The sequence below is a fragment of the Anabrus simplex genome, chromosome 2 (genome assembly GCF_040414725.1).
Source record: "Anabrus simplex isolate iqAnaSimp1 chromosome 2, ASM4041472v1, whole genome shotgun sequence".
NCBI lineage: Eukaryota > Metazoa > Arthropoda > Insecta > Orthoptera > Tettigoniidae > Anabrus > Anabrus simplex.
The window spans coordinates 314,097,663-314,580,914 of NC_090266.1; the positions used below are offsets into that span (position 1 = coordinate 314,097,663).

At 39.2% G+C, this 483,252-nt stretch overlaps 1 protein-coding gene across 5 annotated transcripts; it reads left to right on the plus strand.

Annotated features, from left to right (window-relative positions):
* Positions 1 to 30,906: 30,906 nt before the first annotated feature.
* LOC136864086 (protein zyg-11 homolog B) lies at positions 30,907 to 448,268 on the plus strand. 5 transcript variants are annotated; one of them, XM_067140640.2, is made up of 14 exons: positions 122,240 to 122,439; positions 122,606 to 123,196; positions 203,619 to 203,813; positions 221,335 to 221,545; positions 230,071 to 230,251; positions 243,614 to 243,759; positions 270,616 to 270,756; positions 299,479 to 299,655; positions 305,392 to 305,548; positions 322,355 to 322,504; positions 357,188 to 357,374; positions 366,048 to 366,177; positions 407,752 to 407,902; positions 447,282 to 448,268. In XM_067140640.2, the coding sequence occupies exons 2-14, from the start codon at positions 122,904 to 122,906 to the stop codon at positions 447,422 to 447,424; spliced, it is 2,262 nt and encodes a 753-aa protein (XP_066996741.1). In that variant the 5' UTR covers positions 122,240 to 122,439; positions 122,606 to 122,903; the 3' UTR covers positions 447,425 to 448,268. The 5 variants fall into 5 exon arrangements, with proteins under 5 accessions (XP_066996743.2, XP_066996741.1, XP_066996740.1 ...); XM_067140639.2 differs by having other exon boundaries at positions 122,240 to 122,432; XM_067140642.2 differs by lacking the exons at positions 122,240 to 122,439; positions 122,606 to 123,196 and adding an exon at positions 30,907 to 31,068.
* Positions 448,269 to 483,252: the final 34,984 nt, after the last annotated feature.

Consider the following 483,252-nt stretch of genomic DNA (forward strand, 5'->3'; position numbering starts at 1 on the left):
GCGATCCTCTTTTTGGCAATATGATGATTGAAATTTACAAAACATGTCATAGAGCAAGTCAAATTTATTTTTCTCGAAATTAATATCCATGTTTTGTAGGGGTAAGTAACTCCTTTGAGGTATAGTCTGATATTTCTTAATTTGCAATGATCAAACTCACAGCTATCATTTTCATGGTTGAATTTACGATCCGTTTGAAATCCGTAAATAATGTACAAACGTTTTTCAGTGAAACGTCATTTCTTTACTGTCCAGCTATGCTTGTTTGTAAGTGGCAACACAGGCTACTCATTCGGCTCCCAACTTCTAAATGGAATGGTAATGTTGTATCACTTCCTACAACCTTGAGCGATCGAAGCTTTTCTCGATCAGATAATGTTACATGTGGAATCCTTCACAGGATACGTCGAAGGGTAATTTTTTAGTCTACCGGTACCGCTGCTGATTTAAGATCATTGTAATAACTGCGATCACGGATTAGAATCAGCTCTTGTTTTGCGTTGATTATGATAAGTCTATTGTCTTCAGCGAAGCCAAGAATATGTTTCAGTAATAACATACCTGTAAAAGTACAGTCCTCATTAAGCATCCAGTTGTTGATAGCTTTTGGACACCATCCTGCCATCCGGAAAGATTACTTTCTTCAAAACTAAAAGAAGGGTAGAGTTTCATTGCACTTGTAATACCAACATTCTTCGATCTATCTATTTCAACACTATTTACTTCATAACGCCCCTCCGAAAAGAGGAAAGCAGGACCATGGTTGTTTAGTTGAGATGTGCTCGACCCACTCCCATCAGCCTGACCAAATCGTCCTTCGATATAGAGGTAGCATTCATGAGGTAGGGTATATACATCTTTCTGATTGATAATCAAGTCCAAACGTTAAAAGTTTGATAAGAATGGAACTCACTTCGTACGACACCTTCTTGAGTTTCTACTGTTTTCATGATGTCTAGCATCCCTTCCATATTGTTGTAGTAGCGCTGAACCTAGGTCTTGGAGAATCTGCCTATGCGCATCTGTTAGCTCGATAACTCCTCGCAAGGATTATTGATTTAAGCTGAAGTTTGTAAGCTACGTACGTGTGATGGTCTAAATTAATGAGCTAATTGTGTTTATTCACAAGTTAAGAGTAATCTCACTGATGTATTTTACAGTCACAAGATGATAAAGCACAACTGACGGCTTCTCATGAATATTGTAACCACCGTCTTCTGTAATGATAAAGTCGTCCAGGACGTGCGAAGTTTGTTTATTACTATAAAAGTTTGTAATAATATTACAAGTGATGCTTACGTGATGGACATCGAAAAGTGTTATAGGTTGATCAAATTCACGTTCGGTGTTAGTACTCTTCATGAAAATCAGAGCAACTGTCTAGTCGAATCAGACTGTGATTTAAAGTCCATCTTGAAAGAAGATTCAAAACATATTTACCGTATGTGAAATGCTGCTTACTGAAAACAGAGAACTTGTAATTATTGTTACTAAAACTCTCATCACCAAACTGTTCAATCAACACACTTCCAATGTATTCATGAATATCGTCCACAGAATAAGTGCCTGACGGCAGGATTAGGACATACTGATCGTAATAAAATTTGTTTCTGCCATCTCGCACGTTATAGATTTTATTGCAGCTTTCAAATGATACTAGCCCAAGACTATGGAGCCGGTGATTGAATTCCATCGGTGGATTAAAGCAAAAACAGTAGAGACAATACACGACACGGACCGAGATATCGAGGGACAGCTATTGGAGCTCACTCTAGCGGATAGACCTGAACAGTACCGATTCTCTCATAAGAGCACGTGCATTTTTGTGTGAAGTTTTTGGTGTTATTTATGCGTTTTCAGTGAGTTGACATAATTAAGTAGTAGCGTGTGTCATTCCTTGATATCTCCTCTCAACATGAGGGGAAAGGTATGTGCTGTGTTTGGCTGCAGTAATTACGAAGTAGAGAAAAATGCGCGCTCGTTCTTCAGGTTCCCTCGTGACAAGAACATGTAAGTAATATTGTGTTTGCATATATATTCTTCCAGTGACAGAGATTTTTATAGTACTTCATAATCTTCTGACCTGCTCGATCCATGTTTTAACGGGCTTAAAATATAATACGCATATTTTATTGTATAGTGCAGCAGTTAACCTTCAATACCGATGTGTTGTTGTAGGTGTGATCTGTGGGTTTTGAAATGTCACAGAAGCGATTTGGATAAAGTGTACAAGAAAGAAGGGACGTTACTCTTGTATAAGAATTATAAGATCTGTTCAGATCATTTCCAGGCCAGCGACTTTAAAAATCCTCGACTATACTGCCAAGGGTATGTTACATTTTTACTCTAATTGTACGTAAATATTCCTCAAAGCATCAATATCGACAACATTTTCAAACTTTTCTTTCTTTTATCCCTCTTCTCAGATTAAAGCCGGAATTTTATAGATTTTCTTTCTGTTAGTAGGCTTCATGTTAAGAGGAAAATTGTCCAGCTATTATATGTTAATTCATTGCATCATATGTGTAAGGAATGTGCCGATATTTTTATTGACAAATGTCTTAATGTGATGATACATTGTTTTTAAATGAGTAAAAAAGACAAATCCAACCGTAAGATTTCAGGCAGGTATGCTAAAGCTAAAAAAGTAATGCATAAATGAAAGATCAAGCCATTTCACAGCAGTCCATTTCACACCTTGTTTATATGTCTAATTTCAGTCTTTGAATAATAACCTTTTAAATAATTCTTCATTCATTTATCCAGAATTGCTTTAGCAACTTCGAAGTTAATATCTCAATACCACTGTCTTTCTAGACGTAATTTATTTATCCATTTCCGTATATACATTTCCATTGATATTTGAATTTAGCGCGATTTGTTCAGTTCAAGTCGCTAGGAGCGCCACCGTCGAATTGTCTCCCATTTTAGCAAGGCGAAATCCGTAAGTGTCGTGTATTGTCTCTACTGTATTTGATTAAAGTAGACAGTTGCTTCAGGACATTCTCCGCATACAGTAAACGTTCTTGCAACGTTCATCAGTACATGCATACTAATGCCTTTTGTCTGCAGTCTGGGTTTGATATAAGAACATTAGACATAATCGCCCACACGTGTGTGTATTGAATTTTTTCATGCGGTATTTATTGTAAACAATGTCTGTACTGCTTCCGAAATATCGTATGAGCTCAAATGGAGTGGGTAACTCTCCATAACTACCGAAATACCATACTTTAGAGATACGTTTTACGTAGGCAACGTAATGAGTTCCAGGCCCACGACTGTCGTCTAAGTTGATTACAGTACTTTCAAGTTTCCGTGGCCATGCTGGTAGCTGATCTCGCATATATACACACCGCGAAAATCGTGAATTCCTAGTTGCTTAGCATACGTAGCTACTTCGCGGGTTAGAGCTCGATGTGGCAATGCATTCAGTGGACGTATTTTGGCGATATGTAGATACTAAGCCTTTTTGTACGGTGCTAGCATCATGTGCACACCTTTTCCTCGCAATGCAATTGCTTCCATTGTCTTATTTTGACGCTCACCTTATTTCAACTGCTGCTTCGCCTCTTCTACAGCCTTAACAGTTCCTGGTACAGCACTGGCGTCACCTAGCAAAGATCCTAACGCCGCTAGTCCTGCAAACAGCGCTGGAAGGAATCCGCCTCGTTTTGGTACAAGAATAATTCCAGCACGATTGCTAAACATTGCTTTATTCTTAGGAGAAATTCTCGTTCTAGCAGCGCGTAGTTCTTTAGTAATAGCTGCTCATGGATTGTATTCTCCTCGAAAGCTATTCGCGCAGCCTTTACAACTTCTTTCCATCCAACAGTTTTAGTTTTCTTCTTCTTAATGTCAGGATACTGTTGTTTCACCATTCTGTACACGACTTCTCTTGTCAACAGAGATTTACGCACTGATACATACTTGTTGTTACGTCATTCGTTATATATTCTTATAATGTGCCAAATCTTTATTCAGTCAGCATGAAGATTATAAAGATCGGGTGAGGTGGCCGTGCGGTTAGGGGCGTGCAGCTGTGAGCTTGCAATTTGGAGATAGTGGGTTCGAATCCCACTGCCGGAAGCCCTGAAGATGGTTTTCCATTATCACACCAGGAAAATGCTGGGGCTGTACGTTAATTAAGGCCACGGCCGCTTCCTTTCAACTCCTAGGCATTTCCTCTCCCATCGTCGCCGTAAGAACTATCTGTGTCGGTGTGACGTAAAGCCAATTGTAAAAAGATTATAAAACAGCAACCTGTCAGTGACATAGTGTCACATCTCCTACCTAGTTCTGTTAAAACTACACGAAGTCGTCATGGAGCATTTTTCCCCCTCTACATTTCGTGGAATCATAACTTGGCCATCAGGATGCGGTGAAAAATCGCTTACTTAAACTTATTACCTCTTTACGTGACATAGGCTTCCAAAACATTTACATTTTCGCGAAGTTACTCTATCAACCGCAAGATCTCGTAAAATCTAGTTTGAAATGCTTTCAATTTAATGCGCGTGAGCAAGTATTACCACCAGATGATGCGCTATCCAATTTTCTTATGATCTTTGACGATGTGGCTAGAGAACAGCAAGATGTTTTTCGTGCATACTTTAGTATGGGACGCCATAAATATGTCGATTTTTTATTTATGTCAAGCCTATTCTCGTGTGCCTAAGCAGTTGATACGTGACAACGCTAATATCATTGTGCTTTTTCGACAAGATGATCTCAACATGCAACATGTGTATGACGATCATGTTAACACTGATATGACATTTAATAACTTAAAACGACTGTGCGCTACATGTTGGTCATCACAATATTACGGCTTCTTGGTTATTGATAGAGTAATGTTCATTGCGGACGGTATCGCATGGGCTTTGATCATTTTATAAGCATCAACACAGCGACTACAGACTGCACTTGATCTAAAACTGACATCTTGTCCACATCAAGTAAAGAGATTACACGACATATTATCAGTGCGCGAAACAATATTCGGCGTAAATTTAAAGAGCTAAAACATATTCAAGCAGATTCTGATTTCTTTTTTAAAAACGCAACTCGGTGCACCACTAAAAGAGATTTTAAATTCTACGTCCTTGCCTGAGTCTACTGCAAGTTCTGGTACTATGCAAACATGTAAAAGGAATGAGAAGCAAGAAGAGGAGAAGCCTGAAGAAGGAGAAGGAAAGCAATATAAGGAAGATTAGAAGCAGGGTAAGGATGAAGAAGAAGAGGACGAGGAAGAAGATATTAACGTCTCTTTACCATCCAAGCTAGTTAAATTTTTGACTACAGACACTTTTGCTGAAACACCCACTACATCAAAACACGATTTACCTTCCTTGTCTGAGGTGCTAATCACACCGGAGTATCGTAATCAGTTAAATACCTTTATTCAAAACACCTGCGGCTCACTCTTTGCACCTTACATAAAAAATCCCTACAGGGAAAACCGACACAACCTACGGTATTTGGTATGAAGACGACTGTTTACGGATAGGTAATGCAAATGTAAAGATTAATGCTAACAGTCTCGTCGTAAAGGATGTAACTTATAAACCTACTAAGGGTCTTTTAGAACTCCTTTTTTCTCGGATACCTGACAAAGACATAATTTCGCAAGATGATATTAAAAAATATAGAGCAATACATTTTGCTACTGTCGCTACTCGTCGTAATTACAAGAGGTCAGAAGCTGTAAATGCAAATAAGAGTCGCAAGTACCGTAAATTTATTTCTAAGTCGTTTCTTTCGCATGAAATGTCTGCAAGTGGTCTTAATGTTGTGTACAAGTCTCTGTTACCACATGTAGACGTAAGGTACTATAACGACCCTAACTTACTCGTACAACGTTTGGAACTTCTAAGAGCTTCTCAAGATGCCGGTCACACAGGTCATGTGTCACAGATTGTAGAAATAGAAGAGGATTTACGTCATGCTTAAATGATTGAGTAATAGCTCCTCAAAGCAAGACCTCGCCTGCAAAGCTAAGCATCGCACACGAGTTACATAAACCACCTCGTCGCACCTACCGTCGCAGACGTGTCTTTACAAGTGGAAAGGATGAACTATGGCAAGCTGACTTCGTAGAAATGAAACCGGATGCCTCTAGCAATAACAAGTATAAGTATCTTCTTACTGTCATCGATGTGTACTCTAAGTCCGCTTTTGCAGAACCAGTGCGTTTTAAGACAGTAGCTCAATCAAAAACGCTTTTCAACGTATTTTTCAACAATCAAAACGCTGACCATGGCTTCTTCAAACAGTTCAAGGTAAAGTGCTTTACAAGTACGTTTTTCTACTTATCTCAAGTCAATCGGCATTCATAACCATTCTGTGTACGGCAATCTTGAAGCTAGCGTTGTAGACCGCTTTGCTCGTACGCTCAAACCTATGATGTGACGAGAATTTACAGTTCAAGGCTCTTATCACCGGATTTATCTCCTTCCTAGATTTGTGTCTGCCTACAACGATACGCGCCATCGGAATATCAGAACAAAGCCACGTCTTGTTAGCAAAATACACCACGCTTAGATGCTATTCATCACATAATCAAAACAGCTGATCCACGTCGCCAGCGCTTGCAAAAAGTAATTTTGTTCGCATCAGCAAACACAAGGCTCTCTTCGCAAAACGAAACACCCCTAACTGGAACACAGAAATTGTTCAAATCAAGCAGAGTTAAACTTACTAATCCAATTACCTATTTACTTCGCGATCTTTCAGGACAGCCTATCAAAGGAGGATCCTACATCGAAGAGCTGCAGAAAACAAAACATTCTAATCACTATTTAATAGAGCGTGTTATTCGTTGTCGTGGTAATAAACTGTATGTCAAAAAGCTTGGTTATAATAACAGCTTCAGTTCATGGAATAATGAAGAGGATGTACTTCAAAACATTTGTTGAATTTTCTTTTTACTCCCTGAATCCCTATCTCTTCTGTTGGACAAGGGCCAAGTTAAAAATAATCAAGCAACACCTGCATTACGTTTTACAATTTTTATTTATTTCAGCGTACCGGTATGTGAACAATTCCTTCTTCACCAAAGTAAATCTGTTTAGTCCTTAGTTATTTCTCTGCAGTTTTCGTCTTTTAATGTCTCCCCCCAGTAACAGTTTCCCTTCCATTGCACCAGCAACGGCAAGTGCTGTTATCTTCTCAGCAACTGTAGCATTTGGTGGCGTCACACGCTGCATGGCATTGCGAAGCAAATTTTCATCAGCTACTCGTCTTAGTTCAGGTTTGTTTCGACATTGCAGGCAGCATCTAACATATTAGTACTAGGATCACCGCATGCCAAGCAGACATCAATACGAGTTCCAGGGCCACAGTACTGGTAACTAGGAAGGTGAAGCTCAAAAGGAAGAAGATCAATCACTTAACTGATGAGTCCATGCCAGCATGCTTCCTCACATTTCTCCCAGCACGTTTCTTCACCTTTTTCTGCTACAGCTTGCTTACTCTTTTCGCAGCCATGATAAGTGTTTATAAGCGGACTCAACTCGTTAGTTTTAGGCCCGTGTTACAGTTTAATGAGTTGACATGTACGGCATTGCCTTACTGAAGGTCTCTTAGCTAAACTCACTTGTTCGTGATGTAAACTACACGTTTGAAGCTCTGACAAAACAGGATCTTGCGTCCACTCACGAAGCACCTTCTGCCAGATCTTCTTTACAGCATTCGCAGCTACATTGACCAAAAATGCCTTTGATAATGCATTCAACTCTTGTTCAGTAAAAGGGTTTGGTTTATTTTCTCACTAGTGCGTTACACTTAGTATCAAATAGAAATGGCATGATGTCTTTACAAATGTTTCTTTCTCACTGCCGACATTTAAACACTGCACTTTGCATATGTAGCTCACTTCCCGGCATGCAATGCCATGCAACCCATCAAAGAGCATACACACATGACGTAAAGACTGCTTACGCGTTTCCACACTATGCTCTTTCAGAAGAGTCTTTAATGATGTGTATCCTAATTCATGCAGATTGAAAACCTCACATGCTGATGGTAGATACTTGCGCAGCTATTCCTTCTTTTCACAACCCTTTACAAACACTTGATCTGATATTGACAAATGAGCGTTCAAGATCATGGCCAGAAAGCGATATGGAATTACTTTTTCTTTCCACCGAAGTCTTAAATGATTTTTCACCCATTGCGTCTGCCGTTTATCTTCATCCGTTTACAGACAGTAAGGAAAAGGTGGGCTAAATACTAAACGCATGACTATTGGTGCCCACAGCACAGTGCAGTCCAACACAACTATCTCCTTGAACACAAATCTGTTTCCATTCACTTTAAAGCCTTGAACATCAACTGTTAATGTCCTTGTCATGATGAAATAAAAAGCGAACAACTGTTTGTCACAGTATATTATGCACTAAGTAAAAATGCCTACTCATACCATATATACTTGAATTTACATGCATATGTATGACGACGTGATCACTGCTTGTTGAAAACAGTGTGGCCTCATTGTGTTAAATGCTCAGCCCAGTTAAGTTAAGCTAGCACCGTTGGGCATCAAACTTGAGTCTCTATAGCTAACGGATTTGTAAGGTTAAGTTTAGTGTAGAATCCAGGGCCTGTAAGGTTAAGCTTGGAGTCGAATACGTGCCTGTTAAGTTAAGCTTGCACTTAGGAGGAGGAGGTAGTCATACGCTACTAACTGTATGAGGAGGCGGAAGTCTACGTCTATAAGGAAGCGGGGAAGCAGGAAGAGGAGGAGAGCTCTGCAGTCGCTCAACTTCGAACCTCAAAGATACTTCCCAGTGTTACGAGGTTAAGCTTGGAATCGAATCCGTGCCTGTTAGTTTAAGCTTGTACTCAGGAGGAGGTTGTCATACGCTACTAAGGCTATAAGGAGGAGGAGGAAGTCTAAGACTATGAGGAGGCGGAGGAGAAAGTCTAAGTCTATTGGGAGGAGGAGGAAGAGGAGGAATTATTCTGCAGTCGCACAACTTCGAACTTTAAAGATGCTTCTTCTCATCGTTACACCCCTATGAGTAAAACATATTTAACAAGCCTAATATTAGCTCCCTAGTCCTGAACCGCCATCTTGTTCTGAGTTCAGGTCCAAGCCCCTCAGGGTGACTTTAAACATTACGCCCCCTATGAATAAAGCATATGTATTAAGCCTTACACCATCTCCCTACTCCTATTAGTTCAACGTGTAGCCGTTAAGGTAGTGTAGGGAAAGGCTTCCGGTTAGGTTAACGCCTGGTCAGCGTGAGATTAAGCCTGCACAATTAGTTAGGGTGTAAATTTATGTCCGAGCTGGATCAGGGAAGGGCAACCAATTAGGTTTACGCCTGGTCAGCGCAAGCCTAAGCCTGCACTTTTACGCTGTCAGTCCGGGTATCGAACTTAAATTCTGTTAAGTTAAGCTTATATTCTTTTGCGGTTTGCCTGGGAGGTTAGGTTCAGCTTTGAGCCCCAAAGATGCTTCCCAGATTGTACGCCCCTCTAATGAATAAAGTACATATATTAAGCCTTACACAATCTCCCTAGTCCCATGTGCAGCCATCTTCTTCCTAGTTCAGCTCTGAGCCCTCGAAGTCACCTTCTGACATTACGCCCCTATGAATAAAGCATACGTATTAAGCATTATAAGCGCCATCTTCTTCCAAGTGCATCTCCAAGCTCCCTTAAGTCGCTTTCCAATGTTACGCTCCTATAAATAAAGCATACGTATTAAGCCTTATAGCCGCCATCTAGTCTCAAGTTCAGCTCCAAGTCCGCGGAGGTTAAGCTAACGCGTGGCCAGCGGAAGATTAAGTCTGCACTCTTAGTCAGGGTGTAGGGAAGGGCAACCGGTTAGCTTAACGCCTCGTCAGCGTAAGGTTTAGCCTACACTTTTTGCCACGGTGTGAGTTAGCTTAGGTTAAGCGTGGTCAGGGTGACGGTAGGGCTGCACTTTTTTCCAGGGTGTAGGGAAGGGGAACCGGTTAGATAAACGCCTGGTCAGCGTGAAGCTAAGCCTATACTCTTAGCCATTAACATCATGTAAGTTTAAGCCTACACTGTTATGCGGTTGGTCTTGGCTTCGAATTTAGGTCTGTACGGTTAACGAACTAAGACCTAGGGTAGAACCCGAGATCTGCGAGGTTAAGTCTAGACACGTCATGCCTGTTAGGTTAAGCTTGCCATCTTAGCCATAATCTCGTTGGCTGTTAGGGTAAGCTTGCACTATTTGGCATCGAACTTGGGTCTGTAAGGTTAACGCCCTTAAGCCTGGACAAGTAGCCAGCGTAAGGTTATATGAGGTTAAGAGCGTGCTGTTAGCTAGCAGCCTGCACCGTGCTGTGACGTCTCTCCGGATCAACCCTCATCCAGGGGCCACATATACCGTATGTCGTAGAACTCTAGAAACGTAACCACCGGAAGCATTGAAAATGGTTTCCCGTGGTTTCCTATTTTCACCCCAGACAAATGCTAGGGCTGTACGTTAATTAAGGCCACGGTCGCTTCCTTTCCACTCCTACTCCTATCCCTTTCCTATCCCATCGCCGCCGTAAAACTTATCTGTGTCGGTGCGACGTAAAGCAAAATTGTAAAAAAAAAAAGGAAAACAACCTGGTTCCCTTTCCTTAACACACTTTCCCAATATTCCTGGCAATTGAGTCACCCATGACTAGAAGCTCAAACCCGCCCTCATTAGATCCCCTTCACTCCTGGTCTGCCCTGAACTTCTCCGGCGCTTGCAAAACTCACCTTTTCCTCCCTTCTCTCCCTCTCCCTACCCTGTTCCACCTCCCTCTTCCTATCCTCTATTCTACGTTTCCCTTTCCTACCGATCTCTTTCCTCTTGCACTGCCCCTCCTCTGTAACACTTCCCTGATCTCCATATTCCCTCTGCTGACCTACCTGCAGTGACTCAGACCGATTCCTCACCGACACCTCTCCTGGGCCTACTCCCTTAGCCCTCATTGCCCTTGACCTTAAGACATTAGCCCACCTGTCTTCACAAACATCTCCCCTTCCTTTCCTTTCCTTTCCTTTCCTTTCCTTTCCTTTCCTTTCCTTTCCTTTCCTTTCCTTTCTTTTCCTTTCCTTTCCTTTCCTTCCATCTTGCCTACCTAGGCAATCAGTTGAAAGGCTCATGTTCTTGTAACACAATTTCATATCATTTTGTATTCCGTCGTTGTTAATTTCTTTGCGCAACTCACGGATTAATTATTCAGGGACGCAATTGAAGAGAAGGGGCGACAGCCCATTTCCCTGCCTAACTCCTGCCTTTATCATGAATGAGTCTGAAATTTCTCCTCTGAACTTAAATCTGGAGGTTGTGTTAGCTCGGGTCCGTTTGATGATTGCCCTGGTTTTATTATCCGAGTCAAATGCCTTTAGGACTTGAATAAGAGTGATTCTATCAATCGAGTCGACGAAGGTTACCATAAATTTCTTGTTCTTTAGTTTCAGATGTGATAGGATAGATTTCAGGTTCATAATTTGCTCGGCACATGAGCGCTCTTTCCTGAACCCTTCTTGGTACTCTCCCAGTTGAAGGGTCAGGGGAAAAAAGCAGGAGAGTCAATATTTGTACAACTTGAGAAAAAGCAACTTTTGTACTGGACTTCCCTAGTTCTTTCCCGTAACAGAAAAACTTTGAGTGTTAATTTCTCCTGACTCACGTGCTTTTTTTCCATTTCAGACCATTCAACAGATGCGCATGATCACTCTGAAGCGGGCTGTAACAATATCTCAATTTCGATGAAAAAGTGACTTACCTGGTTTTTTCCCCCGACCCTTCAGTTGTGGATCAACTCGTTGTTCTGCCCTAATCTGCAGAGCTTTCGAGATAAATTTGTAAGATACCAATAGGAGGGAAATGCCACGGTAATAGTTAACATCCGTTCTGTCCCCTTTATTATGCAGTGGGTGATTCAAGGCACAAGTCCAGTCATGTGAAAGTTTCTCGGTTTCCCAAACTCTATTGATGATGTTAGTCAATTTATCATCATTTTGTCACCAGCACACTTCCACAATTCAACAGTTATCGAGTCGACACCTGGTACCTTGCTATTCGTAAAGGACTGAAAAATCTGTTTGACTTCTTCTTTCGTTAGAGGGGATGAATCTCGGTGGACGTGTATGCTATCTTCAAATGAGAAAGTGGATATCGGAATTTCACAACTGAGAAGAGATTCGAAGTACTTCGCTAGAATCTGGCATTTATCTTTGTCATTGTAAGCTAGTTTTCCATCCGAGTTTTTGAACTGTAAGCTTGTTGGATTATACTTGTTTAGACTGCGTTTGGAGGTTCTGTAAAAGTCCCGTGCGTTGTTCCCCTGGAAGTCTTGTTCAGTCTGTGTTCGATGATTCTTGTTGTAGGCACGTATTACATTGCGAATAGTTTTTTCCGCGCATTGTCTCTCGTTCCTCAATCCTCCAGACTTCTTCCCATTCCCACAGTTCAAACTCGTTTTGAAAGGAAAGAGACTTGACGATATTCCTGACATCCAAGGAAACGTGACGAGGCTTTTGAACACCATCCCAAAGGAAGGCTTCTTGCAAAGTTTGCAGGACATGTATCGCCGATCTCAGCAGTGCATAGTTATGGGAGGGGACTATTTCGAAGGACAGTAAGGTCACTGTCGTGTATTGTTCATCTATGTTGATAGTACAGGACTATTCACCGAACTTTATTGTCACAGGTTGCATTACTCAAATGCGTTAATGTTTAAACTGAGCACCACGAAACGAATTAAGTATATGTATTTCGATACATTATGGTAGGGCGGCAGGGCAAATAGCGCAAACTCGCATAATATTTTCATTCTTTTCCGCGGGTGGTATTGAAGTGTACGACAAGATTCATCTTTAAAGCATCCGGCGCGAATGACCTCCAATTATCACTTAACATATTCTTGTAAGAAGAGAAGCTCCTTTCTACCTCACAAGACGTTATTGGTACATATTTAAGTAATATTTAGTCACTGCTGTCGAGTATGCACTCATCTTGAAAAGTACTGGTACCTTCCCCTCTAAGAACATCATTTATCTTGCACACACAACGAAAACCGTCACTTCGACTAAGCACGTTTTGAATTTTCCGTTTTACACTGACGTCAATTATTCCATGTGATTGTTGTGCTGAAAGTTCGACACTTCTCACAATTTCAATACTTGCATGGATTTCTCAGCTAAGAGCTTCTAAACGAGTAATTGCTCTCGGTATGATTCCAAAGTTCGACTTAATATATGCCACACTCTGTGATAAACTGTTGGAAAACTGTTCCTGCGCAATCTTGATAGAAGACGCAGAGTATTCCACTTGTATTAACTACAGATGTGATACGGAAAAGCAGTTTTGTAAATGCTAGTTCTCATTCGTAAAGTTGATGATGATTCTCCACAGCTACAGCTGTCGCCAAACCAGCGAAACATGACGTTTCTACGAAAGTAGCTCAATGTATGACCTTATGACAAAAATAGTCAAAATGTGCATTTATATTGACAAATAAAAATCACTTAATTGTGGGGATAATCACCTGATTTGCACCAAACAACAAACAGACAAGAAAATAGAGACAAAGAAAAAAATGACTTTTCCTAAACATCCGAGCGCTAATCATATGCTTATACTGTGCAAATCCCAGTTCTAAATGAAGCAGCCGGGCATAACCCCTCTGTGTCCGAAGGAGCAATGCATAATGCAAATCTTTCTACTATTTTTCTGGTGCGGATGTGAAGGAGGAAGTACACTACAAATTTTACAGGAGCCTCAGTCACAAGATCAATGTGTCCGGAGCTCACTGCTGGCACTGTGAGGGGACGGCGGATTGGAGGTTTCTAATAGTACTATCTTTTCATCCTGGAGTGCTGTTCGAAGGCTGCAAACTTGTTGTTGTAGTCAGAGTGTTGCGAAAGCAAGCGCGAGTGCAGTGTATAATATTTATAAATCCAACAATTTAATCGTTATGTTTAGTACGGTAGTTTGTTCGTAAGGGTGAAAACAGTCCGAATGATGTTGCTCTCTTTAATTCAGTGTTCATTATTTACTGTAAAGTATACTTAGTGTATTCAGTTGACTATTTCGTCTATTACACTATTCTGTGCATCTGAATTCACTTTCTGTGTATTTATAACACTGTTGTAAAGTTAAACGATCCACATGAGAAACAACAACAACAATAATAATAATAATAATAATAATAATAATAATAATAATAATAATAATAATAATAATAATAATAATAATAATGTCAGGCTGAATACCTCAGACAGTATAGCACTGACCTTCTCAGCTCAAGTTAGCAGATTCAACCCGGCTCAGTCCAGTAATATTTGAAGGTGCTCAAAAACGTCAGCCTCACGTCTGTAAATTTATTGGCGCGTAAAAGGAATCCCGCAGGAGATAATTCCGCCACTCTGTCGTCCCCGAAAACCGTAAATGTTCAGTGGCACTTTGTGAGGTACGAATGAATTAATTTTGTTAGTTAGTTAGTTAGTTAGTTAGTTAGTTAGTTAGTTAGTTAGTTAGTTAGTTAGTTAGTTAGGTAGGTAGGTAGGTAGGTAGGTAGGTAGGTAGGTAGGTAGGTAGGTAGGTAGGTAGTTCTGCTCTCGTCTGTGTGACCTCCTCAATTCATAACCCACGAGATTTACTCTAAATCTGAAAAATTGTCCATCATCGCTTATTTTTTCGTGTTTCTGCTTCCATGCAATATATAATGACTACTTGATTGAAATTTAAAAACAGGCGCGGCGGGTCTATGTTAGCCGCGTTAGTCGGGCTAACACCACCTAAAACGAAAGATAAACGAATATAACTACATAATATTACGGCATATAAAGTGTTTATTCAATCAATCAATCAATCAATCAATTAAGCAAGCAAGCAAGCAAGCAAGCAAGCAAGCAAGCAAGCAAGCAAGCAAGCAAGCAATCTACCAATCAATCACTACTGGACTGCAGTTAGGGCAGTCGCCCAAATGGCAGATACACTGTCTGTTGTTTTCCTAGCCTTTTCTTAAATGATTGCAAAGAAATTGGCCATTTATTGAACATCTCCCTTGTTAAATTATTCCAATCCCAAAATCCCCTACGTATAAATGAATATTTGCTCAAATTTGTCCCCTTGAATTCCAACTTTATTTCATATTGCGATCTTTCCTTCTTTTAAAAACACCACTCAAACCTATTCGTCCACTAATGTCATTCCTCGCCATCTGTCAACTGACAGCTCGGAACATACCGCTTAGTCGAGCAGCTCGTCTCATTTCTCCCGAGTCTTCCCAGCCCAAACTTTGCAACATTTTTGTAACGCTACACTTTCGTCAGAAATCACAAACAACAAATTGAGCTGCATTTCTTTGGATTTTTCCAGTTCTTGAATAAAGTAATGCTGGTGAAGGTCCCATACACTGAAACCATACTCTAGTTGCGGACTTACCAGAGACTTATATGCCACCTCTTTTACATCCTTACTACAACCCCTAAATACCCTCATAACCATGTACAGAGATCTGTACCCTTTATTTACAGTCCCATTTACGTCATTACCCCAGTGACGATCTGTCCTTACATTAACACGTAGGTACTTGTAATGAACGCCTATAAGGAACATTCACCCAAACAACGCAGTAATTAAAACTGGGAGGACTTTTCCACTTTGAGAAACTCACAACCTGACTTTTAACCCCGTTCATCATCATACCATTGCTTACAGTCCATATCACAACATTATCGAGGTCATTTTACAGTTGCTCACAATCTTGTAACGTATTCATTAATTTGTAAAGTACATCATCATCGTCCGTAAAATGACGTATCTCTAATTCCAGCTCTTTACTCATATGATTTACGTATATAAGAAAACACACAAAGGTCCAATAATACTGCCTTGAGGAATTCCCTTCTTAATGATTACAGGATCAGAGAAAGCTTCTCCTACTCTAATTCTAGTTCTGTTTGCTAGAAATATAGCCATCAATTCAGTCACCTATTTGTCTAGTCCAAGTGCACTCATTTTTGCCAGTAGGCTCCTACGATCTGCGATACAGTCCATTTGACCTTCTGAATCCAAGATATCTGTTATATCTCGATAGAATCCTACAAATTGAGTTTAAGTGGAATAAATTTTCCTAAACCCGAACTGCCTTCTATCGAACCCGTTATTAAGTTCACAAACGTATCTAATATAATCAGAAATAATGCTTTCCCAGATATTACATGCAATTCATGTCAAACTCTCCTGGCTGTAATTTTCAGTTTTATGGCAATAACCCATTCCTTTATACACAGAGGCTACTAATGCAACACTCCACTCATTTGGTAGAGCTCCTTCATGCCAACAATAATCAAATAAGTACTTCAGATATTGTACTATATCCCACCCCTTTGTCTTTAGTATATCCCCGAAATTTTATCAATTCCAGCTGCTTTTCTAGTTTTGAACTTTTGTATCTTATTGTAAACTAGCAGTTACCCGCGGATTCGCTCGAGGAGATTTCGTTATTTGTTAAAAATAAGCGTCCCTCGGTACTGTACTGAGATATTATCTGAAAATCCCTAAAGTTCAAAAACTCACCGAAGAATTGAGATTCATTTACCCCAGAAGCTCTTTGTAAACCACATTTTGTGATATTGCCTTTTGGGCTAAGTTGACAATGTGACATAGAACTGTACAGGTGAAATAGTCTTCTCTCAAGTCGGAAAAGAAAAAAGAAACTGTTTCTTTATTTTTAAAAGAGATTCCAAATACCTATTTCCACGTCTGTAACATCTTCAGTTCTTGAGATGTAAGTATCCCCCTAAAAAGAACTCAGCCCCTTGATCAGTCCCTCCCCCACCCCCACCTATGTGGATTCTCCGAAAACAAAAAAGAATACATGTACCTTTATATTTAAAGGAGATTCCAATTACCAATTTTCACGCCTGTAACATCTTCAGTTTTTGAGAAATATGTATCCTCATAAAAAATAATTCAACGCTTTTTTCACTTCTTTTCATCCCCGTTAAATGCATTTTCCGAAACAAAAAATGCATGTTTTTACATTTTAAGAACTTTCCGTATACCAAGTTTCACGTCTGTAATATATTAAGTTTTCAACATATACTGTAGATATACCGGTAATCATTTTAAAAATTTACCCGCTTTTTCAATTCTTTTCACCCCCTTAAATGGATTTTTCGAAAACAAGTAATATGTGTTTCTTTATTTTTAAAAGATTCCAAATACCAATTTTCACGTCTGCAACCTTCATTTTTGAGATATAAGTATCCTCATAAAAATAGGCCAACTCTTTTTTTTCACTTCTTTTCACCACCATTAAGTGCTTTTCCGAAAACAAAAAAAAATACATGTTCTTGTACTTTTAAAGGACTTTCGAAATACAAAGTATCACGTCAGTAACGTGTAAAGTTTTGGCATATACTGTAGATACACCGGTAGTCATTTTAAAAATTCATCCGCTTTTTCAAATATTTTCATCACCCTAAGTTAATTTTCTAAAAACTAAAAAGGACCTACTTCTTTATCTTCAAAGGAGATTCTTATACAAATTTTCACGTCTGTAACATCTTTGGTTTCTTTTTAGGTATAAGTATCCTCATATAAATAATTCAACTAATTTTTCAATTCATTCACCGCCAACGTAAGTGGATATTGCGAAATCAAAATATTGATGTTTCTTTATTTTTAATATTTGTAATATCGTGGTCGCCACGACATTTACATAACTTGATTGTCCACCCGAATTGATTGTATATATAATTAAACCAGGTGGCTCACGGACGCCGTACTTTCTACTTATAAATGTCCCGCATGCATAAATTATGTGTGGGGTGTCTACCAACTGATTTTAACAGGGGAACTACTGCCAGCGGGCAGTTTACGTCAAAATATGAAGAGATAAGAAACAGAGTCACACTCGCAGCATGTTACTCAGCGCTGCCGGTCGAATGCATTCCTTGCATTCGTAAACATCGTTTTCGACCGCAAAGTTCTAGGCTGGTGTATGTACAGCCGCACTATATATGCTGTCTGCATATCGGCAGTAGCTAGTGTGATAAGCAGCGGTGAATACACAGACATTATTTTAATCTGAACAATCTGGTCGGAATGCAACAGAAGCTCCAAACAGACGTATGCCTTCTACACTGACTGACAGACAGAGCAAATGCAACACCAAGAAGGAGTGGTCAGAACTTTATGCCAATTGCGGGGTAGACTGACGTCACTGAGGTATGCTCATGATGTGAAATGCGCCGCTGTGCTGCGCACGTAGCGAACGATAAATGGGATACGGTGTTGGCGAATGGCCCACTTCGTACCGTGATTTCTCAGCCGACAGTCATTGTAGAACGTGTTGTCGTGTGCCACAGGACACGTGTATAGCTAAGAATGCCAGGCCGACGTCAACGGAGGCATTTCCAGCAGACAGACGACTTTACGAGGGGTATGGTGATCGGGCTGAGAAGGGCAGGTTGGTCGCTTCGTCAAATCGCAGCCGATACCCATAGGGATGTGTCCACGGTGCAGCGCCTGTGGCGAAGATGGTTGGCGCAGGGACATGTGGCACGTGCGAGGGGTCCAGGCGCAGCCCGAGTGACGTCAGCACGCGAGGATCGGCGCATCCGCCGCCAAGCGGTGGCAGCCCCGCACGCCACGTCAACCGCCATTCTTCAGCATGTGCAAGACACCCTGGCTGTTCCAATATCGACCAGAACAATTTCTCGTCGATTGGTTGAAGGAGGCCTGCACTCCCGGCGTCCGCTCAGAAGACTACCATTGACTCCACAGCATAGACGTGCACGCCTGGCATGGTGCCGGGCTAGAGGGACTTGGATGAGGGAATGGCGGAACGTCGTGTTCTCCGATGAGTCACGCTTCTGTTCTGTCAGTGATAGTCACCGCAGACGAGTGTGGCGTCGGCGTGGAGAAAGGTCAAATCCGGCAGTAACTGTGGAGCGCCCTACCGCTAGACAACGCGGCATCATGGTTTGGGGCGCTATTGCGTATGATTCCACGTCACCTCTAGTGCGTTTTCAAGGCACGTTAAATGCCCACCGCTACGTGCAGCATGTGCTGCGGCCGGTGGCACTCCCGTACCTTCAGGGGCTGCCCAATGCTCTGTTTCAGCAGGATAATGCCCGCCCACACACTGCTCGCATCTCCCAACAGGCTCTACGAGGTGTACAGATGCTTCCGTGGCCAGCGTACTCTCCGGATCTCTCACCAATCGAACACGTGTGGGATCTCATTGGACGCCGTTTGCAAACTCTGCCCCAGCCTCGTACGGACGACCAACTGTGGCAAATGGTTGACAGAGAATGGAGAACCATTGCTCAGGACACCATCCGCATTCTTATTGACTCTGTACCTCGACGTGTTTCTGCGTGCATCGCCGCTCGCGGTGGTCCTACATCCTACTGAGTCGATGCCGTGCGCATTGTGTAACCTGCATATCGGTTTGAAATAAACATCAATTATTCGTCCGTGCCGTCTCTGTTTTTTCCCCAACTTTCATCCCTTTCGAACCACTCCTTCTTGGTGTTGCATTTGCCCTGTCAGTCAGTGTACATACGTACTTCACCGAACAGTATTACTTTTTTTTTCATACATGCAACTCTTACATCGAGTGGAATGTCTACCCGTGTATAAATAAATAAGTTATTGGCGTGTCTACAAACAGTAGCGGCGATTAGGGGGTAGGGCGAGGAGGGAGAGTCGCCCCCCTCCACTTTGTGGAGTACACATTACATTTTCATTCCGCTTTATTCAACTGGAACTAGGAATTATTTCAAAAAGCTGTTTGTACAAACCTTGTTATCTTATCTGCTAATTCCTTCGTTTATTTTCTTTAAACATTAACATAATTATTGATGGAAATACGCACAAAATGCTGTTCGTCGCCGCTAACCAATTTGTATAGCACTACGGCAAGTAATGGAGACTTTGCCTGTGCTGTGAGGAAGGGTAGTAGGGGTATATATTGTTTGCCGAGGTTGTGGCCACTGAGTTATAATTCACCCACTTGTCGCGCGCATTCATCAGTCTGGCAATCTCTTTAGTGTCTGTTAGTATCGTAGTGAGTATTCAAATACTAAATTATTTTTAATTGCATAATCATGCCGTACTTCTATGTAATTATACCGGGCGAGGTGGCGGTTGGGTTACGGGTGTGCAGCTCTGAGTTTGCACTCGGGAGATAGTAGTTTCGAATCCCACTGTCAGCAGCCCTGAAGATGGTTGTCCGTAGTTTCCCATTTTCACACCAGGCAAGTGTGTACCTTATTTAAGGCCACGGTCGCTTCCTTTCCACGCGTAGCCCTTTTCTGTCTCATCGTCGCCATAAATCCTATCTATGTCGGTGCGACGTAAAGCCAATTGTAAAAAGAATATTCAGTTGTAATCGTATTTCAACAGGAGCTAATACCAACGTTCCTAAGTTATTTCTTTGTGTTATGTTATTTATTAAGTAAATGTCCCGTAGTATGTTTGTGAGACCTGGTGAAAATTTTATTATACAGCATTGAATCAAAATCTCAAAAAACTATTATTACGAATTGGCCTAATCCACGGGGCTGATTAATTACATTTACTTATAAAAAGCATAATACAAACGAAATAATTTAGTCCGGTGAATGTAAAGTTGGTATTCTCTCGCGTTGAAATTACAATGGCGATTAAATATATCTGTTTTTACAATTGACTTTATGTCGCACCGACACAGATAGAACTTATGGGAAGGAAGCAACCGTGGCCTTAATTAAGGTACAGCCTCAGCGTTTTGGTATGAAAATGGGATACCACGGAAAACCATCTTCAGTGGTGTCGACAATAGGATTCGAAACCACTATCTCCCGAGTGCAAGCTCACAACTGCGCGCCCGTTACCCCACGGCCAGATCGCCCTGTACAATTACATAGATGTACGGCATGATTATGCAATTAATAATCATTTGGTATTCGAATACACATTAAGAAACTAACAGACAATAAAGAGACTGCCAGACTGACGAATGCGCGCGGCAAGCGGGTGAATTATATCTCCGTGGCCACGACCTCGGCAAAAATTTGTACCCCTACTACCCTTCCTCACAGCACATGCAACGTCTCCACTACTTGCCGTAGCGCTATACAATAAAGGAAAGATTTAGCATATAAGACAACAAGGCTTGTACAAATAGTTTTTTAAATAATCCCTAGTTCCAGCTGGCTAAAATGGAATAAATGTCATATTTACTTTACAAAGTGCGGGTGGGAGCGACTGTCCCTCCTCACCCCACCCCCTAACCGCCGCTACTGTTTCTAGACACGCCCAAGATGCAGTAAATGAAATTTAATAACTTATTAATTTAGACACGAGTAGACATTCAACTCGATAAAAGAGATGATTGCATGAAACAAAAACGAATACTGTTCGGCGAAATATGTGTGTAGAAGGCGTACGTCTGTTTGGAGCTTCTGTTGCATTCCGACCAGATTGTTCAGATTAAAATAATGTCTGTGTATTCACCGCTGCTGATCACACTACCCATTGCCGATATGCAGATAGTAAATATAGTGCGGCTGTACCATACACCAGCCTAGAACTTTGCGGTCGAAAACGATGTTTACGAATGCAAGGGATGCATTCGACCGACAGCGCTGAGTAACATGCTGCGAGTGTGATTCTGTTTCTTATCTCTTCATATTCTGACGTAACCTGCCCGCTGGCAGTAGTTCCCCTGTTAAAATCAGTTGGTAGACACCCCACACATCACTTATGCATGCGCGACATTTATAAGTAGAAAGTACGGCGTCCGTGAGCCACCTGGTATATTATGATATATATATCATGTATCATATGTAATTTTATTCATTATTAACATCCTCCATCATCATAATTTATGTAACTGGTACGTAAGAACGAGAAGTAATTTTTAATTGTAATATATTCGAATATTCCGTTGAAATGTTAAGTCAGTTGGTCCTGCGCTAACAGGCTACTTGGTGTCTCGCAATAGTCCAGGAAGGTTAATTTTGGAAGCTTCTTGGAAACGTACGCAACAGTACGAGGGAAGGACAGAGTTTTGTTGTTGAGACGCTAAATCACACCGTATCACGTGCTCCTATCAGAAGGGCTTCTTCTGTCAAGAACAGACACTACATCTATATATCGACAGGGTGGTGACGTAAATGAACTCTCATTGGAACGACATATCATGTGATATCAAGGGAGGAAGTGGGAATATGAAGAGGATTTATATAGATCTACACTGCGTGGTGAGATCATTCTGCGTCCAGCTTTCTTGAGTCTCCATTCTCAGGTAGTACACGGGCTTTTAGAGAGTCACTCTGCTATCTGAGTGCATCGCTGATGAGGTGCTTACACTCAATATTTCTTATCTGCTCTGTGAGACTTACTCAGATTATTTAGAAAGACAAGTTCGTATAATATAGAAGGACTGGATGTTTTCCGTTCTCTCTGTCCAATTAATTCCGATGTGGAATTTCATATTGTAAGGCTGGTACTATGTTTTTGGTACTCAGTAAAATAGGGAGTGATAGATTCAGGGTGGAATCCATTCTATGAAGCAGATGACGAAGATGATGCAGTTGGAAGAGGGACGACAACTATCAACCACAGAAGCAGATGACGAAAAGATCAACCTCCGGTGTGCATTAGTAAGCCCTGTTATCACAAGTCCACGCGTGTTGTGTTTAATTGTAATCTGTCAGTAATTTTCAATTTTGGGACTAACTCGTTTTTACGGAATTTAATCATTTTATGGAATAAAACCTTTTTATTTGTACATCGTTAAATAATTTACTTTTTAGTAGGTTCCCTATGATTTTCCACATGGTATTTAATGGTTAGTATCCTTATACCTCACGACCGGGATAGTCTCATTAATGTAAATTTAGTATATTTTAGATCTAAACTCGGTTTCAAATTACATTTAATTTCGAAGCCTGGCGCCCAGCTTGCAATTGTTGATAATTATCTATATCGTGACTCGTGGGCATGTTAATTACGATCGCCATCGAGGAGCAAGGTCATAACGACAATTTATCTTGTCAGAATTTAGTTTGTTCTGGTGTTTGATCCGTTACATAATGACACCATAACGTGGGGCACGAAAACCATTAAATACGATATAGGGAACGGCAAATCTGAAGATAGGGTCTGTGTTTTGTTAAGGGGCGAATGTGCTATCAATAAATCCATATTTCAGTATATGTTTGATGTTAGGGAATCATGGCAGACCAAACGCAAGGTATGATGTTACGTGATGCTAGTGTGGTTATCAACTAACGATAAAGACAAGATAGATAAGTCTCTGGAGGAGATAAATAGCATTGAATTAAGAGGTTTTATACAGTCTATGCTTAAAGAGTTAAAGAAGGAGTTGAAGGGTCAGGGGAAGGAAATCAATGAAGAATTAGAGCATCAGGGGAAGGAAATAAATGAAAAATTAGAGCATCAGGAGAAGGAAATCAATGAAAAATTAGAGCATCAGGGGAAGGAAATCAATGAAAAATTTGAGCAGCAGGGGAAGAAAATCAATAAAAAATTAGAGCAGCAGGGGAAGGAAATTAAGGTAGACCTAGAGAAAACTAAGAAAGTGCTATGTGACGAACTTAGAGAGTACAAGGCAGAAACTGATAAGAAAATGAAGGAACATAGTAAGGAAATAATCGAGCTGTTAAAAAAGAGTGAAAATTGCGATAAACGGTTAGAGGAACAGAATGAGAAGACTGAACCACATAAGAGAGAGGTGGATAAGAAGTTGGTAGAGCAAAAAAGCGAACTTTTCGAAGTTATTGAGAAGGAAAATAATAAAAGCAGGGAGAGAGTAGAAACACAGGAAAGTGAAATTAAAGCGTTAAGAAACAGACAAGCATGTTAAGTGAGATAGAAGATAGAGATATGAAAGTTGAGGAGAGAGTCAATAATGCAGAAGCGAAGCTGCGACTGGAAATAAGAGAGAAACAAGGTAGCTATGATAAGAAGAAGCACGGAGGAATTTACGTAAGAGAAGAGGAGTTACCGAGGTTTAACGGGAGACAAACCAACCCACTGGACTTCCTTAACCTTATTCAGAAGCGGTTTGAGCGAAACATAAATGAGGGGTATATTGAATGGGAGCAGGTTTTGGAAATTATTAGCAGTGCTTTCCTGGGAGGAACGAGATCCTGCTTCTTGGTGTACCGTATCAGTATGAAAGACCTCATTTTGCCGGAAATTTCACTTTGTGGGGGGGGGGAGGTGAAAGGAAGTAAAAAAGTTAATTACTTTTATGGGGATACTCACATCTCATTGCCTTTGCTGGTGGGACTTAGTGTTTACAGCGCACTGTGTCTTCTGGTATAGGCTAGAGAAATTTTGTTACTTTCATTGATCAGTCTCTGTCTTATACTTGGCTTTGACAATATGGAAGTGACTGAGGTATGAGCGATGCTAGTAAAGCCATTCCTTATGCAGCCAGTTCCTGCTATGAATGGTGTGAAACTATTGCTCATAGGGTCGGTTGGTGCATTCATTTCAGTGGGCTTGACAAACTGATATGTAATAGCAACTTCTGGCTCAGTGAGGAAAGCGACGGGAAACTACCTTACTCCTCATTTCCCTAGTACGCCTCTTCAGTGATGCCTAGGCCATCTATGACAGCTGATGGCGGAGCTGTTGAGCATCCAACCAGCCTTCGGGCTGATGACTAAACATACATACATACATACATACATACATACATACATACATACATACATACATACATACATACATATATACATACTGAACCCGAGTGACTTAGGCCCATAATCAATCATGATTTGATCGGTAAAATAATATGAGACATTTATTGAAATACAGAGGAGTGTATTTGAAAATATTTCGTTTATGTAATGTTGAAATCAGAGCGAAGGAAGGACGACAGACTGGAGCCTGACGGATTAGCTCAACACGACAACTTTTAGCTACTTCACAGCAGGGAATATCATTAGTTGGCGTACAAGGAAATACAGAGTCCACAAATAAGTCTTGGTCAGAAAGAGGAAGGGGGAGAATCATACAAAGAAAACCCACCACATGAGTAAGACCTTGGGATATTTTTGGTAGGACGGAAATTCCATGACCTCATGGAAAATTACAGCGGCTGAGTGTACGTTCGCTAGCCTAAGTTCGAGCAGGTGGAGATTTAAATCACGTGACCGCTTGCCGGCCAATAGTAAAAATTTGATGGGAGACTCAGTGATACCATCTTAAGGAATGATGGATGAGATATTTTCGTAACTACAAAAGTATTCAGTAATAAATTAATATGAGTACGCGGATGGATGTAATGAATTTATTAGATGTCACGCATGGAAAAATAATCAATACTTAATGGCAAATTAAATAAATTGAAGGCTGGATTTCTTGGAAACCGGACAGCTTGAATCTCATTGGCTGAAAGAAGACCACGTTGTCAGGGACGCTTACAAAGGCGCGAAATGTGAGGAGCGAAATCCACCCATATCTCCTAAATCTGTGATCACCAGGAGTTCATATTTTATCCAGCAGATATGCTAGCGGAGTGGATTAATTTGATGTAAATTTTAACTTCCAATTCGGAGTGCAAGTACCGATATTAAAAATCCACCCCCTCCCTAAGGGGCATGACGTCAACGAATCCGCGGGAAAAAGGCTTCATCCATATATACGGAGCTGAATTGACGGTCGCCAGCACTTGTCTTGAATCGTCGGAGCTGAACTGACGGTCGCCAGCCACTTGTCTTGAATCGTTGGAGCTGAATTGACGCTCGCCAGCACACTTGTCTTGAATCGTTGGAGCTGAATTGACGCTCGCCAGCACACTTGTCTTGAATCGTTGGAGCTGAATTGACGGCCGCCAGCACACGTGAATTGAATATCGGGAGTTGAACTGTTGGTCGCCGGTAACTTAAAATTCTACGGACGTACAGTCATTTAATGGCGCGAGCATCCGCCAGTGTTTGTAAAGTGTGATCGCGCTCAAGCAACATGTTAAATCTGGAAATAGTTAACGTAGGATAGTGTTTTTTATTTATGAATAATCAGTGACGTAAAGTAATTACCCTGCAAGAGAGTAGTATAAAATATATCACCATAAGTACGTACATAATAGACTGTGTGACGAACAGTACTTTAAGGAAGTAGTAGCCTGTACTTAGCTATACCGAACCGATGTAATGAACACGTCAAGAATGCCGTATAAATCGGGCGTATCGCGACGGGCGAAATAGTTGACACCTCGTCGTACGTGTCCAGGTCCATTGTGCGGTAGGTGGACGAAGATTAAATAGTGTAAATATATTAAATTCTTGGGTCTAGGATAGAAATTTGTTGTATCCAAATTAAAGTATACAGTGTTAACGTAGTAAATGGTGAAGGTTTGTGGTAATCAAGATATGAGTGTAAAATAATAATGTGCCAGGAAATCTTTTGTGAAACTACGCCATCAAGGATGGAGGAGTAAAACGCAGAGAGGGGCTGGATGAGGCCTCTCGTCTGCAAAGCTGCAATGGAATACCGATAACTAAGATGAGTACTAAATTGTAAAATATATTTGGGAAATGTTATCGTGATGGGAAAAATGGGAATAATTTGATTATACTTGGTTACCTTCTGTAACGAGATGGGTCGCTTAACGACCCCATCCTAAATTTGTAGCACGGACAGTAGTAAATCATAATAATGTAAATAATCGGGTCTTTTATGTATTCAGTTTGTTGGAGATGTAAATTTGTATATATAGGGTAGTACGTTAGGTCATGCATGCATTCATATTTTCTTTGTAGTTAATAATTTTCTTTACATTTGATTTTGATTATGCTAGTTAAATAAGACCCGATATGTGCTTTTATGTTTTGTCATTTTAACGAGCCATTTAATGACATGGAAGGAAAATCCAGCTTCGCCATACCAAGTGTGTTTTGTTGAAATTAATATGGTCATATTTTCAAAGTGAAGTTGTTAAATTTGTGAGATGCGATTAATATAATATTTCCAAGTAAATCATATCTGGAGTGTTTAGTGCCAGAATAAATCGACTTTGTACAAGGGGTTATGCGTTAAACATAATAAGAGTGGACTACCGTATTACAGGCGAAATATTATTTTTTTTAAATAATAATAATAATAAATAAATAATATAACTATTTGTTTTAAAGAAGATATTTCTTTTTTAAATATGATTTGGAGATAATAATAATTTATGTGATCAAGTGTTGAGTTTATTGGGAACCATTTAATGACGGGAGGTCGTTTTAATTTGGAATTAAAGTGCGTGATAACTTAATTTGATCGATTAATAATATTGAAGTGTAGATCGGTGTTAATAATCCGTACATGTTAATGAACGTGTGGTTTAAATTACGGTCCAAATTTTTTTTTACGTATAAATGTCGCGTTTTGAAGTTGCGATTCATTAGCCGGAACATGTAGTGCTAATATTACGAGACCATGATTGTCAAATTTTGGTAAATATAATTTCAAGATGTTACGATTATTTGTGGAGAATGAACTAAGGCATAGATCCAAATGAGATAGAAAATGTGAAAGAATTTGCAGTCAGATAATAAAAGGTCGTACGATGTCCGAAATGAATAAATAAGTCAGTTGATAATTCTGTGAGGAATAAATAAATGAATCGAGGAATATTGAGATAGAGAGGAAAATAGATTCCGTACGAGAGACACTTAGGATATTGATATGAGTGTAAAATGTACGGGCAGTGTCACAGAGAAATACTGAGTTACGCAGCGGGTAGAATTCGAACCCGTGACAGCATGTACGAAATAAATAGACTGCACAGCTGTTCGTTGAGATACAACGGATCTAAGGATAATGAGAGTTCAGATTCCACATAAATGGTCGTATATTGTATTCATTGTAATGACGATCGAGAACAATCATGATGTCGTGATAATAATAATAATAAATATTGCAGATAAAGGATTGGACCGCCTTAATTAATTGAGCGTTGATAAAGATGTTAAACGGGAATCTAAATGATAATATGCAACCGATAATAATAACAATGTAAGGACGATGTTAAATCACCGCGGTCGGATTAATAATAATTGTCATAATAATAACTGTAATGATGTCGTTGGTTGATCAGTGAATTAATTTGTAATTGCGACCGATATCTTAATATATAATTTGGCGGAGGTGACCGGTCCATTAATAATAATAACCTCTTAAGTGACGTGAATAACAATAATAATATCTTGAGTCACCTATTCATTAATAATAATAATAATCACGAGAGGGATATAATAATAATAACAGTAATAACCATTTGTGTTTGCATCCCGCATAATAATGATGATATTAATCAAACGTGACAGTGCCAGGAACCGTTGAATAATAATAATAATAATAATAATAATAATAATTTCGAGGATGATAATTTCATGAAGATTGTGACGAGCGTGGATTAAATTATTTGGTGACAACATCCCTCTATTCGTATGTTTGAATAATGAGAATGATAATATTAGAGTCATTTGGTACCTCTTTATTGTACGGTCTCCGTATGGGACGATGTTACAGTCATACTTGCGTGTTTGTTTACTTCGCTCGCGATGCGAGGGGGGTCACTGGCACGGTATTTCCCACCGCTTCTCGTTATCTCATCTGTGTCAGTAGTCTACTGAGGATAACTGGTGACAATTCAGATCACATGTAAATAAAATGTAAATGCTAATTCATTGGTATGGCATCAGCTGGATATCGTAGGATAGGAACTGTCCGTGGAATCCAGTTTTCTCAATTCACGAGAAACATTACCCAGTCCGAGTACCGGTCTCGGAAAAATGTATATAGCCGGAGTACATCATCTTAGTTAAATCGGGAAGCCGACCGTAACATGGGTTATGCTCGGGCTCCCGATAGAAGGAAGCTATATCCTTGAGTAACGGTTCGATTCAAATGGAATCGATCCGTAAATTATACCTCCAAAATGTCATTTTATTTCAGAAGCAACGCAGCAAGATATTGATACCACTTGCGGTATGGCAAGTGATTTATATATGTAACATGTGTGTAAATTCAAATATTGTTGCCACGTGTATCAAAGTTTTATACGTCAAATGGCGTAATAAACCGCTCCTTCTGGCAAATTATTTCAAAGGAAACCACTCTCATAATCTTTTTATTGTAGTTAGATAATGCCCTTTTTAAAGTAACAGTCACTTCCTAGTCCTATCATGGAGTCCTTAAATTCAAGTTACAATCGAGCCTTCCCCCTTTTAATTTTAAGTTGCTCCGTTCATCCCCGTGTTCTATTATGCCGTTATATTTATATTTGATGATTTAAATAATGAACCGACACCCCTGAGATAAATGCTAGTCTGGGACTCGGGAGGTGGACGGGTGCAATACATACATACATATATACTCATATCTCAAAATTGAATGTAACAGGCGTGAACTTTGGTATTTGCAATCTCCTTGAAACATAAAGAAACACGCCTTCTTTTTTTGGTAGGGCGGGGGGTAAATCAAATTAACGTTGGTGGGGTGAAAAGTAATTGGGACTAATTGATTTTACTGTTCATAATGTACTCATTCTGATCATAAACCGATTTTTTTAATCTTCCCTGGGTTCGTTTAAAAGAGCCATATTTTCTTCTGGAAAACTTAAAGTTAGATTACGATAGATTCTCCTAGCATATAAATGAAAATTTAAACACATTTGAAAAAAAATTAGAATGATATTGACCGTGCAATTGTTCACATCTATAATAAGGTCAATTATGCACGGAAGTATGTCATTCGTATCGCCAGAAATCCCGCGCGCTTTCATACGCGCGACAATGGTGCTGGTGGCATTGTCAGCAATGACAATGGCAGCAGATGTAATTTACCGCCAAGTAGCGGTATTGCATCTTGCTGTGGGGTCCAGAACATTAATAATAATAATAATAATAATAATAATAATAATAATAATAATAATAATAATAATAATAATAATAATAATATTCTGGACCGTTGTCAAAATGCGCGGACTGCGCTGGAAACGGGTCCTGGCCGGGTAATGACTAGGAATGCAGTCCGGCCGGGGGTTCAGTACCGCCAAGGCACCCAAGGCACTCCTCAAGGATTTGATCCATATTAAAAATGCTTACAGGAAAAGATGGCAAAGATTTAGGGACCCAACTGAATGGGTGGAATACCTGGACCTAGCCCGGGAAGTACGAAATCGATTGATGGAAAGAAAGATTGAAAAATAGGAGGAACTTTGCCGTAATCTCTCAGAAAACGAGTCAGATCGCGAATTTTGGCGGATTATATATAAAACGTTAAGCATTTAATTATAAATTTCAGTATAATACCGTAGCAAGGCACGGGTATCTTGCTAGTTGTAATACATTAGAATATTCCGTTGAAATATTAAGTCAGTAGGTCTTGCGCTAACAGGCTACTTGGTGTCTCGCAATAGTCCAGGAAGGTTAATTTTGGAAGCTTCTTGGAAACGTACGCAGCAGTACGAGGGAAGGACATAGTTTTGTTGCTGAGACGCTAAATCACACCGTATCACGTGCTCCTATCAGAAGGGCTTTTACTGTCAAGAACAGACACAACATCTATATATCTACAGAGTGGCGACGTACATGAGCTCTCATTGGAACGACATATCATGTGACATCAAGGGGGGAAGTGGGAATATGAAGAGGATTTATATAGATCTACACTGCGTGGTGAAGATCATTCTGCATCCAGCTTTCTTGAGTCTCCATTCTCAGGTAGTACACGGGCTTTTAGAGAGTCACTCTGCTATCTGAGTGCATCGCTGATGAGGTGCTTACACTCAATATTTCTTATCTGCTCTGTGAGACTTACTCAGATTATTTAGAAAGACAAGTTCATATAATATAGAAGGACTGGATGTTTTCCGTTCTCTCTATCCAGTTAATTCCGATGTGGAATTTCATATTGTAAGGCTGGTACTATGTTTTTGGTACTCAGTAAAATAGGGAGTGATAGATTCAGGGTGGAATCCATTCCATGAAGCAGATGACGAAGATGATGCTGTTGGAAGGGGGACGACAACTATCAACTACAGAAGCAGATGACGAAAAGATCAACCTCCGGTGTGCATTAGTAAGCCCTGTTATCGCAAGTCCGCGCGTGTTGTGTTTAATTGTAATCTGTCAGTAATTTTCAATTTTGGGAATAACTCGTTTTTACGGAATTTCATCCTTTTATGGAATAAAACCTTTTTATTTGTACATCGTTAAATAATTTACTTTTTAGTAGGTTCCCTATGATTTTCCACATGGTATTTAATGGTTAGTATCCTTATACCTCACGACCGGGATAGTCTCATTCATGTAAATTTAGTATATTTTAGATCTAAACTCGGTTTCAAATTACATTTAATTTCGAAGCCTGGCGCCCAGCTTGCAATTGTTGATAATTATCTATATCGTGACTCGTGGGCATGTTAATTACGATCGCCATCGAGGAGCAAGGTCATAACGACAATTTATCTTGTCAGAATTTAGTTTGTTCTGGTGTTTGATCCGTTACAATTTCCTTAGATATAAGTATCCTCATAAAAAGAATTAGACTCCTTTTTCAACACCCCCCCCCCCGCGCACGTTAAGCAGACAGTCCCCTCAAAAATGTGCATATTTCTTTATTGTTAAAGGATATTCGAAATACCAATTTTCCCGTCAGTAACCTTCAGTGTTAAAATATAAGTATCCCCATAATGAGAATTCATTTTTTTCACTTCATCTCACCCTCCTGCCTTAACTGAATTTTCCATAAACAAAAAATACGTTCCTTTATTTATTAAGGAGCTTCCAAATACCAATTATCAAGACCGTAACATCTTTAGTTTTTGAGGTATATGTATCTTCATAAAAATAATTCAACCTTATTTTCACCCCAACCCCCGAAGTTTATTTCCCCTCAAAAATGTGTGTTTCTTTATATTTAAAGGAGATTCCAAACACCAACTTTCGGGTCTGTAACATCTTTAGTTTTTTAGATATAGGTATCCTCAAACAAATAATTCAACTCATTTTTCAATTATTTTATCTCCCCTTCCACTTAGTTGGATTTCCCGAAAACAAAAGAATACGTGTTTCTTTTTTAAAAGGAGATTTCAAATACAAATGTCATGTCTGTTTCATCTTCAGTAAGTGAGATATAAGTATCATAAAAAGGAATCATCCCCTTTTACAGTCCTTTTTAGAACCCCCACCCCATAATTGTTTTTTCCGAGACAAAAATAGGTGTTACATTATTTTTAAAAGAGATTAAAATACCAGTTTCATGTCTGTACTATGTGGTAAGTTTTTGATATACTGAAGATATGCTCATTTTTAAATTCACCTACTTTAATACTCCCCACTGAGTGGATTTTCAGAAAACAAATTATGCGTGTTCCTTTACTTTTACAGGAGATCCAAATACAAATTTTCAAGTCCGTAACATCTTCAGTATTTGATATATAAGTGTCCTCATAAAAATAATTCAACACTTTCTTCAGTTCTTTTCACCCACCCCACCCCCTTAAGTGGATTTTCCGAAAACAAAAGAACACGTGTTTCTTTATATTTAAGGGAGATTCCAGTTACAAATGTTCATGTCTGTAACATCTTCAGCTTTTGAGATATAAGCATCCTCATAAAAAGAATTTAACTCACTTTTCAGTCCTTTATACAACCCCCCTAAGTGAATTTTCAGAAAACAAAAATAAGCGTTTCTTTATTCTTAAAGGGAATTTCTTAATACCAATGTTCACGTCTGTAACATCTTCAGTTTTGGAGATCTCAGTATCCTAATAAAAATAATTCAACCCATTTTTCAGTCATTTTCACCCCCAAGTGTTTTTTAAACAAAAATACGTGATTCTTTATTTTAAAGGAGATTCCCAATACCACTTTTCATGCCTGTAGTATCTTCTGTTTGGAGATACCAGTAGCCTAATAAAAATAATTCAACCCCTTTTTAGTCGTTTTAACCCCCGTTAAGGGATTTTTCTGAAAACAAAAAATACGTGTTTGTTTTTAATGGAGATTCCAAATACAAATTTTCACGTCTGTAATATCTTCAGTTTTGGATATACCTGCATCCTAATAAAAGTAATTCAACCCTTTTTCAGTCATTTTAACCCCCTAAGGGATTTTTCTGAAAACAAAAATACGTGTTGCTTTATTTTTAAAAGAGATTAAAAATACCTACTTTTCATTTCTGTAATAAGTTAAGTTTTTAGATATACTACAGAGTGCTCATTTTAACAATTCGCCCTCGTTAACACTTCCCCTTAAACGAAGGATGTCACGGACGAGAAAATTGGTATTTGGAATCTCCTTTAAAAATAAAGACATGTATTTTGTGGCGGTTGAGGGTGGGGGTGGAATCAACTTAAGGCGGCGTAAAATGAGTTGAATTATGTTTATGAGAATACAAATAAGAAGTGGACTTAAAACAATACAAACAATACACCCCTAAGGGGGTTTTGTCTGGGGGTGAGGAATGATGAGAAAAATATGCATTTATATGAAATAGTTTGAATTATGAAGTTGAAATTCCAAATGATATCCTAGGCGTTAAATAACAGAAGGTTTGAAAAAATTTAACCGCTCAGAGAGTTAAATGGTGGTTAAGATCCAAAAACAAATATGTTCATTCCTTCCTCCGAAATGGTTTAACGTACGAAGACAAAATTCCAATTCCAAATCCTAGGTGTAAAATAGGAAATATGTTTTAACTTTCCAACCCTATCTCTTAAACGAGGTTAGCTCCGTAAACGAAATTATTCATCCCTCCAAATCTGTTTGACATACAGTACAAAGTTGTAATTTTAGTTGAAGGGTGTTCTTTTATGTCCTATGTGTAAAATATCGTATACTTGAAAATATTTCTCTCGTAAGGTGTTTAGATGACGGTTGACCCTCCGAAACCCTTTTAGGCACTAACTTATTGTTTTATTAAATTTGGTCTTCTTTACTCTAGATGTTAACAAATATTTAAAAACATTCACCCCTTAAAAACTATATATTCCTCCATTACTGTTCGACGTACAAATTCAAAATTTCACAGGTTGGTCGCTTTTACATCCCAGATTTTAAATAAGGTAGGGTTTAACATTCAAATTCTTCTGTATGGGGTTCAAATGAGTGTTAGATCAGAAAAAAATAATCATTCCCCAAAAGCGTTTGATGTACGAAATGCCAGGCTAAGCTGACAGTGGACTCTCCAGAAAGTAAAACTTTGAATAATAATTTTCAGGTTAATACCGTAGCGAAGTACGGGTATCTTGCTAGTTTTATATACAGTATATAGATGTTGTTCTTGTTGTCATAGGTAATTTTTAATACTTCCTTAGTATTAGTCACATTCTCTGTCTGGATATCATCCTTTACAACCAAACTCTTTCCATACTGCTGACTGAATACTTCTGCCTTCTGAAGTTCGTCGCATACACACTCCCCTTATTCATTAATGATTTCTGGAATGTCCATCTTGGAACCTGTTTCTGCCTTAACTTACCTATACATACCCTTCCGTTTTTCAACAGCCGATTATGCTTGCCATCATGTTATCCCTCGCTGATTTCTTGCTAGATTAATCTTCCTAGTACGTTCCTTCAATTCCTCCCTACTTTCACAGCCACTTTCTTTCCAACCTGCACCTTCTTCGTAGTCTCTTTATTTCTCCGTTATAATATAGCGGGCCTTTACCATTCCTTACCTTCTGTAAAGGTACATCGCTTTTTTCGCATTCCTCAACAACTGCATTAAACCCATCTCACAATCTGTTTACATTTTTGTTTACCGTTTTCCATTGGTCATTGTTACTTTTTTTAAAACTCCCTCATGCCTGTCTTATCAGTCATATTCTACTGCCTAATAGTATAACTTTTAAGACCTTCCTTTCTATCACATTTATTTTTAACTACCACAAAAACAGCTTCATGGTCAATAATATCATCTATTGTTTCCGTTTTTCTATAGAGCTTATCTGGTTTTTCGAGCACAACGTCCGGAATATTCTTCCATCTAGTTGGTTCCATCACTTTCTGATTCATCTGACCTTCCCTGATTAACTTATTTGCCATTTGTTGGTCATGATTCCCGTTGTTCGCATTAACTTCCCAGTTGACATTTGATAAATTGAGATCACACGCTACAATCACGTTCCTTTCCAAACCGTTTCCCACATATCTTATCAAATAATTCCGAATCAGCGTCTGCGCCACGCTTTCCCGGTCTGTACACTCCAAAAATATCAAGTTTCCTATTATCTTTAGAGAGGAGCCTTACACCTAGAATTTTATGTTTGTCATCTTTAACATTTTCGTAGCTTACAAATTCTTCTTTCACTAGAATGAATAACCCCTCCATTCCTATCCTATCTCTACGATAGACACTCCAGTTCCATGAGAAAATGTCTGTACCCATTCTATCATATCTCAGCCATGATCCAACTCCTATTACAATATCTGATAAGTATATATCTGTTACATTACTTAATTCTTTTCCTTTCTTTACAATTATTCCACTGTTCAACTCTAATATTTTTATGTCATCCCTACTTAACTCTCAGATCCCTGTACACTTATCACCGCTCCATAGACCACCTCGCTTTAAGGAATATATTTCCCTATAATCCTCCTAAAGGAATTTCCTAACTTATACGTACAACTGCTGTTTAAGCGGAGGCCATCTGAACGCAGATCCCTATCACCTACTCACGTATTATGATCTAGAAATCTCACAACCAGTTTCTCACATACCTACTCCATAGTCCCATTTAAATCCCCAAACATTTTCCAGTCAATATCCCTCCTACACAGCATTCCACTGATAACAATCTCCACTTCCTTGAACTCCACCCGTGCTGCATTTACCAGATCCCATACATTCCCAAATATGTGGTTACTTATACCTACTTGCCGTCCACTGTTGGTACCAATCTGAAATACTACCACCTTCTACTTTATCTCCCCCTTCTCTTCTACATTCCTCAGCATCTGCCTTAACCTAATTCCTGAATAACACTCTACCCTGGTTCTCTTTCCTCCACACACTTTCCCCATATATTTGACAATGGAATCGTGTTTCGATTAGCCAGGTCGTATTGGGGTACTGTTAAACAGACAAACTTGTGAAATTTTGGTAATAAGTACAACCTATTCCAGCTCGGCGCTTTAGCTGAATGGTCAGAGTCGAAACCTTGATGCAAGTGCGATAATAGGTATAACTTGAAAACAATACTCTCTCGCCCATGGATAACTAATGTGGATATCGAGCTCGAATATTGTTATTATTACTATTATTATTATTATTATTATTATTATTATTATTATTATTATTATTATTATGTCCGGCTCCATGGATAAATGGTTAGCGTGCTGCCCTTTGGTCACAGGGGTCCCGGGTTCGATTCCCGGCTGGGTCGGGAATTTGAACCATCATTGGTTAATTTCGCTGGCACTGGGGCTGGCTGTATGTGTCGTCTTTATCTTCATTTCGTCCTCATCACGACGAGCAGGTCGCCTACGGGAGTCAAATCAAAAGACCTGCACCAGGCGAACCGTACATGTCCTCGGACACTCCCGGCACTAAAAGCCATACGCCATTTCATTATTATTATTATTATTATTATTATTATTATTATTATTATTATTATTATTATTTTACGATCGCGGTTATTATTATTATTTTACGATTATTATTATTACTATTATTATTACTTGTATGTATGACTGTGAAGTGTTACATCATGTTAGTATTTGTATTGTTATTACGTTACGATCGCGTTGTGTGTGAGGTTATGTCGTTAAGTATTAGTGTTATTATTATTTGCGTAGTCGAATGACCGTACTGTGTGTGAGGTTATGAAATATGTGTTGTACATGGACATTGACATCAATTCCATTTATTTAAATAACTGTACATTAATATTGTAATTTATTCTTACCTGTATATATATAAATTGTAATCCATAATTGTGAAACACTGTAACTTCCAGAATGGTATACACTCTAGAATGATTGAGAAGATTCTGTATACTATTTCTATGTATTGGACACTCTGGAACATTCAAGAAGGTAGTTTCTTTTGTAACGTATCTTTCTGAAAATCTGGCCAGATATATATATAATGAGACGATGTTGACGGTGAAGTCAGTTAGGCCTACTGTTGAGTTAATGTAGTGGTTTAGAAGTTATTGTAGCACGTGGATGACATGCGAGTTAAGGCAGTCTCCATGTTGAATTGATCAGTAGTCATCTATTTTCAACTGCTTTAAAGATGGCGGCTTTTTATATTCTTGAAGTGAAGTGCTTTTGTTTTGTGATACGGTGATTAAGGTTACATGTGTGTATTAATATGTGAATATGTAAATAAAAGTATTGCCAACTGACAGCATCTCGTGTGCGTCTGTGTGGCTACGTTAACTGGCGACCGTGACAGGATTCTACTGAATTTATTGGACTCGAAAATGAAGAACCAGAGGACCGTGGTCATGCTCAAACAGTTAACTTCCTTCATTCAGGCCCAGGCTAAGAACATCGAAGCCCAGTTTGGAGAACTCGACAAGAATATCGGAAAACTCGAGAAGAATATCGGGGCCCAGTTGGGGAAACTGGAGGAGAAAATCGGGGCCCAGTTCACGACCGGATCGACGTCAGAAGAGGGAGCCGAATACCCGATCATTGGACAGGAGATGGAAGTACGACGCAGCCCGCGGTCATGTTCGACTTGCGAAGAAGCGGTGGGAGAGTTCGGCGGGCGCGGCGATATCCACCAGCCGGGAGCCGACTGCCGAGTCCGGCCGCGGGAGGGGGCGAAGCGTGCCGATGGAGCACCGCGGGTGTTCGACGCCGAGACCGAACAACCAGACGACGCGACGGTGAATGGGCCGTATCAGCATGAAATCAAGAGCAAAGCGCTCGACAGCCGCAGTAAGCTCCACGGCACCGTGAACTGTCCAGGGAGGAGATTCAGCGTGGAGCAAAGCTATGGGGAGGCCCAGACGATGTCGCAGGAGATGGAGGCAGCGATAGAAAGGACACAGCCAGTGGGACCCTCTCTACGAGACCAAGGACCAATAGGGTCCGAACCGACAACCACGAAACGAGGGTGCCACCTGACAGAACACAAAGGTAGGAACGAGGGGGAAGCCAGCGGAGCTTCAAATGCCACGCATGGACCTGTGGATCACCATCACCAGGAACGAAGACACCGTCGACCGGACCCAACGGACCCACCAAGGGAAGGTGGTGCTCCCCGACGGAACGGGAGCCACCGGGCTGCGAACTGCGGACTTCGACAAAGCCAACAGGAGGGCTGTGTGACTGAGGTAGTCTGTGTGAAGTTAAATGGTGTGGACCAAGAGAGTGTGACAAAGTGTGGAAATTGTTTCAAGTAATAGGGGGGGGGGTATTGACGCAAGTGCCGTAATAGGTATAACTTGAAAATAATATTCTCTAACTCACGGGTAACTAATGTAGAAAACGAGCTCTATTATTATTATTATTATTATTATTATTATTATTATTATTATTATTATTATTATTTGTATGTATGGCTGTGAAGTGTTACATCATGTTAGTATTTGCATTATTATTGCGATACGATCGCGTTGTGTGTGAGGTTATGTCATTAAGTATTAGTGTTATTATTATTTACGTAGTCGAATGATGGTATTGTGTGTGAGGTTATGAAACATGTGTTGTACATAGACATTGATATCAGTTCCGTAAATGTAAATACCTGTAAATTAATACTGTATTTTTCTTACCTATATATATATATAAATTGTAATCCATAATTGTGAAACACACTGTAACTTCCAGAATGGTATACACACTAGAATGATTGAGAAGATTCTGTACACTATTTCTATGTATTGGACACTCTGGAACATTCAAGAAGGCAGTGTCTTTTGTTACGTATCTTTCAAATCAAATCAAATCAAAATCTTTATTTGCAAATGGGGTGTCTACCTCGGTGGCAAATAGTACACTAAAATACATTATTGTCAAGCACTAAATTTTAAATTAACAAGAGAAGAAAAAAACATTTTCTAGAATACAATAATATACAATTTATGCTAACAAGTTTTTCTATTAAACAAACAGATCATCCTTAATAAATTTATATTGTTTACAAAATTCAACTTATAATATCTCCTATACCTACAAACATAGTCAACTCATATACAGTATGTGGAATTTCTTCAAATAATACTATGCAACTGGTATAAGATTAACATTTACATTGCATTTATTTACTTTTTTTACCCATTTTGGAATCTAAGTAGCATAACGACCTGCTGCATCTTAACCAGAGCCCCTTTTGCCACCACTTTTCAGAGTTCCTGAAGGGCCTTCACAGCTACCGTAGTGGTCCCAGGGTCCTCGAAGTCCCCACTGTACTTCACCCCTACAGGCAGTCCCCTACTTTGGCTGTCCAAACTCCATGGACCCGGGGATGGAATTATTTTTTTTAAACACACATTTTTTATTTACAGTAGCCTGCACTGGTCGAATGCCCTCTAATATTTCATTTATTTTCCCTGTTGCTGTTTATTCTCTTCTTGAATACCTGTACAGATTTTGGAAAAGGATCAAACACTACCCCTGGTAAATTGTTCCACTCCTTCACGCCCTACCCAATGAATGAAAATTTACCCCAGTCCCTTCTGCTAAAATTCCTTTTAATTTTATACTTGTGGTCAGTTCTGCCAATATAATTATTTTCCAACTGAAGCCTCTCACGGATTTCTCCCCAGGCTTCTTCTCCTGTATAGGCTCTATATAATCCTATAAGTCTAGTTTTTTCTTTCTCTTACTTAAAGTTTCCACCCAAGTTCCTCTAACATTTCTGATACACTACTGTTTCTCCTGAAATCCCCTGTTACAAATCTTGCTGCTTTCCTCTGCACACTATCTATTTCTTTTATTAGGTATTCTTGGTGAGGATCCCAAACACTGTTTGCATATTCTAATAATGGACGAACCATACTTAAGTAACTTTTTTCTTTTAATTCTTTGTTGCATCCTTTAAGTAGCCTCATCATGACATGTAACGATCTGTATGCTTTCCCAACAATGTCATTAACATGACCCTTCCAGTGCAAATTACTTTCAAATCTCACACCTAAGTATTTGCACTTACCATCTTTTGGGATAATTACCTCATCCAAAGTATATTCAAATTCAGTTTTAAAGCTCCTGTTTGTAAATGTTGTAACAGTTGATTTGCCTCCATTAACCTTCATATTATTTTCTTCAACCCACTGTTGGATACTTTCAAGGTCCCTTTGTAACTCTGAACAATCCTCAATGATATTTATTTCCCTATAAACAATTATATCATCTGCATACTATCTTATTTTTGATGTTATATTGTTCCCTAAATCATTTGTGTATATTAAGAAAGGTAACGGACCGATTATACTACCCTGTGCAATTCCCTTCCAAACTTTCTCTTCCTGTGATATATTATTTCCTACTTAAACTTTCTGAACCCTTGAATTTAGAAATGTTCTTATCCAACATATAACCCTTACGTCCAATCCTCATCTCTCCAATTTCTTTAATAATATTCCATGTTCCACTCTATCAAAGGCTTTGGAAAGATCTATGGCTATGCAATCTAACTGGCCTCCTGAATCCAACTGATCTGATATGTCCTGCTGAAATCCCACCAGTTGTGCCTCACAAGAAAATTTCTTTCTAAATCCATACTGGCTCCTCATGAACCAATTTTTATCATCACATATCCCTCTGATGTACTTTGCTATTGAACTCTCCAGTATTTTACAAACTATACTGGTCAGGCTGATTGGTCTGTAGTTATCTGGTTTCCTTTTATCACCCTTTCCTTTATAATTTGGTACTATTATAGATTCCGTCCATTCTTTTGGTATTACACTATTATTTATGACATAGTCAAAGAGAAATTTTAAATAAGGCACTATGTACCACCCCATTGTCTTTAATACCTCCCCAGTAATTTGATCACTTCCTGCTGCTTTTCCTTGCCGAAGCAGTTGGATTTCTCTGAAAATATCTTCATTTGTGAATGAGAAGCTTCTTGTTTCCCTATGTGTCTCTCCCTCTCTATCTTCTGTTACTGTTTCCAACTCCTGACAATCTTCTACTGAATCTCTGAATTCCCCACTAAATGGATTTGCTTTCTCAGTATCTGTTGAATAGTGTTCACCCCCTTCTCCCACCATTGTAGGAATTTGGATTCCTTTTCCTTTTTGATTCACAATATATGAATACATCTTTTTCCATTTCCCTTTGTGGTCATTACCCTCTTGAAGTATGTCATTCATATATTTCTCTTTTGCTTCCTTTTTCACTCTATTCAGTTCCCTCATTAAATGTTCTCTAGTTTCTCTATTCTCCCTACCCTCTTTGATATTCCTGTTTACTATTCTACATTTTCTTTTTAATTTCCTTATTTCCCTTGTATAATAAACAGGGTCTGAGGTCATTTTACCCTTCTTAACAGGTACAAATCTCTTCTCTCCTTCCCAAATGATTCCTTTAAATTTAGCCCAAAGTGTATCCACATTATTCCCTTCACTTATCCAACAACTGAATTGTGATTTAAGGTAAGTCCCAAATTCATCAACTTTCGCTCTTCTGTATAGTTTCTTGTCTTGTGTGACCCTCTTATTAAGCATGTTTGGCACAAGTCCTACATCCTTTATTACAGCCTTATGGTCACCTATTTCTTCAATTACCTCAGTTTTGTCAACAATTTCCCATGGTTTAACCAAGAATACATCTAGCAAGTTGTTGAGATGAGTCGGTTCTTGTACTACTTGTGTACATCTTCCCTCCCAAATTAACTTATTTGCCAGTTTCTGTTCATGGGCTTCAATTGCAGCTCCATTCCATTCAACTTCAGGCAAGTTTAGGTCTCCCCCAGTTATTACCATAGCATTATTATTGTTTTTATGAGTATAATCTATTAATTTCTCAAATATTTCCATGTCTCTTTCCTCTCTTACAGGCCTATATGTTCCTATAATTCCCACCTCCTTCATATTATCACAAACTAATTTTATCCCTAATATTTCATCCCTTTCATCGGTAAACCATTCATGTGAACAATAAGTTTCCTTCACCAGAATAAACACCCCCCGCCCTTTTTATCTCCTCGGTCTCTACGATAGACTGTATACCCTTCTGGAAATACTTCTCTATTACCTACCCCGTCTCTCAACCATGCTTATACTCCTATCACCACATCAGTCTCATAAGATTCCATCAATGTACTGAATTTTATTTGTTTATTTACTACACTCTGACAGTTTACCAAGAGCAATCTCAGACCCCCTTCCTCCGTAAAACTTGACTTTTGTAATTGGGTAACATTTGACTCATGAGTTGAGAACGTCCCTGGAACCCAGATATTTGTACATAGATCTTGATTTAAGGATCTGATTTTTCTGGCAAGTTTCCCTGTATATGCCAATTTAGTGGTATGGGTTTTCTTAAGTGCATATTAGTTTGAACATCTCTGTTGATAATTGTAGCGATTTGTCTACAGAGTGTTGCTTTTCCATTACCATTCAGATGTAACCCATGCCTAGTGAACATTTGCCTGCCAAGACCTAAAGTATCTACCACATAGACATTTCTAAAACTCTTACTTAATCTCTTGATTTTTATATTTACATCATGTACAGCTTTGTTCACACACGAGTCTTCTATAAGGTCATACCTGGGTGGCATATTAACTACAATTACTTTTGAGTCAGGTAGTTTCGAAATCTTATCTCTGAGGGTCGTAATTAGTTCCTCACCTTCTTTTGCAGCAATGTCATTTGTACCACTCACAATCACCACGTAGTTGTACTTCTCTAACACAGGATCACAACTTGAAAGGACGTCTTCAGTTTTGGCACGCGGTTTTATTAGTCCTAAAACCTCAGTTTCTGGATTATGGAGCTCATCCTTGATGCCTTCTGCCATACCCCGCCCTTGACTGTCTGCGTAGAGATGAATTTTTTGCGATCTTGACTTCCGGGTGGTTTTCTTCTTCTGTAGGTTATCTCCACTGGATTTAAAATTGTTTGGAAAACTTGATGTGTCTTCTTCTGGAACTTGTTGCAATGACTGAAATCTATTTTGGCACTGCAAAGAGTTTTTTCCCGGTTTGAAGTTGTACGTATTTTCCCCCATATGTTTAACATTAGGCCTAAAATGGCTAAGCGTCACTTCCGTCCACGGCGATCTTTCTTCTCCACTGTCTTCTTTATCTTCCAGTTTCTTTATTCTGTCCTTTAAACTTTCATTTTCAAGTTTCAGAGCACATAAGTCTTCTTGTAGCACTCCTAAAATCTTAAGCATAGATTCGTAAGTCTCTCTTTCTTGTTGTTCTACCTCACTATCAGTTTGTTTACACTCGGGACACAGCCACACACTTTCTTCAATATCAGACCTATTTACAATAGTTGCACAACGAAAATGGTACCATTCATCGCACTTACGACACAGAATCCCATTTTTAACTACTCTTCTGCATTCTGGAAATCTGGTCAGATATATATAAATAGAAGATCTTGACGGTGAAGTTAGTTATTGTTAAGTTACTGAAGTTGTGGTTTGGAAGTTACTGTAGCACGTGGCTGACATGCGAGTTAAGGCAGTCTCCATGTTGAATTGATCAGTAGTCGTCTGATTTCAACTTTTTTCAACGTGTAACCTCTGTGGTATTCGGTGATAGTTGTCAACTGTTTAAAGAAACACCTCTTGCGAGTGACATCTGAAGCAGTGAAATATTGTTTTAAAAGTACGAGTATCCACATCATTTCAGAATTGAAAATTACCTTTTGATATGTAACAGTGTGAGAAAAACTTGCTTAGCATACTAGTAGGTGCCAGCATTGTAGGGGACCAAGTGGCGAGTTTGTAGGAGCGTAGCTTCATAACACACTAGTGTCTTGAAGTTAAGCATAAGTTACGAGTAAGCAGGGCAACAGAAAATAGACCGCAAATCGCACGACATACGCCCCTACTAACCTTACGTGTTCGCTCTGTGTAGGAAAGGATTGTCCCCTGCTCTGACTAGCGGCGTAACCGCAAGGTAAACACAGCCAGTTCCTACGCCCCATATTCCATGAGTCATGTTGGCCCTGGTATAGTGTGCGGAGTGTAGCCTCGTGGTGAACGTGACAATATAATGGCACAACAACGCCATCTGGACCCCGTTATGCAGGGTAGAATACTCGGCCGCCTGGAAGCAGGCCAGACACAGACGGAAGTCGCCGTATCCTTGAATGTGCCACAAAGTGTCATTTCCAGGCTTTGGAAACGATTTCGAGACACAAGAGATGTTAGGCGTAGGCCAGTACCAGGTAGACCAAGGGTAACCACCCCACAGCAGGACCGATATCTGGCCTTAACCGCCCGACGAAATCGGAGTGCACCTGCAAGAGAATAGCCGGCGGAGCTTGCAGCCGACTCAGGGGTTGCCGTTTACCGACAAACTGTGTACCGGATGCTCAGAATAGCAGGGCTGTTTGCCCGACGTTCAGCGGTGTGCGTCCCGCTCACTCCAGCACAGAGACGGGCCCGTTTACTGTGGAGCCGTAAACATCGAAACTGGAACATGAATGAATGGAGGCATGTGCTCTTCACAGATGAATCCCGCTTCAGTTTTCAGAACGATTCCCGTCGCACATTAATCTGGAGAGAACCGGGTAGCCGATACAACCACTGGAACATCGTGGAACGGAACCAGTATGGTGGTGGTAGTGGCGCTATGATGTGGAGTGGCATCGTTTTGAATGGCCGTACGGACCTGCACATCTTCATGGGTGGTCCTAGGAACACTGTTAACGCTCGGAGATACAGGGATGAGGTACTGAGACCACATGTTCGACTCTTAAGAGGTGCGGTTGGTCCAGACTTCCTCTTAATGGACGATAATGCCCGACCACACCACGCTGCTCTGGTGGATGAATTTCTGGCTGAGGAAGACATTCATCGCATGGACTGGCCATCGAGGTCTGCGGATCTGAACCCTATAGAACATGCCTGCGGTGCATTAGGAAGGCGAATTGCATCCCGTCAGCTTCCACCAAGGACCCTCCAAAACCGTTAGGGGTAACCATACACCTTATTGACAGCATATATTGTTTTAGAAGACATTGCCAAGTTTTGTTAGTTGTTGTCATAGGTGTACCTTAGCTATCAGAACCTTTCTGACACCGTATTTTTGGACAAGTTGTGTGACTTATGGTGTGTGAGTCAGCTTCCGGTTGTTCAGCAATCCGTCTGACATTCCTATCAGGCGGTATGGACTCGTTTAGTGATTATGCTTAACTTTTGGACACTAGTGTAATAACATGCAACATGGACATTGCTTATAATTTAACTTGTGTCGTGAGTGCGTAATTGTGAACTTATGTAGAATTATTTAGTGAAATACACTGGAGGAAGAAATATCCAAATATTATAAATAAGGAATATAGAATACGGAAATTTAGGCAATATATTTGTCGAGGTAACATATTAAATTGATTAAAGTCCAAGATTACACATTAATATCCGCGCGAGGAAAGCCGCCACAAATGTGCCATGCTGGTCGATTAATTACGGCGTAATCACCTGACTGCTGAATGCAGGCATGCAAACGTGCATGCATTGTATCGTACTAGTGCCGGATGTCATCTTGTGGGGTGAGTTCCATGCCTGTTTCACTTGGTCGGTCAATACAGGGACGGTTAATGCCGGTTGTGGATGACGCTGGAGTTGAAGTACAATGATGTCCCATACGTGCTCGACTGGGGACAGATCGGGGATCGACAAGCCAAGGCAACATATCGGCACTCTGTAGAGCATGTTGAGTTACAACAGCGTCTTGGGGGCGTGCATTATCCTGTTGGAAAACACCTCCGGGGATGCTGTTCATGAATGGCAGCACAACAGGTCGAGTCACTATACGGACGTACACATCTGCAGTCAGGGTGCTTGGGATAACCACGAGAGTGCTCCTGCTGTCATGGGAAATTGTTCCCCATACCAGAACTCCCGGTGTAGGTCCAGTGTGTCGACACCGCAGACGGGTGGAATGCAGGTGCTCACCTGGCCTCTTTCTAATCAGCACGCGGCCATCACTGGCACCAAGGCAGAACCGGCTTTCATCGGAAAACAACCCGTACCTCCACTGCATTCTCCAACGAGCTCTCGCTTGACACCACTGAAGTCGCAGACGGTGCTGGTTTGGGGTAAGTGGAATGCACGCAGCAGGGCGTCTGGCACGGAGCTGTCCTTCAAGTTACCGATTTCAAACAGTTCGTTGCCTCACTGTGGTGCCAACTGCGGCTCGAAATTTTGCTGCAGACGCAGTCCGCTGCAGCACAGCCATACGCCGTATATGGCGGTCTTCCCTCTCGGTGGTCCAACGGGGACGTCCGGGGTCCGGTCTTCTCGCGAGCGTACCTTCTCGTGACACTGCTGTCAACACTCATGCACAGTGGAGACATTCCTGCCAAGTCGTTCTGCAATAGCGCGGAAGGAACATTCACCTTCATTTAGCCCTATTATATGGCCTCGTTCAACCGCAGTGAGCTGTTGATAACGGCCTTTTCGTCGTCGTAAAGGCATTCTTGACCCAATGACAATCACTCCGCCGAATCTCACAGGTAACCAACGCTCTAGAACGAATCTCACATGGGAAATCATGGGGCCGCTTCTAGCGCCACGGTAATGCGATTTGCGGGAAAACTGAATCAACGTCATCTTTCAGATGATAAAAACACACCTACCATCGTTCGTTAATCTAGCACAACTCCATCTTGGTGTTTGGATTCTTTTCCGCCAGTGTACAATTTCTTCTTAGTTTCAACTATCGTACTATTTGCGACGGCTGACAACTGTTGGACAAACCGTTTAATTTTAGGAGCTTATGTGAGAAACTAGAAATTGTTCAGTCTCGAAAACCTTCTCCAGATATGCCCAAACGTTAAAGGGAAGCATGAAACTAAAAACCGGGGGTACGTTCACCATTTACAAACTTCGCTGTACAATAAAACCAAATGGATTTGCTTGAAGTTACGAATTTAATTTACTGTTCTGCTGGCCACGTTTACTCTTTGCAAGAGACCGAATTGTTTGGTCGGACACTGATTATGATAATCTGAGTAACTTGCACAATGCCACTCCAGAGCATGAGAAATCGCAGTCACACATTTCTGCACTGTTACAGCTGAACAAGTTTGGAAAATCTAGAATTGATGTTCTGCTTGGTGCCCAATTGCGTGCACGCACTGTACAATATAATGAGACCGTTCGGAAAAACGGATACGTGCTCAAGTGATTTATTGATGTGTATTTTTAGCTATTCACGAATTACCTTTCCGAGGACGTTCTGAGTGTGAAGATTCTTTGAACAGGGGTGCTTATTTGGGTGCATTGAATTTAATCGTCACTTACGATGCGACATTAAGTACACACCTAGAAACATCAATCGTGTTTCGCGGAACTTCAAAGAGGATATAAAATGACTGTAATAAGGGCTGTCAGTAATGTAGTTTTGGAAAAGTAAAGTCAGAAATAAAACACGCTATTTTGGTTGCCCTTCATCTTGACGAGACTTCAGACATTATGAATTTGTCTCACCTATCAACCACTCTGACATACGTTGATTCTAAAGGTGGTAAAGCTCACGAAAGTTTAATTCCTTTCACTGATGTCAACGCAAATCGAACAGCCAATGGTTTGCTTGAACATGTGAAAAACCATTGTTACTGAGTTTGACTTAAACTATAGGTTGGTTGCACAAACGTTCGACGGAGCAGCTGTGATGGCCGGCCACATGAGTGGACTAGGAATCAAAGAAAAAAACCTCTTTCCGAAGGCCGTTGTTGGTTATAATTAAGGGCTACCCATGAGTCGAGTTGACTTTAAAATTTTACGATGTAACATAATGATAGCATTGTTAAAGCTGTAGTAGAGCCAGGATATCTTTTGACAGGTGTTTATGGATATATTCCAATAACTGATTCCATTTCTTTAGTCACAATCTTAATCTGATTTTGTCAGAGTCAATTTCCTGTATCAAGGAATGTAGAGTGTCTTTCCAGAACTTAAGGGAATTAGGGTCATTTGTTTCACAAGTCCCCTAAACGACCTTATGAACTGATAGAATTTACAGCAAAGAGGATGCATAGCAATGCTCCAACACGGTGGAATTTATCATATCATCTTGTTCACACAGTGAAAGAATATCTCACTTGATTCCTTGAATTCTTTCGGAGTGTATTAGATGAAAGTTTAAACTGGGACAGTGAGTTGTAGCGGCACAAGGTTTCATGAAATTTCTAATTAGCATTGAAACTTCTATTTGTTTCAGATTTATATCAACATTTTTAAGTTAACTGATAACCTTCTCAATATCCTTCAATCCAAGCATTCAGATGTCCTATATTGCTCCCAGAAAGTTCAAGAAATCAAAAGAGATATGCTATACCTCAGGAATAAGTGCGACGTAACTTGGGCTTAGACTCTGGCATATCATAGTGTCGAAGACTCTCCACCAACTAAACGACAATGCTGGAAAGAAGATCAAATAATTTCAAGGAAATGCCTTTACCATTCTACTTTTGACAACATTATTGTACAATTAGATGAACGATTTTGGCCATTAAACCTGTTACAATTTAAATCCTTGGTGGATCATCTGTAGTATGAAGCGTACAAAGCTACTTTACCTCTTTCTGCTTTTGAAAATCTTAAACTGTCATATAAGGGCTTTTTTTATTTTATCCGATACAAGGATGAAATTATCATGCTGTATTCGTTTGATGAATTTTATGTTCAACACCCTCATCTGTTAGTGTGCTCCCTGAAAAGCAAACAATTGAAAACAGTTGAAAGGTCGTTTTCAGCTCTCAGGAAGATTAAGACGTTTCATAGGTCAACGCAGTGTCAAAAGAGACTTGCGGGCTTTGCAGTTCTGTCCATAGATAAGGAAATTCTGCATCAACTGAAAAGCATAGACACATTTTATGATAATGTCATCACAATATTCACAAAATAAGGGAGACGACTACATTTCAACTTCAGGTAGATTCAAAGGAACAGAACATCCCGTGGAGGAACTTATTGCATACTTTTGTTAGTAGTGGAACATACAGCGGACAATAGAAGAACTTCTAACAAAAACATAGTAAATAAGTCACTAACAATTTTAGATAGGCCTATGTATACAATACAATATGCATGATGCTATTGCATCAGGGTCATTGTTATTTTAAATGGGCTTCCACGCTGAAGGGTGTGAATTGCAACGGGGCAGAGACTTTCCTAATGCATACATAAGAGTTCAAGGAACTTTTTAACAGAATTTTGACGGGTGATTCATGAAATAGACGTGATTTCTACTAATCTGTGCACTTTTATGTAGGAAACTGAACACATCATGACACGCTTATCTTCTTTTTTACGGATTATGCACTGTACTCAGCAATAAATAAACTATGTATATACATCTCAATAAGTTAATTGCAGTTTAAAAAATTATATCGATTTTCTTTATCTAGAGATGTGATGTTGTTAGTTATTTTTTGTTTCCTGAAAATCAAAGATTTGACATGATACCGTACGCTCTGCTTAGAGGTTCTCCTATTTTCATGAGATTACACTTAAGTCTATATGGTTAGAGCTTGGTTACATTCTTTTATATCCTAATGCACGCTAAATTGTACTTCCTACCTCCGGTAATTAGTAAGTCCTATTTTGGACAGTTTACCCACTTTTTGAAACCACCGCATCCACTGGTAGAGACCCCTTACCGAGACAACAGGTGTTCGCATTTATACAAGGCAGACATTCTTCGAAAATATAAACGATACAACAAGGGCGTGTTATAACTTTGTTGATTGTTAGAGTGGAAGTTAAGAGGATGCCTTTAGATATTTAGGATTTTCATTTCTTTGCCATATTCAGATCGTAGCTGAGTGCTAAGGATTATCGATCGTGTGTCACTGGGTGGGAACCTAGATTGGTGGTTGAAGTGCATGGAAGGGGTTCTTTGGATAGCCATGCCAAGCCAGGGCGGGTGAAATGATGTAGCTAGCTTACTCCTCCTAGATGAAAGATGAGTTTCCTAGTTTGACACAGGGAGTCGGTACCACATGGAATTCTATAGAACGTACTTCCTACGTCCGGTAATTAGTACGTCCTATTTTGTACAGTTTCCCCACTTTTTGAAAACACCGCACGCCACTGGTAGAGACCCTTTACCGAGACAACAGGTGTTCGCATCTATCACCAGTCCACGGAATACCAATGATATTTGGTCACGTTGTACATAATGTATTAGTGATTTTACATGTTTACTATTTCAGTAGAGCTATCTAAGCGGATGGAGTTGTACTCTGTGACCCCCAAACCCCATGGCGCTACAGCCCTTGAAGGGCCTTGGCCTACCAAGCGACTGCTGCTCAGCCCAAAGGCCTGCAGTTTGCGAGATGCCCTGTGGTCAGCACGACGAATCCTCTTGGCCGTTATTCTTGGCATTCTAGACCGGGGCCGCTATCTCACCGTCAGATAGCTTCTCAATTCTAATCACGTAGGCTGAGTGGACCTCGAACCAGCCCTCAGGTCGAAGTAAAAATCCCACAACCCGGGGCCTCCGGGTAAGGGGCAGGCACGCTAAACCTACACTACGGAGCCGGCTGTACTCTGTGACTTGGTTATAATTAAGGGCTACCCGTGAGTCGAGTTGACTTTAATATTTTACGATATAACAGAATGATAGTATTGTTAAAGCTGTAGTATGGCACAGAAAATCTTTTCACAGGTGTTCACGGATTTATTATAATAACTGATTTCAAACAAACAAACAAAATGTATGATGACAGAATAACATTACGTTCAATTAACAGTCATTTGAAGTTAACCAATGCTCTGAAAACCACTTATGTTTTCCGGAATAGCGTTTCCTTACCCGTCAGGTGTTAGCCTGAAGATTTATTCAGCATTTATTCATTAAATTATGTCGACATGCGTGAGTAGAATATCAAAGGGGATTCTGGACCACCGCAGCCTCTGCGCTAGTGCGCGGCCCCCCCCCCCATGCGGGGGCCTCTCACTTGCCAGGGCGCGTGTGGAATGTACCTCCCTGTACGGGGGCCTCTTGCTGTCAAGGCTACACACAAGTGTGGAATGTTTCTCCTTGCGACAGTTTTCTACTGCTAAGCATATGGTGTGTGTGTTGGGTAACGACACTTGTTATGGTGCATGATTGTGTGTCCTTTACTGAAGGGCAATGTAAGACAAAGCATGCTAACTACTAACCCTACTCTCCTAGTAGGGATTAAAAAACTCTATTGAGTGTAATGATGTGATTTGATTAATCAATTTTTTCTAACCTACTTACCTATAATCATTTATGATATTGATTAGCTCTGAAATCGTTCATGTTGTTGACAGGAAGGACATCCAGTCGTAAATCTCCACGTTAGATAATCGCATTTTATATTAAATTCACATTTTTCTCCCATACTAGATATCTAGCACGAGTATTTTGTTGAAAAAGAACAAAATGAATAAATGACATCTATAAAATATCACTGTACTAGTTAACACAAATAGATAATTATTTTACTCAGATAAAGTATGAAATCAGAGGCTGATTACGAAATTCCGTTGTTACGAGCGCGAAATAGGTATTTTACATACGGAATGAAAGCAGGTAGCCATTTTGTTAAAGTTCGCTGCATACGTAGTCAACTGTTTGAACTCTTCGAGGTCAAACACCCATACATGGGAATGCCATGTCTGCGATTCCTTATTATCTTTGTCCAAGATGTCTACCACGAGCATTTTGTTGAAAAAATGCAACATCTCTGAACTATTAAATCAGTTAGGGGGCACATGAAATGCTATCTTATCAAAAATTATATCGAATATATACGTTTAGCACGGAAGACGAAATAATAAATCGTTTAATGAATCGGTTAGGGGGACACATGAAGTGGCCGCGAGTCAAACAACATAGAATAAGAAAAAGCAATAAAACGACACCAAAGAACTTCTGTGAACAAAGACATCAAACACGACCGTGTTCGACAAAACAAAAGATGAACGCGCTGCCACGTAGCAGAAATACTGGTGGAAAATCCGTGAAATAAAGCATGTCTTCTCTAAAATAAAACATTACGAATTATTCCTTAATCATCCTCCGAGTTGAAACATTATGTGAGTAAAAGCTACAATTTGTCACACCCACGCAGGTAGGTCTTATGATGATAGGAAAAGAATTCTGTGGGGGAAGAATCGTGGCTTATAGCATTTGCCTGGTGAAAAACAAAAACACGTGTATGCTTATATAGCTTAGGAAGAATTATTCAAACAACTCGAAAAATAAGTGGAACATCACTGTTTTATTTACCTGTTATTTCAAAATACATTTTTAAATTATTTCTTACATGCCTTACAGTCCTTAATCATTGGATTCGGACCGTCAAAATCATCATTATCTCCTCCACGATGTCTGAAGTGACGAATGCAACGTCTACAAATTGCTATTTCGAGTAATGCTTTTGTGTAGAAGGAAAGTTTCTCCCATGCCTCAACGGGGATGATCGAACTGACTCTCTTCTGGGTAGCTAACTAAAGATGTGAGCGAATTCGCTTGTTTAAAAACATGTTAATCCTAGGTGTAAGATAATCTCACATCATATTACCAGACACGATTTTATTGTGCGTAAAAATAATATTTCGTACACATACGTTTTAAGTAGAACGGGCTAAAGTTTCGCTTCGTAGTGAATATCAAACCCGGATGTTTTCTGCAAGCAGCTTTCCCCTAAACTGGTCAAAGGCCTACCGCTTTCGCGGTCATTGATGGTCATGGTCGTGCTTTGACCACGGTTTCATCCCCTCAGGCTACGAAGAAGGATACGTAAACTGAAGTGCGGCACGCAGGTTACTAGCAGATGTTGAACCCAAGCGGGTTTTTAGAAAGTAGTTTTTCAAATTACTTGTCCCCGTCAGAACGGATATATATAGTGCGATTCTCTTGCTGAAATTACCACAATGTTTCGAAAGATTTGGAACATCTACGGTACCATGTCAACTGTGCATCGAAACCTCTTTGCTAAACTTGTAGCGCTGCAGGAAATTATCAGATTAAAAGAGCAGTGTGAGCTGAATAGTACTAGGGAAGTAGAGGGCGCGTTTGAACGCGCTGTAGGAAAGAGTATTAGAGATTTTACTAACGAAGAGTTTCGCCTGTTAGTTGGTCTGTACTTTCATGTTATTTCTCAGCGCGAGAGTCCACACTTCCCACAATTCTTTCCCCACGGCTTCTGCTACTTTTCCTGTAGCACTATAATAATAAAGCTAGGGGAAATAATTTATTCTTACAGAAGTGACGAAGATGTAATTGGTGAGTTTCAACTTTTTTAATTTCAAGAAAATGTCTATTGTAGGATCGGGAAAGATTTAATTTTACATTAAATTTTCCTTTCGATATAGTGGAAGAAGAAGTGGGAGAGCCTGGAGGAGGAGGAGAATTTAATTTATTCGAGCCGTTATAGGTGAGTGTATATATCTTTTATTTTCTTGCTTTCTTTTTTTCTGCTCTTTTCTTCTCTTGGCACAGGCCAGAGTAAAGTGTAGGTTCCACCGAAGTCCCAATCAACATCCATGGCTGTGACAATATGGAAGTTGCTGGGGTATGGATAGTGCTGAGTAATGACATTCAGAGCACGAGTAGTGTATATGAGTGTTATGAAAGGTGCTGCTCATAGGGTCAGTTGTGCTACAATAGTACTTTCTGACCCAGGGAGGAAAGCAATGGCAAACTACCTCACTCCTCATCTCGCCTAGTACGCCTCATTTTGGTGCTGCCATTGGTTTTTTTGGGGTTTCCTTATAGCCGCAAATCCTTTGGTGGTGCTATTTGAGGATCCAACAAGCCTCTGGGCTGATGACCTAACAGGCAGGAAGAAAAACTAATCTAGGAGAATACCTTTTACGTCGCACTAACACAGATACGTAAAGGAGTGGGAAGAAAAAAACCGTAGCTATATGTATATATGTTTCTTTATTCTTAGGAAAGAAAGAAAGAAAGAAAGAAAGAAAGAAAGAGGTCTAATTTTAGGGGAAAATATAAGGTTATCTTCAGTTATATTGTATTTAATATAAATTATTAAGATACATGATACATAAATGTTTCGAATAAATTATGCATAGTTGAGGCGAAAATATCTCCTTGCTTGAGGTAATGTCCAACGTTGTCATCAACAAAACAGTCCGACTCGTTGGCTGAATGGTCAGCGTACTGGCCTTCGGTTCAGAGGGTCCAGGGTTCGATTCCCGGCCGGGTCGGGATTTTAACCTTCATTGGTTAATTCCAATGGCCCGGGGGCTGGGTGTTTGTGCTGTCCCCAACATCCCTGCAACTCACACACCACACACAACACTATCCTCCACCACAATAACACGCAGTTACCTACCCACGGCAGATGCCGCCCACCCTCATCGGAGGGTCTGCCTTACAAGGGCTGCACTCGGCTAGACATAGCCACACGAAATTATTATCAACAAAACAAACAGCACTGTTTCTTGAGCAAGGGAAGTCTGCAACAATAGAGAGGTCACTATAAGTTGGTAAATCTATTAGACATTAGAGAAGAAATTGAAAAAATGATTTATATTATACTAGCGTACTTACCATTGGGTTTTTTAGAATACATATTCCTTCGGAATCCAAGAATTATGCGTGGCGTCGAAACCTAGCCAAGAGAATAACACTTTGTTGTCCTTTCTGCGTAAAATTTGATCAATGAGGTATATTTTAGGATGTTTTGTCTTCTGCAGTTCTTGTTCATAGAACTTTCCATATATTGGTTTATCTTGATAGTCGTGAAGCAAGTAAGTTCTGGGTAATGTTTCTTTTACTTTTCTTACAGTAAATAATTCATTACTCCAATTAGGATTATAGCCCTTTGTAAAATATCGCTTAATTTTACTTATTCGTACTGTGTCACCTACTTTAAATTTTGGTGGATAAGATGACTTCTTTTTCTTCATTTCTCGTAATTTGTACACAGTTGCAAGTTGTTGTAGTTCATTTGTGACTTCTATAGGTTTCATACCAATCGTACGATGTTTTCGATTATTATATTCATCTAATAGTTTTGGTAGCATACGAAGCCAGTGGTATGATCCACATCCCGAGAATTTCCTCCACATCCACTGCTTCAGTGTTCGATTGAAGCGTTCAACTACGCTTGCCTTCACGCTGCTCCCTGTCGAATACTGTTTAATTTTTCATTTTGTAATCCACTGTTGAAAAATCTTATTATAAAATTCTTTTCCCCTGTCAGTTTGAAGATGTTATGGATAGCGTTTACATTTTGAATAGATGCGTTCCGTATTTTCCTGTTTTTGTTTTAAGTGGAAATGTCCATGCATACTTTGAATAAACATCAATTACAGTTAACATTTATTTATATCCACTATTAACTTTCGAAAACAGAGACATATCAACAAGATCAGCCTGATGCAAATCGTCCTTTGCCCAGCTAATAACGCTCCGTCTTTCAAAACTCTTTCGCACTGGAGCGTGGAGTTCTTTCGCTATTTCTTCTCTGATTTTATTCATAAAGTATGGGTAAAAGAATTCGTTGTGTATCGTCTATTCGTTCCTTGAATCGGAGTCGATCTATAGCCAGTTGTTGCCAGTTGCTTCTTCTGTCTTCACGTTCAATTTCATAGATTACTGAAATATCCTTAGAGAATCTAACCGTTTTAAATATATTTGCGGACGGAAGTTCGTCCCACCTCGCAGTGTTCATTTATTCGATAAACACCGATTTTCGAAATTCTTCTTCGATTGACAAGATTTCGTTTTCTTGTGACGAATGACCTGCACTTCGAGATGCTATTAACTTTTTCAGTCTCTCCACTAGATTCTTTGGATCATTCCAATGAACTAATTCGATCTTATTTCTTTGTTCATTTTTCCACTTAGCTACTTTTGATCCTCTTCCTGTACGTTTGTATGTGTGTATACTTACAAATTTTGGTGTGCTCCTTCCTTTTCTCACTTTTGCATCTTATACTAATAGCTTGATAATTTTTTTGAAATTTGAGCGATTTCATGCCTCTCATTTGCTTGCCTGCGTCTTACTGTTTCCTGTGCACGTTAGTGTAATATAATATATGACTTAAGCTGACAGATCCTCATCATCATACAAGTATGCGGCTGGATCTTTCTGAAATAGTAATTCAAGGAGACCTTCGGTTAATGGATAGTTAAAATTGTCAATTATGAGAGTGTTATCGGAAAACAATACTTTTTTACTCCCTAAATAGTGTTCTCCATGAACTACTCGACCACCAAATATTCTATCAACTTTGTGTCTTAATTGTGGGTTAAGATAATTTTGCAGGAGATTCGTAACCTTTCTGTCGAGAGCTTCTTCTTCTGATTCTTCTTCATCACTTATATAACTATTTAATTTTCGATTTTTCTTTGCCTTTAATCCATTCGAGTTAACTGTAAACTGCTGCAGTTTATTTAATGGTTCAGTCATTGGTTTAAATGTTTCTTCTAACTTTAGTTGATTTAAAGCCATATCTGCTTTAAGAGAGTTATTTTTTTTTACATATTTTCTTAATTTTGCTAGTTTATTCTTTACAAGACTTTTTACCATTATGTTAGCCTGCATTTTTTAAACTGAAGTGTAACGTCTATTGTTTTATTCATATATAGTATATTAAAAGAGTATATAGAGTGGAAGATCGTTAGTGTACCGGGCGGTACACCTCCACGCCGCTAGTTTAAAAATGTGCGCCACTTGAAACTCCTCTGCTGGAGGAAGTCTGAACTTTATCTACGGTATTAATTTTCTACTTTATCAGAAGATGTCACTACCTGGAAATTTTGGAGTTTTTGAACTGTGTCATTTTCGACGTATTTTTGTTTTGCTTGTAGTAAGAAGTGTGAACTTTCTCTTCTAGAGGACACTACTGAAAAACTACAATGGTGCACCCTAGTGCGACGTGAAAGAACTATTTTTTTGGAGAAATTTTTATTTCAAAAGTTTGTTTCTTGTTAAATTTCTTTCTGTTATTGTTTAAGTTGGCTGTATACCCCTCTCTTTCCCCTTGTTTTGTATTTAGCCAATCCCGAATTTCTTTTATTAATTTCTGACCAATCGGATGTATCTTCCCCCAACTTGAATATGTTGCTGTATCCTACCCAATAAAGAGTTTGTGGGAGGGTGTTCTCATTCCCCTAACGCCTCGAACTTTCCGCGAGAGTATATAAACTGCTGATTTTAGGGTCTCCGGGCCACTTCTGTTCCATCTTTTCGTGTGTAAAGTACATAGCAGGGGGCGGGAAGCGCCTCTTTCTTCGGCGGCAGTCAACAACCAGGTAATGGCCGATTAATTACTTCTTTTCTTGCTTGCTCAGCAGTTTAACTCTCGGGGCGGGTCCGAAGTTTTTCCATTATGTAACCTTCCTTAAATGTAGAGGAACTTGTATCTATTCTATCTTTTAAACTACATATTGGGATAGAGAGTGCTTAACCCTCTCGAGCTCCCACTCATATTGTTTTGAGGTGAACTTGTTTTCTCAACCTATTCTTCCTTAACATTATGTAAATTCGTCAATTTCTAAAGTCACCTCTTTAGTATGGGATTAGCCCTTGCATCAGTGGCCTAGAGCCAAATTAGGTTTTGAAACAAATACATTAGGAGTGCAAATCGCCTCCTCTCAAATTGTTGATTTAGAGGTCATGTAATTAACCTTCTTGTCATTTAACAGACCTCAGTAGGTTGGGTATTTTACCCCTGTGTATATGTCCTGAGAGGACAGCTTGAAAGTAGAATTAGGTGTGGCCTTTGACAGGCCTGAATTTTGAGAGCAAGTTGCTCTTTTCCCGAAAATTTTGTTTTCTGCGCGCCTCAAGGAGGCCTTACTGTGTATTTTGGAGCAAGTGCTCCTAGGTATGAATGGGGTTCTCCCCTCTCTGTTGACACTTGTGTTTGGGGTAAAACTGAGCTGATTGATCAAGGATTGTGATCGCGGGGCTCGAAGCCCAAATCCTGTAAATACTGTAATTGTACTTTTGTTGCCTTGCTACTCTGTACCTGCCATATTTGTTATTTCTTGATTTTGAAAAGAAAATATAACCTTGTTAAATTTTAAATTCACTTTAATTTCGTAGCCTGAGACCTATTCACCACCCCGCACCTTCTTTCACCTCTAACTACCACGGAAAACTCCGTAACAAGTGGTAGCAGAGCGTGGTTGAATGGGTCTCATTTTAGCCCCTTTTGACGGCTAAACATTGCTTTGATTACAACTTTAACTATTTTCTCAGTTGCTGGAATTTTTTTTATTTTTTCTTTTTCAAAATTGTTCTGTCATCATGCCCGGCCCTCGCGATGTTCTCCATCTTAACTATTTGCGCAAGGAGGAGTTGATCTATGAGTTAACTATCAGAAATGTGCAATCTGGAGGCACGGTTGCGATAGACTCCAACAAGCTTAGAGAGTCCCTTGACTTGCCCATTTCCATCCCCGCTTTGGGAGAGAAAGAAATTGACGACTCTCTTTCCACGATCGTCGAGAATATTACTGGGCTAGCATCTGTAGTTAGTTTTTTGATGAAAATGATCCTTCTCCTAATCAAATCAAACGTGTGCAAGCCAGGCTGTTTCATTTTTCAAATAGAGTTAACGATCTGTTGTCTCTAAAGTTGAATGATGTTCAGAGGAAGGAAGCTAGTACGCTGCTTGAAAATATTTCTGAATTATCTAGCAAGGTCACTCAATTGTTAACTGGGGAGGTTCCTCCCAAAACTGATCAACCCGTCGCGATGAATGTAGGTAGCGAGGAAGAGCCTCCTAAGGGAGAATTCAACAGGATAACCGTTGCTGCACAAACTATCTCTGCCCCATTGGACAACGAGTCTGAACGCCGTAACTCATTGAATAATATACGTTCTGAATTAACTTCCTTGCCACTGAAACCTTTACCTACTATGTCACCCGGGTTCAGCAGCTTGCCTCATCCATTGGCAATGTTGCTCAGAGGTATATCGAAGATTTCCGTTAATACCACCAGTGAAGTAATTTCATTTTTAAGATTTCTAGTTGCATTTCAGGATCATGCCCTTGTGTTTTCTCTTTCCCCATGTCAAATTTTGCAAATCATCTATCCTTATGCAATTGGTATTCTCTCCGACAAAATAGTAAGAGCCATAGCTGAACAGTCATCTATTGAAGATTTTCACGCACACTTGCTTGCAAATTTTATTCCTGCTCGCGCGAGGTCATCTCTGATTCAGAAGTACTATTATCGTGTACAGCGCTTGGATGAAAACTTGGCTGATTTCATACAGGACATTAAGTTTTATACTAGGGTGTTTGCTCTTCACTTCCCTGAGGATCAGATTGCACAAGCCATTGCGGAAGGTATCTCACCATCCTATAGGTCATATTTGTGTTTCGCGGCGTGCCCGCAAACTTTCTCTGAACTTGAATCATTGGCCGTCTGAGCGGAAGGAGTTAGATACGCCGATTCTTTGCGTGTCGCGAAAGAACCCCCTCCTTCTTTTAGTAATCCTCGGCCTCCACCTCGCCGACCAGTCAATCCCCGTAAATGTTATGCTTGCGGGTCGCCTGACCATCTTCGCAATAAGTGTCCACTGATCAAGTCGAGTGGGACAAGGAATGGGGCTGGTTCATCACAAGGCTGTTTTAAATGTGGGGCTTTCTCACATATCGCCAAAGTTGCCCAAATTCAAATAGCACCCCCTCCTGCTCAACTTCTGGTGCAACTTCCAACAAGAATCAAAAGTGACTAGTGGCTTCGGCTGAGTCAACTAATCCATCTTCCCGAGACTCAGCCCCGGGTAAACAGGTTGTAAATTCAGGGAACGATCAGTCTTCAAATTCGTCTTTTGAATGCCCTAAAGAGTGTCTTAGGATTGCGGCGGGTTCCCCTGCGCCTGTTCCTTTTCTTAAGATTGAGTTAAATAATGAACCTGTAACAGCTCTCTTAGATTCAGGCAGTGTTTGTTCGATTATTTCGGCTGAATGGTATTCTAAATTGAAATCTGTTTGTAAACTACCCGACTATGTCTCATCTCCTGTTCAATATGTTTCGGCTAATTCATCTCCATTAGAAATTCTAGGTTCTTTACATGTCAAAATTCGTATTTTTAAATTTACATGGAAAATTAAATTGTTTGTGGCCAAGCACTTGTCTTGCCCCATTATATTGGGAGCTGACTTCATTTCCTACACTGGTCTTGTGCTCGATCTCCAGAGCAGGTCGTGCACATTCAAATTAGCGTCCAATTGTAAAATTCCCTTGTTAAAGTGTAATTCTGCATTATGTTCATCTATTTCGCCTACCCAGGATGAGATGTTGTTAGACCTTAGACATCTACCTGAGGAGCAGGCTGATAGTATTCGTAAGTTGTGTCAGTCGTTTCCAGAGGTGTTCTCTGATACTCTTGGTGTTACTGACCTTATTGAATACAAAATTGAGGTCACGGATTCGATTCCTGTCCGTTTTCCACCTTATAGGCTATCTCCACCTAAAATGAAGGCTCTGAAAGAAATCATCGATCAGATGTTGAAGGATGGTATTATTAGGCCCTCTAAGTCGGCGTATTCGTCGCCTATTTTTCTAGTCCCGAAACCCCAGGGGGGCTTCAGGCCTGTCATTGATTATAGGGCTCTCAATCGGAAGGTGGTGTTGCAATCCGTGCCCCTTCCTGACCTTCATTCTTGTTTTTTATGGTTTCGTAAGGCCAAGTTCTTTACTATCTTGGACTTGAATCAGGCCTATAATCAAATTCCCCTTGCCGAAGAGTCTAAACATCTTACAGCGTTTGCCACGGACTGGAACTTATACGAATACAACCGCGTGCCTTTCGGGCTCCCCACGGGAGCAGCTGTACTCACTAGGCTACTAGATAGGGTCTTCTCCGACATCAAATTTGAGTACTTATATCACTACTTGGATGATGTCGTAGTATTTTCAGAGACTTTTGAAGAACATCTAGATCATCTGCGATAAGTTCTCGATCGCCTTCGTAAGGCTGGGTTAAATGTCAAGTTGTCCAAGGTTGCCTTTGCTAAGCCCTCTATGTCATTCCTAGGGCATATTGTGTCACCTGATGGTGTAGCAGTCGATCATTCTAGAACACAGGCCATCCGTGATTTTAAACCTCCCAAGGACATTAAAGGTATCGCCAGGTTCATTGGTATGGTGAATTTCTTCAGGAAGTTTATTCCTAACTTCGCTAATAGAGCGGCGCCCTTAAACCTTCTTCGTAGGAAAGGCATCAAATTCGAGTGGGGACCTTCTCAACAAGCCGCTTTTGAAGAGCTTAAATTAGCTCTCTGTAATGCCCCTGTCCTTGCTATGCCTGATTTCTCAAAGAAATTCATTGTCCAAACCGACGCGTCGTCGTCAGCAGTAGCTGCAGTCCTTCTTCAAGAGACTGAACTAGGGAGGCGACCCATCGCCTATGCATCTAGGACCTTGTCGGCTCAAGAAGCCAAGTATTCTATCTATGAGCTCGAAGGTTTGGCAGTCTTATTTGCCTTAGAAAAGTTCCGTCTCTATCTTGAACATGTCAAATTCGACCTGGAGACAGATAAACAAGCCTTAAGCTGGGTCTTAGGTAGGCCGCGTCGTACTGGCCGTATAGCCCGTTGGGCCATCCGTATTTCTGCCTTCCAATTCGATGTCAGGCATATCAGAGGTACCGAAATTGTTGTTGCTGATGGACTCAGCCGTGTGTTTTCCAACGACGTCGAGACCCATGAACCGGTCGACAGTTCATCACCTTCCGAGTCCATACTATCTGATGTTAATGCCATCTTAACAGATGCTCCCATGCTCTTTAGGGATATCGAGAAATACCAACGTGAAGATCCGATGCTGGCTCCGATAATGGAAACCCTTTCTTCTGGGGAACATGTTGTCCCTTATGTTCTGAGGAATGGTGTTTTATGTTGCCCATCGAGGCATGATAAGATGATGAAGGTTGTCGTTCCAGCTGTTCTTGTGCCTATGATCTTCAAATACTATCATGAGACCCCATTAGGGGGGCATCTTGGAATATTTAAAACTCGTGAAAAGATTCGTGAAAGGTTCATCTGGAAAGGTATGGACGGTGAAATCCGTGAACTAGTAAAAGCTTGTAAATCTTGTTTGCTTAGTAAACCAACCATGTCCACCAAGGTAGGCCTTTTGTCTTCGCATCAAGCGTCGCGCCCCATGGAACGCCTGTATATTGATTATGTAGGACCCTTCCCCCAGTCAAAGGGAAATGCCAACAAGTTCATCTTTGTATGCGTAGATGGTTTTACAAGATTTTCCTGGTTATTTCCGACTAAGCTGGCTACCGCTCAGTCCACCATTACTTGCCTAAATTCTATTTTTGCTTCTTTTGGTCCGTGCCAATATATTGTGTCTGATAATGCTAAGGCGTTCACATCAAATCTTTTTCGTAAATTCTGTTTTGACTTGTCCATATCTCATGTAACTACTTCTGCTTATTACCCTCAACCATCTCTGGCTGAACGGGTTAACCGTAATCTCAGGTCCGCGCTTATTGCCTATCATCATGAAGATCATTCCAGGTGGGACACGTCCCTGCATTGGTTAGCTTTTGCTTTGAATTCGGCGGTTCATGAATCACATAAATTTACTCCAGCCTCTTTGATGTTCAAGTTTGTTCCCAACACGCCGCTCTCTAACCTCTGGTCTCTGAGTGACATTCTACCCGAGGCAATAGATCCGGACAACATTAAAGATCTTTGGAAGAAGTCTAAAGCCAATCTTGAAGTGTCTCATGAAAAGGTTAGGGAAAGGTATGATCGTGGACGGAGACCCACCCCTTTGAAGGTAGGTGACCAAGTAATGGTCAAGAATTTTGTTCCCGCGGGCAAGCTTGCCCCCAGAATCCATGGGCCGTGCGTCATTCTCGATTTCCTTACGCCGGTTACGTTGTTATTAAGCAATCCAGCCACCGAGAGGATATTTAGGGTTCACTTGTCGCAGGTGAAACCTGTATAAATTCTGTGCTAACTTGCCTCATATTATCTTGAAAGGAATATGAAGGTTATATATTTTTTTTGAGTTTCACTTTTAAGGCTTTCTGCCCCTTCTATAGTATTTTGTTTTATATGTAAGCATTTTTGTGAAACCTGCCCCGAACCGTTAAACTGCCATCCTGTCCTTGCCACGGCCATTACCACGCTCCCGTCTCCTGCTCCACTCTATACAGTGGCTTAATTAATGCCATGGATATTTGCACGCCGCTGGCCCCTCAACCTCTCCACAAGCCTGTGCCCTAGAAAAAAAAAGATGATGGTCCAACAAATTCTGCCGCCTAGTTTTAATGTTTCAATGCCCCCGCAGCCGCGCGGCGCCGTGCCGCGACTGGGTTAGAGGAAGGGCCCCCTCGGCCCCAGCGAGGACGACATGTGCACGGCGAGCCGGAGCCCTCCTCCCGGCCAAGGCTGATGTGCGGCGCACGACCTGCTACTTGCCCGCAGCCTGTATATGTTCACCGCGGGCGCGGCGTGCTTCAACACCACTGCTCCCCTCATAGAGCGGGCGAGCGGTATCTCAGGGTACTTGTGGGGTCCGAGCGGCCGCCTTTGGACGCAAGCTGCAACGGCCGGTCTGGCCATCCAACTTTATCAACATCAACTATATGGACATTCCAGATCAACTTTACTACCTTTTCTTGGGTATTCTACTGCAATATTTGGTGGACTTAGAAAATTTTCCTCAACTTTAAAAACTAAAGTTTTCCTTCTGAATTCAACTTCTACAAACATAAAGACTTTACTTCGCCTGTCACAACAAAAATTTTGAAACTGAATCAAACCACATTAAGAACATCCTATAAATACTTCTGCAATTAATCTCCATATCAACATCAAAACTTGAAACTTGTTTCCAAACAAATTGCCAGTGTCACCCTGGAGGAAATTTTGGGGGGGGGGGAGGTCTGTACCGGGCGGTACACCTCCACGCCGCTAGTTTAAAAATGTGCGCCACTTGAAACTCCTCTGCTGGAGGAAGTCTGAACTTTATCTACGGTATTAATTTTCTACTTTATCAGAAGATGTCACTACCTGGAAATTTTGGAGTTTTTGAACTGTGTCATTTTCGACGTATTTTTGTTTTGCTTGTAGTAAGAAGTGTGAACTTTCTCTTCTAGAGGACACTACTGAAAAACTACAATGGTGCACCCTAGTGCGACGTGAAAGAACTATTTTTTTGGAGAAATTTTTATTTCAAAAGTTTGTTTCTTGTTAAATTTCTTTCTGTTATTGTTTAAGTTGGCTGTATACCCCTCTCTTTCCCCTTGTTTTGTATTTAGCCAATCCCGAATTTCTTTTATTAATTTCTGACCAATCGGATGTATCTTCCCCCAACTTGAATATGTTGCTGTATCCTACCCAATAAAGAGTTTGTGGGAGGGTGTTCTCATTCCCCTAACGCCTCGAACTTTCCGCGAGAGTATATAAACTGCTGATTTTAGGGTCTCCGGGCCACTTCTGTTCCATCTTTTCGTGTGTAAAGTACATAGCAGGGGGCGGGAAGCGCCTCTTTCTTCGGCGGCAGTCAACAACCAGGTAATGGCCGATTAATTACTTCTTTTCTTGCTTGCTCAGCAGTTTAACTCTCGGGGCGGGTCCGAAGTTTTTCCATTATGTAACCTTCCTTAAATGTAGAGGAACTTGTATCTATTCTATCTTTTAAACTACATATTGGGATAGAGAGTGCTTAACCCTCTCGAGCTCCCACTCATATTGTTTTGAGGTGAACTTGTTTTCTCAACCTATTCTTCCTTAACATTATGTAAATTCGTCAATTTCTAAAGTCACCTCTTTAGTATGGGATTAGCCCTTGCATCAGTGGCCTAGAGCCAAATTAGGTTTTGAAACAAATACATTAGGAGTGCAAATCGCCTCCTCTCAAATTGTTGATTTAAGGGTCATGTAATTAACCTTCTTGTCATTTAACAGACCTCAGTAGGTTGGGTATTTTACCCCTGTGTATATGTCCTGAGAGGACAGCTTGAAAGTAGAATTAGGTGTGGCCTTTGACAGGCCTGAATTTTGAGAGCAAGTTGCTCTTTTCCCGAAAATTTTGTTTTCTGCGCGCCTCAAGGAGGCCTTACTGTGTATTTTGGAGCAAGTGCTCCTAGGTATGAATGGGGTTCTCCCCTCTCTGTTGACACTTGTGTTTGGGGTAAAACTGAGCTGATTGATCAAGGATTGTGATCGCGGGGCTCGAAGCCCAAATCCTGTAAATACTGTAATTGTACTTTTGTTGCCTTGCTACTCTGTACCTGCCATATTTGTTATTTCTTGATTTTGAAAAGAAAATATAACCTTGTTAAATTTTAAATTCACTTTAATTTCGTAGCCTGAGACCTATTCACCACCCCGCACCTTCTTTCACCTCTAACTACCACGGAAAACTCCGTAACAGTTAGTATTCCATTTTTATGGATTTTTTAGGCGGAATTGAATTTCATCACCTTCCTTTACAGCAATTGGTGCACGAGCTTCTAATTCGATTGGATTTTTCTCATGATTAATCATCGCATATACCAGAGAACTACGTGAAACTGTTAACGGTGCTAGGTGCCCGTGTAGGGAAGCTTATACATAAGACGGCAATTTTGTAGCATATATATTGGTGACTGATTTGATGGTAGACTGTTAATTTGAAAAAGAGCTTTTCTTGTTTTATTGCGCAGTTTCTTATCCATCACTTCAAACTCTTCTTTTGCAGTAGCAAACGTTTCTAAATACTGTTTGTTAACAACATCTTGCTCGTGGATAGGAGAATCAACATTTGTAATTTGTTTATTCTTCATATTCAATTCTCCGTTAGATTCTACTGGTAGATAATTTTTCTTAACTTTTCTCTCCGCGCAGCCGCATACTGTTCTACAAATACTTTATATGCAACATCTTTCGCATTTAACGGATTATGTACGTTAGTAATACGCTTATTTTCCATACTCAACGTGCCACCCACATCAACGTTTAGTTTCTGTTGATTGCTTATTTCATTCTTCAGTTTTTCGAGTTCTTCTCGCGCTGATGAATGGTTTTCCAGGTATGCTTTATTAATCGCATCCGTCAAATGAATAGGTTTGCCGATGTTTGTTACTCGTTTATTTTGCATATCTATCAATCCATCGTCATTCAGTTGTAGTAGCCTACCGTTTGTATGCTTTTCCAAAAATAAAAGCGATATTGCATCTTGTTCCTCTTCAGGATCTTCTACACGCGATATTCTCTTGCTGTTCATGTTGAGGTTATTGTCAGTCGAAGGAAGGTGATCTTCCACGATTTCACGTATAAGGGAGTCAACATATTCTATGCGTGCTGAAACGTCGTTAACTCGTTTCTCCAAATTTCTCTGCACATATTTAGTGTGCGTACGCATTGTATCGAGCGAAACTGCTTCGTTTCCATTCATCGCTGGAGCTATTCCTTTCAGCCTTTTGTTCTTTTTTTGCTAGTTGCTTTACGTCGCACCGACACAGATAGGTCTTATGGCGACGATGGGATAGGAAAGGCCTAGGAGTTGGAAGGAAACGGCCGTGGCCTGAACTAAGGTACAGCCCCAGCATTTGCCTGGTGTGTAAATGGGAAACCACGGAAAACCATCTTCAGTGCTGCCGACAGTGGGGCTCGAACCCACGATCTCCCGGATGCAAGCTCACAGCCGCGCGCCTCTACGTGCACGGCCAACTCGCCCGGTTTTTTGTTCTTAAAATCAACTGTATCCTCTTCTAGTTCACATATGTCACGTATTTCATTTTTAAGATCTAAAATGTCACGTTGTATTTCTTCTTTATTAATACAATCATTAACGGTTTTAACACATAATTTTTGTTACAAGCATCTTCCATGTTTATAGGATTGCCGACTTTCTTTGACCGTTTACCGTGAATACTTAAGTTTCCATCAGATGTTGATGTAACGTAATTTGTATTAAGTAACATTTTTTCATCCACATATGATTTAGTGGCAGTATCATGTCGTGATGATGGACGCGTTACAAACACGTTACTAGTTCTGTTGTTTGATGCCATCGTGATGTTCTTTCTCTACTCAACAATTCGAAAATGAGTTCGTTAATGCATACACTGTGGTATTTATATCTCATAAAATATATCGAATTCATTTCAATAGGGACCATTGCTTATTTCGCTATCTTTATCGATAACGAGGAAGCTGAATTTCGACTGCGACAAACAACGATAAGATAAATTAGTGAACTGTTTGTAACTCATATCGGTGTTTACGTGATCATCGTAAACATGACGAAGATTTCTTGCATCTTGTTTAAACAGAATAATGAAATTAGCGTTGTCTCTAATAAGATGTTTGGGAATGCAGGAATAGGTTTGACATAAGTAAAAACATCCACGATATGGTGTCGACCTCTACTAAAGTAGTCTTTCATGTGCTGCTGTTTGTCGCTTGCTACATCGTCAAAAATAAAAACGGAATTTCTTAGAGATTTGTCTGGCGGTATTACCTGCTCATGATCAGAGTAAAGCTCGCATTTTATTTCTTTAATAGATTTTAAAAGCTTCTCTAGTTCAGTATATTTCTTCTGCGACAATGATTTTGAGTAAACATACACATTCTCAAATCGTAACCCGTTTGGTTGCAATAACAAATTAATTATAACATTAGTCTTTCCTGCATTCGATGGACCATATATGATACCGCGTATTGTGTCCGGCAACAGTTTACTATGTTTATTTTTCTTTCTTACTGAACGTTTTGTATCGTTCAGATTCGTCACAGGTAAAGATAACGATTGTTTTATTGCCCTTATCATCCCTCTCTTTCGATGATAATAATAATTTTCAACGATCAAGTGCACAGGAGCAACACGTACAGTAATTTTTTATTTCAAATTTATTGTTGATAACTAAATAAACACGAACTGTTTTTACCTTCTGTTTCACTCGACTAGTTCCAATATGGTTCGTGCATCACACTACACCCAGTATTAAGAAGTGCTGGAACAGTAGTCGTGTTATAGGGGTCTAATAATATGTTGCCAACTTCACAACACCTCATATACCGACACGAAGGTGACCATTTTCTGTGTTCTGTTAACGGATCGTCATCTTTTTCCCACGAATATAATTCGATTCCGAAAAAAAAATACATTTACTGCTTCTAGGTATCCCGTGTATTAGAATCCAGCTTTAGCTAAATTTACGGGGTCTATACCCTGTACCCGCCATCTAGCGAAAGTCCTTATCCGATCTACCTCAGAGTTTAAATTTAATGGACGAGGAATGTACGCCATGATGCTGTAAAATGAGGAGAGCAGAGAAATACCTCTCTTATTTATATATCTTACCTACCTTCAAAAAAAGAATCTGAACTTAAATACATTTTAGCATTCAACAGTTGCACATCGTGTGAAAATGTAATTCGTATATAATAACACACTTGCTAGCAGGAGCTCTCATATGAGTATGCTGCGTCGAAGATGCAACGTTGTTGCAGCTCCATGTAAACGAGTAGGGAAAGGAGGAATAATAGGCAAAGTTCTTAATAAAGCTATAGATAATTTACCAGTAGAATTGCACATACCGGGTTATGAATTCTGTGGACCTGCGACAAAGTTAGAAAAAAAGGAATAAATCTATTAGATACGGCGTGTAACGAACACGATATCGCTTATGCTACATACAGAGATCAGAACAGAAGGAAAGAAGCAGATGAAATCTTGGCCTTTAAGGCTTGGTCTCGTGTAAACTCTCAGGAAGCATCATTGGGACAAAGAGCAGCTGCACTAGCAATTACAGGTATTATGAAAGTGAACCCTAAAGTAGGTGGTGGTAGACGAAGAAGAAAATCAAAACATCGAAGAGAACGTGTAAAACCGAAAAAAGATAGCAAGCTGTAAAAAAAGAAAGGTGGTTCTCTTCCACTCCTACCCATATTTGCAGCCTTGTCGGGCTTGGGAAGTCTAGCAAGTGGAGCTGTGGGCATAGCATGGGCTGTAAACAAGGCGAAAGCCGCACAGGAAGAATTAAAAGAAATGAAGCGACGCAATCGAATGCTAGATGCGATGCGTGGGATGGGGCTTTCTACTCGAAACAAAGGAAAGGGCATTTACTTAAAACCACCAGCATACAAAAGATAATGGAAGGCCTGCCGAATAGAGCATTAACTAACATAGATCTATATCGTTACCCATTTCGTTTAAAAATTCCCTACTTCAGAGGTGCGTTTATGCGAGATACGTACCGAAAATTTCTTGTAAAAATTAGAGTTGTATTTTGAATTTAGATCCGATAAATAAATCTGGTTCGCACTGGGTCGCGTTCAGTAAACGGGGTGTATATGTGTACTACTTCGATAGTTTTGGTAATTTAAGTCCCCCTAAAGAGGTATTAGAATATTTAAAAACTGTTACATTCGGTATAATTTTCATTCTTATCAAACTTTTAATTCATCAATTTGTAGTAATCTGTGATTACTATTTTTATACTGTATAAATAAACCACGACTTTAGGATTTTTGATCAGTGTGCACGATGCCTTATGAAAGACGGATCACACTTGAGGGTAGAGGCTCGAAGATTTATGTAGTATTAGAAACCTCGATTTATTTGGATGTCACTAGTAAAAATAATGAAATGGCGTATGGCTTTTAGTGCCGGGAGTGTCCGAGGACATGTTCGGCTCGCCAGATGCAGGTCTTTTGATTTGACACCCGTAGGTGACCTGCGCGTCGTGATGAGAATGAAATGATGATGAAGAAGACACATACACCCAGCCCCCGTGCCAGCGAAATTAACCAATTAAGGTTAAAATTCCCGACCCTGCCGGGAATCGAACCCGGGACCCATGTGACCAAAGGCCAGCACGCTAACCATGTAGCCATGGAGCCGGACAGTAAAAATAATAAGTTTGCTATATATTTGAATAATAAAAAATTATTTTGAGTTTAGCAGAAGGTATTTATGAATTCGAAGATCTCGTTGCAAAAATAGAAAGTTTGCTAACTATTAAAAATGTGAAACTATATCTGCAAGAGTACACTCCAAAACTTAGTTTTTATCTCAACTATTAAAAACAAACCTACTATGCATTCTCCGTTTGACATTGATTTCAATGTACCGAATAGTGTTGGTAGTAGTTTAGGTCATCTGTTAAATGTATATGAGAAATATGCTAACCATGAATCACAGCTGAATGAAATAAGTAACGTGAGCGTTAATAGCACAAATAACCAGATTGGCATTAAAATGAAGGGAGACGAAACAACTGTAATCACATTACCTGAAGATAGGTAAGGGTTATTCTGCCCGAAGGCAGGTCCGAACATCCGCAGAGTAGTGCCTGAGCAGGAGTTTACGTGCGGTAGGGTGGACAGTTCCTTTCCGCTCCTCCATTCCCTTTCCCCTCACCAACAGCGCGTGGCAACCTATCCAACTCCTGACCACGCCCAATGTTGCTTAACTTCGGAGATCTCCCGGGATCCGGTGTTTCAACACAGCTACGGCCGTTGGCATACCTGAAGGTAGTTACACTTTTTCAGAAATAGGAGCTCTAGTTCAAGAAGCAATAATGAACAACTTCCCTATACTCGAAGAGGTGAATGACCCTCTAGAGAGAGGTAGTAAACTTATTACCATTACTTATGAAAAGACCTATCTTCGCTATCTTCCGACTCAATTGCAGATTTGTTAGGATTTTCACGTCAAAAAAATGAAGCTAATAAATTACATATTTCAGGGGACATTATTAAAATTAATAGCGTAAACTCGATTGGCGTATGTTGTAATCTCGTGTTAGGCTCCGGTTCCTACCTCAACGCTATACAATTTTAAACCGCTTGTTCCAGCAGGCTATTCTATTATATTTCAACCGTCAACTATATGCTTCTTACCGGTAAATACCAGTGTTATTCAACATATATCCGTCGTACTCGATGATCAGTTCGAAAACCCAATCGACTTACAAAATGAGGATGTAACAGTAGAGTTAATTATTCATCCAGTGAAAATACAGTAATCGTGAATAACATAAAGCGTTCACTTCTGTACTATTATTTTTAGTAAGGAACAGTTAAACAACAACATCATGGTAGTAATTTACAACAACCAGTCAAGAAAGAGAGGATTAAAAAAGAAGCAGCCAGAGTAGTAAAATATAGAGTGAAGCTAAAAAACAAGAAAACAAGAAAAAATTAACCGCAAACAATAAATACTTTTTGCAATCGCTGGGTTACCGACTACTATAAGTTCTATTTGTCCTACGGAAACTACCTTAGTCTCTTTTCGTGTGTAATCAAGGTAACATCAAGAAGAAATATGTTTAACGTAACAGACAAAGTTGTTATTGATAACGGAGTAGCCAGGCAGGAGGTAAGAAGCTATCGTTCAAATGCAGGCACGAAATATGAAAACAACGATGAAATTCGAGTTCCCGTACCTTCTGAAGCCGATGTTTACATAGAAAGTGGTATTGTTAAATCATACACAGATGATACACCTTCAACTTCAACCGTTCCCGATGAAATTTTGCAGCAAATCTTTCCGATGAAATTCGTATTAAATTAAATGCGAAGTAAATTGAAAGAACTCGGAAAGATTTTTTTTACAACGCTACCGACTACTATAAGATAAAGCATATAAATTCTATTTCTCTATCTAAAACTACTTTAGTCTCTTTTTTGTGTACTATCACGGTAACATCAAGAAGAAATATGTTCAAGGTAACGGAGAAAGATATATTTGACAACAAAGTAGCCAGGCGGGAAGTAGGGATCTATCATCCATATGCGGGCACGAAATATGAAAACAAAGATGAAATTCGAGTTCCTGTACACAACCAAGAACATGTCTTTTTACCCTCTGAAGCCGATGTTCATATCGAAGGTGAAATAGTTAAATCAGGCGCAGATAATTCACCTTCAGCTACAGCCGCTCCCGATCAAAACTTTGCAGCAAATCTCTTCGATGAAATTCGTATTGAACTGAATGGGAAGGAGATGGAAAGACCTCGGCGTGTAGGTACGACTTGTGCTATAAAAACTTTCGCCTCTTATTGTGAAAATGAAATGCTAGCGCAGCAAAATGCCGATTATTTTCCTTCAATTTCTACACCACCAAACGAAGCTAATATTGCACACGCAACTACAAAGCTGTTCCATACAATCACCCCACTGCGTGTTCTTTGCGGTTTATTTGAAGACTACAGGAAACCATTTATAAACTGTAAACTTGAATTTATCTTTATTCGTTCTAGAAATGACAAATGTGCACTGTTTTCAGCCAACGCGGATGATACAGCTAAGGTCAAAGTACGCAAAATGTATATAAAGCTACCAACTCTAATACTGTCCGGCGAGGAAGAAGTTAAACGCATAAAGTTGATCCAAAAAATCCTTCTATTCCTGTAGCATTTCGATAGTGGAGTTATCACGAGTTACCTACTATTCCAAATTCAATGAAAATTAATTGGACTGTTATGACTACGTCACAAATAGAAAAACCGAGAGTTTTCATGCTTGCTTTCCAAATCGGTAGAAAGAAAATGAATGCTTCTTCTTCTTCTCTGTTCGATCACTGTAATATTCGATCCGTTGCCGTATTCTTAAATTCAAACTTTTATCCATATGAAAAGGCTGCGTCTAATGCGTAGTATCAGCTTAATGATAATCGTTCCGAACCGAATATATCACGAAGTGAATTCCAATCGCATTGTAATATTGTTGTTATTAATTGCATGGAACAGCTAAAATTGATAAAATATTCCTCTGTAGATGTTCGCATTGAAATTGAAAGAAACGAACCTATTCCAGCCAACACTACTCTGCATTGCATTATTATTCATGATCGCATAATAAATTATAAACCTCTAACGAATGATGTATTTTTCTTCCAATAATCTTGCGCGAGTTATTCTTCCTTGTTTTCCAAACGGTGTGTACAAACGAGAGAGAGAGAGGATTCACTGCTTCAGTTCTTCGATATCGAACACACCATGAGTGCAAAACCCAGAGGAGTGATAGTTGACATTCAGAAGTTACCTACTGGAGGTTACGAGATAGCCTGTTGTAATATAGATTCATCTACAAATGTGTTATCTACAGCTCTATTAGGTATGAGTGTACCTAAATTAGATTTCATGCTTACGTCGTTCTTCAATCTTCTCAGTGATCAACAATACCAATATATGGTTGTGTGCAACTAAGCTAATGAATTACGTCTATAAGCACTGCGAGAGTATCCTCGTACATGCATAATTGACTTGAACACTATAGAAGGTGTACCCGATTTAAGAACAATGCGTAACGAGTGTTTCCCTGTTGACTGTCCAAGTCATTTACCACATGTTGCTAGACATTCAGGCAGCTGTGCTATGTTCAACGTTCACGCTGTTCAAAGTTGGTTAAAATCATCAGATGGTGTGATGAGAATAGTGTGTTCAGTAATAAACAAATTTAAGAAAGAAGGTGTGAGCAGATTCAATAAATCTGAGTGGGCTTTCTTCCCTGAAAACATGTTATCTATTTACAAACAACATCAATTAAGTGCGCTCTGGCAGTATCTACCAGATCATCTGAAGGCGAACTTACACCATGCTTGTCAGGATTCAGGAGCTAACAACGACAACAACGTCCGAGCTTGATATCAGCTACTAATTCAACAATTATTAAGGTGAAGAAAAATTGATATAATGTTATCCTTTTTCTTGCTGGTTTTTTCGGTTTTATTCTGCTACCAACTAATATATTTTTTCACCTCTGCAGGTCTCTACTCATGGTGGCAACAACAACGTCCGAGCTTGATATCAGTTACTAATTCAACAATTATTAAGGCGAAGAAAAAATAAATAATAGTTTTCCCTTCTCTTGCTTGCTTTTTCTGTTTTATTCTGCTATCAACTAATTTTTCTTTTTTCCTCTGCAGGTCTCTCCTCGCGGTGACAGTCATAGATTCAGTCTCTGCAGGTCTCTCCTCGTGGTAGCATAAAAAGATGCAGTCAAAATGTTATATAAAAAACTCTGTAGTTTCTCATTCAATAAATTTGAATGTAAAAAGAAATATGTTTTTTCATTCTCCTACTCCTACTTTAGTTAGAGTACAAGGAATAAAAAGACAGGCAGCGCAGGATAGTTGAAAGAAAAACTTTTTAACATCTTTTTTATCATCTAGTTCGGATTTTATTTCTTCGAAAAAGAAAAAGATTAAATAAAGGTTTACAATGCACTTCAATATATAATGAAAATAGACTTACAGTACAATAGTATACAGTGCACTTTAAAAGAGAAAGTATAAATACAGTACAATACATTGAATAAAAGAAACAGCGAGTGAAATGTTTACCTAGTTTGAAATTCTATAACATCACAATTTTTTCTAAAATTAAAAAAAAAGATTGCTGCTAAATCAAATACAGAAGAAAAGTTTCTAAAATAAAATGATTAAACGCAGAAGAAATAAGGGCTTCTCCTGCTGTTACTTAATAATCACCTACAGAGTACATTACATTATTTTTACATACGGAAGTGTAAACCGACGAGGAAATGGAGGAGGTGCTCACAATAAAAGGGAACCTACTATGCAAGAGAGCTATACATTGGTTATACTTTTCTCTGCAGGATTGTTATGTTCAAATGGTAATATATTAATTTTGTTGCCTGTGATGTACCTTTTGTCATCATTAGCTGTGAGTGCTAGTTTATATTGACGAACCGTGAACACAGAATGAGAAGTGGAAGTGATGCACACTTGTAGTTTGGACACTCGCTCACCTTCATACAGACAACGTCTATACTGATCAATTGTAAGGTGATCGACAACATTTTTGACACCTTTAGCTTTACAAGTAGGTTTCTCTTGTTCACACAACTTAATAGCATACATCTTTGATCGCAAACCTACAAATTCTTCAACGATACTTACACCGCTTTCATCCTTCATTAAACCTATTTCACCTGAATTTTTTCTTTCAATTTGGAAAGGATTATTTACGTCAAACAAGACTCAATTTTCCTTCACAAACTCGTATATATCAAATGAAAAATTGTATATCAAACTGTCAGTGTTAGTGTATCCTCTTCAGTCCCGACCCTGTTGATGCATTCGATGTGTTATACTTTGCTCAAATAATTTTAAAAAATTCACCATAGAAAATTAGTGTGTTTTGCTAAGTTGTTTTATTCGTGTAGCATATATGCTACGTCAGGGCTCAGAGTTGACTTTCCTACCATTATTACTTTTTTCCTTAAATTACTTTGTTTTATTGTAAGTAGACAAAACCACATGTAGGACTGAGGAGGGTATAGTAGTTGTGAGTCTGAATCAATGTTTCTCAAAATAACGCTGTAGTGAAAATCGTTCATTTTCATTTTTGACAAATCTAAAATTGTAGCACAGAGGTAAGCCCGTTGGAAGTGAAGAATTTGAAGTTTCTTCATTTCGATAATCATACACTGTTCGTCCACTATAATACGACGTTTGAATTTTGCTCTTGAGGTCAACGTACGTGCACCACAACGACCCTCCCACTGTGTGACCCATTTGATGTCGCGTAGCTTCCTTACGTTCATTAATGAACGACCAAAAATTGCGTTATTCATTAATTTTTAGAAACTTTTCTCGAACTCATTTTTTGCTAACTTTCGTTTCTCTGTGTTCAAATCAATGTAGCATTTTAACCATGCGCTCAGATTAAACTGAATCGCTCTGTAAATGCGATCAACTTTCACACCTAATTCTACACACTGTTTTAATAGCCTATAATGAAGAATATACCGTTCCTTCTTGTAAAGAGTGTTCATTAGTTTCGTAGATTTTTCAGGGCACAAAGGATAATCGGCATGTTTATCATGAAGTTCTTGGGGATAGATTAAATCAGCCTCTACCATAAACCCAACATCTGCTTCATCTCCTACATTCATAATGTCTAAATTCTCGACGTTCTTTACCCATTGAATGCCGCTCGTTGGAAGAAACTGTTGCATAGCATACAAATTGTTCACATCAAGGTACATTATGTATGATTCCGGTTTGGACTCATCGTATGTTAGCATGTACTTGTTATTTGCTACTGCATGCCGCGTAACGCATTGCACATTACCACCGTGTATGGAGCGTTCGAAAAACTGCAGCATGTCAACATCTTGAAGTAATTCTAGGTGGACAGCTTTTATTATTTTCATAGCACCTCATGCCATAGACGGTGCCGTGTAGAAATGAGCGGCATCAATACCATATGTCTCTTTTCCACTTAATCTAAAGTTTTCAAATACATCAGCCAAGATTAAAGTATTGATTTTCAAGTAGAGATCAGAATATTCACCCAACGATTTACAGTTAAACTTATTCCAAATAAGGCGAGCAAACGTTTTCTTTCGACACAGTTTTACCCTTCAAAGAGCTAAAGGATGAACTCCTTGGCGGTAAACTAGTGTCGTCTAACACCTCCATACTAGTGATATATTCGTATGGAAATATCCCTTTCCGAGAAGCGAGTTTAAGCTGTAAATCATCGGTGAAATACCGTCTCGTTACAAGCTTTGACTCCTCACTAAGTAATTGTGCCATTTTGTCCAGAGAAAAAGGAATGAAGTTGTATGTGTCTATAAATTTTAGTTCACACATTGTCTTTGGTTATAACGTATAAAGCTTGAAAATCCCTTGTATCGCTCCATATTCACTGCTAATAGTTTAATGTTCGCTCTGTGATTTGTCGCAACATCCCCTCCCTTCCTATGCAGTTCTCTAATTATAAAATGTCCATCATAGGCTGTCAAATTACGGAATGCTACCGGCAAGGTAGAAATTTTACGATACTGTAAGTTACACGATTGATGTGCTGATCCCCTGTAAACACCCGTTAAAAGACAATGATCGCGAACTTTAATTTCATTATCTGCGATTTCTTTCTCACATATGTGACATAATGTAGACGGGAGAAATTTACTTTCTTGCTCAACAGTCAATGGTAACATCGGTTTCGTTTCAAAATAATACGGCTCAAGCGTGTCCACTAAGTTATACATCTCAACTATGAACCATTTAACACAATAACTACCTCGATGGAATCTGAAAGGGCACAAATCTCTGTCAAAACTACAGTGTAAATTATATGCTACGCTGTATGGCACATGTTCGTGAATTGGAGTTGAATTCGACGTGTTATCATTTGGAAAGCAAGTAGACACAGGTTTCAGTATGCATTCTGTGTCCGCATACACAATAAAAGGCACTGTCTCTTGAACCTTATACTCCGCAAAGTACACTACCCTTTCCCTATCCTTAGGCATTATACTTTTGCTCACCGGAAATTGTATACAGTCAATACTGTGCAAAGCTAATTTTTGCTCATGTTGGAAGTAAAACAAACATCGTCTGCAAATATAAATTCTATTCCGGCTCTTCGTAAGGCATGAGCGCACAAAACGTGAAAGATTCTTAATTAAACAGAAGTGATACTTCTCACTGTCGCCAATCTGAAGCATTAGAAGATCTACTTTCTTTTCACATGTTTTATGTGAAACGTACAAAGGTACAAGAGTAAACTCTTTATTGACATCTTTCTGTCCTATGCACACCCAGTTGTTCTCATCATACTGAGCTCCGAATACATTCAAGGAGATTTCGTTTTGTTCTTCAAATTTTCTCATGTATCTCATTTCCATCGGGATTGGTATGTCTTTAAATTTAGAATTAAATTATAATGTGGGTAAGAAGAAATTCAATCCGCATGATGTTTAGCTGGAACTAAGCCAGGAACTACACTCCATGCAAAGCAAGCATCCCGTGTGTTCTGCACATGAATAACTGCTTTCTTGTTTCTAACTGCTGTAGGCAACGTTAGACTACTCGGCGACTTGCCCACGTGAAAACCGTCATTTTTATTAAGGTTTATCCGCAATTCACGAATTCGTAGCAGAGACCAACCCGAATCACGAGCCTCGAACTCTGTTAATTTTTTCGGAATCGGCTTAGTTACATGGTCGTTGTACCATTCTCTTAAATTACTACCTTCGGTAATTTCTGCATTCCTTGAATGAAAATAATTGTTATCGATTTTATCGCGAAGAACATGTTGTGTGCAGAGAACGGTATTCACTTTTAATGCTTGTGTGTTAAGTGCTTTCTTCACATATTTATTAAACCACACGCAAGATTTATCTAGGAACTCTTCGGGAAGTAAGAAATAATTTTTAACATTTACCACCGCTAGTATGCACACTCTGCGCCGAAAAGCTCCCTCGATTTCCTTACACTGGAAAGCAGACAGATCTGCTATCTGAAAAGTTAGGCCATTAACAGTACGAGCGTGTAAATAAATTTCTAACATCCGATTACGCATTTCCTCTAGCTCGTTAAGATTTCCAATCAGCTCGAACTGAGCTTCTTCTTCTCGCTCCTCGCTAGGTTCGAACTGATATGAATTTACTATTGATCCGCTTACCTCCCTCACAAACTCACGAATGCGTTCAAACGCCCTATCATAATGAGCTTGCATTCTTCCCTCATCTTCATCCGTCTGTAAATTAATGTCTAATTTTCTACGTTTGTTCGAAGGAAACTCCATGACTAAAAAAATGTGGCCGCAAATTACGTTCTGGTGCTAAATTTCTCTGGATCTCAAGACAAGTCCAGCAGTTGCTGTAGCAACGACTTATCAAGAATGTACAATCCGTCATCACACAGTATAACCATCGAGCTAGCTCACTCCCTACTACATCTAGTGAACAGTGAACATCTTCGCTTGGAAACTCGTCCTGAAGCTTCCCTAACAATGTATTCCGGTAAAAAGAAATTTTATTCGATTCTCGTGAAAAAAGGAAAATTCAATCTTGTAAATTTCTTCGAATATGTTATACCATCAAATGGTAAAAAATGTCCATTACTTGAAAATTCGGTCAGGAGAAATCGCACTACAGCAGCTGTCACCTCCTGCTGGCTTTCATATGCTTTACTCAAGTTCGTCACATATACTGTAAAATTAAAGAGTGCACACCCTCTGTTCCATAGTTCAATACAATTACCACTCAGTTCTTGTTGTTGTTCTGCGCTCAGTTGTCCCGCTTCATCTTGAACAGGCTGTGTACTGGCGACGACTTCCTTCTCTCGATGTACTTGCAAGCGTCGACTCTGTATGATTAGATATGCTTAATTTTCGGATCCAGCCTTAATCTCCACTTTCTTCCACTTCATCATAGCAACACCACGGGCCTGAAAAGAAGCAGCACATACTATTTTCAATTAACAAAACAATTATACAAATACGGTGAAAAGAAGTTACATATAAGAACGAGAAGTCCATCTGCATACTTGCTTAGTTAAAATAAGTATCGTAACTGTCGGCATTCTACTGTAGGAAGCACACTTGATGGTAGCCTCTCTCCATGCCTTTGTACATCATTTTCAAGTTGTTTTTTAAATAAATTTATTTCTTCTCCAGAAAGTTTCGCGAATTGCGCCGGCAGTCAAACACTCACGGTCTCCTCATCTTCCCCTTCTATAGCAGCTATTATTTTCCTTCCGAAACGTGAAGGAAGCACACTTGATGGTAGCTCCTCTCCATGCCTTTGTACATCATTTTCAAGTTTTTTTTAATAAATTTATTTCATCTATTTCTTCTCCAGAAAGTTTCACGAATTGCGCCGGCAGGAAAACACTCACGGTCTCCTCATCTTCCCGTTCTATAGCAGCTATTATTTTCCTTCCGAAACGTGTTTCCACTGCTTTCAGCTCTTTAACCTTAAATGGATGGTTAATTTGCAACTCGCTTAGTTTTCTATTATGAAACTGTGGTGCCTTGGCTATCTTATTTAATTTCATTAGTATATCCATTCTGTTGAAACTGGTATGTCTTTTACAATTAACAAACTAAATAAACTTAAACTCACTTACTCAAGAGGAAAGAAAAGTAGTAGTAGAGAAGTCCTCTTCCAACTAGATGATAGTTCTTATGTTGTGCTCTGCTCCTTAAATACTCCCTGCCACCACCTTCACTCCTCATCAGTGGGCTGGAGTTGTCGCTGTTTCACCTTTACTCAAAATTACAACCTACCGTAAACATCCTGTTCACCTTTCGTGATAGAGATAACCTTCAACAAGCTGCAAAGAAGATCTTGCCTAGTAACAGCTGCACTGCACCACTCCTTAGATTCTCCCCTCACCCACAGTAGGGTTGGAGGAGGGGGCTTCATTTTTTCATAAACTAACATCCTGTTCACCTTTCGCCAGCAAGTGACCTTTTAAAGCAAATCCAGTTGCCACATAGTCACTGTACCTCGCCCACAACAGTAACCTTCAAGAAATGATTGCCTCTTACATAAAGACCTCCGGGTATGTGTAGTTAACATTCCACATGTGCGTAGCCCTCTTGGCCAGTGAGAGGCACTCCAGCAAGTGACCTTTTAAAACAAATCCAGTCACTGCCCCATGGACACAGCACCTCGCCCACACCAGTAACCTTTTGAGAAATAATTACCTCTTACATAAAGACCTCCGGGTATGTGTAGTTAACATTCCACACGCGCCCTGGCAAGTGAGAGGCCCCAGCAGGGGGGGAGCCCGCGCGCTAGCGCAGAGGCTGTGGTGGCCCAGAATCCCCGTGGTCCAGAATCCCCTTTGATATTCTACTTGCATGTGTTCAATTAAATCCAAGTATTACACTTGAAGTTAACTTGGAAGCTATATTGTGTTTCTGGTTTGTGAATTAACTTCATTAATTCAATTTAATTAATATTAAATTACTTTGAACATTTATTGTTTGTAAATGCAGTGTTGAGTTTAATAAATTATTAATTGGCGTTTGAGGTGCGTATAAGTTCAGTAAGCTTACGTATCGTACTCAAAATTTGGAGGGACATATTAGTCATCAGCCACGCTCGCATAACTTTAATTTCAGTGGAGGAGCACTTTGGCCATTAGCCCCGTTTACTTAATCTTATCTTCTACTTCAGTGAATGATATTGATCGTCCCATAATATGAATTTGAGGTTACTCAGGTGCAATCAAGAGTCCAAGTAACTCATTCTGCGCTGATTGCCATTTAATAGATGGCCTTGATTAAAGAAAATGTCTGGAGAGCAGGACCTGATATTTATACATTCCAGAAATCAGAAGCTTACAGAGTTGTTGGATGGAATCGAATAGTTGTACTTCAAGGTTGTTGTTCTGGTGAAATAGTCAAGGTTAAAACTCTCTTCAGCCTATCCCAGATATTTCTGAGATTCCTGGATCCACATAGGCTCATTTTGGTTTTGGCCGGGAGTTTAATTCGGATGCCCATCCTGACGTCACGTGATTCTTGAGATGAAAATCTCGACCCAGGATTGACAGGGATTCGAACCTCGGCCAGCCACTCAGCTAAGCCACTGAGCTAATCACGCCCCCGTGAAGCCGTCAAGGTTGTTTTATTTTAATTAGCCCTTCAGACATTTTTGTAATAGATATGATCCTGAACCGGTCTAGAAAGCCAAAGATAACGGCCGAGATTACTCGTCGTGTTGACCACATGACACCTCGTAATCTGCAGGCCTTCGAGCTAAGCAGCGGTCGCTTGGTAGGCCAAAGCCCTTCGAGGGCTGTAGTGCCATGGGGTTTGGTTTGGTATATCCTCCTGAAATCGTCCAGCTTCAGTGTTATGTTAATGGCATTGACCTCAGTTACTATTCATTCATAGACACATTCGTAATGTGCACCGCCTTCATATTTAAATTAATTATTCTTGAATGAATAAACATAGTTAGAATATTTAAGCTTTTAATTTCAAGTATGTAGGTTTTCCTTAATAACTGATAGTCATGTCAGCAAGTGACGAAGAGCCATTAAAACCCGCTGAGATACAAGAATCTAGAATTTCATTCTAAAGACTTAGAACAGGTAATTATCAAGATACAGACTAATAAAGGTTTCAATATGTTGGTCGCCCCATCTTTCGAAGGGAAGATAAATAATGGGCCGTTTCAGCTCTACTTGATTCAGGGAGTATTTTTTCTTTCACTAGTGAAGAGTCGTGTGCATGCACGAAATCTTCTTACAAATTCCGGATTGTTCCTAATCTTACGTTAAACTGTGTCTCGGGTAATTCTTCAACCTTACAAATTTTGAGTTTCACTCTATGTAAAATCAGGATTGCTAATTTTCACCTGGAAGTTTCGATTTTAATAACTAGAAATTTGACATGTCATGTTATTCTAGGTGCTAATTTCACGAGTCATTATGATCTCATGTTAGACCATCAAAATCGTGTGTGTTGGTTCAAGATTTGCGATAAGTTAACGCTTCCTCTTTGAATTGTAATTTACTTCAGTTTGTGCTGCTTTGACCCCGCGGGATAAAATTACGTTATACCATAGTCACCTGAGGACCAGGTGTATTGCATTCAGTGTTTTTATGAATCTGATATATTCTCAGAAAAGCTACGAGTCACTTATATGATTGAGCACAAAATTGAGACAATTGATCAGATTCCTGTACCATCCCTGATTAGCACTTACGTTTTTCATGGATTCGCAAGGCAAAATATTTTACTAATTTAAATATTAACCAGACTTACTATCAGATCCCGTCAGCTGTAGAGACTAAATATTTTACGGCCTTTGCTACAACTGGAATTTTTACGAATTTAACAGAGTGCCTTTCATTTTATCGACTGGAGCTGCCGTGCTCACTTGGCTTTTTCATCGTATCCTGTCTGACGTAACATTTCACTACATCTACCATTATTTAGACGACGTCGATGTGTACAGTGAATCTTTGGAGGAACACTTTGCTTATGTTAGTGAAATCCTACAACGCCTTAGAAAGGCAGCTTACTGGCAAATTGTCCAACGTTTCATTTGCTAAGCCTAATATGTCCTTTTTAGGAAGCATCGTTTCTCCTAGTAGAGTGTCTGGTGACATGTCTAGAGCATAGGATATCCATGATTTCAAGCCTCCTACTTATGTGAAAGGTGTAGCCCGATTGATCAGAATGTTAGGGTTCTTCCATAAATTTGTCTCTAATTTCGCTAATCGTGCTCACGCTCCTCTTAAACTTCTGCTTCGAAAAGAGTCACATTTGTGTGGGGACCATCCTAGTAAGCAGTATTCGATGATCTGAAGCTTGCCTTGTTTAATGCACCGGTTCTAGCCATGCCCAATTTTGCAGAATGTTCACAGATCAAACTGACACCTCTTCATCTGACGTAACTGCTGTGTTATTGCAATATTCTGATTTAGGTAGACGACCCGTCGCATATTCTTCTAGAACCCTTCCACCTCAGGTAACTAAGTATTCTGTATACGAACTCGAGGAACTTGCTATAATTTTCGCCCTGGAAAAATTCACGATGGAACTTAGAGTATGTTATATTTGACCTACAAATGGATAACTAACCTTTAGGTTAGGTCCATGGCAAACCCCATCGTATTGGTCGTTTCACTCCCTGACCTATAAGATTTCTCTGCATTTCAGTTTGATTTAAGCCACAGTAAGTGCTCCGAGAGTGTGGCAGCTGATAGTCTCGGCAGAAAGTTTTCTGATGGCTTTTCTAACAGCTGTTAACGAGTCTCTTCTGAACTACAATATACTTAATATCGTCGTTGCCGGAACAAATCTTCTATTTGAAAAATGACAATTTTTACAAGAGTCACGAAGTCTACTTCATGAAATTATACTCACCTTCATAATAATCAAAATAATCTAGTCCCCTTCTCTACCTGTCTCTTTATGACACTGTACTGTTTAACTGCAATAACATTAGTTATTTGACCACATATTTCATTTTATTTCGTTTATGGTTTCCTCGAAATTTCAGATAGGGAATTTTGCTATAGATATGAAGCTACACTATCTTGATCATTTACTGAAACACATTTAATTACATTTTATTCAGCTGAATACTGTTACATCACTAGTTGCTGTACCCAGTGGCGAAGCTATTAGTTAAGTAATGGGTAGCCAGGAAATCTTACCTTAAAGTTTCGAGGTCATTGAGGACAATATAATGTAAAAGTTTTAGGGGACAAATGTTTTTCTATATCGGAATAAATGTTAATCAATTCAGTTTCTAGCCTTTCCCTATTAAAAAAAGTGATAAATGCTCATACGACTGTTCAGTTTAATAGCAGTGAAGTTCTCCTTGTAAACTATGAACTGAGTTGGATCCAACAGCTCAACCTGGATTCTTTCAAAATCGCCAAACCGTACTTCCATTTGCATAATTAGTGTGTCAAGAACTACACATGTTAACATTTTGAGCTTTTGGAATGTCCTGTCGTCTACATTTATCTCGTTATTTATTTTGCGACATTTTACAACGCAAGATGATACTGTATTTTCTGATCGCATCCCCTTGAGGATACCAGTGGTTTTTCTAATTTCAGTATTGCACAGAATTACGTCAGATGTGCTTCTATGTTGCAGTAGAGCAACAAGATGGTCTCTATAAACAAAAATTTATCTATTAGAGACAGATCAAATATATGAATTGGGCCTTCTTGAGTATGTTAAGCAACCCTACAGAAGAATTTTACGACCCACTGTCCTAACCCTCATCATTCCCTACAATGTCTTCAAAAACCTGTCTTAGATCATCATAGTGTGAAAATATTGTGTGGACTGCTCTCGAATGAAAGCTCCAACGGGTAGCGCATGCTTGTGGATGCCTGAATCCTTTGGATTCCAGAAGATGAGCTCTTTTTGAGGATTACTAAAAATGACTGAACGCTGTCAGATTATGAATGAACAGCCTGACTGATATTATTGTCTCGTTTTATACAACTAACATTCCATGTCCGAATTGTCACAAATACAGCCAATAATGCATGGATTGTCTACTAATTCAAAAGAAAAACACACACTTAACAATAGGACACTTCATTGTCACCTTCGCGCGAGGAGTTACTACGCTCTAAATAGCAAGGAGGCTTGCCTCTCTGAGGTCTAGACCTAGCGGAGAGTGGAGTGCGGGCGGTAAATCCACCCTTCCTCCACCACCCCGCGCCATTCACAAGCTGACGGAAGGGAAATAAAACAAAAAATCCTGGGTGAGACAAGTTACAGACTGCCTCCCGGTCAGAACAAGTACTCTGCTGTCGCCATCTAGCGGGGCGATCAGCGAAGCACATCATCTGCTGTCATCATGTAGCACATATCAAAAAGAGATTATTGCTGATTTAACACAATAACAACAGCAGATACATTTGTTACGATATTTATGTTTAATCGTATTTCTTAGGGTAGGCATTGCCTCAAATGACTCCAAGTAGTTTCGCCACTGGCTGTACCTCCCGCGGCCAACTGACCCCGAGCTACCTCCGTGCCCCGCTTATACACAATTAGCGGGGCCGTTATTAGTTGAGATAACACGGGCGTTAGCCGCGAGAGGCCAGCGAAGGGGTCCTGGAGGAGGTGCCCCTTCCGTGCTATTTACTATAAATGATCAATATATACACACAATATACAGACATAATGCTCCCATTAAAGGGTACAGAACAGAACATAGAAATTTATTTGTATTTTATTAAATTTATATTGTGTAGTTTGATCACTGAACGAATCAGGGAACTTTCATTTGTCCTGCTGTACGGAGAGATTATGATAGACGAAGTGTTGGTCGTGTTCAATTACCTGCTTCATTTATTGCAAATGAGTAAACATGGACATTGTGATCGGCTATTGCGCAGTGTTCAATCTGTGCGGATCATGAAACGGAGAAATCATTCTCCCCCTCTGTGGAAGTTCTTCCTACTCTGCCGTGTGTTGCAGTTCGAAACGTATCCTTCCATCAGCTGAGTACAGCAGTTGGCGGATATCTCTCACTCCAGGGCCGTCAGATTTCCTTCTAGGCCGTAACGACGGGAGGATTGATTTATGCTCAAATCCCTGAAGAAACTGAAGTCAACAGTCTTCACACTGTATGGATTCTTGGGTCTGGATTGTGTCATTGTGGCTATGTAATCCGCCCTTCTCTACCCCTAAGACAGACATTTTGGATTGATCCATTACTTTATTCACAGTTTTTGTGCCAACATTGGACGTATCTTTGGTTTCAGTTGTTCCACTTTCTTTATGAGAGAGCCGGGCTGAGTGGCTCAGACGGTTAAGGCGCTGGCCTTCTAACCCCAACTTGGCAGGTTCGATCCTGGCTCAGTCCGGTGGTATTTGAAGGTGCTCAAATACGACAGCCCCGTGTCGGTAGATTTACTGGCAGGTAAAAGAACTCCTGTGGGACTAAATTCCGGCACCTCGGCGTCTCCGAAGGCCGTAAAAGTAGTTAGTGGGACGTAAGGCAAATAACATTATTATTATCTTTATGAGAGTTCATTACACCGTGGAGGTCGTCTTCAACTACATCCCACTTAATGGAAACATGTCGTGAATATCTTCTAAACCTGAAAGAAATTATTTAATATAAGGAGATAGTTTTATCCTTTCTGTGGTTTCATTTGTCAACGTCAGGGATTGTAAACTTATAGTTTTGTTCCTGTACTACTTACAACTTTTAAGCTTACGTAGTAGGCCTTCAAAACTTCAAACATACCTACTATATGGCAGAGAATTTACATTGCTTTCACATTTCTTGCTATGCTGGTAACATCATTGCCAAACGTCGCCTCTATGGGTGCAGACAATTCTTGTAGATGTAACAGAAATGAGAATATTTTTAAATACATTCTTGAAGTCGCATGTCTATGTGTAGAGATGGAAATTATAGGCACGAATAGGTTAGAATGCAAATGTATTTGAACAAGGCGCAAGTGTATATTACCCGCATGACGGTTCTGCGGTGAGATTTGCACAAATATTATCGATCTGAACTATTAGAACCCCTAAAATTTATGCAACTCCCCGACATATCTGTAGAGCGGCTAGATTTCACTTGCGCCTTGTTCAAATACGTTTGCATTCTAACCTATTCGTGCCTGTAATTCCCATCTCTAGCTATGTGTTTACAAGTAATGCAACATTCGTAATGCACAGAAATTCTATGAAATCTATAGGTTACAAAATGAGTAATGTAATTCATATGTGCCCTAGAACATGTAACATTCACTACGTCGTCCAACATTTCATCGATTTTAACAGTGCTGTTATTTTACAGCGATTTGACTCTATTGTGGGTTTCAAAATGCACCTAATTAAAGAAGATATTTATTTCGCGCTGTCATCTTACAATCCATAATAACTTAGTTGTTATTTAAATGTGAATGCAGTTTGCGGAATCACTTGTGATTTTGGTGTTTAAAGATCTGCTTTCTTCACTGCTCATTGACTGACTTACCTTTGTCTGATGGATAATCCTTTTTAGTTATCTCTAATACCATTTTTAGAATCTCCTTTCCGCGGCTAATAAAGCATGACTCCTGACAATAAACATCTTGCAGCAACAACAATGGCAGTGACAGAAAACGATCACACGCCTACTTGGTCAGTCTGGTGCCATACAGTGCAAACGCGTCTTATAGAGTCGACATTGTCGAGCAGAAGACGGTAAAGTATAACTCTAGCGCGTTCGACTCAACACATAGAATATATTTCCTTGTAGCGTGAACAGCGTGTGTTGTTGTGTATTTCAATGTCCTTCAAGCACATTAGAGGTTTCTCCCATATATAAAAATAATAAGCCACATAAGAGGTACAACGGGCGACTTGGCCAAGCGGTTAGGGGCGCGCGTGAGCTTGCATCCGGGAGATGGTGGGTTCGAATCACACTGTCGGCAGCCCTGAAGATGGTTTTTCGTGGTTTCCCATATTCACACCAGTCAAATGCTGGGGCTGTGCGTTAATAAAGGACACGGCCGCTTCCTTCCCACTCCTAGGCCTTTCCTATCCCATCGCCGCCATAAGACCTATCTGTGTCGGTGCGACGTAAAGCCACTAGCATAAGAGGTACAATATTTTGTGGGATTTAACCCATTTAATATTTTTTACACAGTTGAGACTTTATCACATAATAGTGGCACCCATTCTAAATCTTATAGTGCTAAAATCTTATTTTCACCAATTCGGATACGTAGGAGGTATGTTCTGCAGGGGTTTTGTACTTGCAAGTAAATCAAATGACACGAGGCTGACGTATTTCAGCACCTTCAAATACCACCGGACTAAGCCAGTATTGATCCTGCCAAGCTGGGGTCAGAAGGCCAGTGCCTCAACCGTCTGAGCCACTCAGTCCAGCTGCATATTGCAATAAAAGGAAAGTGTCAGTACAAGGAAAGGGAATGTAAATAAAAGTGTTCGATGTCTTTGCATGATTATGGGGGTTATTTAGGGGTTGTCGTTGGTAAATAAAGGAGATGCAATGTTGCTAGGTAAGACCTCGTATAATTAGAGCATATTTCCGGGGTATGGGACCCATTCCAGGATTATTTGATTCGAGAATTGGAAAACATTGTTTTGGGTGATTTCCGACAAAACGGTAGAGTTAAGAAAAATGTTTCATTGTTTGGGCTGGGAATACTTGGAAGAAAGGAGACGAGCTACTAGAATGAGTAGTATGTTCCGAACTGTCAGTGGAGGGATGGAGGGGAGTGATATTTGTAGGCGAATACATACTGTATGAGTGGTGGCTTTAAATGTAGGATAGATCAAAACATGAAGATGAAGTTGGAATTCAAGTGGACAAACTGGAGCAAATATTCGTTTTTAGGAAGAGGATTTAGTGATTGGAATCATTTAAAACGGTGAAGGTCGATAAATTTCGAAATTCTTTGGAATTACTTAAGAAAAAACTTGGTAAACAACAGATAGGAATCTACCATATTTGTGACTGCAATAATTGAAGACCAGTGGGGATTGATGATGAAGATGATGATGATTATGACATCTAGGGGTACGTTCAGCCAAAAATGGAGATGCACCACTACTCGCAGGGAAGTTTTCAAAAATAGCTTTTCACAAACTGCTAAGTTCGTCGTACATTCCTTTAACTATTTTATGAGTGGCTCTAAGGCTTCCTCTGGGTTTCTGCCACAGCATTTTCACTTTTGTCCGTATCTACTGTTTCAGGTATAAGGTCATTAGATATTGCACATAAATAGCACATGGCGAATTAAGGGGAAACATCTGATACACAATGCAACATTTTGTTCCTATGTCTACGAAAATGAATCGTTTGTTCCAACATGACAATCCCATATTTCACTCTGTTGGATATTCCAGGAGTACTATAGAAACCATCCTACCTTCATTTCCCAAGCTGTTTAAAATTTTCAAAGAACCAGACCGCCCTCGGCATTGATATGTCTAGAGCGGGTCTCACCAGCTACCAAGCGAAGCCTGAAGAAGTTTTACGACCTGCGATACAACGTGGTTTCCATGGGATACCTGCTGCCGTATATCTGATCCCGGAGAGTAAGGCCATGCAAGCCGAGGCAGGGCATGATGGTGGCCGCACCGTGACGAACCTCTTTTTCTTTTCTAATGTCATGGCCCCCTAATAGAGCCGGATGGATTCCCACTCATTTGGCGCACACCTGCTCTTCTCTAAGAGCCGAGCGATAGTGGTCAGCAGTACAGAAATTGCATATCACCGGAAACCCAGAGTAACACTGACGAGATGACCACACTTCTAGCAGAGGCAACACTGCAAGAGCTGTTGAGGAAGAGGGGAAGGGAGGATTCGATCTCACATGACTACCACATCCTGGTGGGCCCTTCTCATGGTTGGTCGCTCGTTTGCTGCTTTCCTACGGGCAGGTACAGGGTGATGGTGAGTGGTCCTCTCTTGGAATGCCGGCTCCTTCTCCTTCGTTGTGAGGCGTAGGCTTTCTGGCGCCTCTCATTGCTCGGTGGAGGGGGATCGTCCTGATCGAGCCTCATGCCTGAGGACGTGGCCCGTGAGGACATGGGCTGCCCCAGTGTAGACACCGTTCCTGGCTGGGTCAGGCTCCGACGCCCTCGTTTTGCCCCGGTTCTGATGAGCAAAGTCAGGTGTCAGCGACGAGCAAGTAGTGCAGACAGACCGCGAAGAATGGCTGGCTACCTCACAACACTAGAGTTGTCTCCCTGCACCTCCATTCTGCCGTCCGATAACCTCGGCACAATCCCAGATCTGTACCCGAGTCGTAGACCCTTTCTGGTTGGCGCAAGCTGGTGGCGGATTCTCCTGGTAGACGGACCTGGGCGTTTGCATCCATTTTTCAAAACAGGGCCACATCCCCTGAGTCACGCCATCGCGACATTCACACGGGTGCTCGCGTCCACGGCCTCTACAGAAGCTAAGGGCCACAAGTCGGTACCCACCAAGTTGTTCCTCAGCCCCTTGACTCTCCTACACGTCTGAGTGCCTGTTGTTGCCTTCTTCCTGGACCTTGTGTCAGCTGGCGTCCCTGGTTCGCAGCCCACGCCGGGGACGGTGTACCATCTGCGTGGTGACGTCTCACCTACCACTGTCCTTGAGCGCCTCGGGAAAGGGTCCCTGGCAGTTGGATGATCTGGAACGCGTTGCCCAGCTGCTCCTCGTAGAACTCAGTAAGAGAGTGATCCTCGAGGTGAAGAGCCACGGCCCGCGGTAGGAAGGCACCGATGTCCTGAGAAGGGCCACTACCGCAAAATTAGTTGAACAGCAGATGCACATTGCGGATGTAGCTGTAGGTCTCCTCGACCGAACGGAACTGCGGGAAATATTTGAGTAATAGCTTCGGGTGACGTGGCTGGACTGGATGTTGAAGTCGTCCATATTCAGTGCCTCAAGCGTCGACTGCAATGGTTCCGTGGACCGAAGGTCTGAATGGCCTCCCATTTTTTTCTTAAATAACAATTTTGGAAAAAGAATGAAGCACTTAAAATTACTATGACAATCTGCTCCTGGCTACTGCTAAACAGTACCAAGGCAAATTTCCTACTGGTGATTGTGTCCGTCTCTTTCTCTGGCTGAATCACAACTTACGAAGGTGGTCACTATGCATCACCTTATATCGGCTCTCCACATTCAGGTTTCCCCGGGCTCGTCGCCATCCTTGAAACATCTGGAACATGTCTCTTGGTCGGCGGTCAGCTGGGGATTTAGAAGTGTTATTCTGTAACTTTCAGGGTCTTCCTGTGTTTTTATGGTCTGGTATTCATACTGTTCTTTGTGTATAACAGGCATTCAAGAATGACTAATTTTGTAGCCTTACTCCAAACTCGCGTTGCTCGGGTATTTCTTTCGAGGTACCGGGCGCAGTTGTTAAAATATTTATATTAAAAATGAAATGTTGTAACTTGTTTTGTGAGGAATCCTTAACTACAACTGAAATTTCTATGCCTTGGTTCTTGGAGGAGTGCGATATAAGTTAGTGGCATCGTTTCGCCTATCTAGAAAATACTACAGCTACGTCCAAAGTTGTGGATTCCAGGAGACTGTAATTCTATTATAATTGTGTAATTGATTGATTGCCGACATCGAAATAATTTCCTGTTTTTCTTGTAAAATGTCTTGATAATATCTGCTTAATAGCTCACCAATCCTTTCTGTCGTGTGTCTAATGTACCGGTATGGAAGTATCGCTGTTTTCGGACGGGTCGGTTCCTCCACAGCCTCCGTTGAAGATAACACATGTACCTTGGCTGGGGAGGCTAATTACCTCGAATTGAGTTAATAATGGCATTTGCTTTACGTCCCACTAACTACAATTTTACGGTTTTCGGAGACGGCGAGGAGCAGGAATTTAGTCTCTTCAAATACCACCGGAATGAGGCAGGATCGAACCTGCCAAGTTGGGTTCAGGAGGCCAGCGCCTCAACCGTCTGAGCCAGTAAGCCCAGCCTTGAATTGATTATGGATACATCAGTCACCTTGATAAAAGAAACCTGTAGTGTATTCGAAACTCTCGGAACTTGTACATTATTTTCATAAAACAACAAAATGTTCCAACTCGGGAATATAAATTTATATTCCTAAAATCTCTTTCCTTACTGACGTACGGAAATTCAAGTTTCGGCTACTTGTTCTATTAGAAGTTTACTTCCGTCGCACGCTTCAATTATTATAGGAAAGCATCTGCAATAGTTTCCCGTGGCGCTGGAAAAGCGTTCTTCAATATGTTTGTACGAACGTTGTCTAACCAATTCCACCTAGATATAAGGTTGATAAAAATAAAATGGTGGATTTTTGAGGCAATGCGATGTGAAAGTGGTCCTTAATTGTGTCTTACAAAGTACAATAAATGTCTAAAAATATTGTGTGCCCAATGGTAGGGGAACTACAGTGCTAATAGCAAAGCACAGATTTTTAGATTTCCGAAATATGAAGATCTATAAGCGAAATTGTTATGTGCAATAAAGTATGATAATTTCGTTCCAACGAAGTATTCAGTGGTAAGTAACTAGATACCATGTTATGTATTTTTCATTTGCAAAAGCTTTTATTTCATATTATGTTCGTATATTCATATAATCATGAGATGGTAATCTAAAATACCGGTATCTGAAAAACGGCTATTAGTTTAGACGGGATCTAAACTTCAACATGCATGGCGAAATGCGTTCAGGTTTGGTTAATTGAATGTTTATAATTGCAGGTTTGTGAATTACATTTTAATCCGTGCGAAATAAGGAAATATATAGAGTTTCACTGTGACGATGGACAGCTTATAACTCTACCACTGAAGGTTCCACTACTTATCCCCAGTGCTGTGCCTTCACTTTTGCAAAATTGCCCGGTGTATTTGGGTAGTTCAAAAACGTATCGAGAAGGTCCTGAAGACAAGAGAAGGAGAAGAGAAAATGAAAATAACCAGACAGCAATCGAGGAGAGTGAAGCTGAATATAATTTACACAAGAATTGATTAATATTTTATAATTTCACTGAGTTTAAAGATAAGTTAAATAATCTTAACGTAGATGAATCATGGGACATACTTCAAAAAGGTGTAAATATAGTAATAATATTGTGTTGAACCCTGAACCTGAAATACTTTGTTCTATTGTTATTAATGAAACTTTGGAGATAATTGTGTACTATAAGGACATCAAATTAGACAGAATTGGTAACTTTCATTTCCTACAGCCCGTAAAGAAGCTGGATGAAAATTCAGTGCTTCTTAAAAAGTTTCATGTTATGTTCTGTGGTTGACATAGCATACCTTTTGAAACAAGTCAGCATATCAGAACCGAAACTAAAAGGACCACTCCAATTCACGATTGAGCAAATTGCACTTTGGTCACATGAGAGGGGGAGTTATAGTCCTTCCTTTCTGATTTTATCTTCGATATTGTAGTCTATTTCACCCCCATAGCTATGCATAGCTCAGACCTCTCAATTTATTGTATATTTCTCATCCATGTGCCATCAGGAGACGTTCTTCTTCTTTAAAAGTAGACCCTAGAATAGAACAGAATGATAACAATGATAACATGATAACGTAAGGGACACATTTTCTGGCAGTAATAGCAATAAGTTCATTGGCTTAAGGTAGATGAAACTCGTGTTAAACAATTAATGGACTATGAATGTGGTAATGTTGTTAGTAATGCATTCAATGATGAGCAGTTAGCAACCTGAAGGTGTTAGGTGAAAAGTGTAAGTTACCATATTTAAAAAAACTGCCTCATATATTTTATGGTTTCAGGTTTGTTATCTGATTTTAAGGAAGTAGCTTACGCATTCCCTGTAAAATAAATTACTGGAGAATATTTTGTATGGTGTATTAAGAAAAGTAATTACGTGATTAGAGGAAACAGGGTTTAAAGTTATTTGTGTTGTTAGCAATGACAGTTCTGAAAACATAAAATGCATGCAATTATTTTCACCTTAGAATGAATTGAAATGTGTTTGTGCGCTTCCTGCTGATGAGAGATCACTTTTCATTGTGTGTGATAGTGTCCACTTGCTGAAATGTATTTGCAGTGACTCGTTAAATCGAAAGGACGAGAAAATGTGAATGAACTATCCTGATTTTGAAGATGACAGTGCAGTGCAGTGCAGTGTGCTGCTTTCCTTACAGTTCAGAAATTATATGAGCTTGAGCTTGAAAAGTTCATAAAATATGGCTATAGTCTGTCTCTCAAAGTAGTAAGTCCTTCATTATTTGAAAGGCAAAATGTAATATTAGCTCTACAAGTTTTCAATGACAATGTTATAGAAGCGCTGAAAGTGTTAGGTGAAAAGTGTAAGCTACCATATTTTAAAAAACTGCATCATATATTAAAATAATAATAGACTGGTGGGCTGTTGTAAATGTCAAAACAACAGATAAAGGGGGGGAAAGCTCAACAACAGTTGAATGTTTCCAGTCTCTTCAAATTCAGAAGAAGGGCTTCAATATTCGAAGAAATTCCTACAACGGCCAGTAAAGTGGAGAGGTCTAGGTGGAAAATGTTCCTTAGCACGTGAAACAATGGCTGCTTTGATACTGACAACTGAAGGATTGTTGATGTTGGTAGAATATTGTTTGTCAAAATTATCTTTTCATATGTCCTATTAGGAAAATTTCACACACCTATTAGAGGACACTTTTTGGAAATATAGGCAGCTAGCAGGAGGGCAGTTCAATATGTATGTGAGGCAGTTGCGTGAAGTTGAAAAGAAGTTACGGTTACTGTCATCACTGACTCTAAAGATAAGATCACATGCATTTGGGGAAATTGTAAATGAGTCCTATAAGCCGCCTCCTGAATCCTCTGCCTTTTTTATTCTAATAATTAATTGTGTAAGAGCACAGATGTACATGTACGATTACAGGATATTGAATACTGTAACAATGACATGCCAATTTTAGTCTACGTAGCAGGATATTTTTGCCATATCGTCTCAAAGTATCTGAAATGTGAACACTGTAATGGAATTCTTGTTACTGAGGACGTCATTGATGCCGATGATGAAGCATGCAATCTAATTAGACATAAGAGTAGGGCTAGGCTTTTGTTCCCTGAAATATTTTTTATCAATGTAATAATACATAATTATCTAGAGGTAACAAATTTATGTGTAGATCTCGAAAATGAGTTCTTCTAATAAATAACCATAGAGGGAGATTTCATGTGAGAGTGCAATGAAAGTTTTTCCTGATAAAGAACTTTTGTGGGAGCCAGATATGTGTAATAACGGACATACATCAGAATGTGTTTGTAGAAAACTGGTATGGATTTCAGCAAACATTCTTTTGAATAATTATTATAAGAAATAAAGCTTCGAGTCTAAGAATGTATTGAGGAGGAAGAAATGTGTTATTTGTCAGCATAACTGAATTTCATGAAAATCTCCATTTATGTATATAAGGGTGTTGTTGCCTTCAATTCACTTGCTGTGGGCGGGACACTAAAGAAGACATTTGGTATGAATTTCGGTATTCTGCCATTCCCTCAATTCCCGAACCTCACTTTAGTTTCAACATTTGCTTTAGAAACCTTGGGTATCAACTATCTCTGATCTTTTCAGAAATAGTTTTCTGAGGGTGTACTATTTTGATTGGTAAGTAGCCAAATCAATTAAAACCGATATGTTGAGATGCCATAGTGTCATGATGATCGCCTCTATTCACACGCCATCTTAGTTCTTTTGCTAGTTGCTTTACGTCGCATCGACAAGGGTAGGTCTTATGGCGACGATGGGACAGGGCCTTAATGAAGGTACATCCGCAGCATTTGTCTGGTGTGAAAAAGGGAAATCACGGAAAACGATTTTCAGGACTGCCGACAGTGGAGTTCTAACCTACTATCTCCCGAATACTGGATTCTGGCCGCACTTAAGCGACTGAAGCTATCGAGCTCGGTCACCTTAGTTTTGTGTTCAGGCCTTATATTTAGGTGGTGTTGACCTAACCCAGATTTCACTCATTCGTTGTAAGCAGTGAATTTTGTAATTGACGGCTGAGATAGATTTTGGATTAATGTGCAAATAATAATGTTCGTGTTTCAGTTTTTTAAATAGGAGATTGTGAAGTTAGGAGGTCTGTAACTAAAATGTCTGGTAATCTCGGAGCTATGTTGTATTGTTTAGTGAGTGATAGGAACGTGTGAATAACTTCATTAAGTTCTTCCCCGAGAAATTGGACAATGCATTTAATAATTTTATCGTCCATTTTCATATACAATCAGTCATCATATTTATTTCTGTAACAGTGGCTACAATCAGTGTGTAGCACGTGACGGGTGCTGTTATGAAATATGTCATTGTAAATCTCCGGTTACCATACAGAATTCCAACAGCTTCAAGGAAACTGCGACAGATTCTTACGATTCAAAACAATATTGCTAATTTGTGTCTTGAGTTCAGATTACGTCTCTGCATCGATAACTTAACGACTCAACTATGAAGTTTAAAACAAAACTAGTTTTCAAATTGCATGAATAGTGTTTTCAAGATTAACCTCCACCGGCATCTTTGTCGTAGAAGAATTTGCTAAAAGACGAGAAAGCATGTATTATTCACCAGGTTCACTTCAGGAAGCACGTGGTGACTTCATATGTGAAAATTTGGAAGCACTGTGCGAAACAAGTCCGTTCTATACACAACTCAACCTGCTACAAGTCTTAAATGAACGTGGAGCAGTGACACATGCCAATAACAATGGGACTAGCATAGTTTTCAAAGACAGTGATACTTATTTTCATTCTGAAATATCAGAGCGGCAGTTAACTGCCCCTAGTTGAAAGGGAAAGTTGTCGGACATTACTATGGCATTATTTGACTCTAGTACTACTAGACTGAGGTAGGAAAATGTAACAGGTTGCTCTTTATATTAAAATTCATTTATACTAAAAGGAAGTTTATTCAAAGTAGCCTACAACAAGTCAATTGTGTATATTGAATTGTAGAGGAGAGTGTATAACCCGAGTATCTTTCTTGGCATGCTGTATAAATACGTTGATTATTAATATTGTGAACAGATTAGGCTATAAATTTGCGAAGCTATTGTTTTCTACTTTCCGATATTGTACATTCAGTGAATATTTTAAAAATGTAACGTGAAATTTATAGATATTTTAATGATCATATTTAAATGATATATGTAATTAACTGGGTAGGTACCTCTTAGTTTTCATGGATTCAGGTCTGTTTCAACTTCTGTCATTTTGTTTTTGTTCCACTTTGCCTGGAGTTTGGCCTACATGTTTGTTTACTCGGAGTATAGAACGTCATTACTGGTCCTGCTGATGATTTAAATAATTCACTTTTATATCATAACGGCAGAAAGACTTTCTGTGTATAGGTAGGACTGCAAGTTCCTAACCTGGGTCAGGGAAAGTTACATACATTGAAATAACCTAACACTTTTGACTAGACAAAACAGTAATACGTAGAGCTTTATGATGACAACTTAGACGAATTTAATTCCAAGATATTTTGGTGACATCATTGCACTTATTTAGTATTGATTTGAAATTTTTGCAGAGTTTACCAGTATATCAACTTTCTATGTAAAAATGTAATAATGCCCTATTCAATGAACCTTCTGTCCATATAGTAAATGTTTCATCTCGGATTCATTATTTGTAGAGTGCATTCATAACGGAAACCGTTTTCATTATTCTTCTGTAAAGCTGATATCATGCATGAGGGTGTCACTGCATAGCAGATAGTTGACAACTAACCATTGGGCAAATTCAGTGTTTCGGATTGATGGCCATTTTCTGATTGCATGAAATGTCTGCCGATATGGAGTGGGGGGTGTACCGTCACTGAAAAAAAGCAAAGAATGAGTGCATAGTATTGTATAACTTCCTTGTAGGTACACTTATCTTAGAAACAATTTAACTTATAATGTTTGTTGTGGGTATCTACAGGGTTTGTGGTTTGTATCTACATGTGAGGTGATTTATTTATTTATTTATTTATTTATTTATTTATTTATTTATTTATTTATTTATTTATTTATTTATTTATTTATTTATTTATTTATTTTATATTTCGCTGATAATTAAGATTAACTTGTGTAAAATATTAAATCCGGCGAACATGCAATACCATGTGTTTATTCGTTTTTGGATTGACTATACAAGATAAATATGGACCAGTTTTTCAAGTTATGTCAAGAATTGATTTACTTTGTATTGTGTGGTTTGACCTGAAAACCGAAACAGGTTTATTGGTTAATGTCATCTATACATGAATGTAAATGCATGCTATGTCATTAAAATATGCGCGAAGCAAGTTGACCATCCGGTTAGAGTCGCGCAGCTGTGAGATTGCATTCCGGAGACGGTGGGTTCGAATCCCGACGTAGGCAGCGCTGAAGATGGTTTTCCGTGGTTTTCCATGTTCATAAAGACAAATGCTGGTGCTGTACCTTAATTAAGGCCACGGCCACTATTTAGCCCTTCCCTATCGGCCCGACACCGAAAACCTTAGTGCGACAATAAACAGTTAGCAAAATTGTTTTTAAATATGCACTGATTGTAAAAGCATTGGTTATAAAATTTAATTGACATAAGCTAACCTCCAGTGAAAATCTATTTTCATACATAATTTATAACAATGTTTTACCCATTTCATACAGTTCTTGATTTTGAGTAATAATCTATTTGAGCTTTTAACTTTATAGTACCTGCATTTTTCTTCATTTCATTAATACTGTTTCAGTAGCTAACATACAAGTTAAGGTAACAGGTTTATTTTACACATTGTGTCCCGATTTCCATTGTAATTGTACAATTTTAAATAATTTGAATTTCAGACATGTTAACGGCTATTCGCCAGGCGAGTTGGCCGTGTAGAGAGGGTCGCGCAGCTGTGAGCTTGCATCCGGGAGATAGTGGATTCGAACCCCACTATCGGCAGCCCTGAAGATGGTTTTCCGTGGTTCCTCGTTTTCACACCAGACAAATGAGGGGGCTGTGCCTTAATTAAGGCCATGGCCGCTTCCTTCCCAGTCCCAGGCCTTTCCTAGCAGTTTGAATATTTTAGAGAACCAGACCGCCCTCGACTCTGTTGTGTTTAAGGCGGGACTCATCAACTACCAAGCAATGCCTAGAGAGATTTCACAACCTGCGACACAACGTGGTCTGCTGCCGAATTTCTGACCCCGGAGAATGTGGCCATGCTAGCCGACGCGGTGGCCTGATGATGGTAGCAGGCGGCCTCACGGTGACGAATTTCGATTTTGCTCGTACCGTGGCCCGGTAAACAGCCAGGTGGTTTCCCGCTCATCTGGTCCACAACTGCTCTTCTCTAAGTGGCGAGCGTTGGTGGTCACCCGTACAGCAATTGCATATCATAGGAACCCCATAGGAACCCTGACGGTGACCCCACCTCTTACAGAGGCAACGCTGCAAGAGCTGTTGGGGCAGAGGCAGGATGAGCGATTCAATCTCATCTGATTACCACATTCTGATGGGGTCTTCTCCTGATTGTTTACTCGTTTTCTGCTTCCCTAGGGGCAGGTACACGGTGCTGGTGAGTGGCCCTCTTCTGGTAGGCAGGCTCCTTCTCATTCTTGGTGAGGTGTCGGCTTTCTGGCGCCCCTCATTGCTCGGCGGGGAGGGGAATTGGATCGTTCTGGTTGAGCCTCATGTCTTAGGCCGTGGTCCGTGAGAGCATGGGCTGCCCCAGTGTGGCTCCTGCTAACTGGCTGGAGGCAGGCTTCTACACCCTGGTGTTGTCCCGATCCTGGTGAGCAAAGTCAGGTGCCTGCGTCATGCAGGTAGTGCAGACAGACCAGCGGAATCTGGATGACTACCTCAGAACACCAGGGTTGTCTCCTTCTACCTCCATGCTGCCGTCCGCTAAACTTGGCACAATCCCGGGTCTGTACCCGAGTCGTAGACCCTTCCTGGTTAGCCCAGGCTGGTGACGGATTCTCCTGGTAGACTGTCCTAGGGCGTTTGCATCCATTTTGCAAAACAGGGCCACATCACCTGAGTCACGCCATCGAGACATGCACTCCAGTGCTTGCGTTCAGGGTCGTCGCAGGAGCTATGGGCACAAGCCGGTACCCACCAACTTGTTCCTCAGCCCCTTGACCCTCCTACACGCCTGAGTGCCTGTTGTCGCCTTCTTCCTTGACCTTGTGTCAGCTAGCGTTCCTGGTACACAGCCCACGCCGGGGCAGTTGTACCATCTGCGTGGTAACGTCTCACCTACCACTGTCCTTGAGCGCCTCGGGAAATGGTCCCTGGCAGTCGGATGATCCAGAATGCGTAGCCCAGTTCCTCCTCGTAGACTCGATACGAGAGTGGTCCTCGGGCGAATGTCTATGGCCCGGTGTAGGAAGGCCTCGATGTCCTGAGAAGTGCCACTACCACAGAAGTAGTTGAAAAACAGGTACATATTGCTGATTAAGCTGTCGGTCTCCTCGACCGTACGGAACCGCAGGCAATATTAGAGTACCAGCGCTGAGTGCTGTGGCTGGACTGGAGGTTGGAGTCGTCCATATTCATTGCCTCAAGCGTCGGCTGCAATGCTTCCGTGGACCGAAGGTCTGAACGGTCTGCCACCTTTTCTGAAATAATGATTTTGGAAAAAAGAATGAATCAATTAAAAGTACTATGACGGTTTGCTCCTGACTACTACTAAAGAGTATCAAGGCAAATGTGCTACTGTTGAAAGTGTCCGTATCCCGAATCACAACTTACGAAGGTGGTCACTGTGCCTCAGATTACATCGGCTCTCCACATCCAGGTACCCCGAGCTCGACGGCATTCTTTGAACATCTGGAACATATCTCTTGGTCGGCGGACAGCTGGGGATTTTGAAGTGTTATTCTGTAACTTTCGGGCTCTTCCTGTGTTTTTAAGGTCTGGTATTCATATAGGTAATTTGTGTATAACAGCATTCGGTAATTACTAATTTTGTAGCCTTACTCCAAACTCGCGCTGCTCGGGTGTTTCTTTCGAGATGTCGGGTACGGTTGTTAAAATATTAATTTTATAAAAGTGAAATGAAATATCGTAACTTGTTTCGGAGGAATCCTTAGCTACAACTGAAATTTCCATGCTTTGGTTCTTGGAGGAGTGTGATAGAAATTAGTGGCATCGTTTCGCCTACCTAGCTGATACTGCAGCTATGTCCAACGTTGTGGATTCCAGGAGCCTGTAATTCTATCGTAATTGTGCAATTGATTGGTTGCCGACAACGAACTAATTTCCGGTTTGTCTTGTAAATGGTCTTGATGCCATGTTTGCTTAATAGCTTCCAAATCCGTTCTGTCTTGTGTCTTATGTATGGGCATGGACAGTAGCGGCGATTGAGAATTAAAATTGCGGGGTCAAAGAAAATTATATTTACATAACCAACGGTACCCGGGTTACGGGATATAGCGGCCAGGGAGAGAAGTTGATATACATCAAAACTGAACTATAAAAGCTAAAAACGTAGGTTTTTCATGCTCTCTGAGCAACTTTCGGCAGGGAGGTAACGGTTGACAGTTTACCAATTTAAGTGCGGTAATAATCGTTTTTTGAAATTTTGATTCACTACTATTACTCGCGAAACTTTTAGTGACACTTCTTTGTACGGGGGTGAGGAATAAGGAGGGAGCTAACCCGGTGTCGCGTTCACAAAATACTATTCTCCAACTCCGAGTTAACTCGGAGTTAACTCTATCCTTTCACAAAAGTAAAGCGTTAACTCCACAAGGTGTTCAGAAAATGCATTTGAGTTAACTCAGAGTATACTCTTTTTACTCTGCGTAAAAAAGTGGGTAGATTTAACTCGACATGCGCAGTAATGCATTCATTGGTGGCGGTGAAAAATATTTACTGAGAGTATATTGATATGGCAATTAATTCAAATTATCTTCTAGTTCGTTTAAAACAGGAAAAATAGTTACCAATTTTAATAATCGGCGGAAATAACATGATTGAATTTTTATAAGAATAACACCTATGTTATGAATGATCAGCTGATTTATTAACCTCAACTTTATGAGATTTCCTTGGTAAATGTATAATACGTAACTTTTTTTCATTTTAGATGACCTTCTGAATGAGACCATTTAATTATATGATCAGAAATACCACACAGTTCATTATAACTCTCACGAAACGGATTTGTACGAATCAGGAGCTAAGAGCCAAATTACAACCAGAAGGGGCCTTGCAATGGTTTTCCTCGTTCCCCAATTTTGGATTTAGAAAGTTTAATGCCAATGACTCTGAGTAGATGTTCGAATGCTGATCCCAGAAATCGGAAAAGTTGTTTAAATTCACTTTCGTCGTAATTTGTTAACAACATAATATTTACAGTTAGTTGTCCTAAATGGCTTATCGTGCACAAGTGCGGAGCCGATGTATTGGTATTCATCATCAATGTAATCAGATTGTTCCTACGAGATAAAGAATAACGGGTCCTGTTTTAAGGCACAACTTGGTGAGGAAAGTAGTAATAACTCGTGTAGCACGCTGTTACGAAGAAACTCACCTGGAAATTAGACATTAAATTCCTCGCAAATGAGGTTATGGTAAAACAAATAACCTTCCTTAATTGGTTAGCCGTATTCTGTTACTCTGTATTCACTCCAAACGTTCACGAAATACCGTTTCTCAGAGTTAACCTTACAAGTTACTCCGCGATACTCTACTCTACTCTTCTCCAAATCTACTCGGTGTCGTATTTTGTGAACGCAGCTCTGGTAGTCCAACTCACGGCCGGCTGGATTCCTCGTTGCACTCCTTATAAGCAAAGCGAATGCTTGTAAGGGGTCTTGATTTCAGAAATAGCCGTGTGAGCGTTGAAGGTGTGGTTTACATACGCCATCTGTCGGCATTGAACTAAACTATTGGAATGGCGGCTAGCCGACGATTTGAGAATTTTTTAAAAATATTTGTACATACGAAAATGAAAATGTAGAATACTACTATGGAAAGATGTTGCTACAAATAATATTTTTGGACAGCAAACTGAATTTTCCCTTTAAAAATACCGTAAGCGTACATAGTGATACGAATTTAGAATGTTTCTGTACATCGTGAAAGTGGGCTAGTAATATTAGTCCGTACTAATAAATAAGGTCTTGACATAAAATTTCCCTCAGGTAGATTATACAAAAAGTACCATATATGTATTATGTTATCCAGTCCAACTGTAAGAATACGATACATGTAATGACCCTATTTATAAATAACGATGACATTGCGGATAGATTACGCTTTCTATGTTATTTTCTCCTCTGTCTTATTATTACCATATATTTTACCGAAATCGTACGCTCATGTTAATCGATAGTACTGATAATATAGGCTACTTGCATAACGTATTTATTATTTATAATTATGATGAAAAGTGTAGTCAATAAAAATTGAGGTTAGGTATATTGGTACGTAATTCCTAATTATGTTGACAGGGAGGAAATATCCATGTAAGGTCCATCTGCGGTATTAAAAATGTGCAGAATCTGTTGAAGTAAATACAAAATTAGTATATGCAGCATATAGCATACTTGAATTATATTTTATGTTGATTTAAAGGTGGCGTCCGCGGCATGTTGGATCTCTAACCTAACTTTCGCCCATCGGGTACCGAAAGTTTTGATGATGATGATGATGATGATGATGATGATGATGATGATGATGCTTGTTGTTTAAAGGTGCCTAACATCGAAGGTCATCGGCCCCACCGAAAGTTTCACCGATTTATATACATGCATTCACTTTGAAAGCTCTTAATCTGTTCAAAATTGCCACTAACTTTACTTAACTCTAATTGCAGTTATAATTATTTCTACTGCAGAAGGTTCATGAAAATTATTAAAAAATATGTCTATGTTACATATTGTAAGTTGAACTTCAAAATGTCGCTTGGCTAACAAAAAGATCCCTGTGGAATGATCCTACAAAAATATGATAATTCAGCAAGGTTAGATAGATACTGTAGAACTTTGTTTCACGACATCTGTTTCAGAGACCCCTTGTCTGCAGCGCCAAGTATTCGTCCGCCTCTGTGGTGCAGTGGTTAGTGTGATTAGCTGCCACCCCCGAAGGCCCGGGTTCGATTTCCGGCTCAGCCACTAAATTTGAAAAGTGGTACGAGGGCTAGAACGGGGTCCAGTCAGCCTCGGGAGGTCAAATGAATAGACGTGGGTTCGATTTCCACCTCAGCCATCCTGGAAGTGGTTTTCCGTGGTTTCCCACTTCTCCTCCAGGCAAATACAGGGATGGTACCTAACTTAAGGCCTCGGCCACTTCCTTCCCTCATCCTTGTCTATCCCTTCCATTCTTCCCATCCCCCAACAAGGCCCCTGTTGAGCATAGCAGATGAGGCTGCCTGGGCGATGTTGTATCCCCCGACCCAATGTCTCACGCTCCAGGACACTGCCCCTGAGGCGGTAGAGGTGGGATCCCTCACTGATTCCGAGGAAAAAAACCAACCCTGGAGAATGAAAAGATTAAGAAGGAGAAGGAGAAGGAGAAGGAGAAGGAGAAGGAGAAGGAGAAGGAGAAGGAGAAGGAGAAGACTAAAATATTCCTCATGGGAAAAGTGTTGGCCTGCTTTATAGGACAATGGGATATGCGTTTACCTCGTCATTTTCAAACACGGCTTGAATTTGACTATTCTAAGAAACACAGTATTTAAAGATCTCTAGCATCACTTGGACATTGCATTAGTCGGAGTTGACGTCCAGGTAAATTCCTCACTTTCCCAATCTGTCATTGACCTTCAGATATTGCAGCAGGCAAGCTCCTTACTCCTTTGGCAATCTCACTGCTCACATATTCTGGCATCGCAGTAAATATTTCAACGCCTTGCTTAAAGCTTTAGATTGAAACAGTTCCTCAGCCTGTTTCTAGTCATTCGACCGGGTCAGGAATGTAATGGATGAAGCCCCATCTAGCGGTGAGGATAGGAATTGCGCCGGCTGCTGAAGCTTTTCACATTCCTCTGGGTAAATTATTAATGACTGACAGAGGAAATTAAATGATTGTTAGGGATTCGAGATGAGTACATACTTTCCAGGAGTGACATGTCTTTAAATATCCTACTGTTATGCATGATCGATACATTAATGGCCGGTTTCTGAAATGACAGTTATCTGTAGGTGCGTAGTTATCAGTGACTTAACATGGTGATACGATTAAAATGAGTTTCCGAAACAACAGTTATCGGCTTCTTCACAGTTATCTCCGCAACGACTGGTCTCTATGTTAGAGTTGATTCCAACAAATACCGGTATGAGGCGCCACTCCATACCGTTTCGTACAAGGTCTTATAATAGTTTCGTAAACATTAGTAAGTGATAATGAACTGGTTATAGTATATTTACAGGCATTCATTGTAGTTTTAACGTGCTTGGGTGTGTTGGAGTCGACAGTATTTCGGTCAGTACGCTTAATTCCACCTTATCACTGGCTTTAGTCACTGATTCCAATGGTATGGTGTCATCTGTCCCAGCTCTTTAGAGGTTACAATCTCCTCGGAGCATGCCACCTCTACAGTAGATGTATCTTCCAATACAGGAAATGAATCGTCAAATAAAATAGAACTCGAATCAAACGGATTTTCATCAGGCTCAAATTGATCTTTCAGTGTAGCTATAATGTTAACATCACTTTCGACAGGCTTTGAATCGTGAGTCCCACCAACAGTCAGTGAACACCCAATATGAAATTATGGTGTATTTACCATTAGTATTTACATTTGTACTAAATAACAAATATCTTAGGCATTAGCGTGCTGAATAATAAATCTCGATTTTTCATTGCTTTTTTAACGTTATTATATCCTTTAACCGGTGACGGGAGGTCTCATAGACTGCCAATAAGCATACAACATCTGGACATATTTAATCAAAAATCTTACATGGAGCTGTAGTTTATGTCAGCAGGCAGCTGTAGTTTATGTTACCTTCTTATCTGTGTCAACACACTTCACACTCTGAGTCAGGGTTAGCTCGCTACGTTCGAATGAATTTCTCAAGTGGACTTCACATCAGCAATTACGAGAGTATTTTTGTCAATGCATGTTACGTGGTCAGTGTAAGTAAAACATCTCAAATTACTAGTCCATTGCAGTTATTAAGAACTACAAATTCTCAGTTCGAGTATATTAGGGAACTACTAAATTAAAAATTTAGTGATATGGCTATTTTATTTTGGCTATTGGCGATCCCAGTTTTGATGCTTTCGTGTTGTTCAAGTTGTGCCACGAAAGGCCGGAAAAATGGAATTGGAATTCTTAAAGGGTTGGCATCTGATCAGGTCAAATTACATGTCAAGGAAGAATGATAGATGAGCGAGTTCCCGAGAGATACGAGCAGGAATAAGCAAGATTTTGCACGTAAGACTCGGCGTCGAGATGCGGAGGAAAAACGGAAGAAACGGCAATCTTGCCGTACATTTCCAGCATCCTTGAAGAGAAAAACAGTATATGCGCGTTTTAAGTAGGAGTTTTCGGTTTGTTTGTTATCTACTAAAAAATCTGCAACAGCTGCAGCGAGAACAAATAAATATCGCATCATCAGTTAAACATTGTGCTGCACGTTTTCTTTTATGTGATTATTTTCGTTTACGCTCATCGTTTTCTGGATCAGTGAAAAGTGATTTGTTTGGTAATTGCTGTGTATTTCTATAATTTTACTGACGACAACGATCAAGGTGAAATTTAAGACGATGTTTGCGTACTGTGAATAAGAAAGAAGGAGAAATATATCTTTGCATTTTAGATCGTACATGTATTCATATTATGAGAGATTGTTACATGTTGAATCAGATCGATTGAGATGACTGTGTTCATATTTACCAACCATTTTTCATTGTAGAAAACTTCTGCTGGGAAAAGTAACTAGATATTACCAAAATAACCCTAAAACATTTGCGTAGACATCTATTGGAGGACGAGGGATACAAAACATGACAATAACTGTACTCTTTATTACCAGGGCTTGTAAATCTGGATTTAAGTTTCCGGAAAGTCATTAAAGTTAACAGCGCAGTTAAAGTTACAAGCGCATTTAGGTAATTCACAGGTCCTGTGGTGTGCCATAAAACTTATACAATCCAATCTCCACTTCAATTCTGACACAAGTACGGTAGACACTAGTCCCAAGCTTCCGACCATAACAATAACAAAGACTGCTACATCGTCTTCTTCTTTACTTCCTGTCAAGTTTTCAGTGAAGCGTCTAAAGAATGGGAATATTTGTGAGTGTTGCTCTGGTTACTCCTCCGAAGACTGAATATCTTGCGTAGAAGTTCATGCATCGTAACTGGATCAGCATTGAGCTCCAACAGTTCCAAAACTATCCTCAAAATCTTTGGTGATAATGTTATTCCAGCCAAACTAGCCAGTTTAATAAATTCTTGATGTTGCACAACTTCCACCGCAGCAAATCATTCCCGTGTTCTACAAAATACGCAAATGTAATGTACAGTGACTTTTTTCTAAGTTTATAACCATGGAGCACTGACCTTTATTCCCTTCTGTGCCATACATAATGCCTAATCAAGAGGTGGTAATTGTAATATAATAGAAGGATATGCAAAGATATGTCACTCCTGGAAAGTAGTGTCTTTATGCATTTATCTCGAATCCCGAACAGTGATATCGGAGATTCTTGCTGGAATGAACTATGAAAGATGACAGGGAAATCCGGAGAAAAATCAGGTCGCCTTCGCTTTGTCCAGCACAAATCTCACATGGTGTGACCGGGACTTGAACCACGGAACCCAGCGGTGAGAGGCCGAGACACTACCCCCTGAGCCAGTTATATCATGTGTTCCAAGTATGCAGATGGCATTCCTTGAAAATTTTTCTTAGCATATGCTTCTGTGCTTCATTCATAAGCACAATACAAAAGTCATTTCTTGATAGCTCTTGTGATTCATCTCCCTGTTTTTTGTAAAAGATCGCAGGATTTTGTTCCCCAAGCTTCATCGATTCCTGCAAAAAATGTCAACACTACATGAATCGTTTACATGACGCTGCCCTGAAAGAATATTTAAATTTAACTCTTTTCTTATATTCTGCGGGTCGGTTTTTGTTACAAGGTCAGATCTCTTCACTTTATAGCCAAATTTTCCCGAACAGAATTTAGCATCTTTTGGCAGCAGACTTAAACTCATCTGACCTGATAAACACTCTCTCTCTGCCTTTGTAAGTTGGAGATGTTACTTTTGTTATTTCCCATACTGTCACTATGCAATGGCTGGTACCATCCTAGAGATCCTTGTGCTTTAGAAGCTCTCTGCCTTGGTGCTCTACTTTCACGAGAATTTCCTGAGCGGTTGCAGTCATAGTAAGTAATTTTCGAACAATCAGTTCTTCTTTTTTCTTGTCCTGCGATAATACTGTGAGTTGTTTTCTCGTTGCTTCTGTCTCAGCCACTCTTCAAAGTCTGAAAAAGAAAGAGTTTAAATAACTATCACATACCTGCAAGCTCATTAATTTTGGATTTAAAATAATCTGGAATGGTTCGTGGTGTGGGTTACAGTTGTCACTTCCTAGTTCTTGAACTATGGGCAATGGCTCTGTGGCCTAGTAAGTGGTTCTGAGAGTCAGGATACTAGTTGCTATAGGAGTGGACATCTCGGAAATATTTTGAGTCATGGACCCCCTTATGCTCAAGTGGCTAGGACTATACAATCCACCGGTGGTCTCTAGCTGGACTACAATATACCGTGGTCCCTAACCCGTTAGAGAAGGAATTTTAACCGGTAATATGTGTAAGTAGGGTAGCATCCTGCTTCACAGAATTTTTACCTAGAGAGCTCAGAACATTTTAAGCAAGCATCAGACCTACGGACCGGGCGAGTTGGCCGTGCGCGTAGAGGCGCGCGGCTGTGAGCTTGCATCCGGGAGATAGTAGGTTCGAATCCCACTATCGGCAGCTCTGAAAATGGTTTTCCGTGGTTTCCCATTTTCACACCAGGCAAATGCTGGGGCTGTACCCTAATTAAGGCCACGGCCGCTTCCTTCCAACTTCCAAGCCTTTCCTATCCCATCGTCGCCATAAGACCTATCTGTGTCGGCGCGACGTAAAGCCCCTAGCAGACCTACGGGAGTAACAGAGTCCCACTTCCATTTGACAGGTGAAGGACTCCTTAGAAAAACCTTGCGTAAAGAATGGAATTGAATGGGGAGCTATCAATAACAATGGGGCTTATGGAAGAAAGAATGTAGAACTGGCTTATTCCGCAGAGAGGACGTATCTGTATGGGTTACGAGTTAATGATATTAGAGTAAGGGTAGATAGTGACAAAGAGTTAGTAAATTATAAAATGTTCTTAATAATTGTTAAAAAGGGAATGGCAGAGTGTGGGGTTAAGACGTTTCCTCAGCAATAGTATTGCGTGCAACATAGTTTCTGTTAGGCATGTGTATGAGCAAATGTTGTGGGTAGATTTAGCAGTTGGAGGAATTAGTAATGATAATTATCTCAGTATAGTTACCATGTGAGGATGCAGATGAGGATGAAGTTGACAAGCTTCATGAATCAGTGATTGACATCATAGTCCGGATCAACTATAAAGTTAAGATAGTGGTAATGGGCGGTTTCATTGCGAGAGGTGGAAATAAAACTGAAGAATATGACAAGGTGATGGGTAAAGGTGAGAAAGATATGTAACAGGAACCTAATAGGAATGTGAAATATTTACTGGACTTCAGTGCTAATATTCAAGCAAAAGACTATTCACTGCTATACATGTGAGGGTATGAGCACCAGATCCATAATAGACTATCATAACCGACCTTCTATTCAGGAATTCTGTTAAGATGTTCAGGTATTCCAGGGATCTTTTATGATATAGACCATTATCTGATTTGTAGCGAACTAAATATCTCTAGTCCTAGGATAGAGAAAGTGAAATATATCTTCAGGCGAATAAGGGCAGAAAATCTCCAGGATAGGGAAATCAGACAGAAGTACATGGATATGATTAGTGAAATGTTCAAAATAAAAGACAGTAAGTAGGTTCAGGATAAAGAAAGAAAATGGTTGGTATACAGGGATTCTGTAGTAGAAAGAGCAAGGGAATGTCTAGGAACAACTGTGTGTAAAGATGGGGAAAAGCGAACATCTCGGTGGAATGATACAGTGAAAGCAGCTTGTAAAAGTAAAAAGGTGTATAAGAAATGGGAGTTAGGATGTGTGTCACGCCACGGTGCTTCATGTCTTCCATCAACTCATTGTCAGTGTTCAAGATAAGATGAAAGTGGTAGATAACTCCACAAACCAGGTTCGAGGTTTTGTGCTCTTTCACTTTGATAAGAATTTTGCCAAAGTGATCGCACTTGAGCAACTGATCAGATTGAAGTGCAGTGCGAGTGTTGAGTAGTAAACTACCATTGTACATTTTCTTTAAGTCTTCCAGTTCGCCGTAGACACCTTCAGTGTATCTACGGAACAAAACAGACTTCGCCACCTTGAAATCTTGCCCATCAGTTCTGGTTGCAAGCAGGAACCTTGGGAAGCTGGATCACATGCTTTCATGCTGCGCATGTCCCTAAGGGGTTGACCTCATGAGGGAATCTCGAGTTAAAGACTTGGGTGGCGGACGAACCTGGGCAGACCTAGGACGTTTTGAAGCCATGCCGAGAAACATCCTCCCCAAATGCCACCCAATCCGATCAGGGGCTTCTGTAGTCGAACCAAGCTGCCAAGGCAATACCCACCTGGTCGTAGCAGGTATTGCCCGTGATCCAATGTTGAACAGTGCCTAATACACGCTGACTGAGACTATGAACACAAGGACTCCCTTCCTCAAATCACCTGCAGTAGCATGTACCCCATAGCGTATACAGAGTGATAAGTATAGATGTAAAAAAGTAAGTCCTTCTGCCAATAGGCCGTGCAGGGACCTGCATTGTAAGTCGGATACTACTGCTGAGTACATGGCGCTCCCACCCAGCTGGACTCTTAGGATACCATCTGGGATTTTGAGCATAATCGCACACATAAGAGGCCTCTCCCCAGGCTGCACACACATCACAATTTTGATTCAGTCTACAACTAAATCTCAAGAAAAAATACAGAGGGGACCACTGGCCGCATGACACTTTTAGTTTCCTTCTACAATAGGCAGAGATTACCTGTGGATGTATTAAGCCCCTCCCATCCACAGGGGGTGCAATACAGGGTACTAAAGCAACAATCCATTTCCGCACTTAGTTTGCCCTTTTTTGTCGCCCCTTATGGCACGCAGGGGTTACCATGTGTGTATTCTTCATCTGCCTCCCCCCACACAAGCCGTCATACCAGTTTGTTTTCAGTCCAACTCTGCTTTACAGAAGTGAAAGCTGGATGGCCTCAGAATGTCTTATGCATACGTTAGAAGTAACAAACATGAATGTAGCGTGAATGATTGCTGAAACAAACAGGTGGGAAGAATGGCAACAAGGCACTCAGAATGAGGAGATAAAAGCAAAGTTAGGAATGAACTCTATTTTTTTCTAATTGCTTTACGTCGCACCGACACAGATAGATCTTATGGCGACGATGGGACAGTGAAGGCCTAGGAATCGGAAGGAAGCGGCCGTGGCCTTAATTAAGGTACATCCCAAGCATTTGCCTGGTGTGAAAAAGGGAACCACGGAAAACCATCTTCAGGCTGCCGACAGTGGGGTTCGAACCCAGTATCTCCCAGATGCGAGCTCACAGCTGCGCGCTCCTTACCGCACGGCCAACTCGCCCTTTAGGAATGAACTCTATTAATGAAGCTGTATGCATAAACCAGCTTTGGTGGTGGGACCATGTGAGAAAAATGGAGGAGAATATGTTACCTAGGAGAATAATGGACGGATCTGGTAAAGAAGCTGACCATCGCTAATTCGGGTTTCAGAATTTTTTTAAACCTAAGGGAGAATCCTACCATAGGCTAAGAAGGATCTTACGTGAAAAATTAATAGAGGATTGTGGAGGTGTATAGTAAGTTCACAGAGGTTTGCAGACTGCAGCGTAGGTTATGAGCCAGACGTACTTCATGCTCGTCAAGTTTTGGCCACGTCATATCAGCCGCATCATATCGGATCGTTAATGTCTCCTGAATGAACCAGCTCTGTTGAAAGTTTTTCTGCATCTACGGTGGGATGCATGTATAAGCAGATTAATGCAATTTCTTCCTTGAAGATTTCTTAGAGTAGTCCTAAAGAAGCACGATATGCCCCATTCCGGTATTCCTTTTGTAGGTTTTGCAGGGAGTAAAGAATATAGGGCCTTGCCTTGGAGATCTAAGAGTGACGCCCAATGACAGTGGTCTACATAGGAGGCGTGGTCGTAAATAGGCGCGAGAATGCATGCTGTTTTTTCATAGTATAATCTATCACAACTTGTTGAAATGAATACGGTGAGCGCAAATTGTAATTGCAGGAATTTTTACGATGCAAACACTGTACGACACGCTAAAACGTAAAAGAGATAGTAATACTTAGTTGATGTTGTAGCTTTTACGATGTCGTGTCGTGCATACGGTTGCACGAATCGGAAATCCAAAAATGATTCCTGGAATAACATTTCACAGGCAAAATTCTAAGTATGGCTTGCAATATTAGTGCACCATACTATATTACCTCCATTGTTATTGTGCTAGTATTTCGGAGTCTCAGAACCACCGTCCGCTTTTCGTAAGAATTTTTAGGTTAGACTTGCTGTTTATCGTCAAATTTTTCTCGAATTTCCTGTTCATGAAGAAAGGAGAGCAGAGTTGATTAAGGCCATTAGAACATAAAATCGGATAGCTTTTTCTTACACCAGAATAATATTTTCATCACATTTCAAACCGTAATTTTTGATCGGTCCATGAACAAAAGTCCTTTTGAAGGAGAGTGCAGTACGGTACCTACTACTTTTGAAGCATTCCCTACTTACCTACAGAATTAGAGCACTAGAAGCCTAGGGAGTTTTTAATTTTCACGTCCTTCGTGGCCCTTGTCTTCCTTTGGCCGATACCTTCATTTTTCGAAGTGTCGGATCCCTTCCATTTTCCTCCTAATTAGTGTTAATAGTGGATATTTGTCCACTTGTACTTCCCCTTAAAACAATAATCACTACCGCCACCTCTAAAATATGCATTCCCCTATAGGTGAGGACGTTTGAATAAGGCACTGGTATCCTCTGCCTGTCGTGAAAGTCCCTGTGGAGGTGTGGGTGGTAGAACAAGACCTACGGTGTCCCCTGCTTTTCGTAAGAGATGACTGAAAGGGACCCCATGAGCTCTCAATTTGGGAGTATGGGTTGGCAAGCACGGGGCCCTTAGCTTAGTCCTGGCATTGCTTCCACGTGTTTGTGCCAGGCTAATTTTAATCTATCATGCCCGACCTCCGATGGTCCACCATTGTTCTTTTCCGATCCCGAGGCTACAGGAGGATTCAAGGGCTTGGGAGTCTTTCATTTTCTCGCCCTTCATGGCCCTTATCTTTCTTTAGCCGATATCTTCATTTCCCTCTTATTAGTGTTAATAGAGGACGGTTGCCTAGGTGTACTCCGTCTTAAAACAATAATCACCACCACGTGTCGTAAAAGGCGATTAAGGGGGCCTAAGGGGCTCTTAACTTCGGAGTGTGGTTTGGCGTCCAAGTGGCATAAGGGCCTCTTAAATTTCGGAGAGTGAGTTGGCGTCCAAGGGGCCCTTAGCTGAGTCCTGCATTTTTCCACTTGTGTCAGAGGATGGTTTACTTGATGGTAATACTTCCTATTAAAACAATGATCACCACCACCCCACCCACTCCAAAATATGTAGTACCGGTAAACAATGTTGCTAAGCCCAGTTTGGTGCTTTATAGCGCATTTCCCTGAAGCATTCAGATTGCGGTATGCCCTTATTATCTTTACTTATATCTGGTGAAGATTTGCATATCCAGTTTTTAAGATAGTCGGTTTATAGTACCGACAGTCAACTAGCGAGCGAGTAGATTTAATGCTGTGGGTCATGAGAAACATTTCCTTAGAGCTTAGTAAAAACGCATTAATAGGTCTGTTTGCCAGAAATTTTTGTTACAGCTAATCGCCGTGTTATTTTGAAAACGATTGTACGTAATTGAGTGATTCGAAGTTTCTCTACTCCCGGAAAAATGTCTTAGTTCGTATATATCCACAACGTAAGAATTGCCATGTTTTGCTAACCATAGCGGGTTGGGGTGGGGGTGGGGGCGTGGCCGTTGGCTTCAAGCGATAGCCACAGAGAGTAGTATAGCGGGCAGCTCACTGTATTCTTTACTCCCTGAGGTTTTCCATAAGAATGGATTCCATTCAATCTCCGCAGGTTAAGGGGGTTGAGTAGGAATGTTTCTGGAACGGCAGAGATCTTCGAAGCAAAGAGACTGATAAATAACAGACTTCTAAATGAAGCGATAAGAAGGCCTTTGATACAGTGGACCATGAAAGACTGTAAACTAAATTAGAGAGAGCAGGAGTTCGTGGTGTTGCTTTGAAGTGGTTTGATAATTATCTGTCTGATGGAAAGCATTATGTAGTGCTGAATAACTGCAGGAGCTCAGCAATTAGGGTAACCCATGGCGTTCCACAGGGGTCGGTATCGGTATTAGGGCTGATACTCTTTCTAGTTTACATCAACGACATTGCAACTTGCCGTTTGAAAGGACGCATCACACTATATGCCGACGAACCAAACATGTTCTATACTGGTTGCAATATAGACTCCATTGTTAAAGATATGCAGGAAGACCTCAATACTCTGTGCTTTTGGTTTCATGCAAATAAATTAAAAATTAATGTGCAAAAGACTAATTATATGATAATGACGAAAAAAGGTCAGAATGAAATCCCACACAGTAAAATATATATGCAGAATACTGAAATAAAACTAGTTAATACTGTCATATATGTTGGGTTGTAATTGATAGGAACTGGAACTGGTCAGACCATGTTGAATACATTACTAAAAAGATCACACCTGTTGCAGGAATTTTAAAGAAACTTAGTTATCTTATCCCCCAGCATCTTCTAAAACAGATCTACTACTCTTTAGTTCATAGTCACCTACAATATTTGAATGTAATCTGGATGCGCTATAAGAAGTCTAACTTGAATGAGCTAATGGTAGTACAAAATAGAGCTGTTAGAAATATACTTAATATTCCCTACTTAACGCCAATAAAATATCTATACCTAAGTGCTAAAATACCACCCCTAAGCATGAGTACAGAATTCAATACAGCTGTACTCATGTATAAAATAAAACATAAATTTATACACCACAACACTACATATACTCTGAATTCTGACGAACATCCATATAGTTCTAGGCATGCAAATGACTTTGCCTTATACAATGTTCGCACTTATAAATATGGTATAAACAGCTTGAAGTTTTCTGTGATCCAATTACTTATTAACATCCCTGTGGAGCTAATAACAGCACCAACTTTGGCAAAATTCAAACAAAGAATCAAGCGTTATTCTTGGGAAAGGTACAGTGCGGTTTAAATAAAATTATCAGTTGTCATTTAAGTCATTCTCCCAAACAATCTTGCAAACTGTCCGAAACTATGCTTGTACCTCTGCAACTTGTATGTTACCGGTATGTAAATGTAAATACACTGTAATCTGTTCTTGTACCTCTACAACTCTTTGTTATGTATATGTACTGTAAATACTCTGTAATCAATTCTTGTACGTCTGCAACTTTTATATTATGTAATTGCAAATAATCTGAAGTCTATTCTTGTACTTCTGCAACTCTTATGTTATGTAAATGAAAATACTCTGTAATCTATTCTTGTACCTTTGCAACTTTCATGTATTATGTAAATGTAAATAGAGTCAGAAATAATTCTCTGTAATCCGCATATTGATGATGTACATATTTTATATATTTTATGTGTTTATATGCTCAACCGTTTACTAATAATCTTATATACACAAATTATATTTTGATATGTAAGTGCCCGCTAGTATGTAATGTTCTGTACAATTCCTATGTATGAGCCTGCAGGCTCGTTGGAATTAATTGAAATGAATGAATGAATGAACTACCACGACAATACTCTTTTAACGAACTGCACTCTCGACCAATAAGAGCCGATAACTGTTTTGACAGTGCTACATTAAGAGAAAAAACCACTTCGAACAGTATACAAGGCGAGAGAAACTGGAAATCAATGGGTCATAAAGTTAAGCATAGCACAGAAGGGAATACATACAGATGTAAGACAAAAATGGGTGCCTAAATAGAACTAGTGGCACAAACATTAGCACAGGAAGCCAACAAAAAGGAAAAAGCCTTCTTTGTGCTATACACGTATTCTATCATAAGATATATGAAACCAAGACATACCATTAACCTTGTGATAACTGTATGTGCTTTGTGTGACAAGAAGTACGAAAAATATTTCTTTCCCTACATACCCTATGTCACTGTAAACATTCAATTACACATTTACTCTCTCAGATTCTCTTATTAATTTATGGTTTGAAATAATTCCTATTCATTGTCGATTTAAACGTGCACAATGGTGCAATGCACTAGTTTACTTACATACATCTTCATTATAGACTGTTCAGCGTGATTGCATAACCTACTCCTCAACCTCTTATATTGCCCACCGATGTCCGTCATGTTCTTTTTTGTGTTACGGTCTGATGTAATTGTAGTTGGTCTTGATTTGAATTTTTGTCGCGTTCTACTTCCTAGCGAATTTGGATTTTTACCGCATTCTACTTCCTAGCGTTTGGCGGCAAGGGTCGATGATTTGAATTTTTGTACTTCGTATCTTTGCGCTCTAACCTGCCAGCATCATTTCTTTGTTTAGCTTTCTGTGCATCCTATGAGTTTCACAAGATTATCGTAAGTTACGATCTTCATTTCCGTGTTGACGTTTAACCAATAATGTAGAGTTTGAGGGATATTCCACCATTCAACACATTGCAACAATTTATTAAATTATTTAATTTATTTTCCGGGTTGAACCGTGTTGTACTTGTACGCATATCACGTACAGTTTGCCGACGTTTCGAATACATTGCAGTATTCTTTGTCAAGGCGACTGAAATACCCCTACTCGATCCGAGGTAATCAGTCTCGCAGGCAGAAATTACACTACTAGAGTGGCCTTGATCTTGGCCTTTTATATCCTAGCCTATCTGGCTGACGTAAGCCCTGGCTGTCTCGCGAGGCTTCTGGAAAGTTTATGTCACAGCCAGGTAGTGGGGGCTTGCCCGCGCTGTTATGTAATGGGGTTGCGGCCCGTGTGTTTATGTTGTGGTCTGTATGTCTTAAACTATGAATGATGGGCATCCAAGAATTACTGATTTTGTATCCTTCTTCTAAATTTATGTTATTCGGATGTTTCTTGATTTCGATAGCCTAGCGGATTTTCCTTTCCAGATTCCAAGGGATAGCTGCTAGGATCTTGGTCTTGTCAAATGATATTCCGTGCCTAGTTTCGTAGGAATGCTTGGCTACTGCTGAAATATCTGTGTTTTGGTTCTTGGTGTGACGGATATGTTCTTTTAGGCGGGTGGAGATCAGACGTTTTGTCTCACCTACATAACAAGCTCCGCAGCTACATTCAATGTGATACACTCCAGGGGCCTGTAATTCTATTGTGTCTTTTACTGGTGGTAGATAACGGGCTAGCTTACGGTGAGGTTTATAGATAGTTTTTATGTTGTATTTGTCCAGTATCTTGCCGATCCTGTCTGTAGTGTTTTTAATGTATGGCAGTGTCGCTGTTTTCTGGCGGGTCAGTTCTTCTTTCCCGTTGTTTTCTCCTGCGGCGGTCTTTTCTTTCTTCTCTTCTGATTTTTTAAAGACTCGTCGGATGTTATTGAGCGAGTAGCCATTTTTCCTAAGGGTTTCCGTGAGGTGTTCTCTTTCTTCCTCGAGGTGCTCTGCGTCAGATATCGCTATGGCCCTGTTCACTAGTGATGTTAGGACAGCCTGCTTTTGTGATGGGTGATGATGAGACGAGGCGTGTAGGTACCTGTCTGTGTGAGTGGGTTTCCTGTATACTGCGTGACTCAGCGTCCCATTGGGGTTACGTATTACTAGCACATCCAGGAACGATAGTTTTCCGTCTACTTCTATTTCCATGGTGAACTGAATATTTACGTGTATGGAGTTGAAATGGTCGAGAAATAGCTGTAGGTTGTTGCTCCCGTGAGGCCAGATTACAAAAGTGTCGTCTACAAAACGGAGAAAACATTTCGGTTTCAGTTCAGATGTAGCTAAGGCTTTCTGTTCGAAGTGTTCCATATACATGTTTGCTATTATTGGAGAGAGTGGCGACCCCATCGCGGCCCCTTCTGTCTGTTCGTAGAACTCCCCGTTGAAATAGAAATAAGTGGCTCTAAGGCATTCTTTAGCTAGTGTTGACAGGTCTTCTGGAAGTTTCTGATCTAATAGCGGAAATACTTCTGTTAGCGGCACCTTGGTGAAAAGTGACGTGACGTCAAAGCTTACTAATAGGTCCGTACTTTCAATTGATTGGTCCTTAAGGAGCTGGATGAAATGTCGGGAGTCCTTCACGTAGGTTTCAGTGTTTCCTGTATGTGGCTGAAGTAGTCCAGCTAGGTAACGGGCGATCTCGTGCGTGGGAGAGCCTATAGCGCTCACGATAGGTCGCAGAGGTATGCCTTCTTTGTGGATTTTAGGCAGGCCATACAATTTTGGAGGTATCGGGTCCGAGGATATCAGTTTCTTCTGTATTTCGGCTGGGATACTGGAATTTTTTACTAGTGTGTGGAGTTTGTTCTTTATGCGGTTGGTAGGGTTCCTAATTTTCCTGTATGTAGAATCGGTGAGTAATTGTTCTATTTTCCGAGTGTAGTCTGTGCGTGTCATTATCACCGTAGCGTTGCCTTTATCTGCGGGTAAGATAATTGTTTCCGTATCTTGACGTAGTGTTTTTAGGGCATGAATTTCTTCTTTAGTTAAATTGGATGGCGGCGGCTTTGCGGATCTCAGTAGACATGATATATCCTGTCTGATCTCCTCTGCAGATTCGGTAGGAAGGTGCCGGATTGCAATTTCTACTTTGCTAATTATTTCTTCTACCGGTATACTATTCGGAGTTACTGCGTAGTTGAGTCCTTTTCTCAAGACGGAGGTAGTGGGTTCACTGAGTGGCTTGTCTGTGAGGTTTATTAAATTATAAGAAGACCGGTATCGACTCCCATGGAGTCATCATCAGTTGTTGGTAAAAATTAAATTAAGGGAATTCTGATAACAATCATCATAACGAAAAATCCTTGCACCTATAGGTGGTTGCATGGAAATACATCATTGAGTTGATAGATATAAACTTGAAATGCAACATAGGACAGAAGATGTAGTTTCAGGGATAGGCCTAGTATTTTCTTCAATAATTGCAAAGAATTTGGAAATTTATTGAACATCTCCCTTGGTAAATTATTCCAATCCCTAACTCCCTTCTTAAAAAAAAAACAAATATTTGCCCCACTTTTCATCAACTTTATCACTGTACTGTGATCTTACCTACTTTTAAAATACCACTGAAACGTATTCGTCTACCAATGTCATTCCACACCACCTATCCACCGACAGCTCGGAATATACCACTTAGTCCAGCAACTTCTCTCCTTTCACCCAAGTCTTCCCAGCCCAAACCCGACAAAAATTTTGTAATGCTACTCTTTTGTCAGAAATCACCCACAACAAATCGTGCTTCTGTCTTTTGAACTTTTCCAATTCTCAAACCAAGTAATCCCAGTGAGGGTCTCATACACAGGAACTGTACTTAAGTTGGGGTCTTATCAGAGACTTCTCCTGTGGGAAGAAAAAAGAGAGTTACAAGGGACTCAAAAGAGCTGTATGACAATACATGCACAAAACATTTCTGGGAGCTTTTCTCACCTGCGTGCCAATTTCTATAAATAATGTTGCAATAGATTCCTTATGAAGTCACCTTACCTTTATGTAATTTATCATAAATAAACCTTGCTATCGCTTCCTTAGAAAAACTGTCTATGCCGGTCACTGGATGTTCACGCTTTCGGCGTTTACCTGGTGTAGAAAATTCAACTCCCTTCTTGAAATTTCCTATTACTTTTCGGACTAAACCGAAACTACACTGTAAGAATACACACACAGAAATATATTACATACACATATACCGTAAGTCAACATGAATACACAAAGGTTAAGTCTACGAACCGTATCGAAGTCGACACAAGACATGGTACCGGTATAGGCCTAGGCCTACATGATTAGGTTAGGTTAGGTTCAGAATGAAATACTGCTCCTTTTCAACTGATTGTCATTATGCCAGAAACTTATCATAGAAACAAGATAAAAACGAACACTTACCCCAGTTAATAATGAAACTCTTGCCATTAGCTTCGTATCACTACGACTGATACCTTCTTCGTCGTCTTCCTGTTTCAATTGCTCGTAGCAATGTACAAGCATTTCTTGACCTGAAGCTTGTAAAGGACGTAACCTTGGTTTCCTTTTCGGAGGAGTTTTTGCAGATTTTTCTTCCTTCTTAGACATCCCAATCGAATTCTGTTCGTATAAGTATGGGACGAAATAGGAACGTAATTAATAAAATGATGTGCTCATCATTTCACACAAACTATGTTATTAAATGCATTATCCGAACATGCCACAATTCTACTTACCTGGTATTAGCCAAATAGATTTACAATCCCACAGAAAAAAAGAAAATATGCTTTAAATATTCTCGCAAATGTATCGCTAGTGACTTTAGAGGCAATGCGGTGGCAACACACAATTCACGCTAGAACAGTGACTGAACGTTGCCAACGTGCCAGATTAACGGTAACAGTAAGACGTCGTATCGGCAAGTAGGGTCCCTAAACTGTATGGTTACCGACACTGAAAAAGACCCAACAGCAAGAAAAGTCACTATAAATCAATACCTTAATATTACAGGGGAGAAAGGGTAAGGTTGCACCCTTAGTGTACGTCCTTACACGGAGAGGACTATACACTTGGCAAGGAGAACTTGGAGCTTACAAAGTTCCCAGTTCTGGCTCTAACAGTCTTGTATTCATAGTACTCGGAACACTGGAATTACATGTACTGGATTGAAAATAATTACATAACACAGTAAGGACACTTATAATGGTGTGGAAAACTTCAGTAGGGCCCACGAGAGTTGAAGTCTGACGTTTAGCGCCACCGGCGAGAAAAAGTTGACTAACGCTGCTCGAAAATGGCCTGTTGCTATGGCAACGATAACAGAGTTGCAACATTTTAGGACGCTATAATCACGTGGATTGGCTTGCTCTCAGTCACTTTTGTCGTTCATATTCTGACTGATTTCTTTTCTCGATGAAGTATCGTCTTCCTATTGTGTTTATTATACCGTAGTTTATTCCTGAATTGTACAGGTACCGTTAACAATCCAAGTTAAATAATAAAAAACTATCAATGTGGGTAGTGTTGTTCTATTCTGTGATTAACATGTGCATTTGTTGAGGTTATTGTCAGAAACGATGATTTTGTTAGTGATTATGAAATCTTATATATATATCGACAATGTCGTGTTCTGTCTTAAATGCTGGAATTATTAACACTAGCTTAGGAACCGGTCAAGGGTAAATGAATTGTATTAGGCCTAGGCCTACATGTTTTATTAAACACTCAGCCTGTCCGAAAGGGTGGTAGGCTGCAAATGGAGGTAACTATGACAACGCAGCGTACTTCGTAGTTACAGCTTTCGCCGCTCACCTGTCAGACTTTAACTATCGTGGGCCCTACTGTTGGCTCTCTAGGAGCATTCTGGATTTGACAGTCCTGTTTCTGCCTGAAAAAGGTTGGAAGAAATACACAATGAAAGAAAATGTATAAAGACATAGATCTAGTCTAAACTGTTGCGCGTTCATGTACACGGAACACTGTCAGTGGAAGCAGGACAGTCAAACCCATAAACGTTCTAGTAACGCCAATATTTCATATGGTTATAAGTGTTTTCATTTCAACGAGTGTGTTATCAAACAATACAAGCGTTCCCAGTGTCCCAGTATCACTTACTCCTAGCACATCCAGATGCATCTTCTTTGCTGACTCAGCCAGTTCTACTTTCTTTCTTCCATAAGCCCCATTAATATTGATAGCTCCCCATCGAATTCCATTTCGTTCGCCAAGTTCGCCAAGTGGGACTCCGTTACTCCCATAGGTCCAAATCCGAGGCTTGCTTAAAATGTTCTGAGCTCGGTAAATTCATGAACCAGGATGCTACCCTACTTGCACATAGTCCAAGTGAGGATCACTCCTCTAACTATCCACGTTGATAAAAAAAAAAACCTGCTATAAACTCGAAACGTTGGGAACTTGAAGATCATTTAATAAAACTACAAAACGGTTCAACTCGGTGATATAAACTAAAATTTATAAAATCTCCTTGATTATTGATGTTCGAAAGTTTAAGGTTCGACTATTAGTTCTATGAGAAGTTTACTCCCGTCGCACGCTTCAAATGTTAGAAGAAAGCACCTGCAATAGTTTCCCGTGGCGCTGGAAAAGCGTACATAAATATGTGTTGACGAACGTTGTCTAACCTAGGTTTCAGTCATTCGTTGTAAGCTGTGAATTATTGTAACTGACGGTTGAGATAGATTCTGAGATTAATGTGCAGATAATTTTGTTTGCGTTTCAGTTTTATTAAATGGGAGATTGTGAAGGTAGGAGGTCCGTAACTAAAATGTCTGGTAATCTCGGAGCTATGATGTATTGTTTAGCGAGTGATAGGAACGTGTGAATAATTTCATTAAGTTCTTCCCCGTGAAATTGGACAATGCATTTAATACTTTTATCGTTCATTTTCAGATATAATTAGTCATTTTATTTATTTCAGTAAGAACATTGATTGCAATCAGTGTGTCGCAAGTGACGGGTGCTGTTATGAAATATGTCGTTGTAAATCTTCTGTTACCATATCGAATTTCGGGAACTTCGAGAAAACTGAGACAGATTCTTACGATACAAGACATTATTCCTAAGTTGTGTCTTAAGTTCGGGTTACGCTGCTGCATCGACACTTAACGACTCAACTACAAAGTTTAAAGGCTATTTTAAAAATTGCATTAAGTGTTTTCAGGATTAACCTCCAGCGGCATCTTTCTCATAGAAGAATTTGCTAAAAGAAGAAAAATATGTATGATTCACCAGGTTCACTTCAGGAAGCGTGTGTTGACTTCATTTGTGAAAATTTGGAAGCACTGTGCGAAACAAATCCATCCAATACACAACTCAACCTGCTACCTGTCTTAAGTGAGCCTGGGGCAGTGACACATGTCGGTAACAATGGGACTCGCATGGTTTTCAAAGACAGTGATGCATATTTTCATTCTGAAATATCAGAGCAGCTGTTAACTGCCCTGAGTGAAAAGGGAAAGTTGTCGGACATTACTATGACATTATTTGACTCTAGTACTACTAGACTGAGGTAAGAAAATGTAACAGGTTGCTCTTCATATTATATTCAATTATTCGGAGTAGTCTACATGAAGGCAATTGTGTCTACTAGAATATAGGGAAGAGTGTATAACCCGAGTGTCTTTCTTGGCATGTTGTATAAATGTGTTGATTAGGCCTATTCATATTGTGAGCTACTGTTTTCTACTTTCCCATTCTGTATGTTCAGTGGATTTAAAGAAAATATTTCGTGAAATAATCGTATTTAAATTATTTCTGTAATTAATGGGGTAGGTACCTTTTAGTTTTCATGGATTCAACTCTGTTTCAACTTATGTCATTTTGTTTTTGTTCCATTTTGGCTGGAGTTTGGCCTACATGCTTGTTTACTCGGAGTATGGAACGTCGTTACTAGTCCTGCTGAGGACTTAATTAATTCAGTTTTACCCGGGCAAGTTGGCCGTGTGGTTAGGGGTGCGCAGCTGTTAGCTTGCATCTGGGAGATAGTGGGTTCGAACTCCACTGTCGGCAGCCCTGAAAGTGGTTTTCTGTGGTTTCCCATTTTCACACCAGGCAAATGCTGGGGCTGTACCTTAAGGCGATGGCCGATTCCTTCCCACTCCTAGACCTTTCCTATCCCATCGTCGCCATGAGACCTATCTGTGTTGGTGCGGCATAAAGCAACAACAACAAAAAAGTCACTTTTATATAATAATGGCAGAAAGCTTTTGTGTGTAGGTACAATTGTAATTTGCTAACCTGGGACAGGGAAAGTTACATAGGCCCTATATTTAAATAACCTGACACTTTTGACCAGACATAACAGTAACAGGTAGGGTATATTTTTTCCTTCCGCAGCCCAGAGTTGATAACAGTATAAGGAAGCTAAAATAATGCAAATCTTACTTGGAATACCTTGTAGAGGAGAGATGTGTTTATTGCGATGTCTAGGAACCCACCATCCCACCCGCAGAAGTGCATTTACTTTTATAACCCAATAAGAGCTGCAGCTGCCATCGGCCAAGGCTAGAGTAACTACTCGCATTCTCATTGGTCAACGTGAATGGAATGTGACGTCAATGCCATCAATGCTGATAGATACATTGTGTTACCAACTCCGGCTGAATAAATGCACAAAGAAAAAACACCATGTAAAGGAAACAATGTGAAATACACAACAGCAGTAATTTAATTTAATTTAATACTTATATTAATGTAGGGGCGGATACAGGGCTGCGGCAGCTTTGAGGAATTTTACCAATCGTGTTTCCTCATGAAACTAGGTGCCTAAGGCTGCTTCGCGGCTTCTAACCGTCCAGATCAATGGTCTTGTCCATGGCAGGAATCCTAACTGTCCAGACCAATGGTCTTGTCCACGGCAAGAAATCTAACCGTCTAGACGAATCGTCTTGTCCACGGCAAGAATCCTAAACATTAATCACCACCAGTAACAATAAGTACCACTCATTAATTCTTAAGTACAGAGGTTGGCAGCCCTGATCGCCTCTCGACAACATTCTACCTGACCGTGTAAACAAACGACAGTCGTACAGCGCGCAGCTGAATGTAGCGAGTGCTTGGCTGTAGAAGGTAAAATTATAATACAGGTAGAGCTTTAAGATGACAACTTAGAGGAATTTGATTCCAAGTAACTTTGGTAAAAGTAAACTCGTGTCCTCATCCTGAGGTGGTGCAGCTCTTTTTAGGCACACCCCCATTGGAGGTGAGCTGAATGTACCATTTCAACCACATACCAGCCCTCCTGTCATTCTTAAATTTCTGGCAGTACCGGGAATCGAACCCGGGCCCCCAAGGATGGCAGCTAATATCACTAACCGTTACGCTACGGAGGCGGACAGTAACTTTGGTGACATAGGCCTAATTGTACTTCTTTAGTCTTTATTTAAAGTTTATGCAGAGTTTACCCAGTATATTAGGTTTACGTCAGGAAGTGTGTGTTGACTTCATATGTGAAAATTTGGAATCACTGTGCGAAACAAATCCATCCTGTACACAACTCAACCTGCTACCAGTCTTAAGTGAGCCTGGTGCAGTGACACAGGTCAGTAACAATGGGACTCCATGCTTCTCAAAGACAGTGATGCATATTTTCATTCTGAAATATCAGAGCAGCTGTTAACTGTCCCATACATGCCAAGTTTCCCGATTTACGTGGTAGACTCCCGATTTTCGACAGTTATTCTCGCCTCCCGATTTTTGCTTATTTTTTTGTGAACTTTAAAAATTTGTTTTCAGATCCCGCCATTTGAGCTTTGTACGCAAGTGGCCGGAAGTCATTCGTTCACTGTCGTTTTCAAATGAAATGTCGACGTTTATCAATACAGGAAATGTGCGCGAATGTGCAATGTTTATTGAAACCTGTATATCGATTTTCAATCTCTCGTTCTCGCGTACTATGTTCATGTTCGTTCACATCAGTCTAGTGGATTCTAGGGACTAGTCGCTAGGTTTGGAGTCTTTTTTTAATAATTTCGTGATAGAATTTCAAGGATAGCGAATAGTCACTTGTAGAGATTTTAAGAGCCATTCGGAGACAATTCTGGCGAATTTTAATTTAGTATTTGATAAAAATAACATTGCCAATGGCCGTAGCCACGTTGAAACACCGGATCTCGTGAGATCTACGAAGTTAAGCAACATTGGTCGTGGTCAAGATTCGGGTGGGTTGTCACGCGCTGTTGCTGGGGCGGGGGTAAGGGAATGAAGGAGCGGAAAGGAACTGGCCACCCTACCATACGTAAACTCCGGCTCGGGCACACCCCTGCGGAGGTTCGGACCTGCCTTCGGGCAGAATGCGCGTGAGAGCGTGATGCAATATATTCTATGAATTTGCTAAGTAATGGCATCTTATTGCATGACTGTCTGCCCTCCGTAGCGTAACGGTTAGCACTATTAGCTGCCGTCCCCGGGGGCCCGGGTTCGATTCCTGGTACTGTCAGAAATTCAAGAATGGCATGAGGGCTGGTAAGTGGTTAAAATGGTAAATGCAGCTCACCCCCATTGGGGGTGTCCCTGAAAAGAGCTGCACCACCTCGGGATGAGGACACGAGTTTAGTTTAGATTAGTGCATGACTGATTCACACATGTGGAGCACGAGTTCATACTATTTTCGAACGTTTATCAGAGACCGATCATTCTTCCTGTGGGGGAAAAGAGATGCCTAATTTTTAACCTTGTAGCCTCGTATAGCAACAGTTGGGTTTTGAGACAATAGGTGTTATAATATACCAATAGAACTCTTGTATTGCACAAGACATGTAGAATAACCAGTTTTGACCAATTGTATCTCCTGATTCCTCCTGATTTTTCCTGATTTTCATATCCAAATCTCCTGATTTTTGGTTTTGTAAAGTTGGCAGGTATGCTGTCCTGAGTGAAAAAGGAAATTCTCTATTCAGTAGACCTTTTGCACGTAGCAAATTTTTCATCTCGGATTTATTATTTGTAGAGTGGATTCATAATAATAAAATAAGAAGAAGGTGCGCTCAGTTGAGCATCTTAGTCCTTACTGTAGTCTGTGATCGACTTCATTCTTTTCGTGCACTTTAGTATGTGTCAATTTTTGCCGCACAGCACACACGCAATCTACGTCTGGTTTGTGAAATCGCTTGTTTGTACACAGCTTGTAGTGAAAGCCATGTACTGAAAGTCTGGCTATCACATGTCTTTACTTCTGGTTTTCTCTGGTCCAGGACTTCTCCACCATAGGAGGCGAGCTGTAGAATTCCAGCTGTATTTCTTCTCTCTTCTTATTTCGGTTCCTTAGTAGCTCTTGATATGGTCCTGTTGATGGTAGGTGGTGTTGGATCCTGATGTCCTCTTATGAAGTACGTTTCTCCCATCATCTCGTATAGAAGTTGTGAGGGGGCTGTCTTCCCTACTCCCATTGCTCTTTTCATGTACATCGCTTTCACCTTTTCAATTTTGGATAATTCACCTATTTTTATCTTTTCCCAGATGGATTCATAACGGAAACAGTTTTTAATTTCTTCTGTAATACTGGTAACATGCATGAAGGTATCGCTGCATAGCAGATGGTTGGCAGCTAACCATTGGGAAAATGCAGTGTTTCAGATTGATGGCTATTGGCTCATTGCATGAAACCTCTGCCGATATGAAGAGGGATGTACAGTCACTAAAGAAAACAAAGAATGAGTGCATGGTATCGTATCACTTCCTTGTAGGTGCACTTTTTTTTAAAGAAACATTTTACCGGGTGAGTTGGCCGTGCGCGTAGAGGCGCGCGGCTGTGAGCTTGCATCCGGGAGACCGTGGGTTCAAGCCCCACTGTCAGCAGCCCTGAAGATGGTTTTCCATGGTTTCCCATTTTCACACCAGACAAATGCTGGGGCTGTACCTTAATTAAGGCCACGGCTGCTTCCTTCCAACTCCTAGGCCTTTCCTATCCCATCATCGCCATAAGACCTATCTGTGTCAGTGCGACGTAAAGCAACTAGCAAAAAAAAAAAAAAAAAAAAGAAACATTTTAACTTATAATGTTTGTTGTGGGTATCCATAGGGTTTGTGGTTTGTATCTACATGGAAGGTGAATTATGTATTGATGATAATTAAGATTAGCTTGGGTAAAATATTAAATCTGGGAAGCATACAATACCATGTGTTCATTCATTTTTTGATTGACTATACAAGATACGTATGGACCAAAGTCTTCAAGTTTTCTGAAGAATTGATTTACTTTGAATTGTGTGGTTTAACCTGAAAACCAAAACAGGTTTATTGGTTAATGTCATGTACTTACATGAATGTAAATGGAGGCTATGCCTTTAAAATATGCCCCAAGCAAGTTGGCCATGCTGTTAGGGTCGTGCGGCTGTGAGCTTGCATTTGGGAGATAGTGGGTTCGATCCCCAAATAAGACCTATCTTGTGTCGGCGGTGCGATGTGAAGAAAGAAAAATAGTCTATACAGTTACTTGGTTGATATAACGTATTTTGGCAATCTGTTGACTGGTCTTATGTAGTCTTCACGGTAGAAATTCAGTAAGACCTACCTAACCAATCCAGACTAATGGAGGTGTCACGCGGGATACTAGAGGCCTAGGGCCGCTTCGCAGCTTCTAACCTGGGGGCTTATGCCCCCAGAACCCCTCTGCTTGATCCAGACCAATGTCTAACCAATCCAGACCAATGGCTTTGTCACTAACCTACCCTAACCAATCCAGACCAACGGAGGTGTCACGAGGGGTACTAGAGGCTAACGCCCCCAGACCCCCTTTGCTTGATCCAGACCAATGGCCTAACCAATCCAGACCAATGGCTTTGTCACGAGACAATAGCTTTTTCACAAGATTCGTAAATTCAGAAGTAGCGCCACTGCACTAGGACTAGTTCTTCATATGAATAGTTGGTCGTAAATTCAAAAATAGCGCCACTGCACTAGGACTAGTTCTTTATGTGAACAGTTGGCAGCTCTGTCCACCGCACGATCAAGCCCTACACGAGCGAGAGAGAAACAAATGACAGTGCAATCGCGCCTAGATGTAAAATTTAAGTTATTCTGAATTTTTGCCCTTAATGGTTTTCAAAGGTCCACCTTTTGAATACAATAATGTTTTATTGTGAATCAATCACATGTCATAAGGGTACTTATGACCCTTATGCAAAGTTTACCCAGTTTATCAGTTTCACGTCAGGGAGTGGGTGTTGACTCTGTACCCTTAGTACCCCTATGACGTGATAGATTCACAATAAAACATTGTATTGAAAAGGTGGACGTTGGAAAAACCTTTATTTTACTGTAATCCCACTTCAGTATGGAACAAAATGAAATTTATAGCTATTACGTAAAATGTATTTTAAGGATATATTGGCAAATGGTTGTAGACAGTTCATTGTAGGGCTACATGTGCCTATATCTCTTGTAAATATTCTTTAGAATATGTAGCTGTAATATTGATACTGTATTTTGATGCATGCAGCATTACTGTATAATAAATTAGCTGCAACTGTGTTTATTTACAGCCCCTGTAACTGGATGGTTACCGTATAGAAATTATTTAAACTTGCGGCAGGGACAGGTAAACGATTTGTGGCTCGTTTACGTTCAATTATACCTCTGCTTTTAGTAAAAAAAATTCACTTTTGTTTTAATGTTAGTCAAATTGTTTGTGGTCTATTTTGTTTGCAGTTGCAACATCTTTGTCTGTGCTGGCTTTGAGTGTTGTATTTACTGATCATGATGGTTAGAACTTCTGTTTAGCAAACAGGTCTGCAGAACAAATGAGGTGCGCTAGAGAGGATAGAGTAATTATCATAGGTGAAAGTGTAAATAATACCAAATATGAACTTGTGATTCACTTTATCTACAATACATAGGCCTACACTATATTAGACTTTTTTTGGGCTTCACATGTGATCCAAGTAAGCCTGTTGAGATCTGTTGACCATAATATTCCATGCCCCTGAGCGAAAAGGTTAATAATTAGAATCTAACATCAGATACACATAGATAATCAATCTGCAGCATGGTCCACAGAATGCATTTAGAGTGAAATGGAAAGGAAGTCTCATATTGTGCCATTGTGATATTTTTTCTATGTTTGTTTCCCTTGATTTTTTGTTATTGTCTGTTCTTGGTGCCGGTCCTGTTGTCTTGATTTCAGTGCAAGTTATCACGGGTAGGTGTTTTCTTATTAGGCCTTGCCAGGCCGAGTGGCTCAGACGATTGAGGTGCTGGCCTTTTACCCCAACTTCGCGGGTTCAGTTCTGGCTCAGTCCGGTGGTATTTGAAGGTGCTCAGATAAGACTGCCTCGTATCGGTAGATTTACTGACACGTAAAAGAAGTCCTGTGGGACAAAATTCTGGCACCTCAGTGTCTCCTCAAAAAGTAGTTAGTGGGACGTAAAAACAATAACATTATTATTGGTTCTTTTTTTGATGTTCCATAGTAGGGGAAAGCGGGGCAAGTTGACTATGATAAGCTTCTTTTCAACATTCCACCGCAAAATGACGTGATTTACGCCTGTGATGACATGTTTATTACTGCTTACCTTTTTCTGCAACAGTTCTACAATGTTCAAAGTTCTTGTTTTAACTGAAGTAAATGAAGGTTTTCAAAGGTCCACCTATTCAATAAAATAATATTTTATTGTGAATCAATTACATGTCACTTGTTTTAATTGTTTCTTCAAAAAGTAGTAAAGTTTAATTTTATGTAAATTCGTCATCTTGCCCCGTGTGACAGGCTTCGGCAGCCGGCACAGTTCCTTCATCGCTGCTAGATGGGGGCTTCCTTCATTCCATTCCTGACCTGGTTGAATATTGGAAACAGGCTGTGGATTTTCATTTTCACTATACAAGAACATACATTTCGAAAGAACATAAATGGTAAAATAATTTTAAAATGCTAAAAATAAATTTAAAATAATTTTTAGAAATTCCTGTTAAAATGAATTACTAGGGTCTACTGTACACTACATTGAATTATAAGAACTGTGAAGAAAACAGTTTTAAACTGCAATAGGCCTATACTCAGCCATATGACCATCCACTACCTTCATAACTTGAGTAGTCTCCATGCCATCAGTTATCGCATTGAATCCATTCTTCATTTGGAGCATGAACATACTTTTACTCACTCGCAGGGCATGCAGAATTTTCTTGTTGCCGATTATTGCCAGATTCGGATATCAAGCCGAACTGCCAAGCTACTTTTTTCTATAGGTTTTACATTCCTGCTCTTTCTTCAGCATTCCTTTTTAACGCTCCAGTGGTCGCGCGGAGCACAATAGTGATCCAGCCGGTTAGTTTTTTTTTTTTGTATGACTCTTGACCTTGAGCATCTGTGTACCTTCCTCGTGCCCCATCCTCTCTCTGATAATGCAGTAGTCTGCTAACCTTGACTGATGGTTATTGCGTTATAGAACAATTTATTCTTGTGGATCACAACTGTGATCCGTGCGACCACTAGCTTGACTTATTTTGACTTTGTTTTCTTATTACGGTGTGTAATCTCAGTTGATATGCATATATCTACTGTTTTATGAGTTTATATTCATTATTGGTATGTAAGTACAAAATGGATGACTATGAGAATATAAATTGATGACTGAATGAACCAGACAGTGAGGTAACTCAAAAACATTATGGAGGGAGTAAATGAGACAAATCACAATGTCCGGTAATTTTTCAGGTATTTTTTTATAAATGCATTATTATATGATAATGTACAGAAACTAAAGTCCTTTTCACAATGCATAATCATATTCATTGAATAAATAGTATAGAATAGCCGAATATCACAAAGAAAAATGGATCACAATTGTGATCCGCATGACCACTGACGTGACTTTTCTTCGCACGACCACCGGAGTGTTAATGAAGCATGTCCTTCCATGGGTATGCTGGTTATGATGGATGCTTATCTTCTAGCTCTTTTTCTCGTTGTGACAGGACTTTAAGCTCCAGATAGTGGTCAAATATCTTATATCGTCGTTAATGTTCTGGGCTGTGATGATATTGACACTTCATGTTGTAGAGTTTTATCACAGTGATTACTGATAGCCATATCTTCTTCTGAAATTGAAGTATCAGGGACTGAAGGCATATCTGCATATCGGTTATGCTCATCATATGCTCCCAATATAGAAGGTTGGTGCTGTATTTCATAATCTCTTTCTGTTGTGACTGCTGGAGAGTCATCTTCTCATCAAGTAGTGGGTTGAATGGTTCAATTCCACATGCTTCAAATCCTTTAATGGCATTGCTCATAGTTGCATTATAAGACATCTGCGATTCTTTGACAGCATGCATTGAAGCTATCATGCTTACTTCATCCCAGTCCCGTCTATCTGTCTTCCATTGATAATTTCTAGGCATTTCTGTAATTAGCGTAAGAGCATGGGTGACTACTTGTAGCCTATACCTGGCCTGGGGTAAGATGACAAATTTGTCAACTTGCCCCCATCATCTTACCCCAAGCTGCTTAGGAAGCGGTTTTCCCTTATAATCGACGGACTTCTTACAATCAAGACTCAGTTAACACTGAAGTAAGTTGGAAATACATGGATATTTAAAGAAAATAAAACGGTTAATTCATATTGTGAACACACAAGTAGTAGAAGCTTCCTGAATATACCTCAGATATTTTAGTGCGACAGCGCCGAACAGACAACCCCCTACCACTGTTTGTCTCAGGCCGAAAGGATTTCCTACTATGCGTTAGTGTGGGATATCGGGTTCAAGGTCACACGGGAGCCCATTTATTGAACAGAATACTCCAAAAGTTATGGTTGATTCATCATCTTGCCCCAGTTTCCCCTACTTTGTGTTTTTATATGGCAGCACTTTTTCCTTTGTAGATAAGGTCAATTGTGCTTGGGCTATTGTAAGCAAAGTAGGTTTTTTCCGCTTTTTTAGAAGCAAGTTTAAAACCCTCCTCTTCCAAGGACAGGATCACTAATTCTGACTTGCGATTTGATATTCTTCAGTTGACGTCCTCTTCTATTATAACATTTTTCATGATAGATGGCCGGCACAACTATGACCACATACTTACGGGACCTCCTGGGTAGTGGGGGTTTCGGATGGGGAGAAACTAAAAGTTACTGAAGAATTTTCAGCTTTTACTTTCCATCTCTTCACTTTTCTCCTCTCGCCTTTACTTCACCGGTATCCACTTATTCCATTTTATACGTATCTATATCGCTTTCATATTTGCATATTATACTAATTTTACTTACCTGTTTTAAATTCCTGGCGACAGGCAGTCTTGAACCAGCGATCTTCAACTCGGTACTCCATCAGCTTCTCCACTCAGTTAACATGTTACTTGATAATTTGAGGTGTAAAAGCTGTATACATATAGATACCGATAGTACATTACCAGTAACACAGATGGCATCGCAAAGTAATTAATATTTACCCTAAAAGATGACTGTTGGCTTTCTCTCTCAATTGTTGCCAACTTAACTTCTAAGAGGAACAAAAATACATCAAACTCAAATCACGAGTTTCATTACCAGTGGTGCTGATTATTGTTTTAAGAGGGAGTACAACTAGACAAAATCAATCCAGCTCTGTGAACGTGCTGATTTTTGTTTCAAGAGGGAGTACAACTAGACGGAAAAAATCCAGTCGTGTGTCCAGCACTGTATTGGTGGTGATTATTGTTTTAAGAGGAAGTACAACTAGAAAGAAACTATTCAATTTCTGCCCAGTCCTGGCCCATCATACCAATTATTGTCTTAAGAGGAAGTTTTTTTTCTTTTTTTCTCCAAAGGGCCCATCAGCTAAGCTCCGGAAGTACTGCAGCCGCAAGGCTTATTGTACTGCCCTATGTAATTGACACCAATCCATTATCCCTGTGTCTTTGATTAGATAATACAGTCCCATAATGGATTCTGTGTGAATTTCTTTTGGTTCAATTGTCGATCTCCCAAAAAGATTGAATCTTCTGCGCTCTAAAGCTTCACAAGAGCAGATTATATGATGGACTGTCTCTGTTTCCTTCCCGCATCTGCAGTCTAGGTTTCCTTTGATTATACCCATTTTATTTAGGTGCTTTTTCACGGGAGCATGGCCTGTGAGAAGAGCCACTATGTATCTTGCCTGAATTTTGTTATATTTAAGTAACTTTTCAGCTATTTTCTTACATGGTTCGTTGATAAACATTTTCCCATGTTTAATACCAGGGTTGGTCTTCCATCTTTTCCTGTGTTCCTTTTTGATCCAGTCTTTGATAGCTCCTCTTATGCAACATCTGGATACTTCTAGAGCCGGCTCTGGTCCAGGAAAGTTTGATGCTGATGATCCCTTGCGAGCAAGTTCATCAGCTTTTTCGTTTCCTTCAATGCCCTTGTGTCCTGGGACCCATATCAATTTAACTTTGTTCTCCCAGTTTGGTTAGGGCATTGAGACATTCTTCTATCAGTCTTGAGTTCACTTTAGGGCTTCTTAAAGCCTTCAGTGCTGCCTGGCTGTCTGAATATATAAGAATTTTCTTATTGGTATAGGATCTTCTTGTTTTCATATATGCATTTTAATATTGCGTAAACTTTGCCTGGAATACTGTAGGATATCTTCTCATTCCATATACACCTGAATTCTAAAGACTCACCTCGTGGGTTATTGTTATTGCTACCCCATGCCAGGTTGTGTGAGTTGGTGTTACATCCTAAAATTAGGTGTTCTCCATCCTTGTCATACCTTGCAACCAAGTCCATTACTTCCTTGGTAGGTGGTAACTGCTCATCATAAGGAAGGTATGCAGATCCAAGGATAATTCTCCTTGACCCTTCCTGTGATGACCCCCTGTGGGTGGGGGACGCAGACGAAGAATACACCCATGGTATCCCCTGCCTGTTGTAAGAAGCGACCAAGGGATGATCCAATTAGAACCATGAGACTACTTGTAATTAGTACCATCATGCGGGGAACACCATGGGTCGCATTTACTTGCGCGTAGTACCACTATGTTAGGTACGCAATAGGTTTGTGATTAGTAGCGACAGTGTGTGAATCAGGATGTGGGTGATTGTACCTGTGATTTGTACCCCTATATGAGCGACACCAGGGGATTAGCGACACTATGGTTCTGCCTTACCTAGGCTCAGTTCCCATTTGTGATGAATACTACGGGATAGTAAGAGTCCCTGTGGATAGTCCACTTATGTGAGTAACTTTGCTAGTGGCTTTACGTCGCACCGACACAGATAGGTCTTATGGCGATGGTGGGATAAGAAAGGTCTAGGAGTTGGAAGGAAGCGACCGTGGCCTTGGTTAAGGTACAGCCCCAGCATTTGCCTGGTGTGAAAATGGGAAACCACAGAAAACTATCTTCAGGGCTGCCGACAGTGGGATTCGAACCCACTATCTCTCGGATGCAAGCTCACAGCCGCGCGCCTCTGACCGCATGGCCAACTCGCCATAGGTTTGCGTTGCCTGTAAATAGCGCCGCAATGTGCGAAACACCATAGATCTGTGTTACGTGAATAGTACCATAATGTGTGCAATACCGTGAATCTACGCTACATTTGATTAGTACCGCAACATGACAAATAGCATGGTTCTACTTTCCTAGCGATAAATAACATTCTGAGGGGCAAATGATCTAGATTTTGGACCCTTTTCGACTATAAGCATAATCGATTCAGCATCGTGCGATAGAAGCAGTCCCTCGGTCAGTAATTCTATTGTTTCGTGCCAGCTTCTGTGCACGTGAGGCACTGTAGGTTGGATCCACTGATCGTTTTAAATTCATATCCATCCATTCAATCTTCGTCCTCACGTTTTGAATTCTGGTCAGTGGAGGATTTTGGACTTTTAAGCTGTCATTTCATTTTGTCTCATTTCGTACCATTAGGGGCCGATGACCTCGATGTTAGGCCCCTTTAAACAACAAACATCAATCAATCTTCCTGTGATGATGTCTGGATTGCCACTGTCGTGAGGTCCCTGGAACAGAAATCCATCAATGGCAGTAACTTTATTCCTTTTTTGGCAAGTATACAGGTTCTGGGAGTCTGGATGGTCCGAATGTATATCAGCTCGCCTCCAACCCCTCCCATTCCCTGCATTTTGCCTTTTGCAGCCCAAGGTTCTTGAATGAGAGCCAGGTCACAGTCTCTCATCACCACACACAGTGCTGCCGAGGCAGCCTTACTGTGTTGAAGATTTATCTGGACCACTCTCATTCACACTCTTGGGTCTGGGTTTACCCTTTATTGGTTTAAAGGTTACTTGATTTAGGCTGCAGAAGACCTTAAATTGTTTTGCATTTAGCTTCTTATAAGAGTCAGGGTCCACCGAGAATGCCACAGTTTGGCCTTTCTCGGTCACCTTCCGGCTCATGCCAGTCACTTACAAGAAGTCCTTGGTTCTGTGCCTTCAGTCTTTTTTTTTTTTTTTTAATGGTTTCCACATAGTTTGTAACTGGAACCCAGACTAGGACCCGTGGCCTCCTTGGGAAATCTTTGGAGTCTACAACTTGCAACTCCATTCCCTCCCAGGGGCTGCCAAGTCTGTCTATAGCTCTTGATAGCCAGTGTTTAGTTTCTTCATTTTCACAGATCATCCAGAGGATACCCCCAAACCCCACTGCACTTAACGCCCTTGAAAGGGCCTTGGCCTGCCCAGCGACCACTGCTCAGCCCGAAGGCCTGCGGATTACGAGGGGTTGTGTGGTCAGCACGAAGAATCCTCTCGGCCGTTATTCTGGGTTTTCGAGTCCGATCCAGAGGATACCCTGTGGGAATTTATTATCCAGAAATTGTGGTGGCACCTGTTCAGGGTTATCATCGAGCAATTCTAGAGTTTTCCCTTTCACCAGGTCTGCTTGTTCCTGGTAAAGTTTTTGGTTTTTAGCCATTATGGCTACCTTGATGCCTTTTACTGTGTCGCTGTTGCTCAAAGGTTGTGTTGATTCGCTTCTTCGATGCTTTGGTACTCGCTGTTTAGGAGTGCTTGATTCTGAGTGAGATCTTTTGGAAGTTGAGGTCTTTTCGCTCCTGGGTGGTTTGTTTTCCGTCCAGGTCCTTTCCCGCATGTTCCTCTCTCTCGTTAGTTTCTTCCTTTGTGTTCCAGAGAGTTTTTTTGGTTTGATCCCAGTTTTTGATGTTCCTGGTTCTGTAACCTTTCCTGAAGTTATTTCAGTCACCTCCATTTTGGAGTCTTCTGATGACGACAAGTCTGTGGATAAATCCACTCCTTGTATTGTTGAGTTTGAGCTTTTGCTTAAGGTTTGTCTAGGGTCTCCGTTTTGGTCCCACGAGTACCGGAAAAATAAATGGTCCACTCAGACAGAGCTCTGTTTATCCGAATAAGGTTACTTACTCAGGGAGGTCGCCCAGTTTCCCTGAGGCTCCATTAGCGACGCATCACCCGTGTGCCATGCACCCCTTCGGCATGGATTAAGGCAAGCCACGCTTAACACCGTGGGGTTGGGGAGGTGGTCCGCGATATCCTATTCAGTATATTCAGAGAGACACCTGTCCGGCTCGTCGGTGGTCAACTGACGCTACCGGGCAGGTGCCGGCTATCCGCCAATGCGTCACAATAGCTGCTCAAGGTCCAGCGTTAGGGTTTGCGGGATGTTACTCCTCGCCAGGGACCCCCTGCTGCGGATAAGAGGAAGTACAACTAGCCACAACAGTTGAATCTCCTGTTCGGTGCTGCTCCCATACTGGTAATTATTATTTTAAGAGGGAGTACAGCTCCGCAAACACAAGAAGTCCATCATCCACTCCTGTGCCAACGGATCCTGCACTTATGCTGAGCACCCGTAAATTCATATCCTGTCTTAGTGATTGCAATATACTCTGTATGTATAGTGTTGCTTTCCCATTCGTGACATGATCACCAAAAGTCGCTCAATTAGCAATGCTGTTGCACCTAACTGAACCTATCACTATCATTGGTTTTCGATAGACGACAATCTAACCTGTCATCAGTGGTTAAGCCCCCAGACCCTCTTTGCTTGTTGCCAGACCAATGGTTCTGCCACTAGCCGGACCTAACCAAACCAGACCAATGCTTTTCGTACTTGCCAGACGTACTTCATACTCGTCACATTTTGGCCACGTCATGTCAGCCGCATCATATCGGATCGTTAATGTCTCCTTTATGAACCAGCTAGTCAAGTCGTGACCCAATTTATTGCCTGTAGATCGTGTCATGTCGTCTCAAGCAGCCAAATATACCAGACCATTAATTTATGCATTTAGCTGCTGCTACACGTCCCTTCTAATTATCCACCATGATTTCAAACCTCAGCTTTCTAACTACGTCATATATTACGTCATACAGACGCACGAACAGCGGCTGCGGGGCCCCTGCTCGCCTGTGCCGCTGGATCCTGTACTTATACTGATGTTGAAAAGCTGTTTTTCTATGTCTTTGGAGACAGTAGGGTGCATGTATAAGCAGATTAATGCAATTTCAGAGGCTTTGGTGATTACCATGTTTTCTTCCTTGATAATGTCTTAAGAGTAGTCCTGAAGAAGCACGATATGCCTCCTTCCGGTATTCATTTTGTAGGTTCTGCATAAGAGTGGATTCCATAGAATCTGGGTAGGTTAAGGGGGTTGAGTAGGAATGTTTCTGGAACTGCAGAGATCTTCGAAGCAAAGAGAGAGATAAATGACAGACTCCTAAATGAAGCAATAACTACCACGACAAAACTCTTTCAATGAGCTGCACTCTCTACCAAGAAGAGCCAAAAACTCCAAAAACTAGTTTGACAGTGAATGCTACATTAAGAGAAAGGAAACACTCCAAACATGATATAAGGCGAGAGAAACTGGAAATCAGTGGGCCCCAAAATTATGCACAGCACAGACGGGAATACAAACATGCTAAGATTTAAAAAAAAAAAAAAAAAAAAAAAAAAAAAAAAAAAAAAAAAAAAGTGCTTAAGTAGAACTAGTGGCACAAACATTAGCACAGGAAGCCATAAAAAAAAAAAAGCCCTCTTAGTGCTATACACGTATTCTGTCATAGGATATATGAAACCAAGACATACCATTAACCTTGTGATAACTGTACGTGCTCTGTGTGACAAGGAGTACGAGGGCCAATGACCTTCGATGTTAGGCCCCTTTAAACAGGCATCATCAGCAAGGAGTATGAAAAATACCATATAACGAGCTGCCCAAAAGGAGTGAAATCCCTGTCTGAATATAGCAGAGACTAAAGAAAAACAAAAACAGATCTTTTACATGCCCAATTGGGTGAGCCTAAATCTATTAATTTGAATTCTTATTTTTGACATAAATTGTTGAAAATATTTCAACAAACAAATATAGGCCTACCCTTAAAGTTTGCTAAACATGACCTGAAATAGCTAGTGTATGGGCAAACATATAGGCCTATATGAATGAATGTAGAATGAAAGTTACCAGTATAAAACCAAAATAAAATCTTATAGACCCTAATCCAAATTCAGAACCTACAAAACCATGACGGTTATACTAAGATCATACAGGGTCTTTATTTATGCTTGGCAGGGACTTTCTCGCTCGACCTTGGCCGCCAGTGACGGTTCAGTTGCCGGATACCGTGCGTGCATATGTACGGCAGAATACGGTGTTCAAAATCATTATCATGCATTTTACTCACCATGTTTACAGTTTATGCTCAAAAATCATTATCGTGCATTATCATGTATTTATCATGCATTTTACTCATCATTTTTACAGTTTATGCTGAAAATGTTCCTCATGCGCTGCCAAACATAAGTTAATCGCATCTCCTAATGAAGTTTTCGGTTACTCTACCAAGTTCTTCAGCACTGATGGATGCAATTGCAGCTCTTACATCGTCTTTAAGTTCATCTAGTGTGTAAGGGTTGTTCCCATAAACTACACTTTTTAATATTCCCCACAAATAAAAATCACATGCCGTTAAATCTGGGCTACGGAGGGGCCACAGATTTTTACGTATGATCCTCGTACCAAACACGCTTCAGTAAGGAGATAACGACCTTTACGTCTATTTTTATTGTTTACTGAACCTGTAGGTTTGAATCTCTTGGCCAGTTGTTTTATTGTCCGATTGATAGGAATGGTAATCTATAATCTTCATTTCCGTATTGACGAATTGCACAGTTAAAAATAGGAGAGGATTTCCACCAATCAATACTTATTTATTGCATATATTAAGCTACAGGACCGGTTTCGACCTCATATACAAGGTCATCTTCAGGTGAACCATACATACATATTTATATAATGAAGCTTTGATTAAGATTGTGTTGTTAAAGGAATGCTATATGACGATGATGTACATTTAGTCGCATACAAATGGGGCAAGTCTTAGACATATTTTATACACTAATTTTAAGACCTTCAACATAATATTTTAGACATACAGTTGCAATATTGTACAGAATGACATATACGCAAGTTCACGCTAAGACTTGCCCCATTTGTATGTGACTAAATGTACATCATCATCATATAGCATTCCTTTAACAACACAATCTTAATCAAAGCTTCATTATATAAATATGTATGTATGGTTCAGCTGAAGATGACCTTGTATATGAGGTCGAAACCGGTCCTGTAGCTTAATATATGCAATAAATAAGTATTGATTGGTGGAAATCCTCTCCTATTTTTAATTGATAGGAATGGGTCTCGCTGGAAATTTCGCTCGAAAATTTTGTCTTGTCCTAGCGCATGATTTTCTGCACTTAATGTAAGTATTGTGCAGATATACACGTTCATGTAAGGAATATTTCACATACATTGCAGCACTATACACAATCACAATAAAACACTATACAATGCGACATACAGTACGCAGTAGCTTCATTGAACAACCTGCTATCTCGGAGCTCAGCTCTCGGCAACTGCAGAAGTGCCGGAAACCGCGCGTACCAGCGGCCGGTAGCGGCCTGTCATCAGCGGCCAAGTTCGAGCGATTAAGTCCCCGCCAAGCATAAAGACCCTGTATAAAAGCAAAATTTACATTCCTATGAACAATGAATTTATTTGTTCTTAAAAGTATTTTTTTTATTTTTTTTTTACATCTAATACAGAAAAGACTGAACTGATAATATGTAAATTTTAGAAGGAAGGCTGTTTAAATTGGATTCCTTGTCATTCACAAAATGATTTCCTTTGTTTTAGTTGTACTATGTCATTTTCTGGTAGGCCTACCCTTCTGTTCATTGCCTTACTTAAAATTTGAGCCACAGGCATAGTTCACATTTCTTATTCCTTTGAAATGTCAAAAAGTATAATAGATGTAGATTTTATGTAAAGTCTGCCACTGTAGGTAAAAATTATAAAAGTGTATTTTTGATGTATTGCATACTACTTACACTCTATATTTGCTAGTTTGAACAATTATGACCATACACTGTGTCACATACTTGAATATGAATCTTCTATTATTGTCAATAAACTCTATCCTATATTGTGAGAAGCTACATACTTTCAGCATCACAAGATGTCCTGTATGTGTACCGTAATGAAACAGGCAAGTCACAGCAATGTAACTGTGGATTGACTTAATTCAGAATATCTAGTCTTCTTTCAGAACATAAATCATTTTGCATGTTATGGCTTAATTAATCTGTTTGTTCTTTAGAGAAACTGTTACACTGCCCATTGCTCGCTTTGTCTTACGTTCTCTTTCTGTGGGCTCAGCGTTTACTGTACACCTCAAAAACAACTTTTCTTTGTGAGAAACTGTTTTTGTGATGTCTCTTTAACATGAAAATAGTATGCGACACATTTCTTGACAAACTGCTCAAAAACAAGTCTTGGATAATTTTTATGGATGAAACAACACTGTTATCAAAAGCACAAGCTGCTCCTTGCACAGCCTCATAGTTTCCACAGTACCGTAATACTCCTCTAGATTGAGCCACATAAGTCTTGAATTAAATGTTGGTTAGGGTGGAAGAGGGAGAAAAAATGAATGCTCATTAAATTTTGCTTTCTTTATTGGAACATTGATGATAATTTTATTTGTATTTGTTTTGGATTTATCAACTTTGGGAAAATGTCATATTTCTCTGGCATCTCTATGCAAGCCATGAGCAGGACATTTATGTTGACAACCAAATAGCATAACTTTATCTCTCATTTCAAACAAACAGGTCAAAATTTTGCCCCTCAACAACCACCTAACTCCTGTATACAATATCAAATGCTTGTGGCCACTCCCCATCTGCATGCATAGCTTTGAAAATAACCTGGAATTTAGAGGCCAGTTTTGATGAAGTTAATAATTTTCACAGCTTCTTTCAGCACATCATCCAATTCTGGGGACATGTTGCGAGTTGCTAGTGTTTATGCTTCACGGTGGATTTAACAATGTGTCTGCTTTATGCGAGGGACAACAGTCTTCAGCATGTGCAATCATGCCTTCATATTTTCCAGATATGGCCCAAGTACCGATGGAAGTTAATCCAACGTAGCTCCATTTAAGTCTATTTTCAGTCAGGAATGTGTGGAGGACCGCAAGTATACTTTCGGCATTAGCATGCATGGGTAAGACTGAACAAAGCAGCAAATCCTTATGGATCTTGTTTTCAAATTCGTATCGAATGAAAGTTAATAAGTTTATACTTTCAGAAATATCAGTGCATTCGTCGAGCTGCAACACACAGCATTCACCAATTTTCACTTGTTCCAGCAACGTATCTCGCATATTCGCTGCCATTTCCTCTGTTTTTCTTTTGCTTGATAGTGTTATTGTACAACAATATAGCACCCAATTGTTTTGAGAACTTTTTACCAAGTACGGTATTTTATACCATCAGTTTTGGTATTTGCTTTGCCATGTTTTTGCACTTAATAGGGAAACTTAATATCATGCTAAAACTACATTTTCCTTAGCCCTGCGTAACACTGTCCGCAAGCACTTTCTTCGTTTCATGAAGTTCAGCAAGTTTGGTTTTGGAGATGCTGTTTTTGATTGTTTCATACACTCATTAAATAAAACGTCACTACACAACACACGCTTCTCATCAAATACACAATTCAGCGCAGTAAATCCCAATTCCACATATTTGTCATATTTACGATGTTTTTGCACCTGTTCAACAGTTCTCTGGCTGGCAGTTGAGGTTACCGGAACGTGCCTGGTTGCATCACTTTTTGTATGAGACTCTCACTTCACTGAAACTATTGTCAACCAACAATCTATAGTATTATCAGCAAGTATTATTATACATTGTTACAGTTCACTTCGGGTTTCCTGCAGTTCGAGTGTCTGAAAGAGTGAAGATCGAGTCTCCATATTATGGACATGTTAGCTTTAAACGACATACTTGACTGCGTTGGTACAACTGGCTATGTACCAAACTAAACTACCAATGAACAAACTCCATGACATATATTGCCCACAATAAGAGTTACTAACAGTCTGCTGCTAACTTGTACCATTTATTGACCAAATATGGCAAATCTTCAAGAATAGGTTCCTCATATACAGAAAAGGGAAAGAAAGAGCATAACAACATGGATCTGTAAATGCAGAATTATCTGACCTTGGCTTGGCTGTCTTCTATTCTACTACTGTTGATGATGAACTAAGCTCTCTATGCGTGCATCAATCTGTCACACAGTATGCACTACACTAAGCATTTTTTATAGTGTTCAGCACTCAATGGGAAGATGAGCAGTGGGCTGTATTCATGCAGGAGGACGTCTCATCTGATAAGTGAACAGAATGTTACAGATGTGTTCAGTATAAAATTGCTATGTTTTCACACACTTTCTTCTTTTCTCTGCATGAGAAATCTGTTGCAGAAGTTTTGTCGGTTCTTTTCTAAAGTTCTTTACGCCGCATCAACACAGATAGGTCTTATGGCGACAATGGGATAGTAAAGGGTTAGGAGTGGGAAGCGGCTGTGACCTTAATTAAGGTACAGCATCAGCATTTGCCTGGTATGAAAATGGGAAACTATGGAAAACCATCTTCAGGGCTGCCGACAGTGGGGTTCAACCCACTATCTCCCGAATGCAAGCTCACAGCCACGCACCCCTAACCGCGGGGCAAACTTGCTCGGTCATTGAGTTTTGGTACACCATGTATACTGTATGTAAGTTATACAACAGTGAAGACATGCCGTATAATCCCGAATACCACCCGCACTCTTTTCCCCAAATACTGGTTCTAAATCTTGGGTGCGGGTTGTATTCAAGCCGTTCATTCTTGTAAATATTTACTACGTTTACATGGAGTATTGAAATAGATTTGAATACAGTTACCGTACTGAATATACCACATGTAAATGGACATTCAGGTCTTATTGTGTTTTAGTTGCGTTCTAGAAAACAAGATCGATTTTTTCTTAATACGGTTACAGTGGCATGTAAACGCGAAATGTAAGGTAATGAAATACGGTAAATCAAAGAATGCGGGTAAATATGAAAGCTGCTGCTGCGGATGCTCAATCGTCATTTGTTTGACAAGTGTTGCTGGCATGTGGGTGCGCGAATAGCTGATCTCGCGGGATATCGTACTTTCCGAGAGTTGTGACTGTTGGTTATGGAAGTCTACCTCGCTCACATTCGAGTTCCATATCTGTCCCGTGAAAGTGCTGTCTCGATAGTAAGCGATGGATTCAAAATGGCGTCTGCGGTCATTTACTGTGTGTGAGAAACTTAAAGTTGTAAGCAAAGCTGAAATACGCGGAAATCGTGCTGTTGGCAGAAAGTACGATATTGATGAATCGTGTATTCGTGATTGGCGGAAGAAAAAGGAAAAACTTCTAAAAAGTAACAGCGATCGCAGAGCGTTCCGCGGGCAGAGTGCAGTGTTTTCGGAAATTGAAGAACGACTCCACAAATTTATGATAGAAAAACGTGAATTAGGGTATGGTGTTTCTAGTGAAATGTGTCAATTAAAAGCACTATAGATCTCAGAACTAAAAACACAGGGTTTTACTGCATGCCACGGATGGATCTGAAACTTTTATCAGAGAAAGGGATTGTGCATTCGGGGACAAAGGTCTATTTCACAACATCTCCCTGGGGTGTATGAAGAAAAGTTAACGGCCTTTCAACATCACATTCATTTGAAGAAGCAAAATTCTTATTTGCTGTCGCAAATTGGGAATGCTGACCAGATACCTGTCTATTTTGAAATGCCGTTGGAAAATACAGTGGATACAAAGGGTTCTAAAAGTGTAATGATCAGAACAGGTGGTAACAAAAAGCAACGATGCACGGTAATTTTGTGCATGTTAGCGGATGGAACCAAACTCCCTCCATATGTGGTTCTGAAAAGGAAAACTCTTCCGAAAGGAAACTTGCCATCCGGTGTTATTGTTAGAACACATGAGTCTGGCTGGATGGACAGTGCGTTAGTTGAGGACTGGGTGAAGTACGTTTGGCAACGTCGCCCGGGAGCTTTGTTACAAAAATGAAACATGCTTGTGTTGGACAGTTACTGAGGATATACAACTGACGCCGTGAAAGATATGATGAGGAAAGGAAAAACCGATCTTGCGATATTCCCTGCGGACTTACTTCTATTCTACAGCCGTTGGATGTGTGCGTGAACCGGCCTTTCAAAACTGCAATGAAACAGTTTTACACCGAATGGATGTCTGATGGTGATCACGTGTTAACAGCAACCGGACGAGTGAAGAGGCCTGAAGTGAATATGCAGCTGGATCAAGACCGCATGGGCGCGCATTCCCAACGATCTAGTGTCCAAAAGCTTTAAGAAATGTGGAATTTCAAATTCAGTGGACGGTAATGAGGATGACTATTTGTGGAAAGATGCCAGCGACGAAGGTTCCTATGGTGAAACTTCAGATGACAACGGTGAATTGTGAATGATCCGATTATTGGACCGATTTAATTTACGATTTTTGTGATGATTTAATTAATTGTAAGCTGTTTGAATTTATATTTGTGGTATATTTTAAGAAAATTAAATAGATATGCAAGTTATTTGACTTTTTTTCCTCTGTATTTTGCCGTCTCAAATTTAGGTTGCAGGTCTTATTTGGTAGCGGATGGTATTCAGGATTGTATGGTAGTTTCTAAATTTAGAGTAATGTTTTATGAATTGTCTGTGTACAGTAACATTCCGCTCTTTAAGTACTTATAACTTACATTATTATTGCGAACCCCTTGGATTATCATTGCAGACCACAGTTTGGGAATGGCTGACCTAGGATAATATAGGGGAAAATTGAATTTGTCATACAAAGACGAGATAAAGCTCACTTTAAGTCGTGCAATGCGAGGAACAATCTCGGTGGGTCCCATGAAGACACTGAAACCATGTTTTAAGGCCCTAAAACCAGGCGTTTTAGAGATATTGGCACCGTACTGTCAGCACTCAATGTTCCAAATCCTGGAGAGCAGATGTTGACTGACTTTACAATGAAGTGTACAGTATACATCATAAATCACCATTATAGACCATTATGCTTTTCAGCGTTTAGTCTGCAAGCCTCTTTGAATTTACTAAATGTCGCCACAATCCTCTATTTCCAACTAGTGCTATGGCTTCATTTAGTTCTATACCTCTTATCTTTAAATCGTTAGAAACAGAGTCGCTGAACTCGATAGCTGCAGTTGCTTAAGTGCGGCCAGTATTTGGGAGATAATAGGTTCGAACCCTACTGTCGGCAGCCCTGAAGATGGTTTTCCATGGTTTCCCATTTTCACACCAGGCAAATGCTGGGGCTGTACCTTAATTAAGGCTGTGGACGCTTCCTTCCCACTCCTAGCCCTTCCCTGTCCCATCGTCGCCATAAGACCTATCCGTGTCGGTGCGATGTAAAGCAAATAGCAAAAAAAAAGAAACAGAGTCTAACCATCGTCATCTTGGTCTCCCTCAACTTCTCTTACCCTCTATAACAGAGTCCATTATTCTCCTAGGTAACCTATCCTCCTCCTCACATGACCCCACCACCGAAGTCGTTTTATGCATACAGCTTCATCCATCTAGTTCATTCCTAACTTAGCTTTTATCTCCTCATTCCGAGTACCTCCCTGCTTTTTTTCCCACCTGTTTGTACCAGCAATCATTCTCGCAACTTTCATGTCTGTTACTTCTAACTTATGACTAAGATATCCTGAGTCCACCCAGCTTTCGCTCCCGTAAAGCAAAGTTGGTCTGAAGACAGACCGATCTAAAGATAGCTTTGTCCAGGAGCTGACTTCCTTCTTACAGAATACGGTTGATCGCAACTGCAAGCTCACTGCATTAGCTTTACTGCACCTTGATTCAATCTCGCTTAATATATCACCATCCTGGGAAAACGCACATCTTAATTACTTGAAATTATCTACCTGTTCCAGCTTTTTATCACTAATTTGACACTCAGTTCTCTTGGATTTCTTACCTACTGACGTCAGTTTAGTTTTGGAAAGGCTAATTTTCAAACCATACTAATTGCACCTATTTTCAAGTTCCAAGATATTAGACTGCAGGCTTTCGGCACAATCTGCCATCACCGGGCGAGTTGGCCGTGCGCGTAGAGGTGCGCGGCTGTGAGCTTGCATCCGGGAGATAGTAGGTTCGAATCCCACTATCGGCAGCCCTGAAAATGGTTTTCCGTGGTTTCCCATTTTCACACCAGGCAAATGCTGGGGCTGTACCTTAATGAAGGCCATGGCCGCTTCCTTCCAACTCCTAGGCCATTCCTATCCCATCGTCGCCATAAGACCTATCTGTGTCGGTGCGACGTAAAGCCCCTAGTAATCTGCCATTAAGACTAAGTCGTCAGCATAGGCCAGATTACTTAGTACATTTCCACCTAACTGAATCCCTCCCTGCCACTTGATACCTTTCAGCAGATGATCCATGTAAACTATGAACAACAAAGGTGAAAGATTACAGCTTTGTCTAACCCCTGTAATTACTCTGAACCAAGAACTCATTCTACCATCATTTCTCACTGCAGCCCAATTGTCAACATAAATGCATTTGATTGATTTTAATAATCTACCCTTGATCCCATAGTCCCCCAGTATGGTGAACATCTTTTCCCTCAGTACCTTTCATATGTTTTCTCTAGATCTACGAAACACAACTGTCCATACCTCTCGTAGCATTTTTCAATTACCTGGCGCATACTGAAAATCTTATCCAGACAGCCCCTCTGTGGTCTGAAACCACCCTGGTTTTCATCAAACTTCCTCTCGACAGATCGCACCCGCCCTTCCAAGATGCCAGTGAATACTTTGCCTGGTATGCTAATCAATGAGATACCTCGATAGTTTTTGCAATCCTTCCTGCTCCTTTGCTTATAGATAGGTGCAATTACTGCCTTTGTCTAATCTGAAGGTACCTTGCCAACACTCCATGCTAATCTTACTACTCTGTGAAGCCATGTCATCCCTGCATTCCCACTATACTTCATCATTTCAGGTCTAATTTCATCAATTCCTGCTACTTTATGACAATGGAGTTTATTTACCATCCTTTCCACTTCCTCAAGTGTAATTTCACCAACATAATTTTCCTCCTTCCCATGAGCTTCGTTGTTCGCGACACCACCATGAAGATTTCCTTTTACGTTGAGAAGATTTTCAAAATATTCCCTCCACCTGTCCAGCGATTTCCTGGGATCTATTATGAGTTCACCTGAATAACCCAAAACTCTTCATTTCCTTCTTTCTTCCCTTCCTGAGATTCTGTCCAGAAAGGTTTCCCTGCTGCTTGACCAAGCCTTTCCAAGTTATTACCAAAATCTTCCCACAACTTCTTTTTGGATTCAACAACTATTTGTTTCGCTCTGTTTCTTTCATCTACGTACAATTCCCTGTCTGCATTGGCCCTTGTTTGGAGCCATTTCTGATAAGCCTTCTTTTTACTGTTACTAACTGCTCTCACTTCATCAGTCCACGAAGATGTTCGCTTTTTTCCACCTTTACACACAGTTGTCCCTAGGCATTCCCTTCCTGTTGCTACTACAGCATTCCTGTATACCACCCATTCCCTTTCTATATCCTGAACCTGCTTACTGTCCACTGTTTGGAACTTCTCACTAATTATATCCATGTACTTCTGTCTAATTTCCTCGCCTTGGAGATTTTTTTACCCTTATTCGTTTGCAGACGGATTTCACTTTCTCTATCCTAGGCCTAGACATACTTAGTTCACTACACGTACATTCCTAACAGATTTCTTGAATTCGAAGTCTGTTAAGATATAGTTTTTTTTTTTAATGTTGCATTACGTCGTACCGACACAGATAGGTCTTATTGTGATGGTGGGACAGGAAAGGACTAGGTGTGGGAAGGAAGCAGCCGTTGCCTTAATAAAGGTACAGCCCCAGCATTTGTCTGGTGTGAAAATGGGAAACCACGGAAAGCCATCTTCTGTGCTGCCGCCAGTGGGGTTCGAACCCATTATCTTCGGAATACTGGGTAATGGCCGCACTTAAGCGACTATAGCTATCGAGGTCGGTAAGATATAGTCTATTATGGATCTGGTACCCCTACCCTCCCATGTGTAGCGGTGAATAGCCTTAAGTTTGAAGAATGTATTCGTAACTGCTAAACTCATACTAGCACATAAGTCCAGGAAACGCTTCCCATTCCTGTTAGCTTCCGTATCTTCCCCACATTTACCAATCACCCTTTTGTATCCTTCAGTTCTATTTCCAACTCTCACATTGAAATTGCCCATTAGCACTGTCGTGTGTTTGCTGTTGCCTGTGACTACGATGTCATTCAATACTTAATAAAACTTGTCAATTCATCCTCAACTGCAGCCTCACCTGGTGAGTATTCTGAGACAGTTCTCGTCCTAATTCCTCCGAATGTCAAATCTGCCCACAACAATCGCTCATTTATGCTTAACAGAGCCTATGTTGCATGCAGTAGTATTCCTGATGAACAGCCCTTCCCCAGACTCTGTCCTTCCCTTTTTAACACCCGTCAAGTACGCTTTATAATCTTCTGTCTCTTCCTCGTTATCTGAATATCACTTGCTCCTAGCACATGCAGATGTATCCTCTTTGCTGATTCAGCCAGTTCTACTTTCTTTCTTCCATAAGCCTCATTAATATTGATAGCTCTCCATTGAATTAAATTTAATTCACCAAGTTGTTCCCGAGGAGTCCCTCGCCTGTCATTTGGGAGTGGGCTCCGTTACTCCCATAGGTTGGAGGCTTGCTTAAAATGTTCTGAGCTTGGTAAATTCATGAAGCAGGATGCTACCCTACCTGCACATAGTCCAAGTGAGGATCTCTCCTCTAACGGGTTAGGGACCACGGTGGATTGTATAGCCCTAGCTGCCTGAGCACAAGGAGGGCCATAACTCAGAATATGTCCGAGATGCCCACTCCCATTCCATAGCAACTGGTATCCCGACTCTCAGGACCACTTACTAGGCCATTCAGCCGTTGCCCATGGTTCACGAACTAGGGCGTGAATACAGTAACCCGTGTGTAATATAATCGGAAATAATGCTTCCTTACAGCCTACATGGAACTCATGTCGAACTGACTGGCCTGTAATTTTTGGCTTTATGTTTTTCACCATTTCCTTTATACACAGTTGCTACTGTAGCAACTCTCCATTCATTTGCTATAGCTCGTTCATGCAAAAAGTAATCAAATAAGTACTTCAGATATGGTACTATATCCCAACCCATTGTCTTTAGTATATCACCAGAAATCTCATAAATTTCAGCTGCTTTTCTAGTTTTCACCTTTTGCATCTTATTATAAATATCTGTTATCATAGGTAAATTTCAACACTTCGTTAGTATTAGTCACATCCTCTATCCAGATATTATCTTGTACCCAACAATCTTTGCATACTGCTGAATGAATACTTCTGCCTTCTGTAGATCCTCACATATACACTCCCCCTGTTCACTATCCTTTAACTACCTGGGTACCACAGTAAGGACATACATAATCGGATCCAGTCTGAGAGATCTCTGTCAGAATTTACCTTTAATATTAAAAATTGCCATTTTTCCTTTGTTATTTCTGTATTTTATTATCGAGAAGGATCTATTACAAAGTATTGTAAGAATAGATGAGCAGTATTTTTAAAATGTAAAATGATGGGAAAAGGAATGCTTATTTTCGAATATGTTTGTTCCTATGCACATAATAAATATTTACAATATGGTAGAGACTACATTTAAGCATGTTTGAAAAGCTAACACATTAATTAAACACAGTGCAAAAGGCTGTAAAATACACAATGCTTTCTTGAAAATTGCGAGCACTTTACATTCACATGTTTTCTGACTTGCATCACAGTCATGTGCTTGTCCTTAAGTCCTCGAAGTTTTACCACAATGTTGTTTCCTCGTTCTGGAATGGCTAATGCAGGATGAGGAACTCCATTTGAGCTTGTTTTTATCATAAAACACTTTAGGAGGTGTGTTGAAGCACCAGTATCATCTGATGAATTGCATGAATCATCGCCGCTGTTATTTTCAGAATTTTCTCCTCCTACACATTCGTCCTCTTCTCGAGATACATCACTTGCTGAAATATCATCTACCCACTCTTCTACTATTTTATCAAAATTACAGTCACCAAACGTAACAGTTTCAGACATCCCCGTAGCCCATCGTATTACACTAACACCCGGGTCCGGTCTGTGAGACATACACGGCGCTATAACAAATTATATCTTGCATACAACTTGGCGATTGTTTCATCTCGACTGGCTGTTATTTTGAATTACCGAGCTAAGCTATTACATGGATGGAAGAGTCTCTACTAGCTACAAAAGGGAAGTTATCGAAATAAGAGTGATCTTGCACGGTCTAGAAGACCCGACCCGGGTAGTTAAAGGTTAATGATTCCTAAAATGTCCTTCTTGCAACCTGTTTCTGCCTTAATGAATCCTATATATACCCTTTCCTTTTTCACTAAAACTGGTAATACTGTCACTTATGCTTGCCATCATGTTGTCCTTAGCTGACTTCTTCACTAGATTCAATTTCCTAGTGAGTTCCTTGAATTTCTCCTTACACCCACAACCATTTCCAACTCCATTTTTTTCCAACCTGCAACTCCTCTGTTATAATATGGGGGGGGGTCTTTACTATTGCTTACCACATTTAAAGGTACATACCTGTTTTCACATTCCTCAACAATTGCTCTAAATCCATCCCACTTTTTCTTTACATTTTTATTTACTGTTTTTGACTGATCATAATTACTTTTTTTTTTTTTTAACTCCTCCATCCCTGTCTTATCAGCCATATGGTACTGCCTATTAGACCTACATTTACGACCTTCCTTTCTGTCAGATTTATTTTTAACTATGACAAAGCAGCTTTGTGGTCACTTAATACCATCTATTACTTCAGTTTCTCTGTAGAGCTTGTCTTGTTTTACCAGTACCATTGCCAGAATATTCTTCCCGCTAGTTGGTTCCATCACTTTCTGATTCAGCTGTCCTTCCCAGATTAACTTATCTGCCATTTGTTGGTCATGCTTCCTGCCGTTCTCACTACCTTCCCAATCAACATTTGGTAAGTTGAGATCACCCGCTACAAACACATTCCTTCTCGTATTGTTTCCCACATAGCTTGTTATCTTATCAAAACATTCAAAATCAATGTGTATGCCATCCTTTCTATGTATGTGCACTCAAAAAACATCAAGTTGTGCATTATCTTTAAAGATGAGCCTTGCACTGATAACATCATGTTTGTCATTTTTTACTTTTTCGTAGCTTACGAATTCTTCTTTCACCGGAATACTGAGTGAGTTGGCTGTGTGGTTAGGGGCGTCCAGCTGTGAGCTTGCATTCGGGAGATAATGGGTTTGAACCTCACTATCAACAGCCCTGAAGATGGTTTTCCCTTGTTTCCCATTTTCTTTCCAGGCAAATGCTTGGGCTGTTCCTTAATTAAGCCCATGGCTGCTTGCTTCCAAATCCTAGCCCTTTCCTATCCAATTGTCACCATAAGATATATCTTTGTCGGTGCGACGTGAAGTCAGTTATAAAAAAATCACCAGAATGTATACTCCCACTCTTACCATTCCTGCCTTATCTCTACAACAGGCATGTCAAGGTCAAGCATATGCCAGGCGAGCTGCATGAAGGGTTTCTTTACTCCTGTGCGGTCTCAGCTGGCACACGCTGACTTGAGCGGAGAAATTCGGAGGAGATTTGTTAGGGGTGCACAGTATTCGTTCCTTCATTGCGAATGAAGTGTGTGCTACCTCTAAATGAGAACCGTCCTTCACCAATATCATTAATAAGGCACGTTATGTTGTTAAATTACATGAAATAATAATAAACCCATTATTGATGGATATATACAAAGACAATAGAATTGTAGACTTGATCTCCATTCTGGGAAAGAATTGTTCACATCTGTAAGTACTTCCAAATATTTACAGGATTCCTGGTTTAGAAAAAAGAGCCAATATTTGGAACTACGATTGTTTGAACATTACTGTTTCATGTTCTCCTCACGAACTACTGTTTTAAAAACACATTACTTCAGTATACTTACAGCTTTTACAGCTCATAATGACGCAAAACATTAAACTTTGGAGACCACTTGCTTTTTACACACTAGGCATTGGGCTTCTCCTTCAAGTTCACGACTTAGGAACAGTGGGACCATTCCCGGTCGAATCTACCGTAACTTTCCTCTTACCAATCATCTTTTGCTTCACGTGGCACTCATCCCTGCTGTGGGCGAACGTACTGTCAGTTCTATTCCCCCTGTCTATAGAGGAGAAGTTCTGCCCGCACACATGTGAGAGCATTTCTAGGCCGTGCAATATTTTACTGCCGGCACAGTCAAGGTCCAGTCAATGAAGTGTACTACCTCTAAATGAGAACCGTCCTACACCAATATCATTAATAAGGCGCGTTATGTTGTTAAATTACATGAAATAATAATAAACCCATTATTGATGGATATATACAAAGGCAATAGAATTGTAGACCGGAAGTGAATTGATCCGTCTTAGGGAAATTTACTCTGATTGTTTCAGCAATGTGATGGAAAGCATGCGTAGAACATGTTAAAAGGACTATTTTTAGAAATATAACTTATGCCTCTGTTACTTCTTTAAACTTCGCCCTTGCTGCATTTAACAGATCCCACACATCCCCTAATATGTTACTTATACCTGCTTGCCTTACATTGTTGGTACCAACATGAAAAACTACCACCTTCTCCTTTCCCTCCTCTTTCTTTCTCTTCTATTTTCTTCTGGATAACACTCTACCATGGTTCATTTTCCTCCACACTTTCCCCATAAATTATGTCTAACAGTGGAATCCCGTATAACCAGAGACTCAACCCTACCCATGTCATTCGATCCCCTTCTTTCCTGTTCTCTCCTATCTTTCCTTATCTCCTTATGACTGCAGATATCATTCTTCCTTTCACAAAATAAATGTAAGTCATACTTTCTGAATTGAGAGAATCCAGGACATTCTTGATGGATTCACAGTGCTTCAAGTAGTAGTAGTAGTAGTAGTAGTAGTAGTGGTACAGAACTTCAACCACATTCCCCATCTGGTTAGTACCGGTCATGGCTGCAATGATATTTCCGGATACATTTCTTTCATAACCTGAATTATTCATGGGGCTTTGGAAAAAAAAATTCTTTCCACTGGAAATGAATTGATCCGTCTTAGGGAAATTTACTCTGATTGTTTCAGCAATGTGATGGAAAGCATGCGTAGAACATGTTAAATGGACCATTTTTAGAAATATAACTTATGCCTCTGTTACTCTGAGCATCTATGAAGCAGTTTGTCACAAATAAAAAAACCTGATTATGCTTTACCGGGCGAGTTGGCCGTGCACGTAGAGTCGTGCGGCTGTAAGCTTGCATCCGGGAGATCGTGGGTTCGAATCCCACTGTCGGCAGCCCTGAAGATGGTTTTCCGTGGTTTCCCATTTTCACACCAGGCAAATGCTGGGGCTGTACCTTAATTAAGGCCATGGCCGCTTCCTTCCAACTCCTAGGCCTTTCCTATCCCATCGTCGCCATAAGACCTATCTGTGTCGGTGCGACGTAAAGCCCGTAGCAAAAAAAGTTTATGCTTTCATGACACGGCATCATTAAATAGTTTCGCCAGGGTTTTGTGATCACATTTTTCTGTTAATTCGCGAGTCATCAAATGTATGAAAATATAAATATTTTGCTGTTTGCAAAACATCACCATAAGAAACGATAAGCCACACACAAGCTTAGTTGTCAATGAGACTTGAGACTGACAAGGTAATTTCCATTTGAGACAACAACTTTTATTTACAAATGTTGCACGCGTTTTAATCCATGGTATTGACAGTCTCACTACACTGCTTACCACAGTGTTTTCATTTTAACTGTCAGCAAGTATTATTCGACAATCAAGAACGACCCATCAGATGAGAGGACTTTTGTACCTCAATATGTTTTTAATTCATTAACCATGATCACTGTTGTTTCACTTCATCAAGATTTTTAATTTGTTTGGATTATGTAATAATTGTTCTGCTACTGAAGATGGCCTTGAGAATAGGCCGAAACATGTATAGACTTTGTTTTATCTAGCAGATGAGTTGATTTGTATTGATAAGGAAGATTTTATAAATACTTTTATTTGTAAAGTGACAACCGTCAATACGGAATGAGATTTATAACTTTCAATCCTATCATAAACATTACATATCCCACTGTAGGTGGAAGCAGTAGAATAATGCCCATGGTATCATCTGCCTGTCATAAGCCGTGACTATGAGGGGCCCCAAGGTCTCAACCTGGGAGTGTGGGTTGGCGACCACGGGGCCCTTGGCTGAGTTCTGGCATTGCTTCCACTCGTCAGGCTTCTCAATTTCATCTAACCTATTTGAATTTCCTTGCTCAACTCTTGTTCTTTTCCGACCAGACGGTATTATTTATGTTGTGAACCCACTGCCCACCCCTGAAGATGGTTTTCCGTGGTGTCCCATTTTCACACCAGGCAAGTGCTGGGGCTGTATTCTTCAGTTAAGGTCACTGCTGCTTCCATCCCAATCCTAGGCCTTTTCTGTCCCATTGTCGCCATAAGACTTACCTGTTGGTGCGACATAAAGCCAGTTGTAAAAAGAAAAAGGTATTATGTATGGAGGCCTGGGAGATTTTTACTTTCACGCCCTTTGTCGCCCTCGTTTTACTTTGACCATTGCCTTCATTTTTGAAGTGTTGGTTCCCTTCTTTTTTTTCCTCTCATTAGTGTTAATAGAGGATGGTTGCCCAGGTGTACTTCCTCTTAAAACAATGATCACCAACACCACTACTAAACATTATATAACAAAAGTTATAGATAATTAGCTGAAACCCCTCAAAACATGACTGCCAGTAGGGTAAATATTTAGTGAAGGGATTTCCATATATAAGTAGCCTCCGTGGCTCAGGTGGCAGCGCGCTGCCCTCACTGCTGGGTTCTGTGGTTCAAATCCCTGTATCTATCTGAGAATTGTGCTGGACAAAGCGGAGGCAGGGCGGGTTTTCTCTCGGTACTCTGGTTTTCCCTGTCACCTTTGATTCCAGCAACTATCCCCAATATCATTTCATCTGTCGGGCATTAATCATTGCCCCAGAGGAACGCGACAGTTTTCGGCAGCCGGCACATTTCCTATCCTTGCCGTTAGATGGAGGCTTCATTTATACTATTCCTGACCTTGTTCAATGGCTGGAAGCAGGTTGTGAATTTTCATTTCCATAACCTTGAGATTTGCCGATGATATTGTTATTTTATCTGAGACTGCAGAAGATCTCGAAGTTGCTGAATGGTATGGATGAAGTCTTAGGTAAGGAGTACAAGATGAAAATAAATAAGTCCAAAACAAAAGTAATGGAGTGCAGTCGAACGAAGGCAGGTGATGTAGGAAATATTAGATTAGGAAACGCAGTCTTAAAGGAAGTAGATGAATATTGTTACTTGGGTAGTAAAATAACCAACGATGGCAGAAGTAAGGAGGACATAAAATGCAGACTAGCACAAGCAAGGAAGAGCTTTCTTAAGAAAAGAAATTTGCTCACTTCAAACATTGATATCGGAATTAGAAAAATGTTTTTGAAGACTTTTGTGTGGAGCGTGGCATTGTATGGAAGTGAAACATGGATGATAACTAGCTCAGAAAGAAAGAGAATAGAAGCTTTTGAAATGTGGTGTTACAGAAGAATGCTGAAGGTGAGATGGATAGATCGAATCACGAATGAAGAGATACTGAATCGAATTGGTGAGAGGAGATCGATTTGGCTAAATTTGACGAGAAGAAGAGATAGAATGATAGGACACATCTTAAGACACCCAGGACTTGTTCAGTTGGTTTTTGAAGGAAGTGTAGGTGGCAAGAACGGTAGGGGTAGACCAAGGTATGAATATGACAAACAGATTAGAGCAGATGTAGGATGCAATAGTTACGTAGAAATGAAAAGGTTAGCACAGGAAAGGGTGGCATGGAGAGCTGCATCAAACCAGTCTATGGACTGATGACTCAAACACAACAACATATGTATAAGACATTCTTTGTAAAATTACTTTTTTGGCAGTATTGCAACTTTAAGGACATCAAATGTTTGCACTCTTGACATTGCAACATATGCCATGGCTAAAAACTGACTGAGGTAAATTGAAACCTGTGTTTTCCACTGTTTCCCCTTGAGCTTTATTGATTGTGATATAAAATGCTAAGCGAATTAGAAATTGGTGCACCAGGCGGGTTGGCCATGCGGTTAGGGGCATGCAGCTGTGAGCTTGCATCTGGGCGATAGTGGGTTCGAACCTCACTGTCGGCAGCCCTGAAGATGGTTTTCCATGGTTTCCCATTTTCACACCAGGCAAATGCTGGGGCTGTACCTTGATTAAGGCCACGGCTGCTTCCTTCCCACTCCTAGGCCTCTCCTATCCCATAGTCGCCATAAGACCTATCTGTGCCGGTGCGACGTGAAGCAAATAGCAAAAAAGTGGTTCCAATTAAAAGAAAATGGAAGTGCTTTATCTGATGGAGTTGAATCATCTCGAGGGGTTATAGCTCTCTGCCTATTTTGAATGTACAGTACACTGATTGACCTTTGGGAAGCAAAATGGTCGCTATTCCTATCCACACTACTAATATATAACAAAGCTCTAAATTTAAGAACTTGTATATTAAGTGTGTTTTTCCATTGTGCACGGGACCCTCGATAAAAAAAAATGCATTCTTGACATTTGTGTTGTTTTGTGGGGGCATGTGAAAGTTTTTATTAATATAATTGAAACTTGCTCCTGGTTTGCTATGAGCACAATGTCGGCCAAATCAGAATTAATAATTGGCACAATAGCAATTGTGCTCGTTGTAAAGGTACAATCCTTCTAGTTTCCAATGCGGTAAATTATGACATGGAGGATCGACTCAATTTCCCAACTACCAGAGTGGAAAAAGTTCACAGCCTTAGTGTTAAAGTTACGACATGGAGAAAAGGATGTTTACATTTCTCCGACATAACTTCAAGCTAGCAAAATACAGGAGGAGCTACAAAGAGTCAGGAACATTGCGCCGGATAGCTTGTTCTTGACTGAGCAACTCTCTGCAACACAACACAGACTAGAACAGCTGACTAGGAAGACGTCTGACTGCGCATGTGTGCTTGGCCCCTTCCATCTCCCCTCTCCCGCCACATGCTGCAGCGCTCCCACAGTCCAGGTACCTTAAAGTACTGGCAAGGGCTTTGAATAATCAGAGTGCTACATTTTTCTTTAATAATTTGAAAATATACGCCAATAAATCTTTATGCTTTTAAAGTCGCTGCAAATCTGCAGGCCAAGGGCTTTCTTTCATCAGAATGCTTTACGATGTCAGTCATTTCACCCCTCAAACTTGCTGTAACAAAAATTAACGTAGTGTTTTAAATATATAATGTTATAGACTTTACGTTCCACTAACTACTTTTATGGTTTTTGAAGATTCCGGAATTTAGTCCCGCAGGTTCTTTACTGTACGTGCCAGTGAATCTTCAGACCTGAGGCTGATGTATTAGAGCACCTTCAAATACCAACAGACTGAGCCAGGATCGAACCTGCCAAGCTGGGGGCATAGGACCAGCGTCTTATCTGTGTGAGCCTTCCACTCCAGCTTTTAAAGATATAGATACGGTTTTTGATTAGTTAAATCTTATACACTTTTACCATACCGGTTATGATAATAGAAATATTCCTGAATTTAGATTTTTGTTGTTTAGTCCATATAAACTGTTGAGTTACGAGAAAATGGCAGAAAAGAAATTAATGAACATCGGTGTATAGTCAGGGAATAAGGCAATACAGTCTAGGCTATAAAAATGTATTTGTGCTGAGTAAAATGGTAGTTTAGGGGATGGAAAATTAAATTCTCAAATATCGATCAACATATAATAATCTAGGAAAGGGTCCATCCATTCAATACAAGTGTTAAAATTATATAACACCCCCTGTTGTTGGGGGACGCAGGCGAAGAATACACCCACGGTATCCCCTGCCTGTCGTAAGAGGCGACTAAAAGGGGCGACCAAGGGATGATTTTATTAAAACCATGTCACTCCTTGTGATTAGTACCACCACGCGGGGAACACCATGGGTCGCTTCTACTTGCGCGTAGTACCACTATGTTAGGTACAAAATAGGCTTGTAATTAGTAGCGATAGTGTTTGGCTCACGATGCATTTTACAGTACCTCCGATTCGTACCCTTATATGAGCAACACCCTGGGATGAGCGACACCATGGTTCTGCCTTGCCTATGCTTAGTACCCACTATCTGAGAAACACCACAGGATAGTGCGGGTCTCTGTGGTTAGTCCACTTATGTGAGGAATGCCATAGATTTGCCTTGCCTGTAAATAGTGCCACAGTGTGCGAAACACCATAGGTCTGTGTTGCATACGCGAATTTTATTACTTGTGATTAGTACCATAATGTGTGGAATACCGCGCATCTATGCTACTTTTGATTAGTACAGCGACATGACAAATAGCATGGTTCTACTTTTCTAGCGATAATTACCATTATGAGGGGCCGATGACCCGGATTTTGGCATCGATTCATTATTGTGCTTTAGAAGCAGTCCTTTGATCAGTAATACTATTATTTAACGCTAGTTTCTGGGAATGTGGGGCATTGTGGGTCGGATCCACTGATTGTTTTAACTTCATATCCATCCGTTCATTCTTCGTACTCATGTTTTTGAATCTGGTCAGTGGAGGATTATGGATATTTAATTTGTCATAACATTTTGTATATTCTTCGTACTCACGTTTTTGAATCTGGTCAGTGGAGGATTATGTATTTTTAATTTGTCATAACATTTTGTACAATTAGGGGCCGATGACCTAAATGTTAAGCCCCTTTAAACAACAAGCATCATCATGAAAATTATATAACTAAAAGAATATTTTCATAGAAACATCATAGGGACTAGTTTCTACCTTACATTACGAGGTCATCCTCAGCCATTACATGCACCATAAATTGGCAAATTATTGCATAATGAACACTGAAACACACAAGATTTAAAATATATAGTGAAACAAAATAATTTAAAATCGAGAGTCCTTGATGACAATTATAATGGTATGCAGAGTAAAATCATTGTCTTCCCATTGTTTGCTTTGCTCTGTTCTTGTAAAAATATGATAAAATCGTCTCGTTGAATTCTTTATGCATTGTCTTTTGAGTTATTAGGCCTATTTGTAGGAAGTAATGTTTGATAATGTTACGCTGGCTGAGGGTGATTCCTATAACATGGGATTGATGAACATGGTACTACATAACAAAAGTTGTAGACAATACAATTTTGTGGAGAACGTTCCGGCAAAGTTTTAAAGGCTTTTTTCATTTGTCAGTATTTTTTAAAAATTAACCCAATCTTTGGCCTTCTTTTATACTGGAGGAAGAGATCAAATCCAAATGAGCAATAATATGCAATTCCGGCATCTGGCGTCTCCAAAAGACTGTCAAAAATAGTTAGTAGGATGTAAAAACAATAACATTATTATTCCTCGTCCTATGTACGAATACAGCCGTAGTCGTGTTGAAACACCGGATCCCGTGAGGTCTCCGAAGTTAAGCAACATTGGGCGTTGTTAAGATTTGGATGGATTGCCACGCACTGGGGGTAAGGGAATGGAGGAGCGGAAAGGAACTGGCCACCCTCCCGTACGTAAACTCCGGCTCAGGCACATCTCTGCAGAGGTTCGGACCTGCCTTCGGGCAGAGTACACCCTTACCTTTACCCGTGTATGAATCAGCTCAAATTGTTTCTTTTTTGTTTCTATAGAGTTTGAAATAGTTTGATCTCTCTCTGCTTGAGAGCAAATGGTCTTACTTTTTTGCTGCATTGTAGCAGATGTATGTTTCCCTGCAGGACGTTTTCTTATGTAGGTGGATAATTTCCACTGATATATAGTACATGTTGACATGATCTGGTGAGGATTCCTATAATTCATTGAACACCTTGAAACCTCATATGATCGTAATTACTTGGCTCGCTGTTACTTTGGGATACGATATTAAGTGGTGTGGAAATATGGCATGGTGCAATTTGAATGAAAGTGGAGAAGTAATTTAAGTTTGAATAAATCAGACGATAACAGGAACATAACGATAACATATGGAATAAGAGTGCATGGTTCGCAATACCAAATAACAGGGTTGAAAACATGCCAAGGTACATGTCCTATTACTCGTGATCTACGATAACAAATAACTGGGTTCAAAATCTGCCAAAGTACATGCCCTATTACCCGTGAACTAATCATCCCATTAACAAGGGGTTTGTGCTAAATGAATCTTTGAACAATTGTTTCAGTTCTGCTCAAAGTTTTTGAGGCAACGATTACCCTAGTTTTCATTGCATTGCGAAACCGCCCAAAGTCAGTAAATGTAAAATATATTTTTTTGAGTGTCATCTGTAAATGCTTGAAAATAATCTGAGCTAAATTGTTATAATAGTGAATTTTAAATTAGGTCACTACATTTTCTTAGCACTTGCTCGTAAATCACTTCTTTCCAGGGGGAAGCGGCACTCGGATTTTCTGCGCCACTGAGGGGTGAAAGGCCCTTTTCTTGTCGTGCATCTACTTGGTCCACAGCCATGCCTTCTAGTCAATATATCGGAAGCCTAGTTTCTTGTTACTAAGGGTATCTGTGGCGGTGATAAAAGTGTTGACCAGGTTTTTGTCGCTGGATGAGGGGTTGATGGGTGGGAGTTTGTTTACTGCAAAATGTAATTTGTGGTTCTGCAACTTCTAATATTTGATCTTTTTGGGGCCTGTGGTCCCTATACACCTTTGACACAAGCAGCTTGTGTTGTGGAGCGAGAAAATCAGGTGGGGAAAACCTTGGTGCTTGGATATGATGGAAAAAGCAAATCTTCTCACTAGAATGAAATCAAGCTGACTACTATACCCACTGCTAGTGTAGATGATTCGGTGGCCGGTACATTTCTTGAAGGAAGTGTTTCAGATTACAAGAACGTTTGTGTCTCCAAAGTCTGGTATTCTAAACAGATACCCGTCGTGGTTTCCATAACCATGATTCCCATTGCACTGGTGTCCATTCCGCGTGTTATCCACATGACCATTCAGATCTACACAGAGGAATAACAGGGTAGGCTATGCCGTTGTTGTTAGATGTGCCATGGTAGATCTTGTAACCCTCTCCAATATCCTTGGATTTCTGTCCTTTCCATCTGGTCTCCTGAAGACAAGCAATGTCGATAGTTGGCGTTTAAGAATTTCGGCCAACTCACAGCTGCATCCAGTCAAGGTACCAATGTTGTGCCTAGCGATTTCTAGTTGTTTCGGCTTTCTTTGAGTTAGATTTTTTAGCTAGTTCTGCTCTTAGAACTATTAGCTCTTGCCCATTTCTTTCGTCAGTCGGGAGGGACTAACGTGCATCGCTTGCCTTTAACCCTGTTTGTGATAGCGTCATTCTGATCCTTAAGTTGCGAGGAGAATACAAACTGGCTTGTCGCCACAGACTGTCATTGAGCATTTTATACCTACTGCTAGTTTTCAACGAGGCTGCCTGCAACGTGGCGAACAGACGCCTTTTGTAGCTTCTTCTGATCTGGAAGGCAGACACTGACTTCCAGATTTCAGTGGCATTTTCTCCCTTGGGGGACCAGCACCAGACTGAAGAAGCTCCTCCTCCCGAAGCCATTGGCGTCACTTGAGAGTCAGGTTATTTTACACCATACAACACTCGGCTTTGAGTTGCCTGCTGTACAGTCTATTCCATCCTGTAGCAGGTAACCCTTCATCTTCTACTTTTCTTGCTGCTCTAGTATTATGGTCATCGAAACTTAAGCAATGCATCAGAGTCTTAAACCTTTTAATACTTGTCACAAGGCCAAATTTTTCGATTCTATCACAATTACTCCCCCCAGAGTTCCTCTGTACGCCCCTGCTAGGTACAGTAATCCAATGAAAGCATTAATTTCTATAACAACTGCGGTTTTTATGTCCCTTTCTCTGGAAAAACAATCATTGATGTTTTTTATCTACTAATTTGTGCATCTCACTATATTTCCTAACATTTCGTCAGAAATAACATTTTTCCAACAATCTACAACAGTTGTTCATCAGAGACTTTGTTCACTACGTCTCACTCAAACAGAGCTTTGTAATACTTTTAAAAAAAGACAAAATAGAAGCTGTCGACTCCTATCCTGATCTTGACTCCCATTTGTGCTAAGAATTTTTGACTACTTATAGTCAAAACAGTACTGTGAATATTGCCATGGGATGTATTGGTGGGCCGGTTCCGTGCAAATTAATGGGGCCTTTACATAGTGTTTTGGGTTCTGAAATTGAAAGTTCTTTATTAGGAGAGGAACGTTCTGGTGTAAGTAATTTTGCTAGCAATTCAGATAATGCAGAAAGTGGCACAGAATAGGCCCAAGAAGAATTTTGTTCTCTGGAAGGAAAAGATGAAGACGTGGAACATGTCAGTGCAACATCTCCTTATATTAACATTCAGAGGATGTAGCACAAGTCACATACTGCATATGGTGAGCAGAAAATTCATTTTTCCATGCATTTGAGGCTGCAGAAGGATTTTCACTGGTGTTCTAGGTGTGTTTTTACTTTTCCTTTATGAGGAGGTCTGTGCTAGGCGATTAAATTTGTGTGGTGCTTTGTCTGAATATGTTGATGGACATAGTGCAGAAGTCCACCCTGGAAAGTTACTTAAGTGGGGGTACATTTCTGGGGTTCCCAATATCTCTGTAAACTATGAAACGACAGTTTGAATTTATATAGTTTATGAAATATGCAGCATTTCATGAAATGCTACAAAATCTTGCTCTGCTGGCCAATTTAAAAATCACCTGGAGTACAGAAGTTAAGCTATTTAGTAAATGCCTGCTTGAGAGATTAATACTGACATTGTATGTCATAGAAAGAAAGAGATCCACCTTATCAATACTAAATTTAATAATGTTATTTAAAACAGGACCGGTTTCGACTTATTACAAGTCATCTTCAGCTGTCATTTACATACATATTAGAATACATGTTCAAAACAGTTGTATCTTACAAATAAACATGTCATGTTTGATAGACATTAGGTAGTATGTCTAGAAGTGAAATTCTGCTTCTTACATCTAAGTTTAAAGGACCAAGAATATTAAAAAGTTATCTATCTTTAACACATTAAAAAATTACAACACATGATAAAATTTGTTGTTTACATCTGACCTTGAATATAGCATTATCGTTCAAGTTTTACTAATAATAGTTCTTTAAAAGGACTTTTATATTGCATTGTTTTTAGTCGACTAAATATGCTTAAATGTAGCCGCATGTGCTTGTACAGATACTTCTTATTAGGCTTGGATTTTGTCAAAATGAGTAATGTGAATTCAAAGTTGAAATTACAATAACGAAGTGAAGTGCGTTTGAATTAATAGTGATCTAGGTAATTGTAACCTCTGTTGAATAACTCCTGATCCTTCGATCAAAAATCTCACGAATACAGTATTCGATGAAACAGAAACTGAAATTTTGAGTAAAGGTCCGAAACATAATTGGGGCAATACCTCAGTTTTGCAAAATATCACAACTACCACCGCGGAAACTGAACTTGCATTACAGAAAATTCCATATGACCTACGAGATGAAGTAAAACACGACATCGCAAAAAGACTACCACAGTATATTAAGAAATTACAAGAAAATAGTTCACACAATAAAAAAATTAATATAGCACAAATAGACTAAACAACAAGATAAAACAAAACAATCTGGTCGTAACTAAAGCGGATAAAGGCAACACCACAGTAGTCATTGACAAAAATGTATACATTCGAAAAACAAAAGAAGTTTTCAATAACGACACCTTTCGGATCATACGCAAGGACCCTACAAATATAATACAAAGAAATCTCAAGACTCTACTTAAAAACACGCACCTACTACTTACCGAAACTGAAGCACAAAATCTCATAGTTATGAACCCCCAATTACCGAATGCAAAAGCTCTTCCAAAAATACATAAGGACAACATACCCATGAGACCCATAGTAAATTACAGAGCAGGTCCTACATATAAATTATCGCAATTCATCCAAAAATTCCTCAAAAAACATTATTCATTTCAAGCCAATAAAACTATACACAATTCAGTAGACTTCTGCAACAAAACTAAAGAGCTACAACTAGAACGATACCATTCCTTAGCGTCTTATGACATTACCAATATGTACCCCAATATCCCCACTAAAAAAACTATAGATATAATTTCATCCAACCTCAAAACTTACAGTAAATTAAGTAATTTAGAAATCGAGGAATTCATAATAATTTTAGAGTTTGCCGTCAATAACAACTTTTTTAAGTTCCATGACACAATTTATCAACAACTAGGCTTACCAATGGGCTCTCCCGCCTCTGGTATAATTGCTGAAATATATTTAGACCACCTCGAATACAACTCAATCAGTACAATAAACTGAATATTCTTTTGGTGCCGTTTTGTTGATGACGTATTTGCTATCATCGATAATAGACTAACCAATGACAACACTTTGTTAGACACATTAAACACCATAGACCCACATATACAGTTTACAAAAGAATCAGAAAACAACTGCAAACTGAACTATCTCGATTTGACCATTACTAGACAAGACAATCATTTATCTTTCAAAATTTATCGCAAGCCTACCCATACAATAAACACAATAGCAACAGACTCCATTCATCCTAGCTCCCATAAAAAAGCAGCATATTACAGTATGGTGTATAGAGCCTTTAACATACCGCTTTCAAAAACAGATTTTAATGAAGAGATACATTTAATCCAAGAAATAGCAAGAAAAAATGGATACAAGAAAGATACAGTCAATTCAATCATTCATAAATTCAAATCAAAACCGAAAACTAAATTATCAAAAATAGACAAACCTAAGAAAAACTACGCAACCTTTACATTTAATAACACGCACATATACTCGTTAACCAACATTTTCAAAAAACATAACCTTGAAATAGCCTACAGGACTACACATAACAGCAACATCATCATACATAACACAAAAACTATCAACAATAACAACAAATACCTTCGTTCTGGAGTTTACCGTATCCGCTGCAATAACTGCCTAACAAGCTACATAGGACGTACAGGCAGAAACTTTACTATCAGATACAACGAACATGTCAATGCCATAAAACACAACCATTTTTCGGCAATAGGACAACACATGGTTGATTACAAACATAACTTTACTAATATAGATAATGATATGATAATATTAAGCACAAACCCCAAAGGGCCCTTACTCAATATTACTGAAGAACTATATATAACAGTAGACCAATATGCCAACCCTAATTATAATATTAATGAAATCACAGAAAAAACCAATATTTTATTTAATAAAATCATCCCTTTTATAAAAAACTATTATTTGAGAACAGTCAATAAACAACACCACGCGCAATCTACAGCGCAGGAGAAAGACACAACTAACTCCACCTCTACACAGTTAGCAACTCCCCTTCCCCACCCCTCCATTCCCCTCACGACAACAGACACTAATACCACAAGTTCACGATATAGTACACGCCAAGCTGCCAAGCGATACACTTCCCAACCATCTCACGACAGTAAGTAATCTCTACAATACACACACACACACAGACACACACAAGTTTAATACTTTAACATTCTAATGCGCTTCTAACTGATTTCATTTACTTTTTACAGATAGTTAGCAAGTATCATAGACCGAAAAAGAACCACCTACAACAACAGCTTTCATAACCCCAGCAGCACATTCATCTTCAATCTGTATATTCAACAAGACAATATAAATTTATAGTGATTCGACTTTAAGCAAATAGTGGCCAATAGTGCCCCATTTGGACTTGGCATGTACACGTGAAGAACAGTACTTCATATAAAGTTTTACAAATTTGCAGGACTGCCTCTTACCTTTTAACTTACATATTGAAATGTACCATTGTTTTATGTTGAATTTAATGTATTTTACACAGTATATATTTGAAGAGGTCATTCAATACAGGTTTTAATTACCTGGCATTTCATTTCTCAACGCAATCTCAAAATTCAGATTCATATTACTTAATTTGACAAAGTTTATATAAAGTATACTACCCCATTTGAAATTGACACATACGCATGAGGAAAGAATAATACTTCATATGAATTTCACAAAACGTATATGATTGTTTTATACCTTTCAACTTTTATATATTGAAGTGTGCTAATGTCTTCTTTGCATGAAATGAATTTTAAATAGCATATAATTGCAGGAGTTATTCAACAGAGGTTACAATTACCTAGATCACTATTAATTCAAACGCACTTCACTTCGTTATTGTAATTTCAACTTTGAATTCACATTACTCATTTTGACAAAATCCAAGCCTAATAAGAAGTATCTGTATAAGCACATGCGGCTACATTTAAGCATATTTAGTCGACTAAAAACAATGCAATATAAAAGTCCTTTTAAAGAACTATTATTAGTAAAACTTGAACGATAATGCTATATTCAAGGTCAGATGTAAACAACAAATTTTATCATGTGTTGTAATTTTTTAATGTGTTAAAGATAGATATCTTTTTAATATTCTTGGTCCTTTAAACTTAGATGTAAGAAGCAGAATTTCACTTCCAGACATACTACCTAATGTCTATCAAACACGACATGTTTATTTGTAAGATACAACTGTTTTGAACATGTATTCTAATGTGTATGTAAATGACAGCTGAAGATGACTTGTAATAAGTCAAAACCGGTCCTGTTTTAAATAACATTATTAAATTTAGTATTGATAAGGTGGATCTCTTTCTTTCTATGACATACTATAGATATCAATACGGAACATCATGAAATTTATTAATCAAGACAATAATACTGACATTGTCGTATACGAATGGGCTGTTGCTCTGATTGAACCTACAACTCCAGGTAGGCCTACACATATAGTTCCGAAAGTTCCAACATTCGTCCTTCTTTATCGAGTTACTTTTGATCAGTGTTAATAATGTGTGATGGTTCCATTTGCAGAGAACGGCTTTAAAGCAGTGCCAGCTGTTTGGGTCAAACCTTCCCACTCCTAGCCCTTTCAGCTCCCATTGTCGCCATAAGACCTATCTGTGTCAGTGTGATGTAAAGCAAATTGTAAAAACAAAAAAACAACATTACTAGCTACCTGCTGATTTCTCTCGACTGTGTCCTATTAACTGCATTTGTCAGAGCAAATGAAAACTGTCTTGGTTGCTAATAATAATGTTATTGGTTTTAAATCCCTCTAACAACTTTTATGGTTTTTGGACATGCTGAAGTGCAAGAATTTTGTTCTGCAATAGTTCTTTAACATGCTGTGAATTCACCATCTCGAGGATGACATATTTATGTACCTTCAGACTACCTAGCTCAGTTGGATTGAACCTGCCATCTTGGCTCAGAAAGCCAGCACACTACTATCTGAGCCACTCAGGCCAGCTGTATAGTTTGCTAATGACATAACTAGCTATGTTAAATGGGGAATTAAGTGAATTTTGAAAGAATTTGTACTCCAGCTAAATGCTTATTTTAATAAATTACATACTGTATGTTCAGTTATGAAAATGCTACTTCTTAACTACCAGTAGTGTAAAAATAAAAAAATAAAAAAACAGAGATCTTGCACCAACCTTTAAAAAATCTCTCAATGAAATGTGTGACCATGAATAATATTTTTCTAAACTGAAAACATACAAGGCTAGCCCCGTGGTGTAGGGGTAGCGTGCCTGTCTCATACCTGGAGGCCCCGGGTTCGATTCCCAGCCAGGCCAGGGATTTTTACCTGGACCTGAGGGCTGGTTTGAGGTCCACTAAACCTACATGATTAGAATTGAGGAGCTATCTGACGGTGAGGTAGCGGCCCTGGTCTAGAAAGCAAAGAATAATGGACCGAGAGGATTCATTGTGCTGACCACACGACACCTCATAATCTGCAGGTTTTCGGGCTGAGTAGCGGTTGCTTGGTAGGCCAAGGCCCTTCAAGGGCTGTAGTGCCATGGGGTTTGGTTTGGAAAACATACAAGGTATGTATTCCTTTTTTCATATAGAGTCCTATAATCAATATAAAATGCAGTTTGGGACATTGTTTTTAAAATGTCCATCCTAGTTAAGATTTACCACCAGCATCCAGAAAATATTACAATTTATAGTTTATACATGCATGTGTAATACATTACTTTAGTGATGGGTAGCTCATGAATCAGTTGCTCAAAATTAATGCTTCAATACTATGAAATATAAACTAACCAAATTTTAATGAACTGGTAGTTCAAACACTTAAAGTTCTCACACTTGAGAACATTTACAACTCGTCCAATTCAACTGTCCCTCACCCATTTACACTCTTCTCACCCGCTCATACACTGGCTCCATAGGGAGTAGACCTAGAAAGATAAGTGGCAAATAAGGACACTGTTGAGTGTGTCATGCGAGCATGACAAGCAAGAAAAATGTATTTCCTCCTTTATAGGAGATTTATTTTTCATTTTCTCATCCACATCAACCATCGTCTAGATGCTGTAAGAGCATAAGCCATTGCGTTGTACATCATTACATATCTTTATCACCTGCTGGTAATGTTTTTTTTTAAGGTATTACAAAGCTCTGTTTGAGTGAGACGTAGTGAACAAAGTCTCTGATGAACAACTGTTGTAGATTGTTGGAAAAATGTTATTTCTGACGAAATGTTAGGAAATATAGTGAGATGCACAAATTAGTAGATAGAAAACATCAATGATTGTTTTTCCAGAGAAAGGGACATAAAAACCGCAGTTGTTATAGAAATTAATGCTTTCATTGGATTACTGTACCTAGCAGGGGCGTACAGAGGAACTCTGGGGGGAGTAATTGTGATAGAATCGAAAAATTTGGCCTTGTGGCGAGTATTAAAAGGTTTAAGACTCTGATGCATTGCTTAAGTTTCGATGACCATAATACTAGAGCAGCAAGAAAAGTAGAAGATCGGCTTGCTCCAGTACGTAATATTTTCACCACTTTTGTGCACAACTGTCAACTCTTATAGTCTAGGGGAAAACACAACAATTGACAAATTTTTTTCTCAGTTTTCATGGTAGATGCCCTTTTCGACAGTTCATACCGTCGAAACAAAAAAATGGAATGAAAATTTACACTCTTGTTGATTAGGGACTGTTTTATTCCTACAATTTGGGCAATTTACTGTGGGGAAACAACCTCAAGGGCCTTTCCTGTGTAGTAACAAGCCAACTGAAATAGTTAAAACAATTGACGGAGCACTTCTTTGGTTCTGGTCGTAACATAACTGCGGACAATTGGTTCTGTGACCTTGATCTTGTCGAGGTACTAAAACAGAAAAAAAAACTGTCCTTTGTTGATACTCTGAAAAAGATTGAAAGACAGCTGCCACCACAGTTTGTTGCTACCAAAGTTTGACAATATACTACCATGTTGGGCTTCAATAAAGATACTGCCTTAGTGCCATACATCCCAAGACAACATAGGAATGTCATTCTTGTGTCCACACTACATGATGATAAATCAATCGACCCTGATTCTTGAGAGAAAAACAAGTAAAACATCATTACATTCTATAACTCAACAAAGGGAAGTGGAGATACTGTAGACAAAATGTCTGCTACATTCAATGTAGCTCGAAACATCAAGTGTTGGCAAATGGTCATATATTTTGTAATGCTGAATATAAGCGGTATCAATCCCCAGGTTATCTACTTCAGTAATTGATTACAACCAATGTAGTGAAGACTATTCCTGAAACAATTGTTCCATGACCTGGTGATTGAAGAAATCTCTCGACGAAGTACAAAAACTGTTGGAATGCCCTCAGACCTCCAGCAAAGGCTGAAAAGATTTCATCCTTGCACAGAAGAAGAAAAAGATGGTGAGTCAACTCTACGACCATCCAAAAGACGCTGATGCACCACTGCAACTGGACTCAAATGACTGTCAAAATATGAATGCAAAAACTGTAAGAATGCAACTTGTTTGTCACATGCACATTTTATGTGTAATTTGTGCTACAGTGATCCTCCCTGGTGCTATTGAGAAGGAGAATCAAATCAAATGACATTTGAATGTTTCTACTACATCATCCCTGTCTGCCACCCATTCTACTTCCATATCCTGAGCCTGCTTACTATCTATTGTATGGAACTTTTCAATCATATCCGTGTGCTTCTTAATGTTTTATCAGTAATTTTACAGTTCACAGTTTATTTTAATATTTTTAGGTAGGCTATAAGATTTTAATATTATTATTATTATTATTATTATTATTATTATTATTATTATTATTATTATTATTATTAGCTGTTGTGTGATTTTTACAAATATTATTTTGCAAATAAAATGTGATTGATTGTTTTTAATAAAAGATAATGTAATACAATAAAATATACACTTTATTTTTTAAAACACCTACAGATATTGTTTCATGCTTAGAAGAATGATTTAAACTTACATACCTTAGTTCTAAAAGTGCCTGTTGGGCTCATTTCGCCCATTGATGTGACTTTCAGCGTTGCGCCCGACGGAAGGTTAAGTACACTTGGTCTGAATGTGAGTGGGTCTGCTTTAATATGATTTACATTCAGGCACACAACATGAACGACACGGTCCTATATATCATATTAATTTTAAAACCAAATTTCAATGAAACATTACACTAATGTTTCCTACTCAAACCAAACCAACAGAAAAACTAAACTGATGCTTCGCACATGCTCATATTTACATTTGAACAGACCGAACGTGGCACCATTTTAGCTAATATCGATATCTGCATTAAGGTCTGATGTATTGTAGTTGGTCTAGGAATAACTCATTTGTCACTTCATCCAAATCTTCATCAACAGTGTCTGTGGTCTTAACGGTCTCTTCCTTTTCTCCCACCAATTTATTCCATGCAATTAGTTGATTTTGGGGTGTTAGTGTTCCACCCATCAGCTATCGTGTAACAGCAGTCTGTAAGAGAAAGAGTTTTTTTTTTTTGAAAAAGATGTCACACTTCGTCATCTTCCGCCAACAGTAAACAACGTAAAACTTCCTTCCTGTACATCCGCTTAAGGTATTCTTTCACCCCTTGATACATTGGCTGTATAAGAGCCGTAACATTATGGGGCATATATCTGTCTTCAAAATCCTCATCTGTCACATTCAACTGATAAACGTCTGGATGAGATAGCGCATTATCAAGTGAAAGAAGTACTTTTACATGTTTTTTTCTCTTCTCTGAATCTCTCCACGTCCAGGATAAATTTGTTTTGGTACCAGTCATAAAATAAGTCTTTAATCAAAAGTTCTAAAGAATGATTTTTGAATTCTTCGGCAGCAGTTGTATCACTAGATAAAGATTCTCCTTGAATCTCCAACTCATGAATTCCATGGCAGTTCTTCAAATAATAAATTGTGGATTTTCCGTCACTGTAAGTTTTCAATAGACACTGCACACTCTCACCTTTATCCAGGTTATTAATGATTCAAACTTATTCTCAATCGATAAAACATTGTGATTTTGTTTTTCCACTGGTAAAAGCCATTTTCACAAAGTAATATAGTGTACACACTCGCATAACAAGTTGAAAATTAGAGAGTAAACAAATCGTAAGAGACAGCAGTAGAAAACGAGAACTGACTCACTACTGTAGGCAGTGTGCACTTCCGTATAACAACAGTAAGTGCAAGTGCTTACTTTTTTTTTTTTGCTTGCTTGTCCGGATAGTTGACGTTCCGGTTGTTTGACATCCGGATAAACGACGTTCTACAGTATTTATAACCCTGTTTATGTGAGTCCAGAGTATACATTTCTACCATTGTTATTGCTCACAAATCGGGTCGAAGTTGATGACATATCTGCCTGCACACTGCTTGTGCAAGAGATTTACAATTTCTCTCGCAATAGTCTAAAGTAAGTAGTGTTATCGCATGGCCTTCGCCCCTTGATTAATCATTAATTTTCTAAGTTTATTTTCCAGTTTGCATAAAGCCAAGGCTAGGTCTATGTAACTTTTGTTTTAAAATGTTGGCATGTATTAAGACATGGGAGACAAATGTTTGATTATCCTTGTATCACCTACCATCACTCTTTCTTTTATACTTTTGACAAATGCTGAAATTCTGCTTTCTCTTTGTGTACAGCTGTATCCTTGCCATTTCTAGTCTCAGGCAGTATCAAATATACATACCATTAGAGATATCACAATAATAAACATTATTAGTGGTATGAAAATGTTGTATCCCAGGTCTTGTTATCAATCCCTAGAGTCTGTGGATCTGCCATTTAGGTTCAGTTTTGGTCTGCTGCAATATACTGTAATGCAGTCACATGAATTTTAAGAAATCTGGTCCATGTGTTTCAGTTCTAATTTTGACTTACAGTTCCAGTGATGCACTTGAATCATCTATTTTATTTTTTCATTCATTTTTTGTCTTCAAAATTTAACAGGGAAAATATATTTTGAAATGTATTGTGAAGCTGCTCCTTGTTACCCGTTATAATTGAACAATATTTACAGTGACACAGTACAGTAGGAATTTGGTGTGTGTGGATATAATAAAATAAGCTAACTTATAGTCAAAATTACTTCGTAGTAACCTGAAGGATTAATTCTTTTCCTAATCGTAGTGTTTGTATGAACTCCCTGAGTACTTGGAACTATAAATTACTCCTGGACCGAGTTGGGAAGTAATTGAGTAAAGTTAATCAAATTACCTGTAACAGTTACAATCTTGTAATTTACTTTTTGAAATACAATTGTAATCTTTTCATTCTAGTAAATGATGTACATGTACAAGATAACTTTTCAGTTCTACTACCAGAACCAGTAACTTCACCAGTTCTGGGTGAGGTACTTTCAAAGAAATCATTTATACCAACAATGTTCTTAAAATTAAACAGATATTCCTTCAAGTGCCCCTGTAGGGCATCTCTTCAGTAAATGCAAAGATGTACTTCCCCCCCTAAGACATTGAGGCTTAACAATGGTAATCTTAGAAACCAATTCATTTATTTGCAAAGTATATGGCAAATTATTTGAAATGCTAAAAGCCATTAATTAAAATAAAAATGATGAGAAGTTAATTTTGAAAGTCTTAAGGCAACTGGATCTTCAGAGTGCCTGTGGCGCTGCTGAGACGGAGTCTCAATTTGCTCAAAGCAAACAGTTCCTTAAGGTCATTCACCACATCTTCAATAATTTACTTTCTTATTGTGTGCCAAGGACTAATAATTAATTGATCAAAACTGTAACCCTAATATACTTCATTTATAATAGGAGTCAAACTATTAGGATATTCAATAAATAATAAGTTCTAAGGTATCATGTTTAGTTTGACCTAGTTATGATGGCCACTTAATGTCTCTGTGCTAAAGGACAATACAGAAAACGTACAAAATGAAGCAATATGCTATCACCGGGTGAGTTGGCCGTGCGGTTAGGGGTGCGCAGCTGTGAGCTTGCATCCGGGAGATAGTGGGTTCGAACCCCGCTGTCGGCAGCCCTGAAGATGGTTTCCCATTTTCACATCAGACAAATGCTGGGGCTGTACCTTAACGCCATGGTTGCATCCTCCCCAATCCTAGGCCTTTCCTATCCCATTGTTTGCATAAAACCTATCTGTATCGGTGCGTCATAATGCAAATTGTAAAAAATGAAATATATTCTGTTGTGTGGAAAGGGCCCTAAAGACAGATTGTTCATTTTGAGATTTTGTGGTTCTAAAATTGCATAATATACTGAGCATTAAAAACAGTGTTCACACTTCTAGGTGCAATACTTCAGAAGATATTGTTGACTGTTGCTGTTAATAAAACTGTATTATGAGAAAAAACTATTACAATTTTTACTTATTTTCTTACCATATTGTACAAAGTTTTCATGACATTGGGTGGTGAGGACTTGACCTGCTGCAGCACTTAGTTTTTTTTTCTTTGCTAGTTTTACGTCGCAGCGACACAGATAGGTCTTACGGCGACGATGGGACAGGAAAGGGCTAGGAGTGGGAAGGAAGCGGCCGTGGCCTTAAGGTACAGCCCCAGCATTTGCCTGGTGTGAAAATGGGAAACCACGGAAAACCATTTTCAGGGCTGCCGACAGTGGGGTTCGAACCTACTATTTTCCGAATACTGGACACTGGCCGCACTTAAGCGACTGCAGCTATCGAGCTCGGTACTTAGTTTGTTAAGAACACACATAGGTAGCACAAGAACTCAAAACATAGAAATGCAATTTTTACACCACAGACATTTGTTCAGTTCTGCTGTAAAATTTCCATTGCCGAATTTGGGTTCCTTTCTGCGCAACGGGTCACATATCTTTTCCTATGTGAAAACAAAGTCTGTGATTTCCTTAAGACTAGCGTTCTGTAAAGTAATTGCAATTTAACTGATTACGTGTTGAAAATGTAATTTGTAATTTAGTAAAATATTTATCATATAATTGTAATTTAGTCCAATTACTTTTTTCTTGTACTCTACTACTCTTGTACTACTACTGGATTATAGATGACTTAGTGCAACAAAATGTTACTTACTGTGTGATACATATGATATGAAAATTATGCCACAGTAGTCTGCCCAGATCCATCTCTGATGACATACAGTGAGCAGAGTGTCTCTTAGTGTGGGCTAGGCCATGTTTGTTTACTTTCTTTTCTACTGTATGTTTTAGTCCCATCTTTGGCTTTGACAATATAAAAGCGGCTGAGGTATGAATATTATTAGTAACACCATTCCACTCCTTGTGATGAACGGTGTGAAAGTGTTGCACATTGGATCGTTTGGTGTGTGCATTTCGGTGGGCTTGGCAGACTGAGATGAAACAGGACGATGTAGTTCGGCGAGGAAAGCAACGGGAAACTACATACCTTATTCATTTTCCTAGTACGTTTCTTCAGCGATGCCTCAATTATATATTTTGAAGTTGGTCATAGTTGGAAGAAGTGGAAGCTAGCTATAGGGAGAGGTTTATACTATATAATTATATCTATGCACTAGTGTTATATAGATACGTAGGTCTTTTATAGCTAAACCTCAAGTTGCCGTGTTTCTTCAATTTTTCAGATGGAATATCTCTCCCACACACTCACAAATTAGAAATATACATACCTAAAATCAGCCACATCACTCGCTACCGATTCATTCAGTTATTTGGGCAGGAAAGAACCAAAGCCACACCGGTCCAATTTGACGTTGCATATACCTTTATTTCTTCTCGACTTTCAGGGAAATAATGTTGAATACAGTCTAACCACACACAAACACATTAGAAACGTACGAGGTAATTACGGTCCATCACTCGCAGCGAACAGTGAGGAAGCCTATCATCATTAGCTGCACCATCCTCCGTTAGTCTTTCAGACTGGCGCTTCACTGCATTGGCACTGTCCTCACGTGTACGGAAGCATTGCCCACGCAGTGTTTCGATTTGGGGATCAAGTCATAACCGCAAGGTAAGAGATCCGGAGAGTACAAATGGATGCTTGACTACTTCCTGCCTCCATGAAGCCAATCTTGCCAACTCGGGAGGCGTGTAGTAGTCAGTCCGACGGTGAAAACGGTTTTGGAAAATACCGTAAGTATAATGATAGTGATAATAACAATGCTGTTTGGGTCCTCAGCTCGAAGACTGGATCTCCTGCAGTTTCACCATCAACGGTCATGGATTAGCAATTATTATTATTATTATTATTATGATTATTATTATTTTGCTAGTTGCTTTACGTCGCATCGACACAGATATGTCTTACGGCGACGATGGGACAGGGAAGGGCTAGGAGTGGGAAGGAAGCGGCCGTGGCCTTAATTAAGGTACAGCCCCAGCATTTGCCTGGTGTGAAAATGGAAAACCGCGGAAAACCATTTTCAGGGCTGCCGACAGTGGGGTTTGAACCTACTATCTCCCGAATACTGGATACTGGCCGCACTTAAGCGACTGCAGCTGTCGAGCTCGGTCAATTATTTCTTCTGACAAGACCAGGAGTATTTGGCCGTTCGTTCCATGTAATAATTTTTACTGCATATTGTTACGAATAAAACACTGACTGTTTTATCGATCTAATTTATTTCAGGATGACCCAATTTGTACACACTCATATAAACAAATTATATTCAACCATCAATGACCACATTCCACTAATTATCGTCTATTTTACACGTTTCTCATCGCAGGGCTCAGCTGGGCAGCCTTTTACCTGGAAAAGGCTACAATCTTTAATGACAGGATTCACCTTCGCTCCCCACCTCACTTCACATGCAGCAGCTGCGCGCCGACAAGCTCGAACACAGGGCTGCTGACCACCACAACAAACGACGACTGTTCCCTGGCTCGACTCCAGACGTATCCGGTAATTTAGTAAATTCACGTGGCCGCTCTACACGGTGAACTAATAAACACTTGACAACTAACCAGCACAGCAATTACAGAACAAACAACTCAAGAGTACTAACCATTAGTACAGTATTCCACACACAAACTCTTCACCGGTCTACAGTCCAAGGCAGAACATACACAGCACTCCACTCAGTCTAGCGTGGCAATACTCTGATACTGAAGCCGGTGGGGCACCCACCATACCAGCACTGGCGACAGCCATCACTACTGCCGTCCGCCTCCAACTACTCACATGTTCGCGAATAGCCTCCTTTTAATATCCTGGTGATGGAGTACTAGAATCTTCGGGGCTCAGCTGGAATGGAAACTTTGTAGTTTCATGTTTCAGATGATGCACGGGGGGACCGGACGAAGATAACAATAGAGGGAAGAGAGGTGGAGCATACAGATAACCTGGGCTGGCAGCTCCCAGCAGACTCGCTAGTTTCTCCCAGGAAAATCCCAAACAGGGATAAATACAGAGGGGTGACGTATAACAATATATTCCCATTAATTACAGTTTAGATAACCTAAAATGAAGGAGAGTAGAAGTGTGAATAGCTAGCACATATCTCTCTAGAAGAGAATAATAGTCCGTTGTTCGTCATACTTGAGGAAATCGCAGGGTAGAGAAAAGAAAAGAATTTAGTTTCTGCTTTGTACTATTCATTTTCAGTGTGCTTTCTGGCTAACATCTCGAGAGTCTCAAACTTAGAGTTCCACCAACGAATTGCGGACACTATTAAAGGATTTCTGTGAGTTGTTTTGAGTGTGGAAGAAGAGGTATGTCATTTTGAGCTCTTTTACATCTTTCCATTCAGGATATAGTGGGTTCGAACCCCACTGACGTCAGCCCTGAAGATGGTTTTCCGTTTCTCATTTTCACACTAGGCAAATGCTGGGGCTGTAATTTAATTAAGGCCACGGTCGCTTCCTTCCCGTTCCTAGCCCTTTCCTGTCTGTCTCCATAAGACCTGTTTGTGTCGGTGAGACGTAAACCAAATTCTAGTGTTTTACGTCTGTCATGTTGAGTGGATAAGGGAAGTATACGATCCGAAAGATAAGATGGCGAAATTGAGAGGTGGATCCGGTTTAATGGTAGAACGAGTGGTATCTACGTCCCTTGTCGGAATGAGAAAAGGGGGATCCGTAGGATGCTGATAACTCTGATACATGCATCATTGCGAGAGTCTTTGCAGCTTTTCCCGTAGTTCTTTGTAGAGATTACTAAATACCACATTGCAGTAGTCAATATGAGGAAGAACCAGGCTTCGACTAATTATTTCCTTAGTTTTTCAGTGAAAATGTTTCTGAAGTTTTGAAATGTGTAAAGATGGAAATCACATGAGATGACCATGGATGTATTTCATCATCAAACACTTCAGTTCCCGCACTGTGCTCTTTTAAGGGATAAAGCTTCATCTGACAGACGTTTGTTAAAACACCGTTCGAAAAATATTAGGAGAACATGTTTTGTAACGTCTGGTATGTGAACATTAATTTGGTAGATGGGGTTCCAATGGTCGTACAGCATACCTTGAGACCTTAGCTACTCAGGGTATGTCAAATCAAAGTTATACTCCCATCTGAAAAGAAATAGAGTTAGAAATGGCTGTGGAAGTAAGGAGAAATTGAAGGATCTTACTAGAAAATTGAATCTAGCAAAGAAGACAGGTAAGGATAACATGATGGCAAGCATAATTGGCAGTCATACAAATTTTAGTGAAAAATGGAAGGGTATGTATAGGTATTTTAAGGCAGAAACAGGTTCCAAGAAGGACATTCCAGGAATAATTAATGAACAAGGGGAGTGTGTATGTGAAGATCTTCAAAAGGCAGAAGTATTCAGTCAGCAGTATGTAAAGATTGTTGGTTTCAAGGATAATGTCGAGATAGAGGAGGAGACTAAGGCCAAAGAAGTAATAAAATTTACATATGATAACAATGGCATTTACAATAAGATACAAAAGTTGAAAACTAGAAAAGCGGTTGGAATTGATCAGATTTCTGGGGATATACTAAAGACAATGGGTTGGGATATAGTACCATATCTGAAGTACTTATTTGATTATTGTTTGGTCGGAGGAGCTATACCAGATGAATGGAGAGTTGCTATAGTAGCCCCTGTGTATAAAGGAAAGGGTGATAGACATAAAGCTGAAAATTACAGGCCAGTAAGTTTGATATGCATTGTATGTAAGCTTTGGGAAGGCATTCTTTCTGATTATATTAGACATGTTTGTGAAATTAAAACTGGTTCGATAGAAGGCAATTCGGTTTTAGGAAAGATTCCACTGAAGCTCAACTTGTAGGATTCCAGCAAGATATAGCAGATATCTTGGATTCTGGAGGTCAAATGGACTGTATCGCGCTTGACTTGTCTAAAGCATTTGATAGGGTGGATCATGGGAGACTACTGGCAAAAATGAGTGCAATTGGACTAGACAAAAGAGTGACTGAATGGGTTGCTATATTTCTAGAAAATAGATCTGAGAGAGTTAAGAGTAGGTGAAGTTTTGTCTGACCCTGTAATAGTTGAGAGGGGAGTTCCTCAGGGCAGTGTTATCGGACCTTTATGTTTTCTTATATATATAAATGATATGAGTAAAGGAGTGGAATCGGAGGTAAGGCTTTTTGCGGATGATGTTATTCTCTATAGAGTGATAAATAAGTTACAAGATTGTGAGCAACTGCTACGTGATCTCGAAAATGTTATGAGATGGACAGCAGGCAATGGTATGTTGATAAACGGGGTTAAAAGTCAGGTTGTGAGTTTCACAAATAGGAAAAGTCCTCTCAGTTTTAATTACTGCGTTGATGGGGTGAAAGTTCCTTTTGGGGATCATTGTAAGTATCTAGGTGTTAATATAAGGAAAGATCTTCATTGGGGTAATCACATAAATGGGATTGTAAATAAAGGGTACCGATCTCTGCACATGGTTATGAGGGTGTTTAGGGGTTGTATTGTGGATGTAAAGGAGAGGGCATATGAGTCTCTGGTAAGACCCCAACTAGAGTATGGTTCCAGTGTATGGGACCCTCGCCAGGATTACCTGATTCAAGAACTGGAAAAAATCCAAAGAAAAGCAGCTCGATTTGTTCTGAGTGATTTCCGACAAAAGAGTAGCGTTACAAAAATGTTGCAATGTTTGGGTTGGGAAGAATTGAGAGAAAGAAGAAGAGCTGCTCGACTAAGGGCCGGTTCTACCATCTGCTGGTAAAGTGGCTGGCAGCTGCCCGGGAGGTAAACTACCTGGAGGTGTAAATCGGCTGGTACTTTGGCTTGCGTCCAACCACCTCCGCGCAAGCGCTAGGTAGCTACCCGGAGCTAGACACCGATATACGAGGTTGGCTAGACTGATTTTCAGCGATTTCTCGCTTTCGAGTGTGGTGCTATCTATCGTCAGATGCATGAAACCCATTTCGATTGTCTTATTTCCTTGTGCTTGCGTCTGCTGATTATCACCAAAAAGCCTAATAAGGGGAGTCGTAAGAGTTATGGACAACGATTCATGTCAAGCTTTCGTGATTTTAATCTATGATCTTCAATATCAATACCTAACTGGGATTAAAATCTCGAGATTACATTTTCTTACGCCAGTTATAACCTGTCATGCAAGGCAGCGTTTTTGAAAGGTATTCTCGTAGTAGACTGGTCAAGTCGCTCGCTCCGTAATAGAAGGTATGCAGGTTTTCATCGTATTTCTAATTTACATTTTAAAGTGTATTTTCGTTGTTCTTGAAATGAAATGGCGTATGGCTTTTAGTGCCGGGAGTGTCTCAGGACATGTTCGGCTCGCCAGGTTCAGGTCTTTTGATTTGACACCCGTAGGTGACCTGCGCGTCGTGACGAGGATGAAATGATGATGAAGACGACACATACACCCAGCCCTCGAGCCGACGAAATTAACCAATGATGGTTAAAATTCCCGACCCTACCGGGAATCGAACCCGGGACCCCTGTGACCAAAGGCCAGCACGCTAACCATGGAGCCGGACGCCGTTGTTCTTAACTCTCTTTTACGCGCTTCCATATACGTATATACACACATCTTTTTTACGGACTTATTGCCTTTGAGCATTCTATCTGCAGGCTTCTGTGAATTAAGTATCTCCGCGATGCTCTATTTGCAACTAGTTCTGTGACCTCGTTTAGTTCCAGATGCTTCCATTTATTGATAAAGCATTTCATTTTAATTTTTAACTTTATGAAGATAAAGTTGGAAGGTACTGTAAATGTAAAGAACTAATCGGGATAAATATCCATTCATAGGAAGAGGAATTCGGGAATGGAATAGTTTCCAATTTCTTCGAAATAATTTACAAGCCTATGTAAACAACTAATAGGGAATCTGCTACCTGGGCGACAGTCCTATGTGCTATTAATCATAACATCACTTGCTATAGGTAGCATACATATAAAGCAATTTTCCTAGTAGACATAATATTGTGATAAGAATGTATGAAAAGAGGCACACAGATTAACACAACGCTAATAATGGAAACAAAAAAGATTCGTCACAATAAAGACTCGAACCTGCACACTTCGTATTACGAAGCGAACGTGTTAACCATTACGCTACGAAAACGCTTGGGTTAGGTAGGATACATACAATAATATATATGTCGTGTCCGAAAACTGAAAAAGTAGAAAATTAAAGCCCATTTGAAATGATTTCCAAATAGATTTTGATTTTACATCCTTTTAGAGTTTCTTTACGAAAGCTTGACGTATAAAATGTGTTCCCTGCGCTACCGATGCGAGAGGCTAGTGTGACCGTTGCAACTAAAGGGAAGCATTAATGTTCAAAATCCTGCAATACAATATCGATCACTGTTACAGTATACTGCTTTGTTCAGTATACTAAGCTAATTTGAGTTGCATATCACCAGAAATACAGCTAATAATGTTCAGCTCTCAGAACTTGCCCGGCAGGTAAAGTCTTATCGGGCCCTCGAAGTGGCCGAGAAATTACGCGCCGGGTAACGACGATTTATGCTGCCGATAGCGCTACCTGGGAGTGGTCGGACGGAAACATCCTTTTACGCGGAGGGCAAATTACGCGCTACTTTACCAGTAGGTGGTAGAACCGGCCCTAAGTGGTATGTTTCGAGCTGTCAGCGGAGAGATGGCGTGGAATGACATTAGTAGACGAATAAGTTTGTAAGGCGTTTATAAAAGTAGGAAAGATCACAATATGAAGATAAAGTTGGAATTCAAGAGGATAAACTGGGGCAAATATTCGTTTATATGAAGGGGAGTTAGGGATTGGAATAACTTACCAAGGGAGATGTTCAATAAATTTCCAATTTCTTTGAAATCATTTCGGAAAAGGCTAGGAAAGCAACAGATAGAGAATCTGCCACCTGGGCGACTGCCCTAAATGCAGATCAGTATTGATTGATTGATTGATTGATTGATAGGCGTAGCTATGCATTACACTGTCAGGTGACCCCTCAAACCAAAGTGAATAGCGGTGCGTCGTTGTGAGATACACAGATTACTGCGGTCATTTGAGCACGCTGTGCGTAAACCAGTACATTCCATGAGACACCTTAACGATGTTCAAGTCGCAAGGGCCGTCATTTTGATCCAGGAAGGATGGACTTTTCGTCGTGTTGCTGTGGATCTCAGTGTCTCTCCGTCATTTATTCAACGCTTATGGGATCGCTACAGTGAGACAGGCCAGTTCGCAAGGAGGGTTGTACAAGGCCGTGGATGCATGACAACACCACAGGATGACCGATATCTGACCATCTGTGCGTTGCGGCGTCGTTCAGCAACTGCCAGAGAACTGCAGCAAGACCCCAGGAGGGTCACTGGAGTCACGGTATCTGACGAGACAGCAAGGTATAGGTTAAGAGAAGTGTCCTTACGACCCAGACGTCCTGTTCGAGTGCCCCGTTCAACGCAGCACATCGTGCAGCTCGCCTTCTGTTTGTCCGTATCCACGTCAACTGGCAACTTAGCCAATGGAGATCTGTGTTATTCACATACAAGTGCAGATTTCCCCGGACACAGCATGATGGAAGTCAGCGTATATGGAGACGCCGTAGTGAGCAGTACATGCCAAATGTTGTCCAGGAAGTCGACCGATTCGGACAAGATTCTGTGATGGTGTGGGGTGGCACCAGTATTGATGGCCGTACGGATGTTGTCGTCCGTGGTAATCTTACCGCTGCGGGGTACATCGACCAGATACTGCTACAGCATGTGTTGGTTGCTGCATACGTTGTTGGCCCGGAATTCGTACTCGTGCACCCAGCCCCCGTGCCAGAAAAATTAACCAATTATGGTTAAAATTCCCGACGCTGCCGGGAATCGAACTCGGGACCCCTGTGACCAAAGACCAGCACGCTAACCATTCAGCCATGGGATCGGACGTCGTACTCGTAAACGTTGCCAGACGTGGCAGATAATCCTAATAGAACATGTTACTGGAGAGAAGAGCAGGGCCCACTATAAATTACTCAAGTTCAACATCGAGCTATCTATCCAGTTAGAATTACTTAAGCAAGCAATCAAAACCTCTAGTTATGACTTATATTATGATCGTAGCCACGAAACCGCCATTTTTACATGGAATCCGAACCACAGAAACGTGATTTCATTTCAGAAATCCTGCATGCGTGGGTCGGAATTCAAACCACGTCGCCTCCTTGTCCTTCTGGATTGTATAAGTGCCTATATGTAAGAAACAACTTACCGCACTAACCACAACCGTATTTTAAACAGTGGTCTTTTAGTAGTTGTGTAAAATTGCCCATGATAGTGTTTCATGACTTACAGTTAACTGAGACTAGTTTATTTCCTACAGCCTTTCCCTGTTTGCCGAGGCTCCTTTGACACGTTCCACTTCCTTTCCACGTCACTCCACTTCTGAGACACACTGTTTATTCTTGCTGTCCACTTCTGGCAACTTCTAGTCCCCACCACATTTTGCGTCTCGGTTTGAATCTGGACCATGGGCGCTAATGTTATCCTTGGGATTTATATTCGTTCGAAGATTGAGGTGAAAGAAGAGTACTAAGATTCATTGGGTCCATCCATTGAATTCATATCACCTAGAACGGGGAGCTCATCCTTTTCTTCTAGATGAACGTACCATGATCCAAAAACGTTCTTTAATTACTTTTGTATGAGTGGGAATTTGATGAATTGTTGTCAGTCCTTGAAGCAAGTTTACAGCGTCAAGACACTAACATGAGAAAATGTATTCCACCGATATTTTGAGACAAAAACTTCGAACTTGACTCACACAATGTTGACCTTCTGAAGGACTGATTTAGTGTGCTACCAGTGTGGCCTTGCTACCTACACTTAACTTATGTAAATAAAACACTGGTAGTTCTCACGAATAAGAAAATGTGTAATTTAATTGGAAGCAATTCTTTGGAATTTAGACTGCCAAAAACGTTGATTAATTATTTTTTCAGTTACCTATGCTATTGTAATATTGAATAAATAGTTAACATGTAAGACATACAGTCTATTACTGTAGTTATCACCTTGTCTCTCTTTGGAGTCGTCCAGTTCGGCAAAATTTGGAATCACTTCATGGGAAACTTCATTGCACATTTGAAGCTTTTAATTTTATTGGATTAGTCTGTCATTCGTAAATCCCATAGATAAGGACGATTTTGTATTTCTATTAACTTTTCAGCATCTATGAATAGAACCGACATTTTGGAAATAAATCTTCGAACTTGTGGCGCACACAGTATTGACCGTCTGAACGAGCTAATCTGATTTAGTGAGCTTCCGGTCGCCGAGAGTGGTAGACACTTCAGGCCGGTTGACAGCAGCTTGCTGTTGGAGAGTGGCGGGAGGTTGCGCCACACGAAGTGTCTCGTGTGAATGCAACGGCCCCTTTCCTACATCTCTGGTGGAGTGGCGTGGAAAGCAGTGGATCGTATTAAGGATCACGAGTATAGCTACAGGAATAGAATATGAGATAAGCAGTAAGCGGTCTTACGCTCGGCTGGGCTCGTACGTGTGTCGGCCACCTAAGCTAGCAGTGTTGCCAACAGCTGATGACGAAAAGTAGCTAAAACTGATTGCCAAAATGGCCAGAAGTGGCTATATATGTGGAATAACTTGCAACTAGTCGCTATATGCATAAGTGTAAATCATAAGACAGTTCAGGTTCACGCACACTTTTTGTAAGTGCAACAGCTATGGGAGGAGAAGAATAGCCTATATGAAAGTACAATATTTTTTCACCTAACACCTTTTCTCTTCTCAACCGCACCCCTGCCAGAAGCATTTGCGATGTCCCTTGATTTTTCCGATGACGTGTAAGCTGCACTTGTTCCAGCAAATCGAAGACCGTATGGAAAACAATATTTCTGTACGGTTTAACACACACTCATCTTCTACATTTAGAGACAAATTTACGGCCGGAAGAGCAAACCAGACTAATTCTAAATAGCGATTTTCTGCTGCAGCGTCTATTTACTATTGAATTCTAGCCAGAACTCGGTCTTGAAGGGCCTGTTTACCCACTTATTAAAACGTAAATTCCTCCACTGATTTTCGGTTTTGTCGATACTCCATTCAAATCCATTGAAGTCTGTGATAGGCCCTTTAACTGATTATAAGACTTCATTCATAGTAGTGATTTTTCTGAGATTTCGGTGTTAGGTAGCCGATTTTAAACTCCTGTATTTTTTAAATTTACATAGACCTACTTATCTCTTAAATTTTCCTTGTCATGTGATAGGTTGTAAATTTTCATTGCATTCTGAAACGAATAACCAAAATATACCACGCAGATGCGGGAGACGAACATGTGAGGAAAGTCGAATCGAAATTTTTGGTGAGTATGAAAAAGGGATGTTCGATGACTTTTTTGATCATTAATATGATAATTATTTAACAAAATGCCCAAACTAGCAATATTAAAATCTGTAACTGCAGTGAAAATCACACTAAAACCATCCAAGTTAAATATGGCTAGTAATGGCCAAGTTAGGAAAATTAAGTGGCCAAAATGCCACTGGTGGCTTTTTCGAACGTTTGTGGCCAATTGAATATGTTAAATGCCTGGTGTTTCCTCAAAACTCAAGGATAGTGTTGCATTGTCAGAGTAGGGAACTAGTGAGTCGCATGTATACGTAATATGTAAAAGTATACTGTCAGATTATTATTACCACTACTATTATCGTCATCATCGCCAAAATAGACCTACAACATGCTAACGATGATAATATCCCGAAACAATATTTAATGTTTGCTGGCTAATAATCATCTTGTATTCATCGTGTCACAGATGCCAAGGGAGGAACGTGGAACTATAATTCCAAGCAGTTCCAACAATAGTGGTTAGATGGCGGTAGTGCATCAGTGGATTCGAGAGTGTCGGTTCCAGAGGTACCAGTCTCGACTCTTCGCGACTCCGTTCGCGGCCCATCCCTACAACGAGCTTTGAATTTAGACGTTACCCAATAGAAGTGGAAAAGGTACGTTCATTCGTCACCAGATAGCTCCTCGGACGCGGTACAGCGCTAGCGTTCGAAGCGGAAGCTGACGGAACCATCAGAATCAGCCTGAGAGGGTCACATAACAAGCGTACGCACATGTGAAGGTATGATATCGACACAAGTCTGGAATGAAATATCTAGCGATGAGGAACGTATGAATTTGGAAAACACCGAAACGAAATAACAGTAGTAAAAGGACAGGGAAGGGAACTACCTACGTAAATCCTTAATGGCTGGCAACAAGGTATTACTTAATCGATAGCCAGTGTCCCTGTTGAATGGCAACAGAAACAATATTGGCTGTCATATGTCGAGCAGAACATATTTCATATCAGTTGTCATCGACGATTGTTTTCGTCGACGTTTAGAATTGAACGCCCACTTGAATACCGGAAAACCAGTCGCGGACCATCCCATTGTACTAGATGTGTCAGGAGGAGTAGTAAAATGTCGGCAGGCAGTAGTATGAACTGTATGGAGTAAAAGTAATGTCATATAAACATGTGTCCATTGGTTTTTTGTTGCCATTTGCTTTACGTCACACCGACACCGATTGGTCTTATGGCGACGATGGGGTAGGAAGGGCCTAGGAATGGGAAGCGGCCGTGGCCTTAATTAAGGTACAGCCCCAGCATTTGCCTGGTGTGAAAATGGGAAACCATGGAAAACAATCTTCAGGGCTGCCGACAGTGGGGTTCGAACCCACCACTATCTCCCGGATGCAAGCTCACAGCTGCGCGCCTCCAACCGCACGACCAACTCGCCCGGTGTGTCCAATTAACAGTGTGTGTTTATAATTACAGCTGTTTGTATGGTACGCATAAGAACAACTTTACAAAACTTATTTTAAGGCACACAAATGTAGTAGTACAGACAAGGGACGAAATACTCGCTCGTGTTATGCATGCAGTAGAAGTCCGATAGTCCGGCACGTTCGGAACCGGCCCGGTGCCGGATTACCGAAAGTGCCGGGCTATCGGGCGGTACCTCTTACTACGATATAGGTTAACGCGTACAGCGAAAACAGCTGTAACACGGCGTTTTGCAGTAAAATGTTGATCAGCAGAATCATTAGTTTAATAACACACTCCTCTTTTCAAACGTGTTGTTTCTTATTGCCATTCCATAATAATGCCGGAATTCATCGATGTTTTTATCTGTAAGTCTTCCTTTAACATTTAGAGTCTTTCCATCTACAACTTCTCCTTTCCTTCTGTCCGCTTCAAGTTTTGAAGGTATGTTCCCATCCGTTTTTGAACGTGGCCCATACATTCAATTTTTGAAATGTTTTTTTTATCATATGGTTGGCTTTTCATTACTCAGTAAATTACACACAGCCTTCTAGGCCGAATATTTCCAGAGATATTGTAGAGATATTGTAAGTCAATGCATAACAAATGGATTGTATCAGATACATTAACTTTGAAATAGTAAAAAATACAATTCGATTGGTTTCTACAAATAATGCATCAAATTGTTCACAAGAGATCCATCATTAAGAGATAACAACATTTAAAAAATCGTGGAATGGTGCCGGACCATCGGGCGTTCCGGACTGTTGGATGCCGGACTAATGGAATTCTATTGTAGTTCTGCCCCCATAAAAGAACGTCAAGACGACATCCGACGAGCTACACGGACTATGTTTTCGCTAAAAGAGCTGAAAAGTGCATTGAAATCGGTGGTGGGATTTATGAACTTTTCCAAGAGAAGTAGATTTTTGCATGCTTCGCTGAGTCATTTGTGTTGAGCTGTTGTAGATTATATAAGGTTTGCTCAATAAGTCATCTGGGCTGAACTGTTGCAGATTTTGTAGGTTTTTTCGCCTCAATAAATGAGTCAGTAAATCATTTGCGCGTGTTTAATAATTTTTGTACGTGTTGTTTCTTATTGCCATTCCATAATAATGCCGGAATTCATCGATGTTTTTATCTGTAAGTCTTCCTTTAACATTTATGTGTACCGTACGAACAAGTAATTCCACACACATTCATTGCACATTGGATACAGACATAATGTCCTTTTGTACTTGGATACTTAAGTGGATTTATCATAAATAGGTCACTTGCCCAATTATAGATGATTAAGTGAAACATTATACACAACAAATGCACCTTAAATAAATAAGTACATAATACGAATCTCTTCAAATAATTACCAAGTCTAAAACGAAATCTAGAGACGTATATACACACGTTTTTGTATGTTGAGTGCTCAGCCTGGAGATTGGTTTGGACCTAAACAGCTCCGCCATCAGCCGTCACAGGTGGCCCATGTGTCACTGAAGAGGAGTACTAGGGGCATGAGGACTGAGGTAGTTTCCATTGCTTTCCTCACTGAGCTAGAAGTTACTATTACATACAGTGCGGGACATGAGTAGGCTAGTCATACAGATGGATTTATATGCAAACAACATTTTATCAGATTTAATTATACAAGATAATGTATTTAAATAATGAACATATGTTTGTTAACGTCTCGACTTAAACATACACTGTACATACAGAAAAGCAACACAAAATGGCTCCTTACTAAATAAAAAAATACAACTCAATGGAATATTATTTTTTATAATGTTATTTGCTTTACGTCCCTCCTACTCTTTTACGGTTTTCGGAGACTCCGAGGTGCCGGAATTTTGTCCCGCAGGAGTTCTTTTATGTGCCAGTAAATCTACCGGTACGAGGCTGATGTATTTGAGCACCTTCAAATACCACCGAACTGAGCCAGGATCGAACATGCCAAGTTGGGGTCGGAAGGCCAGCGCTTCAACCGTCTGAGCCACTGCGCCCGGCAATATTATTTTTACGTAGGACATAAGTATTCATACAAGAACAAACATACGTTGTTTCTTTAAGTAACACCTTCACCGAATCGGTTCTGAATACTGGGCATGCATTCCTTTGTTATGGATAACTTGTGTAAGCCGTTTTGGTATAGAATATACCAATTTCCTTGTAATTTCGGAACCAATTACGGTCCATTCTTGTAGTAACAGTTCATTTAACCTTTGTTTGCTGGCGATATCATGCTTCCTTGCACTTTTCTCCAGCTCGTTCCACAAATGCTCGATTGGATTTAGGTCTGGGGACTAAGCTGGGGTTTTCAGGGTATGTGGTGTTTAATAAGGCAGCCAGAGACAGACAGTTTCCGCAATATGTTTGGGGTCATTATCTTGCTGGAAATAGAAATTTTTCCCAATGCCCAGTTTGTCGACACTGCTGCAAATTTCCCTTAAGTACATTCAGGTAACCAAATCTATCCATAATTCCACCAATGAAAACTAGCTCTCCTACCTCTGCAGCGCCATGCAGCCCCATACCATTACTTCATCTCCTCCATGCTTCACAGTAGTATGGTTATTTTTGGTGTCCATCTCAGTATCAGGCTTTCTCCATACCATCACTCGTCCGTCATCGTGAAATATATTAAATCTACTTTCGTCGGTCCTAAAATCCTATATCATTTCCTACATAGGTGCTAATTGGGAAACTGCAATCTGGCTTTTTGATTTTTCTTATTAATGTAGGATTTCTTCCTGGGGACCCTAGCTTTTTATTCCGCGCGATGAAGGATTCTTCTGGTGGTTCTACTTGTCTTGTTTACCATAATATTCTTCTACATGGGCTTTTATTTCCGTCGCACTTTTCTTAAGATTCGTCATGACTTTTCACTACCATCCTCCTTTCTCGAGTCGTCGGTTAGGTATGGTCGGCCTGATCTTTCGCTGTTTACAAGGGTTCTGTTTGTTTTAAATCGGTGTATGGCACTCGGGACAGTAGCACGGATTCTACATACTACATTTGCGAATTTTTTATGATTTATTTTGATTATGAAGCCGTACTGTGATCTCTCTCTCAGCAACCGTTGTATCCATGGTCTTGCGCCCCATTTGTAAGAGGCGACCAAGGGATGATTGTATTAGAACCATGAAACTACTTGTGATTAGTACCACCACGCGGGGAATACCAGGGATCGCTTTTACTTGCGCGTAGTACCACTATGCTAGGTACCAAATAGGTTTGTGATTAGTAGCAACAGAGTGCGTTGCCGGCTTCTACAGTACCTATGTTCACTACCACTTTAGGAGCGACACCATGGTTCTGGCTTGTCTATGATTTGTACCCACTATATGAGGAACACCACGGGATAGTGCGGGTCCCTGTGGTTAGTACATGTATGCGATGAACACCATAGGTTTGCGTTGCCTGTAAATGGCGCTGCAATGTGCGAAACACCATAGGTCTGTACTCCATGTGCGAATTTCATTACCTGTGAGTAGTAGCATACTGTGTGAAATGCCGCGAGTCTACGCTACATTTGATTAGTACCGCAACATGACAGATACCATGGTTCTACTTTCCCAGCGATAAGTACCATTATGAGGGCCCAATGTCTTGGATTTTGGACCCCTTTAGACTAAAAACATCATCGATTTAGTATTATGCTATAGACGCAGTCCCTTGGTCAGTAATTCTATTGTTTCACGTCGGTTTCTGTGAATGCGGGACATTGCGGGTCGGATCCACCGATTGTTTTAAATTCATATCCATCCATTCATTCTTCGTCCTCACGTTTTGAATTCTGGTCAGTGGAGGATTTTGGACTTTTAATTTGTCAATCCATTTCGTCTCACTACGAACCATTAGGGGCCGATAACCTCGATGTTAGGCCCCTTTAAACAACAAGCATCATCATACCGAGCTCGATAGCTGCAGTCGCTTAAGTGCGGCTAGTATCCAGTATTCGGGAGATAGTGGGTTCGAGCCCCACTGTTGGCAGCCCTGAAGATGGTTTTCCGTGGTTTCCCATTTTCACACCAGGCAAATGCTGGGGCTGTACCTTAATTAAGGCCACGGCCGCTTCCTTCCCAGTCCTAGCCCCTTCCTGTCCTATCGTCGCCGTAAGACTTATCTGTGTCGGTGCGACGTAAAGCCAATAGCATCACCACCACCACCACCACCACGACCACCACCTTTCATGGGCCTCGGAAGTGAGAGGCCAGTTGCCCCAGCCATAAATCTATATTTTTTCAGGAATGATAGGTTATAGAACTATAGTACTATAATGGTAGCTATGTTTTTATGTTAGTGCTGAAGTCCGATTTGTTACTTTAGTAATGGTGAAAGCCCGAAAATGTTATTCTCTAATATGGGAATCAATCTAGAAGTAAATGGCAAAGGTGATTTAAGTAATTCCTATCCATGTTCATTGTTATCTTAAGAGTTACAGTTCATTACATGTATATAAAAGATGCCACTTTTATTACATGTATATAAAAGATGCCACTTTCCAACTTGCTTTTGATCCGCCACGAACCTACTACGCTGGCGTAGCAGGGGGAGAGGTGATACTCCCATGTGGCGCGTCCTAGGTTGCGGAAAGACGGGTCCCAGGCTTGCCGCCTGACTTGAGCGAAATAAAATAGCTCTCGCGGACCAAACATACATCCCCCTGTGGGTGGGGGACGCAGGCGAAGAATAAACCCACAGTATCCCTACTAGGCTACTAAAAGGGGCGACCAAGTGATGATCGAATTAGAACCATGAGACTACTGGTAATTAGTACCATCACGCGGGGAACACCACAGGTCGCTTTCACTTGCGCGTAGTACCGCTATGTTAGGTACATAATAGGTTTGTGATTAGTAGCGACGGTGTAAGAATCAGGGTGATTTTTACAGTGCTTGTGATTAGTACCACTCTATGAGCTACACCATGGGTCTGTCGTGCCTACGATTAGTACCCACCGAGCTCGATAGCTGCAGTCGCTTAAGTGCGGCCAGTATCCAGTATTCGGGAGATAGTGGGTTCGAACGCCACTGTCGGGAGCCCTGAAAATGGTTTTCCGTGGTTTCCGATTTTCACATCAGGCAAATGCTGGGGTTGTACCTTAATTAAGGCCACGGCCGTTTCCTTCCCACTCCTAGCCCTTTCCTGTCCCATCGTCGCCGTAAGACCTATCTGTGTCGGTGCGACGTAAAACTAGCACACAAAAAATTAGTACCCACTATGTGAGGAACCCAACGGGATAGTACGAGTCCCTGTGATTAGTACACCTATGTGAGGAACACCGTAGTTTTGCGTTGCCTGTAAATGGCGCCGCAATGTGAGAAACACCATAGGTTTGTGTTACATGTGCGCATTACATAACCTGTGAGTAGTGCCATAATGTGTGGAATACCGCAAATCTCGCTACGTTTGATTAGTACTGCAACATGACAAATACCATGGTTCTACTTTCCTAGCGCTAAGTACCATTATGAGGGGCCGATGACCTGGATTTTGGACCCCTTTAGACTACAAGCATCACCGATTCAGGATTGTGCTTTAGAAGCAGTCTCTAGGTCAGTAATACTATTGTTTAACGCGAGTTTCTGGGAATGTGGGGCATTGCGGGTCGGATCCACTGATTGTTTTAAATTCATATCCATCGATTCATTCTTCATCAAGTTTTGAATTCTGGTCAGTGGATGATTTTGGACTTTTAAATTGTCATTACATTTCGTACCATTAGGGACCGTTGACCTAGATGTTAGGCCCTTTCAAACAACAAGCACCATCATCACCTTTTGATCCACGAATTTCTGCAGCCACAAAACAGTCACTATTTTTCAAGAATGATGTCGCCTGATGGCATTCACACGACTGTCTGTGCTTTTTAAAAAACCCTTTTTCTGTCATTTTGAAGTTATTCGCGATAACGAATAATAAACAATCGGCTTTTAGTAACAGCTGATGCACAATGGCTGGTAGAGCTTTATGCAGTACTGGATCGTGACGTCACAGCCCGCCGCTTACGCCATGACATTTTACTCGCCTTGCTGAAAGGGGCTTTTAAATATTTTTTAAAGGTAGGAAAAAACAAGGCAACTTACCCCAAATGTAATATGTTTACGTATTATTTAATTGGTGTAATTTTCAAATAATAGCTGAAAATTACGCATGTTCCCTATTGTATGACGTAACCTTTTTTCCACTCGCGTGGAAAATACCCTGACGAAAATGACATAGGCCCTATTCCTTATGATGCTAAGTGGCCTACCAAGATCAGATGTACATTCTTTCAAAACAATTGGAGGTACGTCATCCGGACCAAATGATTTGGTGGTATCCAAAGATGCAAGAATTGAAGATAGGCTACCTCTTCTCAAACGTATCTGCAAAACTGTCCAAGATGCTCCTTTTGCCTTGTAATTCTTCCCCGCAAGCATAGTGGATGGTAGGCGGGATGACCTCCGTTTGTTGTTTACAGAATTCGAAAAATTCGGGTTGACAGGTAATTTCTATTCTATCGAAGTTATATCATTTCTGTATTTTTTGGGCTGAAGACGCTTAAATTTATCACGTATTGTCGAAAATTGCACGTAATCACCACTTTGTCCCGTTTTTTGAAACTTCTTTTTGCCCTCATTTTCTTTTATCTATTACTTCCGTGTCATATCAACATGGGTACTGCCGCGTGCTAACTATCCCAGACGGTACAGTGTCTTTCATTGCAGCACAATGGGGTTCGTAGAAAAGGGATAACGCCTAATCGGCGGAGGGGGTTATCTTCGATTAAATTCCAGGAACACAACGAAAAGAGATCTCTCATTTGAGGAAAATCGATCTTAGTTCACGCGAACATTAACTTACCCTGCGGTACGGGGCGCATAATTCGCGGTAAAGATAAAGCGAATTCTACAGCTCGATGGTCGGATGTCTCAAAGCAGTTTGACTACCTTGTGATGTCTTGAATTCATTTGAGAATGTTTCAGGTATGCCAAACATTGACCGTTTTGGGAAGCATTAGCGGATTCTTAAGAGCAAGAAGTAGGACCTACGCTTACTGCTCTGGTCTACTCTGCCGTAAATCTGAGAGAAGTAGTAGACACGAAGATTTTAATATAATTAAAGTACTGTGCCACTGTTTGTCCAACCCTTGCCCCCTTTCTCTGCGGGGTCGAGTATGAGGTGAGATGAATCTGTCGTGGCGAGTTTTTATGACCGGATACCCTTCATGACGTCAACCTCATCAGAAGCGTTAATGAACTGAAATAAAATGAATGACATGATATATGATTGGGAGAGGGTGAAACCCAGTGCCGGCATATAGCCTACTCCTGTCGAAGGGGTCTGCTTAATATCGCCATACTATGCCACTAATAACAATATTCATATTTAAGAAGCTACTCCATGCGACTTGGGACATTAGATGTCACGGTCTCATACGCCACCTTTTCTCAGTACGCTAACACGATCGACAAGACAGATTTACTTTCGGAAGAGGTTCATTTTTGCCAAATCAGTTACCGGCAGGGGTTTCAACGGAAATTGTTTGACAAACAGTTTAACGTTATTGGATGAATTATACTAAAATAAGAAATGGCACGAAGTATTTCATTAACGTCGGTTCTGAAGAAGCACGACATAATATTTATAAATTGTAACCTATCGAGTATCCTCTACTTTTGTCGTCAGCATACCATGAAAATAGCAGCTTACATTTCGGGCCAATCGATGTTTGTATCAAATATACGATGAGTATTTTATTCCTTATTTTTTCAGATTCGATTTCCATATTTCGCCGAACGAACCGTCTCCAGTAATACTGTATTCACTGCTGGCATCGTTGAATACAGTCTGTCGCCACCGAGGTCTCATACAATTTCCCTCCCAACAAAAATCAATTGTTTTGGCTTCTCAATCTTGAAATATTCACCGTTTCGCCTCGGAGTGGCAGCGTGTTAATCAGTTCTAGACGCAAACTTTGTAATGAAATAAAGCACGAAACATTTCTACAGATGTGCTTAATGATAATATCATTTATCCCGTATAAGTTCCGAATATAGTCTTAACTGTTGAATCACCGTCTATGTGGTTAATAAATAATCATATCATCAAACATACTAAAAATAATAGAGTATTATTAATTATGAGGGTTGGTAATGAATGTAACAAACGAAAGCTCGCAAGAAGTGAAAAAAAAAAAAGGCGGCGAAGAAAGTAGGATATTCTCTTACTACTTCCTTAGAAAACAGCCCGCTGCCACACGCTGCATGTTACAAGCTTGAGAAATCTGAGTAATCATTTCGTGTTGGATTGGTGTTCTCAATTAATGAAATCATACCTGTTGGAAACTTAACTTCTGATAACTTACCTTCTTCATTTCACCTCACAATGACCTCCCTACTCAAGTCGATTCATACGCACGACTTCGTCCAAGGTCTTATTCAGAACTTGGCTTTTTATTTCTTCATTACGAGTTCCAGCTCTCCGTTATCGGTACATAAACTGAGTATTGTTCTCGTTTACAGCCGAGAAATATAACGGCCAGCAACCCAGCATGCAAACTTTCGACGGATTGTGGTTCTATGCTTATAAATGTGTAGCTGCCAACTACATAGACTAGCGGATTAGGGGTTCTTCGAATTCAATAATTAATGTTATTGGTTTTTACGTCCCACTAACTATTTTTTGACGGTTTTCCGAGACGCCGAGGTGCCGGAATTTAAATCTACCGGCACGAGGCTGACGTATTTGAGCACCTTCAAATACCAGCGGACTGAGCCAAGATCGAACCTGCCAAATTGGGTTCAGGTCAGCGCCTCAACTGTTTTGATGCAGCTTCCATGCCACCCTGTCGTGTGTTAACCTTTTCATTTCTATGTAACTACTACATCCTACACCTGTTCTAATTTGCTTGTCATATTCATACGTTGGTCTGCCCCTACCGTTCTTACTGCCTACACTTCCCTCAGAAGCCACCTAAACAAGTCTTAAATGTGTCCTATCATTCTATCTCTTCTTCTGGACATATTTAATCAATCAATCTCTCACCAATTTGATTCAGTATCTTTTCTTTCATGATTGTCTCATATATATATATATATATATATATATATTCATTCTTGTACTTTTGCCATTCGTCAGTCAGGTCTGGTATCTCCTAAGTTATACATTGACTCTTACTTGATCTTTCCTTTCTTCAGCAGCCCTGCTGATCTTCTTCACAACTAACCATTCTTCATCTATTGTGTTTCCTTTGGCCTTTTCACTTATTCCTTGTGCAACATGTTCCTGAAACAATCTCTTACACTCCTTTTCTTCAATTCGTCTAGATCCCATCTACTTGTATTCCTTCCTTTCTTCAATTTCTTCAACTTCAGATGCCATTTCATGACAAGTTCTGGTCAGAGTTCACATCTGTTACTGGGAAAGTCTTGCAATCCAACGCCTCGTTTCTGAATCAGTAGGCTACCTACGTCATTCATACAGAGAGAGCTGCATGTCGTTGGGAGATTCAGGGGCATTATTTCATCTATTCGAGGGATTCTCACTCGCCCGTCGCCTGCACTGCGAGCCTGTCTTCCGCCAAGCACTTTGCCGTAATGTGCCCAGTGCGTTTTCGCACAAGATTTCCTATACTTGTAAGTGAAATATTATTACAAGGCCATATCGATTAGTCATCCAGACTGCCTCCCTTGCAACTTCCGAAAGGCTGCTTCCCCTCCCTTTCAATAAATCATTCATTAGTCTGGTCTTTTGATAGATACTCATTCGGTGTGGGTGCAACTGTGGCTGGACTATCTGTTTCACTGGGACACAAGCTACCCCACCGCGGCAAGGTGACATGGTTCACAGGGGAGGAGTTTCATCATTTGCTTGTGATTTACTTGCATTACAGTACACTAGCAAGTTTTATGAAAATGTGTTGTTATGGATAAAACTCCGTCTGTTTTATTACTCTAATTTATTTCAGGATGACCCATTAAATGCACACACACAATTCCATTCAACCATGAATGGCCATACTTTTCCAATTGCTTATATTTACAAGTTTCTCTCTTTTTACACGCAGTGGGGAGTCCCAGCTTGTTGGAATTACCTGAGAGGGTTTTAATCCTATTCACGGCCTTGCCTTACTTTCACTTCGCCGAGTCCAGTCATCCCACAACGCAGGTGCATGCAGTCAGCTAGGTTTGAACACAGGGCTTCGGACCACACACCATACGATGACTGTTCATTGGTTTGACTCCAGTAATTTACAGAGTCTCATACTGTTAACAACTAAACAGTACCAATTAAAAAGTGTTAACAGCTCACCAGTACTTCTCACAAAATGACTAATAACATTGTTCCAATTATACTCACGATAGCTGTTAGCTGTTCCAGTAGCTGATTCCACTGCGGTCCTCAGTCTACAGAAGTACACACACGTACAGTACTCTCTCAGGTAGTACACAGTCTTCTGCTCTGTACGCCGTCTTCATCCCAGCTACTCACTGGGCACTCCGACAGCCCTCTATCCCTCCTTCTCCGACACAGCCATCACCTCTGTTGCCCTCAGCCCAGCCACCAAACCCCAACACACTGAGTCTCACACTGACTCCACCACGGAGTCTATCACTGACCCGAGTCCAATATTAACTGTCTTTTTTTGGGGGGTGGGGGGTGGGCTGAAGCCTCCCTAGCTGCCACATGCAGGCTGTGTGGAGGTGATCACCTGAACAGTGATTGCAGCGTACCTGGAGCCCACAGCTACCCTGTTGGTGACCCCACCTCATGCAGCGGACATGCTGCAAGAGCTGCAGGGCAGACGTTTGGATCTCACCTGACTGCTGCTTCCCGTTGTGGGGTCCCTCCTGCTTTGGTTCCTCGTTCGACTTCCTTCCTGAGAGCAGTCCTGGGCTGCAGCAGGGTGGCCCTGTTCCGGTGGGCCGGCGTCGTCTTCTTCTTCCTTCTTCCTTGCATGGGGCTGGTGTCGTCGTTCTGACGTCGGTCTCTCCTCCTCTCCTCTCCTCGGGAGTGTGTGGGCACTTTAAAAAAAAATTTTTTTTTAGGTCTCGTCCTGGCTATAGCACTCCTCTTGGCCTGGGGACCGGGTTGGGGCGTCCGCCTTAGTATTTGCTTTGTCTTGTGGGGCACGCATTGATGTCTGCATCATAAAGGAGGCGCTAGCAGGTCTGGCCTTGGGTAGCAGCCTTAGCACCAGGGGGGGTGTCCTGTACTGCTGTCCAGGGCGCCATCCTCGATTGCGCCCGTTTGAAAGGCCCTTCCTGGTTGGCCCGTGCTGGTTCCAGAGTATTGTGTGCGGTAACCTTCGACTGCGTTCAGCCTGGGTCGCACACTCGCGATGCCAGGATGCATCCTTGTCCACGTCAGTGCTCACGTCTCAGGCCTCCTCTGGAGCTGCTAGGCACAAGTCCGTACCAACCGACTTGTTCTTCAGCCCTGTGACCCTCTTGGCGGTCTGCATCGTGGTGGTGGTCTTCGTTATTATCGGCCGTGGATTCTGTCCATCACTGGGAATTTGCACAACCCAAAATAGTTTAGGCAGATAAGCCTTGAACTCATTGAGGCACTTGACGTCCTTGTGCCTAATAATTAGGCCTGGCAGGAATCTGTCGATGTAATTGGACGGGGACGTCCTACTCCAGCCCTTAGGCAGCTGGTGTAGGGTGTTGATGGCCAGTGGCTTAGAAGCTCCATGCTGTAGTACACGAGGAGACCCGGCATCCATGGTTCTATGTAGCACTCCTTGAACATGAACTCGTGAGGGGCTCTCATCCTTCCCTGAAGTAGTAACACGGTTCGTTGTCCGTCATACTTTCACCTGAAATAAAAGCCTGGAAAGGAGTTAGCACTGAAAAGTGCTAGTTGTCAATGCTCTTAGTGTGTACTTACAAGGTACACTACTAGTGACAGTGCTCTCTTGGAAAAGTTCTTAGAAGTACAGGTTGCCTGACTTTTACCTAGAAGTACTGATAAGCCTAGCGAGGAGAGTGACTCAACGGAAAGCCCGTCCGTCCGCTGTTACTGCCAACTTGTTCCTAACTTTCTGCAGCTAGCCTCCCTCTTTATAGCTTGGGTGATGTGTACCAGAATATTTGTGACGTGGCTAGACACAGAACATTCTTGTTGCATCTCCCAGAAATTCGCAGGTAAACCAGCCGATGAGAACAATATACTGGCTGGCTGGGAGATGTAATTAGATGGAGACATCCTACTGCCGCCCTTAGGCGGCTGGTGTAGGGTGTTGATGACAGGTTTCTTCCTCCGCGGCTCGGAAGCTCCGTGCTGTAGTACCTGGTCATCTTGACTCTCTAGCCCCTTCCAGGAAGTATACATAACATTGTCCCCCTTTGAGAGCTTATTAGTTTGATCAGTTATCTTCTCTGCTGTTCCTCGGTATGACGCCTGTCGATCTAGATGTACCACCTTCATTTTGCATCTTGGCCTCTGTCGTACTCGGTAACTGTTATTTAATTCCCCTCTGAACGTGTTAAGTTGCTTTCCACGTCATCTGGAGCTGGAGTGACAAGCCTCTCTTCCTTACGGGGTTATGTAGCATCCTAATCGTTCTCACGATTTCCGATGGTGTCCACTCGTTGGTCGTACCATGCCCTCACTTCGTTGCTGTCTGTGCTCATACTCTTCCGGACAACAGTGTGTACATCCTCTGGGCCCTTGTCAGATCCAGGCATTACCATTGGTTGTGGCAGGATGGTCCTCATGCGTTAGGGACCAGCAGTGAATTGTATAGTTCTAACCGTCTGAGCACAAGGAGGGCCATGACTCAGAATATGTCTGCTGAGATGCCCACTCCTATTCCATAGCAACTGGTCTCCTGACTCAGGACTACTTACTGGGCCACTTAGCCGTTGCCCATGATTCACAAACCAAGTCGGAACTGCTATAACCTACACCATGAACCATAAATAAAAGAGTATTAACTTTATATTTTAAAAAATGGCATCTAAAACCTGTACCAATTAAGAATACAGGTGCAACAACACCCAAACTTTATTTCTGAGTTCATATATATTTTATGCAATATTGTCGCACCTTTCTTCCTCATGATGAATGCTTTCTTCTTCTACTGAGCAAGTGGCCACACGGCTTGGGTCACGTAGCTATCAGCCTGCATTCGAGAGATAGTGGATTTGATCCCCACTGTCGGCAGCCCTGAAGAGTGTTTTCTGTGGTTTTTCCATTTTCACACCAAGCAAAGTTTGGGGCTGTACATTAATTAAGGCCATGTTAACTTCCTTCCCACTCCTAGGTCTTTTCTATCCCATTGACACCCTAAGACCTATCTATGTTGGTGTGGCATAAAGCAAATTAAAAAGGAAAATTCTTCTTCTTTTTGTTTTGTGACATTACTTATATTTGTTTTCTGCATAAAACCTCGCCAACCTTGGCTCTTGCCAATCAGGCTGAAAGGGCTTTGCCGAACGTTTGACCACATCTTGTATTTTAGTTACTTTCTGTGGAATTCTAAGGCTTAGAATAAGCGTATCCATTATCAAAATTCTTCTGTTTTTTTCTTTTTTTTCTTTTTTTCTTTTTCTTGTTGCTGCATTTTGAACAGTCGTGTATTACTTTAGTTCTCCCGACCTTGTGCTATTATCTGTTCCTTCAATGAAGATCTTCATCAAATAAACCTCTTACGTAGACTGAACTTGACCTGTCAATTTCTAGGAAGTTTTAATATTTTTTCTGTCTCCTTCAGTATTGGAAAGAGGTACATCCTTGCCTACCAAGTTAGACTGATCCTTCTATGCCAATATTGTTCAATTCTTGAGGATCTACAATCACTTGCCTGTTTGTAGGGAGTATAATTTGAACTGTCTGAATGCTTTGTGTTCTTTTGTGTGCACTTCAATTGGCACAGTCTTAATTTTCTTTCCATAGAATGGCAGTTTTGTTCACTGCTCAGTATAGCAGATGAATGCTGGGTAATCATGGATTCCATGAAAAGTGCAACCTTGGCATGTTATTTTAAACTATCAAAAAAAAGTTGAATGTTTATACGAACAGTACATATTATAAATGGCCATATCTAGTGATGAAGATATTTTAAAGAAATCATTATTATTAAAGTTTAAAAGCAGTTCTTGAGGTTTCATAATGAAAAAAATAATCAAATATGTAACAAAGTTGGTGCTAGATTTTGTCTCCTTAAGTTTCTTTCTAATTATAAATGTGATTCTAATGTGCATTTAATACTAAATGACTATTAGAATACGAGTTTCAGAATAATTTTTAAGAAGTCGTTAAATTTGTTCAAGAGCTCTATGACTTAATTTACTCATTTAAACAAACAATCTTACCTTAATTTGTCCTTATATAGTATTATCTTCTTTAATCTGATAAACATTTTGCCAATTTTCCTCAGTTTTTTTTCTGTGAACTGTGTAACACCCGTTACAATTCCTGTAACACCTGTTACGTTCAAAATAGCAAAATAACAAGAAAAATGGTGATTATCCTTTTTTTTAAGAAAAAAATTGTGTTTTTAGTTTTTCTAGAGCTTCTTTGGTCTGCAATAAAATTTGGAAGTTTCTATTAGCTGTCATCTTAGTGAGTTTATTGATTTTCACCATCTACCTCAACAAGTGGGTTGCATAATAGGTATCAGTTGAGGATGTTCCACCATTCATCACTTAATATAATGTGTAACATTTATTGATGATGATGATGATGATGCGTGTTTAAAGGGCCTAACATCTAAGGTCATTAGCCTCTGTAACATTTATTAAATGAAGACCAGTTTTGATTCACTTGGAATAATCAGTTCAAAACAAATGAATAAATCAAAAAGGTATCTGGTTTAACACACATTTAACATAAAATTGCCTTACAATACACTTAAAATGGTTGACATCAGTTGTATGTCATAAAAACACATTGAAATTTGAAGAACTTCCTTGGGGTTCGAGTCACAAATAATTGGAGCGCGTATGCACCAATGTTGAGCCGAGTTTTAAAATATTATGTAGAAACTTGAAGTTGAAGATGTTATAAAGTTCCTATGATGTTGCTGTGGATTTAAAAAAAAAAAACATGTTGAAAATGTTCATTTATTTGTAGACAAATAGTCGAATAAGTGGGTTGCATTCGTATAACACCCGTTACATTATGTTTCTTTTATTATTTAAAATACTGGGAGAAGTTTTATTTCAGAAAATAGTAGCCTATAGTTAGCACAAAAGTAAAAAGTATCTTTTACAATTGATGAGATTTTGATCAATTGTTATTTTGTTCCCCAAATTTGTCTTTTTAACTATTCAACTGCAACACTCATTACAGTGGAATGCCTGTAATGCATTTCTAAATTTGATTGACTTGGCAGTTTATGAAGCTAACAGTTATGAATTATCAGTTGGATCAAGCAGATATTGAAACTAACACAGATTTTATTCCAGCATTTTCAAAGGAATCGAGCAGATTTTTAAGATAAATGTCGACATTGATTTCCTCATGCTAAGTTATACATGAAAATAAACTTCACCTCACTTTTTTCCATCATTGGAGTTGGTAGGTTTTGATTCTAGGCATCTCATACATGTAAATATTACAGTTGGCTGAGATTAGCCAGTGGCATCCTTAGAGTTTTACTATGTGCACAGGGAAAATATCGGTCAGTCTGGCATCGCTTAAGGCTTATTGTAGCAACAACAACAACAATAATAATAACAACAACAACAACAACCCACCTTGATAATTTTTTAGGTGATGCTGATTTTCTTTTGCAAGTTAGGCCCTTCAACGTACTTCAACAATAAGTCAATAGATGAAGCTAATTGTAACTCTCGTTTCCTTGTCTCAGGTTTTTTGACTTTTTTTACTGCTTATAAACCACATTTGTCAGTTTTTTTAACATGTATAATTCTTTGCAGGCATGTTTGTCTTCAAAATGCTGGTGCACTGACAACTAAAGGTTTGCGGATATTGAAAGGTCACAAGATCTGTAACCTGGAAGCAACTGATTTGAAGGTCACTGTAAATGACTTGATAGGCTGTCTGGGAGAATGGACCCTGCAGAATTTGAGAACATTGAATGTTGCTAGAAGTACATTTATGGATGGTTCCAGGTAAGTTTGTGACCCTTTTATTATCACTAGGATATGTCCTTACTAGCAATGTATAATTTATTTTTCCACTCAACAGTATTGTAATGCTTATTGTTTGGTCAATTTAACCAGTTTCTTAATATTACATGCTCTTGAATTTCATTCCACTGCTTACAACACATGTTGAACATGTTTGCCTATCAGTTTGGGCTTAGGATGTAAGCCATGTTTTGGGTACAAAGAATCCATGTATTTGGAGAGTACATGTTGCTCATAGACATGTACACAGATATTTACTGAGTAAGTTAACGTGAACAGCTTTAGATTTTAAAATTTAACATAAACGGTTATATTTATATGCAGAAAATGAGAACTGGCGGAGTAGCCGAGAGGTACTGCATCGGCTTCTCAGCTGGGTGATTGGTGTTTGATTGCTGCTGTCTGCAATGATTTTTTCCTTATGTAAAAAAAGGCTACTAGTTTTTGAATGTTCTGGAATTTTCTTGACTTTGCTACAAGAAATGTGATTGCGGTGCGTATAGTATATAAAGGATCAGATTACAAGATAAGCTGTTCATGAAGCTGAACAAGGCGGATCAGACATGTGAACAGCAATGAGGCGGCATCATGCAACAAAATGTTGGGTGTGGAAGTATTTAGAATGTTGAACTTATAGTGTTGTATTGTGTGCAACAATAGAATAGTTACCAGACATTTATGCGCAGCCGGCACGATTCCTATGCTCGCCACTAGATGGGGGTCCTCATTCATTCCATTCCTGACCCAATCGAATGCCTGCAAACTGGTTGTGGATTTTTGTTTTCAAGTTGCTGTTATAATTTTTCAGTTTAATTTTACATTCTTTTGCCACTCTCGTCTGGGGAAAATCATCAAGAGGCTTCAGTGCTTTTCTTACTTTGCTTTGCAATTGGCACATTGCACATGTATCACAATGTATAGATTGAATCTTAACTGCAATAACCAGAAGTATTATAAGTGTCAGGTTAATATTTGTCAAGCCACGTTGCAAGATGAACCGTGTGCCCATAAATAGAAAATATAAGTTTGTATATATTTATATCAGACTCATGGTGTAGGGCTAGTGTGCTTGCTTCTTACTCAGAGGCTCTGGGTTCGAATTCAGTCCAAGGATTTTTATTCTAAACTGAGGACTAGAACGGGATTCACTCAGATCCATTTGACCAACTGAGGAGCTGTCTGCTACGAGAGGCAGCGGACCTGGTCGAGGAAGTGAAGCAGTATGGCTGAGAATGTCAGTGCATTGACCATGTGCAATCTAATATCTGCAGTCTATCTGGTTGGGCAGCAGTCGATTTGGCAGGCCAATGTCCGAATGGGCTGTTGCACCATACGTTTGTTTTTTGTATTATGTTCATATGTGCCCGTATATTAGCAGGGTATTTAGCTTTGCATTTCATAAAGCTTTATCTTTTCCAACTACAATACGTTACTTGGCACTGCATTACAACTTAGAAATGGCACACTGAATGTCGTCATACGTACTGTTTTCAATATACGATTAAACTCTTAAGGTAATAACAGTAGTATTTCACCATAAATTGTTTTTCATAAATAATTCGTCTCTTCTTGTTATCGAATAAGGATGACATAAAGTTATTCATGTTAAACTGTAGAAGTATTGAATATAAAATGATCATGGTTTTCATCTACTATTTCTTCATTTGTGTCTTCTCTGTAGTATGGACATAGAGATCCCTCCTTGTCTCAGTGTATATCCTATTAGGCTACATCTTGCCCGGAGAGTGTTTGTCCTCAGGCTTCATTCTTTTCGTATTTTCATGAGGACTTGTTCGTTTTTCATCTTTCCTGTCCAGCTAATTTTGAGCATTTGCCTGTAGCACCAGAGCTCGAAAGCTTCAAGTCTGCACTTTTCGTATTTCCTCACTGTCCAAGTAATGTCCATACAAAGTTATACTCCAGATATACAGTACATTGCATTTTCAGGAATTTTTTCCTACTTCAATACTTAAACTGTATGATGTTAAGAGACATTTCTGTTTTGAAGAATGCTTTTTTGGCTTGCATGATTAAACTAGTCAGATGTAAAATTTACTGCCCAGGTAACAAAAGTTGTTCACCTCCTCAAGATCATGGTTTGTTAATGTTCAATTTATTTCAGACGAAGACCATTACCGTAGTTTTAATGGCATTAATTTTCATGGTGTAATAGGAGAATATAACTTTCATATTGGACAAAACTACTTGAGGTCACCTTCAGTTTCATTATTATTGCTATATCATCAGTAAGGCTCGGAATTCATGCCCTAAAAACTAAGAAATATGCATGCAAATATGCTCTTAAAAACTGTAAAAAATGCCATTAAACATGCACTATTAAAATAAAAAATGGCAGACAAGTCAGGTTTGTAGTGATAATAATAAACTTACATTTATTCCTTGGACATTGAAGCAGGAATTGTCCCACTGTCAATGCTGAGTGATGAATTGCAGTTCACAACCATCACTTTGCACAAATTTTCAACTGAAAAACAGTCTGTTGTCTCGCAAAACACTTTTGTAACGTGAAAACTTCTTTCCATATCACAGGATGTTATTGGGGCATATTTAAATGATGATAACTGCTCCACAGAAAGAGGCAAGTCTCTTGGTTGGACAGACGGTTTTCCTTCGAGAATATCACACAACTGTTTATAACCAGAATTTTTTGTTTGAAGTTACATAATTATTTTTTTCTTTCACTTTTGTCTTAAACTACCAGGAACAGAATTTAGATTGGATATCATTTTTTCGAAAACAGTAAGTATTTCCTTTAAGGGAGATCCTACAGGTTCCAGTGATGTTATGGCGGTTGGCAAAAAAGAAAAGTGGGCATTTATAAAAACGAGATTCTCTTCTAACTCAGTGCTTGACAGAATATTTTGCACTGTTTGTATTGATGCAGCTTCATTCGAGTCCAATGAAATAACAACCTCTTTTAATACTTCTGTGTGCTAAGCATAATACAAAGCTGCATCCAGCCATGTTCCCCATCGTGTTAACACTGGCCCAGGAGGAAGTGGGATATTGGGCACTGTTGATCTAAACAACTTGGCTCTTGAAGGAGATTTAACAAAAAATTTCTTTGAACAGGCTACAAATCGATCTACCAATGGGGAAAGAATTACGTATTGTCTCAGCAATGCCATTAAGACCATGTGCTAAAGAAGTTATATGAATTAAGTTAGGAATAATGCCTTTCAGTGTTTGTCCTGATTTTACCATAAAGTACCTGCATCAGCAACAAATAAAAGTAGCCAGTCGTATTTGATTCCAGATGGCCATAATAATTTCAATGAGTCCATCACACACTGCGTTACAGTTACATTTTTAGTGGCCGGCAATTCACATACATTAAGAAGATATGGTATCGTCTTTTGTTCCTTATTTAAGGTGCCCGCAATTACATTAGCAATATTTTGGCCCTCAGAATCAGTGGTTTCATCCATAGAAAACCACACAAACTGATATGCTAATTCAATTTGTAAATTTGACAGTACGTTATTGTAACAAATTCCTACGTAAGTCTTAAGCAATGTACTTGGTTCAGGCACATGTTGTCGAGTGTATTTGGCAAAAAAATGTTATAATGTGGGGTTATTAATAGCAGCAAAAGATGCTTGGCACAAGCCGTAAGAAAATTCACTAATCCTACTTCCTAAACACGCTAATAATTGTTTTTGAACAGGCTCTTTATTTGCGAGTTTGCTAGTTAAATTCTTCTTATGTTTTGCTGTGTTCAGGTGTTGAACTATTTGAAATCTTTTCTCACTCCCTATAGTTTTCTCACACGCTCCACAGAACAGTACACTATTATCTGTAGATATTAAGTCACCTGAAAACTCCTATAAATTAGTTAATCTACAACTCGAAGTTGCTCTTATTTTCGGCATTTAAAGAACATTTTAATGGACACTTTATATGTGAAACATAGTTTGGTCACAACCAGTTCACAACACCGTTACACGACCCAATGGACAGCCAGTCGAGAGCTAAGCACAAAACGTGAGGGTAGATGATGAAACAGGGGATTCACTGCGTGACATCATAACTCCTCACCATACGACAAGTTGCATCATCATGCGCAACATTACTGCCAACATTAACCAGATGAAAAAAAGCTGTTTAAAAAACATTAAACTGATTAAAATATGCCATATGGGCGCTAAAATATAAAAATATGATGCATTTATCAAAATCACAAAAATATGCAATTATATGCGCCATAAAAGCATGTTCATATGACTGAAAATACCATAATTTGTGCTCAAAAGCCTTCCTTAACATTCTCCTCTTTTTCTTTATCTGCTTCAGGTCCCATTTTGGACCGGGAACATCGTTTAGTACCCTGGAATCATGGCGTCCGCCTTATTTCTCATGTAAAAAAAAAAATGTTATTTGATACTCAGCAGACCGAATCCAGCCACGTTCTTTAAGTTAGAGAAGACATGTATTTTATTACGCAAAACAGTGTCTGAAATTCCTTCATGTTCTTTTTAGTTCTAGAAGTTTTTACGTCTTATGACTGGTTACGTTATTTTAACGACAGACTTTTTTAACCAATAGTAAAATGTTTTCTTATTAATTGCACCTGTTACTTCAAGACTCGGTGGATGTTCAGCAAGAAAAACTTTTATACAAATAATCTTACGAAATAAGGATATATGCTCTCGGACTTTTAAGATAGTGAGAGATCAGCTTTTACCCTCAGCTCAATTTAATCTGCTCACATATTATTCAAGGTCAAGAGGATGTATATACAAAGTTTTAAGACAATTGGTGCTATATTTTTAGGTTTAGGTTATAAGTTAATGTTCACGGATCACGTTTTTAATTAAGTCACGCCTAATTTTGTAAAATTTGTGTACACTTTATGCATTGTTTTTATAACCTTGTCATTGTATATTTTTCTAATTTTATGGCTGAAGATGATGCACACCAGCATCGAAACCAGTCCTAAGAATAATAAAATGTTATTAATTATTTTATAACATTGTATGGTATTCAATAGGTGGACCTTTCTTGTTCCCATTAATTTGAACCGGAACTAAAAAGGATGCTACGGCTCCACTTAAGAGACAAGGAACATCGACTGTGGGACCATCAGATACTGCCAGTCACTCTCTGCTATGTGACGATGCATCGACCATGTCACTGGCTATTCCCCAGCAGAGCTGTTCCCTGGTCGACAGCAATACGGCACCGGGGATTGAAAGATTCGTCCACCACTCACTTCTGGTCAAGATGATGCAGCTGTTTCCCTAGTAGAACGGCAGCATAAGCAGCAGCAAGACATCGAGGAAAAGCAAGCTTTGGCCGAGAAGAGATTCCTTACCCAGGCCAAGGCTCAAGATGTCGAAGAGATCCAGATCTTCCTATTAGGCCAACAAGTACTGCGATGTAACCACCCAGTCAGTAATAAGATTGAAGGGTTTCACCCAGGTCTCGCACCAAAGTGGGATGCTCCCGTCACGGTCGATACGCAGCTGGGCCATGGTATTTACTTACTAATGACCAACCAGTCCTGTCAAGCTCCACACATCGGAGTTGCGGCGAGTCACCCAACTGCTGCACATACAGAGAAAGCCTGATACTGCCACGGGTCCACCTGGAGGAGAGGCTACTAATGACACAGCACAATCTGGTCGTGAGGAGAACACATCAATTACCACCGAGGAAGAGGCTGGCAGCGAGGCAACACCGACCCCCGACATGGTAAGATCCAGTCAAGAGGTGGTGAGCACATCCGACGTCAAGTCAACGAGTGTGATAGACTGTTGAAATTGTTTCAAGTTATATGGGGGGATATTGATGCAAATGTAATGGACTAGTATAACTTGGAAACAATTCTCTAACCCATGGGTAAATAATGAAAATATCAAGCTTGATTATTGTTGTTGTTGTTGTTGTTGTTTACGTAGATATATACGGACTTTATTTGGTGTAAATCATGGTCATAACAAAACACGCAAGGTTATGTCACAACACGTCTGCTGTATGTATATTAAAATGAGCTTTTTAATGTAAGAACCTGTTCCTTGGCATTGTACTAAGACATTATCTGAAAATTCCTAAAGTATAAAAACTCACCCAAGAGTTTCATTTACACCAGAACTTCTTCGTAAAACCATGTTTGTGGTATTACCTTTTGGGGCTAAGACGACCATGCGACATAAAACTGTACATGTGAGAAACAGTCTTCTCTCAAGTCGAAAAAATAAACAAAGGAGATTCCAAATACCTATTCCCACATCTCTAACATCCTCAGCTTTTGAGATATACATAAGCATCCCCATAAAAATAATGCAACCCCTTGATCAGTCCTTCCCCCACACCCATCTAAGTGTATATTCCGAAAACAAATTTAAGTATCCTCATAAAAAATAATTCAAATATTTTTCACTTCTTTGCACCCTCCATTGAGTGCGTTCTCCAAAAACAAAAAGGTACATGTTCCTGTATTTCTGTACGTCTGAAACCCCTTCAGTTTTTGAGATAAATGTATACTCATAAGAATAATTCAACATCATCTTCTCTCCCGCCTTAAGTGGACTTTCCGAAAACAAAACATACATGTCCCTTTATTTTCGAAGGAAATTCAAAATACTAATTTTCACGCCTGTAACACAGATTCAGTTTTTAAGATAAAGTATCCTCACAAACATATTTCAACTCCTTATTTACTTATTTTCAACCCCACACCCCCTTACGTCGATTTTCCGAAAAAAACAAATGCGTGTTTTTTATTTTTAAAGGAGATTCCAAATACTAATTTTCACGTCTGTAGCACCTTCCTTTTTTTTTTTTGAGATATAAGTATCCTCAGAAAAGAAATTCAACTCCTTTTTAACCTCCCCCCCGTTCCTACCCGTTAAGTTGATTCCACCCGCCCCAAAAGTGTGCGTTTCTTTATTTTTAAAGGAGATTCCAAATACCAATTTCCACGTCTGTCACCTTAAGTTTTGAGATATAAGTTTCTCCACAAAAGAATTCAATTTTTTACTTCCTTTCACACTCCCAACTCAAGTGAATTTTCAAAAACAAACGGTACCCATTTCTTTAAAAGAGCTTCCAAATACCAATTATCACAACTGTAACATATTCAGTTTTTGAGATATATGTATCCTCGTAAAAGGAATTCATCTCCTTTTTCATCCCCACTACCAAGTTGATTCCCCCCCCCCCCCTAAATGCGCGTTTCTTTATTTTTACTTTTAAAAGAGATCCCAAATACCAGTTTTCACGTTTGTAATATCTTTATATTTTTTGGTATACAGTGAAACCTCTTTAACCCGGACCAGTTTTGAAAAAGAAATTGTTTTTCAGCGTAGTAAATGAAGACTTGTTTTACAGACGATAAATTGCTATTCTCGGTAGGTACAGTACTCGAATTCTCTTGCCAACGGGCGAGTTTATTGCACTCACCCCACCTGCTGTTGCTACGCAGCAGACTGGTGACTCAGCCCTCTCCTACCCCCACCCGCGCCTCGCACTTGACATTGACTCAGTTGCGCTGCAATCTCGGTAGAGTTCGCGAGTTTTCCTAGCTTCACGGTCGAGGTACAGTATTGTTTTGCTGTTTCGTTTGCTTGTTGTCCGCGATGGCGACGAAACGTAAAAACATTGTTGTGACTATGGAAAAAAGGATGGAAGCATTGACAAGAATTGATAAGGGAGAATCGTTAAAGAACATTGCTGCTGTGTTTGGAGTAGGAACATCGACCGTATCTGATTGGAAAAAGAACAGAAATCGTTGTTTCAAGATGATTTCTAAGGACAGTTTGCATAATTGGTGTAAAGCAAAAACTGCTAAACTAGAAACTCTAGATGAAGCATTGTTTGCCTGGTTTTGTGCTGAAAGAGAACGTGGTTTGCCGATTTCTGGACCCATCATCCAACAGAAAGCATTGAGTTTGAACAAACAGTTGCCGCATGGAGATCCAAATTTTACAGCTAGCCAGGGATGGTTGGACAGATGGAAAAAAACGGCATGGAGTGCATCAACTTACAATCACTGGGGAAAGCTTGTCAGGTGATGTTGAAGCAGCAGGAAAATTTAAAAAAGAGTTTGAGGACTTTATTAAAAAGGAAGAATTGACGCCAGATCAAGTTTACAATGCCGATGAATCCGGTTTATTCTACCGGATGTTGCCGAGTAAAACGCTAGCCTCAAAAGTAGAAGATTTAGCCAAAGGGTGTAAAAAAAGGAAAGACCGCCTCACCATAATGGCTTGCAGTAAAGCGTCAGGAAAGCACAAACTTCCTCTCCTTATAATAGGGAAGTCTAAAAACCCCCGTGCATTGAAAAATGTGAAACAAGATTCATTGCCTGTCGTTTACAGATCACAAAAAAAGTGCTTGGATGGTTAGTGACATTTTCAATCAATGGTTTTTCGAGAATTTTGTGCCGTCAGTAAAAAGATATTTGACGAAGTGTGGCCTTCCCAACAAGGCGGTTTTGCTGATTGACAATGCACCTTCGCATCCGTCTGTCAATGAACTAGTCAAAGATGAAATTTCAGTGAAGTTTTTACCACCTAATGTAACTTCTCTTGTTCAACCGATGGACCAAGGAGTTCTAGAAAAAATTAAAAAGTGTACAAAAGGCAAGTGGTAAGTCAACTGGTAGAGAACAAAGAAGAGCATGGTGTGGTAGAGGTGCTGAAATCTTTTAACGTAAAGACTGTTATTTATATTATTGCGGAAGCTTGGGACCAGGTTGGTAGAGAAACTTTAATAAAGTCATGGAAAACGTTGTGGCCTGGTGTGTGTGACTTGCCAGAAAGCAACATTGAAGAAGAAGAAAAAATAAGTGTGGAAGAACATTTTATAGACATTTTTAAAAATATTGGTGGTTGTTCCAATGTTGATGAAGAAGACATTAACAATTGGTTGCAAATGGACAATGACGGAGGTTATAAACCGATTACAGTTTAAGACATAATTGCATCATGCAGTGTTACTGAAAATGAAAATGAAGAGGATTCAGATTCAGACAGTGTTGATGAACCAGCTGTGGTTATGACCCATGCAGAAGCAGTAGCAAACATTGAGAAATTGATGGTGTATTTCGAGAGTCAAGCCGAAACATTGCCAAATGAACTTCTATTCTTAAAGCGGATGCGAGATCGCGCTGCTCGTAAGCGATGCACTAAACTGAGACAGCAGAAGCTCATTGCCTTTTTTACTACCGGCTAGTTTGTAGCTATATTGAGTACAGTGCAAATACATAGGCTACTACAGTGTATACAGTGTATGTGTTTTTAGGTGAAAGTGTGTCAGTAATAATTTCTAAACTCCGTTAAAATTTTTCGGTGATTTATATGTTGTTTTCGTTTTTCCGTCATTCTCCGGATAACCCAGATTTTCGTTAACTCGGATCGGCCCTGGTCCCAGTTGATCCGGGTAAACGAGGTTCTACTGTGTGTGTGCAGAACTTTCTCGGCTATTTTCATGAACATTTTAATGCCTGAGCCGATTAACACGAGACCAACGCTGAATTATAGATAATGTTCTGGAAACAAAACCCTGCAAATTTTAAATCAATCCATCAAGTGGTTTCCGAGATATGACAGTTTAAAATTTGGGAGAAATACTCTCCCCTTATCACCTGATTCCAAGCGCTGCCCGCCTGACGTGTATATATAGGCCACTGGGCCAAGGCCATAGCCAGTGCAGTCCCGTGTACAGAGTCATGTGTGCACAGTGTGTATAGAAAGTATGCTCCGTCGCAATTCGCGAGGATATAATAGTGGCCGTACTCAAACGCTGTTGTAATAGTAAAAGGACGTCGTACTGTACGTAAAGTTTCTGCCGCGCCGCGATGACTGTAAGATTCTAGACCTTTTCCAAGGTGATAGAATACTTGCAAATTTGTTATAAAGGTGAAGCTATAATAGGAAGTAAGAATAGAAGTATCTCATATTTCACTGACTAAAATATGACTCCGTGAACTGTGCAAGTTCCACATAATTCTAAACTGTGCTAATATCATAAATCATTGCGTGTGGTAAACTGAAATCGTGATATAAAACCACTTCTAAGACATATTTCCCTTACAGTGAACTGTGTGAGACTGTACTTACTCGATATTCGTCCCAGAACAGGGCAAAGATTAACTATTTTCATTGTGCACCTTCTCGATCTTTCGGTCACTACGGTGAGAAATCCAGTGAACATTAAGGACATTTTTTAATAACATTAAATAGTACGGACTAGTGTGGTGTGAATGCAACCATAAAACCGCCTTAATCTGTTAATAATATTTGTTCAGAGACTGTGATAGAGACTGTGATAGATCACATTTTCAAGTGCTTATGAACTGTGTATATAAAAACTGTGTTTTCTGCTGCATGGACTGTGAATGTTAATTTAACGCTGTAAAATCAGTGTAAAAATGGAACTGTGCATTCGTCCGACTACGAGTCTTTTTGTGAGACTATGAGCATGAGGACATTGCACTCACGCCGCAGATGTGCCAATGCCCTCTTTCTTTGTAAGTGTCTGACGAATAGAGTGGATTGCTTAACATTACTGGAGCTGATTCAATTACATGTTCCTTGTCGCAATACTAGGCAAAGGTATATTTTTCAGCTGCCTAAAGTGAAAACTGTGGCTCAGGCTAACTCATGGCTTGTGAGGGCACTAACATCACTGAATGAGGTGAATGAATCAGTGGACCTTTTTCACTCAGCCCCGTCTAAAATCAGACATGCCCTATTTACCTCATGAATGTAAGGCCCTATCTGTAAGGTATGTAAATATGTAAAGTTTCTACATCTAGTTTAATAAATACATACATACATACATACATACATACATACATACATTATCATTATATACTGTTGTGCCTTTCAGCGTTCAGTCTGCAAGCCTCTGTGATTTTACTAAACGTCGCCACAATCCTCGATTTGCAACTAGTGTTGTGGCCTCATTTAGTTCTATACCTCTTATCTTTAAATCGTTAGAAACCGGGTCTAACCATCGTCGTCTTGGTCTACCTCTACTTCTCTTACCCTCCATAGCAGAGTCCATTATTCTCCTAGGTTTATTTATCCTCCTCCATTCACCTCGCATGACCCCACCACCGAAGGCAGTTTATCGTACAGCTTCATCCATCGAGTTCATTCCTAAATTAGCCTTTATCTCCTCATTCCGAGTACCATCCTGCCATTGTTCCCACCTGTTTGTACCAGCAATCATTCTTGCTACTTTCATGTCTGTTACTTCTAACTTATGAATAAGATATCCTGAGTCCACCCAGCTTTCGCTCCCGTAAAGCAAAGTTGGTCTGAAAACAGACCGATGTAAAGATAGTTTCGTCTGGGAGCTGACTTCCTTCTTACAGAATACTGTTGATCGCAACTGCGAGCTCACTGCATTAGCTTTACGACACCTTGATTCAATCTCACTTACTATATTACCATCCTGGAGAACACACAACCTAAATACTTGAAATTATCGACCTGTTCTAGCTTTGTATCACCAATCTGACATTCAATTCTGTTGAATTTCTTACCTATTGTCATCAATTTAGTCTTCGAAAGGCTAATTTTCATACCATACTCATTGCACCTATTTTCAAGTTCCAAGATATTAGACTGCAGGCTTTCGGCACAGTCTGCCATTAAGACCAACTCGTCAGCATAGGCCAGACTGCTTATTACATTTCCACCTAACTGAATCCCTCCCTGCCATTTTATACCTTTCAGCAGATGATCCATGTAAACTACGAACAGCAAAGGTGAAAGATTACAGCCTTGTCTAACCCCTGTAAGTACCCTGAACCAAGAACTCATTCTACCATCAATTCTCACTGAAGCCCAGTTATCAACATAAATACCTTTAATTGATTTTAATAATCTACCTTTAATTCCTTTGTCCCCCAGAATGGCGAACATCCTTTCCCTCGGTACCCTGTCATATGATTTCTCTAGATCTACGAAACATAAACACAACTGCCTATTCCTCTCATAGCATTTTTCAATTACCTGGCGCATACTAAAAATCTGATCCTGACAGCCTCTCTGTGGTCTGAAACCACACTGGGTTTCATCCAATTTCCTCTCAACGACTGTAGTTTAATAATGTCAATTATTTAAGGAGATTTATCTATTTATTTATTTATTTATTTATTTATTTATTTATTTATTTATTTATTTATTCATTCAAGGTTTTGTAAATATGCATATAAAAAGGTCTCTAGATTTAGTTTGAACTTGGTTATTATTTTAGGAAATTAGTGTTGTTTACTTAAGGTGTATTTGTTGTATATTATGTTTTATTGAATCATCTTTAATTGGGAAAATAACCTGTTGATGATAAATAAATCTCTTCTATTCTATTCAGTAGTTTTGGCTCGGCGATGATGAGTCAGTCAGTCAGTCAATCAGTCAGGACATGTTCTTTTATATATACAGATTATTACCTGTAAATATGATGTATAAATCCAATGTAATGTTGTGCAACACAGGGTAATAGTCCAGAACAACGTATCTTTGTCACTAGAACATTCGGTCCATTTGTAAATAGGTTATTAGAGACTCTAGAAATTACGAGAAAACATGTGTCATACTTTTCTAGAAGGCTGGCCAGGCAGTGTATATAAAGGGGGCAGTCTTGAGAGTTGGAGTTGAGTTGTTGTTGTTGTTGTTGTTGTTGTTGTTGGCGAGAGTTGCTAGTGAAAGTCGTTAGTCAAGTATGTAAACTTGTGTTGTTGTTGTTGTTGTTGTTGTTGGTTGACATGCGAATGTTGCAGTCTTCTTCTCTTTCGTAGCAGTGTTTTGTTCAAAACGGCAGTTTATTAGTGCAAGGATCACGTGTGTATGATGTGTATATGATTTATAAATAAAACAGTGTACACAATTGACAGCATCGCGTGTGTGGGTCCTTGTAGTTAGAACAAGTATCCAGGCCCTGTTAATGATACACTTACTAGAAGTATGATAATATTATTGCAGTTAAATGTGTTAAATATGCCCATAACGAAATTGCACAGGATTGTAAAAATGTTCTCTTGTGAACAGGTTCTAGATGAAGGATTGAAATAATTACATATCAAAATCAAATCAAAATCACTTTATATATCAACGAGGTGTCTACCTCAGTGGCAAAAAATTATACACAAAGTATATTATCAAGTAGTAATTTTAAATTAAAAAGAAAAGTAGACATTGTCCCAAAACACAGTATTATACAATTTAAACTAACAATATACGGTATGATCTTGGGTTCCAACTAAAGTTGTTGCTGAAGGCGTGAATTACTGACTTTGTCTGACTATGGTTGATGGTAAAGTCTGCAAATTTTGAGTGAAATGCCAGCACAAAAATGTTATGTATGTGGAGGTACACCTAAAACTATAAACTATATTCAGTTAAGATCAAAAAGAGATAATGTTAGCCATTTTGTATTTGGTCTTCCACTGCTGCATGCATACATTAAATATTTTTAATCACTTCTGCATATTGCATTTTGACTTGATGTAAAAGCATGGCTGATTAGAAAACTCAAAGGCAAAGACAAAGTTGTTATGAGGAAGCATCAGATAGTAGCATGATTTCACTTGGTAGTGGGTCTAATCATTGATCAGCCTAGATGCGGAGGAGTAGGAAATTCCAATGATGGGAATACTGCTCGAAGATTCTTTCATGAACAAGTCAGATCAGCTATAATTACTGCAATTCGTGAAGAAATAATGTAGTATATATAACAGTACCAGTACATGTCTAACAATAAAATGTCAAACATAAAGCATTCCAGATAAAAACGACTTTTGTCCAGCTAGATATGATTCCTGGCCCACTGTGCACTGGTGCGAAATAAGTCTTCTACTACCATTTGTTTTAGAAAGAGTGTGATCTGCCATAATACTTTGTGATATTTTTATGGGCCCCCTTGCAAATGTTTTCATATATATATATATTTTACACCTTTCAGTGCAATGTTGTTATTTTATAACCCCCAGCAGAAAAGGTTTTCATATTTGTTCTCTCACTTTTTCACACCTTTTAATATTCTCCGCTCACTTTAGAAACATTAGATGTACACATGGATACACAATGTAAAATGCTATCATATCGGAAAAAGTCTTATCTAGTGTTTTCATATCCCTGTTGGATAGTTTTTGTGTATTCAGTAGTACGTTTTCTCGTTTAACACATTCCTTTTCCTTGTCCCCTGCAGAAATGTCTTAATGAGGTTTTACTATAATATTGTAGATTCCTTCCATTCCTTTGGTATTCACTATTATTTATGACATATCTCATCAATGTGTGATGCAGAATACAGGTGATAAATCCATTAAAGTTGGTTTATAACACTAACACAGGAACGAAACAATCTTACATACACCACACCATGTCTCAGTACAACTTTACTTTTAACTATAAATCCAGACAGAAAGGTACAGTATGATGCGTCATTTTTTCCATTATTTATCTAGTGTGCTGTCCTCATTAGTGGACTTGGAGGTCTGGCTCTCTGCTACCATTCTTGCTCCACATATCGCTTGACATAACTCTAAATTGTTCATGGTCAGGGAGAAATCTTGCAGATCTCTGAATTTTTGGAAGTCCTCACAATAGGTCCTAATGTTTGGGTATGTATGTCCTTTACTCTTGCTTCTGTATTTCTTCATCCCTCTGTTGATAGTCAGAGTCAGCAATGAATTGATCAAATGATTTCTTTCACAAAGCAAAATCTTACCGTGCCTGGTGGAACTTGTTTTGTGTGCTTCTGCATTCCAAACCGTAGCATCAAGCCCAGAAATAGACTGTGCTTTCTGCTTGCAGAAGTCTTTTCTGCGATGATTTATCTTGACGCAGTTTATGCCTCACTGGTCCATTGGTTCCGTATCACAGTCATGTCATCCACATCTTGAGTTATCCAATGTAGAGTTAGCCTGGTTTTCGCCCAATGCAACAAGTGATACAGAACCAGTGGACCAGCAAGGCATAAACTGCGTCAAGATAAATCATCGCATTGTCGAGAAACAATAGGACAAATTGGTTTTTTCCTTCATTCTCTCATTAAAGCTTCCCAGCCATTCCTCCATTATTGCAGCTGTCATCCTCGCCTTGTTCAATTTCCACAAAACAGGAAGTTCAGTAATTTTTGTTTTTTTTGTTTTCTATAACAAGGGTTTTTCCATCTCCCCAATCATAAATTCACACAACAGAATGCCTGGGTTAAAGTTCAGCCCCAGCATTTGCCTGGTGTGAAAATGGGAAATCATGGAAATCCACCTTCAGGGATGCCAACAGTGGGGTTCGAACTCACTATCTCCCGAATGTACGCTGATAGCTATGTGACCCAAACTGCGCAACTACTCGCTTGATCACATGTTGTAAAGTCATCTTTCTCTATTTTTCAGCAACTTCTTTGATCTTGTGCAAGCCAACCAGTCCCTCACATTTTCGTGTATATCTTCATTTCCTGTCTTCTTTAATTTTCTCTTCATTAAACCATTACTGCTTAGCCACTTTCTTTTAACCTCACTTCTTGCCTTTAACATTTTTTAAAGTCCTGTCTTTCCGAATTTAAACACTTTGACAATTTGTTTTGCCAATAACTTTTTTTTTAACATGCATCAATAACTTGCATTTCAGCATTCAAGTCTTACATATTTCTCTTTGAAGCCATAGTTTTAACTCAAACTTAAGGTAATGATGGTACTGTACTATACTGTGCTGTATGACTGCAGAAACACAATGTACTGACTGGGCTCAAGGAATGGCCTTGTTAGTGGAGATGTTATCAATACAGTGTATTAGCCACCTGGAAGTAGGTTTGTTACTTAAGGTCCTACCCAGTGTGCTAGTGCCTATGTTATGAAATAACTTTGCACTTTTGCAGTGCAGGTGAGACACTGTGCAATTTAATCATTTGTGTTATATGCTCGATTTGCTTTCTGTTTTCACATTGGACAGTTTCTGTTTAATTAGTGGTAATTTACATGGATTTTAATAGAATTGCAGAATTTCTTTGGGACCACTAGAAAACAATCTGATAAGGGCAGGTTTCCACTTAATCCAAGTTCCGATATGGGGAGGTCCAGCTGTATAAAATCTTCTCTTACTGTTAAGATGTAAGTATGTGTATCTGGACAATTTTCAAACATTATGATGTGCAAGTTATGTTTACATTGCAATCAGTCATTTAGAATGCTGGAAAGGTCCTGTTATTTTGTTAAACATAATTAAGATACTGTACAATAACAAATGATTATGATGATTGCTGTTTTAAAGCCCTAGACATTGAAGTCATTGTCCCTCCCTTGGTGGTGGTAGGAGCAGCAGCAATACCGGCTAAAAATTTTCATCTTCTCTTCAAGAATGTAATCTCTTGCATTGACAAACTGAGGTAGTCTGTCTTTTGTTGAGTTTTTTGCACTGTATTTCAGGTTCAGGATTGAAAAAAGGATGGTTGGTATGATCAACAACATACAGTGTATATATTCTCTTCTTGTGTTTCCTATTATATGTTCCCAGTAATTCTTCTAATTTATTTCGATATTATACTTGCACAGACAGATACATTAAACCCCATGGGCAAGCACAACTTGTTGAATACATGTCTGACTGGGGAGAATTTTAGTTTTTTACAGTTCGCTTTATGCCGCACCAACACACACAGGCCTTATGGTGACAGTAGGATAGGATAGGGCTAAGATGAGAAGGAATCGGTTTTGGCCTTAATTAAAGTGCAGCCCTGGCATTTGCCTGGTGTGAAAAATGGGAAAGTAAGGAATACCATCTTCAGGGCTGCCAACAGTGGGGTTCAAACACACTGTCTCCGGAATGCAAGCAGACAGCTATGTGAAAGAATTTTTTATTTTTACAATTTTGCTTTACGTTGCACCGACACAGATAGGTCTTATGGCAACAATGGGATAGGGAAGGGCTAGGAGAGGGAAGGAAGTGGCTGTGGCCTTAATTAAAGTACATTTGCCTGGTGTGAAAATGGGAAACCATGGAAAACCATCTTCAGGGCTGCCGACAGTAGGACTCGAACCCACTATCTCCCAGATGTAAGCTCACAGAATTTTAGTTTTAGATGGTCTGAGATATGCATCATAGCTTATCAGTAGCTCCCATTAGTGTGGTTACTCCCTGAAGTTATCTGCGCTCTGTCTAGGAAAATGAAGATACTAGAACGGTTCTGTTCTGAAAGTTGCAATATGTCTTTGTCAAACATAAAATACACTAAATACTATGTTAACAGGTGATTTTGATGATTGCTGTTTTAAAGGCCTAGACATTGAAGTCATTATCCTAATAGAGAAATGTTTCCAAGGTTGAAGACCTAATATTTCCATTCCCTTTGGTGGTGGTGGTGGTGGTGGTGGTGGTATTGGCAACAAAAGCAACAAGAACAGCTCATGCAAATCACTTTGTTTCCATAAAGTTTCTCTGAATATATGCTGTTATTTGAATCACACGGGTCTGACATATAATTGTAACATTCATGATGAAACAAATACTTGAATTATTTCATTTTTCAGGTACTGCGTTGTGGTTGCCTTGTCCAAACTGAGAAATCTTCAGTCTCTCAATGTTAGCGGAACAGAATTTAATCGTCATGGCCTTGAAATAGTTGCTGAAGATCTTCCTCATTTGGAAAATTTGGATATATCGTGTACAAGGGTAGATGACATCACTCCATTGCGAAAATGCCGAGATCGTCTTAAAACTCTTGTTATGTACAATCTTAAGGTAAGTATCAGTGAGTATTGTATGATATACGTTATTTTATTGTAACAAATTGATTGTGAGAAAAACTGCATATCATTGTAAAATTCTGACTTTAAGGGCCGGTTGCATAAAAATCACTAACTGTTGTTCAGCTTCGGTCAAAGATCAGAAATGAACTTCGTTCTTTTCTCTGTGTGAGTTATATAACACTAATCTCAGATCACTGAACCAAGTTCAGTGTTGAACCAAGGTCGACGAAACAGAGTTGACAACATCGTTAAATAAGAGAGAGAATTGCGATTGTATCGAATCGAGTTGTATCGAACTTGCAATTTAGATAGAAATGATCGACAATTCTCGACGCCATTCAACATTCCTTTGTCTGCAATATGTAAACAAAGCCGCAAAATGGACAAGCAAGAGTGTAGTAAGAAGGTGCGTACTGCAAATTTTAAGAAAGAGGAGGAAGATATGTTAATTGATATTGCGTTAGAACACAAGGAAATTATAGAAAATAAAAAGACCGACAGCTCCACTACGAAGTCTAAGGAGGAAGCTTGGAAACAAATAACATTGGAGTACAATTCCAGGAACGTGGTCCAGCGGGAATGGAAGTCTCTCAGATTATGTTATGAGAACATGAAGAAGAGGGCAAAACAGGCAAATGCCGAAGATAAGGTATAGTTGTACAAAACGGGGGGCGGTCAGTATGTGCCGCCTTCTTTAGACGAAAGTGGTAAAAAACTTATTGCTGCACTTAAGCACAGTTTCATCCCATCGTCAGCAAGTTCGACGATGATGTTGGCTTCCATGCGGAAGTTATCACCGAAATGAAGGACTTGGAAGTCATCACTGCAGATCCCGAATGTCCTTCGAAGTTTTCTTTAGTGAAAGAAGACATAAGGGAGACTTTTTATAAGAGGAGGCTGGAGTGTTTGGAGGAAGAGCATGCAGTGAAAATGAAGATATTGAACTTGGAACTAGAAATAAAAATGAAAGAATATCAGAAAAAGTGAATGTGTTAATAACAAGTTCATAGTGTAATTAAAAGTTCAGAAAGTGTTAATAACAAATTACAGTGTAATTAAAGGTTCAGAAATATCTGAAAGTGTTGTTAATCAGTGCAGTTCTAAGTGATGTGTTTTCTCTTCCATTTCCCTGATTTACAGCATGTTCAGGCAGTTCCTGATAAATCGTCCTTCCTCTGAAAACAGCATCATCAATATCAGGAGTGTCATCTGCATTAATGACCAAGGTATGTAATACAAATGTTGCCACTATGATAGGTGGAACTCAAAGTAACTATACTGCTAGTTTCATTCTTAAACACGGAAATCACCTTTCGACAACACCGAAAGACTGTTCGATTACTGATCTTGTCTTCCTGTGTGCCCTGTTATTTGCTCGTTCTGCACGGCTTTCTTCGTGCATTGTAGGTGTAAGTAAATAGTGACAACAGCGGTATGCACTATCTCCCAAGGGCACACCTTAGGGAAATTCTCCAGCTTCAAATTGGGCATGAATTCTAGAATTCCTAAAAATATTGCTGTCATGTACAGATCCTGGCTACCTGGCAACAACATTTTGAAAACGAAGATTTGAATCGCAAACATCTTGTACATTTAAGGAAAACAAACAATGGCAATTTCTGTATATTTCTGCATTATTGCCACCAGGTGATATAATTGGTATATGTGTACAGTCTATTACACCTAGAACTCCAGGAAAGTGGCAAATGTTATGGACGTCTCGCATTACCCTTCTTATTTCACCCTCCTCAGTAGGCATCTTGATGAATTGAGGTTTTAGAGCTGCAATCTCTCTAGTGACTTTGTGTATAGTTCTACTTGCATTTCATTTATTTACGTTGAATACATCTCCAATTACTATTTGGAAGCTTCCAGTTGCGTAAAATCTTAGTGTGAGAAGGATCATGAACATTGGATTCAGTGCATTATTTTGTTTAGTTTGTGTCCTTAATTGTAGATGTAATTTTTGTTCTAGTTCTTCAACTACACGTTTTCCTAATCAAAACCTTATTTTAAATTGTCGATCATTTATTTCTAAAAAGGGATTCCTTCTATGTTGAAACACGCGAGGAGCTCTTTGGAGTTCATACTCCATTCTCGGATGAAACATCAGAGTAATCTGAAATCTGAAAATAACATAACCTATAGGCCCTAAGCATAAAACAGTGCACAACAAACAACTTGGTAATAGTAGGATTATTGTTCAAATAATGACAAATACCATTACTTACCATTTTACTTTAATCAACAGTAGGCCTATTTATTCTTTTTTTGTTTTGTTTTGTTATTATGTTATAGACATGTAAACAGATTTATTTCTCACAAAAATAATAGTTATATTCCTTCTGCTGAACTTAGTTCACCCAGGTTAATCTGAGAAAATTTTCCAGTCAGATTTGATCTTCCATCAAGACGACATGATCTTGGATTAATGTTTATACAACCAAAATTCTAAGTTCAGCTTGACTGGAGATCAGTTTCAGGTGGTTGAACTCAGATTAAATTTTATGCAACCGGCCCTTAATATTTCAAAATTTTATCTGTCATTGCACATTCGGATATTTTCTAGAAGAAATCCCCTTCCTTGACTGCATGGTCAGCATCATGGAAACCTTTGGACAGGCACAGGATTTTAGTAACATCTTGGTAATTCCTGTGGCTTATAGGCTGGGTATTTGTGTTTTGTTTTTGATGCATATATCTTCTTCAGTTATGTGCGACATACCGGAGCATACCATACTTCCAAACATAGCAGATATGCTCCTTAATGAATACATCCGTCCAAATGGGGTTGGCATCAGGAAGGGCATCTGGCCATAAGACTGTGCTTAATCCACATGTAGGGCTGAACCCAGGGGAAATTGTGAATTCCTTTATAAAATCATAACACTGTTTGTCCTATTTGAATGTTTTGTTATAATAGAAACCATATCTCTTCAGTTTTAACTTAATTTACAACTGTGAGGTTCTTCAGTCTGTCAAAACTAAATCAGTATAACATAAATTTAGAAAATACCTTTAAAAAAATACAACACATTTATAAATTTAGAAAATACCTTAAAAAAATACAGCACATTTATTCAGAGATTATGCCTGAAAAAGATACCCTTAATTAAAAACAGAATGACAAAACAGATTCTATCAAATATAATTTTTAATTTTTTAATGAATTAATAAATGTTGTGAATTGATGTATTTTACATTTCTCAATAATATTCATTTGTATTAATTCTGTTTATACCCTTTTATTAGTTGAGTGTTGAAACTTTTTTTATGAAGTGCTCCAACGTGCTTCCTCTCTCTCTTTACTAGTCTAGCAAAGAGTGCAGGGTGGTGCAGTGCTCTGTCATTGACATAAGGTCAGCTGGTTGGTTTGTCCATAACATTCCGTTGATCATAAATAATGAATTATGGCATTCTGTAAGTCGTGTTCTGATGTCGCCTACAGCTTTTGCAGAACTGTATTTTTAGCTTTATTATTATTATTATTATTATTATTATTATTATTATTATCATCATCATTAACTGGCCCCGTGATGTAAGGGTAGTGTACCTACCTCTTACCCAGAGGCCCTGGGCTCAATTCCTGACCAGGTCAGGGATTTTTACCTGGATCTGAGGGCTGCTTCACTCAGCCTACATGATTAGAATTGAGAAGCCATGTGATGGTGAGATGGCAGCCCTGGTCTAGAAAGCCAAGAATAACAGCAGAAAGGATTTGTTGTGTCAACCGCACAACACCTCGTATTCTGCAGTCCTTCAAGCTGAGCAGCAGTCGCTTGGTAGGTCATCGCCCATCGGGGCTGTTGCACCATGGGTTTTGGTTTGTTTTGGTTTAGATTGTTGTTGTTGTTGTTATTATTATTATTATTATTATTATTATTATTATTATTATTATTATTATTATTATTATTATTATTATTATTATTAATTGTTTTGGTAATTACTTAGGGGTGGTTTATGAGCTTTAGGTAGTGAATTACAAAATTGTTAATGGAGTTGAATTGTTGTGTTTTAATGATATGTAATTTAATTTTGTAGATTAAAGAGAGGGGAATCTTTTAGGTGTGTGTGATCATTGGGGTTATTGTAGTGTTTTTTAAAAATGTATATTTTTGTTTCCTCCTTTATGTAGAATTATTTTCTATTATTATCTGTGTGTAATATTTTAATATCTCTGCTAATGTCTGTGAAGTGGCGGGTGTCGTCATGTGTGTTCACAGAAGGGTGAGTGTTTATTATGTCCAATTGCAGTTTTGTGTTCTTTCTACCTGGTGAGGAAATTATATTTTGGTTGATATATGTGGCATTACAATTTGGTTCTTTTCATTTGACTTCATATATTCCTATTTGGAAAAATGGTCAAGTTTATTTAAATTGTATTTACTAATTTGTGTTTGTAATGTTTTGTTTGTTTCAATGTCATTTTAAAACCTTGTTTTTTGAACATTAACTATTTTGTACATGTTTTAATTCACAAAATTGAGAACTATTTATTGTTTTTGGGTGGGGGTTTGTTTAGCCTTTTCCGTTGTTATCTTAATAGATGGTCTACTGTGTAGTGTTGATGGTTGTTTTTTACCATGATTTGTTTTGTTATTTTTATTTCATTATGAAAATTGTTTTGTTCATTGGAATGGTTATAGCTCTGTATCATTGTGTTCAGTCCTGCTCGTGTGTGTGTGGTGGTCAGGTGGTTGGATATTAGACATCACAATCAATATAAATAATGATAAAATGTCATACAAAATATACAGGAAACCCCGGCAAACATCATGTACACAATAGACAACGAATCCAATCATCCGACCACCTACAAATTAGCAGTGGGTACAACGTACTATAAGAACATATCTTCTCGTTGTTGATAGTTGTCACTGCATGATAATAGCAGCTTCTACAGGGAGGATGCATCATAATATTTATTAAAAAGAACTGCACAACAAACGTCTTGTATTTGAGGGAAGAAAATGTAACACAATTCATGGAAGTTTTGTATATCTGAAGACCTCACCACACTTACCATTGGTGAACTTTTGTAACTTTTACATTAAATAGTTGTTTGATAGTTCTCAAACATATTTCTTTGTGAGGAAATCGACTAACAACAACTTTCAGTAATCGACTCTAGGATTAAGAAAATAACGTTCAGTCTCTAAATCGGTATAGTGACAGACATGTAAAGAACACAGAGGGCCGGGTGTGACATAAAGGAGATGAATATTTGAAGGAAAGAAATTTATGGTCTATTTGCTTAATTTTTTAAACAGAGATGAATTGATATGTGGATAATAACATCTGGAGATCATTGTATTGGAAGAAGATGGAGATGATGATAGTGATTGAGTGATTGATTTATTGCTTTATTTAGAGGCTGATGACCTGTATGTTATGCTCTGTTGAACAACAGTCATTAATACTGTGTCTAAAACAACTTGATGTCCTAATGGTGGTCTTGTAATCTGGAAAAATATTGCAAGCAAAATTCATAGTGTTCATATACTTGGTACTTCATATCATAATAGACATTCTAAAAAGCAATACAAAGTATGTTATGGGAATTAATTGAACAATATTTGTAGAAATTTAAAATATTTTATTATTGAAAGACAACAATGTTCTAACAATTGAATCTGATGTTGAGACAAAATTTGTTTTTTCACTTTGCCTTGAGAGCTTGCTACCTCTTACCCAGCTGTATAGTTCCAAAAAGTTGGAAGATAATGTACAGAGTTGCTATCAGGGGCACATCCAGGATTTTAATTTGGGAGGCAGGCTATTAAATCTAAGGAGATGGACATTAGTTACTATACTTCCACATAAACATAATTCTGCAATGATCATAAAACATTGTTTGTTTGTGTGTTTGTTTTTGATGTAAACTTGACTTTTAACATAACTGGTATAATAGCACACTGTTTGCTATTTGTTTGGGGCATCGACTCATGTAGCACACTGTTAGACACAAATTATTAAATTTTCACATGTAGTAAAATTGGCTGCTGATGAAAAAATGTGCTTGTTTGTTTATTTGTTTAACTATGTAAACTTGACAAAATAACATAACTGAGGAAAAAGCAAGAAAGCCATTGAATGAATCGTTGAATAAAATTAAGTTTCATTGCTTTTCCACTGTTGGCAAATTTATCAAGTACTATTTTATCAGACATTGATACATCCCTGTGAATAGAAATGAGCACAATTCCTGTGAGTCGTGATTCTGATATGTTCCCCAAATACGTATTGAGTCTCCTTTGAGTTGAAAAACTCCTTTCATCTGTAGTGTTGGTACAGGTAATGTGGCAAATATTTTCAGTAGCTCATGTATATTTGGAAATGCACAAGAGTTACAATCAATCAAGGCATCCGTAGCACTAGAAGGCCGAAAAGTTTGCTCATCTGACTCCATTTACTTTTCCATAAATCCCATTCTGCTTGCACAGTATCGGTGAATCCAATTTAAATCTTCACTGTAGAAGGAAACTGCTTTTTCAGTGCATGAATGTCTTGTTGCATGTATTTGAACACAGAATGTACTGTAACGCAATTATGCTGTTCTTGTGAGGTAGAAACCATTCATTAAATGACAACAAGAAATCATCAATGTGAGGAATAAAATCTTTTTGTCTGTAATACTTCTCAGCTGTCTGAAAATGAATATTTTGCCTAACTTCACAAGTTTGGAAACTGTTTCTTCAACATTCAACAATGAGGCCATTTCTGTAGTTTCCCCTTAAATGTCTTTCCATTTGGCTTCAGAATTTTCTCTCCTTTTCTGCAGCACTTACATGCTTGTTGTTTGAACGGACCTAACCCCTAGGTCATTGGCCCTTTCTGCAGTGTTTTTTTTTCTTTTTACAATTGGCTTTACGTCCCATCGACACAGATAGGTCTTATGGCGACGATGGCATAGGAAAGGTCTAGGAGTGGCAAGGGAGCAGCTGTGGCCTTAATTACCTGGTGTGAAAATGGGAAACCACGGAAAACCATCTTCAGGGCTGCCGACAGTGACGTTCGAACCCACTATCTGCCGGATGCAAGCTCACAGCTGCGTGGCCCTAACAGCACGGCCAACTCGCCCGGTTGTCTGCAGTGTTGACATGACTTTAGTTACTTAACTGATTGTATTAACTGAAGCAAGATTTTTTCCCCCCCCTCTTTCCTTTCTGCAGGTATTCTGACAAGTTACTGTATATGCATTTCCTAATAACCTGCTTGCTACCAACATCCAAACTTTACTTTTTTCAGTTTATCCCCATTGTTTCTGAAGTCCAGGAGCCATTTTGGTTTTGTGGGATTTAAGGTCAGATGCCTTTCCTTTTGAGATGAAAATCTCAACTTAAGATTGACCAGGATTTGAACCTCAGACTTCTGGGTGGGAAGCCAGTATGACCAGTTCCTTTTATAGCTCTATTAAAACAACTTGCATTTTCTGACAGTTCACAGCATGGTAGTTCCAGTTGTCAGTTTCTATGGCAATCAGTACATGCCTCCCGTTTAAGCCAATCCCAGGTAGTCGCGGCCTCTCCATTTCCCAAACCTCCTGGTCTTAAAGCTCCTTGAGGCGGCTGGTCCGAGTTCCACATTGCCAATTCATGGACCTAATGAACAGCAGTTGCTGCAAAGATAGTCAAGGACCATCACATGATGGGTTATCAACACCAGGGAAAACTCAGCACTATGCTTCGGATTTGAGTGAGAAATGACATGATCGTGAGATTAAAAGCCGTGCAAAATGACAAGTTGAGGGACAGACTTTTACCGATCACAACTCTCATCTTAAATGACAAGGTCAGACTGATTTCACTTTTTTATTTATTTAAAGAAAAGCATGCTCTTAGATACTTCTTCCATCCTCACCCGTATCTGAACCCGAAATATTGAGCAGGCCACTCATTATTGTCGATGATGTCAACGGTCATTTCCACGATAATGTAAATATAACATAAATATAAAGACAGGTCGTATTTTTAATTGTGCCTTTCTGCTGCTGAAATCTACCAATCATCTGGAGATCAACTGATAAAGGCCTGAGGGGAAGGCGAATGAGGAGTATGTTTTAAGATATTTATGCTGAATAAATTATTTTTGAGCCACCTCAAAATAACATGAACGTTATTTAATATTATGCTAACGCTCTCCTGATTCCTCTACAGGGCCTAGCACAGAACGAGAAGGTTTGATTGTGATGGTAGTAACATCAGCTGAACACGTGTCAACACATTGCTCCCGCACTTTTGCTCCGTGCCACGTGCTGCAAGCTGTCAGAACACGCACGTTGTTTTAATAGGACTGTAACTCTTCATATTCAAGAGTATGAGCTCATAGCTTCAATTTTTATCTGTTGCTTTTATTTTTTCCATGTAAATTTCAGAATTCAGAAATCAGGGAAGATGCTTACAGTCTTGTTTACTCCATAATACTTTAACAATGCTGTATTTCATTGTTCCTGTGATTATTATCCAATGTTTGTAAATGTATCACCGCCATTTGTTCAGCTGAATTATTTAATTTCAGGTGTCTAATTCTGAGAATGTTATTCCTGTTATTTTGGAACTACATCAGTTGAGAGTGCTCGATATGTCTGATGAGAAGGATAATCATCCATTTGATATGTTCACTCCTATGCGTTCGAAAGTTACGGATTTTCTAAGGGCTGTAGACAAAGTGCCACATCTTACGTCATTAGATATATCCGGTGAGTAACAAAACCAGGGAAGGTAAAACTGCATTCTCGAGTATTAAGTAATTTTAAGTTAATAGCTTTTAGAAAACTCGTGTGTTCGTGTAAACAAATTTGAGCATATTTGGTTAGGCAGCCATGTCACACAGTAGCTTGTGAACGACATCTTCTCATGAATCTGATGTAACTTGTTTTGAATTCTCTTTATTTCTACAGTATTTCTCTGTCTTGGTTTGCTATAGTACCATAATTAAATATTCTATCCTGGATGTTTGTTTGAAAATCCCTTGCACAGTGATTGTCTTTCTTACACTTATAATACTTACAGGCTTGACCTTTTGGTGGGAACTTTGTTCCTTTTAAACGTTCTTCTAAATCATTTTTATTATAAATACTAGTGTATCTCTGTCTTTTTCTTAATATTGTCGTCAGCCTTCTCCTTTCTGATTAGAATAGAAAGTTGAGAAAATAGACCAGCAATCATTAGTTATGCTTTTGCTTTGAACTACAGTCTGGATCCCCTTGCACGTGATTACAGACTCCTAGTTCTCTTTAACTAACTTTGCTCTGTAAGTTTGTGTCTCAGGTTTTGCACTAGTAAAGGCCATCTTCATGATTCCCATGCTGTTACTGTTTCGTTCTTTTATTATTGATAGTTACTCTTGTGTATATTACCAGTATTATCAGAAACTCCTACTATAGGATGTGATATTATTGTAATTGAGTTTTACTTACCTTACAAGAGTATTGCTATTCAATGACAATTTCCTGCTGTGGGTTACAATATGTAACTAAACCATATTTTGGCTTTTCTCTTCTTTCTTCTCATCATGGTTACCCTAGTCTACAAGGATAGTTTTGACTGCCTCATGGAAGTCACCATTTCCAAATCTTGAACTCTGGACTGCAGAAATAACCTCCTCAAAGTCTTGGAACTCCAGGCTGCATAACCCTTTCAGACCTGAAAGGAAACACGAGGTGTGAATTTTTATTTGTACATCAAAAACTGACTAAAATGCTCAAATATAAATATTTATTGTTCATTTTACAAAATGCAAACTAACATCTGAAAGAAAGCACCCATGCAGTTGTGCATGTCAGGACTTAATTCACTCATTACATAAAAAAATAAAAATTCAACTGAGTACATGTGAAAATACATACGCATATGATCAAAAAGCATATGTACAGTGTGGAACTATTTAAAACAATTGAAATCATTGTTCAAACACAAGTATACATTACATTTAAACATTGACTAAGAGTTCCGCTCTTACAATCCTTTTGGCAACAGCAGCTTGCCGATTTTAAATCAACTACAGGCCAGTGATCATAGCTATTGAGTCTCTTGTCCACAGCAGGGATTTTTGTGACCCAAGTTTTAGATGCCTTGGCACTTTAGTAGTCATTCTTCTGTTATTGTTTTTCTTTTTGGTTGGCACAACAGTTAGGGCTTCTGAGATAGCTGTTCGAAATCCAAGCAAATCCAAAATGTTCTTAGAAGGGATGTGAGTGTTTCTGCTCTATACTCCATCCATGCATTTACCAAGGCAAGGTCCAAAAAATGCAGGGATTCTTTGAGGGTCTTTTTTTATTTTTTATTTTATCCATGTATGGTAGCACTCCATTTCCTGGTCACAAATATCAATGCCACCCGTACATAGATTGTAACCACGCATAACATGGACATATTCATATTGGACTATATGGATATGGGAAAAGGAATAAAGGAGAGAAACTAGTTGAGTTTTGTGAGAGGAATAGAATGATTGTGGGCAAGACATGGTTTTGGAAGAAGGACATCAGGAAAATTACAAGCTAATGCTGGGGTAACAGAAGAAAAAAAAATCAGTAATTGATAAATTCTGGTGGAAAGGACAAATCACAGACAGTTAATGGATGTATTAGTTTTACGAGGAGAAGCATTCAATGGAGGTCATAGAGTTGTGATAGCAAAAAATGAGAGGAAAGTGTAAAAACTTAAAGGAGATAAGAGTAAAATAAAAGCGTGGAAATTAAAGGATAAGAATGCACTGGAAGAAACAAAACAAATTCCAATTACTGAAGTAGGAAATGTTTAAGGTGAATGGCCCAACTTCAAAACGGCATTTGTAAGTGGGGTAGTGTGTGCCTGTGGTAGAACATCGACGAGAGTGAAGGGATAGGAGACACCGTGGTAAAATGAGAGGGTGAGAGAAGCAGTGAAAAGAAAGAAGGCAAAAGAAAGTATCTTGATAATAAAAGGGAATGTAAGAAATTGGTAAGAGAAGAAAGGTTTGGGAGAATTTACTGGAAAGTTGGAAACGGATGGAGCTGGCAGCAAAAGAATGCTGTATGGAATTATGTGAAGTAATAGGAAATAAAGAGTTTATACAATCTGATTTAAGAGGAACGTGGAGAGTTGATAAACCATCCAGAAGAAATAAAGATGGAAGCAATATTTTGATAAACTGCTGAATGTGAGAAATAGTGCAAAGGAGACAGTAGTAATATGGTGTGATGACTCAACAGTAAACGATATAACCATGTCAGAGGTGGAAGTAGCAGTCTGTAAAATGAATTTGGGGAAGGCATGAGGAATGGAGGAAATTATTGTGGAAATGATAAAGGCTGCTGGACCTGTTGAACTACAGTGGGTGTACAGATGGTTAAAGTGCATATGGAGACAGAGGCATGTGCTAGAAGACTGGGGAAAGCGAATAATAATACCAGTCTTTAACCCCCCATGGCACTACAGCCTTTGAAAGGCCTTGGCCTACCAAGCGACCACTGATCAGCCTGAAGGCCTGCAGTTTAAGAGGTGTCGTGTGGTCAGCATGACTAGTCCTCTCGGCCATTATTCTTGGCTTTCTAGACTGGGGTGGCCCCCACCATCAGATAGCTCCTCAATTGTAATCGTGTAGGCTGAGTGGACCTCGAAGCAGCCCTCAGGTCCAGGTAAAAATCACTGACCTGGCCGGGAATCGAACCCGGAGCCTCCAGGTAAGAGGCAGGCACGCTACCCCTACACCACGGGGCCGGCACCAGTCCTTAAAAAGGGGAACAAAAGAGTGTGTGATAACCATAGAGGAATCACTCTCTTATCACTAGTGAAAGGATTTTAAGGTGCAGCACCTTTCCAAAAATAGAGCTATTTTCATACAGGTAGTCAATATATGTATCTGGGGACATGAGATGAAGTGTGATAAACACAATTTGTATCACCTTTGGCACCTTTTTGTGAGGTTACTACATTTTGCCACCTATTCTCTTCTATTTCCTGCTTCAGCACCTTTTCCCCACACTTTTGTCTGTGTTTCTAAAAGATTACACAGCATATTGTTTCTCTTCTTGAACAGATTTTAAAAATTATGTTTCAATAGTCAATACTCGTTGGCTGACTGGTCAGCGTACTGGCCTTCGGTTCAGAGGGTCCCGGGTTCGATTCCCGGCCGGGTCGGGGATTTTAACCTTCATTGGTTAACTCAAGTGGCCCGGGGGCTGGGTGTTAGTGCTGTCCCCAACATTCCTGCAACTCACACACCACACATAACACTATCCTCCACCACAATAACACGCAGTTACCTACACATGGCAGACGCCGCCCACCCTCATCGGAGGGTCTGCCTTATAAGGGCTGCACTCGGCTAGATATAGCCACACAAAATTAAAAAAATAGTCAATAAATAAATATTAAGGTATAATTTATGGAAATCATCAGTAATTCATATCCCAGCAACAATGGCCAACCTCAGCAAGAATGGCCAACCTGCAGCTGTGAAAATCAAATTAAAATTTAAACAGTTATGCAGCAATAGTTTATACTAAGTTCAGTCAGTACTGGCATGTATTCAACAGTTCGACCTGTCGACTGTGTATAGTACGCGAACCTTTTCTTGAGCCCAAGTTCCCATTCAGCACTGTGGAGCTCAGGGCTCAAGAAAAGGTTCATGTACTATACTCTTGTGTGGGCCTTGTTAATGTTTTACCAGTCCGGTCCAGAGCGTATTTTTCACTACAAAAAATCATACCAAAGGTTAAGAAAGAGAAGTTGTATGCACTTTAAAAGGACTTAAAGATGCAATTTATCGAAACTGATGGTATAATTCTTCGAAGTGCCGTAGTCGTCATCATTTCTCAACTCCAGTTTCCCGGGTGTGGTGTACAAGCGCTCGCCATCTCCTTCTGTTTTCATTCATCTCCTGTTCCAGTACATCCATTTGTGTCCTCTCTCCTCTGGGAAGTAAATATTGCAATCGATGACAAGCATCAAAGAAACAAAATAAATTGCACATCTAGTACAGCAGACATGTAAAGAACATTGAAATACGCAAGTCAAGACGTAAGCAAACTACTCTGATACACTCCTTTGCTTCAGGATCTGAAAAGCAGTGGTTGTTGGTTGAGTTCAGTGCGGATCTTGCCATGGCATTAATCCAGTCAGGAATTCCAGTCCACAAGGTAAATATATGAAGCATTTGATTTACAAGGAAACTGTGCAAGGTGGAGCCAAGCCACTTCTTCGTACAAAACTTGACAATTTTAACAAAGTAATTTCATCAACACTTTTTTGAATATATTTTCAGAACCTTCCCCCCCCCCCCCCCTTTTCTTAGCATACTTTCCACATTAAAATCCTTTTCCTACTTAATCACATATGGCAAGAATACTTGGAAGAATATTGAAAGGAGAATGACAAGAAAGGTAACAGGAGAGTTACAAGAGGAGCAGTATGGCTTTAGAAGTGGAAGATCTACAGTGGACCCAATCTTCAGCATGAGGCAATTAATGGAAAAGAATTGGGAATATGGAAAGAATCTGGTCATAACATTCATAGATCTAACAAAGACATACAATAGTGTTCCCAGAGAGAAGGTGTGAGAAACCATGGTCAAAAAGAGACTGGGTACAGAAACTGTAGAAATGGTGAAAGCAGTGTACAAAAACTGTGTCTGCAGCATACAGACTCCATTTGAAAAAATGGAATGGTTTCGAAATGAAACTGAACTAAGACAGGGGAGAGTGTTGAAGCCTTTTTAGTTTCTAATGGTTATGGACGAAATTGTAAAGGAGACAAAGGTTGCATATGGGAATAGGGAGATGAAGTTATTACTATTTGCAGATGATATAGTGGTTTGGGGAACAAACCGCAAAGAAGTACAAGGACAACTTGATGCACTGACTGAGAAAGTTGAAAAGTTTGGTATGGAAATCAGCGCAGGGAAAGGCAAGTCCATGGTGATATCAAGAGGAGAAAGACAAGGGAAAGGCATTGTGAGAATTGGTGGTCAAAGCCTTGAAATTGTTGACTGTTTCAAATACCTAGGGAGTGAATCAATGCAGAATTCAAGGCTGGTCATTGAGATTAGCAAGAGGGTGCAACAGGGCAATGCATTCTACCAGAGTGTAAGAGACCTTGTCTGGAATAAGGAAGTAGCAAGGAGTGTAAAGAGATATAATATGTATAATATTGTACTATGCACCCATATTGACCTATGAGGCTGAGACCTGGACAGTAACAAGTAGGGAGGAGAGTGGAATTCAAGCCAGTGAAATGAAATACCTAGGAAGTACAATAGGAATGACAAGCAAAGAGAGATTGCAAAACGAAGATGTGAGAATGAGGTTGGAGTGGAAAACCTAATGAGAGGATTGATAGAAGTAAACTAAGACGGTTCGGACATGTAAAGAGGATGGTGGAGGTAAGGGAGCGAGAGGGAGACCTACAACAAGATGCATCGATTCAATAAACAGGAGTGCAAGAAGAATAAACCTGGACTGGGATAAAATGAATCAAGAGGAATGGTGGAAGGAGAGAGGAAGCTGGAGAAGTGGCATAAATGCCCTGACCTGGCAGGAGCTGGATAAGGGGAAAGGAGGAGGATGATGCTTAGTAAAGCTTTTAGATTGATATGAACGCTATCTTGTCAATCAACTCTATTTGTAAATTCTTCCCGACCCTTGGTAGTCAAGTGCTAGCCAAAAATAACTGAAGTAATTGCCGCGCATCCTGCACAAGCTTGCAATCTGGTCTAACACCAAGAAAATGTCAAGTATGCTCAGACATAAATATAACATGAAGCTGCACAATTGTATATACACCATCTTCAACTCAGACTTGTGTTAATAAAAGAATTTTATATTTTTATATTATATATATTATTATATATTATTATATTTATATTTTTTATATTTGACTCTTACTATTCAATTAACTCTAATTCGACTTTTTTTTTTTTTTGCACAATTGTAAGAACTCAAACGTCAATAATTAATCCACACTTCACGCATTGATGTATATTTTAAATGTCTACAATATCTATTTTTGTTTTTTTACTTTAACAACCCCATGATTGTTTTTAACTTCACAGACTGCCATTGTTCAATGTATTTCACCACAAATTCTCGCTGTTGATCTGTACATACTGTTACTAATTAAGTCTAACGTTATAATATTACTTTTTATTACGACATTGTTATTCTTTTAACAATTTTGATCACTTAAGTTCAGGGCCCTGGCCTAGTCTTTGTACATTAACGGCTGATGATGTTCGCAATGCCGAACGAAACATGTTCCGTTATTTAAGCCATTCTTTAAGACACCTCATGATTATTTTATAATTCAACTAGCAAGATACCCGTGCTTCGCTACGGTATTATACTGAAATTTATAATTGAATGCTAATTGTTTTAGATATATAATCCGCCGAAATTCGCGATCTGACTCGTTTTCTGCGAGAATCCGCCGAAATTCGCGATCTGACTCGTTTTCTAATAGATTACGGTATGTTTCCTCACATTTTTCAATCTTTCTTTCCAGCAATCGATTTCGTACTTCCCGGGCTAGGTCCAGATATTCCACCCCGTCAGTTGGGTCCCTAAATCTTTGCCATCTTTTCCTATAAGCGTTTTTAATATGGATCAAATCCTTCAGGAGATCCGGCGTGGTGTCGTCTTAGGTGCCTTGGCGGTACTGAACCCACGGCCGGACTGCATTCTTAGTCATTACCCGTCCAGGACCATTTTCCAGGGGGGGTCCGCACATTTGACAACGGTCCAGAACATTATTATTATTATTATTATTATTATTAAAAAATGTTCTGAACCCCACAGCAAGCTGCAAGATCGCTACTTGGCGGTAAATTACATCTGCTGCCAGTGTCATTGTTACAATGTGACCAGCACCATCGTCGCGCGTAGGCAAGTGTGCGGGATTTCTGGCGATACCAATGACATACTTCCGTGCATTGTTGACCTTATTATAGAGGTGAACAATTTGACGGTCCATCTCATTCCTATCGTTTATTTCAAATGTGTTTAAATTTTTATTTACATGCCAGGAGGATCTACTGTAATCTAAGAACGTTCTCCGAAGGAAAAGATGGCTGTTGAAAACCAGCCCAGGAAAGATTAAAAATGATCGGTTTATGATCAGAATAAGTACATCGAAACTATATAGCCTGTTTCCAGTCATTCGACAGGGTCAGGAATGGAATGAATAAAGCCCCATCTAGCAGCGACAATAGGAATTGTGCCGGCTGCCGAAGCACACCTCTGGGGCAATGATCGTTGAATGACAAATGAAATGAAATATTGGACAGTGTTGCTGGAATGAATGATGAGAGAGAAAATTGAAGTATCCGGAGAAAAACCTGTCCCGCCTCTGTTTTGTCCAGCACGAATGTCACATGGAGTGACCGGGATTTGAACCACGGAACCCAGCTGCGAGAGGCCGGCGCGCTGCCGCCTGAGCAACGGAGGCTCCTTAAGTACATTATGAACAGTAAAATCAATTGATCTCACCTCCTTTTACACCCCACCGCCGTTAAGTTTATTTACACCCCCCCCCCCCAAAAAAAATAGAAGACGTGTTTCTTTATGTTTAAAAGATATTCCAAACACCAATGTTCACATCTGTTGCATTCAGTTTTGAGATATAAGTATCCTCATAAAAATAATTCACTTTATTTTCACTTCCTTTCACACTCCCCTCCCCCCCACCCCGTAAGTGAATTTTCCGGCAAAATATACTTGTTTCCTTAATAGTAAAGGATCTTCTAAATAGTAATTATCACGACTCTAACTTCTTCAGTTTTTGATTTATGTGTCTTCATGAAAGGAATTCAACTCCTTTTCACTCCCGCCCCCCCCAACGCGTTTTTCTTTGTTTAAGGAGATTCAAATACCAATTTTCACGTCCGTAACAACTTTAGTTTCTATTAGATGTATGTATTCTCATACAATTACTTCAATTAATTTTTCAATTCTTTCACCCCCCCCCCCCCCCTTCATTGGATTTTCCGAGAATACGTGTTTCTTTACTTTTAAAGCAGATTCCAAAGCAGATTTCACGTCTGTAATATCTTCATTTTTGAGATATCAGTAGCCTAATTAAAAGAATTCAACACCATTTTCAGTCACTTTTACCCCCCCCCCCCCTTCCACCCAAGTGGTATTTCCGAAAGCTGAAAATACACGTTTCTTTATTCTTAATAGAGATAAAAATACCATTTTTCACTTCTGTAACATGTTAAGTTTTTGAGATATACTGTAGAAATTCGCTTTTTAAAATTTCACCCCTTTTTATTTCCCCTTACGTGGAGTTTCCGAAAACAAATCACCTATCTTTCTTTACATTTACAGGAGATTCCAAATACCCACTTTTTACGTCTATAACATTTTATGTTTCTCAGATATTCTGTAGATATAGTCTTTCAAAAAATTCACCCCAGTTTGTCACTCCTGTTTAACCCCCATTAATTGGATTTTCCAAAAACAAAAAAATACGTGTTTCCTTATTTTTAAAGGAGCTCCCATATACAAATTTTCAGTTCCGTAATATTTTCAGTTTCTGAGATATATGTATCCTCATTAAAGGCATTCATCCCATTATTCACCCATTTACACCCCTCCTATTGGGATTTAAAGAAAGCAAAAAATACGTGTTCTTGTATTTTTAAAGAAGATTCTAAATACCATTTTTTTACATCTGTAAACTTTTAAAGTTTTAAGATGTAGACACACTCATTTTAAAAATTCACCCCCTTTTTCACCCTCCATTATTTGGGTTTTCCAAAATCAAAAAAATACCTGTTTCTTTATTTTTAAAGTAAATCCCAAATACCAATTTTCAGGTCTGTAATATCTTCAGGTTCTGAAATATAAGTAGCCTCATTAAAGGCATTCAACCGCTTTTTCACCCTTTTCCACCCTTCCAATTGGGATTTTCCGAAAACAAAGAAATACGTGTTTCTTTATTTTTAAAGGAGATTCTAAATGCCAATTTTTACATCTTTAAACTTTAAAAGTTTTGAGATATAGATAGACTCATTTTAAAAATTCACCCCCTTTTCACACCCCCCATTAATTGGATTTTCCAAAAACAAAAAATATGTATTTCTTTATTTTTAAAGGAGATCCTAAACACCAATTTTCAGGTCTGTAATATCTTCAGTTTCTGAGATATAAGTATCCTCATGAAAGTCATTCAACCACGTTTTCACCCCTTTTCACCCCTCCTATTGGGATTTTCCGAAAACAAAAAAATACGTGTTTCTTTGTTTTTAATGAAGATTCTAAGTACCAATTTTTACATCTGTAAACTTTTAAGAGTTTTGAGATATAGATGCACCCATTTTTAAAATTCACCCCCTTTTCACCCTCCCATTAATTGGATTTCCCCCAAACAAAAAAATACGTGTTTCTTTATTTTTAAAAGAGATCAAAAGTACCAATTTTCATGTCTGTAATATCTTCAGTTTCTGAGATATAAGTACCGGTATCCCGATTAAAGGCATTCAACCACTTTTTCACCCTTTTGTGCCCCTCCTATTGGGATTGTCTCAAAACAAAAAAATACGTGTTTCCTTATTTTTAAAGAAGATTCTAAATACCAATTTTCACATCTGTAAACTTTTAAAGTTTTGAGATATAGACACACTCATTTTAAAATTTCACCCCCCTTTTCACCCCCTTAGCGACGGAATATCCAAAAATCCTCTCTTAGCGAGCACCTACATCTTAATATGAATATATCTCCAAAATTTCATTTCTTTATGTCCAGTAGTTTTGGCTCGGCGATGATGAATCAGTCAGTCAGTCAGTCAGTCAGTCAGGACAAGCTACTTTATATATATAGATGAGTGTATTATATTGTATTGAGTAGGTGGTTGTTAATAAAAGAATTTTATAATTTTAATACATACCACCTAATCGAGCAGCTCGTCTCCTTTCTCCCAAGTCTTCCCAGCTCAAACTTTGCAACATTTTTGTAACGCTACTGTTTTGTTGGAAATCGCCCAGAAAAAATCAAGCTGCTTTTCTTTGGATTTTTTACAATTCTTGAATCAAGTAATTCTGGTGAGGGTCCCATACACGGGAACCATACTCTAGTTGGGGTCTTACCAGAGACTTATTTGCCCTCTTCCTTACATCCTTATTACAACCTCTAAATACCCTCATAACCATGTGTAGTGATCTGTACCCTTTATTAACAATCATATGTGATTACCCCAATGAAGGTCTTTTCTTATATTAACATCTAGGTACCTACAATGATCCCCAAAAGGAACTTTCACTCCATCAACGCAGTAATTTAAAAATGAGAGGACTTTTCCTATTTGTGAAACACACAACCTGACTTTTAACCCCGTTTATCATCATACCATTGCCCACCGTCCATCTCACAACACTATCGAGGTCACCCTGCAGCCGCTCACAATCTTGTAACTTATTTATTACTCTGTACAGAATAACATCATCTGCAAACAGCCTTATCCCTGATTCCACTTCTTTACACATATCATGATATATATCAGAAAACATAAAGGTCCAATAATAATGCCTTGAGGAATTCCCCTCTTTAATTATTACAGGGTCAGATAAAGCTTCGCCTACTCTAATTCTCTGAGTTCTATTTTCTAGAAATATAGCCACCCATTCAGTCACTCTTTCTTCTAGTCCAGTAGTACTCATGTATTTTACAACTACATGTTTCCAATAATGCCACTGTACTATGCAATTAAACCTAGTTTTCCTTATTGTTCAGGCCTAACTTTTGCCTTTTCTCTAAAATTTGCAAATTTTTAATTTCATTATCAAGTTTTAGGGCCTCCATTTTCATTTTGTGCTCAGCTTCCAAGCACTCTAATAGTCTTTTGTATGAACGACCTTTTCGCTTCAAGTACACTATCACTATCCGTCTTCTTCCGTTTAGTCGACCGCGACATTGTGAGCACATCAGCTGTTTTCGAGGTCGAAGGAAGAACAGTGTGCAGATCAGCTGATTTGGAAGCAGGAGCCTGAAGTAGAAGAAATAAAGAAGTGTAGGTCTATTGCTTGCCGACAAATTTAACTTACATAATACAGGATTAATGTATTATTTTTCTACTTACTTGTTCAATACAGATATTTTCTACGACCTCATTCTGGACTGGTATCTCTTCCAACGCTATAAAATGTTCTTCCTCCTGTGCACCAATAGCACGTGACTCATCAGAAGTGGGGACAGAAATAGTCATTGCCGCTTTGCAGCTCTGCAACAAAACAGCAAGTGGCTATCATACACACCTCATCAACAGTAACTTCAGTTGAAGTGTAACAGCAAAATTATTTCATTTTAAAAGGCAGGCGATAACGTAGTGATTTAGGTTATTAAGGAGGTATCTTACACATGAAAATACTGCTCACCTGACATAACCTCGGGATGGAAATTGGCATAATCGTCGAATGGATTGGTCAGTGGAAGAAATTGAGCCTGCAGGGCAGCAATCAGTTTCTGTCCCGTCTCATCCATGTTTTTTTTTTTTTTTAATCCCCACCTCGTATCTTGTGCAGTTGAATCTATAAAAAGAAGTATTATGATAATACAGTATTTGCATTGTTTTCTAGTAACATTTCAGCATATTTTACAACTTCCCTTGTCATGGGCAAATGCTTTCTTCGTTACTTCTTTAGTGTTTGCCACAATCGAGTAGGCCGATTTATTATTACTGGAATTGAAGTCCGAGGCAACTTTTTTCCATGCATGTTGTTTTTGCATGGATGTTATTGCATCTGTCATTTTAGACTCTATAATATCTTTATATCTTCCCAAGACTATTTCAACTAGGGCATCCTTGCCCTCCTTGGAAAAATTAGGAGAACGGTCCTTTTTGTGCTTCATTTCAGTCATTCTTTTCTTTTCTTCGGCTTGGCACACAGAATACGAAGGAAAACAGATTCACAATGCACAACGTGACTTGCATACTCAGATGTTTCTGCCCTGTTGCCAAGTGCTCAGATATTAACTGAGATCAGAATTGAACTTCAATTATTTGATCTTAGATTAGTGTTACACAACACGACACCAGTCTGATCTCAGATCATTTTTTGAACTTGGATCAAAACTGATCTCCAGTCAATGATGTTGATGCAATCAGCCTTTAATACATTAGAATTATTAGTTTTCTTCACCAGTTACAAAGGGTTTGTCTAACTTACCATTGGCATTTAATAATAATAATAATAATAATAATAATAATAATAATGATAATAATCCATCATCTCACTAACACTCCTGTTCTACTCATTGAACTTACAAAGAGTTCTAGTTTTGACTTCGACTTATTTATGAGAAGCAAGCATTTATCATCGACATCAGTGGTATTTGTCAATTTTGTGTCTGTCTGTCTGTCTGTCATATTTCCCTAGTTTGACAACTGTTGACAGGAGGTACCAACTGGGACCTTTGGTATCTCTCATAGATTATTATATTAATACATTGATGATGTTGATCCTATTGATTTGTTTCTTGTTAGCTTTATGCCCTATCACATAGAGATTTTTGGCACCAATAGGATAGCAGAGAGTTACGATTAGGAAGATAGCAGCTGTGGTGTTCATTAAGTTACAGCTCCATGCATTTTGCTGGTGTGAAAATGTGAAACCATGGAAAAGTGTTGTACAGTCTGTTGACAGTGGAATTCAAACCCACTGTCTCCTGAATGCGAGCTTGCAGTTAAGACCCATACTGCTCATCCATCTCACTCTTAGTTAGCCCATAGATTACACTATAGTGTATATCTTTTTTTACTGGAGACTGACTAGTCGGCCATTGGCATTAAGAGAGAATACCGACAGGAAGAGTTCATTTTCTTTTTCCTTTGACATTCATGTAAGTTACTGATCTACAACTACAGCATATCTTTTGTGTGCTTGTTTTAATTAATTTGTTGAATTGCAAACATCATGTTAACTGTGAAACCTGTTTAAACTTGCTAGTACCTATAGTAGATAATTGTAAGGGAAGAAATATAGAACACTTCTATGATATTCAGTGTGGGGAGAAGTGTATCAGACTGTTTTTATATACTTTCTTGGTTCTGTTTTCAGATCTAATTGAAATCTTTTATCTTTCAGGCAAAGATGATATTAGTGCTACAGAATTAAGGCTCTTTTTACGGCATCATCAAGCAGTTCGCTTTTTAGGTCTAATTCATTCTGATGTTTGTTATGACGAAAGCTTTATCAATCCTAGGCATCCAGAATATGAAGAGCTTCTTGTGGTAAGTTATAATTCATATTTAATTTCAGTTTCATATGTAGAGGTAGACAGTGCACAGGTAAACAAGGTTCTTGCGACTCTTGAATGATTCATCATCCTGTTGAACTATTAAGAGCTCTACTTCTTTCTTATGATTCAGTCGTCGTCATTATCTTCTTGGCTTTTCCCCCAATTTCTTGAGTTTGGCATTTTGTGTGGATTTGGTCCAGTTTTACCAAAAGATGCCTTTCCTGATGCCAACCCTATACGGAGGAATGTATTCACTAATGCATATATTTATGGTGCTTGGTAATGTGATGTATTGAGTGTATGTGAAGAGCTATTCATTAAAATGAACATTAAAATTAACACAGACAACCAGTCTCCAAGTCAATGAAATGGACTATATGGGAGTCTTTGGTTATTTTAATAAATATACTAGTGACTGAAACAAGCATTGCAATTTCATTTTCTGTGCCCATACTTCTGAACCATATAACATTTTAGATTTAATCACAGCATTGAATACATTTCTTTGTACCCTAAAATCAATATTAGGCATCCTGTTATCTAATATTCGTATACTAGCTAGGGCTGCTGCACGAATCATTTTTGCCCTCTTGACATGTTCAGACCATTTTCCATTTCCTGATATAGTTCCTAAATATTCTAACTTGTTAACTACTTCCAGATTTTCTCCTTCAAGATACCATTTTTCCTTCTTTGCTAATTTGTTCCCTTTTTTTGCACATCATTACTCTAGTTTCTTGTGCGTTTTCACATTCCATTCTTTACAGTACTTCTCGATACCATCAATACTTTTTTGCATTGCAGCTGGTGTTAGTGTGAACAAGAGTATGTCACCAGCAAAGACAAGACCAGGAATATCCTGATTTTCTAAACATGGCAGTGCCAATCAATCAGTCAATCAATCAATCAGTCAATACCGATCTGCATTTAGGGCAGTTGCCCAGGTGGCAGATTCCCTATCTGTTGTTTTCCTAGCCTTTTCCTGAATGTTTTCAAAGAAATTGGAAATTTATTGAACATCTCCCTTGGTAAGTTATTCCAATCCCTAACTCCCCTTCCTATAAATGAATATATGCCCCACCTCACCTTCAAATTCTAGTATATTGCTAATGAACAATGGACAATCTGTGACAATTTACACCCATTTTAGAGATAATCTCTACTACTACTACTACTACTACTACTACTGCTACTACTCCTTCTTTCACCCTCACACTACACTTTACTTCAGCATACATCTTTTCTATAGCTCTTATCATTTTTACATGACACTCCAACTTGTCTCAATCTAGTAATGACTGCCCCCCCCCCCCCCCCTGTTCACAGTATCAAATGCTTTTTCTAAATCTATTGATGTAATATAGTCTATTTGCTAGTATACCAGTATATGTATACTTTCCCCAATGTATCTAATAAGGTAATTGCCCTATAGTTTCCTGGACTTAATCTATCGCCTTTATTTTTGTATATAGGGCATAATATATCCCCTCTTTCCAAGCTTTCGGGAATACCCCTTTCTCGAAGATTTTATTCAATATCCTTGTCAAAATTTCCAGCATGCCATTTCGCTCTCCCATCTCTTTCCAAAATTCATATGTGATACCCGAAATAGGTCCTGATTTTCCCTTTCTGGCTCTTGTAAGAGGTTCCTTATTTCCTGAGTTGAAATAGCCTCATCTAATTCAGGCAGAGTGACACTCAAACCCTTCAAAACAATAATCCCCTCATGATGAGCTCTCCATTTGTCTTCTTTATTAATTTCTCGAAATACTGGACCCATGTACTATGACTTGTATTGGTCCCCCTAGAACCCGACTTCTTCTTGGTTATCTAATTTATTTTATCCTATACTTTCCTGCTGTCATTGTCCTTACAATTTTGTTTATGTCTGCAGCCATCTTTTGTTACCATTCCAACTTCGTCTTTCTTAACAATTCTCTGTATTCATTCCTTCTTTTACAAAATTTGTTCCTAGCTACTTAACCACCATCCAACCTGTATCTCCTAAGTGCTTTCATAACTAGTGACTTCATTGCACATTCTGTATTATACCATCCACCTTTTATTTGCGTTTTACCTACATTTTGCCTCATACGTTTTTCTGCTATTCCTATTAAATTTTCTATCCTGGTTAGGGCTTCAACTCTATTCTCTTCTATCAATCTTACAATACCTATTTTCCAAATCTAAAAATTCTCTCCATTGAAGTACTCTGAATTCATTCCCTAATTCTTCTCTATAACGATACCTAGGTATTTTCCTCTCCTTTAAGCTATCGTAAACGATCTCCTGCACTCTTATATCTTGAATCATTAATTTTATAGATACTGGCATATGGTTTGCCTCCACCCAATCCCTAATACGTATCTATTTGATAACTTGCAGACTATCCATACAGCATACAACTAGGCCAATTGTACTGCCTCCATTTTCTACCATATAGGTTAGTTTTCCACTCTCATCTCCGAACCACCATCCGTTCAATATATAAAACTCCTCTACCGTACATAATTCTAGTTTTTTTCTTCATTTGTATTACATTCTTTATCCTGGCTATTTCTATTAACTACTAATACCTCGTCCTCATGTTGACTGTAAACTGGCTTCTTGTTCCCTATTCTCGCGTTAAGATCACCCATAATTATAATGCTTGCCTGATCATACGTACTTCTCATTCGTCTTAATTTGTCGCTAAATTCTAAAAAAAATTAATTCTGCGCAAATGGCGAGCTCAAAGGTTGATTATATATGAAAGCTATACATATTTCATTCCTCCAGTTGACCCTATCTAATATTCTTATCCAGATTAATTCATTAAACTCCGATTCTAAGAGCTGTATCCTATCTTTTAAGTTGTCTTTGATTACCACAAAAATTCTGTCGGATATCCTTCCTCTATTGGATCTCCTTGATCCATATTGACTCCATACAATACACCCTTCTATCTTTAAGTCTTTCTTGTAATCAGACCAGGTTTCTGCAAGCCCAAGGATGTCCATTTCTTCCAGTAGCTCTTTAAAGTCTTTGTTACCTATTTTATTCCATATTCCTTCAATATTAACACATGATAACTTTTACTCTAACTATTTTTTACTTCTATGTTCTAATAAACTCCCTGACTTACTTCTAGTAATTCTAGATCTTTCCACTTCCATTATACTCCCCTCCGGAGAGCAAATAACATCCTTCTCAGATAGTTCTGTGATTTTTACTCTACTACCTGAACCCGTCCCCTTCTTCTGAAAAGTCTTTTAGACTCACCGACCTACGCCTGGAAGTATCCTCGGCTCCTCCATGCGGTGCCGCTGTTGACACCCGGCTTGCCTCGTCGTTCCTCCCACTGTTATTTAACTCCACTGGAAGATCTGGCGTAGACCGTTGAGTCACCTGTCCCGGATTATCAACACCAGCACTGCACGTAGACTCTGGAATCCCTTGTCATCACTCTTACACCATGCACTTCTGCTGGTGACCCAAACTGCTTACTTCGTTCTTTGAACATGTTACCCAGATCACTGACCGTCCACGTTCTCGCCCAGGTATCTCCTATCACATGCAAGCGGTTTCCTCTTATAAATGCCCGTAGATTCGACTTTCTTGCTTGTCGTAAATGGCATTTGCTCATGGAGGCCTTTTCTGTCCATATCCCTTCTTATCCAAACCCTACTACCCTTCAAGTTCCTCGCACTATTCAAAATTCGGCTTGCCATTAATAAAGAAACAAACTTCATTCTAACAGGTCTTCTTCCCCAATTCTTTCCCATCCTGTACAAGTCATCTATATCCTTTCCAGTACAGTCAATGACTAAATCCTCTCTCATTAGCTTTAAGACTGAGTTCATCAATTCCATCGTAGATTCTCCTTCCGCTTCCTCCAGGCCGTAAATAATAGTATTTCTTCTCTTCTCCTCCATTCTTCTGCTAACTCGCCATTGAAGTACCTGAACTTGTTCTTCTAGTGCCTTTATCCTGTGATTTAGTATCGCTCTTTCTTCCTTGTCTTCTCTTATCTTCATCTTTATTTCTGTTAGTTCTTTGGTTATGCTCTCCTTTATATCGTTGATCTGTTGATACTGCACCTCGAACATTTCTTTGGTCTGGTCAGCCTGAGAAGCATCGCACACAACTTCCTTGATTTTCTCCGTGTCCTCCCATGTCAATGGGTTCATCTCGACGCCTCCAAAGACTAATAGAGTAGCCACTATAGCTGCCGCCATAAACAGTTCTGTCAGTCCTATTCCTTTATTAACTCCTAATTTGCACTCCGTCTTGATCCACTTAATCCGGCTGTGCCATCACCCTATCACACTCCTATACTGCTGCACTGTTATGCCCATACTGCTTTACCTGCACTTCTGGATCGTTACCACGCACGTCTGCTCACTAGCTCAGCTCAGCAAAGACTGATATATATGAGAATCAAACCTGGGGCCATCTGAACCAAAGGTTACAGAGCTGGACTTGATTATGGGACAGTATTTGACTGAAAGCCGAACTGTCTAACTAAGGCAGTTCAGACGCTTGAGTCAGTCGGATACCATTTTCTATCAGCTGGCCAAGAAATTTGGAAGTGTAGTTCTTCGGCTGAAGTATTATAGGGTCATGGCTCAATTCCCAGCCTGGTCGGAGATTTTTTTTTCTATTTGCTTTACGTTGCACCTACACAGATGGGATAGGAAAGGTATAGGAATGGGAAGGATGCGGCCATGGCCTTAATTAAGGTACAGCCCCGGCATTTGCCTGGTGTGAAAATGGGAGATTTTAACAATGTCTGGTTAATTCCTCTGGCTCGGGAACAGTGTGTTTGTATATGTCTCAATACACACTCGTCCATATACACATAACTCACTACACTATGAACCACCAGAGAAACACACAATAATGTATACATCCCTCCATGTAAGGCTGACATCGGGAAGGGTATCCAACTGCAAAACAGGGCTATGTCCTTCCACATCAGATCGCACCTGTGACCCCACCAGGGTGTGCGAAAAGTAGTAGTTTAGAGGCTTGTCTTACAACGGAAATGAGTATCAGATTAATTCCTGGGAGTAAAGGTGATAACCAACAACTTCATCCCACTTTGAGCAATGGCTATAAACTGTTAAAGCCTTTACCTCCCTCTCCTTCAGAATCCTCAAGGGCTACAAATGTAATGACTTTGCTTTGGACATAAGGTGAAAAAATTCTCAAGGCATTTGTACAAATTATAGTAATGGCATATTCTTAGAAATTTGTTGTTACCCAAATATAATGGTGAGTCGGTTGTTAGCTCTCATGATCCTTCATGGTTGCTAGTTTAATACCAGTAAAACAACTGCTGGTGAGGAGTACTAACTCTCTCTCTCTCTCTCTCTCTCTCTCTCTCTCATGCTTCCTAATTATCTGAGGTCAACACAAATGGGGATTAAGCCCAGTCTTACGGCCTGATGCCCTTTCTGATGCCAACCCTGTATGGAGGGACGTATTCACTATTGCGTTTTTGTGGTGGTTGGTAATACGATGTGTTGTATGATAATAATCTGCATTAAGACAATCAGAAACACCTATCCCCTTAGCTAGAGGAATTAACCCAATAAGGTTGAAATCTCCAGCCCATCCAGGAATCCAACCCAGGGCCGTGTGAACTGAAGATATGCTTGTTAGGTACCAAAATGGGTAAAAAGAAATAAAATTAAAAAGCCATGTAAATTGTATTCTTATCAGGTAAATGTACCAGTAGATGACACCCTTGCCCGACTATACCAATAGGTGACACTCAGTCTAAATGTAGTAACACTATGACTAAGGAATTTCCACATTCCCAGAGGGCAGTGCAGGTATTGGCAGCACCCTTACTCGACTACCTGAACTGATCCCTAGGATCAGTGGTGTATTTGTTTTCATGTGAAACAGATCTTTGAAAGACTTGTGAATGTATAACTCAATATTTCCCTTCTTCTAGACACATTCCTTAAGAGGTAAGTTGGAAGTTCATTGTCTTATACAACTTGTTTTATGTATGAAGGTGAAGTTTCTTACTGTATAATGGGTTGTAGGGTTCTAGGCTCTATTTATTTGCTTTAGTTGTAAAGATTAATCTTAAATTGCATATGTTGTTATGGGTGTCATCTATGGGTCTTACTGAACCCCATTGGCCCAGAGGTTGACAGGGGTGTCCGGCATTGGGATTTTGTTCTACAAGGGAGTTGACTATGTTAAGAGTTATTATTTAACATATATTGTAAACCATATTACAGTAATTTCATTATAATTCGATTACCAGGACCAGTAGTTGCCAGGGGGTGTTAGCCATTGGTGTCCAAGGTGTCAGGCTTTGACTCGTTGATTCGTTTTACAATTTAATTTTTTTTTAAATTGGTAGATTCAAAATTTAAAAAAGAATGTTAAAGTATTCACAAGAGACCATGACTGATGCCATAGAGGAAGTGAGAAATGAGAGTTCTATGATGGCAGTGGCCAAGGGAGTTCCTAGGGTGACTAATGTATAAAGTCATTTGATTTCGTTGTTTGTGTGGCTTGAATTTTTATAACTTTGAAGACTGATTTCATTGCATTTTTTCTCCAAAGACTGACCTCATAGCTTTTTTTTTTTTTTAATTTGAAGACTGATTCCATCACTTTTAAAACTTTGAAGTCTGATTTTATTCATTTATTTTTACTTTTGAGACAGGCTTTTTATATCTTTTTAAGTCCTAGCAACCATTTTCCTTGACCAGCACTATTAGAAATGTTCTTCCTTGTAACATTGATCTAGATTAAATATTTTTGTGTGTTTTAAAATATGTCATCTATTGGGAATCTTGACTTCAGGGGTGTCACCTATAGGGACTAGTGCTACACATGAGGATAAATGTAATTATCAATAGTCGAATGAAGAAAATGTAAAACTAAACCCCTATTCCAGCTGGGAATAGTCCAGGGCACTTAAGCTAGTTTCTTGTTCAATAAAACAGCATTATGTGTAATCACAGTTATCATTTTGCTATTTTTTTCTCGTAACGGTGTCATCTATAGGTCAGTGGTGTGCGGTGAACACATTTGTTACCCAGCTGCAAAAATGTTATTTAAATATAAGCAATCAAAGCCTACAATACACTCTGTAAAGTCAACATTACCATTTTGTAAGGTTGCACTTTTTGTGGAAAGGTCTACCTGAGAAAGGTTTTTCAAGAACATTCAACCACACACTCGCACACATTTCCAAATTGATATTCATGGCAGTGATGACACCATCATAACTTAATCTATAGTCAGATTTTAAACAATGTACTTACAGTTTCACCCGGTGATGAATCGTGATAACACAGTCATGGTCTTCACAAAAATACACTGGGACTATTTGTTTTTAACTTTAAAAGCCCAACCTAAACTGAATCGGCAAAATTTAACTGGTATTTTACCGTCACCGAAGTTTTATAGTTTTACTCTCTTACTGAGTGTATGCGCATCAATGACAAACTAAGGAAAATATTAGTCACATTGTATAACATACATTATAGTCATGTAGCATGCCACAGAACTCGTGAAACGTTCACCTATGATCCAAGAAGAACACTACAAAAATTCACTATATACCACCACCACCGAGCTCGATAGCTGCAATCGCTTAAGTGCGGCCAGTATCCAGTATTCGAGAGATAGTGGGTTCAAACCCCACTGTCGGCAGCCCTGAAAATGGTTTTCCGTGGTTTCCCATTTTCACACCAGACAAATGCTGGGGCTGTACCTTAATTAAGGCCACGGCCGCTTCCTTCCCACTCCTAGCCCTTTCCTGTCCCATCGTCGCCGTAAGACCTATCTGTGTCGGTGCGACGTAAATCAACTAGCAAAAAAATATACCACCATCGCAGACAACCAGATACAAAATTCTTTTACTTCGCGCTTAACTCTGTGTTTCTATTGGGCAACCTAAAATATTTTTCTGCGGCTATTGGAAAACATATTCTACACGTGCCATCAATGAATTGCTCAAAAAAACTTAATACATTCCGAAATACAAAAATAAAATACGTTCTTCTATATTGCAATTGATTTCATAAACTGGCTCTATTTTTATTAGCAAGACGATCTGCAAGTAGCTATACTGTTAATGTGTTGATATTTTTCTTGTAGCCTCTAGCGTGTGGCGCTGAACACTTTGAGTGTCAAGTATTAAAACTAACATGCCTTACCTAAGCTGGCTGGCCTGTTGCTGTGAATTGCTGTCAGAGGAGGGCTCTCAGCCCCGTCCCACTCCCAGGACAAGAAAGCTTCAAGTGCATGCGTCAACCAAGCAACTTAAATTTCGCTGGGGTAGCTCTCTTTCGCGCCTGCCAGGAAACGCAGCTAACTGGAGAAGCTGAACTGCGGTAGTGCGAGCGGATTGTCGAGACAGCTTTACTTGGCTTGGCTTAGATGTTTAAAGTTTATTAAACTTTATAAAAATCTTTCTAAGGAATAATAAGAAAATGTTGATACAAATTTATCTATCCCAGCAGTGCTGGGGAAGATGGGGTTCAGTGCACGCCACTGCTATAGGTACCTTTACCTTAGCAGTTGTATAGTATTATTTAATGTAATTATACATACTGTATATGAGTTGAGTATGTTTGTAAGTACAGAAGATATGAGTAGAATTTTGTAAATACAAATTTATTAAGGATGAGCTGTGTGTTTAATAGAACTTGTTAGTGTAAATTGTGTAATATTGTATTTTAGGATAATGTCTTCTTCTCTTGTTAATTTGAAATTTAGCATTTGATAATGTATTTTTGTGCACCATTTGCCACAGAGGTAGACACTTCATTTTCAAATAAAGTGATTTTGGATTTTATTCGAGATTTGAAGCCTTCTACACTGGCAATTTAGCCAAGGAACCTGATGGTAAGGAGTAGTGACTGTAGAATAGTTTTATTCAGTCATCTAGTATATTGCTTACAATAATCAATGTCAAAGGGAAAATACCTCTGTACATGCTTGTTCTCAGAGTAATATTGTCATGTCGGTATATAGCAGTGTTGTTAATTTCAAAGTATTCCTGCACTGAGTAAAAAGAATGCATGATTAACCACTTTTAAAGCTTATCTCTGAATATATTGAATGGTAGTTCTTTTGGATCTGAGGGTGATATACCGGTATTAGGCATTTGAACAATGAAATGGCTTGAACCTGCCTTTTGTAGCTGAATATAGACAAAGTTCAATTATCTGTGAACACTTATAAACACAGTAATCTTTCAATGTGGTGCTGTCTTTGGGACCGCATGAATACTACATATTAAGCGGGAGATGTAATTTGTATGTTTCTCATTGCAAAGGAGACTATATACTGACATATCATTATATTGAAATACAGAAATTAGTTTAATAAAATACAGTACGCCCTATAGTAGATAAGTATTATATCATTTCAAAGGCTTTGCAATATTAGTTGTCATTTTGTTAACTGCAGACAAGCTTCTGTACGCTGAACATAATTGGAAGCCAATCTTAGAATTGTCCAGGTAAACCAGTAAGGGATATGATGAAAAGGCTTCTTCTCTCACTTTCTTATCTGTGATTTCTCCATTGGTATATAACAACTTGTTTGCATACATACATACATACATACATACATACATACATACATACATACATACATTATCATTAAAGACTGTTATGCCTTTCAGTGTTCAGTCTGCAAGCCTCTGTGAATTTACTAAACATTGCCACAATCCTCTATTTGCAACTAGTGCTGTGGCCTCATTTAGTTCTATACCTCTTTAAATCATTAGAAACTGAGTCTAACCATCGCCATCTTGGTCTCCCTCTACTTCTCTTACCTTCCATAACAGAGTCCATTATTCTCCTAGGTAACCTGTCCTCCTCCATTCACCTCACATGACCCCACCACCGAAGCCGGTTTATGCGCACAACTTCATCCATCGATTTCACCCCTAACTTAGCCTTTATCTCCTCATTCCAAGTACCCTCCTGCCATTGTTCCCACCTGTTTCTACCAGCAATCATTCTCGCTACTTTCATGTCTGTTACTTCTAACTTATGAATAAGATATCCTGAGTCCACCCAGCTTTCGCTTCCGTAAAGCAGAGTTGGTCTGAAAACATTAAGACCAAGTCATCAGCATAGGCCAGACTGCTTACTATATTTCCATCTAATTGAATCCCTCCCTCCCATTTTATACCTTTCAGCAGATTATCCATGTAAACTATGAACAGCAAAGGTGAAGGATTACAGCCTTTTCTAACCCCTGTAAGTACCCTGAACCAAGAACTCATTTTACCATCAATCCTCGCTGAAGCCCAATTGTCAACATAAATGCCTTTGATTGATTTTAATAATCTACTCTTGATCCCATAGTACCCCAGTATGGTGAACATCTTTTCCCTCGGTACCTTTCATATGTTTTCTCTAGATCTATTTCTATTTCCCTCTCGCATTGAAATCGCCCATTAGCACTATTCTATCCTTACTGTTGACCCTGACCACGATGTCACTCAATGCTTCATAAAACTTGTCAACTTAATCCTCATCTACACCCTCACATGGTGAATACACTGAGACAATTCTCGTCCTAATTCCTCCAACTGCCAAATCTACCCACATCATTCGCTCATTTACGTGCCTAACAGAAACTATGTTGCGTGCAATGGTATTCCTGATAAATAGTCCTACCCCATACTTTGCCCTTCCCTTTCTAACACCCGTCAAGTACACTTTATAATCTCCTATCTCTTTCTCGTTATCTCCCCTTACCCGTAAATCACTTACTCCTAGCACATCCAGATGCATCCTCTTTGCTGACTCAGCCAGTTTTACTTTCTTTCTTCCATAAGCCCCATTAATATTGATACCTCCACATCGAATTCCATTTCGTTTGCCAAGTTGTTCCCAAGGAGTCCCTCGCTTGTCAAATGTGGGTTGGACTCCATTACTCCCATAGGTCCGAGGCAGGCTTGCTTAAAATGTTCTGAGCTCGGTAAATTCATGAAGCAGGATACTACCCTGCTCATACATAGTCCAAGTGAGGATCTCTCCTCTAACGGTTTATGGACCACCGGTAGATTGTATAGTCCTAGCTGCCTGAGTACAACGAGGGCCACGACTCGGAATATGTCCGAGATGCCCACTCCCATTCCATAGCAACTGGTATCCCGACTCTCAGGACCACTTACTAGGCCACTGAGCCGTTGCCCATGGTTCGCAAACTAGGACGTGACTACGGTAACCTACAGTAATCAATGTCAGAGGGAAAAGAACACTTTACATGTTTGTTTACAAGAAATCCTAAATTGGCCACACTTTGCTTGTACAGTATTGGTCCATCTTTGAACTTTGTAAACACTGCAGACTCCCCGTGATGAGATTGATAAACTGATTGCGAGATGTGAATGTCAACACACCCTACCTAGCTTTTAGCTCTAGGTAAAATTTACAGTTTTCTTCAGGTATGTATGTACACTTGTGCTGAAGGAGTGAAATGTTTTATGTCTTCTGAACTTTGCCAAAAATTAACCAAAGATTATTCCTTCAAAAAAAAAAAAAAGTTATCTTAAAAGGGAGTGAAGGGCGATATATCATGGTATTTTATAAAGGCTTCTTATTGGAAGTATCTAGGAACCAGAAAAAAAGGCCTTTATTGGGCAGTCATAGGGAATTTTGCTATGATACATAATGCCTTTCTCTGGGGAAGTGAAACTTCAATAATCTTAGGGAAGAATTCCAATAATGATATTGTGAAAGGATGCAAAATATATTTACTGGGTACACCACCTGTGATGGCTCTCAAGACATAAACTACTCTCGATGGTTTACTTGAAATACAATCAATGTGAGCATCTCAGTAACTGATTATGGGACTGTTATGGCTAGATACACTGTGTTGTTTACAGTACTTGTCAGTATTGGAAAAATGTGTTGTAAATTTTATGTACAATTTCAGGCATGATACATTTTTATTTTGCATAAAATAATTGTTCAAGTAAAAAGAAGCTGGTAGCAACTTATTAAATAAGTGGAAAATGGTTATAAAGTAACTAGACTGTCATCAGAAAATATATTTCCTTTCATTTTTGCATGTTGTGCAATCTTCCTGCCTTTAAGAAAGGTTACATGTGCTACTGGCTGGAGAACTCAGTTTTCTGTATTGGAAATAAAGTTGTGTGATTTTTTTGTTGCCATTTATTTTAAACTTATACTCTCTTTCAGTAGGAATGCTGGGTTCTTTAAAATAATCACAAACACAGAGATAAAAGTACATACTGTTAATTACTGATATTGTACTGGAATAGACCTGAAGTAAAAGTATGAACACTTTAGCACTACAGGTCTTAATGATTGTTAAACTTGCTGGCCAGTGCCAATCCTAGATGCTGATTATTCAACATACCGGTATGGATCTCACTGCTCTTATTGTCACTTTGAGTCCAGATTGTCTACTCTGCCTCCTCCTCCCTCAGTTGTTCATGGGACCAGTTCCACAAACCAGTCTAAAATTTTGATATGGCATTTTTAGCATTTATATAGGCCAATACAAGCAACTGGCTTGTTCTCACTCTGTTCTGATTTGTTTTATGTCTGGTAAATAAATATATTGTTACTGGAACTGGAATAACTGTGTCTAAGTTTTATTATTGGCCTGCTGCAATTTACTACGCTAACTTGTAGACCTGGAAGCAAAAAAAAAAAAAAAAAGTAGATCACAAGTAACGTTATTGGTGGTTTTGCACAAAAATAGAGCCAAAAGTTTGTATAGATTTCTAAATCGAGTCTCATTCACATTTTCTGTTACTTACTCATTTTAGTTTTATTCATTATGATATAAAATTTTATCTTTGATGCTTGAGTTGACAAGAAAACAAAAGATTGTGTCTTATGTCAATACAGAAAAGTGAAGGGTGAAGCCTGTCCGAGGAACTCAGGATTCCATCCTAATAAGTGCTTCCATAAGTGCCAGAAGAGTGAAAAATATTGTTAGAAATGTTCCTGACTGACTGATAACACAAAAAGGTCCACGGATATACTCAACTATTACATCATTCTGTTAACTAAATATCTTTGTATTTCTCGTCCATATTTGCTTGATTTTAAATCAGACCTGCAGGGGATACAAACAGAAATATAATTGGACCCCTAAGGCTTAGGGAATAAATAGAAATACATGGAAATAAAAAGCTTCAAAATAAAGACAATCATTGAAAAATAATTAACAGTACCATAGTTATAATGTTCAGGTCAAGTTGTGGTTCATAGTACTTTGTCACACAGATATAGAATCCATGACTATTGGCAAGAGTATAATTGAAAAAGAATCACATCTCGGAATAATCTCGGAAGCTGGTCCTCAAAATAACAAGGAATAGACGAAAATTGGGGTTTCTCATCCAATGGCAATGAGTCCACATTATTGCCTTGGAATGAATTTTCTCTTCGCGAGTCCTAAAGTGAATGACAGTGGAGGAGTGGAGCACTGTTTATCAGAAACATAACCACCTGTTGCAACCATATGGTCATCCATATTTCACTTTTTATTCCTCCTTTTGCATTTAATTTGTATCTTTGTTATTGTGTTGCTACTTTACAGCCTCTTAATCTATGTTTGAAAGTGTACTTTCTCATTTAGAGGGTTAAGTTTATGAGCACTGACTGCTCATTACATCAGATCAAGAAAATCTCTCCCTTCAGAATATTGAGTGTTAACTACCATGGTGCTCAGGTGAAAACTTGAGATTCAGGCCTCCTAATGCCTTCCTCTGTAGCAAAGCTGGGAATCATAAAGAATTGGCTCAGATGAAACATATAAAAGAAGTAGGATTGATGATGGGAGAGCCCATTTACTTATTATTAAGGTGGCAGTATGTGGAGATGTGGAGTTTATCCTTGTCCTTTTGTGATTTCATATTTGTCCTTGTCTCACTTTGTACTCTCATTAGCTTGCAAGCTTTGTGTGTACTCCTATCCTCCTTTCTTAGTTTCCTATCTTTGACACTTTAAATCTACAACAATTAATTGGAAGGTTTTGCTAACCCCTTGGCAGTAGGCACATATTTTAATGATCTTTGTAAATTATAAATAAGCTTTCTCCCCTACAGCAATTTTACTTTTTCACTCTCCAAGAAAAAATAGAAAAACTAGTCCATCCTGAAGCAGAAAGTGTATGTTACCTACAAACTCTATATATAATTTTAGCAAAACGTCCTGGCAGTAGCTAACATTGTGACAAGAATTTTAAGAGTTTGAGCAACTACAAGGTATGTAATAATTTACAATATGTAGGTATTTCAGTTTCCTCTGTACCTCACATGTGCTAAGATATTCAAAGATAAAGATATTTGGGCCCACCAGAATGCTTTTGAGTTCAGGTCTGGCTGGGCACATGCAAATTGTTTTCAGATCGGGTTAGATGCTAAAAGTTGGGGTTTACAGAACTCTGCTGGGAACATGTCTTTGCTTTAATGCATGTCATGTCCTGTGGAATCTGTTTGGTCTGTTTAGATTCTCCTTTAATAACATAATTAACAGTTATAGGATATGTCGGTTCGATTTCTAGCGATTCATTTAGGTGCTTGGGTGGTGATTATTGTTATAAGAGTTGAAACGTCAAGGTGATAAGTCAAAATGCTTAAGAGTACTTAAGTGGAAGAAACCCACTTCACAAGTTTTATGAGCATGTTACAGTACTATTAGGATAAAATTCTGGTGCTGTAACATCTCTTTCGGACTATCAGCAAATCAAAAAAAAAAAAGTTTGTTATGTAGTTTTTACCATGAATTACTCCACCGGGCGAGTTGGCCGTGCGGTTAGGGCCTCCGGGCTGTGAGCTTGTATCCGGGAGATAGCGGGTTCGAAACCAACTGTCGGCAGCCCTGAAGATTGTTTTCCGTGGTTTCTCATTTACACACCAGACAAATGCTAGGGCTGTACCTTTATTGAAGCCACGGTCGCTTCCTTCCCACCTCTAGGTCTTTCCTATCCCATCGTCGCCATAAGACCTATCAATGTCGGTGCGCCGTAAAGCAAATTGTAAAAAAAAGATAATTACTCCAATTCAGGAACTCAAGTTTCTACTTTATTCAGTCATCCTCAGGCTACAAATACAACAGAAAAACTTCCTAAGGTTTTGTTATAGAAGTACAGACTCCATATATATCTACTATTACAAACTAAGGTATATATACATTTTTTAAATTGAATAAATAGCTGGATATACCTTCTGCAGTGTGAAAGTTTGATGTCAACACAAGATACTGACAAAGGAAAATTGGGCAGCAGAAATAAGCTAAGGGATGGAAATTTATGATGTATTAACCCGGCACCAGGCGTGTGGTAAGGGAATCCCTCATTCCTTGATTTTGTCATGTCCCACTGCACAGTGGATTTGGGCAGGTATCTTTCCTAGGTATTCCAGGTTCATTATTTTCTCCATCAGTCTGCAACTGTTCCTTGTTGTGAAGGTTCATTGTTTTAGTTTGCGGTGTATTGTTGTAATCCTTGCAGTTCCCCCTTGCCTTGCGCCTTATTACGTTAGCATTTCTGGCATTGTTGAGTACTGTAAATACCGGGTGGTCCACCATCCCCTTGCGATCCAGTTTTATACATCCATTCACATTTACTACGATTCTGAAAGACATCGGTCCCTCTCCTTAAACCGGGGTAATATAACGAGATGTGTCTTAACGGGCTAGAAGACAGCAGGAATCGTGAGCACCACTGTTAATTCATTATGAGTACCTCGAATGAACCCGTAAAATGAGTACAGATACCCAGAGCACGTACTTTAAAAAAGGAGGTGGACGCACAAATCGGGAGCATGGTACTGTACAGGCTGGGAAGTGGGCGCCGTAGGTCAAGTGTCGCAGTAGCTCACATGGCGAGTAGGCGGGTAGATATGTGATAGTGGACAGTGCTCGAGGTAGGAGGTTCGAATCACACATAACAATATTTTTTTAACAGCCAGTTGCCTGGGATGTGGTAAGGTTGCATACTTGATAGCTTTCAAGGACTGGTATGTTATTTGACAATGTAAAAGACCATATGTATCGTTGCATTGGGTATGGTGCTGGGTTGGATGAGGATGAGATGATGATGGTCTGTGGCCAGTTAGCTACATCGTACATGTTCCAAGCTTCATAGACCACATTTAAGGCAAAGTATGCCCCATTGGAACAATAACAACATGCGATGACAGGTAAGTATGTAGGTGCGCAAACTCCCTTCCTTCGAAGCAATTCATAACACAAAGTTTATTCTCTGCCTCAAGATGTATTCCAGCGACGAGCATGTGGATATGTTACTTATCTATGGAGAAGCTAGATGGAATACATACCAGGCACAACGCCTGTACCGGCTCTCACTCATGTGGTATATGAATCAGCGAATCATTTTGGTGAATTGTTTCAAATGAATCGATTCTTCTAACTGGATCGGATTCCCCATGTGGTACCAAAAGCACTCGGGTGGTTCATAATGGGCACAAAAAAAAATTTTTGAATAATGCGGTTAAAAATTGGGACGTGGCTGTTATGTGTGGCGGCAGATGTGGAAGTAAATAACAGTAAACAGTTAATTGAGGACATTGGTGGACGACGACTTAAGTCAGAAAATGAAGTTCTGAGAAAAATACTATCAAAAGTTTAGTAAATATTTCGATTAAACTCTCATATACATTGTCTCTCTTGTAAACCCAGACCATCCAGCGACGTTTTTACTCTCTGAGACCTAAGCAGCAGTATGGGAGGCGCGCACACATTTCTTGACCTTGCAAGGAGCGTGCACCTGTTTGACCTAGCATCAGTAGCCAATCTGAATCTCAGTTGTGAACATGGTGAGACAGTTATCATTGCAAACGCGTATTTTCGTATGTAAAAGTTATTTTAAGTACGAGTCGGCTTGACGGGTATGCGATGCATTTGTTCTTCAATTTCCTTGTGAAGTGCCACCTTCATGAAACACAGATTCATGTAATTGTAAATAAATTTGAAACTACTGGCTCAGTGCTCAATAAAACACATACGTGCACACAAACAGTTTTAACAAGGAAAAGCTAAATGCATTGATGCGAATCTTGAATGGTCACCGAATAAGCATCATTAAATGATCGTTTATTCGACCCACAGCTTGTGTTCTTTTCGGATGAGGCCTGATTTCATTTTAATGGTCGTGTGAACAGTCATAACTCTCGTTATTGGTGTGCAGAAAATCCCAGTGGTGTTTATGTAGTCCCTCATTATGAAGGATGACACTTCCAGCATCTTTTGTAAGGCAAGATTTCATATAAGATTGTATACACACTTAAAGCAGGGTAGTCACGCTCGACGTAAGTTCGGCTGAGGCAGCTACCATAGCGCAAAGTAAAAACACCATGCGTTTGGTCTGGATTTATAAGAGAGACCCTCTATATTGGCTACTATTTTGAGGTTATATTCCTAAGGTAATTCTTTCCTAGGGACAATAGGTCTTTAACTGAAAACACTATTTACCTAGTGAATAAGTTTAATCACAAAAGAGATGTCTTAAGTCATTGGTTCATGAACATATTTTAAACTTAGTTTCTGAGTTAATGAGTGTTTGCTCCAACTCTTGATTGCATATTTTAAATATAATATATTATATATATATATATATATATATATATATATATATATATATATATATATATATATATATATATATATATATAAAATATAAGTTGAAATCATTACAAAATGCATTTCTTAAATAGTTCATTCATGAAAATCAAGCTTTGGTTATTTTCTCAGTGCATAATAAAAACAAATTGCTAAACTTGATTTTTAAACATATCAAATGAGAGAAATATATTGGTAAATTATAGATAATACAGATGCAGTGTCTATTATAAATTTGATTTATTTTATCCACTGTTGTTTCTAAGTCATTAAAGTCATCAGTTCAGCAGAGACAAAATGTCATTATTTTTTGCCAACTTCAGTCCTTGAGGCAACACTTCGTTTACGTTCAAATCCTTTTTACATTCGATAAGTGTTCTTTTCTTTGACAAAATATTAAATGGTGGTTATAATAAGCCACTGTAAGTTTCAAATGCTGACAAAGTTGTTGCTTTGTAAGACATTTTTACATATTTCTATTCTGAAAAATAGTTTTTGCTACTTGGTTTAGCTAAGAAAAAGGATTCCAACCCTTCTGACCGATCTTCAGTAAGGCTGTTTGCTTTGATAACCTCAGTCGGACAAGGATTTATTTCTGCTTTGTTTTATGAGATTAACATACTGATAGATGTTTTTGACAGTTTCCACTTGTTTTAGTAGAGTTCTTTATTAAAGTTTAGAGTTATGATCACATTGATTGACTGAGTGTCTGTGCACAGAGAACATATGTGTAATGTTCTCGTTGTAGGCTTTTGACAGCTAAGCACAAAACTGAACTATAGTTATGTTCTTGTTTTTCCTGCTGCAAGGATCATACTCTTCTTCGCATTTTTCATTGTATAGTTTCTTCTGAATGAAGTGGAACAAAGGAAAGGGCTCACGGAATTTGCATTCTTCTTAGCACTGCTCTCCAGAAAACAATAAGGACAACTTCAATTGCTATTATGACAGTGAATGTTAAATACATATAACCATAGAAGTCTCTATTAAAATTGAGTAGTCACTGACAATTTAGGGATTCAAAGATTTTGGCCATAATCATACTCCAACACTAGCATGTCATCTTCAGAAACATCCATAACATTTTTGATGTATTCGTCCTTGAGGCTCTTGTATCTCTCATCTTTCTTGACGTGAAGAGAGAGAGAGTTGTTTTTCAATTGTCTAGGGGGTTACCTTTCAGTATCACCTCACTTTCTCAACAAAAGTTGCTAACATCTGTTCTAGGTTGACGGAAAGCATATAGCTATTTTCTCGAACCGATGGTATGTACTTTATTTCGTAGTCATTACTTTTCCAGTTCTCTCAAAGTGATACTGCCCTAAAGCTCTGTACAGTTTTAGTACATTGAGGCATGGGCATCAGAATACTTACACCCTGATTTACGTAGGCAGTGAGACTGCTTGGAAGGAAATAATGCTCAGTGATCCTTAACCATATGCCACAATGTACCTGGTAATTTTGAAGGTCTTTTGCCATGCTTACCTCAGTTTTCATTAAGAACATTTCCATTTCTTATACAGTTTTGAGGCTTCCTTCAGTTAACTGTAATGCCTTATGAAAAAAGATTTGCATACCTCAGTTTTCTCTTCGTTAATTTTCACATTGTTCGCATAACCATTTTGATGATTTTTTACTTTTTAAGAAATTGACAGATACATCACAATAGGAAAATATACCTGGTGGCAATCATCACTTACAGTGGTATGATAATGGAGTAAACTTAAAACTAGCTTAACTTTACAACTCCGTCATATACAAATTCACACGTGCCTTAAATATTTCAAAATGTTTACACTATTATCTTCTTGTTGTTTCTCCATGTCACCCTATCCTGTGCTAACTTTTTTATTTCTACATAACTGCTGCATCCTACATTTGTTCTAATGTGCTTGTCGTATTCATACCTTGTGTACCCCTACTGTTCTTATCTTACCATTGTTAATACTACACGTACAAATACAAATTCACACATAACTTAAATAATTGAGATGCCTGAATACCATAATACTATGATTTACAGTGAATTGAGCATTACATTAAAATATGAGACCATCACATAAAAAGTTACATACAACTGACAGACAATTTATGGAATGTTGGAGTCTTTTCTTGAAGGATCTTACAGTTTTGGGAAAAGGCTCTAAGACAGCTGCAGGTAGTGAATTCCAGGAATCTAATTCCAGGAATCTATTCTCTGATTTACAAACGAATATTTACCATAGTTATATTTTTGCAATCTACCTTTTACTTTATGCAGATGGTCTGTCCTACTTATGTAAAATGGCTTTTCTAGTCCACTGTTCATCTCTTCCCAAGCTGGCTTATTCACGTAGGCATTATACACGACACAGAACCATGTTTATTTCCTTCTAGTCCCCAGTGTCTCCCACCCAAGTTTTTCTATCATACTTGTCTCGCTATTTCTAGGATTGAAATAATTCATCACGAATCTTGCTGTCTTTCGCTGTACCATCTGAAGTTCACTAATGCGTCCTGTTCGGTGTGCATCCCATATGGCTGCTCCATATTCCACAACTGGCCTAATGATTTATATATAGCCCTGCTCCTTCGCCTGAGAACTGCTACCCTTTAGCACTCTCATCACGAAGTGAAAAGACTTGTACGCTTTAGAAATTACACTTCCTACACGATTGTCCCATTTTAGATCTCTCTTTACATGGATTCCTAGGTACTTACATGAGTCACACTCTACAAGAGCATCCGATCCAAGATGGTATTGAAAGTCCTCTTGCTTCTGTTTTTTTCCATTCTTATAAGACTGCATTTACGAGAATTTATTTTCATTTTGTTATTGAGTGCCCATTTGTAGAGTATAATTAGATCGGCTTGTAATAACCTATTATCACCAGGATCCTGTATTCTTCTGCACACCATCTGAGAACTGTAATGACCAGGGCTCGGATGTTTAGGAAAAGTCGTATTTTTTCTTTGTCTCTATTTTCTTGCATGATTGGATTTTGGTGCAAATCAGATGATTATCGTCACAATTAAGTGATTTTTATTTGTCATATAAATGCATATCTTGGCTATATTTTGTCATAAGGTCATATTTTGAGCTATTTTTGTAGAAACGTCATATTTCAGTCATATTTCGGCGGTATGACGACAGCTGTAGCTGCGCAAAATTATCTTCAACTTACCAAATACAAACTAGTATTCACAAAACTGTTTCTTGGTATCACGTCTGCAGTTAATACAAGTGGATATACTCTGCCTCTTCTATCAAGATTGCGCAGGAACACTTTGACAGAAAGTCTGTCATATATTAAGTCAAACTTTGCAATTATATCGAGTGCAATTCCTCGTTTAGAACTTGGCTAGCTTAGACATTCATGCACGTATTGAAATTATGAGAAGTATTGAACTTTCAGTACATTAATCACATGGAATAGTTGGCGATGGTGTAAACAGGAAACTTTAAAACGTGCTTAATCGAAATGACACTTTTCCCTGTGTGTGCAAGATAAATGAAGTTCTTTACCAGTACATTTCAGGATGAGTGCATACTCGACAGCAGTGATTTAACATTATTTAAATATGTACCAATAACGTCTTTTGTCGAGCTTCTCTTCTCACAACAATGTGGTAAGTGATAATCGGAGGTTTTTCGTGCCTTATGCTTTGAAGATGAATCTTGTCATACACTCAATTCCAGCCGTGGAGAATGAAAAAGGTATGCGAGTTTGCACTATGTGCCATGCCGCCCTACCATAATGTATTGAAAGACATCTACTTAATTCGTTTTGTGGTGCTCAATTTAAATGTTAACGCATGTGAGTAATATTCATGAAATCTGGGCTTAAACGTACCAAAATATTTAAAAATAGATTGATTTCTAGTTTTTTCGTATTTCAAACCACCATTGTAGGGTGTAAACATGTTTTGACTTTTAAAATATTGTGTGATCTGATAAAATCTTAACGAACTTAGAAATTTATAGGCATGTGTTCCCAAATGTTTGATAAGTGAATCAAGGACAATATACTGTGAATAACTGCTAAACATGTATACTCAGATTTTTTTTTTGCTAATGGCTTTACGTCGCACCGACATAGATAGGTCTTATGGCGACTCAGAAAATTAATATGAAAGTAAGAATAAAGCATTTAGTTAACAAATATGTATCAAAGGAATTGCCATTTTGATTGATAACTTATTTTAAAATGGCCCTCTTTAGATGAATCATTTTCGGGTCATATTTCGTCACTTTTGAGGTCATATTTCGTCACTTTTGAGGTCATATTTTGCCACTTTTGAGGTCATATTTGCTTGCTTACTCAGGCTATTTTTAGGTCTTAAGCATCCGAGCCCTAGTAATGACTTATGAAAAAAGCTTTGTCCGTGAACAATCTGCAGTCATTTCAAATTTAGTTAGTCAGATTGTTGATAAATGCCCTAAATAGGAGTGGCCCTGTAACACTACCCTGTACTACTCCCGACATTTGTTACATCATTTTTGTACGTACGACTACGCGACGCTATGCTACCAATTGTTATGTCACCTAAGAGGTAATGCTAATGTAAACGAAGACTAATTATCAATAAAGTCCCAGTAAATGTATATTAGTGCGCAGTAGAATGATAAGAGGGGCTCAGAAAAGGACCGTCAGGACCAATGATCATAAGGGCAAAACAAGATAACAGGACTTCAAATAACATGTCTACTTTTCTTTTGGAACCAGCAGAAAGATAACAATATATACTATAGCAAGAACAATTTGGCAGGATTATCTTTTTTTTTATAAATAGAAAGACTGCACAGTATAAAAAAAGGAGCGTAGAAATAGACATCAATTAATATTTGGCAAGGTTTTTAAAATGGAACTACAAATAAATATAAATCAATTTAGATCATAACAATTAACGAAGAATAGACTATAAATTGAAAAACTGTGCAGTGAAAATGAAATATACAAATTATCAGTAAATTTAGGATATACATGAATTCTCAAAACATGGCTGATAACTAACAGGAGTACCAACTTGAAAAAAGTTAATATTTTTAAAGAATCAGGAGATAGTGGGTTCGAGCCCTGAAGATGGTTTTCTGTGGTTTCCCATTTTCACACCAGGCAAATGCTGGGGCTGTACCATAATTGATGCTTGTTTGTTGTTTTAAGGGGCCTAACATCGAAGGTCATCGGCCCTGTACCATAATTAAGGTCACGGCCGCTTCCTTCCAATTCCTAGGCCTTTCCTATCCCATCATTGCCATAAGACCTATCTGTGTCGGAGCGACGTAAAACAAATAGCAAAAAAAGAAATTTTTAATGCTTGTAGATGAATAATAGATCTTGCAAATATAATCATTAAACATAACAGCAATGCTAAGGGTAATAAACACTTGCTAAATAAATGCACTGATGCATAAAAATGTGATATACACATAAAGCATTATAAGCAATTCCAAGTACATGTTTAGAAGAAATAAGAAAATTCGTTAACATAAAGCTGTTGATCGAAGAGATCATGCACATACTTAGAATTTATCACGATTGTAACTAGTTTCATAACAACATGAGTGTGCCTTAAAATATGAAACAGTAATAGCAAACTAGTTCCAAGGGATCATAGTACATGCTTAAGATTTGTAGCGATAGTCGCACGTTCCATAATACAAGTACGTACAAAAATGTGAAATATGACAGGAAATCTTAAAGCTAACACAACCTATGGTATAAAGGGTCGGGATGGGAGAAATAGGTTACCAAAAGAACACAGCGCAAAGTGTACGTTAGATAGAAGTTATGGCAGACGGCCATCTAGTTCTATAGTTGCAATTTGACATGAGTAAGGGTAAGTTCTCAGTATAAGTATCTTGATTGTCCACAAAGTGTAGAGCACTCCCCCAACTCCCGCCTAGATGCCCATAGAAAAGAAAGGTTTAACTTTAAAATTTAAAGGTAGCAGCAACGATGTGATGGGCAGAGGAAATCTCATGCCCCGACGAGGTCTTGTGCTCTTTCTAGTTCTCGATTTCACCTGCCGAAGTAGGCAGAGTGGCAAGAATATATAGGCGGAGAGATCATTCTGGAAAGTGTATTGTGACAAACGGCTGAGCTGGTGACATATGACGTCAGCGCAGGAAACAGATGAGCATCAAATATGGCGACCAGACGAATATCAGCGGGAGGGAGTGGAGGATTAAAGTGAAAACCTATGCAGAGTAGAGATGAAGGCGTAAGATCTCCAAAAACTGTGCAGTCAGTATATAGAACACACAGAGTAGGATGGCGCACATTACAGAAACTTAGTCGGAGTATTTATTTCCCACCTTTACTCCCCATGTGCAGTCTGTCAAAAATTCCCAGATCCACAGAACCACCCTTTTATCAGTGTTTGATTCTACCAATTTTCAGATCAATGTCATGTGGTACTATATAAAATGCTTTAACAAAATTAATTACACCTTTGCACACCTTTGTCTAATGACTCGCTAATATCTTGAAGGAGCAACATCATCTGGCTTTTGCAGGAGGGTCAGCTTTACTATACTGGTATACATTTATTTTCTCTTCGTTATCTAGTTTCTTGAGAAAATCTTAGAGAGCAGATTGCGAGTCATCTTAGAACCACAGTTTGAAGAGGAACAGTATGGCTTCAGGCCTAACAGGTCCACAACAGACCTAATCTTCAGTGTCTGTATGTTAATGGTAAAATATTGGGAAAAAGGCAAAGATCTGTTTATGGTTTTCCTTGACATTGAGAAGGCATATGACAGCATTGCAGGAGAGAAGATATGGGAATGCCTAAGAAAGAGGAATGTGCCAGAGGGACTGGTGAGGAAAGTTCAGATGCTGTATGAGAACTGTACCAGCTGTGTGCGATTGGGTGACGGACATTCATCCTGGTTCAAGACCGAAAGTGGAGTCCAGCAAGGTAGTGCACTATCCCCATTATTGTTTATCACCATCATGGATGACATAATGAAGAACATCAAGAAAACCTATGATGAACTAAATGCAATGGCCTTTGCTGATGATGTTATGATCTGGGGAGAAACTGAGGAACAAGTACAGTCGAGACTCAATGAATTGAAGGTTAAGTTCCAGGAGTTCAATGTCAAGATAAGCAAACTCAAAACAGTGATGGCAATAAACAGAGAGGGACGACCAGCGAACATCATATGAGGAAACCATCCACTAGAAAGTGTGGAAAGCTTTACATACCTCGGTAGTGTAATATTTCGAGGTACACTAGCCACAAAGGAGGTGGCAAATAGAGTGCGGAAGAGCTTTCACTTTTACCAGAAAGTACACACACTCCTCTGGGATTCCAAAGTACCAACAAAATCAAAGCCGGTGATGTTCAGTCAGTACTTCATACCAGTCTTAACCTATGGTATTGAAACCTGCACCCTCACCAAGAAAGTCTCATCAAGGTTGCAGGCATCCGAGATGAAGTTCCTTAGGTCCACAATTCAAAAAACCAAACTTGGGACAGGTTGAGGAATGATGTGGTTAGGAAGTAAGCTAGGATTGTTACATCATTGTTAGATCGGATCAACATGGCCAGACTGAAGTGGTTTGGGCATGTAATGAGGATGGAGCCAACAAGGACAGCATATGTTAACTTGGAGCGACATGTGGCAGGGAAACGGATGGTGGGAAGACCAAGAACTCACTGGATGGACATTGTAAAGATAGACATTACAGAAGGGGAAGGACACTGGAGGACGTCATTAACTACAGAACGTATCTCAATAATACAGAATGGAAGAGGCGCACCAGCAGTACACGGGAAACTGGAACTGTAAAATGATGATGATGATGATGATATCTAGTTTAGTGTTTGTAAGGGATACCTAATGTTTAATTTTGCAGCAGACTGCTCGCTAATTACTTGTACTGCCATACAGCTAATGTGTAAATCATTGGGTCTTACAAGATAAGTATGTAAAGTGTTGTTTCCTCTAGTAGGAAAGTCACTTGGGTAAATCCACCATCCCTGATTATCTTGCTCACCATTGCCAGACCAGTTTGTCTGGAAGATTATTATAAAACTTTTCTGCATATTGTTGCCTGTACATATAACATCGTACAGCCTATAGAATACCGAGAAGTTGTTACTAGGTACCCTATATATTCCTTTTATTTGAATGGGATTGCCATTCCCTTGATCCATGATTTGCACACGCAGCGTTTTATGATCCTCATCGACCCATTCTAAACAACTACCTATGTAGATTAATTCTCTGCCACCTCTAGACTGTGTCTTCCTTCTGTGTATAATGAAATCACCCTGATTTACTTTGCTACTATTTACTTTCCCATTCAGCAATGACTCCGTATAAATGACAATATCCACAAGGTATGATTCAGTAATATTCCGAAGTTCAATAATTTTATTTTGCACACTTTGACAGTTCACATAGTCTGTAATCTGTGGCTGCTCGTTGCCCGTCGTCAGCACTCCTCCGACTCCAGACTTCCTCATATTTGCCGGTACAACTCAATGACTCTCTCTTGCAGGTTTTCTAACTCAGAAGAGCCTTGCCTAATAGACTCCTTATGAAAAACAATAGGCTTTTTATCAATCAAGCCTATAAGTAACGTGTCCTATTTTTGTTCTACCTTATCCCCCAGAAACTTTTACAGAAGTCCTTTTGATCATCTCTATTAACTCTTTTGTGATATTTCAGACTACAACACTTCAGCTACACGAATAAAACATTTAGTTGGAATGAAGTTTGTCTTCTTTTATGGAACAATCGCTCTCTTCAGTCGGGAAACACAGATAGATGATAAATAGCTGAATGTCGCCTGCAAGGAAACCTGGTCATGACAAAGAGCTTGGATACCACAGACCCAAGTTCTCTGGACTAACAACTTTAACACAAATTGAAATCGTCAGATGCAAACTATATTTTTTATGGATATTTGGACATCAGGAATTCAGAATTCATAATGGGTAGACTAATGACTTAATCCCCAGCTGCTTTTAAGACTTTTTAAAAGTTTATTTTACTATATAACTTATATCCTTAAGAATTATATCTCATGTCTTCAGTGTGTGTATTTAAACTGTATATATGAATTATGTACCAAATAACTCTGTAAATATTTTTATAAACATATTGGAGAAAACCTCCTAAGTTTTGTAGGGTGAAGCATATTTACGATTGAACTCCTGTAGTTTTATGGTATGTAATAACACCATCCTCCCTGTCTTTGATGATGCCAGCATGTGTATAATATGATTTCATTTTTCTGTTTTAGGTTACTGGTACAGCTACAGAATCTCAAATCATGGAAGCGCTTCGACGCTATTCACATCGGCCACTTTACGTTCAGAAATGTTTGTACAACTTATTTAGGTTAACACCAAACTTTACTGATGCTCGTGTGGATGTTATTCAGGTATTGATTCACTGATTCCTATAGGTATTTTCTTTCATTTAGAATACCACAAAAATTGACGTTTCATATGAGAGAGTGAATATGCTAACTTGCAATTAAAATATTTGCTATCTTTCAGTAGGTACATATATAAATGAAGCAAAAGCTTTGTAAAATTGAAAGATTAACTCCAGTAATTGATGCAAATTGTTTGTGGAACTGCTTCAGTATCTTCACAATGGTCAGTAGTTCACAGCGGATCCTGCAGTGGTTCCTCTTGATCTTGGATAACATCTTGTTGTAGTATGCTATAAAGTTTTTCTGTCCATCCTGGTTCTGTGACAGCACTGCATATATCCCCACATTGCTGGCATCAGTGACACTTCTCTTCAAGCTTGGAGAAACCTAAGATAAGTGCTGAGCCTAGAGACTCCTAGAGTGACAGGAATGTGGCCTCAATCATTCGCTACTGATCTGCATTTAGGGCAGTCACCCAGGTGGCATATTCCCTGTTTGTTGTTTTCCTAGCCTTTTCTTAAATGATTGCAAAGAAATTGGAAATTTATTGAACATCTCTCTTGGTAAGTTATTCCAATCCCTAACTCCCCTTCTTATAAACAAATATTTGCCCCAATTTGTCCTCTTGGTTGAGGTCCAACTTTATCTTCATATTATGATCTTTCCTACTTTTAAGGACACCATTCAAATTTATTCGTCTCCTAATGTTATTCCATGCCATCTCTCCACTGACAGGTCGGAACATACCATTTACCTTTCTGAAAGAATGTTTCTTGAGAATCCACTTTTTCAATACGTTTTTTTTTATTATATTAATTTACATAAATAATGTTACATCATTACTATGTCTTAAGCAGGACATGTTTTGCCTTTGCCTATTTTTTTAGGCATCTTCAGCTGTTGTTCCTAATATCTAAGATAAGAATTGCTAGGATCCTAGGCTTTGTTCATGATAAAATGCTTAAAATAGTGGGGCTAACATGAATTGCTCTATCTAAAAAGTTTATACATGCTATATATCTTTTAGAAACATCCAGCTGACATGAATTGTTCTGTCTAATAAATTATGGTTACACATACTATACATAAAAACATCCAGCTAATATGAATTGCTTTGTCTAAAAAGATATGCTTACAGGTTACTATATATTTCATAAAAACATCCTTGACATGATTGTTACACTTTAAAACTCTATTATATATTAGTTCACTCCAACGTGTGTGCAACCAATGGAAACTTCACCGACTTGTCACTTTTTTGTGATGTTTGTTTTTGAGATAAAAATTCAGTTGTGGTTTTGTGGGATGTTGATGTGGTCAGTTGTCTGACTGTTTTTCTTCTTCATTGCCTAATGTTAATTAGCCCGCCTGGTGGCCATGATCGTTAAGGCGCTGAAGTCTAAAACGGTCTAACACCGAGGTTAGCCGGTTCGAGTCCCGTTGGTCGAAAAAATTTTCACCATCAGAATGTTGGCCGGCAGGGTAGGGGAGGTGGTGGTATACAATTTCTAATCACTAGATTGCGTGCCAAAAGCCTGGATTAAATTCCAAACCTCTCCGCAGTGCTCATATGGAGTGAGGGCATATGACGCTGTTGATGGTGATTCGTCCGTCGGATGGGGACGTTAAGCCTTGAGCAGACCCCTTGGTGCTATTCGACAGGAGTAGGCTATGTGCCGGCACCGGGTTTCACCCTCTCCCTACTATCATATATCACGTCATTCATTTCATCTCCCATTAACTCCTCTGATGAGGTTGACGTCAGGAAGGGCATCCGGTCATAAAAAACCGCCACGACAAATTCATCTCACCTCATACCCGACCCCGTAGGGAAACGGGACAAGGGTTGGACATTGCCTAATGTTAATTAACACATTGCAGACTGGGTGCTCATCACACTGTCCAACCCTTGTGCTCAGCCGTTTTCTGTGTAACTTATTGCTACAGCGATTATGGTGAAATTTACTGGAGACCTTTTCTAAGTGTCCTAATATTGTTTCCTGGTGTGGTATCTGCTCAAATATACTTCTCATTGTTTTGGAGTATATGGGGGTTTCAATGAGGGGATCAGTTGACCAGTAGTCTTTCCAATATGGCTTTTCTTTTCCTGTCCCATCAATATAAACAAAGCAAACAATGTTTGCATCTCACTACTAGTTACATCAGTCCACTTCAAGCTCTTGGGGGATTATTTTGTGTGATGAAGCAGTTTGCTGGTGATAGAAGTTTTTCTGCTTGGCATCAAGTTCAAAGAAATCATCACAAAAAATAAGCCCTACTACTTTGTCAATGTTTTGAGGTTGATCCAGTTTTTACAGTTACACCTGAAACTCCTGGGAAATCCTTTAAAGTCGGTGAACTATTATTTTCTACCCATTCTTCAGAAGAAATAGACATATCACTTCCATTTACACTCGCATCATCATTTTCAGGCTCGTTCTCGACCAGTACTACTTCGCGTTGTTTTGGAGGGCGCACATCATTATCACCCGAGACACTTTCGTCAGGATAGCTTTCAACATTAAACTCGTGATTGTCAGCATCAATAGCGCAGTCCGAATGTTTAACCGCATATAATTAATTAAAAATCTCGTCTGCGTCTGGTAAGTACGTGTTCAGTCTGAGAAGTGCCATCTTACCCACGACATGGTTCCTTAAAGGATGTAGACATGAGGTCGGGAAACTTAGCAAATGAATCATAAAACAGAACAACAACGTAAAGCAAAGCTAGCATGGAATATACAAAAGCTTCAACACCAAGATTCTAGTAAAGTTGACCGCAAGCTAGTTTCAGAAATTTCGACATATGTCACCGAACGTACGAGTCTCGTGAAGACAAGTTAACTCGTCTCTCATCTGCAACACTCGGTCAGCCAAACATGACTAAACTCGTCTCCCGTCCGCAATGTGTTAAAATTAGGTAAAACAGGGCTGTCTGCTGTTATGTGCGTCGGAAGTGGGGACTTCTCAACATCGTTCTTACAGTTGTTGTGGACCTTATTGCTCATTAAAGGGCTGAGAGTGGTGAATTATGAGTCTGTAATGAGAAAAGTGTCGTAGTTATGAAGTTCATGTAAGTAAAGTATGAAATGGGGATACTAAGCGGAATCTAACTCACCCCCTCACTTCTCTTGCGGTTTGCTTGCTCCTGCGATGCTTTCTGTCCAACTGGCAGTGGCTAATGCTGAGCGCCTCATGTTGTATCTGTGTGTGTTGCGTGGAGGGGTGGGCGGAAGGGGCTTTGGATGTTGTCGGAGAAGGGGGTCTGTCTGTGGGCAGAACTTTTACGTGTGGAGATTTGTTAATGTTTTGGAACATGTTCTCGCTTACTTTTAATATTTTAAATAAACGTGTGATCTGGTCGTAAAGAGGATTTTTAGCATCTGTAATGTCACTTAAATTATGGTTTCTGTTGAAAAAATGGTCTATAAAAATGTAAATGTTTTAGAACTCGTCTATCAATTTACCGTGTTTCATTCTCCTTAGTATGGTTAAATCTTGTTCTATGGTTGTGAAAGCATGTTCTGTTTCTTTCATCACTCATTGCCGAGAGTTTATTGTGTTTGTTTGCATTAAAGTGTTCTGAGTATCTAGTTGAGAAGCTTCTTCCTGTTTGCCTAATGTATGAAACCAAACATTGGGCACAGGTAAGTTTATAGATCCCGGATCCTAAGTATTGGTGTTCGTTGGAGTTGACACTGTTGTGATTTAGGAACATGCCTTGGTCGGTATTTTATGTTTTAACACGTTGAGTGCCGAGCCGATTGTAACACACTATTCCACTGGTGCCAGGCATGAATTTCAATAGTATTCCACTGGTGTTTATATAATCTTGAGATATATTAATATGATGTACTAAGTAAACTTTATCTCATCATACCAGGGTCGTGTGAGACGCCATATGGTGTTGCATCAATTTTTACGAAACATAAAATATAGTGTGATGCCATATGGTGTCGCAGAATTTTTTGATGCTTTATATGGAATCTACAACACACATTTCAAAAACGTCAGATTTATATGCTAATTCAAACTAACACAATATTTATGAAAAACTACTGAAATGCAAAACAAGTACTCGTATTACATTACATATTGTTATCCCTGGTATACCCTGCCTGTCATAAGAGGCGACTAAAAGGGGCGACTAGGTACGGACACGGATTGTGGTTTCGTACCTTGTGTTGGACCCCGTGTGGATGGGAAGGGTTGAATACATCCACAGGTAATCCCTGCCTGTCATAGAAGGCGACTAAAAGGGTCATGTGGCCATTGATCCACTCTTTATTCTTTTTGAGGGTTAGTTTTAGACAGATTCAAAATTCTTGATGTGCGTGCTCCTGTGGCTGAAGAAGTATCAATTTGAAGATCTAGATGCTCCTGGCTTGTAAATGGAATATCTTTCTGTGCCCCTACACAAGGACCCCAGTCATCATTGTTCACATGATTATCTACACCATTTGCACCAGCACCATCCCCACCTATAATATCACTATCATTATTGCCATAGGCTTCCACATCACTCGATACAACCGTCATGCTGTCAGTGCACTCATCGTCAGTAGCATTATATTCATTGTCATCAACCCTTACAGAATCCATCAGTAATTCACAAATATCCAATTCACTGATTCTCTTCTTGGTAAGTCGCTTTCCATTTCCACCAAGAATATTACCAATATCTTCCATTTCTTTATATTTTTGCACAATTATACAAACCGAATGATAATTCACACGTAAACGAGGAAGAAACAATGCCTGGTGTGCTTTCACTTGTGAGAATGACCACAGGCCATGATTTTGGAAGAATACTGTGGTGCCATATGGTGGCACATAGCTGGAATAAACCCTGTAGTTCACTCTTCATCTAGTACCAATTTTACGTGCATAGATGTCGCAGTTGATTTTCTACAGCGCATCGCCCGAAACTCTGCTGTGCTGCCAAATGGCGTCACGCCAACTCTGATTTCAAGACGTGTGTGCTGCCACATGGTGTCACGCCATCTTAGATTTGGAGACCAGCGTGACATCATATGGCGGCATGTGGCACTCAACGTGTTAAACAAAATTTTGAAGTAGTGTTTCTTAAACAGGTTGGAAATTTGACATATATTGGGATTGCTGTAGGTGAAAGTGGCGAATTTGGACATTTTTGTTTTTTCTGGAATTACTAGCCTTTTCTTAAATGATTTCAAAGAAATTGGAAACCTATTGAACATCTTCCTTAGTAAGTTATTCCAATCCATAACTCCCCTTCCTATAAGCAAATATTTGCCCCAATTTGTCCTCTTGAATTGTAACTTGATTTGATTGCCCATTTCGATGTTAAACCTGTTGAACTTGGCCATGTTCCATATATACTTTAATTCTTTGCTGAGGTCTTTGGGTGTGAGGGGTATTTTAAATGCTCGATGTATTAGACTGTAGTAGGCTGCCCGTTTTTGAATGTTGGGATGTAATGAGTTGTTCTTGATTTTGTTTGGTGAAAATGTTGGCTTCCTATAAATATGGTCTTAGAAACTGTCGTCTTTTCGTGTGATGGTGATGTCTAAAAAATTTATAGAATTATTGGTTTCATCTTCTGCTGTGAATTTTATATTTTGATCTAACGAGTTGAGGTGTTGCAAAATGTTCGTACTGTTCTTGAAACGTTGGTCTATGATGATGAATGTGTCATCAGCGTAGCACATCCATAGACTTAAACCGTGTATTTTCGTTATGACTATTGTGTGTTCTAAGTGGTTAAGGTAAAAGTCTGCTAAAATGCCTGACACTGGATCTCCCATTGATAGACCTTTCTGGCAATATATTTTCTTGTTGAAGGTGAAAAAATTGTTGTGAGGACAAATTTGTGGTGACCCATCCCTCCGCTGGCTGCTTGCAGACTGACGGTCCTCCTCGGGTCGCTCCGGCCTTTATAGAAGGTCCAGATGCGTGTGTAAAGTATTGAGCACTTCCCGAGAAGGAACGTCAGCTGGGTTAGCCGTGGAGGCGATGGGTGACCCCCCTCTCCGTCACATTCTTTATTAGTCTAACATATAATACAAACATATATAACAATTTGTGTAAAACAGGTCCTCGACCTGTTCGGAGGGTACATAGGGCTACTGAGCTATCCGTATGGATCCGTACATGGGTAGCACCTAGAGGGAGGTCCTCGATCGCCCATGATGCTGCCATGATGGCGGCTGCCGTCTCCGCTGTGTGGATATTCACGGGCTGGGCAAAGGCCTGTGCCCAGCCCTGGTTGTAGGCGGGTGCAATGGCTGCAATTGAGTGCTGTGTCGCGTCGGCGAAGACGTCCAGGTCGACCCGCTGCTGGGTGAGAGTGCGAGGCGTGGCGATGAACTCCGGCGTCAGGAGGGTCCTGACCCAGAAGGGCTCGGCGCTCAGGATGTGCTTTGGCGAGAAGAAAGGCCAGCCCATCACATAGGCGAGCCACGAGAAATATCCGGCGATCTGCTGCCTTCCTCGATCATCAGTAGTGGTGATGTGTCGTATCAGTTGTAGGGCCCTCTGCTGGGTGGCGTGGTGCAGTGTCACTTGTTGCGCAGGAATGTCTATAGTGACTCCTAAATACGTTAGGATGGATTGAGGCGTGAGAATGGATTTTCGTCGATTTATTGTGATACCCAGGATGACCTCGAGGTACAGGGTGACCTCCTCAGGTAAGGTGTCCGTCCATGTAGAGGTGTAGATGAGCCAGTCGTCGAGGTAGACGACCATGCGAACTTGGAATTCCTGGTAAAGAAGTTCGGCGACTGCCATGCCCCACCTCTGCATGATGGAGGGGGCCAGAGCATGGCCCATCGGGAGCCTTGTCCAGACGTAGATTCGTCGCCGGTAGTGCACTCCCCATGGATGGCGTGTGGATGGTTTAATAGGGATTTGGAAAAATCCACTTTTCAGATCTATTTTGATGGCAAGAGCTGTAGGGGGTATCTGATGGAGTGCCTGCGCTGGACTGTGGAGGCTGAAGGTGGGCTTATTAATGTATGCCGTCCAAGGACTTAAATCGTATATAATACGCGCCGATCGATCTTCTTTCGCCACCAGGAACACGGGAAATGCCGATGTGGCGTCGTCCTCAACCAGAATGTGAGCCTGGAGTAAATCTTCAATGACTTTATCCAGTAAAGGAGTAGGCCGTGTTGTGCGGTAGACTGTAGGTGCATGGAGGGGTCGCGGAAGGTGGACTCCCTCATCCATGATCTTCGTGGCGTAGCGCCCCAACGGGGAGCCGACGTAAGGGACCGGGTGAGCCGCTGGAACCGCCACCGAATTGTAAAATTCGGGTGGAGGCGAGGGGGTCAGAAGAGGAGGACGTGTGGGGTCCAAGGTTGGAAGGTGTCGCGGCAGTAGGTGGATGAAGCTGGCGTCTGGAAAGTCCTCTTCTTTGTGGTCTGCTTCTTCATCGGGGGCACTGCTGGTGCCGTCTTCTCGGTCCGGAGATCCCGACCGTTCAGGGGAGCCTGAACGGGAGCCTGGACGCGACTCCGGGGAATCATCATCGAGGATATCCCACGGAGCCGAGCGCAATCGCAGCTCGTCTGGTTGGTAAATGGTCTCTATCGGGTGAGTTGGTTCCGGAGGGAGCGAAGAACATAAAGGAACCCTTTCCTGAATTCATCGATTTCCGTTACATTCTTTCAGAAAGGTATATGTTGCTCAATACGGACCTAGCGATGATGTGATTCGCAACTTGTAACATACCACTTAGTCGAGCAGCTCATCTCCTTTCTCCCACGTTTTCCCAGCCCAAACTTTGCAATATTTTTGTAACGCTACTCTTTTGTCGGAAATCACCCAGAACAAATCTAGCTGCTTTTCTTTGGATCTTTTTCCATTTCTACCCCCTGTGGATGGGGGACGCAGACAAAGAATACACCCATGGTATCCCCTGCCTGTAGTAAGAGGCAACTAAAAGGGGCGACCTAGGTGCGGACATGGATTGCGATTTAGTATAATATGTTTGAATCCCTGTGGACGGGAGGGGCTGAATACATTCACAGGTGATCCTTGCCTGTCATAGAAGGTGACTAAAAGGTCACGTGGCCATGGTCCCCTCTTTTTTAAATCATTTTTTGACGGTTAATTGTAGACCGATTCAAAATTCTTGATGTGCATGCTGCCTGGAGATGGGCCTCTTACGTGTACGATTACGCCCGAAAGCCTGCCTGTGATCGCCCAGGGATCAGCGGGTGGGAGCGTCATGCACCCTTCAGTAGTATCCGCCTGACAACACATCTTCTCGCACAGCCGAATGCCAGGACATATGATTATTATTTTTTATTGTTTCTCTATATTTAGTGCTCTGTGCATGCTATGGGGTACATTCTATTGCAGGTGACTGGAGGGAGGGAGTCCTAGTGCTCATTGCCTCAGTCATCCCGTATTAGGCATTGTCCAACATCGGACCCCGGACAATACCGGCTACGACCAGGTGGATTTTGCCTTGGCTGCTTGGTTCGGCTACAGAGACCCCTGATCAGAGTGGGTCGCATTCGGGGAGGATGATTTTGGGCATGACTTGGCAACGTCTTTGACCTGCCCAAGGTGGTCCTCCACCAAAGTCTTAAACTTGCGATTCCTTGAGGAGTCCAACCCCCTGGGAACAAGCACAGTGTGAAGGAATGGGATCCAGCTTCCGTAGGTTTCTGGTTGCTACCAGAACTGATGGGAATGACTTCAAGCTGGTAAAGTCTATTTTGTTTAGCAGGTACATAGAAGGTGTCTACGGCGAACTGGAAGACCTGAAGAAAATGCAGTATGGTAGTTTGTTGCTAAACACGCGCACTGCCATGCAAGCTGATCTGTTGCTCAAGTGTGATCACTTTGGGGCGATATTCCTGTCAAAGTGGAAGAGTGTAAGACCTTGAATCGGGTTCGTGGAGTTACCTTCCACCTTGATCTCATCTTGAAAACTGGCAATGAGTTGATGGAAGACATGAAGTACTGTGGTGTGACAAAAGTCTGGCACATTTCGCACAATGTCAACGGCGAGGATGTTGCCATGGGTGCGTTCATTGTCTCCTTCAAATTGTCAGTGTGACCAGAAAAAGTCAAGGTAACAACCTATCGCTGAGATGTGAGGCCGTACATCCCTCCCCCCAGGCGCTGCTATCAATGTCAGAGGTTCGGGCACATGGTATCTCGTTGCTGAAATCCTGTCCGGTACATCTCGCTGAGAAGAAGATCCAGGAGATGAAGACCCTGGATGGTCTTTCCTACCAGGAAGCGCGCTCTATGTTCAGTGCTATGAATGAACCCGCCAAGACGTTAGACTATACGAAGATAGCACAGAGTTTCCAGGTTCATCGTTTATCATCTAAATCTGTTGCGATCGCTGCGCCCAAGGTGGCTGTAGCTCCTGCGAGCACAGCCGCAAAGAGTAAAAGCTCGAAGGGGGGGACCACCCCACCTTCAACCACAAAGAAGTCTGTTCCAGCTGGTACTCCTAAGCCGGCGCAGCAGAGGAGGAAATCCAAGTCTCCCCCTCCGTCAGAAGTCGGCGAAAGCCGTAGCCAAGCCGGCGGAGACGGCATCAGCAACCAGGGCTGGGAAATTATCTCCCAGCTCGTCTAAACATGAAAAGAAGGCAGAGAATAGGAACGCATTTACCAGGCGCTCCCGCACTTCTCCTGCGAAGGGGAAATCATGCCCTCCAACTGCAGGTAAGAGTCTCCGCCAGCAGGTATGCCTGCTCCAAAACCTGCGTGCTCCCCTCGTAGGGAGACATCCTGCCCCCCACTCCGAAGGCGCCGAAGTTCTGGGCATCAGTCCCACCATCTTTTGATGACGGGATGGACGTCGCACTCTCATCTACATCTACGGATGTTGATATTGATAGTGTTTATGTTTAAGAGCATTTTTTCGCTCATAACCTAACACACTCTCTTTTAGTCCACACTATGGCACTGTTACAGTGGAACTGTAACGGTTGTGACAGGCATCTTGTTGAGCTATGCCAGCTCATTCGTGAGTTCGCGGCAAGTGTAGTCTGTATTCACGAGACAAGCCTCAGACCAGGTCATCATACGGTCTTGAGTAATTTCAGACTGTACTTGGCAGAATGATATGCTCCCTGGGCATTCGGTGGCATGGGTATTTTTGTTCGTTCTGATACTTATAGTGAAGAGGTTCCTCTAAGAACCCCACTGGAAGAAGTTGCGATGCAGTTACCGCTGCCTGTCACAGCAGCAGTGTGTTATGTTTATTTTCCACCAGGCCAGCCTCTGAACATAACTGATGTCACTGATCCTATAGATCAGCTTCCACCTATCTTCCTCCTATTGGGCAATTTTAATGCCATTCACCCCATATGGGGCTCTGAAACGCCTTGCCCCGGGGGAAGGGAATTGGAAACTTTAGTAACAGAACTTGATTTATGTATTTTGAACACAGGTGAACCAACTCATTTCAGTATATGTTATGGCACATACTCTCGCATAGATGCAAGTCTGTGCAGCCGAACGTTGGTTCCACTGTTTCGGTGGAATACACACAATGATCTCTGTTGTGACAGTGGCCATTTTCTCATTATTCTTACTTTGTTCAAACAAAAATCTGGCGAGGCTCCTCCTTGGTGGATTCTTAAACATGCTGATTGGCCAAAGTTCACATCACTAGCTGTCTTCAACGACGAGACCAGGCCGACCGCAGACGGTGAAATAACTTGCATAACACAAGTTATTCTTGCTGTTGCTGAGCAGTCTATTCAATCCTTTTCAGGGACTCCTCACCGAAAACTTGTTCCTTAGTGGAACGAAGAAATTGCAACAGCTATCGAAGAACGCTGTCGCGCGCATGAACGTTATCGTAGGCAGCCTTCTGTGGCCAACTTGTTAATATTAAAAATCTTCCTGCTAAGACGCGAGTTCTTTGCCAAAATAAGAAAGTTTCGTGAGAGAGATATGTATTGTCTATCTCGTCAGATACTCTCTCTCAAGTGTGGACTAAACTTAGACATATTTCGGGTGTCCAAGAATCATCTTCTGTACTGGGAATTTCCATTGCAGATAGTATCGTCACTAAACCACTCTCGATTGCTAACCATCTAGCCAGTCATTTCGCGGATGTGTCTGGCTCCGGGAATTACCATAGTAATTTCCTTGCTCTGAAGCGGGAGGCAGAACGTTATCACCTTAGTTTTGCCACTCAAGCTTCAGAGGACTATAACATGCCCTATACGGGGTGGGAACTCCGCAGCACCTTTGTGCTTTGCAAGGACACATCTCCTGGGCCAGACAGTGTCCATAACCAGATGTCGAAAAACCTTAGTGAGGATTATATATCATATCTCCTTCGTGTGTTCAACCGAATCTGGATAGAGAGTGAGTTTCCGTCTCAGTGGCGAGAGGGCATAGTAATTCCTGTCCTCAAGCCTGACAAAAATCCTAAGTATGCAGGAAGTCTTACTGTTTTTGTAAGCTATTTGAGAGGATGGAAAATTGCCGACTTGTGTGGTGTCTAGAGAAACAAGGACTTTTGTCTGAGTACCAATGTGGTTATCGAGCCGCTCGCTCAACCACTGACCACTTGGTACGCTTGGAGAGTTCTATCCAGGATGCATTTCTCCGCAAACAGCATTTGGTGGCTGTTTTCTTTGACTTGGAAAAGGCCTATGACACCACATGGCGATATGGTATCCTTTCAGTCCTGCTTCAGTCGAGATTCCAAGGCAACTTGCCGGTATTTACTGTGAATTTTTGTCCTTCCGTCTATTCCGTGTCCAAGTAGGGAGGGCATATTCGCAATACCACGTTCAAGAAAATGGAGTCCCATAGGGATCAGTTCTTAGTGTCACTCTGTTTGCGATTACCATAAACGGTATTGTTGCTGCTGGTGGTTCTGCATTAATACCATCACTATATGTGGTTGATTTTGCTCTGCATTACAGCTCGCATAATATGGCAGTAGCAGAGCGACAATTACAGCAAGCTATTAGGAGGGTGGAACAGTGGACTTTAGCACATGGTTTTAGGTTTTCAACTGCAAAGACTTCTGTTGTCCACTTCTGCCGGCAGAGCACTCTGTGCTTTATTTAGGAAATGTTGCTCTTCCCGTAGTTGACACAGATTTCTTGGTCTCCTTTTCGATAGCAAATTATCGTGGGAGTCACATGTGCGGCTGTTAAAAGTACAATGTACCAAGTTAAATATCTTGAAGTTTCATAGCAACACTAATTGGTGGGGGCTGACCGCACAGTGTTCCTACGATTTCAGAGGGCACACATTTTATCCAGGTTAGACTACAGCTGTGCAGCATATGGATAAGCAAGCAAAGCGTCCTTGCAAAACTGAATAGTATTCACCACAGCAGAGTTAGGTTGGCAACGGGAGCTTTACGTACAAGCCCCATTGCTAGCCTGCTCGCTGAATCTGGTGTGCCGCTTTTACACCTGAGGCGCCAGCAAATGCTTCTGTCCTATGCTGCAAAATTGTGACAGATGCCACTTCACCCAAGGTATCCTAGAGTATTCCACAATGAAAATCGTCAGCTGTACGCTGCTCATCCTCAAGCAGCACAGCCGGCTAGAATACGCTTGGATACCTGTCAGAGATTCTTTGATGTACCTTTGGTTCCCTGCCTTGTCAGACGACCAAGTGGGGTACCTCCATGGATAATAGGACAACCTGAAGTAATCCTGGACCTGCACACTGGCCCGAAGGGAAACACGGACCCTTTGATTTATCGGAGGCTCTTCCTGACCGTTCTTGACTGGTATACAGGTTCAGTCGTCGTTTACACGGATGGTTGGAGGACAGAAACAAAGGTGGGCTGTGCATTCGTTGTCGACAATGATACGTTTCTTTTTGCTCTCCTGGAAACCTGTAGTGTGTACACAGCTGAGCTCTATGCTATCTGTGAAGCTCTGCGGTATGCACTGTCCGATGAGCACAGACACATTCTTCTGTATACTTACTCCTTTAGCTCGCTACAGTCTCTTGATACCTGTTTCTCTCGGCACCCTCTGGTGCGGCGGATCCAGGACCTGCTGGCCGGATGTTCTGTTGCCGGCACCGAAATCACGTTTATGTGGCTCCCGAACCACATGGGTGTAGAGGGAAACGGGTTAGCGGACAAGGCTGCGAAGGAGGCAGTTACATGCCCCCATTGCCATACAAGGTTGCAGCAAGTGATATTCGCTCTCAGCTGAGACATCGGTTATGCCTCATTGGGAGATGGAGTGGCAGGCCATTCCACTTCCAAGTAAGTTGAGAGCGATTAAAGGTACAACGAAGGTATGGAGGACTTCCCTTCGAGCTTCTTGGAGGGAAGCAGTGGTATTATGTCGTCTTCGGATTGGCCACGGTGTAGCAACGCACTCCTCTTTACTGAAAAGGGAATCCCCTCCAGTGTGTATTTGCGGCGATCATCTTACCGTGGTACACATCCTTACGGAGTGCGTAGACATGGTCGATCTGCGCCGTAGGCTAAAACTGCCGAGTACAATCTCCCTTGTCCTGCGAGATGACGAGCAGTCAGCAGACCTCTTCATCTGTTTTATGGGGGATAGTGGTCTTTTTTATCGTGTGTAATAATGTCCTTTTGTCTTAGTGTATTTTTGTTAACTATGCTGTTATCCCATTGACTCTATTTTAGTTAGTGCTTGCGTGTTTTAATGTGTTATTTTAACTTCTAACATGATCCAGGCAATGCCTTATTCCATTATCACCTGTATTTTATTAGAAAATAAGGCATTGCAAATTAGATCCACTGATTGTTTTAATCTCATAATCATTTTTCGTCACCATTTATTTTAATCTCTTGTCAGTGGATACATTTTAAAATTTTAGTTATCAAATCATGTTGTCCATCTCGTACCATTAGGGGCCAATGACCATAGATGTTAGGCCCCTTTATACAACAAACAACCGAGCTCGATAGCTGCAGTCGCTGAAGTGCAGCCAGTATCCAGTATTCGGGAGATAGTAGGTTCGAACCCCAGCCCTGAAAATGGTTTTCCGTGGTTTCCCCATTTTTACACCAGGCAAATGCTGGGGCTGTACCTTAATTAAGGCCTTGGCCGCTTCCTTCCTAGTCCTAGCCCTTTCCTGTCCCATCGTCGCCATAAGACCTATCTGTGTCGGTGCGACATGAAGCCAGTAGGAAAAAAAAAAGCATAACCATATGCAGAGATCTGTACCCTATATTTACAATCCCATTTATGTAATTACCACATTGAAGATCTTTCCTTATGTAGTAGAAGTCCGTTATAATGAGAACCCCGTTATAACGACAGTTCCGTCCCTTCAAAATTCCTATTTCAAAACTGTGTATTATCCTTTGATTACACAGTGAGCTCTATCACTGATGCATCCGTTATTACGAGCGATGAAATATGCATGATTTTTTTTCCATTACCGATAATTATGCATCCAGCAATTATATTACGCGTGATCGATCATCCTTGGTATCATTTCCTCGCCATGTCCATTAACGAGCTCTCTCGTCGACATACGAAGGCGATGTCGGAGTTAGTTAGTAATACCTGATTGCTGTTCCGTAAAGCAAAATGGAAATGAAAGAGGGGAACATATTTGCATAATAAATGCGGAAAGAACATGTCTGATAGCAGTTAACTTGTTAAAAGTAAAGGTTGAAGTAAACCATCGCTCAAGTTTAATGCTAAATACTGCAATTAGGTAAGAATGGGATACATCTCAAGATATGACAGAGTGTATCATCGATTTCAGTGGTTAGTTTTATAGTTTCTCGCGTCAGGTTAAATTTCAGAAAGGCTGCTATCATGCAAATTTATATTTTTGCTACTGGTGCTTGAAATAGGTTTTCTTGATACATATAGTATGGTTAAGTTGGTTTAGGTGACGCGGTTTGAATAAGAAAACTGAAACGTTTGCCATCAAATGCAATCGATCATCTTTGGTACGGTACTGTTTTCTCGCTATGTGTACTTGCGAGCTCTCTAGTGGACGTTCGAAGGCGATGCCTGAGTTGATTACTAATGCCCGTCAGCTGCTGTTCCGTAAAGAAAATTAAAAATGAAAGAGAGCCCGTTTTCATAATAAATACGTAAATAACATGGTCGATAGCAGTTGTTAACTCGTTAGGAATAAAGGCTAAGTAAACGATTTGTTTAATTTTAATACTCTACACTGAAATTTAGTAAGAATGCAATACACCCCAAAATCTGGCGGAGCACATCACTGATTTCAGAGGTTACTATATATTTTCTCGCGTCTGGTTATATTTCACAAAGGCTATTCCCATCTAAATTTATAGCGAGAAGGTTATCATTTTTCTACTGGCGCTTGATATATGTTTTCCTGGTTCACATGCGCTTGAATTAGGTTACACTGTTTGAATAAGAAAACTGAAGAGTTTGCCACAAACTGCGACCTTCAAAGTAGTTTTCTTACCATGTGCACTTGCGAGCTCTCTCATTGATATTCGAAGGCTGTCTGGTAATAACCATCAAGCGTTGTTCCGTAAATAAAAAAAAGTTACGAAAGAGAGCAAGTTATCATAACAAATGTAAATAGCGTGGTGGATAGCAGTTGTTAACTCATAATAGAAATAAAGGCTAAGTAAAAGGTTGCTTCACCGAGCTCGGTAGCTGCAGTCGCTTAAGTGTGGCCACTATCCAGTATTCGGGAGATAGTAGGTTCGAACCCCACTGTTGGCAGCCCTGAAAGTGGTTTTCCGTGGTTTCCCATTTTCACAGCAAGCAAAATTCTGGGACTGTACTTTAATTAAGGCCACGGCCTCTCCCTTCCCACTCCTGGCCCTTTCCTGTCCCATCGTCGCCATAAGACCTATCTGTGTCGGTGCGACATAAAGCAATTTCTAAAAAAAGAAATAAAGAAAAAATTCAGAGCGGCTATACCCATGTAAATTTACAGCGAGAATGTTATCACTTCTCTACTGGTGCTTTGAGTAAGTTTTCATGATATATATAGTACGGTTAAGTTAGGTTAGGTGATGCTGTTTGAATAAGGAAACTGAAGGATTTGCCACAAAATACGACCCTTGGTATCGTTTTCACGCTATTTGCACTTGTGAGCTCTCTCATCGACATTCAAAGACTATATAATACAGATGTTGATTCCCGTAGGGAATCTGTAATATTTGTTCCGAATGAGTAAATTTATAATACCAATATAAATGGTCCGTTATTGGACATTATAAATTTTCCAGCTAACTCATTCCTGGTTGCCAGTGTTTCGCCCTCATGTGCTAGGCTGGGCTCATCAGTTGGTACCTAGCACACCTACCAAGACGCGTGGCTAGTGCATACCGTGGAGGCCACTGCGTAGGCCAATTGTAGCCACCGGCAATGCCAATGCACTATGAGACACTCTGTCTCACTACTAAAAATTGATGCCTGCTTGGCCATCAGATAATACAGATGTTGATTCCCATAGGGAATCTGTAATATTTGTTCCGAATGAGTAAATTTATAATACCAAGTTATCATAACAAATGTAAATAGCGTGGTGGATAGCAGTTGTTAACTCATAATAGAAATAAGAAATATTACAGATTCCCTATGGGAATCAACATCTGTATTATCTGATGGCCAAGCAGGCATCAATTTTTAGTAGTGAGACAGAGTGTCTCATAGTGCATTGGCATTGCCTGTGGCTACAATTGGCCTACGCAGTGGCCTCCACGGTATGCACTAGCCATGCGTCTTGCTAGGTGTGCTAGGTATCAACTGATGAGCCCAGCCTAGCACATGAGGGCGAAACGCTGGCAACCAGGAATGAGTTAGCTGTAAAATTTATAATGTCCAATAACGGACCATTTATATTGGTATTCGAAGACTATGTCGGAGTCAATTAGTAACACCCGTCGACTACTGTTTTCTCAAAGAAAATTCAAAATGAAAAAGGATAACACATTCTCATAATAAATGCATAAATAACTTGGCTGATGGCAGTTGTTAATTCGTTAGAAATAAAGTCTGAAGCAAATGATCGCTGATTTCAGAGGATAGTTTATATTTTCTCGTGTCTAGTTAAATTTCGGAAAGCCGTGCGGTTAGAAGCACGTAGCTTTGAGCTTGCATCCAGGAGATAGTGGGTTTTAATTCCACTGTCGGCAGCCCTGAAGATGGGGGCTGGGGGCTGTACTTTAATTAAGGCCACAGCCGCTTCCTTCCAACTCCTAGGTCTTTCCTATCCCATCGTCGCCATAAGACCTATCTGTGTTGGTGGGACGTAAAGCCACTAGCAAAAAAAAAATTGGAAATATTTGCATATAAATTAGTAGCAAGGAAGTTATCATTTCTATACGTGTGCTTAAAATTTGTTTTCATGATGCGTAAACGGTTATGTTAGGTGATGCTTTTTGAAGAAGAAAACTGGATCGTTTGCCACAGAGGCCTCTGAAGTGATACTACAATTTTTCAGAATTAAATTAAACATTAACTTTAAAGTAGTATCAGATTTTGAAAAATAACAGATGAGTAAGCAGTAGTGTGGATATCACCCACGAAAGCGCAAGTTTTGAACAAACTGATTGCCATTTCATACCAATTTTAATGTGTGGGGGGGAATTTTTCCTGATTTTTATGAAAAAATCGGATATAACGATAATCCGCAGTAGCGAGTAAATTTCTTGCCTTTATGAATTCTCGCTATAACAGACTTCTACTGTATTAACACATAGGTACTTGCAATGATTCCCATAAGGAACTTTCACCCCAACAATGCAGTAATTAAAACTGAGAGGAGTTTTCCTATTTGTGAAACTCACAACCTGACATTTAACCCCGTTTATCATCATACCATTGCTTACTGTCCATCTCACAACATTGAGGTCATTTTGTGGTTGCTTACAATCTTGTAACTTATTTATTACTCTATACAGAATAACATGATCCTCAAAAAGCCTTATCTCTGATCCCACTTCTTAACTCTCATTATATATATATATATACATACACCAGGCGATTTGGCCGTGCGGTCAGGGGCACGCGGCTGTGAGCTTGCATCCGGGAGATAATGGGTTCGAATCCTGCTGTCGGCAGCCCGGAAGATGGTTCTTTGTGGTTTCCCATTTCACACCAGGCAAATGCTGGGTCTGTACCTTAATTAAGGCCACGGCCGCTTCCTTCCAACTCCTAGGCCTTTCCTATCCCATCTTCGCCATAAGACCTATCTATGTCGGTGCGACGTAAAGCAACTAGCAAAAAAATATATATATAAGAAAACATAAAGGTCCAGTAATACTGCCGTGTGGAATTCTCCTCTTAATTATTACAGGGTCAGATAAAGCTTCACCTACTCCAATTCTCTGAGTTCTATTTTCTAGAAATATATCCACTCATTCAATTACACTTTTTTCTAGTCCAATTGCACTAATTTTTGCCAGTAGTATCCCATGATCCACCCTATCAAATGCCTTAGACAGGTCAATCGCGATACAGTCCATTTAACCTCCTGAATCAAAGATAACTGCCTCTGCCTGTGGTGACTATTGGAGCAGCCACTTCTCCTCCTTGAGCTTTGTGAATTGCTTCGAGGTGTTGGTGAAGCTGGCAGCAAATCTCCTGTAGTAGGTACGCAGGACAAGAAAACTCGTCAACTCCTGCTTGTTACCCAGTACTACTTCATTCTTTCACTCTGCAGTCTCCTTCCCTCTTCTGTCCCCAGTGCTTGGGTCAGGGATCTAGCTTTTCCTTGTAAACTCATATTCTTTATTCTCAACTCTCAAGTTTCCCTGTTACTGGCTTCCATTCCTTGTGTTCCCATTTCTTTCAGGTCCTTCTTCTTCTCCTTGTGATGTTGGCACACCATACTTTTCCAGGTCCTAAAAAGCCTTACTACCTGGTTGGTGTCCGACTCGTTGGCTGAATGGTCAGCGTACTGGCCTTCGGTTCAGAGGGTCCCGGGTTCGATTCCCGGCCGGGTCGGGGATTTTAACCTTCATTGGTTAATTCCAATGGCCCGGGGGCTGGTTGTTTGTGCTGTCCTCAACATCCCTGCAACTCACACACCACACATAACACAATCGTCCACCACAATAACACGCAGTTACCTACCAATGGCAGATGCCACCCACCCTCATCGGAGGGTCTGCCTTACAAGGGCTGTACTCGGCTAGAAATAGCCACACAAAATTATTATTATTATACCTGGTTGGTCAGTCTTCCTGTGTCCATTCTCTAGATATGTCTGAAGAACATGGCTCTCCTCTTCTGGATGGTATCTGAGATCTTTTCTGTCCTTAGGTACAGTTCTTAGTTTCCTTTCTTTCTGTATGATCCGTCCTCTGTTCTTTGGGGTCCAGTATCTACCCCAGAAGCTCCATTAGTTCCAACTTTTTGACCAATCCAACTAATACATTTTATTCAGTAGCACCTTGATTATCCATCTTAATGGACTGCACATAGCAAATGTTTAATCAAAAATAATCTGATAATCCATATTACCAATTTTGATGGACTTGGTGGTACTTCCATTGACCCTTCACAGTTGAAGAAAGCATATAAATTTTATGTAAAACTATGCCTGAAGTAGCGCAGAGGAGAGATCCTTCCTTTGTGCTTGCCAGTGTCTCACAAAGCACCCCAAGAAGTATTCTTACATCACAGTATAGAAGAAAAAAAAAATAGGCTGTATACATTTGACACTTGTGATCTATTTGTGTGTTGCTATTGGTCAGCTTAGGTCAGCTGTCTTGAAGACAAGTTTTCTGTTGTCTTCGATAGAGCTCACATCATGTGTGCCCACAAGGCTGACACCAATGAGGTAGAAATAAGTAAACCACACAGTTTCAGACTGTCATAGTGTGTGGTCATAACCGTACTTTTAAGTCATATTTTAGCTGGACTTCAGGACCCCAGACTCCCTTTGCTTGCCCTCAGACCAATGGTCTTGTCGATAGCCAGACCTAAGTTCCTAAGTTGGCCACCTTCTGTAGCGCACTGTGACATCATTTGAGCTGCACCATGTTGGATCTCAGCCTTGTGTAGCATGCTGTGACATCCAAGCTGCACCATGTTCGGTCTCCAACCTATCTTCTGCAAAGGATCAGCCAAAGCTTTACTTGCGGCTGTCAGAATGTGAAATATAAATGTACACATTAGCTATCCTTGCTTTGTACTGATGTGAAATAAATTTCATTTTGGATCCGTATTGACAATTATATAATTTGAAAAATTAGTGTATTGGTTCCACCTTGTCAATCCTATACGTTCATTTACAATTGGAATAGAACATTATGGCCTGTAGGTATAAGGCAGGGTACTCTAAATTATTCATTGCAACAAGTGCTCTAAATGATTGCCAACTTGTTCAGATTAGGTTTCGATTTCGGGCAGCATACATATCGACTGTATTTCGCCAGAAGGGCGAACGCGCCGTTTACAAAAGTTTTCAGTATCAAAAAACTGATTTGTACTTATCTCAGTAAAGTAGTATTAATGTTTCATACAAATTTATGAAGCATTATTTATTTTTCATCTTCTGATAAAGATTATTTACCATTGAACCCTTTCATTTGTCACCCAGAATTTTTAAAAAAAATGTGTATTGTTGGCATATTCGCCCTATTGGTGAAGTAGTTTCCATACTTGCCTTACTCGCCCCTACGTTTGCCTTTTTGGTAGCATCTGAGGTCCGGTTTCTTCAACGAATGTTAAGTGTTAACTCTGCTGTTAAGGTGACTTGACACACAATTTAACAAAGTGGTCGTCTCATTAAGAATTGTTAACTCTAACAAATTGTTAATGCTTGTGTCAAATTAACCTGGCAGCAGCCCTGTGTTAAACCTCTTAACAGCTGCCAAAATTCAAAATGGAGGCATAGAGAAGACTTAAGTTTGAAGCTTTACTGCTGTATGAAGACTGTTTATAAACTGAAGAAGGCAAAGGACGACCCATACTAAGAAATAACGACTTTTTAGAGTTGTCAGAAGAATGATTTCTAATTACCAAAGGCATAACGAACAAGGTACTAGACGATATTGAAAATGGGTTAGAGTTTCCAACAGTGAAGACAAATATCATGAGGCAGGATTCGCTTTGGATCACATGGAGGTGATAGAACATTAAAATGCGAACACATTTTACTCAAACTTGTCAGGTCCGGAACCTAATAATTTCCGAAAAATTTATGATTCCCCTGATTCTAATGCAAAGCGTATATACTTGAAGAGTTGCAACCCAAACAAGTGGAGCAGTGGCAGAGTGGTCATCATACTTGTCTCCCAATCGCGACTGCGAGAGTTCGAGTCCCGCCGTAGACATACTTTTTTTATACAAAGTTAATCAATATTTCAGGGAATGTAAAGGCAAAAATGAGAATAAAATGAATAATCAAACTACAGTGGAACTTTATTTTCTATCTCAAATTAATATATATATATATATATATATATATATATATATAGGAAAGAGATCCAGCAGTAACTGTGAGAACGTTTAGGCCTATATTCATTTCAGGTAGAAAATAAAGTGTACTGCAATTTTTATCTTAACATTCCCTGAAATATTAATTTCTTCTTCTTTTCTTTATCTGTTTACCCTCCAGGGTGGGACTTAAGGGCAGTGTCCTGGAGCTTCAGACTCTGGGTCGGGGATACAACTGAGGAGGAAGACCAGTACCTCACCCAGGCGGCCTCACTTGCTATGCTGAACAGGGGCCTTGCGGGGGTGATGGGAAGTTTGGAAGGCATAGACAAGGAAGAGGGAAGGAAGCGGCCGTGGCCTTAAGTTAGGAGGAGAAGTGGGAAACCACGGAAAACCGCTTCCAGGATGGCTGAGGCGGGAATCGAACCCACCTCTGCTCATTTGACCCGAGGCTGAATGGAACCCATTCCAGCTCTCGTAACACTTTTCAAATTTCGTGGCAGAATCGGGAGTCAAACCCGGGCATCCAGGGATGGCAGTTAATCATATTAATTCATTTTGTGCAACAATTATAGCTGCGGCGAGGCTCGAACTCACGTCTACGAGGTTCGGAGACAAGTACGGTGACCACTTGGCCACCACTCCCTACCAAGCTGATGTAACTCCCAAGTATATATGCCTTGCATTGGAATCGGGTATTCATCAATTTTTCAGAAGTTTTTATGTTGCGGACCTGACTTATTTTACTTATTTAAGTAAAATTTGTTCACCTTTTAGTGTTCTACCACCTCCACTTTGTCCGAAGCGGATTCTGTGTAATGACATCTGACCTTATTTCTTTTGAAAACGAAAGCGTATTGAAACCCTCATATAAGAGTTACCATTAAGTGTCTCCCCACAGGTACATTGAAGCTCGGTGAAATCGGTTGACCTCAGGGTCTGGCCTCTGCTTCTTAGATATTATGCTTGAGACACTTGTCAAGTAATTGTAGGCGACTATGTTCACGAGTACAAGAAAAAGTGATTAGAATCCTGCAAAGAATTCTTACTGCCACTGCAGCATTAACAAGGCATTACATTATGTTCACCGCAATAAAAGAATGCCCGAAAATCATTCAAAACTTATCAACTATCACGTTTTCCCGGTGATAAGAATATAAGAATAGGCTATATCGAACGTTGTGATATAACAGTCTGTTCTTGCATTTTTTAAACACATTCGCATAATTTTAAATTAAAACTACATCATTTGTCTCACATTCATCATAATAACGCTTTTGTTGCCTCTTACTTGACATGTCTACGTCTTATCGGTACCCACTAACCATAACCTATTATAATGTCAACCATGTGTCTGTGTGACAAAATACTATTTCAACACACCACTAGGAGCGCTTTATGTAAAGAAACAAAAGACGCTCGCTGCCAAACACGTTCAGAAATCTCACAGAAATCTGTTAATTTGTCTTTAACAATTGTTTTGTAACAAATGTTGGAAATGTGTTTGTGAAACGGGGCACTTTTAAACGAAGTGTTAAATTAATAACAATTGTTAGTTAACATTTGTTTAGTAAAATTTAACATAGAGTTGAAGAAACCAGGCCTGAAAGTTGTATTCAACATCCCATTTGTACTGCTTTAACTAGTTCTGTATTTATTTTTATTTATTTGCACCTATTTCAAGGATACGAATATAACAAATAAAGAAGGAATTATAAATGGGTATGAATTATTGTATCCCAAATCAATAATCAATTTTAATTTATTGCATTACTTAAACAAATGTGTACCGTGCTCTAATGGGCGTGAGATAATTGGAAGGAAAGCAGTGGAACTGATTTAAAGTTCCTGTGGGTATTCATCTTCATCAGTTTCCTCCAACCTGTATTGAACATTTCTAGAATTCGGCAACTGTAGGTATTCCTGATGGTAAGTTGGTGGGATAATGTTCATTGAGCATAGCTTCTCTACGTCCTTGAATTTCTTCATAGCCAGAGGAAGTCGTCTCTCGTAGGCCTGTTGGAACATCTGCTTTTTTCTTATATCTTTGCCTTCTCACTGGCAGCATTTCTGCAATTATCTCACTGTTTTCAGAAAGTGTGTAGGTGATATAAAGCCACTTTTCTCCCTTCACAAACTGGACCAAATAGATTTCTCCTTATTAACCATCATTTCAGTATCAGCAGATTTGTTCTTCCAGTCTTCAAACTCATTATGGTTCAACACGTGACATACGTATGGTCGAGGATTAGTACTGGAATTCCTGATCATTGTTGGTCATTCACTCGGAGCCCAGATTGTTATTTATGGCAAGCTGCTTCAATTGAGGCATGCATTGAATCCACTGGCTTGTACGTGTGGCCTGGAACAAGATATGTCAGTTCGATCAACTAAAATGTTGTGGATTTCTGCAACACTTGGCTGAGGGTGTATATCACCTGCTTATTCTTATTCTGCCCAGGACAAGAATCACAATAGGCCTATAAATTTAAGATAGTTATTTCATTTCTCTCATCAACGTCATGAATGTATTTCTTAAGAATGGTACAGACTTCGTTAGCCCCTCGTTTTCCATCGCATTCTCCCCAGACATATACGAAAAGCCACTTCCAGTGAACTCTGATAAAAACATAAATTATATGCAGCGTACCTCGTACTGTAATTCAGCAACATGCTGTCTTCTATCGGTGTACTGAGTACCTTCTGTAGGTCAAATGAAGTAGTAAGGATACTGGAGTCTTCCGTATGTACCTTCTGATTCTTTAGGAATATCTCTTCTACATGTTGCTTTTTTTTAAGGTGGATATCTAACTCTGATCTTTGTTCCACACTTATGCATTTTTCTGACACATTTTTGTACCTTTCGCAAGTAGAACCTTTGTCTTTCTTTTGACTGTGAAAGCCTATATTAAAGGGGGTATTGAATATCTTCTTGAACAATTGGATACTCACGGGATCAGTTTCTTGCTGCTTGAACTGTCTGTACACATTTGAAATATTTTTCATTTCAGCTGGAAGGTACTTTCGTACTGTACTCTTACTGAAATAATGTGAAGGTACCACTGGCAACCACATAATGAATTCCTTTACCTCTTTTATACTGCATTTTTTTATTTTATTTTTTTGTTATATATATATATGTGGCTTATGGCGACCACGCATATCTGGCTTAGCAACAATTAAATCTGTTGAATTTTCGACAGCATATCTAATAAGTTTCTCGGTTATCGCAAGCGTCTTTAGAAAAAAAACATAAACACACACGTGCACGCTCTCCATTAAGTGGCAAAAGGTACTCTTGGTTTCTTCAGTTCTTCATCTTTTCACAGGTACGAACTTTACATTACTTAAAATAAAGTTTCTTGTATCTAATCCAGATGAAAGGTTCCAGTAGTAATTAAAAATTCTCTCTCTATCCCCTTCTTTAAATTTGTTGCATTCATTACTGCAACTTTTCCCGACACATGGATTACCTAACACGCATTTTTCAACACTTTCTTGCTCCTGTGCGACAGATATTTCAGGTCAAGCAGACTGTTTTTCTTCCGCAATTCTTTCTTTGGGATTGATTTTTTTTTCTTTCTCTTCCCACTATGCCCTACAATTAGAGACTCACGGGTCATGGTTGAGTGTGGTGCTCCATCTGAATCTTGATCATTCGCTTCAGGTAGTTCCAGAGCCATTGTCGGGTGTTCATCATTTGAACCATTGTAAGGTATGAATAAATCTTGTCTTTTATCTTCCAGATGGAGAGAATCATTTTGAGTTTCATCGCTTTTTCTTCCAATACTCAAAATGTCAGCTTCTCAAAAATCGCTCACATGAATCACCGTCGTACCATTATTAGGGCACAACATCTCATTACTTCCCAACATAGGCACCATTTCACACTCAAACACATAGTCGAAATTCGTTATTTCATTAGTCACTACTCATATCATGGTCCACTGAAACACTTTGTAGGACGGAAGTAGCAATTAAAACGTCACTTTGGCTTTTCTGATGTTCAGCTTTCTCGCGCTGGTCAATTGAATCTCTCAGTGCAAGTTCCACCAATCTTCTTCCCACTGGGCGAGTTGGCCGTGTGGTTAGGAGTGCGCAGCTGTGAGCTCGTATCCGGGAAATACTGGGTTCGAACCCACTGTCGGCAACCCTGAAAATGGTTTTTTGTGGTTTACCATTTTCACACCAGGCACCTTAATTATGGCCACGGCCGCTTCCTTCCCATTCCTAGGCCTTTCCTGTCCCATCGTCGTCATAAGACCTATCTGTGTCGGTGCGACGCAAAGCAAATAGCAAAACATCTTCTCCCCCTTAAATAATACATACATACATACATACATACATACATACATACATACATACATTATCATTATAGACTGTTATGCCTTTCAGCGTTCAGTCTGCAAGCCTCTGAGAATTTACTAAACGTCGCCACAATCCTCGATTTGCAACTAGTGTTGTGGCCTCATTTAGTTCTATAACTCTTATCTTTAAATCGTTAGAAACAGAATCTAACCATCGTCGTCTTGGTCTCCCTTTACTTCTCTTACCCTCCATAACAGAGTCCATTATTCTCCTAGGTAACCTATCCTCCTCCATTCGCCTCACATAACCCCACCACCGAAGGCAGTTTATGCGTACAGCTTCATCCATCGAGTTCATTCCTAAATTAGCCTTTATCTCCTCATTCCGAGTACCATCCTGCCATTGTTCCCACCTGTTTGTACCAGCAATCATTCTTGCTACTTTCATGTCTGTTCTAACTTATGAATAAGATATCCTGAGTCCACCCAGCTTTCGCTCCCATAAAGCAAAGTTGGTCTGAAAACAGACCGATGTAAAGATAGTTTCGCCTGGGAGCTGACTTCCTTCTTACAGAATACTGCTGATCGCAACTGCGAGCTCACTGCATTAGCTTTACTACACCTTGATTCAATCTCGCATACTATATTACCATCCTGGGAAAAAACACAACCTAAATACTTGAAATTATCGACCTGTTCTAGCTTTGTATCACCAATCTGACATTCAATTCTGTTCAATTTCTTACCTACTGACATCAATTTAGTCTTCGAGAGGCTAATTTTCATACCATAAGTAATGACATGCTGAAATGTTTCTGAAATAAAGAAATAACCTAAGTGAACACTCATCTTTGATCAGCCACAAAACTGTTTTTATCCTTACACTTTTAATTTCATTATGAGGCATTGGCAACTGGGTATTTAAAATGATTTAGATTTGTATTATAATTATTAAGAAACCTGCACATACTTTAAATTATCATTAAAAGGATTATCACCACGTATAGGTAATGTCGACAACACAAGCCATTCAAGCTTTCTGCTCATCAACAATGCAGATAATGTGTCTGTGTACAAGAAAGCGGACGCATTAAGAATGAAAACAATCATTTTACACTCTTCTTTCAATAGAATTCCGTGGATATTCGCCCTTCAGGTGGTAAGCACTTCTCACGTTTACCTTTCTAGGTGTGAGATTTGCCTTTTTGGTGATAAACATGTATCACATTCGCCCTTATAATTTCTAAAACAAGTTCCTTTCCTGCCATTATTTCCAATACTAGATGTTCGCCCTTGTGACAGTAGGTACATTTCAACCTATCAATATTAGAAATGAAATAAAGTGAAAATCGCAAAAACTGGTCTGTTCGCCCTTGTGGCAAAATACGGTCAATATTATCTCTGAAGAAACAGTACCATGTTTCAGACAGTGCTCTTCCTGTCCATAATTTTTACACTTTGCAGCCACATATGGATATGCTGTCCATTAAAACAATTTCCATTGTGTTCTTTTTCCTATGCTTGTGCGTAAAGGAAAATGAACTGTACTGTAGGAATGTACTGTATGTTTGCATGATGTATGTACACACTTCTACAATATAATTCATTTAAGGTTCATTTTCTTTTGCCACCATGTTATCCTTAACTGACATTTTTGCTAAATTCAGTTTCCTGGTAAGTTCCTTTACACTCTCCTTTTCCCACAACCATTCACAACTCTGTTTCTTTCTAGCCTGCACCTTCTCCTTAATCTCTTTATTTCTCTCTTTATGATATAGTGGGTCTTTAGCATTCCCTGGCACCTTTAAAGATGCATACATACCTGTTTTCACACCCCCTAAACAACCCATCCCATAGGCTGTTTACATTTTTATTTACCATTTTCTACTGATCATAATTTCTGTTTCAAACTCCCCCAATGCTCACTTACCAACCATATGGTATTGCCTAATAGCCCTGCATATAGTCCTTTTTCCTGTGCAATGTTTTCTCATATTATGTTCCTGACATATAGGTAGAATGCAGAGCGATATCAACCATAAAGTCTAAGAGTGTTAAATGGATTGCATATATTCGAGAATTATAAAGTCCTGGTGGGCCATTCTGTGTATATTTATTGATACAAAAACCCTTCATCCTTTTGATTTTTCTATAAATGTAAAAAAGCAATAGATTGCTGCTGTCAATTTAAGTTCAGTATGGATAAGTAAAATTGAATACCAGTATTATGTCAGTTACATTCTATCATTTGTCCAACTTCTTGACTGAATGGACAGCATAGTGGTCTTCGGTTCAGAGGACCCTGGATTTGATTCCCAGCCAGATGATGATTTTAACCACCGTTGGTTAATTCCTCTAACTCAGGGGCAGGAAGGACTAGGCCTAATTCACATTAGTGCCGACCCCAGATAACTGGGAAAAAGGCTAGGAAAAATGATTGACTTTCCATCCAAACCTTGTGTAATTTTTGAAATTACTAGTCACCTCGTTGTGACTTCGATTCCACCTAAAACTGGAACCAAAAGTCAAATAAAACAACTGGCCTATTGCTGCCTTTCTGTAATGCATTAACACACTTCATTTGTGAAATGTTTTTGGAATGTGAAACTGAGGAGCTGTCTAATACGAGAGGCAAAGTCAAAGTAACAGTGAATCGGAGCATAAATTGTGCACCATGTTTCTGCAGGCTCACTAAAACTAAAAGTTAAATAACTGTTTTCAAGTAAGAATATTGTTATTTCAGCCCTTAAGTTTGAGTAGTTTAAATGGGGAACCGCAATTCAGTTTCATTCCTGCTGTCTTTGAAATATAGGGCACTTTTGACAGGAATAGTTTGGTATTTTCTCATTTACGGAAGAAATGTAAGGTGCAGTCTGCATATTGTGTGTCTTTGATTAAAACTTTAGTAGTTTGTTTTGTTTTGCAGTTAACTGATGAGAGGTAGTGGTTTAATTATTTTTGTCCATTAATATTCCGTCTTTCTAGAACAGGTTTGACAAGTTCTGTCCAAGAACATCTTCCAGTGTCGCTGTAATATTCATGGATATAGTGATATTGGGTTTCCTCTCTCTTTACTGGAGTATTTTTATTTTGTAGTTGGTGCTTCCTGGGATGATGTTACATCCTCTGCAGTTTGGGGTACAGATGGCTGCTACAGCATGCCTGTACAACTTGACAAAAGGTGATCTGGCTCACAAAATTCATCCCAAAATTCTAAAACGTGTTGTCGAACTTACTCTTAATGCGATGGAGACGTTCCCAAATCACTACCAGGTATGTATGAATGACTGCATTTCATGTATATGTTAGGATGAAATGTATTGTGTTTTGAGTGGCTAAACTTGAAGTGATTATTCACTGTCTGAAAGAGAAGTCTTAGAGTTTGTTGCTGTTTGTTTTATTATTACAATAATTTTTTGTGTAATCTCCATGTAATTTAATTTGTCTCCTTTCTCTTCATTTCCCATTTCCAGTCTTCTGGGTCGGGTTGTGAATCAAGGATCTCCACAGTTTTCTGTCTCTCGCCCACTCTTTTCCTTCTTCCAATATTTCTTCTACTTTTACTTTGCTCTTTTGTATACTTACTCTTTTTAGTTATTTAAAGGTCTGCCTTGTCAATACAATTCAATTGAATATGGTGCAAACAGTACAAACTGGTGTCTCCATTCACATTCTCTCTCTGATAATTTCATATGATTCGAAAATTTTGAAATATTGCAGACTAGATCTTCTACTTAACCTAAAAAAAAAAGAGGAATGGTAATGAACCTTGCACAAGCAAGATGCTGCTAGTTTAACAGGAGTCAAGAGAAATGTAAATAATCAATAACAAGCTAGGAAGGAATATAAAATAAATATAATGACACATTAGTATGGGTGGAGAGTAACACCGAAGAGAGATGAGGACAAATGCGAAAGTAGAAAAGAACAAGACAAACTCCACATTGTCATACCATGTAGCCAACTTGCTTGGTGACAGCAAAACAGATTAGATGTAGTGTTATAACCGGGTGGCTGGATAGGATCATCTGCAACAGTTTACTTGTATTTAACCTATGATCACAAGTGCCAGTAGACAAATTTCAATTTGCACCTCACCACTGTCCATCTTCGGTGATGTTGGGAACAGTAGGCTGATGAACTAGTGTGTCAGAGAGGAGGGCAGGTTCTGTCTAGGTGCCAATGTTTGTGTATTTAGCATCAATCAGGCAAGCGACACTTCCCTTAGTGTATAGAATAGCAACATGCAGGCCCAATGCCCGCATCATATGCGGAGAATCACAGCCTACAGTGTCTGTTAGCCTCTGTTACTCATACAGGGAATATTAAAAAGTACAGTGTATATCCATAACTTGATATAACATGGTCTGATCTGCATTTTCATCACAAGAAGAGTTGATAAACAATCAATCAACAATGACCATTAATAGCACTACAGTGATGAAATTCCTTAGAGGAATAATGGAAGACAGGAAGGGATAATACATACATACATACATACATACATACATACATACATACATACATACATACATACATACATACATACATACATTATCATTATAGACTGTTATGCCTTTCTGCGTTCAGTCTGCAAGCCTCTGTGAATTTACTAAACATCGCCACAATCCTCGATTTGCAACTAGTGTTGTGGCCTCATTTAGTTCTGTACCTCTTATCTTTAAATCGTTAGAAACCGAGTCTAACCATCGTCGTCTTGGTCTACCTCTACTTCTCTTACCCTCCATAGCAGAGTCCATTTTTCTCCTAGGTAACCTATCCTCCTCCATTCGCCTCACATGACCCCACCACCGAAGCCGGTTTATGCGTACAGCTTCATCCATAGAGTTCATTCCTAAATTAGCCTTTATCTCCTCATTCCGAGTACCCTCCTGCCATTGTTCCCACCTGTTTGTACCAGCAATCATTCTTGCTACTTTCATGTCTGTTACTTCTAACTTATGAATAAGATATCCTGAGTCCACCCAGCTTTCGCTCCCGTAAAGCAGAGTTGGTCTGAAAACAGACCGATGTAAAGATAGTTTCGTCTGAGAGCTCACTTCCTTCTTACAGAATACTGTTGATCGCAGCTGCGAGCTCACAGCATTAGCTTTACGACACCTTGATTCAATCTCACTTACTATATTACCATCCTGGGAAAACACACAACCTAAACACTTGAAATTATCGACCTGTTCTAGCTTTGTATCACCAATCTGACATTCAGTTCTGTTGAATTTCTTACCTACTGACATCAATTTAGTCTTCGAGAGGTTAATTTTCATACCATACTCATTGCACCTATTTTCAAGTTCCACGATATTAGACTGTAGGCTTTCGGCACAATCTGCCATTAAGACCAAGTCGTCAGCATAGGCCAGGCTGCTTACTACATTTCCACCTAACTGAATCCCTCCCTGCCATTTTATACCTTTCAGCAGATGATCCATGTAAACTATAAACAGCAAAGGTGAAAGATTACAGCCTTGTCTAACTCCTGTAAGTACCCTGAACCAAGAACTCATTCTAGCATCAATTCTCACTGAAGCCCAATTGTCAACATAAATGCCTTTGATTGCTTTTAATAATCTGCCTTTAATTCCATAGTCCCCCAGTATGGTGAACATCTTTTCCCTTGGTACCCAGTCATATGCTTTCTCTAGATCTACGAAACATAAACACAACTGCCTATTCCTCTCGTAGCATTTTTCAATTACCTGGTGCATACTGAAAATCTGATCCTGACAGCCTCTCTGTGGTCTGAAACCACACTGGTTTTCATCCAGCTTCCTCTCAACGACTGATTGTACCCTCCCTTCCAAGATGCCAGTGAATACTTTGCCTGGTATACTAATCAGCGAGATACCTCAATAGTTGTTGCAATCCTTCCTGTTCCCTTGCTTATAGATAGGTGCAATTACTGCTTTTGCCCAATCTGAAGGTACCTTATCAACACTCCATGCTAATTTTACTACTCTATGAAGCCATTTCATCCCTGCCTTCCCACTATACTTCACCATTTCAGGTCTAATTTCATCTATTCCTGCTGCCTTATTACAATGGAGTTTATTTACCATCCTTTCCACTTCCTCAAGCAAAATTTCACCAACATCATTTTCCTCCTCCCCATGAGCTTGGCTGTTCACAACACCACCAAGATGATTTCCTTTTACATTGAGAAGATGTTCAAAATATTCCCTCCACCTCTCCAGTGATTCCCTGGGATCTATTATGAGTTTACCTGAATTACTCAAAACACTGTTCATTTCCTTTTTCCCTCCCTTCCTAAGATTCTTTCTTACAGTCCAGAAAGGTTTCCCTGCTGCTTGACCTAGCCTTTCCAGGTTGTTACCAAAATCTTCCCACGACTTCTTTTTGGATTCAACAACTATTTGTTTTGCTCTGTTTCTTTCATCTACATACAACTCCCTGTCTGCATCGGCCCTTGTTTGGAGCCATTTCTGATAAGCCTTCTTTTTACATTTACAAGCTGCTCTCGCTTCATCATTCCACCAAGATGTTCGCCTTTTCCCATCTTTACACACAGTTGTTCCTAGGCATTCCCTTGCTGTTTCTACTACAGCATCCCTGTATGCCACCCATTCACTTTCTATATCCTGAACCTGCTTACTGTCTACTGTTCGAAACTTCTCACTGATCATATCCATGTACTTCCGTCTAATTTCCTCGTCCTGGAGATTTTCTACCCTTATTCGTTTGCAGACAGCTTTCACTTTCTCTACCTTAGGTCTAGAGATACTTAGTTCACTACAGATCAGATAGTGGTCTGCATCATCGAAAAATCCCCGGAAAACTCGTACATTCCTAACAGATTTCCTGAATTCGAAGTCTATTAAGATATAGTCTATTATGGATCTGGTACCCCTAGCCTCCCATGTGTAGCGGTGAATAGCCTTATGCTTGATGAATGTATTCGAAACAGCTAAACCCATACTAGCACAGAAGTCCAGCAAACGCTTCCCATTCCCATTAGCTTCCATATCTTCCCCACATTTACAAATCGCCCTTTCGTATCCTTCAGTTCTATTCCCAACTCTCGTATTGAAATCGCCCATTAGCACTATTCTGTCCTTGCTGTTGACCCTGACCACGATGTCACTCAATGCTTCATAAAACTTGTCAACTTCATCCTCATCTGCACCCTCACATGGTGAATACACGGACACAATTCTAGTCCTAATTCCTCCAACTGACAAATCTACCCACATCATTCGCTCATTTACGTGCCTAACAGAAACTATGTTCCGTGCAATGGTATTCCTGATAAAGAGCCCTACCCCAGACTCTGCCCTTCCGTTTCTAAAACCCGTCAAGTACACTTTATAATCTCCTATCACTTCCTCGTTATCTCCCCTTACCCGAATATCACTTACTCCTAGCACATCCAGATGCATCCTCTTTGCTGACTCAGCCAGTTCTACTTTCTTTCTTCCTTCCATAAGCCCCATTAATATTGATAGCTCCCCATCGAATTCCATTTCGTTCGCCAAGTTGTTTCCAAGGAGTCCCTCGCCTGTCAAATGGGAGTGGGACTCCGTTACTCCCATAGGTCCGAGGCTTGCTAAAGGAAGGGATAAAATCAGATAAAATCAGAGAGAGAATTGGATTCCATAAACTGCAAGACAAGGTTGACCAATAAGGTGAAATGGTAAGGACACATTAGGAGAATGGAAAAAGATAAGAGTTCCAAAGAGAGTATGTATGGAGAAAATTATAGGAGAAAGACAACAGGGAAGGCCCAGAAAGAGCTGGACAGATATGGTGAAAGATAGTATAGAGAAGTATCTATAACCTTGACTGCAATGGCCACCAATGGTCTGTATTGACTTAAATCACTGTCATTAATTATTTTAAGGACTGCCGTGTCAGTACAATACAATTGAATTTCTGCCTTCCATAGCTACTTCTACTTTGTAGCATGTTATAATGTCAGTGGTCATCAGTTTAGTTTCCTTATGCTATTAATCAGAAAAGCACTTGGGATATACCTCATATCCTACCTATAGCTAGTAACCCTTATCATGGATGAACAACATTACATAGTGTCATACAACCTTGAATATCATTCCTTAGATACAGAGGTCATTTCATAAATTATGGCAATCATGTTATGTCTTCTGAACAGTTGGGAACACAATAATTTCAGTATATTTGTTTGAAAACCTGTGTCACACTACTGAATGCCACAGACAGATGGTGTTTGCATGCATTGGGGGAATATTTATCAGTTCTACAGGCCATGCTCTAAGAAGGATGTAAGTAAAACTGAATAGCAGTCATACATGAAAACTGCAGCGCTTCATGGCAGAAATTCACATCAATATTGTGCAGAGCTAAGAGATGTGTCAGGTTTTGCCATATCAGATTTGTTGAGGCCTTCAAACGTAGATGGGTAGCAACTGTTGAAATGTTACAGAATGGATGTCCCATATCTGTCACTGTTATCAACAAGTGCTTTACAGAAGACGGGCATTGAACAGTGAAAGAATCCCCCCTCCCCCACACACACAAGAGTTTTTTCTGTGTTGAAAGTGTTTCGAATTGAACAACAGGCTGTGCAGATACGCAAGATTTGTTTTCATTTTGTCTATAATGAAACAGTCTTTCAGTTGTATTTGCTCTTAGCTCCTGTACCTGGACCCAATTTGATGGTAGAATATAGGAGCAAATTCCAGTGGCCTTTGAGCACGTAAAGCAGAGTTAAATTGCTGCTTTATAGAAAAAGTTACACAGTTGTCATGACAACTGAAATGACCTGTGTGTGTAACAGGGGTAAACAACATATGTGCTGTCTGTTTAATTAAATGAGTTTGACTTCTTGTGAATGAAATTTTTGGATGCTTGTGAGGAACCTGCCAAGAAACAAAAGTTTGGAAGAGAAATTGAGAATGTTTCATAAATGAATGCATCAAGTGATAATTATTTGTTCATATTAACATTGCTTGTTTTTTTTATTAGAGTAACATTTATCTCTTTCTTGTCCCCCAGCTTCAGAAAAACACTCTTCTAACGTTGTGTAGTGACCGTATCTTACAAGATGTGGCATTTGATAAGTATCGTTGTGCAAGACTTGTAATGAACTGCTTGTGTGCCTTTGAGGATGCGTCCATGAACAGGATGAGTGTTGCAATCTGCAGCATACTGGGTAAGAAGTAACTGCTTTTAACTCACCATAGTTTTTGCACCCAGTCCTTTTAAAACTGATTCTTTGTGTCTTGTCTGTGGACCAGAGTGACTGAAGTTGCTTGCTTTGATGGCATTTTTCTCCACTTCACTGATTGCTTTAGTTATTTTCCTTCTTATTTGCAGAAACTTTTCATGAACATGCATGCATGCATGCATGCATACATACTTGTATTTATGAAGTATATCCCATATGGAAATTAGGAAATACCCCGTTCCAATCTTATCTCCTATAACTCCTTTTACTGTCAGTGTACTTCAGATGCTTTATATTAAGTCTTTAGAGCAAGGGTCTTCAATTATTTTTATGTGGGCTCCAGAAGAACCAAAATATGTACCTACTGTGTGAAATTTTCTTAGTTTCTTTTTCATTTAAGACAAATTTGTGTATTGACTAAGGTGGACCAATGGTATAATTTCCTTTTAAATTTGGATTGCAGGAAGTTTCAGCAATGGTTAAGCTGTCTCTGAAGTGTACATTAGTTATTCTTGATCTGAAATTAGTTTTTACAAAATTCATATTGGATAATTTCACACACATATGTTGGCCCAAATATTGTTGGTACATATTCAGAAAACTTGCGTAGGTTGGGGTATGAAGAATCTCTATGAAGAGAAGGCCAAAGCGACACATTAGTTTTCTCTGCTCTTTCTTCCGTCATTTGCAGTTGAAGGATTTCTATCTGTAATTCTGCTTTAGTACATAATTCTTCTCGAGAATCGATGGCAAAAGGTGTTTCCACGGGCTGAAGAATGTCCCCCAATTAGTTGAAATTCATAATTCACCAAACTGCATTTTGCAGCAAGTTCTTCCCTGAGTTCTCTAATGTTAAGTTGTCTCACTTTGTTAATTTTTTTATGCGAGAGGTCAGTGACACACAGACTTTTCAGAACCTACCTTGAGGAATTTGGTGCCATGCATACAAATCCTTCCCTTCACAACACTGTGGCAAAACACAACATTACTAGTTTTATCTCATAATTATGATGCACCAGACTCCTCATAACTCCCACCGTCCTACGAGCATAATATGTTGCCACCGATAACAGGTTTTCCCAATTCATATCCTCTCCAGACAAAATGGCGTATAGTGGCCCATATATGTCTCCCATACAACTGCGTTCAGTAGCCTTGAAGCCATGCAGTTCTTCCGCAAATCAAACACCATTAAAAATATGAATATAGACACACAATTGAGCGAAGTAATTTCTTATTTCCTGCTTGAGTTCAGTAACAAACAAAAATAGTCTACCCATGTGTACGTTTGTGGCTGCAGACAGCGGTAGTATTTTCATGGCTTGAATCACTTTTGCATCACGTGAAAGTAAGGTGCTGACTGTTTCAACAAGACACTTGTTTGCACTTTGAGGTGTCAAATGATTATTTCTTTTTTTTACCTAAATCTAGGATACTTTTAAAGACATCTGTCTTGCCTTCTCTTATTTTGTGGTAACTTTTCTCATGCTTTGTTAACTAAACCCTAATGAAACTTTCAACTGATAAAGCTTACAGTATCTTGCATCACTGTCAAGTGTTGGTTGTAACTGGAATCTTTGCTGTTGAAATGCTGCTTTCAATTCCTACTCTTAATCAAAGCAAGTGTCTGATTGCATATTAAATATGTCCATTTTGCATCTGTACATTCAGGAACAAAGAAGAATTAAGGTGCCTGGTATCAAACATGGACTAAAGCCATTTTGTTAATTTTTCAGTAGAGCCATATTTTTGTTTCTCTATGTTAACCTATCGATACAAGTATGAACATTTTTGTGTGTCATATTGCAGCCCTATGAACAAGAAAACCATGGTCAACACTTATGAATTTCATTCTAAGGCATTTTAAAACACGTTTAAATATGACAATGTCCATTTTTGAAACTAAGATTGGCTTTTGTCCATTTTTGATACAAACATCCATGTAATTTTCCACTTTTGAACTGAACTATCTCAATATTTGGAATCAAAGTTGCAGGATGACATGAAAGTAAACTTCTGTTTTAAAAGAAATATAATGAAAATATGGTTGAAAATAAGGTCATACTTTATTAACAATTTTAACATTCATTTCAGTTCTTGATTCACTGTATTTCTTCAAAACAATCACATTCGTAATGATTAACAGCGTGTTCATTTTCACTACAACTGTTCTTGTTATTGACTTCGACATGCCACTTAAGAGAGGCATTTAATTTCCTCTCTTTTCCAAAGCACTTACATTGTAATTTATCAACATCTTGAAGTTTCTGTGGGTTTGCATTCACGCCAATATCAATTCCTGTGTCCCAATAGTAGCCTACATCACTTTTAACTACAAAATTACCTCTTTTCGTGCAACTGAGTACAGTTTCTTTACACTGTGAAATCTTGAAATGAAGTTGACTAGCAAATTTCACATAAATCTGTGCTTGTTCTTTCCAATTCAGTGGTTCCCGGGTTCGTCCAATCGCTTTCACTGTGCCAAAACTTTTGAACACCTCGTGATATTCATCTGGACTATGGTTGTCATCTTCTTCAGGTCTTTCTCAATGAGTCCAAAAATCCTATCTGAGGGCAAATATGAGTGTCCAATAATTGGAAATACCAGTTCTAATTTCTTTGCCTCATTCTCCAGCCACGTATAAAGCTCATTAAAAATTATCCATATTTGTCATCATTTTCATTTCCCCTTGTCCACCTCCAGCTAGGTCGAGGTGTTGATGGTACTTCTCCACAGTTTTCTCTCCTTCCACCACTCCTCTTCAATAATTGTATATTACCAGGCACATTCTGGGGCTGTAGCTTAATTAACCCTTACCCCTCGTCTGTCGGGTGATATTATGATATTCTTGTTCCGGTTGCATGTCGGGTGAGACCCGACATGACCTTGTATCGCCCACCGCTCGTCTGCTGTTTCCTAGCCGACAAAATACACAATGCTAAACTGTACTGCCGTTTTTCGGTTCAGGGTGGAACTTTGTAGAATCCAGATACTATTTGACAGTCAGTCAAAAATCTATTATTTAGATGGCAGTGTAGCCATCAGCTATGCACTCACGCACGTGAAAGCTCGAGCAGTAGTAAACAATCATGGTCGCCATGTGTTCTTCTAGTCATATATAGTTTACTGTTAAGTGTTGTATATGTTAGGTAACACACAAAACCACAGTATTTTCGCACCTGTACTCCTTCCTTGTACCCTAATGAATATATCTAATAGCATTTAACGATGCCTAAAAGTGAACTGGCGATGTTCGGCTCGTATACCGTAACTCAACATGTTTCTGATGCAATTATAAATAAACAGATCCCGATTTCAAGAAATCTCCATTTACAGCAGTTTCAGCCTACAAACTACCATGAGGTATGAAACCAGAGACTGAATTAGAATTTTTCAATTGCTTTTTATCGATAATTTGTTCAATGAAATTATTAACGAAACCAATCGGTATGCAATTACTAATGCAAAATAATTTGTCTTAAATTGCACATATTGCTTTTATTTGCTCCAATATAGTTTTCTGTAAACGTGTATAGCCTAAATGCATCATTTAAAAGCAAGTGCTATCTCCAAAATCGTGAAAGATGAATACAGGTCATATAAGATACAAATTCACATTTAAAATACGAGTAGTAGAGGCAACACAGAGAACTTTAATTCGAGGGGTAAGGGTTAAGGCCATGGTCGCTTCTTTCCCATTCCTAGCCCTTTCCTATTCCATCGTCACCATAAAACCTATCTGTGTTGGTGCAACGTTAAGCAAATTATATTTTAAAAACTTTTTCTTTAAGCATTCCGGTCCAGTCTTCTTTTCCTTATACTGTTCTTGACAGAGTCTATCCGTCTTGCTCTGGACCTTCCTTCTTCCATCCTCATAACACGTTCAAACCATCTCAACATGAAGATTATTTCATATGATATGGAAATATTACTTCAATGAACTCCTGAATGTGAGAAATGGTGCAGAAGATGAGTGCAGTGGTAAATGACAAGTTGCTTTTTACATCACACTGACACAGATAGGTCTTATGGCAATGATGGGACAGGGAAGGGCTAGGGGTCAGAAGGAATCAGCCATGGCTTTCATTAAGGTACAATCCCTGCATTTGCCTGGTGTGAAAATGGGAAACCAGGGAAAACAGTCTTCAGGGCTGCCAACAGTGGGGTTCGAACCCACTATCTCCCGAATACTGGATACTGGCTGCAGTTCAGCGACTGCAGCTATTTAGCTTGGTAGTGATAAATGAGGACGATCCAGAAACAGAGTGATATTTCAATGGCAGAGATGGAAATGGCTGTTAAATGAAAGCAGGAAAAGCAGCAGGGAGAAATATGAAGCACTCTGTAAGCTCAGTTGAAGGTACTGATGTGCATGAGGAGAATACACATAAGGAGGGTTGCATTCCTTCTCAAGAGTATAATCCCAGAATCCTCAGTTGAAGTACAGGCATTTGAACCACAATTCGCACTGCTGCTTTAGTGAAGGTAATGATTAAATGGAATGCGGTTCTGAATGGGATGTGATATGCAAAAACCATACTAATCTACAAAGGCACCGGGCGAGTTGGGCGTGCTGTTAGGGGCGCGCAGCTGTGAGCTTGCATCCGGGAGATAGTTGGTTTGAACCCCACTGTCGGCAGCCCTGAAGATGGTTTTCCGTGGTTTCCCATTTTCACACCAGGTAAATGCTGGGGCTGTACCTTAATTAAAGCCATGGCTGCTTCCTTCCCACTCCTAGCCCTTTCCTATCCCATTGTCGTCATAAGACCTATCCGATCGGTGTGACGTAAAGCATATTGTAAAAAAATCTACAAAGGTCATAAAAGTGATCCTTCAAACTGGTGGCAAATGTCCAGTGATTCAGCATCTCATTGAGAGAGTTCTGGATTTCAAATTGAAGGGTTTTATAGTATTAAACGAGAGTAAGGAGGGATTTGTGAATCAACCAGGCGCATACCTTTCACTGATAGATGAATGTTTAAGAAGAGCAAAGGAGAATAAGAACAACCTTACTGTATTAATGTTGGGTGTTACACAGGCTTTTGATAATGTTGGACTTGATCATTTAGATAATTAGATCACTGATACTGAGCCTATCCCAACAAGCCTTCGTGGGATAGTTGAGAGTTTGTCCAGGGGAAACTATGTTAGGATTCATGCATTGAAATAGGTATCTGAACATACTGAGCTCAGAAGAGGCATTTTTCAAGGATGTCTTCTTTCTCCGATTCTTTTCAACCTATCAGTCTATTTCGACATAAAATATTTATCAGGGAAATAAATTAGTGATGCATTTCATTTTGAAAAATATTCTATCTAGACAAATTATCAGTAGTTGCTTTTGCAGATGACATAGTAGTTATTGGCAATTCCATGGATGTTGCGCAGGCATTACTCATGATTGCCATGTCTCAACTTCAGCAAATTGACCTTGATCTGAATGTGGTGAAGTCATCTTTAATATAACTCAAGGTCAGCTATTACAGAAGGACCTCTTCTTGAATCACCAATCTATATATAGGTTGATTGTTGGATGCGCTTGAGAACGGTTGGCTGTTGAGAGAGCTCTTGCATTATTGTAATGATAAAGTAGATAAAACTTATTGAAATAGCTTAATTTTTTGTATTTGTGAATCATTTAGTGCTATTTATATAGTGGTGCAATGAGTATGGTATGAAAATTAGCCTCTCGAAGACTAAATTGATGTCAGTAGGTAAGAAATTCAACAGAATTGAATGTCAGATTGGTGATACAAAGCTAGAACAGGTCAATAATTTCAAGTATTTAGGTTGTGTGTTCTCCCAGGATGGTAATATAGTAAGTGAGATTGAATCAAGGTGTAGTAAAGCTAATGCAGTTAGCTCGCAGTTGCGATCAGCAGTATTCTGTAAGAAGGAAGTCAGCTCCCAGACGAAACTATCTTTACATCGGTCTGTTTTCAGATCAACTTTGCTTTACGGGAGCGAAAGCTGGGCGGACTCAGGATATCTTATTCATAAGTTAGAAGTAACAGACATGAAAGTAGCAAGAATGATTGTTGGTACAAACAGGTGGGAACAATGGCAGGAGGGTACTCGGAATGAGGAGATAAAGGCTAATTTAGGAATGAACTTGATGGATGAAGCTGTATGCATAAACCGGCTTCAGTGGTGGGGTCGTGAGGCGAATGGAGGAGGATAGGTTACCTAAGAGAATAATGGACTCTGTTATGGAGGGTAAGAGAAGTAGAGGGAGACCAAGACGACGATAGTTAGACTCGGTTTCTAACGATTTAAAGATAAGAGGTATAGAACTAAATGAGGCCACAACACTAGTTGCAAATCAAGGATTGTGGCGACGTTTAGTAAATTCTCAGAGGCTTGCAGACTGAACGCTGAAAGGCATAACAGTCTATAATGATAATGTATGTATGTATGTTTAGTGCTTGTTGGTAGAATTTGGGAGTAGTCATATTTATTTAAATTTTATAACAAGTAATTCAGTTGGTCTTCAGTAAATTACGTTTTCTAGGTTAAGTAGGCTAGCTAGGTGTACCTTGTTTCAAATTTAGGTTTAGGAAATACTTTAGGTAATAATTTTAACTTTAAAAATATTTGTAATTATCTGTAGGTTCGTTGGTATAATACTTACAAAGGCAGATTATCATAAAGAATAGTACCGTAACTTCCGCTGAAATTTCTCCGGTACTTCGTATAGATATCCGTCCAAACTATCGCGAGGGTAATAATTTACTACATTTAAAAAAACACGATACGCCTGTAAACTTCCATTTAATAAGTAGTTAAAGAGATTACCCGGTAATAGTTAACAGTCGCTGTACTGTTATTGATTATTGTCGCTCCTCATATTCAAATATTGCATTGTTGGCTACAGTCGTGAACAAAGGGAGTAGTGTAGTCAAGTAAATATAAATAAAAATCAGCTGACCTTGTATTCCAATCATTTGTACTTCTGAGTAGGTAGTTAAAGTATCCGTAATTTATATTTCGCTCCCTCGATCTTTCAGTATTTATGAGCGGTTAGCTAATAATAATAATAAAGTTCATATATCCCAGTAATTGCAGTTCAAGTCCCGGAAGTAGTAGGAGTAGTTTTGATAGAAATATTTGAAAAGTTATTATTGTAGAGAAATCTTGTATTTTTCAGTAGGCCTAATTAAGGACACTTTTATTCTCCGTCCCGTGGAGTAGGGAAAATAATAGTAATCCACCAGCTGTAATAATCACATAACCACTTTTCAGTAAAATTGTAGTGAAGATAAGGTGTAATATATTAGATAGTATCTTGCCAGTTATATTCTTGTTTTTCTTCAAGTACGGCAATCCTTTTGATACTTAAGCATTTAACCAAACGCAATGTAGTGTAGTGTAGATACATTGTAGTATAGATACATTGTAGTATAGATACAGTACATTTAGATAGTGCCGTATCTTGCCTGCTATATTCGTGTGTTATCTTTCGTTTGTATCTATTGGACCGTAATACTAATAATAATTTGTCTAAGCATTTAGCTTTGTTGGTAATCTTTGAGTACAGTAGTTCTTGCAAATTTCATTTCTGTTGTGACATATGGTACCGGTATCGTAATTAGGATACGTCTGAAAGTAGTTTAAAAATTACTGTAGTGTACTGTACAGTAGTATACGAGTAATATCCTATTAGAATTTAGTGTGCTTATTTTATTATTGTAAAATATTTGTGTAGTACTGGTGTAGTAGAGGTATCCGTAGAAACTCTTACTAAAATTCTGTTGTTGTAATTAGGATAGGCTTAATTGCAGTTTGAAATTGTGTAGTTCTTGTGTATTCCTTTAGATATTCAGTAATTAACAGCAGTTTTTATCCTGTTAGGGGTTGTAGGATAAAAAATAGAGTACGACTAAGTAGTATTGTAGTGTAGTCGTATATTAATTAACTTATTGTTGTGTGATCTTTGAGTACTATCCCAGACAGTATATCCCTCCGTTCATTCATTTTTTGCAAATAAGTTATTTTATTTTTAATTTCAATTTTTTCCCCGTAAAGAATGGCTAAGGAGCGCAAGTGTACGAACTATGGGTGTGACGAGGCATTGCGGGGTATGAGGGAGGAGTTGGAAAGTTTGAGGGAGATAATTAGGATTCTCACAGAAGACAGGAAGGAAGATAGAACTCCCTCAAACAATGTACAGGTTACAGTAGGTGTACAAGAGGGAGGGGAAGGAAAGGGGGGAGTTGTAGAAGACAGGTGGTCTAATGTTCTAAGGGGAAGGAGATTGCAGGCTAAGGGCTCTATTCAGGATCAGAATTCAGGACAGGTGTCTGTGAGAAATCGGTACGAGTCACTCCAGGTAGAACAACAGAGGGAAGATGAGGGACAGGGAACTGTTGGTGAGATGTGTGGAAGTAAGAGGAAGGGAAAAGGTAGGAAAGGGAAATGTAGAGTAGAGGATAGGAAAAGACATGTGGAACAGGGTCATGGGAAGGAGAAAAGGGAGGAGGAAGTAGCTTCTGCAGCTATCAGGAAAGATAGGGCTGACCAGGAGGGGAGGGGATCAAATGAGGTGGGTAGGGTTGAGGCTCTGGTCATGGGGGATTCCATCGTTAGACACGTGGGGAAAGTGTGTGGAGGAAAGGGAACCAGGGTAGAATGTTATCCAGGAATTAGGTTGAGGCAGATGTTGAGGAAAGTAGAAGAGAAGGACGAGGGAAAGGAGAAGGTGGTAGTTTTTCACGTTGGTACCAACAACGTAAGGCAAGCTGATATAAGTACCAAAATAGTTGGAGATGTGTGGGATCTGGTAAATGCAGCACGGGTGAAGTTTAAGAAAGCGGAGATTGTTATTAGTGGAATACTGTGTAGGAGGGATACTGACTGGAGGGTGATTGGGGATTTAAGTGAGACTATGGAGTGGGTATGTGGGAAACTAGGAGTGAAATTTCTAGATCCTAATAGGTGGGTAGGAGATAGGGATCTGCGCTCAGATGGCCTTCATTTAAACCGCAGTGGTACGTATAAGTTAGGAAATTTGTTTGGAAGGATAATATGGAAGTACATTCATCGAAACGGGATGGCCTAGAGAGCGGTGATAAGAGAACAGGGAACTGGAAATCAAGTAGGGATGACATAAAATTGTTAGTGTTGAACTGTAGAAGTATTGTAAAGAAAGGAATAGAATGAAGTAATTTAATAGATATATATTTACCAGATATTGTAATAGGAGTTGAATCGTGGCTGAGAAATGATATAATGGATGCAGAAATTTTCTCACGGCACTGGAGTGTGTATCATAGAGATAGGATAGGAATGGGGGGAGGGGGAGTGTTCATTCTCGTGAAAGAAGGATTTGTAAGCTACGAAAAAGTTAAAGATGAGGCACATGAAATTCTAGGTATAAGGCTCATTTCTAAAGATAATAGGCAACTTTATATATTTGGAGTGTACAGATCGGGAAAGGGTAGCACTGACGCGGATTCAGAATTATTTGATAGGATAGTCAGCTGTGTGGGAAACGACATGGAAAGAAATGTGATTGTAGCGGGAGACCTGAATTTGCCAGATGTCAATTGGGAAGGAAATGCGAACGACAGGAAGCATGACCAACAAATGGCAAATAAGTTAATATGGGAAGGACAGCTGATTCAGAAAGTGATGGAACCAACCAGAGGGACAAATATCCTGGATGTGGTGCTGATAAAACCAGATGAGCTCTATAGGGAAACTGAAGTAATAGATGGTATTAGTGATGATAAAGCTATTTTTGTGGTAGTTAAAAATAAATGTGATAGAAAGGAAGGTCTTAAAAGTAGGACTATTAGGCAGTACCATATGGCTGATAAAGCAGGCATGAGGCAGTTTCTAAATGGTAACTATGATCGGTGGAAAACGGTAAATCCGCGTCAGGTCATAAAATTTAAGAAACAAGATTTTCACTTCCGAAGGTGCATATGTCCCTGAGGTTCACCCAGCCTACACCGAAAATGAGTACCATGTTAATTCCTGGGGGCAAAGGCAGCCGGGCGTAGAGCTAACCACTCTACCCCTTCACGTGTCGTGGTTAACAATGGTGGAAGCCTTTACCTTCCACTCCTCCAAGGGCCTTCATGGCCTGTACGGAGGTGTCTTTGTTTTGTTTTTGGAAACTCCACTTAAGGGGAACTAAAGTTGGGGGATAAATTTCAAAATGAGAATTTCTACAATATATCTCATAAACATGCCTTTGGCAAGATGTAGTGTTTACAGTGCGGTATGTCTTCTGGTATGGGCTAGAATAAAATTGTTACTTTCATTGACCTGTCTCAGTCTCTTCCTTGGCTTTGACAATATGAAAGTGGCTGAGGTATGAGTGACGCTAGTAATGCCATTCCTTATGCAGCCAGTCCCTGCTCTGAATGGTGTGGAAATGTCGCTCGTAGGGTCGGTTGGTGCAGGCATTTCAGTGGGCTTGGCAGACTGATGTGCAATAGCAACTTCTAGCTCGGTGAGTAAAGCAACGGGAAACTACCTCACTTCCTCATTTCCCTAGTACGCCTCTTCAGTGACACCTAGGCCATCTACAGCTAATGGTGAACCTGTTGAGGATCCAACCAGCCTTCAGGCTGAATACCCAACTTACATACATCTCATAAACATGTTACAGGATTAAAAATGGTAATTTTTATCTCTATTAAAAATAAAGAAACTTTTTTTTTTAGTTTTCGGTAAAACCACTTGCCATTTATTACATAAATTGCATAGAATTGCATTATCTTGGCTCGTACATACCTCTCCACAGATGTCACACTTCTCAATGTCGTCAATGTGTTCCTTGTCGATTTGCGTGCCAGCATCAGGCATGATGATCAGATTAGATCAGATGGCGGTGAGTTAAAATGTCTGCCGTTGTTGACCGAAATGCAAACTCGAAAATAGGGCTATTCAATGCTGTTCTACACTTTCAGTTGAAGTTAATGAGTGAAATGGTTTCTTGATACTACACGGCTTGTATTGAAATACTAGTGATACTTAACTTCTTCTTAGATCCTACAGAATAGAACCAAAAATCACACACCGAACATACACATGATCTTCAACCAGAGAGACCCAATCGATATATATATATATATACTAGCAAGATACCCGTGCTTCGCTACGGTATTATACTGAAATTTATAATTGAATGCTTATTGTTTTAGATATATAATCCGCCGAAATTCGCGGTCTGACTCGTTTTCTATTAGATTACGGCATGTTTCCTCCCATTTTTCAATCTTCTTTTCCAGCAATCGATTTCGTACTTCCCGGGCTAGGCTCAGGTATTCCTCCCGGTCAGTTGGGTCCGTAAATCTTTGCCATCTTTTCCTATAATTTTTAATATGGATAAAATCCTTCAGGAGATCCGGCGTGGTGTCATATTGGGTGCCTAGAAGGCACTGAACCCCGCGGCCGGACTGCATTCTTAGTCATTACCCGTCCAGGAGCCGTTTCCAGCGCGGTCCGCACATTTGACGACGGTCCGGAACATTATTATTATTATTATTATTATTATTATTATTATTATTATTATTATTATTATTATTATTATTATGTGTTGCTGGAATGGATGATGACAGGAAAACCGGAGTATCCGGAGAAAAACCTGTCCCGCCTCCGTTTTGTCCAGCACGAATGTCATGGAGTGAACGGGATTTGAACCACGGAACCCAGCTGTGAGAGGCCGGCGCGCTGCCGAGGATCCTTATAAGTACATTAAGAACAGTAAAATCAATTGGTCTCACCTCCTTCTACACCCCACCGCCATTAAGTTTATTTACCGGCACCCCCCCCCCCCCAAAAAAATGAAAAGAAGGCTTGTTTCTTATGTTTAAAGAAGATTTCAAACACCAATGTTCACGTCTATTACCTTCCGTTTTGAGATATAAGTATCCCCATAAAAATAATTTACTTTTTTCACTTCATTTCACACTACTCCCCCCCCCCCCCCTCAGTGAATTTTCCCGCAAAAATACTTGTTTCTTTAATAGTAAAGGATCTTCTAAATACCAATTATCACGACTCTAACTTCTTCAGTTTTTGATTTGTGTGTCCTCATGAAAGGAATTCAACTCCTTTACACTCCCGCCCTCCAAGATGGTTTCCCCCCAAAACGCGTTTTTCTTTGTTTTTAAAGGAGATCCAAATACGAATTTTCACGTCTGTAACAACTTTAGTTTTTATTAGATGTATGTATTCTCATTCAATTAATTCAATTAATTTTTCAATTCTTTCACACCCCCCCCCCCCCTTCATTGGATTTTCCGAGAATACGTGTTTCTTTATTTTTAAAGCAGATTGCAAATATCAAATTTCACGTCTGTAACATCTTCATTTTTGAGATATCAGTAGCCTAATTAAAAGAATTCAACACCATTTTCAGTCACTTTAACCCCCCCCCCCCCCGCCACCCAAGTGGTATTTCCGAAAGCTAATAATACACGTTTCTTTATGTTTAATAGAGATAAAAAATACCATTGTTCACTTCTGTAACATGTTAAGTTTTTGAGATAAACTGTAAAAATTCTCATTTTAAAATTTCACCCCTTTTGAGTTCCCCTTAAGTGGAGTTTCCAAACACAAATCACCTATGTTTCTTTAGATTTACAGGAGATTACAAACACCCACTTTTTACGTCTGTAACATTTTACGTTTCCAAGATATTCTGTAGATATAGTCTTTCAAAAATTCACCCAATTTGTCACTCCTGTTTAACCGCCATTAATTGGATTTTCCAAAACTAAAAAATGCGTGTTTCTTTATTTTTAAAGGAGATCCCATATACAAATTTTCAGTTCTGTAATATCATCCGTTTCTGAGATATATATATCCTCATTAAAGGCATTCAACCCATTTTTCACCCTTTTACACCCCTCCTATTGGGATTTACAGGAAACAAAAAAATAAGTTTTCTTTTATTTTTAGAGGAGATTCTACCTACCAATTTTTACATGTGTAAATTTTAAAGTTTTAGGACATTTTAAAAAATTTACCCGCCCCCCTTTTTACCCCCAATATTTGGATTTTTCAAAAACGAAAAAATACGTGTGTTTATTTATTTTTAAAAGAGATTCTAAATACCAATTTTCACATATATAACCTTTAAAATTTTTGAGATAGATACACTCATTTTAAAATATTACTCCCTTTTCACCCCCCCCCCCTAAATTGGATTTTCCAGAAACCAAAAAATACGTGTTTCTTTATTTTTAACGGAGATCCCAAACACCAATTTTCAGGTCTGTAATATCTTCAGTTTCTGATATATAAGTAGCCTCATTAAAGGCATTCAACCACTTTTTTCACTCCTCCTATTGCGATTTTCCGAAAACAAAAAAATACGTGTTGCTTCATTTTTAATGAAGGTTCTAAATACCAATTTTTACATCTGCAAACTTTAAAAGTTTGGAGATATAGATTCACTCATTTTCAAAATTCACCCCCTTTTCACCCTCCCATTAATTGGATTTTCCAAAAACAAAAAATTACGTGTTTCTTTATTTTTAAAAGAGATCAAAAGTACCAATTTTCAGGTCTGTAATATCTTCAGTTTCTGAGATATTGGTACCGGTATCCTGATTAAAGGCATTCAACCCATTTTTCCCCATTTTCACCCTTTTTCACCCCTCCTATTGGGATTTTCTGAAAACAAAAAAGTACGTGTTTCCTTATTTTTAAAGAAGATTCTAAATACCAATTTTTACATCTGTAAACGTTTAAAGTTTTGAGATATAGAGCAACTCATTTTAAAATTTCACCCCCGTTTTTACCCCCTTAGCGAAGGAATATCCAAAAATCCTCTCTTAGCGAGCACCTACGTCTTAATGTGAATATATCCCCAAAATTTCATCTCTTTATGTCCAGTAGTTTTGGCTCGGCGATGATGAATCAGTCAGTCAGTCAGTCAGTCAGGACAAGTTATTTTATATATATAGATAGATATCAGTGAATGTCTGACCGCATTTAATGCAACTGTGGAGTTTCTCTCCTGTGTGAGTCAGTTTGTGTGATAGGGGTAAATGTTTGAGCTCACTTATTAATAATAGATTTATTGCAGCCAATGGCCAATAAATACATATACAAATTAATTTTCTTCACTATATCTCACTATAGATTTTGTTCGTTTCAAGCAGTCCTGTATGTGATATCTCCCTCATTGTTTACCACAAAGTTCACTTATTCACAGTTCACAGAGCTCACTTATTGCAACTGTGGATTTTTCCGCCTGTGTGGGTCGATTTTTGCGGTGGCGTGAGTTTACTCGGTTTGTGCTATCTGTGATAACACTTTTAGATGGGTTTGTTGTTGAAGTGGGAGTTTCATGTAGTGTTACAGTTTGTTAAACTTAACCTCACTATCGCATGCAGAGATGAGTGGTGAATTTAATGCTCGAAAACTGACGGATTACCTCCACTGTTGTTACCACCATAACGCCTACAGCACTGATATCTTCTTTCTTCCGTTTTGTCATGTAATTGGTCGACATTGACTCTCTTTTAATCGTTTATAGTTCCAAATTCCGCCTTCTTTTGCAACTGAATAGGAAGATAGTTAGGAAGATATTTATTTGTCCTGGATAAGACAATGTGAAGATTGTCGTAGATGATCATACAATTATGTTTATTGAAAGAGGTTGCTCTTGACAGACTGCATCCTTCTGGTGTATGGAGGGATAATTTAGGAAGGCATTTATGAAATCCTCTCATGTGTTCAGTTCCTGCAATCCTATTGGTTTCCCATGTTTTCAGCATTTTGATTTCATTTTCAACAGCCATTTCATAAGTTAATTTTAGACATTTGATTATTGGCAAACCATAAAACATTTTAGAGGTTATTATTAAATAAGATGAAAGACTAGCCTTTTCATCAGTGAAAATTTGATTGATTCTGTAATTTGGAGTCATACGAATAATTTCCCCAGGGTTATCTTTCCTTTTCTAGACATAATCTAGCCAGTGTGGAATGGTAAATTGTATTCTTTTGCAACAGATCTCAAACTCCTCCCTGCTGTTACTTGCTCAACAGCTGTGCTCATCGTCTCACTTGAAAATTTTCCTATCGGAGTCTTTCTCTTTGGATTTCGCGGCATGTTGTTGAGATCTGCAACAATAGATGCTGTTCAGAATACCTATTCTGCTCTACAGATTATTTAAGAAGCGACACTCAATAATAGTTGCATTACAATTTAACTCCTGTTTACGGGGAACAGTGAGACACTGTCTCATTGTTACCCGCTAAGACTTGTCGTCTCACTGTTCCTCATCAGCCACCGTCATATGTATTTCTAATTCCACCATAACCTAACTGCATGAACAGATTTAATGTTTCATGAAACCAAAGCTATAGATGACCCTTTCTATTTGGAAAATTATTTCCAATATATTCTCGTCAGGAGTAAAAATATGCACTACAGAAGACACCACAGTAAATATACTTTGCTCACCTTAAAACACAATGGATCACAAAAGCAAACTTGCAAGAAAGGCAGCCATTTGCAAACAGGATTATGGGTATGGGGTGTGTTTCAAAATGCTACCACAAAAACGTCACTTCATAATTATTCTCTGGAAGCGGTTGATTTGAAATGTCTCACTGTTCCCTACCTTCCCCAATATATGGCCAGAACTAGTATAACCCTTACAGAAAGCACCCTTCCGCCCATTTCCAGCTTTTTTGAGGACATCATTCAAAGTTCTGTTAGAGAGTTGCTTTTCTTACCAGTTGACATCCTGAACAGTATGTTGTATTGAGGGAGAAATGTCAGAGGGCTAAATTTAATTTGAGCTGCATGGGAAGCCATCCTCTAGCACTGTAATGTCTGTATAGCGTTAATAAGGGCTGATAATGCACATGTAAATGCAGTTAGGATGTAGGAATATGAGTTATAAACTTCATGTGATCAGCTTAACTTTCCTCCACCATTAGAAATTAAAAAGTAATCTATGATCAAATTCCGGAAAGGACTGCATAACTGCGAGTTTGAGACTTGGAAATCTGTGTCTGGAAGGAGTAAGGTGGTAGCAGTGTACAACACAATGACCGAGGCTAACAAGTGGATCTCCAACAAGAGCAGGTTATCTACTTCAGAGAGGAAATTTCCTGCCTTGCTGCGAGTGGTTTAACTTGGAGGATTGACATGATAGTGTACTCGACTAACACAAAGCTAGGTGTAATTGTGGGATCCAGAATGAGGATTTGAGTTGGGAAATGAACATGATGCATAGGTAGGTACATCAAGCAAAGAATACTTTTATAAATTTCAGCCTACTGTTTACTTAATTTCATTATGATATGAAAATAAACAAATCATTGAATATAAATTTGTGTACTACTTTGTTCTCCTAATCATCTTAGAATGAGCAAGGTTGGTTTGAAGATTTTAGAAAGAGATTCAGATTACCAATGCTGTCTTAGAGATGATATTTTATTGATGGTGCTGAAGAAATCCTGCTAAATCTTAAATCACTATCTCAATACGAATATACGAGTACGATTTGCTATAGCTGTTGTATGTAGTATCTGTTAGCGAGTATACAGAGTACTATGGGGCTGCCTTCGTTTAGAAGGCAGTTTTATAAATAAATACATAAACAATATCAATAAATAATTATATTAAACCCACAATATGGGAAAAGAAGTTGGATTATTTATTATTAATATAATCATTAATGTGTTAATGCTAATAATTTCAGCATACTGATTAATTAATTTCATTATGATTTGAAAGTAAACAAATCAATTAATATATTGTTAGAATTGGTGTACTACATTGTATTCATTGTTTATTTTTACAAAATTAGCTGCAAAGATCTCGACGAGTGAAACATCGCTTCTTGGGGCTCAACCACAATACATGAGGAAATTGTTGGCCATCGTGAAGAGCAAAGTGCAAACAAAAAGTGTTGACATCACTATTAAATTCACCCTGAGTGCACTGTGGAATCTTACAGGTAAATGAACAGTTTTGTATTTTGGTTTTACATCCAACATTTGTTTGATATTTTTTATAATTAAAATGACTATTTTCACAGGAAATAATGTACAAAACTTGTAGTTCTCCTAGGTCCTTAGTTCCTGTCAGGGGCGTATATAAGGGGGGGGGGGGCCTGCCCCCCCCCCGAAAACTGTATAAGCCTTGAAGAACCGGACCAAAATGATGGGAATTTTCGATCGTTGTTGAGATACCGAGCCAACAGTTAGCAGTTTATGTGCCAAACCTGGACGATTTTTGTAACTCACTAAAAGAACGCTTTGAATCTCACAAGGAAATAGTTGCATCCTTACAAAACATCCTTCCACAATTGTGTATCGTAACAGATTTCGGTTCACTGGAGGCTGCTTTTAGTTTCTACGAAGGAGATCTGTCACATAAAGAGATTGTGCAAAGTGAGTTTATGTTGTGGAAAGAAAAGTGGAGTCAGGAAAATCCTTCAAATCTTCCCAAAATGGCTGTAAGTTCTCTAGAAAAATGTGACAAGACTTTCTTCCCCAACATTTATACCCTTCTCAAATTACTCGCCGTTCTTCCTGTTTCCATCGCAAACGTAGAAAGAACTTTCTCTAGCCTAAGGAGACTTAAGACTTACTTAAGGAACAGCACGTCTGAAAGTAGGCTTAACGGGCTTGCTTTACTCTCTATCCACAGATACATTATAGTTAGTGACGAAGAAGTTCTTGATAAGTTTGCAAGTGTACCAAGAAACCTGGACTTCGTTTTGTAACCATTGGTGTACTGTATGTATGTATGTATGTGTGTATGTATGTATGTATGCATGTATGTATGTATGTATGCATCAGCCCAAATCAATGTTTCCTTTTTCCTTTCTAAAGTGTTTGAAATCGACTGACCTCTTAAAATTACTTAACCTAACCTTACATCAATCTTGGCCCCCCCCAAAAAATATATTCTATATTCGCCACTGGTTCCTGTTAATATTATTATATGTTGGCGGGGTGCTTATTTAAACACAGTAGCTGGTAGTGTTCACTTCCAAGATTTATTAATTAAATCTAGTGGTTGCTTAATCTTATACACAACTACACAGGCACACAACTTACATGGCACAGCACATACAATTACACAGTGCACGCTCTCTCTACTCTGTGTTCAGTCTCACTAATTGTCCACACTGACACTTACACACCACCACAGATCACACGCTCTTCCTCAGCTGACACTTACAGCCTAACTCACTTCACAGTTGTTCTTGCTGTCGCCATCACAGTCTTCAGTTCACAGCCCGCATACATCAGTCTCGCAGTTCAGTGTGACGTGCGCTGTCCGCTCACTCCTTGCAGTTTACTTTGTTCACTGTCCCATGCGTCCTTGTCATGAACACAATCACTAGGGACCTACAAAGGAGTGTTCCTTGGACCTCCCTTTAAGCAGATAGCATCTTGCACACAGGCACCATCTGTACAGAACTCCCAACACCAGGTCCAGGAATGGAACAACTTCTTCTCTCTATGTTTCCACGTGAATGTCAAGAAGACAGAATACCTGGAAACTTGCCCGAATGATGGCACCATCTAAATCGATGGTGAAAACCTGATGAAAGCAGAGTCGCTAGCTCAGTTCTTCACATTTGAGTCAACGGACAACGCTCGTGTGGACGACCAAAGCTGCACTGGGAAGACGCAAAGAATATGAGTATTAAGATTGTTGGCTCAAGACTAAATGTTCCTCATGACTGTAGGAAATAGTGTGTGAAGATCCAAAAAGCAGACACTGCACCAACAGGACAATGTTCATATAATGATATTGAATATTAAAGTAAACAATTAAAATACACATTGGAAAAAAAAAAAAAAAAAAAGAAAGCCAACCAAAATAACACCCACAATCCCACATACCTGAAAAATTCCCCTCTATTCACTCCATAAATTAAGTCATGCGTCAGTAAAGCATAACATTTCATACTTCATTTAAACTTCAGATTTTGTTCATTCACCAATGCTCAACAGACATCCAAAATTGTTTCACAGGGGCAGTTTCAAATATCAATTAACAAAAGCAACTGGGCTATAAATACATGTACACGTGATAAATTTCATGAACTGATCCGTATTGACTTAACTATAGTTAGCAACATTTTTCTAAAGAAATCACAAAAGCTCAATTCAATTCAATTACAATGGGTTGAAGGAAAATATCCACCTAATCGATACATATTATACTTTGATTATACATCACATTGTGGTCAACCTTATAAAATTCTATTAAAAATATTGGACACACAAAAACAAAAGGTAATTAGAAATGAAGTCCACAAGTAATAAAATCATCTTGAAGATCACCGGAATGTCTGTCCTGAGTAGGGTTGCCAGATTTCCGGATGGCAAATAAGGAATAGTCGCTCGATTCCAGATAGCAAATACGGATCACTTCAATTTCCTTGCCATATAGCGCTAAATTAAGGCACCATAGCCATGATTATAGAAAAGACCAGGGTTATATCAACAAACAAATACCAGTAATAATATAACAGCATCAGTGTGAAATATGTAGGTACTTAATTTATTTCAAACTAATAATACATTAGTCTTTACATGTTGTTCACAATTCATGTAAAGCTGGGATGAATTCTATGTCAGTTGAAAATGGTTGTAATCTAATGTAATTCAGTATTTATTTCCCTGTTTTGAGTTTCCTTGCAACTTTCTAAATTTTTCCTTTTATTTGTTTGTTTTTTTCTTAATGTTGGGTGATTAAGAATGCACATGGTAACTTAATTTAGTAGTTATTAGGGATTTATTTAGTTGTAAGCAAATTTTAGTTAAAAAGCAATTAAACTTAACCAAACTTGGATTTTCTGCCATTAGGTGCTCATATACAGAATTTTTTTCCCCAAAATTAGAATTTGTGTTGTCAGCATTATAGCTTGAAATTTGAAACAACATTAAACCATGTTCCAAAATTCTGTTATAAATTTGTTGAGACATTTTTATAACACTTTCTATTGCATCTTCAATAGAAGACTGTAATTCTGCGCACTACTATTTGGACCTTAGAGTTAATGATTTAATTAAGGATTGCCTTTGTTGTAATTAGTATGGTCGTTTGCGACCATATTAGGTAGATTTTAGTGTTACGTATATTGGGGTAAGATTTAGATCTTCATTTAGGTGTATAACTTGGGATTACCTGTAAAGTTTTTCGTCGAAATACCTCACAGCTATTGGGAAAAATGTTTGGTTTCCTTTATTTGAAGCATCAAAACCCACACCAAAAAAGACGTGTTCTCTTAATTCTTTTGTTACACATTCCACACTATATGGACGTAATACAGCTTTCACTAGAGCCTCACACTTTGTCTTTCCACATGATATTTTATTTGCTAGGGAAGAATTCGGAAACTCTGACAGAAGTTTGATATTGCAGTCTGTGCTGGTGTAACTTGGGTGGTGTTTTACAGCATGGTATACAAGCGTACGTTCCGATGCACTTTTCTGGAAGAAAAAATTGGCCTACATTAGAGACTACTCGTAAAAAAAAAATGTATGCTGGCCCATCTCTTACAGTAAAAATGTTGACTTACCTTTTCTGACTCGGAAGAATTTTTCTGAAAGTAGCTTTTCAATACAGTTGCATGCCGTGCTGTATTCTGCCTCTCCTTATGCGAAGCACTGTTGAAATGTTGCTGTACATCCGTTATTCTGCCATGACTAATAGAAAAGCCTTCTCCAGCTTTTCCAGTACACACTCTGCATCTCGCTTTGTACTTATTACTCACAACGTGCTATAATTCTGGGAAATATTTTTCCCAAACGGAATGATACAGCTGCAACCTCCTTTTTCTTCTTTGTGTCTTTCTCTTCAACTTCATCACTCTCTTCCCATTCTCGTTTATTTATAAATTTATCCATTACGGGTATCACTCAAAATTTTCCATGTGGTTAACGTAGCTGTCTTTTACATAACACACTATGCGAAAGCAATTTCTTGTTTACCGCACACATCCTGTGTCTGGTTACAATGCAACTCAAAAATAAAATGGAGGAGACTCGTGCTCTACATGCCCACTAGTAGGCTACCGCTATCACACTGCCAGGGGCGCTGTTCTTAACTGTGATGACTGATCATTGGTCAGAATACAGAATATTTTGATCATTACCGCGCAATTTTTTTGATACTGTACTATTGTCTAAACTGCAATATTTTAAAAAACGGAACATTGGGCGTACGGTTTAAAGGGTGCACCGTACGCAGAAAAAATGAGAAAAAACGTATTGTTCCGGGCAAAATCATACATCTGGCAACCCCAATCCTGAGTAACTTGAGTTAAAATTCTCATATATACGGTAATCTTCTTTGAGCAGTAAAGTGTTCCATCAATCACACTAGTCATCCGCACACACCTACACATACAGGGGATACACACACACTTTCTCTGCTACCGAGGACATTCACACGCGCGCGCACACACACACACACACACACACACACACACACACCTGCTACCGAAGACACACACGCACATACGCGCACACACACACACTCTCACGTACATACACCGACAGGTCCGTGGATACTTACCTACTTACCTCTTTAAAAGGCCGTGGAAGGGCTGGAACAGGCTAAAACTGCCTGGAGCTGAACTCGAGCCTAGTAAGGGTAAGGGGAGGAACGGGAATGGAAAGAACCCAGAACCCTTCCTAGTAAATGAAAGAATGGGGTCAAAAATGTGGAGGTTTATTGATAAACATAAGGCAAAACAAGATAGATGAAAAGAAAATGAATGGGAACAAATGTTACTCACTGAGGTTTACGTCAGGTGTCTATCTCGTACATCCAATTGATACCAAGAGGCTCATCAAACACAAATCAAACATGGCCACATTCGCCTCTTACAACCCCGATCATCTCCAAACGTACGGTTGGATTGCCCCACCTTATATCGTATGTATGACATATGACGCGTCGCTCCCCACAGTGAAATAATAAAACGCACATGCATTAAAGGAACTTCACTCACATCAAAACATTAGATACATCCAGATCACAACTCAAATATCTCCACGTATAAGAACGAGCATCACCAGAGACGCGATTCATCACAACAATCCCCCATCTCGAATACGCAGCATCTCAAAGAACAAAGGAAAGATAAAAGATGGTTACCATAGTTACGAGGCGAGTAAACAAACTAACAATGAAAGAAGACACATTCAAAGGAACACAACAAATGTTACTAAATAATTAGGGCAGCAAATAGCCCAAAGAATGAAAATAAAGAAAATAAAAATAACACTGTGAGAAACGGAGAGTACTATTAATCAGGCAGACAGACAGCACAACCACACACACACGCACCATAGAGACTCGAGAGAAGTGTACGTAAATCAGAATAATCAGCATGTCCAGACACAAAACGAATATACAGTAATCCGCATAGCAAGACGTGCTTTCATGGACTCATGAGCTCGATACAAGATGCGTAAGAATGATAAAGGATCGCCGCATCGAGGCAAGGCACATCCCAACTTAAATCACCACAACATCATCATAACCAGCACGCCCACAACGTATCCATATCGCCTCGCCATGGACGAACATGAATACCAGTCATAGCGTCAAAACACAGCATCACACATCCAGAGCTCGGCCATGAAAGAAATCGACGAATGATAAAAAGTAGTAGGTCTCAAGCATAATATCACATGCACGCAAAACAATCACACAACAGACCAATATCATCCTCCATCCTCACAGGTTTATATGACACGAGAAATAGAGCACACAAAAATCAATGGAAACCTACAGTAAAATGAAACTTGAAATTAGCAGAAAAATATATAACTAATATGCCCACGCAACCATAACAAGCCAAGAAATGAAAATTACCTGAATAATCGGGCGGAATGCAGTGCCTTTAGGTAGTCACAAAATAGCAACTCAAAGGAAGAGTCGGGCAATTGAGTGGATAAATCCACGGCAGGTAAAGTAAACGACACAAGTAAAATATTTCACATCTCAAGATGTGAATTGTTTTGTAGACTGCCATGTTCGCTTCACCGTCTAACGATCTTATTCCAAAGAAAGTGAGCACAAGACTGCTGGGAGACACTTCGGCTGATGGCCGGAAGCGCTTTCTGTCGAGGATAAAACAAGTCGTACGTCACGTCCAGGGAATAGATCGACAGAAATGTCGATAGCGGTCAAAGAATGTGGTATGTTCTAAGAAGTGCGTCACCAAGGCAAACTTGGTGCGGCACACTAGTAAACAAACATGTTGCCTAATATGATTAATAAGGAATTGAAGAAAATGATACATGTATTCATTCGTTAGATTAATATATCTGGCTTAGCATCTACACAGGTTTGCGTGGCTTAAGGTTCGTATTTGAGGTTTTTTACTGGCTGTATAAAGATGTCATTATCCCCTGTTGTTGAATTATGTCATTTTAGAGTTTTTGTTAGGACTTGTTGACCAGTATCAATGTTTGTTATAAATTAATATTCTGTCTTGTTTAATATGTTATTTTAGCTTCTATGGGCTGAATGCAGAAGCAATGACTAGTTTTAAGCCTTAGACGTTACGCATGATGTTCCATTGCATTAAAAATGTTCAGGCAGTGTTTAGCTAGACGTCGAAGTTTCAGTATTGGTTTGAAAATGGAAATAGAAGTATCTTCCATGCAACTCTTCGCTTATCGCAACCAATGAAATTCATCAGTGCGTGCGCTAAACGTTAGTCAGTCTTCTACACTTTACACAAATATGGCTAAGCATGAGCATGGCTTTCCCACAGATAAAAATATCGCTTTCGATGGCAATGATATAACATTATGAAGGCTAAAGCAACATACCTCCATACGAGGAAGTGTAGCTTGGTTTATAGTGTTGTTACAGTGAGTGTAATCTAATTAGCGTTGGCGAAGGGAAGATGAAACTATAGTACTTTGTAACATAATGTGTTGTACAGGCCATATATATGTAGTTTACATTCTGGAGATCATAGGTTCGAAATGCACCATTGGCAGGCCTGAGGATTGCTTTTTGTAGTTTCCCCATTTGTACAACAGGCAAATACTGGGGCTGTTATTATGGACACGGCTATTTATTCCCAGTCCTTGCCTTTTCTTATTTCATAGTTGCCGAAAACTTGTCTGAATTAGCACAAAATGTTTCCGTATTGACAGCCAAACTAATAATCTTTAAATCTGTATAACAATGATTTATTAAACAGTATCCTCCTTATTCAATACGTGATGATGTTGCTTTTTAAGTACATGTTTCGATCCTCATTGGATCATCTTCAGTAGATTGCTAAACATTGACATACATGTCATAGTTAAGAACATTTAAAATTGAATCAAGAAAGATGTTATGAATGTTAAAATGTTCTTATTAAGAAAAAATTCCTGCTCTTATAAGGTTGTGTTAAAATCTTCAGTGTGGACTGTTATCTACTTGTCGTAATATCCTCTTGATGTTTCATTAGTTAAAATTCTGTTAATTGGATTAGGCAGTACCTGATTATTAATGGATATTTTGTGATTTGATTTGCTGCCAATAAGGTTTACCATAATTGCATATTGTCCCCGTTTCTACCATCAAGGTAATTTTGCCCCAGACTAGTCAGCCGATCCCAGGCGTGCTCAGTCCAAACAATGAAAAAATAATGCCCTAAAATATATACACCCTGAATTTTGATGGGGAACATATAATTAAATACGGACACGGTGAGGTCATTTAAGAACTACAAATAAAGCAAGGTTATGCATGACGTCAGTTTTGGAGGAAAATCTGTTTATTAAAATAAACAAGATATATATTTAAAAAATAGCAAAAATATCAAATGATCCAGATTTTACATGACTCAGATATTTTTTTTTTTCAGCATGATAAAGTCCATCTTGAGAATCAGAATATATTGCAAATTTACAATGTATGCCGACACACATACTTAACATATCAAATCAAATCTTGAAGTTTCATTAATTTCAACACATGGGCTTGCGTGCTCGCACCACGCTCCTGGCTTTACTTCTTGTTAACACTTTTAACTGTAGATGAGTACGTTCCCCATTTCTGCACACTAGACATTGCAGTGGGGTCCCTAACCTTAAGAAAAGACATGATCTAATGCGCAAAAAGGGGGGGACAAAACTAACCTAACTGTACAATATATATAACACGCTGAGTGGTAAAACATCCTACGCACAAAATATATACATCTCGAGCCATGAGCAATCTCATGAGCATAACAAACAATGTGGATCGGAACCACACCAAATCAAAATCACATAAATGGCAAAATATATACATTCAAAGAAACAAAACATGTCATATTTTCCAGGGCTCACCAAGAAAATCATGTGGCATTCTCGCAACTCGCATCCACTAAAAGCCTCAATGGAAATAAAAGAAAACATAATTATACTTTAAGCAACACTTCCTGTTCAACGTAGGATCCTGAAAAATAATTACATGACACAAAATCAATAAACTGGTGGACTTTACAATATCACACACAAATCAACGTGGATTCTTGAAATGAAATTACGTAACACATATTCATAAAAAAATGACAGAGTAGGCTTTATCTTTCAACACCTAATTCAACGTTGTATCCTGGAAAAGATTACATGACACGAAATATTCCTCAGCGCGGTTATATCATAAAAGAAGATCCGAAACAAATGTCACGATATAACTCTCTCGTCAACTGCAACAACCGTAGAGACTTGGACAGAAACAATAAAATCACAAAGTATAGGCTGCTCAAATAAAAATTCTCCTCGGTAGACTACATATCACCCTCGCCAAACCACAGCGGAATGACTCAAAGTGGAGATCCACGTCTCCCCAAAAGAATGCAGCAAATACCAAAACTACAGGGTCCAACCCTTTACACACGCTGCTGAACAGTCTACACAAGGCAAGTCATCCAATCAAGAGAATGCAGGCCTATCAGATGAGGAACGCGTCCTCTTACTCAGAATCACACAAAAAACATGTTATGTCCTGAAGTTGCCTAAAACAGAAGAAATATGAAGGACGTCGTCTAACATTCGCTCGCATAAAAAGAAACAAGACCGCACTTGTCACGAATCAAAGCCCTCACACTCAAAGTAAACGTGAATAATAAAGTGGCCAACTCTGTAATAAATATGATAAACTGAAACTAAGAAATTGCCGCATTGACATTCGATCATGTTTGAACATCGGAAAGTTTCTTGTATTGATGATGATGATGATGATAATAATAATATTAAATTAATAATAATACATTTTACAGAAATTTTATTCTAATATTCGGAACTTGAAATACGAAACAGCGTTCGTGGAACTCGTGAATCAGTTACTAATTTACAACCTAGATATACAAAATAGTCCTGAAGATGACGCTAACAAATTCGTGGTTCCTCACTCCACTGTCTTGCACACTCTCATTCAACACATCATGCAGTAAATCCCAGAAAACATGACGGCATGTTTCCATACACTTTGAGCTCCCATTAATAATACATTAATCTAGTCCTTCCTGACTTTAATTTGAATCCTTATTTACATTTACAATTAAGCCCCGAGATGTACACTGCGTCTCAAACATCAAAGCAAAAGAAATCAAAATATATTTGAGGCTAAAATAAGAAACTGACTCATAAAAGAAATGACGCTAACCACTCAGCTAATTAAATCAAAATAAAATGTAAGAAAGCAAGCTACGTCCTCGTCCAAATGGTCCACATTTATGTTACAATTATATTTACATTAACAAGCTTCGTATCATTTACTTTAAATAGGACGTAGTTCTTCCACACAAAGCTACATCTACTGAAATTAAATATCAAAACTAACCTACCCCCTTTTGCAACATTAAACATGTTCACACTCGCATAATTACATTAAAAACTCTGTACTCATCTGTTTCATTGACTTATTGCCGCCCGTCTTCAGGAAACAACCGACCCCATCTTGTTTTTAGCCAGCCATATTGATGATAATGCTGCCTTCAGAAAAGACTTGGATCAGTCCTTTTGTCTCCATCGAGGGGTAGAAAGGTGATGTCGTATTTTCCGTTGCTGCTTCTGCTTCCGGATGTCGTCTAAAACATCTCCTCATTCACGATGTAGAAACTAGGTGAAGATCAACCTGCCGGCTACTAGAATACTACAGCCGGGGTCATTTCTAATGACCGTGAAACCAGTTCCCATTCAGTCGCGGTACCGCTTCTCTTATCTACCCCCGTAACTACGTCAAATATGTCTGCTTTTATAAAAGGCTGGAGTGGAAATTGTAAAGTTTATGCCCTCGGAAAACTATTTACACAGGCAGGCTACTATGCATTTTGAAATGATTAAATGGAACTGTTCTCTCCCTTTGGTAGTCGTAAGTTAAATGCCATTCTCCCAGTATTAGAAAACTTGCTCGGTCTGCATTTAATCTATTCATCTTCCAACAAAATTTTACAAGTCCCCACACGATCACTCACGTAAATAAAAACTTCTTCTTACGATGGTACCTGCACAGAATCTCGCCGAATAATAGGGTAACTGACGCGGTTATCGTTTCTATTAACTCGTCCTCGAAGACGCTGTCGTATCCTCGATTGGGGCCATCTCTTCCCTAGACCAATGCCTAGCCATATCAGCGGTGGCTCTATCGTTTCATTGGCTCAACACATCGTGTACCTGACGCTTACTTCAAACATCTCCCATAGGCAACCCTAGCCTCTCGCCGGGCATCCGAAATGTTGTCCGTTGGAGTTCTATTGTTTCTCTGTTCTGCTTTGTATACTTCATGTCAAAATTCCACCTTCCAAACTTAGCTGGCAAGCAAACAAACCCGAGATCCAAGCTCCCTGCAGAAATTGCGACGTGCTGCTGAATATAATGTTTCCTGCCAGTTACTAGTACTTAATAAAATGAAATATTCTCTACATATTTGAATAAATGACAGATTAATTAAATGAGCACTTCAATAAGGGCTCAATATATCTCGGTGCTATGATTGCCTGTAATTGGAAATTAAAGAATTGAATGCCAAACAAACTTAAAAAGTGTAGTCTCATGTGTTGGTGAGTAATAAAGTTGTGACTAACCTCATTTGCCCAGTTGAATGATGTGTTATGTGCGTGGTATGAATGTACTGAATAAGGAGGATGCTGTTTAATAATAAATCATCGTTATAGTGATTTAAAGATTGTATTAGTCATCTGAATTAGTGCGACGAATATTCTTGATGAAGAGAAACCCACATACACGCACATCCTACTTCGTACTTTTACTGTTGTGCGCTTACTTGGCAGTAAATATAATATAATCCCTCCTGGTTGATGAATGTGACAGCCCTCGGGTGATAAGGGATAAGTTATTCTGATGCAGATGTAGTCTCTGTGACCTTTTAATCCAGGGAACTTATCCCAAATATAATAAAATACATCGATTGCCAAGAATTATAGTCAAGTTGACAGTTACGGTGACAGTTTTGTTGAAAAGTGAAATCGTATTTTAAACTGTGCCTCCCCATACATTTGACATGAATCGCTGGGATTTCACAGCAAGTGACCCTCAGGCCCGTTCAAATCAATCGATCATCAGTGATCTGCCTTTAGGGCTGTCGCCCAGGTGGCAGACTCCCTGCCTTTTCTAAAATGTTTTTAAAGAACTTGGCAATTTATCAAATATTTCCCGTGATAAATTATTCCAATTATTCCAATCCCTTACTCCTTGCCCTATGAATGAATATTTGCCCCAATTTGTCCATTTGAATTCCAACTTTATCTTCATATTATTATCTTTCCTGCTTTTAAAAGCTCAATTGAAGCTTATTCGTCTTCAGTACACGAAAATAATACATAATTTTATTATCCTTTCATTCATAGAACATGTTTCATCAGATATTTGGACATCATCAGCCACTACCTAATGACTAAGTTTAAAATTGAAACTAAATGAAAACACAGGTTTTTAAGGAATACTTAAGCTATCCTGTCAAGTGTACAATGATTAAAGCATTAAAGTCAATAAAGCCTGAAACTATGATTTCGTGCTTGTAGCAGTTCTTCTAAAAGTACACTTATTTAAGAAAAAACTTGTAGAAATCTATGGATTGGTGGTTGTTAAATGTTATTAACACTGGGGTTTACATATATTGTGTAGAAAAAGGGGATTTCTCAAACTGTTATTAATAAAATGGACCCTGTATATCCTTATGAATGTAGGTATCTCTTTGGATGTATATGTAGTTTTTTAAAGTTTGTAAAAAGAAGAAAAGGAAACAAAAGAAAAAAATATTATGAATCTGCCCGATGTATGTTGCTGTACACTGATTAGGTGATTACACTTAAGTTTGTAAATACCTGAACCCGTAAATTGGCCGTTTAATAAGTTAACTCTGTTGTGGTTAAAGAAAAAGTTATGGTTAGTGTTACGAGTCGAAAAATCAACTTGAAAATTCTTCCTCGTGAATAAATTTATTTGCATTATATGTAAAGACTGGAGATTTTATTTTATTATGCATTTCGGACATTAGTTTAGAAAGTTTCTTTCTCCTTATTTTCGCCTATGATTTTATTGACTATGTCAACATTGAAACCGTCAAACTGATAAAAATCCTGAAGTGACAAAAAATTTACACATTTTTCCTACATATGGTTAAATTTTCCAAGTATCTTTTATGACCTACTGAGCGAGTTGGCTGTGTGGTTAGGGGCGCACAGCTGTGAGCTTGCATTCGGGAGACAGTGTGTTCGAACCCCACTCTCAGCAGCTCTGAAAATGATTTTCCGTGATTACCCATTTTCACACCAGGCAAATTAATTAAGGCCTTGGCCACTTCCTTCACATTCTTAGGCCTTTGCTACCCCATTGTCACCATAAGGACTATCTGTGTTGGTGCGACGTAAGGCAAGTTGTAAATATTGTTTTTTAAATAAGTGTACTTATATAAGAACTGCTACAAGCAGAAGTCGTAGCTATAGGTTTTATTCACTTTATGTTTTAATCATTAACAGAACCCGTGTTTTAATTTAGTTTCAATGTTAATCTTAGTCATTAGGTAGCAGCTGATGATGTTGAAATATCGGACGAAACATGTTCCACAAATAGAGGGATAGTGAGAATAATCAATGGATTATTTTGTGTAATGAACAGGTCGACCCTCAAATTATACTTGCTCATATATACCACTTAGTCGAGCATCTCGTTTCCTTACTCCCAAGTCTTCCCAGCCCAAAGTTTGCAACATTTCCTTAACACTACTCCTTTGTCAGAAATTATCCAGAACAAATTGTGCTGCTTTCTTTCGGATCTCTTCCAGTTCTCGTATCAAGTAGTCCTGGTGTGGGTCCCATACACTGAACACTCTAATTGGGGCATTACCAGAGACTTATATGCCCTCTCTTTTACATTTTCACTACAGCCTCTAAGTATCCTCATAACCAAGTGAAGAGAACCATAACCTTTCTTTACAATCTCATTAACTAGAATACCCAATGAATATTGTTCTTTATACAGTGGACTGTTTTTAATTCAAACTCCAAGGGGAGTAAAAAAAGAGTTCTGTATGAATACATCAAGAAATTCATTGTAATGTATATTTATTACAATATTATGCATTCTACCACACCTTAACAGCTGCCATGTTGTCCTGTACTGTAGAGGAAAGGTTTCACATGAAAATTTACTGTATAAACACTAGTAAAACAACAGCATTTACAATATTTACACACAATTTAACACATCTAACAACACTAATTCCATTGCTCACTTAAAAAAAGTTAGTGCATTTTGCTTGTTAAGGTTGCATGTTATAAATCTCATTCTGTATTGACGGTTATCACTTTACAAATAAAAAGTATTTATATAATCCTCCTTTTCAATAGAAAACAACAATCAATCAAACAATACTGATCTGCATTTAGGGCAGTTGTCCAGGTGGCAGATTCCCTATCTGTTGTTTTCCTAGCCTTTTCTTAAATGATTTCAAAGAAATTGGAAATTTATTGAACATCTCCCTTGGTAAGTTATTCCAATCCCTAACTCCCCTTCTTAGAAATGAATATTTGCCTCAATTTGTCCTCTTGAATTCCAACTTTATCTTCATATTGTGATCTTTCCTACTTTTAAAGATGCCACTCAAACTTATTAGTCTGCTAATGTCATTCCACGCCATCTCTCCGCTGACAGCTCGGAACATACCACTTGTTAAAATTATAAAATCCTTTTATTAACAACCACCTACTCAATACAATAAAATACACTCATTGAATTATAAAATAATCATGAGGTGTCTTAAATAATGGAACATGTTTTGTTCAGCATAGCGAACATCATCAGCCATCAGCTCAGGGCCCTGACCAAGTCTTTGTACATTAACGGCTGATGATGTTCGCTATGCCGAACGAAACATGTTTCAGGCCGGTTCTGCACCTACTTCCGCCTACCACGCGCAGTCTTCGAAACACAGTTTCTTTCGCACGTGTCATGCAGTTAGTTAAGAAATGGAGGAGAAAATTACCACAGCCATTCAGTCTCACCATGTTTTGTAGGTACTATGTGAATCATGTGGACTGCAATGCAGTATGTACGTATGTATGTAGGTATGTATGTATGTTCGTGAGAAAATGGCTGAACAGAATTTAATGAAAATCAGTATGTAAATTCGGGGAATAAGGCACTACAGTCTAGGCTATAAATCATTTTATTCACGCTGCGTAACAAGGTAGTTTAGAGAAAGGCCTAAAATGTAATCCACCGAGCAAGTGGCCGTGCGGTTAGGGTCGCACATCTGTGAGCTTGCATTCGGGAGATAGTGGGTTCGAGCCCCACTGTCGGCAGCCCTGAAAATGGTTTTCCGTGGTTTCCTATTTTCACACTAGGCAAATGCTGGGGCTGTACCTTAATTAAGGCCACGCCCGCTACCTTCCCAATCTTCCACCCTTCTTTCGTCGCCGAAAACCTTCGATATGTTAGTGCGACGTTAAACAAACAGCAAACAAAAGAATGTAATCCTCATATATCTATGAAACAATCCGTGACCCAAGTTCTCGCAACATATAGAATTTAAGACAAAGATCTAATGCTGATTATGGAGAGCATCATCGCCGCCTCCGTCGCCGTCATCCATCATCACATTTATGTGAAGAGATAAATACGGAAAATCATTTATCATGTCTTGTCAAATATAAATGCAAACGCGTTCACAACAGATTGTCAGTGTTGATTGATTTTAGTATCTTGGGTCTTGTGACAACTAGATGAAAATCTAGCAGTACATTTGTAAATACATATTTTTCCCTCTCCCCCACTGTGATCCTATTAATGAATTTACCATGCAAGTTGGTCGTGCGGTTAGGATCGCCTTGCTATGAGCTTGCATTCGGGAGATAGGGGGTTCGAACCCCACTGTCGGCAACCGTGAAGATAGTTTCCCGTGGTTTCCAATTTTCACACCAGGCTAATGCTGGGGGGGCTGTACCTTAATTAAGGCCTCGGTCGCTTCCTTCCCATTCCTAGCCCTTTCCTATTTCATCGTTGCCATAAGACCTATTTGTCTCGGTGCGACGTAAAAAATATAAAAAATAATCATGAATTAAATTCTTTGCTTAGTCCATATGAACGCCGAACATCGGTAACATAGAAATATTGTTCAGTCTTGTAAACTGGCGAAGGTGGTTGTTTTTATTGCGATTGTCTTAAGCTGAATAACCGCTTTGCCATCAGCACAAGGGAAATTGTGAAGATGACTAACAAAATGAGAAAAATCGCGAATGCTTGAAGAAAAAGGAAAAAAGAGCCTCTTTATATTGGATGACCCAGTATCACAGAGTCTAAAGAAAACATGTTATTTCTGAAAACCGACGAGACCCTGCATGGCAATGTGCGCTCGCGTCCACTTCGCAGTTTCGTAAGCTTCGCGCTGTTCTGTTCTGCTCTTCCCTGCTCTGCGGCCAACTGCTTCTCAATGTGCGCCCGGCCTAACAGCACGAAAGTACAACAATGTATTCATCCAGTTATATTTTTAATTCCAAAGCGACGACCCATAATTTTCTTGGGCTTAAAAGTTTCCTTAAAGTCCAAATTAATGTTTAACGTCAATCCCCGAGAAAGTGTTGAGGGAAATTTTCGAGATATTAATTACTCACTAATTACTCACAATACAGGCCAACACATTCAACTGGTGAAAATATTCTTGAATTGGTTACTTTTAAACACCTGCACTGCCATTGTAACCGTGTTATGTGTATTTTATATTGACCAGAAAAATCTTAACCTAAAAGCAGCCTTTAACGTGATTACTGGGCGCGAATTTCAGTGTTCCGACTGTTCGTTCACATTCTCTGCAGCTTTATGCTGGACTATGGCCATAACTACACACAGGCACACACCACACAGGACGTTCCGTACAGGCGCATTCCCACTGGCGCGGAGCATGTAATGTTGCCTCTCGAAGTTCTCTCTACACTGCGCAGTTACAGTCCCGCGTCCCGTGCGCCCGCTGCACAGTTCAGCTAGTAGGTGAAGGGCAGTGCATAGTGGCGCTTCTGATGGGACAGCGAGTCAGTCTCTGGCTCGCTTGAGAATGTTTCGGAACAATTGACACTCGGTGTTCTGGAACAGCGGAACATAACTGTGCACCGGCACCTTGTGCCGAAACAGGGACATAGTGCCCAACCCTAGTTACAACAACCAGTTGTTTACTTAAATGTCCTCGTACATGTTCAATAATTAATCAGTTTGGATATAGCAATGTGTGAAGTTGAAATAAGTGTTTTATACAGCTAAAATATAGTAAGGCTTCTGTGTCACAGGTTATTATATCCACAAGGGTTCAGTAAACAAAAAGGATAAGTCCATTGTATAGCTTGGTCTTGTCAGCAGATGTTAACTACTTTCCAGTTCTTGTGGTATATGTAAAATTTGGTTTATCTAGTAGTTCAAATAGATGTGTTCAAATAGATAAACCAAATCTGTATATATATAAAGTAACTTGTCCTGACTGACTGACTGACTGACTGACTGATTCATCATCGCTGAGCCAAAACTACTGGACATAATGAAATGGAATTTTGGGGATACATTCATATTAACACGTTGGAGACCGTGTCTTAAGGTGGCATATGGGCAGGCAGACTGCCATATTTTGAAGATTTAAAAAAAATTATAAATAAGGAGTTGAAATATGTCTATGAGGATACTTCATCTTAAAAACTGAAGCTGTTACAGACGTGAAAGTTGGTAATTTGAATTTCCTTTCTAAATAAAGAAACGTATGTTTTGTTCTCGGAAAGTCCACTTACAGCGGGAAAGGGGTGGAAAGAAGAATAAGTTGAATTATTCTTATGAGTACACATTTATCTCAAAAACTGAAGGTGTTACAGATGTACAGACTTGAAAACTGGTATTCAGAATCTCCTTTAAAAATATAGAAACACTTTTTCAGAAAATCCAGTTAAGGGGCTGATAAGAATTCACCTGCAGCTATCGAGCTCGGTACGAATTTTTTTGGGTGGGTTTGGGGGGGGAACCAGCTTAACGGGCGGGGGTGTAGTGGAAAAGGAGTTGAATTATTTTCACGAGGATACTTATATCTCAAAAACTGAAGATGTTACAGACATGGAAATTTGTTTTTGGAATCTTCTTTCAAAGTAAAGAAACGCAGGTTCTTTTGTCTTTGGAAACTCCACTTAAAGGGGGTGATTGAATTGAAAAATTAGTTGAATTCTTTGTATGAGGATACTTATATCACAAAAACTAAAGATGTTAAAGACGTGAAAATTGGTATTTGGAATCTCCTTTAAAAATAAATGCGCATTTATTTTTTTCGGAAAATCGACTCTGACCCAGTGAGGAAAGCAATGGCAAACTACCTCACTCCTCGTCTTGCCTAGTACGCCTCATTTTGGTGCTGTCATTGGTTTTTGCAGTTTCCTTATAACTGCATAACCTTTGGTGGTGTTATTTGAGGATCCAACCAGCCTCTAGGCTAATGACCTAACAGACATATACATGTTACAAGGCCTTTGCTGGCAAGATGTAGTGTTTACAGTGCACTATGTCTTCTGGTATGGGCTAGAATAAAATAAAATTGTAAAAAAATAGTAGGTAGATTGCAATTGTAACGCGCGTGTGTGTGTGTGTGTGTGTGTGTGTGTGGTGTTTTTTTTTTTATTCAGCCCGAAGGCTGGTTGGATCCTCAACAGGTTCACCATTATTTGTCATAGATGGCCTAGGTGTCACTGAAGAGGCGTACTAGGGAAATGAGGAGTGAGGTAGTTTCCCGTTGCTTTCTTCACTGAGCCAGAAGTTGCTATTGCACATCAGTCTGCCAAGCCCACCGAAATGCGTGCACCAACGGACTCTGGGGGTCAGCGACATTTTCACACCATTCATAGCAGGTCTGGCTGCATAAGGAATGGCATTACTAGCGTCTCTCATACCTCAGCCACCTTCATATTGTCAAATTCAAGTATAAGAATGAGACAGGTCAAGAAAGTAACAATTTTACTTGGTGTTATTCGACAGGAGTAGGCTACGTGTCGGCACCGGGTTTCACCCTCTCCCTACTATCACATATATATCACGTGATTCATTTCATCTCATTAACTCCTCTGATGAGGTTGATGTCAGGAAGGGCATTCGGTCATAAAAACCCGCCACGACAAATTCATCTCGCCTCATACCCGACCCCGTAGAGAAACGGGACAAGGGTTGGACAAACAACATATATCTCAAAAACTGAAGACGTTACAGTTGTAATAATTGGTATTTGGAAGCTCTTTTAAAGAAACGGGTATTGTTTGTTTTTAGGAAAATTCACTTGAGTGGGGAGTGTGAAAGGAAGTGAATTCTTTTCTGGAGAAACTTATATCTCAAAACTGAAGGTTACAGACGTGGAAATTGGTATTTGGAATATCCTTTAAAAATAAAGAAAAACACTTTTTTTTTTGGGTGGGGGGAAAACAACTTAACGGTTGGGGGGTAGAGTGAAAAAGGAGTTGAATTCTTTTCATGCGGATACTTATATCTCAAAAACTGAAGATGTTACAGACGTGAAAATTTGTATTTGGAATTTTCTTTCAAAGTAAAGAAACACATATCTTTCGGCTTTGATAAAATCCACTTAAGGAGGGTGAATTAATTGAAAAATTAGTTGAATTCTTTGTGTGAGGATACTTATATCCCAAAAACTAAAGAAGTTACAGTCGTGATAATTGGTATTTGGTAGCTCTTTTAAAGAAACGGGTACTGTTTGTTCTTGGAAAATTCACTTGAATGGAGAGTGTGAAAGGAAGTAAAAAAAAAAAAAAAAATCTTTTTCTGGAGAAACTTATATCTCAAAACTGAAGGTTTGTAAAAAAAACAGTAGGTAGATTGCAATTGTAATGCGCGCGTGTGTGTGTTTTTTTTGTATACATTAGTATTTGGAAACTCTTTTAAAAAATAAAAAAACACGCAATTTACAGTGGGGGGGATCATCTTGGGGGCGGGGGTGGTGAAAAAGGAGTTTACTTCCTTTTTATGAGGATACATTTATCTTAAAATTGAAGATGTTACAGTCGTGATAATTGGCATTTGGAATCTCCTTTATAAATAACGTAACAAGTATTTTTGGTTTTTGGAAAATTCACTTAAGTGGGGAGGGTGAAAGGAAGTGAAAATTTTAATTCTTTTTATGGAGAAACTTGACTTAAGGTTACACACGTGGAAATTGGCATTTGGAATCTCCCTTAAAAATAAAGAAACGTGCTTTTCTCAGAAAGGGGGGGGGGGGGGAATCAACTTAACGGGCTGGGGTAATTCTTTTTATGAGGATACTTATATCTAAAAAATTAATATGTTACAGGCATGAACATTTGTATTTGGAATCTTCTTTCAAAGTAAAGAAACATGTGTTCTTTTGTCTTTGGAAAATCTACTTAAGGGGGGGTTAGTGAATTGAAAAATGAGTTGAATTCATTGTATGAGGATACTTATATCTCAAAAACTAAATATGTTAAAGATGTGAAAATTGGTATTTGGAATCTCCTTTAAAAATGAACACGCACTTTTGGGGAGGGGGGAATAAGCTTAACGGGTAGGAAGGGGGTGGGAGGTGGAAAAGGAGTTGAATTACTTTCATGATAATGCTTATATCTCAAAACTGAAGATGTTACAGACGTGAAAATTAGTATTTGGAGTCTCATTTAAAAATAAAGAAGCACGCATTTGCTTTTTTCGGAAAATCGACGTAAGGGGGTGTGGAGTTGAAAATAAATAAGGAGTTCTAATATTTTTATGAGGATACTTTATCTTAAAAACTGAAGCTGTTACAGCCGTGAAAGTTGGTATTTTGAATTTTCTTCCAAAATAAAGAAACGCATCTTTTTTTTTTTTTTTTTTCGGAAAGTCCACTTAAGGCGGGAGAGGGGTGGAAAGAAGTGAAGAAGAAGTTGAATTATTTTAATGAGTATAATACATTTCTCAAAAACTGAGCGGGTTGCAGACGTACAGACAGGAAAACTGGCATTTGGAGTCTCCTTTAAGAAACTGAAACACGTATTTTTTTTGTTTTCGGAAAATCCAGTTAAGGGGCTAATAAGAATTGGAAAAGCGGGCGAATTTTTTAAATGAGTAACGGTATATCTGCATTAGTCCGGCCCCGCGGTGCAGGAGGCAACGCGTCCGCCTATCACCCAGCGGCCTCGGGTTCGATTCCCGGCCGGGTCAGGTGTTTTTATTTGTAAATGATTAATATCCCTGGCTTGGGGACTGGGTGTTTGTGTCGTCCTTAACGTTCCTTTCCTCACATTCAACACACTACTCTACACTTCCGCAATTCCAATTACATGCAGGTTCATATCGTATGGTGCAAGAAGGGGCGAAAGATCTCTATAGTTCGACGCCCCGAACAGATAGAAAAAATCTACATTATATGTCAAAAACTTAACATGTTAGATACAAGAAACTTGGTATTTGGAAAGTCCTTTAAAAATACAGGAACATGTACCTTTTTGTTTTCCGATAAGGCACTTAATGGGGGGGGGGGGGTGGAAAGAAGTGAAGAATAGTTGAATTATTTTTTATGAAGATACTTATATCTTAAAAACTGAAGATGTTACAGACATGAAAATTGGAATCTCCTTTTAAAGTAAAGAAACGTGTATTTTTGTTTTCGGAAAATACACTTAGGTGGAGGTGAGGGAAGGACTGATCAACGGGTTGAATTCTTTTTATGGGGATAAGGGGATAAGGGAATACAAATGAATGACCCTCATCATTTGGCTAATTATATAAATGATTTCTTTCTATCCCTACCATACAAACTTGAAAATGCAAATAAATCAGATGTATTACCAGAACTCCCAACCTTTGTGCAAAACTCTATGCAGTTAACTCCAGTAACAGAACCGGAAGTTTTTAAAATCATACAATCTTTGAAGAACAAAACTTCCACAGTTGTAGATGAAGTTCCCACAAAACTCATTAAAAAATGTGCTCCCTATCTGGTACAGCCTTTAACTTATTTCATCAATGAATCATTTTCTAGTGGTCAGTTTCCTAATCTCCTAAAAATAGCTAAAGTTATCCCAGTCTTTAAAAGTGGAAACTTACACGATTTACATAACTACAGACCAATATCAATACTTACTGTTATTTCAAAAGTATTTGAATGTGCTATGAAAGATCGGCTTACTAAATTTTTAATCAAATATAACTTGTTAAATAATGCACAACATGGGTTCAGAGCTGGCAGAAGTACTTTGTCTGCTTTATCACATTTTACACAGTTGGTCGTAAATGCTCTTGATAATGATGAAACTGTGATAGGACTATTTCTTGACCTTTCAAAGGCATTTGATACTGTTGATCATGAAATATTGTTGCACAAATTATATCAGATTGGAATTAGAGGAATTGTTAATGACTGGTTTAGATCATACCTGAATAAACGATCCCAGTTTGTTGAAATTACACATTGTAACAGTAAAGGGCATAATGAGACATATCACTCTCAGGTAAAAAGCATAGACTTAGGTATTCCGCAGGGTAGTATTTTGGGGCCTGTTCTTTTCTTGATCTATGTGAATGATCTTCCTCACAATAATCAAGTAGAAACAGCAGTTCTGTATGCTGATGATACAAACATAATTATTAATAATCCTGACCCTACGTCTATAGAAACTACAGCAAATACAGTCCTGTCTAGGTTAGAATCATGGTTCAGGAAAAACAAATTAACATTGAACTTTAAAAAGACCCAATACATGGAATTCAAGGCATCTAACTACCATGACAAAACTGCAAAAAAACACAACCTTATATTAACTGCAAATGCAATTGAAAATACGTTGACCACAAAATTTTTCGGTGTCCATATAGATGAAAAATTAAGATGGGATTGTCATATTAAAAAAAATAGGGAAGTCTCAGAGTTCTGTTTGTTTTGCCTTAAGGATTTTGTCTAATAGTTGTAGTGAAGAATATGTTAGAATAGCATATTTTGGATATTTCCATTCAGTCATCACTTATGCTATTGGTCTCTGGGGCTGCTACAAATCAAATCTTGATGTTATTTTTCGAATACAGAAACGAGCTATCCGAATTATATTGAGACGTAACAGGTTAGATCATTGCAGACCATTATTTAAGAGACTAAGGATACTCCCAGTACCAAGTATATACATCATGCAATGCATTCTACACGTGAAAAAAAATATTGATCACTTCAGAAAGAATTTTGACAATCACAATTGCCAGATGCGAACAAGAAATCATATTTTTATCGAGCACAAGAGTAAAACCATTGCCTTGAGACATGTAGACTCTGTTGGAATCAGATTGTATAATAAGCTTCCAAATACGATTAAAGATATTAGTCCCATCAGTTCATTTACCACAGCTTTAGAAAATCTCCTGCTGAGTAGCTGCTTCTACAGTACAGAAGAATACATGATGAAGTGCTGGTAATGATGCTACTACTTATTAACTTGTAATCTAGTATATAGCCTTAAAAATATGTTAATGTCACATTGACTATGTTCACATTATTAACACCACACCAATATATTTTTATTTTGTCTTGTAAATATTGGTTATTAATATTATTTTAAAAAATTAAGATGTGCTGTCCTAACATTGAGGTATGTGGTGTTTCTGTTTTTCTTCTTTTTCAAAATGTTCATTGTTGTGCATATATTATTGTTAGTATTAGGAAATCATTTGACAACTCCTATACTGTTGGCATATTTCAAAATATGTAATTGTACAGTCTATGGAAGCTAAATAAATAAATAAATGAATGAATGAATAAATGAATGGATATTTATGTATATCTCAAAACTGAGGATGTTACAGATGTGGGAATAGGTATTTGGAATCTTTAAAAATAAAGAAACGTGTATTTACTTTTTAGACTTGAGAGAAGTCTGTTTCTCACATGTACACTTCTATGTCGCATGGTCGTCTTAGCCCCAAAAGGTAATACCACAAACATGGTTTACAATGAATTTCTGGGGTAAATGAAACTCAATTTTTGGGTGAGTTTTTATACTTCAGGAATTTTCAGATAATGTCATAGTACAATGCAGAGGAACGATTACTTTGATCAAATTACGAAATCCACGCGAGCGAAGCCGCGGGTAATATATCCAATTTCTGATATTTTTAAAAAGCATAAGTTAAAAATAGCTTTCAAGACCACTCGCACCAATGCTAAAACAGTTTTTAATTCCCATACTGTCAGTGGCAACAGGAAATTTACAAACTCTGGGGTATACAAATTAAAGTGCCAGTCTTGTTTTTCGGTGTACGTAGGAAAAACAACCTGTAGTTTCAATATAAGATACACTGAACATCTTAACGCCTTGAAGTATAACTGCTACTCAGCCACGAGCGAACATTGTAAGGAACAAAATCATAAATACACAACCATTGACCAGGATTTAAAGATTTTACATTATGAACTGAAAGGTCTTTTACTTAATGTACTGGAGAATTTTTATATTGATATTGACCAATACAACAATTCCTCACATAACCTAAATGAAATCGACAGGAAGAAAAATGTTTTATTGGAAACTTTTGTCCTGCTCATGTCTCGACAATTTATTAATAAAAACGATTTTCATTACCGACGTTCCAGAGCTAGACCCGCCCTTCCCTCAATATTCCCCTCCCCGTAACTTACCCTCCTCCTGCCCCCTTCCACTTCCCCACCCAATCACATCAGCGTTGACATGCTGTAAGCTACAAATAAGCTTAGTGTCAGTGTGACATGAGACCGACATGGTCGTACCATTTGAGGCGACAGCCTTTTAACGAGTAAGTTGATTGAGCCTTTTCATTTCACACAATATTTTTGGTTTTGTTTCATCTTCATTCTCTTTTTTCCCATTACAGATGATGCACACTTATTATTCCCTTTATTGACAGTCTCACTATGCTGCGCAACACAGTGTTTCACTTCTTAAAAATAATTAGCAAGTTTTATGTCAACCAGACGAGTTTTCAGACAAGAATATTTTACCTCAACATGTTTTCATTTGATCAATCATGATCATTGTATTTTAATTCCATACACATCATCAGTGGTTTTTGTGTGTTTGCATTCATGTAATATTGAGCTTCTACTGAGGATGGCCTTTAGATTAGGCTGAAACATGTAAAGATATCATCCCATCTAATATAGATGGTTGTTTGTATTGAAAAGGAGGATTATATAAATACTTTTTATATTTATTTGTAAAGAGAGGTTTGTTTAGTTTCGCTTGATAGACAAAATCTTAGCTTTTGTTTAAAGCTTGAAACATGTCATAAACATTTGACTGAGTTTTCAGCAAATCCTCTTAAACTTCATACTATTTTGAAAGCTTCAGATGTGGTTGGTAGAGGCTCTTTTATAACATTATGAATGCTTTCATCATCATCATCATCATCATCAGATGGATTGGAATTTCATAGCACTTCTTGCAGAATTTTGTCGCCTGTCAGATCTCCACATACTGCAACTTCAGTATAAACAGGTAAATGGCTGGGCTGAGTGGCTCAGACTGTTGAGGCAGTGGCCTTCTGCCCCCAACTTTGCAGGTTCCATCCTGGCTCAGTCCAGTGGTATTTGAAGATGCTCAAATACGGCAGCCTCATGTCGGTAAATTTACTGGCACGTTAAAGAACTCCTGTTGGACAAAATTCTGGCACCTCAGCATCTCCGATAAATGACATTAGTTAGTGAAACGTAAAACAATATTATTATTATTATTATTATTATTATTATTATTATTATTATCAACAAAATACATGTCATGACTTACATCAATCACTACTTCTTGCCATTGCTCAGGTTTCACATGCATTTCTAGTACGTCTGGAACATTATTTGCACTGGTTTATTTTTGAAACATATTTACGGAAACAGTTTGCAGTTGTTTGCTCCATGATCTGCTTCCAAGCTTTGCTTAACATTTGAGTAGCATCTAACAGATCAATTTTAGCTTGTTTGTATCATTGCCCAGGATTTTAATGACACCATGCCTTTGATAAAAATATTTTTAAGTGATTTTTACTCCTTGATCCATTGGCTGCACAACTGTCATCATGTTGGGAGGAAAGTAGACTATCCTAATGCCCTTGAGTAGCTGTGCAGTAATCAATAAAGAGCAAAATTTTCCTGTTAGCCCTATACATAATTTTGTGTAGTGCTACAAGCTAATTTTCAAAATGTTCACTAGTCATCCAGGTTTATTTGTTAGCCTTGTACTGTACTAGAAGACTTTTAACAGCTTTAAAACATCTTGATTTTGCTGATTACCCTATTGTTTGCAACAGTAACTTTTCAGAACCATTCATACTTATCCTAACAAGAACTGTTACTCTTTCCTTGCTCCTTTTTCAGGCATTGCAGTTTTTTCCCTTTAAATGTAAATGTTTTATCTGGATCCTTGTGTCGCCAAAAGTATTCAATGTGTTGGTGCGATGTTAAACCACTAGCAAAAAGAAAAGGAAAAATCTAGAACTGGATAAACAAGAAAATCTATAAGTGATACTGATCGCCAGGTCACATCATTTTCCACGTCGAGACCTCTATGATCCCTTTGTCCTACACCTCTATAAGCAGGAATGTCTTTCATGTATGGTTTGAGTGCTCACGCACAGCACACATGCTCGCAGGTTTTTGTTCCAATGCCTTATTTGCAGCTTTTCTCAACCTGTGGTCTGCGAAGATGGGGCAGGTGGTTCACAGACAGAATTAAAAATATCATAAGACAACTAATTAAATGTAAATGAGTAAGAATTATTCACATAAAATGGATTCTGTAAAAGCCAAACATTCTAAAATCGTTGAATATTTTACCCTGGAATACTGCTCTTATCTCCACTTTAGAATATAACTGTCTGACATTCCACAAATTCTAAAATTTTGAAACATATTTCAATGACCAGAAAAAAATCCTACATTTCCAGTAAACCAGTATATGACTACATAGGGACCGTGGTATGTTCTAATAACAATTGTTTCTGCAGAAGTGAGATTTGATAGAATCTGATATTATTTCAAGAAAGAAATATATCATTCTGTTATAATTAACATGTTCTTTTTTTGGGGTAATTTATGGTATGTAATTATCTTGCATTAGTTTCAACAAACTGGAAAACTTTGTTACAGAATGCATGTTCTGAAAGACCCAATCACTTCTCAACTTGTAAGGTACTTGCAGGGAAGAAATACTACTAATATTATAAAGGTTGTAGCCAGTAGTTGAAATTAAAAATGCAATTGGAAATATGATAGTTCGTATGTGGAATTAGAGTTTACTTGGTGTGGTGATGAAAGTGAACAGAATCCACTGAAAGAAGTATTATATTGCTTCTGCTTTTCCTTGCTGTTCGAAGTAAACATGTGTTATCCATATTTCAAGAAGCCAAGCTGGTTGTTGTTTATTGGTATTTATTATTACCAGGTTTACTTTGTCGATCAAAGCTCAGTAGATCCTTAGGAGTGCTAAGTTATTGTCGGACAAAGTGTGTCGTGAGTTAACTTCAGTTTTAATTCATTTTCAAGAACTGTTTTAATAATGGAAATGTGGTTGAGAACAGGGACTTCAAAACGAAAAACAAGTAATGCAAGCAATGCAATGTGACTTGACTATAAAGGTTGAAGCAAGCAGTTAAAACTAAAAATACAATAGGAAATATGATAGTTTATATTTGGAATTAGGGTTTACTTTGTGTGTTGATGTAAGTGAATAGAAATCCCATTTCGCTTTGTGTTATAATGTAATGTCATACAAGCGCATAAAACCAACAAAATTCCAGCAACATTTAGAAACAAAGTTTCAGATGTGGAAAATTTTAACGTTTTCAGCAATGCGTAGGGAAACCTCAGTTTGATTAACAACAAGGCCCTGGAATCATCCTATCTCTTAAGTTTACTCATAGCCAAAACAAGAAAATCTTGTTCTTTCGGGGAAAATCTACTTCTTGCAGTTACAGTGGATGTGGTAAAGACTATGTTTTCTACAATTTGCTGTAATATATTGATTTGATTTCTCTTTCAAATGACATTGTTGATTGCAGAATGGATGATATAGAGAGTAATGTAGAATCCCAGTTAGTCGTCGTTATGCGTTACAAATAGATGAAGCTACTGATGCCACAAATGCTGTGCAGTTAAGATGCTACGATGGATATGCACATGGTGATGAAATACATGATATTCTCTTTTGTAGAACTTTGTCAACCTGAATAACTCAAGAAGAAATTTTCACTCCTTAGATAGTTACACAAAAGAGAAAGGGATCCAGTGGGGAAAATATGTGGGCTTATATTCAAATGTAACCTGCACCCTTACATGCAGACGTATTAGGGTTGTTTCTAAGGTCAAGGAATTAGTGGATATGAATTTGGAGTATTGTTTCATACATCGGCAAACATTGGCCTCTTAAACGAATGACACCAGAATTTAAACGTTGATTAGATAATGCTGTAAAGCTAGTTAATTTTATTAAGGCTCGGCCATTAAGAATAGGTTATTTTCCGTATTGTGCAATGAAACAGGCAGTGAATATACACCTTTTGCTAAATTCTGAAATTTTTTACTTTCCAGGGCCAGAATACTAACAAGGCTACTTCAGTTAAGGCTTGAAGTTTTACTGTTTGTAAGTGAACATAATACTGATTTAGGATCACTTATTGTTGACGAAGCATGGTTACTTGCATTATCCTGTCTTTCAGACATTTTTTCTGTAGTAAAATGAACTAATATATCCCTTCAGGGAAAATCTTTCACTATTCTGGATACTTACAACAAAATAAAGGCATTTGAGAAAAAATTGGTGCTGTGGATTAGTTACATTAAAAATGGGCAATTAGCATCTTTTCCAGCACTGAAATTCTTTCTAGGGAAAATTTATATTTTTGTTGATTCTGAGTTTCTTGAAGTGATTCATAGCCGCCTCAAAAGTGTGAAACAAAAATTTGAAACATATTTTTCCAAATAACTTGTATGAATTTTAGTGCATTTGTGATTCATTTGAGTCTTACAGTCACTACAATTTGAAACATATTTTTCCAAATAACTTGTTTGAATTTGTTTAGTGGCTTTGTGAGTCATTTGAGGCTTACAGTCACTAGAATGACCTCTCATTATCGAAGATAGACAGTTAATTGATCTTTCAAGTGATCGTCATCATTTCCCCTTATCCAGCTCGTGCTGAGTCAGCTTATTTATGGCACTTCTCCGTCTTCCTCCTTCCTTCCACCATTCCTCTTCCACGACCATGTCCCAGTCTAAATTTCGTCTTCACTGATTCAATCCACCTTGTTCTAGGTCTTCTTCTTGCTCTCATGCCCTCGCACTTTGCTTCTAGCAAAGTTTATTTTTTTCAATTCTCTCATTTAGCTTTCCTATCCCAACCTTCCTTCCTAACATCTTCATTTCTCACTTTGTCTTTCCTATCATACTTCTAAAGAATTTCATCTCACTGGCTTGAATTCCACTCTCTTGCCTACTAGAATTGATCCTTCAAGTGATAGTGGGCTTAAAATGTAATTCAGTCACCTTGGTTTGTCTCTGTTAAGGATCTCACTGTCAGTGAGAAATGAATTTTCAGATTATGATTTTTAATAATTTTGAAATCCACAGCTAAATGGAAGATTATGTGAAATGCAGTATAATAGCTTCATATTCCAAGAGAAATAAGAGGAGAACCAATTAGTAGAGATGTGTGGAAGTGGATTGATTTTTTAGTAAAAATTGTTTGTTGTTGTTTGAGTCATCAGTCCATAGACTGGCTTGATGCAGCTTCCATGCCACCCTATCCTGTGTTAACCTTTTCATTTCTATGTAACTATTGCTTCCTACATCTACTCTAATCTGCTTGTCATAGCCCATACCTTGGTCTACCCCTACCGTTCTTACCACCAACACTACCTTCAAAAACCAACTGAACAGGTCCCAGGTGTCTTAAGATGTTTCCCATCATTCTATCTCTTTTTCTCATCAAATTTAGCCAAATCAATCTCCTTTCACCAATTCGATTCAGTATCTCTTCGTTCGTGATTCAATCTATCCATCTCACCTTCGGCATTCTTCTGTAATACCACATTTCAAAAGCTTCTGTTCTCTTTCTTTCTGAGCTAGTTATTGTCCATGTTTCACTTCTGTACAATGCCATGCTCCAGGTGAAAGTCTACAGAAACATCTTCCTAATTCCTATATCAGTACCACAAACCTACTACGCTGGCATAGCAGGGGAAGAGGCGATACTCCCACGTGGTGCATCCCAGGTAGCGGATGGGGGGTCCTAACCGGCTTGCCGGCAGACTTGAGGGAAATAAAATACCTCTCGCGGACCAAACACACAACCCCCTGTGGAAGTGGTTGCAGACTAATACACCCACGGTATCCCCTGCCTGTCGTAAGAGGCAACTAAAAGGGGTGACCAGGGGATGATCAAATTAGAAACATGAGACTACTTGTAATTAGTACCATCATTCAGGGAACACCATGGGTCACTTTTACTTGCGTGTAGTACCACTATGTTAGGTACAAAATAGGTTTGTGATTAGTAGCGACAGTGTGTGGCTCAGGATGCATTTTACAGTACCTGTGATTCGTACCCCTATATGAGCAACTCCATGGGATGAGCGACACCATGGTTCTGCCTTGCCTATGCTTAGTACCCACTATGTGAGGAACACCACTGGATAGCGCGAGACCCTGTAGTTAGTCCACTTACGTGAGGAACGCCATAGGTTTACGTTGCCTGTAAATAGTGCCGCAGTGTGCGAAACACCCTAGGTCTGTGTTACACGTGCACATTACATTACCTGTGAATAGTACCATAATGTGTGGAATACCGCGAGTCTACGCTACTTTTGATTAGCACCGCAACATGACAAATAGCATGGTTCTACTTTCCTAGCCATAAGTGCCATTATGAGGGGCCGATGATCTGGATTTTGGACCCGTTTCACTTACAAGGATCATTGATTCAGTATTGTGCTTTAGAAGCAGTCCGTTGGTCAGTAATACTATTGTTTAATGCTAGTTTCTGGGAATGTGGGGCATTGCGGGTCAGATCCACTGATTGTTTTACTTCATATCCATCCATTCATTCTTTGTCCTCACGTTTTTGAATTCTGGTCAGTAGAGGATTATGGATTTTTAAATTGTCATAACATTTCATCTCACTTTGTACTATTCGGGGCTGATGACCTAGATGTTGGGTTCCTTTAAACAACAAGCATCATCATCATCTGTATCACTGTTTGAAGTGAGCAAATTTCTTTTCTTAAGAGAGCACTTCTTTGCTTGTGCTAGTCTGCATTTTATGTCCTCCTTACTTCTGCCACTGTTAGTTATTTTACTACCCAAGTAACAATATTCATCTACTTCCTTTAAGACTTCATTTCCTAATCTAATATTACCAGCATCGCCTGCCTTCGTTTGACTGCACTCCATTACTTTTGTTTTGGACTTACTTATATTCATCTTGTACTCCTTACCCAAGACTTCGTCCATATCATTCAGCAATTTCTCAAGTTCTTCTGCAGTCTCAGATAAAATAACATCATCGGCAAATCTCAAGGTTTTGATTTCCTCTCGTTGGACTGTGATTCCCTTTCCAAATTCCTCTTTGATTTCCCTTACTGCCTGTTCAATGTAAACATTGAAAAGGAGGGGGGACAAACTGTAGCCTTGCTTCACTCCTTTCTGGATTGCTGCGTCTTTTTCAAAGCCCTTGATTCTTATCACTGAAGACTGATTTTTATACAGATTGTAGATAATTCTTCGTTCTCGGTATCTGATATCCCAATCACCTTCAGAATCTCAAATACATAGCTTGGTCCAGTCAACATTATCAAATGCCTTTTCTAGATCCATGAATGCCACGTACGTGGGCTTGTCCTTATTTCGATCCTGTAAGATTAGACGTAAAGTCAGGATTGCTTCAAGTGTTCCTACATTTTTTCTGCAGCCAAATTGATCTTCTCCCAACTCAGCTTCAACTTATCCTTCCATTTTTCTGTAAATAATACGTGTTAAAATTTTGCAGGCATGAGATACTAAACTAATGGTGTGGTAGTTTTCACACTTGTCAGCACCGGCTTTCTTGGGAATAGGTATAACAACATTCTTCTGAAAATCGGATGACACTTCTCCTGTCTCATACATCTTACACACTAGATGGAATAACCTTGCCATGCTAGTTTCTCCTAAGGCAGTCAGTAATTCAGAGGGTATTTCATCAATTCCAGGTGCCTTGTTCCTATTTAGGTCTCTCACAGCTCTGTCAAACTCTGACCTCAAAATTGGGTCTCCCATTTCATCAGCATCGATAGCCTCTTCTTGTTCCAGAACCAAATCATCTAAGTCTTTACTTTGATACAACTGTTAGATATGTTCCTGCCATCTATCTGCTTTGTCTTCTTTCCCTAGAAGTGGCTTTCCATCTGAGCTCATAATATTCATACCCCTAGATTTCCTTTCTCCAAAGGTTTCCTTGATTTTCCTGTAGGCAGCCATTCTTCCTTAGCTATCTTGCACTTTCTATCTACATTTTTTAATCGCCTGTGTTCTTTTCTGCCCTCTTCATTTCTTGCATTCTTGTATTTTCATCGTTCATCAATCAAGTCTAGTATCTCCTGAGTTATCCACTGGTTCTTAGTTCATCTTTCCTTCTTTCCTAACATTTCTTCAGCAGCCCTACTGACCTCATTTTTCATGACTATCCATTCTTCCTCTATTGTGTTTCCTACAGCCTTTTCATTTGGTCCTTGTGCAGCGTGTTCCTTGAAATGATCCCTCACACTCCTTTCTTTCAGCTTGTCTAGATCCCATCTCCTTGCATTCCTTCCTTTCTTCAACTTCAGATGGCATTTCATGACCAACAAGTTGTGGTCAGAGTCCACATCTGCTCCTGGGAAAGTTTTACAATCCAACACCTGGTTCCCGAATCTCTGCCTAATCATAATGAAGTGTATTTGATACCTTCCAGTGTCTCCGGGTCTCATCCACATATACAGCCATCATTTGTGGTGTTTGAACGAAGTAGTGGAGACAGCCGTCATTTGTGGTGTTGGAACCAAGTAGTAGCAAGGACTAAATTATGATCAGTGCAGAATTCAACCAGGCGACTTCCTCTTTCACTCCTTTGTCCCAATCCAAATTCTCCTACGGTATTACCTTCTCTTCCTTGGCCTACCACTGCATTCCAGTCTCCCATCACAATTAGATTCTCGTCACCTTTTACATATTGTATTAAATCTTCTATCTCTTCGTATATTCTTTCGATTTCCTCATCATCCGCTGAAGTAGTAGGCATATAGACCTGCGCAGTTGTGGTGGCCATTGGTTTGTGTCTATCTTGACAACAATAATTCTTTCACTATGCTGGTTGTAGTAGCTAACCCACTGCCCTATTTTCTTATTCATTATTAAACTAACTCCCGCATTTCCCCTGTTTGATTTTGTGTTGATAATTCTGTAGTCTCCTGACCAGAAATCCTGTTCTTCTTGCCAACGTACTTCACTTATACCAACTACATCTAACTTTAGTCTATCCATCTCCCTTTTCAGATTCTCTAGCCTACCGCAACGATTCAAACTTCTAACATTCCACACTCCGACTCGTAGAATGTCGGTATCCATCTTCCTGATGATCGCCCCCTCTCGTGTAGTTCCCACCCGGAGATCCGAATGGGGGACTATTTTACCTCCGGAATGTTTTACCCCGGAGGAAGCCATCATCAGTACATATTCATCCAGAGAGAGCTGCATGTCCTCGGGAGTTAGTTACGGCTGTAGTTTCCCGTTGCTTTCAGCCGTGTAGCAGTATCAACACAGCTAAGCCATGTTGAGTATTATTATTACAAGGCCATATCGGCCAATCATCTAGACTGCCGCCCTTGCAATTTCCGAAAGGCTGTGACTACCCTTTTGATGAATCATTCGTTAGTCTAGTGTCTCGACAGATACCCATCCGATATGGTTGCACCTGCAGCTCGGCTATCTGCTTTATTGGGACTCGCAAGCCTCCCCACTGCGGCAGGGTCACATGGTTCGCAGGGGAGGAAAATTTGTTTAATAAGAATTAAATTAATTAAAAATTCTGCTAAATACCAATTCAAACAAAAGTTATAGCTGACAAAATATTTTAATGAGTTCCTATCTACAGATACAACTGCTTTATTGTGAACATTCTAAGTTTCTTAGCGCAAAGAACATGCACCAAAACAGGCTGGTGCTGAGAATCACGCTGTGTTTACAAACTACCACATGTCTGCCAGAGTGAGTTGGGGTGAAAAAACGAAATATATTTTTCCAAAGTCAAATGCAGAATTTGCATAGAAATCGCATTTTTGCATGATTTTGTGTTATGGTATTTTGTAATTCTTAAAACATAATTTTGGGATCAGATAGGTCAGTTACGAGTTTAATAGTCGAAGAAAACTAAAAAGATTAAAAAATTGTGTTATTGGTGTCTCTGGAATTTCACAGGTCTACTAATAAGGGATGGTGGAATTATGGATATACTGAAAAATAATCATATCCATACACAACACTAGTAGCAGAAAGTAAGTTACTTCATTCTGTACACTTTCCTGGAGTTCATATTTTTATTGTCCTTTTTTATGCGTTATTTACAGTGCAGCCATTATCATGTAATCAGTTTTCATTTTTTTCTGTTGATCATCATATATATAAAATGTATCATATATATACGTTGATGAAAAGAAATTCCACTTATAGGTGTCTGACTCAACTTCTAAATTTGGTCCTCTGTCACGCTAATTTGTTTTCCGAGGAGAAAGCTCATCTGCAATGTGCTGTTCAAAATTGGACATTGAATTGAATAATACAGTATGCTTGTTTTAGGAAAAATTCTAGGATCAGCAGAGAAATAAATCTGTCTGTAAATGCAGTATAAAATTTTTGTAATTGCTTCATTCATTACATCACCAGGCACAGCTGCACAAACCAAAGAAAGGCCTCTGCCAAACGGCTGTGGAAATTTGAATTGCTATGAAAGGGAAAGATCCTGGGTTACTGTTGATGAATCAGAAAAAGAGTTTTAAGAACACATGTAATAATCTGATATTGTGAAAAAAGTGATCAGTTATAAAGCTGAGGTGCTTTCTTGTAGTACAGTATACAGCACATACAGTTGTTTTAAACATTCAATTTTGTTTTTATACAGATGAATCACCCACTACATGCAGCGTATTTCTGGAAGAAGGAGGTATGGCTTTATTTCTTGAAGTGCTGGAAACTTTTCAAGATGAAAATACTGTAGAAACTAAGGTGCTTGGTCTAATCAATAACATAGCAGAAGTTGCACAACTTCGTAATAGACTGATGGTTGCAGAATTTATCAACATACTTAGGTAAGAAATTTGTATTATCCACATCATATTCTGTCTGGTAGCATGATAAATGTTCACAGATTTGCGGATATTTATACTTCAGAGCTTCTATTTTTATTCTTGATCCATATTTTCAGAGCTTCTATTTGTATTCTTGATCCATTTTTGATAACTTAGTGAACAATTGGTACGCAGTTGAATGAAATATAATAGTAACTCATTTACATTAAAATACAAATTCAGTTGAGGAGAGAGGTTTGTTTTGTAGTTTAGAAATCACTTGCAACATTAATATTACTGGTTGAATATTGTGTTAGATATAACTGTAGAAATGTGGCAAGAGTTGTGTACTGTAATAATCTCTTAAATGATGAGGTTCTTATTTGTCTAGTAGGTAAGAAAAATAAACTTTTTGCTGTGTGCCATTCTGTACTTGAGCTTGAAAGAAGATTAGAATGGATCAGTGACATATGCAGAGTTCAAGCAGCGAGCTACTACTAGTCTTAAATTACTGTTTTTGATAGTTAATATGAAGAAATGTAGCAGTACATTTTGAACATTACCTAGTTATTTTTTTGACAAAATTGGAAGAAAAAAAAAGAAAAAATACATTTTAAAAATAAACAATCTAAATACGTAAATAAAACATAGTTATTCATTTAAATGTAGGCCTACCTGTTTTATCTAAATGAATTCCAGCCATCTTTCCTTATTGGGAAACTTCGTAACGACTTCGACAAAAAATGCTTCCTTTTTGGTCCTTGTCAAGGAAACAAGCACTTACCTTAGTTTCTGTTGATAAAAGAGCAAAGTTCCTGAAGCAAATTTGTCCTTGCATTGTCCAAAGATACATTAATTTTTTTCTTCACTGTTGGAAAACTTTATCAGCTCTTGCAATAGTAGAAGGAAGGTTTAAAATTAGTGTAGCCCACTTGTAAACTTCAGTACACAAGGAATGGAAATCATTCAATTTCTTACAACTTGCAGTGCCTTGCACTGATTTTTTAGAAAAGTCCTCAGACCTATATATGCTTGCAGCTCATTCTTTAGGGCCATTAAATCAAAATACGAACTGTAAGGTTCTTCGAGTAAACAAATACTAGCAGGAAACTTTTTACGCTAATTAATAATTATCAGAAATTTAAGAGTCTAATAAAGCCACAAACTTCAACCGCTTTTGAGATTCAAATCTCAAGTTAGACACACAGTAGCTTTGCAAACTTCACAAAAGATTTTTGAACCAAGCAAGTTGCTGTGTGGTTTGGGCCATGTAGCTGTTAACTTCCATTCAGGAGGTAGTGGGTTTGAACCTCACTATTGGCAGTCCAAAAGATGGTTTTCAGTGGTTTGTCATTTTCACACCAGGCAAATGTTGGGACTATACCTTAATTAAGGCCATGGTCGCTTCCTTCCCACTCCTAGCCCTTTCGTATCCCATTGTCACCATAATACGTACGACGTGAAGCAAATTGTGAAAAGAAATCATTCTTGAATACACTTTCAACTTTATAATACCTCCTTTTAGGTCTAGGTTCTCCTCCTCCTATCTCATAATCACTTCCAGTTTTTGTCCACATTTCTTCAAATCTTGTGTCTCTGGTCTTTTGTAGCATATTTATTTACCTTTCCTGTACAGAAGGATATGTCCATATTCTTATTTTGTAAAATATCAAAGAGAGTCAGCAAATGCAAAAAATGTACTGAACAAACTCAGGAAAAATAATTATTTGAATTTTAGAAAGAAAGCACAAAAAGCCCATGGACATGTTGACTTCTTCACTGGACCAGTCCCCTGGTTTTTCCTTGATGGATGCAAAGAATTCTATGTGATGGCACAGCCATTAACTACTTGAAATCCTAGATGCAAAATTCTAACTTGCAGGGGCCACCCTTGGTATTTTCTTTTCAGTAAAGGCTTTTAAGGGGTCTGTTCAAGATGTGGAATTGGAGAAAAGGCAAGGAACACCTCAGAAATAGAGAGAATAAAAGATTTTGAAATGTTGTGTTACAGATTGCTGAAGGTGAGATGGGTAAACCGAATCACAAATGAAGAGATACTGATTTGAATTAGTAAGAGGAGAATGTTTTGTTAAAATTTGATCAGAAGGAGAGACAGAATGATAGGGCACATCTTAAGACACCCAAGTCGTGCTCGGTTAGTTTTTGAGGGAAATGTAGGTGGTAAAACTGGCAGGGATAGACCAAGGAATGAATATGACAAACAGATTTGCGTTGATGTTGGATGTAGTAGTTATGTAACTATTGAAGTTTAGCACAGGATAGAGTGGCATGGAGATCTGCATCAAACCAGTCCTTGGACTGATGACCCAAACAACACAACCCATTAAGGAAAACAGCTGCCTGGTTTCTTTAATAAAATTCACAGGTTATGATAGTATGAGATTAAGCCTGTGACTGTAACAATGAATATACATAGTCGAATCACATTATGATGACCACCTGCTAGAAGTGCCATCTGCGCATAGTCCATGACTTACAGCCCCTGACGAGGGCTGGTGAAGTGGCTATACAGTATAGTGCCACCGACAGGCTGCTTGTACACATTGCACTTGCTGCTCTCAGAAACCACGACGTTATTAAACTCTTCATGTGCCTCTGCGGTAAAGGTATATCGTGAGTGGACAAATGCACCATTTGGAATAAACTTTGTGGAAACTGCAGACCTCCATGTGCCATTGATGTGCAAGGTGATCATGAACTAAGACAGGCTACAGTGGAACAGCTCACTGTCCAAATGAACCAGGGGACATCCATACACTGTTTCTTCTGTAACAGTTCAACAAACCCTCTTGCAATTGTGGCTCCAGTGTAGACAGAGGGTGATTTCACCCATGCTAACACAGGTGCATCGACGAAAACAACTGCAATTTGTTCGACTGTATGTCAGCTGGACCGCTGCTGATTGGCAACAGGTAGCCTCTTCCTGTGAGTTACGTTTTCATCTGTATCGAGTAGATGGACATGAACGTGTCCAGCAATAAATGTAGGAAAACCAACATTCTGCAGCCATTGTTAGATGAAAACGAGGTGGTGGGACCAGTGTTTTGGTCTAGGACAGGGCTGCTCAAACTTTCTTGTATGGAGGGCCAAAAATTATGAACAATACATTTTACAGGCCACAGACGAGTATACCTTTTTCTTATTCTTCTTCTTCCAAGTATTTCTGTGGTCCAGAGAGAGAAAGAAGCGTGAGGGGTGAATGGCCGGAGAAAGCATAAATCAGAGTTGCTAATAAATTGCTAACAAAATCAATGAAAAACATTTCTTTTCCTATGGATTGTTATTTTCAACAACTACTATATAACAAAGGAAAGTTTCACCTGAGGAGCTTAGAAGCTCTGATATTTACACAAGAGGAGCTCGTAAACTCAGGAAATTTCCAATATTTCGGGAGAACTCCCATCTTAAAAGAGTCGAAGACTTCAGGCCCCTTTGTCTCCTATATTTACATTTAGAAAGGATAGGCTAGCCTTACATATCCAGGGAAGTACACTTCAGAAAAAGAAACCGGAGCTTCTAGAATAATTTACATAATGCATCTTGAACCCTGGAGCTCAGTTTACAATTAATTTTACAAAGTGCCCTTTAGTGGGCCAGTAGACTACATTAATCACAATTGTCTGACACCACAGACACTTGAAGCAGCAAATACACTCTACTGTAATAAGTTATTAATTTAATACCTGTGGTACCCTCGAATAAGGATCGAAAGATCCCTAAGTAATCAGAGACATAAGGCCTACACTACACAGCCAAGAAAAGAAAGAAGAAAAAAAGGAAGGTCATACTTGAAAGGCTGAGAACAAAATGAGAATGGAGGATGAAACACCAAGCACTCAAAAGTTTTTAAGTTCAACAGTAAACTAATAAATTGGGCATAATGCCAAATGACACAGAGGCTAAGCCATAATCTAAGGTGAGAAAATCCTACCCTATCTTCATACACAGCAAGGTTCACATATTTAAAGTTGTGGCATACCTTGTTTATTGCTGCCTTTTCATGCCAGTCCCCGCTCCATCAATTTCCTGAAGGAGATCCCCTCACCCAGGTAGAACACTTGATATTACACTGCTGCAAGACCCTTGTTTCAAAAGACTTGCACCTTTTATAGGGGGCTGGCAGATGGTTCTATAGTAAATTAAGTAATGTCAATTTTGATATCAAGCCATACCCTAGGCAGATCAATTTAATCGCAGTGTTCATAACTCCAAAATAATAAACAATTGAAAGTTGATTAAGTTACCCAACTTCAAAATACAAACATTCTTCATGGTAGTTACAGTTTCTGAACACCAGTTAGCCCTAGAAAATTTATACTAGGGATATCTGGTCCGAAAAGATAACTTCTGCAATATATGATAGTTTGATTTTTTTTTTTTCAATAAGTTGCTTTACATCGCACCAACACAGATAGGTCTTATGGCGACGATGAGACACGAAAGGGCTAGGAGTGGGAAGGAAGTGGCCGTGGCTTTAATTAAGATAAAGTCCCACTGTCGACAGCCCTGAAGATGTTTTTCCGTAGTTTCCCATTTTTCACACCAGGCAATATCCACAGTTTGTTTATTAAGCAGCTGTAATACACACACACAGTAATTAAGACACATTTGTCAGTCAAGTAATATACCAGTCGTTTCTCCTCTCATCTGTTGGTCTGAGTAACTTTCTTTATTACTTACGATGCGCGAGTCTAACGAGGAAATGTGCATTCACACAGAGCGTTATCCCTGCGTCCATCTTAACATCCACCTCACCCTACCTTCTTGTCCCTTCCTTTCACTGAAGCACTGTGGTGGGCGGCGGCTTAAGCTCTGGCACAGCAAATACAGAGAGTTCATCAATATTTACCTCATTTTCTCAAAGTGAAAAATGTCCTCCGCCAATCCAATTGCACCACTGTCCTTTACATAACACAGAGAGTATCCCCCCCCCCCTTTTTTTTTTTTTTTTTTGTATGATTTAGATACACCCTGTATAACAGTGAAAGCATCATTATCTGTATAGTGTGTTTCAGAAAATATTTATTGTGTTCGTTTTGATAAGTGTATCGTTATCAAGGCTGGCATTTTAATGTAGTGTAATTTTTTGTATTAGATAGTATATTGTAATTTTAACACCTTGTTATTATTGAACTACAGTATGCTTCAACCAGTTCAAAGCGCTGCTAAATGTCAAGGCTGGCCAAGAATTCATTCACGTCGAGAAAAGGTAAACTTAAAGGGGAGGCCTGGCTTAGTTATTCGTGGTCAAGCCTGCGATATGGTGTTTGCCTTACGGGAATATTTTGAGGCTGAAAGAGAAAATAGAGCGAGAGAATGTTTGTGGACTATCACATGACAGGCTTAGGGCCAATACAGCACTATGCCAAACGAATAACCAGTATGGATAATTTCCAGCAAGGAACAATTCGATGGCATATATATGCCTATTACAAGAGAAAGGAATACACAACTCTATGAAAACCACACAGCAGTCTTAGAGAAGATATTTTATTTAATGGTAGTGAGTCGTCCCTTTGAACCACCCTCCATGAGTTACGATTTCACTTTGAATATTACTCAGATCTTGGCTTGGCTGTGCCGCTACTTCAGGGCTGTTAGGAATTCAGATTACAAAAGCATAGTGTGGCTTGATGAAACATTTGTAAATGCTCGCCACCCTTTAACCAGGGGGTGGTCAGACAGAACTCCACAAGGCACAATGAAAGCCCTGTTAGGAATGGGGGTTAGGGTCATTGTCTTAACTTGCTGGCAGCAGGGGACTATCAGGAGGAAGTGAATGCTGCCGCATGTCATAGTTTGAAAATTCCCTCAACATTCTCCTCAGTTCCACCATTGTTACGGATGATGCTCCATACCGGTCTGTAATAGTAGACAGAGGCCCTACAATGCAGATGAGAAAAGCTGAGCATGTTGGCTTGGGTGAAATGTCTTGCCTCAGAACAGAGACATTACCATTGAACCTGGTACTACAAAGTCAGAGCTAATGGAACTTGTGACAGCTTACAAACCGAAGCCAGTTTATGTCTTCGATGAGATAGCCAAAAGGAATGGCCATCACGTGATCAGGCTGCCTCCTTACCATGGTCATTTTAACCCCATTGAACTTACTTGTGCACAAGTAAAGGGTTACATAGTCAAGAGCAGCAAGAAGTTTTCCATCACTGAAATAGAGAGACTGACCAGATAGACGATGTCACTGCAGAAAACTGGGCATTGTAGTGAACCACACAAAGGAACTCGTGCAGAAGCAGTAGGAAAAGGAAGAAATATTCACCTCCCTCGGTTCCAGTTCCGGCTCCAGCTCTGCAGTTGAAGACGGTGATTCCTCACTGCGGGTGGCTCCATTGATACCATAAAGGTGATTAATTTTTTACTGTGATGAACTTCTAACTTCTCCACCATGCATTTTATAGCCGAGCAACCAGTACGTGAGTTTGCTTTCTGATGATTAGTATAACATTAATAAAATATAATTTAAGGTTTTTCTTCAAAATTGGTAATGCAATTTTTTCAGTTTTAGCATTAAGTTGACAAAATATGCCTTGAAAAGCTAATGTTTGAATTGAAGTATAACAGATGTTTCCTGCTCCCTTTGAAATTATGATAGAGTTTAATATATTTGGTTGCTTAAATAATAATATATTATTATTATTATTATTATTATTATTATTATTATTATTATTATTATTATTATTATTGTTATTATTTGCTTCCTTCTTATTAAGGCGGATGGGGTTTGATTTTTAACAAAGCCTATGATATTTTAGAAATTAGGAATCATATTGTGCGGTTAGAATACATAAGCTTCCTTTCTGCTTTGGATTTCTGTAAAAAGAGGTCTCATGATCTATGATCGCAAGCTTAAACCCATTCAGTGTGACAAATTGAAAGACGAACTTTTACCGATTGCAACACTCATTTCATTTATAGCTTGCATCTTAAATTGTGCCAGTACCTATGGCCGGTTCCACCGATTTCTCCTCTTTATATATATAAACAAAAACCTCTTAGATTTTTTCCCATCCTCACCCCAATTTGAACCCAGAATGTTGAATAGGCCAGTCAAAGTTCCATTCTGCTGCTCATATCTACCTTAAAAATTGAAGCCAGTCATCTGGAGATAGACTGATAAAACACTATGATATTTGAGCTGATAAAATTACTGCTGAGCCACCCTGGAAAAATAACAGTATTTAATGTTATGCTAACAGAATGATTCCCATACATGGATATTATTTTCTGCGGCACCTAGACTTTGATTGTGATTTTAGTAACACCAGCCGAACCTATGCTCGGCACCACACGCCGCGCAAGTTGTTTTAACAAACCTGTAAGAATGGGAATGCAGGCTGTGTTTGATGCTCATATAGAAAACCATTCTGAAAATAGTATTCATGGGTAACCTGCAGGGCAAAGGACTTATAAGTGCTGCAAATGAAATGAATAGAGCAAATGTTCATGGAGAATATTCCATACATTCATGTGATTTGTACCCAGAATTTGCACATTTGTACATGTGCTGGTGGATGTATTTTGCTCCAATTACGTCAACACGCCAACACTTCCAAGTGTACTGTTTGTGTCTGTTCCTGTCCTAGTTCTCTAATAAGACCTTGTTTCACGTAACATTGATACACAGAAGCAAATGGCGTATGACGGGGTAAAAGGCGGTTGGGATATGTTCGTTGATACTGTCTCTGCTCTGATCTTCCACTGAAACTTGCTGCTCCATACATATAAACCATGTCGGTCTGCTCTACCCATGCGTATCTCTCCACAGTGATAATCACTGCACTGGGGAACCAGCAGATTAACACGGCACTAACAACCCAACTGAAGTGGTAAACAAAGCACTTATTACAACTGAAAACTACTTGTGCCATCTAGTGGCAGAACGATACACTATCTGGGTGGCCAACTTGCTAACAACATTTGAATTCTTCCTAGAGTTACAAACGCTCAATTAGTTCAATCACACTTTTGCCAGGAACGATCTGTAACGTAGGAATTAATATCAGAGAAGAAAAAGGGGGGTTCAACAAACTACAGTACTGACAAACTTATTGTCATCTGATGGCAAAACAGTATCCAGCACAAAAAAGGCATTAGGAAAAGTTTATCATGTCCTACACAACCTCTATAAGTTTAATATTTATACCTTGTAGTGATATATATATATATATATATATATATTTTATTTTTTTTTACAATTGGTTTTAAGTTGCACCGACACACATAGGTCTTATGGTAACAATAGTGATATTCCGATTGGTAAACATGCCATTGTTCATTTTATATTTTAAATCTGTATTGGCATCTCATCTTGTTTATGATCATGTTGCAGATTATTGCTTTTAAGTGGCAAACATCGAGGTCACTGACTCCGGTGGTGGTGGTGGTGGTGGTGGTGGTGGTGGTGGTGGTGGTGGTGGTGGTTGTCATTGGTCTCAATTTTAGAGTTAATTTAGTTTATATACTTGCTGTCTGTTAGGTCATCAGCCCAGAGACTGGCTGGATCCTCAGATAGCACCACCAAAAACTATGCAGTTATAGGGAAACTGCAAAAACCAATGGCAGAGCCCAAATGAGGCATACTAGGCAAGATGAGGAGTGAGGTAGTTTGCCATTGCTTTCCTCAATACTTGCTGAGTAATGTTAATTTTCTTTCAGGAAGCTCCTTCATTCAAATCATCTCGATGTAAGCTACTTTGCTGCAGGAATTATTGCTCACTTGGCTAGTGATGGTGCTGAAAATTGGACGGTGGCTTGTGTTACCCGAGAACAAATGCTGAAAGAGTTGGTAAGTTTCTTGAGATGGTTTCCAAATTTCCCTCTGTGCTTGGCTATATGATTTGTCAATCAATATCCACAAATTTTCAATTATCTCTTTTGTTATACCATTGATAAGATAGGAGAATAAAATCCTGGCCAGTAAAATCCTGACATGTTTAGAGGATGCTGAAGTATATGATGGAGAGACAGATATGAGGGAGGGCAAGAGGGAGACCCAGACTAAGGTGGTTGAAAATGGTCAAGAGTAGTAATACTGTAATTAGAAGAAACCTGGATTGGAATACAGTTACAGAGGTACAGTGGTGGTTGGATAGAGGAAGATGTAAAGGTGCCATAAACATCCCAACCTGGCACGAGCTTAGTGAGGGAAGAATGGATGATGAATTTTGTTGATGGAAATTTTCACTATTTTGGGGGGAATAATTACTAACTGTGGCATAACTAAATAGTTGGCATACTGGAGCAGTTCCTTCTCTTACATGCAAATCTGTGACTTTAAACTGTTTTTCTTCCCATTCTTTGCATTTTGAGATATTAATATAGCCTGTTTCAGGTTTACTATAGGTGATCAGAAAGTAAAGAGGGAATGTACTTTTTAATAAAAGAAGAAGCTACATTACTTAGAACTATAAAAAGCTAAACGATAATTCAATGTGTGATGTCAGGATAGGTTTATTTGGTAAACATTTTGGTCACCTTGTTCATGCTCTGGACCATTCAGCTGAGCTTTTAATTTGCAGCTAGTTTATTACTCCTTTACAACTCTTCTTTATCATCTTACACAATAAGTATTTTTGATCATACTTTCTCAAATGGGCTGCTATATCAATGGTTCAGTTAAACATTTCAACATAAATGTAGTCTCCTCAGTTCAGAGTATTCTTTCATTGATGGTGTAGGTAAACTTCAAACTTCTGTTGACAAAACACTTAACTTACGAAAGACATTATAAATCTCTGGAGATTCTATTTTGTTTGACACCCTGTGGGTGGGGGACGCAAATGAAGAATACACCACGGTATCCTCCAACTGTCGTAAGTGGCGACTGAAAGGGGCCTTGGGCCCTCAACTTGGGAGCGTGGGTTGGTGACAATGGGGGCCTTAGCTGAGTCTGGGCATTGCTTCCACTTACTTGTGCCAGGCTCCTCACTTTCATCTATCCTTTCCGACCTCCCTTGGTCAACTCTTGTTCTTTTCTGACCTCGGTGGTATTAGATCATTCGAGGCCTAGGGAGTCTTTCGTTTTCACGCCCTTCGTGGCCCTTGTCTTTCATTGTCTGTTACTTCATTTTTCGGAGTGACGTATCACATCTTTTTTCTTTTCTCTCTCTCTCTCTCTCTCTCTCTCTCTCTCTCTCTCTATCCCCTGTAGGTGGGGGACACAGATGAAAAATACACCCGCGGTATCCCCTGCCTGTCGTAAGAGGCGACTAAGAGATGACTGAATTAGAACCATGAAACTACTTGTGATTAGTATCATCACGCTGGGAACACCATGAATCACCTTTAATGGCAAGTAGTACCACTATGTTAGGTACACAACAGATTTGTGATTAGTAGCAGCAGAGAGTGGGTTCACTGTGGGTTTACAGTACCTGTGATTAGTACCACTATATGCAGAACATCACGGGCTTACGTTGCCTAAGATTGTACCCTTATGTGAGACACACCACGGGTCTGGATGTTGCCTGTGATCAGTACCACTATATGAGAGAGACCTTGGGTCTGTGTTGCCTGTGATTAGTACTCATTATGTGAGGAACACCACGGGAATACCGGCGCCTGTGATTAGTACACCTATGTGAGGAACACCATGGGTTTGGGTTGCCTCTGAGTAGCGCCATTGTGTGAAAAACACCCTAGGTCTGCGTTACCTGTGCGACGTACAATACTTGTGATTAGTACCATAATGTGTGGAACACCGTGAGTCTACACTACTTTTGAGTAGTACCGCAACATGAGAAATACCATGGTTCTACTTTACTAGCAATTATGAGGGGCCGTTGACCTGGATTTTGGACCCCTTTAGACAACAAGCATAATAGATTCAAGATTGTGCTTTGGAAGGAGTCCTTTGGTCAGTAATACAATAGTTTTACGATAGTTTCTGGTCGGATTGCAGGTCGGATCCACTGATTGTTTTAAGTTCATACTCATTGTTCGTCGTCTTTTTGAATTCTAGTCAGTGGATTGATTTAGGATTTTTTAAAACTTTCAGTAACTTACTGTGAGTTGGATCCGCTAATTATTTTAAATTGATATTAATCCATTCATTCATCATCATCATCATCATCATCATCATGTTTTGAATTCTGGTCAGTGGATGAATTTTTTACTTTTAAATTGTCGTTACATTTTGTACCATTAGGGGCGAATGACCTAGATGTTAGGCCCCTTTAAACAACAAGCATCATAATCATCTATTTGGTTGGGAAACAACAGAAAGCAGTAACCCTATAACCTGACCCAACAAATTAGAGTTGATCAGCAGATGCTATGATCAATTTGAAAATGCATTTCAAAAGCTGCGTGTAGCACCTAATATTACGTATTTCTGCTTCTAGAGCTTTGCCAGGCTGGATATTCAAGTTGTTGGTTTTCATTTTATACATGATGAATGCAGGTTTATCCCTCTGACTTCCATAGAGAGACCCTGACTCATAACTAAAAAGAATTCATTTAGATCTGTACCTTGCAGAACAGTGCTGTAGCTCTACACACTGTTGGTTTATATGGTACTCATACCTGACAACTTTTACGGTTTATCCGTAAAATTTACGGAAATTGCAGCATTTTACGGTTTTATGGATGGACGGTGTCGTTTTACGACTTCGCGGACAAAAATTTGAAATGTTAACGTTTGATAATCGCTCCACTTCCGTACAATCGATTGTTTGCATAGGTCGAAGCAGCTCGGTCTTGGTCGAAGGCAAGTCCACGATAGTCGATAACTCATAATTTGATGTGATTGTTATTTTTAACCGTGTGATATTTGTGTCGTTAAAGCCGGGATAACAATTCTTCCGTGTGAATCTTAGGTTAAAACAAGAAATAAAGTGGTTCAACCTATTCAGTACATGGAAAATAAGAAATATCGTGTTACATTCTTATTTGATTAAAAGCGGTACCGGATTGGTGGTTGAAACCGGTACTGCTTTTAATAAAATAAGAATGTAACACCACATTTCTTATTTTCCTTGTATTGAATAGATTAAACCACTTTATTTCTTGTTTCAATTTAATTGTGATACAGTTCAATACGGAACATTATGAAATTTTTATCTTTAAATGAATCTTAGGTATCGACAGGCTCTGCTCTGCAAATTCTTTGTTCCGCTCTGTTCGCTTGTTGTGATTTAACCTATATTCTTTAACAACTCGAATGATGTTCTTTGTTCACGAAGTGGCGTTCCTTGAATCTTTTGTCCTTTTAAGGTTATGACATATTTTAATGAAGTGTTCGAGTTTTTGTGTTATAAATTTGTGCTTCGCAGTTTCCTGTATTTGTTGGACTAATTACATTCGTTCCAGTGACTGGGTATACTGCTATTAGCAAAGCGCATTAAATTATAAAGAAGAAGAATTAATTTTGTTCCACGTGTGTGTAAATATATGTTTTTATCATGTGCATATTCTTTGTTCATGAGGTTGGCATCATTTTCATTTAATGGTTTAAGACTGTGTGCCTTAACATGTTTTAATGAACTGTTTGACTGCCTTGAGTGTTTACATGACGTTCAGCGATCTAGGTTCCTTTCGATATTTCAGTAGATATCGAGACCTTTGTTCTCAGACATTTTCATACGCTATAGCCTATTCCTATTGTAGATTATCATGAATAAATCCAACAAGAAACAGTACTTCCAGACATTTAAAGAATCATATTCTGTTTATTTTCCGTGCATACTAAAATCAAGAATGGGAGAAAAATTGCCTTTTGCACAGTATGTGGGTGTGATATTAATATTGTCCATTGTGGAAGAAACAATTTAAGCAATCATGTGAAGTGCGGTAAACACGTAAGTTTTTATTTAATTTTTATATATTTTGTTCACGGCGTCAACATCTGTGGATCTTTTGCCACTACTTTCACCATATGATAGGAACCTGCATGTAAGTGGAATTGCGAAAGTGTAGTGTGTTGAATGTGAGGAAAGGAACGTTAAGGACGACACAAACACCCAGTTCCCAGGCCAGGGATATTAATCATTTACATTTAAAAACCCTTGACCTGGCCGGGAATCGAACCCAGGGCCGCCGGGTGACAGGCAGATGCATTGCCCCCTACATCGCAGGACCAGACAAACACGTAAGTTACGTTAAATCGAAGGAAGATAACAAGAAAATCAACACCTTTTTTTGCCAAGTCTGGAAACGTTGACAGTGATGTAATTAGGGCTGAATGTCTGTTTACTTCCTTTGGTGGAACTCGATGTGCTCTTGAGTGCAGCTGATCATGCTGGTGCTTTCTTTAAGATGATGTTTCCCACATCAGAAGTTGCAAAGAAATACAGCTGTGGTCGCACGGAAACGACATACATTGTAAATAAAATGGTAAAAAAATGCATCTGAAGTTACATGCCTTCAAAGTGGACCATTTTCTTTGGCAACGGATGGAAGCAGTTATACGAATGCCAAGTTGTATTTTATTATTGTTACATTCTATGATATTCTGCCAGAAAAAGTAATGAGCACTGTGCTATCCATACCAGCGTTAGACAGAGACTCGACAGGGCAAAATATAGGTAACCTGATGTTATCACAGCTGAATTCTCATAACATACTAATGGAACACTGTGTGGTTTTCTGCTCCGACAATACTCCGGTTATGATAGGACACAAAAATGGGGTTTCAGCAGTTCTGAAGGAAGTTCAACCAGGTATTGCAATCATAGGTTGCATTTGTCATCTGATTAATCTAGCAGCTGAAAAAGGTGCTGGAAGATTACCACTTAAAGTGGATGAGATCCTTGATATATTTTATTTCTTAGAGAAGAGTGTTTTTGACATGTCTTTAGAAATTTCAGAACTTGCACTATAAAGAGGCAAATAAAATTCTGAAGCATGTATGTTCTAGGTGGTTATCTTTAGGCAGACATTTGGATAGACTACTGGACCAGTGGAATCAGCATCCTTCTTTTTTCAAGGAGGAAGTAATATTATGTATCCAAAACATTTCCACAAGCTTGACATCTTTGAGTACCTAGAGTTGAACAAAGTGGATCCAAAGAGTATCAGAAGAAGAGAATTCTTGATTCTGCTACTACACATGCCCCTAAAAGAATAGCCTATTCTTCTAAATGTGACAAACCCATCCTAAAAAGTAAGACTTCTGCTACAACACGTGAAACATGCTCAAGTTGCTAGGTTAGATAAAATTGAAGATGCACAGTTTTCTTCCATTAGTTTTTTCTTGGAAAAGTTTCCTATCATGTTATGCAAGGAAGAGAATGAAACTACAGATGAGGTGGTGAATGAGCTTCAGCAGCAGTTCACAGCCCTTCAAGTAGATGACACTTTGGTTGCAAATCAAGATGCTGCGAGTGATTCCAGTTGAGCACAAATATCAAGAATTCATGGAGCCGATGGACTTCTTAAGTATAACCGAATTTCTAGAGTGATGCTTTCCTTTCCCACCATATCCCATAGCAATGCAGAATGTGAACATGTTTTCAGCCTTTCAGCCTTGTGAAGAAAAATAGAACAGAGTTCAGAGCATTCATGTCCAATGAATCTCTGGAGTCTATTTCCATTTTGAAGACCAGGAGTTCTGGTCCCTGTTATGACAAAACATTTTCTCAAGACTTTTTGCAGGAAGCTAAAAAGGCCACAACTATGACTTTAAAGTCGAACTAAAGTGTGATTTGCAGTGTGTATTATATTATTTCTTGCCTGCGTTACGTTAAACAAGTTTTATTGTGTAAAGCCTTTTTCAATTATCACATATCTGCTTAATTTATCAAGGAAGTCCTGTTATGTATGCTCCAAACTAATATTCACCACGCCTGCTGCTGTTTAACATGGATTTCTTCTTGATTGTTGTGTACATCTACAAATCATTGGTCTGTGATATAAGTGGATACGATTTCATTGAAGTATCCTGTTTAAAGCATGAATTATTGTATTTTGTAGCCCAGAAGTATTATTATTTTTGTCAAGCCGGGGTATGTTGGAATTGCTTCCTTAACATAATTAGGCTAGAAATTTTTATTTGACATTTCAGATATGATTGACAGTAGTTAGAATCTTGTACTTAAGTTCTTCACGAATTTGCTTTGCTAATATCCTTGATCAGCAGGTATAAAGTTATGCTTACACTACCTGATCAGTAGTATCCGAACACCTATCTGAAAGTCCGCTTAGACTTTTACCAGTGTTACATTTACTATTATTATTGGTCATTAAAATGGGGTGGGTTCACCTTCGTCTTTATGATGGTTTTAACTCTGCTGGGGACACATTCAGTGAGGTGTCTGAATGTCCGTAGAGGATTGGCAGCCCATTCTTCCTCAAGAGATAAAACCACAGAAGGTGTGATGTTGGACACTGGGGTCTGGAGCGAAGTTGACAGTCTAACTCATTCCAGAGAGGTGTTCCATTGGGTTCTGGTCGGGATTCTGGGCTGGCCAGTCCATTTCAGAAATGTTATTGTCCACAAACCATTGCCTCACAGTTGCAGCTTTACGACAGGGTACATTGTCAGACTGATGCAAACAGCCATTGTCTCCAAACTGGTCCTCTACTGTACGCAGTAAACAATGGTTTAAAATGTGTTCATATCCTTCCGCATTTTGAGTTTTCTTAATGCAGTAAAGTGACCACACCCTAACCATGAAAAACGCCCCCATACCATAACACCACCTCCTCTGTACTTCACTGTTGCCAGGACATACGATTGCAAGTAACATTCTCCAGGCAGTCACCAAACCCAGACACTTCCATAGGATTGCCACAGGGTATAGCGTGATTGAGTACTCCAAATCGCTCGTTTCTAGTCATCCACTGTCCAGTGGCATCGCGCTTTACACCACCTCAAGTGTCTCTTAGCATTGACTACAGAAATGTTTGGCTTATGAGTAGCAGCTCGACCATTTTACCCTGTTCCGTTTAACTCCCGACGCACAGTCAGTGTTCTGGCTGGACTGATGGTAGCACTTTAGATCTCAACTAATGATTCCTTCCGCTGATTTCTTGCGGCTTTTTACAACCACCCACCGCAATGCTTGTCAGTCCCTATCTGTCATTAAATGAGGTCTGCTTGGTCTTGGTTTAGCTGTGGTTGTTCCTCCACGTTTCCACTTCACAATCACATCACTAACAGTTGACTTCGGCTGCTTTAGAAGAATTGTAATGTTCCTGATGGATTTTGTTGTATACAAGATAAGGTATACTAGAACACAACATAAATTTATTGCTTCAATATGACTTTATACAATATATACATGAATTTAACTTAAACTTTTCTTGAAGCTGAGTAAATTCGCAAGTAATTAATCTTGATAGTAGACTGAGAGTCTGTAGAAATGTACACTTTATACACATTAACTTTATGTACACTCGAAGCTATCTTGATGAGATAGTTTGTAAAAAGGTAGAGTTCATGATAGCCGAAAACTATCGGTTTTATAAGCGTAACTTGCCATGAAAGTTCCTACTAACATAATACAGTTATTTCTATTGGCTTGTCATGAAATGACATGAATATTCACAATTAGAGAATCTAATGTAGGTGTCGGAGCCTGAGTGAGGACTGAGGATGTATAGAATACAGGCATCGGGGCTCGACGTGGCTGCAGGAACGGAAACTGAGGCAGTGGCCCGAGGTGAAACCTCATACAACCAGAATTCAGTCCACCTGGCCGAGACACGTGTTTAAGAGGGATAACCTCCGTGTTCGACGTTCAGTGTAATCTGGTGCTGGACACTGGGGAGTCCTACTAAGTAGCTGCCAGGTGCTCCTTTTATAGTGCAGACTGACGTCACAAGCAAGCGCACTGGAGTCGTCTCGTAAAGTCTCGCATAATCCAAGCTGCGGCGTGCGCGGTGCTGGCTGGCGCAGAGCTAGGAGCGCGAAGGACACACAACAGATTTATTACTCAGGTGACATCCAATGACTAGTCCATGTTCAGAGTCGCCGAGCTCTACTGACAAAACAATACTCCTGCCTCCTTTTATGCTGGCTGGTTTGCGTCTCATGACATCTAGGGTTCAATTCCACCTTACGTAGGGGTGTCCGAATAGTTTTGACGAGGTAGTGTACTGTATATTGCTTCCATGCATTTCAAATTCACATTAGCTTGTCTCAGCTAGTTGATACCAGTAAAACAAATTTCCTGAGCTGGCTTGATGTTAAGTTGCTACCCCACCATTAAAGACCCATTCAGTGTCCAGTTTTCAATGTGTATCAATGTAATGATGGATTTAACAGTGATCATCAGACTGTATTCTTACTAGTGGCTTGTTGGGGCAATAACTGTAATTTATTGAGATTGTTTAAACATATCTCAATGAAACGAGAATGCCACACACAACTGCCAGTTAGTAAAAGCCGGCTTAGACTGATACATACCACTTTTCCTGAAAGTCTGGTCTTGGAATTTATTTATAGTCATAGCAAATACTAGACACCAACCTCTGGGGAGCAGTGTGTGAGAGTTAGAAATGAAATATGAAGAGTGTTGCTGAAATGAAATTGACAGGAGGAAACCAGAGTATCCAGTGAAAACCTGTCCCACCTCCATTTTATCGCAGCACACATCTCGCATGGATTGACCAGAATTCGAACTCCGGTCCCATAGCTTCCGCTATAGAGGGACCTTATTATCATCAAATTAATATTGAAAATAAGGATCACTACTACGTAATATGCTAGGAATAATGAGTGCTATTGAAATATTCTCTGTTACTGTATTGTTGCTCCTATAACCACACCACTCGTGTTCTCTTATTTTCAACAGCAGTGTATTCTCTACCATCTTTCACCATCTTACTGTGTATTAGTTTTATATGCTTGATAACGGTGGTCATTTAAGTATTTACTCGACCCCATGCCTGATCTTTTGAAGCAATGCCGGTATCTCACAACAGGCACACTGGGCAACATGTAATAAATATCATTTTTGGTCCGTATTGATGATGTAGATTGAAATAATAACATTAAGTTATTTATTAGACCACCTAATCAATACAAAATCGTCTTGGATGATTTACATAAATTTGTTAGCTAATAGTGGGACATGTTTCGCCTTCTCTGAAGGCATCATCAGCCATAGTCTTAACCTTAAATTAAAAATAAGCGTCTAAATAACATGTAGTGATGAAATGAATTTTAAAATCTTGAAGAGATTTGAAGTAAAATAACATTAAAAATAACAATGATGGTTTGAAAATACAATGTGATGAGATACAATAGTGGAAGTATTAACAAAATTAACCTTAGAAGGCTGCTAAAATAAGTACAATGGAATAAAACAACAGATTGTTATACAACAAGTAGTAAGATTGCATAAAAGTAAAGTTGATAGTAATGGCGGTTATAATTAGACGATGGCGAAAAATCTTATGTAATCAAAGTAAAGAGGAGAGAGTAAAAGTCAAAGTTAGTCGAGAGATCCGAAGTTCATTATGATCTTGAAGATAAAGGATGAAAGTCAGATGCATATGGTGAAGTTGTAGAACACGTTGAGGATATGAAGTTGGTGAATAGAAGTTGAAGAACAGTTTCAAATAGGATCACTATGGACCATCTCAAAATTTGAAGTGATGTTCAAATGTTGTAAATTGTGAGTTTGTAGATATTCTAGTTGAAAAAGCATATACAAGTGGAATCTGTAAATGGAAGCAAGAAACGTAGAGTTAATTGTGTGAAAAGATATTTGAAAAATCTTGAAGTAGAATCGTATGCACTTACCACTTGACGGTGACAAAGATAGCTTGTAATATTATGAGTAAGAAGTATTTGCAACAGTAGACTTCTTGCTACGTGTGTTATAACTGAAGTTTTGTGTTGGAGGGGGATCTGTTTGCGTTGACGTAACTATTAGAGGGGGGCTGCTATTGGTGGGAGGGAAGGAAGAGAGTGTATTACTGCGCGTGTTGTAACGGTGTAAGGCTATTGGAGGGAGCGATGTTCCGGTGGGTGTGGCTATGGGTTTATTGGTTGTATTTGAATTAGAGGTACTAGCGGTGGGGGGAAGGGAGGGGGGTATATTAGCTGTAGGGGAGGTGGGAACTCTAATTGATGTGAGGTTGAAGATTTTTAAGAATTTGTTGGTGAGGGAAGTTGATTCTCGTAATAAAATAAGAATCTGTTCATACAAGGGGCTTTTTTTATCAATAGTGTCATTTAGATTTTTATCTTTATTAAAATGTTGGTCGAGGAAAATAAATAAGTTTTCATATTCTGTCATGAGTTTGCTTTTATCAACTCTTTTTAGGATATGGAGGTCTTGTTCTATTGTGGTGAATTTATGCCCGGTGTCCCTCATATGGTTGGCCATTGCGGAGAATTTGTTGTGTTTTTGGGCATTGTAATGCTCGGCGTATCTGGTAGAGAAGCTGCGGCCAGTTTGGCCAACATAAGAAAAATTACATGTAGAGCATTTCAATCTGTATATTCCTGATCCAGAGTAACTATTGTCTGTGATGTTGATAGAGTTGTGATTGAAGAATAAATTGCGATTAGTGTTTTTTGTTGTGTAGGCTATTTTTATTTCGTGCTTCATTAATGAATTGGTTATCGGGTAAATGCTATGGTTAGTGAACGTGAATTTAGCGTATTTTGGTTTGACGGGTTTTAATGGAGTTAAATTGGTAGCTAGTTTTAGTTTGGTTTTATTGATGATTTTATCAATCATATTCGTGTTAAATCCATTGAATTTAGCTATTTCCTTGATGAATAGTAATTCTTTCTTTAAATTAGTAGAGGACATAGGGATCTTTAATGCTCTATATATTAAACTGTGATAAGTGGCTTTTTTATGTGAGTTGGGATGTAAAGAATCATTTTTTATGGTTGTTGGAGAAAAGGTGGGTTTTCTGTATATTTGGAAGTCGAATTTGTTCAATGCTCGTGTGATTTTGATATCTAAGAAGTTCAGAGAGTTATTGAACTCATCTTCTTTAGTGAATTTAATATTATTATCTAAGTTGTTGAGGAATGATAGTATGTTATTGCTGTTGTTGATTTGTTTATCAATGATAGCTATGGTATCATCAACATAGCGATGCCAAAGACAGAGTCCGTTGATGTTATTAATAATCTTACTATGTTCGAGATTATCTAAGTATATGTCGGCTAGTATTCCAGATAACGGGTCTCCCATCGCTAGACCTTCTTGTTTGTAAATTTTCTTATTGAAGGTAAAATAGTTGTTGTCTAAAACGAAATTAAGTAATTTTAACCATTCATCAATTTCGATTTTACTCAATGTGCTATGTTTCAACAGATTGTTTTTTATGATGTTAATAGTATTGTTGATAGGGATATTAGTATACATGTTGGTGATGTCAAAAGAACATAAAACGTGGTTTGGTTGTAGACTGAACTTATTTAGGGAATTACAGAGTTCGATCGAGTTCTTTATGGGGTTGGAGTTGTGAAATTTGAAGTGTTTTTTTAGGAATTTGTGTAGGAATTGAGAGGTTTTATAGGTAGGACTATTGATACTATTAATTATAGGTCGAATGGGGACATCTTTTTTATGAATTTTGGGCAGTGATCTGACTGTAGGTAATTTTGGGTTCATTACAGTTAATTTCTGATAATCTTGATCATTTAAAATGAAGTTAGAATTTTTCAGAAGGTTCTTTAAGTTACGCTGTATTTTGTTTGTAGGATCTTTGTTAATTAAGGTATAGGTATTGTCTGAAAAAAAAGGTTTCAGTTTTATTGATGTAATCTTGTTTGTTCATTATTACTATGGTGTTGCCCTTATCTGCTTTTGTAATTACTACGTTGTTGCTATGGATTTTGGATTTCAGGTTTAGAATTTGTTTCGAGACATTGTGGTTATTATTAGATGTTATCTCATTAATCAAAGTTGGGAGTTTCTTTTTTACTTCATATCGTACGTCATTCTGTTTATCAATTGGGATTTGTTTATCGATATTAGTTTCGGTTTCAGCGATGGTAGTGATGATGTCTTCTGCCTTTTTGTGATTAGGCCAATTATGTTTGATGCCTTTATCTAATAGATTTAATTCTTGGTTAGAGAAGGTTGCATTAGATAGGTTGATTGTAGTGGGAATGTTAGTCAAATGGGAAGGGGACACTTTGTTGTTTGTATTTTGGTCAGGAGTTTTACATTTGTTTTCTTGAAGACTAAGTAATTTATGGTTTAGGGTTTTTTGTTTCTTGTCTAATACGTAAGATAGTTTGAGGTCAGTGTACCTTAAAAATGAGCTCCATTCAAGTGGGGGTAATTTCTGAGAGATGGTCAAATGAGTCCTATATAATTGTAAATTTAGTAAAGATTTCTTCTTGTATAATAGTTTAATTTCATTTTTCAACCATATGTTGTTTACTTTCTTTTGAGTGGCATTAGATTTTGAATAGGGATGACTTTTTCTTTGTAAAGATTTGAGAAATTTAGGTACCAACTCTAATTTCAAGCAATCTTTAAGAAACTTGATATCTCTAGAAATCTTGCCTATTTTAATTTTTAGGTTTAAGTACTTGTTAGGTTTTACTAATGCCTGGTTGGCATTGACATTACATGTAATAAATATCATTTTTGGTCCGTATTGATGATGTAGATTGAAATAATAACATTAAGTTATTTATTAGACCACCTAATCAATACAAAATCGTCTTGGATGATTTACATAAATTTGTTAGCTAATAGTGGGACATGTTTCGCCTTCTCTGAAGGCATCATCAGCCATAGTCTTAACCTTAAATTAAAAATAAGCGTCTAAATAACATGTAGTGATGAAATGAATTTTAAAATCTTGAAGAGATTTGAAGTAAAATAACATTAAAAATAACAATGATGGTTTGAAAATACAATGTGATGAGATACAATAGTGGAAGTATTAACAAAATTAACCTTAGAAGGCTGCTAAAATAAGTACAATGGAATAAAACAACAGATTGTTATACAACAAGTAGTAAGATTGCATAAAAGTAAAGTTGATAGTAATGGCGGTTATAATTAGACGATGGCGAAAAATCTTATGTAATCAAAGTAAAGAGGAGAGAGTAAAAGTCAAAGTTAGTCGAGAGATCCGAAGTTCATTATGATCTTGAAGATAAAGGATGAAAGTCAGATGCATATGGTGAAGTTGTAGAACACGTTGAGGATATGAAGTTGGTGAATAGAAGTTGAAGAACAGTTTCAAATAGGATCACTATGGACCATCTCAAAATTTGAAGTGATGTTCAAATGTTGTAAATTGTGAGTTTGTAGATATTCTAGTTGAAAAAGCATATACAAGTGGAATCTGTAAATGGAAGCAAGAAACGTAGAGTTAATTGTGTGAAAAGATATTTGAAAAATCTTGAAGTAGAATCGTATGCACTTACCACTTGACGGTGACAAAGATAGCTTGTAATATTATGAGTAAGAAGTATTTGCAACAGTAGACTTCTTGCTACGTGTGTTATAACTGAAGTTTTGTGTTGGAGGGGGATCTGTTTGCGTTGACGTAACTATTAGAGGGGGGCTGCTATTGGTGGGAGGGAAGGAAGAGAGTGTATTACTGCGCGTGTTGTAACGGTGTAAGGCTATTGGAGGGAGCGATGTTCCGGTGGGTGTGGCTATGGGTTTATTGGTTGTATTTGAATTAGAGGTACTAGCGGTGGGGGGAAGGGAGGGGGGTATATTAGCTGTAGGGGAGGTGGGAACTCTAATTGATGTGAGGTTGAAGATTTTTAAGAATTTGTTGGTGAGGGAAGTTGATTCTCGTAATAAAATAAGAATCTGTTCATACAAGGGGCTTTTTTTATCAATAGTGTCATTTAGATTTTTATCTTTATTAAAATGTTGGTCGAGGAAAATAAAACCTATAAAACCTCTCAATTCCTACACAAATTCCTAAAAAAACACTTCAAATTTCACAACTCCAACCCCATAAAGAACTCGATCGAACTCTGTAATTCCCTAAATAAGTTCAGTCTACAACCAAACCACGTTTTATGTTCTTTTGACATCACCAACATGTATACTAATATCCCTATCAACAATACTATTAACATCATAAAAAACAATCTGTTGAAACATAGCACATTGAGTAAAATCGAAATTGATGAATGGTTAAAATTACTTAATTTCGTTTTAGACAACAACTATTTTACCTTCAATAAGAAAATTTACAAACAAGAAGGTCTAGCGATGGGAGACCCGTTATCTGGAATACTAGCCGACATATACTTAGATAATCTCGAACATAGTAAGATTATTAATAACATCAACGGACTCTGTCTTTGGCATCGCTATGTTGATGATACCATAGCTATCATTGATAAACAAATCAACAACAGCAATAACATACTATCATTCCTCAACAACTTAGATAATAATATTAAATTCACTAAAGAAGATGAGTTCAATAACTCTCTGAACTTCTTAGATATCAAAATCACACGAGCATTGAACAAATTCGACTTCCAAATATACAGAAAACCCACCTTTTCTCCAACAACCATAAAAAATGATTCTTTACATCCCAACTCACATAAAAAAGCCACTTATCACAGTTTAATATATAGAGCATTAAAGATCCCTATGTCCTCTACTAATTTAAAGAAAGAATTACTATTCATCAAGGAAATAGCTAAATTCAATGGATTTAACACGAATATGATTGATAAAATCATCAATAAAACCAAACTAAAACTAGCTACCAATTTAACTCCATTAAAACCCGTCAAACCAAAATACGCTAAATTCACGTTCACTAACCATAGCATTTACCCGATAACCAATTCATTAATGAAGCACGAAATAAAAATAGCCTACACAACAAAAAACACTAATCGCAATTTATTCTTCAATCACAACTCTATCAACATCACAGACAATAGTTACTCTGGATCAGGAATATACAGATTGAAATGCTCTACATGTAATTTTTCTTATGTTGGCCAAACTGGCCGCAGCTTCTCTACCAGATACGCCGAGCATTACAATGCCCAAAAACACAACAAATTCTCCGCAATGGCCAACCATATGAGGGACACCGGGCATAAATTCACCACAATAGAACAAGACCTCCATATCCTAAAAAGAGTTGATAAAAGCAAACTCATGACAGAATATGAAAACTTATTTATTTTCCTCGACCAACATTTTAATAAAGATAAAAATCTAAATGACACTATTGATAAAAAAAGCCCCTTGTATGAACAGATTCTTATTTTATTACGAGAATCAACTTCCCTCACCAACAAATTCTTAAAAATCTTCAACCTCACATCAATTAGAGTTCCCACCTCCCCTACAGCTAATATACCCCCCTCCCTTCCCCCCACCGCTAGTACCTCTAATTCAAATACAACCAATAAACCCATAGCCACACCCACCGGAACATCGCTCCCTCCAATAGCCTTACACCGTTACAACACGCGCAGTAATACACTCTCTTCCTTCCCTCCCACCAATAGCAGCCCCCCTCTAATAGTTACGTCAACGCAAACAGATCCCCCTCCAACACAAAACTTCAGTTATAACACACGTAGCAAGAAGTCTACTGTTGCAAATACTTCTTACTCATAATATTACAAGCTATCTTTGTCACCGTCAAGTGGTAAGTGCATACGATTCTACTTCAAGATTTTTCAAATATCTTTTCACACAATTAACTCTACGTTTCTTGCTTCCATTTACAGATTCCACTTGTATATGCTTTTTCAACTAGAATATCTACAAACTCACAATTTACAACATTTGAACATCACTTCAAATTTTGAGATGGTCCATAGTGATCCTATTTGAAACTGTTCTTCAACTTCTATTCACCAACTTCATATCCTCAACGTGTTCTACAACTTCACCATATGCATCTGACTTTCATCCTTTATCTTCAAGATCATAATGAACTTCGGATCTCTCGACTAACTTTGACTTTTACTCTCTCCTCTTTACTTTGATTACATAAGATTTTTCGCCATCGTCTAATTATAACCGCCATTACTATCAACTTTACTTTTATGCAATCTTACTACTTGTTGTATAACAATCTGTTGTTTTATTCCATTGTACTTATTTTAGCAGCCTTCTAAGGTTAATTTTGTTAATACTTCCACTATTGTATCTCATCACATTGTATTTTCAAACCATCATTGTTATTTTTAATGTTATTTTACTTCAAATCTCTTCAAGATTTTAAAATTCATTTCATCACTACATGTTATTTAGACGCTTATTTTTAATTTAAGGTTAAGACTATGGCTGATGATGCCTTCAGAGAAGGCGAAACATGTCCCACTATTAGCTAACAAATTTATGTAAATCATCCAAGACGATTTTGTATTGATTAGGTGGTCTAATAAATAACTTAATGTTATTATTTCAATCTACATCATCAATACGGACCAAAAATGATATTTATTACATGTAATGTCAATGCCAACCAGGCATTAGTAAAACCTAACAAGTACTTAAACCTAAAAATTAAAATAGGCAAGATTTCTAGAGATATCAAGTTTCTTAAAGATTGCTTGAAATTAGAGTTGGTACCTAAATTTCTCAAATCTTTACAAAGAAAAAGTCATCCCTATTCAAAATCTAATGCCACTCAAAAGAAAGTAAACAACATATGGTTGAAAAATGAAATTAAACTATTATACAAGAAGAAATCTTTACTAAATTTACAATTATATAGGACTCATTTGACCATCTCTCAGAAATTACCCCCACTTGAATGGAGCTCATTTTTAAGGTACACTGACCTCAAACTATCTTACGTATTAGACAAGAAACAAAAAACCCTAAACCATAAATTACTTAGTCTTCAAGAAAACAAATGTAAAACTCCTGACCAAAATACAAACAACAAAGTGTCCCCTTCCCATTTGACTAACATTCCCACTACAATCAACCTATCTAATGCAACCTTCTCTAACCAAGAATTAAATCTATTAGATAAAGGCATCAAACATAATTGGCCTAATCACAAAAAGGCAGAAGACATCATCACTACCATCGCTGAAACCGAAACTAATATCGATAAACAAATCCCAATTGATAAACAGAATGACGTACGATATGAAGTAAAAAAGAAACTCCCAACTTTGATTAATGAGATAACATCTAATAATAACCACAATGTCTCGAAACAAATTCTAAACCTGAAATCCAAAATCCATAGCAACAACGTAGTAATTACAAAAGCAGATAAGGGCAACACCATAGTAATAATGAACAAACAAGATTACATCAATAAAACTGAAACCTTTTTTTCAGACAATACCTATACCTTAATTAACAAAGATCCTACAAACAAAATACAGCGTAACTTAAAGAACCTTCTGAAAAATTCTAACTTCATTTTAAATGATCAAGATTATCAGAAATTAACTGTAATGAACCCAAAATTACCTACAGTCAGATCACTGCCCAAAATTCATAAAAAAGATGTCCCCATTCGACCTATAATTAATAGTATCAATAGTCCTACCTATAAAACCTCTCAATTCCTACACAAATTCCTAAAAAAACACTTCAAATTTCACAACTCCAACCCCATAAAGAACTCGATCGAACTCTGTAATTCCCTAAATAAGTTCAGTCTACAACCAAACCACGTTTTATGTTCTTTTGACATCACCAACATGTATACTAATATCCCTATCAACAATACTATTAACATCATAAAAAACAATCTGTTGAAACATAGCACATTGAGTAAAATCGAAATTGATGAATGGTTAAAATTACTTAATTTCGTTTTAGACAACAACTATTTTACCTTCAATAAGAAAATTTACAAACAAGAAGGTCTAGCGATGGGAGACCCGTTATCTGGAATACTAGCCGACATATACTTAGATAATCTCGAACATAGTAAGATTATTAATAACATCAACGGACTCTGTCTTTGGCATCGCTATGTTGATGATACCATAGCTATCATTGATAAACAAATCAACAACAGCAATAACATACTATCATTCCTCAACAACTTAGATAATAATATTAAATTCACTAAAGAAGATGAGTTCAATAACTCTCTGAACTTCTTAGATATCAAAATCACACGAGCATTGAACAAATTCGACTTCCAAATATACAGAAAACCCACCTTTTCTCCAACAACCATAAAAAATGATTCTTTACATCCCAACTCACATAAAAAAGCCACTTATCACAGTTTAATATATAGAGCATTAAAGATCCCTATGTCCTCTACTAATTTAAAGAAAGAATTACTATTCATCAAGGAAATAGCTAAATTCAATGGATTTAACACGAATATGATTGATAAAATCATCAATAAAACCAAACTAAAACTAGCTACCAATTTAACTCCATTAAAACCCGTCAAACCAAAATACGCTAAATTCACGTTCACTAACCATAGCATTTACCCGATAACCAATTCATTAATGAAGCACGAAATAAAAATAGCCTACACAACAAAAAACACTAATCGCAATTTATTCTTCAATCACAACTCTATCAACATCACAGACAATAGTTACTCTGGATCAGGAATATACAGATTGAAATGCTCTACATGTAATTTTTCTTATGTTGGCCAAACTGGCCGCAGCTTCTCTACCAGATACGCCGAGCATTACAATGCCCAAAAACACAACAAATTCTCCGCAATGGCCAACCATATGAGGGACACCGGGCATAAATTCACCACAATAGAACAAGACCTCCATATCCTAAAAAGAGTTGATAAAAGCAAACTCATGACAGAATATGAAAACTTATTTATTTTCCTCGACCAACATTTTAATAAAGATAAAAATCTAAATGACACTATTGATAAAAAAAGCCCCTTGTATGAACAGATTCTTATTTTATTACGAGAATCAACTTCCCTCACCAACAAATTCTTAAAAATCTTCAACCTCACATCAATTAGAGTTCCCACCTCCCCTACAGCTAATATACCCCCCTCCCTTCCCCCCACCGCTAGTACCTCTAATTCAAATACAACCAATAAACCCATAGCCACACCCACCGGAACATCGCTCCCTCCAATAGCCTTACACCGTTACAACACGCGCAGTAATACACTCTCTTCCTTCCCTCCCACCAATAGCAGCCCCCCTCTAATAGTTACGTCAACGCAAACAGATCCCCCTCCAACACAAAACTTCAGTTATAACACACGTAGCAAGAAGTCTACTGTTGCAAATACTTCTTACTCATAATATTACAAGCTATCTTTGTCACCGTCAAGTGGTAAGTGCATACGATTCTACTTCAAGATTTTTCAAATATCTTTTCACACAATTAACTCTACGTTTCTTGCTTCCATTTACAGATTCCACTTGTATATGCTTTTTCAACTAGAATATCTACAAACTCACAATTTACAACATTTGAACATCACTTCAAATTTTGAGATGGTCCATAGTGATCCTATTTGAAACTGTTCTTCAACTTCTATTCACCAACTTCATATCCTCAACGTGTTCTACAACTTCACCATATGCATCTGACTTTCATCCTTTATCTTCAAGATCATAATGAACTTCGGATCTCTCGACTAACTTTGACTTTTACTCTCTCCTCTTTACTTTGATTACATAAGATTTTTCGCCATCGTCTAATTATAACCGCCATTACTATCAACTTTACTTTTATGCAATCTTACTACTTGTTGTATAACAATCTGTTGTTTTATTCCATTGTACTTATTTTAGCAGCCTTCTAAGGTTAATTTTGTTAATACTTCCACTATTGTATCTCATCACATTGTATTTTCAAACCATCATTGTTATTTTTAATGTTATTTTACTTCAAATCTCTTCAAGATTTTAAAATTCATTTCATCACTACATGTTATTTAGACGCTTATTTTTAATTTAAGGTTAAGACTATGGCTGATGATGCCTTCAGAGAAGGCGAAACATGTCCCACTATTAGCTAACAAATTTATGTAAATCATCCAAGACGATTTTGTATTGATTAGGTGGTCTAATAAATAACTTAATGTTATTATTTCAATCTACATCATCAATACGGACCAAAAATGATATTTATTACATGTAATGTCAATGCCAACCAGGCATTAGTAAAACCTAACAAGTACTTAAACCTAAAAATTAAAATAGGCAAGATTTCTAGAGATATCAAGTTTCTTAAAGATTGCTTGAAATTAGAGTTGGTACCTAAATTTCTCAAATCTTTACAAAGAAAAAGTCATCCCTATTCAAAATCTAATGCCACTCAAAAGAAAGTAAACAACATATGGTTGAAAAATGAAATTAAACTATTATACAAGAAGAAATCTTTACTAAATTTACAATTATATAGGACTCATTTGACCATCTCTCAGAAATTACCCCCACTTGAATGGAGCTCATTTTTAAGGTACACTGACCTCAAACTATCTTACGTATTAGACAAGAAACAAAAAACCCTAAACCATAAATTACTTAGTCTTCAAGAAAACAAATGTAAAACTCCTGACCAAAATACAAACAACAAAGTGTCCCCTTCCCATTTGACTAACATTCCCACTACAATCAACCTATCTAATGCAACCTTCTCTAACCAAGAATTAAATCTATTAGATAAAGGCATCAAACATAATTGGCCTAATCACAAAAAGGCAGAAGACATCATCACTACCATCGCTGAAACCGAAACTAATATCGATAAACAAATCCCAATTGATAAACAGAATGACGTACGATATGAAGTAAAAAAGAAACTCCCAACTTTGATTAATGAGATAACATCTAATAATAACCACAATGTCTCGAAACAAATTCTAAACCTGAAATCCAAAATCCATAGCAACAACGTAGTAATTACAAAAGCAGATAAGGGCAACACCATAGTAATAATGAACAAACAAGATTACATCAATAAAACTGAAACCTTTTTTTCAGACAATACCTATACCTTAATTAACAAAGATCCTACAAACAAAATACAGCGTAACTTAAAGAACCTTCTGAAAAATTCTAACTTCATTTTAAATGATCAAGATTATCAGAAATTAACTGTAATGAACCCAAAATTACCTACAGTCAGATCACTGCCCAAAATTCATAAAAAAGATGTCCCCATTCGACCTATAATTAATAGTATCAATAGTCCTACCTATAAAACCTCTCAATTCCTACACAAATTCCTAAAAAAACACTTCAAATTTCACAACTCCAACCCCATAAAGAACTCGATCGAACTCTGTAATTCCCTAAATAAGTTCAGTCTACAACCAAACCACGTTTTATGTTCTTTTGACATCACCAACATGTATACTAATATCCCTATCAACAATACTATTAACATCATAAAAAACAATCTGTTGAAACATAGCACATTGAGTAAAATCGAAATTGATGAATGGTTAAAATTACTTAATTTCGTTTTAGACAACAACTATTTTACCTTCAATAAGAAAATTTACAAACAAGAAGGTCTAGCGATGGGAGACCCGTTATCTGGAATACTAGCCGACATATACTTAGATAATCTCGAACATAGTAAGATTATTAATAACATCAACGGACTCTGTCTTTGGCATCGCTATGTTGATGATACCATAGCTATCATTGATAAACAAATCAACAACAGCAATAACATACTATCATTCCTCAACAACTTAGATAATAATATTAAATTCACTAAAGAAGATGAGTTCAATAACTCTCTGAACTTCTTAGATATCAAAATCACACGAGCATTGAACAAATTCGACTTCCAAATATACAGAAAACCCACCTTTTCTCCAACAACCATAAAAAATGATTCTTTACATCCCAACTCACATAAAAAAGCCACTTATCACAGTTTAATATATAGAGCATTAAAGATCCCTATGTCCTCTACTAATTTAAAGAAAGAATTACTATTCATCAAGGAAATAGCTAAATTCAATGGATTTAACACGAATATGATTGATAAAATCATCAATAAAACCAAACTAAAACTAGCTACCAATTTAACTCCATTAAAACCCGTCAAACCAAAATACGCTAAATTCACGTTCACTAACCATAGCATTTACCCGATAACCAATTCATTAATGAAGCACGAAATAAAAATAGCCTACACAACAAAAAACACTAATCGCAATTTATTCTTCAATCACAACTCTATCAACATCACAGACAATAGTTACTCTGGATCAGGAATATACAGATTGAAATGCTCTACATGTAATTTTTCTTATGTTGGCCAAACTGGCCGCAGCTTCTCTACCAGATACGCCGAGCATTACAATGCCCAAAAACACAACAAATTCTCCGCAATGGCCAACCATATGAGGGACACCGGGCATAAATTCACCACAATAGAACAAGACCTCCATATCCTAAAAAGAGTTGATAAAAGCAAACTCATGACAGAATATGAAAACTTATTTATTTTCCTCGACCAACATTTTAATAAAGATAAAAATCTAAATGACACTATTGATAAAAAAAGCCCCTTGTATGAACAGATTCTTATTTTATTACGAGAATCAACTTCCCTCACCAACAAATTCTTAAAAATCTTCAACCTCACATCAATTAGAGTTCCCACCTCCCCTACAGCTAATATACCCCCCTCCCTTCCCCCCACCGCTAGTACCTCTAATTCAAATACAACCAATAAACCCATAGCCACACCCACCGGAACATCGCTCCCTCCAATAGCCTTACACCGTTACAACACGCGCAGTAATACACTCTCTTCCTTCCCTCCCACCAATAGCAGCCCCCCTCTAATAGTTACGTCAACGCAAACAGATCCCCCTCCAACACAAAACTTCAGTTATAACACACGTAGCAAGAAGTCTACTGTTGCAAATACTTCTTACTCATAATATTACAAGCTATCTTTGTCACCGTCAAGTGGTAAGTGCATACGATTCTACTTCAAGATTTTTCAAATATCTTTTCACACAATTAACTCTACGTTTCTTGCTTCCATTTACAGATTCCACTTGTATATGCTTTTTCAACTAGAATATCTACAAACTCACAATTTACAACATTTGAACATCACTTCAAATTTTGAGATGGTCCATAGTGATCCTATTTGAAACTGTTCTTCAACTTCTATTCACCAACTTCATATCCTCAACGTGTTCTACAACTTCACCATATGCATCTGACTTTCATCCTTTATCTTCAAGATCATAATGAACTTCGGATCTCTCGACTAACTTTGACTTTTACTCTCTCCTCTTTACTTTGATTACATAAGATTTTTCGCCATCGTCTAATTATAACCGCCATTACTATCAACTTTACTTTTATGCAATCTTACTACTTGTTGTATAACAATCTGTTGTTTTATTCCATTGTACTTATTTTAGCAGCCTTCTAAGGTTAATTTTGTTAATACTTCCACTATTGTATCTCATCACATTGTATTTTCAAACCATCATTGTTATTTTTAATGTTATTTTACTTCAAATCTCTTCAAGATTTTAAAATTCATTTCATCACTACATGTTATTTAGACGCTTATTTTTAATTTAAGGTTAAGACTATGGCTGATGATGCCTTCAGAGAAGGCGAAACATGTCCCACTATTAGCTAACAAATTTATGTAAATCATCCAAGACGATTTTGTATTGATTAGGTGGTCTAATAAATAACTTAATGTTATTATTTCAATCTACATCATCAATACGGACCAAAAATGATATTTATTACATGTAATGTCAATGCCAACCAGGCATTAGTAAAACCTAACAAGTACTTAAACCTAAAAATTAAAATAGGCAAGATTTCTAGAGATATCAAGTTTCTTAAAGATTGCTTGAAATTAGAGTTGGTACCTAAATTTCTCAAATCTTTACAAAGAAAAAGTCATCCCTATTCAAAATCTAATGCCACTCAAAAGAAAGTAAACAACATATGGTTGAAAAATGAAATTAAACTATTATACAAGAAGAAATCTTTACTAAATTTACAATTATATAGGACTCATTTGACCATCTCTCAGAAATTACCCCCACTTGAATGGAGCTCATTTTTAAGGTACACTGACCTCAAACTATCTTACGTATTAGACAAGAAACAAAAAACCCTAAACCATAAATTACTTAGTCTTCAAGAAAACAAATGTAAAACTCCTGACCAAAATACAAACAACAAAGTGTCCCCTTCCCATTTGACTAACATTCCCACTACAATCAACCTATCTAATGCAACCTTCTCTAACCAAGAATTAAATCTATTAGATAAAGGCATCAAACATAATTGGCCTAATCACAAAAAGGCAGAAGACATCATCACTACCATCGCTGAAACCGAAACTAATATCGATAAACAAATCCCAATTGATAAACAGAATGACGTACGATATGAAGTAAAAAAGAAACTCCCAACTTTGATTAATGAGATAACATCTAATAATAACCACAATGTCTCGAAACAAATTCTAAACCTGAAATCCAAAATCCATAGCAACAACGTAGTAATTACAAAAGCAGATAAGGGCAACACCATAGTAATAATGAACAAACAAGATTACATCAATAAAACTGAAACCGTTTTTTCAGACAATACCTATACCTTAATTAACAAAGATCCTACAAACAAAATACAGCGTAACTTAAAGAACCTTCTGAAAAATTCTAACTTCATTTTAAATGATCAAGATTATCAGAAATTAACTGTAATGAACCCAAAATTACCTACAGTCAGATCACTGCCCAAAATTCATAAAAAAGATGTCCCCATTCGACCTATAATTAATAGTATCAATAGTCCTACCTATAAAACCTCTCAATTCCTACACAAATTCCTAAAAAAACACTTCAAATTTCACAACTCCAACCCCATAAAGAACTCGATCGAACTCTGTAATTCCCTAAATAAGTTCAGTCTACAACCAAACCACGTTTTATGTTCTTTTGACATCACCAACATGTATACTAATATCCCTATCAACAATACTATTAACATCATAAAAAACAATCTGTTGAAACATAGCACATTGAGTAAAATCGAAATTGATGAATGGTTAAAATTACTTAATTTCGTTTTAGACAACAACTATTTTACCTTCAATAAGAAAATTTACAAACAAGAAGGTCTAGCGATGGGAGACCCGTTATCTGGAATACTAGCCGACATATACTTAGATAATCTCGAACATAGTAAGATTATTAATAACATCAACGGACTCTGTCTTTGGCATCGCTATGTTGATGATACCATAGCTATCATTGATAAACAAATCAACAACAGCAATAACATACTATCATTCCTCAACAACTTAGATAATAATATTAAATTCACTAAAGAAGATGAGTTCAATAACTCTCTGAACTTCTTAGATATCAAAATCACACGAGCATTGAACAAATTCGACTTCCAAATATACAGAAAACCCACCTTTTCTCCAACAACCATAAAAAATGATTCTTTACATCCCAACTCACATAAAAAAGCCACTTATCACAGTTTAATATATAGAGCATTAAAGATCCCTATGTCCTCTACTAATTTAAAGAAAGAATTACTATTCATCAAGGAAATAGCTAAATTCAATGGATTTAACACGAATATGATTGATAAAATCATCAATAAAACCAAACTAAAACTAGCTACCAATTTAACTCCATTAAAACCCGTCAAACCAAAATACGCTAAATTCACGTTCACTAACCATAGCATTTACCCGATAACCAATTCATTAATGAAGCACGAAATAAAAATAGCCTACACAACAAAAAACACTAATCGCAATTTATTCTTCAATCACAACTCTATCAACATCACAGACAATAGTTACTCTGGATCAGGAATATACAGATTGAAATGCTCTACATGTAATTTTTCTTATGTTGGCCAAACTGGCCGCAGCTTCTCTACCAGATACGCCGAGCATTACAATGCCCAAAAACACAACAAATTCTCCGCAATGGCCAACCATATGAGGGACACCGGGCATAAATTCACCACAATAGAACAAGACCTCCATATCCTAAAAAGAGTTGATAAAAGCAAACTCATGACAGAATATGAAAACTTATTTATTTTCCTCGACCAACATTTTAATAAAGATAAAAATCTAAATGACACTATTGATAAAAAAAGCCCCTTGTATGAACAGATTCTTATTTTATTACGAGAATCAACTTCCCTCACCAACAAATTCTTAAAAATCTTCAACCTCACATCAATTAGAGTTCCCACCTCCCCTACAGCTAATATACCCCCCTCCCTTCCCCCCACCGCTAGTACCTCTAATTCAAATACAACCAATAAACCCATAGCCACACCCACCGGAACATCGCTCCCTCCAATAGCCTTACACCGTTACAACACGCGCAGTAATACACTCTCTTCCTTCCCTCCCACCAATAGCAGCCCCCCTCTAATAGTTACGTCAACGCAAACAGATCCCCCTCCAACACAAAACTTCAGTTATAACACACGTAGCAAGAAGTCTACTGTTGCAAATACTTCTTACTCATAATATTACAAGCTATCTTTGTCACCGTCAAGTGGTAAGTGCATACGATTCTACTTCAAGATTTTTCAAATATCTTTTCACACAATTAACTCTACGTTTCTTGCTTCCATTTACAGATTCCACTTGTATATGCTTTTTCAACTAGAATATCTACAAACTCACAATTTACAACATTTGAACATCACTTCAAATTTTGAGATGGTCCATAGTGATCCTATTTGAAACTGTTCTTCAACTTCTATTCACCAACTTCATATCCTCAACGTGTTCTACAACTTCACCATATGCATCTGACTTTCATCCTTTATCTTCAAGATCATAATGAACTTCGGATCTCTCGACTAACTTTGACTTTTACTCTCTCCTCTTTACTTTGATTACATAAGATTTTTCGCCATCGTCTAATTATAACCGCCATTACTATCAACTTTACTTTTATGCAATCTTACTACTTGTTGTATAACAATCTGTTGTTTTATTCCATTGTACTTATTTTAGCAGCCTTCTAAGGTTAATTTTGTTAATACTTCCACTATTGTATCTCATCACATTGTATTTTCAAACCATCATTGTTATTTTTAATGTTATTTTACTTCAAATCTCTTCAAGATTTTAAAATTCATTTCATCACTACATGTTATTTAGACGCTTATTTTTAATTTAAGGTTAAGACTATGGCTGATGATGCCTTCAGAGAAGGCGAAACATGTCCCACTATTAGCTAACAAATTTATGTAAATCATCCAAGACGATTTTGTATTGATTAGGTGGTCTAATAAATAACTTAATGTTATTATTTCAAAACACTGGGCAACGTCGCTGACAAATGTGTCGTCCTCTGGTTCAGCGTTTCGGCTAAATGACTGCAGCTCTGATACTTTACATGTAGCTATGATACTTTACATGTAGTATTAATCATCTATTGTGAAAGTGTTACATGAATAGAACAGTCACTTGCCATTTAACGAGATACTTGAGCCTGGATATTATTCGGAATCTCAATGCCCACGGAGAAGTCACTTGTAAATGATGATGATAATGTTATTTGATTTATGTCCCTCGAACTACTTTTACGGTTTTCGGAGACGCCGAGGTGCTGGAATTTAGTCCCGCGGGAGTTCTTTTACGTGGCAGTAAATCTACAAACACGAGGCTGACGTATCGGAGCACCTTCAAATACCACCGGACTGAGCCAGGATCGAACCTGCCAAGTTGGGGTCAGAAAGCCAACACCTCAAACGTCTGAGCCACTCAGCCTGGCGAAGTCACTTGTAGCTATCTGCAAACAATCGTCCAAATGAGATTCACTTACCATGCTTTGTTCTCGATAAATGTCGTCAATGAAATCTCATTCTCATACATGTACATACCCGCCAACTTTCCTGATTAGGCGGGAGACTCCCGATTTTCGACAGTTTTTCCCGCCTCCCGATTATTCTATTATTTCTCCCGATTTTAGCTTATTTTTTGGTGAACTTCAAACATTTGTTTTCAAATCCCACCATTTCAGCTTTTTTACGCCAGTCGCTAGAAGTCCTTCGCTCATTGGCCGCTTTCAAACGAAATATCGGCGTTTATTAATGCGAGAAATATGCGCGAATGTGCGAGGTTTATTGAAACCTGTATATCGCAATGCGTACAGCGATTGTCATTCTCTCGTTCTCGCGTGCTATGCTCGTGTCGTATGAAATAATCGATAGAATGAAAAACAGCACATATTCCCACTTTTAAAGAATACTTTTAATCATGACATTCGTACTGACATTGTCATAATGATCTATGTGGACTTCAGATGGAAAACTATATGGACAGTCTTTCTGAGAATTCCGTAGCAAAGCACGGGTAAAACAGCTAGTTATTTGATACAAATAGCATTGCGCTTCGCATAATCGCGCAGGTGCTTGATGCATTTGATGCTATTTTCGGAAGGCTTATCAGAGACCGATCATCTCTCTCACATACTTCCTGTGAGGTAATAGAGATGTGTAATTTTTAGCCTTTTAGCCTCGTATAGCAACAGTTGGGCTTTGAGACAATAAGTGTTATACATATATCATAGTACTGTATTGCACAAGACATGTAGAATAAGCAGTTTTGACCAATTGTACCTCCTGATTTCTCCTGATTTTTCCTGGTTTTAATATCAAAATCCCCTGATTTTTGTTTTTGTAAAGTTGGCAGGTATGCATGTATGTCGCTCTGAACATAGCAAGACATTTAAGCAGAATGCTCTGCAAAACTGGAAATTGGATTGCGTCACTTGTTCCCCAAAATAATGTGAACTTTTCACTTTCAAACAGTACTTCTAAAGCTAGCAACAACTGTAGATCTATCAGTACCATCTTGACATGAGCTAAGCTACACTGTTGTAATAATTGAGTGTTTCTGAGTGAGTCTACGGGGAATAGAAGTGGATTTAATACAGCGCTGAATAACTGCTCGCTTGCTTCCAAAATACAAAAACTTGCATTGAAATCTTCTAGTAGTTCCTGCGAAGTCAGAACAACAATTTTTGTACACTCATTTTGGGGATGGTCGAGACCAAGTAGCGTCTGAGCAAGTTCTGGAAAATGAAACAAATCATCCTAATGCAACTCGGGAAACATTTAGGATATGATTGTTAGAAGCAATAAATGATTTTATTTCTTCAAAGAGTTTGCAGACTATTGCTTGCCCGCGGACTAACCATCGAACATGTGCATGAATGATTAGTTCTTAATGAGGCATTGATAAGTCATTCAAGAATATATCTAGTAGGTATTTATTCTGGGGCTTAGAAACAAGAAAGTTTATCAATTTAACAATCACATTGAACTGCTCTAAATTTTCAAGAGTGGAGTTAAAACGACAAGCGAGGTTTTCAATATGGGGAAAACATGCATCATCCTTTGTTTTTGCCCACAATCGAAGGTGTACCATCAATAACGACACAGGCGATTTTGATACGTCAGTGTTATTAGATGTTATATTAAGAAATTTGTGCCAGAGCAGTAGATGTGTTTTCCTGTAGTTGTGCATGACATACAGTAGGTAGCACTGTCAAATATAAATGTGATACTGTTCCTTGATCATCTGTGAATGCACATAATACATAGACTGTGCTACAGAAGAAATATCAGTTGATTCATCAACTGTGAGAGTGAAATAACTATACTTGGACAATTTTTGGAGGGTTTTATGTTTTATTTGAGCTGTGATGAGGTCCAACCATATCGTAGCTTAAGGGCACTTGTTTTGCTGCATTTATTAAAACAGTTTGGTATTTTTCAGGTATGCACTCAATGAGAGTCTTCATAGCTAAAACGATATGCACTTTTATCACTTTACCAGTTGTAAATGATAACCCATGTTGGACAAGTCTGTAAGACACATCTATATACATTTCATTTGAAAGTTTGTTTTTGTTGTTGTGGGGTGAAAAATATTTCTTTTTTCCCTTTACCTGTAAATCAGTTCACGCATCTGTTGTGCCCTCGCTTCTGTCCCTATTAGATATTCATCGGCGAAGGTTTTGTGATGAGTAACGTAGTACCTTTCACATTTTGCTTTCCTAAAACCTGGTATGAACACATGACACAAAATACAAGTTACTCCTGTATTATCACAGTTTTTCACAACTAGAAATTTGTCTTCCCACTCACTTTGGAAAGAGTGTATTTTCCTTCTTTTGAGTTTGCAGCTTTTACTGGAACCTTCCAATAATGGAGAAAGTAACGACCTTTTTACACTACGTTTCTGTATCATAAATTTATCCATTTACTGTTTAAACACTCTAACTCTTCCTAATCAAAGTTGGTATTGACTGGGAGTAAATCCTTTTCTAACAGCTAGTGACCTGCTACTAACAGGAAATTACCCCACCCTTCCTTTATTTACCTGTACTTTTTGGAAGGCAGCAACTGGATCCAGTGGTGTGCCATTTGTCTGCTGACTCTATCTTTCCATTTCCATGTGCCTATTTTGCTCTCTCCATCTGAGACTGCTGTTAATTGATGGTCTGAAGCTAAATTTGTGCCATTATTTCAGGAAGGTAATACCATAAACTAGCATCCCACCTCACTGGAATACTTCATTAAGATCTGCAGGTTGAGAATGCCTGTTGTAAAGAGAAATGCACTCTTGACATCCCTCCTGCTAGATTGTCTCAAGGCTATGACCAGCTGTTGAATTGAAAATTAGGAGCAGCTTTAATGCAGTATATATAGTCCAGTACTTCTGTTTCTTAAAAAAAAAAAAAAATTATTTTTAAATCTGGAACTAAATGGGGCCACAGAGCTAGTTACAAATAGAGGATTGTGGAGGTGCTTAGTAAAGTCACAGAGGTTTGCAGACTGAATGCTGAAAGGCATAACAGTCTATAATGAAGATGGATGGATGTATGTATCTATGTATGTACGACATTGAAACCCAAGAGTTTTTACGTAAGTCATCAACCATAGATATCTCCTCGGTGGTCATCACACAGTTTTTATTCATTTGTTTACAGTAAAAGACCCTTAAAGCACACTTCAAGCGATTGCATGCTAAGGGTGGTGTGCACCATCTTGGAGTAAATTACTACGGAAGTAGCGTTTACTAAAGAAGTCCATACTGCAGAAGTAAATTACTACGGGAGTTATTTACTCCGGAAGTAACGTCGGAGAGTTGAAGTACAATTTACTCTTTTAGTTACTACTATAGAAGTAGCGCTCGTTACTCGCGGAGTAGTGTTGTGTTCGTGTGTCTTCTTTAAAGAAATCTAAATGGATAAGTTTATGTGCGATAGGAAATGGGGGGGGGGGGGGAAGTAAGCGAAAAAGATAAATGCTTGTTAATAGAGATAATGACAATCTATGCAAAGGATATAGGGTGTAAGAAACACAACATAAAGATGCTGGATAAGAAAAGAAATTCATGTAAAGCCGTGACAGAAGAATTCAATGCTTCGAGTGATGGAAAAGAGCAAGTTAGGATTCTGTGGAAGGACTTAAAGCGAAGGCAGAAGTAAAGCAGAAAGTCATGGACATGCGGGGAAAAATTAAAACTGATGGTGGTTTCTTCGTACAGATCGCCTACATCCACAGCGAAATTTTCCCATTTTCACAACAGCAAATGCTGGGTCTGTACCTTAAGGCCACGGCCGCTTCCCAATCCCTAGGCCTTTCCTACCTTATCGTAGCCATAAGACCTATCTATGCCGGTGTGACGTTAAGCCAAAAAAAAAAAAAAAAAAACTCTCCCGATTTCTGAAAAGTTCACCGTTGTCACCGAGAGGGCAAAAAATGGGAATATGCGTGCAGTCACAGTCAATTGCACCCACAATGTGTGGACACCTGCCAACGTGAAGAATGTCCTTTTATTTTCCGAACAATCATCATCATTTGCAGGCGAACCTCCCTCTTAGCCTTAACCAGTGCTTTAACCACGCGATGAAAGATACGGCCAGCAGTTGTGCGGTAAACGTTAATTAGATCACCGGCAACTGTACTGAAATGTTCCGGTACGAAACACTCGTAGGGCACACAGCAACTGTAATTTGAGAGATACAACAAAATTAAGACAGGAATTCAGCTGTAAGTGATCTCCAAGTAGATTTAGAAGGAAAGTAAAGGATTCCTTCCTAAGACCAAAAGCGTTCCTGAAACTCTCCGTGTGCACATTATACGGCTCTCGCCTTTCACGCACTGTACGCACTACTACATTTCCCATCGTTTTCTGTGTCGAGATCGTCAATATAATCTAAGTAATTCATTAACACATTTGAAACGTCTTTCCTCTCATATACGGCACGATACTATCATTAGTCAACAAGTCTAAACTTAGCTTAACTCCATGCACAGCATGAGAGTAAATTCTAACCTATATTCGCGCGTTACTTACTTCTTTAGTAACATACTACAAGATGGTGCACTTCAACATTTTACTCTTGTAGTAATTTAGTCCAGGAGTATCTGAAAGGACTAAAATACTTCGGAAGTAATTTACTCTCGTATGGAAGTCGCCGAATGCTGACTTCGAGTACTTTACTACGGAAGTAGAACTTGCTCTTGGTTGGTGCACGCCACGCTAACTGTGTATTAAGCAGAAGCCAACCAACTGTATGTACAGTAGAGGATAACAGATATATAAATTATTGTTTAGTTCTGGGACTGATGAAACCATTCAACTAATCTTCTCCAAAACCTAGTGTTTCCCATTTTCAACTTTCTCCTCCCAGTGATGCAGTTGTAGTGATTGAATCTTAATTTTTATTATTGTCCTTAACATTGTTGATAGGATGCTTAATGAATCAATGAGTTGTTTCTGGTTAAGAACAGGTTTTCATCATGCTTCGTTTATTAAGATTTCTGATTTATCCGACGAAGAAAGTACTTTTGTTTAACACTCATTTTAATCGCACACACTTCAATACACCAAGGACAACATGAAATTGACAAGTAAAATGTTCTAGAACTGATGAATGTAAGTGTGAAAGAGAAGGGGATAATAAAATAGTGGTCACAGAATATTCTGTTCAAGGGTGGCTTCGAAAGCGCAGGTAATGGGGCTAACACTTTGCAAAACCAACAAGTGAAAGGTGGAATACTTTGCAGATTCTTGACTTTAGCAGAACAAGTAACAAAAAAAATTTAATTTTTTCTTCCAAGCATTGCTGAAAATGCATTGAAAAAAAAAATCTATAAATGAAGTTTGATGGTATGGATTTGAGTGCAGTATACAGGGTCCATTTCAAGGCCATCATATATGAGATGTATGGGGCCTGAGAAGAAGGAAAAAATCACTTTATATATAGTATTATACATTAGGTGGGAGCATATTTTCAGGGTTTCACTATACTGTATTTGATTGTTTGTTTATGTATTTAATTAGTTAATTCATAAAATATGATACTTAGAGGAAGAATTTTATTTTCACTGAGGTGGTGGCAATCTCCCAGGTTCATACGACACACCAGACTCTCGCAATTTAGTGTTTGTTACAGAAATATATATGTAAAGATGTCTCTGTTCTAAGACAATATATGACAGAATATAATTTCTTTGACATCACATATGAATAACAGTATTACTCATGCAAGAATTTGATTATTTGTTTCAGAAATAACACTTCTGCATTCAATCACATTTTATAGAATTTTTTTTTTAAAGTTCTGTTAAAATTTATTTAGGACGGTTTAGGTTTTTATTTTATCTTTTACTGAATGCAAGTATCCTGACACCCTGTGTAATAAAACCAACTCAGTACTAACCGTTACAGAAATTTTTAATGTGATGGAGATATGCCATTTCTGAAACAAACAGAAATAATTAGATAAACAAGAAATAGAAACAAAATGTAATAATTTTAAGTTAATACAGGAATCTTAAAGTTTCCAACTCATTAATATAGGGTCTGTAAAAACATACATTGCCTACTAAACAAATGTTTGCACAAAACATGTTGCATGCAAACAAAACTGAATTTGACTGAGTTTCTGTTACATCCTTTAGTTCCACAAATGTCAGTAATATACAGGATGAACAAAAAAATGCCACACTTGGTGCTCGGCATGCGATTCCGCATCCCATTGCAACACAAAAGTTTCTATAGCCAAATCGGATCTGGTGCTGTTGGAAATACATGAAGCTGGCAACACTGTCACATCCTACAACGCATCGGATTGTGATAGAGAAACGTGCATTATCCTGCTCTACCGTACCCACCGTTGCAGCTCACTGAATAGACTGCTGGGTTATCAAATCCACATGCACCATGGAGCTACGGCTCGAATCTATGTCAGTTTCTTTTTTCTTTTATGTTTGTGACATCAGGTCCCTAATTCCCGTCATGTAACTGCGTTTGTAAGCATGACATCCTGTTGTCACATGACAGTGTGATCCATTCAACTGAATGCATGAGTCGACTAACCACGCAGTGCATAACGATAACTGGTCCTGTCAAGTGCATGTAGGACTCCTGATGGAGTACACAAATGGTGAATACATCGATATGCTTTTAGTGTTGGGTGCATCCGATAACCAAGCTTCTGCTGCTGCTCGTGAGTATGCAGCACGCTACCCTCAAAGGCGCCATACCGATGAATGTTTTTCGTCGCCTTGAGCAACACTTGCGGGAAACCGGGAATCTTCGTCCACAAGTAGTGGACAGAGGTCGTCCAAGGACTAGACGTACTCCACAAACATAGGACACATTCTTGAAGCCATTCACCAATCACCTTGGCAAAGTACCCATGTTATTGCAAGGCAGTTCCAGGTATCTCAAACATTGGTGGTTGACGTGTTGCACGACGAAAAACTGCATCCACATCATTACACGTTAACTCAACACCAGCGGCAAGAAGACCACATTCAATGAGTACAGTGCCGTGAATGGCTTTTGCAACAAGTTGAAGATAACGAACATTTTACAAAGAATGTGATATGGAGTGACCAATGTAGCTTCACTCGGGAAGGTATTTTCAACCATCACAACAGCCATTATTGGTCTGACCACAACCCATAGGTCATCTGAACGTGGCTTTCAGGGATACTTTGCAATAAACCTGTGGGCTGGAATCATGGGAGGAGTGCTTTTAGGCCTTTACCTATTGCCGAACAAGTTGAATGCGCCCCGCTATCTTACGTTTCTGGTCAATACTTTGCCTGACACTTTAGAAAACTTTCCACTTGGTGTTCGGCGACAACTATGGTTTCAGCATGGTGGTGCACTGCCACGTTTTGGAGGTCCAATGTTCTGGCCTCCACATTCCCCGGACCTTAATCCACTAGATTTTTATTTGTGGGGATACTTAAAGGAACATGTTTATAGTACTCCACCCATGGATGTACAAGACAGCTTGCGTGCATGCTGCATCGGCAATGGTGGATGCAGGTGTGTTGTGTATGGTCCGGCAAAGCGAGTGGCGAAGTGTTTGCAAATGCAAGGTGGTCGCTTTGAACATCTGCTGTGAAGTAAATGTTGCTCGTAAGTGTACGTAGCGGCTCTGTGAAGATAAGACTGAACGTCACACGTACACTATGGAATTATTGTGCGAAGCATAATGGGCAATCCAGTGTAGCCTACCTACTGTACTGTATTGTGTTTCCTTGTACCGCATTGGATAGAGACGATGTTACTGTATCCTCTATTATGTTCTATGTATTGGCCTTATTTGTGCCCTGGACGAAACAAAGTGGTCGTTTACGTCTGTAAGAGGTTCATGTTACGTTTGAATGTTTAAATAAAAGTAACTAAAACGGTAAGACAGAACATAGTGTATTGCATAGTGAAGGTGTACATTGGATACAATTTGATACATTGACTGAAAAAAAATTAACGCAAACGCGACTCGAACATCGGCGCGTCTGCACAACCTGCATTTATGGCATTACCTAGTCTCACTGAGCTAATGAGACAGCTCGCACGCTGTTACAGCGTTGCCAGAGTCTCGTTTCTTAACTCGCATTTCTTTTCTTTTTTTTCTTTTTGCTATTTGCTCTACGTCGCACTGACACAGATAGGTCTTTTGGCAACGATGGGATAGGAAGTGGAAGGAAGTGGCCGTGGCCTTAATTAAGGTACAACCCCGGCATTTGTCTGGTGTGAAAATGGGAAACCACGGAAAACCATCTTCAGGGCAGCCAACAGTGGGGCTCGAACCCATTATTTCCCAATTACTGGATACTGGCCGCACTTAAGTGACTGCAGCTATCGATCTCGGTTCGCATTTCTATTAAGCCTGTTGGTGGGACTAGGTTTTGCAAGATAAACTTTTGTCATGAATTTCGACAAGGAACCGCATGCCGACGTCCACGTGCGGCATTTTTTGTTCACCCTGTATTGATACGAATAAAACTTGATCTGTTTCATTACTCTAATTTATTTCAGGATGACCTAATAAATGCACTCATACATATTCAAACACAAACAATTCTAACCAGTTATTATTGGCCACACTTACTAATTACCCGTCTATTTACAAATGTCTCTACTTTATGGCGCAGCAAGGGTCCAGCCCATTCCTTAACCTGGGATATGAATCCTTACTTTCACTTTCCCCGAAGTCCAGTCACCACCTACGACCACTGTGCGTAGACAGCTGGATTTGAACATAGTGCCCCCGGCTATACAAATCACGACAACTGTTCGTCGGTTCAACTCCAATGATAGTCCAGTACTTCGCACTTGAAGAGCTCAAGAGTATTCAACAGCAGGACAATACTCACAACAGCGAACGTTAACATAGGTCCACATATCCTTGCACTCATGATAGCGGGTTTCCTTGCTGGCTCGCAGCATTCCTCAGTCCACAGAATGACACAGTACAGTCTTTTGTTCTGTCGCCTCCAGTTACATATTCACTGGTCTCTCCGACACCACAACAACAACAACTCCTGGTTCAAACCTCTGTGGGGCACTAGCGACAACCAACACCTCTGTCGCCCTCAGCCCAGCCACCGAATCCCAACTCACTGAGTGGCACACTGGCTCCACCTCAGAACCCAACTGTCATTCACTCAAACACCGACTCCCACACGGAGTCCAACTCTGACTGGCTGTCCACGGCTTGCCTTCCTTTCTTATAGCTTGCGTGATTTGCTCCAGAAGTTTCACTATGTCACGACAGGCAGAACATTCCCGTTGATTCTCAAAGAAACTCACAGGTAAGCCGGCCGCCGAGAACAATACACAGAACGGCAGGCCCCACCCCACAGGCCGGCTGGGAGATTCCAGGTCGTCTTGAGTCACCAGCCCCTTCCTGGAAGTACGGAAAGGAGCTACCCCGCAGCTGGCATGTAACATTGCCCCCCTTCGAGAGCTGATCATCCCGATCTGTAACCTTCTCGTCTGTTCTTCGGTATGGCACCCGTCGGTCTGGATGTACCACCTTCATCTTGTACCTTGGCCTCCGTCGTACTCGGTAGCTGACATTGTTTATTCCTCTCAGAACATGGCAAGGGCGTTTCCATATCTTCTGGAACTTGAAAAACAAGCATTTCTTCTTTATGGAATTAAATAGCCATCCTAGGTCGCCCTTGTGATTTCCCAAGGTGTCCACTCGTTGGTTGTACCACACCTTCACCCGATCACTCTCTGTGCTTGAACTGTTCTTGATAGTGGTGCTCACGTCCTCCGGTCTGGTTGACAGGTCCAGATAGTACCTATCCGTCGGGGTACGATGGTCCTCAGGCTGGCCGAACCTGAAATCCACCGGAAGTCGCAGTTCTCTTTCAGGCGGCGTCCTCGCTGGAGAAGATCCCGTGGCCTTGTGCACTACGGGCTGGTAAGCCAGGGAGACCAGGGGAAGGTGATGATCCCCCTCCCTCTGCATTTCTATCCAGACGTCATGGCTCCAGTTTCCTTCAAACCCCACGGTGAGCACTTGGCGGGAAATTTCGTGCTCGGCCTCCCTCCTGGAATAGAACTTGCAGTCTTCTGGACAAGGTCTTCTGTCCTTTTCTGGTCATCTTCCATCTTCTGGCCATCCTCCTCCTTAGTCTGGTTGTCTTCAGTCTTCTTTCGGCCATCTGCTAGCACCTTAGGGCCGATGACCTTCGATGTTAGGCCCCTTAAAACAACAAGCATCATCATCAAGCTAGCACCTTATGGCAGTCTTCCTTCTTTTTCTGGTCGTTCTCCATCTTTTATGGCCGTCTTTCATCTCCTTTATCCACCTCTCCTGGCTTTCTACTATCTTTTTCTGGCTTTCTTCCATCTCCCTATAGCCTACATCTAACTTCTCCAACGTCATTTTCTGATTTTCTTCCATCTTCTTTTGATTTTCTGCATCATATCAAAGAGCGCATTTAACTGGGCCTCCATTTTTCGTGTGGCCTCTGGTCTCAACTGGCATGCAGTAATTAACAGAAGATGATAAAATTTATATGAGTGTGCATTCACTATACACCAACGTTCTCGAATGTTCCTGATGGTGGTCAAAACCTGCAGTACCTGGTCCACTGATTCACGCTGATTACAGTGATGTATCACATGACATGTGACAGTATGGAAGCTGCTGGGGTATGGGAGGTGCTGAGTAATGACATTTGGAGCACAACTAGTGTCTGAGTGTTATGGCAGGTGTTGCTCATAGGAGCAGTCATGCTGCAGTAGCACTTTCTGGTCCAGTGAGGAAGGCAATGGCAAACTACCTCACTCCTCACCTAGCCTAGTACGCCTCATTTGGGCTCTGCCATTGGTTTTGCAGTTTCCCTATAACTGCATAGCCTTTGGTGCTATTTGAGGATCCAACCAGCCTCTGGGCTGAAGACCTAACAGACATCACATATGGGGTCTATTCTAACTTCTAACACCATTTGTTACGAATAAAACTCCATCTGCTTCATTACTATAATTTATTTCAGGATGATCTAATAAATGCACGCACACATATTCAAACACAAACAATTCTAACCACTTATTAATGGCCACACTTACTAATTACCAGTCTATTTACAAATCTTTTTACCTTATGGCGCAGCAAGGGTCCGGCCCGCTCCTTTACCTGGGACACTAATCCTTACTTTCACTTTCCCCCCAAGCCCAGTCACCTCCTACAGCCACTGTGCGTAGACAGCTGGATTTGAACACAGTGCCCCTGGCTATATGACACACGACTGTTTGTCGGTTTGACTCCAATGATAATCCAGTACTTCGCACAGTCCCACGCAGTAAACAATTGAACATCTCAACAGTATTCAACAGCAGGACGACACGACAGCGAACATTAACACAGGTCCACTTATCATCGCACTCACGATAGAGTGTTTCCTCGCTGGCTCACGGCGATCCTCAGTCCACAGAATCACACAGTACAGTCTTTTGTTCTGTCACCTCCAGTTACACATTCACTGGTCTCTCCGATGCCACAACAACAACTCCTGGTTCAAACCTCTGTGGGGCACTAGCGACAGCCGACACCTCTGTCGCTCTCAGCCCAACCACCGAACCCCTACTCACTGAGTGTCACACTGGCTCCGCCTCAGAACGCAACTGTCGCTCACTCTGACACTGACTTCCACACGGAGTCCAACTCTGACTGACTGTCTGCGGCATACCTCCTTTTTTTATAGCTTGCGTAATTTGATCCAGAAATTTCACTATGTCACTACAGGCAGAACATTCCCGTTGAATCTCAAAGAAACTCACAGGTAAGCCGGCCGCCGAGAACAATACACGGAAAGGCCGGCCCCATCCCACAGGCCGGCTGGGAGATTCCAGGTCGTATGAGTCACCAGCCCCTTCCAGGAAGTACGGAAAGGAGCTACTATGGGAATGGCATGTAACAGTATTAGAGAGACAGAGCATAAAATAATATACCCTTATTTCTCTGTATGAATCTTTCTTGCATCATCATGATGATTCCTCAGCTGATTTGTGATATTTGAAGCCATTTATTTTCATTTACAACTCAGTTCATTTTAACTTAATTTCTTCAGTCTGTTAAAACTCATCATCATCATTTCCCAATATCCAGCTGTAGCCGGGTTCTTCTCCACTTTGGGTCTTTCCACCACTCCTCCTCCAACACTGTGTCCCATTCCTGGTTTCTTTCTCTAATACTGCATTGCATTGTGTCCTTCCTTCTCAGTTGTGGTCGTCCACAGCCTCTCCTTCCTTGCATTTGCATTTCCATCACCTTTTATTTTTCATTCTTTCATCACTCATTCGCTTTATGTGCCCGAACCATCTTAATCGGCTCTTCTATATTCTGTTATTCATTTTTTTCCACTCCAATTTCTTTGGAGATTTTCTCATTCCTTATTTTGTCTCTTCTACTCTTCTGTATCATACTCCTCAAGAACTTAATTTTGGCTGCCTGTATTCGACTCTCATCCTTCTTTGTCATTGTCCAAGTTTCTGCTCCATAAGTTGTTATGGGTATGTAATACATCTTGTACATAGTTTCCTTTGCTTCCATTGGCACATCTTTGTCCCATAACATGTTTCTTACACTATGATAGAAACAGCTTCCAGCTTGAATCCTCATACAAATTTCAGCATCGAGTCTAGCATTCTCCATTAATTCACTCCCCAGGTATTTGAACGTCTCCACTACTTCCAAGGGCTTGTTGCAAGTCTAATCTGACCTTTCCCTTCTTTCTCCCCTCTAGTCATAACAAGAGTTTTAAAACTAATGTATGAATAAACAAGTTTATAAACTACATGAGAAGGAAAATATATTTTAACAGAAATTTATGCTATTTCTTTTCAAGTATAATTCTGTTATCATATGTTTTCCTTTTCAGGTAGTTTATCAATTTGTTATTCATAAATTAGTTTTAACAGACTGAGGAACCTAACAGTTATATAAAAAAATCCTCAGCTGAAGTCATTGGCCAAGCTAATGGCATGGATGGTTCCAGTTTATTTATGTCAACTAACTTTTTATCCAATGCCACATAATCCTGTAGATAAGCAGGATATTCTTTCCATATGGAGCAGAAACAGCACCTCTCCAGGAGAAGTGAAATATCGAATTGGGTCTACGAACCAGATACAAGTGGCAGAAGTGTTCTTTCATGTACAAAAATATAGCCCTTGCATCTGTAATCGTGAAAATATTAGTAACTTGTATACCATTAAAAATTCAAGAAATGATTCAATTACAGTGGAGTTGTGATGTAAATCAAGGATAGGAAGTTAGGAAAGATGCTTGACATGTACAGTATCAGGCTAATATAGCAGAGGGAGTGTCAGAAATGAGGGAACATGGACATACAAATTCCACATTTTCAGACACAACCATCTTCATAGGTGGACTCTCTGCTTATTGCAAGGCATTCTTGAGAGTTCTTCTTTCTTCATCTGGGAAGTACAGAATAAGAAAAGAGCATTCTTGTCCTTCTTTCCCCTTTTTGTTGCTCACTCTGCCTACACCAGTATGTCGTAGTTACCTTTGTACGATCCCTTCGTCTTTCTACATTAGTTCACTTGTACCTTTCACTATCTATTCATTGGAGTCTTAGGGTATCATATCTGTTCATTGTTTTGGGCACTAGTGAGCTTGAAGTTAGGCCTCTTAAAATAATTCATCTTCATGATTTTTAGTAATTTACTTTTTTCAGGGTGATGTTGTAGTGCAATGGGAAACTCCTGATGGTGAGATGGTAGCTTATCGATCATTCCATCCATTTTTTCCTCTTCTGACATGCCGAGAAGCATATCAGGTGCAGCTTTGGGCAGTTTGGGCAATCCAACATGTCTGTACAAAAAATGGTGAGTTCTGGCATGTTTTTTTGAATGTAAAACTGAAGAAATATTATTGGATTTGAATTCTAAAAGACTCCAGCAAACTCAAGATAGTGCTGAGTGTTATGTGCAGAATTGCAAGTTTTACAGTAATACTATGTCTGTTTTTACTTTATATATTTTTTGGGTTCTCTATATTATGTTCATATAGACTTGCTTAGCTTCTAAATAAACCATGCATTTTTAATATCTGTTTAATCATGTGTATTTCTGCAACAATTTTTTCTTTAAGAATATACAGATGTTCCCAACCATGTGGGAACTAATCAGGGGTGTATAGTACCCTCTCGGGACTGAGTAGCACATTCTTATCAAGGAAGGTGTTCAGTCTCCAAATTCACCACATCAAATTATTTCTTTTCGTGTGATGAATATTTAAGAATGTAAAGGTCGTGTCCACACATCTTGTGCACGTCAACAGTAATGACGGACATACAGGACGACGTATATGCAAACAATGATGATCTACTTGATTACATACATAATTTTTGCAATGAAGATGATTATGTCGAGTCAGAAAGTAAACTGGACTTCATAATAGTGTTGAAAACATTTCTATGAGGTTGTAGTCAGTGAGAGTGATTCTGAAAATGATTTTGTAAGAGGAACACCGCCAATTGCTGAAGTTGGAGATATTTAGGAAAGTAAAGAAGATTTCCATGGTAATATTGGTATTAACAATATCACACATTGCCATTATTCACTGAAGTTACCCATGATAGTTATTTACCATATCAACCATCTCACGCTTTCCTCGAGTTACCTCGACCGAAACATGCCCCTCCTCATGATACTAAACCTATAGCTTATATTTTGACTTTTATGACATATTATCACTCCAAATAACATAACTTTATCCAGAATGACAGTCAAGAGGCTGTACCATAAGGAATACCATCAGTGTGTCATACTGATTTTTAGAACTGCATAGCTGCCTTAAAACGTGGATTTTCATTATTTGAATTTTAAATTTTTAAATTCATAATTTATGTTAATTTTAACTATAAATGTTTTTAGGTATAAAGTGCCATTTATTCAGAGATATTCCTTTTATACAGGAAAACAGTTTCACTGAAAATGGGTGTACACTCAGAGAGTAATGATTTTTTTTCTAGGAAGTTGAAAATCGCACAAAAAGTGGGTGGCACTCTTGGCTAGTACCTAACAAGTACGCGTGACACAGAGAAGGTTAATATAAGTTTCGGTGGTAATGTAAATTTTGCTTCGCGTAACGGAGATTTCCTCTAGACTTCCGCATTCACTAATTTTAAGGTTTTGAATGACTGTGCCTTGATGGACAGTCATAGCAGCAATGTGTTTTAAAATATAAATATGATTCAGAAAAAGACTCAAAAGAACAAGAATAAGACTTCTTAATTACATGTTCTTTTAATTCACCTTATTCTGAGTTGTACTGAACTACAAACATCATTTTAAAGTTCTGGAAAGTGAAGGATCTATCATTATCTGCCAACAAGTTTCTATACCTTGAAAAGCTGCGTTCTACATCAGGACGATGTGATTGGAGCATACATCAAAATAAAAAAAAATAAAAATCTCTCTATTTGCAAATGGTACACTAAAATACATTATTGTCAAGCACTAAATTTTAAATTAACAAGAGACAAAGAAAATTTTCCTAGAATACAATATTATACAATTTACGCTAATAATTTGTTCTATTAAACACATATATCATCCTTAATAAATTTATATTGTTTACAAAATTCTACTTATAATATCTGACAAACATAGTCAACTCATATACAGTATGTGAAATTACTTCTAATAATAATAATTACTTCTGATAATAATAATAATATACAACTGGTATAAGATTAAAATTAACATTGAATTTATTTACATATTTATATTTTACCCATTTTGGAACATAAGTAGCATAACGACCTGCTGCGTCTTAACCATAGCCCCTTTTGTTACCACTTTTCAGAGTTCCTGAAGGGCCTTCACAGCTACCGTAGCGGTCCCAGGGCCCTCGAAGTCCCCACTGTACTTCACCCCTACAGGCAGTCCCCTACTTGGGCTCTCCAAACTCCATAGACCAGGGGATGGAATTAATTTAATCACACACATTTTTTATTTACAATATCCTGCACTGGTCGAATGCCCTCTAACATTTCATTTATTTTCTCTGTTGTTTATTCTCTTCTTGAATATCTGTACAGATTTTGGAAAAGGATCAAACACTACCCCTGGTAAACTGTTCCACTCCTTCACGCCCTTCCCAATGAATGAGAATTTACCCCAATCGCTTCTGCTAAAATTCCTTCTAATTTTGTACTTGTGGTCAGTTCTACCAATATAATTATTTTCCAACTGAAGCCTCTCACGGATATCTCTCCATGCTTCTTCTCCTGTATAGGCTCTATATAATCCTATAAGTCTAGTTTTCTCCCTTCTCTTACTTAAAGGTTCCCAGCCAAGTTCCTTTAACATTTCTGATACACTACTCTTTCTCCTGAAATCCCCTGTTACAAACCTTGCTGCTTTCCTCTGCACACCATCTAGTTCTTTTATTAGGTATTCTTGGTGAGGATCCCAAACACTGTTTGCATATTCCAATAATGGACGAACCATACTTAAGTAACTTTTCTCTTTTAATTCTTTGTTGCATCCTTTAAGTAGCCTCATTATGACATGTAACGATCTGTATGCTTTCCCAACAATGTCATCAACATGACCCTTCCAGTGCAAATTACTTTCAAATCTCACACCTAAGTATTTGCACTTGCCATCTTTAGGGATAACTACCTCATCCAAAGTATATTCAAATTCAGTTTTAAAGCTCCTGTTTGTAAATGTTGTAACAGTTGATTTGCCTCCATTAACCTTCATATTATTTTCTTCAACCCATTCTTGGATACTCTCAATGTCTCTTTGTAATTCTGAGCAATCCTCAATGTTATTTATTTCTCTATAAACAATTATGTCATCTGCATACAATCTTATTTTCGATGTTATATTGTTCCCTAAATCATTTGCGTATATTAAGAAAAGTAACGGACCGATTATACTACCCTGTGCAATTCCCTTCCAAACTTTCTCTTCCTGTGATATATAATTTCCTACTTTGACTTTCTGAACCCTTGAATTTAGAAATGTTCTTATCCAACGTATAACCCTTACGTCCAGTCCTATTCCCTCCAATTTCTTTAATAATATTCCATGTTCCACTCTATCAAAGGCTTTGGAAAGATCTATGGCTATGCAATCTAACTGGCCTCCTGAATCCAACTGATCTGATATGTCCTGCTGAAATCCCACCAGTTGTGCCTCACAAGAAAATTTCTTTCTAAATCCATACTGGCTCCTCATGAACCAATTTTTATCATCACATATCCCTCTGATGTACTTTGATATTAAACTCTCCAGTATTTTACAACCTATACTGGTCAGGCTGATTGGTCTGTAGTTCTCTGGTTTCCTTTTATCACCCTTTCCTTTATAAATTGGTATTATTATAGATTCCTTCCATTCCTTTGGTATTACACTATTATTTATGACATAGTCAAAGAGAAATTTTAAATAAGGCACTATATACCACCCCATCGTCTTTAATACCTCCCCAGTAATTTGATCACTTCCTGCTGCTTTTCCTTGCTGAAGCAGTTGGATTTCTCTGAAAATATCTTCATTTGTGAATGAGAAGCTTCTTGTTTCCCTATGTGTCTCTTCCTCTCTATCTTCTGTTATGGTTTCCAAGTCCTGACAATCTTCTACTGAATCTCTGAATTCCCTACTGAAGAGGTTTGCTTTCTCAGTATCTGTTAAATAGTGTTCACCCCCTTCTCCCACCATTGTAGGAATTTGGATTCCTTTTCCTTTTTGATTCCTAATATATGAATACAGCTTTTTCCATTTCCCTTTGTGGTCATTACCCTCTTGAAGAATGCCATTCATATAATTCTCTTTTGCTTCCTTTTTCACTCTATTCAGTTCCCTCATTAGCTGTTTTCTAGTTTCTCTATTCTCCCTACCCTCTTTGATTTTCCTGTTTACTATTCTACATTTTCTTTTTAATTTTCTTATTTCCCTTGTATAATAAACAGGGTCTGAGGTCATTTTACCCTTCTTAACAGGTACAAATCTCTTCTCTCCTTCCCAAATGATTCCTTTAAATTTAGCCCAAAGTGTATCCACATTACTCCCTTCACTTATCCAACAACTGAATTGTGATTTAAGACAAGTCCCAAATTCATCAACTTTAGTTTTTCTGTATAATTTCTTGTCTTGTGTGACCCTCTTATTAAGCCTTTTTGGTACCAGTCCTACATCCATTATTACAGCCTTATGGTCACCTATTCCTTCAATTACCTCAGTTTTATCAACAATTTCCCATGGTTTAACCAAGAATACATCTAGTAAGTTATTGAGAGGAGTCGGTTCTTGTACTACTTGTGTAAATCCTCCCTCCCAAATTAACTTATTTGCCAGTTTCTGTTCATGGGCTTCACTTGCAGCTCCATTCCATTCAACTTCAGGCAAGTTTAGATCTCCCCCAATTATTACCATATCATTATTATTGTTTTTATGAGTATAATCTATTATTTTCTCAAAGATTTCCATGTCTCTTTCCTCTCTTCCAGGCCTGTATGTTCCTATAATTCCCACCTCCTTCATATTATGACAAACTAATTTTATCCCTAATATTTCATCCCTTTCATCGGTAAACCATTCATGTGAACAATAAGTTTCCTTCACCAGAATAAACACCCCCCCTCCCTTTTTATCTCCTCGGTCTCTACGATAGACTGTGTACCCTTCTGGAAATACTTCTCTATTACCCACCCCTTCTCTCAACCATGATTCTACTCCTATCACCACATCAGTCTCATAAGATTCCATCAATGTACCGAATTTTAATTGTTTATTTACTACACTCTGACAGTTTACCAAGAGCAATCTCAGACCTCCTTCCTCCCTAAAACTTGACTGTTGCAATTGGGTAACGTTTGACTCATGAGTTGAGAACGTCCCTGGAACCCAGATCCTTGTACATAGATCTTGATTTAAGGGTCTGGGTTTTCTGGCAAGTTTCCCTGTATGTGCCAGTTTAGTGGTATGGGTTTTCTTAAGTACAGATTAGTTTGCAAATCTCTGTTGATAATTGTAGCAATTTGTCTACAGAGATTTGCTTTTCCATTACCATTCAGATGTAACCCATGCCTAGTAAACATTTGCCTGCCAAAACCTAAAGTATCTACTACATAGACATTTCTAAAACTCTTACATAATCTCTTGATTTTTATATTTACATCATGTACAGCTTTGTTCACACATGAGTCCTCTAAAAGGTCATACCTAGGTGGCACATTAACTACAATTACTTTTGAGTCAGGTAGTTTGGAAATCTTACCTCTGAGAGTCATAATTAGTTCCTCACCTTCATTTGCAGCAATGTCATTTGTACCACTCACAATTACCACATAATTGTCCTTCTCTAACACAGGATCACAACTTGAAAGGACGTCTTCAGTTTTGGCACCTGGTTTTATTAGTCCTAAAACCTCAGTTTCTGGATTCTGCAGCTCATCCTTGATGCCTTCTGCCATACTCCGCCCTTGACTGTCTGCGTAGAGATGAATCTTTGGCAATCTTGACTTTCGGTTGGTTTTCTTCTTCTGTAGGTTACCTCCACTGGATTTAAAATTATTTGGAAAACTTGGTATGTCTTCTTCTGGAACTTGCTGAAGTAACTGAAATCTATTTTGGCACTGCAAAGAGTTTTTTCCCGGTTTTAAGTTGTACGTAGTTTCTCCCATATGTTTAACATTAGGCCTAAAATGGCTACGCGTCACTTCCGTCCACGGCGATCTTTCTTCTCCAATGTCTTCTTTATCTTCCAGTTTCTTTATTCTGTCCTTTAAGCTTTCATTTTCATGTTTCAGAGCGCATAAATCTTCTTGTAGCACTCCTAAAATCTTAATTATAGTTTCATATGTCTCTCTTTCTTGTTGTTCTGCCTCACTATCGGTTTGTTTACACTCGGGACACAGCCACTCACTTTCTTCAATATCAGTCCTATTTACAATATTTGCACAACGAAAATGGTACCATTCATCACACTTACGACATAGAATCCCATTTTTAACTACTCTTCTGCATTTGCCACATTTTTCACTGCATCTTACACCATTATCTACTACGGATATCACGGACTCGCACACAGTAGTCGCCATCTTATTTCTATCTTTTCATGAAGTGGGGAAGATCGTTAGCTGTTAAATCTTCCTTAATCCCATCCATGGAGTATCAATCAATACTGATCTGCATTTAGGGCAGTCGCCTAGGTGGCGGATTCCCTATGTGTTGTTTTCCTAACCTTTTCTTAAATGGTTTTAAAGAAATTGGAAATTTAATGTACGTCTCCCTTCGTAAGTTATTCCAGTCCCTAACTCGCCTTCCTATGAACAAATATTTGCCTCAGTTTGCCCTCTTGAATTCCAACTTTATCTTCATATGTGATCTTTCCTACTTTTAAAGACACCGCTCAAACTTATTCATCTACTAATGTCATTCCACGCCATCTCTCCGCTGACAACTCGGAACATACCACTTATTCACAGTAATTATAATAAAAAGTATTTCTTGTCCACCTATTCAGTACAAATCACCTTTATTGGTGTTTACACTTTCATATAAACGATTCTTCTAAGGGACATGTTTCACTCATATAAAGAGCATCTTCAGCCTTAATTTTTTAAATCTTAAAATGATGTTCCTGAACAGTCATAAACATATCAAAAAGACTATAGTCAAAATTAAAATTACAGTAGTCTAGAAACCAAATTACATTACATCAAAAAAAATGAGGATAATGACCTGTAACATACCTCTTAGTCAAGTAGCTCGTCGTCTTTCTTCCAAGCCTTCTCAGCCCAAACTTTGCTACATTTTTGCAACACTACTCTTTTCTTGGAAATCACCTGGAACAAATCGAGCTGCTTTTCTTTGGATTTTTTTGCCAGTTCTTGAATCAAGTAATTCTGATGAGGGTCCCATATAATGGAGCCATACTCTAGTTGGGGTCTTACCAGTGACTTATATTCCCCTCTCCTTTACATCCTTACTACAACCTCTAAACACCCTTATAACCACATGACGAGATCTGTACTCTTGATTTACAATCCCATTTATGTGAATACCCGAATGAAGATCTTTCCGTATATTAACACCTAGATACTTACAGTGATTCCCATAAGGAACTTTCACTCCATCAATGCAGTAATTAAAACTGAGAGGACTTTTCCTATTTGTGAAACTTACAACCTGACTTTTAACCCCATTTATCATCATACCATTCCTTGCTGTCCATCTCACAACATTATAGACGGCATTTTGCAGTTGCTCACAATCTTGCAACTTACAACTTGTGACAATAAAGTTCGGTGAATGAAGTCAGAGCGGTCACTCCGGCAACACTGGCGACACACAACGCTGCACCTGCATAGCAGCAGGTTTTGACCACCTGTTCCCAACATTGTTCAGTTGAGCATGGTGTGTGTGCCGTGTAAGACCTCTTTGACACAGTGCGTGTTTAGTGCGTTGGTTCTGAACTGCGAACAGGAACATGAATGATCAAAATATCAATGTACAGTTTTGTTTGAAGCTTGGAAAGACACCTAAAGAAACGCATGCAATGCTGGTACGTGTTTGTGAGGGTCAAGCACTGTCCTTGAAGTGTGTGTACAAGTGGTTCTCCCGTTTTCGAGGAGGCCGGGTAAGTGTTTGACAACCCCCGTTGTGGAAGACTGGCAACCGCCATCAGTGGCAAAAACATTGAGAAGGTGAGGACATTAATCTCGAATGATTGACGATTAATTATGCACATGATAGAGGATGAACTGCAGATTAACCATGAATCCGTGTGACAAATCGTTACCCAGAAGTTAGGGAAGAGGAAAACGTGTTCTTGTCTTGTGCCACATCACTTGGCTGATCAGAAACAGGCACGTTTAGAGGCTTCACAGGATTTTGTCGAAACAGCGGATGCGTCACCAAATTTCTGGAACTGTATTGTCACTGAGGATGAAACCTGGTGTCTCAGGTATGACCCTGAAACAAAACAGCAAAGCATGGAATGGTGTTCTCCAGGATCCCCTTGTCAGAAAAAGGTCAGAGCCGAAAAGTCGCGCATCAAACTCGCTTTGAAAGGAAAGAAATTTGACGATATTCCTGACATCCAACGAAACGTGACGAGGCTTTTGAACACCATCCCAAAGGAAACCTTCTTGCAAAGTTTCCAGGACATGTATCGCTGATCTCAGCAGTGCATAGTTATGCGAGGGGATTATCTCGAAGAACAGTAAGATCGCTATCGTGCATTGTTCATCTATGTTGATAGTACAGGATTATTCACCGAACTTTGTCACAGGTTGTATTTGGTACCCTATACAGAATAACATCATCTGCGAAAAGCCTTGTTTTTGATTCCACTTCTTTACTCATATCATTTATATATATAAGAAAACATACAGGACCAATAATACTGCCTTGAGAAATTCCCCTCTTAATTATTGCAGGGTCAGATAAAGCTTCGCCTACTATAATTCTCTGAGATCTATTTTCTAGAAATATAGCAACCCATTCAGTCACTCTTTTGTCTAGTCCAATTGCACTCATTTTTGCCAGTAGTCTCCCATGATCCCCCCTATCAATGCTTTAGACAGGTCAATCGCAGTACAGTACATTTGACCTCCTGAATCTAAGATATCTGCTACATCTTGCTGGAATCCTACAAGTTGAGCTTGGGTGGAATAACCTTTCCTAAACCCGAACTGCCTTCTATCGAACCGGTTATTAATTTCGCAAAAGTGTCTAATATAATCAGAAAGAATGCTTTCCCAAAGCTTACATGCAGTGCATGTCAAACTTACTGACCTGTAATTTTCAGCTTTATGTCTATCACCCTTTCTGTTATACACAGGGGCTACTATAGCAACTTTCCATTCATTTGGTATAGCTCCTTCATGCAAACAATAATCAAATACAGTAAAACCTGTCTTAACGGACACCTCTCACCGGCGGACACCCCTCATTTGCGGACGATTTTCTAGGTCCGTAATTAAATCCCATGTTGTGTATGAGTAATTTACCCCTCTTATACGGACACCCTTTATTACGGACACGGACACACCATAGCCACGAGAAACTCCAATTACACCTCTTCTAACGGACACTTTCTTTTTCAAAAAATTGTGTATTTGTGTCCTGTACAGTATGTATTTGCTTACTTTTTGCACAGCCGGTACTTCCAAGAATCACAGACACCGTAACTTTTGATCCTGGCTGTACACATTCTTGGAAGGCAACACTAAGCTACGCTATCACTTCCGGAAGTGTCCGCCTCTGTAGCGTAACGGTTAGTGTTATTAGCTGCCGTCCTCGGGGGCCCGGGTTCGATTCCCGGTTCTGCCAGAAATTTAAGAATGGCAGGAGGGCTGGTATGTGGTTCAAATGGTACATGCAGCTCACCTCCAATGGGGGTGTGCCTGAAAAGAGCTGCACTACCTCGGGATGAGGACACGAGTTTACTTTTACTTTACTTCCGGAAGTTGTGTGATCTGACATGTTCGACAGCCCTGGAATTTGTGCCTTCACTGTCAGGTTACTTTTCATTGACTCGTGGGCTTTTGATGTGTTCAATTTTACGTTAGTAAGTGTGTGTAAACATGGCTCCGAGGAAGTTTTTAACTTTAAAAGGAAAGGTAGGCATAATAGACTATCATAAACGTGAGAAGTGTGGTGTGCGTAAACTGTCCGAAGTGTTTAAGATTGGAAAGACACAGGCAGCTGAAATTGTGAAAAAGCAAGAGGAACTAGTGAAAGAATGGCATTTAAATGGCAATGAACAGTGCATTAAACTGTTTCAAAGTGGTAGTGGAGCTCTCATTGACAAGGCAACACTAGAGTGGTTCGCTAAAATAAGTAGTCAGAATGTCCCTGTCTCAGGACCAATGATACAAGCAAAAGTGTTAGAATTCGCGACAGAATTAGGTATTGAAGATTTCAAAGCCTCGAATGGCTGGCTAGAAAGATTCAGAAAGCGACATGGTATCAACTTCAGAGTGATTTGCGGAGAATCATCCAGTGTTAATATGGAAATTGTTGACAACTGGCAAGAAAAAATACCTTCAATCATAGACGGGTATGCTCCGGAAAATATTTTGAATGCCGATGAAACTGGATTATTTTTCCGTGCTTTACCCGACAAAACTTTGTGTTTCAAAGGAAATCGTTGTACTGGTGGAAAAGTTGTGAAAGATCGTCTTTCTCCCACCAAATGTAACATCAGTTTCTCAGCTGCTTGACCAAGGAGTGATCCAGAACTTCAAGGTTATGTACAGACAGTTAGTGATGAAGCACATAGTATCAGTCAATCAATCAATCAGTCAATACTGATCTGCATTTAGGGCAGTCGCCCAGGTGGCAGATTCCCTATCTGTTGCTTTCCTAGCCTTTTCCGAAATGATTTCAAAGAAATTGGAAATTTATTGAACTTCTCCCTTGGTAAGTTATTCCAATCCCTAACTCCCCTTCCTATAAATGAATATTTGCCCCAGTTTGTCCTCTTGAATTCCAACTTTATCTTCATATTGTGATCTTTCCTACTTTTATAGACGCCATTCAAACCTATTCGTCTACTAATGTCATTCCATGCCATCTCTCCGCTGACAGCTCGGAACATACCACTTACAATACCAATATAATGGTCCGTTATTGGACATTATAAATTATCCAGCTAACTCATTCTTGGCTGCCTGCGCCTCGCCCTCGTGTGCCAAGTTAGGCTCGTCAGCTGGGACCCAGCACACCACCCAAGACGCAAGGCTAGTGCATACCGTGGAGGCCACCGCACAGGCTATTTGAAGCCACCAGCAGCGCCAATGCACTATGAGAGCTATGTCTCAATTTCCAAAAATAGATGGCTGCCTGGCCATCAAATGATGTAGATGTTGATTCCCATAGGGAACCTAAAATATTTGTCCTGAATGAGTAAATTTACAATACCAATATAATGGTCCGTTATTGGACATTATAAATTATCCAGCTAACTCATTCTTGGCTGCCTGCGCCTCGCCCTCGTGTGCCAAGTTAGGCTCGTCAGCTGGGACCCAGCACACCACCCAAGACGCAAGGCTAGTGCATACCGTGGAGGCCACCGCACAGGCTATTTGAAGCCACCAGCAGCGCCAATGCACTATGAGAGCTATGTCTCAATTTCCAAAAATAGATGCCTGCCTGGCCATCAAATGATGTAGATGTTGATTCCCATAGGGAACCTAAAATATTTGTCCTGAATGAGTAAATTTACAATACCAATATAATGGTCCGTTATTGGACATTATAAATTATCCAGCTAACTCATTCTTGGCTGCCTGCGCCTCGCCCTCGTGTGCCAAGTTAGGCTCGTCAGCTGGGACCCAGCACACCACCCAAGACGCAAGGCTAGTGCATACCGTGGAGGCCACCGCACAGGCTATTTGAAGCCACCAGCAGCGCCAATGCACTATGAGAGCTATGTCTCAATTTCCAAAAATAGATGCCTGACTGGCCATCAAATGATGTAGATGTTGATTCCCATAGGGAACCTAAAATATTTGTCCTGAATGAGTAAATTTACAATACCAATATAATGGTCCGTTATTGGACATTATAAATTATCCAGCTAACTCATTCTTGGCTGCCTGCGCCTCGCCCTCGCCCTCGCCCTCATTCAGGCAGCCAAGAATGAGTTAGCTGGATAATTTATAATGTCCAATAACGGACCATTATATTGGTATTGTAAATTTACTCATTCAGGACAAATATTTTAGGTTCCCTATGGGAATCAACATCTACATCATTTGATGGCCAGGCAGGCATCTATTTTTGGAAATTGAGACATAGCTCTCATAGTGCATTGGCGCTGCTGGTGGCTTCAAATAGCCTGTGCGGTGGCTTCCACGGTATGCACTAGCCTTGCGTCTTGGGTGGTGTGCTGTGTCCCAGCTGACGAGCCTAACTTGGCACACGAGGGCGAGGCGCAGGCAGCCAAGAATGAGTTAGCTGGATAATTTATAATGTCCAATAACGGACCATTATATTGGTATTGTAAATTTACTCATTCAGGACAAATATTTTAGGTTCCCTATGGGAATCAACATCTACAACATACCACTTAGTCGAGCAGCTCTTCTTCTTTCTCTCAATTCTTCCCAACCCAAACATTGCAACATTTTTGTAACGCTACTCTTTTGTCGGAAATCACCCAGAACAAATCGAGCTGCTTTTCTTTGGATTTTTTCCAGTGTGCTCAATAGAGGTTTCCATAGAAGTGTTTTTGTCTCTTTAATACAGTGCATCGCAGCTGCAGCAGCCCATCTACAACTTTCTCATGTGAGTACAGTGCAGTATATTGTACAATACTGTATACAGTATACAATTAAAGGTACATTTGCGAGAATTGATAACACATACAATACATGGGTTATTGTGTTCCAACTTATGTTTAATGGTACCGGTTTCATAACCTCTTGCGGGCGGACACCCCTTCATAACGGACATTTTTTTCGGTCCCAAAGGTGTTCGTTATAGGGAGGTTTTACTCTAAGTACTTCAGATATGGTACTATATCCCAACCCATTGTCTGTAGTATATCCCCCAGAATATTGTCAATTCCAGACGCTTTTCTAGTTGTCAACTTTTGTATGTTATTGTAAATGTCATTGTCGTCATATTTAAATTTTAATTCTTCTTTAGCATTAGTCACCTCCTGTATCTGGACATTATCCTTGTAACCAACAATCTTTACATACTGCTGACTGAATACTTCTGCCGTTTGAAGATCCTCACATACACACTCCCCTTGGTCATTAATGATTCCTGGAATGTCCTTCTTGGAACCTGTTTCTGCCTTAAAGTACCTATACATACCCTTCCATTTTTTACTAAAATTTGTATGACTGCTAATCATACTTGCCATCATGTTATCCTTAGGTGACTCTTTGCTAGAATCAATTTCCTAGTAAGTTCCTTTTTCTCCTCACTTCCACAGCTGTTTCTAACTCTATTTCTTTCCAATCTGTACATCCTCCTTACTCTCTTTATTTTTCTATTATAATAAGGTGAGTCTTTACCATTCCTTACCACCTCTAAAGGTACAAACCTGTTTTCACATTCCTTTAAACCTATCCCAGAGTCTGTTTACATTTTTATTTACCGTTTTCCACTGATCATAGTTACTTTTCAAAAACCTCTCTCATGCCTGCTTTATCAGCCATATGGTACTGCCTAATAGTCCTACTTTTATGTCCTTCCACAGGATATATGTGAGATTTGGCATAAAATTCTATATCTGGTATTTGTGTCTAGCACTTTTTTTTTTCCAGTTTAAATGCAATAGCTGTAGCAATTTCACCACTAGTGTTGTCAATAGACTCAAGATGTTAAATTAGTGAAATGAAATCTACCATTACCTCACCTTTCTTTTCCAGTGAATTGATAATTCTACAACAATGCGAAGTTTGACTTAATAAATGCCAAACTGGCCTCCATGTTTGGTTCAGAGAGCATTTCTTCAGCGATCTGTATTGAAGCAGCTTCTTGACAGTCAAAACCCTGTACTGTTTTTTTCACTACCTGGAAATTTTCACAATAATACAAGTATGTATTTAACCACGTGCCCCCAGAGTGATTGTAGGTTGTGGTGGAAACGCAACAACCGGAGCTTCTGCTTTTGAATTGTGTAACTCGTGAGGGGGCTTTTAAGAAAACCTTTCTAACATTTGTCACAAGCCTGTCTACTTCAAGATAATTTGCTCTCACTTCTCTACAAACCCTTTGTAGGCCATGTGCTAGGCTTGTGAATGTACCATTTTAGAGTGAAGTGACTTCAGTGACTTACTTGCTCTTACCATTCATGGTGCTGCTTCACTTAAAAATAAACATACATACATTATCATTATAGACTGTTATGCCTTTGAGCGTTCAGTCTGCAAGCCTCTGAGAATTTACTAAACGTCACCACAATCCTCGATTTGCAACTAGTGTTGTGGCCTCATTTAGTTCTATACCTCTTACCTTTAAATCGTTAGAAACAGAGTCTAACCATCGTCGTCTTGGTCTACCTCTACTTTTCTTACCCTCCTTAACAGAGTCCATTGTTCTCCTAGGTAACCTATCCTCCTCCATTCGCCTCACATGACCCCACCACCGAAGCCGCTTTATACGTACAGCTTCATCCATCGAGTTCATTCCTAAATTAGCCTTTATCTCCTCATTCCGAGTACCCTTCTGCTATTGTTCCCACCTGTTTGTACCAGAAATCATTCTTGTTACTTTCATGTCTGTTACTTCTAACTTATGAATAAGATATCCTGGGTCCACCCAGATTTCGCTCCTGTAAAGCAAAGTTGGTCTGAAAACAAACCGATGTAAAGATAGTTTTGTCTGGGAGCTGACTTCCTTCTTACAGAATACTGTTGATTGCAATTGTGAGTTCACTGCATTAGCTTTACTACACCTTGATTCAATCTTACTTACTATATTACCATCCTGGGAGAACACACAACCTAAATACTTGAAATTATCGACCTGTTCTAGCTTTGTATCACCAATCTGACATTCAATTCTGTTGAATTTCTTACCTACTGACATCAATTTAGTCTTCAAGAGGCTAATTTTAATACCATAATCATTTCACCTCCTTTCAAGTTCCAAGATGATAGACTGCAGACTTTCGGCACAATCTGCCATTAAGACCAAGTCGTCAGCATAGGCCAGACTGCTTACTACATTTCCACCTAACTGAATCCCTCCCTGCCATTTTATATCTTTCAGCAGATGATCCATGTAAACTACGAACAGCAAAAGTGAAAGATTGCAGCCTTGTCTAACCCCTGTAAGTACCCTGAACCAAGAACTCATTCTACCATCAATTCTCACTGCAGCCCAATTGTTAACATAAATGCCTTTGATTGATTTTAATAATCTACCTTTAATTCCATAGTCGCCCAGTATAACGAACATCTTTTCCCTCGGAACCCTGTCATATGCTTTCTCTAGATCTACGAAACATAAACACAACTGCCTATTCCTCTCGTAGCATTTTTCAATTACCTGGTGCATACTGAAAATCTGATCCTCTCAGCCTCTCTGTGGTCTGAAACCACACTGGTTTTCATCCAACTTCCTCTCAACGACTGATCGCACCCTCCCTTCCAAGATGCTAGTGAATACTTTGTCTGGTATACTAATCAATGAGATACCTCGATAGTTGTTGCGATCCTTCCTGTTCCCTTGCTTATAGATAGGTGCAATTGCTGCTTTTGTCCAATCTGAAGGTACCTTACCAACACTCCATGCTACTTTTACTACTTTATGAAGCCATTTCACCCCTGCCTTCCCACTATACTTCACCATTTCAGATCTAATTTCATCTATTCCTGCTGCTTTATGACAATGGAGTGTATTTACCATCCTTTCCACTTCCTCAAGCGTAATTTCACCAACATAATTTTCCTCCTCCCCATGAGCTTGGCTGTTCGCAACACCACCGGGATGATTTCCTTTTACATTGAGAAGATGTTCAAAATATTCCCTCCACCTCTCCAGTGATTCCCTGGGATCTATTATGAGTTCACCTGAATTACTCAAAACACTGTTCATTTCCTTTTTCCCTCCCTTCCTAAGATTCTTTCTTACAGTCCAGAAAGGTTTCCCTGCTGCTTGACCTAGCCCTTCCAGGTTATTACCAAAATCTTCCCACGACTTCTTTTTGGATTCAACAACTATTTGTTTTGCTCTGTTTCTTTCATCTACGTACAAATCTCTGTCTGCCTCGGCCCTTGTTTAGAGCCATTTCTGATAAACCTTCTTTTTTACATTTACAAGCTGCTCTCACTTCATCATTCCACCAAGATGTTCGCCTTTTCCCATCTTTACACACAGTTGTTCCTAGGCATTCCCTTGCAGTTTCTACTACAGCATCCCTGTATGCCACCCATTCACTTTTTATATCCTGAACCTGCTTACTGTCCACTGTTCAAAATTTCTCACTAATGATATCCATGTATTTCTGTCTAATTTCCTCATCCTGGAGATTTTCTACCCTTATTCATTTGCAGACAGATTTCACTTTCTGTACCCTAGGCATAGAGATACTTAGTTCACTACAGATCAGATAGTGGTCTGTATCATTAAAAAATCCCCAGAAAACTCGTTCATTCCTAACAGATTTCCTGAATTCGAAGTTAGTTAAGATATAGTCTATTATGTATCTGGTACCTCTAGCCTCCCATGTGTAGCGGTGAATAGCTTTATGCTTGAAGAATGAATTCGTAACTGCTAAACCCATACTAGCACAGAAGTCCAGCAAACGCTTCCCATTCCCGTTAGGTTCCATATCTTCCCCACATTTACCAATCACCCTTTCATATCCTTCAGTTCTATTCCCAACTCTCTCATTGAAATTGCCCATTAGCACTATTCTATCCTTGCTGTTGACCCTGACCACGTTGACACTCTTACTAACTTACTTACCCGGCGCTACAGCCCTGTGTGAGCCTTGGCCTCTTCTACGATAGTCCGCCATCTACTTCGATCCTGAGCGGCTGGTCTTCATGGGCGGATGTTCATTGCCCTCAAGTCAGCTTCAACTTCGTTGCTCCATCTATTACGGGGCCTTCCTGGTCGCCGTCTTTCAACTACTTTTCTTGGCATTCGATCTTCCTCCATTCTTTCCGCATGGCCAAGCCATCGCAGTCTCTGTGCCTTAATAAATCTAACTATATCCTCCTGGTCTAATATGTTCTGTATTTCAGCATTCGTCCTTATCCTCCAACCATTCTGGTCTTGAATTAGGCCATATATTCGTCTAATAATCTTTCTTCCAAATATTCTTAATTTATTTGCATCATCAACTAAAAGGTTCCAGGCCTCTGAGCCATATGTCACTACAGGTCTAATAAGATTCTTATATATTTTGAATTTTGTAGGTTTTAGACAATAGACAAGATTTAAATAATGTAAGATTAGCATAATAGGCCCTGTTTCCAGCTATTATTCTACGATGTATCTCCTAACTTATTCTATTATTATTTGTCAACATGGTTCCCAAATACTCAAAACTTCGTACATTCTCAAAATTATGGCCATTTATTGTCGTATTATCTTGAATTCTTCTGCCCTCTATAACAGTCACATGCATATACTTAGATTTACTGTCATTCACCTCCAGTCCCATCCGTTTTCCTGCTTCCTCCATTTCAAGAAACATTTCCTTCAAATATCTATCATTCCTGGCCATTAACACTACATCATCTGCATATGCACAAATTTGTTTAGATTTATATACAATATTTCCGGTATCCATTATTTTTTCAAGGACTTGGTTAATTGCCAGATTTAACAAAGTAGCTGAGAGTGCATCACCTTGTCTGACTCCTGTATTAAGAGCAAACTCATTTCCAATTCTTCCATCCACCATCACCTTTGCCCTTATTTCTCCTAAAGTGATCCTGAACATCCTAATCAGTTTCTGTGGTATTCCTATTGTCTCCATATATTCATATAGCTTATCCTTGTATTTACTGTCAAATGCTTGTCTAAAATCTACAAACAACATATGTAGATCTGTATTATGCTCATAGCATTTTTCCATCATTTGACGTACCACGAATATTTGATCTACTGTGCTCCATTTTCGCCTGAAGCCACACTGTACTTCATCCAGTCTTTCTTCAGCATATGGAGTCAGATATTGTAATAGGATATTTGAAAATACTTTATAGATGATATTCAGTAATGTGATTCCCCTATAATTAGTGCATTCGTATTTATTTCCCTTCTTATATATTGGGAAAATTATTCCTGTATTCCACTCATCAGGTATCCGTTCTTCCTCCCAAATCTTAATAATCAGTTCATGTATCTCTCGTAGCATTTCTTTGCTACTATTTTTAATCAGTTCACTTGTTATTCCGTCTTCTCCTGCTGCTTTATGGTTATTTAATTTTGCAATAGCATTTTCTACATCTTTCAATGTGGGGGCATTTATCCATTGGTCTGGTCCACTCTGCTCCATATGCCTTTCACTTTCTTCCACATCTTCTCTTTCCTTGTTAAGGAGCTCTCGGAAGTATTCGGTCCATCTTTCACTTGTTTCCTCTTCATTCTGTAATAGCTTACCTTCTTTATTCTTACAGCCATTCAATCTTGGCTTATACCCCTTCCTGAAATACTTAATTTCATTATAGAATTCTTTTGTCCTCTTCTGTAACCTTTGTGTCTCTATACTCTCTAGTTTCTTCTTAATCATCTCTCTTTTCTTCTTTTTACAGATGTTATTAGCTTCACATCTGCATTTCTCATAATTTTCCCTATTTGACCTTGTATCTCTTTGTAACATTTTTGCTCTTGCTGCATTCTTCTTTCCAATCGCTTCCTCACACTCCATATCGAACCAAATATTTCTTTTCTTTTTAGCTATACCCAGTGTTTCTTGTGCCGCATTTTGTATGCACTTTTGAACTTCTACCCACCTTTCCTCTATTCCAGATACTTGTCCAATCGTCTGTAAAGTATTATTCATTTTTGACTGGAATTCTTGTTTCCCTTCTGGTTGTTGTAGTTTTTCCAAATTCCATTTCCTTCTTTCCGTAGGTTGTCTCCTCTGTCCTGTTGCCAATTTTTGTCTCACTATTGCTTTTAGTAAATAATGATTAGAATCACAGTTTGGCCCTCTGCATGTCCTTACATCAATAATGGATGTTGCATGCCTCGTCACTAGTACATGATCTATTTGATTTACCACAGTGCTTCCTGGCATCTTCCACGTTCCTTTATGTATTTTCTTATGATCAAAGCAGGTGCTTTTAATTATAAGACCACTCGTAGTTGCAAACTGCCCCAAATAAAAACCATTCTCATTTGATTCTTCATGTAGTGTATATTTCCCGGCTATTGGTCTCATACACTCTTCCTTCCCCACTTTGGCATTAAAATCTCCTAAAATAATAATCATGTCATATCTTGGTCCCTCTTCAACGGTATGTACTAACTCATCATAAAATTGTTCCTTCCTTTCCTCATCCGCATCTTCAATTGGTGCATGTGCTGATTTAACAGTTATGCTCCTAAACTTCCCCTTAATCCGAAGCTTACATATTCTATCTGAGATGGGTTCAAATCCTATTACACTCTTCTTCAATTTCCCATGTACTATAAATCCCATACAGAACTGTCCTGTTCTTTCTTCCGGCCCACTGTAATAGAGGTTTATAATCTTTCTTTTCAATACATCCTTGCCCTTTCCATCTTATTTCCTGAATCGCTACCAAGTCGTATCCAAATCTTTTTGTTTCATTTACAATTTCTTGCATTTTTCCCGGTTTCAACATTGGTTTTACATTCCATGTCGCCATGTTTATATCCGCTTTCCTTACTCGTGTCCTTTTCCTAAGCTTTTGTCGTCTTCGATTTCCGTCCGTTTTTCTCGTAGAAGTCTTCTGAACAATGCTTTTTTTACAAAGTGAGGCCGTTAACCCCACGCTCAACCCTATCCACTGGCGGGAGACATTGATTTTGGAGCACCACGATGTCACTCAATGCTTCATAAAACTTATCAACTTCATCCTCATCTGCACCCTCACATGGTGAATACACGGAGACAATTCTAGTCCTAATTCCTCCAGCTGACAAATCTACCCACATCATTCACTCATTTACGTGCCTAACAGAAACTATGTTGCGTGCAATGGTATTCCTGATAAAGAGCCCTACCCCAGACTCTGCCCTTTCCTTTCTAATACCCGTCGAGTACACCTTGTAATCTTCTCTTTCTCGTTATCTCCCCTTACCCAATATCACCTACTCCTAGCACATCCAGATGCATTCTCTTTGCTGACTCAGCCAGTTCTACTTTCTTTCTTGCATAAGCCCCATTAATATTGATAGCTCCCATCGAATTCCATTTCATTCGCCAAGTTGTTTCCAAGGAGTCCCCCGCCTGTCAAATGGGAGTGGAACTCCGTTACTCCCATAGGTCCGGGACTTGCTTAAAATGTTCTGAGGTCGGTAAATTCATGAAGCAGGATGCTACCCTACTTGCACATAGTCCAAGTGAGGATCTCCTCTAACGGGTTATGGATCACCGGTGAATTGTATAGTCCTAGCCGCCTGAGCACAAGGGGGGCCACGACTCAGAATATGTCCGAGATGCCCACTCCCATTCCATAACAACTGGTATCCCGACTCTCAGGACCACTTACTAGGCCACTCAGCCATTGCCCATGTTTCACGAACTGGGACGTGACTACAGTAACCCACACCATTATAATGTTTTATGCCATCGGGCCACAGAAGAAACATAGCACTGTCAAACCATTTGGATACTGTCTAGTAATTGGCCTTTTCTCACACTTCAGCCATCATTAAAAGTATTTTGCTTGGTCTGTCCAGTTCCAGTGTTCCAATGAAAATGCTGGCTACTTAGCACCCCACAGCATCAGTTGCCTCATCGATAGAAACCCACAGCTTCTTCGCATGAGTACCGCACCTTATTTTATTTAACGTTTCTTTGTAGCACTGTGCCTAATCATTTTTACATAAAGTCGACTCACCTGGTATTTCTTGGTTTGTGTATATTTCCAAATACACGTAAATGTAGATTAGAGAGTTTAAATAGTGAAATATTTGCTGACACACGTCACAGAGTTCCTTACTAAACTGTGAAGACTTGGTGGATGCCAAAGCAACAGTAGATAGCAAGTAGTGAATTGCAGCTTTCTTTGATCGATCAATCAATCAATCAATCAATCAATACTGATCTGCATTTAGGGCAGTCGCCCAGGTGGCAGATTCCCTATCTGTTGCTTTCCTAGCCTTTTCCTAAACGCTCAAGAGCTCGCACGTGCTTCTCGTGACAAATATGCTGCATCACAGTGAACTGCCTTTCAGTCGATACTTTGGTTTCGCACAGCTTGCAATATAGTATGCTTCCATCAGCAGAAAAAACACTGTCACCAAACTTTGGTACTATTTATTTTAAATGAACAGACATGTGTGGTTTAATTTTAAACATTTTCAAATTGATACTTGAATGCTTCCATGTACTGCACGCTATGAACTTTGAGAAACTGAGGCAGTACTGTTCACAGAAAATCCAAATCTTCCCCTTTCACTCTAAACTTTACAGCTGAATGTGTCAGAAAAGTCTTGGTCACTCCAGGTAACATTCCGAACATTTCTGTCCCCAAATAACGTGTTTCGTGGAAAAGTGAGTTTATAAAGTCTGTATGTATGTTGGATTTTCTCAAGGAGAGAAACCTATTGAACTCAAACCAGCACAGTTTCATTCTGGGAAAATCCTGCACAACACTTTTAACAAATGTCATTGATGACTGGCAGTTCTCTGTGGAGCAGACTGATGCCTCACAAATAGACTGTGTGACTCTGCACTGGAGCAAAGCCTTTGACCAGGTGTCACATCAAAGACTTCTGTTAAAACTTAACAACTACGGCATTCAGGGTAAACTGCTGGCATGGCTGAGTTCATTTCTGGTGTGTCGAATGCAGTGTGTTGTGTACGGAGGAGCCAAATCAGACCAAACCACAATTACTCCTGGAGTAATTCAAGGCAGTGTGATAGGGCTACTCCTGTACATGATTTATGCTCTCGTCTTACCGGATTGTGTAAATTCAACCATGGCGCAGTATGCCGACGACACAGTCGTTTACAGAGCCATGAAAAACAGTGATGATATTGTACAATTCCAATCGGATCTGGATAGTATTTTGCTGTGATGTGAGGTAAATATTAAGAAGTGTAAATATATGACTAACCAGAGCTAGACAACCACTCCAGAACCAACCTACTCTATGTGAAATCCAACTTCTGACTTCTAACTCCATCAAACTGCTCGGTATTCACATTACGGACAATCTGAAATGGAATAAACTTGTGGAGGATGTGAGGTGTAAGGCATACAGAGTACTAAGTTTTGTCCATAGATGTCTCTCGGGAGGAAGAAGTAAAGCCCTACGAACAGCTTATATTTCCCTGTTGCGGCCCATACTACTATATGGCCTTCCTTCCTGGCGTCCAACGACAGAGGAAAATATGAGGAAACTAGAGGGTATCCAGCAACGAGCAAAATGTTTAATTAACAAACACATCCCTTTAAACACAGCCAGGTCATTGCCACCAGTGAACTTGTTATGTACACAAACAGACATAACCTTCCTTAGGAAATCCCTGACAGACAACACACACCTCTCTCCTTTCCACAACCTGCAGCTAAATTACCACTCTGTTAAGAGAGGCCAAGGAGTTACTCTTGTCCCTCCCTTCACCAGAACAACCTCATATTTAAATGGCTTTTACGCAAGGTCTGCTTGTACCTGGAATCTTCTATCATCTGAGGTAAAATTACTTCTTCCTCACTCTCTATGTGCAGTAAACAAAATGTATATATAAATAGATACCCACATGTAATGTACCGGTATATAACTTGTATAAATTAGAATTGTGAGAAAGATGGGTGCAAGTACAGTTGAAGGTGAGTGAATGTGTATGCGTGCACACGCGGGAGTGGTTGTGAATGAGCGTGTATACAGGGGTGTGAGTGCGAGTATAAATGGCTGGGTCTTCTTACTCTAATATGTATAGAATAAATCAAGATGATAATTATTATTCTAATAGTACAGTATTTGGAGTGTAAATATGTAAATTTAAATTGTCTACGTATATGTAAATATTGAGTAGAGTTTATGTACACATGTGGAGATGGAGGCGCTTCCGTGTATGTGGCGGGTCCCCTTTCCCCATCTACCACCCACCTTTTAGCGTTACATGGACACGCTAGTGCTGAATCGGTTGATATCGGGAATCTTTGAGATTCGTATTGGCAACCTTTGGAACACAAACTATGAATTGCTTATGCAACGCTGTGCGACATCTGGCATACACTTTACGTACTAGTACTGTTGTTGTTTACACAGCAAAGCCAAACGATAGAATTCATGCTAGGAACAAGATTCACATCGAGAAATGTTATATATATAATATGTGTATGACACAGTTGTTGCCCTAAGACAATAAAGGTTTAGAAAATTCGTATCGATCGATCATATTGTCCATTCAATTCAGATTTCATTTCCATTTAGTTGGCAGTATTACCGGAACCGGGAGAGATCCCTCCTTACTCCTCACCCCGTACAAAGAAATATCGCTAAAAGGTGCGCGGACTATACATGCATTATCATTATAGTACCAATATAATGGTCCATTATTGGACATTATAAATTTTCCAGCTAACTCATTCTTGGTTGCCTGCATTTCGCCCTCGTGTGCTAAGTTGGGCTCGTCAGTTGGGACTTAGCACACCTCCCAAGACGCAAGGCTAGTGCATACCGTGGAGGCCACTGCATAGGCTACTTGAAGCCACCAGCAGTGCCAGTGCACTATGAGAGCTATGTCTCATTTCCGAAAATTGATGCCTGCCTGGCCATCAGATGATTTAGATGTTGATTCCCATAGAGAACTTAAAATATTTGTCCTTTTCAGCATTCGGTCTGCAAGCCTCTGTGAATTTACTAAACGCCGCCACAGTCCTCTATTTACAACTAGTGCTGTGGCCTCATTTAGTTTTATACCTCTTTTCTTTAAATCATTAGAAACCGAGTCTAACCATCGTCGTTTTGGTCTCCCTCTAGTCCTCCTACCCTCCATAACAGAGTCCATTATTCTCCTAGATAACCTATCCTCCTCCATTCATCTCGCATGACCCCACCACCGAAGCTGATTTATGCATACAGCTTCATCCATCGAGTTCATTCCTAACTTAGCCGTTACCTCCTCGTTACGCGTTCCCTCCCGCCATTGTTCCCACATGTTTGTAACTGCAATCATTCTCGCAACTTTCATGTCTGTTGCTTCTAACTTGTGAATAAGATATCCTGAGTCCACCCAGCTTTCGCTCCCGTAAAGCAAAGTTGGTCTGAAAACAGATCGATGTAAGGATAGTTTCATCCGGGAGCTGACTTCCTTCTTACAGAATCCTGTTGATTGCAACTGCGAGCTCACTGCATTAGCTGTACTACGCCTTGATTCAATCTCACTTACTATATTACCATCCTGGGAGAACACACAACCTAAATATTTCAAGTTTTCTACCTATTCTAGCTTTGTATCACCAATCTGACATTCAATTCTGTTGAATTTGTTACCTACTGACATCCATTTAGTCTTCGAGATACTCATTTTCATACCGTACTCATTTCACCTATTTTCAAGTTCCAAGATATTACACTGCAGGGTTTCGGCACAATCTGCCATTAAGGCCAAGTCGTCAGAACAGGCCAGACTGCTTACTACATTTCCACCTAACTGAATCCCTCCTGTCACTTTATACCTTTCAGCAGATGATCTATGTAAACTACAAACAGCAAAGGTGAAAGATTACAGCCCTGTCTAACCCCTGTAAGTACTCTGAACCAAGAACTCATTCTACAATCAATTCTCACCAAAGCCGAATTGTCAACATAAATGCCTTTGATTGATTTTAATAAGATACCTTTAATTCCATAGTCCCCCAGTATAGCGAACATCTTTTCCCTTGGTACCTTGTCATATGCTCTCTCTAGATCTATGAAACATAAACACAACTGCCTATTCCTCTCGTAGCATTTTTCAAATATCCAGCGCATACTGAAAATCTGATCCTAACACCCCTCTGTGGTCTGAAACCACACCGGTTTTCATCCAACTTCCTCTCAATGACTGATTGCACCCTCCCTTCCAAGATGCCAGTGAATACATTGCCTGGTATACTAAACAGTGAGATACCTCAATAATTGTTGCAATCCTTCCTGTTCCCTCGCTCCATGCTACTTTTACTACTCTATGAAGACATTTCATCCCTGCCTTCCTACTATACTTCACAATTTCAGGTCTAATTTCATCTATTTCTGCTGCCTTATGAAAATTGAGTTTATTTACCATCCTTTCCACTTCCTCATGCATAATTTCACCAACATCATTTTCTTTCTCCCCACGAGGTTGGTTGTTTGCGACACAACCAGGAAGATTTCCTTTTGTATTGAGAAGATTTTCAAAATATTCCCTCCACCTGTCCGGTGATTCCCTGGGATCTATTATGAGTTCACCTGAATTACTCAAAATACTGTTCATTTCCTTTTTCTCTCCCTTCCTAAGATTCTTTCTTACGGTCCAGAAAGGTTTCCCTGCTGCTTGACCTAGCCGTGCGGTTAGGGGCGCGCAGCTGTCAGCTCGCATCTGGGATATAGTGAGTTCGAATCCCACTGTCGATAGCCCTAAAGATGGTTTTCCGTGGTTTCCCATTTCATACCAGGCAAATACTGGTGCTGTACCTTAATTAAGGCCACGGCCGCTTCTTTCCCATTCCTAGGCCTTTCCTGTCCCGTCGTCGCCATAAGACCTATCTGTGTCGGTGCAACGTAAAGCAAATAGCTTTTTGGATTCAAGAACTATTTGTTTCGCTCTGTTTCTTTCATCTACGTACATTTCCCTCTCTGCATCAGCCCTTGTTTTGAACCATTTGTGATAAACCTTCTTTTTATGTTTACAAGCTGCTCTCACTTCATCCTTCCACCAAGATGTTTGCTTTTACCCGTCTTTACACACAGTCATTCGTAGGCATTCCCTTGCTGTTTCTACTGCAGCATCCCTGTATGCCTATCATTCTCTTTCAATATACTGAACCTGCTTACTGTCCACTGTTTGAAACTTCTCACTAATCATATCCATGTACTTCTGTCTAATTTCCTCGTCCTGAAGGTTTTCTACCCTTATTCATTTGCAGAGAGATTTCACTTTCTGTACCCTAGGCCTAGAGATACTTAGTTCACTACAGATGAGATAGTGATCTCTATCATCGAAACATCACCAAAAAACCCATACATTCCTAACAGACTTCCTGAATTCGAAGTCGGTTAAGGTATAGTCTGTTATGGATCTGATACCCCTAGCATCCCATGTGTAGCGGTGAATAGCCTTATGCTTGAAGACTGTATTCATAACTGCTAAACCCATACTAGCACAGAAGTCCAGCGTACACTCCCATTCCTGTTAGCTTCTATATCTTCCCCACATTTACCACTCCCACAAACCTACTACGCTGGCGTAACAGGGGGAGACATGATACTCGTGTGGCGCGTCCCAGGTGGCGGATAGGGAGGTCTTAACCGGCTTGCTGGCGGACTTGAGGGAAATAAAATACCTCTCGCGGATCAAACACACAACCCCTGTGGGTGGGGGACGCAGACGAAGAATATGCCCACAGTATCCCCTGCCTGTCGTAAGATGTTACTAAAAGGGGTGACCAAGAAATGATTGAATTAGAACCACGAAACTTTGTGACTAGTACCACTATATGAGCAGCACCATGGTTCTGGCTTCCCTGTGATTAGTACCCACTATATGAGGAACACCACGGGATAGCGAGAGTCCCTGTGGTTAGTACATTCATGTGATGTACACCATAGGTTTGCGGTGCCTGTAAATGGCGCCGCAATGTGTGAAACACCATTGGTCTGTATTACGTGTGCGAATTTCATTACCTGTGAGTAGTGCCATACTGTGTGGAATACCGCGAGTCTACGCTACTTTTGATTAGTACCAGACTATGACAAATACCATGGTTCTACTTTTTTAGCAATAAGTACTATAATTAGGGGCCGATGACCCCTTTAGACTAAAGGCATCATCGATTCAGTTTTATGCTATAGTAATACTAGAGGGCTTGAGAAAGGATTCTGTTGTACATAAAATCAGAAATAGTGAAAGGACTATGATACAAGCTGGTGGAAACATTGTGTTAATACCTTAATAGCTTGTTCTTAAGTGAGCCCGATCAACCCCACTGAGAGCAGATATTACTCTCCACATGCAAGTAGCTCTGAAGAATAGGAAGAATGAAAATTGCAGCACCATGAATAAATGAGTCATTTGTTTTGATATTGGAAATGTTGAATGATGCCAGTTAGGTACGTGAATGATACCGGTTTCAGGCCAACCGCATTGCTCATACGGCCGCCTCCACCTGATTGGCAAGGACGAGCCATTTCCAGTAGTCAGAGCCCTATAGAGCTTTGTTGATATGTAGTTTGTGAGGTATGGTGATGTGAAGTGTTTGCTTGTGAAACATGTCTCATCAACAAGTAGGAGCACGGTGTGAACAATTGTCACCTGTTGAGAGGGTCCAGATTGTGACTGGTCTATTTGAGAGTGGGTTATCTGTGCTGGCTGTAGCTGCACGTGTTGGCCGAAATGCAATTGCAGTTCTACCTGTATGGCAGTAGTAGTTTGAATGAAGGACACATGCTCGGAGACCTTGGACAGGACCAGTCCAACTGAAAACAGTACAGAAGAATTGCTGTGTCATTCAGATGTCCCGGTATACCCACAGGAGACAGCAGCGGAAATTCGTGCTACTATGGCACAACGCACTATGCAATAAATAATTGGTAGTTGTTTATGTGCAGCTGACTTACGATCCCATGTCCCTACTGCAAGTGTTCCACAGGCACCACAACATCCACGTGTGAATCTGTTGTGGTTTCGGGAATAGGTAAGGTGACATTGGACCAACAAATAGTCATCTTCAATGATGAATCATGCTTTTGTCTTGGCCGCAATGATTGTTATAGTTGTGTCCGATGGTGTACTGGGGAGAAAGGCATGCCAATATTATTGTCAAGAGACACATGGGGTCAACCCCAGGCATTACAGTCTGGGGAGCTATTGACTTTCATGTGAAATCACCATTAGTGATTGTTGAGGGCAGTATGACTCAACAGTATGTGGACTGCGTTGTCAATTCAGTCGTCGCTCTGATGGTGACTGTTGCAAATGAGATGTTTCAGCAAGACAATGCCTGCCCTCACACTACAGGCATCTCCATGGAAGCTTCCCAAAGCATTACGCTTTTACGGTAGCCCGCCACGACCCTGGACCTAAGCTTTATTAAACATTGTGAGACATGATGGGTAGATGCTTGCACAATTCCCCTCAGCCACCGTGGACTGTGGACAAATTGCCCCTGATGGAGCATCAGGCATGGGCTGCAATTGTGCAGGATGTGATTCAGGGCCTTATTGACTTCATATTGGGTAGGATTCAGCAATGTATTGCAGATGGGGTGAACACACACTGTACTGATCTGTGCCCACTTACTTTTTTTGTAATACACTATTTTTCTTAAAATCAGATTCAATCTGTCATCAATGATCTGTATTTAGGGCTATCTCCCAGGTGGCAGAATCCCCTCAAATTGTTTCCTTAGCTTTTTCTTAAACGTTTTCAAAGAACTTAGAAAATTAACACTTCCATTGATAAATTATTCCAATGCCTTACTCCTCGTCTGTTAAATGAATGTTAGCCCCAATTTATCCTCTTGCATTCCATCTTTATCTTCTTATTATGATCTTTCTTACTTTTAAAAGCTTTGTTCAAGCTTATTCATCTACTAATGTCATTCCATGCCATACCTCCACTGACAGCTCAGAACATACCACTTAGTTAAGCACCTCCTCTCCTTACTCCCAAGTCTTCCAAGCCCAAAGTTTGCTACATCTTCATAATCCTGTTCATTTGTCAGAAATCACCCAGAACAAATAACCTTTCTTAACAACCTGATTAATATGATTACCCCTATGAAGATCATTTCTTATATTAACACCTAGGTACTTACAGTGTTCCCCATGAGGTATTATTACCCCATCAATGTCCGGCTAAATGGTTAGCATGCTGGCCTTTGGTCCCGGGTTCGATTCCTGGCAGGGTCCTGGCAGTTCTATAATTTAACCCAAATCTCTCATTGTATTCATATGTTTGTTGCATACCACTACAGGCTGTTTTTGGCCTAACATTTATTGAACAGTGAATACCTACACTCGTTCCTCATCACTATTTGAATCAGAGTCACTGATCTTAACAATTTTATGCCAAAATATTAAAATACCACTCACTTTGGTTTCACTAATAATGTGGATTATGAGTCAAAATACACTAATGAAAATAATCCTAATAGTATGAGTAACTTTTACTAGTCATGTTGTCTATGAAACAATTTACTAATATTGTTAGGAATATCTACTAATAATTTTTGCTTGCTTGTTGTCTTAACATCGAAGGTCATCGGCCCACTAATAATTTTTACTCATAAACTAATTACTAATATTATTAGCTAATAATATTAGTGAAAGATGTTTTATGAAACAGGGCCCTGCAGTCTGTCACATTACTACAACTCATTTACTACTCTATACAGTATAACATCATCCACAGACAACCTTATGTGTGATTCCAGTTTTTTGTCTAAGAAAACAAAGATCCAATAATACTGCCCAGTGGGACCCCCTTCTTAATTATTACAGGGTCAGATAACACTTTGCCTACTCTAATTCCTTTGAGTTCTGTTTTCTAGAATTGTAGCCATCCATTCAACCACACTTTTTTTTTTTTTTTTTGTCTAGTACAATAGCCCTCATTTTTATCAGTGATCTCCCATGATCTACCCTATCAGAGGCCTTGGATAGGTCAACAGCAACTCAGTCCATTTTACTTCCTGAATCTGAAATATCTGCTATATCATGCTGGAATCCTACAAGTTGAGTGTCACTGAAGTAACCTTTTGTAAACCCAAACTGCCTTCTGTCAAACCAGTTAGCAATTTTGCAAATGTGTCTAATACGGTCAGGAAAAATTTTTCTCATAGCTTACAAACTACACATGTCAAGCTGACTGGCCAGTAATTGTACGCTTTATGTTCATCACACTTTCCCTCGTACACTGGGGTTACTATTGCAACTCGCCATTCATTTGGTATAGCTCCTGAATGCAAACAGAAATCAAATAAGTATTTCAGATATGGCACTATATCCCAACCCATAGCCTTTTTTTTTTTTTTTTTTAGTTCCGTTTGGGCCTGCTATGGACCACGTGGTTCTTATCTCTAGCAGCTTTCTTCTTTGACCAGTACTCCTTCATTCTTGCACTGTGAATGTCTTTTCGCTCCTGAGTCCATTTCACACCTCCTCCCAGACGTACTGTTTTTTCTGTTAGTGACTGGAGAGAGTTTGATGTTCTGATCAACGTTCTGTACCTATTCCTGTCATAAATTTCACTGGGAGCAATGTCCAATTCTTGAAGGTCTTTTCTGACGAGTCTTGCCCACTTGGCATTAGTCGCTTTCCCTCTAGAGATGGTGTGGAAGATTCTGGAGGTGAGCCTCTGATTGTCCATTCTCATGACATGACCGTAGAAGTTCAATCTCCTCTTCCTCATAGATGTTGTAATGCTCTCCAGCTGCCTTTCTAGCTTTCAACTTTTGTATCATTTTATAAATGCCGTTAATCATCATAGGTAAATTTCAGTAATTTGCCATTATTAGTCACCTTCTCTATCTGGACATTATCCTTACATACAACTACCTGCCAGGCTTAGTGGCTTAAAACTGTCTTCTTTAAGACTTGGGATTTGACTATGCAACTTATTCTAATGCTTAAATCTAAGTTGTATGTACAAATATGATAAACGCATTAAAATACACTGAACACATTAAAATACATTAAAACATGTGTAAAACACTTCATAGGTTTGAATATGCATGTATTGCGTATCTCTTTATTTGACTCGTGTGTTATACCCACGTACCAAATGATAACACATATTCAATTTTACATTTAGTATGCCCAATTTGGACACATTCTGATATGTTGTTTCCTCACGGCATCTCCCTTTTGACAGAGTAATGTCAATTATTGCCTAACATATATGTAAAGGTACAGACTATGTTCAGCTGATGATGACCAGATAGGTCGAAACCGGTACTGTTATTTATTTTTTTTTTTTTTTTTTACAATAAACAGTATTGATGAGGTGGAAATCCTTTCATATCTGTATATGTGTAATCTGTCAATACGTACATGAAACTCATAAATCACGAGACTGCCGCTTGCCAGTAACAGTGATTTTCAGAGGCCGCGCCAATTTATCATGGTTCCATACATCGCTAAAGGAGCGCTTTCATTTAACGCTTTAACTTCAGACTGAGATTACGTGAAAACAGAAGTTAATTAACATTTAAAACAAGTTTAGAAAAAGTAACTTATCGTAAATTTTTGTTACAACGGGATGTGTGATCGTAATTTTTCTGAAATATATTCTTTAAAAGCGGACCTTTCCTTATGTCGGGGTTCGTTAGAAGGGGGTTTAAATAACGTGCTTATGGCGATTTGGCCGGGCCTTACATAAGTCTTCATTAAAAGCGGGAATTCCTTAACCCTCGAACCGGTAGTTGAAATAGCTCTAACCGGTGGGTGTGGACCCAACATTTGCAGTACCTGATGTATGTCACTCTGACAGATGTATTATTCACAGAATATGCACATATAATACACCGAAACATTCAGCATGAACTGGACTATTTGAAAAGTGGTTTCTATTTATGCTCAATGTAATATATTTTTTAAATTTTCCACCCCTTTAAATGCCCCCTCAAAAATATCAAAAATATTTTTTACTTACACATCAAATATAAATGACTAATCAGTTTTCCTGAAACTTTTCAAAATATACATTTTGTAGAAAAATTAATTCTGATGATAGGCATGCAAATTTTAAGTGAATAGTGTTAATACTTTAGGAATTATTAAATAAAAAGTACGTTACTTGATAGAGTTCTAACCAGTGGGTGTTCATAACCTACCTCAGATGGCACAACACTTATCCATTATGCTGCAGTAGGCCTAGAATTTACAGATGCATTTAATTCTATTAAAATATCTACATTGTCATACATTATCATTATAGATTGTTATGCCTTTCAGCATTCAGTCTGCAAGCCTCTGTGAATTTACTAAACGTCGCCACAGTCCTCGATTTGCAACTAGTGTTGTGGCCCCATTTAGTTCTATGCCTCTTATCTTTAATCATTAGAAACTGAGTCTAACCATCGTCGCCTTGGTCTACCTCTACTTCTCTTACACTCCATAACAGAGTCCATTATTCTCCTAGGTAACCTATCCTCCTCCATTCGCCTCACATGACCCCACCACCAAAGCCGGTTTATGCGTACAGCTTCATCCATCGAGTTCATTCCTAAATTAGCCTTTATCTCCTCATTCCAAGTACCCTCCTGCCATTGTTCCCACCTGTTTGTACCAGCAATTGTTCTTGCTACTTTCATGTCTGTTACTTCTAACTTGTGAATAAGATATCCCGAGTCCACCCAGCTTTCGCCCCCGTAAAGCAAAGTTGTTCTGAAAACAGACCGATGTAAAGATAGTTTCGTCTGGAAGCTGACTTTCTTCTTACAGAATACTGTTGATCGCAACTTCGAGCTCACTGCATTAGATTTACGACACCTTGATTCAATCTCACTTACTATATTACCATCCTGGGAGAACACACAACCTAAATACTTGAAATTATCGACCTGTTCTAGCTTTGTATCACCAATCTGACATTCAGTTCTGTTGAATTTCTTACCTACTGACATCAATTTAGTCTTCAAGAGGCTAATTTTCATACCATAATCATTTCGCCTCCTTTCAAGTTCCAAGATGATAGACTGCAGACTTTCGGCACAATCTGCCATTAAGACCAAGTCGTCGGCATAGGCCAGACTGCTTACTGCATTTCCACCTAACTGAATCCCTCCCTGCCATTTTATATCTTTCAGCAGATGATCCATGTAAACTACGAACAGCAAAGGTGAAAGATTGCATCCTTGTCTAACCCCTGTAAGTACTCTGAACCAAGAACTCATTCTACCATCAATTCTCATCAAAGCCGAATTGTCAACATAAATGCCTTTGATTGATTTTAATAAGATACCTTTAATTCCATAGTCCCCCAGTATAGCAAACATCTTTTCCCTTGGTACCTTGTCATATGCTCTCTCTAGATCTATGAAACATAAACACAACTGCCTATTCCTCTCGTAGCATTTTTCAAATATCTAGCGCATACTGAAAATCTGATCCTGACAGCCTCTCTGTGGTCTGAAACCACACTGGTTTTCATCCACCTTCCTCTCAACGACTGATCGCACCCTCCCTTCCAAGATGCCAGTGAATACTTTGTCTGGTATACTAATCAATGAGATACCTCGATAGTTGTTGCAATCCTTCCTGTTCCCTTGCTTATAGATAGGTGCAATTACTGCCTTTGTCCAATCTGAAGGTACCTTACCAACACTCCATGCTAATCTTACTACTCTATGAAGCCATTTCATCCCTGCCTTCCCACTATACTTCACCATTTCAGGTCTAATATTAAATTATCTTCATCATTTAAATCCGAAAATGTAACCACCGTGTGTGCATAACACACAGTAAACAATGAAAGCAAGTCGCAACAAAATCAACACTTGTTTCAAAGCTGTATGAATTGCGACCTTCATAAATATTCTGAACTTCTTCTACCTGTATTTACTGGTAAAGTAGACCTGCCGATCTATTGTCAGCGGCGGTTGAGATAGGCGCACACCTGCCGATCTATCGTCAGCTACCGGTTCGAGGGTTAAAAGTATGCATGTTAAAACGGGGTTCTATTGTATAACACTTTTCTAAAAAATGTTATTTAATGGTGTTCGGCCTCAGAAGACCAGTATTTAAATAATGAGAAAGCATATAATTATAGCTCTTCGTGGTTGAAGTAGATTCAAACTGTAATACTACAGTCTGATAAATATTGAGATATTACAACAGATAACTGTAGAGTAAGGCTCAAGATAATGACAATATTGAGGTTCACAGTGGAGATTTTAAGAGATTTTGTTGATTTATTGTGCTTAGTTACCGTTATGAGTTTGCGAGTTTTTAGTGATATACTGAGTAAATTTTAGTCGAATAATGGATTATAAAGATGAACTAGTGCTTCAACCTGGCAATAAAAGAAAAAAAAGAAGAGGGGACAGGGCATGTGGGGAATGTGTTTGAAGGAAAGGGAACCAGGATAGAGTGTTACCCAGGAATTAGGTTAAGGCAGATGTTGAGGAAAATAGAAGGGTAGGAAGAGGGTAACATAGTAAAATAGTTGGGATTTGGTTACGGCAACATAGAAGTAGTTTAAGGAAGCAGAGACTGTTATCAGTGGGATACTGTGTAGGAGAGATAGTGACTGGAGGGTGACTGGTGATTTCAATGAGACTATGGAATGGGTATGTGGGAAACTGGGAGTGAGATTGTATGTCCATTGAACTGTGGGAGTACTGGAATGGCGGCTGTACGGGAGCGAAGTGCGATTTCCGGCGAGGCTAGCTGTACGGCCTAGAGGCATGACTGACGTACGCGTACTTGCCGCGAGACACAAGTAACTTCATGAAATACAAACATTTAGGCGGAAGGTCTCTTACAAATTTGACGTGATTTTCAGTGAAAGGTATATTTCAGAAGCAATTAGAAACTGAAAAGGCTATGGATATTGAACAAAATGAAAATGTATTCTAGAAAAAATTATGGAATAAGTAGGAAGTTGTGCCTTCCACGGCTTACGCTGCTTGAACTGTCATCGATAGACCCCAAGTGTAAGCGTACGAAATGTAGAGCTATTAAAGCTCTACAAAAAAGTCTTCTGAGCCCTAGACGTAACTAACAAACAGCATCTAGCATGACAGACTGCTGCTTGCCAGTACCGGTAACAGTGATTTCCAGAGGCCGCGCCAATTTATCATGGTTCCATACATCGCTAAAGGAGTACATCGACCCTGCAACATTTCTATAGTGTCATATTTTACAGCATCCATAATAATGGCAATCAATAATTATTATTTTTAAAATGTATAAATAATCCCATAATGAAATTAAATATCCTATGTCCTGTCGTTATCTGAAAAAGGAGAATCTTCACTAACGATAGTGCAATGATTATGTCTCCAGTGAGGTCTGCTGCCTTAACCTATAGCCGTAGCGCTGTTGCACCGGCTTGGCATTTCCATCTCACGGCACCAGTCGCTGCTTAGGAATCACGCGGAGGGCACATTTGTATCTGTGATAAGAGTTTTACTGCGAGTGCGAGTTACAGCGGACTACGTTCATTATGGCTGCTAAACGTAAGAAGCTGACTCTTCAACAAAAGATCAACATCATTGAGAGAGATAGCCAGTACCTTTGTCACAGATGGAAAAAATATATGACTTGGCACCCTGTACGTTGTTTGGCATCATGAAACAGAAGGAAGCAATTCTGACCGCGGAAGTGGAGTGCGGCTCTGGGGCACAAATACAGAGGAATATTCGTTCTTCACCGTACGAGGAACTTTAAAACATTTTAATGAAATGGTTCGAAGGAAAAGGGAGTGAGAACACTCCAATCGATGGGAACACATTTAAACAAAAAGCTCGAGAAGTCGCACTTCAGGTGTGTATTGTCGATTTCCATGCTTCTAATGGCTGGTTTAATTGTCTTAAAACACGGCACAACCTTTCGTTCCAAAACGTGCGGCGAGATTGTGGAAGTTATTGACGATACAGTTGTGTACTGGAAAAGGAATACGTTACCTCGAATTCTGAAGGATATGATGCTAAAGATATTTTTAATGCCAATGAAACAGGAGTGTTTTACAATTTGCTCCCTTCCGAGACATATGCTGTTCGCAGAGAAAAATACCACAGAGGCAGAGAAAGGTAAAGAAAGACTGACAGAGTTGTTGTGTTAACTAATAATTAGGAAATTTAAGAATTCAAGATGCTTCAAGTACACTCCCATATAAATCATCGTAGGCTGCTCTTGTCACCTAATTAATCTTGCTGCCGAGAAGGGTAAGGCATGCTTGCCCGTAAATGTAGATGAAAGTATAATTGATATATTTTATTATCTGGGAAGTAGTGCAAAGAGGAAAGAAAAGTTCAGAGAATTTCAGACTTTACACAACACGGAGATCAGGAAAATTCTGAAACGTGTGCCTACTCAATGGTTATCACTAAGAAGGTGTATAGATAGGATTTTGCTTCAGTGGAACCCTTTGGTTACATTATTCAGGAGCGAAATTGTGAGTAAGGATTCTCAGATGGGAACTTTGAAGACTTACAAAATTCCTAAGCACACTTTAAGTGCAGATGTGTCTTGTTTGTCTGAAAACGACAAGGATTGTCATAACATTTCACCTCACTCTTCAGTTAAAAGGAAAACCCAGTCATCAGTTTCACTAAAAAAATGAAACTACTTATGACACTAAGAGCCATGCATTGCCACGTGAAGAATGACTTTACATGTTCCTTTCATCAAATTTACATACATCTTTTTGCCTTTTTCTCTCAAGTTTTATGGATATCTTTGAGAATCCAAACGTAGCTCTTCAGTCAAGTATGCCGCACATCCACTTATTGAGGTCAGTTTTGGAGGAACTATTGAAGAATGTGATGGCAAGTTTTGTGAAACCAGGCATTATTAAAAGATCCTCCTCTCTCCTTGATGTAGATTATCATACTCCAGCAAATTAAAAGGACGATTGTGATCTGATGATAGGGAACTCTGCGTTTGTTTTAGTGAACACCTTGAAGTCTGAGGAAAAGTGCATATTCTTTAAGTCTGTTAGGTGTTTCTCTTCATCGTGTGACTACATGGTACACAAATTTCCATTCAAAGGTGTTTTAATTAATGCAGAAGTGGAAAATATTTCTTCTATAAGTAAGGCATCATTTTCTAGCTGTAGATTTTTCATAAACAAGTGTCCGAACATTTTGACTAGTGAAACGGAACATTTGGATGAAGAAACTGATATTCTGCACTCCCAGTTCTGTACCTTTCAGCTCGAAGAAACAGACGTGGCAAAAGGAAGAATTGTTGTTCAATGGGTATTGGTAGGTCAGATGAAATCAGCTGATGGTGTACTTAAATATGACAGACTCTCTAAGGTGATGTTTGCTATTTTATCAATTCCACATAGCAATGCAGAATTTGAAAGGATTTTTAGCAGAGTCACAAAGACAAAAACACAGTTCAGATCCTTGCTGTCTGTACAAACTTGGGAGAAACTTTTAACCTTGAAATCAGTTCAGCAAGGCAAGTGCTTTGAGCAAAAATTTAGTTCCGAGTTTCTGAAGAAGGCTAAGTCAGCTACTGGTTTGTTGAACAACAATTAGTCGTAATGTGATCACCATGTTGAAGGATGAGAAGTCACATGTTCCTACAGTTCAGGTATGTCCAGTATTTGGTATTCACATGTAAATGATGGAATATATATATATATGGGCAAATAGAACTGTTAATGTATTGAATTATAATGAATTTGTACATGTTCTGCCATCAGTGATGTGTCGTAATACGTCGCTATTCGCTGCGAAATTTCTCCTGATTTTTCACTTTTGAAAGTTGGCGTGTCTGATTTTATAATATTAAAATCCTCAGAAGTGCAGTAATGTTGAACTTGATAATACTTACCTGGTACTTTCCTGCCCTTCCGTCTTGTTGGGTTCCCCAAGATAGTGGTTCTCTCTCTTCGGACTACGTCTAACAGGATCGTTAGTTAGACAACACAGAGTGCTGACCGTCTTCCTTCGAAACTCCGCAAGAGATATTTCTCGATGTCCTATAGCCCGCGTCTTATTGTACAGAAGCAGTGCATTTACAACGGCAGTACCAAAAAGAATGTCATCTGCAACTTTGTGGTACCATCGGATGGTTTTCCTCATTGCAGTGTGATACGAAGAAAGTGTGTCTGCGATATCTGTTCCTCCTCTTATTTTATTATACGTTATTACCATTTTTGGTTTAACCACATCTTCGTATTTCCTGTTCTTTTTTCCCCTTAGGAATTACATCATTAGAACTTTTGGTTGTCATAATCAGCACGTCCCTCTGATCTCTCCACTTCATCACTGTCAAACCATTTTCATTCTTCATTGCAATGAGTTCTCCCTTCTTAAGCTTTGCATTTACAACATGCTTTGGTAAACCTTTTCGATTTTTCCTAAGCGTGCCAATAAAATGTGTCTTACAATCCAGCAGCACCTCAGCTAACTCAGTTGATGAGTAATAATTGTTGGTGCAGAAAAGCGACCACTGTCCAGATATGGGTCCATAAGTTGCATTACAACTTAATTAGCCATGCTCAGTGTATTCTGAGCATTCAAGGTACCTTTACCAGCGAATACTTTAGTTTTATAGGTGTAACTCGTGTCATCGCACAGCTTAAATTGTTTTAACACCCTACCTATGTGCCTTACCAGGCATAAATTGCCAGAATGATAAACGATCCCTCCACGGAATCATTGATTCATGAATTACGAGGTTTTCACCTGGAGTTTTGACACTCTTGAAGTTCATATGCATTATATCTAGCAGTGGCTGGATCTTGTGCAACTTTCCAGTTTGATTTGCATTGAGATTAGTTTGTAGTACCATCTAATCAAGAACTTCGTCTGTTAGGAACAGTCGGTAAAACTCGGTGTGGCTGTAGAAGTATCAATTTGAAGATTTAGATGCTCCTTGGCTTGTGCCTCTACACAAGGACCCCAGGGATCATTGTTCACATGACTGTCTACACCATTTGCACCAGCACCGTCCCCACCTATAATATCGCTATCAGTATCGCCATCGTCTTCTGCATCACTCGATACATCCGTTATGCTGTCAAGTGTCACTGCACTCATCATCACTAGCGTTATATTCACTGCCATCAACACATACATCTTCCTCTCCATCAGAATCCATCAGTAATTCACAAATATCCACTTCACTACTTCACTGATTCTCTTCTTTGCAAGTCGCTTACCATTTCTACCAAGATTATTACCAATATCTTTCATTTTTTTAAATTTTTGCACAACTATACAAACTGAGTGATAATTTGTATGTAAACGAGGAATAAACAATGCCTGGCGGTCTTTCACTTGTGACAATGACCACTGGCCAGTCACTGACTTCGGAAGAATACTGTGGTGCCATATGGTGGCACACAGTAGAAATACGTAGCTGAAATAGACCCTGACGTTCGCTCTTCAAGTAGTACCAATTTTACGGCATAAATGTCACAGCTAATTTACTAAGACGCATCGCCTGAAACTGCTGTGCCGCCATATGGCATCATGCCAACTCTGATTTCAAGAATGGTGTCACGCCAACTCTGATTTTTGTGCCGCCATATGGCGGCACGTGGCATCCAACGTGCTAATTGATGCTCTATATTTGAAGTTCAGTTACTTGGATATGCACATCATTTGCATCTTTCGTAATGTTTTCGTGTTGTCATATTGATGAGGTTCATGTCATTGTCTTATGTTTCTTCTGAACTGGTAGTGAAATACGTTATTGTAGTAGTTTTATGGATACTTCTCCAATTTGATGTTTCTGTTTTCAGCTAAACGCTACTGCCCAATGTTGGTTGAAGAAGGTGGTAATCACATACTGCGTCATCTATGGGAGAATCCAGCTGTTAATGGAAATGTACGGAAAATCTGCGAGTCAATCCTAGAAGTGGTTCGGTTCAATAGTACTTTTTGACGTATGATGAGTGCTTTAACTGTAAGATATTTAAGTTAGACAATTTTATTTACAATGAAACTTTTGACTGATCTGGGAACTTCCTCTTAAAATATTTAATATTATTGTTATTGTTGACATCAATGAATTATACCTTGTGTACAGTGTGTATAAATTGAGTTGCAGTTATAAACATAGAACTTGTATTGAACATTATAATTTTATACGAATTATATTGTCATTGCTTAGAGATTATTTCTAGATAACTGCTTCTTTGTTGTTCTACTTTAATTTTATTGATTTATTTAATTCAATTTCCTATATTTTGTAACTGTTTTTGATAATCATGTTATTGAAACTTGTGAACTATCCTTTTGCACTGGCTTATGTATGCTTATACGTGTGTGCGTGCGTGTGTGTGTGTGTGTGAGAGAGAGAGAGAGTAGTTCACTAATGCTAATCAGTTCATTTGTAGAGCAGTGCAGTATTAAGTAAGTGTGACTTAGTCTCCCTTCGTTATTGGTAATTGTGCATCGACTGCTACTAAGAGTGAAGGGGGTACTAGCTCTGGAATAGTGTGTTATTGCAGCTACGGAAACTGTTTCCAGTTTTACATTTGAATACAAAAACTGTGATTTATACCTGTCAGTTCAAATTTTGTCTAAGGCTTTACATCTTACATCTGTAATACATCTCAGGTAAATTCTTTTACCTTATATTGAAAATATATTTCAAATGTTCATGCTAAGTAGTAAGATTGTCACTTATTTTGCTTAATATGTGCTGTTGTGGATAGATAGATTGATAATCCCTTCAGTTAACCTGAAAATTCTATGAGCTGTGTAAGGTATTTGAGGAGATTTAAACTGCCATGACTACCGTGTGTATTTTTTAATACATAAGTGTAATTAAATTATGAACATTTGCTCTCACAAACAAAGGCAGCTCCTTGTTGTAGGGGTAGAATAATTGGCCACAAGCTTGATTCCAGGCATGCTCAAGGATTTCAGTCCTGGTCTAAGGACTGGAGCTGCATACACTTTGCTTGTGAGGTGAGTTGAGTAGTTGACAGTGAATTTGGTTAGGAGAGCCAAGCAATATGGCTGAAGTCGTCATGTTGACTGTGACATTCCATTTGCAGGCCATCCAGATGGGCAGTAATTATTGTGATAGGCCAAGGTTCTTAGTGGGCTCTGTGTGTCATGGTGAATTATACTTGCAAAAGCCCTCCTATGTCTCATAATATTGGTCATTTCTTGGGATATGTCTTGAATATTTAACCCATTTTCTTTGTTAGTGATCACTTCACCTACTCAAGCTGTTTGGCGTCCTGTTAAGATACTTGTTTCAAACTTTAGTGACAGAAAAGAGTACTAAATTTCACAGTTCTGTAAGGAAAACTTTATCTTGAAAATAATCTATAAATTCTTGCTGTTTGAGTAAATTTGATGGTATAAAAGGTTATTCCATTGACACACCCAAGCCATTGTGTGGATTTTTAAAGAAGCAAAATTCAGGAAATGGTGGGTTTAAATCTCAATGTCTTGAAGATGATTTTCCATAGTTTTCTTATTTCTTACCAGGCAAATACTGGGACTGTAGCTTTATTAAAGCCATGGTTGCTTCCTTCCAATCCAGCGTGAACCCTCTCCCATAATCTCCTTAAGACCTGTCTTGAGTCGGTGTAATAACACCAATAGTAAAAAATATATATATAAAAATAAAAAAGGAAAAAGTAGCAAAATTTATTTAACCAAACTGCATAGAGTGTGGTGCTGGGTGCAGCATGCTCCAACATTGGTAGGTGTGGAGTGATGTACTTATGCACAACATGCACCCTCTGCATTATGCTACCATCTATCAAATGGATTTTGAACTAAGTCAAACTTTTCTTTTTTTACACAGGCATAATGTATTCTTTCCTCTTCCTCTTAGTGGGATTTAATATCGACTCACTATTATAGACTGTTTCCTTTCCTCCGAGCAACTTGAAATTTGTGAATTTAACACTGTGACAACTAAATTTGGCGGAAAGCTGCAAAGTGCGGTTCTGTGTTGAGAGTATTTCTTTAATTTTGAAGAACATTTACAGTGACTTGGGTAATGGTGATCATAATTTTGATGGTAATTTGTTGCTAACGGTGTTGGTATGGCAGAACTTAATGCCAAAGGTGTAGGCGAGAGTGAGGTGTGCGATGTTCAGCTGTGTGCTTTTGTGTTAGGTGCCAATTCTTTCCAGTGGGAAGATATGTCTATTTACATGGTTCAGAGGAGGTATTTCATGATGTAGATTAGGAGGAGTACATTACCAAAATCTTGTTCGCTTATGTTCTGAAACTACTGGGTTACAGCAATTACAATATCACAGATTTTACGCAGCTAACTAGTGGTGATAAGCGACCTCCTCCTTCACTTGCGAGTGGCATGTGCTGTAACTGCTCCCATGCTAAGGGCTTAAATATTATATTTGTCATACAGTAACATTTTTTAAAGAATTTTTGGAAGGATCCATTTTTTTTTTTTTTTTTTTTTTTTTTTTTTTTTTTTTTTTTTTTTTTTTTTTTCTTGAATAGGGGTTTGCTGTTTAATATGAGCAAGGAAGGATTGTAATAGGAAGATAATTATCCTTAGCTCAGTTTGGATTTCTCTTATGTCCCAGTTACACACATTAACGTATTAACAATGGCTTGGCATTACTTCGATGGTGTGGCCTATAAATTAAATGTGGCTTTTTGCTTGGCTCAAAAGTGCAGACATCACAGTATTTATGTGCTATGACTGAAAACTCCTGAAATTCCATATAACGAGGTACGAGTATTGCTACAGCTGGCTTACCACAATTAAGGATATTACATATTATAGATTGAAATATTGTATTGAAAAAGTGCCTTTAATTTAGTGCTCTAAAATTGAACTGTATGGTTACCAACAAGATTACAGATGTTATGGCCAGCTATAGAATTTTCCTAAAATGGGGTTTATAGTCCTAAATCCATTCAAGTGTGTTCCTTTTGAAGCCGAATTTTGCCTGAATTAGTATTCTTTAAAAAATAAAAATCAGTTTAGTTATTTACAGTTCTGCCAGGGATTTGGAACCATTAGAATTGGGAATTTGTAGAAAGGAAGTGTATACTCTCAGCTATTTATCATTCTCAGTTTGGGGAGAAGAGTAGGAATATCACGTGAAATCTTGATAGTATACAAAATTCAGTCAAGTGAGTGGTGTTGGGGAGCGGTTGGGCGAACTCGAAATACCAATATGAAAGAAACATGGGTAGATAAAATATTTGTCAATCTAGTTAATGGATCAGAAAATGAATCGGACAATTGATCTATAAAGACATATTTTGCAGTAATATTATCCTCATTGGAATCTTTACTAACTGAAATACTGCCCATATCAGGAATTTCTCAGGCCCATGACTTACAGTTTAGTATTTATATAGATATACCGTATTTCACGGCATAATCGTCGCACTTTTTATACAAAAATTTTTGAAAAAAAATTGTAGGGTGCGACCATTATACGATGAATATTTAATACCAGTATTTGTATTACTCAAAAAATGTATTTATAACTAAATTGTATTTGATACAAATTTAAGATGCACGTAATACTCGCGTTTATACATCAAAATAATTAAAATAGTCTAAAACAAAATTCATAATTTTTCGCAACAATTCGGCGAACGTTTTTCCAACCTGAAAATAAAAATGAACGTATTAAGTTAATTTGTCATTAATTTGAGTATTAAAGTTAAAATATTACACTTGCAAAAAATTATCGCTTTGTTGTGAAATGCGGACTTACCGGTACGCAATTTATTCCAAATCTTAGGTGTCGTTATCGCAGGTTTCGCTATCTGATGCGCCGTCCTCACCTCTGTTAATACCAGTATCAGATTCTTCGTCTCCCTGCCACACTGCGTCATCTTCGGAACCGTCTAGTGCATTCGAAATCCCAGTCCTTTTGAAGCTCTTGGAGACTAGTTCAGGTGGTATAAGATCCCAACTCTTCTTCACCCACGAGCATAACAAGTCCTAGGGTGGACGCCTGATATTTCCGGCGGGTGTCAATTGCTGATCGCCGCTCATCATCCACTCGTAAAATCGACGTAAGTGGTCTTTAAAGGGTTTATTAACACATACGTCTAGTGGCTGCAAAGCAGATGTTAGGCCACCAGGAATGACTATCTGTCGTGTCTTATTTGTAGTGAGAATTTGCTTCACTTCGTTCATGAGGTGACCTCGGAAACTATCTAAAACAAGCAGAGCTGGTTGTTTTAGTAGTGCACCAGGTCTTCTATTCCACACAGTTTTAATCCAGTCCAGCATGAGTTCTACGTCCATCCAACCCTTTGGTTGCACTCGTACATGAATTCCACGGGGAAACTGTATATTCTTAGGCATCGTTTTCCTCTTGAAAATGATGTAAGGTGGCAACTTTCTCCCGTCAGCTGTAATGGCTAGCATTGCCGTGCATCGCAACTTCTCACTACCGCTGGTTTTCATTAATACACTCCGTGATCCTTTTAGCGCAATAGTGCTGTTGCGAGGCATATCAAAAAAGATTGGAGTCTGATCGGCATTACCGATTTGAGAAAGCAAGTACGAAGTTTCCTTGCGCAAACGTATGACAAATCGGTGAAAATTTACAATCTTGTCCGTGTAATCAGCAGGCAACTTTTGGCTTAGTGTTGTTCTCCTTCGCACTGACAGATTGTGTCGTCGCATGAACCCCTTAATCCACCCACGAGTCGCCTTAAACTGAGTTACCGGTATGTTGTGTTTGCGCGCTACCTCCTGTCCCTTAATTTGTAACATTTCATATTGTTACTACGTATTTCACTGACGTACCTAAACACTTCTTCGTCAATTATAGGAAACTTCCCTGTTTTAGGACCTCTAAACGCGCGTCTAGAAGGGTTTGTGCTTTTTAGCTTGTTTTTTACTTTCCGCCAGTCACGCACCAACTTTTCACTCACAGAAAATTTTCTTTCTGCAGCTCTGTTCCCGTGCTGTTCAGCGAAGGCAATTACGCTTAGCTTGAAGCCCCTAGAATAGTTTCTATATTTACCCATAATCGCTTATAAATGCTTCACACATTAATGTTTTGCGATATAAATGACTTTCCGTAATTGTTCACTATTAAAACAAATTATTTCTGCAAACACCCAAAACACAAATTAAAAACTTAAATTCTCACGCACACATGTCTACAGTAATCACGTAAATCTGAAACAAATAAATGCATCTGTGATCTGTCCATTCCAGAGCAGCCAATACTGTTAGGCAGCAAGGAAGCATGCAACAATTTATCAGTTTAGCTCGTTGGTTGCGACACACTACTGCGCTTGCGCAAAGCTCGCAAACCGGAGCTCTTAGCTAGCGCGGTGTAGATCTACTGTATAGTTGTTGACTGTATTCCGAGACGTCAGTAACAAACATTCATTTTTTTCAATTTCTTTTAAACATACGGTAATTAGGTTAATATTTCTTCCCAGTTATTGATGATTTTACATTACATTACTGACGAGTTTATAAAATAAAACTTTAATAGCATTGGATAATAATTATCTTGACTGCTTGGATAAAAGTTTTCATCCCATGCCCGGACACGTATGACGTAGTAGTAAGATAAGAGTCTAGCGATGACAACTGAGACATCGTAAATAATTCGGCTGAATAATTCCGTGGAAATCTGCGTTATCGTCTTGGATTTCACTTCGTGCGCAATAACACAGGAGGCGGCCCCATGGTGTAGCGGTAGCGTGCTTGCCTCTTACACGGAGGCCTCGGGTTCAATTCACGGCCGGGTCAGGGAATTTTACCTGTATCTGAGGGCTGGTTCGAGGTCCATTCAACCTACCTAGCCGGTATTTCCTGGCGACGTTGCCGATAAGCGATAACTTACAGCCTTACGTATTTCAAATGGGAACTCATAATATGTAGGTGGTGAATAAATAGTACACTGTCTCGCGACCACGTTGTCAAACTGCCGATAGCCTACCGGTAAGCATAATATGTAGGTGGTGAATAAATAGTACACTGTCTCGCGACCACGTTGTCAAACTGCCGATAGTCTACCGGTAAGCCATGCGTCGTACATATACCGGTATTATTTATTTATACGTTGTGCAACATGAGGCAAACGTGACTGTGTTGCCAAATTGCCCATAAACCATACACGTATTTAAATTGCGCATTCATGTGCAACTTACGTTGCAGTTCTATTTACCTTTTAACCAGATTAGTGAACAAAATTTGGACGTGCGACGATTATGTAATTAAAGGTTTAAAGTCCGATTTTTGTATTGAAAATAAAGGATGCAACGATTACGTGGTGGCGACGATTATGCCGTGAAATACGGTAACTATTTTTATGCCTGTCAGGAAAGAAATTTTGTTACTGAGATGGAGAAGAAAAAATGTATTTCCTAATAGTGTATTTTTGACCTAATTGTTGCCAAGCGTGAGAAAACTGCCATGTAAGGATGTTTTCAGAGAAATAGTGACTTGCAGCACATATATTACTAACAATGAGAATTCTTTGATAATATTTGCACAATACTGAACCTTAAATGACATGACCTTACCAGCCTAAGTTTGAAGCTAAAATATTTTGCATGACGGTTTTTGCAGGTGCCATGACGAGATATGCATTCTGTATGATTAGGACATCCTTGACATCAGATGATTGCCGGACCATATTACTTTGAAACATAATTGATTTTGAAGGCTTTCAGGTCTTCTCGCTGGCTGTGAAATGCTAGTTAGATGATCACTTTGTGCCCAAACTTGCATGATCGAAACCCAACATAGTTAAGCCTGCATTAAATACATAAATGTAAGAAATCCATATCACTAGATATACTGGAAAATTAAAACAACCTTCCTGAGTAAAAATAGTGGCATTTGGTTGCCTGGTAAAGTCATCAGTAAAAAGAGAGTTAACACAGTTTTTAATTTTTTATTTTGCTAGCAGTTTAATGTCGCACTAACTCGTGGAAGGTTTTCCGTGTGGTAGGGATAGGAAAGAACTGGGATTGAGAAGGAGGTGGTTGTGGCCCTAATTAAAGTACAGCCCCTGGTGTGAAAATGGGAAAGCATGGAAAACTATCTTCATGGCTGCCAAAGGTGGGCTTCAAACTCACTGTCTCCCCAAATGCAAGCTCACCGATGCATGATCCAACTAAAATATTGTTATTTTACTATGTCCACAAATTACTGGTTTCTATAATACTATATTTTAATTTAGTATTTGAGAGAAATGTAGAACACAAAATACTTCATATTACCATTCCATGTGAGGTTATACCTGTGTGTGCCCTGTGTGTAACATAGCAAATGTCCAAGTGGTTCAGTATTAGCAAGACTTAGAGGCATATTTTTTTTCACATTAATAATAAACGTGGCAAATAATATTTTAAAGCAATTTTGAGATATCTTAACGAACTATATGACTGGTTTAAGAAAGTAGTAATATTATTTATTGGAATTAAAGGGACAAGGTTATTTTTGAATGTGCAAAACTCCAGGGCCAAATTGGATTGCAGAAATAGAAGATATCAAATTTTGCAACCAGGTAAATTCCCACCAGAATTTATTTTTGAAAATTGTGCATTTATTGCAATGTTGTTTTGGAATTCAAAGGGTTTAATTATCCATATTCCCATTTGCTGGTTTCAAAAATAATAGAACTGACGCGTGGGATGAATGTAATTACTTCCGTACATGTTGGTGAACTAGGTAGTGAGATTATTGGGGTTTAGTGACTCATTGAAAAATGAAGTGACACTCCTTGGTGCCTTGGTTGTAAACAGAATTGAAAATCACATGTCCCCAAATGTTGCCAAAATGTCACTTGGATTTCTGAATAATTTATTTTGTCCAACTAATGTAATTCAGTCGGGCTATAAAAAGGTTCAGTTATGAGTGAAAAAGCACAAGAATTGCCTGGCTAATAAAACAGGGAAATTTTTGCTGGATACTTTGCTTTTAAAGATATAATTCTGAAACTAATGTACAAAAACACCAGAAGTTGAAATAATTCATTCACTGCAGGCATTGAAATTAATGCATCTGAACTTTGCTAATGCTGCATTAGAATTCATTTGGGTTAATTTGTTGATGCAAAGATTTTTTTGTTTTTCAAAGTACAATCTGTTTGTCAATGACTGGAATGACTAATCAAATAGAGTTCTGTTGTAACATGTGCTGTGTTTTCTTTCACAAATTAAAAAAATAAGAAGACGTAATTGTAATTATAATGTAATCTAGTAAACTTAAATAGGTCTAGGAAAAATGAATGATTATTGAATATTTTATGAATAATGTTACAAAATTATTAAAGCTAAATTCAGGAGATCGGGCAAGTTCTATTTCACAAAATAATGTGAAGTTTTGTCCTTTTTGCAAAATTCTACATAAATTAATGCAAAGAAATCTTGCCTCTAGTGATGATGTAGTATTATATAATCATTCAATAATTTGTGGACAATTTGTGTTGTTATTATGTCAATAAAAAGTGTTAGGGTACTTGTAAAACAACATTGCTTACTTCTCCAACGAAGGTCACTTATATATTGTGTTACCATAAGCAAATGTGGAAAATTATGTTTTAGCTAATTATAAAGGTAATGTCAGGAAAGAAATGTACTTCAATCTGAACATCTTAGCATAAATGAGGACACATTATCTGTTTAGAACATCAGAAAGCAATTGGAAATGGAACAGTGAAATGGAAGTTCAGACTAAGTGAGAATTAAACTTCGTCGCAGTTTTTGTTTTAATACCATGCAGTGAGAAGTCTCAGGAAATCTTAGAAAGGAGAATTTGACTGTTTTCCATAGGTGGCAGGAGAAAATTGAAATGAAATGTCAGGTAATATTTTTAGAGATCTTCGTGACATTCCTGGAGAAACATTCTCAAAATTGACTTTGGAAATTGTCCCTCTAATTGAAAGCTATGAACTGGAAAATGTAGTTGTAATTATTTAAAGTAAACTCCTTATGTTAGCTCTCTGAAAAGGAGAAAAGTATATAGGAAGAACGTTTTGTTTGATGGGTTGAATATGTTTTTTTTACAAGAGAATTTGAAAACTTTGTATTAAAATAAAGTGGCAAAATCAAGGTATTTTAAAAACTTTAATGTGAAGAATTCTACTGTCTGTTTATTTGAGATGTAGTAAAAAAATCACAAGGGACATCATGCAGAAAACCAGGAGTATCTTTTTTGTTGACAAATATATGTATCCACAAATCAAGTTCTCTGCAATGTTAATTTTGCAAGATTTTCTCCATATATTTCTAGTGTACCTCAACCAATTGACCAAGGCATCATTAACTGTTTCAAGATTCGTTAACGAAATTTGATAAATAGCTTCAATACTGGGAAACATGAAATCACTAGCTTCTACCAAATAACTAACCAAATCTGTGTTTGATTGTAGAGGAGATAAATAGGATGTCCTCAGATATGATTATTACTTTGACAGGGGTGGTTTTTTTATCAGTCTGTCAAAGAAACCATTATTTCCTGAAGTGTGGATGTGTTCCAGCAAACCCTTGAAGATTGTGTGAATATTCTTTTTACATTCAAGCATACAAAACCTTGAACATGTTACCAGCTCGGAGAAAACGTGATTTGTATAACTTGTCTTGCCAATAAATTGTACAGTATTAGCTGTAAAGAATTTTCAGTTTTTCTGCCATGGATAACTGACATGGATTTGTTTTACAGTGTGCAACAGCTGGTTGCTTAAATCTTCTTCAGAATTAATTAGATTTATGTTCATGAATCACAATACATAAGCATGCAATTAATTCAATTTTCACCCCCTAGTTATTAACAAACAATTATAAATCTACAGCTGAATTATCCACCAGAGGTATGTATTCATTATTTTTATTTTCAGTGTTGGCATACAGTAGCCTACATAGTGACAATTTTTTTTGGTATTAAACAAACTTCACTACTGTCTGATAATGAATTAATCACATTATTGGAGTGCTTCAACCAGTGTGTTGGTAACAAACACAGAAGAGTATCAGGAGTTGGTTTCTGAGGACGTTGGGTATTTTTTATTCTGTAAAATTTCATTTTTAGAATTTTCTTTTTCATTTTATATATTTTTTTAAATACCAATGCCAACTGTAATCCTGCCTTAAAGGAAGTAATTCCTCATCCACTGTGATTCTGTTAGGCAGCTTTTACTGTATAATGAAGAGTAAGTGAAGCTTATACTGTAATGTAATAACAGATTAATGGGCAAACTTACAGCGAGAAATAAGCTGGCAGATTGTATGTTGAAATGATTTAAGTTTCACAAAAAATAAATATTGTAGAAACATATCCTGTGAAAAGAGCTGTTGCTTATAATAGATTAATATGTATTTATTTGACAAGGTTGTAGTTACAAGAAAGGAAACTGTTATTATTGTTCAAAATTATATTTATACTAAGGCATTAACGATTTTCAGTCATGGAATGTTTTGTTCATTTGTTGACCAATGAACTGCAAGAATTGAGGTGTAGTTACTACTATTTAGTTGAATCAAATGGACTAAAATGTGGTGTTATAGTAGCATTTGTTAACGTGGAGGTAATGAAGCCATATACATTCTTGTGGTTAGTTATATTGTCCAGAATCTAGAACTGAATGAGAGAAATTGCATGCAGCTGGTATGATAAGCCAAAAACATTTCAAGTAACCCTTTTGACTAATTGGAAAATACAATAATTAACAGTCTAGATTTTGTGTATGACTCCTAAATGTTGGTGGGTATGAATCTTACCCCAATTTGAAGTGTATCAAATGAGGACAGCACTAATGCTTGTCTTTAAACTTTAGATTTGCAGACTATTCAATGCATTCACATCTCTCTCAGTAATTTATCGTATGTGTTTGCTGAACAACCAAACTAGCACTCTCCTACTATTACCTACATTCTCACTACCAGCGCAACTCTCAGGGCCTAAATTATTTTACTAGAGCTTACTGACCAGAGGACATCATGTGGTAGTCCATACTCCTTTTATCATATTTAGGCACCAGAATACTGTATATATGTAAAGAATCCCTGCACCTGTACTTTGGAAAGGGAAATTTTAAAAGAAAAAGCTCTTGTATTTTTATAGTTTTGTTAAATATTTATATTGGAAACCATAAATACTACAATACAATAAATTACAAATAATTATGAAGCAACTCGTCGCATTACTATCTTTGTTAGTTTGGTCCAGCAGCATTTCAGACTGTACTGGCATCTGGTCTGCATTACCAGAGTGTGCGAGTAAATATGAATTTCTCTGGTGCAAACTGATCTCTAGAAATTAACCACCTTTTCTTCGTAATTGGCTGGGAGATGTTGCACTATGGTAACTTTCCTACGAAAACTGAAGTTATTTCGTTCAGAAACATGCATGTCACATATTTACATATCCTGTTTTTTATTTCTGGAAACTTCACTTCTTGTCTGAGAAATACCCTATGGTTACTATTTGTCTGTTCATACCTAAGGTTTTTTTCCCTCCAATCATGAATGCAACTCTTGTCCGCACTGGGCTTCTTTCCTGCAGCCCAATTACCAATTTGCTCTGCCTATTCAATAATGTGGAGCCTTTCTTTAGCTGTGAACAGCCCATATCTCGCACCAGTCATCCTAAACACCTGCTACTACTTAAGGAAAAACTGAACTGAAAATATGACTGTATTCAATAAGCATACGACAAACAGAAGAGAATATTAGAATAATGGCAAAACCAGGAAGTCTTTATAATTGCATAGGGCACACCAAACCTTTTATTCTTTTGTGGTTCTCTGCATGATGTCATAATGCTAGGTGGTCAGGAACTCCGCAGCACAGTTGCATAAACACAAGACTGAGTCATGCACTGCATGCTCACTAACGCGGTAGTATCCAAATACAATATTAACAATCTTTGCTCTAAGTACAGTTGGACCGAGCTCGATAGCTGCAGTCGCAGCCCTGAAGATGGTTTTCCGTGGTTTCCCATTTTCACACCAGGCAAATGCTGGGGCTGTACCTTAATTAAGGCCACGGCCGCTTCCTTCCACTTCCTAGGCCTTCCCTATCCCATCGTGGCCATAAGACATAATATCTGTGTCGGTGCGACGTAAAGCAAAAAAAAAAAAATGTACAGTTAGTTGTGTTTCTTAAAATTAAACAACATAGTTAATAATTGTTATAGAAGCACTAATTAAGGCTCCTCCATGGCACAGACGGTAGAATGTCGGCCTCTCACTGCTGCTTCGGCAGTACGAACCCCGGGTCACTTAATGTGAGAATTATGCTTTACTAATTAAAAAGGGCCATAGTTATCCTCCACTTTTATCCATATTTTTCTTAATAAGCTATTGCCTGCTGGTTACTGCACTTGTAATCCTAATCGAGAGAAGTAATTTCATTCAGCTTTACTTGTACTCTGTTTTGTTTTTCTTCAAGACCCCATATTTCTTGGAAAGTCACTTCTGTCTGTTATTCCTGGAATCACAAATTTTGCAGATTTATTTTGAGGCATCTCAGGTATGATTTTATGAAGCAGTTCTTGGCACCATAACATAGACCTCGTGTGCTTTTTCTTGTAAATTCATTCTATAGAAGCCTTTGAAAATTGTACAGTACCTCCTACAATTTCCCTGTTGTCACATTGGGCATTATGGTCAAGTAAAGCTATTGTTGACCTTATGGATATTCCTTGAAAAGAGAAGTGCATTTGTTTTGGAATATATTTCAGCCTTTCATTAAGATTCAAGGGTGTCTGTGTGATAAAAATTATTGACATTTTACTAGTCACTCAAGAATTGTTTGTTCATAATGATTTTAGGCAGTATTCTATGTTCCTTAGAATTTTTTTTCTATCCATGCTGTTGTTTTTTTATTTTTTCACTGCTCAGCTCTTCATGCTGACAAGAATGAAATTTTTCATCTGTTTCCCAGGAGTGGACATTGCTTATATGTTGAAGAATTGGAAGAATTGAATAATTGAACAATGGTGTTCATCCACATGCAGATTTTATAATTTTCCTAACGGGGGGAAAATTTCCGAAACTGAGTAAAACAGTGTTTAATTGCACAAAAAGAAAACTACTTGTTCCACCTAGAAATGCTGTTAATTGAGGTCGGCATATCACTGAAACCGATTTCAACAGATCCAACATTTTAAAAGTTCAATTACCACAAAATGAAAACCCTAGGTTGAAAGAAAATGCAATTCCTTCAAAATATTTAGAACCTGGCAGGTAACCATATGCTAAACAAGGACAGAATCTTCATTCCAGAAAGAATCTGGTTTCTGAGTTACTAAACTGTGGTAATGATGTAAAGAAGGATGAAAGTATATCTGTTCAGGAGAGCCTAGACATAGCAAATGTGAGTGCCTATATTCAATGTGAAATTTGTAGGCGTCAAATATGACAAAAAAAAAGAAAGTGACTTAAATGTTGATATGAAATCACCATCCTCAGATGTGGACCCAGAGTACTATTTTTCAGGAGGAGGAAGAGAAGGAAATGGAGGAAGAACGTGACACCCATAGGCAAGGGATAACATTTGCCACAGTATAAAGGAGCCTGCGTTAATGTAAAAACACATTGTACGAATGTACATGTTTTACCTGGGCACAGGTAATAAATCCAATCTTAAAGGCAGTACTTCTTTTGCATCAGGTATTTGTGCAGATTGAAATTCAACTTAATGAAAGGTTTTAAAAGCATGTCAAATGTGGCATTTTCTTCAGTCATACATTTATAAACTTGTAAAAACGTTCCTTTACCCTACAGTATATCGTTCTTGGCTTGCAAAAAAAAAAAACGATTAAAATTATGAAGCTGCTCTGAAGGAAGATAAGGTAACGAACAGTAAGATTCACTCGGTTTCTCGCAAAACTATGTAACTTACTCTACCACGAATCTGAAGATGCATAAAATGTTGTATTTTATTGTTGTACAAAGAGGAAGAATTGAGATAAACTTCTCTCTTAGGAGTTCATTGTCTCCTGCGCAAGTAGCAGATGGCCACCATAAATTATTGTACAATAACAGTCCCCATTCATGCAGTATGGAACATTTACTACATCAATTATTGATCTTCTTCATGAAAGATTTTATTGCATGCCCTACATCAAATTCATATACTTATGAACTTTGCTTTTATGGGGGACCTGATTCCTGCATGCCAATCCAACAAAAATAATTTCATGGTTAATTTTTCAACCATTGAGTTCATTTTTTTCCTGCACCCCATTCTTTCCAATTCTCACTTTTCGTCAGTCCCATAACAGGGACTAAAGGTCCTGGTCCTTTTCCTTTATCATTAACATCCACAGAACATTGCTTTTTCTGGATGTTTTGGCGCTTGTTGAATATAGGCCGAGCTTTCATTAGAAAATAAAACTTTCTTCCAATGTTCCACAGTCCAGTCTTTATGGAATTTAGCCCATATCAATTGCTTTTTGTACATTACATCCATCAGAAGCTGCTGCTTTGTTGATCTGCATGTTGTTTTTCTGGCTGCCAACCGTCTGTGATAAACTGTTGTAATCGATCCTGGCTCAGTCCGGTGGTATTTGAAGGTGCTCAAATACGTCAGCCTCGTGTCGGTAGATTTACGGGCACGTAAAAACTCCTGCGGGACTAAATTCCGGCACCTCGGCGTCTCTGAAAACCGTAAAAGAGTAGTTAGTGGGACAAATAACATTATTATTATTATTATTATTATTATTATTATTATTATTATTATTATTATTATAAACTGTTGTAATATGAGCATTTTCCCACATTGACTTGTGTATTAGTTTTATTCAACAACAGAAAGCCACACATTTATTTAACAGTCTTCTGTTTGTTAGTGTTACTCTTCCAACCACAGTTTCTTTCCTTTGGTGTTAAAGAGGACCCAATTTTTCGGAATCACTTTGAAATCTAATTTACTGTTTTCACACCATATTGGAAAGCAGTTCGACTTTGTGCCATAGATATGCACTCAACTAAAGTTACAATTTTGTTAACATTTCTATTGGTTGGTGTCCATTATCAAATTGCAGTACAGTAACATGACACAGTATGAAAAACATAAACCCTCTCTCTCTGAGACATGCCGGACTGAGTAGCTCAGACAGTAGAGCGCTGGCCTTCTGAGCCCAACTTGGCAGGTTCGATGCTGGCTCAATGGCGTGGTATTTGAAGGTTCTCAAATATGTTAGCCTCGTGTCAGTAGATTTACTGGCAAGTGAAAAAAGAACTGCGGGACAACATTCTGGCACCTTGGAGTCTTCTGAAAACTGTAGAAGTAGTTAGTGGGACATAAAACCAATAACTGTGTTGTTATAATTCTCAGACATTCAACAAATGACTGTGTTGTGAAGAATGTATAATAATGTTAACAATAACTCTGCCAGCATTAGTTATGAAAATCTTTAGAAACTCCTACAATTTGATTTGCCCTCTAATGTATCCTTATTTGCAGAAGTTTCAGTAATAGTACTTTGCAAAGTGATTCATAATCAAATGCCTGAGGTATTTACATGAATGGTATGAAACAAATGTACAAGATAATTATTCTTATCTCTGGCGTTTGCTTAGGCAGATAAATTTATTTTATTATAAACTTAAAAGAAATTAAATGTCTCTTTAACTTACCTTTGGAGATATACTTTTTACTTAAATTCTCAATTACTTACACAACCTTATAAAATAGTCGGCATTAGACAATAATTTTGTGTTTTATTAACAAAGTAATTTTATTATCTTTAGTTCTTGTGGATTTTAAGAGATTTCAGGGTGCTACAACTTTGCCATGGAAAGGAATACTGTAACACTACTAAATCTACTGACATAAGTTTCTAGAATTTTAATACTCGAGTACAGTATCGAAGACAAGCGCCTAAACATCTACAACATGCAGATAGTCTTTAAGGATATAGGTGAAACCTTAACACCTCTCGACTACAAATACACACATTTTAATGAAAGTCAGGAGCATAAAATGAAGATACAACCACAGTTTGAAAACTGCCCCTTCAGCCTTTCTACAGATATGAAATGCTATAACTGTTGTTTGCTTTTCCTGTAAAATGTAAAACCAGATTGTTTTAATATGCATTTATAAGGATGTTTTTATGTGGTAGAATGAATAGTATAAGGTAAAAAACTCAGAGTAGTATGTAGAAAGTTCAGATGATGTTGCTTGTAAAAGTATGTTAGATGGTATGTAATGGGTAAGAGAAAGAAATCATTAAGTTTCAAACAATCCCATTAACCATGAGATACGTGAATTGATGGTCTATTTAACAGACTTTCTCCATACATTGACAATTTAATTCAAAATAAACATTTTCTTTTCTTTTAGATTCTATTGTAAGTTCCCAACTTCTGGCAACTTGGCATGTCAGCTTGGTGATATTTTGTTATGTGCCTGCAGTTTGAATTGTGATTGAAATATGTGAGATTTTTAAAATGAAAAGTTTCATGCACGTGAGTTTGATTTCACATAAATCTATCCCATGGTTTACCATCATGAGGTAAACAGTTGTGTCGAATGAAAGCTTGGTTGTCTTGTAGCTTTGTTTCACTTCTGTTGAGTGCTCTGCAATCAGTGTGTGAATTAGTGTTGTTTTAAGTTCGGTAATAATGAAATTGACATGCTGTAACTTGTATATAGGATTTTATGTGCTAAAGAAATCAGAAAGCTATTTCCTTGCTGGTTAAATAGACAGTATGAAATTCTGTATTTTAATGGGCTCAAGATATTTCTAACAAGAATACTGGTACTTTATGTCATTAACCAATCATATGTTTGTATTTCTGTCATGTTTTCTTAAACTGATGCATTTTAACAAATTATCATTTATACCTCAGGTTAAGTTTGGTGGACGTAAAGTTCCAAAAGGATCTGTTCTTAGTTAGGTGATGAATAACTTGAATACAGATCGCAGTTGTGGTTTTTTTTAAATTTATTATTACACTTCAACATTTGGTGCAGTTCTTGTAAGTTTTAAATAGATGTACATCATTTGTGAGTACAATTACAGACCTCTAGATGTGTGAATGTGCTGCATGTTTGTGTTCCCAGTTACCCTTGGTGCTTCCATAGCACTAATGATTAAATGATGATGCTGAGTGACCTCATTGCAACCTATGGAAAGCAGGGCTTTGTAGTTACAATTTATGAACACGTACTTTGCTGACCCATTTCAAAAGGATGGTGCGATTTCAATTGTGCTGATTACTATTATATTTTGTTGTATGTAAAATAAAATATTGTTTCTTTATGTCATTTTAAAAATCTTCTGAACAGTGTTATTGACTGACCACATTTATTAAAAGCATTAACTGTTTGTTATTCTTGCTTCCTTTGAAAAATTGATCTACCTAAGGCACACAAAACCTGGATTAGATATCATTGTTCACTGAAACCATTCAGAACATTACAAGACACGTTTTTCCTCATATGTATGGAGTGGAGGAAATGAAGCTTTGTCTCCACTGTAACTGTGACTTGGAGGAAAAGTTTAATCAGACCAACTCGGTAGAACCTGATGAACTTTGCTTATAGGTATAAGAACTTTTCCATCTTTATGCCACCTCATCATCTTTTCCATTGAAAGTAAGCTGCTAGTTTTGTAATATTTATTAATTACTCTCCAACTTTGGCACAGTGGCAGCCTTTCAATGTGCTTACAGTGAGCCAATCATCATCAGCGTACATGAGCTACTGATGCTGTGTTCTTATGCTCCTATAGTGCATTTTATTTTCATTAGTACAGTGCGTTTGTTTACGGGTGGGACCGGGAGAAACCTCGCTGGCCACAGGTGGGCTCGAGAAGCGCCAGTCAAGGTCGAGAAGGCGGCAGTTGTAAGCAGCCAGCTGTGCAGTGCGTGTGTAATGCGGTGGTTAGAAATGCAACAGGCTAAACACCCGCTTGAACCAAGAGTTTTTATGTATGATACATACGTATAAACAGAGTCGTGTAGAGAGGTCCACAGACAATTTTCAATGAAATATCCCTGTGCTCCAATTTTGGGTAGAGAAACTGTTAGACACCTAACAAACTAGGACAAGAGGATCGCTAAATGCTTCAATGCAAAAACAGAGAGTATTGACGGAGGAAAAAATTGGTGAATTAAACTATGTCAGAACTGTGTGGCAACAGACGGATATCACTTCCAACATTGCCTATAATAAGGTAAGTACTGCGTAGACTAATTACTCAGTGTGTCTTTGTAGCACTGTAATATAGACGGTGGAAGCATACAGATAGCTGATTGCCACCTGACAGTGTAGCTAGTGCCCGGCAAGCGATGCTTTGACCTTGACTGGCACGTCTCAAGCCCACAAGTGGCTAGTGCCAGGCAAGCGAGGTTTCTCCCGGTGCCACCCATAAGCGAATGCATAGGCTCTGATTTTGTAAGACTGAGTTACTTTCCTACCATTACTTTTCAAGTCTTGGCATTGTGTGCGATTATTTGCCAAAACAAGTAGTCAGTCATATTGAAATGTTTCTTGCCTTATTGTGTGCATTAAAATTGTACGTCTTCCACTAACTTATCGTGATGTTAAAAAGTGTTAACTACTGGAATTGGCTTTATGCAGGATTTATCTAAAGAAAACTTTGTTTCTATAAATTCACATGTCAAGATATTCTGGTGAATCAGCATTTAAAGAAGGAATTGAAGGAATGTAATAAGGGATAACAAGGGTTATTTTTTATTTAATGACTATTTGCCACTAAAATAAGAACCACTGCATATATTTGGCAATTCCTTTTTTAATTCCATGCTGCTTACCTTCCTACTTACCCACATAATTTCATGCTTATTGAAACATTTGATGTAGCATGGGACAGTTTTCGTAGACCCTGATCATGGGAGTCCGCCGGTGAGGAAAATTATTTATGAATCGCAGTTCAGTTGGTCTTTGGTGTGAAAATGCTTGCTACCAGGGAACTTAGTCAGATGCAGAAAGAGATGGTAGTTGCTAAGTGCAAGACCGGGGCTGTAGGAAGGATGGTCGAAATGCTGCCGGCCAAAAGAATGGATAAGTGTTTGCATTTGATCAGCCCCTAGTGACTACCATCTCTATCAGCATCTGAAGAAGTTCCTCAGTGGCAAGCATTTTCACATTGATGATGATGTAAAAACAACATTTTCAGGCAGCAGACTACTGCAACAAAGGTCTACAAGAATTTGTCCCACGCTATGACAAATCTGTGGTATCTATATTAACTCTCTTTCTGGAATTCTGTTGCAGTAAATAGGGTAAGACTTAACTGCAGTTAAGAATTGTGTAGGCTTAATTCTTGTATATTACTTATGGTTTTCAGTAATTAACAGCAATTTTCATTCTGTTAGGGTGTTGTAGAAAAAAAATTTGTTCAACTAAGTAGTATTGTAGTGTAGTAGTAGCTTATATTAATTACCTTGTTGTTGTGTGATCTTTGTGAACTATCCTAGACAATATTTCTTTCCTTTCATTTTTAATAGGCAGTATTTCTTTCTTTTCATTTTTATTTTGCACAGAATAAGTTATTTTATTTTTCCTTCCCATTATTCCGTACATAGTGGCTAAGGAGTGCAAGTGTAGGAACTGTGGGTGTGGCCAGGCATTAAGGAGTATGAGGGAGGAGTTGGAGGGAGATAATTAGGATTCTCTCAGAGGACAGGAAGGAAAGTAGGCCTCCCTCAAATAATGTACAGGATACAGTAGGTGTAAAGGAGGGATGGGAAGGAAATGGGGGAATTGTACAAGACAAGTGGTCTAATGTTTTAAGGGAAAGGAGATTGCAGGCTAAGGGCGCTGTTCAGGAACAGAATTCAGGAGAGATGTCTGTGAGAAATCGGTACGAGTCACTGCAGGTAGAACAACCGAGGGAAGATGAGGAACAGGGAACTGTTGCTGAGATGTGTGGAAGTAGGAGGAAGGGAAAAGGTGGGAAAGGGAAATGTAGTGTAGTGGAAAGGAAAAGACAGGTGGAATAGGGTCATAGTAGGGAGAAAAGGGAGGAGGAAGTAGCTTCTGCAGCAGTGAGAGAAGATGGGGCTGACCAGGAGGGCACGGGATCAAATGCGGTGGGTACTAGTGCTGGGGACGGAGCGGAGCAGTTGCAACGTCATCACCCGGTAGTACCGAGTGAATGTCCTGACGCGGGACGTTTAAACACGTTATAGGTATGGCACTGCGAAGGTATTGCATCTCCCTATTAATACCCTTCTCTCACAACGTAACAACTGTAAATAACTGCATATATATTCACTATAATTGTTATATACGTAACTGCTAGGGAGTAGGAGGTAGTATGTGGAATAAATGTTAGTAACTCATATAGTTAACTCATTCGAATAGTGAAACAAAGTATGGCGCATACCTACCGAAAGGGTTTGTATACAAGGGGATTGGAAGTTAACAGAAAAGTAATGTATTAACAATTATTTCGTAAGTTCATGTGATACGGTACACTGTTAATGAGAAGAATAACCTGAATATAAAGAATCTTATCAGAATATAATGAAAAACACTGACATAATTTCATCTACAGGATGACAAAAGTAATTATGTAAATGAACGTTGACTGGAATGTCCTTCTTTGCAAATGTGATTACAAAACATATCTGACAACATACTACTACACGTCCCAATGCCAAACAGCTATCAGTGGAATGCTTCTATAAATAGAGTTATTATATCATATTAAATTATATTATATTATATTACATTACATTATATTTGATGTGCCACCACCCGTCGCGTATGTGCGGCCACAAAATTTGCATTTTGCGTGTTTCCTATTATCAGTAATGTCAAAAAACTGCCAGGCATCGTACGGTTTTCGTGGCATTTGTGGAACAACGTTCTGTAAAAATTTCTTTAAATTCCTTTAAATGTTCTAAAAATATAACTACTATCTACGAATAAGTTTAAATATCACACTAACACCACAAATATAATCTAACAGACTTTACATTATCTACAAAACATAACAAGCGTAGGAAATATATACGTACATTCGAAACACACAGATTGAATACAGGTACTTTCGTACGTGTGTTGTGCGCTACACTGTGCTCAGGTCCTCCGTGAGTACTCGCAGTTGTAAGCGGAGGGGATCGGTGGTGCGCTCTACCGCTACAACCAGATTACTCATCGGTATTACTCGCTCCGTCCCCACCTCTAGTGGGTATGGTTGAGGCTCTGGTCATGGGGGATTCCATCGTTAGACCTGTAGGGAAAGTGTGTGGAGAAAAGGGAACCAGGGTAGAGTGTTATCCAGGAATTAGGTTGAGACAGATGTTGAAGAAAGTAGAAGAGAAGGAAGAGGGAAAGGAGAAGGTGGTAGTGTTTCACGTTGGTACTAACAACGTAAGGCAAGCAGGTAGAAGTACCAACATAGTTGGGGATGTGTGGGATCTGGTAAATGCAGCACGGATGAAGTTTAAGGAAGCAGAGATTATCAGTGGAATACTGTGTAGGAGGGATACTGACTGGAAAGTGATTGGGGATTTAAATGAGAATATGGAGTGGGTATGTGGGAAACTGGGAATGAGATTTCTAGATCCTAATGGGTGTGTAGGAGACGGATTTGCGCTCAGATGGCCTTCACTTAAACCATGGTGGTACATATATGTTAGGAAATGTGTTTAGAAGGGTTATAGGCAGGTACATTTAGGGAAACAGGGTGGCCTAGGGAGCAGCGTTAAGGGAACAGGGAACTGGAAATCAAGTAGAGATGACATAAAAATGTGTAAATATTGTAAACAAAGGAATCAAATTAAGTAATTTAATAGATATATACTTACAAGATATTGTAATAGGAGTTGAATCATGGCTGAGAAATTATATAATGGATGCAGAAATATTCTCATGGAACTGGAGTGTGTATCGTAAAGATAGGATAGGAATGGTAGGAAGGGGGAGTATTCATTCTAGTGAAAGAAAAATTTGTAAGTTATGAAAAAGTTAAGGATGAAAAACATGAAATTCTGGGTGTAAGGCTCATCTCTAAAGATAATAGGCAACTTGATGTCTTTGGAGTTTACAGACCAGGAAAGGGTAGCGCTGATACTGATTCAGAATTATTTGATAAGATAGTCAGCTAGGTTGGAAATGATATGGAAAGGAATGTGATAGTAGCAAGTGATCTCAATTACCAAAAGTCAATTGGAAAGAAAATGCAAACAAGAGGAAGCATGAACAACAAATGGCAAATAAGTTAATATGAGAAGGGCAGCTGATTCAGAAAGTGATGGAACCAACTAAAGGGAAGAATATTTTGGATGTGGTGCTGGTAAAACCAGATGAGCTCTATAGAGAAACCGAAATAATAGATGATTTGGTTATCATGAAGCTGTTTTTGTTGTAGTTAAAAATAAATGTGAAGGAAAGGAAGGTATTAAAATTAGGACTATTAGGCAGTACCATATGGCTGATAAAACAGGCATGAGGGAGTTTTTAAAAAGTAACTATGTTCGCTGGAAAATGGTAAATAAAAATGTAAACAGACTCTGGGATGGGTTTAAAGCAGTTGTTGAGGAATGTGAAAATAGGTTTGTACCTTTTAAAGGTGGTAAGGAAAGGTATCCACTATATTAAAACAGAGAATTAAAGAGACTAAGAAGGAGGTGCAGGATGGAAAGAAATTGTTAGAAATGGCTATGGAAGTAAGGAGAAATTGAAGGAACTTACCAGGAAATTGAATCTAGCAAAGAAGTCAGCTAAGGATAAACCAGGAAATTGAATCTAGCAAAGAAGTCAGCTAAGGATAACATGATGGCAAGCATAATTGGTGGTCATACAAATTTTAGTGAAAATTGGAAGGGTATGGATAGGTATTTTAAGGCAGAAACAGGTTCAAAGAAGGCCATTCCAGGAATCATAATGAAGAAGGGGAGTGTGTATGCGAGGATCTTCAAAAGGCAGAAGTATTCAGTCAGCTGTATGTAAAGATTGTTGGTTACAAAGATAACATCCAGATAGGGGAGGTGAGTAATACTAAAGAAGTATTAAAATTTACTTTTGATAACAATGATATTTACAGTAAGCTACAAAAGTTGAAAACTAGAAAAGCAGTTGGAATTCATAAGATTTATGGGGATATACTAAAGGCAATGAGTTGGGATATAGTACCATATCTGAAATACTTATATTTGATTATTGTTTGGTTGAAGGAGTTATACCAAATGAATGGAGAGTTGCTATAGTAGCCTCTCTGTATAAAGGAAAGGGTGATAGACAAAGCTGAAAATTACAGGCCAGTCAGTTTGACATGCATTGCATGTAAGACTTGGGAAAGCATTCTTTCTGATTATATTAGACATGTTTGCAAAATGAATAACTGGTTTGACAGAAGGCAGTTCTGGTTTAGGAAAGGTTATTCCACTGAAGCTCACCTTGTAGGATTTCAGCAAGATGTAGCAGATAACCTGGATTCAGGAGGCCAAATGGACTGTATTGTGATTGACCTATCTAAGGCATTTGATAGGGTAGATCATGGAAGACTACTGGCAAAAATAAGTGCTATTGGACTTGACAAAAGAATGACTGAATGGGTGGCTATAGTTCTAGAAAATAAAACTCAGAGAATTAGAGTAGGCAAAGCTTTATCTGACCCTGTAATAATTAAGAAGGGAATTTCTCAAGGCAGTATTATTGGACCTTCATGTTTTCTTATGTATATAAATGTAATGTGTAAAGAAGTGGAATCAGAAAAAAGGCTGTTTGCAGATGATGTATTTCTGTACAGAGTAATAAATAAGTTAGAAATTGTGAGCGGCTGCAGGGTGACCTTGTTAGTGTTGTGAGATGGACGGTAGGCAATGGTATAATGATAAATGGGGTTAAAAGTCAGGTATTGAGTTTCACAAATAGGAAAAGTCCTCTGAGTTTTAATTACTGCATTGATGGTGTGAAAGTTCCTTTTGGGGATCATTGTAAGTACCTTGGTGTTAATATAAGAAAAGACCTTCATTGGGGTAATCACATAAATATGATTGTTAATAAAGGGTACAGATCTCTGCACATGGCTATGAGGGTATTTAGGGGTTGTATTTGCCGATGATATTGTTATTTTATCTGAAACTGCAGAAGATATCGAGAAGTTGCTGAATGGTATGGATGAAGTCTTGGGTAAGGAGTACAAGATGAAAATAAATAAGTCTAAAACAAAAGTAATGGAGTGCAGTCGAACGAAGGCAGGTGATGCAGGAAATATTAGAGTAGGAAATGAAGTCTTAAAGGAAGTAGATGAATATTGTTACTTGGGTAGTAAAATAACTAACGATGGCAGAAGTAAGGAGGACATAAAATGCAGACTAGCACAAGCAAGGAAGAGCTTTCTTAAGAAAAGAAATTTGCTCACTTCAAACATTGATATCGGAATTAGAAATATGTTTTTTAAGACTTTCGTGTGGAGCGTGGCATTGTATGGAAGTGAAACATGGACGATAACTAGCTCAGAAAGAAAGAGAATAGAAGCTTTTGAAATGTGGTGTTACAGAAGAATGCAGAAGGTGAGATGGATAGATCGAATCACGAATGAACAGATACTGAATCGAATTGGTGAGAGGAGATCGATTTGGCTAAATTTGACGAGAAGAAGAGATAGAATGATAGGACACATCTTAAGACACCCAGGACTTGTTCGGTTGGTTTTTGAAGGAAGTGTAGGTGGTAAGAACGGTAGGGGTAGACCAAGGTATGAATATGACAAGCAGATTAGAGCAGATGTAGGATGCAGTAGTTACGTAGAAATGAAAAGGTTAGCACAGGATAGGGTGGCATGGAGAGCTGCATCGAACCAGTCTATGGACTGATGACTCAAACAACAGTAAGGATGTAAAGGAAAGGGCATATAAATCTCTGATAAGACCCCAACTAGAGTATGGTTCCAGTGTATTGGACCATCATCAGGATTACTTGATTCAAGAACTGGAAAAAATTCCGAAGAAAAGCAGCTCGATTTGTTCTGGGCGATTTCCTACAAAAGAGTAGTGTTACAAAAATGTTGCAAAGTTTGGGCTGGGAAGACTTGGGAGAAAGGAGACGAGCTGCTCGATTAAGTGGTATGTTCTGAGCTGTCAGTGGAGAGATGGCGTGGGAGGACATCAGTAGACGAATAAGTTTGAGTGGTGTCTTTAAAAGTAGGAAAGATCACAATGTGAAGATAAAATTGGAATTCAAGAGGACAAATTGGGGCAAATATTCGTGTATAGGAAGGGGAGTTAGGGATTGAAATAACTTTACAAGGGAGATGTTCAATAATTTTGCAATTTCTTTGTGAATATTTAAGAAAAGGCTAGGAAAACAACAGATAGGTAATCTGCCACCTGGGAGATTGCCCTAAATGCCTATCGGTAGTGATTGATGATGCTTCAGTAAGCATAAAATTGTGTGGAAAAGTAGCTAGAGGTATGCAGAAAGGCATAACAAAAGGAATCTCCCTATAATATGTTGTGGTTCTTATTTTTTTACCAACTATCCTTAATTTTAAAAATAGCCCTAGTTTGTTACAGGGTGTCAAAGGAGATGAAATCCTAGTAGTGATGGAAGGCTAGGATGCAGGAGAATAAGTAGGTCAACCAAGTGAAGGTAATTGACTGGGACGAAAGAAATAAAGGGAGATTTGCACAGATTATAAATTAGTCCTTTCAAAAATAAGAAAAGATGACCAGATACATAGAATGCAGTTCATGACAGCAGAAATTATCAAATAGACTCCATAATGGTAGTAATAATTGGCTTCATTGATAGTGTACGTTTTAGTTTAATGTCATTTGGGCTGATGTTTTTTACTCTTATCAGATGGCTGAGAAATAAGAACTGTAATGGTCAGCATATTACTGAATTTTAATTAATTCCTTGTAGTAGTAAACACGAATGTCGCAAGAAATCTTTTACATGCAATTCTGGGTTGGCATTGCACAGGGTTGGCTCTTCTAGTAGAGCATCAAGGCTACCCAGTAGTGGTAAAAACGTCCTCGTCTCGGGCTTCTTTTGATTGTAAATTATCATGGAGCTTCACGTGTGTCAGTTGAAATTCAAATGCGCTAAGAAACCGAATGTTTTGAAGTTACTCAGCGGCCGGCACTGCGTGGGGGAAACGGATCGTACGGTGCTCCTACGATTTCATAGGGCACATATAGCGCAGCATATAGATCAGCAAGGAAAGGAGCATCCTTGGGAAACTGAATAGTATCCACCACAGCGGAGTTAGGTTGGCAACGGGAGCTTTCCGTACAAACTGCATTGCTAGCATGCTCGCTGAATGTGGTGTGCCACCTCTACAGCTGAGGTGCCAACAAACGCTATTATCCTACGTTGCAAATTTGTGACATGCCACTTCACCCAAGCTATCCCTCCGCAAGGGAAACTGTCAGCTGTGCGCTGCATATTACCGAGCAACAGAGCCGGTTGGTATATGGTTGGATAACAGTTACAGATTGTTTGATGTACTTTCAGTTCCTCGTCTTGTTGGACGACCAAGTATCATCTTGGATTTGCACTGGGCCAAAAGTGTCTCTACTGTATACATCAAGAGAAACCTCGGTACGTTGCATTCCCCTACGATTATTTTCCATCAGATCAATCAGATATTACCCGATTTCTTTTTATTTCGAGCTAATTTCTGCAGAAGCAAAAAAACCCTTTTCGTGGAAATAACCCGTTACATACTCCACTACGTTAATAGGATTTAAAACATCCTCCGAGGAACTCATTTTTACTGTCTTCCTTTAAAACAACCATCAAAGCTGTTATGTTATTGCTGTGTGCAATGAAATACCCCACAGCTGACTAGCGTTTGCGGCTCTGCTATCACTAGCATTCTTATATCTTCTGCTTGATGGTTATGGGTAGTGATGGGCAACGCTCTCGCTCGAGACACTCGAGACTGACGTCGCAAATCTCGAGACCGATACTCCTGTAGTGCACGCTGTGCGACGTACCAGTAACTACGAGTGTAAGCTTGATAGTATATCATTGGCAGTTATTGCGCGAAATAACGTTGTCATATGAAAACGTGTGAGCCAATACATTTTGTCAAAAGCCTGAAGAAGTACTGCATGTTCAACTATGAACCCCTTAATACCATTAACGAAAGTGAAAACGGAATGTCAGTACCTATCTTAAACTGTTCACGACTTATTTGGGGTAGACAACTTAGCTGAATAATCCTGCATAATTTGTGAATAACTGTAGATAGGATGTACACCTACTCTGGATACCGGTACGAGAGGCGTGCATTATTCGAACTTGAGACGGGGAAGATGTGCTTTGCTACATATGTAACCCCTATTACACATGAGTGGAACGTGTAATCTAAAACGCCCGACTTTGTTCCAATTCTTTCAGCAGAGGTGATGGGCCAGGCTCTCGAGACCGATTCTCGTGTGCTGCGAGCTGTGCGACGTCCCAGTTACTACGAGTGTAAGCTTGATAGTTATCATCAGCAGTTCTAATATAGGAACGTGTGTGACGATAACTTTTCTCAAAAGTCTAGGAAAGCACTGCATGTTGAACTATGAGCTCCTTAATAGCATTAACGAATGAAGACAGAATGCCAGTATCTTAAACTGTTCACGAGTTATTTCAGGTGGACTTCTTAGCTGAATAACTCGTATAATTTGTTAATAACTGTTATTAGGATGTAAACCTACCTGGATGCCTCGCAATCGTTGTCGACAGGGTAGCTTCCTGTGATGCAGGCCGGGCCGGAGGTGTTCTGTGACTATTCCTCTTCATTTATTTTATGTGTTTTTAAGTGGCAGATCATCCCAGAAGTATTTCTGCCGACGTATTTTACTTCTTTTGAACAATCGACACAGCGGGCTGTGCTATGTGGCACGTCTTCAAAATAACTGACATCCACGACTTACGTTGCGTTTCGGACATCGTCTTCAAGTTGTCGCATACAACCAGACACAATTTCACGTTGCACCGTTATATATCGAAGTACCTAATTTTGACACGAATACTGTATAACATTGTAAGGAATTATTTCCTTCGTCACCAAAATATCGGTAAACACAAGCAGTGGTCATATGTTATTGAATGTAGGGTCTGATAACGATGTACACCTACCTGTCGAAAGAATTGGAGCAAAATCAAACATTTTAGACTACACATTCCATTCATGTGTAATGGTTGCAAATGCAGCAGAGCGCATCTTGCCTCGTCTCGAGTTCGAATAATGCACGCCTCTATTATCCAGATACGTGTACCTACAGTAGCAGTCAGGTTCTGTACTTAAACCACTCGTCCGTGTACCTACTGGTGCATGCGATGCCAGAATACTGCGTCAAAACAGACCTCGGTAGAAATGAACGTCCTAGTCCCTTCTTGACACGTATTTACGAAATGGAGAAGGTCCGTGGTTGGTTATTCGCATACTCGGCACAAACAACATTCAGCTCCGAATACCTGTAGGCCTACGACACTCTGCTCGTCGCAAAATGCGGGGACAACGCTCACGAGATCTCTAGAAATTTCTCGCGAGAAATAGTGCCTTCGCTAGTCTCGAGAAATCTCGAGACCTCGTCTCAGACTGCCCATCACTAGTTATGGGCTCCTATAATTTTGCCCAGTTCAAAATCCTGGTTTATAGTGAATACACTCGCGATGCGGCAAAACAACAATCTACGCAACACCTATTAAATGATGCATTCACACACCTATAGTACTTCAATGTATGTGTAGAAAAATCAATCACGGCGGAAACATATCACTAGCGTTGAGTACCTGGGACGTCAGGGCTGCTCCAACCAACATTTAAGGGCCGCTTCACACTAGGCGACTGGAATCGGCGACCAGCCGCCCGTGCTTATGAAACATTGTTTTAAATGGAGCTCTTCACACTGGGCGACTCAGTAGCCGAGCTACTCGTCCTATTTGCGTTCCATTCAAAACACCCTTCATTGTCATTGTGCATTTCAAGTTCCTTCCCGTTGCGTATTCCGTTTCAGAATATTACAAACTGTACTAAATAAATATATTATATCCAGTGTGAATGATTTAATTATATAAACTGAGCAGCGTCCATCTGGAATTTAGACTGGGACGAATAGGGCACAGTAATGAAGTTGAGAAGAGAAATACATGGTATGAAGTAATGCCATAGATTTTCAGTGACTTTAAAGAAAGAACATCCCAGGAAAGGAACGAGCTTTGTAATTAAAATATTACAAATATAAGCGACAACACTTTTATTAAATGTTCAATATAATTGAGATTTTGCTGTCCGACTTGTTTGGCTGTATGCTCAGCACAGCGTCCTTTGGTCCAGAGGTTCCTGGGTTCGATTCTCGAACGAGTCGGGGATTTTTTTACAATTTGCTTCAGGTAGCACCGACACATATGTCTAATGGAGACGAGAGTACAGGGAAAGGAATACCAGTGGGAAGGAAGCGACTGTGCCCTGAATTAAAGTACAGCCCTAGCACTTGCCTGGTGTGAAAATGTGAAACCACGGCTAACCTTCTTCAGGACTCCCTATAGTGGAGTTCGAAATCTTTTTTTTTTTTTTTTTTTTGCTATTTGCTTTACGTCGCACCGACACAGATATGTCTTATGGCGACGATGGGATAGGAAAGGCCTAGGAATTGAAAGGAAGCGGCCGTGTCCTTAAGGTACAGCCCCAGCATTTGCCTGGTGTGAAAATGGGAAACCACGGAAAACCATTTTCAGGGCTGCCGACAGTGGGGTTCGAACCCACTATCTCCCGAATACTGGATACTGGCCGCACTTAAGCGACTGCAGCTATCGAGTTCGGTATTATTATTATTATTATTATTATTATTATTATTGTACCGGCTGGTACACCTCTACGCCGCACATTTGAATTTTCCGCCTTAAAGTACTCCTCTACAAGAGGAACTCTGAACTTTAACTACTGTATCAACTCATAGGTTTTCTCAGATGATGTCACTACCGTAAATTTAATAAATTTTTTAAGGTCTTCGGAGACGCCGAGGTGCCGGAATTTAGTCCCGCAGGAGTTCTTTTACGTGCCAGTAAATCTACCGACACGGGGCTGTCGTATTTGAGCACCTTCAAATACCACCGGACTGAGCCAGGATCGAACCTGCCAAGTTGGGGTTAGAAGGCCAGCGCCTTAACCGTCTGAGCCACTCAGCCCGGCACCGTAAATTTTGTGATTACGACGTTGTCAGTACTATCTCCCGAACCCAAGATGGTATCTCCGTAGCACAAACCGCACGGACGTTTGCTCGGTCGGGGATTTTAATCTCGTATGGTTAATGCCACTGCCTCGGGGAATGGGTGCTTTTGTTCGTCTATAAACACCACACGCAATAGTAAATACATCGCTCCGTAAAATTGGGTCAGATGCCGACCTCAATTGATTGGGAAAAAAAGTCGGGCAGAATAGAAAGATAATGGAGAAGCTTTTGCCAACACAAGGGCAAGCAGGATTTTTTTTAAATTATTAATTAAGTTGTGGAGATATTTAAGGCACCTTGTTACGAGCGTTCTTGATTTTACTTTTAAAATGAAGTGAATCAGTCAACAATTTTCAAAATGAGCCTGTACTAACAACTATAGTACCGTCTTCTCAGTAGTCTACAGAGCAAAGTGAAGTACCGGTAACTATTTTAAAAAATTGGTACAATTATCACATAAATCATGAGATAGTTTATAGAAAAGTCATTTTTCCAAACGATCTTTCATCATAGATTGTGAATGAAACCTACAAGGCTTTCCTTCTTTCTTTTCGACAATAATAAGAGCAGCAAGAGACACTCGTTATAAAAACTGTCACTAGGCCGGAGAAGGCGGTTAAGTAGCGCGGCCGGCTACCGCACGGCGACACGGAATTCACCTGAGCTACTCTGTAGCCGATTCTGGTCGCCGAATCCTGTCGCCTAGTGTGAAGCGGCCCTTAGACTACGGCGCAGATCGACCAGGTCCACGCACTCCGTAACGATATGTACCACGGTAAGACGATCGCCGCAAGTACACACCGGAGGGGGTTCTCCTTTCACTAAATAGGAGTGCGTTACTACACCGTGACCGATCCGAAGATGCCATAATACCACTGCTTCCCTCTGAGAAGCCCGAAGGGTAGTCCTCCATACCTTCGTTGTACCTTTTATCGCCCTCAGCTTATTTGGAAGTGGAGTGTCCTGCCATTCCATCTCCCAATGGGACATAACCAAATGTCTCAGCTGAGAGCGAATATCACTTGCTGGAACCTTGTAAGGTAACGGAGCAGTGTAAGAGCCTCCTTCGCAGCCTTATCAGCTTAAGGAGTCGGTACACACCAGAAAGTGTCGGCGCTCATGGGAGAGTGCGTACCGCAGAGCTTCACAGATAGCATAGAGCTCTGCTGTGTACACTCTACAGGTTTCCGGGAGAGCCAAAAGAAACCTATCATTGGCGACAACGAACGCACAGCCCACTTTCGTTTTTGTCCTCGAACCATCCGTGTAAAAGACGACTGAATCTGGATACCGGTAAACAACGGACAGGAAGAGCCTCCGATAAATCGAAGGGTCCGTGTTTTCCTTCGGAGCACTGTGCAGATCCAGGATTATTTCAGTTCGTCGTATTATCCACGGAGGTACCCCACTTGGTTGTCTGACAAGGCAGGGAACCGAAGGTACATTAAACAATCCGTGACTGCTATCCAAGCATATTTCAACCGGCCGCGTTGCTCGAGGTTTAAGCAGCGTACAGCCGAGGGTTTCCATTGTGGAATACGCAATGATAGCTTGGGTAAAAAAAAATGAAATGACGTGTGCTTTTAGTGCTGGGAGTGTCCGAGGACACGTTCGGCTCGCCAGGTGCAGGCCTTTTGATTTGACACCCGTAGGCGACCTTCGTGTCGTGATGAGGATAAAATGATGATGAAGACGACACACACACACCCAGCCCCCGTGCCAGCGAAATTAACCAATGATGGTTAAAATTCCCGACTCTGCCGGGAATCGAACCCTGCGACCAAAGGCCAGCACGCTAACCATTTAGCCTTGGAGCTGGACATAGCTTGGGTGAAGTGGCATCTGTCGCAAATTTGCAGCATAGGATGGAAGCATTTGCTGGCCCCTCAGATGTAAGGCAGGCACACCAGATTCAGAAAGCAGGCTAGCAATGGGGCTTGTACCAAAAGCTCCCGTTGCCAACCTAACCCCGCTGTGGTGGATGGTATTCAGTTTCGCAAGGACGCTTTGCCTTGCTGATCCATATGCTTCACTGCCGAAGTCTAACCTGGATAAAATATGTGCCCTATAAAACGCCGCTCTCTAACCTTTGGTCTCTTAGTGATATTCTACCTGAGACAATAGATCCAGATAATATCAGAGATCTTTGGAAGAAGGCTAAGGCCAATCTTAAAGTTTCTCATGAAAACGTTAGGGAAAGATATGATCGTGGACGGAGGCCCACCAATTTAAAAATAGGAGATCAAGTCATGGTAAAAAACTTTGTACCCGCGGGCAAGCTTGCCCCCAGATTTCATGGGCCATGCACGGTTTTGGATTTCCTAACTCCAGTAACATTATTAGTGAGCAATCCAGCCACCGAGGTAATCTTTAGGGTACATATATCACAGATTAAACCTGTTTAATATCCTGGCTAACTTGGCCACTAAACCTTGCTGGAACTCTGAAGGTTATATTTTCTATTAATCTTAGGCCTTCTGCCCCTTGTTTTCTCATCTGCTTTGTATAAGTAAGTAAAACCTTCCCCTATGGTTACTCTGCTGTCCTTTCCTTGCGGCCATTACCAAGCTCCCGTCTCCTGCTAAACCATACCAGTGGCTTTTAAAAATTTCCACGCCGCTGGCCCCTCAGCCTCACCAACAAGATCGTACCCTAAAGCACAAGTTATCAACAACAATTTTCTGTCGCCAAGATTTTACTGTTTCAGTGCCCCGCAGCCGTTCGTCGCCTTACCGCCACCGGGGTGGGGTAAGGACCCACTCCACTCCCGTGATGTCTTCCTGTGTACGGCGCGCCGGAGTCTATCTCCCGGCAAAGGCAGGTGTGCGGCGCACCAACCGCCAGCTTATCCGGGGACTGTAAATACACTTCGCATCTGCGGCGTCCTTCACCACGACTACCCCTCTCATAGTAGCGGGAGAGGCGTATCTCAGGGTACTTGAGGGGTCCGGGCGACCTCGACTGGATACCGGCAGCGGCGGCAGGACTTGCCGTCAAAGTTAGCAGCATGTAGTTGGCATTATACAACAACAAAGACACTCTCTAGCCGGAGTTCAACTAACTCCTACCTATATACTTTAAAAAAAATTTTTGTAATGTTCTTCAAAATTCCTGTACAAGACTTTGAAAATTCTTAATGTCTTTTCCATATTCTCCCACAATCTATTTGCAAGGAAGCAGAAATTTTCTTCTATTGATGACTAAGTTTTGTTTAAAAACTTCTTCTGTGTCGCCCTGTGGAAGGACATTTGTGGGGGGAGGGCTGTACCGGCTGGTACACTTCTACGCCGCACATTTGAATTTTCCGCCTTAAAGTACTCCTCTACAAGAGGAACTCTGAACTTTAACTACTGTATCAACTCATAAGTTTTCTCAGAAGATGTCACTACCGTAAATTTTGTGATTACGAAGTTGTAAGTACTGTGTGGAGTTCAACTTGTTTTGTTTTCTATTGATCAAGAAGTGTGGACATCCTCTGATAGATGTCTCTACAAAAAAAAAAAAAAAACTATGATCATGCACCCTGGTGCGAAGTTAAGGAACTTCCTGAAGAAATTTTGTATTCATAAGTTTTATCTTTACTAAATTTCGTTTTTTTCATTTGTGGGTTGGCAATATTAATCTTTTCTTTCCGCCAGTTTTGAATTGAGCCAATCCAGAATTTCTGTAATTAATTTTTGACCAATCGTGTCCTTCTTCTTCTTCGATTTTGATGTGTAACTCTAAGCTACCCAATAAACGACTGTGGGTGTGTCTTAATTATTCTTGAAAGGTCTCGAATCTTCCCCGAGAGTATAAAAAACTGCTGATTTTCCTGTCTCTCGGCCACTCGAACAACATCTAGCCTAGTGTATGGAAGTGTAGCAGGAGGCGGGAAGCGCCTCTTTCATCCGGCAGCAGCTCTTCAACAAGGTAATGGCCACTTAACCATCTTTATTTCTTGCTAGCTCAGCAGTTTAACCCGCGGGGAAGGTCCGAAACCTTTATTATGTAACCTATCTTCAAACATGTAAATTGCCGTCACTTTTGTAAAACTTCATATTTCTTTAACTGTAAATCGGGGATAGAGAGTGCTTTACCCTCTCGAGCTCCCCTTCATTTTTGCCTTGAGAAGACTACGTTTTGGTAACTTTTTCTTCCTTAATGTATTAAATTTTCTTATACGAGTCGCCTCCATAGTTTGGGAATAGCCCCTGGTTCATCGGCCTAGTGTCCGACTCGTTGGCTGAATGGTCAGCGTACTGGCCTTCGGTTCAGAGGGTCCCGGGTTCGATTCCCGGCCGGGTCGGGGATTTTAACCTTAACTGATTAATTCCAATGGCCCGGGGGCTGGGTGTTTGTGCTGGCCCCCAACATCCCAGCAACTCACACACCACACATAACACTATCCTCCACCACAATAACACGCAGTTACCTACACATGGCAGATGCCGCCCACCCTCATCGGACGGTCTGCCTTACAAGGGCTGCACTCGGCTAGAAATAGCCACACGAAATTATTATTATCGGCCTAGTGCCTCTGAGGTTTTAAAGGATTTCATGTAGGAGTGCAAGTACACGCCTCCATTCTACTTGGTGTTGCGGGCCATTAACTTAACCTATTATTTTTCTACTAAGGCCCATTAGGTTTTTTTGTAAGTGTGCCTTGAGGGCAGTTAATAGTAAAGTCCGTTGTGGCCTTTGATAGGCTTGAAAAATTGAGAGTGGGTCAGCTCCTTTTGAGGTGGTAAAGTGCCTCTAGGACGTCTAATATGTTTTTTTGGAGCTAATGCTCCTTGTATGAAGGAGTTTTCTGCCCTTTGAACAAATGTGTGTCTTGGTAAAGTTGGGCTAGTAGCTCAAGGATTGTGGAATTGGGGCTCGAAGCCCAGAACTTGTTAAGACCCCGAAACTTGTACGTTCCTTCGTTCGTAAAATTAGACCTTGTACCTGATTATTGGATAGCTGTTAACTTGTTGTACTTATTAAGTGTTCAAATTCTATGTCAAAATTTTTAAGTTTTGCTACTTTTGAAAATATAACCTTTAATTCAATTTTAATCAATATCTCAGCTCTTTTGTAGTTAGACCCATTCCAGCCCGCACCTTCTTTCACCTCTGCTGTTCCACGGGTATCCCCGTAACAATTATTATTATTATTATTATTATTATTATTATTATTAGACTGTGGTAGTATCAGCAATGGTAAACGTGAAAGTAACAGTACTGGTACCTATAGTAGTAATTATTTAGCCTTATTCCAGCAGCTGAATGATTGGATATGCAGTAGATTGCCATTCTTACGAAGTCTGTAGTAAAATCCTTTCTTTTTTTTCAACATTATGGATCTTTACATAAAACGCCTCCTCACTATCATTACTAAATTCACTAGGAGTACTTATGTCCTTAGATATATTTTCCAGCACATATGCTATATCAGTTGCTATGGGGCATTTTCTGCAAAGAGCTGGAAATAAGAAAGGATTTTTACTGCGGACTTCGTTAGTGTTAATAAATATATCGTCGTTGCCGGGACAAAACCTCCTATGTGATAATATTTTTTGGAGATATACTGACCCGCAGCACATACATTATGAAGAGCGAGAATGCCTTGACAATATTCACACAATATTGCACCTTAGATGACAAAACCTTACCGGCCAAAGTTCTAAGATAAAATACTT

Bases quoted from the DNA above. Each gene is read 5' to 3' on its own strand.
- LOC136864086 (XM_067140640.2), top strand. From the start codon at position 122,904: ATGTATGATTCACCAGGTTCACTTCAGGAAGCGTGTGTTGACTTCATT. The intron at 123,197-203,618 runs GTAAGAAAATGT...AATTCTTTGCAG, and splicing joins TCTAGTACTACTAGACTGAG to GCATGTTTGTCTTCAAAATG. The intron at 230,252-243,613 runs GTGAGTAACAAA...TTTATCTTTCAG, and splicing joins TACGTCATTAGATATATCCG to GCAAAGATGATATTAGTGCT.